The sequence below is a fragment of the Coregonus clupeaformis genome, chromosome 13 (genome assembly GCF_020615455.1).
Source record: "Coregonus clupeaformis isolate EN_2021a chromosome 13, ASM2061545v1, whole genome shotgun sequence".
NCBI classification, from domain to species: domain Eukaryota; kingdom Metazoa; phylum Chordata; class Actinopteri; order Salmoniformes; family Salmonidae; genus Coregonus; species Coregonus clupeaformis.
Window position 1 is genome coordinate 20,369,241 of NC_059204.1, and position 472,631 is coordinate 20,841,871.

Consider the following 472,631-nt stretch of genomic DNA (forward strand, 5'->3'; position numbering starts at 1 on the left):
GGAGGAACGTCCCCATCCTAACCCTAATAAGTCTTTTTCCTCTAAAATTGGTGCTGGAGCCATTGGCTCCCTTATAATCAAATGCGATATATTTATGGCTTTAATAACTATCAATGTTGAAAGAGTTAAATTGCTTCTCACTGTTGTTTTAATAGACTGACGTGTTAATGTCCTTATTGTTACTTAATCCATTTTCCCCAAAGCTTTGAAGTCTTTGCTTGTACTTCCATCTATCACCACTAGTGTCACTTTTTCCCAACTCTCAGTCCTAACTTTCAAACTTTTGATTATAAAAAATACACCTACAATTACCTTGATCTTCCTACTCTAAAGTGTCCTTCACCATTGTTCTCTCTCTTACTACTAACTTTGAAACTTAGCTTACTGTCTTAGAGTTCCTTCAACCTAGTTCTCCTAACTTTTTAATCTAATCTTTTCTCCTAACCTTTAAAAACCTTTTCCACTGATTTATTCACAAAATCCCTTTACCACCAATTTTTAGAATATGTGATTGGGAAAGTCCCCACCTGCTTCTGACTTCTTTACACACAGACTTGGCAAACGACTAAACACCTTTTAGCCTAGCCTGAAATCCCTTGGTGTAAGAATGTAACCCAGAATAACAGTCACCCCTTTTAACTTTATTTTCCAGACAGATTGTCTAATAGGCAGTCTAATAGATTATCATCCTTCCTATGATATTATCGTTTTAAGCAAATATGATTCCCAAAAACCCCACTTTTTAAAATCTTCTACCAGACAGCCATTTAGTGTACATCTTATTGTACAATTCAATTTAAACAATGCATCTCTTCCCAACACTGCAATAGGTATATGCTCTAATATTAGTACCTTAAGAGTAATTAACTGTTTTACTACCTCAAATCCCTATCCTAATTAGTTAATTTTACATAGTGAGATGTTTAACCTCTTTAGGCTGAACACAGATAAAAGCTTTTACACTATACACTATCACTTCTCATAGTCCTCTGGTTTTACTTCAATTGTTAGATATTTTCTCTTCTCTAATCGGTGCTATCAGCTGACACCCCCCTTCGTATCTTCTAGGCACTCCTAGAATCCTTAGGGTTCACCTGGAGAACAGGTGATCTTGACTGACCCCTGTATCTTCCTTAAAAATGTTCTCTGTTGTTTCCTCCTGACTTGTTGGAGTCACAGGTAAAGTGACCAACCTGTCCATAATTATAACAGTCTTCTGAAAGTTGCTGGAAGTGTAGCTGAAATCTTCCTCCTCCTTCTAAGCCTTCTCGTCCTCTTCCTCTCCAATTCTGTGTCTGTCCAGAAACTGTCTGTGGATATGGAACACCTGGTACCCCCCTTGGCTGGTACAATTGTATTTGATATTGTTCAGTTGAAGCTGTAACAGTGATTGTTGATTTGGTTCACTCTGATTCTTCATAACCAAAGCTTCTCTTCTCCACTAGTTGTATGATTGAGTTTTCTGAGAGTTTCTTCGTCCTGTTCTTTGTTGTTGACATATCAGGATTCTTCAACAGCTTATATTCTAAGTTCTGTCCTCAAAATATCATCTTCCATCATCTTCTTACTTTTCTTCTGTGCCAGTCCTTGTAGGATAAACTCCTTTTGAATACACAGCACCTTCAGTCTCCTCTTTATCGCTGTCTTCATCTGAACTCGAATCTCTTGTATCCTTCTTCCTTCAACTTCCATCAGAGATCCAATCTCTAGTATCCTTCTTCTTTCCTCTCTTGCCAACTTCCTTCTGATCACAGAGTCATATCCACCCATGACCTCTTCTCAATCACTCTCATCTTCATCATCCTCGTCCTCTTTAACCTCACTCTTCTCTTCCAGACATCTCATTTTCTTCCTTCTGGAGTTTTGGATTCATCTTTATCGTCGTTTCTGCTTGTCCTCTATCTATTATTCATCTTCATCTCTGATGCAACAATCACCCTCCTGGATGATCCCTGGAAGCTGAGGATAAACATCCCTAAGCTCTACTTCCTTCTCGTAAGGTGGGTGTCTTTTTGCTGAATCCGTATGTGAGAAAGGTGTACTAACTTCTGCCATTAGTTTCTCCTGTCACCTTCTCTATACCTCTGTTTATCTTATCGCTGGAATCTTTTATCAGTTTTTGTTTGAGAATGAAGGGCAACTTTTGTTTCATTTGCCGGATAACCTAGCAATACTTTAGTTAAAGGATTACCATTTTGCACTATATAAATCGGTGTAATGACTTTTATAGCCTTGCTGTCCTTTTCTCCCCATTGTAACTACTCTTTTATATTCCTTTATTATGAACTATCTTATTTTAGACTATATAGCCTATGGCTTCCCCCCTCTAATTATTAATATAAACCCAAACAACCCCAAAAAAAAAAAAAAAAAATCCCCCAAAATCAAATCAATTAAAATATGAATATTTAAAAAATCAATTAAATGTTTTATTCAAAAACCATTTCTAATTAAAATAAACAATCAATTAAAAAATCAATTAAAAATTATGAATAATTTAAAACCAATTTTTATTCCTATATCCTATGTCACCAATTTATCAATTAGTGGTGGCTATCTTACCACAACCCATCAAATGCAAATGTAAGTTAGTCAACTTCAAAGCAATACCCATAAACAAAGCCTGTAACCCCTTGCTCTATAAGCACCTAATTATCTTAAATCCAGAATACTGTCAGTACCTGATTTCCAACTGAACTGTAATCCACCCCAGTGATGCACATAGCCTCCAAAATGCAATTTTTAATGAAATAGTATTTGCCAAGCCTATGTGAAATTGTCAAAACATCAAAGAAGATTTTGTAACCAGACCAGTCTCAAACCCTTTTTTGACTTGATCCTCTGTCGCGTCACGTGACGTGTGCGTCAGTCACACGTTAGCCCCTCCTCTCTCTCTCCTTTGTTCCTCTCATATGACAAAAGAACAGAGACACAGAAAAAGATTTTAGTAGTTACTGCAATCACTGAGTTATCTCAACCATATTCAACATTCCTTCGTTCACCCATTATTCACTCTAAGACTAAACTCAGAACTAAATAGATCGCTCAAAAACATTTTTATTTTATTTTAATCCGTCATTTAATTCAATTCATTATACTCCGTCAACATATATTTAATGTATAAATTCACTACATCTCAACAAATAGTTTCATGTTCAAACAGCAGCCGCTTTAAACTATAAGATTCGTGTTAAAATCTCTCCTCTTTGTTCCCACGTCTGTGTCTCCCTGTCTCCCCCTGCAGTGTAACAGATGTGTTGTTTAGTAAAATCCCACGCATGCGCGATACATTCAAAAATACTTTTTCACCGTGGAAGGGAGATTCTTAGATCTCTCCCCAACCCAAATAGACGGTTAACAGTCCTGCTGTAACTCCCGTTTCCCCCTCATAGTCAAACAACATTTAACAGCGCTCACAAAACATAGAACCTGAATTCCACATACAAACATAATTTAAGAGGCTTTAATCCATCGCAGTGGACCTCTACGGTCACATGTTAGCATGCAGCATATTAGCATTTAGCCTTAGCATTTAGCCTTAGCCTGTATGCACCATGTAGCATAAAAACAATGTACCCGACATTGCGTCTTTAATTACTGTTTCCTTTGTCCTAAATTTAGGCTGCCGTGAGTATGGCTATTTATATGAGCGGTCCCCCCCACGCAAATATCCCGTCGGACAGAAGATGGGCAAGCAACCCCCAATACATCTACAACCAAACCCCAGTCTAAGACTGACCTGAAACCCATAACGCGTTACCAGGATTTATGGCCCACCATGCGGTCGCCCCGTTTGTTACGAGGGCTTATCAAATCCTGCAATGTCCTAACTTGTATACATATCTTGGCCCCGATTGTTCTTGACTTACTATTCAAGCAACACATCTCTATAAACAATTTATAGGCTCTCTCCCGTTTTGCGCTGTTTTTAAATTTTTTATAATGATTAGCCAGACCCCCAGTCATCAGCAACAACGCCACGAGGCACGGTCGTAATGGTACATTCCTCCAGTGTACAATCACATAGCATCCAAAACTAACAATCTCCAAAGCTGTGAGGAAAACTCACCCTTTTCTGGCACTTCAGACCGAGTTAGCTTGGCGGCTACGAATGAGCAAAGGAGAGATGCAGACCAGCCCCACGTTGGGCGCCATTTGTCGTATCGGGTGAATGGTGGCAATTATTGCTGATGAACAAAGGAGTCCGCTCATACTGAACTTTGATCATAAGGTTTATTCAGATCACAAGCTTTAGCATAAGTGACAGATGTCATGACATCCGGAGAGCGACGCCTCAGAATGGCCGCTCTGCCCTTTCATCGTTTAACCCCTACTTATAAACAATGCAAAAAGATGGGCTCCCTCTTCTGGCCAATCACCAGTCTCCCCTGTCTACAACACACTTCCTGTCTGTTGTATGTGGCGTTACACTAAAACATTCCCTCTTGATACTAAAATTAATGTCCTCTCTGGTTCCACTTAAAACATTAACAACGTCATAATCTCAATACACGACAGTTTTCTGAGGTTTTCATGTGTATTCAATTGCATCGTAGCTTAAAATGCATTGATAAAGATTTATAAATTGATCTGGAGTACTTAGGTGGTCGCCTGGGGCAGAGGGGCCGTGAGAGAATTTTCCTGTCTTGATTGATTGATGGATATTTGGAATGAAAGCTGCCAGACAGGTTTTTCGTCTCTTACCCTCCATAATAATTTATTTACACTCCATAACAATTTATTTACACTCCATACAAAAATGTGTCTATATAAACATGTGTTTACTCTCCATAAATTTTGGTTTATTGCTGAAGTTACTCAAGAACAAAAAATTGTATTTGTCATAATCCTATTCTTTTTGTTTTTGAGACTTAATTAGTCTCGAAGGGGGGAAATATGTAGTGTCTGAAGATCTATGATTTTGCTGACATTTGCAAATGGTGTAATAGATTAAGTTTACTCTGCTTTGCTGAAACATCTGGAAAGCATTACTACATAGGCTTCTTGGAATAGAGGACATTTGGAGATATGTGGAAGCCGGGGATTGGTCTGTCAAAAACCACCCATCTTATGTTACATAGGATAAATACCATGTTTTGAACAAAGGACGGGGAGAAATAACATATTATGGATTGGGTCCGGTTATTCTCCAGATATCTGCAGATGTCTGTAAATTGATACTGTGATCTTTGATACAATAAACCTTTATAATCAAAGTACAGCGTCAGCGGAATTCTTATCATCACAGCATAATCAGCATCATTGTCTCGGACACCACACCACACAGGACCACTACAATACATAAGTACAATACTGTTAAAAAAAACGATGCATAATAACAATACAGGTGGAAGGTGTATGATTGCCATCCCCATGACGTGTCACACTCCTCCAGGCCATGGATGAGGCATGCAATTAAATGTGAGGCTTGGATTCGCCATGCCAAAAGGTTTTTCCCCAGGTGCATGAACAATGAGGACATTTACTGCAATGTTGATGAGAACCTATGGCCAAATGTTCAAGACAGGCTTGATGCAAACTAGTGTCTGCTAAACATTATGTTTCTTTTAATAATTTCATATGTTTCATTTGACTACAGTACACCTATGTTGTAATTATATCTTAACAATACATTTTTTCATCAATGATTGTGAAAGATGTCTTCAATTATCACATATTTGATCACACATAGGATAGAAATTATGGAAATTTGATTGAACATTTTTGATGGGTAAAGTTTGATGGGTAGTGCAAGTGTATTACCATAATGTGAAAACAGTTTAATGTACTGTATTTTACAGTACTGTAGCATATTACATTAAAGGTCAATTTTGAAACATATATCTAGAATTTTTTGCTATTGGATTAACTGGTTGTTAACTCAACTAAATTGAGAAGAAATCATCATGTTGTATTATTTGTAAATCATTGTTGTCATTATATTTCACAGTAAACATATATTTTGGATCAATGGTTGTGTGGTGAAAGATGTCTTCAAACAAAATGAATCCAAATAAAATGTTTTGAATATGACTTGCTTCCTTAAATGTGTTACCAGTTTGGAGTTTTGTACTGTGAGTTTTGAAAATTCACCACATAGTTGTGAAAATAGCACCAAAGAAATTGAAGAAAAAACACTAATAGCCATACTCCTCTCCTCTCTGCTCTCACCTGTCACTACAGTGGAGCACAGAATTGAGGAGAGCAGCTGAAACAGTCAGTTAAGAGTCAAAAGCCATAGGAACATCATTTTGATGATTCATTAGCCGATCTCTTTCACCTAAGATTCCAAGATGTTGAATACACCATTAAAATAAGTTTATAAATTTAAAATCAAAACCAATCAGACAAACTGGGCATATAGATAGTAACTTCACAACCAATAAGTTCTGTAACGGCAGAATATTTACTATCAACTTAAATTTGCTGACAAAAACTTTAATATTGAAACTACTGACTACTGGTCCTCTCACACCAGCACAGTCGTGAAGAAGGCACGACAGCGCCACTTCTCCCTTAGGAGACTGAAGAGATATGGCATGGCCTCTCCGATCCACAGGAACATTTACAGGTGAACCATCGAATGCATCCTGACTGGTTGTATCACCGCCTGGTATGACAACTGCTCCACCTGCGACCGCAAGGCCCTACAGAGGATGGTGCGGACGGCCCAGAACGTTACTGGGGGCGAGCTCCCAGCCTTCCAAGACAGTCATACCAGGCGGTGTCTGAGAAAGGCTGGAAAACTGCCAAGGACTCCATCCACCCGAAACGGATTGTTTCTCTGCTCCCGTCCAACAGGCGGTACTGGAGCATCTGGTTGCGGAGCAACAGGCTCCGAAAAAGCTTATTTCCCCAGGCCATAAGACTGTTGAATAGCATAAAACACACTCATGCACCCATGCTCACACAGTCACTACTGACACCTCACATATACACTCACACTCACTCATTACCATGCATGCACCACATATGTTGCTGCCATAACTGATAGATTATGGTGATTCATATTACCATTTGTTGCTGCTATATTGTTTATTACGATTATTACCATTAGTATTTATCCTGCTACCAGCCACTTTTACCGCTGTTTACATGTACATTCCTTCCTCAATCACTCCAGTACCCCTGCACATTGGAATAACTGCCATTGACCTGACCTGTATATAACTGCATTCTCCTGTTAATTTTATTTTTTTCTTCTCTCGCATTTCACATATTTTATTTCTTATCTGCACTGAGTGTACAAACCATTATGAACACCTGCTCTTTCGCTGACATAGACTGACCAGGTGAATCCAGGTGAAAGCTATGATCCCTTATTGACGTCACCTGTTAAATCCACTTCAATCAGTGTAGGTGAAGGGGAGGAGACAGGTTAAAGAAGGATGTTTAAGCCTTTAGACAATTGAGACATGGATTGTGTATGTGTGCCATTCAGAGAGTGAATTGGCAAGACAAAAGATTTATGTGCCTTTGAACGGGGTATGATTGTAGGTGCCAGGCGCACTGGTTTGTGTCAACAACTGCAACGCTGCTGGGTTTTTCACGCTCAACAGTTTCCTGTGTGTATAAAGAAGGGTTCACCACCCAAAGGACATCTAGCCAACTTGACACAACTGTGGGAAGCATTGGAGTCAACATGGGCCAGCATCCCTGTGGAACACTTTCGACACCTTGTAAAGTCCATGCCTCGACGAATTGAAGCTGTTCTGAGGGCAAAAGGGGGGGCTACACTACCTCTGATGTGCATTATTGTGAAAGAGCTCGCAAGTTAAGCATTTCACTGTGCTGTTTTACACATGCTGTATCCTGTGCATGTGACAATAAAACTTGAAACTTTAAAGTAGTGGGAAAATTTCACATTCATGTATTCATTGTTTTCACACTCCTGTGCCTGATACTTTATAATTGGTAAATGTGGTTCAATCTACAGTATGTCTCAAGTGCTGCTCTATCATGGCAAATGCTCTATTATGCTCTGTTATGTCAAAATGCACAGAAACCCACATTGCTGTGGGTGAGACTCAGACTTTGAACTATTTGCATGGATGTGTGCAGACACACGCACACACACACACACACACACACACACACACACACACACACACACACACACACACGAGAGAGAGAGACACAAACACAGCACCCCAGAGCTTGCTTGGCACTGGGAGATATCGGTAGAGTTGGAGGTGGGCCTGCATCACTTGGCTTTGATGAATAATATATTGAAGCTCGATTTAAAACACCTTCTATTTGACTTGAAATATGTGTACCTTTTTCTGTGGAAAAGACAGGAAGGTAGGAGGAGAATATGGGCAAGGAGGCACTACTGGAGTGTCATTTATCTTCTCTTCTCTCTCTTTCTCCCTCGTTCCCTTGCTCTCTCTCTCCCTCTCTCTGGGTTCTCTCTCAGTGCCAGGCATAATTAAATGCCTGCAGACTGATGTTTACAGAGGATGATGGCCGGAACAGAAGGAAGAGTCTCGGGGGGAAACCCAAACTCTCAGCCTCAGCAGAAAAAAAGAAAGTGAAAGAGTAGAACTGGCGGTGAGTCCCGAAGGATGAAATTTATTCTTACATTTTTGTAATTTCACGCCATTCAGAAATGTCAGGAAATATTTTGATGGCAGCCTGACTCAGTGAGTTACTCAGTACCTAATCCACTACTGCAAAACAAACTGACTCAGAAATCATCTTGCAGTAGTAGCTAAGCTTATTATAATATTTGAACAGGGGCAAACCAACTCTTATGCAATAATTAGGTAGCATGAAGGTGAGTGGACTGTTAATATCAATAAAGAAATATGAACTGTAAAGGTGTGGATAAATATTACCCTGATTCTCACAGCAGGAAAATAATCCTACAGCAACAGAAAATGTGAATTATTATGTGGATTATAATTAATGGACATTTTTGTAAGGGATGATACATTTTTTGTTATGGAAAATCAAGTCTGAAATGTTAAAGTGAAATTACAATTGTTTGTACATCACTGGGGCCAAGCTTCCTGCCATCCAGGACCTCTATACCAGGCGGTGTCAGAGGAAGGCCCTAAAAATTGTCAAAGACTCCAGCCACACTAGTCATTGACTGTTCTCTCTGCTACCACACGGCAAGCGGTACCGGAGCACCAAGTCTAGGTCCAAAATGCTTCTTAACATCTTCTAGCCCCAAGCCATAAGACTCCTGATCAGCTAATCAAATGGCTACCCAGACTATTTGCATTGATTTGATTTGATAGAAGCCTTTTTAAACCTTGAATACACTACAATTTGCATTTCCTGCTGCGCAGGAAATTTCTCTGCGACAACAGACTGATCAAATTAAGGTAGCAAACCTGTATAGTCATATCAAGGCACACTTCTCACAAATGTGTATCATCCCTTCACTATTTCCTATGATGAATGTCCAATGGAGAGTGTTTTCTGGGGAACATCAATCTAACATTAGCATTCAAGTTGACGTATGATTGTTTCCTGGACTCAACAAGTCCTAAAATGAATATTGAACACAGTATTAAAGATGATGTCTGGCCCTAGACTGAGAAAGACTGCCAAAGAATCATGTCTCATCCCAATAGTAACCCCATCAATGGTTATAGACACTTATGTTTTATGGTTTCCGTTTCAAATGCAACTATTCCACTGCATAATTAACAATGGGAATAACTACAAAATGTATATATAAAGTGTTTATATGTTTGTGCTCCTCTCTCCCATCTTTGGTTTCGAATGTGACGGTTTGATGAGAGGGAATTATTAATCAGACAATGTCAGTCCCTTTTACTTTTTCCGCCTGATATTTGTTTTTGCATCAGAAGCTGTTTATGTTGACTCTGAGTAGAGAGCATAATTTCCCCTGCGTCATGCTCTTTCAGAGAGCTCATAGGAGGAGAAAAATAGGCAAATATTTTAAATAAAAATGTATCTTTATTCTCCATATTGGTTAACCCTTTACACACGTGGGAATTGGCCCATATAGATAGGGCTAAATGTAAATGTTTCTTTCCGAAGAAATATGAGAAGCATATGCATAACGATGGTAGCAATTGAAAGGGAACAGTTTGGAGATTATGGGAAATTATTAGACCAAAGGTGAGGACACAACAGTTCACCTGACACAAGACTGAATCCAAACATTGCACTGTTGATTTTATGTGCATTTTACATTTACTGTACTTTTCGTAGCATTTGTTGATAACGGAATCTGAAAATACTCTGGATACATTCAGTAACATAATAAAAATATTCATGGAAAATGTGGGGTAGGTGCAACATAAGACAAAACAATGGCAAGAGTTTGAGTGAGAGGACTTACTGGTGTCTCCAAGTGGCCACACACCTCTCCAAAGTGTGCACTTTCCTCTCAAGGAAAGAGCCTTCAACTATTAGGTGTTTTTTTGCTCTCCAAGCTGTGCCGTTGAGAAACTAAAGCAAGAACACTTGTAGTTTTTTTGTTTGGAACAAGCCCTGCATCGTCACCATCCAAAAACGGTCCATTATAAATCGCAATCTGGATCAGGTGGGCATCATTTGAAAGCTTGTTCTATTGCCAACATGACAAGCTAAGTAAAAAAATGACAATCATACAGTGTTAGTCTTTCACAAGGCACGTCAGATATAGTAATTTTGGTGCGCATAGAATGGAGTCATGAGTACATTCAGGTGTGTGTTCTGTGGCAAATTTTCTACACAGTATGACAAACATAAGCTCATTCTTTTCAGAACAACACAGGGTATGGCGGCATGTCATCCTTGTAACTGTACATCAAACATAGCGATCATAAACATTGATACTGTAAATTACATGAGTTTTATAATATGGAAATGAGGTGCACAGTTGTATGGTTGTGTGACATCAAAGCGGTATTTATTATAATCCTCAACATTTTATCTTTCCTAACACATCGAATCCTCATGATTTTCAGCATCTCCCTCACTCAGAAAACAAAAAACTTGCAAAAGTAGCCCAATTAGTGGGAGAGATAGGGGCATCTTCTTGTGGAGTTTCTCAAGTTTAAAACAGCTGTCAGTTGAATCCCATACAGAGCTGTGAAGCGAAGAGCCTGTGCTCTTACATCATGTATAGCGTGTTACTGTACAGCCACTGCGTTCCAATGTAGGTGCTCATCAGCATAGCCGCAGGAAGTAGGGGTTAAAAATGTAAAAATAATATTAATAAAAATATATATAATTTTTTGAAGAAAAAATTAAATCATAAAAGTAGTGCACTGGGCCTTTACTACTATTAGCGGACCGATGTAGACGTCTGTAGGGTGGGCTATTTTTTTTTCTCCAGCATTTCTGCTTTGGCAAAAAAGGTAGTTGTATAATTAAGAACAGATACTTGCAGGATTCAATAGTTGGAATTGTAAGAGTTGTTGCCCTGTCCCTTTCTCTGCAATTGTCATTCTAATGGAATCCAGAAAGAATAAAACCATGTCCTCAAATATTTACATCAAAAGGTGCAAAGTTATCGGCAAAGAAACAAAACATCCACATCAAATTAAATATTTTTCTTGATCAAATAACATGGAAAACAACCACTTTTTGTGCAGTATTAATTTACCATCCCTACAAAGCACTTAATGTAAATGTACAGTGCATTATTGTATTGTACATAGTCTAGGTTTGTAGCTACCTGTAGACTTTCCATCACCATGAAGAAAAACAATGCACAATACAGTAATTGAGTACATTGAGACATCAATTGGTTTGTGATGATGTGATGTGATTATGTGGCTCAGTTGGTAGAGCATGGCACTTGCAATGCTAGGGTTGTGGGTTCAGGGGACCAGTATGAAAATGTACGCACTCACTACTGGATAAGAGTGTCTACTAATGTCACACCCTGGCTCTGGGACTCTATATGTTGAGCCAGGGTGTGTTCATTCTATGTGTTCTGTTTCTTTGTTTGGGTGTTCTAGGGTGGTTATTTCTATGTTTGCCTGTGTGACTCCCAATCAGAGGCAACGAGTGTCAGCTGTCGGCTGGTTGTCTCTGATTGGGAGCCATATTTAACTGTCTGTGTTTCACTTTGGGTTTGTGGGTTTTTGTTCCGTGTCGGTATTTGTTTACCGTGGACTTCACGAGTCGTGTTTTGTTTTGTATACTTTAACTAATTAAAGTCATGTTTGTTTCACACGCTGCGCCTTGGTCTACTCACTCCTACGACGATCGTGACAGAAAAACCCACCATAAAAGGACCAAGCAGCGTGTCCAGGAGCAGGCAGACTGGACATGGGAGGAAGCGCCAGGAAAGGAGATGGAGAGGCTGGCGATGGCCCAGGTGGGCAAATCGTGGTCCTGGGAGGACATGCTCGGGGGCAAGGGACCTTGGGGTAGGATTAAGGCCCTGGCGAGAGAGGAGCAGCGGCGTCAGCAGTGCCATCGTCGGACGGTTGAGAGGCACCCCCAATAATTTTTTAGGGGGGGGCACACGGCATGGGCGACTGGGCAGCAGGAGGCTGCCACAGGGCGAAATAGGAGACGAGGAGAGAAGGCCACCGGGTTACGGGAGCCATTGGCGAGAGGAGGGAAGGAAGTTGTAGAGGCACGGCGAGAGGTACTGAGGTGTATTGCCAGTCCGGTCCGGCCCGTTCCTGATCCCCGTTTAAGGCCAGTGGTGTGTGTTCCCAGTACGGTCCGGCCTGTTCTTGCACCACGCACCAAACCTACGGTGTGCGTCGCCAGCCCAGCCCGGCCTGTCCCTGCTCCACGCACCAAGCCTACGGTGTGCGTCGCCAGCCCTGTCCGGCCTGTCCCTGCTCCACGCACCAAGCCTACGGTGTGCGTCGACAGCCCACCCCGGCCTGTCCCTGCTCCACGCACCAAGCCTACGGTGTGCGTCGCCAGCCCTGTCCGGCCTGTCCCTGCTCCACGCACCAAACCTACGGTGTGCGTCGTCAGCCCAGCCCGGCCTGTCCCTGCTCCACGCACCAAACCTACGGTGTGCGTCGTCAGCCCAGCCCGGCCTGTCCCTGCTCCACGCACCAAGCCTACGGTGTGCGTCGCCAGTCCTGCCCGGCCTGTTCCTGCTCCACGCACCAAGCCTACGGTGTGCGTCGCCAGCCCAGCCCGGCCTGTCCCTGCTCCACGCACCAAGCCTACGGTGTGCGTCGCCAGCCCTGTCCGGCCTGTCCCTGCTCCACGCACCAAGCCTACGGTGTGCGTCGACAGCCCACCCCGGCCTGTCCCTGCTCCACGCACCAAGCCTACGGTGTGCGTCGCCAGCCCTGTCCGGCCTGTCCCTGCACCAAACCTACGGTGTGCGTCGTCAGCCCAGCCCGGCCTGTCCCTGCTCCACGCACCAAACCTACGGTGTGCGTCGTCAGCCCAGCCCGGCCTGTCCCTGCTCCACGCACCAAGCCTACGGTGTGCGTCGCCAGTCCTGCCCGGCCTGTTCCTGCTCCACGCACCAAGCCTACGGTGTGCGTCGCCAGCCCAGCCCGGCCTGTTCCTGCTCCACGCACCAAGCCTACGGTGTGCGTCGCCAGCCCTGCCCGGCCTGTTCCTGCTCCACGCACCAAGCCTACGGTGTGCGTCGACAGCCCAGCCCGGCCTGTTCCTGCTCCACGCACCAAGCCTACGGTGTGCGTCGCCAGCCCTGCCCGGCCTGTCCCTGCTCCACGCACCAAGCCTACGGTGTGCGTCGACAGCCCAGCCCGGCCTGTCCCTGCTCCACGCACCAAGCCTACGGTGTGCGTCGTCAGCCTGGTCCAGCCCGTTCCTGCCACTCGCACTAAGCCAGGGGTGCGAGTCGTCAGCCTGGTCCAGCCCGTTCCTGCCACTCGCACCAAGCCAGGGGTGCGAGTCGTCAGCCTGGTTCAGCCCGTTCCTGCTACTCGCACCAAGCCCGGGTACGAGTCGTCAGCCTGGTAAGGCCCGTCGCTGCTCCACGCACCAAGCCTAGGGTGCGAAGTCGTCAGTCCGGCACAACCCGTGCCTGGGTCATCGGTGCCAATTCAGGTACCGCTCAACTGCTCCACTAAGGAGCTGAAGCCTACCGCCCCTGCTACGTCCAGTCCGGCTCCAGCCAGCGGGGCCAGACCGGACCAGGGGCGCTATGGGGGGTTTGTTGGAGGGTGGTGGGCAAGGCCGGAGCCAGAACCGCCGCCGAGGAGGTATGCCCACCCAGCCCTCCCCTGTTTTGCTCGTATTTAGGCGCGGTCGCAGTCCGCGCCTTTAGGGGGGGGTACTGTCACACCCTGGCTCTGGGACTCTATATGTTGAGCCAGGGTGTGTTCATTCTATGTGTTCTGTTTCTTTGTTTGGGTGTTCTAGGGTGGTTATTTCTATGTTTGCCTGTGTGACTCCCAATCAGAGGCAACGAGTGTCAGCTGTCGGCTGGTTGTCTCTGATTGGGAGCCATATTTAACTGTCTGTGTTTCACTTTGGGTTTGTGGGTTTTTGTTCCGTGTCGGTATTTGTTTACCGTGGACTTCACGAGTCGTGTTTTGTTTTGTATACTTTAACTAATTAAAGTCATGTTTGTTTCACACGCTGCGCCTTGGTCTACTCACTCCTACGACGATCGTGACAACTAAAATGGAAAAGGAATGAATAGACCATTTCAGTTTTCACATAGAAATAAGCTGCATTTGCAAAGTATTTAAAGAAACTGGAAAACATATCAAGCAAGTCTTTTTATATTCTTCAAGTATTATCAGATTAACTGTTTTGTACAGATAATTATCCTATCAGACTAAAGTTACAAATGCTGGTAAACACTCAAATACATTTAGTTTACATTTTTTCACAAAAGTATTGCACTGGGCTTTTAATAGTCCTCTATTAGCGGACCAATATAGATGTCTTCAGTGCTGGCAAAATAATCGCAGCACCCCTACCCCCAAACTACTTCCCGCGGCATCAGTGTCTAAATCTGCCACTTTCAATCCGGGCTGGAGTGTAAAATACTAAATATAGTATGATATAATATAGTACTGTGACATTACACTCCTCTAGCCCACAACCACTTCATCTACCGCCTGGCCAATATACTGGTATAAAACGACATTCTGAGAGCCCACACATGGGGCAGTAAATAGCAGGTAAACAATAGTCCTATCCCTCTCAATTCATCCTGAAGTGAGCTGTTGTCCAAATTCAAGATCCTCCTCCAGCCATCCAAGCAGGCATCAGCTGTGCCATCTGCCGGGTCCATTAGTTGGTATTTGTTTAGAGGCTGATGAAGGCTGTGGGGGCGCCCTGCCGGTAATACGTTTGGAATGAGGGTACTGAATGGGCTGGCTGGCTGTGATCAGAATTCAGCGGTGTTGATGATCAGGGAACCCATCGCAGTGCCAGAGAAGGGCGTGCACTCTCTAGGCTTACTCCCTCATGGCTGGTGCCTTAGGCCTACTGCAGCTTCTGAGTGAGTTATATTTTTCAAGCTACAGCTACCGAGGTCAACTCAGGAAATCAAGTTAACCCGTAGCCTAGAATTTCCGCGCCCCGCGGAAATCTAATTAACATAATTCTAAAAATCCCCATCAAAATTTGTCTGTTTAAGATAGAGATCTTTTTTTGCATGGGCTGCGTCTCAATCCATCGCATCTGCCGATATCGCCCTTCCGCATCTGTGGTGAAAGGTGGCAGAGATAGAGCTGTGTTTTTCAGACCATGAGACATCCCGAAAATCGGTCTTCTCGCAAAAAACACTTTAGCTTCCGAACGGGCTACATACTTATATGACCCTGCTGTGGACAGCTGAGACTCACACGAACACGATGGTGTTCTCCATTTTACTCTAGGACGCCTACAAGCCTCACAAGACTGTCTGAATGTCTTGATACCAGAAAAAAAATGAATGGAAGTACAATGCATTTGGAAAGTATTTAGACTCCTTGACTTTTTTCACATTTTGTTACATTATAGCCTTATTCTAAAATGGATTAAATTAAAACATTTCCTCATCAATCTACACACAATACACTATAATGACAAAGTGAAAACAGGACAAACTGAGCAATCGGGGGTGAATGGCCTTGGTCAGGGAGGTGACTCTGACAGAGCTCCAGAGTTCCTCTGTGGAGATGGGAGAACCTTCCAGAAGGACAACCATCTCTGTAGCACTCCACCAATCAGGCCTTTATGGTAGTGGCCAGACGGAAGCCACTCCTCAGTAAAAGGCACATGACAGCCCGCTTGGAGTTTGCCAAAAGGCATCTAAAGGACTCTCAGACCATGAGAAACAAGATTCTCTGGTCTGATGAAACCAAGATTGAACTCTTTGGCCTGAATGCCAAGCGTCACGTCTGGAGGAAACTTGGCACGATCCCTACTGTGAAGCATGGTGGTGGCAGCATCATGCTGTGGGGGGTTTTTCAGCAGCAGGGACTGGGAGACTAGTCAGGATCAAGGGAAAGATGAACAAAGTACAGAGAGATCCTTGATGAAAACCTGCTCCAGAGCGCTCAGGACCTCAGACTGGGGCGAAGGTTCACCTTCCAACAGGACAACGACCCTAAGTACACAGCCAAGACAACGCAGGAGTGGCTTCAGGACAAGTCTCTGAATGTCCTTGAGTGGCCCAGTCACTAACGATTTCAGGAAGCCAAGACATTTACAGCGATGGGGGCAGACATTTTGATCAAGAGAGACCTTTAGAAAATATGCACATTTTATCTAACACTAAACATACAAATATGTATTACAGTTATAAGGAAGGTGAAATCTTATAGTCATTTTATAGTTTGATAATACTATATTTAGAAAGCATATAAGTCATTTCAAGCTTTATTCATACAGTTTTATTGAGTAGGAAATTCATCATATAAAATATCTCATATTTTCATATTTGTATCATATTTGTACTGTGTACTTTAGCTTGTGTCCTCAAAAGGGACTACACCTCAGCAATTTACAACTATTTCTACCAGAAAGGTGAGATTTTATATGCAGCATTACTAGTTATTGTTTATTCCCCTCTCATGATAAATAATTACTTTGCGGGATTACGTAGATTGCATTTTCGATTACATTTAGTTACGTTTAACTGGTTTAATAGTGTCACGATCGTTTACTGATGAGACGGACCAAGGTGCAGCGTGATAAGCGTACATTTTATTACGTACTTAACTCACGACAAAACAACAAACAAACGAAACGTGAAGTCCTAGGTTACACACAACAAACCTTAACGGAACAAGATCCCACCCCGACTAGTGCCAAACAGGCTGCCTAAGTATGGTCCCCAATCAGAGACAACGAGATACAGCTGCCTCTGATTGGGAACCACCCTGGCCAACATAGATCCACACGATCTAGAAACTAACAATGAAATATAACATAGAAACTCCACACCCTGGCTCAACATTTAAGAGTCCCCAGAGCCAGGGCGTGACAGTACCCCCCCCAAAGGCGCGGACTGCGACCGCGCCACACAAACACAACAGGGTAGGGGCCGGGTGGGCATTCCGCCTCGGAGGCGGATCCGGCTCCGGGCGTGACCACCACTTTCTCTCCACCTCCCCGTTGCGCCCCTGGTCTGGTCTGGCACCCCTGACTGGAGCTGGACCCGACGACGGTGGATCAAACCGTACAGGCTCCGGACTGGAGCCGCTGGCCGGAGCTGGACTGGACACCGGTGGAGCGGATTGCTCTGGCTCGGAGTGGATCCGCTGACTGGAGTTGGGACCGGACCCCGGTGGAGCGGATTGCTCTGGCTCCGGAGTGGAGCAGCTGACCGGTGCCGGACCAGGCACCGGTGGAACAGGCACAGGCCGTGCCGGACTGGACACACGCACCACTGGCTTGGTGCGGGGAGCAGGAGCGGGCCGGACCGGGCTGACGACGCGCACCACTGGCTTGGTGCGGGGAGCAGGAGCGGGCCGGACCGGGCTGACGACGCGCACCACTGGATTGGTGCGGGGAGCAGGAGCGGGCCGGACCGGGCTGACGACGCGCACCACTGGCTTGGTGCGGGGAGCAGGAGCAGGCCGGACCGGGCTGACGACGCGCACCACTGGCTTGGTGCGGGGAGCAGGAACGGGCCGCACCGGGCTGACGACGCGCACCACTGGCTTGGTGCGGGGAGCAGGAACAGGCCGGGCTGGACTGGGAACACGCACCACTGGCTTGGGCCGGACTGTGGAGGCGGACTGGAGGTCTGGAGCGGAGAGCTGACACAACCCGTCCTGGCTGAATGCCTACTTCCACACAATACGTGTGAGGCATCAGCACAGGACGTACGGGGCTGTGCACTCGTACTGGCGCTACAGCACGTGGTACTGGCGCAGGATATACGGGACCGAGGAGGCGTACTGGAGACCACGAGCGTTGAGCCGGCACACCCCGTCCTGGCTGAATGCCCATCTTTGCACGACACGTGCGTGGTGCTAGCACAGGACGTACAGGACTGTGCCGGAACACTCGCGGCACAGTACGTGGCTCCGCATAACACGGAGCCTGCCCAGTCACACGCTTCCTAGCCTGAGTACGGGGAGTTGGCTCTGCTCTAACCCTAGGCTCCGCCAACCACCCTTTTAGCCCCCCCCAAAAAAATTATTGGGGCTGTCTCTCGGGCTTCCTCCTCGGCCGGTACCCTCTGCGCTGCCGCTGCTCCTCTCTTTAGCGCGCCTCCACAGTCTCCTCCCAAGGACGGCGATCCATTCCGGTCTGAATCTCCTCCCAAGTCCAGGATCCCTTCCCGTCCAGGATCTCCTCCCAGGTCCAGGCTGTCTGTTCCTGGACACGCTGCTTGGTCCTCTTATGGTGGGATCTTCTGTCACGATCGTTTACTGATGAGACGGACCAAGGCACAGCGTGATAAGCGTACATTTTATTACGTACTTAACTCACGACAAAACAACAAACAAACGAAACGTGAAGGCCTAGGTTACACACAACAAACCTTAACGGAACAAGATCCCACCCCGACTAGTGCCAAACAGGCTGCCTAAGTATGGTCCCCAATCAGAGACAACGAGATACAGCTGCCTCTGATTGGGAACCACCCTGGCCAACATATATCCACACGATCTAGAAACTAACAATGAAAATATAACATAGAAACTCCACACACTGGCTCAACATTTAAGAGTCCCCAGAGCCAGGGCGTGACAAATAGGCTATTTACTGTATTGCAAAAGTGATATTGATTTGTGTTTGGTTGTCAACGCAACCAAATATCAACATTTGAAGGAGATGTATATTTTGTGCCACTGACTTGAACCCGATCGAACATCTCTGGAGAGACCTGAAAATAGCTGTGCAGCGACACTCCCCATCCAACCTGACAGCTTGAGAGGATCTGCAGAGAAGAATGGGAGAAACTCCCCAAATACAGGTGTGCCAAGCTTGTAGCGTCGTACCCAAGAAGACTCAAGGCTGTAATCGCTGCCAAAGGTGCTTCAACAAAGTACTGAGTAAAGGGTCTGAATATTTATGTAAATGTTATATTTCCGGGTTGTTTTTTTTATACATTTGCAAACATTTCTAAAAACCTGTTTTTGCTTTGTCATTATGGGGTATTGTGTGTAGATTGATGAGGGGGGAAAAAACTATTTAATCAATTTTAGAATAAGGCTGTAATGTAACAAAATGTGTAAAAAGTCAAAGGGTCTGAATACTTTCCGAATGCACTGTATGGAGATACTGTAGTTTAGTGCCTAAATAAGGGAATAAATACATGTAAAAAATAGTTTCCTGATCTTTCTTATATCTCAGATATAGGACAGACGCTTCAGAACAAACTTCCTTTAGATTTCTTTGGGACTATCTGTTGTTCCATGTAGTGAATCTGTTATTCAATGCGTTTCTCTGGGCTATAGTAGTAAAGGCCAAATTCAATATTTTATAAAATAATTGTTTCATATATTTTTTGTATACCTAAAGGTGTTCTAAAATTCTAAATCAAATAGCTAAATGATCCATTGTATGACCATCTTAAAACAATTCCATATGTCAGCTTAGAACCCCAGTGTCCAGTTTTCTGGGTGTTAGGAGAATATTCCATCAACGTCACACCAAACATACACAGAACATGGTTGCCATGTTCTCCGAATATAAGATATTCATGTTCTAGACACGTTCCATGGAATGTTGCAAGAACATTCATGTTTCCAGTTTTCTGAGGGTTATGAGAATATTCCATCAACGTCACACCAAACATACACAGAACACGGTTGCCAAGTTCTCAGAATATACGATTTTAAAGGTTCTAGACACATTGCATGGGAACATTGCAAGAACATTCCTGTGTCCAATGACGTTTAAAACGTAGGATGTTCTGTGATGGTCCCCTTTAGGTCTGTCTAGTTCCCAGTAGGGGTGTAACGATTCGTTTTAACAACGATTCGATTTGTATCACGATTCGTGGTTGTCGATACGATTCAAGGACGATATTGGTTCATTTAGAACGATACGATCCGAAACGATTCAGTGACTTGAAATCGATTCAGTAACCTTTTAGCCAAAAATTCAACCAGTGTGACTGAAATAAATACCTGGATACTGGACAGTGCAGGTGAAGTTTCCTAGATTCCTGTTTCTTGTAAGGACCGCAATGGTGGCTTGATAATTTCTCGCTCGTCGGCTTCTCCTCTGTCGTCCGCCATGCTATGTTTTGTTGACGTCACGGATAGGCAGACTGAATCGAGTAATGTTAAAAGCCTTTATCATTAAAAGTGCTAAGAAAAAACATCCATATAAAGTCTGACGTGCTTAAATCCAATGGGTTATTTCCTAGTATCGATACAATCGATTTATTACATTTTAAAACGATGTTAGATTGATATATGTTGTCCAAAAGGCCAACTCGCCGAGCACAGATCGATGTAGTTGGATCATAGGAATATAAATCGATACATCGATGTAGTAGATGGATCATTACACCCCTAGTTCCCAGCATTTTACAGGGATGTGTCGTAGTAAATATATAATGTTATAGCTTGGTCTGTCTAAAATCTTGTGCACGACCCATCTTGTGTTGGGCCTTTGTATTTAATACAATGCACAAAGACTTCTATCTTGTCGGCCTTATCAGCAGGTGGCTATGGACAACACCCACGCCATAGGTCTCTCAGTTCTCCCAACTCACGAGTTATTGCTCTGAGGGCATACACACACATACACACACGACACACACACACACACACACATCATCATTGTTAAGCACACACACACACAAAAACCCCTTCTCTTAGGCTGAACATCTGAAGACAGAGAACCCGACTCAGAGCCAATGCAATGGAGGTGACCTCGACCAACTCATCAGGACCAATCAGAAGATCAGAACTACTAGAATCAACCTACTTTATTTTATTGTATAAAATGTCAGCACACAATGTTTAGGGGCTCGCTCTCAGATATCTCCCTACGAGGTTGACGAACGGGTCCGTGCACGCTATTTACAGATATCTTTACCTCTGAATAAACTGCCTCATATTATACAATTATCCACCTTGTCCGAAAGTCTCTACTTGGTCTCCGTTCTCCAGTAAACTTGTGATCATCAACAAATTTGGTAGCAGAGGGTGGTTTTCTAACTCTGAATTCGGTCCATAAAAGTTGATAGAGACAGGAGACAAGTAAGAGACGGATCTGAAAGGACGGGTGACCTGTCCGCAGGAGCAGCCGGGAATCCAGCTCGCCTCAGGAAACTGATCTAAACCGACGTCAATACAAAGGTAAGCAGAACCTGTTAAAACAAAATCTGCATATTGTATTGTAGGATAAACCAAATTATGATCAGTAGTACTGGGCGTGAGTATGGATTACCGTTAAATTTATAACATATCTATTATGACTCAAAAGGCATTAATGTAAAGATATCTGAATTCTTTAGGTTTTTACTGTTGAAATGTGACTCTCTAGGGGAGGAGTCTAGTTACAGAGGTTGTGGTTCACGAGAGACGGACCCTTTTATTTTTTGCTGTTGATATCTGAAATCTTAGGTTTTTACTGTTGAAATGTGACTCTAAGAGAAGAAGTCTATTTACAGTGGTTTTATTTACTGTTGAATTGCGGCTTTCTAGTGAGGAGCCTATTACAGAGGTTTTGGTTCACAAGCGATGGACCCTTTTATTTGATCCACAAGAGAAGGATCTGGTGACTTGATAAAAAGATTCAGATAGTCGGGTTGAGTTAATTCCGTGAGAATCCAAGTCCAGAAAAGGTTCTCCCGACTAGACGCCAGTTGAATGGTTTAAACGACTGGGAGTCTCCTTGAGGAGAATCAAAAAAATAAAAATAAAAATACAAGTTCAGATAGTCGGGCAATTGGTTGACGTGGCACTCAACTATATGTACTGTGAGGAACTTAAACTGAATTCGTGTGTTGATGCTGATATGTAATGAAAATGTAATTGTTGAAATGATAACCTGAATGTTGTGTAAGATTGGCCGTTTCATGAGACTAACTAGTTGATAACTTTTAAGAGGACCACCGAGTCCTATTTTGCCTGTTATGTAGCCGCTGCGCTAAAAGCTGACTTGAGCTTTTTCCCTCTTGTGGTGTTGGTATTTTCATAATTCCTAAAATTAAATTGATAATTATTTTAGGAGCGCTCGAGTTTGCTAATATATTCTTCCAAAAGGGCGATTCTGATACCTTTTGGGAAAATATATAATAACTCGAATACCTGAAAAACAATAATAACTTTTGCTAAATAAATTCCTAGAATTAGATTGATAATTGTTTTGGGAGCGCTCGGGTTTGTTAATGTATTGTTCCAAAAGGGCGGTTCTGATACCTTTTGGGAAAATATATAATAATTCGAATAATTGAAAAACAATAATACCTTTTGCAAAATAATTCCTAATAATAAAGTATTGAACATTTTTTGTGTACGAGGGTGGGACATCAGAGATAAATCTCAGTCAGCGCCAAGAATACATTGCTGGATTCGGCCAGTGACGGGCTAAGAGCACCAAGATAGTCTAATAAACTGTATAACCATGGCAACCACTACCGTCCCAAAACTCAAATTTAATGAATATCTAGATCAAAAATACAGGATAGAGCGGGAGGGAAAGAACAGTATAAGACAGTGAAGAAAGTGTGGGAGGGAGTGAAACTCAAATGGACACAGGCAGGTTACTTTAGCGGGGTGCCCCGTCTAAAGGGCAACTCACCTCTATGGAGAAAGAGCTAGGGGAGGCAGTGAGGGAAGGAACAGAAAGTGAAGTGGAAAGGAATAAGTCTCACTTATTCAAGAAGGAAGGACTAAACACAGAGAGAGAGCAGAGGCTGAGCTAAGGATAGGTACGTGGGCAATTGAGGAAACACGACGAGCACACCCATACAAGAAACCAGACATGATGGGTGTGGTGATTGAACCCACAACTGAGACAACACCAATAGTGGGGACACAGTCCATGAGTGACATACCAGCGCCCTCAGCACCACTGTATCCGACCCTGCCACAGGAAGCGAAGAGCACACCACCCGCATACACACCCACTCCTCCAACTAACCCTTATAACCCATTCCTAAGTCCTGCAGTGGTACAAGCGCCTGTGTTCGTGGTGCAAGGAGGACACCTAGAGGGGAACATGGCACTAAGCGTAGGGCAAGGAGTACTTCACTGTGTGGAAGTCCGAGCCAACAGCGAGCCACAAGGACGAGAGGAGCCACACCCGGCCGGGCGGAACCCAACCCAGACCCAGTCCCACAAGTGGGGGTTCCAACCCAGAGTCCCTGGTAATGATGACTCAAAACCAACCGTCAGATCTATACAGGAAAGGGGGAGCATCTGGCCTAAGACAAGCAGCTGCACCCAATCAGCCTAAACCCAGACTCTCAGAATGGTTTGTCGAAAGAGAAAGGGGAAGTACCCAATCCATGACAGAAGGGGGTGCAGGGGACAATGAGCTTTGGGGGTCGATAGGGTCTGGCTCATTAAGAAGCTCACGGGGGGTCTCAATCGGGGACCCACCAAGTGAGGATGATGAAGGAGAACAAAGGAAGGAAGAAAAAACCTATGAGGCTGAGTGGGATGCGTGTCAGGGACAGGCGTCACATAACACCACCATAATAGAAGAAGCAGAGAAGGGGAAGACCTGGGCCTTGAAAGGGGTGATGGTGGGGGGAAGTTGTTGACTTGCATGAACCCATCAGAAAATCTGCCAGACTTAGGGAAAGGGGATTGAACTCCCAAATGCCACTTAGACCAACAGCAGACCGACAACATGAAGAATACCAACCCTGGAAGATGACTGACCTGACCGCCCTGATGGATCAGATGCCCAGCCTCCATGGTGGAGCGTCTGCTTGGCTGTTGCAACTTCAAACCCTTACATCTGGATTTAGGCTTGCTCTGGCAGACATGAAGGCACTCTTGGCCAGGGCCACAGATCACACCACCATGATGGTACTGACAAGAGAGGCAGGTCTGGAAAAGAGCGGAGGTGTGACGCCACCGGAAGTCTATAGAACTGTGTTGTGGGAAGTTCTGAGGAGGGCATATCCTACCGAACGAAACCATGCAACACTGACCTCTTTTACCATCGGTCCTGGGGAACAGCCAGCTGCCTACCTGGACAGGGCCAAAACCACCTGGAGAACGGTCCATGACGAACCATATGATCACTCCGACACCACGTGCAGCATGTGGAAAGAGATGGTGGTGAGCGGGACCCCAAGTGACGTCCGAACCAAACTAAGGGGAACTGTGGGATTAATGGCACTCCCTAGGGCGCAGTTTAGCTCCCATGTTCATCATCACATCACCCAATACAACAAAGACAAGGGAGGGGCGGAAACACATGTCCAATCCCTGCAGGTGCAGCTGCTCAAACTACAACTGAAAGAGGCACAGAAGGGAGATAAGCCAAAGAAACAGATGGTGGCTGAAGACCAACCTGACATTTCTCAAATAATTGAAAAAACTGTCTCACAAATGATACAAACACAACAGCCGCCTCCAACAACACTCCCAACGATCGCAATGGTGCCTCAGCCATACTATCAAGCACCAACTCCACCGTATCAGCCACCGGTGGCACCATACCAGACTCAATGGGGACAGCCAAGGACACAAGGTAATGGGGGGGCCTGTTACAATTGTCATCAATATGGCCACTCTGTCAGATGGTGTCCATTACCACCCAGTCCGCAACAACTACACTGGCTGGCAAACAGGGGTAGAGGTTATGCCTTCAGATCAAGAGGAGGCCCAAGACCGATGTACCAGCCACATGCTGCCCTACCAGCATATAACCACCCACAACAAGACCCAAACCAACAGCCTAACCAGCAGCCAGCTCCTACCTTCCAGGGCATGTCAGACGAATATCCTCCCTGGCCCTGAAGCTGCCCACCACCACAGAACGGGAATGGGGGTCAGCATTTTCCACTCCACACTGAACCAACTGTCATGTGTGAAGTGGAGGGAGTTACCCACCAATTTTTGGTAGATACAGGATGTACGTGCTCTGCCATAAGATCTCGTCAACCACTCTCTTCGGAATCAATACAGGTGGTGGGGGTATCAGGAACACCCGAAGCACAAAACAAGACCATACCATTGCTCTTCCAATGGGGCCCTTCCAATTTGAAGTATCAATTCCTATATTGTCCCAACTGTCCAATCAACCTATTAGGAAGGGACCTATTGTGCAAACTGAAATGTTCAATCTACCTTACCGAAAAGGGTGTGGAGGTTTCCATTGATCCCATTACCTCCACACCAGTTCATCCAGTTAGGGTGCTGATGCTACCCATCATCCCAACTCCAGTGCTCTCCCTGACCCAAGAAATATACTGGTTGAAGTGCATCGAATCCGGCCAAGGAACCCCTGAGGTTCAATTCAAGTTCAACCAGCTGAGACAACTCATTTACACATTTCACCCATACAAGACTCCTCAAGCTGAAATACACTGTACACTTAATGTGACTGACAATGATGTCGACCCATATACCGATGACTGGGATGAAAACATGATGCACCTGACACCAACAATCAGATGTTGTACCATAGTGTGTGGACAAGAAGGAGTGGCTGCTCGGTTATCCTACCTTCCCATTTGAAATCCTGGTACCTACTGGGCGAAGAATCTGCTCCCCATGTTACACTGGCAGTTGGAAACGGTTTTGAGGCAAGGGAGCCTTGGGCCTATGATCAGAAGAGCATCCAAACTCCAGTGGGAACCCACCCAGACTCCAGGAATAACCAAAGCCACCACTGAGAACATGTGGAGGTTTATGACAGTTGACACAGAGGAACATTGCCTTCCTGAACGTTTGACTCTCCCAAGACACCATGGTAAACCTTACACAGACCACCCCTCATCACAAGCACTGCTTTCCACCATTGATGAAGGCATATGGACACACACCCCATTTGATGTTGGACAACTACAGGTGGCACCAGTCACCATCACCTTACTCAACCCTGAACAAATTCCTATCTACCGAACACAGTACCGTCTGAAACCTGAACAGACCATGGGGATCAAACCAACCATAGATGGGTTGTTGGGAGCTCGTGTCATATATCGCACTGTGTCTCCATGGAACACACCAATCTTACCAGTCTTGAAAACAGGAGGCGAAACATACCGGATGGTACAAGACTTCCGAGCAGTGAACGACGTCACTGCACCCATTGACCTACCTGTCCCTGACCCTCACATTACACTGAGTAATCTCTCACCAAAACACCAATACTTCACCGTTGTGGATCTGGCTAATGCCTTCTTCAGCATTCCACTGGATGAGGCTTCACAGCCTCTCTTTGCCTTCACATATGAACATCAACAGTATACGTATTCGGTTCTTCCACAGGGTTACAGGTGTTCTCCCGGAATCTTCAATCATATCCTAAAGACACACCTGGCTGAATTGAAAATCCCTGAAGGAGTGATACTCATCCAATATGTAGATGACCTTTTGCTGGGGGGCTCCCACATCTGATCTCTGTCTACAAATGACAAAAACCCTACTTGACTTCTTGGCTGTCAAAGGCTACAAGGTCAAAATGAGCAAAGTCCAGTCCTGTCGCAGAACTGTCCTTTTCCTTGGCAGAGAAATCTCAGGAGAAGGTGCTGGTCTCTCGAAATCCCACCGAGATTCCATACTCCATCATCCACGTCCCATCACAGTGTCAGGCATGTTGTCCTTCCTGGGGTTGACAGGGTACAGCCGTACCCACATCCCTGACTACACATCCAGGACTGAACCACTGAGAGAAATAGTGAGAGAAGCAGGACCAAGAAACTTACACTCCTCACTTACCTGGACACCTGAAGCATCAACAGCATTTGCTCTCCTAAAAACCGATCTCTCGGTGGCAGCAGCTCTGACAGCACCCGACTACAAAAACAAATTTCATCTTGATGTTTCTGAAAAGGAGGGGTTCACTTCTTCCATCCTTTTTCAGAAACAAGAGGGGGAGAGAAGAGTACTGATGTATCATTCCTCTAAGTTGGACCATATTGAAGCAGGTCAGACAACATGTTCCAGGTACGTGGCTGCAGTGGCAAAAGCTATTGAAAAAACCGCCCACCTGGTAATGTGCCACAAATTGGAAATCCATACGCACCATGGGGTTGCAGCATATCTGATGAGCAAGGAATTCACGTTCAGCGCTGAAAGAAAGAACAAAATCCAGAATAAATGCACCCAATCACACATTACTTTTGTCAACACCGACAAAAAACATGGCAGACGCACTCAATGCAGAAGAAGGGTTGGCACACTCCTGCGAAGAGAGGGCGGCACAGGAACTGAAACTGCGACCAGACTTGGGAAACGAACCCCTTACCAATCCTGATCTATGGTTGTACACCGATGGATGCTGCTATAGAGGAGAAGAAGGGAACATAGCAGCATATGCAGTGGTACAGCAGCTTCCAGGCCGGGTCACACGTGACCCTGGAATCAGACATCATCCCACAACCTGCCTCAGCCCAACTAGCCGAGATCATTGGTTTGACTCAAGCCCTGGAAAAGGCTGAAGGAAAGACTGTGAACATCTACACTGACTCAGCATATGCTCATGGAGCAGTCCATACAGATGGACCACAATGGGTCAGACGTAACTTCACCACAACAGGAAACCTTCCGATCAAACACAAGGCACAAATGGAGAGACTGATAAAAGCAGTCCCACTACCTGAGCAGGTGGCCATCATGAAGTGCAAAGGACATCAGCAACTCAAGAACAAAGTCAGCGAGGGAAATGACGCAGCTGACAAAGCAGCCAAGAAAGCTGGGGGCTACACTCCAAGACAGATGGTGCTGCAGACTCAACCAGCTAGAACAGAACTCACAGACCAACACATAAAGGAACTACAATTCACAGCGGGCCCGTATGAGCACTCGGTATGGGGACAGATGGGAGCCACCAAAGGACCTGATGAACTTTGGAGATGCCATGACGGCAGGTTGGTGGCCCCAGCTAATCTCTGTCCCGAGCTGATACGTGAGGCTCATGGGCCCACCCATGAAGGGAAACTCAAAACTTTACAGAAGGTTTCCCATATTTGGTGGCACCCACACATTAAGGACATGACAGACTTGTTTTGTGATGAGTGCAGCATTTGTGGCAGCCACAACCCAAAGAAACCTTTCCAAACACCCATGGGTTCATACCCAGTACCTAATGCATGTTTTCAGGACATTAGCATAGATTACACTGACATGGGGGCTGATAATGTAACTAATGGGAAAAGGTACTTATTGGTAATGGTAGATCGATTCTCCAAATGGGTTGAGGCAATACCAACAGCACGTGAGGATGCTAGGTCAGTTATTAAGTGGCTGCAGACTGAACTCATACCAAGGTATGGGGTTCCAAGACAAATTCGATCCGACAACGGGTCCCATTTCAGTAACCAACACCTGAGACAGGTGGAGGAGAGGTTCGGCATTGTGCACAAGTTTGGGTCTGTGTACCGGCCGCAATCTCAGGGCCTCGTGGAACGTGCCAATCAAACTTTGAAGGCTAAGATAGCCAAGGTATGTGCAGGTTCAAAGTTGACGTGGGTTGAAGCTCTGCCCCTGGCGTTGATGGCCATGAGAGCCTCTCCAGGAGCAGGCACCCATCTCTCTCCACATGAGATTATGACTGGTAGGGTCATGCCTGGTCCACCAAGGGAGGGAGGTCATATGCCCGCCCTTGATGTACAACAAATTGTAATGTCTGAATATGTGAGAAAACTAACGGAACTCTCTGCAGCTCTCTCCAAACAGATTCACAAGGTCCAAGAGGGGGAGCTGACGGGAGATCCGGCGCCGCTGAAGGTAAAAGTTGGTGACTGGGTGAGGGTTAAGGTCCACAAGAGAAAGTGGCAAGAACCCAGGTGGACTGGACCGTACTGAAGTAAAGGAGGTTACTTCACACTCAGTCCAGGTCAAAGGTAAATTGGGCGCACCTTGGCACCACCTTACACATTGCACACCAGCACCAACTCCTTCCAGAACTTTGACTGAGGTCAGGGCTGACTTGAGCGCCCTAAATTCGGCACCAAATACAGAGGCTCCTAGTCTGTGAGAATGTGGAGGAGACTCTCATTAACAGAGACTGGAGGGCTTCGCCCTGGGAGGAGACATAGACCTCCCTGGGAGAGACTGGGTATCTCTGGTCCCTTGTTTGTTATTTTCATTATAGTCACTGGAGTTTCCATGGGAACTTTCACATGGCTAATACAGCAACTAGCACATCCACATACTAATATCACTAGTCCTAATAATATCACATCTCACGCCACCGTCAGAACAAACACCCATACCTTACGAAAACGACATGTTTTTAATAGCGACCGAAACTGTACTACCAACCAAATTAGAAGTACCACCCTATGTATCCCTATAAATACTACCACCACTGTCACCATCCCTTGGGGAATGTTGGAAAGTACTGGGCAGAATGAAAACAGGAAGTTATGGCAAGTCCAATATCATTGGTACATGACATTGGGGGGTTTGGATAAATGGTCCTGGAAAAACCTAGTCGCCGAGACAGGTCCTGATTGGTCAAGTTATTCAACAGGACGGAACGTCTTATTATGGCGAAGGGGACTTACATTGGCCAAAGAACAAAATGGCCTGAAGTTAATTATCCCACCAGGCCAGAGGGAGGGCTGCCAATATTTCATATTGGCTCCATATATGGACACTGGTCCATATAGTCGAAATAGGCCTCCATTTTATATATACTATTTTAAATGGAACTTGATTGTTTGTTTTGTATCAACACCCGACCCTTCCACTTCTACAATTAAGGACGATAGAAAAAACATTGTGAAACCCACAGGTAGAGGTAGATGGGGACCAATTACCATGGTTACCACTCCACCTACTTTGGATGATGCAATCTTGACCGCTACAGGTGTCTCCGGCCTTTCTAACAACTGGCTCTTGTTGACTGAGGAAGCGGCAAGGGTGACTCATCAGAGTTGTGTGGTTTGTATGGGGGCACGGCCATTGCTTCGCATTATCCCTGCCGCCATTACGCCAGAATGCTTCCTGTCTGTCATGAAACATGACAACCCTTCCGCCAATTGTACACTATGGGACGTAATTCATCCCTTGGTTACTAAAGCAACTAAGAAACCAATTTTTTCCTATCAGGTGGCTAGAGCTAACTTTACCTGTGTTAATCTCACGAAAGGTCTACCATTGTTGGGTATGGTACCTGTTGGATGGTGTCGGTTTATCTATACGCCTAATGCTGAGTTTAAACCTGTTTCCAGGGCTGATGTCTGGTGGTGGTGTGGAGGCGTTCATCTGTTCGATGGACTGCCTGGAAATGCCACAGGCACCTGTGCACTAGTCTCTCTTTTGCTACCAATTTCTGTGTATCCAACAGGTGTTCAGGAGCTGGTGACCCATGTGTCTGACTTAATTCCTACCAGGACCAGGCGCGCTGTGGGCCCTGCTCATGGGGACCCAACCTACATTGATGCAATTGGGGTCCCTAGGGGGGTACCAGATGAGTATAAATTGATTGACCAAGTAGCCGCAGGTTTTGAATCTTCATTTTGCTGGTGGTGCACGATTAATAAAAATGTTGACAGAATCAATTATGTCCATTTTAATGTTCAAAAATTAGGCAATTGGACACAACAAGGTTTTGAGGCGGTACATGGCCAGTTGGCTGCGACCTCTCTCATGGCTTTCCAAAATCGTATTGCTGTCGACATGCTCCTGGCTGAAAAAGGAGGAGTATGTGCTATGTTTGGTGAACAATGTTGTACCTTTATTCCCAACAATACAGCCACAGATGGCAGCTTGACTGTCGCCCTGGAAGGGTTACGAACTCTTAATGGCAAAATGAAGAGCCACTCAGGGGTGGATACTTCAATGTGGGACTCTTGGATGGATGCGTTTGGTAAATATAAAACGCTAGTTTCTTCTATACTTGTATCCATCTCTGTTTTTGCTGCAATTCTAGTGCTTTGTGGATGCTGTTGCATTCCATGCATACGGACGCTGACAACCAGGATTATAACCACCGCTATTGATCCACATCCTGCAGATAACGGTCAGATGTTTCCTTTGCTTGCTATTGACGATGCTGACCAAGGATATCTGGATGATGAATAGCATTTAAGCTTTTGTCACGTCTCTTGTGAGACGTGAAGAGGGGGAATGTAAAACTTTATCTTCTGATAAAGTTTTCCCTATTTTGCCAATTGCAGCTTTAAGCTTTTTGTCACGTCTCTTGTGAGACGTGAAGAGGGGGAATGTAAAACTTTATCTTCTGATAAAGTTTTCCCTATTTTGCCAAATTGCACTATTAAGCTTGTGTCACGTCTCTTGTGAGACGTGAAGAGGGGGAATTAAAACTTTATCTTCGGATAAAGTTTTCCCTATTTTGCCAAATTGCAGCATTTAAGCTTTATGTCACGTCTCTTGTGAGACGTGAAGAGGGGGAATGTAAAACTTTATCTTCTGATAAAGTTTTCCCTATTTTGCCAATTACACTGTTAGCTTGTGTCACGTCTTAAGTTTTCCTTCTTTACTGTTACTTGGTCACGTCTCTGGGGAGACGTGAAGAGAGGGATTTGTCGTAGTAAATATATAATGTTATAGCTTGGTCTGTCTAAAATCTTGTGCACGACCCATCTTGTGTTGGGCCTTTGTATTTAATACAATGCACAAAGACTTCTATCTTGTCGGCCTTATCAGCAGGTGGCTATGGACAACACCCACGCCATAGGTCTCTCAGTTCTCCCAACTCACGAGTTATTGCTCTGAGGGCATACACACACATACACACACGCACACACACACACACATCATCATTGTTAAGCACACACACACACACAAAAACCCCCTTCTCTTAGGCTGAACATCTGAAGACAGAGAACCCGACTCAGAGCCAATGCAATGGAGGTGACCTCGACCAACTCATCAGGACCAATCAGAAGATCAGAACTACTAGAATCAACCTACTTTATTTTATTGTATAAAATGTCAGCACACAATGTTTAGGGGCTCGCTCTCAGATATCTCCCTACGAGGTTGACGAACGGGTCCGTGCACGCTATTTACAGATATCTTTACCTCTGAATAAACTGCCTCATATTATACAATTATCCACCTTGTCCGAAAGTCTCTACTTGGTCTCCGTTCTCCAGTAAACTTGTGATCATCAACAGATGTCCCTAAAGACGTTTTTAGGATAACACCTGATGGATTTGATTTCTTTACACACCACCCGTTGTTACTGTTGTCGAGCCAATCAAGGCCCTGATTGGTGTACCACTTCTATGCTTTCAACCATCTAAAAGCACAGCCAAATTCCAATGGAAAAACAATGTCTGCTTTTTGGTTTAGTTGTGTTATCACTGCGCTTTCAACCATTTAACCTTTTACTGCAGTGGGCTAAATCTGGGTCACTCAAAGTGTTTCTTGGTAGTCTTAAACAACTGTACTTTGAAACGAAAGTATACACCTCACACACGGTTATGGGCTTACAAACAATAAGACACATGTACCATGTCAGATATAGAGTTGAAATGTATTCAATTTTGAGTTTGCATTCCAAAATTACACTTTATATATATATCACAGAAGACTGAAATACACTGCTCAAAAAAATAAAGGGAACACTAAAATAACACATCCTAGATCTGAATGAATGAAATAATCTTATTAAATACTTTTTTCTTTACATAGTTGAATGTGCTGACAACAAAATCACACAAAAATTATCAATGGAAATCAAATTTATCAACCCATGGAGGTCTGGATTTGGAGTCACCCTCAAAATTAAAGTGGAAACCCACACTACAGGCTGATCCAACTTTGATGTAATGTCCTTAAAACAAGTCAAAATGAGGCTCAGTAGTGTGTGTGGCCTCCACGTGCCTGTATGACCCCTACAACGCCTGGGCATGCTCCTGATGAGGTGGCAGATGGTCTCCTGAGGGATCTCCTCCCAGACCTGGACTAAAGCATCCGCCAACTCCTGGACAGTCTGTGGTGCAATGTGGCGTTGGTGGATGGAGCGAGACATGATGTCCCAGATGTGCTCAATTGGATTCAGGTCTGGGGAACGGGCGGGCCAGTCCATAGCATCAATGCCTTCCTCTTGCAGGAACTGCTGACACATTCCAGCCACATGAGGTCTAGCATTGTCTTGCATTAGGAGGAACCCAGGGCCAACTGCACCAGCATATGGTCTCACAAGGGGTCTGAGGATCTCATCTCGGTACCTAATGGCAGTCAGGCTACCTCTGGCAAGCACATGGAGGGCTGTGCGGCCCCCCCAAAGGAATGCCACCCCACACCATGACTGACCCACCGCCAAACCGGTCATGCTGGAGGATGTTGCAGGCAGCAGAACGTTCTCCACGACGTCTCCAGACTCTGTCACGTGCTCAGTGTGAACCTGCTTTCATCTGTGAAGAGCACAGGGCGCCAGTGGCGAATTTGCCAATCTTGGTGTTCTCTGGCAAATGCCAAACGTCCTGCACGGTGTTGGGCTGTAAGCACAACCTCCACCTGTGGACATCGGGCCCTCATACCACCCTCATGGAGTCTGATTCTGACCGTTTGAGCAGACACATGCACATTTGTGACCTGCTGGAGGTCATTTTGCAGGGCTCTGGCAGTGCTCCTCCTGCTCCTCCTTGCACAAAGGCGGAGGTAGCAGTCCTGCTGCTGGGTTGTTGCCCTCCTACGGCCTCCTCCACGTCTCCTGATGTACTGGCCTGTCTCCTGGTAGCGCCTCCATGCTCTGGACACTACGCTGACAGACACAGCAAACCTTCTTGCCACAGCTCGCATTGATGTGCTATCCTGGATGAGCTGCACTACCTGAGCCACTTGTGTGGGTTGTAGGCTCTGTCTCATGCTACCACTAGAGTGAAAGCACCGCCAGCATTCAAAAGGGACCAAAACATCAGCCAGGAAGCATAGGAACTGAGAAGTGGTCTGTGGTCACCACCTGCAAAACCAGTCCTTTATTGGGGGTGTCTTGCTAATTGCCTATAATTTCCACCTGTTGTCTATTCCATTTGCACAACAGCATGTGAAATGTATTGTCAATCAGTGTTGCTTCCTAAGTGGACAGTTTGATTTCACAGAAGTGTGATTGACTTGGAGTTACATTGTGTTGTTTAAGTGTTCCCTTTATTTTTTTGAGCAGTGTATAACAAAACCTTTTGACATAGAAACACTGGATTTTCGACATTTAAAAAATAATGTTTATTATTATGAAAAATATTAATAACATTCCACCCATGAGTCCACTAGGTATTTTGACTGCAGGAAATGGCAACAATTTAATGTGTTATCACTGTGCTTCATCTAAAAGCACAACCAAATGACATGGATTGCAGTTGAGATGAGGCTACATTAAAAGTACATTTAAATGATAATGCCAGAGAAGCCGGTATTTGGAGGATATTCATCTCGGGCTGGTAAACCGTGCCAACATATCCTCCAAACACCGGCTTCGAGGGCATTATCACTTTTATACAACGGGTTACCATCATATTCAAATAATGATTGACATATTTTCATTAAAAACGTTATTTGGATGAATGTATTCATACTATTTCATCCTTCCACGAGATATAGTCCCGACACAAATCTAAGGTTGCTACCTAAGCCGGCTGGTCGTTCGTTCTATCGGTTCGGTTGCCAGAGACGCGACCCAGTCGTTTTGTTCTGTATCTATGAACGCGACCCTGTCGTTCGTTCTAAATGTTCCATTGCCATGCTGGCTGGCAACATTCTTATCCCTTGCTTGCTAGCTAGCCAACTACAGCTAATTTACAGTCACATCATCAGTGCAGCCAGAATAACAGCAAAGTAGCTGCATTTGCATTTGTTTAAGCTGTTTTCTAACGGCATTTATTTGGATACCTCCATAACAATGAGCTAATGATGCGCGATTTCACCTGGCATAAAAAATGTGCTCTCTCGCCAGGACACTGTTGTTAAGAGGAGCTAGCCAACAGCACAGCTAACACAATCATTTCAAACTGAAGATGGAAAGACAGAAAACTAGCTGCATTTCATTTCGTTTTACATGTTTTCTATTGACATTTCTTTACATATCCATAAAAATTATGCTAGCTGATTCATGATTTCGACTGGCTGAGAAAAGCTGCCTGCTTGTCTGTCTCCTCCCGACTCCCGACACGTTCATTACTATGGGACAGCTGGAGATTGAATTTCAATATTGAAACAATGTTGCAAATGTCAAAGAGACAGACAGCAAGGTTTATACAAATCTCTGCTGTTGAAAACCAAATGCTAGTCTAAAAGAAATGGGAGATCATGTCTAGATGCTTTTTATAGTGGAGATCAAGTTTATAAAGTGTCTGGCTGGGCTGTTGAGACAGTGGATTGTGCAGTGAGATTGAACAGAGTAAATAAGCATTTTAATGTCATAGCTTTAGCAGGTGGCAACTTGTGGAATAGACACAGAATGGAATGCAGTTTTAACCAATCAGCATACAGAATCAGAACCACCCGTTGTATAAGTAAGGGATAAACGCCTCCATTCTGTACATTACCTTTAAAATTATGGACAACTCAGCGTGACGAGGCGGAGCTGTTTCCCTTTGCGGACTTCATTTTTCCAAGATAATGTACAGAATGGAGGCGTTATCCCGCTTATACCCCAGTTGCCAAAGAAAACAATACTAAAGCACATATTTACCGGTATAAATACAATTTTTCCAGGGCCTCCCAAGTGGGGCAGCGGTCTGAGGCGTCACTACAGGCCCAGGTTCGATCCCAGGCTGTGTCACAACCGACTGTGACCGGGACTCCCATGAGACGGCGCACAATTGGCCCAGCGTCATCTGAGTTAGGGGAGAGTTTAGCCGGGGGGCTTTACTTGGCTCATTGCGCTCTAGCGACTCCTTGTGGTGGGCCGGGGGTCTTCAGGCTGACTTTGGTCGTCAGTTGAACTGTGTTTCCTCCGACACATTGGTGCGGGTGTTAAGAAGTGCGGTTTGGTGGATCATGTTTCAGAGGACGCATGCCTCTCCCGAGCCCGTTGGGGAGTTGCAGTGATGAGATTAGATTGCAATTGGGGACAAAAAGGGGGAAAATACATAAAAATACATTTATATTATTTTCATTTTTATAAGCAAATTCCTACTTTCTCATCTTTTGGTTGCTAGAGATACAACCCAGTCGTTCATTCGATTAGTTAGATTTTTATGGACCCAGTCGTTTGTTCTTTATGTTCCATTGCCATACTCAGTGGCAATGTTCTTGTCCCTTGCTTGCTAGCTAGCCAACTAGCTAACGTTACGGCTACACAGTCACGACCTCTACAGCCAGAACAAATAAATAAATTGGTCATTTAGCAGACGCTCTTATCCAGAGCAACTTACAGGAGCAATTAGGGTTAAGTGCCTTGCTCAAGGGCACATCGACAGGTTTTTCACCTAGTCGGCTCGGGGATTAGAACCAGCAACCTTTCGGTTACTGGCACAACGCTCTTAACCACTAAGCTACCTGCCGCCCCAACAACAGCTAAGTTTATTGCTTTTGCGTTTTGTTTAAGCTGTTTATCCCGCTTATACCACAGTTGCTAAAGAAAACAATACTAAGCATACATTTACCGGTAGAAAAAAAAGAAATCATTGATACTTTCATTTGTATAAGTGAATTCATACTTTCTCATATTTTGGTTGCTAGAGACATGACCCAGTCATTCGTTCTTTATGCTCCATTGCCATGCTGCTGGCAATGTTCTTATCCCTTGTGTGCTAGCTAGCCAGCTAGCTATGGCTAACACAGTCACAACCTCTGCAGACAGAATAACAGCAAAGTAGCTGTTTTCTATTGACATTCATTTGGATACATCCATAACAATGAGGTGATAATGACAGATTTTGCCTGGCATAGTTAGAAAAGTTTGCCTTCTCATTAGGACACTCAACACTGTTCATTACGAGGAGATCACATTGCATATAAAACACTAGGCTAGAAGCTAGCTAAATCATTTGTTGCTAGCAAACCTGCCAATATGACAACCAAATTAAATAATACCAGTTGCTGAAAACAGCTGGTCAAACTAGAAACATGTGGGAGGATTTGACACCATAGCGCCACCTGCGTCAGGCAGAGCATATGAGCGGAGTGGAGCGGTGAGAATCTCAGCTCCTCGCTCACGGAGCCGTTCACCCCTCCGCTCCCCCCGCTCAAAGCCCCATCAGGCCAGTCCGCTCATTATCGCTCAGCGTTCAACGCAGTTTGCATCGCGCTCCACTCAAATCGCCCCCCGCTCACTCCAAAAAAGGAACAAAATCTGCATGTATTTCACTTTTAGCTTAAACCACAGCCTTACTTTATCTCCCCGAATTTGTTGCATACAGACTCATCTCGGATTATCCATTCTGTCTTGAAACGGGGATCTAACACTGACGCTAAAATGAGATGTTAATCAGTATAGTATATTCCATAGCGAATTGACACGTTGTTTGCCAATGTTTCTGCAAAAAGCAGCGATGCCCATTGGAAGTGCAGCGTGAGTGTAATCGGTGAGCAGGGATTTGATTTCTGTGACAGCAGGGAGGATCATCCCCAGGTTCCCCAGCTCCTTCTGCATTTTGTCTGTGAGATCTGCTAGTGGTGTCAGCACACTGACAAGGTGCGTCAGCTGCCGTACTTGATTCAGGGTGATGTTAGCAACATTAGACTTGAGTTTGTTTTGCCATAACGGGTATTTTTGGAACAACCGGATGAACGACTGAATCATCCGCAGCTGGCTGCTCCATCGAATGGCGCAGCATTTGTGGGGCGGACACCTAATTGGTCGGTTTCCTCTGTGCTCTTGCGTACACTTTTCACCAGGTGCCCGACTTTCACTAACAGCCTATTAATGTTGTCGTGCTCGTTAAAGGCGTTTTTGATCGCCAGCTGAAGCATGTGAATGGGGCATCTCAGATGTAAATTTGACAAAGTAAAGTACTGATTTATCATAGTTTCTTGGGGGGGTGTAGCCCGGTTGAGCTGCGCTGGCGAAGTGTTGCATCCCTTCGCGTTCTCCTTTACTCAGCGGTTCATAGTCCATGAAAATCATTTCAAAAAATGCTACATCCAGCTCTCTTTTTCTCTCCCTTGTTATGGTTGGGCCTTTGCGTGCAGTGAATAAACTTTTGAATTCCTCAACCCTTTTCTCTTGTTGCTGCTGCTGCTCCTCTCGCTCTATAAAATACAAATTCATGGACGACACATTAAATTAAACAGATGGATTCTGGGTCAGGCTTGAGCATGCTTCAGACTCGTGGTGTGAGCGAGCGAAATTGGAGCGGGACATAGGGCGACGCTCCGTCCTTTTAAAAATGCCGCTCTGCGCTCTGTTCAAAATCCGTCCGCTCACGCTCCACGCTCGCTCCCGCTCCACTCCGCTCATATGCTCTGGCGTCAGGACTGCAACAGTAGGGACCAGAGAAATTAATGTTCATCACTCACCACATTAGGTCATCAGATGCTCTGCTATGTCTCTGCAAAAACAAATAAATGGTAGCTAGCTACGTTTTTCCTTGTTGGACCTGCGTTTACAATTTCGGTTTGTGTGGTTGTTGGAAAAGATATTGGGACACCTTGCAATCATGACACAATAAGCGCGTACACATGCAGACCATACTTGCTACAAAGTTACAGAAAGCTAAACCAACTGTCCCGATATCTTTCCAACTGTCCCGTTATCTGGTGTTAATGTCCATTCTAGAATGCCCTTCTAGCCAATCAGAAACAAGTATTCACCAAAGCAAGTGCAAGTGATAAATGCTGTTCAAGATTCTGCACAGATTATTATAGCAATTGTGAAGATCTCCACAGACCTGCGACCTTTGCATGCTATCTCGAACATGCACTCTTTCTATTAATTACATAAGACATTTATTGTTAGGCTACAGTAGGCTAACCTTAAAATGTGGCCATGGATGTGTTACTCATTTCAAGGTTGAATCAACACTGTTAGGCTTATATTAGTTTGTTAGCCTTAACTATGCTATACTGAATTGTGTTTGGTTGACAAAGCTAACCAAGGATCACAATTTAAAGGATATCGAATGCGTGGATAGTTTTATCTGAGCCACTGGCTTTTTTCACTTTTATTTTTGGTTAAGTTGGAAAAGTGAATTCAACATATCATTTGTTAACTTTTCAACAAGCTCTTAAATGTAAAGTCCCTTGTTTTGGGGACCTGTGTGGTTCAGGTACCGGTTCTGACCGACATTTTCACTTATACATCAATCTGTGGACACCATAGATAGAAATGGCTTGCATTGAGTGGAAGCCTTGGTTCTTACTGACACATGAGCATGTCTGTTTTGCCTGTGTGAAGAAGGATGTGAAATCTGACACCACTTGAAGCTGGAATGTCCCTCCTAACATTTAATTCGCTCTTCCGAATGAAATGGAACCCTTTGTCACAGCCACTAACAATGCATATGCATGGAATCCTTACATCGTAGCACAGCAGGAGAGAGTGGTTTCGTCACTGTAGTGATCAATTTATAGCCAGTAATCTAAAATAATTCATAGATTTTTAAACAAAAAAACACTCTCTCTTTGTCATAGACGGACAAGATTAATATAAGATGAAAGGCGAGTTCCTAACGAGTTCAGGAAGCCAAGACATTCACAGCGATGGGGGCAGACGTTTTGATCAAGAGAGACTTGAACATTTAGAAAATATGCACATTTTATCTAACACTAAACATACAAATATGTTTTGCAGTTAAAAGGAAGGTGAAATCTTATAGTCATTTTAGAATTTGATAATAATATATTTAGAAAGCATATAAGTCAATTCAAGCTTTATTCATACAGTTTTGTTTAGTAGGAAATACATCATATAACATATTTCATATTTTCATATTGTATCATATTTGTACTGTGTACTTTAACTTGTGTCCTCAAAATGGACTACACCTCAGCAATTTACAACTATTTTTACCAGAAAGGTGAGCTTTTAACCTTTATTGGAATATGCAGCATTACTAGTTATTGTTTATTCCCCTCTCATGATAAAATATTACTTTTCAGGATTAATTAGATTACATTTTCGATTACATTTAGTTAAGTTTAACTGGTTTAATAGGCTATTTACTGTATTGCAAAAGTGATATTGATTTGTGTTTGGTTGTCAACGCAACCAAATATCAACATTTGAAGGAGATGTATATTTTGTGAAACTGACTTAGTCTGGCTTTAATTCCACAAATAAAAAATTGATATGTTGAATTAATGTCGCCAACTCAACCAAGAATCAAAGTTAAATAATAGTACTAAATCAAATTAAACTTTATTTAAAGTGAATTTAAAGTTTGATTTAACCTCTTAAGGATCGGACCCTTTTTTTCAATTTTCGCCGAAAATGACATACCCAAATCTAACTGCCTGTAGCTCAGGACCTGAAGCAAGGATATGCATATTCTTGATACCATTTGAAAGGAAACACTTTGAAGTTTGTGAAAATGTGAAATTAATGTAGGAGAATATAACACATTAGATCTAGTAAAATATAATACAAACAAAAAAACATGTGTTATCTATAAAAAATGTTGTTCCATCCTCTTTGAAATGCAAGAGAAAGGCCACAATATAATATTGCAGTTCAGGCGCAGTTTTGATTTTGACCACTAAACGGCAGCAGTGTGTGTGCAAAGATTCAGATTGATCCAGAGAAGCATTGCAATACTGGACTGTTGTTCACTAGTTTACTCCAATTGGGGAAGGGGTGGTGGGGTTGGAAAGTAATGAAGGGAAATATAATTTAAAAACGGATATGTGTGTGTGTATGGATGTATGTATATATGTATGTATGTATATATGTGTGTGTGCATGTGTGTGTATGTATATATATATATATATATATATATATATATATATATATTTCGAGAGAAAAAAACATATGGGGGATTGGAAGTGATGTAGACAATTACATTGATGGAAGTTACAATCTATCTGAAATATTAAAGTTGATCTACCCCCTTAAAAAACACAAAAAAAACTATACTGGACTATTTTGTATCAAGTCTGCCCAAATGTGCTGAATTGGTCAATTGATACATTTGAAAGTACATAACTATAGAGAACATACAAAAATGATATGGTAATATAAAATGTAAGTTTTCACAAAATGTAAGTTTACACACTCCCAGGAATGTCATACATGACATACACTAACTTTCACACATCTAGATGGCCAGGCAGGGTGGGTATGGAGCCAGAGACAGCATGGGTTCTGTAGAACCCAGTTCCTACATTTGAATATAAAAATAGATTTTATCAAATAAAATGATGCTACATTTTCTCTCTGGGACCCTTAGGATGACACATCAGAGCAAGATTACTGAATGTAGGTACATGATTTACCTTCAGAAGTGAATGTATCAAACCAGTTGCCGTGATAAGTTTTTTGTTGTTGTGCACTCTCCTCAAACAATAGCATGGCATTTTCCCACTGTAATAGCTACTGTAAATTTAAGCTTTCTGCCCATATAAGACATGTCTATGTCCTGGAAAGTTTGCTAATCACATTAGCGCACGTTAGCTCAACCGTCCCGGACATCGATCCCGTAGAGGTTAATGTGATTTAGTCCTATTCTTTAACTTAGATTTTTGGTTGAGATGGCGACATGAATCCAACATATTCATTATTAATATGTGGTCAAACTGGAATTAAAGCCAGACTAAGTCCGTGGCACAGATGGAACTATCAAAGCAGAATATATATTTCCTTCAAATGGTTGCATTGACAACCAAACACAATTCAAATTATAAATAAAAAATGTATATGTTGGATCAGCCCATTATCAGCCTGAAAACGTCATCCTGGCATGTTTTTGCAAAAAGGTAAAATGTCACAGCAGCTGACGTTTTTCTTAATACATTGCAGTCAATGGGAAAAGATGAGTGGCACAGGGTTGACTTTTTTTCTCAGGACATTGCAGTCAATGGGAAAAGATGAGTATCACAGGGTTGACATTTATGCCAATACATTGCAGTAAATGGGAAAAGATAACCTTCAACCAATTTAATCTTATGTCAATAAATTGCAGTCAATGGGGAAAAGATGAGTGTCACATGGTTGATGTCTAAGTGAATACACCGCATTCAATGGGGGAAGATTAGCATCACAATATGGACACAGAGAAAAGCATCACAGACATGGCACCCTCCTCTCTCTTCTATCTCTTTCTCCCTCCTCGCTCTATCTTTCTCTTAACTCTTCACAATGAAAACTTGGTCCTACAGAGAAAAGCATTATCTACAGCCCTCACATAACCATGACGCCCCCGTTGACTGCAATTGAGCTAGGTAACACTCCTTGCACACAACCAAATCGTGACCTTAAAGGGATGCCCTGTGTTGATGTTCAGCTTCCTGTGGAAACAGGAAGTGTCTTAATTAATCCTCAACATGGTCCTTCATTCTCTCCTTGCAGTTACACTCCCTGCAGTTACACTCTGTAGAACGGTCAATTCTTAACTTAAAGACTTGAAACTCAGGGCATCGTGAAAGAGTGTCCCCCGGAGGCCGTACTTTGACTTTCAGCTTCCTGAAACTACAGGAAGTGACTTAATTGGGGTTCATAGGGGAGGTTTGAAAGGGTTAAAAATGTTTAATCTTCCAAATTTTACCTTTTTACGACCGGGGGACCGCCATGACCCGGCATATGAAATTCAAAGTCATTTGACTGAAAAGCATTTTATACATCCATTGGACACATGAATTGTTATGAATTCTTGAATTAATTCTGAAGAGGATATTGGTCTTTTTTTTTTTTGATTGACTTGAAACTTGAAACAAAGGTGCGATAGATGAGGTAGAGAGAGGGAGAGGGAGAGGGAGATATAGAGAGATGAGATGAGGGGGAGGGAGAGAAAGGAGGAAGAGAAAATGGAGGTGGAGCAGTGAGAGAGAGAAGGGGGAGAGTGAGGGAGGGAGAGAGAGGGGAGAGAGAGAGTGAGAGGGGGAAGGAGGGAGGGGGAGAGAAAGGAGGGAGGGGAGAGAGAGAGTTAACAGAGACAGAGGTGGTAGAGAGGAGGGAAAGAGAGGAGGGAGAGAGAGAGAGCGAGAGATGAGAGGAAGGGGAGGCAGGGAAAGAAGGAGGGAGAGAGAATGGAGTGGGGAAGAAGGAGAGATAGGTGAAGTTTATATTTTTGCAAAAACGTGCCAGGATGACGTTTTCCTATGATATCATGTTGGTTGGATTCACCTCTCCATCTCAACCAAAAATCTAAAGTTAAATAATAGGACTAAATCTAATCTAATCAAACTTTAAAGTTTGGTTGAGATGGAGACATGAATCCAACATATTAATTATCACATTTGAAATCAACCAAAGTTTGAAACCCTAAATGTATTGTCTATTTTTGTTTTTCTGGGTTGAGTGGATGACTCCGGCCAACTGTGCGCCACACAATCACAGCCAGTTTGTAATACAGCCTAGAATCGAACCAGGGTCTGTAGTGACACTTCTAGCACTGAGATTCAGTGCCCTAGACCACTGCGCCACTCAGGAGCCCTTATAAAGTATGGTTACCTTTCATTTGCTCTGTTAACCCTACCGTTTAGAACAACTGTGATATATGTAGTTATTAAGAGATTTCTCAAAAATCATTCTCACGATAGCACATTGGTAGTAGTCAGTGACAAACATCAAAGCTAAGCAGGGCTAGTCTCAGTTAATACCCATGATTGGAGACCAAATTAATAGTTGTAGATAGATCAACTCTCCAGTAGGAGGTGCTCCCAAGCCTGTTTTTTGGGGTATTTTTCTGATGGTAGATGTAACGCTAAGTATTTGATATTGTTTCAAAGCTACAAATTCAACATATTTTATACAAGATTTGTCTATGTTGAAAATTGGTTACAATGATGACAATCCTGTGGTTGAAATTCCACCCTCAAAATAATAGTTTTAAATACTTTTTTCAAATCCAATATATTTTCCATGTAGATTCCACATCACAATAAATTGACAACTGATGTTAACACAACTTTAATTCAACCAGTTTGTGCCCAGTGGGATATGTCTGGCACTGCTTCCAGTTTGGCCAATATGAACGTGGGATAACTTAGACGCAGGCCTTCCAGTGAAAGAGGATTTATTCCGTCCATTCACTCTCCTCCGGGTAGTCTGACTTTAATGAGAGCTTTGTCTCAATGGGCTTAACCAGCCTTTGTTTTCATGCTCTTAGACCCAGACACACACACACTCTGACACCATGCATTATTGTCCTTTCTCAGCCCTGTAAATGACCAGTGTGCAATGATTAATATTGCTGTCATTTTGCTTTAGAGCTGATGCCCGGGCAGAAGAGAATCAATGCTAAATCATTTGAGAAATATTATTTTTTTCATTCATTGCGGAATAGCCACATTAAGCAATGCCAAGAGGGAACTGGTTGAAATTCAAAACCTATGATACGGGCAAATAATTTTGTTTCTTTGGCAAAAGTGCTGGAATTGTTTACAATCAAAATCAGCATGTATTTTGTTTGACCCAATTAATCATTGTCGCAGTAATATAGGCTACTTATTTAAACATTACATTTGTTGTAATCAACGTTTCTGAAATCCTTCACTGACCAAAGTTCTGCTAACAAGACCCTGGAGGAGACTCAGCAGAGCAGTCTAAGGTTTCTGGCCAGTCAAAAACGTTGAAACCAAAACAACAACTTAGTTTAAATCCATCTCTATTGTTTGGTTTGCTGTAGTTGTTGATTGCCTTTTAGGATCTCATGCACAGATTGTTTGACTCACTCTTGTGTAACAGCCTTAAGTGCCCAAAGGTCAGTTGGCATCTTGCGTATAATACAGTGGATTACTTATGTTCACCTTCTCTAGGGCTCCTAAATGTTCCCAATTACAACAATACCCAGCTCACGAGTCTTGTTGCCTGTGGCCTTATATTCAGCTGGCAACACTATATGGATTCCCTTTTGCCATACTTCTTGTGCCCTTGTCACACTGCCACCGATAGCCTACACAAACTGGCAGACAAAACTTAGTCATATTGATATGCACTCCTTTACCTGGTTTAATTACATTCTGAGAGAGAGAGAGGGGGGGAGTTCAAGGGAGGGAGGGCAAGACGATTGGATTGCAATTCCCCTCTAAAATGATGCTGAGCTCGATAAAGAATCTGAATGGCCATCTTCAATGGAACATGCTGGGAATTGAATAGGCTGCTCTTTCTCTGAGGTACGGCTAAAGAGTCAAAGAGAATATTGATTGTGTGCGAATTAATTGCACATAAAACAGGACAGAAAATATAATTTTGCTACAGGAGAAATCAATGTCTTGGCCTGCAACCAGCTGAAAGGAAAAATAAGTTTGAAGATGAAAGGGAATGCAAATAAAAATCAAACTTGTTGGTCCTTTGAATACTAAAACATTAATGGCGTTTGACTTCTGCATTTCTGGGTTTGAATCTACTGGGAAATATGTCAAAGATCGAATAACGTTTCCTATAATGTACCCCTCAATGTTTTACCATACTTTTCCCTATGTGTTGGTGTGACATGTCGAACAGTGAGAATGACATTTCATGAGCATTCTGGAAATGGGCTGAGTTGAAATGCAATATCATTTCGGCTATGAATAAAGAACTGATTGCTAAAAGCCAGCTGAGTCTGCAAGGTGCCCAGGGAAACGCCTTTGGATTCATGTTTTGGGACAGTGTATTTTAAGACTATCAGTCAGGGAGACGATTAAAGTAATAAAAAAAACACAAGGAGTGACAAGGGAAGGAAATTAGAAAGCTCAGGGCGGCGGACATTCTGACAAGAGCTTATTTATAAGAGGCACTCATTGCAGTAATGAATAGTTCATCCTTCTGACTGCTACTGATGAAAGACAAAGAGAGAGAGAGAGCTACACAGAGAGAAAGAGAGATTGATCATGACAAAAAAAAACGTTCAATTTGAATCTGGACCCTCACGCTGGAATGCAATCAGCTTAGTTTGTTGACAAATCTGTCAGTGTTGTCAAACCAACTATTATTTCACTGGACAATATCACTTTCAACTTCTCATAGGTTTCATCATGGCTCATGTGTTTCTGGCATCTCAGGACACGACCCCTTCCAAAGTCATTAGCATCTCTTACAGCATATTTAAACTGTATGTTTGGCTCCACAATAGCTGGGTGTGCAGTCAATGCAAAGGATTTATTTAGATATGCTTCAAATATAAAACCGAGACGAATGATGAAATACATTGAGCATATTTTCCACATGGAACTCTTATCCTTTAGAAATGCCCTTTTCACTGCATGCTCTATCTCCTGATGTCTTTAGATTGCTCTCGGATGTGTGAGCATTAAATGCACATCACGCCCTGGCAAGACGCAGGGTTTCAAATTGGAGACAGATTGTTATTGACAACCAATTATCCACCCTGTCACACAATAGAACGGAATATTTCCACCATAGTCATGTTTCTGACACCCAGCGAAATGTGCAGGGACAAATCAACATCCTGTGTGCAGCAAGGCTCATTCCAGTGTGATCTGATAGGCTGGCTGTGGCTTGCCATGCTGATTCACAACAGGGTGAGACATGGGCAGCATATAGGCAGCAATCACAACACCTCAGCTGTGGGAAGTAGAGAGGAAAAACAGGGAATTAACACTTGAGGACACACACTGCTCGCTAGCTGCTGACGGTGCTGTCAACGTCACATATTTCCCATTCATTTACACTTTATTTCCTGACATGCACAGGATGTGTCACCCCTTGCTCCCATTTATAGGGGTGTTAATTGAATATAGCCACGTGTGTGTGTGTGCGTGCGCGTGTGTGTGTGTGTTTATCTGAGCCGCAGCCACAAGTCTGAACACTCAGTAATTCTCAATCGGCCCGTATTGGGGATGTTTGCCAAATATTTTATAAGGCTCTAATACTTGTGGTACAGTATATTGACGTGGAAAATCTCCTTATCATTAACTGTCACAAAAGAAAGAGACAGAGAACAATGAAAGATGGAACTTGATGGGCTCTTCTTACGCTCTTTTCATATTTTAATGAAAAGCAATATTACACTGGTACTGAGATGTTGAGGGAACATGCTTCTCAAATGGTCTCTTTGTTCAGCTGAGGGAAAATTATTCTGAATGGATCAATGTAAATAGTTCGGGTGGCCATTTGATTAATTGTTCAGCAGTCTTATGGCTTGGGGGTAGAAGCCTTTTGGTCCTTGACCTCCCCCCTACAGTGACTTGCGAAAGTATTCACCCCCCTTGGCATTTTTCCTATTTTGTTGCCTTACAACCTGGAATTAAAATGGATTTTTGAGGGGTTTGTATCATTTGATTTACACAACATGCCTACCACTTTGAAGATGCAAAATATTTTTTATTGTGAAACAAACAAGAAATAAGACAAAAAAACAGAAAACTTGAGCGTGCAGTTGCTTTAGCAGTATGGTTAGGGTCATTGTCCTATTGGAACGTGAACCTCTGTCCCAGTCTCAAATCTCTGGAAGACTGAAACAGGTTTCCCTCAAGAATTTCCCTGTATTTAGCGCCATCCATCATTCCTTCAATTCTGACCAGTTTCCCAGTCCCTGCCGATTAAAAACATTTTACATTTAAGTAATTTAGCAGATGCTCTTATCCAGAGCGACTTACAAATTGGTGCATTCAATTTAGGATAGCCAGTGGGACAACCACCCTTTTTTTTAATGGGGGTGTGGGGGAGAGGTAGACGGATTACTGTTATACTATTCCAGGTATTCCTTAAAGAGGTAGGGTTTCAAGTGTCTCCAGAAGGTGGTCAGTGACTCCGCTGTCCTGGCGTCGTGGGGGAGCTTGTTCCACCATTGGGGTGCCAGAGCAGCGAATAGCTTTGACTGAGCTGAGCGGGAACTGTGCTTCCGTAGAAGTAGGGGGGCTAGCAGGCCAGAGGTGGATGAACGTAGTGCTGCCACCACCATGCTTCATTGTGGGGATGGTGTTCTCGGGTTGATGAGAGGTGTTGGGTTTGCGCCAGACATAGCGTTTTCCTTGATGGCCAAAAATATCTATTTCAGTCTCATCTGACCAGAGTACCTTTTTCCATATGTTTGGGGAGTCTCCCACATGCCTTTTGGCGAACACCAAACGTGTTTGCTTATTTTCTTCTTTAAGCAATGGCTTTTTTCTGGCCACTCTTCCGTAAAGCCCAGCTCTGTGGAGTGTACGGCTTAAAGTGGTCCTATGGACAGATACTCCAATCTCCGCTGTGGAGCTTTGCAGCTCCTTCAGGGTAATCTTTGGTCTCTTTGTTGCCTCTCTGATTAATGCCCTCCTTGCCTGGTCCGTGAGTTTTGGTGGGCGGCCCTCTCTTGGCAGGTTTGTTGTGGTGCCATATTCTTTCAATAAAAAAAATATTGATTTAATGGTGCTCCGTGGGATGTTCAAAGTTTCGGATATCTTTTTATAACCCAACCCTGATCTGTACTTCTCCACAACTTTGTCCCTGACCTGTTTGGAGAGCTCCTTGGTCTTCATGGTGCCGCTTGCTTGGTGGTGCCCCTTGCTTAGTGGTGTTGCAGACTCTGGGGCCTTTCAGAACAGGTGTATATATACTGAGATCATGTGACAGATCATGTGACACTTAGATTGCACACAGGTGGACTTTATTTAACTAATTATGTGACTTCTGAAGGTAATTGGTTGCACCAGATCTTATTTAGGGGCTTCATAGCACATAGGTGTTCCTTTTGTCCAGGTAGGAAAGGGCAGTGTGGAGTGTGATTGAGATTGCGTCATCTGTGGATCTGTTGGGGCGGTATGCGAATTGGAGTGGAACTAGGGTTTCCAGCATGATGATGTTGATGTGAGCCATGACCAGCCTTTCAAAGCACTTCATGGCTACCGACGTGAGGGCTACGGGGCGGTAATCATTTAGGCAGGTTACCTTCGCTTTCTTGGGCACAGGGACTATGGTGGTCTGTTTGAAACATGTAGATATTACAGACTCGGTCAGGGAGAGGTTGAAAATGTCAGCCAAGACACTTGCCAGTTGGTCCACGCATGCTTTGAGTACACGTCCTGGTAATCTGTCTGGTCCCGCGGCTTTGTGAATATTGACCTGTTTAAAGGTCTTGCTCACATCGGCTACGGAGAGCATGATCACACAGTCGTCCAGAACAGCTGGTGCTCTCATGCATGCTTCAGTGTTGCTTGCCTCGAAGCGATCATAAAAGGCATTTAGCTTGTCTGGTAGGCTCGCGTCACTGGGCAGCTCGCGGCTGGGTTTCCCTTTGTAGTCCGTAATATTTTTCAAGCCCTACCACATCAGAGCCGGTGTAGTAGGATTCAATCTTAGTCCTGTATTGACGCTTTGCCTGTTTGATGGTTCATCTGAGGGCATAGCGGGATTTCTTATAAGTGTCCGGATTAGTGTCCCGCTCCTTGAAAGCGGCAGCTTTAACCTTTAGCTCGGTGTGGATGTTGCCTGTAATCCATGGCTTCTGTTTGGGAAATGTGCGTACGGTCACTGTGGGGACAACTTAATGTTTGAGTCACTCAAATATCACATGAACACACATAAGACATGGCAAATGTAGGGGGCACGGGATGTTCCCCAAAGCTAGATGGGGGGCCTGAGTGAAATAGTTTGGGAATCCCTGCTATAGACCGAAGTGTACTGATGCTAGGTGGTCTGGAGGTAGGCGGACCATAATGGATGGTGAAACACAGTAACATAGGACAAACAAGATGAGAGCAAAGTAACATTTGTGAAAAATACCAATTGTAACTCCCTGCGGGTCCTATTTCATTACCTCAAGCCAACAATAATTACATTCAATCTGTTCACTAAGATAAGAAGCAGCAATAAGTCTTATCCAAGTATTTATCCAAATAAATAATTGATATGTTGGGATTCATGTCTCCATCTCAACCAAAAATCTAAGTTAAAGAATAGGACTAAATGAAACCAAACTTGATTTAACGTTAATTTAAAGTTTGATTTTATTTATATTTTTATTTTTGGTTGAGATGGAGACGTGAATCCAACATATCAATTACAAATTTGTAGACAAACTGGAATTAAAGCCACAGTCAGTGGCACAAATGGAACTATCCAAGCAGAAGAAACATCTCCTTCAAATGTTGATATTTGGTTAGGTTGACAACCAAACACAATTCAATATTACTTTTGTAATACAGTAAATAGCCTAAGCTTAAGGCTATCTTACAAACTAATGTAACATTCAACATTAAAATGAGTAACACATCCATGGCCACATTGAGGTTACTGTAACTATACATTTCTTCTTATGTAATCATATAAAGCGTGCATGTTCAAGATAGCGTGCATAGGACGTTTTTTTCATTGGAATTTAGTTGTGCTTTTAGATGGTTGAAAGCATAGTGATAACACATTGGAAATTCAACTAACTTTTGGCTGTCTTTCTGAGTGGGTGAATATAGCTTGTAATCTCATTGATCAATGTCTCAACCAAATATTACCCAATTACCCACATTAAAATGATGTGGTGTGCCCAGTGGGAAGTCACTCCTAAGTTATGCATAAGAACACCAGGAGAATACATAACAAAACGTTATTAGCTTCTTTTTTTTCACACTACATGTACGTGGGAGATAACTCCATTTGTCAAAATCTCACAAGAGCCTTTTAGAGTCTTTCCTGCACCGCTGGTGGGAGAATAATAACCAAGTAGTAGTGCCTAAAAACAAAGCTTTCTCACACGAAAGCATACAAAATACATCAGCCTGCATGGCCAAGTTCATCACTTCCATTTGATCAGCCATTTCATTGTTGATCACAACTCCATTACAGCCTGAGGCCTTGTATGGAGTTGTAGGAATGTATCGAGGCACAGATCTGGGGAAGGGTACCAAAAAATATCTGCAGCATTGAAGGTCCCCAAGAACACAGTGACCTTCATCATTCTTCAATGGAAGAAGTTTGGAACCACCAAGACTCTTTCTAGAGCTGGCCGCCCTGCCAAACTGAGCAATCGGGGGAGAAGGGCATTGGTCAGGGAGGTGACCAAGAACCCGATGGTCACTCTGACAAAGCTGCAGAGTTCATCTGTGGAGATGAGAGAACCTTCCAGAAGGACAACCATCTCTGCAGCACTCCACCAATCAGGCCTTTATGGTAGAGTGGCCAGACGGAAGCCACTCCTCAGTAAAAGGCACATGACAGCCTGCTTGGAGTTGCCAAAAGGCACCTAAAGGACTCTCAGACCATGAGAAACAAGATCCTCTGGTCTGATGAGACCAAGAATGAACTCTTTGGCCTGAATACCAAGTATCACGTCTGGAGGAAACCTGGCACCATCTCTATGGTGAAGCATGGTGGTGGCAGCATCATGCTTTGGGGATGTTTTTCAGTGGCAGGGACTTAGAGACTAGTCAGGATCGAGGGAAAGATGAACGGCACAAAGTACAGAGAGATCCTTGATGAAAACCTGCTCCAGAGCGCTCAGGACCTCAGACTGAGGCGAAGGTTCACTTTACAATAGGACAACGACCCTAAGCACACATCCAAGACAACGCAGGAGTGGCCTCGGGACAAGTCTCTGAATGTCCTTGAGTGGCCCAGCCAGGGTCTGGACTTGAACCCGATCTAACATCTCTGGAGAGACCTTAAAATAGCTGTGCAGTGACGCTTCCCATCCAACCTGACAGAGCTTGAGAGGATCTGCAGAGAAGAATGGGAGAAACTCCCCAAATACAGGTGTGCTTGTAGAGTCATACCCAAGAAGACTCGAGGCTGTAATCGCTGCCAAAGGTGCTTCAACAAAGTACTTAGTAGTCTAATGCTAGTGCTAATCCATCTACCAACAACAAGGCATTGCAGTGAGGCAACAGGATGCAATTATGGCCCCTCCCCTCCTGGGATGCATCAGTCAAGTGGAATATGGCATCATATTGATTTTCACATAAAAACAAAACAATGAGCATCAATATTCGTTGACAATAAGAGGGAGAGTGGGGTAAATTTAGCCATTTCTTACATTCAGGGAAATATGTACTGAACAAAAATATAAACGCAACATGTAAAGTGTTGGTCCCATGTTTCATGAGCTGAAATAAAGTATCCCAGAAATGTTCCATACACACAAAAAGCTTATTTCTCAAATATTTTGTGAAAATAATTGTTTACTTCCCTGTTAGTGAGCATTTCTCCTTTGCCAAGATAATCCAACCACCTGACAGGTGTGGCATATCAAGAAGCTGATTAAACAACATGATCATTAAACAGGTGCACCTTGTGCTGGGGACAATAAAAGGCCACTCTAAAATGTGCCGTTTTGTCACACAACACAATGACACAGATATCTCCGATTTTTAGGGAGTGTGCAATTGGCATGCTGACTGCAGGAATGTCTACCAGAGCTGTTGCCAGAGGATTGAATGTTAATTTCTCTACCGTAAGCCGCCTCCACCGTCGTTTTAGAGAATTTGGCAGAATGTCCAACCGGCCTCACAACCGCAGACCATGTGTATGGCCTCGTGTGGACAAGCGGTTTGCTGATGTCAACGTTGTGAACAGAGTGCCCCATGGTGGCGGTGGGGTTATGGTATAGGCAGGCATAAACTACGGACAACAAACACAATTGCATTTTATCTATGCCAATTTGAATGCACAGAGATACGAGATCCTGAAGCCCATTGTTGTGCCATTCATCCGCCGCAATCACCTCATGTTTCAGCACGATAACGCACGGCCCCATGTCGCAAGGATCTGTACACAATTCCTGGAAACTGAAAATGTCCCAGTTCTTCCATGGCCTGCATACTCACCAGACATGTCACCCATTGACGGTCTGGATCGACGTGTACAACAGCATGTTCCAGTTCGCGCCAATATCCAGCAACTTCGCACAGCCATTGAAGAGGAGTGGGACAACATTCCACAGGCCACAATCAATAGCCTGATCAACTCTATGAGAAGGAGATGTGTCACGCTGCATGAGGCAAATGGTGGTCACACCAGATACTGACTGGTTTTCTGATCCACACCCCTAACAAATTTGCTCAATTTGCCATTGGCTCAACCTACCCCATGGCCATTGGCTCAACTTACCCCAAGGCAAGCATTTTGACTACATTAGCCCACACAGCTACAAGGATGCACTTTCATGCTAGGATTAGGACCTTACATTGATATTTATTGAGACCCCAACTGGATGTAGAGAACAATCTTAAAATGAACTACTTTGGTTTAGATAGAAGCATCATGAAACCTCTAACACAATACATTCATTTGACTTTGTGAAAATCCTCCTTCACTGACTCCATGAAATGATGACCTCCTGCTAAATATTTGTTCAAATTATAAATGTTGTATATGGTTTCCTGTTTATTGAAAACATAAATAAATGTGCACAATGAGCACTTGTCTCTCAAATACATCGTACACAATTTTTTGCCATATTAGCATAGACATTACATAATTTAAAACACCTCAAAACAAGACATGGTATCAATAACGATTCCCCAAATAGCAGCTTCTTGTCAATGGTGGAGTTTGTTTTGCATGGCCCGGTGCCCCAGGTGACCGGAGTTTGGTCATTTTAGATAATTCCATTGGTCCTTAAGTGAAATCTTCACCCACCCAGGGCACCGGGCCACGCAAAACAAACTCCACCATTGTTGCTAGCTATCTGATTGTTCAGAATCACAATAACACATGGCCTTCTGCTCCATTCAAGTGTGCACATCGTTTTCAGGACGTTATCAGCTAACCCATCTATGCTGTCTCAATCATGTAATGTAGGAAATACACATTGAATAAATCCTAAATCAATTCAAAACCAGCCAAGTGTGACCCTCTCTACGCACACATACATAGCACTTGCACTTGACTGGCAGACATGTTTTGGGGGTGAGCACAGGTTAAACAAAGATTATTCATTCACTCTGTTCATGCATGTGGACTCTAAGCCATAGCATGTTTAATGTTTTCCCCCCTTTTCTATTTCTGTCAGGGCATACATTCCACTCACATCCACTGCCACACCAGTCAGAGTTGTGACAACTCAATCTGTGTTATGTCTTATTACATGAATTATAGATGAACTCTTGAACTACAGAATATGGCGGATTTACATGGATACAGCAGCCCTCCCCCCTTCCGCCCATGTCACAAGCTCACAGTGGATTTCAGCAAGGCTCTGGGAATCAAGGTAATTTGCTGAACATCAAAGCAGGGGAAATGTTAGCATCATTATCCACAAGTGGCAGGTCATTTACATCTGATTGACTCGCGTATGCTAAAACCCATTACCAGTGTTCATTCTGTGAGGGCTAGGCATTGAGCCCCCTCTGATAACCAATTAGTCAGAACTATTCCTGTCTCAATGGATAGTCCTGTGAGAGTGACCAGGGGTCATGTAAACAAACCGATGCTTTGTTGGAGACATACTCATTTGATTAAGGCCCAAACACAGTCAAGGTAAATTGAACCAGCTATGAGGCTCGGAATTGAGCTCAGGTGCATCTGGTTTCCATTGATCATCCTTGAGATGTTTCTACAACTTGAGTGGAGTCTACCTGTGGTAAATGCAAATGATTGGACATGATTAGGAAAGGCACACACCTGTCTATATAAGGTCCCACAGTTGACAGTGCATGTCAGAGCAAAACCAAGCCATGAGGTCGAAGGAATTGTCCATAGAGCGATTTAATCAATTTTAGAGTAAGGCTTTAACCTAACAAAATGTGGAAAAAGTCAAGGGGTCTGAATACTTTCCGAAGGCAAAGTATATGAAAGGGATGAGAGGATAATTTTAGGATTCTCATTACAACATTTCCAGGTGTTTAAAGGCCCAATACAGACGTTATCTCAATATGAAATCATTTCTGGGTAACAATTAAGTACCTTACTGTGATTGTTTTCAATCAAAATTGTCACAAATATACAAAAATTGCTTTTTAGCAAGATCCATTTCTCAAGCAAGAATCTTGCTGTGACTGTCTGGGAGTGTGATCTGAGTGGAGAGAAGAAAACCAACTATTATTGGCAGGGGTTTGGAATTCTCTTTCTTGGTATCACCTCAGTGTTGCTGACTTCCCGATCACATTAGTAATGGACATAGCTAGCACGCATGTACAATATCTGCAATTGTGTGACGTACCTGACTAGCTAGCTTAACATTTTGTTAGCTCGACCATGTGAGGCTTTTTGCCAACAGTTCTTCCATTGTCAATTTGCTACCTAGCAAGTTTCTACATTACTTTTTCATGTGTTATTGCGTGGCTCACTGCTTGTCACCTCCTTTGCAATGACAGCCACCAGGCATGCCAAAACTCCATCCCACCAAAACAGGCTGAAATTTCAGGCAGTCTTTTAACACTAAAAGGGCATTATCAATTTCGCTGTATCACATTAATGGATAGGCCTACTCACACTGCTCTCAGGGCAGGTCTGTCGGTTTTGACTAGAAGTCACTTTTTGTAGCAGGTTAGGAGAATTAACGTGGCAGGTTAGGAGAATTCGGTTAAGGTTAGGAAAAAGGTTAGGTAAAATTATCAAATTGTCCCCAACGCAACTCAAACATATCTAGCTACAACCAGGCCTGCCCTAAGAACAGTCTTGGTTTCCACTAATGCGATGCTGCATCAATTTCACAATATTATTCCAACCTCCTAATGTGGAAATATATATAATCACATGAAACACACGTTTTTGACTGCACTGGGCCTTTAACACACTTTGGTTTTAATAAATTTGCCTGGGAAAAAACACAACCACAAGATTCAATACATAATTTACAATTACCAATAGAAATGCTTGAATTACAATGTAACATTTAATTTCGGAGAGTATATTTCACGTTATCATTAGCCTTCTAATTTTGCCATTAATAAATTGCATTGAAGTGGCTACATAAATGTAAATTTTTCGGTCAACCTGAGTGACTTCCACTTTATTGTCACCAAGGGGCCATGAGAGTAACTTTCAACTTTTCTACAGGTATGTAGGTGATCTAATATAACATTGTGTTGTTGCAATATAATTAAGTAAACTGGTTGGAATTCAAATATTTATTATCATTATTCACTACAAAGAATGCAAAAGTTTGTCCTTGTGCTCCCAACTACGATATTGGTTCACTCCCCCTAGCGGAAGTGCCCGAAGCTTCAACATTATATCGTTGGTTTGTTCAGATTGAAAGTTGTCCACCTGGAAGCAGTTGGGATTACATTGTAGACAGCTTTTCTCACATTTCTTCTGGAGAGATGAGGCGAAAAGAAAAGCGACTACTGCAGTTCGCAGGGTTGCTTTTAGCGGCTCTTCTTTTCCTGCCGAACGTTGGTCTGTGGTCATTATATCGAGACCGAGTCTTTGAGAACTCGCCAGAAATAGTGGAGGGACCGGGTGGCATCCCTCAAATACAGGTAAGGTTGGCTCGTGCATCGTTTGCCTGGCTTGCGCTGCAAATGAACAACAACTCTTGGTATCACCTCGGTGTCGCTGACTTCCCGATCACGTTGGTAATGGACATAGCTAGCGCACATGTAAAATATCGGTAATTGTGCGACGTACCTGACTAGCTAGCTTAACATTTTGTTAGCTCGACCATGTGAGGCTTTTTGGCAGCAGTTCTTCCATTGTCAATTTGCTACCTAGCAAGTTTCTACATCACTTTTTCATGTGTTATTGCGTGGCTCGCTGCTTGTCATATCCGCTGCAATGACATTAGTTTGTTAGCTAGTTACGCTACATTACTTTTTTTTAAAGGAAATGGGGCATGTTGTCTCCAATGTCGAACTTTCAGAAGAATGTGGGGGGATAATGCCAGCTAGCTTCTGTACGCTGGTGGATGTTGAAAAAGCCACGTAGCAAAGTCTGGAACTATGCGTTGTAACTTGTAACACAGCTAGACTTCAGGAATTTGTAATGTGAAGGACTAGGTTGTTGAGACCCAGCACAAATATGCTGCTGTCTTAAATGTGATTCTGCGTGGGTCGGGTGTTAGAACGCGCGCTTGCCTGTTTGCTATTCTTGCCCTGTTGCAGGGTTATTCGGGGTTTTGTGGTGTCAAACAACAGTTTTTTGTTTTCACCATCCAACTTGCACTTTTGTTAACCGGTGCCGATAGTTATAGTCAGAGCAAAATGAATTCTATGCTACACTGTCAAACTTCCCTGTAAATCTACAGCTTTAGGCCTATACTTGCTCCAGAGTTGCCAGCTTAATACTGTAATTTTGCTTTACAGCAGAGTAATATATTTATCAGTACTATGTTCCTTATTGTAAAACATATTACAGCTTCCCTGCTATATAATATAATAATAATATGCCATTTAGCAGACGCTTTTATCCAAAGCGACTGTGTATGGGTGGTCCCGGGGACAGTTTTTAAAGCAGAACTGATAGTGTTTTAACTACTTTGCAAATATGAAAGAAACAATCATATCATTCAAAAATATCAAATTCCCAACTTATGCTTCAAAACCAATTGTATAAGAAGTTTTAAAAATAGGTTATATTTGACTCAATGTCATGACAGAGTAAGTAATTGTTGGCAGAATAGATGGATGCAGTTCAATGCATGATTAATATAAATCACCAATACATTTCTTGGTAGTCCAAGGGTGCTTGCTAAGCCTACTCCTGTACTCCTGTACTTCCTTCCATGACTATGTGGCCAAGCACGCCTCCAACTCAATCATCAAGTTTGCAGATGACACAACAGTAGTAGGCTTGATTACCAACAATGACGAGACAGCCTACAGGAAAATAACCTCTCAGTGCAGGAGGTGGAAAGCTTCAAGTTCCTTGGCATACACATCACTGACAAACTGAAATGGTCCACCCACACAGACAGTGTGGTGAAGGTGCAACAGAGCCTCTTCAACCTCAGGAGGCTGAAGAAATTTGGCTTGGCACCTAAAACCCTCACAAGCTTTTACAGATGCACAATTGAGAGCATCCTGTCGGGCTGTAACACTGCCTGGTACGGCAACTGCACCACCTGCAACCACAGGGCTCTCCAGAGGGTGGTGCGGTCTGCCCAACGCATTACCGGGGGCAAACTACCCGCCCTCCAGGACACCTTCAGCACCCGATGTCTCAGGAAGGCCAAAAAGATCATCAAGGACATCAACCACCCGAGCCACTGCCTGTTCACCCCGCTATCATCCAGAAGGCGAGGTCAGTACAGGTGCATCAAAGCTGGGACCAAGAGATTGAAAAACAGCTTCTATCTCAAGGCCATCAGTCTGTTAAATAGCCATCACTAGCACATTAGAGGCTGCTGCCTATAGACAAAAAATCACTGACCACTTTAAGAAATGTAACACTAGTCACTTTAATGTTTACATATCTTGCGTTACTCATCTCATATGTATATACTGTATTCTATACTATTCTACTGTATCTTAGTCCATGCCACTGTCATTGCTCGTCCATATATGCATTTTTAATTCCATTCCTCACTTAGATTTGTGTATATTGGGTATATGTTGTGAAATTGTTAGATATTACTGCACTGTCGGAGCTAGAAGCACAAGCATTTCGCTACACCCGTAATGACATCTGCTAAACACGTGTATGTGACCAATAAAATTTGATTTGATTTGAATATTGCTATGAGGTTGTAAATCACAGCTGGCCTGGTACATTGTTTGCTGCCTCAAGCCATTCGGGATGCACTGTTTCAGTTTCAATGACTCAATATTTTGGACAAAAACAGACAAATGTGACTAAGGCTGGGAAGGCAATACAATCAAAATAGCAAGGGCAATGGTCACAAGTCAGTCATAATGTGGCTAATAGGCTAGCTTATCTATTTATGTAGCTATTTATTTAGCAAGATAAATACATGGAGCCTAACATTAGCTAGCTAGCTGCTGGGAGGATGTCATGTCATTGGGTGAGTGGGTGACTTTTTACCCCCATATTGTTTTTCAGTGGCTACAGCTAGATGCATGTGTCATTTGGTTAGCTAGCAAGAAATGTGAATCACTTTGCTAGCTATGCTGAACTTTAACGACTGTTCTCCACAGTTAGCATATCTCTTAGTTGTCAATCAAATGTATTTGGTATCGATCAATGGGTGTTCAGGCAAGTTCCCATTCAGTTGTAAAAACGTGGGTTGGGACACGCATGCATTGGCAGGCAAGCTGCAGAAGGGCGAGCAGGCTTTTCTCCATCGCTTATCAGTGACATTTAGACAGCCAACTACAAGCTGAAAAAGTTTGAAGGGTTATCTACTGTTAGATTTTTTTCTCATCTTGCTCTGGCTAACATTAGTTGGTGATTTGGTTGTTGATGTGCATAGCCAACTGAGGGAGAGAGAGCCTAAATGTTCATGGTTTTGATCAATAGGACTGTAATATTTGCAGAAATCCATTCAGGTGTATTTTGTGGCTTTAGGCGAATGCTTTGTAATGATCTAAGTTGAGCTGTTGCTACTGCCTGTAAACACACAGTCCAGTTCAAAGTGAATGATGCCATGCCCATGTGGCAAATGGCTTATTTGCATATGGGCCTACTGTAGCTCTGATTGGCTATGGTGCACTGGTCTGTGTAAAGTCCAGTCCTGGACAAGACTGACACATTTTATTTACTGCAGTGTCTATACATTTTAATTGTCCAAACACACGGCCGCTTTCCCACTTATATTTCTATAGAATTTTCACAAATGCCTTACTCTGCGTCATTCCCAAACATTCAATGAAAACTGTATTATGATTCATTATTCTATGCACAGACACTGGCACAGTAAGTACGACCCCCTACAACCTTAAGTTGATTTCAGCCGAGATAAAATGTTAACACAGTAACATCAACTCAGGCAGTATGTTTAGAGAATCGGAAATGAGATTCTGTTTTGAATGTGTTAAGCCTTTGGAAGATTAGAAGATTGATGCAGGGAGAGCGGAGTCACTCGTTAAAGGCTCATACATTCCCCATTCTGGCAGGGAGGAAAATACCTTGGGAGTAAAAGCAGAGATGGGATAAAAGAGGTGTTTGTTTAGAGGCAGACTGTTGGAAAGCATTTCCTCCCCTCTTTCTCCAGACAAGGCGAGCGTTGAGCGCTGCTAGCTGTTGCGGTGGCTGAGCGCGTGCCGCTGCCTTCTCTGTATGCCTCTCAGGGCAGTGGCCAAATGAGAGGCAGGTGCAAATGGCCCCTGGATGCCGTGTAAAGACGGTTAATGTGCAGCCATGGCTTATGATGATGAAGAATGTGTTCTCAGTCAACTTGCCTGGTAAAATGAAGGTAGTGAATGTTGTGGTAAGGTTGGTTCTGTATTATTGCAGAGCTACTTTTTATGCAGTGTCTGGTGTTGCTCTATCACATTTGTTTCCTTTATAGGGCAATTCCAGAGTGACACTGAGACTCAGATTTCTCATTTTAAAATGTATGTAAAAACACAAAGGGATTGCAAAGTTAAATAAACCATACAGCTATATGCGTAAGGACTAGGCTACTTTGAACAATTTCCACAGAACATTTGACAAAAACACATTTACTTGAACAGTGCAGATGGTAACACTAGAAGCGCAGAGGCAGTCATTTTGATTGCATATGAATTGAAATATTACAAGCAGCAGCAATCTCTCATTACATATTTTGCTACTGCAAAGCTCCGCTGTGACTCCACTATAGCCGAGCAGGTAGCGTAGCTCATTACGGTTTCAATGAATGATTCTCAAATGGCACATTTATTTATTTATTTATTTATTTATATATATACACACACACACACACACTACCAGTCAAAAGTTTGGACAAAACTACTCATTCAAGGGTTTTTCTTTATTTTTACTATTTCTTACATTGTAGAATAATAGTGAAGACATCAAAACTATGAAATAACACATATGGAATCATGTATTAACCAAAAAAGTGTTCAACAAATCAAAATATATTTTATATTCTTCAAATAGCCACCCTTTGCCTTGATGACAGCTTTGCACACTCTTGGCATTCTCTCAACCAGCTTCATGAGGTAGTCACCTGGAATTCATTTCAATTAACAGTTGTGCCTTCTTAAAAGTTAATTTGTGGAATTTCTTTCCTCCTTAATGTGGTTGAGCCAATCAGTTGTGTTGTGACAAGGTGGGGGGGGGGGGTATACAGAAGATAGCCCTATTTGGTAAAAGACCAAGTCCATATGATGGCAAGAACAGCTCAAATAAGCAAAGAGAAACGACAGTCCATCATTACTTTAAGACATGAAGGTCAGTCAATACAGAACATTTCAAGAACTTTGAACGTTTCTTCAAGTGCAGTCGCAAAAACCATCAAGCGCTATGATGAAACTGGCTCTCATGAGGACCGCCACAGGAATGGAAGACCCAGAGTTACCTCTGCTGCAGAGGATAAGTTCATTTATAGTTACCAGCCTCAAACTACAGCCCAAATAAATGCTTCACAGAGTTAAAGTCACAGACACATCTCACCATCAACTGTTCAGAGGGGACTGTGTGAATCAGGCCTTCATGGTCGATTTGCTGCAAAGAAACCACTACTAAAGGACACCAATAATAAGAAGTGACCTGCTTGGGCCAAGAAACACGAGCAATGGACATTAGACCGGTGGAAATCTGTCCTTTGGTCTGATGAGTCCAAATTTGAGATTTTTGGTTCCAACCGCCGTGTCTTTGTAAGATGCAGGTGAACGGAGGATCTCTGCATGTGTGGTTCCTACCATGAAGCATGGAGGAGAAGGTGTGATTGTGTGGGGGTACTTTGCTGGTGACACTGTCTGTGATTTATTTAGAATTCAAGGCACACTTAACCAGCATGGCTACCACAGCATTCTGCAGCGATACGCCATCCCAGCTGGTTTGCTCTTAGTGGGAATATCATTTGTTTTTCAACAGGACAATGACCCAACACACCTCCAGGCTGTGTAAGGGCTATTTTACCACCAAGAAGGAGAGTGATGGAGTGCTGCATCAGATGACCTGGCCTCCACAATCACCCGACCTCAACCCAATTGAGATGGTTTGGGATGAATTGGACCGCAGAGTGAAGGAAAAGCAGCCAACAAGTGCTCTGCATATGTGGGAACTCCTTCAAGACTGTTGGAAAAGCATTCCTCATGAAGCTGGTTGAGAGAATGCCAAGAGTGTGCAAAGCCATCATAAAATCAAGGCAAAGGGTGGCTATATGAAGAATCTCAAATATAAAATATATTTTGATTTGTTTAACACTTTTTTGGTTACTACATGATTCCATATGTGTTTATAGTTTTGACGTCTTCACTATTATTCTACAATGTAGAAAATAGTAAAAATAAAGAAAAACCCTTGAATGAGTAGGTGTGTCCAAACGGTTTTTGCTTTGTCATTATGGGGTATTGTGTGTAGAATGACGGGGGACAAACCTATTTAATACATTTTAGAATAAAGCTGTAACGTAAAAATGTGGGAAAAGTAAAGGGATCTGAATACTTTCCGAATACTGTCCTATTATTGTCAGGCAAGGAACCGCCAGCATCCCTATTCATAACCTTGATGTGTATCTGTATGATGCATTAAAGGAATTTCTCAGCCGATGCTGTTGATGCGATATATTTTCCCAACCTACTCTGTCACTCTTCACCAGTGAGACTTGAGCTGCATTTTTAATACTGCAGAAATGCTTGAGTCTGACCTGATCCGCATGGTTGTCTCTGATTTGCTTTTCTACAGACCAAGAGGACTGCATGGCTACAGAGAAGTACAGATAGGCCATAACATATTGTGCTCGAGTTACTTTCATTGGCAGTTCTCCTAAAGATAGCCTAATCCTTTAGGAATCATGGGAGGGAAAGACCTCTTCAAAATACACAGAAAATGGGGGAAGAGGGATTGATTTAGTCTTTCTGACGTTTCTCACATACTCAGAGATCATAGAGGTAAAAGATGTCGTCTTCTAGCACTTCAGAGAAAGGATTTGAACAGAAGCATTCCTATTCTCAAGCACTTCCACAGACACTGAACCCGCAGTTCAGCACAGCTGTTTGAAGATTGAGATGCTGTCTTTGTCAGAACTGCTGCATTTCTTGTTCCACTAGACCACGGCTTCTCTACAAACTACCGGCGGGCGGCAAAGCTGGGTTCTGATTTTTATTTCATACACTTCTGTTTTTCCCGTTATAGATCACACAGTCACTGGAGGCCAATTTTAGAAATCTGCTAAGTCATTCAACATTTGACCTTTTTTATTACCACGAACACACAGCGAGGAGAGGAGTATGATGTCACTGGTAGTCTCTTTCACAGTTTTCTCTCGTTCGCAATTAGAGAAAGTTATTTGGAGTTACTCAGCGCATGGTTGTGCTATATTGTTATGGATGTCAGTAATGTTAATGAGGAAAATACAGTCGACGTATGAACTTGTTTGCTTGTGCAGTTGCTGGATGAATTAAAAGGTGGCAATGTTTGAAAGCACTGCTTTTGTAGTCAAATAAATCAGGGCTTGAACATAAAAATAATTCAAACTCATTCATGCATTATTATGATTTACCTCGGTGGTCATTTCTATTCCACTTTGCCGTTTCAGAGACAAAGACAGGTAAGTGCTTTCCTGAAGAGTCATAGAAACTCTCCTGCCAAGCGATCCGCTCATTGATTTCCTCTTAAACAAACTGCTCATTGATTGCTGCAGTGTGATCTGCTGTAGGCTGGCCTGCCCTGCAAGGCAGTGGCGGGCCTGTGATGGTCCATCAAGGGGGGACGTCACTGACATGAAGATTAAGCCCCAGTGAGACACTGATTTCTTGGGTGTTATGTAAGCCACATCTGTCCCTCCCCACTACAGCACCGCCGCTGTGGAGCCCATCATGTGAATAAAGGGGAAGAGACGGGTTACTCGAGCGCACGCTGAATTCGGCTTACTGTCCCTGCCATTCAGCATGCTTGCGCCTCAATGGAGGGGACTGGAGGAGAGTGGACTGAAATGGCTTTTTAGACAGAGCCTGGTGCTGATGTGCAGGAAGGAAGCCATGAAATGACAGGGTCACAGTAGGTTCTGTGTAGGACCATACAGACTGCACTTAGAGCTGGTATTACCTTTCCTCAGCAGTTAATGTTTGACCATATTTCTCTGATTTTATTACCCTGCTGCCTCTCCTCCAGACATGATAATAAGGACGAAAGTTATTTGAACAGCACTTCTCTCCGATGGGATTGGGGTAGTGCCAGAGAATACTCTGATCATGGCGGCATCCAGCAGAGCTGTAAGTTATGACTGTGCCCTAGACACTGACTGCACCGTGTCTCTCACATTGAAATGTAATTGGTCCTGACCTGACAGCATGGTGGTCTGGACCAGTCATCAGGTTGAGTAGGCCTTCCAGTTGTCATTGGCCTAATGATCATATGGTGATGGGAAAACATGGGCCTAGTTGTGCAGCATGAGACATTGTGAAGAGACTTTTCGGGACAGCACAGGATCGAAGTTCAGAGGTTCTATATCGTGGAGCTCCGCCCCATAGGGGAGCTCTGCTCCTAGTGGTTTACCCTCTGCCCTAAGGCAGAAACAGCCTGAAGCAAAATTATGCACACACCTACAGCCAATAGGAGTACAGGTGTCCCTATATAAGGAACCCCGTTCCCTCAATCTGCCTCCCATTATCTTCAGCGACTGGACTAGTGAAGAAGCCACAACGAAGACTCAAAGAAGAATTTCGCCGTTGACTGCCAGCCGTCAACGTCTTCTACCATGAGCACACCAGGGAATTTCCCACCCCCAAAGGCCCTTTTAAGGGCCCTGTGTCGGTGTACCACCATGGCTACCTCGGACCCCCACGACCTTTGTTTCGTGTGTTTGGGGCCGCAGCACGCCGAGGACGGTCTCGACAACCCTCCTAATTGCGCCTCCTGCGCCCTCCTTCCTATGAAGGAGAGGAAGCAGCGTCGGGCGTTTTTTAAGGAGGAAGTCCCTCTGGATGACGTAATGTCCACACTCGCCTCTGCTTCAGAGGCATCAGAGGACAGTGCAGAATCGGAGGATGACAAGGAGGGCGCCGAGACGGATATCCCAGTAGGACAATCCAGACCTCTGGCGCCTACCTTCAAGACCCCCTTTCATTCTGAGAGCGCGAGGTCAGAAGGATCCTTGTGCGATGACGACATGGGCTCTGCTAGGTCAGAAGCCCTGTCCTTCGCGGCAGCCTCTCTGCGCTCAGACTTTCCCGAGCTCATTGAGAAGGCAGCCACCCGACTTGAGATTGCGCTGCCCCCAGTTCCCCTTCCTATGGAGGTGGACCTGATGGAGGGCGGCCCTTACTCCAAGCCGAGGAGAGCAGCTGAGCCAATGGCTCCAGCCTTGCCCTCTCTCGGCAAGTATGTCGAGGGCTCGTGGGGAACACCTCTGGCGGCGCGTTCGCCGGCCAGAGCGTATACTCCTTTCACCAGAGTGAGCGGATATGAGTGGGCAGCTAGGGGAATCCCCAGGCTCGAAGGCGCCATGACGGCGTTCCTAGTGCCGGGTTCGAGTCCCTGGGCAGCCTCCAAGAAGGCCACTCTGCCAGCCCAAAAGGACAGGTTCACAGCCCAATTGGCTGAGAAATCCTTTACGCTGGGAGCCCAGAGCGTAGCGGCGGCGAATAACATCGCCCTCCTCGCGGCCTCCCTGTCCCGTCTCACAACGGGCAGGTCTGAGATGACCAGAGAGGAAGTGGAGGAGGCCTCCAAGATTTCTGGAGCCATCCTCCACCTGACGCAGGCGGTTGCCATATGTGCGGGCAGAACCATGGCCACCTCGGTGGTCACGGAACGGCACCTCTGGCTCTCCATGACAGCCATGAAGGAGACCGACAGGGCATCTTTGCTCAACGCCCCGTCTCCAGCGAGGGGCCTATTTGGCCTCGCCGTGAAAGACGCGACCGAACGCATTGCCAAACTGGACGAGGAGAGGAGGCACCTGGCGAAACATTTGCCGTTGGCAATGAAGGCCAGCAAAGCCCCAGCCAACCCGTCCACCTCCAACGCCCCCAGCAAAGCTACAGGGAGGCGACGGGCCAGGCGACAGGCGCACACCACAGGCAGCAGGAGAGCGGGCTCGGCCCCTCCAGCAGCGACGGTGGCAGCGACGGTCCCGCCGGCGAGGGAGGTCGTCACGAAGCCAGCCTGGCAGCACCAGAAGGTCTCCCAGAAGCGCAGGCATCTCTGACGAGGCGAGGGGGAGAGAACGGAGGATGGCCCGGCGCGTGACGCAGAGGGGCCTACTGTTCCCCCCCACCCCACTGTTCAGGGCGTGGAGGGTAGTGTTTTTCATTGTGTGAATAAAGAGCTGGTTCTCTCTGACATTGTCAAAGAAGGACATTTATTCCATAAGGTACAGAACACTTCACGTTCTATGTCTCTCCCTCACCATCTTGAGTGTAGCTCAACCCACTTAGAGTGTGTAGCTGAGCGCGCTCAAGAGAGGAAAAGGGTAAAGGTAGCAAGGCGCAGCCTTAGCTCACCTAATAAAGATCTCTTACTACAGACTCCTAGGAGCTCTGTAGTAAAGGTCTCACATAGCAGGCAGTTGCCTCCGTCCCAATGTGACATGAAGGCGCAGCCGCTAGCCGGGAATGACGCCTTACTGCAGGCTAATGCCTCAGTCAGCGCAGATCAGACCCGTGCGACGTTCACGGAGAGCGGGAATACCGGGGTTACAGGTATAACCAAGGTATGGACGCCTCCGGTCTATTCTGAACGTATCAATGCCCATGGCTCTGAGCGCAGCTCACCACACATTGAGTGTGTCGTTGAACAGCCGCATAAGACCAGTGAGGAGGCATTGTGGCACCACCATGTGGTACCAGTCAGTGATCACATCTTTCAGACTCTGTTGAGTACTGCAATGGATGGGTCTCATGGCAAGCAGCAGTCTCAGTCAGACAATGACGTGATGACGCAATTGCTTTCCGGGGAGAGCGCTCTGTCTCAGGCCAATGCCTCAGTCAGTGCAGTTCAGAACCGTGCTGCGTTCACGGAGGGCCGGATTACTGGAGTTACGGTCGTAACTAACGTATCAAGGCCCCCGATTCACCCAGAACGAGCTGATGTTTCCTCTCCCTTTCGAGGGGGGCTCGCCTTGGGCTATTCCACCAACTCAGTGCTGGGGAATAGCGGCGGCGAGGGCCATAGAGGAATACAGGTCCTTCCTACTGGATGCACCACAGCTTTGTGCGCGCCCGCTTTCTCTGCATCGCTGGCAGTGGCAACAAAGCTGTACCCTCTCACGCTGGCTAGATCAGACGTTGCAGAAGGGTTATGCCCTCCAATTCCATCGGACCCCACCCCCGTTCAGGGAGTGGTGGAAACGGTGATGAAAACGCCAGACAAAGTAGCCGCTCTGATGTCAGAGATTACGGAACTTTTGGCGAAGGAGGCGGTCACAGTAGTTCCCCGAGAGCAAAGGAACAAAGGGCTGTATTCGCCCTATTTCCTAGTGCCCAAAAAGACAGGGGGAGTGAGGCCGATTTTGGATTTACGCATTCTCAACGAGAGCATAACCAAACGGCCCTTCCGAATGCTGACGACAAAACGTCTACTGGAATGTGTCCAGAAGGGAGACTTTTGTACAAGCATAGACCTAAAGGACGCGTGACTTTCATGTGCCGATACAATCACGCCACAGAAAGTTTCTGCGGTTCGCATTTCAAGGGGTGGCGTACGAGTTCACGAGGATGCCGTTTGGGTACGCCCTGGCACCTCGAACTTTTTCCAAATGTGTGGAGGCGGCATTGGGACCACTGCGTCGTCAGGGGATAAGGATATTAGCCTACCTAGACGACCTGCTGGTTCTCGCCCCGTCAGCAGAGCTGGCGTTCACTCACACGACACAGACGGTGATTCATCTCACGCGTCTGGGGTTCGCTGTGAATTGGAAAAAGAGCGCACCCTGGCCCAGTCATCAGATTGTCTACCTGGGACTACAGCTAGACACTGTAATGATGAGGGCTCGAATTTCGGACCCTCGAAGGGCAGCATTGTTACTAGCCCTGAGGAGGTGTCGTCCGAATCACACAGTAACGGCGCTATCGATCATGTCACTTTTGGGTCTCATGTCGGCAGCCCACTCTGTGGTCCCGCTGGGGCTTCTGCACATGCGCAGAACGCAGCGGTGGTTCGCCCTAACTAAGACTAGACCCAGTGCGTCAACGTCATCGGTTGGTGGTGGTTCCTCTCTCGCTAAGAGCAGACCTGGACTATTGGAGGAACCCGTGCGTTCTCACGCACGGAGTCCCGATGGGCAAGGTGTCATTCCACATTCCAGTGTTTACAGATGCCTCTCTGACTGGATGGGGAGGGACATGTCAGTCTCAAGCGATAGGAGGTGCATGGCCTCAATCAGGTCGTCACATCAACCTCCTAGAGTTGGAAACGGTTCGACTGGTTTTGACCCACTTCGCGTCTACCCTTCGGGGTCGCGATGTGTTGGTCTGGTCAGACAACCGGACCACAGTGGCTCACATAAACCGCCAGGGAGGAGTCAGGTCTCCTGCTCTCCATTGGGCGGCAATGGAATTGTGGCTGTGGGCTCACAAGCACCTTCGCTCGTTGAGAGCAGCGCACATTCCGGGCTACTTGAACGTAGGGGCAGACCTCATGTCAAGAGGGGGTCCTCGAGACGACGAGTGGTGTCTGCACCCGGACATTGTTCTACGAATTTGGGAACAATTCGGAGAGCCGAGGTGGACCTGTTCGCGTCACGTGTGAACGCGCAGTGTCCCCTATGGTTCTCTCTGAGAAACCAGGACGAACCGCCATTGGGAAGAGACGCATTTGCGCACTACCCGTGGCCGAAAGTTCTCCTGTATGCATTCCCTCCGCTGTCTTGCATTCTCCCACTGCTAGCCAGGGTGAGGTCAGAGGAGCTGTCAGTGATACTGATAGCGCCCGATCGCCCGGGGGCTCCGTGGTTTGCGGAGATGAGTCAGATGTTGATTGCGCCACCTTGGCCAATTCCACATCGACGAGACGCGTTGACCCAGGCGGGAGGCTCGATAGGGCAGTGGCCCATAATCGGCCAACCACTGAGGGCTTGGTTCCTGAATGGGACAGGTTGAGGCGCCGTGGGTTATCTGATGCAGTGATCAGAACCATACAGGGCGCAAGAGCCAGTTCCACTTCTAAGGTGTATACCAGCAGATGGAATGTTTTCTCACAATGGTGTGACACACAGGACGTGGACCCCATGAGCTGTCAGGTAGAGAGTGTGCTCTCATTCCTGCAGTTTATGTTTGATAAGCAGAAATCGCCCTCCACCATTCGAGTGTTTGCAGCGGCAATTTCAGCTGGTCATGAAGGGTTTAACGGGAAAAACGTGTTCAGTCACCCATTAGTGAAACGTTTCTTATTGGGAACGCGACGGCTTAGGCCGAGGCCTAGAGCTACGCTGCCCAAGTGGGATTTGGACTTGGTTCTCGAAGCGCTATGTAAGTCGCCGTTCGAGCCATTGAATCAAATACCCCTCAAGATGCTGTCTATCAAGACGGCGCTGTTGCTCGCCTTGACTACCGCTAAGCGGGTCAGTGATTTGTGTGCACTGTCGACGAGACCCGACTGCCTTGCCATCAATGGCGATCTGAGCAGAGCGGTGTTACGTCCTAACCCGGCATTTGTGCCGAAGGTTATTAACAGTGCATATAGATCACAGATCGTGGAATTGTGGGCTTTTCATCCCCCTCCCCATGGGGAGAGGAGTGAGGAAAAGCTTCATTGTCTGTGCCCAGTACGCGCTTTGGCGTGCTACATTGAGCGCACAGCAGCGGTTAGGTCATCGCCTCAGCTGTTTGTGTGTCACGGTGCGGCTGCATTAGGTAGACCACTTTCAAAACAGCGATTGTCTCATTGGCTTTGTGAAGGAATTGAGACGGCGTACGAGGCGGCGGGGCAACAACCGCCTCAGGGTATTAGAGCGCACTCCACTCGTGGAGTAGCAGCTTCTACTGCTCTTTTCAGAGGAACAGAGGTAGAGGATATTTGTAGAGCAGCGTCATGGTCGACACCGTCTCCTTTTATCCGTTTTTATCTGTTGGATATGTCTTCTAACTCTTTGGCTCGGTCTGTACTCAGCGTGGCTGAAGGGAGACCTTGAGCAAGACAGAGAAGGAAAGCAGGATTGTGACCATGTTCATAAATCCGCTTTTATTAGAAGTAACATATTCTGGATGGACATGTTTTCTAACTTTTTAGCTCGGTCGGTATTCAGCAGAGCTGAAGGGCGACTTTGAGCTAGAGAACAAAGCAGGACATTGGACAGGTTCCAATCAGGTCCGCTTTGGTGAGGAAAACTTGTTATGGCAAAAAATAAGCTTTTTAACTCTCAAGCTCGATTGCACTCAGCGCAGCTGAAGGAGAATCTTGAGATGAAGGAGAGAGAAGCAGGACGATAGACAGGTCTCTATCAGGTCCGCTCTGGATGAAAAGCATATTTTGTGACATGTCTCCTGACTGACTGTATCAGTATGGTAGAGACATGTATTGAGTGGACAGAATATGAGGTCATCTATCTGAGGTTCAGTTTAGTATGACTGGTATTTTTTGTCCCTGCCTACTAATCTCTGGATTCCATTGAGTGAGTAAGGCGGTCTATTGGACACATAATGTAGAATGACATTTTATGTCATTTCATTAGTGGACGATAGCGTTGTCACAGAATATTGAAGCACGGCTATCTGCTAGTACAGATTAGCACGGCGTCTATTCTGATGATCTGCCCAATAGCCATTGCCATTGTCATTGAGCTAGATGGGGCGGGTCTATAACCGATGACGCGGTATATTGTGACGCCCTGATGGGTTTCTCAGTCGCAGTACTGCGGGAATTGGTTGCAGCCATTGCTGGGCTTGACCTTTTTTCATTTTTTAATGGGAAGTGTTAGGCTCGGCAGGGAGTACATTTTGGAGCGTTTCGCTCCGCCTTAAACCACTAGGAGCAGAGCTCCCCTATGGGGCGGAGCTCCACGATATAGAACGACTAGTTACCGGAGTGTAACTCCAGTTCTATGAGTGGAGCGGAGCCCCATAGGACTTAAGGCCCTGCCGACCCTCTCTAGTCTCGCTGAAGATAATATCTCGGGAGGCAGATTGAGGGAACGGGGTTCCTTATATAGGGACACCTGTACTCCTATTGGCTGTAGGCGTGTGCATAATTTTGCTTCAGGCTGTTTCTGCCTTAGGGCAGAGGGTAAACCACTAGGAGCAGAGCTCCCCTATGGGGCTCCGCTCCACTCATAGAACTGGAGTTACACTCCGGTAACTAGTCGTTATATCTGGTAAATTTCTCATTTGATTGACAATCCTGTAAGACCATTCTCTCCACATACTCTGCTCTTGTCCCAGTCCAAAGTGCCCTCCTTGGTATAATCGAGATGGTAGAGAGGCAGGTTGCCAGATATTGTCATTTCAGGATATCTTGTGGACTAGATGATAAGAGGGACAGCTGTCTGGTAGGGTTGGCTGTGTGTATGTTGGTTGCAGTGTCTGCCAACCTGACCCTGTGGTTAAATTTACCTTAGAATATTACAGTACAGCAGCCTGGTTGCAGTAGACTTGCTGCTTTAAAACCCACCCCTTTATTAGGGTGGCCCCAGCCTCAACCTTACAGCAAGCACCCCCGTAGCTAGCTACCCATTTCATATGTGTACATGCTTTTGTGTGTACTTACAATGGGTATTTTGGCGTGGTGTGCTGTTCACTTGTCTGTTATTGATCTGCATGCGTGTACAGAAACAAAGCTGGCGGTCAAACGAGCGTAATGGGAAACCATTTGCACAGAGCCTGAGTCCCGCTGTGCTGTCTGTGATTGAGTTAGCTGGGCAGTGGAGTGGAGGAGATGGGAGAGAGTGATGAGAAGAGAGACATTCTGATCAGGACCATGATGTGGCTGACTGACTGCAGACATTGCTGTCAGTGTGAAGCAGGGTAAATACTGTAGGGAGTCAAAAACATGTAGTTAAACCTGTATGTGAGGTACTAGGAGTTGGAACCTGCATAAGTAAAGTGGAAATATCGTGTTTTTCAAATGACTAGGGCCTTCCAAACCCTTACGGCAGTTCAGCTCAACAATCCCGTTTTTGATTATCATTCTTGGGATATTCCTTGGCTGCACTGAGCAGATTTTTTTGGACTAAATTGTTAATGAGGGACTCATTGCCTCAAGACTCAAAATCACACCCATCTTATTATTTTAGTATGCTGTATGTTGCATGAGGGTCTTTTGATTTTAAAAACCGTTGAAGGAATGTTCTATAAAGATATGAATGTACACTGAAAGAATATCCATTAGTTGCCACTTGCCAGTATGATGCTTTGGTAGAAATGGTGGGAGTTTGTGCCCCTATGATTCCATCGCTCTTGGCCCATCTGAAACCATTAGTGGTGTTAACAAGATAATCTTGTTCCTCTATTGTGGTGGCGCTCTTTGCAAGGTGTGTTGTGCTAGGTATGATCCACTGACCTATGTCTGGTTCTGCTGTACTTCCTCTGTGTGTCAGTGTACAGCCTGGCAGGCAGAACCACACCAGCTCTTTCCCTCTCACTCAAGTATTTCATGAGCTGAGTGGAGCTGTGTGTCCACGCATTTGAGTGTGACTTGCCTTCAGGAGTAAGAAGGCAACAACCCCTCCAACCCCTATTCTCATTTCCACTTCCAACAGACTAGAACAGAGAGATGGAGAGGGAGACTTGCAGAGAAGGAGAGGGAGAGAGGGAGACCAAGATACTGAGCGTGCCTGTGGAAGGCCTGGCTGTGGCAACCGCCCCACTGTATCTCTGTAGACACAGCCCAGCGGGGCCTGCATGATGTCTCCTGCTGGGAGCTGGGGCTGTGTGGCGGCCTTGCTAGGATGAAAAGAGCTAAAGGGGAGTCTGAGTGCCTCACTGTCGGCCCCTGCCTATGGAATATAGGCTAGTAAGCTTGGAACAACCTCAGTCTCACTCAGGTCACTTTCCTCTTGGCTGAGCTGGGTTGACCTCACTTTGAGCCAAAAGTTCACTGTGCCACACACTTTGAGAGAGGACTATAGCTTAAGGCCATGGTAACAGTTTACAGAGGGCATACTTTGTTGGCAGGGGTTTTGGATCTCGTTGATGATCAGGGAAGTGGTATACATAGTGCAGACTTCCCTGGTTGGTTTATTTGTCTGTGAAACTGTTGAGGGGATGCAGCCAAATGTATCTCGGGGGGCATGGCTGTGCTGCGTCTGATCTGTCTTCATGTGGGAAAGCAGAGCTCAGCCCTCACCCAGCAGGTGCTATGGAAACAAAGGCAAGTATTGACCGGCAGTCCTCTTATTCCCAACCTCATAGAGAATGCATGGGCAGCCCTTCTCTTATCAGGCCCCTGGTAATAAGAGCTCTCTTCCAAATAAAGACAATCCAATAACACTCTTTCTCTCAGGCCTGGGGATCTGGCTGAGGAATTCAATCTGTTTACTAATCCATACCTCCCATTGACGATTTTAATTATTGGGATGCTATCCTGGTTCTTACCCTACACGATAGATTTGATTCCAACTCAAGGATAGGCAAGCGTTCTATACCAGATACCTGCCCATCGTCCTCGCAAGCAGGACCCCGAACTCAACAAACGTCATTATTGCCTTGAAAACCTCTGCATAATGTTAATGATTGCATTTCCATTCAATATTCCATTGTCTAAGCTCATGCTTAATGTCAGGGCATGTACAGTGGGGAAAAACAGTATTTAGTCAGCCACCAATTGTGCAAGTTCTCCCACTTAAAAAGATGAGAGAGGCCTGTAATGTGCATCATAGGTACACGTCAACTATGACAGACAAAATGAGAAAAAAAAATCCAGAAAATCACATTGTAGGATTTTTAATGAATTTATTTGCAAATTATGGTGGAAAATAAGTATTTGGTCAATAACAAAAGTTTCTCAATACTTTGTTATATACCCTTTGTTGGCAATGACACAGGTCAAACATTTTCTGTAAGTCTTCACAAGGTTTTCACACACTGTTGCTGGTATTTTGGCCCATTCCTCCATGCAGATCTCCTCTAGAGCAGGGATGTTTTGGGGCTGTCGCTGGGCAACACGGACTTTCAACTCCCTCCAAAGATTTTCTATGGGGTTGAGATCTGGAGACTGGCTAGGCCACTCCAGGACCTTGAAATGCTTCTTACGAAGCCACTCCTTCGTTGCCCGGACGGTGTGTTTGGGATCATTGTCATGCTGAAAGACCCAGCCACGTTTCATCTTCAATGCCCTTGCTGATGGAAGGAGGTTTTCACTCAAAATCTCACGATACATGGCCCCATTCATTCTTTCCTTTACACGGATCAGTCGTCCTGGTCCCTTTGCAGAAAAACAGCCCCAAAGCATGATGTTTCCACCCCCCATGCTTCACAGTAGGTATGGTGTTCTTTGGATGCAACTCAGCATTCTTTGTCCTCCAAACACGACGAGTTGAGTTTTTACCAAAAAGTTATATTTTGGTTTCATCTGACCATATGACATTCTCCCAATCCTCTTCTGGATCATCCAAATGCACTCTAGCAAACTTCAGACGGGCCTGGACATGTACTGGCTTAAGCAGGGGGACACGTCTTGCACTGCAGGATTTGAGTCCCTGGTGGCGTAGTGTGTTACTGATGGTAGGCTTTGTTACTTTGGTCCCAGCTCTCTGCAGGTCATTCACTAGGTCCCCCCGTGTGGTTCTGGGATTTTTGCTCACCGTTCTTGTGATCATTTTGACCCCACGGGATAAGATCTTGCGTGGAGCCCCAGATCGAGGGAGATTATCAGTGGTCTTGTATGTCTTCCATTTCCTAATAATTGCTCCCACAGTTGATTTCTTCAAACCAAGCTGCTTACCTATTGCAGATTCAGTCTTCCCAGCCTGGTGCAGGTCTACAATTTTGTTTCTGGTGTCCTTTGACAGCTCTTTGGTCTTGGCCATAGTGGAGTTTGGAGTGTGACTGTTTGAGGTTGTGGACAGGTGTCTTTTATACTGATAACAAGTTCAAACAGGTGCCATTAATACAGGTAACGAGTGGAGGACATAGGAGCCTCTTAAAGAAGAAGTTACAGGTCTGTGAGAGCCAGAAATCTTGCTTGTTTGTAGGTGACCAAATACTTATTTTCCACCATAATTTGCAAATAAATTCATTAAAAATCCTACAATGTGATTTTTCTGGATTTTTTTTTCTAAATGTGTCTGTCATTGTTGACGTGTACCTATGATGAAAATTACAGGCCTCTCATCTTTTTAAGTGGGAGAACTTGCACAATTGGTGGCTGACTAAATACTTTTTTCCCCCACTGTATACACATCTGCGAGCATGGCGCTTGCAACGCCATGGTTGTGGGTTCGATTCCATGGGGGACCAGTATGAATAAATGAAAAAAATGTATGCACTCACTAACTGTAAGCCCTGGATACATATTTCTTGTACTTGTTTTTGAATAGTGATTGGCACATTTGTGGTGTTCTTCAGCATCCTGTTCTTCAGTACTCAGGATGAAAACCAATTCCAGACTTCTTACGCTGCACTTTTTTTGGTACGAATGGACAGAATATACAAATCAAACAGGAGTTTGGCGCTAGCTTTGTTTGGCAGACATTTGATGAAGAGAAATATTCAGTTGTGTCCACGTCTGTTGTAGTCCAACTGGTGTGTTCTGCAGTTTTGCACATTTTATTGAGGACTACAGTGGTCCATCTTTCAGCGCTCTATCTAAACACAGTTCTGTACTCTCCATAGATGTCTACCCCCTCAGCTTAGCTCAAGGCTTAGTCCGCATCCTTCTGGGTTGTGCGTTTGTTTAGACATCTGGAGATCGCTAGGAGAGCCAGTAATGCCAGTCCCACGCCAAGCATCACATTATCTGATGAAGTACCACAAGAAGCAGGACAATCAGAGAACTCAGAGCTAAAGTTTGTGCGTCTGCATGTGTGCATGTGTTTGTGCGTGTATGAGACTGTCTCGCATCCATAATCTGGAACTCTGAACGATTTGAGTTCTGTTGTGTGATGAGAGCCCAAACAGAGGACGCAATATCAATCCCAGCCGCCCTCAGTGACACACATAATCTGGTGTTCGTGAGATTAACGATGGACCAGAGCTGGATGGAAATGAGGTTTGATCGTGATTCAGAGAGGGCGGCCCATAATCTTCAAATCCCTCCATTTACAGACCTGGCTGAGGTCACTGGGACCAGCTCTCTGACGCTCATCCAGAGAGCAGCCTCTGGCAGCCAGCCGCACCACGCCATGCCACGAAGCCGTTCTGGATGTCTGACCAGCCTTTTTGTTTTGCTAGTTATATCAGCCCTGAAGTGTTATTTGCTTGTTGCAAATTATAGGCCATCGCTGCTGCTGCCTTACCATTCTCTGATGACGCACACACACTTTCCTATATAAATAATATTTCCTCCCCACACACAGAAACGATTTGCTAGGAACAGCCATCAGATGAGTAGACCATTAAAAGAGTACATTGAAGTTAATTAATGATCACTCAGCCAGGTAAAATGGGCCAATGTTTTTTTTTACCTCTCTCTGCTTTTAGCCAAATTTGTGCTTGATTGCAAATGCATCATGGGCCGTTACTTATACAGACTGTGAGTGGTGCGGAGTAGGAGACAAAACGGAAGATGCGTCTGAGCGTTGCCCTATTACTGTGTTTGTGGTGTGCCCTGAATACTGATGGAATTGAAAAGAACTTGTGTTGAAATGAGTTTCTGCCAGCGTGGAGTCTTCTGATGGTGTTGAAGGTAGTGGGTCTCACTCTGATGTTCAGCAGTGGAAATGATGCTTGTTATGCCTTTGTACAGTAAGTCTGGGCCAGGGCACGGATGGTAGGATGAGTAATGCTAATTTGCTCTAATGTGAGCACATTTCTCTTCTGTCACTACACACACACGCACACACACAGTGAAAAGTTTTCCGAAGGTCTTGTTAGAGCAGCAAAGCCTCAGTGGAATATCATAGCTCCTTGTGTTGAAATTTTTATCAAAAGGAAATGGCGCGGCACAATCTTGCTTCCTCTTAACAGGATCTGTACAGATGGACTCGTCGGTCCTCGTCAGCGCAGAGGGGAAAGCCTCTCGTCGTGACATTTTGAGAGCAGCTCTCTTGAACTGAGGCTTGATCTCTGTGCCTGGCTCAGGACAGAAGTGTGACAGTGAGTCTAAGCAGGTGATTAATAAGGTTACCTGTCTGTCAGGGATGATTGGCTCTGCTTGCTGTGGGGGTGTGTGTGTTTGTGAGGATGAAGTAAATCTCAACATACAGCGGCAGTAGGGCCGTCGGATGCATACACAGTGAGACATGCAGAGCTTTTGAAGAGAAAGAGGATTTGTAGTGAAATACTGCCTAACATTTCTGAGTGTTTTAATTGGTGTTTGTGCCAGTGAACAAGTGTCTGTTCTGCATGTAGCCTAGGCCTACTGTTATCAACCTGCTTACAAAGCTGATCTGTGGCCAAACTTTTTAAACATCAAATACACTACAAGGTTTACATTTTCTGCATTGCAGGAAAGTTCTGTTGCAACAGGGTGATCAAATTAAGATCCAACATCTTTAGTTTTCAAAAAGTGCGTTACATTGTTGTCTGGGCCTAACTCACTACATTGCCACCAATGTAGAGCATCCACCTTTTAATAATCTTGTTCTAGATTGTTAAATCGAAGCTTACTTTTCTCAGTGTGTAGCTCTGGTTGAGTGTTTACTGGCCATTCAATGAGTTTGAGTGTAGGCATTGCAGCCAGGGCCTGCCTCTCCCTCTGGCCAGGTAACATGTAGAAAATGACTTTGTGGGGAAAGTGGAACTTGTGGTGAAAGTGGAGGTGAGGTGACCTCTGGGCTAGTGTGCATTATCAGTCCCCCAGGTGTATTGATGTCAGCTGTTTGACAAATAGATAAGTACATTATAAACACAGCCCTGACATGTGACCTGACCAGGAGAGCTACTACTCAGTACTATAGCCTAACTATAGCCCCCACACTGTCCAACTGTTTAAACTTTTACCTAGGCCTTTGATGTATTATCAGTTTGACAAATAGGCCTAGACTAGATAGTAGTAGCCTACATACATTGCAAATACTGTGTACCCTGCTCCCAACCCCGAATACCAAGAAGTTGTATTTGTATGTTTAGTTGTTTGTTTCTCATCACAGTGATATTACTTAGCAGGCTGATTTTAGTAATTAATTGAATTCCATGCAATTAGGCTTGCCATTTGCATGAACAACGTTTCACTAATCACATCCTCCCATTGAGCTAATTATTTCACCGTTGTGATCCAAATTTGTGACGTCGGCCGCCTAAAAAGGGATAATTTTTAGAGCATGGACGATGACTTGGATTAATGGCTAAATCACTGCGTGTGTTTTTCAGTGGAGTAGAAAAGTGTGCGTGCGCACTACCTACAGATGAAGTCGGAAGTTTACATACACTTAGGTTGGAGTCATTAAAACTCGTTTTTCAACCACTCCACAAATGTCTTGTTAACAAACTATAGTTTTGGCAAGTCGGTTAGGACATCTACTTTGTGCATGACACAACAATTGTTTACAGACAGATTATTTAACTTATAATTCACTGTGTCACAATTCCAGTGGGTCAGAAGTTTACATACACTAAGTTGACTGTGCCTTTAAACAGCTTGGAAAATTCCAGGAAATGATGTCATGGCTTTAGAAGCTTCTGATAGGCTAATTTACATCATTTGAGTCAATTGGAGGAGTACCTGTGGATGTATTTCAAGGCCTACCTTCAAACTCGGTGCCTCTTTGCTTGACATCATGGGAAAATCAAAAGAAATCAGCCAAAAATAATTGTAGACCTCCACAACTCTGGTTCATCCTTGGGAGCAATTTCCAAACGCCTGAAGGTACCACGTTCATCTGTACAAACAATAGTACGCAAGTATAAACACCATGGGACCACGCAGCCGTCATACCGCTCAGGAAGGAGACGCGCTCTCTCTCCTAGAGATGAACGTACTTTGGTGCGAAAAGTGCAACTCAATCCCAGAACAACAGCAAAGGACATTGTGAAGATGCTGGAGGAAACAGGTACAAAAGTATCTATACACACAGTAAAACGAGTCCTGTATCGACATAACCTGAAAGGCCGCTCAGCAATGAAGAAGCCACTGCTCCAAAACCACCATAAAAAAGCCAGACTACGGTTTGCAACTGCACATGGGGACAAAGATCGTACTTTTTGGAGAAATGTCCTCTGGTCTGATGAAACAAAAATAGAACTGTTTGGCCATAATGACCATCGTTATGTTTGGAGGAAAAGGGGGGTGGCTTGCAAGCCGAAGAACACCATCCCAACCGTGAAGCACAGGGGTGGCAGCATCATGCTGTGGGGGTGCTTTGCTGCAGGAGGGACTGGTGCCCTTCAGAAAATAGATGGCATCATGAGGAAGGAAAATTAGGTGGATATATTGAAGCAACATCTCAACACATCAGTCAGGAAGTTAAAGCTTGGTCGCAAATGGGTCTTCCAAATGGACAAGACCCCAAGCATACTTCCAAAGTTGTGGCAAAATGGCATAAGGACAACAAAGTCAAGGTATTGGAGTGGCCATCACAAAGCCCTGACCTCAATCCTATAGACAGTTTGTGGGCAGAACTGAAAAAGTGTGTGCGAGCAAGGAGGCCTACAAACTGACTCAGTTACACCAGCTCTGTCAAGAGAAATGGGCCAAAATTCACCCAACTTATTGTGGGAAGCTTGTGGAAGGCTACCCGAAAAGTTTGACCCAAGTTAAATAATTTAAAGGCAATGCTACCGAATACTAATTGAGTGTATGTAAACTTCTGACCCACTGGGAATGTGATGAAAGGAATAAAAGCTGAAATAAATAATTCTCTACTATTATTCTGACATTTCACATTCTTAAAATAAAGTGGTGATCCTAACTGACCTAAAACAGGGAATTGTTACTAGGATTAAATGTCAGTAATTGTGAAAAACTGAGTTTAAATGTATTTGGCTAAGGTGTATGTAAACTTCAGACTTCAACTGTACGTGCAAACAAGCAAATGCGTTGGGATGATATTCTCACAGGGGTACAAGCGTGAAATTAAATGTTATACAATTCCATTGTGTAAACTTCGCAGCTCTCAGCAGCACTGAGTTTTGTTATTTTACTGCCATGTCTCCACAGCTAAACCCAAATGATGGATTGAATTGTACCTAGGTCATCTTTTCTCTGCCAGGAGTTTTATGTGAGAGAAGGACCGTGTGTGTCTATTTCAGAGAGGTCCATTGACTTCTAGTCTGACTCAGTGCTAACCTCACTGTTCTCTCACCTTGTGGCCAATGGACATCCTACCTGACACCCACTGTGTTCCCCTCCTCCCCTACTGAGATGGAGTTGAGACATTATGAAGCAAAGTTTCCCCTATATGCATTTAGCAGCAATTTAATCTTATGTGTGAAATTAGTTTCGGTGTAGTTTTGATGGGCTGGCTGCGCAGGCTGACTGGCATAGTTTGTTTCCCCTCACTCATGAACTTGGATAGAGTCAAGGATATGTTTTGCATTATTCTAAAGGACTACTGCAACTACTGCATGTTTTTGTTTCCCTTAAAATAAATGTGATTTAATAATAGTTATTGTAAATAAAACTGTCCCGTAAGAGAATAGTATCAACCTGTCAAGTTATTAACATGAGCACCAATGCTGATAAATAGGCTTAACACAAACTCATCACACTTGTTGTTCTAAATTACATTAAACTCTTCACCCTCCTTATCATTCAGTTAGGCCTAATTTAACATTTGATTAAAGTAATGTGCACAGTTATCGCTCCCATTCATCCATTTGTCCTTCATTCTGTGGGCTGGCATCATTTGCTTCTCCCTCGCTTATCAACTCAAGGATATGTTTTGCATTATTCTAAAGGCCTACTGCAACACGTAGCATGTTGTCGCTTCCCTTACAATAAAGGGTTAGTAATAGAGTTATAGTAAATTAAACCGTCCCGTAACAGCTTCTTTTTACGAATTAAAACGTAAAAGACAATGATATCAAGGTGCGCAGTCAAATTATTTGCTATAAACATGAGCGCCAACACTGATAAATAGGCATAATGCAAACTCATCACACTATTGTCTTTCTAAATTAAATCAACCTCTTCACGCTCCTTATCATTCAGTTAGGCCTAATTTAAATTCAGTTGTGAAGTAACGTTCACAATTATTGCCCATTCATCCATTTGTCATTCAGTAAGGAGAGAGAGAGACGCATTAGCGCCTGGCTGGGTACCAACTTCCTACAGCGCATTGTCTTGGCAGGTTAAGTTGGGAATAGGTGTGGGAAAAAAACAGGTAATTGTGACAAATGAGCAATGTAAAATACAAACATTTAGGAAAAGTCAAGGAAGGAGCAGGATGTTGTTTTTTCTTTTTTGTGGAGGGGGGGGGGTTATTATTTACAAAATAAAATGTCAGTGGCCGTTGGCCTATGGCAGTTCTAGTGTTAAAGTCAAATGAGTTTCTCCATACTTGTGTTCCTTCCTTTCCATTTTCTTCTTCTGCTCTGCTCTCATAAGAACAGTTCTCAAGCCTCTGAAAAACGCTGACCAGCATAGCAGCACATAAGGAGCAGCCCTTGAAGGAGTTTACATTACATTTAATTGTGACTGATGGCAGTTTTGCTGAAGTCAAGCGTGATAAGGAAATTGATTAAAGCTTGAGGCTAAAAAAAAAGTCCCATAATGACTATTGGTAATGGTTGTGTTTTTGCAAGGTTCTCTGCTGTTGGGTAATGGACAACTGTTTATTTGCTTGTATGGTTATGTTTATGAATATGCTCTCAGAATGTGATGTAGACCTACTTGTATAGCTACTTGAGCATCAAGCCTCACAGGCTCTGGCAGAATGGTTGCTGGTTAGTAAGGTGTCCTGATATGCGACCCTCTGTTCCTGTGTGTGTGTGCGGCATGCGTGGATGCGTTTTACCCTCTACTGTATGTGTGTGATACCCTCTGTGTGTGGGTGTATGTCCTGATGTTTGACCCTCTGTTCCTGTGTGTTTTGGCAGGGAGTAAACGTCAGGCCCCGGAAGAATGCCCAGATGGGGCGGGACGGCGTGCGGAGGAAGGACTGGCACGACTACGAGGCAATCAGGAGAGACGCTGCTCGCTCTGGTAGGACAGAACTTCAGGAAGTCCCTCACACACACTGCCCTTTAGTTTGAGGTTTGAAGCCCACAACTACAGTGAGGGGAAAAAAGTATTTGATCCCCTGCTGATTTTGTACATTTGCCCACTGACAAAGACATGATCAGTCTATAATTTTAATGGTAGGTTTATTTGAACAGTGAGAGACAGAATAACCTGGCTCCCAGGTGTCTTTTATACAGGTAACGAGCTGAGATTAGAAGCACACTCTTAAAGGGAGTGCTCCTAATCTCAGCTTGTTACCTGTATAAAAGACACCTGTCCACAGAAGCAATCAATCAATCAGATTCCAAACTCTCCACCATGGCCAAGACCAAAGAGCTCTTTAAGGATGTCAGGGACAAGATTGTAGACCTACACAAGGCTGTAATGGGCTACAAGACCATCGCCAAGCAGCTTGGTGAGAAGGTGACAACAGTTGCTGCGATTATTCGCAAATGGAAGAAACACAAAATAACTGTCAATCTCCCTCGGCCTGGGGCTCCATGCAAGATCTCATCTCGTGGAGTTGCAATGATCATGAGAACGGTGAGGAATCAGCCCAGAACTACACGGGAGGATCTTGTCAATGATCTCAAGGCAGCTGGGACCATAGTCACCAAGAAAACAATTGGTAACACACTACGCCGTGAAGGACTGAAATCCTGCAGCGCCCGCAAGGTCCCCCTGCTCAAGAAAGCACATATACAGGGCCGTCTGAAGTTTGCCAGTGAACATCTGAATGATTCAGAGGAGAACTGGGTGAAAGTGTTGTGGTCAGATGAGACCAAAATCGAGCTCTTTGCCATCAACTCAACTCGCCGTGTTTGGAGGAGGAGGAATGCTGCCTATGACCCCAAGAACACCATCCCCACCGTCAAACATGGAGGTGGAAACATTATGCTTTGGGGGTGTTTTTCTGCTAAGGGGACAGGACAACTTCACCGCATTAAAGGGACGATGGACGGGGCCATGTACCGTCAAATCTTGGGTGAGAACCTCCTTCCCTCAGCCAGGGCATTGAAAATGGGTCGTGGATGGGTATTCCAGCATGACAATGACCCAAAACACACGGCCAAGGCAACAAAGGAGTGTTTCAAGAAGAAGCACATTAAGGTCCTGGAGTGGCCTAGCCAGTCTCCAGACCATAATCCCATAGAAAATCTGTGGAGGGAGCTGAAGGTTTGAGTTGCCAAACGTCAGCCTCGAAACCATAATGACTTGGAGAAGATCTGCAAAGAGGAGTGGGACAAAATCCCTCCTGAGATGTGTGCAAACCTGGTGGCCAACTACAAGAAACGTCTGACCTCTGTGATTGCCAACAAGGGTTTTGCCACCAAGAACAAAGTCATGTTTTGCAGAGGGGTCAAATACTTATTTCCCTCATTAAAATGCAAATCAATTTATAACATTTTTGACATGCGTTTTTCTGGATTTTGTTGTTATTCTGTCTCTCACTGTTCAAATACACCTTCCGTTAAAATTATAGACTGATCATGTCTTTATCAGTGGGAAAACGTACAAAATCAGCAGGGGATCAAATACTTTTTTTCCCTCACTGTATACTGCGATAACAAATGATTCCACACAAGGCATTATATGTTTGTAGGAACATGAGCTTTTCAAAGGTGTGATTCTAGCACAACGACTCTTCAGACAGTAGGCCATTAAAACTGAAGTGGTCGACAGACTGCAAGACATTTCCAAGGACCTTATGGTTCATTCAGCAGGTACTGTACCTCAGACAAAAGGGATTTTAGCTGACATTAAGTCCAGGTATTTTCAGTCTGTCAGAGAAAAGCAGATCATTACAGGCTAGAACATGACAACAGATGGATGGAGCAAGGCATTTCAACCTAAGTTGACAGTATCGTTGTGCTCATGTCTGTTCTGTTCTCTCTCTGTGTGTGTGTGTGTGTGTTTGTGTAGGTAACGGGGAGCAGGGGAAGCCCTTTCCTCTGACCGACACTGACCGGGTGGACCAGGCCTACAGGGAGAATGGGTTCAACATCTATGTCAGCGATAGGATCTCCCTCAACCGCTCTGTCGCAGACATCCGGCACCTAAAGTGAGTGTGTCAACTCACACATTCCTCCGAAAGGATAAGTATAGTTTAGTCAGTTATTTCTAGGGCCCGACTGATAAATTGTATACCGATATTAACGGCCGACATTTAGCCTTTCACATAAATATTTGTATCGGTCTTTATTCCAGATAAAGCGTTGATATTATATGCATAGAATAAACAAATACAGTGGGGGAAAAAAGTATTTAGTTAGCCACCAATTGTGCAAGTTCTCCCACTTAAAAAGATTAGAGAGGCCTGTAATTTTCATCATAGGTACACGTCAACTATGACAGACAAATTGAGAAAAAAAACTCCAGAAAATCACATTGTAGGATTTTTAATGAATTTATTTGCAAATTATGGTGGAAAATAAGTATTTGGTCACCTACAAACAAGCAAGATTTCTGGCTCTCACAGACCTGTAACTTCTTCTTTAAGAGGCTCCTCTGTCCTCCACTCGTTACCTGTATTAATGGCACCTGTTTGAACTTGTTATCAGTATAAAAGACACCTGTCCACAACCTCAAACAGTCACACTCCAAACTCCACTATGGCCAAGACCAAAGAGCTGTCAAAGGACACCAGAAACAAAATTGTAGACCTGCACCAGGCTGGGAAGACTGAATCTGCAATAGGTAAGCAGCTTGGTTTGAAGAAATCAACTGTGGGAGCAATTATTAGGAAATGGAAGACATACAAGACCACTGATAATCTCCCTCGATCTGGGGCTCCACACAAGATCTCACACCGTGGGGGTCAAAATGATCACAAGAACGGTGAGCAAAAATCCCAGAACCACACGGGGGACCTAGTGAATGACCTGCAGAGAGCTGGAACCAAAGTAACAAAGCCTACCATCAGTAACACACTACGCCGCCAGGGACTCAAATCCTGCAGTGCCAGACGTGTCCCCCTGCTTAAGCCAGTACATGTCCAGGCCCGTCTGAAGTTTGCTATAGTGCATTTGGATGATCCAGAAGAGGATTGGGAGAATGTCATATGGTCAGATGAAACCAAAATAGAACTTTTTGGTAAAAACTCAACTCGTCGTGTTTGGAGGACAAAGAATGCTGAGTTGCATCCAAAGAACACCATACCTACTGTGAAGCATGGGGGTGGAAACATCATGCTTTGGGGCTGTTTTTCTGCAAAGGGACCAGGACGACTGATCCGTGTAAAGGAAAGAATGAATGGGGCCATGTATCGTGAGATTTTGAGTGAAAACCTTCCATCAGCAAGGGCATTGAAGATGAAACGTGGCTGGGTCTTTCAGCATGACAATGATCCCAAACACACCGCCCGGGCAACGAAGGAGTGGCTTCGTAAGAAGCATTTCAAGGTCCTGGAGTGGCCTAGCCAGTCTCCAGATCTCAACCCCATAGAAAATCTTTGGAGGGAGTTGAAAGTCTGTGTTGCCCAGCGACAGCCCCAAAACATCACTGCTCTAGAGGAGATCTGCATGGAGGAATGGGCCAAAATACCAGCAACAGTGTGTGAAAACCTTGTGAAGACTTACAGAAAACGTTTGACCTGTGTCATTGCCAACAAAGGGTATATAACAAAGTATTGAGAAACTTGTTATTGACCAAATACTTATTTTCCACCATAATTTGCAAATAAATTCATTAAAAATCCTACAATGTGATTTTCTGGATTTTCTTTTCTCATTTTGTCTGTCATAGTTGACGTGTACCTATGATGAAAATTACAGGCCTCTCTCATCTTTTTAAGTGGGAGAACTTGCACAATTGGTGGCTGACTAAATACTTTTTTTCCCCACTGTATGTCTGCTCATTTGCGGTCATTTTTTAAAATATTCAATGGTTGCCTGAAGAGGGTGCCCTGAGCTGCTCATTGAACATAATTCAGCCCCAAGTCACAACGTGAGAGAGTAGGCATGGTGGTTTGACGGTGAGTAGCTTGCCACAGTCAGCGTATTTGAATAAGTAAATAATCAAAAGTACACTTCACCAAGAAGCCAGCCATGTCTTCATCACATTCTCACTTAGTTAATGTTAGCTTAGCTATCTAGCCAGCCAGGTAGTTAGCTTAGCTAGCTAGCTAGCAATCTGTTCTACTTATGTGCTAACACTGGACTGGCGCAAAAGTGAACACTCGTCCGTGATACAAAAAGAACAATGTTACTGTCTGGGCCTATTATGTTAGCATGTGGCTTATTTAGTTAGTTTTCTGAAATATGCAATCTGCAAAAAAGGCAACAGTTGGCGTAGATCTATCTTTCAGGCCATAGCTTGCATTCATGATGAGTTAAGAAGCTAACATTTGTTGGCTAGCTAAATTAGAACGTGTGACCAAAACAGCACGGCAAGCATTTGCCTGCGGAAACATTTTCAGTTGAAATTTATAGCCAATACATTTTGTATTGAATAACAGTGTAATGTACATTTTCTGTAAGTAAACATTGTTGTAATGAACAGCTAGCTTATGTCATAACATACTCTCATTGCGAGGTTGCCATAAAGTGTTTGTTTACATGACCTTTGAATGTAAACACTGTAGTAAATCTACTAGAAACAAATGCTGACACCTAGTGGTGACATTATGAACGGCATGTTACTGCTTTTCAATGCTTGTGAACTGTGCAGTTTCAGATTTACTTTGATACTAAGTTTAAATCATTCAACCAGAGACCCTTTGTGATGGTATAGCACAAACACTTTTGCATACTTCTTATCCAGTAATAGACACATCTTTCTGTTGTACTTAATTAAGAAGTTATACCAAACAAGTTTACTGTCGTATTTATAGAGGATATAGTTTATTTTTGGTGGATATCCTGTAAACCACAAATCAAATGTTCTTAAATACTATAAATTGTTATATTTTGTTGAAAGCATCATTTAGAGTATCTGTTTAATTCTTTGGAGCAAAATTTGTATAAACAAAGGTCTCCTGTAGCTCAGTTGGTAGAGCATGGTGCTTGCAACGCCAGGGTTGTGGGTTCGATTCCCACGGGGGGCCACTATGAAAAATGTATGCACTCACTAACTGTAAGTCGCTCTGGATAAGAGCGTCTGCTAAAATGATTAAAATGTAAAAAATGTATTTTTCATTCCACCTCTAGAAAACAAAATATATCGGTAATCGGTGACTTTTGCCTCCCTAAAATCGGTATCAGACCCAAAAATCCCATATTGGTCGGGCTCTAGTTGTTTCACATGCTCCTGATGATGAAAATGCAAAATACATGTGAGCATTAAGTGGAAGGTGTATTTCATTCATATTTGAAGATGTAGCTACTTTCCTCATAAGCCATTGAGGATGTTTACATGCACACTAATAATTTGATATTAAACTGATTATGGCAGAAGGCCGAGTATGGCATTAGTCATGTAAACACCTTTACTCTGCTTATCTTAATCGGCGTAAGGTCAAAATCGAAGTAAGCATACGCCAATTAAAACACCTGGTTTTCTGAGCAATCTTTCAAATTATTAGTACATGTAAACATCTTAATCAGCATTCCAGTGGTGTATTTGATCTGCGCATGGGCCAGTACAGGTAGCGCAAGCCTCCCTCTTATGCGTGAGTGAGTTTGGGAGTTTGGGAAGAGTTTGGAAGTATGCATATATACTGAACAAAAATATGAACACAACATGCAACAATTTCAAGGATTTTTACTGAGTTACAGTTCATATAAGGAACTTAGTCAATTGAAATAAATTCATTAGGCCCTAATCTATGGATTTCACATTACTGGGCAGGGGCGCAGCCATGGGTGGGCCTGGGAGGGCATAGGCCCACCCACTTTGGAGCCATGCCCAGCCAATCAGAATGAGTTGTTCCCCACAAAAGGGCTTTTTTACATCAGCTGTCCGGGTGGCTGGTCTCAGACAATCCCGCAGGTGAAGAAGCCAAATGTAGCGGTCCTGGGCTAGCGCAGTTACACGTGGTCTGTGGTTGTGAGGCCGTTTGGATGTACTGCCAAATTCTCTAAAACAACGGAGGTGGCTTATGGTAGAGAAATTAACATTCAATTATCTGGCAACAGCTCTGGTGGACATTCCTGCAGTCAGCATGCCAATTGCACACTCTCTCAACTTGAGACATCTGTGGTGTTGTGTGACAACTGCACATTTTTAGTGGCCTTTTATTGTCCCCAGCACAAGGTGCACCTGTGTAATGCTGTTTAATCAGCTTCTTAATATGCCACACCTGTCAGGTGGATGGATTATCTTGGCACATTTGTGCACATAATTGGAGAGAAATAATATATTTGCATATGGAACATTTCTGGAATACTTTACATGTTGCGTTTTATATTTTTGTTCAGTATAAATAGTTTTCACATACAAACTTTATATGTCCAAACTCGGAACCAAATGGTCTTCGCAAAAATAACATGGTCACTGTGGTAGAATGTTTATTTTGTTAGCAGATCTTTCTGCATTTATCAAAAGTCCAATCAGGTAGCTTGATTTCAGATGTGTCAAATCGTTCTTGCAAAGCATGTAAACGTTTTAAACAAACTATAATCTGACTATTAGGGTTGGGCGATATCCAGATTATTATACCGTCGTCCTCTCATACTGGGATATACAGTATTACCGGTTTAGTACACAAGGGGGCGCTAAAAACGAGACAAAAAGCCCATTGGGCGTCTATTACCAGAAAACTAACAAAATGAGCACAAGTAATAGCGAATGACAATGGCTAAATTTGCTAACGAGTGCAAATGAAAATAAACTAATTGCAAAGACGGGCAATCCAGCTCATAAAGAGATATATATATATATATATATATATATGCATATATGCATATATGCATATATATATGCATATATGCATATATGCATGCATGCATATATATATGCATATATGCATATATATATGCATATATGCATATATGCATGCATGCATATATATATATGCATGCATGCATGCATACATACGGTGTGGCGTACCGCAGGTTAGCCACCAGGGGGAGACTCGTCTAGGCCTGGTGACAGAGGGAGTCTACATCACGCGGCGATGGCTCCCTCTGCTGGACGTGCCAGGTCTCGATGCGCTCTCCGGCCATTACTAATTGGGGCTGATTTGTGGTTGGTGAGAAATCAAGGAGCTGATTGTTTACCAGCTGGACGAGTCCCATAAAGCTGCCAGAAGGACAGCACACAGGAGTGGGTACTGGGGAAGAGAGGGTACTCCCGTATAGTCGTGCTCAGTACCAGCGATAACGGAGGGAGCTCGGTTTTGTTCCCCACAGGATACAGAAAGACCCCGGAGCACAGAAGACGGTATCCCGAAGGAGGTCTCCTGGAGGATACCTATTCTTTTCTCTTTGTTTATTATTTAAATTAACACCCTTGAAATAGAGCTAATACAATTCTGTCCGTGTCTGATCTGTGTAAAGGTCTTGACCAAACCCCCTGGTCTGCCACAAGTGGTGGAGAATGTAGGCATTCTGATAACGTGGTCAGAACAGGGTTGACATTTATGCAGCATCAGCATGGACGAGTTGATAGCTCAGTTCGACCTGTCCCAACAAGCACAACAGGCGGTTCAGGAACGAACGCTGGAGGAACAGCGGCTATAAAATGGCCGCCTCGTTGAGGAAATCAGGAAGCTACAAGGAGGAGCGCCTACTGAATCCCATCCAAACCAGTTTTTAATCAAGCTAACGGAGGATGACGACATTGAAACATACCTCTGCACGTTTGAATGGACAGCGCTATGGGAAGGATGGCCAAGACCGAAGTGGGCAAGTCTGCTGGCCCGTTCCTGTCCGGGAATGCCCAAAAGGCGTATTGGGACCTTAACGACGAACAGGCGGCTAACTACGACAGTCTCAAGTGAGAGAAACTCAGCCACTACGGGTACAGCCTGGCCCGTCGGGCCCAACTGGTCCACGACTGGAGGATCGTGGCCGACGCCTCCCCCTAAGCCCAGATGAGCGACCTACTGCGCATCACAAGGGCATGGCTCCTAACCGACGTATCCACCCTCTCCACCCTCTCCATCATAGACAAAGTGGTCATGGATCACTTCTTACGGGCTCTGCCCCAAGACATTAAGAGGGCAGCGAGTCTACGTGCGCCCAAGACCTTGGAGGACCTCCTGGGAGCAGTGGAGACTGATCAGAACACAGAGGCCCTGCTGAAGGGGGGCCGAGTCGGGGACCCGTCCAAGTGGACAGAAGGACACCCCCACCGCCGTATACCCAGAACCGACAGTCAGCGGGGCCAAAGGGCCGCAGACCCGCGGAGAGATGGCCGGGGGAGAGCCGACCCACCGCCGACAACCCCAGATAGATGGAGACCAAAGGAGGTGTTTTGAGTGTGGCGACCGTGGGCACCTTGCATGGAATTTCCCGGCTCGAGAGGAGTCGATGCCATCAGCAAGCCCTGGAGGCGAGGTAGGCCACGCAGTGAACTACGTCACCTCCTGTTGGCGCACCACAAACCACCGGCACCCATGGTCCCAGTAAAAGTCGACGGACACGACACTGAAGCTCTATTGGACTCCGGGAGTGTGGTTACGCTCGTAGCCACGAGCCTGCTGGCCCAGGGGACCGAACGTGGTGGGGAGATGTCCGTTCCCTTTGTCCACGTTGACACCAAGCGTTATCCGACCGTACAGGCCAACATCGTGACACCACAAGGGAGCTTCCAGATTGTGGGTGCCGTACTGGAGTTGCCAGTACCCCTCCTCGTGGGAGGAGATTGTCCACTGTTCGTGGCACTGTTGAGGCACGAGCTGAGGAAAAAGGTACGAGCGGGTGGGAGACGAGCGAGGATGACCCGCCGCCTGCGCATTCCGGAAGCAAGCGGTTGACAAACCCGCATCTATGGGGAACCCAGCCCTGAGAATTCCAGGTGGGAGACAAGGTGCTGGTCTTAGTCCCCACAGCAGAAAGTAAGATCCTGGCAACATGGCACGGGCCATACGAGGTGATAGAGAAGCTGGGACCCGTCAATAACCGCGTATGGCAGCCGGGGAGACGGAAACCTCAACAGATTTACCATGTGAACCTATTGAAGAGGTGGCACGAGAGGACAGCCTTGGCCATGTTATGGTCGGACCCAGGACTCCAACGGTACCAGTGGTGGTCCCAAGCAATGAGGACCTCGACCCGGCACAGATGCAAACGCTCTGGGAGCTCGTCGATCGGAACGCAGCGGTGTTCTCCGAGAAGCCTGGCCGCACGACCCTCATTGAACACCACGTCCGCACCTGGCCCGGGGCAACGGTACGAAAGAGGCCATACTGGATCCCCGAGGCACGAAGGAAGGCCGTGAAGCAGGAAGTGGAGGCTATGCTGAGGATGGGGGTCATCGAAGAGTCCCACAGCGCATGGTGCAGCCCCATCTTGTTGGTGCCCAAACCGGACGGTAGCCTGTGCTTCTGTAATGACCTCCGGGGTGTGAACGACATCCAGCTTGTTCGATGCCTACCCCATGCCGAGGATACAAGAGCTCATCGACCGATTGGGAAAGGCCCGGTACATCAGCACCCTCAACCTGACCAAAGGATATTGGCAGGTACTGTTGGCAGCCGCCTCCGTGGAGAAGACTGCGTTTTCGACACCGGACGGCTTATATCAGTTGCAGTGCCTGATGGACAGAGTCCTCCAACCCCACCAACAGTACACAGTGGCCTATTTGGATGATATCATCATCCACAGCCAAGGTTGGGAAGAGCACCTGACACGCCTCCAGGCGGTGCAGGACGCGCTCAGGCAAGCCGGGTTGACAGCGAACCCCAAGAAATGCAAGCTAGTGTTCGAGGAGGTGGAGTACCTGGGGTATTTGATCGGACGGGGGAACGCCAAGCCCCAGGAGAGGAAGGTCCACACGGTACGTGACTGGCCCGTTCCACGCACCAAGACTCAGGTCAAGTCCTTCCTGGGACTGGCATGATACTACAGCTGGTTTACCCCCAACTTTGTGGCTATAGCCTCCCCCCTTGCCGCTCTAACCAGGGCCCACCTCCCGAAAACAGTGAAATGGACAAGTGAGACCGAAGCGGCGTTCAGGCGCCTGAAGGAAGCGCTGAGCTCCCATCCGATTCTCGTAACGCCCGATTTCCAGGACGGATGCATGCGACACGGGACTAGGGGCCGTCCTGTCCCAGGTACACGATGGAGAGGGGCACCCCATCATGTACATAAGCCGAAAGCTGATACCCAGAGAAAAAAAGACTTGATTGTCGAGAAAGAGTGTCTAGCGGTGAAGTGGGCGCTAGACACACAAGTATTACCTGTTGGGCACCCACTTCACCCTGGTCACAGACCATGCTTCCCTGGTCTGGATGGCCAGGGAAAGTGACACAAACGATCGGGTCACCAGGTGGTTCTTGTCCCTTCAACGCTTCTCTTTTTCTGTTGTGCAGGGGGAGACTCGTCGAGGCCTGGTGACAGAGGGAGTCTACATCACGCGTGATGGCTCCCTTTGCTGGACGTGCCATGTCTCGACGGGCTCTCCGGCCAGGACTAATTGGGGCTGATTTGTGGTTGGTGAGAAATCAAGGAGCTGATTGCTCACCAGCTGGACGAGACCCATAAAGCTGCCAGAAAGACAGCACACAGGAGTGGGTACTGGGGAAGAGAGGGTACTCCCGTATAGTCGTGCTCAGTACCAGCGATAACGGAGGGAGCTCGGTTTTGTTCCCCACAGGATACTGCAAGACCCCGGAGCACAGAAGACGGTATCCCGAAGGAGGTCTCCTGGAGGATACCTATTATTTTCTCTTTGTTTATTATTTAAATAAACACCCTTGAAATGGAGTGTTACGAGAATTTTGTTATCTCAATGGTTGAAGTCAACTACTTCTTAAATCTCTGAATAATTCCCAAAAGGTTGTAAATCTCTTAGTTTAAATAAATTAAACAAAGACTCAATCCTGCAATGGTCAGCATATTTATTCATGAGAGCGCTCTGAAACAAAATGGTCGTACAATATTTTTATACGCACACGTCAGAGGAAAAATCCCACCCCTCTTTAGGCGGGCTGTAGTTTTCCACTGGAAAACTGCTCTCCTGACCATCAGGTCACACACACACACACACACACACACACACACACACACACACACACACACACATACATACATACATGTTCTTATCATAGGCTGCATTCCTTAGTTATCGCCTCCTTACAATATCCTGCAAGCCTTTCACTCCCCTTTCCCTGTGTGTTTTGGGAATCAGTCTATACTCTTGCTGGGATATAAACACATTTGATTAATTCTCTAAGCTCTAGTCTACTAATTAGTCATAAACTAATAATGTAACTGAGGGTGTGACATTTTAGTCATATCTCACTCACACATTTCTTTATCATGGAGCTAATACAATTCTGTCCGTGTCTGATCTGTGTAAAGGTCTTGACCCTGGTCTGCCACAACAGGTAGGAGCTACCAAATGTCATTTTTGGTGAGTTTGGACATTTTACAAGTGAATGTGAACAAGAGACATTGTGCAAATTAATAACAAAGTTTTGACGCATGCTTTTTCTCTGATACTTTTCTCGGTGACGCCAGCCTATTTATCACTGGTGAAATGCAAGATTAAGCAAAACATTAGGAAATATAGCTGGCTACATTCTTTCTATGATAGGCCTAACCATTAGAAATATGATGGCCATGCATCGTTTTTGCAAAAAATACCTTGCTTTTTTATTGTCAACTAATTTACTTGTGTGGCTGCCAGTCAAGTAGCGTTGCACTTCTGTTGTTATCTGATGAAAATGAAGCAATTTTTTGCCAAATGTATTGCGCTAATGTATTTTCTGGGAAGGAAAACTATAGTTGCACATCCCTGATCACTCTATTGAAGAAAAAAAACACAGACTTTCAATGTAAAACACGACCTTCACAGCTGGACTCATCTGCTCCCGCTTTCTCCCGTTGTGCTATTTACTAACAAACACGTGACTGGCTCAACTGTTCTGGGGAACTACAGTAAGCTTCATAATATGACTGGTGAAATGAAGAACGCGATCTGCTTTATCTCCTAATGCATTGCACAAGTTGACTGCAGTTATTTACTTAAAAAACAGCTACAAATATTAAAATGTATTGAAAAACTTCAAATAAATAGTTTCAAAGGTATTGAAAAACCATCCCATGGCCATTTCCAAATACCCCAGTATACCGGCCGAGCCTATTAGGGAGTAATTAGCTATCTCACACTCTCGTTCTCTCCCTCTTTCTCTTTGTTCCTCTTTCTCTCTCTCTCTCTCTCTCTCTCTCTCTCCCACTTTCTTTCTGTCTGTGTCTCTCAGCACTGTCTGTGGGACTATCCTCTTTAGTGAAAAAGTGAGGGATGATGAGTAATGAATAGGATGCTGTGGCAGGAGCTTGGCCTTCTGACGGCTGAAGTGACACTGTGACAATTGTTGTGGAAATTCATCACTATACTTTATTAACAATCAAAGTTCTTACAGAGTTTTTGTTGAATCAAGATTTACTTTATTGAATTTCAATAAAAGGAAGCTGGTCTGCAGAGTAGCCTCTCCCGCCCTCTCTCCATCTTATATAGTGCCCTCCACACACCCTAGCTTTTAAAATCCCTCCCGCTTCAGTTTCCCGCTCTTTTATTGCTCCGCCCACTCCCTTTGTCTATGGTGGCGGCTAAATTCAACTTTCATTCAGTTCAGAATCAATAGTAATACACTCAATCAATCCCTTATCTTGCAAAAACACTCATGTTTAGTTTAAACTCTGTTCAACCCCGGCTCTCCTGGGCTTGACCTGAAGAACGATTGTTGGACATGACAGGTCCCTAAATCCTTGAAACATACACAAACCCCCACACACACAATGAAATGATCCAATTAAGTTCCTGGCCCAATAACAAAGAACTCTAACTCTATGTTCGTGATTAACCCAGTTTTATCAATAAAACATTTCCATCACAATCGGCTGTCAGGCCCCGTCATTCTGTGTCAGTTAGACCAATCAGGCTGCCACACCTGCTCTCCAATACCTAATCGATGGCCCTGTCTGCCCTGGAGGCCCGCTCCTATGTGGTGATTGTCATGTCACCGTCATGTCTGATCTTGACACATTCGATTTCTATGTTGTGACAGAATTCCAATGAAGGAAGCCACATAATTCCATATTGTGTAATACAATGCAAGGAAATGTGGGTGGGCTCGAAATTTGTCTGAGTTGTCTCAATGTTTTGCAACAATTTAGATTCGGGCTAGTGCTCTGCTCAAGCTCTCATTTCACTCATGAACCAGAAACTGGTGCTTTCATTATCTGCTATGATTACTTCAATATAGTTTTCATATTATATAGCCTAATATTGCAATATCATATCATTACTGTGTATTATTGCGTCCGATTACAATTGTGGGTCATGAATACTAGGCCTACATGATAATACTAAAGTATTGTTGGTCTCTCCAGAAGATAACTTTTGTGCAACACCAGGTCCTGTAGTCATAAATAGTCTCACACTGAGTGATCTACGATGTTATTCACTATGATCTTAAAAGCCAAAACTGATCCTAGATCAGCACTCACACTTTATGAACACACTTTACTGCCCCTCAGTAGTCTCTCTATTTGCTTTTTGGCTATTGCTGTTTGTTGCTTTGTTTATTTTATTTGCCTGTTTGTGTGTGTTTAGCTGTAAACAGAAGCTGTATGGGGTGAAGTTGCCCAACACCAGCATCATCATCCCATTCCACAACGAGGGTTGGTCATCCCTGCTCAGGACAGTACACAGCGTGCTCAACCGCTCGCCCCCTGAGCTCATCGCTGAGGTCATACTGGTGGACGACTTCAGCGACAAAGGTACACTGAGATACGCATGGAGGCACAAATATATACACACACCGGCACAAACACACAAGCACACACTGTGCTGACTTACTCACAGGCACCGGCATGCAAGGACTGAGACCTCAACACACACACACATTCACACACACACAAACGAAACATGCACAAACTAACACACACACAAACTAACGCACACAAATGCTCCCTCAGTGTACAAGTGACTCATTTGTTTACTAGTGTGTCGGCTGTTTGCAAGGGCTGTCCCGTGGTCATTTATTAATGAGGCTCAGACTGCAGCTCTGGAGTCTCCATCAGCAGCTGAGCTCTTCTCTTCCAAGCCCCTGTCAGCCTCCACCCAGACTTCATCACACAATGTTTAATTCATCTTTAATTAGCTTCCCCTGCCACCGCCACCCTAGCCTCATTGACAGATGTGTTGACCATCTCTGCTTTTAGGAATTCATTGTTCAGCGTCTTTAAGGTAGGAGCAAAGAGATGGAATGAGGTGAGGGTCCTCACTTGTCCGCTTAATGTTTTTATAAGTTTAATTCTTCAAATATTACATTAATTGACATTACTTGTAATCTTTTTATTAATTGTGTGCCAGTGTCAGTGGCTCTAACCGCTGGACCACACAGGCCACAAATTACTCAATCTTACACAGACCCTGGCTTTGTCATTGAGGGGTACAATCACTGAGTGTCACAGGTTTGAATCAGCCCCTGGTTAGTTGGGATAAATTAAAACCATCAGTGCTGCTAACTGTGGACATTGAAGACTAGATTTGAGTAGGCCTGGTTAAGAGGAATCCTACCAGTGTCTGTGGGTTTGTATTCTCCCACACAGTTTAATCAGTTTGAATTATGGAGTCAATGGAAGAATCTGAACTCCTACTTAATGAATCAGAGGAGAAGTGCAATATTTATGGGAGGGGGGAGATTAATCATATGGGTTAAAATCCCTGTGTGGCATAATTTCCTGCCCAAACTTTCTCCTGGAATATTTAATAATGCACTTTCTGACTAGATAGAATACTGAGCATGACTTTGTTAAAGGGGAGCAGGAATAGGTCAGGCTATAATGTGATCTGCACACTGCAGTGCACAGTGTCTTTGGTAAAGTACAAAGACTGTAAAGGCTATAGGTCACATACTATAGACTTTTTTAAATGTGGGGTTGCACAAAGCATATAATGCTGCTTGACCACACACTGTACTGTATGGCTCCTTCTGGCATAGTGCTGTGGAGGAGTCATATTTGCTCAGGGAAAATTAACAAATGATTATGCTAATGCCGTCCAGGGTCTGATTCATATTCAGTCCTATAATCAAGCCAGCTCCTGTGCCAGCCCTGGGTGATTCATTTGCAGCAGTGAGGCCACGGCCTTCTCTCTAGACCTCCTACCACCACCAAGTGAAACTCAAGGTTACTTTGGTAACCCTGGTTCTTTTGATAATATGAGTGAGATGTATCACTACGGGTATTTGCTCCAGGTGGATCACTACATGAAGGACCAATCATACGTCTGTCAGAGACAGATGGGTCGAGTGGCCAATGAGGTAAGCCCCTCCCTCCTTATAAGGCGCTATTCGCCTGTCTTCTGGTTCATCTGAGGCATGCCTCTCTTTTTGCTCTCTTCGATGCGGTGATACATCTCACTCATATTATCAGAGAACCGGGGTTACAAAAGTATACTTGAGTTATCTTTTTAAATACTTGTTTCGATGTATCACTATGGGTAAATGGCCAACTCTCATATCGCAGACATGCTCTCCGAAGCCAGGGTAGTCCCAACAGCATAACTGCAGTCTTGTACCCCTTTGTAACTCTGGACAAGACACAGGGTCGGGCTGCACATGAATGCCAGTTCCCTGCTCTTGCGGCGAGGACTTTGCTGGACAAAGGTTTGTCCCAGTTGCGTTTGGCTTCCGCCATGAAAGCTCGGACCGCTTGGAGGAGTGGCAAGAAGGGAGTCTCCTCCCATCGAACCAGTCCTTTTCGGCGCTACCAGCCCTTACGGGTGCGGGCTACTCGATACCGAGCCTGACCCCGCCGCCCATTTGCAGACAATAAGTCCACATTTCTCATTGGGCAATGATGCTCCACTGGACAGAAGAGGGCTTCGAGCCGTGGGCTTGAGCATTGTCTTCCTACTCCTCTTCTTGAAACAGCGGGTGGAAGTCCTCCAGGTACCCATCCATCACCTCGGCCCAGGTGGGTTGGTTTTAGGGTAGCCTCCTCGCCCGCAGACTGTGAGGAAGACAAGTCTCACAGAGGGGCTGCTCTGCGCAGTCTCAGTCTGTGCGGTCGAGGGGAAAGTCCCTACAGTGCACGCAAGACTCAGTGTTAGCGAGTTCTGCCTTAGCGTGCTCAGGCCCCAAGCAGGCAATACACCAAGAGTGTGTATCCTTTCCTGCTATCGTAGCCCCGCATGTACACAGGTGTGCCAGTGCTGGGGCAGGAGCCCTGCCCGGTTCTCCCTGTTGTCATGACTGTCCTGTGAGGATCCAAATAGGTCAGATCAAGTTTGCAATGAATAACTTCAACCAGACCCCCTCTGACTCGAAGAGGGGGGAGTAGGAAACTGGTGGGCGGTTGACACCTCACGCCCTGTTGTAAATCAAGGAGAGAAGATTCAGGTCTCCCTCGCCAATGTTCACCAGAGGAATGTGCCTTTGTTTCCACAGACTTTTCCTGCCGAAACTCTAACACATTCTAAAACGAATACTGTAACAATATTTCTAACGTAGAACGTGGGAAATGGTCAGAGGCGATCTATAGAACACTAATGTCAATTGGGTTGTTATTTTGTGATGTCAAATGTTATAAAGGAAGTTTCCATCCTACCTTGTGCATGTAACATGAAACATGATGAAAGTATTTTTGTTAAGATAGGGATGTGATTTGAGAACGCTATAAGAGCTTTGCACAGTAAGTAGTCATGCCCCCGAGTGAGGTCAGAGAGCGTGTCAGCCTGACGGAACTGGCCCTTTCGAGCAGAGCGTATAAAAGGATGGGTTATGAATTAACATATCATACTAGAAAACGTGAAAGCGGCAGCTACATGTTTAAAATTGTTGGAACTTTGAAATCTCAACACGAGTTGGAGATAATAAACTCACCTTTCCGGACAATCATTGGTACGGCTGATTAGCTGTCCTAAGTAAAGTATCTTCGAAAGCGAATTTAAGTAGCACCATCCTCTGTTACTCTGCTCAAGCCATCGTGTTACGCTACTCTCATCACCCCACTGGGGACCATCGATACGGCTGGCTAGCCTATCTTCAAAGAAGCAACTTCAAGAGCGAATGGAAGGAAAATCCATTCTGTAGTTCTGTTCAGGACTACATGACAAGTCACCGTATACCAGAGAACAACAGTAGAATACTTTTTGGACGATCAGAGCCTTACAAGCGGGCCACGAGAAGGCCCAACTCCCTATCCAGGGCGGTCCACCGAGAGATACACGGCGAACCAGACATTTCAAGTAAATACATTCATGATTTCTTACTCAGAGGACGGCGGTTCGTGTGCAAAGTATATGGGTACTCTAGGTGAGCGCAGTTTCTGAATGTATCGAAGTATTATCTCTGTCCCTCTCTCTCTCTCTCTCTCTCCCCACCTCTTCTTGTTGACAAGCAGCCATGTTGTCATTCCGCTAGGGATCTGTTTTCTCCAATCAATAACCGGTGCAGTGTGTGTATGTTTATCCTGTGTTCCCTTTTAATTAGCTAGTAAATAACAGGTAACAATTAAACATAGTTAGTTAATTAGAGAACAGTCTTCAGATTAATGTTAGTCATGTCACGACACTGCAGGGGCAGCAGGCTCCATGGCTACGAGAATAGTATTCCTTGGGCAAAAAGTGCAGGAAGGAATGCTAGTGTGGTTAGCTTGCTTTCCAGAGAGCTAGCCAAGTTTAGCTTAAAACTTGCAGCGTGGGCTAAGAAAGTCTTGAGCATTCGCTTTGTTGGCTAATAGCTTAGCTAGCTAGCACAAAGGTAGCCGGAGAAAGTGTGTGCTTTCTTGGTCTTTCGACGAGAGAGCTAGCAATTACCTTTCCAGGTAGAAAATGTATTTAGTACACTGCTAGCCTATGGGAACCGTGTGGTGGCATGGTTCGAGTTCAGGGTGGTATTCTCCCACCACCATGGAGCTGTGAGGCTAATCCGGTCTGTTTAATTAAAGGGACAATCAGCAGTTGCTGCATCCATTTTTGGACTCATAAATTCATGATATAGCCAAGTTAACAAACAGATCACCGACCATTTCGAATCCCACCGTACCTTCTCCGCTATGCAATCCGGTTTCCGAGCTGGTCATGGGTGCACCTCAGCCACGCTCAAGGTCCTAAACAATATTATAACCGCAATCGATAAAAGACAGTACTGCGCAGCCGTCTTCATCGACCTGGCCAAGGCTTTCGACTGTCAACCACCGCATTCTTATTGGCAGACTAAATAGCCTTGGTTTCTCTAATGACTGCTTCGCCTGGTTCACCAACTACTTCTCAGATAGAGTTCAATGTGTCAAATCGGAGGGCCTGTTGTCTGGACCTCTGGCCGTCTATATGGGGGTGCCACGGGGTTCAATTCTCGGGCCGACTCTATTCTCTGTCTATATCAATGATGTCGCTCTTGCTGCTGGTGACGCTCAGATCCACCTCTATGCCGGACGACACCATTTTTTATACATCTGGCCCTTCATTGGACACTGTGTTAACAAACCTCCAAACGAGCTTCAACGCCATACAACACTCCTTCCGTAGCCTCCAACTGCTCTTAAACACTAGTAAAACTAAATGCATGCTCTTCAACCGAACGCTGCTTGCACCAGCAGACTAGAATCACTACTCTTGGAGAGGTCTGACCTAGAGTATGTGGACAACTACAAATACCTAGGTGTCTGGTTAGACTGTAAACTCAACTTCCAGACTCACATTTTCTATTTTTATTTTTATTTAACCTTTATTTAACCAGGTTAACTTTGGTTCGCCTGAGAACAGTTAAGTAAGAAGACAGGATTCTAGTCGTGCTGAGAGCTTTAGGAGCCGTAGTGATCTTCTGCAAGGAAGAGAGGTGAGAATGACCAGAGGACGGGCGAGTGGCGCCTTATAAAGAGGGAGAGGCTCACTTCATTCGTCAGTGAACCGGTTTGTCTCCGACAGACGTTGTGTTCTTCGTATAGTGATGCGCCTGGAGCGAATCCCCATAGCAATTCAAAACAAGTATTTGAAAGAGAACCACTTGATTTTTAGTTAGTTGGTGGTGATTAGCCTTTCCCTTCTTTCATATCTTGTGTGGTAGCTAGGTAGCCTGTGGTAATTCAGATTTGTTATTTGGATGAATGCACATTTTTTAGGTCTGGTTTGGTTACAATGGGCTTTGCTGGTTATAGGAAATAAGGAAAACAATGTAGTACTTTTGATGAAACACATGGTAGGTATGTGTTTGTTTAATCATCAACATACTTGTAGCTATGGTAATTACACCCTGGTGTACATACAGTGCCTTAGGCTTGGCACACCTGCAATTGGGGAGTTTCTCCCATTCCTCTCTGCAGATCCTCTCAAGCTCTGTCAGGTTGGATGGGGAGCGTTGCTGCACAACGATTTTCAGATCTCTCCAGAGATGTTCAAGTCCTGGCTCTGGCTGGGCCACTCAAGGACATTCAGAGACTTGTCCCAAAGCCACTGCTGCGTTGTCTTGGCTGTGTGCTTAGGGTCGTTGTTCTGTTGGAAGGTGAACCTTCGCCCCAGTCTGAAGACCTGAGTGCTCTGGAGCAGATTTTCATCAATGATCTCTCTGTACTTTGCTCTGTTCATCTTTGCCTCGATCCTGACTAGTCTCCCAGTCACTGCCGCTGAAAAACATCCCCACAGCATGATGCTGCCACCACCGTGCTTCACCGTTGGGATGGTGCCAGGTAATCTTGTTTCTCATGGTCTGAGAGTCTTTAGGTGCCTTTTGGCAAACTCCAAGCATGCTGTCGTGCCTTTTACTGAGGAGTGCCTTCTGTCTGGCCACTCTACCATAAAGGCCTGATTTGGTGGAGTGCTGCAGAGATGGTTGTCCTTCTGGGAGGTTCTCCCATCTCCACAGGGGAACTCTAGAGCTCTGTCAGAGTGACCATCAAGTTCTTGGTCACCTCCCTGACCAAGATCCTTCTCCCCCGATTGCTCAGTTTGCCGGGTAACCAGCTCTAGAAAGATTCTTGGTGGTTCCAAACTTCTTCCATTTAAGAATGATGGAGGCCACTGTGTTCTTGGACCTTCAATGATGCAGACATTTTTTGGTACCCTTCCCCAGATCTGTGCCTCGACACAATCCTGTCTTGGAGCTCTACGGACAATTCCTTCGACCTCATGACTTTGTTTTTGCTCTGACATGCACTGTCAACTGTGGGACCTTATATAGACAGGTGTGTGCCTTTCCAAATCATGTTCAAACAATTGAATTTACCACAGGTGTACTCCAATCAAGTTGTAGAAACATCTCAAGGATGATCAATGGAAACAGGATGCATCTGAAATCAATTTCGAGTCTCATAGGAAAGGGTCTGAATACTTACGTAAATAAGGTATTTCTGTTTTTTATTTTTAATACATTTGATAAAATTGATAACCTGTTTTCGCTTTGTCATTATGGGATATTGTGTGTAGATTGCTGAAAAAAAGTAATATTTAATCAATTTTAGAATAAGGCTGTAATGTAACAAAATGTGGAAAAGGTCAAGGGGTCTGAATACTTTCCGAAGGCACTGTATCATGTAATTATAGCAGTACACAACAAACTGCTGCGTCATCTAGACTATATGTTTTCAGCTTTTTGTGTCACAAGCAATGTTTTGATCATTTCTATTTGTTTTCTGTCAACTTCATTTCGCATTATTCAACCAAAACCTTTTTCTTCCACTTCAGTAAGTCACTGCAAAGTCATTCTTTTGTTGTTGGACTTTTCAGGATAACTTCCATTCAGCGTATGTTCTCTGTATCAAACCGTTCCCTCGCCCCATCACGACGTCTTCATTTTGAGTATAGGTGTGCAGAGAGCATAAACTCATGAATAGGGGATACACAGACAGTCCCCTCTTTGCCCACTTCTCCCACCCTCTGTAACATTTGTCTCCCTTCTCTCTCTCCGTCTCTCTTTCTCGCTCTCTCTGTGACTGTTAAACCTTGCTGTCTCGCCCTCTCTTCCTCTCTTTTCCGCCCACGTTCACCTTGTTGCCAGGTCTGTCTTGTGGGCAACTCTGATTTCATGGAGCAGCTCAGGCGTGAGGTCTGAGTCACAGATAGCGTGCGAGCGACACCTGCTCTCTTGTTTTCCATCTGTTTCCTCTCCCCACCTTTAGGGAGGGGCTCTGTTTTCACTCTTCATCCCCTTCCCCTCTCCCTCCTGGACACCCAGTTTGGTGGACACCTGAGGAGGTGGAAGGGGACTGGTACTGCGGTGGAATTGCTGTGCTAATGTCAGTCACCTCAGGAATGCATAAAAAAAAAATTGCCAGGTCCTTTGGTCTCTGACAACCTGCAGGGTGGCATTAGAGCCCTGTGTGCTTGAGCTCCGTGCCTACCGTTTTCATGCAGCGTTGGTCACTGAGCAGAAGTGATTTCACGGTGCAGCAGACAGACAGAACAGGGCTCCGCATAGGAAGTTGTTCTGCCTGTCAGCCTATGCAGGAAGTTGTCTAGTGGGTTGTCAGGGCCATACAGGGAGGATGCCAGACAGCGCTGAGGGCTTTGTACACAGTCATCGGTCTGTGTGGGGTAGATCAGCTCATCTCTTCCCCTGTCCCATATTGCATCATCATGTTCTGCTTTTGTTGGGATCAGATCAGCAAAGCCCTTCAGATTGTGCTCAGGGTTTCCATTTTCTCCCACAATTTCACGTTTTAAACTCATCCCTCGCAGCTCCTGTCAGAAAGGTGGGCCTCGCTTTTCTACAGGTTGACATGCCCACCAGGCTGCCACACTATAGTCTCATATGGGGGATGCTGTCAGGCAGCTGTTTGACTGATGGCCCGCACTGGCCTTCTCCCACAAGCCATTTTCATGGAGATTTCACCCTAATTGATTTAATCCATCCAGATTGTTCCATCTCCTCCCTGTTTACACCACATCGGATCCATTTCCAGTCTGACATGGGGCTTCAGTGCCACAGCATGAGCTCATACCGGGACTCACTATACCACTAAAATGGCCCTCTTTGTCTAAATAGGGCTTTATTTTATTGGGGATTGCTTGAAAACGCGGCGCCAGGTGTTTCCATCATCATTGATGGAGCCCCATCCATCTCGGCAGGACTGCAGCGAGACCGCGGCCCTCGCCGTGAGGCGCTCTGTGATCGAGGCCTGTCATTGGCAGATTGATCGTTCAATTACTTGCTCCTCGGGCCCCTGATGGGAACAATTGAGTGAACGGCTGCAATGCATCAGACCCCCCATCCCCCTACCCGTGAGCACCCTGACACATGCATCTCTCTCTTCCTGTCGTCATCCTTTATTTTTACTCTTTCTCGCCCGTTCTCCACACCACTGACACTCAATCACTTGTCATTGCTTTCTGTCAATCGAGCCAGAGCACCTGATACCATAGTTGTAGCTTTCTGTCTTAGAACAGCAGGATGATATCAACAGGTTTTCCCTGCACTATTGCATTTAGAGTATTAGCTTTTTTTAAACCCAGAATGTTATTTCCTAAATATTGACTTGCTGAGGTATTGACTTGCTGAAGGTAGAAGTAAGTATGGAGCCTAGCTAGAAACAATCTTCAGTGTAAGATGTAATTCAGGACATTTATCTAGCAGTAAAATCAGGGTTGTTGTGGCTGAGACAGTACAGGACATTCCCTTCTGCGTTGTGATAATAGTACATTACATCTAAACTCCCTATCTAATCAACAGCAGTGTACACAGTCTAGCAGCATCCACCTCCCATCTCCCTGCTCCACAGACGGTGTGTTTAGGAAGTCGGTAGGAACACTGTCTAACCTGCACTAACACATGTCTGGGAAGATGACACTGAGATGGCCTCCATATTGCTCTGTGGCATTCCTGTTCTGTCAACATCCTATCATCTTATCTGTGTCACCATCAGTCATAACCAACCCTAAAAAAGGCTCAGGGGCGTCGTTGTGAACTTGTTTCTCTCCCCCGACGCAACACGACTGCTGCTGTGTCATCTGATGACTTAAACCCTGGCGTGCCCGGCTCCCACTTCTAATCATCATTTAAGGGGAGGTTTTATAATGTTTGTGTGCCCTCTGCCAGAGACAGTGGGATAACCACTTTACAATAGTTGTTTTTTTAGTTTTTTAATTTTTAATATATTTTTTTCTTTTTCTTTTTTAATTATCTTTTTAATTATTTTTTTTGGGGGGGGTAGAAGGATTACTTAATCCTATCCCAGGTATTCCTTAAAGAGGTGGGGTTTCAAATGTCTCCGGAAGGTGGTGAGTGACTCCGCTGTCCTGGCGTCGTGAGGGAGCTTGTTCCACCATTGGGGTGCCAGAGCAGCGAACAGTTTTGACTGGGCTGAGCGGGAGCTATGCTTTCGCAGAGGAAGGGGAGCCAGCAGGCCAGAGGTGGATGAACGCAATGCCCTCGTTTGGGTGTAGGGACTGATCAGAGCCTGAAGGTACGGAGGTGCCGTTCCCCTCACAGCTCCATAGGCAAGCACCATGGTCTTAACAGATGCGAGCTTCAACTGGAAGCCAGTGGAGTGTGCGGAGGAGCGGGGTGACGTGAGAGAACTTGGGAAGGTTGAACACCAGACGGGCTGCGGCATTCTGGATGAGTTGTAGGGGTTTAATGGCACAGGCAGGGAGCCCAGCCAACAGCGAGTTGCAGTAATCCAGACGGGAGATGACAAGTGCCTGGATTAGGACCTGTGCCGCTTCCTGTGTAAGGCAGGGTCGTACTCTCCGAATGTTGTAGAGCATGAACCTACAGGATCGGGTCACCGCCTTGATGTTAGCGGAGAACGACAGGGTGTTGTCCAGGGTCACGCCAAGGCTCTTCGCACTCTGGGAGGAGGACACAACGGAGTTGTCAACCGTGATGGCGAGATCATGGAACGGGCAGTCCTTCCCCTTGGAGGAAGAGCAGCTCCGTCTTGCCAAGGTTCAGCTTGAGGTGGTGATCCGTCATCCATACTGATATGTCTGCCAGACATGCAGAGATGCGATTAGCCACCTGGTTATCAGAAGGGGGAAAGGAGAAGATTAGTTGTGTATCGTCAGCGTAGCAATGATAGGAGAGGCCATGTGAGGATATGACAGAGCCAAGTGACTTGGTGTATAGCGAGAATAGGAGAGGGCCTAGAACTGAGCCCTGGGGGACACCAGTGGTGAGAGCACGTGGTGCGGAGACAGCTTCTCGCCACGCCACTTGGTAGGAGCGACCGGTCAGGTAGGACGCAATCCAAGAGTGAGCCGCGCCGGAGATGCCCAGCTCGGAGAGGGTGGAGAGGAGAATCTGATGGTTCACAGTATTAAAGGCAGCAGACAGGTCTAGAAGGACAAGAGCAGAGGAGAGAGAGTTAGCTTTAGCAGTGCGGAGAGCCTCCGTGACACAGAGAAGAGCAGTCTCAGTTGAATGACCAGTCCTGTAACCTGACTGGTTTGGATCAAGAAGGTCATTCTGAGAGAGATAGCAAGAGAGTTGGCTAAAGACGGCACGCTCAATAGTTTTGGAAAGAAAAGAAAGAAGGGATACTGGTCTGTAGTTGTTGACATCAGAGGGATCGAGTGTTGGTTTTTTGAGAAGGGGTGCAACTCTCGCTCTCTTGAAGACGGAAGGGACATAGCCAGCGGTCAAGGATGAGTTGATCAGCGAGGTGAGGTAGGGGGAGAAGGTCACCGGAGATGGTCTGGAGAAGAGAGGAGGGGATAGGGTCAAGCGGGCAGGTTGTTGGGCGGCCTGCAGTCACAAGTCGCAAGATTTTATCTGGAGAGAGAGGGGAGAAAGAAGTCAAAGCATAGGGTAGGGCAGTGTGAGCAGGACCAGCAGTGTCATTTGACTTAACAAACGAGGATCGGATGTCGTCAACCTTCTTTTCAAAATGGTTGACGAAGTCATCCACAGAGAGGGAGGAGGGGGGGGGGGGGGATTCAGCAGGGAGGAGAATGTGGCAAAGAGCTTCCTAGGGTTAGAGGCGGATGCTTGGAATTTAGAGTGGTAGAAAGTGGCCTTAGCAGCAGAAACAGATGAAGAAAATGTAGAGAGGAGGGATTGAAAAGATGCCAGGTCTGCAGGGAGTCTAGTTTTCTTCCATTTCCGCTCAGCTGCCCGGAGCTCTGTTCTGTGAGCTCGCAATGAGTCATCAAGCCACGGAGCTGGAGGGGAGGACCGAGCCGGCCGGGAGGATAGGGGACATAGAGAGTCAAAGGATGCAGAAAGGGAGGAGAGGAGGGTTGAGGAGGCAGAATCAGGAGATTGGAGGGAGAAGGATTGAGCAGAGGGAAGAGATGATAGGATGGAAGAGGGGAGAGTAGCGGGAGAGAGAGAGCGAAGGTTGCGACGGCGCATTACCATCTGTGTAGGGGCAGAGTGAGTAGTGTTGGAGGAGAGGGAGAGAGAAAAGGATACAAAGTAGTGGTCGGAGACTTGGAGGGGAGTTGCAGTGAGATTAGTAGAAGAACAGCATCTAGTAAAGATGAGGTCAAGCGTATTGCCTGCCTTGTGAGTAGGGGGGGGACGGTGAGAGGGTGAGGTCAAAAGAGGAGAGGAGTGGAAAGAAGGAGGCAGAGAGAAATGAGTCAAATGTAGACGTAGGGAGGTTGAAATCCCCCAGAACTGTGAGGGGTGAGCCATCCTCAGGAAAGGAACTTATCAAGGCGTCAAGCTCATTGATGAACTCTCCAAGGGAACCTGGAGGGCGATAGATGACAAGGATATTAAGCTTAAATGGGCTAGTGACTGTGACAGCATGGAATTCAAATGAGGAGATAGACAGATGGGTCAGGGGAAAAATTGAGAATGTCCACTTGGGAGAGATGAGGATTCCTGTGCCACCACCCCGCTGACCAGATGCTCTCGGGGTATGCGAGAACACATGGTCAGACGAGGAGAGAGCAGCAGGAGTAGCAGTGTTTTCAGTGGTAATCCATGTTTCCGTCAGCGCCAAGAAGTTGAGGGACTGGAGGGTAGCATAGGCTGGGATGAAGTCTGCCTTGTTGGCAGCAGAACGGCAGTTCCAGAGGCTGCCTGAGACCTGGAACTCCACGTGGGTCGTGCGTGCAGGGACCACCAGGTTAGAGAGGCAGCAGCCACGCAGTGTGAGGCGTTTGTGTAGCCTGTGCGGAGAGGAGAGAACAGGGATAGGCAGAGGCATAGTTGACAGGCTGCAGCAGATGGCTACAATAATGCAGAGGAGATCGGAATAAAATGAACTAAACATCTGGGAAAGGAGAGAGCGGGGCCTCCCTCACCACAACTCCCAAATATAACTCTCCCAACTTCCACCTCAGAAACTATAATTGTTGTAAACTACAGCGGTTCAATGTTTTCTAGGAATAGACTAACCTAGTTTATTCAGCTAGCTAACTAGGTGCAGTATTATTCCGTGAAAAACGTCCGGGCACCTCGTCATAAGACGCCACAGCCAGCTAGCATGCCGGTCTCCAGCAGCAGGGTTTAGCGCCAATACTCAGCCACAACAACCACCAGTGTATCAACACACAAGCAGATCGTTCGTGTCTGTGTCTAACGTTGTGGGTTAGTCCCGACAGCTTGAGCGAGTCCGTCGTCAACTTATTCAGCCAGTTAGTTAGCTAGAATAGTTAGCAAACTAGCTAGCCATTGCTTTCAGACAAAGAAGAACCCCTCCTTTCACGGCACGAACACACAGAGAGAGCCAAACTAACGTTAACTAGTCACCCATGTCCCGAATTCCTTGAGCGACTCGGGCTATCAATATGTAAAAAACAAAACACAAGTGTAGGTTATGACTTACCCCTAGCAGCTACTGTTAGCTAGCAAAGTGCAAAGCTAGCCACTGAATTGACTCAGCCAGTTCGCGTCTGTTCGCTCGGGTCGTTCCAGCTATTGTTTACAAGTAGCTATCCAGGTTGCAACAAGCTTGCTAATTTTCAAGCACAGTAGCCACTTGCTACCTAACGTTAACGGTTCAGACAATGAGGTTAGAAAACAGCTGAATGGTAGGCAGTTATTGTATGTAATTATTGTAGGCAGCCAGCTGGCGTAATTACAGGCACTCTCAGGCGTGAAACAACTATACCGTTGCTAATAGCTACTCGCCAGCTAGTCCAGGTGGTGAGTTAGCTAGCTAGCTAGCTTCGTGCTACACCCGGCACCGCCGAATACAATACTAACCTACAATAATTACATACAACAACTACCCACAACAACCCACGATACCTACCTACAATACCTAACTACAATCTAAATACATAGTTTAAGCCTTACTCGACAAAGCCCAAGCTATGTATAAAGCCAAACTTACCCGACGCCAAGCTTACTTACTAGATACGAAGGGTCATTCTCATCACTGTACAGTACTTTGCTCCGTTTTACATTCTTTTGAACAATACTCAAATTCTCCTTGATTCTACCATCATTGGATTCAGAATCTACTTCATCGTCCGCTTCTGCCGTATGTCTCTCTCTCCCCCCAGAGAGATGGAGGATTGCATCAGAGTTGAAAAAAGACTGACTGCAAGGGGAGGTGATGGACCTTAAAGATAGAACGACAATAGTAAGAGTCTATAGATAAGGATACTATAGATAGAGAGGCCAGAGAGGTGATGGAGAGAACAGAGAGCTAATTGGCAGTGCACAGCCATGCTTTGTGATGAGTGATAATCAGGCCAGGCTGCATGTGCAATAATCACACTGTGAGTGTGGCCGGCACCGCCGCCACGGTGAGGTAGAGATGCCCTGAAGATGGCCAGCCTTGCATTATTAAAACCCCTTTGCCTGTCTGTGTTAGATTAATTTGTATTTTAAGAATAATGACTAAAGGATTTCACCCCAAATACAGTATAAATGTGTGAACGGTGTTAGAGTTATAATGTAGTGGCAACCCACTAACAGAGGGGGGCGGGACTAAACATTCCAGGGTGAAGGGGACTGAGAAAACGGGTTAAAAAAAGCCTCCTAAAGGTGGGTGGAGCAAAGTGCCTTTGTGTGTCAAGGGGTATAAAACAGGAGTGTATGGGTTTTTGCGCCAGAGCTCTCCATGAATAAAAATACAGATAATTCTTGCTGGTTGTGGACCTTGAATCATTTATGATTAAAACCAGAGCCTTACAACCCCTGGTAATGATTCAAGCTTAGGTTGAATTAGAGATAGAAATTCTCATGACAAGTGGTCCTTCGAGCCGGATCTTAAAATACGTCTTTGTCGTTCTAAGGACACCGAAACCTTGCACGGGCGGGTGATTGCATCCGTGAAGAATAGTCCTGGCCTTCGACGTTAAGGTTATAAACAGGCCGGTGATTAATCTTATGGACCAGCAGTGTCATAAAGATGTTAACGAGTTTGAAAAAGCATTTAAATCCAAACTGCAAGGAAAGGGTCAGTAATTTTTATTCATGGATTTTGGTGTAATTATTTGAACTTGTATAAGAATAGTAATTATTGTGAAGGGCAGAGAATAGTTACCAAAATCTCAAAGGAAATAATAATTATTATAATGGAAGGAAGGGGGGTCTGGAATTGACCCTATGTAAATAGCTATTACCAAAATAATCTAGTTAATATTGAGATTGTACGAGATACAGTCTTTACAATATAAACAGGAAGGGAGATAATTATCATCGTGTAAGATAGATAAGTCAAAAGTCGCATAGACAACTGGGGATTTGCTCTAACTCTGTCTATTTCATGAAACTGGAGCAGTTACGACCTCTAGGTTACGGATAGTGTTAGAAATAAATCGTAAAATGTTGTGTACGTGTGAGACTTAATGATTCATCGAAATACGTGATAATTGTTTCAAGGAGGGACGAAATAGATCGCGTGAGAAAAAATGGTTATCTGACCCCTTTCATGAAACCGGAGTAAAAAAAAAAAACTCTGGGTTAGATAATTTAAATGGTTAATTACAAAAGCAGATCATAACATTGGCTCAAGAGACGCATCTAATAATAACTCCTAGGAAAATAATTCTGGATTGAATTATTACTAAACGGGGGGGATTTCTTATTTTTCCACCTTGGGAAAAAAATATTCTAAAGAGGTCCGAGAATTAACGGGGGATGAAAGATATATGTTAGGAAGAGATCGAAGAAATATGTTTTATGGATCCATTTGGGAGAAGAGGTATGGATTTATTGGGCATCTCGATGTGGAAAAGTTAGAAGTTATGATTAAGCAGATGCATGTAAACTGTGGAACGGATTTGAAGAAACAGCGAGGGGAGGGGCTAGAGACAGCGAGGGTATTTTGGAAGCGCGAAGGAGAGAGGAAGTGCTTTAACTGTAACAAAGAGGAATATTTGGCAAGGGAGTGTAAGGCCCCGTGTAAATACTGTAACAGAACAGGTCATAACCATCGTGACTGCAGGGGTAAAGGAAAGGGCAGTGTCGGAGATAGGACAGTCTATTTTTTGGTTCAACGGGTAAAATGTTTGAAGAAATGATTCGTGTCGATTAAGAATTGGCTAAAAACACCACGAAGCGATTATTTGAGAGGTACCTATACATTTCCAACGATATATACGTATGAACTTTCTCACCCAAACGTAGATGTACGTCATGAGTGAGAAAGTAGAGAATATTTACATTTGCATTTTTGGTCATTTGGCAGACGCTCTGGTCCGGAGCGACTTGCAGGAGCAGTGGGGGTTGGGTGCCTTGCTCGGGGGCACATCGGCAGGATTAAGCAGAGTTCAGGCTAAAACCTGTCTCTCCTTTGCTATCTTCTTGATTGATTACAGCAGGAGGGGGGGTTGTGTTAGGTTTGGATTATTTAAATATGGACTTGTCATGTCCAACAATCAGTCTTCAGGTCAAGCCCGGGAGAGCCGGGGTAAAACAGAGTTTGAACTAAACATAAGTGTTTTTACAAGATAAGAGATTGATTGATTGGATTACTAATTGATTCTGAACTGAATGAAAGTCGAATTTAGCCGCCATAAAAGACAAAGGAAGTGTGAGGAGCAATAAAGAAGCAAAAGACAGTCTCAAAAATGAAAGGCATGGCAATTGGTTGATAAATTACCTAAGTGATTGTTTAGGTAGGTGGTAATATTGACACATGAGCAGAACTATGTGTCAAGAGGGGGGAAGAGGCTAATGGTAGGATTAAATAATATACGAAGGAGAGGAAAGAAAGAACATTTTTTTTAGATACAGTCTAGAAAGAGAATGCAGTCAGAAATTGTTAGATTAATCTGAACATGTGTGAAGATAGTTTATTAACCACACCCGTATGTCAGAGGTTTTGTGCCCCACAGGTGAACTAAAGGAGAAGGTGACCCACTCTATCTAACCAGGTGACTGGTGAGCATCCAGTCCCTAAAGAAGAAAAACTGGAAGCAGGCCTGTTGGGAAGGGCCCTATCAGGTTATATTGGTCACTGCCTTTGCCATTAGAATAGCAGAGAGAGTAACCTGGGTCCATGTTACCCACTGCAAGAGGGTAAGACCACATACAAGCACCACTGAACAGACACAGAGTTGGAGAGAAGAACTGAACCAATAAGGTCCGGGGATCACCTCTGTTAACGAAGATCTCCTACCCCGACCTATCATCACTGTAGTGTGTTCTAAGGGTGTGAGTATGGGGTGGTACCAAGCAGAAGGACTAAAGGCAGGAGAGGGTTGGCGGTTTTTGGGAATATGGGTGACCCTGAGCTGCATCATAGTCTCGGCAATAGTCTTGGTATGTCAAGATCCACCACCACCTCGCACCAATTACGCTATGGCCTTACCATTATTAAGAAATAAAAGGGAAGCGACCCGACATACTGACCGTCAAGGGCGAGTGATCTACAAAATAGGAGTCAAGAGAAGGGTGGGGAGTAAGATTCAAAATTAGGATTAGGGATCTTATCAGGGAAAATAAGCAAGCAACGTGGGATTATAAGATCCCATTGTATTTATGTTCAGCTCCCTCTGCGGATTGTTCCTGGGCTCAGGTATTTAGACATACTGGGGGACGGAGATATGAGACAGGGGGGGGGGTGCTGGACGTCCAGATGGAGGATAAGAAGGTATAACGACATCCCCTCGGAGATGGTAGTAACAATAGTAAAGGTCACTAAAGAGGACATGAAAAGAACTTACTGGACTTGCGCGGACGAATACGGATGGGATACTTGTCTAAGATTACATTTGAGGGAGTCAAAAGATATGGAGGGCACAGGTACTGTCATTAATCCATTAATAGCAATAGACCGAGTAGATCAGTCAAGGGATGACGGAGTCAATTCGACTAACCCGTCCACTGTGAAAGATTTTCTCCTCCAAGAATGGAACAAAGGGGAAGTGGAGGGGGTCCCTGATGAGAATCTCTGGTTAAAGTGGATGAAGTACACCGCTAGGGCCTTGGGGGAGACCAATTGTTATGTATGCTCCATTGGGCGACCGACAATGTTGACCGCCCCAATGCCAAAGGCAATGTTTCCCTGTGTATTAGACCTAGGGTCCAATCAAAAAGAGCCCAATTTCACAGGGATTGGGCTGGCAAAGTTGACTTACTCGGCCAGCCCACCTAGATTCACTTTAACTCCTGGCGAATACCAGTGTTACAGACATAGAAATGGCACCCGTAACTTGGGTGATTTTGATGGCTGTAAGGAGATAATTAATGTGACTGATTTAGATAAGGAAGGGAGGGGAAAAATTATTAACCTTACCATCCCTCTGACTGATGTGTGGTGGGCATGCACTAACAAAGGGAGCATTCGACAGACATTACCAGAAGGATGGGTGGGTATTGTTGGTCCAAACCTGTAAGAATTAGTCATCAAAGACCAGTGACAGGAAGAATAATCAGGAGGAGGAGAAATATAGGTCAGGAAGGAAATAGCCCAATTTGGATAGATGGTATAGGCATCCCCAGGGGTGTTCCAGACGAATACAGAGCTATGAATCAAATATGGGAGGGTTTTACCACAACATTTTTCTGGTGGGTGACAATAAACAAGAATGTGGATTGGATAAATTATATCTATTACAACCAACAACGATTTATTAACCAGACTAGAGATGCAGTAAAGGGGATCTCCGAGCAATTATCCGCCATCCCGCTCATAACTTAGTAGAGGTTGGTTCTAGATCAGGCAGAAAGGGCCGGTGTCTATAGAATGATAAGCCATTGTTGCACATTTATCCCTAACAACACTACACTGGATGGGACAGTCACCAGAGCTCTTACAGAATTAACTGCACTAAGTGAAGAATGAACTGAGAACTCAGAAGTTAGTACATCGTGGATAGGGTGGTTTGATGAAATGTTTGGTAAATGGAAAACCATAGCAGCCACCATCTTAGGAGCGGTCAGTGTTTGTATGGGTATTCTTGTATTATGTGGTTGTGGTTTTGTTTCCTGTGTCCGAGGATTGGTGAGTCAGGCGTTGGTGAAATGCAGTATCTAAACAATGATGAGAGATGGACTGACTCCGGACTCTGAACAGGGGAATGTGAAAAACGATCCTCCAGGCTTGGTGGATGACGAGGATTTGGACCCTGAAAGACCGCAATTGGATGAAATGTTTATTAGTTCTGACGTAATCTCTGAGATTAATCATGCTTGTAAAATACATTTATTCTGAATGTGAAAACATTTAGTCAAAGGGGTGGATTGTTAGATTAATTTGTATTTTAAGAATAATGACTAAAGGATTTCACCCCAAATACAGTATAAATGTGTGAACGGTGTTAGTTATAATGTAGTGGCAACCCACTAACAGAGGTGGGCGGGACTAAACATTCCAGGGTGAAGGGGACTGAGAAAACGGGTTAAAAAAGCCTCCTAAAGGTGGGCGGAGCAAAGTGCCTTTGTGTGTCAAGGGGTATAAAACAGGAGTGTATGGGTTTTGGCGCCAGAGCTCTCCATGAATAAAAATACAGATCATTCTTGCTGGTTGTGGACCTTGCATCATTTATGATTAAAACCAGAGCCTTACAACCCCTGGTAATGATTCAAGCTTAGGTTGAATTAGAGATAGAAATTCTCATGACAGTCTGTCTGATGCCTACCTTATGCCTCTGCGCTTTGGCTAATTAATGGGCTTAGCTGCTCGCTCTTCATTAGGCTCTAATTGAATTTTCCCTAATACACCTTATAGAAGGTCACTGTGTTTGTCTGGCCCAAGGGCTGCAAGGGAGGTGGTGGTGCCCTTTCATAGACACCTGCTTGCTAGATAGTGAAGCCGTATTCATTGCTGCCTTTTAACAGAAAGTTATGTCTATTAAGCAGTTAACCACTTATCTCATTAAGTTGTGTGAAGGAAGGCTTTTTAGCAGCACCTGGGGGTGGCATAACTGTTCCTTTTTGTCTGAGACTCAGTTGTCCTAACTTCTATCCTTTTGTATTTTTTCAGGAGCCTGAGCTGCTGTGTTTATGCACGCGCTCATGCAGGCCATCTGTAGTCGACGATGTGAGCATGTTTTCATTAAGCGGTCATTTTTTCATATTTTAATTTGAGTTTATTTTGGGGCGTGCTAGTGCCGCTTCCCGCAGAGCCCCGGCTCATTAGCATCAATGGTAGCAATAATATAAATGATAATATATGCCATTTAGTATATGCTTAGTCATGCGTGCGTGCATACATTTTACATATGGGTGATCCCGGGAATCGAACCCACTATCCTGGCATTACAAGTGCCATGCTCTACCAACTGAGCTACAGAGGACTACCATCTCAAAATAACTGTTGAGAAGTTGGATTGGCTTAATGGGGGCATTGTTATCATCCTAACTAACCAGAAAAAATACGTGATTTATATTTTAATAGCCCTACCCTGGAGAGCAGAAGGCCCATTTCCTGCTGTTCTGCTGATGGGAGCAGCTCTGGGGAGAGGGAGGCTTCAATCAGAGGACCAGCCGAGTGGTTAAAGCAGCCCGCTGGTGACCCGAAGGATGTTGGCTTCACTGTTCACTCTTTAATGGGGAGCAGCTGTCCTACCCCTACAGCTAATTACAAATGGCCTCAATTGCCCCAGTTAAAAAACAATCTCTTCGTAATGAGTTTGTGGATGGAAACTATATATTTTTTTTTTTATGTTGTGCTAAGGATGATAAGTTTGCTAAACAAATTAATTATATAATGCACTAGAACGTAGATATCTTCCCCTCTCCTCTGCTCAGAGTTTGGGCTCATGAATATTTCATAGATGTTTTTTTCTCTTAGCTGGAAATAATATTTACAAAATGAACAAACAGGGATTTGAGTATTTCAGCTGGTTTGAACTCGGAGCGGAGCTCCACAACTTTGTTACTTTGCGGCTTCAGAGGTTCAGAGTTGTGGATCTCAACATACGTCCTCAGACTTGTTAGTCGTGGGTGAGAGTTTGGGAATGTGTGAATAAGAGAACAGTTGTTAGCGACGTTGCAAAGGTGGCTGACTGAAGGGTAACTGGGCCAGGACGTCTTCAGGTTCTTATACAGTGAGGGAAAAAAGTATTTGATCCCCTGCTGATTTTGTACGTTTTCCCACTGACAAAGACATGATCAGTCTATAATTTTAATGGTAGGTTTATTTGAACAGTGAGAGACAGAATAACAACAAAAAAATCCAGAAAAACGCATGTAAAAAATGTTATCAATTGATTTGCATTTAAATGAGGGAAATAAGTATTTGACCCCTCTGCAAAACATGACTTAGTACTTGGTGGCAAAACCCTAGTTGGCAATCACAGAGGTCAGACATTTATTGTAGTTGGCCACCAGGTTTGCACACATCTCAGGAGGGATTTTGTCCCATTCCTCTTTGCAGATCTTCTCCAAGTCATTAAGGTTTTGAGGCTGACGTTTGGCAACTCGAACCTTCAGCTCCCTCCACAGATTTTCTATGGGATTAAGGTCTGGAGACTGGCTAGGCCACTCCAGGACCTTAATGTGCTTCTTCTTGAGCCACTCCTTTGTTGCCTTGGCTGTGTGTTTTGGGTCATTGTCATGCTGGAATACCCATCCACGACCCATTTTCAATGCCCTGGCTGAGGGAAGGAGGTTCTCACCCAAGATTTGATGGTACATGGCCCCGTCCATCGTCCCTTTGTTGCGGTGAAGTTGTCCTGTCCCCTTAGCAGAAAAACACCCCCAAAGCATAATGTTTCCACCTCCATGTTTGACGGTGGGGATGGTGTTCTTGGGGTCATAGGAAGCATTCCTCCTCCAAACACGGCGAGTTGAGTTGATGCCAAAGAGCTCCATTTTGGTCTCATCTGACCACAACACTTTCACCCAGTTCTCCTCTGAATCATTCAGATGTTCATTGGCAAACTTCAGACGGGCCTGTAAATGTGCTTTCTTGAGCAGGGGGACCATGCGGGCGCTGCAGGATTTCAGTCCTTCATGGCGTAGTGTGTTACCAATTGTTTTGTTGGTGACTATGGTCCCAGCTGCCTTGAGATCATTGACAAGATCCTCCCGTGTACTTCTGGGCTGATTCCTCACCGTTCTCATGATCATTGCAACTCCACGAGGTGAGATCTTGCATGGAGCCCCAGGCCGAGGGAGACAGTTATTTTGTGTTTCTTCCATTTGCGAATAATCGCACCACCTGTTGTCACCTTCTCACCAAGCTGCTTGGCGATGGTCTTGTAGCCCATTCCAGCCTTGTGTAGGTCTACAATCTTGTCCCTGACATCCTTGGAGAGCTCTTTGGTCTTGGCCATGGTGGAGAGTTTGGAATCTGATTGATTGATTGCTTCTGTGGACAGGTGTCTTTTATACAGGTAACAAGCTGAGATTAGGAGCACTCCCTTTAAGAGTGTGCTCCTAATCTCAGCTCGTTACCTGTATAAAAGTCACCTGGGAGCCAGAAATCTTTCTAATTGAGAGGGGGTCAAATACTTATTTCCCTCATTTAAAATGCAAATCAATTTATAACATTTTTGACATGCGTTTTTCTGGATTTTTTTGTTGTTATTCTGTCTCTCACTGTTCAAATAAACCTACTATTAAAATAATAGACTGATCATTTCTTTGTCAGTGGGCAAACGTACAAAATCAGCAGGGGATCAAATACTTTTTTCCCTCACTGTAGCTAACTAGCTCTGTGAGGTATTTTTACCTTTCAACACACACTGTTCCTATACAACTGTTTGTCACTCCATTCCTGTTAGAAACGCTGCTTATCACTTATCAGGCTGGTTTCTATCATTTATTGTACGGCTGTGTGCAGTCAGTGCTCATCAGTAAAATGTCTTATCTTATCCCCACTACCTGTTTACTCCCTGTGTATTTCCCTCAGTACAGGGGTCATCCAAATCCCAGAATAGGAGCCTTTCATACTCTCCCAAGCCCATCATCCTTACAGACATAACAAAAAATCCTTAGCAACTCATAGCAGCATGCCCAGGGAGAGGGGAGTGTGATGAAGTTCACAAGGGCACTTGATTATTTTGCTGGAGGAATACATTTCTGGGCCCCACTGCAGTCTTTGGTGTGCTGCCAAGCGTCTGGGAATTAATCCACCACCTCAGACAGATCCTCCCTGGGCCATATTGCCTCCACTGTAATTGGAAGCTAATTGAATTCAAAAGTGCATTAGGACAACATGGCTGTGGGAGCAGAGGTTGTGTCTGCTACTGATCATGTGTCCCTGAATGTACTATACTGTCCTTGTCTCTCCCATTCCCAGATGTCTCCAGACCACAGCAGTTCGAATCAAAACTCTCAGTTACTTCACACTGTAACTCACTGGATGGAACTACTACATTTGTTTTTGTTAGTTTATGCTTCATGGTCATGAAGTTGGTCACTTCTTTTAAGTTACTGGGTAAGAGTGTTTACAGATTTTGGCACTTGACCTTCTTGCTATTTGTTACGTCATCACCACACAATGCACATTGCTTCTGTGTACACTATGTATTGAAAAGTTTTGAAAAGGGTAGGTTGGTTTAAATTCACAACATGAGTGCATTTAGCATATCAAGGTTGTGTTGTGTGACTCTGTTGTAGCTAAAGCTGCACTTGACTCGAGGGGTCCTTTTATAGACTTTACATTACCAACCTTTTGATATGCTGAAAGAAACTAATAAAACCAGATAGGCTTCATTAGCAATATTAATCAACGTGAATGTTTTGCTGTTTGGAGCCCCACATAATTGATGCTGCTTACATGACTCGCTTCTCTCATGTTGCGTTTATTCAATTAGCTGTTTGTGGAAATGTGACATGTTCCCCCAAGCAGAAATATATGAGGCGCTTGGTAGTAAACGCCTCATCTGTACCGTAAAATTATTCCTGTCGATGATGTCACAGCCCCAATCATATTCCCTGTCCCACATTAAATAAAGACTAATGTTTTTGCCGAGCAGGGTGCTGCTCATTCCACGGATTAATCACGTTCCCACTCATTCCACAGATACATTTCCTTCCCAATTTGAGTAAACCGGATGAGTCTTCGGGATAATTTATGCACCATTCATAATTTGACCCTGTAACCTTTTCCCTTACAGTCACTCCACAATGCAAATGTTCGTTGTTTAATCACAGGATTTCTAGGGGAGCATGATGTGAAGTTTGTGTCAGTGTGCTTCAGTCGGAATTAGCCAAAATCAATCTCATAATGGTCGATTCATTACCTGTGATTTATTGCCGGTGCATATGGAGGGACCTGCCCTCGCCTTACAAAGTGACGCAACCCTCATAGTCCTTGTTCCAATGTCAAACCAGAGCTCAATCGATAATATTTTAACAGCCTAGTACGTAGCTAAACCAAATGCAAATGTAGTGGAGAATTGAGTATTGACTTCGAACGTTGTTGCTGTGCCCACCATATGGCGTTTTCTTTCTCCCGGACCTTTATCTGTTGTTGTTGCAGTGTTCTATCACAGCCCAGGCGTTTCACTGGCTGATCGTGGGGGTTGTGTAACAGATGGGAACTTGAGGATATTTGTGATTCTGATTTTTGATCATGCGATCCAGGGAGATGGTTTTTAATTTGGTCAGTGCAGGTTCCCTATAGAGCTGACAGCAGACAGTCTCATCATTACCCACAACACATCAAGCCAAAAAGAGCGTGGGCGAGGTGGGATAAAGATGGAACACTGGAGAAAGTGAGAGTGAAAGATTGAGAGATGGAGTGAGAGGTAAAGAGAGAGGCGGAGAAAGATAGACTAAGGGAGGGAAAGAGAGAAAAATGAGAGAGAGACAGATTGAGAGTCCTGGCCTCAGGTTGGTAGCTGTTGGACCATCCAGGAGATTTTCTCAAGGGGCCAAGCTGTCACTTTGAATCAGGTCTACCCTTCCAGAGCATTGGGCAGCCAAAAAGACCAGCCCCGGCCAGTGAGAAATCAGACCGAGAGAGTTAAGCACATTTTGTGAGCCACTTTTAGTAGCCCAGCAACCGTTTTAGAAAAAGTTTTGAAAGGGTCATTGCTTTTCCCCCGATCTTCGGAATCCAATTTGTGGCTGCCAGGAAGGGGAGGCCAGTGACAGACTCCCATTTGTAATGCGTGGCCCTTGTTGCCTAGTGTTTGGGGGGAGCAGCCCAGGTGATTTTTTTTTTATACCCCAGCATTTTGTGGGAGAGGCTCCTTTTGATCCACAGGGTCCCAATATGAAATTATTCTGTTTGGCTGGTCCATTTATCAGGCAGCGTTGGAAACGGTCCCCCCGGCATTGCCTTCCCATCCTCTGCAATTCATTACATTGTATTACTTTTCTAGTAGATGTGATTCGGGGGCCCTTCTTCCAATTCCAGCCCTAACGGCCGACACAAATGCCTAATGTGATACATGATAATTTTTCCCTACCGCCGCCGCTTCCACCGCGTTTGAATGGATCTTGCTTTTGTGCTGACAGTTAAAATGCCGTTCACCTGATTGCGGAGAGTTTGGTGGTGGGCGGTGGATGTCTCTCATTCCCTCCTTTGTTAAGCTCAGCCATTGTGTCCTGCCATAAAAGGTTGTCTGTTAAAGGGGCCTCGTGCTTTGTGCTTATATTGTACAGGGCCCCAGGGTAAGGCCATTTAATGAAAGGAGGAGTGTTCTGTGTGCACAGTGAGTGGTTACAGTTATATTCACACTCAACAGGACCTGGGCAAACTCTTTATATCAGCAGCCTCTGTGAACTTAAAAATCTATAAACTACCATTATATGGACACTTTAACAAATTAAAGTAAAACACACAACTTCAGCTTTCACCCTGTAACTTTCACTGTGGTGTCAGAAGGAATAACTCCGTAATGTGTCTGGGCACTGCTGAGAGAAGGATAGTGAAAGAGAGGGGGAATGAGGGAGAGGGAACACTGGAGAGTGGGAGAATCTGACTGATTTAATTACTGGCCTGCTGGAGTATAATGAAGAGACAGGTTATGGGGCTCTCCTCTGAGGCTGGGAGAGGGGTGTGATGGTTAGTATGGGGTGGGGGGGGGTTTCAGAAGAGGTTTGATAGAAATGTGCCTGCAATCGCCTTAATCCATTATTTTAGGGCCTTAATGTGAACTTGATGTCATCCGTGTCGAGTTCATTCGGTTGCACATATAAATGGTGATTATGCCTGGTTCCTCTCTGGGTTTATTCCTAGGTTCCTGCCTTTTCTACTGAGTTTTTCCTAGCCACCGTGCTTCTACATCTGCATTGCTTGCTCTTTGGGGTTTTAGGCTGGGTTTCTGTATAGCACTTTGTGACATCTGCTGTATAAATACATTTGATTTGTCTTTCTGTTACACACTGACCTTGAACAACAAGTCAATAAAGTAATGTTATATTATCTAGTCAGAATGGCCAGGTTTTTATTGTAATAGAGAATGTTCTCTCAACTGAATGTAGGTCTACATTTAACTTTCCGGATATATTTTTAAAAAATTAAAATGCATATGGGATGGGAATTGGGAAATGTAGTCTTTTTTTCATAGCATTTTCTTCGGGAAGCAGGGTTACAATGGAGAAATGGCAGAGGAAGTGGATAAAGGCTGTGTCCCTGAATGTAATGTTTATTTTATTTTATTGACTTGTCACAACTAACTTGATGTCAAGCCTGAAGATTTATAAACTCCAATTAGAGTGGATTGATTTCTTTTTGAGGCGGTGTAGCTACTGCTCTGAAGATAGATTTGAGACTGGGAGAAAAATACAGCTACCAATAACTCATGTTTTTCTTCCTTCTATGCGAGAGTTCTTCTTGAGGCTATTTTCTCCTCTGTGAATTACATCTATAAAGGAATGGTTAAATACCTTTTGTCACAATTAAATATGTCCTCTTGTGCTTATAACATTGCCAATATGTCAGTAATTGCCTTACTAAAGATACTCACTGAAGGGTGAATGCAACAAAAGAAGCTACGTGAGTCCTGTGCTGTAAAACTCTTAAGCATTGACTAAAAGAATAAGGTCTCGAAGTGTGTGGCCATGACATGTTTGTTGAAGCAGCTGTCCATGTCTGTTATGCCTGTGGACTTTTTCTTATATTCAAGTATAGAAGCATGCTTTTGTAAGCGCTCTCACTGCAGTGCTTCAAGGTCTTCTGTGGTCATGTTTTATGGGTACCGTTTCTCATAAACTACACTCCATGCCCTGGCTATGAAGGAACTCGAGGTCTATCTGAGGTAGTCTCAGAAATCCCAGACCTAGGGTAACAGCACTAGGTCTGGGGTTCATTTTGGATTATCTTGGACACTTAAAGTGGAGGGGGAAAATGGGAGGGTGCTCTTCAGACAGACAACTCTCCCAACAAATCAGGAGTTTGTGTAGGCAGGGCTTAAAATGCGGGCAGGAATCGGAAACATGACCGAGGCTGACACAATGCAGACACCGATAGCTAGGTTAATTATAGCCACAGCCAATCAGTGGTTGTAAGCTTGTAACGCTAACGTCAAGGCGCATGCAAACTACTCACTTGCAAAATACACTTATTGAAAAATATCTTCAGCGGACTCCATCTAGCTAGCTACCAATTTTGTGTCCGGTGGGGATGTTTACGCCAGCGGTTTGCAACATCATGATGATGTGGTCGGTGACAGTTTGCTTCTTGAAAGTGAATGCTAATTGGTTAAAACTGCATTCCAGCCGGTATCTATTCCACAAGTTACCACCGGCTAAGTCTATGACGTTAAAATGCCTATTTACTCTTTTCCATCGGACTGCGCAATCCACTGTCTCATCAGCCCAGCCAGGCACTTTATAAACTTGATCTCCACTATAAAAAGCATCTAGACATTATCTCACATTTTAGTTTTCATCAGCAGAGATTTGTATAAACCTTGCTGTCTGTCTCTGAAATTTGCAACAGTGTTTGAATATTCAAATTCGATCTCCAGATGTCCCATAGTAATGAACGTGTCGGGATAAGGCAAGCAGCTTTTCTCTGCCAGTCGCAATCATGAATCAGCATCATTTTTATGGATATATACATAGAACTAGCGTAGAATCCCATATTATCGGCATTTTCAACAGCGTTTAAGAAATATATTACATTTACATTTTACGTCATTTAGCAGACGCTCTTATCCAGAGCGACTTACATTATTTTTATTTTATTTTTCATACCCCCGTGGGAATCGAACCCACAACCCTGGCGTTGCAAACGCCATGCTCTACCAACTGAGCTACATCCCTGCCGGCCATTCCCTCCCCTACCCTAGACGACGCTGGGCCAATTGTGCGCCGCCCCATTGGTCTCCCGGTCACGGCCAGCTACGACAGAGCCTGGATTCGAACCAGGATCTCTAGTGGCACAGCTAGCACTGCGATGCAGTGCCTTAGACCACTGCGCCACTCGGGAGCCCCTATTAACTTCAACAGTGTTATCTTGTGATCAAGCCTTCAATGTTTTGTGATTATTGGTGTCGTAAAAATGTTAGCTAACGGGTTAGCAATTAGCAAGTTTGACATTTCATTGGAAATACTACTGTTATCAGCTTTTGATAAGCGGTTTAGCAAAAAAATACGTCCCGTATTATCGGCATACGGCCCCCAGTTATTGGCCACCTTACTATTTTGTTCAATTACAAGATATATCAGTTTAATTTTGTTGAAAAAAGAGACACCAACCACGTACCCGAAGTGTTTACTAGATAGTTGACTAGTTGGCTAGTCTTCCGGTAAAAAATAATGAATTGCCTGTCAACTTTTCATTGTAACCAAATAAAATATGAGTATTAATAATTTACATCAAATACACTTTAATTTCAGTTATGTGCATTAACATAAACAATGAAAACACTGTTGGAGTTTGTGTTGCAGAGGTGCACATGGAAAGTAAAGGAAGAAATACACAAGATTGGTTCAATAAATATATATATTATATTTTAGACATTTATTTTTTTGAACAAATAAATAATTTCATATGAACACAAACAAAACAAACAATTAAATCTCGACCTCCATCCCTATATTGTCACAAAAATCACAATAAAAATCCAGCTCCACCGCTACCTCTTGATCCCACTGCACACACCTGCAGTGGAACCAGTGCTGGCAGAAGTCACAGCACACCCATGGCACCTCGGATCTACACTCCTGAGAGGAGCTTGCAGGCGGATCACGCTCCCCGCAGCGAGCACAGCAGGTGGTGTCTTCTTTTATAAAAAATAAAATAATAATACAAATTGATTTAATATGGTTTTGCAAAATGTAGAAGTTCTTCAACAACAATAGTAATTGATACAACTGAGAGAGCGAGAAAAACAGATTATGAAGTACCTGAGAGTGGTGCCATGGGTGGTGTGACAGATGTGACCGGTGTAGCTTTTCTCTTCCTTTTCTGTGCTGCAGTTTGAGAAAAAGTAGTATTAGACAGAGCATGTTGCATGAAAACCCTTTTCAACTTTTTTACATCAATACCTCTGGAGGAAGCTGCAGAGGTTTTGGAGGAGGTGGAGATGACTTGAGGGCTGGTGCTATGTACTGTAGATATGTACACATATATATATATATATATATATTTGTTTTACATTGCTGTTTTATAAAACAGATAACAAACAGTAATTTTTTCGTATTTTAACATGTGTTTACCTGTGGAGGTGGTGGTATTCAAATTGCAGGGGGCAGGGACACCAGACGAGGCTGCTATGGTGGTGTGACCAGGGGAGACAGGCGGCAGTTGGTCCAGAGGAGGCTGTGTTGGTGGTGACAGACAGGGGAGGTGGTGTGCGTTGGGGTGGTGGTGGACAAAACCGCCGACGATGGCTTGGAGGAGCTGGTGTTTGTAATGGTGGGGTTGAGGGGCCGACGATGGTGTGGCCGGGAGAGTAGGCATGTGGCCGCCTTCTTCAGCTGGGGACTCCGGCGGCTCCTACAGGTGTTGCACACTGGGAGGCACTGGCAGTGGTGATGCAGCTGTCAGGAGTGGTTCCAGCAGGGAGTCCAGCAGAGGCGATGGCGTCAATGGTCTCATCCATGTCAGCCCTCTCCTGTGCCCTCTGTGTTCTGAGGGCTGCCCAACGCTCTTTCTCCTCTGCCTCGGCCCTCTCCTTCTCACCCCTCTCCTGCCACTGGCGCGTGTATTCCTCCCCGGTGAGGCATGTGGCGACCACAGGGAGTCTTCTGTATCGGTCCAGCCAATACTTCAGGACAGTAAGGATGTGCCCCAGGTCCTTCGCTATCAGCCCCCCCTCTATTAGGGGGTGCTCTTCTAGAGCTAGGGATGGGACTGGAGCAGCGGCTGGGACTGGAGCAGGGGCTGAGGGTCCTCCAGTGGTCGCTGGGGAGGAGGTGCTGATGGAGGGCACAGTGCTGCTGGTTCCAGTAGAGGCGGTGTTGGGACCCGGTAGGGTCCGAGACGGCATTAAACGGGACCCTTCAATGGCTGAAGGGTCAAAAGGGAAGAGGCCACACTTCTTAAACCCTTCCACCACATAGCGCATGTCCTTGCATCGCTGATACGGGTAGCAGAATACTCTGGCAAATTCTGATTTGTTTACCATGTAGGAGTGGTCAAAATGGCTAAGGTCTCCAGCTACCTTGGAGAACTCAGCCTTTAAAGGGCCAAAGTATGCCACGTCCAGCTGCTGCAGGACATGGGTGCAGTGTGGTGGAAGACAAAGAAGTATAACCCCTTCCCTTAGTGCCGCCGCGAGCACTTCCGGATCCATGTGGCTCTTGTGCCCATCGAAGAGGAGAAAGAGAGGGCGCTCTTTCACTGCATGCTTAATGAAGTGCTGAAACCACTTCCTGAACAGGTCCCCGTCAATGTAGCCACTGCTTGACCATCCATACAAGGCTTGGGGGGCCTCCCCAGTGTGTAGTGGCCACCGGGAAACACTTGGGGTAGATGATAAACGGGGGACGTCCTCCCCAGTTGCGTTGAAGCAGGCCAGCACTGTGATGTGCTCCTTGGTCCCCGGAGCCTGCTGGTACACGTGTTTTGCGCCCGGGGAGCCAGCACTTTGTGCCTGCTCTGGTCGCTACGAAACCCAGACTCATCGCAGTTATAGATTTGTCTGGGTTTCTCCCCTCAACCCACTCTCCTCCAAGTGCTTCTCATAAGAAGTGAAGAAGGTGTCCATCGTCGGACGTGTGGCACACTCAGCTCTCCCCCTATCCAGGGTGTCCGGCCTCCTCATGCTTAGGTTCTTGTGCCTCCTCCTGAACATTTCCCACCACCTCTTCCCCAGTGGTGGGATTGTTTCCCCTGGGTGCCGAAACCTACAATAGAATAGAATATATAATTGTCCATCCAGGATGAAAATTTTTGTTTTGGCATCACCATACACATCCACATTTACATCACACACATTGAGAACAGTCAGTCCACCAATCTACATACATAAACACATAACACAAAATACCTGCGTATTTTGTCGGCGTATTTCATCAGCCTCTGTCTGGTGAAGGGGAACCCATGGCTGGCGCAGTAGATACAGTACTGCACCAGAGTCCTCTGGTGCAAGCAATGTGGGTGGTCCACTGCGACAACCATGGGTCACCCGGCCGCTCAGCCTGTCCGCCAGGGTCTGCCGAGGTACACCATGCACCTTGGTAGATAAGAAAAGAAAACTGTTACTAGCAGATAAAATTCACATACACATGGTAATCTCCTAAAAACAAAAGATGCCTAACCTTGGCAGCCTGGCGGATAGCCATCCCTGCCCCGCAGTCCTCCATGGCATGGAACATGTCCACCTCACTCCACTGCTTCCTCTTGACTTTCTCCATGCTGCAGTGGTAAATACATGTACCTAAATAACTTGGCATACTATACACATTTTAGAAAGATAACTCAATCTGAATATGTATAAACATTTACATTTCAAAGCTAAGGCATTGAAAGGTGATGAAAGTTTTCACAATAACTGAAAGTGTACCCACGTTTTTGTTTGATGTTATCTGTAATGAAAATTAGTGTCCCAATTAGTGTAATATTGATGCATACATTGTACCATTTGACTAAATACTGCCTCTATGTAGCTGTTGTAAGATGAAACATAGCCAACAGTGATAGGTGTCAAAAAGTTCATGGTTCAAAGTTCCAAATACATTTTTGCAGATTGTGCAAAACGCCTCCGTCAGAGGACTCCAATTTTGATACGGTAAAGCTTGACAACATGCAGCTGTTTTCGTGATATGTATTATCTAACACTTACAATTTCTTTCCTTTTTGCTTACTTAGCAGTTCTATCAACATTTAGCAACTAAGATAGCAACATTAGAAAATCCGTTAGCTATATTTCAGAGGTAAAAAGTTGGATATTAAATTAGGTGTGGTCTGTCGCGCAGTCAAATGTTAAAATATGCAGCGTGTTCCACAAAATGTGTACATATAACTTTTTTGAAAACTCTCAAAACCTAACTTAACTTACATAAATTGCACTGAAAATCGGTGGTTAGTCACAAAACGTACCGTTATTTTTCAGTCCATTTAAATGTTGAGCTCGAGGTGATTCAGTCCTCCAACCGCTAGAGAGTGTCCGAGGTTAGGGGGTGTCCGATGTTTGGGGAAAATTAGCTATCAATAGAAAACAGGTCAAACGAAACTAAGTGCAGCTAGTTTGCTGTCTTTCCAGCTTCAGTTTGAAGTGATTGTGTTAGCTGTGTTGTTGCCTAGCTCCTCTGAAGTGTCCTGACGAGTGAGTACATTTTCTATGCCAGGCGAAATCGCGCCTCATTAGCTCATTGTTATGGATGTATCCAAATAAATGTCACTAGAAAACAGCTTAAACAAATGAAGCTACTTTGCTGTTATTCTGGCTGCACTTTTTGACGTGACTGTAAGTTAGCCGTAGATGGCTAGCTAGCAAGCAAGGGATAAGAACGTTGCCAGCCAGTATGGCAATGGAACATTTAGAACGAACGACTGGGTCGCGTCCATAGATACAGAACAAAAAGACTGAACGACCGGGTCGAGTCTCTGGCAACCGGACCAATAGAATGAACGACCAGCCCTAGATTTGTGTCGGGACTATATATTGTGGAAGGATGAAATAGTATGAATAAATTAATCAAAATAACATTTAATGAACATAGGTCAATCATTATTTGAATATGTTGGTAACCCGTTGTATAAAAGTGATAATGCCCTCGAAGCCTGTATTTGGAGGATATATTGGCAGGGTTTGCCCGCCGTCGACTTCGTCTGGGGCCTAACAACACCCGTGCCAATATATCCTCCAAACACCAGCTTCTTGGGCATTATCACTTAATTGTGCCAGCCCTACTGTGTGTCCATCTGACTTTGTGTGTTTGAGTGCACGTGTGTTCATGTCTGTTCTTTTGTGCGGATGGGTCTGTCCTTCTGTGCTCCTGGAGGCCTTACTAGAGGGATGCAGTGTGTGCATGTGTGTCTGCATGCATGTTCATCTGACTGTGTTATAACCCCCCTCTCTCCTGTCTCTCTCCCTGTAGAGCACCTAAAGGGGTCTCTGGAGGAGTACATGGTGCGGATGCCCAAGGTAAGGATTCTGCGCACCAAGAAGAGGGAGGGGCTCATCAGGACCCGTCTGCTGGGGGCAGCGGCTGCCAAGGGAGAGGTCATCACCTTCCTGGACTCCCACTGTGAAGCCAACATCAACTGGTTGCCCCCGCTGCTGGGTGAGTGATCCTATTAGAGCACACTGAACATTGCTTTGCTATATAGTTGCTTTCTGGTCATTCTGTGGTAGATGACTATACTAGAATATTAATTTCTGATCTGTACAATGTGCCTATTACCTTGTCCAAAGGGGGCAACACATTAACACTAATGTTTGACTTGGGCCGTATACCGCTTTCTGTCTGGCTCTCTCTTTCTCCCCACTCACGCTCTCTCTCTTAGACCGTATCGCCACGAACAGGAAGTCCATCGTGTGTCCTATGATCGATGTGATTGACCACGACAACTTTGGCTACGAAACGCAGGCGGGCGACGCCATGCGAGGGGCGTTTGACTGGGAGATGTACTACAAACGCATCCCCATCCCCTCGGAGCTGGCAAAAGAAGACTCTAGTGAACCCTTCGAGTGAGTTAATGGACCAGACAACACATCAGGGCCCAATAAATCAGCACATTTAGAATGATCCCATTTCTAGTCACCAGATGCCACACAGTTTGAGTCAACTCATTTTCTGTGTGATTGACAGTGCAGTAGCATGAAATGAGATGTGGGTTAGATGAACTGACAGAGAACGTATTAGGGTGCAAAAGTCCATGCGGGCCCCTGGGTGTGAAAGCCTCTAAATCCCTCCATGCCTCCTGGCCAGATAGGCAATATGCTCCCCTCCCCTTTCATTGCAAGATGACACAAGGATTCTCTCGGCACCACACTTTTGTGAGTGCTCCCTCAGAGGTCAATAGACTGAAATTGGGAATATCAACTTTGCAATTCTAATTCAAACTAAATTGTGACTGAATATTCATGGTTGATTTAAATGGATAGTGTGATGAAAATCTCAGGGCGGGATGGAGGGAAGGGTGGAAAAGAAATGACGTGGTGCCAGTGAGGGAGTAACCTCAGCTGAGCAGTCCTCTTCTGATAAATGCTTTACATAAGACATCCCTTTGTCTCCACGGCTACCTTCCTTCCTTATCTGTGCAGCGCAGCCTCGGGGTTCACGGCTGTTGAATGCCAAAGACTGCCATTTGAAAGCCCCAAAACAGATGCAATTCAGCATGCCAGACATTAGGGCTGGGAATTCTCAGGGACCTCACGATACGATATCACAATACTTAGGTTCCGATACGATATGTACTGCGACTCTCGCGATTTTATATGTATTGCAATTCGATAATGCGATTTCATTGCAATTTGATGTTCCAAACTTATTGCTCACTATACTGTGGGGGGAAAAGTATTTAGTCAGCCACCAATTGTGCAAGTTCTCCCACTTAAAAAGATGAGAGAGGCCTGTAATTTTCATCATATGTACACGTCATCTATGACAGACAAATTGAGGAAAAAAATTCCAGAAAATCACATTGTAGGATTTTTTATGAATTTATTTGCAAATTATGGTGGAAAATAAGTATTTGGTCACCTACAAACAAGCAAGATTTCTGGCTCTCACAGACCTGTAACTTCTTCTTTAAGAGGCTCCTCTGTCCTCCACTCGTTACCTGTATTAATGGCACCTGTTTGAACTTGTTATCAGTATAAAAGACACCTGTCCACAACCTCAAACAGTCACACTCCAAACTCCACTATGGCCAAGACCAAAGAGCTGTCAAAGGACACCAGAAACAAAATTGTAGACATGTACCAGGCTGGGAAGACTGAATCTGCAATAGGTAAGCAGCTTGGTTTGAAGAAATCAACTGTGGGAGCAATTATTAGGAAATGGAAGACATACAAGACCACTGATAATCTCCCTCGATCTGGGGCTCCACGCAAGATCTCACCCCGTGGAGTCAAAATGATCACAAGAACGGTGAGCAAAAATCCCAGAACCACACGGGGGACCTAGTGAATGACCTGCAGAGAGCTGGGACCAAAGTAACAAAGCCTACCATCAGTAACACACTACGCCGCCAGGGACTCAAATCCTGCAGTGCCAGACGTGTCCCCCCTGCTTAAGCCAGTACATGTCCAGGCCCTTCTGAAGTTTGCTAGAGTGCATTTGGATGATCCAGAAGAGGATTGGGAGAATGTCATATGGTCAGATGAAACCAAAATAGAACTTTTTGGTAAAAACTCAACTCGTCGTGTTTGGAGGACAAAGAATGCTGAGTTGCATCCAAAGAACACCATACCTACTGTGAAGCATGGGGGTGGAAACATCATGCTTTGGGGCTGTTTTTCTGCAAAGGGACCAGGACGACTGATCCGTGTAAAGGAAAGAATGAATGGGGCCATGTATCGTGAGATTTTGAGTGAAAACCTCCTTCCATCAGCAAGGGCATTGAAGATGAAACGTGGCTGGGTCTTTCAACATGACAATGATCCCAAACACACCGCCCGGGCAACGAAGGAGTGGCTTCGTAAGAAGCATTTCAAGGTCCTGGAGTGGCCTAGCCAGTCTCCAGATCTCAACCCCATAGAAAATCTTTGGAGGGAGTTGAAAGTCCGTGTTGCCCAGCGACAGCCCCAAAACATCACTGCTCTAGAGGAGATCTGCATGGAGGAATGGGCCAAAATACCAGCAACAGTGTGTGAAAACCTTGTGAAGACCTGTGTCATTGCCAACAAAGGGTATATAACAAAGTATTGAGAAACTTTTGTTATTGACCAAATACTTATTTTCCATCATAATTTGCAAATAAATTCATTAAAAATCCTACAATGTGATTTTCTGGAAAAAATATTCTCATTTTGTCTGTCATAGTTGACGTGTACCTATGATGAAAATTACAGGCCTCTCTCATCTTTTTAAGTGGGAGAACTTGCACAATTGGTGGCTGACTAAATACTTTTTTTCCCCACTGTATGTCTGCTGCAGAGTGACAAGAGAGAGCATGAGAAATGTTGTTTTGATCAGTCATGAAAATAAGTGTTGAAAACATGTTGGCTCACTATTTTAAAAGAAGATGGAGAACAAGCTATAGTATGAACATTACTGGAGTTTTGGCGCCGGTACAGCCAACTAACTCTAGCTAATGCTACCTAGCAGTTTTTTTCAATCGATACTCGGAGTCAACGTTTCAATATAATATCTTCCAAAATAATATTGCGATTTGTAACTATCGCTCCCCCCGACTCAAACTACTTGCCCTTGGAAGAAAGAAAAAGAAAAGAAAAATTGGCTTTTACCGTCCTACCTACTTCAGGATTTGTCATAAGGCTTGGGAAGCCCCAGTGTGCTCTGAGCTCCCAACCTTCCACTGTCTGCCCTGTTTCCTTAATTGTTCATTCTAACGGAGAAGCTTAGGACCCAGATGTCTGCCTACCCGGCTCTCTTACAAGTCAGTCGAACATCTAACTTCTCTCTCCCCTCCAATATCTATCCAGAGAGGGTTCATCTCTGCCTCCAATTTAGAGTTGAATGGGGCAGCTAGTTGCCATGACAGCCCGTGGTGTGTATGTGGAGACGGTAGCCTGCCTGTTTAATAGTCTCATTGTCTCCCTCTGACAGCCCTTCCAGTCAGGGACACGTCTCCAGTAATAAGGATGGCATTCAGGTTCCCCCCAAAATCTGTCAAAATCCTGTCTGCCTGGGTCGTCAATTAACACACTACATTCATCATTAACTGTCTGCAACTGATTTATTAGAACCCGTCAGATAAGTTTGAATGTCATGAGTGACAGCACAATAAATCACGGAGGGGCAAATAACTACTACCATTTTGGCCCCAATTTAATACACACAGAACAAAGACTTACCAAACGATCCATCTCTGACACACCCCTGACCTCTGACACACACAAGTTTCGACATGAGTATGTTTTTCCTTGGGATTCACAACAAGACTTAAGCATAGGTCTTGATTTTCATTCAGTGCAACTTGAGGGAAATGATCCTACTGTACAGTGGAGCTGGAGTTTTTTATGATGTGTTTGCCATTATGCGTTGAGTATGGCGCTTATTATGCCAGTCAGGTTCCGCCGTGGCGTTTATGGTTTAATTGTTTCTGTGTTGTTCAGAGAACCCCCGTGTAACACTGAGCCGCCTGCAGTTAACTCCCAAATTGATGAGTCTGGTTGAGTAATAAAGCCTTCGTCTCGTACAAACAGTCTATAAAGACAGTTGTAAACCGCGGGCCTGCCATAGCCGTCATCTTTCCTCACTGATTTACACGCTTTTGATTTATCCTTCATGAGTATGAATATCTTCCTGTCCTTTTGGCTGGTCTGAAGCCAGTGATTGATTGAGGGACAGTGTCATCATGTTGGGGTATTGGTGTTGTCTACCGCCCCACACCTTTTGTCCATCAGGTCTCCTGTGATGGCTGGCGGACTCTTTGCCGTGGACAGGAAGTGGTTCTGGGAGCTGGGAGGATATGACACAGGACTGGAGATCTGGGGAGGAGAGCAGTATGAAATCTCTTTCAAGGTAAAACGCCACAATGACACTGGACACTAAGATGGCTAAGTTGTTTTTGGGAAGATGGAGATACACAGGGTGTTCAGGCTTTTGTTCCAGCCCAGTACTACTATAACACTTCATAATAAAGGGCCTGATAATAATTTATCCGATAGGTGCAGTGAAATGTGTTGTTTTACTGGGTCAGCCATAGTAGTATGGCACCCCTGGAGCGTATTAGGGCTAAGTGCCTTGCTCAAGGGCACAGCAACATATTTTTCACCTTGTCGGCTCGGGTATACCAATCAGTGACCTTTCGGTTACTTGCCCAATGCTCTAACCACTGAGTCAGGTGTCAGTGCTGGGCTGGAACAAAGGCTTGCACACCCCATAGTTCTCCAGGACCAGGATTGAAGAACACTGTCTCACCACCAACAAGCTGAAGCCACTGCTGCCAAGCTTTTATCAGAAGCCCATTAACTAACTAGCTTTAAGGCAATGGTGGAAGTTGGTATTCAGATTTCACCTCATGTTTCAATCATTCTGGTCCAAATCCGCTCTGCTGCTCCGAGAACTCCTACATCCATCATACTCAGAAACCATATTAGATTATGCTTTAGAGTTCTGCCTCACTGTGAATTATTCCATAGGATAGCCATTTATTATGCGGACTCTCACTGCATGTAAAGTACTATTCTCTCCACTGTCTCCCAACTCCGGCCCTCCCTTTCCCCATTGGAGCTAAAGTTTTTTGGAAAGCTCATCAAAATAATTAAATTGTGGTTTTTAAACCACAGGGCTCTTACAGCCTCACTTATATTCAGCTCACTGATACTGCCAGTGTTCGTAAAAGTCCACAGAAAGTTGAAGTGGCACTCTCCTGCTTGGCTAAATACTGCATTACAACATGAAAACCTGGGTAAAGTTTGGGGAGGGTGCAGCTCAACCAATCCTCTCATCCTTCCTCTCATCAAATTAAAGAGGTTGATTTGCCCTCTGGACTCTTGACAGGTCTCAGGCATGGTCCTTAAAGCGGCCCTTCATTTAGATAATTCTGTAGCCTTTTACCAATGTAATGCTGTCTCAACTTTTAGAGAGAAACTTCTATAAAAGGATAATAAAACCATGGCATAGACACGAGAATATTCTCTTCATTGCTGTCAGATGTTACTTTGGTAACACAGCCAGATCGTTTGTTTTGGTACTGTCCATTTGTAGCTTGTTTTTGGTCACAGGTCCAGGAATGGCTGAAGGATTGCTATATTTACCTGGAGCTAACCCTGCAGATAGCACTACTGGGTGATCTGAAAAGTCATAGTCAATCGATCAATAATATAATAATACATTTAGCAAAAATGTTTATTTTCAATTTACAATCTGTAGGAACAATGAAAATAGAAGGTTTCAGAACTTTTGTGAAACATCACAGTACAGTTGAAAATATATGGCAAATAGAAATCCAATATGGATGGTGTTAAGAGATAGATGGGAGGTGTTGAATGGCGCTGAAGGATGGGACTAATAACAAATAACAACAACTAATAACAACAAGATAACTAATGTAAAGCATACTATGTCCATAATACGTATATATATAGGTTATAGGTTGAGATCTATTGTGAAAGAGCACAGTTAGAAAGATATGGCATATAGAAGCAAACCGGATGGACATCATGAAAATGATCAGAGAGGTTGAGGGTATAGGAAGTTCAGGAGTAAAAACAAACAAAATATAATTATTGTCAAATTGACTGTGTCCATAAAAGGCCAAAGCATTGTTGTTCACTAGTTTACTCCAATTAGGGAAGGGGTGGTGGTGTTGGAATGTCATAAATGGAAATATATTTTTAAAAAGGCTTTGTGTATATATGTGTGTGTGTGTGTGTGTATGTGTGTATGTATGTATATATGTACAGTGAGGGAAAAAAGTATTTTATCCCCTGCTGATTTTGTACGTTTGCCCACTGACAAAGAAATGATCAGTCTATCATTTTAATGGTAGGTTTATTTGAACAGTGAGAGACAGAATAACAACAAAAAAATCCAGAAAAACGCATGTCAAAAATGTTATAAATTGATTTGCATTTTAATGAGGGAAATAAGTTTTTGACCCCCTCTCAATCAGAAAGATTTCTGGCTCCCAGGTGTCTTTTATACAGGTAACGAGCTGAGATTAGGAGCACACTCTTAAAGGGAGTGCTCCTAATCTCAGCTTGTTACCTGTATAAAACACACCTGTCCACAGAAGCAATCAATCAATCAGATTCCAAACTCTCCACCATGGCCAAGACCAAAGAGCTCTCCAAGGATGTCAGGGTCAAGATTGTAGACCTACACAATTCTGAAATGGGCTACAAGACCATCGCCAAGCAGCTTGGTGAGAAGGTGACAACAGTTGGTGCGATTATTCGCAAATGGAAGAAACACAAAAGAACTGTCAATCTCCCTCGGCCTGGGGCTCCATGCAAGATCTCACCTCGTGGAGCAGCAATGATCATGAGAACGGTGAGGAATCAGCCCAGAACTACACGGGAGGATCTTGTCAATGATCTCAAGGCAGCTGGGACAATAGTCACCAACAAAACAATTGGTAACACACTACGCCGTGAAGGACTGAAATCCTGCAGCGCCCGCAAGGTCCCCCTGCTCAAGAAAGCACATATACAGGGCCGTCTGAAGTTTGCCAATGAACATCTGAATGATTCAGAGGAGAACTGGGTGAAAGTGTTGTGGTCAGATGAGACCAAAATGGAGCTCTTTGGCATCAACTCAACTCGCCGTGTTTGGAGGAGGAGGAATTCTTCCTATGACCCCAAGAACTCCATCCCCACCGTCAAACATGGAGGTGGAAACATTATGCTTTGGGGGTGTTTTTCTGCTAAGCCGATGGACGGGGCCATGTACCATCAAATCTTGGGTGAGAATCTCCTTCCCTCAGCCAGGGCATTGAAAATCTGTCGTGGATTGGTATTCCAGCATGACAATGACCCAAAACACACGGCCAAGCCAACAAAGGAGTGGCTCAAGAGGAAGCACATTAAGGTCCTGGAGTGGCCTAGCCAGTCTCCAGACCTTAATCCCATAGAAAATCTGTGGAGGGAGCTGAAGGTTCGAGTTGCCAAACGTCAGCCTCAAAACCTTAATGACTTGGAGAGGATCTGCAAAGAGGAGTGGAACAAAATCCCTCCTGAGATGTGTGCAAACCTGGTGGCCAACTACAAGAAACGTCTGACCTCTGTGATTGCCAACAAGGGTTTTGCCACCAAGTACTAAGTCATGTTTTGCAGAGGGGTCAAATACTTATTTCCCTCATTAAAATGCAAATCAATTGATAACATTTTTGACATGCGTTATTCTGGATTTTGTTGTTGTTATTCTGTCTCTCTCACTGTTCAAATAAACCTACCATTAAGATTATAGACTGATCATGTCTTTGTCAGTGGGCAAACGTACAAAATCAGCAGGGGATCAAATACTTTTTTCCCTCACTGTGTGTGTGTGTGTGTGTGTGTGTGTATATATATATATATATATATATATATATACACACACACATATATACAGTGGGGAGAACAAGTATTTGATACACTGCCGATTTTGCAGGTTTTCCTACTTACAAAGCATGTAGAGGTCTGTAATTTTTATCATAGGTACACTTCAACTGTGAGAGACGAAAAACTAAAATCCAGAAAATCACATTGTATGATTTTTAAGTAATTAATTTGCATTTTATTGCATGACATAAGTATTTGATACATCAGAAAAGCAGAACTTAATATTTGGTACAGAAACCTTTGTTTGCAATTACAGAGGTCATACGTTTCCTGTAGGTCTTGACCAGGTTTGCACACACTGCAGCAGGGATTTTGGCCCACTCCTCCATACAATCCTTCTCCAGATCCTTCAGGTTTCGGGGCTGTCGCTGGGCAATACAGACCTTCAGCTCCCTCCAAAGATTTTCTATTGGGTTCAGGTCTGGAGACTGGCTAGGCCACTCCAGGACCTTGAGATGCTTCTTACGGAGCCACTCCTTAGTTGCCCTGGCTGTGTGTTTCGGGTCGTTGTCATGCTGGAAGACCCAGCCATGACCCATCTTCAATGCTCTTACTGAGGGAAGGAGGTTGTTGGCCAAGATCTCGCGATACATGGCCCCATCCATCCTCCCCTCAATACGGTACAGTCATCCTGTCCCCTTTGCAGAAAAGCATCCCCAAAGAATGATGTTTCCACCTCCATGCTTCACGGTTGGGATGGTGTTCTTGGGGTTGTACTCATTCTTCTTCTTCCTCCAAACACGGCGAGTGGAGTTTAGACCAAAAAGCTCTATGTTTGTCTCATCAGACCACATGACCTTCTCCCATTCCTTCTCTGGATCATCCAGATGGTCATTGGCAAACTTCAGACGGGACATGCGCTGGCTTGAGCAGGGGGACCTTGCGTGCGCTGCAGGATTTTAATCCATGACGGCGTAGTGTGTTACTAATGGTTTTCTTTTTTATTTCTTTTTTATTTCACCTTTATTTAACCAGGTAAGCCAGTTCAGAACAAGTTCTCATTTACAACTGCGACCTGGCCAAGATAAAGCAAAGCAGTGCGATAAAAACAACACAGAGTTACATATGGGGTAAAAAACATAAAGTCAAAAATACAACAGAAAATATATATACAGTGTGTGCAAATGTAGCAAGTTATGGAGGTAAGGCAATAAATAGGCTATAGTGCAAAATAATTACAATAGTATTAACACTGGAATGCTAGATGTGCAAGAGATTATGTGCAAATAGAGATACTGGGGTGCAAAAGAGCAAAATAAATAACAATATAGGGATGAGGTAGTTGGGTGGGCTAATTTCAGATGGGCTGTGTACAGGTGCAGTGATCGGTAAGGTGCTCTGACAACTGATGCTTAAAGTTAGTGAGGGAGATAAGAGTCTCCAGCTTCAGAGATTTTTGCAATTCGTTCCAGTCATTGGCAGCAGAGAACTGGAAGGAATGGCGGCCAAAGGAGGTGTTGGCTTTGGGAATGACCAGTGGGATATACCTGCTGGAGCGCAGACTACGGGTGGGTGCTGCTATGGTGACCAATGAGCTAAGATAAGGCGGGGATTTGCCTAGCAGTGATTTATAGATGGCCTGGAGCCAGTGGGTTTGACGACGAACATGTAGTGAGGACCAGCCAACAAGAGCGTACAGGTCACAGTGGTGGGTAGCGTATGGGGCTTTGGAGACAAAACAGATGGCACTGTGATAGACTACATCCAATTTGCTGAGTAGAGTGTTGGAGGCTATTTTGTAAATGACATCGCCGAAGTCAAGGATCGGTAGGATAGTCAGTTTTACGAGGGCATGTTTGGCAGCATGAGTGAAGGAGGCTTTGTTGCGAAATAGGGAAGCCGATTCTAGATTTAACTTTGGATTGGAGATTCTTTATGCGAGTCTGGAAGGAGAGTTTACAGTCTAACCAGACACCTAGGTATTTGTAGTTGTCCACATACTCTAGGTCAGACCCGTCAAGAGTGGTGATTCTAGTCAGGTGGGCGGGTGCCAGCAGCGTTCGATTGAAAAGCATGCATTTAGTTTTACTAGTGTTTAAGAGCAGTTGGAGGCTACTGAAGGAGTGTTGTATGGCATTGAAGCTCGTTTGGAGGTTTGTTAACACAGTGTCCAATGAATTATTATTATTATTATTATTATTTTATTTTTTTTCACCTTTATTTAACCAGGTAAGCCAGTTGAGAACAGGTTCTCATTTACAACTGCGACCTGGCCAAGATAAAGCAAAGTAGTGCAATAAAAACAACACAGAGTTACATATGGGGTAAAAAAACATAAAGTCAGAAATACAACAGAAAATATATATACAGTGTGTGCAAATGTAGCAAGTTATGGAGGTAAGGCAATAAATAGGCTATAGTGCAGAATAATTACAATAGTATTAACACTGGAATGCTAGATGTGCAAGAGATGATGTGCAAATAGAGATACTGGGGTGCAAAAGAGCAAAATAAATAACAATATAGGGATGAGGTAGTTGGGTGGGCTAATTTCAGATGGGCTGTGTACAGGTGCAGTGATCGGTAAGGTGCTCTGACAACTGATGCTTAAAGTTATTGAGGGAGATAAGAGTCTCCAGCTTCAGAGATTTTTGCAATTCGTTCCAGTCATTGGCAGCAGAGAACTGGAAGGAATGGCGGCCAAAGGAGGTGTTGGCTTTGGGAATGACCAGTGAGATATACCTGCTGGAGCGCAGACTACGGGTGGGTGCTGCTATGGTGACCAATGAGCTAAGATAAGGCGGGGATTTGCCTAGCAGTGATTTATAGATGGCCTGGAGCCAGTGGGTTTGACGACGAACATGTAGTGAGGACCAGCCAACAAGAGCGTACAGGTCACAGTGGTGGGTAGTGTATGGGGCTTTGGAGACAAAACGGATGGCACTGTGATAGACTACATCCAATTTGCTGAGTAGAGTGTTGGAGGCTATTTTGTAAATGACATCGCCGAAGTCAAGGATCGGTAGGATAGTCAGTTTTACGAGGGCATGTTTGGCAGCATGAGTGAAGGAGGCTTTGTTGCGAAATAGGAAGCCGATTCTAGATTTAACTTTGGATTGGAGATTCTTTATGTGAGTCTGGAAGTTGAGTTTACAGTCTAACCAGACACCTAGATATTTGTAGTTGTCCACATACTCTAGGTCAGACCCGCGAGAGTGGTGATTCTAGTCGGGTGGGCGGGTGCTAGCAGCGTTCGATTGAAAAGCATGCATTTAGTTTTACTAGTGTTTAAGAGCAGTTGAAGGCTACTGAAGGATTGTTGTATGGCATTGAAGCTCGTTTGGAGGTTTGTTAACACAGTGTCCAATGAAGGGCCAGATGTATACAAAATGGTGTCGTCTGCGTAGAGGTGGATCTGAGAGTCACCAGCAGCAAGAGCGACATCATTGATATACACGGAGAAAAGTGTCGGCCCAAGAATTGAACCCTGTGGCACCCCCATAGAGACTGCCATAGGTCCAGACAACAGGCCCTCCGATTTGACACACTGAACTCTATCTGAGAAGTAGTTGGTGAACCAAGCGAGGCAGTCATTTGAGAAACCAAGGCTATTTAGTCTGCCAATAAGAATGCGGTGGTTGACAGTCGAAAGCCTTGGCCAGGTCGATGAAGACGGCTGCACAGTACTGTCTATTATCAATCGTGGTTATAATATCGTTTAGGACCTTGAGCGTGGCTGAAGTGCACCCGTGACCAGCTCGGAAACCGGATTGCATAGCGGAGAAGGTACGGTGGTATTCGAAATGGTCGATGATCTGTTTGTTAACTTGGCTTTCGAATACTTTCGAAAGGCAGGGCAGGATGGATATAGGTCTGTAGCAGTTTGGATCTAGAGTGTCACCCCCTTTGAAGAGGGGGATGACCGCGGCAGCTTTCCAATCTCTGGGGATCTCAGACGTTATGAAAGAGAGGTTGAACAGACTAGTAATAGGGGTTGCGACAATTTCGGCGGCTAGTTTTAGAAAGAAAGGGTCCAGATTGTCTAGCCCAGCTGATTTGTAGGGGTCCAGATTTTGCAGCGCTTTCAAAACATCAGCTGTCTGAATTTGTGTGAAGGAGAAGCGGGGGGGGCATGGGCAAGTTGCAGCAGAGGGTGCAGAGTTGGTGGCCGGGTTAGTGGTAGCCAGATGGAAAGCATGGCCAGCTGTAGCAAAATGCTTGTTGAAATTCTCGATTATTGTAGATTTATCGGTGGTGATAGTGTTTCCTAGCCTCAGTGCAGTGGGCAACTGGGAGGAAGTGCTCTTATTCTCCATGGACTTTACAGTGTCCCAAAACTTTTTGGAGCTAGTGCTACAGGATGCAAATTTCTGTTTGAAAAAGTTTGCCTTTGCTTTCCTGACTGCTTGTGTATATTGGTTCCTAACTTCCCTGAAAAGTTGCATATCGCGGGGGCTATTTGATGCTAATGCAGTATGCCACAGGATGTTTTTGTGCTGGTCAAGGGCAGTCAAGTCTGAGGAGAACCAGGGGCTATATCGGTTCTTAGTTCTGTATTTTTTGAATGGGGCATGTTTATTTAAGATTGAGAGGAAATTACTTTTAAGGAACAACCAGGCATCCTCTACTGACGGAATGAGATCTATATCCATCCAGGATACCTGGGCCAGGTCAATTAGGAAGGCCTGCTCGCTAAAGTGTTTTAGGGAGCGTTTGACAGTGATGAGGGGTGGTCGTTTGACCGCGGACCCGTTACGGACGCAGGCAATAAGGCAGTGATCGCTGAGATCATGGTTGAAGACAGCTAAGGTGTATTTAGAGGGTATGTTAGTCAGGATGATATCTATGAGGGTACCCATGTTTACGGATTTAGGGTTGTACCTGGTAGGTTCGTTGATAATTTGCGTGAGGTTGAGGGCATCTAGTTTGGATTGTAGGATGGCCGGGGTATTAAGCATATCCCAATTTAGGTCACCAAGCAGGACGAACTCTGAGGATAAATGGGGGGCAATCAATTCACATATGGTGTCCAGGGCACATCTGGGGGCTGAGGGGGGTCTGTAGCAAGCGGCAACAGTGAGAGACTTATTTCTGGAAAGGTGGATTTTTAGAAGTAGAAGCTCAAACTGTTTGGGCACAGACCTGGATAGTATGATAGAGCTCTGCAGGCTATCTCTACAGTAGATTGCAACTCCACCCCCTTTGGCAGTTCTATCTAGACGGAAAATGTTATAGTTGGGGATGGAAATTTCAGAATTTTTGGTGGCCTTCCTGAGCCAGGATTCAGACACTGCTAGAACATCAGGGTTGGCGGAGTGTGCTAACGCAGTGAATAACTCAAACTTAGGAAGTAGACTTCTGATGTTTACGTGCAAGAAACCAAGACTTTTGCGATTACAGAAGTCAGCAAATGATAGCGCCTGGGGAGAAGGAGTGATACTGAGGGCTGCAGGGCCTGGGTTAGCCTCTACATCACCAGAGGAACAGAGGAGGACTAGAATAAGGATACGGCTAAAGGCTTTAAGAACTGGTCTTCTAGTGCGTTGGGTACATAGAATAAAGGGGGGGCAGATTTCCGGGTGTTGTAGAAAAGATTCAGGGCATTATGTACAGACAAGGATATGGAAGGATATGAGTAAAGTGGGGGTAAACCTAAGCGTTGGGTAACAATGAAAGAGATAGTATCACTAGAGGCATCAATTGAGTCGGTCTCTGCGTGTATGGGGGGTGGGACAAAGGAGCTATCTAAGGCAGGTTTAGCTGGGCTGGGGGATCTACAGTGAAATAGTACAATTAGAAATAACCGAAACAACAATAAGCTAACCATGTTTGGGCTGAGGCTAAACATAAACAGGATGTAGTACCGTAAAAAGGAACAGTCCAGCAGACATCAGCTGTATAGCTGAGTTATCATAAGGTCCGGTGAACAGCAATAGGATAGTTCGGAGGCTGCTAAAGCACTAGCAGGTAAGAGGCCACGGCTAGCGTGTGCTAGCGGGCCGGGGCTAGCAGATGGAATCTTCGTGGTCGACGTCGTCGTAACCACATCAGACGATTTCGTCGGCAGACCAGTCGTGTAGGATCGGCGGGGCTCCGTGTCAACACTAGGTGGTCCCGTCCGGTTGACAGAGAGGTCCCAGCTCTCTTCAGGTCATTGACCAGGTCTTGCCGTGTAGTTCTGGGCTGATCCCTCACCTTCCTCATGATCATTGATGCCCCACGGGGTGAGATCTTGCATGGAGCCCCAGACCGAGGGTGATTGACCGTCATCTTGAACTTCTTCCATTTTCTAATAATTGCGCCAACAGTTGTTGCCTTCTCACCAAGCTGCTTGCCTATTGTCCTGTAGCCTATCCCAGCCTTGTGCTGGTCTACAATTTTATCCCTGATGTCCTTACACAGCTCTCTGGTCTTGGCCATTGTGGAGAGGTTGGAGTCTGTTTGATTGAGTGTGTGGACAGGTGTCTTTTATACAGGTAACGAGTTAAAACAGGGGCAGTTAATACAGGTAATGAGTGGAGAACAGGAGGGCTTCTTAAAGAAAAACTAACAGGTCTGTGAGAGCTGGAATTCTTACTGGTTGGTAGGTGATCAAATACTTATGTTGTGCAATAAAATGCAAATTAATTACTTAAAAATCATACAATGTCATTTTCTGGATTTTTGTTTTAGATTCCGTCTCTCACAGTTGAAGTGTACCTATGATTAAAAATGACAGACCTCTACAGGAAAACCTGCAAAATCGGCAGTGTATCAAATACTTGTTCTCCCCACTGTACATATACACACTCAGAATAATAGTAGAGAGAATGATTTATTTCAGCTTTTATTTCATCACATTCCCCAGTGGGTCAGAAGTTGACATACACTCAATTAGTATTTGGTAGCATTGCCTTTAAATTGTTTACCTTGGGTCAAACGTTTCGGGTAGCCTTCCACAAGCTTCCCACAATAAGTTGGGTGAATTTTGGCCCATTCCTCCTGACAGAGCTGGTGTAACTGAGTCAGGTCTGTAGGCCTCCTTGCTCACACTCACTTTTTCAGTTCTGCCCATCACATTTTCTATAGGATTGAGGTCAGGGCTTTGTGATGGCCACTCCAATTCCTTGACTTTGTTGTCCTTAAGCCATTTTGCCACAACTTTGGAAGTATGCTTGGGGTCATTGTCCATTTGGAAGACCCATTTGCGACCAAGCTTTAACTTCCTGACTGATGTCTTGAGATGTTGCTTCCATATATCCACATAATTTTCCTTTCTCATGATGCCATCTATTTTGTGAAGTGCACCAGTCCCTCCTGCAGCAAAGCACCCCCACAGCATGATGCTGCCACCCCTGTGCTTCACGGTTGGGATGGTGTTCTTTGGCTTGCTAGCATCCCCCTTTTTCCTCCAAACATAACGATGGTCATTATGGCCAAACAGTTCTATTTTTGTTTCATCAGACCAGAGGACCAAAAGTACGATCTTTGTCCCCATGTGCAGTTGCAAACCGTAGTCTGGCTTTTTATGGCGGTTTTGAAGCAGTGGCTTCATCCTTGCTGAGCGGCCTTTTCAGGTTATGTCGATATAGGAATTGTTTTACTGTGGATATAGATACTTTTGTGCCTGTTTCCTCCAGCATCTTCACAAGGTCCTTTGCTGTTGTTCTGGGATTGATTTGCACTTTTCGCACCAAAGTACGTTCATCTCTAGAAGACAGAACACGTCTCCTTCCTGAGCGGTATGATGGCTGCGTGGTCCCATGGTGTTTATACTTGTGTACTATTGTTTGTACAGATGAACGTGGTACCTTCAGGCATTTGGAAATTGCTCCCAAGGATGAACCAGACTTGTGGAGGTCTACCATTTTTTTCTGAGGTCTTGGCTGATTTATTTTGATTTTCCCATGATGTCAAGAAAAGAGCCACTGAGTTTGAAGGTAGGCCTTGAAATACATCCACAGGTACACCTCCAATTGACTCAAATGATGTCAATTAGCCTATCAGAAGCTTCTAAAGCCATTACATCATTTTCTGGAATTTTCCAAGCTTTTTTAAGGCACTGTCAACTTAGTGTATGTAATCTTCTGACCCACTGGAATTGTGATACAGTGAATTATAAGTTAAATAATCTGTCTGTAAACAATTGTTGAAAAAATTACTTGCCATGCACAAAGTAGATGTCCTAACCGACTTGCCAAAACTATAGTTTGTTAACAAGAAATTTGTGGAGTGGTTGAAAAACGAGTTTTAATTACTCCAACCTAAGTGTATGTAAACTTCTGACTTCAAGTGTGTATATATATATATTTGCGGGGGGAAAAAACATGGGGGATTGGAAGTGATGCAGACAATTACATTGATGGAAGTTACAATCTATCTGCAATAGTAAAGCTGATCTATCCCCAAACAAATTTGAAGAAAAAAAAAGAAAACACAACCAGTGAATTTCTTATTCAGTTCTATTTTGAAACTTTCTAAGTTACATCAGGGTTTTTGTTTTGTGAAACTGTAAGTATGGTTGTTTTATCTAAAACCAAAGACGACGAGGGTGAGGTAACCACAAAATTCTAATAACTCTCAAAATAGCATTTTACATTTGCCAAAACCCACCCCTCAGTTGACAAACACATATGTTAGGCCCCACTATGGGCAGAGAGAGCGAGATTGAGGTGTGCCGCATGAACTATCATTGACTGTAGTGTGTGATAGGTTCTGTATTATAGGCTGCCCACCCTGCTCTGTATCACAGTGGTTTTAGAGGTAATCAGTAGAGGTGGAGGGATCAGCAGTGCTGCACACTAATCCACTGGCAGCACTCTGCTAGAACAATTGATCCCACTTTCTCGTTAAATATAAATGTTTTTAGAGGGGACATATCATGCCAAGGGGAGCGGGGTGGTCAGGGAGGGCACAGGGTTCATAGGTCACTCGGAGTGACCCTGCTGTGGATGCTGATGCGATAGGAGTAGAATGTAGTTACCCCTAACTTATGTTATAGGGTCAGATATGTTATATTCCCCTAATGTTTAAGTTTGTAATTGGGGGTACGCTAATCTGATCCTCGATCTGTGGCTGAAGAAAACGTATATGGGATAATGCCAACACCAGTGAGGGAGGGAAAAAAGTATTTGATCCCCTGCTGATTTTGTACGTTTGCCCACTGACAAAGACATGATCAGTCTATAATTTTAATGGTAGGTTTATTTGAACAGTGAGAGACAGAATAACAAAACAAAAATCCAGAAAAACGCATGTCAAAAATGTTATAAATTGATTTGCATTTTAATTAGGGAAATAAGTATTTGACCCCTCTGCAAAACATGACTTAGTACTTGGTGGCAAAACCCTTGTTGGCAATCACAGAGGTCAGACGTTTCTTGTAGTTGGCCACCAGGTTTGCACACATCTCAGGAGGGATTTAGTCCCACTCCTCTTTGCAGATCTTCTCTAAGTCATTAAGATTTCGAGCCTGACGTTTGGCAACTCGAACCTTCAGCTCCCTCCACAGATTTTCTATGGGATTAAGGTCTGGAGACTGGCTAGGCCACTCCAGGACCTTAATGTGCTACTTCTTGAGCCACTCCTTTGTTGCCTTGGCTGTGTGTTTTGGGTCATTGTCATGCTGGAATACCCATCCACGACCACTTTTCAATGCCCTGGCTGAGGGAAGGAGGTTCTCACCCAAGATTTGACGGTACATGGCCCCGTCCATCGTCCCTTTGATGCGGTGAAGTTGTCCTGTCCCCTTAGCAGAAAAACACCCCCAAAGCATAATGTTTCCACCTCCATGTTTGACGGTGGGGATGGTGTTCTTGGAGTCATAGGCAGCATTCCTCCTCCTCCAAACACAGCGAGTTGAGTTGATGCCAAAGAGCTCGATTTTGGTCTCATCTGACCACAACACTTTCACCCAGTTCTCCTCTGAATCATTCAGATGTTCATTGGCAAACTTCAGACGGGCATGTATATGTGCTTTCTTGAGCAGGGGGACCTTGCGGGCGCTGCAGGATTTCAGTCCTTCACGGCGTAGTGTGTTACCAATTGTTTTCTTGGTGACTATGGTCCCAGCTGCCTTGAGATCATTGACAAGATTCTCCCGTGTAGTTCTGGGCTGATTCCTCACCGTTCTCATGATCATTGCAACTCTACGAGATGAGATCTTGCATGGAGCCCCAGGCCGAGGGAGATTGACAGTACATTTGTGTTTCTTCCATTTGCGAATAATCGCACCACCTGTTGTCACCTTCTCACCAAGCTGCTTGGCGATGGTCTTGTAGCCCATTCCAGCCTTGTGTAGGTCTACAATCTTGTCCCTGACATCCTTGGAGAGCTCTTTGGTCTTGGCCATGGTGGAGAGTTTGGAATCTGATTGATTGATTGCTTCTGTGGACAGGTGTCTTTTATACAGGTAACAAACTGAGATTAGGAGCACTCCCTTTAAGAGTGTGCTCCTAATCTCAGCTCGTTACCTGTATAAAAGACACCTGGGAGCCAGAAATCTTTCTGATTGAGAGGGGGTCAAATACTTATTTCCCTAATTAAAATGCAAATCAATTTATAACATTTTTGACATGCGTTTTTCTGGATTTTTTTGTTGTTATTCTGTCTCTCACTGTTCAAATAAACCTACCATTAAAATGATAGACTGATCATTTCTTTGCCTCACTGTATGGCTCTGGATACTGCCACCTCTTGCCGTCTCTAATTAGCCTACCACCTGACAGAGACATGCAAAAGGTGTAATTGATTACTCACACAACCTTAATTTCAAACCCTTTTTTTTTTTTTTTTTTATGTCCTTGAGCGATGCAGAGTATCAGAGTAAATGAGGCAGATGCTGAGTATTTTGGCATCATCGCTAACTCCTCATTGTCACACTGCCAAAATGTTCCGTTGTGGGTTAACCACAGCTCCACAGTCGTGCCAGTGACCTCATTCCAGGGTCAGTCAGTAGGTCTATCCCCTCAGCCTGGCCTCCAGAGCCTCTACTGATCTACTGTTTCTGACGTCTGTGGGATGTGTGTGCACGTGTACACTTGCATGCGTATGTGCCTCCTTCCATGCTTATGTGCCTCCTTCCATGCCTCTACAAGTTGTGATGTATATTTCATGCTCTGTTGCCCTTTTCTGTGAACGTCAAGACTCGCCTGCCCAGCCCAGCCCCAGATGCCATTAAACAGTCATACGGCAGAAGCCCATCTAACAAGGAACCTTAGTCGGCCAAAACTACACAGAGAAAGTATTTCCTCCCTTTCTTGCTCTTCCCATCACTTTTACTCTCCGTTATTCCCTCTTCCTTTCTGTTTCTCTTTCTCTGCCCTTGTCTTCTTTTGTCCTCCATTTTCTTTCTTTCTCAGTTTAGTCAGCATACTTTTGAGGCACACACAAATGTAGGATTACAAATCAGTATGAGGAGCTGCCACATGATGGTGCCTCCGACAGCCTCTCGTCCCTTTCAGGCCTGCAGCACAAAGTTCACAGTAGACTTGTTTTGGCCCATGGCTCAAAGCTTTCACCTAACCCAGAAGAGTCAACCTGAAGTATGTCACATTCACACAGTGACATTTCAGTCCTGCCTTTAGCATCATGCTGTCTTCTACTGTACATGTTTCTATACACATTTTCTGTCAGGTTTTCCTTCTGTCTTAGCCATGCCCAGGAGGCATTTATAATAGTCTTGTTCTCTGTGTAGTGATGTCACTGTATAGCTATTGTGCCTCCCTGCTACCTTTATCCATTATACCTCCTAGAGAACAACCGATAATCGCACAAGCCGATATATCAGGCCGATATTGGCCTTTTCTAATCTGTTGTCTGTCGGCCCTTCTCTATCGGCTTAGCCGATAGTCCCTCTACATAGCAAAGCTGCTACTATGCCAGCCGCCACTCACCGCCTAAATAAATGTTGGCAATAGAGCTCGCCAGCTTGTAGTGCTAAAAAACTGGAAATTAGTTAGTTACCTGTGGTTCATTCAGCCATTCCTATTGGGAAAGAATAGGGTTTTGGGATAAATGTTGAAAATTGGGTCTGAGGTTAACACAGGCTTAGGAGATCTTGTACATTTTGTTCTGTGAGATAATATTAGTCAGTTAACAAGACCTTCTAAAGCCTTTGTTCTTTTTCGGTTTACATAAATGCTTTAAAATTCACAAAGTGATGTTGGAGGATGAAGATTATCTCATAGAACAAAACGTATGAGACCTCCTAAGCCTGTGTTTACCACAGACCTTACTTTAGGCAAGAAAGCCAAGAGGACCAAGAAAGCTGTAGATAAGCGCGCACGTGTGTGCGCGTTTTCACTTCTCAATCTATAGGCAGATTTGAGTCATTCAGACAGAACTTGCATTGTCATTTCGTATTTTTTCCTACCTTCCCTCTGCTTGTTAGATAATGTGCACATTTATGACTTGGTAGCAAATGTCATCGCCATTGAGCTAGTTCTCATAGTAACAGGAAACAGCACCAAGTGATATGAGCGATGAAGAGACATTTACATTTACATTTTAGTCATTTAGCAGACGCTCTTATCCAGAGCGACTTACAGGAGCAATTAAGGTTAAGTGCCTTGCTCAAGGGCACATTAACGTCATTTAGCAGACGCTCTTAGCCAGAGCGACTCACAAATTGGTGCGTTCACCCTATAGCCAGTGGGATAACCACTTTACAATTTGGGGGGGTTAGAAGGAATACTTTATCCTATCCCAGGTATTCCTTAAAGAGGTGGGGTTTCAAATGTCTCCGGAAGGTGGTGAGTGACTCCGCTGTCCTGGCGTCGTGAGGGAGCTTGTTCCACCATTGGGGTTCCAGAGCAGCGAACAGTTTTGACTGGGCTGAGCGGGAGCTATGCTTCCGCAGAGGAAGGGAGCCAGCAGGCCAGAGGTGGATGAACGCAATGCCCTCGTTTGGGTGTAGGGACTGATCAGAGCCTGAAGGTACAGAGGTGCCGTTCCCCTCACTGCTCCATAGGCAAGCACCATGGTCTTGTAGCGGATGCGAGCTTCAACTGGAAGCCAGTGGAGTGTGCGGAGGAGGGGGTGACGTGAGAGAACTTGGGAAGGTTGAACACCAGACGGGCTGCGGCATTCTGGATGAGTTGTAGGGGTTTAATGGCACAGGCAGGGAGGCCAGCCAACAGCGAGTTGCAGTAGTCCAGACGGGAGATGACAAGTGCCTGGACCAGGACCTGCGCCGCTTCCTGTGTAAGGCAGGGTCGCACTCTCCGAATGTTGTAGAGCATGAACCTGCAGGAGCGGGTCACCGCCTTGATGTTGGCGGAGAACGACAGGGTGTTGTCCAGGGTCACGCCTAGGCTCTTCGCACTCTGGGAGGAGGACACAGCGGAGTTGTCAACCGTGATGGCGAGATCATGGAACGGGCAGTCCTTCCCCGGGAGGAAGAGCAGCTCCGTCTTGCCAGAGGTTCAGCTTGAGGTGGTGATCCGTCATCCATACTGATATGTCTGCCAGACATGCAGAGATGCGATTCGCCACCTGGTTATCAGAAGGGGGAAAGGAGAAGATTAGTTGTGTATCGTCAGCGTAGCAATGATAGGAAAGGCCATGTGAGGATATGACAGAGCCAAGTGACTTGGTGTATAGGGAGAAAAGGAGAGGGCCTAGAACCGAGCCCTGGGGGACACCAGTGGTGAGAGCACGTGGTGCGGAGACAGCTTCCCGCCACTCCACTTGGTAGGAGCGACCGGTCAGGTAGGACGCAATCCAGGAGTGAGCCGCGCCGGAGATGCCCAGCTCGGAGAGGGTGGAGAGGAGGATCTGATGGTTCACAGTATCAAAGGCAGCAGACAGGTCTAGAAGGACAAGAGCAGAGGAGAGAGAGTTAGCTTTAGCAGTGCGGAGAGTCTCCGTGACACAGAGAAGAGCAGTCTCAGTTGAATGACCAGTCCTGAAACCTGATTGGTTTGGATCAAGAAGGTCATTCTGGGAGAGATAGCAAGAGAGTTGGCTAAAGACGGCACGCTCAATAGTTTTGGAAAGAAAAGAAAGAAGGGATACTGGTCTGTAGCTGTTGACATCAGTGGGGTCGAGTGTTGGTTTTTTGAGAAGGGGAGCAACTCTCGCTCTCTTGAAGACGGAAGGGACATGGCCAGCGGTCAAGGATGAGTTGATCAGCGAGGTGAGGTAGGGGAGAAGGTCACCGGAGATGGTCTGGAGAAGGGAGGAGGGGATGGGGTCAAGCGGGCAGGTTGTTGGGCGGCCTGCAGTCACAAGTCGCAGGATTTTATCTGGAGAGAGAGGGGAGAAAGAAGTCAAAGCATAGGGTAGGGCAGTGTGAGCAGGACCAGCAGTGTCATTAGACTTAACAAACGAGGATCGGATGTCGTCAACCTTCTTTTCAAAGTGGTTGACGAAGTCATCCACAGAGAGAGAGGAGGGAGGGGGGGGAGGATTCAGGAGGGAGGAAAATGTGGCAAAGAGCTTCCTAGGGTTAGAGGCAGATGCTTGGAATTTAGAGTGGTAGAAGGTGGCCTTAGCAGCAGAAACAGATGAAGAAAATGTAGAGAGGAGGGAGTGAAAAGATGCCAGGTCGGCAGGGAGTTTAGTTTTCTTCCATTTCCGCTCCGCTGCCCGGAGCTCTGTTCTGTGAGCTCGCAATGAGTCATCAAGCCACGGAGCTGGAGGGGAGGACCGAGCCGGCCGGGAGGATAGGGGACACAGAGAGTCAAAGGATGCAGAAAGGGAGGAGAGGAGGGTTGAGGAGGCAGAATCAGGAGATTGGAGGGGAGAAGGATTGAGCAGAGGGAAGAGATGATAGGATGGAAGAGGAGAGAGTAGTGGGAGAGAGAGAGCGAAGGTTGCGGCGGCGCATTACCATCTGTGTAGGGGCAGAGTGAGTAGTGTGGGAGGAGAGTGAGAGAGAAAAGGAAACAAAGTAGTGGTCGGAGACATGGAGGGGAGTTGCAATGAGATTAGTAGAGGAGCAGCATCTAGTGAAGATGAGGTCAAGCGTATTGCCTGCCTTGTGAGTAGGGGGGGACGGTGAGAGGGTGAGGTCAAAAGAGGAGAGAAGTGGAAAGAAGGAGGCAGAGAGAAATGAGTCAAATGTGGACATAGGGAGGTTGAAATCCCCCAAAACTGTTAGGGGTGAGCCATCTTCAGGGAAGGAACTTATCAAGGCGTCAAGCTCATTGATGAACTCTCCAAGGGAACCTGGAGGGCGATAGATGACAAGGATATTAAGCTTAAATGGGCTAGTGACTGTGACAGCATGGAATTCAAATGAGGAGATAGACAGATGGGTTAGGGGAAAAATTGAGAATGTCCACTTGGGAGAGATGAGGATTCCTGTACCACCACCCCTCTGACCAGATGCTCTCGGGGTATGCGAGAACACATGGTCAGACGAGGAGAGAGCAGTAGGAGTAGCAGTGTTTTCAGTGGTGATCCATGTTTCCGTCAGCGCCAGGAAGTCGAGGGACTGGAGGTTGGCATAGGCTGGGATGAAGTCAGCTTTGTTGGCAGCAGAACGGCAGTTCCAGAGGCTGCCTGCGACCTGGAACTCCACGTGGGTGGTGCGTGCAGGGACCACCAGGTTAGAGAGGCAGCAGCCACGCGGTGTGGTGCGTTTGTGTAGCCTGTGCAGAGAGGAGAGAACAGGGATAGGCAGAGGCATAGTTGACAGGCTGTAGCAAATGGCTACAAAAATGCAGAGGAGATCGGAATGAAATGGGCTAAGCATCTGGGAGCGGAGAGAGCAGGGCCTCCCTCACCAAAAACTTCTACCTCAGAAACTAAAATTGTTTCACTGAACCACCCGAACAAAAACTCTCCCAACTTCCGCCTTTAGAAATCAGAATTGTTGTGAACCACAGCGGTTCAATGTTTAAGGAATAGACTCAACCCACTTTATTCAGCTAGCCAACTATGACACCATAGCCAACTAGCAAGCTAGCATCCAATAACAATAACACACCGTTTAGCACCAACACTTGGTCACAACAAACCACCAATAATGTGATAACACACTAAACAGATCATTCGTGTCTGTGTCAAGTTCCTTTCATGACGCAGCAATGATTAGACGTTGGCTAGCTAGGACAAGTATATTGTAGTTAGCTACTACAGTACAGCTAGCTGGTCGTGTTGGGGAGCTAGCAATGGCCACTGTGTTGACTTTGTTTGAAGAACGGCTAGCTAGCTAGCTCGTGCTACAGCCGGCACGGCCGAGGACACTGCCAAGACACAGTAACTACCCACAACAACCCACGAAGCCTAGCTATGACGCCGTAGCTAACTTGCAAGCTAGCATCCATTAACACACAATTTAGCATCAATACTTGGTTACAACAAACTGCCAAGAGTGTGTTAGCACACTAAACAGATAATTCAAGTCCGTGTCTAGTTCCTTTCATAACGCATAACGCAGCAAAAAATTAAACGTTGGCTAGGACTACATTAACATTGGAAACAGCTCTCCAGCGTTGCTAATCGTTACCAGTAGCTACCCGCTAGCTAGCTAGCCTCGTGCTTCGATACTAACCTACAATTACCTACGGAAACCTACAATAACAACAATACTAACCTATAATAAATACAATACCTAACTACAGCTAACTACCTACCTACGATCTAATACATGGTTAAGCAAAAAATTTAACGTTGGCTAGGACTACATTAACATTGGAAACAGCTCTCCAGCGTTGCTAATCGTTACCAGTAGCTACCCGCTAGCTAGCTAGCCTTGTGCTTCGATACTAACCTACAATTACCTACGGAAACCTACAATAACAACAATACTAACCTATAATAAATACAATACCTAACTACAGCTAACTACCTACCTACGATCTAATACATGGTTAAGCTTTACTCAACACCATATGAGAAGCTTACCTCCTGCTTACCTCCAGCTAGAGAAAAACACGACCTAGCTTGCTAAATAGCGATTTTGGTAAATTAAGTTTATGACAAGAAAATATGCATAATCGTTTGTCTCTACATTAACTAATATATTTCTCTAAACTGTACATTTATTACATGACTCGTTAAGACGTTATAATTACTTACATTTGCTTCCATCCTAGTATTTTTGTCAGCCATCTTTAGATGAGAGAGATGTGAGGAGAGATGTGAGGAGATGTGTAAAAGGGAGCGGAGTTACATTCTCGCTATATCAGATAGAGTTTAATGTGTCAAATCGGAGGGCCTGTTGTCTGGACCTCTGGCAGTCTCTATGGGGGTGCCACATGGTTCAATTCTCGGGCCGACTCTATTCTCTGTGTATATCAATGATGTCGCTCTTGCTGCTGGTGACTCTCAGTTCCACCTCTACGCAGACGACACCATTTTGTATACATCTGGCCCTTCACTGGACACTGTGTTAACAAACCTCCAAACGAGCTTCAATGCCATACAACACTCCTTCCGTGGCCTCCAACTGCCCTTAAACGCTAGTAAAACTAAATGCATGCTCTTCAATTGAACGCTGCTTGCACCCGCCCACCCGACTAGAATCACTACTCTCGGCGGGTCTGACTTAGAATATGTGGACAACTACAAATACCTATGTGTCTGGTTAGACCGTAAACTCTCCTTCCAGACTCACATTAAGCATCTCCAATCCAAAGTTAAATCTAGAATCGGCTTCCTATTTCGCAACAAAGCCTCCTTCACTCATGCTGCTAAACATGCCCTCGTAAAACGGACTATCCTACCGATCCTTGACTTCGGAGATGTCATTTACAAAATAGCTTCCAACACTCTACTCAGCAAATTGGATGTAGTCTATCACAGTGCCATCCGTTTTGTCACCAAAGCCCCATATACTACCCACCATTGTGACCTGTATGCTCTCATTGGCTGGCCCTCACTACATATTCGTCGCCAAACCCACTGGCTCCAGGTCATCTATAAATCACTTCTAGGCAAATCCCCGCCTTATCTTAGATCACTGGTCATCCCCAAAGCCAACACCTCTTTTGGCCGCCATTCCTTCCAGTTCTCTGCTGCAAATGACTGGAACGAACTGCCAAAATCTCTGAAGCTGGAGACACTTATCTCCCTCACTAACTTTAAGCATCAGTTGTCAGAGCAGCTTACCGATCACTGCACCTGTACACAGCCCAACTGTAATTAGCCCACCCAACTACCTCATCCCCATATTGTTATTTACATTGTGATTTATTTTGCTCATTTGCACCTCAGTATCTCTATTTTCACATCATCTTCTGCACATCTATCACTCCAGTGTTAATACTAAATTGTAATTATTTTGCACTATGGCCTATTTATTGCCTTACCTCTATAACTTACTAAATTTGCACACACTGTATATATAGATTTTCTATTGTGTTATTGACTCTACATTTTGTTTATTCCATATGTAACTCTGTGTTGTTGTTGTTTTTATCGCACTGCTTTGCTTTATCTTGGCCAGGTCGCAGTTGTAAATGAGAACTTGTTCTCAACTGGCTTACCTGGTTAAATAAAGGTGACATTTAAAAATTTTAAAAATCCAATCGTAGCAGTAGGATCAAGTTACAACCCGCCCATTTCTTGACAAATAGCCAAACTAGCCAATTGAGTTGTTTCGAATTTTCGTCCTGGCAGCTGAGTTCTTTAGGGATGCGTCCTGACAGCTGAAAAATACTTTTTCCCGATCATGGAAAATTACTTAGAATACTAGTTTCATAAGCATCCGTGATCACAAATCATGATGTTACGTTGGACCAATTTGCATTGAATAGATGTTATTTTATATTCTCAAACTAACAGCAGTTTGGCCCTCTGTAGCTCAGCTGGTAGAGCACGGCGCTTGTAACGCCAAGGTAGTGGGTTCGATCCCCGGGACCACCCATACACAAAAATGTATGCACGGACGACTGTAAGTCGCTTTGGATAATAGCGTCTGCTAAATGGCATATTATTATTATATTATTATAATGTCCTTCCATACAGGCGTGACATGCTGGAATGATGCTTCTATGCAAATGTTGTTGATCAGTAAGCTAATATAAGTCCCAAATGGAAGGCAAACAGATTGTTTGTCATCTGTAGCACCATAGACTCCACTGATCAGCCAGAACAAGCTCAATAACTCGATGCATGCACACACTCCTATTGAATATTCATTCACCTGTATTGGGAGTGGGCCTATGCCATCTTAATATACCCAGTTTATCAAGAGATTTACAATTCAAATAAAAGTATTAACATGATGTTATGTAGTTAGATTGGTATAAAACAGTCACATTTATTGTTTGATTTTAAAATTAATGCCTACATGGCAGTCTGGGAAATGTTATGATATTGAATATCGCCCTAAAATATTGGCCATCGGCCTCCTTGACCCCCAAATATCTGTATCGGCCTTAAAATATTCATATTGGTCGTTCTCTAATCCCTCCATCCCTCCCTCTGGAACCACTCTCTCTTTTCTCCTTCCCAGCTTTCCTAGTACCTGTCAGCCTCTCATGTTCTCACACTGTTCACAGCTGCACACCACGGGCACACACCGACATAGGAGACACACACACTAACACTGCAGTGATGCCCTGACCCCCACACAGTTGGCTGTGTTAAACCGCTCTCTCTTTCTACCTCCCCCGCCCTCGCTCCCTCTCTCTCCACAGGTGTGGATGTGTGGCGGGCGTATGGAGGACATCCCGTGCTCCAGGGTGGGTCACATCTACAGGAAATACGTCCCCTACAAGGTCCCCGGCGGGGTCAGCCTGGCTAGGGTGAGTATTGGTTTGGTTCCTTGACCCACCTTTTCCTATTTTCTCTTCTAGAAGGGATTTACAAAGAAAAACATGCTACAGTATATCATGCAGACCTGCCAACCTGTACGCATGTTGTGTACCATGCACGCAATTTGAGGTTGAAGTACGCTGGTACGATATCAATCTTGATACTTTGCTAAGTTGAGGCAAGTATTTCTATTTATTTTTTAAATAAGCCTAATGCCCTGCTTTTATGTGCACTTGTGCTAATATGTGAAGGGTTCTGCTGGTTCTTGCATTTCTTTTCACTCATTAAATAGCTCACAAACGTCTCTGCTCCTGAACGTGTGTATGTGTGTAGCCTATTTAGCGGGTGGCACATGCTTTGACTCTGCAACGATAGTAGGGGCGAGCACATTGACTAGCAAGGAAACGTGCACTGTGCGGGGATGGAAGTGAGAGCTTTTCCGCTAATACGGTCCTTCACAGAAAGTTATAGTGAGGGAAAAAAGTATTTGATCCCCTGCTGATTTTGTACGTTTGCCCACTGACAAAGACATGATCAGTCTATAATTTTAATGGTAGGTTTATTTGAACAGTGAGAGACAGAATAACAACAAATAAATCCAGAAAAACGCATGTCAAAAATGTTATAAATTGATTTGCATTTTAATGAGGGAAATAAGTATTTGACCCCTCTGCAAAACAACATGATTTAGTACTTGGTGGCAAAACCCTTGTTGGCAATCACAGAGGTCAGACATTTATTGTAGTTGGCCACCAGGTTTGCACACATCTCAGGAGGGATTTTGTCCCACTCCTCTTTGCAGATCTTCTCCAAGTCATTAAGGTTTCGAGCCTGACGTTTGGCAACTCGAACCTTCAGCTCCCTCCACAGATTTTCTATGGGATTAAGGTCTGGAGACTGGCTAGGCCACTCCAGGACCTTAATGTGCTTCCTCTTGAGCCACTCCTTTGTTGGCTTGGCCGTGTGTTTTGGGTCATTGTCATGCTGGAATACCCATCCACGACCCATTTTCAATGCCCTGGCTGAGGGAAGGAGGTTCTCACCCAAGATTTGACGGTACATGGCCCCGTCCATCGCCTTAGCAGAAAAACACCCCCAAAGCATAATGTTTCCACCTCCATGTTTGACGGTGGGGATGGTGTTCTTGGGGTCATAGGAAGCATTCCTCCTCCTCCAAACACCCTCCTCCTCCAAACACGTTGAGTTGATGCCAAAGAGCTCCATTTTGGTCTCATCTGACCACAACACTTTCACCCAGTTCTCCTCTGAATCATTCAGATGTTCATTGGCAAACTTCAGACGGGCCTGTATATGTGCTTTCTTGAGGAGGGGGACCTTGCGGGCGCTGAAGGATTTCAGTCCTTCACGGCGTAGTGTGTTACCAATTGTTTTCTTGGTGACTATGGTCCCAGCTGCCTTGAGATCATTGACAAGATCCTCCAGTGTAGTTCTGGGCTGATTCCTCACCGTTCTCATGATCATTGCAACTCCACGAGGTGAGATCTTGCATGGAGCCCCAGGCCGAGGGAGATTGACAGTACTTTTGTGTTTCTTCCATTTGCGAATAATCGCACCACCTGTTGTCACCTTCTCACCAAGCTGCTTGGCGATGGTCTTGTAGCCCATTCCAGCCTTGTGTAGGTCTACAATCTTGTCCCTGACATCCTTGGAGAGCTCTTTGGTCTTGGCCATGGTGGAGAGTTTGGAATCTGATTGATTGATTGCTTCTGTGGACAGGTGTCTTTTATACAGGTAACAAACTGAGATTAGGAGCACTCCCTTTAAGAGTGTGCTCTTAATCTCAGCTCGTTACCTGTATAAAAGACACCTGGGAGCCAGAAATCTTTCTGATTGAGAGGGGGTCAAATACTTATTTCCCTCATTAAAATGCAAATCAATTTATAACATTTTTGACATGCGTTTTTCTGGATTTTTTTGTTGTTATTCTGTCTCTCACTGTTCAAATAAACCTACCATTAAAATTATAGACTGATCATTTCTTTGTCAGTGAGCAAACGTACAAAATCAGCAGGGGCTGCTAATGATGTGATAATAGCCTAGTCAGTTCACCAATGACAACAAGGCATATTGAATGAATGGTAGACCTAACTGAGAAGGAAGATTTGATGGACTAGATCAGGTATGGAGATCTGAAACAAGCTCATATATTTAGGCCTAAATCAGTTGTTTCATATTCCAAATACAGTAGACTACTACATTGCATTCAGTAATTTAATGATTCAAACAAAATTGAGAAGAAGCCAGTTCACATTTTCACTAGGCTATCCACATAGGCACCTATTATAATAATCATTACCCCTATTTTAACCTAGAACAATGTGAATGTGTCATTGAGACCGCCTCAAAATTAATTCAGGATCCAACACTAGACTACTGTGTTGGCTACATTTTTTGATATAATTTAAGACTTGTAAATGGTATAATCGGTAGGACTGGTGGAGTTATGTCGCACATGCAGCTAACAAAAACATATGGAAATGTCAGCCTTACCGCAAAAATGGAAGAGGAAAGTTGAAGGAGGAGAACGTAAGGAACTTGTCTGTCGGCCTTGCATTAAAGAACATAATTGGTTAAGGAAAACTGTGATAAATAAAAAAGTATATCAGTTTCATTTAAGGACCAAAGGATTGACAGCCGTCCCATATAGATTGCAAAATAGTTGGGAAGAGATTTTTGACGTACCGATCCCATGGCATAGTGTTTATGAACTGATACGCAAAACGACACCGGATTCAAAGCTTAGAATCTTTCAATTTAAATGATTATATAAAATTCTTGCTACCAATAGAATGTTATTTATACGGGGGATACAATCTTCCCAGCTCTGCAGATTTTGCTGCGAAGAGACAGAATCATTAGATCATTTGTTTTGGTACTGTCCATTTGTAGCTTGTTTTTGGACACAGGTCCAGGAATGGCTAATGGATTGCAATATTTACCTGGAGCTAACCCTGCAGATAGCACTACTGGGTGATCTGAAAAGTCATAGTCAATCGATCAATAACATAATAATACTATTAGCAAAAAAAAATTTTTTTTTTTTTTTTATTCACAATCTGTAGAAACAATGAGAATAGAAAGGTTCAGAACTTTTGTAAGACATCACAGTACAGTTGAAATATATATGGCAAATATAAATCCTATATGGATGGTGTTAAAAGATAGATGGGAGGTGTTGAATGGAATTGAAGGATGGGACTAATAACAACTAATAACAAACAATTACAAGATAACTAATAATGTAGGCACGCTGTGTCCATAATAAGTGTATGGGTTGTAGGTTGGGAGCTTTTGTGAAGGAGCACAGTTAGAAAGATATGGCATATAGAAGCAAACTGGATGGACATCATGAAAATGATCGGAGAGGTTGAGAGTAGAAGTAGTTCAGGAGAAAGAACAAACAAAATGTAATTATTGTGAAATTGACTGCGTCCATAAAATGTAGATAGTGGGTATGGGCTGGAAGTAGAGGCCTAGGCGTTGTTGTTCACTAGTTTACTCCAAGTGGGGAAAGGGTGGCGGGGTTGGAATGTAATAAAGGGGGATATATATAAAAAAATAAAAAAATTTATTTTTATTAAAGGGTATGTATGTATATGTGTGTATATATATGTATGTATGTATTTCACAATTCACCGTGGGGGAATAGTCTGCATCGCAGTGCTAACTGTGCCACTAGAGATCCTGGTTCGAATCCAGGCTCTGTCGCAGCCGGCCGCGACCGGGAGACTCATGGGCGGCGCACAATTGGCCCAGCGTCGTCCAGGGTAGGGGAGGGAATGGCCGGCAGGGATGTAGCTCAGTTGATAGAGCATGGCGTTTGCAACGCCAGGGTTGTGGGTTCGTTTCCCACTGGGGGCCAGTATAAAAAAATATGTATTCACTAACTGTAAGTCGCTCTGGATAAGAGCGTCTGCTAAATGACTAAAATGTAAATATTAAGCTGATCTACCCCCCAAAAAAAAGAAGAAAAAAAAAAAGACTTGAGGTGTCAGGAAATGGCAGTTACAGGTTTTTCAAACATGCAAAATGCTTTGACTACCTCCCCCCTACCCGACCTTAGGCCTACATCAGCACCACCTTGTCAGAAAATCATAAGGAGAACCCTGATTTTAAATTAAAACGTATTTCTAGTTAGTTACTGAAAAGCAGCCAATTGCCAAGTACCCATAACAGTCTATAGCAGGGATCATCAACTAGATTCAGCCGGGGGGCCGGAACATAATTACAGAGAATTTGTAGACTGCAAATTGACCGCAAGAATCCCAAACAGATATAATATTTGACTAAAACATATTTTTTTTAAACCTTGCTTACATTTGTATACGATCACGTGTCTCTCTATTGTGCGTGGGAATACTGAACAGATTTCCTACATTTAAATCACTTGGAGCATTTTCTTATTTATTTTTATGGAATTTATCAAATTTAATATTTTTTTGCTCCGCGAACTTGGGGGGCCAAATGAAACCACCTGCGGGCCGCCAGTTGGGGAATCCTGGTCTATAGCCTATCGTTCCTACTGAGGCAGTCTTCTGCCAACATCATTATTAGGCCAAAAAAGGAGCATTTGCCTATGATTTGAGATGTGTGGGTGTCACACGTGCCGTCGTGTGGTCCGGGAGCGCCGCCACCGCGGGTTCTTCAAGATTGGCAGGTCTATATATGGAACATTTATTGCAGAATTTGTTCTCCTAAGGGTCTAGTAAAGAGAGCATTCATCTCCTCTGTTGAGTTTCTCTGCAATAGTTGGATCCTCAGTGATACACACACACACCTTTATATTGCAGTCCCACACCCACCCACCCACTCTCATCACACCCATCAGGAATGCTGTGACTGAATCGATAGGTGTCCCGCTGTGGGGAAGGTGAGGAGGGTTTGAAGTGAATGTTGAGTGTGTTCCACAGTCAGCAGTGCAGTGGGAATAAGAAACTCCTCTTCTTTCTTTCTGGTGGTGAACTGATTTAACCTCCTCACGCTCATGCCTTGCCTGGCGCTGTGTTTTAACAGCTTGATCATTCGGGAAAAAAACGAGCCTCAGAATAATAAACGCTCCGCTTTTCTGTTTTTCCTTGCTTTTCTCCACCAAGGTGTCTGTCCTTTGTTCTTGTGATATGGCCCCCTGTCGTTTTTTGTCCCCAAAATACACAAGGCTAGATAAGTGACTTTGATTAGGAATGCGCTGTAAAGAAGCTTAAGAGGTCTGCAAGTATGGAATCTTTAGATTGATCATTTTTTTGTGATTTGTTAAATATCCTTTGATGCTTCTGCACTGAATGAGAACTATACTGAACAAAAATATGAACGCAACATGCAACAATTTCAAAGATTTTACAGAGTTACAGTTCATATAAGGAGATTGGTCAATTGAAATAAATTCATTAGGCCCTAATCTATGGATTTCAAATGACTGGGCGGGGGTGCAGCAATGGGTGGACCTTGGAGGGCATAGGCCCACCCACTGGGGAGCCAGGCCCAGACAATCAGAATGAGTTTTTCCCCACAAAAGGGCTTTATTACAGACAGAAATAGTCTTCAGCAAGTAAAGAAGCCAGATGTGGAGGTCCTGGGCTGGCGTGTTACACGTGGTCTTTTGTTTGAAGCCGGTTGGACATACTGCCAAATTGTCTAAAACGACATTGGAGGCAGCTTATGGTCAAGAAATGAACATTACATTCTCTGGCAACAGCTCGGTGGACATTCCTGCAGTCAGCATGCCAATTGCATGCTCCCTCAAAACTTGAGACATCTGTGGCATTGTAAAGTGGCCTTTTATTGTCACCTGCGTAATAATCATAATGTTTAATCAGCTTCTTGATATGCCACACCTGTCAGGTGGATGGATTATCTTGGCAAAGGAGAAATGCTCACTAACCAGGGATGTAAAGAAATGTGTGCACAAAATTTGAGCGAAATAAGCTTTTTGTGCGTATGGAAAAGTTCTGTGATAAAAAATGTTTGCTCATGAAACATGGGACCAACACTCTACATGTTGCATTTATATTTTTGTTCAGTGTATTTTCACATTCTTCTGAATCGTTTTGGAAGGCAGCTGAAACCATCCATTATGTATGCTGATCCCTGCCCAAACCCTGTTTTTGGCTTGGTCGGCTGTGAAACCTATTGGCCTGTTTGTTGGCTTACTTTTTGGCTTGTGTTCATCCACCGTGGGGGAATAGTCTCTCAAATGAAGAATGCCTGTTCTGTCTATGAGGGAGGAATGTTAATGACTGTGGATTTGGGTCAGTTGTTAATAATGTATTTCTTCAGAAAGGAGATGCACCAACAAAGACACAAGAACCTTTGCTTAGAAAAGGCCTCCAGTTCAGTCTGCAATAGTTCAAATCAGGGGTTCCGTTAGCCGGTAATAGTCAGCTTTTTGTCAAAAATTATAATAATGAAAAGCCAATAAATAAAACTGCCACCGGCTAATTGTCCAGATTTGACAAAATCTGTGTTATATTCTCCTACATTAATTACACATTTCCACAAACTTCAAAGTGTTTCCTTTCAAATGGTATCAATAATATGCATATCCTTGCTTCAGGTCCTGAGCTACAGGCAGTTAGATTTGGGTATGTCATTTTTGGCAAAATTGAAAAAAAGGGTCCGATCCTTAAGAGGTTAAATTAAAAGGCTGCCGGTCAAATGTCTGGCGCCACATTTTCCTAACGGAAACCCTGGTTCAAATGCATACATAATACCTACATTCATATTGATTGATTTTCTATAACATGGTGCCGAAAGAATGGAAATGGTGAATGATTGTGAGGTGAATATTGTACCTAAAATGGAAAGTGCCTATTACCGACCCGTGGCACTGACGTCTGTAGCCATGAAGTGCTTTGAAAGACTGGTCATGGCTCACATCAACAGCATAATCCCAGAAACCCTAGACCCACTCCAATTTGCATACCGCCCCAACAGATCCACAGATGATGCAATCTCTATCGCACTCCACACTGCCCTTTCCCACCTGGACAAGAGGAACACCTACAACACGGGGGCCCCTCAGGGGTGCGTGCTCAGTCCCCTCCTGTACTCTCTGTTCACCCATGACTGCATGGCCAGGCACGACTCCAACACCATCATTAAGTTTGCCGACGACACAACAGTGGTAGGCCTGATCACCGACAACGATGAGACAGCCTATAGGGAGGAGGTCAGAGATCTGGCCGTGTGGTGCCAGGACAACAACCTCTCCCTCAACGTGACCAAGACAAAGGAGATGATTGTGGACTACAGGAAAAAAAAGAGGACTGAGCACGCCCCCATTCTCATCGACGGGGCTGTAGTGGAACAGGTTGAGAGCTTCAAGTTCCTTGGTGTCCACATCACCAACGAACTATCATGGTCCAAGCACACCAAGACAGTCGTGAAGAGGGCACGACAAAGCCTATTCCCCCTCAGGAGACTAAAAAGATTTGGCATGGGTCCTCAGATCCTCAAAAAAATTCTACAGCTGCACCATCGAGAGCATCCTGACTGGTTGCATCACCGCCTGGTATGGCAACTGCTTGGCCTCTGACCGCAAGGCACTACAGAGGGTAGTGCGTACGGCCCAGTACATCACTGGGGCAAAGCTCCCTGCCATCCAAGACCTCTATACCAGGCGGTGTCAGAGGAAGGCCCTCAAAATTGTCAAAGACTCCAGCCACCCTAGTCATAGACTGTTCTCTCTGCTACCGCACGGCAAGCGGTACCGGAGTGCCAAGTCTAGGTCCAAAAGACTTCTCAACAGCTTCTACCCACAAGCCATAAGACTCCTGAACAGCTAATCATGGCTACCCGGACTATTTGCACTGCCCCCCACCCCATCCTTTTTACGCTGCTGCTACTCTGTTAAGTATTTATGCATAGTCACTTTAACTCTACCCACATGTACATATTACCTCAACTACCTCAACTAGCCGGTGCCCCCGCACATTGACTCTGCACCGTTACCCCCCTGTATATATAGCCTCCCTACTGTCACTTTATTTTACTTCTGCTCTTTGTTTTTCTCAACACTTTTTTTTTTTTTTTTTTGTTGTTTTATTCTTACTTTTTTTGTTTAAAATAAACGCACTGTTGGTTAAGGGCTGTAAGTAAGCATTTCACTGTAATGTCTGCACTTGTTGTATTCGGCGCATGTGACCAATAAAATTTGATTTGATTTGATTTGAAGCACAGCTCTGTGTGTTTAGCATCATCCTGTTTTCGCGGTGTTCCTTTTTGAAGTGGAGCTCAGAGAATAAGGGTGGAATTCAAAGTCACAGAGGAGGCATGAATTATTGCTGGCCTGCGGCACAGCTTCTTTTTTGTGCACACGTCGCCTTTTTGCTCTCTCGCATCCCCCCAAACTTCCCTGCAGCTGCCTCTTCCAGACCCCTCCTATCAGCACCACCCCACAGGCACAGCCCCCACACCCCCTCCCACGCAGCTCATCGCTACTGGCATTCTTCCGGGTGTGCTGATTAACCAGCTCGCCCATCCCTCCCAAACCCAGCCGCCATGCAAGCAGATGGTGCCAGTGAACTTCTCACCTGGAGAGGAGTGAGCCAACAGAGTTTGGCTTGGAGCTGAGCTATCTGTGCTGCTCCGTACAGGTATTCCCTATAGCAGGAGGATGTGCTCACTAACTGTAACTCCCATACAAACCTTAGTCTGGCTCTGTCTGATTACCTGGATTCCTAATAGCAGTTATCATTGGCTTTACTCTCTGCTGGTCGTAAGTTTGTTTTATCCACTTCTGATAGAAGGGTAATGGTTATGTAAAACGAAACCCCTAGAGGCCATCTAGCAGTCAACGAGGCCCCAAAGGACTGGCACCCTGCATCACAATCAAATGCCGACCGTATTATCTCCCAAGATAATTTTCTTAGGTTAAAGTCACAGCCGCTTATATCCACCCTCAAGCCGATACCACGACGACCCTCAAAGAACTTTACTGGACTTTATGCAAACTGGAAACCACATATCCTGAGGCTGCATTTATTGTAGCCGGGGATTTTAACAAAGCAAATTTGAGGACTAGGCTGCCAAAGTTCTATCAACATATCGACTGTTGTACTCGGACTGCTAAAATTCTCGACCATTGCTATTCGAACTTCCGGGATGGTTATAAGGCCCTCCCCTGCCCTCCTTTCGGCAAATCTGACCACAACTCCATTTTGCTCCTCCCTTCCTATAGGCAGAAACTCAAACAGGAAGTACCCGTGCTAAGGACTATTCAACGCTGGTCTGACCAATCGGAATCCACGCTTCAAGATTGTTTTGATCACGCGGACTGGGATATGTTCCGGGTAGCTTGCGAAAATAATTTAGATGAATACACTGAAACGGTGACTGAGTTTATCAGGAAGTGTATAGGAGATGTTGTGCCCACTGTGATGATTAAAGCCTACCCTAACCAGAAACCGTGGATAGATGGCAGCATTCGTGCAAAACTGAAAGCGCGAACAACCGTGGACTTCAGGAAACAGCAGAGGGTGCACCCCCCTATCCACATCTAAGGGACCGCAGTGGAGAAGGTGGAAAGCTTCAAGTTCCTTGGCGTACACATCACTGACAAACTGAAATGGTCCACCCACACAGACAGTGTGGTGAAGAAGGCGCAACAGAGCCTCTTCAACCGCAGGAGGCTGAAGAAATTTGGCTTGGCACCTAAAACCCTCACAAACTTTTACAGATGCACAATTGAGAGCATCCTGTAGGGCTGTATCACCGCCTGGTACGGCAACTGCACCGCCCGCTGGGCTCTCCAGAGGGTGGTGTGGTCTGCCGAACGCATTACCGGGGGCAAACTACCCGCCCTCCAGGACACTTACAGCACCCGACGTCACAGGAAGGCCAAAAAGATCATCAAGGACATCAACCACCCGAGCCACTGCCTGTTCACCCCGCTATTATCCAGTACAGGTGCATCAAAGCTGGGAGCGAGATAATGAAAAACTGCTTCTATCTCAAGGCCATCAGACTGTTAAATAGCCATCACTAGCACATTAGAGGCTGCTGCTGCCTATTGAAATCACTTGCCACTTTAAGAAATGGAACACTAGTCACTTTAAAAATGTTTACATATATTGCATTACTCATCTCATATGTATATACTATATTCTAATAGCCATCACTAGCACATTAGAGGCTGCTGCTGCCTATTGAAATCACTTGCCACTTTAAGAAATGGAACACTAGTCACTTTAAAAATGTTTACATATATTGCATTACTCATCTCATATGTATATACTATATTCTATACTATTCCACTGTATCTTAGTCCATGCCGCTCTGTCATTGCTTGTCCATATACAGTGGGGAGAACAAGTATTTGATACACTGCCGATTTTGCAGGTTTTCCTACTTACAAAGCATGTAGAGGTCTGTAATTTTGATCATAGGTACACTTCAACTGTGAGAGACGGAATCTAAAACAGAAATCCAGAAAATCACATTGTATGATTTTTATGTAATTAATTTGCATTTTATTGCATGACATGAAGAGAGCTGGGACCACAGTCTCAAAGAAAACCATTAGTAACACACTACGCCGTCATGGATAAAAATCCTGCAGCGCATGCAAGGTCCCCCTGCTCAAGCCAGCGCATGTCCAGGCCCGTCTGAAGTTTGCCAATGACCATCTGGATGATCCAGAGGAGGAATGGGGGAAGGTCATGTGGTCTGATGAGACAAGAATAGAGCTTTTTGGTCTAAACTCCACTCGCCGTGTTTGGAGGAAGAAGAAGGATGAGTACAACCCCAAGAACACCATCCCAACCGTGAAGCATGGAGGTGGAAACATTATTTGGGGATGCTTTTCTGCAAAGGGGACAGGACGACTGCACCGTATTGAGGAGAGGATGGATGGGGCCATGTATCGCGAGATCTTGGCCAACAACCTCCTTCCCTCAGTAAGAGCATTGAAGGTGGTCGTGGCTGGGTCTTCCAGCATGACAACGATCCGAAACACACAGCCAGGGCAAATAAGGAGTGGCTCCGTAAGAAGCATCTCAAGGTCCTGGTGTGGCCTAGCCAGTCTCCAGACCTGAACCCAATAAAAAATATTTGGAGGGAGCTGAAGGTCTGTATTGCCCAGCGACAGCCCCGAAACCTGAAGGATCTGGAGAAGGTCTGTATGGAGGAGTGGGCCAAAATCCCTGCTGCAGTGTGTGCAATCCTGGTCAAGACCTACAGGAAACGTATGATCTCTGTAATTGCAAAGAAAGGTTTCTGTACCAAATATTAACTTCTGCTTTTCTGATGTATCAAATACTTATGTCATGCAATAAAATGCAAATTAATTACTTAAAAATCACAGTTGAAGTGTACCTATGATAAAGATTACAGACCTCTACATGCTTTGTAAGTAGGAAAACCTGCAAAATCGGCAGTGTATCAAATATTTGTTCTCCCCACTGTATGTATTCTTAATTCCATTCCTTGCTTACATTTGCGTGTGTTGGGTATATGTTGTGAAATTGTTTGATATTACTGCACTGTCCGAGCTAGAAGCACAAGCATTTCGCTACTCCCGCAATAACATCTGCTAAACACATGTATGTGGCAAATACAATTGTATTTGATTTATAGTCATTGTGGAGCAACAGTGCTTTAACTCCTTCTGTTCTCCCTTGGTCTCTGTACAGAACCTGAAGCGAGTGGCCGAGGTATGGATGGATGAATATGCAGAGTACATCTACCAGCGGAGGCCAGAGTACAGGCACCTGTCAGCAGGAGACATGACGGTGCAGAAGGACCTGAGGAACAGCCTCAACTGTAAGAGCTTCAAGTGGTTCATGACAGAGGTGGCCTGGGACCTACCCAAGCACTACCCACCTGTGGAGCCCTCTGCTGCCGCCTGGGGAGAGGTACAATTCTCATCTATTAGTGTCTTTAGAGAGAGACAACAACAGCTAGAAGAAGAGAAAGTTAAGAGATAGAGATAAGAGTGAGAGAGATGACAGATGGAGAGAAAGTTAGAAGAGAAAGAGAGCAAGAAAGACAGAGACAGTGTCTGGCCTATGACAGCTGTGTGTCACTGTCACTTCAGCCATCAGAGGGCCAAGCTCCTGCCACAGCATCCTCTTCGTCATTACTCATCACTCACTTTTTCACTAAAGAAGAGAGCTGACAAGAGTTCTGAGAGATCCAGACAGCCCTAGTCAGTGGTTAATACAGTGACTAGTATTGAATGATGACTGCATTTTTGTCTTTCTCTGTTTGTCTGCCCCTGTGTGTGTTCTAGCTGCGCAATGCAGGCAGTGACATGTGCATGGAGAGCAAACACTTTTCGTCTGGGTCGCCCGTCCGCCTGGAGACATGTCTGAAGGGGCGGGGTGAGGCCGGGTGGAGCCATGGACAGGTGAGGAGCTTAGTACACACCACTGAATACAGACATCTGTCTGCCGTGAAAAGCGCTAGTTTTCCTGTAGTTTTGCATACAGATAACTTCATTTTGTACTGTACAGACAGCGCTCTGCCTTCATAAGCACTACACGCACACGCACACACATACACACACTGGTGCACACACAACTTCATAATCTCTACTGTTCTAATGGAGCCCCATTTATTCCCCTTGTTATCCAAAATATGTTTTAGCAGAGCTCATAACCAAACGTTGATGGATGGCCATGTTTTCTTATTATTTTCTAAGTTGCCTGCTCTGACACTGCTTTGACAGTTTAATTATAGTAATTTAAAGAGCTGTTGTATTTTAATCTCTGTCATGGTTGCAATTTGTATTCAATGCTGGGATGACAAACAGCATCCGTGCAAATCAAAGAACTCTGTCTGGCTGCAGTCCAACTCAGGGCCTTTTGAATGTGACAGCAGAGGAGCCCCTTTACAAATAACTATTCTATCCCCCATGAGTGAAAATGCCTGGGGGAGACCGATGTGTGATCTCCCTTGGACGGTTCTCTTCAACCCTGGTTCTGAAGACTCACAGGGTGTGCAGGCTTTTGTTCCAGCTTATTACTAACAAAGTCTTAATGATGAATTAAATCAGGTGTTAGTACTGAGCTAGAACAAAAGCTTGCTCTGTGGTTCTTCAGGACCAGGAGTGACACTGGCTCCAAGAGGAGAGCTGGAGGTGGAGGCCCATCTCTGGAGGTGATCTGATCCAGGTTGTCTCTGCCCCCTCCAGGTGTTCACGTTTGGCTGGCGGGAGGACATCCGGTTGGGGGGCCCCATGCACACCAAAAAGGTCTGCTTCGATGCAATCTCCCACAACAGCCCCGTCACCCTGTACGACTGCCACGGCATGAAGGGCAACCAGCTGTGGCGCTACAGGAAGGTAAGGTCTCTCTTTCTCACACACACGTCATTTTTTCATGTATGAAAAATACAAGTTTGTGAGTTGGTTGTGATGCACTTCTTTGCTCCAGCCAAGCAGCAGTCTTTGAGATGTATTTTTGATCCTTTGTATTTCCTTTTCCTTCTGATAAAATGTCACAGGCTGCTTGCTAAGGCAGTTTTTTCTTAGATAAAAAACATGACATTCAGCTGTTAAAGGGATACTTCGGGATTTTGGCAATGAAGCCCTTTATCTACTTCCCCAGAATCAGATGAACTCATGGATACCATTTTTATGTCTCTGCGTGTAGTTTGAAGGAAGTTGCCAACTAGCGTTTGCGCAATTGCTAACTAGAGTTGGCGCAATGACTGGAAGTCTATGGTAACAGCTAGCATGCTAGTTGTTACCATAGTCTTTCATTCATTGAGCTAACGCTAGTTAGCATTGGCTCACAAAACTACCTCTAACTTCCTTCATACAGGAAGCAGAGACATACAAATTGTATCCATTAGTTCATCTGACTCTGGGGAAGTAGATAAAGGGCTTCATTGCCAAAATCACAAAGTATCCCTTAAAGCTGTGTACCCAGTTAGAAGAAGAAAAAAAATCCTTGTTTTCCATGCAGCAAAATAAATATTTTGATATTAAATGACCTTTTTAGAAAATATTTTTATTTAAATGTACTATAACTAAATATATCATTATCATCTCTCTCCTCTTTTCTCTCCCTCATCTCTGTAGGATAAAAGTTTATACCACCCCATCAGTAACAGCTGTATCGACAGCAACCCCACAGAGAGGAAGGTGTTCATGAACACGTGTGACCCCAGCATCCCCAGCCAGCAGTGGGTGTTTGAGAAGACCAACACCACCGTCCTGGAGACGTTCAACCGCAATAGCAACTGACACCAGTAGTGGTCAGCACTGAGACTGAACCTGAATTCCACTCACTCTGGAACTGTGTTTTTTCACTAAGACAGAAGTGGGCTGTTGTCTAGGGGGAAAGGAAGTGAAGGGGGGACGGGGGGGTAGCATTAGCATGGGCAAGCCAGTCTAGATGCATTAGTTATTGGGAGATGGAGAAGGGTTGGCGCCTGAGAGGCTCTTTCTCTGTGGTTGACAGACTGGTCTCTCGATACGGAGCGGTGACGGTGTCTTCCTGCGTTAGGGGGATTAGGTCTGTCACAGCACGGTCATTCTGGCGGTGGTCCATCTCACTTCTGCTTCTCCGTGCCTCTCTCAGACGACACTGCCCATACGTCCGTCTCCATCACCCTGCATGAGTGCGCCTCTTGCTCAGTCACTTTCCCTCCATTCCCCTCATGTGCCGCCCCTGCGCTGACAGCCCCCCCTGAGACTCCAGCTGAGCCAAACCCAAACTGACACTCTGTGAAGCCATCCAGAACCAACCACTCTGAAAAGCACCTTGTGTTGATTCTTGTTTTTGTTTTCTTGTTATGCACTTGGCTAGCATTTTCTCTTTCTTGGTTTCCTCTCTATAGCGTTGATCAAAAGTCCAAATGAGAGGGGTAAGAAAAGGCCCTCATCTTTTAGGACGTGTATTTTTTTAGATCTGAATGAATAATACTTTAGTAGCAGCACTTTGTCTCAGCACTTATCTAATCGAAGGACTGTGATTTGAATCCAGTGATGGATACAAAGATCTTCTGCCAGATGATTTGTCCATAGAGGGAACTGTAAGGACTCTAACTACTGTCCCATCACCTGAACAGAGGCTCCCGCTGCCTTCTGGGATGAACCCCAGCAGCCTCTGGAATGACCTCATCATGAAACACACTGAGGTCAGCAGCACTGAAACAGTAGACAGACCATGCTGGCTTCTCAAACACATCAGGAGTGACTATAGACTGGTTTGCCCAGGAGGAGGGTTGGTGAAGGGTATTATAGGTGGTTTAAGTGCATGAAGCACTTGCAATGATAAACTTGAATGAAAATCTTAGTGCCTTGCTGGAAGAGAGCAGGAGTAAATACGGCCTGGTCTGACTCGGCCTGGCCTGGTGCCCTATTCCAGTCATCCTCCTCCTACACTGCCTCAGACTGACTGAGATGGTGGAGAGAGAGAGGGATCTGAGGTGACACTGGCTCTTAACAATGGACAGGGTTCTACAACAGAAATGTATTTGTAATGTCAGTGTATAGCTGAAGAGACTAGCAAACAACTATCTGTTCTCCTGCCTTTAAAAGTTAACAGCTTCCCTGAAAAGACCCTCTTTATGTTTGTGGCATGTCACCAACATGCCAATTTGTTGTTATGATCAACAGACCCAATAGTTTTTCAAGGTCTACAATGAACATTCAAGCATTGATTTAATATTGGTTTCCTGTTCTTGTTTTGGGTTTAGGTTTTTTAGCGTTATTATGAGTACTTAGCATTTCTTGTTTTCTTTCAGTTTTTTGTCTTTGCTTAGCCAATGAATATTGTTTGTATATCAAATGCAATTAAGTTTTGACCTGGATGTTCAGAAAGACTGCTTACATTGCCTGCTGTATAGTTATGTTCCAGTCTGTTCCAGTCTCTCTCTTTTCCTGCGAAATAATTCCAAGGCAGAGTGCGTGTTTAGCCTTAGGTGTTTGTCTGCAGCAGAAAAAGTTATTAGGGCGAAACATCGTCACCTTAAGGCAAAGCCGGATGTGATATGCATGATGCAATGATCACACCCTTCATCAGTCCAACTCTCATCCTATCCCTTTCAGAAATCGATATAAATCAAATTAACATAAAGGGAATTCCATAAGGAAAGATCCATGTGGCACATTAGTATGAGATGCTGCACAATGAGGCTTTGATTGGGCAGCATCTTTGTTGCACAGTCATGGAACACTATGTTCTTTCTCCTTATAAAACTGAAATGTAGCTAGGACTGGCTGGGGAATCCCAAGTTGGTTACTTCCATTGGTTTCCCTTTCCAAAAATGTTTAGTTTTATCCCGGCAAGTAAGCAGCATGTATGGAAGACCAAAGCTTTTAAATATTATGATAAAAATGGACTTGTTCAATTTTATTAGTTTTTGGTCATTTATCCTTGTCTTTGTGTTTTACACTTACGCTGCAACTTTTTCCAAGACAAAATATTCATTTTCCAATTATTCCAGCTAAATACATTTCACAATTATGCTTACAGAATTATTGTAAGCATAATTGTTGTAATTTAAGCAGATTGTCTCATCTTTTACACTAAGTTGTAATTTAAGCAGATTGTCTCATCTTTTACACTAATATTGTAGGTGTAAATGGTAAAATCCTTAACACAGTTTAAATTACCATCATAGAACTAAGACTGGAATTCAATCAAACCAGCACTGCGGAAAACTCTATGGTCAAAAATGTGACCATTTCCATTGGATTTTGATTTAGTCCTTTTTCTCTTGTTTGATATTCTCTTTCAAATGCTCCACGGCTAGGTCCATGACTCCCAATGTGCTCACAGCTCTCACAATGCTAGAATGATGGGTCGAAAACATGTTTATGTTCAAGCATTGAAGTTTGTAGTAAAGTTATGTTTGTTTCTGAGGGAATATAAACAGGGTTGTTTTACCTGTGGACATAATAATCATCTTTCAAAGGTGGTAAGATCCCCCAAATCCATAGCATTTTATTGTTCTGTTTGGAACAAGGATATTTGCAGTACATTGACCCTGTCCATTGCACATGTAAAAGGCATTTGATTGTCATATGATTTATAACTTGGGTTGGAGGTGGTGAAACCTTTTTTTAAATTGTGGTTTTAAACATTTTATACAGTGCAAATTTGTTTCATGATCTTGTGTTTTGAATTAAATATTCAGCTAAAAATGTGAAGACAATACTTATTTTTTAAATTAAACTTGATGTCTATAGGCCCAGTGCAGATAAATGTGATTTTCCTGTGTTTTATATATATTTCCAGAGGTTGGAATAATACTGTGAAAATGATAATTCCCATTTAGTGTAAGAGCTATTTGAAAAGACTGCCTGAAATTTCAGCCTGTTTTGGAGGGATGGAGTTTTGCCCTGCCTGGCGACATCATCAGGCGGTACAAGTTAATAGATCAATAACAGAGTTTCAAACCGCTCTGCCAATAACCTAGTTTTCAGGTTTCATTAGGCCAATTGTCCAATTGGGCCTCTCACTCAGACCACTCCCAGACAGTCTTAGCAAAATTCTTGCCTGAAAAATTGCTCTTTGCCAAGAAGCTATTTTTATTTTTCACCATTTGAATTCAAAACAATCACAGTAAGCTACTCAATTGTTAGCCAGAAATGATTCGATATTGAGATAAAACAGCTGCATTGGACCTTTTTTAAAGTGGCAATATGTAACTTTTTGGGCGACCAGACCAAATTCACATAGATCTATAACTCATTCTACTTGAAAGCAAGTCTAAGAAGCGGTAGATCTGATGTGCGCTATTTCTATGCTTCCTGTTAAGTTTAGTTTTTGCGTCTTTTACGTTCGGTTTTGTACACCATCTTCAAACAGCTGAATCAACTATGTTTGGTTATGGGACAATGATTCTACACTATACTAACTTATTTTGTCACACAAACTGAAATTAGGCAAACTATTAGAGTTTTAGCAACCATGAAATGGTGGAGCAATTTCTGCATAGTGCAACTTTTAAGACCATTGTTGGTAATTTGCAAAATGCTGTGTACATGTTTGTGCAATTTTGATGTGTACATTTTGTATCTCATAAATATCCAATATTTGTTTTCTACTGTCAATGACTGTAAAAGTGTATTTAGGTATTTAACACACGGTGTACAACTAAACTGGAATTGTATGATATCTTTTGCTGAAAATAAAAATGTTTTTATATTTGAATTATGGGTTGTATAGTTTTTTGGGGGGCTTAAACTGAGCGATTACTTTTCTTAAATAACTTGGTAAGTCATTTTTATATGTAGCAATAATCAAATCCCATCTAAAATTATAAGAAACAAGGACATGAAGATAATGAAAATATGTTTTCTTTCCAATTTCAATAAGTAAAATAATACTGCAATAAATTCACCATATGTGGCCCATGGTTGGTTGTATTTGGAACAACACAAACAATAAATGCAACCATAAACAAAACAAATGCACAAGTTAAGTTGAGATTGGTTGACTATATTTGAGACCAGTCACTGTCCTCACTGGACCCTGTGTCTCTTCAGACTGAGTTTCCCAGGCCGCTGGCTGATTCCCATCCCAGGTCCTCTTCCGGGAGACTGAAGGCTGTGAGCTGTTGCGTGTAGAATAGCCACATCTAAGGAAATTGTTGGACCTTATTGTTTGATATTTTCAGTGGTATTGTTAACAAACACACCCCCATAAAGTTTTAATTAAAAACAGGTTCAGTCCCTGGTTCGACCATGATCTGGCAGAGTTACTCCACCTCAAGAATTCCATTTGGCGAAAGGCTCGGCACACGCATACTCAGGGCTGACTGGCTCTCATTCAGGCAAATGAAAAATAAGTGCACTCAGGCTATCCGGAAGGCCAAAGTTAGTTACTTTAAGGAGCAGTTCTCTCTCTGTGGGTCTAACCCCAAGAAGTTCTGGAAAACGGTTAAAGACCTGGAGAATAAACCCTCCTCCTCACAGCTGCCCATGTCCCTTAATGTTGATGATGTGGTTGTTACTGACAAGAAGCACATGGCTGAGCTCTTTAATCACCACTTCATTAAGTCAGGATTCCTAGTTGACTCAGCCATGCCTCCTTGCCCATCCAACATTTCCTCATCTCCCAGCCCTTCTAATGCGACTAGCCCCGATGCTCCTCCCTCTTTTACCCCTGCCCCGCTACAAAGTTTCTCCCTGCAGGCGGTCACAGTCTGATGTGCAAATAGAGGTCCTTAAACTTAGCCCCAAAAAAACATCTGGGTCAGATGGTTTAGATCCTTTCTTCTTTAAGGTTACAACCCCTATCATCGCCGAGCCTATCGCTGACCTTTTTAAACTGTCTCTCCTCTCTAGGGAGGTTCCCACTGCTTGTGGTGCGCCCTTTATTTAAAGGGGGGGATCAAGCTGATCCTAACTTTAATAGGCCAATTTCTATTTTCCCCTGTTTATCAAAAGTGTTGGAAAAACGTGTCAATAATCAACTGACTGGCTTTCTTGATGTCTATAGTATTCTCTCTTGTATGCAATCTTGTTTCCGCTAAGGTTATGGATGTGTCACTACAAACTTAAAAGGTCCTAAATTATGTCACCATTGCCCTTGATTCTAAGCAATGTTGTGCTGCTATTTTTATTGACTTGGCCAAAGCTTTTGATACGGTAGACCCTTCTATTCTTGTGTGCCGGCTAAGGAGTATTGGTATCTCTGAGGGGTATTTGGCCTGGTTTGCTAACTACCTCTCTAAGAGTGCAGTGTATAAAGTCAGAACATCTGCTGTCTCAGCCACTGCCTGTCACCAAGGGAGTACCCCACGCTCTTCTCAATTTACATCAACAACATAGCTCAGGCAGTAGGAAGCTCTTTCATCCGTTTATATGCAGATGATACAGTATTGTACTCAACTGGCCTCTCCCCGGATTTTGTGTTAAAAGCTCTACAACAAAGCTTTCTTAGTGTCCAACAAGCTTTCTCTGCCCTTAACCTTGTTCTGAACTCCTCCAAAACAAAGGTCATGTGGTTCAGTAAGAAGAATGCCCCTCTCCCCACCGGTGTGATTACTACCTCTGATGGTTTAAATCAAATCAAATCACATTTTATTGGTCACATGCGCCGAATACAACAGGTGCAGACATTACAGTGAAATGCTTACTTACAGCCCTTAACCAACAGTGCATTTATTTTTAACAAAAAAAGTAAAAATAAAACAACAACAAAAAAAGTGTTGAGAAAAAAAGAGCAGAAGTAAAATAAAGTAACAGTAGGGAGGCTATATATACGGGGGGTACCGTTGCAGAGTCAATGTGCGGGGGCACCGGCTAGTTGAGGTAGTTGAGGTAATATGTACATGTGGGTAGAGTTAAAGTGACTATGCATAAATAATTAACAGAGTAGCAGCAGCGTAAAAAGGATGGGGTGGGGGGGGCAGTGCAAATAGTCCGGGTAGCCATGATTAGCTGTTCAGGAGTCTTATGGCTTGGGGGTAGAAGCTGTTGAGAAGTCTTTTGGACCTAGACTTGGCACTCCGGTACCGCTTGCCGTGCGGTAGCAGAGAGAACAGTCTATGACTAGGGTGGCTGGAGTCTTTGACAATTTTGAGGGCCTTCCTCTGACACCGCCTGGTATAGAGGTCCTGGATGGCAGGAAGCTTGGCCACAGTGATGTACTGGGCCGTACGCACTACCCTCTGTAGTGCCTTGCGGTCGGAGGCCAAGCAGTTGCCTTACCAGGCAGTGATGCAACCAGTCAGGATGCTCTCGATGGTGCAGCTGTATAATTTTTTGAGGATCTGAGGACCCATGCCAAATCTTTTCAGTCTCCTGAGGGGGAATAGGCTTTGTCGTGCCCTCTTCACGACTGTCTTGGTGTGTTTGGACCATGATAGTTCGTTGGTGATGTGGACACCAAGGAACTTGAAGCTCTCAACCTGTTCCACTACAGCCCCGTCGATGAGAATGGGGGCGTGCTCAGTCCTCTTTTTTTTCCTGTAGTCCACAATCATCTCCTTTGTTTAGGGCTTGAGGTTGTCACCTCATACAAGTACTTGGGAGTATGGCTAGATGGTACACTGTCCTTCTCTCCACACATATCCAAGCTGCAGGCTAAGGTTAAATCTAGACTTGGTTTCCTCTATCGTAATCACTCCTCTTTTACCCCAGCTGCCAAATGGACCCTGATTCAGATGACATCCTACCCATGCTAGATTACAGAGACATAATTGTTGTGTTGCTACCATGTTGTTGTCATGTGTTGCTGCCATGCTGTGTTGTCTTAGGTCTCTCTTTATGTAGTGTTGTGGTGTCTCTCTTGTCATGATGTGTGTTTTGTCCTATATTTTTATTTTTAATCCCAGCCCCCGTCCCCGCAGGAGGCCTTTTGCCTTTTTGTAGGCCGTCATTGTAAATATGAATTAGTTCTCAACTGACTTGCCTAGTTTAAAAAAATAAAGGTACACTTGGGAATAGCACACTGGGAATGCCACTGTTCTCCTCCTCATACTGTACTTCCTATTTTTCTGGCAGCAGCCTGGGCTTCTTGAAGGACTGGACTCCCTGCTCCTTTTACAGGTGACCTTAGAGGTGAGGAAACTGTCAGAGTCCTCTGATGCTCTTTTCCTCTTAAATGGTGTGTCCTCTGGCTGAAAGCCTCCTGGGCAGCTAGTGGTGGTTGATTCTGTGGCTGTCCTATGGCAGACCTTTTGCACTACAGAGAAAGAATAGAATAGTACTTTGTCTATCATGCGATTGACATTTAAATAAAAGTTAAATACCTCTGATCTCTCTCTTAGAGGATGACCTGTGGTGGCAACACCACACGGGAGTTCTGGAGGATGCCATTGTGTCATGATACATTTTACTATTTTTAGAAAGTTGTAATACCTGAATTTGAAGATCGAAAATACAGTGGGGAAAAAAAGTATTTAGTCAGCCACCAATTGTGCAAGTTCTCCCACTTAAACATTTTCTGCTTATAATTTCCGACATTTGTTAGGCAATATTATAATTTCCTACATTTGGTAGGCCATTTGTTTGTCAACTATAGTTTGATAGACGCAGCTTCTCCTCTGTCATATTTTGTTGCCCCAGAAGACTAAATAAAGTAGTGCTCACCAGAATGTCTTAAATCGATAGAATGAATGCATTAGTAATCTATACTAAACAAAAATATAAATGCAACATGCAACCATTTAAAAGATTTTACTGAGTTACACAGTTCATATACAGTGGGGGGGGAAAGTATTTAGTCAGCCACCAATTGTGCATGTTCTCCCACTTAAAAAGATGAGAGAGGCCTGTAATTTTCATCATAGGTACACGTCAACTATGACAGACAAAATGAGAAAAAAAAATCCAGAAAATCACATTGTAGGATTTTTAATGAATTTATTTGCAAATTATGGTGGAAAATAACTATTTGGTCAATAACAAAAGTTTCTCAATACTTTGTTATATACCCTTTGTTGGCAATGACACAGGTCAAACGTTTTCTGTAAGTCTTCACAAGGTTTTCACACACTGTTGCTGGTATTTTGGCCCATTCCTCCATGCAGATCTCCTCTAGAGCAGTGATGTTTTGGGGCTGTCGCTGGGCAACACGGACTTTCAACTCCCTCCAAAGATTTTCTATGGGGTTGAGATCTGGAGACTGGCTAGGCCACTCCAGGACCTTGAAATGCTTCTTACGAAGCCACTCCTTCGTTGCCCGGGCGGTGTGTTTGCAATCATTGTCATGCTGAAAGACCCAGCCACGTTTCATCTTCAATGCCCTTGCTGATGGAAGGAGGTTTTCACTCAAAATCTCACGATACATGGCCCCATTCATTCTTTCCTTTACACGGATCAGTCGTCCTGGTCCCTTTGCAGAAAAACAGCCCCAAAGCATGATGTTTCCACCCCCATGCTTCACAGTAGGTATGGTGTTCTTTGGATGCAACTCAGCATTCTTTGTCCTCCAAACACGACTGAGTTGAGTTTTTACCAAAAAGTTATATTTTGGTTTCATCTGACCATATGACATTCTCCCAATCCTCTTCTGGATCATCCAAATGCACTCTAGCAAACTTCAGACGGGCCTGGACATGTACTGGCTTAAGCAGGGGGACACGTCTAGCACTGCAGGATTTGAGTCCCTGGCGGCGTAGTGTGTTACTGATGGTAGGCTTTGTTACTTTGGTCCCAGCTCTCTGCAGGTCATTCACTAGGTCCCCCCGTGTGGTTCTGGGATTTTTGCTCACCGTTCTTGTGATCATTTTGACCCCACGGGGTGAGATCTTGCGTGGAGCCCCAGATCGAGGGAGATTATCAGTGGTCTTGTATGTCTTCCATTTCCTAATAATTGCTCCCACAGTTGATTTCTTCAAACCAAGCTGCTTACCTATTGCAGATTCAGTCTTCCCAGCCTGGTGCAGGTCTACAATTTTGTTTCTGGTGTCCTTTGACAGCTCTTTGGTCTTGGCCATAGTGGAGTTTGGAGTGTGACTGTTTGAGGTTGTGGACAGGTGTCTTTTATACTGATAACAAGTTCAAACAGGTGCCATTAATACAGGTAACGAGTGGAAGACAGGGGAGCCTCTTAAAGAAGAAGTTACAGGTCTGTGAGAGCCAGAAATCTTGCTTGTTTGTAGGTGACCAAATACTTATTTTCCACCATAATTTGCAAATAAATTCATTAAAAATCCTACAATGTGATTTTCTGGAATTTTTTTTCTCAATTTGTCTGTCATAGTTGATGTGTACCTATGAAGAAAATTACAGGCCTCTCTCATCTTTTTAAGTGGGAGAACTTGCACAATTGGTGGCTGACTAAATACTTTTTTTCCCCACTGTAAATCTTTGCTCAGTGTCACTGTGGTCTCAAGTTGTTTGTGTGGGGCTTTGTGCATATGTGTGTCTGTCTGTTTTAGGAGAGCTAAATAAGGGTGGTGTGTTGGTGTTGTACACTTTTTCAGTATTTTGAACATGCTGCGCTCATGAACGTAACGAGATTAGTTTAGGAGAGGGAGGGAAGGAGAACTCCGCTATCCCTTGTTCTGGTCAGTGGGAGAATTAAGGCAGAGGGGTAACAGCTAGTTGACCATAAGGGGTAGCAGCTAGTTGACCATAAGGGGTAGCAGCTACACAGTAAAAAATGGGGTGTTAATATTTCAGAGTAAAGTTATTTTAACCCAGATAGAGTATTTTCAACATTTTTGAGAGTAAAGTTGCTCTATCAGTGGAGTTAAAAGTGAGTGTAAAAATCTGCAGATACGCAGTGACAATTTCAACTCTACAGCAGTGATGAATACCCGCCACTCTGCTTTGCTGAAGTTTGGCACGTACGTTGGTGGAGGAAGATTGCGAAGGAGTAGCTAGGCCACAGATATTGCTAGGTAAGTTACATCCCCGTTTTTTCAACACCAAACCGGTATTTTTAACTTTACATAATTTTAGAGTTGTGCTGATGTCAAGGTCATATTTTAAGTTACGAGTTCCATGCGGCGGTCCCCCTTGCAGTGACCTCGTCATCAGCCAGCTAAATTAGCTTGTAAGTTCAGATGGTTGACAGTAATAACTGTTATATGATATACCCATGGAATATGTTTGATATTTTTGTGAATGGCTTGCTGTTTCATATGGCTAAAAATAGGTAACGTTAACTTAGCTAATCAGTTCGTTTGAAGGACACCACCGTTTGGCATGAGCGCAGATTGTGCTTGTCATGCGGTTAGCTAGCTTGCAATCAGTATCGGTAACTGTCTTTCTTTGTGTTGCAATATTTTCACGAATGAAGTTTGTCAGAATGGTAAATACGTAAAATAACGTTCGCTAACAACAAAACATTTATACAGATAGTATTGTTAGCTAACGTTATTGTATAGCTTCCCAGGCTTCCTTACACTAACGTTAACTGTTTTTTATAAAGCTATATATAACGGTAATGTTAGCATGCTTCTGATAGTTAGCCAGCTAATGTTGGTGTTATAAAACGATAACTTAGATCACTGATTTGCATGACGGGTTTGTTTAACATTGCTTAACCATTTTAATGGTTAGCTACTGTTCGAACTAAAATGGCTAATGAGCTAGCTAACTTTGACACATAGCTAGTTATTTGGTAGCTAATGGGACAATGTGCCTCTAAACTTGAACTAGCCTACACCCATTTGCTGCAGAAAATGGCAGCTTAACGTTATATTCAACCAGCACAACTTTGTCTACTTCAGCCTTTGTAATTGCAGTGTAACGTCTAAGTAATGCATAGTGCATTGCGTAGCTAGTACTACTGAGATAAATGGATAGTTAGCTAACGCTTAGTTGAACCAGCACTAAATGATGATTTTGAATATATATTTTCTTTGTTAACAGAGGCAAAATGCTGTTGCGTGTTCAGCTCGGGGAAGAGCAGAAATACGTCAAGCTGTCTGAGCTGACATTCAATGCTTTCTTGAAAGAAGGTAGGTATAATAGGTTAAAGCAATACATATCACCCTAATGACAAAATAATACAGCATTAAGCTATTATCTTATGATATCTATTTAGGTCTATAGTCATTTCTGCTGTGCTTTATATTTTCAGTAACATAAAATCAGGTGCAGATCCTTGTCTTTCATCATTTTGTGAACACATGAGGCAACCTTAAGTATGAACTTGGATTCTTGTGAGAAGGGAATGCATGTTTTTCTTTTTCTTCTTCTTTTTTTAACAGTGTGTCTAAAATTCAACATACCAGAAAGCAGAAAGCCAGACATTAAGGTGTATGACCAGTCTGACACAGAAGTTGACTCAGATGTTTTTGAAGAATTAGTAAAGGAGTCACCTGGAACTTTCAGAATCATGCTGGGCAATGGACTTGGTATTCATTCATTCAATTAGTTTTTTAGTTTAAAGGCCAGAATGAGAACCTTTATTGTCTTAAAAATAACAGTTTATTGTAATATGTTTCTATGTTTTGCACAAATTTCATAATGAACAGATACCTCTCATTCATCATCATGCTCGGGTACATCTGATGACACCATCATTCTGAATTTCACTGTGTGTGACGATGTTGAAGAAGTAGCGGCTGGCGAAGGAAGCCAGCCTAAAAGGCCATGCCACATAAACTATGAGGCAAAAGCAGTAAGTGGTGAACATTGCTGTTAAGTCCAATCTGAATGTTGTTTCATCATGTGACAGCATTACATATTGTTTTACAATTACGGAAAGCACATTTCTTTCCACCTATAGCTGATTGAAAAAATCCTAACATCAAAGCCTGGTGGTGAACGCATTATGCAAGAGTATGGAAAAACCAAATCTCTGACAGATGCCACCAGAAGACAGATGCTCAACATACTTGCTGCTGAGATGACAGAAACACATGGGTAAGCATTAAGCATATAGATGGGCTGTAAAGAAACATTGTTATTATTTTCCGGTTATTAATTATGTAAAATGTGTTGTGCAATATCAATTCAGTGTGATGTTAACTTTGAATTCATATGCTAGGACATCCCCCCCCAAAAGTGTCAGAGTGATGTATGCACAGGGGATAGTAGCTTTGTTTCCCTATCTAGAAGACCCATACTCACAACATGGATATGTAAGTAAATGGGTTATTGCAACATTATGCACATATTCACTCTATGAAATGGGAATAGTACTCCTTTATAATTTATTTATAATAATATAGGATCATTACTACGATCCGGAGAGTGGTTCCGGATACCTTGCATGGCGATTGAAGACCATACAAAGAAAAACAGCAGAGGAAAGAGGTGCCTCAGTCAGCAAATCTCCTAAAGGTATGTTTTCTGATCAGTGACATGTAATTATAATGGTGACCTGTGAATTGTACAGAAAGGATTTCTTAACACTGTATTTTGTCTTAAGTTGGTGGGCCAGGCCGTGATCGTCAGCCCTTCACCTATGACAGAGAGCCATCTGATGAGGATGTGGAAGCAGCTATTGCTGTTTTGAGACACTCTGCTGATGAAAACACTGTCCGTGAGAAGATGAAAATGACCTTCATATATCGGCAAGCAATGGTCAACGATGAAGCCAAATCATCAGATGTCTTCTCGGTCTTCCCAAGATTTCTGGACACACCAGGACTGGTATGACAACTTAATTCACTGCATCACCAAAAATATCCAATGAAGAATAAGGTAACACTCATTATTTCTGTCTTTGTGTGTTACATTGCAGATAGAACAAGATTTCAGACTTCTGTTTGGTGAGGCCACAGCCAACAAATTCTTGGAGAAGTGGCCAACCACTTTCAAAGCAAAAGTAATAAAGGAAAGCCATGGACTTGTATCCACCACAGAACTCTTGGATTTGATGCGCAATGCTGAGTCAGCTGCTGAAGTTGAGAATGGTATGAATGAACTGTTTTACTTTTTATGTGGATAATGTAGGTGTGCATTATATGTCCATAATGGTGCAAGTTGTGAATAAGAATGTTATGCTACGGCACAATGTTAACCAGGTTTTTATTTACTTATTTGTAGGCTGGGACAGTGACATGTCTGCCATCTTGCTGCTGCTACATTTGCTACCACCATCTGCACAAGGTAGAAAGAGGCCGGGAAAGATGTCTGCATATCAAGCTGTAGATCAGCTCATCAGATTTCAAAAGGTATGCTTAACAGTTGTTTAAAATATATATTCCATCATCTCAATCTTGTGCACAGTTTGAGGTGATCTTATCTATTGTCAGAGGTTAGTCACCAAAACAATTCTGTTGAATGTGTTTTTTTTGTAGGTTGGAACCAGTGTGCAGCAGCATCTTGACAACATCACCCAAAGCAGTCAGCCCTACCTTCTCGCCCAGGGATCCACACAGAGCAGCATTCACTCCTACTTCATTGTGGTTGACAAGCATGCTCTTCCATGCAAGGCAACAGGTTCAGTAGGAGCTTTTGACGAAGTCTTTAAAGCCCATTACGTATTTGGTACGTCATACAGTTCTTCCTTGAGCAGCTTTTTCACTTTTGTGCAAACAACCATCTATAACATCGACATGGGGGAAACAAAGGAGACTCCTAGAGTTGCTGAGTTGCGAGCAAGAATGGTGCGTTAGTTGAGATAAAACTATGAAGTGTTTTCTTTGCAAAAGTGACCATGGAAGTCCAAACAACCTTGTTAAGCACCTTAAGATAATTCATGGGCTATGTACAGGCAGGACTCTTTTTCTGAAATGTGGTCAAGAAGGATGCTCACGTTCTTTTGGTAGCTTTTCTGGTTTTAGAAAACATCTTAACAAGTGCCACGGAGAAAGTTTAGTAGATTCTATAGAAGATGATCTTTCAGACCCTCAAAGTACCGTCAACACCAGTAATATTTCTCATGTTGAAGTGTCGACTGAATGTTTAGAGGCTGAGTCAGAGTTATCTTCGCCATACATTGTAAATAGTTGTGCAGCTGTTATTTCTGATCTAAAGGCAGCAGGTGTTGGTCAAAGTACAGTAAATACTGTAGTGATTTCCATGGAAGAGATTGTTCAAGATATTCATCAGCATGCTAAAGAAACAGTGATAAAGCATGTATTTAGTAATGAAAGAGAAACAGAAATGTGCAAGAAAGTTGAGGTGTGTTTTGAGGGGTTAGAGAATCCTTTCACAGTTCTAAATTCGGAATACAAGCGATCAAAATTTATGACTGCCAAGTGGGAAATAGTAGAACCAGTTGAATGTGTGATTGGTTCAAGATTTGACACAAGACTAAATAAAAAGACTGGAACATATGATCAGGTAGTAGTTCAAGATAAATTCATGTATATTCCAATTTTATCTACACTGCAGTCAATATTTAAAAGTCAGTATTTTGCAGAAATGTTGCAAAGCTCAGCTACCAGCAACTCTAGACTGAGAGATATTTGTGATGGATCTTTTTTTAAAAGTCACCCCCTGTTCTCAACTGAGAAGCAGACAATACAGGTCCAGATGTTCTATGATGATTTTGAGGTCGCCAACCCATTGGGTTCCAAGCGAGGTATTCATAAATTGGGTGGAGTATATTTTACTTTAAGAAACTTCTCTCCAAAATGGAATTCTTTTTTGGCTAACATACACCTGTGCGCCTTATTTCATACTCAAGATGTTAAACGATATGGTTTTAGTGAAATTTTTGCTCCCATTGTTCGAGACATTAAAGTGTTAGAGAGCGATGGTATTGAGATTCCATTATACAGTGGTTATGTACGTGGCACTGTAGTACAGGTAACAGGTGATAATTTGGGTTTGCATAGTTTGTTTGGTCTGGTGGAGTCTTTCAGTGCAAGGTACTGTTGCAGGTTCTGTTTAGCAGAAAAGGAGGACTTTCAAACAGAATTCTCTGAAGATTCTTCCAAAATAGTTTTACGCACCAAAGATATGCATACTGCTCACTGTCAAGAAATGGCTTGTAATCCATCCCTTCCGTATGTTTTTGGTGTGAAAAGGTCATGCATATTAAATTCATTGAGGTATTTTCACACAACTGAGAACTTCTCAGTTGATGTGATGCATGATGTGTTAGAAGGGGTTGGCCAGTACGAATTGAAGTTATTATTTCTGTATTTGAATGAAAAACATGTTACATCAGGAGAAATACATTCAAGAATACAAAGTTTTGATTATGGTTTCACAGAGAGAAATAACAGGCCTGTGACTGTTAATTTAAGTGAAGGATCTAATGATCTGGGACTGAATGCAATTCAGTCCTGGTGCTTACTTAGGAATGTTCCTCTTATCTTTGGAGATTTGGTAACTTCTACTGACCAACACTGGGGCCTGCTTCTTTTATTATTGCAAATAATTAACATTATATTCTCGCCCATGTTATCTCAAGGTCTATGTGTATATTTAAAACATTTGATTGTTGATCACCATACACTGTTTAAGAAGTTGTATCCTCAGAAAAAACTTTTACCAAAGCACCATTTTCTTATCCACTATCCCCGCTGCATCCAGAAAATAGGGCCTGTACTTCATAGTTGGTGTATGAGGTATGAAGGCAAACATAATTTTTTCAAAAAACAGCTTAAATCGTTTAAAAATATTACCAAAACGCTGGCAAAAAAGCATCAGAATCATATGGCATATAGTTGGCGAAGATCAACAACTTTTAGTCGGTTAGATATTGGTCCAGGAAAAATGGTGGCTTTAAATATGGTAAAAGGAGGTTCTGAAATTGCTTTGGCAATGCAAGTGCCCAGTAGCATTCAGGTTATGAAGGTTAATTGGGCTAAACATAATGGGTATGTTTATCGCCCACACTTGGTTATCTGTGGCGAAGTTGACTCTGAAGTGCCCTTGTTTTATCAGATTGAGTCAGTTCTGATAATGTGTGAAAAACTGTTACTACTCACAGTGCCTTTAGTTACAGTAACTTTTCAAGAACATTTCCATGCATATGAGGTGATCAGATCAAAGCATGATTTAGTTATTTTTCATGTCGACAACCTGCACTACCCTAGACCTTTTGACATACAAAGGTCATATGGAGGAAATGACACAGCTCTCCTTGTTGTGCCATATTGCTTTCTCTGGTGAACATTTTTATGATGTTATACTTCTGTCATAGACAAGGCAATGGGTGTACAATGTAAATTCACGGACATTGAAATTATACTTTTTTTTTTCAATAAATGTGGGTGCTCTCACCTTGTATTATTGTGCTTTGTTTTATTTGATAGTATTGATATTTCTATAATTCAGTAACACTACATCATATGATTTAAATAAAAATAAAAAAAACACTGTAGAGAAATGAAAAGTAAATATCATTACACTTTAAAGTGTCATTTTTTAAAGTAAAATTGTAGTTGACTTAACTCTATACAGTGTAATCATATTACTCTCAACAGTGTGATTAAACTACAGTGTTAAATATTTTGACACATTTCATTGTTATTTTTTACACAATATGGAGTAGAATTAACTCTAAAAGTTTTACACTGACCAAAGAGTACATTTTACACTGATTTTGAGTGGGACCAAATGTTATCTGAAACAGAGTTAAATTCAACTCGATAGGAGTTAAATTAACACTTCTGTTTTTACTGTGTAGTTGACCATAATTGTCAATGTGGCAGAGATTGGTGTGGTGTGCCATTCGAAGAATTTCAGACAATGGGGGAAAAAAAGTATTTGGTGGCTTACTCCATTATAATACACACCTCCTGTACAGAAGCACAGCCATTCATGAAACTTTGGCTCCTCTTGGTGGCAAAAAAATGCAACATGTGAGTTTGACTACAGTTTACACTGTTTTCCTATACATACTTTGTGAGGATGTCATTGCCTCTTAAAAACATTTCCCAATTTTAAGCATTGAATTTACCTTTGGACTGTTTTAAGGGCTCTTGTTTTCCCATTCATGTCATGCCGGGTGTTGAGATCTCTAACCAACATTTTACATGCAGCAGTATTGTAATTGTGTGTTTGTAGCTATGTTTCCATCTAATTGGCGACAGATTTTCATGTGGAAACTCTAGAATCCACATAAAGACAATATGTGTGTTATTCCATCAGTGACCACGTTTACATGCACACCAATATCCCGTTATTATTAGGGATAATCATGTATTCTGTATTTGAATTGATAAACATCATATCCCGTTTAGAATAACCCGAAAAGGCTTGTATACCGGATATGAGAAACCCGGATAAAATGCCTGGAATATGCTAATCTAAGACGGGATACTGTTGCATGTAAACATCTTATCCCGTTTACTGTTGTTTTTGCGGTCTGCGCAGGCTCAGTTTCGCAGATATTTTTATCTGATTGTCAAACAAATCACTTCAAAAAGTAGGCTACCTGCGCACTTCGATCCACCATAATAATTCCATAATTTAGCCTAATTTAATTAATTTACGATAATTTTCTGCTTATAATTTCCGACATTTGTTAGGCAATATTATAATTTCCTACATTTGGTAGGCCATTTGTTTGTCAACTATAGTTTGATAGATGCAGCTTCTCCTCTGTCATATTTTGTTGCCCCAGAAGACTAAATAAAGTAGTGCTCACCAGAATGTCTTAAATCGATATAATGAATGCATTAGTAATCTATACTAAACAAAAATATAAATGCAACATGCAACCATTTAAAAGATTTTACTGAGTTACACAGTTCATATACAGTGGGGGGGAAAAGTATTTAGTCAGCCACCAATTGTGCATGTTCTCCCACTTAAAAAGATGAGAGAGGTCTGTAATTTTCATCATAGGTACACGTCAACTATGACAGACAAAATGAGAAAAAAAAATCCAGAAAATCACATTGTAGGATTTGTAATGAATTTATTTGCAAATTATGGTGGAAAATAAGTATTTGGTCAATAACAAAAGTTTCTCAATACTTTGCTATATACCCTTTGTTGGCAATGACACAGGTCAAACGTTTTCTGTAAGTCTTCACAAGGTTTACACACACTGTTGCTGGTATTTTGGCCCATTTCTCCATGCAGATCTCCTCTAGAGCAGTGATATTTTGGGGCTGTTGCTGGGCAACACGGACTTTCAACTCCCTCCAAAGATTTTCTATGGGGTTGAGATCTGGAGACTGGCTAGGCCACTCCAGGACCTTGAAATGCTTCTTACGAAGCCACTCCTTCGTTGCCCGGGCGGTGTGTTTGGGATCATTGTCATGCTGAAAGACCCAGCCATGTTTCATCATCAATGCCCTTGCTGATGGAAGGAGGTTTTCACTCAAAATCTCACGATACATGGCCCCATTCATTATTTCCTTTAAACGGATCAGTCGTCCTGGTCCCTTTGCAGAAAAACAGCCCCAAAACATGATGTTTCCACCCCCATGCTTCACAGTAGGTATGGTGTTCTTTGGATGCAACTCAGCATTCTTTGTCCTCCAAACACGACGAGTTGAGTTTTTACCAAAAAGTTCTATTTTGGTTTCATCTGACCATATGACATTCTCCCAATCCTCTTCTGGATCATCCAAATGCACTCTAGCAAACTTCAGACGGGCCTGGACATGTACTGGCTTAAGCAGGGGGACACGTCTGGCACTGCAGGATTTGAGTCCCTGGCGGCGTAGTGTGTTACTGATGGTAGGCTTTGTTACTTTGGTCCCAATTCTCTGCAGGTCATTCACTAGGTCCCCCTGTGTGGTTCTGGGATTTTTGCTCACCGTTCTTGTGATCATTTTGACCCCACGGGGTGAGATCTTGCGTGGAGCCCCAGATCGAGGGAGATTATCAGTGGTCTTGTATGTCTTCCATTTCCTAATAATTGCTTCCTAATAATTGCTCCCACAGTTGATTTCTTCAAACCAAGCTGCTTACCTATTGCAGATTCAGTCTTCCCAGCCTGGTGCAGGTCTACAATTTTGTTTCTGGTGTCCTTTGACAGCTCTTTGGTCTTGGCCATAGTGGAGTTTGGAGTGTGACTGTTTGAGGTTGTGGACAGGTGTCTTTTATACTGATAACAAGTTCAAACAGGTGCCATTAATACAGGTAACGAGTGGAGGACAGAGGAGCCCCTTAAAGAAGAAGTTACAGGTCTGTGAGAGCCAGAAATCTTGCTTGTTTGTAGGTGACCAAATACTTATTTTCCACCATAATTTGCAAATAAATTCATTAAAAATCCTACAATGTGATTTTCCGGATTTTCTTTTCTCATTTTGTCTGTCATAGTTGACGTGTACCTATGATGAAAATTACAGGCCTCTCTCATCTTTTTAAGTGGGAGAACTTGCACAATTGGTGGCTGACTAAATACTTTTTTCCCCACTGTAAGGAAATCAGTCAGTTGAAATGCATTCATTAGGCCCTAATCTATTGATTTCACATGACTGGGAATACAGATATGCATCTCTTGGTCATGCATCTCTTGGTCTTTTTAAAAAAAGTAGAGCCGTGGATTAGAAAACCAGTCAGTATCTGGTGTGACCACCATTTGCCTCATGCAGCGCGACACATCTCCTTCAAAATAGAGTTGATCAGGCTGTTGATTGTGGCCTGTGGAATATTGTCCCACTCCTCTTCAATGGCTGTGCGAAGTTGCTGGATATTGGCGGGAACTGGAACACGCTGTCGTACACGTCGATCCAGAGCATCCCAAACAGGCTCAATGGGTTACATGTCTGGTGAGAATGCAGGCCATGAAAGAACAGAGACATTTTCAGCTTCTAGGAATTGTGTACAAGTCCTCGCGACATGGGGCTGTGCATTATCATGCTGAATCTCGTAACGGTATCTCTGTGCATTCAAATTGCCATCGATAAAATGCAATTGTGCTCATTGTCCATAGTTTATGCCTGCCCATACCATAACCCCACCGCTACCATATCACTCTGTTCACAACGTTGACATCAGCAAACCGCTCGCCCTCACGGTGCCATACACGTGGTCTGCGGATGTGAGGCCGGTTGGACGTACTGCCAAATTCTCTAAAATGACGTTCGAGGCGGCTCTTGTGGACATTCCTGTAGTCAGCATGCCAATTACACACTCCCTTAAAACTTGAGACATCTGTGGCATTGAGGCACAAAAATGCACATTTTAGAGTGGCCTTTTATTGTCCCCAGCACAAGGGGCACATGTGTAATGATCATGCTGTTTAATCAGCTTCTTGATATGCCACATCTGTCAGGTGGATGGATTATCTTGGCAAAGGAGAAATGCTCACTAATGGGGATGTAAACAAAGTTGTGCAAAATATTTTAGCGAAATAAGCCTTTTGTGCGTATGGGACATTTCTGGGATCTTTTATTTCAGCTCATGAAACATGGGACCAACACATTACATGTTGTGTTTATATTTTTGTTCAGTGTAGTTAACACCGGTAAAATTGTGTTTCGTTTAGGGACTGAGGAGAAAACGCAATAACTCAAACAGTGGAAAGATTGGTCCTGTGCAAAATGTCCAAATGTCATCAGTTTGACCGGTTTTACAGACATTAAAAGCTGAGAAAACGACGAAACACATTTCTGATAAGACTTCAGTTCGTCTTGGGTGCATATTTTATGTGGTGGAAATACTGTCTGCTTGCATAACAGTGTCAAAGATAACACATTACAAGTGCATTCACATTTTCTCTAAAGATGCTGAAAGAAAGAAATCATATTTCGCCACTCCTGTTCCCGAGACAAAATTAACATTTGTTTTATAATTTCACTGCCAGAAATGCATAATTCTGCAGGAGTTCAGTGCGTGATGACGTAGTGCACACAAAATATACTTTTCCGCTTAAGTTTTCATGTACGAAATACAAATCTAAAGTTCAATATGTTTCCATCGCATTTCCAACGCTACCAATAGTTTTGTCACAAACTGTTGCGTTAAAAAGTAAATGTGCCTACTCTGGTCTTCGCACATGTGCTCTAGCCAATAACGGATACAGTTCGGGTACGTTGTGCGGATATAGTCTACATCAAACTTATTCCACGGAGGGCTGAGTGTCTGCGGATTTTCGCTCCTCCCTTGCTCTTGGTTGATGAATTAAGGTCACTAATTAGTAAACAACTCCCCTCACCTGGTTGTCTAGGTCTTAATTGAAAGGAAAAAACTAAAACCCACAGACACTAGGCCCTCCATGGAATGAGTTTGACTGACACCCCTAGTCTACATGATGAGATTATTACGGATAAGATCAACAATATTTTTATTTGTCAAACGGCTGTCAAGCATCGATCATCATGTCACCAGAATAAGACCCTTGATATTAATTGGAAATGGGCATCAAGATCACAATGCACTTTCACCACTCTGTGAAGTTCATAATAATGTATTTCATCTGTAGCATAGTAAACTGCATGGTTTCCCGAGTCATAGTGGGAGGAGGATCACACACCATATCATCGCGTTACTCCAAGTTTACGTCGATATGATGGTTATTATAACAATATTTGCGCATTAAGGCGTTTCCACCGCCATTTCTGGCATAATTAATTTTACTGACAAAAAAAGATCCCACCATGTAGAATGAACAAATTGTCTGTCAGCATTTATAAAGTTGTACCGAAACTTACTGTTTCCATCACAGCTGTCTTGATTTTTTTTTAAATAGGGTATGACTTTACTCTCATAACTGGATGGAAACGTGGTTTGTGTCTGTAATCCTTAATTTTTTTACAAGTTTATCCATTTGCCTCTGTTGTCACATTCACTTGGATGTTGCATTCTTTTGCAACCAAGGGGAGACAAAGTTTAATCAGTGAATGACATTGACAGCTAGCCATGGCTAATATTTCATCCAGGAAAGAAGGAATATGGAGGGGAAATTAGTTAGTAAAACAAAGACAGACAAGTTCAAGTTTTTTACAATATCTACATAACAGTCATAGACACGGAAACACATGGATATTGCATTGATAATAGACAATAAAACATTCATGTTAAAATACAAGAGAAAAACATGACAACATTTACATTTGACCTTTGAAGATACTTAAGTTGTGTTGATATGTTGGCAAAAGTAAGGTATGGGGTGACTGTGTCTTTCACAGACAGACAAACACAAACTTGCATAAAGCCAAACACATACAGCATTGGAGGCTGCTGATGGGAGGACGGCTCATAATAATGTCTGGAATGGAGTAAATGGAATGGCATCAAACACATGGAAACCTTGTGTTTGATGTATTTGATACCATTCCACCTATTCCGCTCCAGCCATTACCACGAGCCCGTCCTCCCCGATTAAGGTGACAGCAATGTCCTGTGATACACTGAGTGTACAAAACATTAGGAACACCTGCTCTTTCCATGACATAGGCTGACCAGGTGAATCCAGGTGAAAGCTATGATCCCTTATTGATGTCACCTGTTAAATCCACCAATCAGTGTAGATGAAGGGGAGGAGACAGGTTAAAGAATTATTTTGAAGCCTTGAGACAATTGAGACATGGATTGTGTATTTGTGCATTTTTGTTACACTGTTTAAATACACTACCTGTATTTATATACTGGATTCTTGACATAGCTCACTGTAATATACAGTATCTACTGCTGTACATATCATTCTTAGTATATATGTTTGGTGTATATATGCATAGATTATATTTGGATTACTGATACAGTGTTATTTGGGTTGTTAACTGGATTCGTCTTGACATTCGTGGTTTCTTGTTTTTTTTATTTTGATTATTATTTGTGTACTGCATTGTTAGGAGCTAGTAACACAAGCATTTCACTGCACCCACTATAACATCTGCTAAACTGTGTACGCGACCAGTAAACTTTGATTTGATTTGAAAACCACTTACTTTTATTTGACCCTGCTGATCATCTATAAACATTTGAACATCTTGAAGAACAATCTGGCCTTAACAGCCATGTACTCAAATAATCTCCTCCTGGCACAGCCAGAAGAGGAATGGCCACCCCTCGGAGCCTGGTTCATCTCTAGGTTTTTTCCTAGGTTCCTACATTTCTAAGGAGTTTATCCTAGCCACTGTGCTTCTACATCTGCATTGCTTGCTCTTTGGGGTTTTAGGCTGGGTATCTGTATAAGCAATTTGTGAGAACTGCTGATGTAAAAAGAGGTTTATAAAATACATGTGATTGATGAAACAAGCAGTGGTCCAGGCTAGGCACGCACGTTATGGCTCCTGTAGGCCAGGAGATCATGATGGGCGAGCACCATGGTCCCCTGTCCCCTCCCTGCTGGTCCTTCTGGACAAAATCAAGGAGCTAAGGTGTCCAGGAATGATTCCCTTGCCCAGAGGGCTAAGCTTCGCAGTGGACCAGCGAGGTCATGGTGGGCGAGCACCATGTTATCCTCCAGAGCTCCAGCCCTGAGAACACCAGTGGGCCTGACTGTGTCCAGCTCTCCCCACTGGTGGTGCTACCAAAGGTCATCTTTGAGAGGAGCATGGAGTCATGGCTATGAGACTCGAAATTGAGCTCAGGTGATCATCCTTGAGATGTTTCTACAACTTGATTGGAGTCCACCTGTGGTACATTCAATTAATTGGACATGATTTGGAAAGGCACACACCTATCTAAGGTCCCACAGTTGACACTGCATGTCAGAGCAAAAACCAAGCCATGAGGTCGAAGGAATTGTCTGTAGAGCTCCGAGATAGGATTGTGTCGAGGCACAGATCTGGGGAAGGGTACCAGAAAATGTCTGCTGCATTGAAGGTCCCCGAGAACACAGTGGCCTTTATCATTCTTAAATGGAAGTTTGGAACCACCAAGACTCTTCCTAGAGCTGGCCGCCCGGCCAAACTGAGCAATCGGGGGAGAAGGGCCTTGGTCAGGGAAGTGACAAAGAACCCGATGGTCACTCTGACAGAGCTCCAGAGTTCCTCTGTAGAGATGGGAGAACCTTCCAGAAGGACAACCATCTCTGCAGCACTCCACCAATCAGGCCTTTAGTAAAAGGCACATGACCGCCCGCTTGGAGTTTGCCAAAAGGCACCTAAAGGACTCTCAGACCATGAGAAACAAGATTCTCTGGTCTGATGAAACCAAGATTTAACTCTTTGGCCTGAATGCCAAGCGTCACGTCTGGAGGAAACCTGGCACCCTCCCTACGGTGAAGCATGGTGGTGGCAGCATCATGCTGCGGGGATGTTCTTTAGCGGCAGGGACTGGGAGACTAGTCAGGATCGAGGGAAATATGAACGGAGCAAAGTACAGAGAGATCCTTGATGAAAACCTGCTCGAGAGCGCTCAGGACCTCGGACTGGGGCGAAGGTTCACCTTCCAACAGGACAACGACCCTAAGCACACAGCCAAGACAACGCAGGAGTGGCTTCGGGACAAGTCTCTGAATGTCCTTGAGTGGCCTAGCCAGAGCCCGGACTCAAACATCTCTGGAGAGACCTGGAAATAGCTGAGCAGTGACGCTCCCCATCCAACCTGACAGAGCTTGAGAGGATCTGCAGAGAAGAATGGGAGAAACTCCCCAAATACAGGTGTGCCAAGCTTGTAGCATCATACCCAAGAAGACTTGAGGCTGTAATCACTGCCAAAGGTGCTTCAACAAAGTACTGAGTACAGGGTCTGAATACTTATGTAAATGTGATATTTCCTTGCTTGTTTTTTATACATTTGCAAAAATGTATAAAAACCTGTTTTTGCTTTGTCATTATGGGGTATTGTGTGTAGACTGATGAGGGGAAAAAGCTATTTATTCAATTTAATCAAAATGTGGATAAAGTCAAGGGGTCTGAATACTTTCCGAATGCACTGTATGTCTCTGTAGTACCAAAGGGCTTCCATAGGACAGCCACAGAATCAACCACTACTAGCTGCCCAGGAGGCTTTCAGCCAGAGGACACACCATTTAAGAGGAAAAGAGCATCAGAGGACTCTGACAGTTTCCTCACCTCTAAGGTCACCTGTAAAAGGAGCAGGGAGTCCAGTCCTTCAAGAAGCTCAGGCTGCTGACAGCTAGAGGGCAACCCTCTGAATAAAAAGAGGAAGTATGAGGAGGACAGTGGCATTCTCAGTGTGATAGTCCCAAGTGTACCTTCAGTCTCCCGGAAGAGGACCTGGGAATCAGCCACTGTCCCGGGAAACTCCGAATCCATAGAGAGTCTGAAGAGACAGAGGATCCAGTGAGGACAGTGACTCCTCTCAATTTAAATTGACCAATCTGAACTAAACTTGTGCACATTGTTGCATTTGTTTTGTTGTATTTGATGTTGCAATAATTTTAGTGGTTCTAACTAACCAACCATGGCCCATATATGGTGCATTTATTACAGTATTATTCAATTATACTAATTTAAATAGATTTTTTTAAATATTTTAATAATAATACATTATTTCCTAAATCTACATTGTCCTTGTGTTTGTTATTATCATTGAGATACGATTTGATTATTGCTTACAAATGGTTTACCGGACCGGTACATACATTTTGACTGGGTAGATACGTTTTGCATTTAGCCTAAATCAATTATTGACCAAAGTCAATACATTTTGAAGGAAATGTATGACATAGCATCCTAGAGAACATCTAATAACCAATAAACTCAGTGAACATAAATGTATTTCTTTATTGCTCATAGATTCTGCAATGAGGGCCCAGCAATGCAGCGGAGAGTTTCAGGTCTGCAAACGTAAGAGCACTAAAATAAACTAGTGGGAGGGGATGTCAACCAAACACATCGCGCAATGTTTGTCATTTAATATTTAATCCCGAGCGCAGGGATTGGGGTGCCTTTTCCTGGATGCTGCGAAAATAGGATTAGGGAGGGTTGAACGGTGTAACAGACCGCCCCCTATAAACAAGTAACTGTTATGTCTATTGTGACTATTGAACAGACATAGGTCAACGAAATCTATCGTCCTACTACGACAGTTGTAAAACTAGCTAGCTAGTCTTTGTAATAGCCAAATAATCAATTGAAATGGAGCGGTGGAAAGGCAGAGTAGCTCTCGTGACTGGAGCCTCGGTCGGGATTGGAGCGGCTGTTGCACGGGCACTTGTCCAACACGGCATGAAGGTTGTCGGATGTGCCAGGAATGTTGACAAAATCGAGGTGAGTAAACATTAGACAATGTACAAGTGAGAAAACTGTCGCAATCACTCATAGTAGCGATCTGACAGTTCCTCGGATGGCTGAGGTGCGCCAAAAGACCAGTTTGCAGTCATTGTTTCTCACTGTATTAGCTATAGAGATACACAGTAGCTAGCTTTAGCCAGCCAATTCTAGCCTGCAGTAGGTTTGGCAGCTATAGAATTCAGAATACAATTATACATTTGTGATTTACTTTGGCCTAACCAATTTTAATAAATGTCACCTTTTAAACATAATTCACGCAAGTTTTATTGATTTAATGCAATTTTCTATCATATTTGTTGGTTTGCTATCTTTTTTTGTCTATAATAACATGGAGTGAAATTGCTCAATGCAAAATGCACTTATTACAAAGTAGCACAAAGGCTGTTATCACAGAATAATGCCAGTCCTGATACTTTTTAAGAAATCTTCATGTACCATTTTAAGAAAGTGTTAAATTAATTTCCCAGTTATTAGCTAGCTAGCTACAAATCGAATCACTATTATTCAGTTATACACATTCTCATTCTCTCTTTCCTAAGATTGAGAAATAGATGTGGCATGTCTTGTCAACATTGCATCACTGACAAAAGTTGTCTTCTAGAATTCCTTAACATTATAATTTTTTATTGTCACATACACCAGATAGGTGCAGTTTTACAGGGTCAGCTACAGTAGTACAGCGCCTCTGGAGCAAATTAGAGTTACGTGCCTTGCTTGAGGACACAGATTTTTCACCTTGACTGCTCAGGTATTTGAAGCAGCAACCTTTTGGTTACTGGCCCAACGCTCTAACCGCTAGTGTAGTATGGACGACAAACTGACAGACACACAACACAACACACAACACAACACAACACAACCAGATTGTGCAAGTTGCTTCTTTAGCCCTCCACTCATTTGCTGATCACCTGGCCTCCTGTCAAATCATTAACTGCTCCAGCTTTGGCCAGAATACAGTACCACAGTATGAATCATAATAACCTAGCAGTCAAATAGGGAAATGGTTCCAATTGTTTTGATAACCATGTAAATCTCTCTAGAACAAGGTGACTTTTATCAATATATTCGCCTTCTTTTACCCGCATACCATTTTTATGCTAATTAGCCGCTAATGTGGCTATCATAAAGAACTACAAATACCATGGTGATCTGGACGAGACTGCCGAATCGAGGCAAAGGTAAGAATCTCTGGATTAACTATCTGGATTAACTATCTATCTAATGACATTAATGTAATGTAAATGTAGCTAAATGTAGTAATTAATAAATTGTCAAAAGGTCTTTAAATTGACAGTTCTGTGAACTGTCTTGTGCAAGTTTTAAATTGCAGGAGCTTGCAGGGATCTGTAGTCTTGCAAGATGTCTACTTTGATGCTAATTAGCATTTTCAAATATGAGAGTAAATAGAGCCAAATATATTGATAAAAGTCACCTTGTCCAGGGCCTCCCGAGTGGCGCAGCGGCGTCACTACAGACCCGGGTTCGATCCCAGGCTGTTTCACAGCTGGCCGTGACCGGGAGACCCATGAGGCGGCACATAATTGGCCCAGCGTCGTCTGAGTTAGGGGACGGTTTGGCCAGCTGGGATTTCCTTGTCCCATCGCGCTCTAGCGACTCCTTGTGGCGGGCCAGGCGCCTGCAAGCTGACTGGAGTCGCCAGCTGGACACATTGGTGCGGCTGGCTTCTGGGTTAAGCGAGCAGTGTGTCAAGAAGCAGTGAGGCATGGCTCTCGACCTACGCCTCTCCTGAGTCCGTAGGGGAGTTGCAGCGATGGGACAAGACTGTGTCATGAAAGTAATTTTTTTTACATATATATTTTTTTTAAACAAGTCACCTTGTCTGAGAGAGATTTACATGCTTATCAAAACATCACGCCAGGGTAAGCCTACATGAAACACAGACCTTATTTTAATTTAGTGTTTCTAAAATCCCTTATGGGAAAAATGAATGGTGTAAAAACGATTGGAACCATTTCCCTGTTTGACCGCTAGGTTTTATGGGTATTATGACACCTTCACTGTAGGGCTCTATCGGCTCCTGTCCTTGACTTCTGCAAAACTCCACAGCCACTTAGTTTCTCTAGATCAATCTGAGATCAGTCAGACCTACCGTCCTCCATTGATAAGGAAGACTTCATCCACTATGAAAATAACTTAGGCTACAACAAGTTACTGTAATGTTAAGACATCTTATTATTCTACAGGGTCACCACAGTTTTGAAGGTTGGCAAACTCTGACCCCTTTCTTGACCACAGAGCAAATTGATTTACTATTCATTTTCTACTGCAACTAGGGCTAAGTGCGTTGCTCAAGGGCACATCACCAGATTTTTCACCTACTCGACTCAGGGATTTGAACTAGCGACCTTTCAGTTACTGGCCCAATGCTCTTAACCCATTCAGCAACCTTTTGAATTTCAGGTTTCTGAAATTGGAAATCATGGGTGATAAAAATACATTAAGCAATAGGCTATTTGTTCTTTATTAGAATATGCTTGGCTTTACACAAGATTCCACTGAAACTTTTGCAACCACAGGCCAGCTCCAGTTGGCCAAATATTTGGCCAAGAACTGAGGGAAAGATGTCAGATTGTGTGGAGGCTGGAAGGTAAAGAAGGAGTGACAAGCTTTCAACGCCCCCTCTCTGGGACAGACTGCATCACTTGTATGAGGCCTCTGAGTGTTGTCTGTGTTTGAGCTGAAGGGGAAGGGGGGGGGGGCACAAAGCTGGCATTGTACCCTCTCTGCCATGCCCACACTGGGGACTGGCTGTAACAGTGCCAAGCAGGGTATGCGCTCACTGAAACGGGGGGTTGTAACTAAGTTTCCATCGCCATTTGGTGCTCTTTTTCTACATGGGGAAAATGAGGTGATGAGTACAATGTAGGCTACATATCCCAAGAGAGCTATGTTCTTTGATAGCAGACAAGACACAGGTAGTTATAGACAGGTTTCCTAACAACGTCAATAAAATGATGTGTGCGCATTACATGGGTAGAAGGCTGTGTATTATGATTCTGAACGGTCAGATAGCTAGCAACAATGACAAGAAGCTGCCATGTGGGGAATCGTAGGTGGCTTGTTTTAGCTAGTTGAATTAGTTATTGATACCATGTCTTGTTTTGAGGTGTTTTGACTTATACCACGTCTAATGTTAATATGGCAAAAATTCGCAACGATGTATTTGAGAGATAACAAGTGCTTATAAAATGTATTTATTTGAAGACTAAATATAGTTTACATAATCAATAATCCTATAATTCTAAACCATCCCGTCTATAAACCTAGATGAAACCCTATCTAATCCCATGGCTAATGTTCCTATATTATCTGGCTGGCCAGTTCCTGTGTAACAAAAGCCTGAATGAGTGGAGTTGAAACTTAGGGGGAATGTGATGGGCAGAGACAGCAGTAGAGGACAGTGTCTCTGAGAGGGTAGAAAAAGGGTAGAAAACAGAAAAGGAGACTTAAATGAGATGGAGGGAGATGTGTGGTCGACAAGGGCTGCCTGCAGGAATGGGGAGATGGATAGGAGCAACTTGGCTTCAAGAAGCAGGTGCCAGGCCATTACTGACATTAAACAAACCATTCTGTCATTGAACCTGATATGCAGCCTATCTAGCTACAGTAGGACTGTGGTGACCTCTTACCTTGCATAATGCTATAGTAATTACCAAGGTGTTTCAATAAACATTTTAGTCATTTAGCAGATGCTCTTATCCAGAGCGACTTACAGTTAGTGAGTGCATAAATGTTTTCATACTGGCCCCCCGTTGGAATCAAACCCACAACCCTGGCGTTGCAAACGCCATGCTCTACCAACTGAGCTACACGGGACCATAGGCCATATAGCCTCATAATGAATCCTATGATAGTAGGTTGAGACCTTATGTTTCGGTGACTTCATTAAGAAGATCCGCTATGGATTCATGGTCATCAATTGTATGCATGTGCCAGCCCTGCTATGTGGTCGTTTACATTCAGGAGCTCTTTGACTGTCACATAAAAGCAAAGTGCCTTGGGCTACATTTAGACTAGTGCAATAGGCTAGTCGTGTCACAGGTGGGTTGATGGGTTTGTTTTGTTGTTCTCCAGACCCCTTTGGGCGTTTTACATAGAACTTCAATTATTTACTACTTAGACTGTCAGTAAGTTTTGATTGGTTGAATGTTAAGAATGATAATAGATTTAAACAAAGATTGATGCCTTAATTTGTCCTGCTTTGCCCTGCCATGTTACAGAAGTTGGCCGAGTTTGTGGTTGCACCCACAGATGTCGTACAGTGCACTCTAACTAATATAATAGCTACAGTAGGCCTATAATTCACTTAGCAGATACATTAATCCAAAGCAACTAAAGCAACATTTGTATACATCAGTGTTGGAGCGACGCTTTGTACATTTCCTATCACGGGCCAACAAGCAGGTAAAAAGGCGTCCCACTTGCGGGGGGAGATGAGGGTGTCTGTCATTTAATCTATGCATGTCTGCACTTTGAGCTCAGTCGATTCTTAGAAAATGTGTGAGTGGGGGTGTGTGGCATGATGCAGTTCCAGCAGGAGGATCATGGTGTCATCTTTGGATCTAGTGTGAAATAATTCAGCTAGAATATTCCACTGACCTTGGCTTGAAGGGGGAGACGAGGGGCTAACAAAGAGGGCGGGGCCCCAGACCCCTGTCTGAGTTGGTGTCCTTTTGATTGGTCAGGAGTGTAACACCCTGGCTCTGGGACTCTATATGTTGAGCCAGGGTGTGTTCTTTCTATGTGGTGTATTTCTATGTTGGGAGTTCTAGTTTGTTTATTTCTATGTTGGCCTGAGTGACTCCCAATCAGAGGCAACGAGTGTCAGCTGTTGGCTGGTTGTCTCTGATTGGGAGCCATATTTAAACTGTCTGTTTTTCCCTTTGTGTTTGTGGGTTCTTGTTCCGTGTTGGTCTATGTTACCTAGGACGTTACGAGTCGTTTGTTGTTTTTGTTTACTGTCCGTGTTTATCGCTAATGATAAATAAACATGTTCGTTCATCACGCTGCGCCTTGGTCCTCCTCTCTTAACGACGATCGTGACAGAAGAACCCACCATACAAGGACCAAGCAGCGTGTCCAGGAGCAGGCAGACTGGACATGGGAGGAAGCGCCGGGAAAGGAGATGGAGAGGTTGGCGATGGCCCAGGTGGGCAAATCGTGGTCCTGGGAGGACATGCTCGGGGGCAAAGGGCCATGGGCTAGGATTAAGGCCCTGGCGAGAGAGGAGCAGTGGCGTCAGCAGTGTCATCGTCGGACGGACGAGAGGCAACCCCAAAAAAATTTTTGGGGGGGGCACACGGCATGGGCGGCTGGGCAGCAGGAGGCTGCCACAGGGCGATTTGGAGAGGAGGCCACCGGGTTTGGGGGGCCAGAAGGCAGGTTGGCGGAGCCTGGATGGAGAGCAGAGCCAACTCCCGTACTCAGGCATGGCAGCATGAGACTGGTCAGGTTCCGGGGTATGCGGAGCTGCGTACTGTGCCACGAGTGGTCCGGCATAGTCCGGTACGTCCTGTGCGAGCACCCCGCACGTGTTGTGCGAAGGTGGGCATGCAGCCAGGACGGAGTGTGCCGGCTCAGCGCTCGTGGCCTCCAGTGCCTCTCCTCGGTCCCGGATATCCTGCGCCAGTGTCACGTGCTGTTATGCCAGTACGGGTACACAGCCCTGTACGTCCTGTGCTGATGCCTCACACAGAGTGTGTGAAGGTAGGCATTCAGCCAGGACGGGTTGTGGCAGCTCTTCACTCCAGGTCTCCTATCCGTCTCCACGGTCCGGCCCGGCCTGTCCCTGCTCCTCGCACCAAGCCTACGGTGGGCGTCGCCAGCCCGGCCCGGCCTGTCCCTGCTCCTCGCACCAAGCCTACGGTGTGCGTCGCCAGCCCGGTCCGGCCTGTCCCTGCTCCACGCACCAAGCCTACGGTGTGCGTCGCCAGCCCGGTCCGGCCTGTCCCTGCTCCTCGCACCAAGCCTACGGTGTGCGTCGCCAGCCCGGTCCGGCCTGTCCCTGCTCCTCGCACCAAGCCTACGGTGTGCGTCGCCAGCCCGGTCCGGCCTGTCCCTGCTCCACGCACCAAGCCTACGGTGTGCGTCGCCAGCCCGGTCCGGCCTGTCCCTGCTCCTCGCACCAAGCCTACGGTGTGCGTCGCCAGCCCGGTCCGGCCTGTCCCTGCTCCACGCACCAAGCCTACGGTGTGCGTCGCCAGCCCGGTCCGGCCTGTCCCTGCTCCTCGCACCAAGCCTACGGTGTGCGTCGCCAGCCCGGTCCGCCCTGTCCCTGCTCCTCGCACCAAGCCTACGGTGTGCGTCGCCAGCCCGGTCCGGCCTGTCCCTGCTCCACGCACCAAGCCTACGGTGTGCGTCGCCAGCCCGGTCCGGCCTGTCCCTGCTCCTCGCACCAAGCCTACGGTGTGCGTCGCCAGCCCGGTCCGGCCTGTTCCTACTCCACGCACCAAGCCAGGGGTGCGCATCGTCAACCCGGTCCGGCCCGTTCCTACTCCACGCACCAAGCCAGGGGTGCGAGTCGTCAGCCCGGTCCGGCCCGTTCCGGCTCCACGCACCAAGCCAGGGGTGCGCATCGTCAGCCCGGTCCGGCCCGTTCCTACCCACGCACCAAGCCAGGGGTGCGCATCGTCAGCCCGGTTCGGCCCGTTTCCTACTCACGCACCAAGCCAGGGTGCGAGTCGTCAGCCCGGTCCGGCCCGTTCCGGCTCCACGCACCAAGCTAGGGTTGCGCATCGTCAGCCCGGTTCGGCCCGTTCCTACTCCACGCACCAAGCCAGGGGTGCGAGTCGTCAGCCCGGTCCGGCCCGTTCCGGCTCCACGCACCAAGCCAGGGGTGCGCGTCGTCAGTCCAGCACAACCCGTGCCTGGGTCACCGGTGCCTGGTAAGGTACCGGTCAACTGCTCCACTACGGAGCTGAAGCTAACCGCTCCTGCTACGTCCAGTTCAGCTCCAGCCAGCGGGGCCAGACCGACCAGGGGCGCTATGGGGGGTTTATTGGAGGGTGGTGGGCAAGGCCGGAGCCAGAACCGCTGCCGAGGAGGAATGCCCACCCAGCCCTCCCTGTTTTGCTCTAGTTGAGGCGCGGTCGCAGTCCGCGCCTTTAGGGGTACTGTAACACCCTGGCTCTGGGACTCTATATGTTGAGCCAGGGTGTGTTCTTTCTATGTGGTGTATTTCTATGTTGGGAGTTCTAGTTTGTTTATTTCTATGTTGGCCTGAGTGACTCCCAATCAGAGGCAACGAGTGTCAGCTGTTGGCTGGTTGTCTCTGATTGGGAGCCATATTTAAACTGTCTGTTTTTCCCTTTGTGTTTGTGGGTTCTTGTTCCGTGTTGGTCTATGTTACCTAGGACGTTACGAGTCGTTTGTTGTTTTTGTTTACTGTCCGTGTTTATCGCTAATGATAAATAAACATGTTCGTTCATCACGCTGCGCCTTGGTCCTCCTCTCTTAACGACGATCGTGACAAGGAGTTCTAAGGTCAACCTTTTTTTGATATCCAACCATCTTCATTATTAGCATATCTCAACATTTCTGTGTCATTATTTGAACAGTCATTCATTTAAAAGAGACCTTCAGTGATGCTTACTGCTGCAGAATTTTGGGTAATAATGGGTCACCCTAGCCTACTTTCAAGTACCTTGGTCCAATGTGCCCTGAGCTGCAATAGACAATCTTCTATAAACATAATGATGTCATATGTTTGATAAATTACAGAGTAAACGTACATTCTAACTGTTATTGCCAACGGTGAGCAGGTTAGTTATAAAGCCAGTGTCAATAATGGACTCATTATCAGATTTTTCTACACAGCCCCCCAGTCTAGTCCAGCCCAGCCTGTCATGTTTGACGAAGATGGGCCAGTGTACAGTATGTAAAGGTAGATTTGGCGTTGCTCTGCTTGTGAAGGATATGATCCGAAAGGGAGCTGAGGAAGATCGGTCTGGCCTGGCCTGCTGTGATAGGAGTAGTGTTCTGTGCTGCTGTGCCTGGCCTGCATCTTAAATCTGAAGTTCTCTGTGAGGTGTTAATGGGTAGAAATCTAGTGGGGTTGCCCAACTTGCCTTGAAGGAACATACTGTAGGTCTATAAATCACACAGGCAGAATGCATTTGACGTGACAGCCAACTTTATTTAGCCTTTTACCGCACCATAAGGCTCCAGGAATATGTGGTTGAATCATTTGATTAGCTGTGTGTTAATGTCAGCATGTCAGCAGAGCTTTAGTGGTACAATGGCCCTGGTCAGTCCGGACCACTGGTTTCACTGTAGCAGGCAGTGGCGGTCAGTGCCGTTTAAGTTGAGGGAGGACGATAATTTTTTTCATGAGCATGGCCTTATTTCTATTACAGCATATTGAATGACTGTTATTCAAATTCCATTCACCCTGTTTAATGTAACAGCGATAGGTTTAGGCTACACATAACATTTTCCCTATACCCATCATGATATATATCATCATACTACAACCTAGCCTATGAATGAAAGTTTACAACGTAGGTGCACATAGGTCGAGAGAAAAATTTGAGGTGACAGACACTGACACATGGACAGACAGTGACACATTCAATACCGCCTTACACACTCTTGCCTGCATCTAGCTGATATATGTAGTCGTTAGTCTAACTGTTGCGAACAAGAGTTTCTATTGGACAAATTCAGGTATGTTTATCCCCGTTTTGTTCCCTTTAAGACATTTTTTCCAACAGAATCGGCGGAATGAATACACCCCTGATCACGCGTAAACACAGTTCACTTTCATAACAGCCACGTTGTATTCCTTCTCGCATCTATGCGCTCTCCTCCTCTCACCTTTTCCCTTTGTCGCTTGTGGACGTCAATGCACAACACATCAGCTGTATGTGACCAGGCGAAAACACCTTTCTAAGCCAAACCATATCATAACTGCTACACACAGCCTACATCACTGTCACCATATTAGCTAAAGTAACGTCATAGTCAACATAGCTAATAGAACTAACGCGTTAGTAAACCTGCTACAAACATGCAGTAACATTACAGTGTACAGTCAGTAAGCAGTTTAGCACTTTAAGTCGGCGGGCCCCGGTGGCAATAAATGACTAAAACCAAAAGCTTACCTTGACTTCGAAGAGTTCCAGAGTTGTGTTGGATAGTCATAGCCAGCTAGCTAACATAGCATACCTCTGTTTGAGCAAGGTGTTTGAGTAGGCTAAACTAGCTAGCTGCATTTGCAAGCTAAGTAAGTGAAACTGAAAGTGAAAAAAATGAGGTCGTCCTCCGGAAGTTCTCATAATTACTATGTAAGTCTATGGAAGGGGGTGAGAACCATGAGTCTCCTAGGTTTTGTATTGAAGTCAATGTACCCAGAGGAGGACGGAAGCTAGCTGTCCTTCGGCTACACTACAGAGTACTGTTGATTATATTTAGTATAGTTTTATCTATACTTTTTAAATGTTTTACCATTTTTATTTGTCTGAAAAATCACTGTGGAAGATTGTCCTCCCCTTCCTTCTCTGAGGAGCCTCCACTGGTAGCAGGGTTAAACTGTCCATGTCCAACAACACTGTTGACTTCAGTTCTAGATTGTTCCTTTGGGAAGGGATTGGCTCATGTTCTCTTGTTAAGTTATTTCTCCCTCCCCCTCTCTCTCTCTGTTTGACTCTTCAAAGAAAGCAATCAAAGAGGAGCTATGTACCTCAATAAATATATTTGCTTACTCAGAATGGCCTCAGAAGACTCCAGAAGTGATAAAGTGCATTCCGAAAGTATTCAGACCCCTTGATTTTTTCCACATTTTGTTACGTTACAGCCTTATTTTAAAATGGATTTTAAAAAATGTTCTCTTATCAATCTACACACAATACCCCATAATGACAAAGCAAAAACAGGTTTAGCAATTTTTGCAAATGAATAATAATACCATTTTTTAAAAACTTCGCCCCAGTCTAAGGTCCAGAGCACTCTGAAGCACGTTTTCATCAAGGATCTCTCTGTACTTTGCTCCGTTCATCTTTCCCTCGATCCTGACTAGTCTCCCAGTCCCTGCCGCTGAAAAACATTCCCACAGCATGATGCTGCCACCACCATGCTTCACCGTATGGATGGTGCCAGGTTTCCTCCAGACGTGACGCTTGGCATTCAGGCCAAAGAGTTAAATCTTGGTTTCATCAGACCAGAGAATCTTGTTTCTCATGGTCAGAGTCCTGTAGGTGCCTTTTGGCAAACTCCAAGCGGGCTGTCATGTGCCTTTTACTGAAGAGTGGCTTCCGTCTGGCCACTCTACCATAAAGGCCTGATTGGTGGAATGCTGCAGAGATGGTTGTCCTTCTGGAAGGTTCTCCCATTTCCACAGAGAAACTCTGGAGCTCTGTCAGAGTGACCATCGGGTTCTTGGTCACCTCCCTGACCAAGGCCCTTCTCCCCCGATTGCTCAGTTTAGCTTTGCGACCAGCTCTAGGAAGAGTCTTGGTGGTTCCAAACTTCTTCCATTTAAGAATGATGGAGGCCACTGTGTTCTTGGGGACCTTCAATGCTGCAGAAATGTTTTGGTACCCTTCCCCAGATCTGTGCCTCGACACAATCCTGTCTCGAAGCTCTACGGACAATTCCTTTGACGTCATGGCTTAGTTTTTTCTCTGACATGCACTGTCAACTGTGGGACCTTATATAGATAGGTGTGTGCCTTTCCAAATCATGTCCAATCAATTGAATTTACCACAGGTGGACTCCAATCAAGTTGTAGAAACATCTCAAGGATGATCAATGGAAACAGGATGCACCTGATCTCAATTTCGAGTCTCATAGCAAAGGGTTTGAATACTTATGTAAATAAGGTATTTCTGATTTTTATTTTTAAAAACCTGTTTTCGCTTTGTCATTATGGGGTATTGTGTGTAGATTGATGAGGAAAACATTTTATTTAATCCATTTTAGAATAAGGCTGTAACGTAACAAAATGTGGAAAAGGTTAAGGGGTCTGAATACTTTCTGAATGCACTGTAGCTCTTAGAGCCATCAGAAAAGTGATGTCACCCTTCCATAAATAAATTTCACCCGAATCATTGTCTTGACAAACAAATCAGTGTCTTTTCAGCTGTCTGTCATGTCAGTGTGTCAATGCTCAGGAATAGACCCAGCAGCAATGTGGATGGATTGTGAATGGCCTTTTCTCTTTCTCTCTCTTTCCATCAATTTACCACTCAAGCTTCTTAACATCAAGTTTGCTTTGATTTTGAAAAGCCTATTCGGTTTTGATTTCAATAAAAAGCTAGGGTTTTAGTTGAGAAGTAAAAGTCCAACAAATTCAATATACTGTAGGTGTAGTAGTTCTGACCCTTTTGTCATACCTTTTACTGTATGCCAAAACTGGATAAGACATTATCTTATTATTGACACAACATCTCTCAGTGTGACCAGGGGGGGTTCGGGATGCTCAATCATGTTTCAAAGGACTGGAGCTGACACTGTAGACTTTGTGAGTATTTTCCCTGCTCTGGCTCCACATTCCTGTGGTGTTAGATGAGGCTCAGTAGCCTGGTCCCAGATCTTTTTGTGCTGTCTTGCCAACTCCTATGGTCATTGTCATGCCAAAAGACCAATCGACCATAGTAGTTGGCAAGACAACACAAACCAATCTGGGACCAGGCTAAGGGCTCAGTCAGTGAATTGTGATTAGTTTTGTCTCTCTGCCTGGCCCCAGCCCGCCACCCATTGTATCTATGAGACAGTCACCATGGTGCCACTGGAGTGACATGCCCCCCCCCCCACCCCTCTTGTAACTTTGGGTTCCAGGCGGCTAGTCAGTCTGAAGTTCAGTTTGCTCATGGTGAGTAGTTTTCACACAGCAAAGCAAGGCTTTGAAGTGGGTCAGGCCATTGAGGGGTGACTTCACGCTCTTTTACTCACTCTCTTTCTTTCTCTCCCACTTTCTCTTTCTCTTTCTTTCCATCATCCAGCTTCTTAACATCCAGTTTGTTTTGATTTTGAAAAGCCTATTTGGTTTTGATTTCAATAAAAAGCTAGGGTTTTAGTTGAGAAGCAAAGGTCCAACAAATGCAATATACACTGTAGGTGTAGTAGTTTTGACACTTTTGTCATAACTTTTACTATATGGCAAAACTGCATAAGACATTATCTTATTCTTGACACAACATCTCTCAATGTGACCAAGGTATCTCTTCATTTTATCATACCACAGGTGATGATAAATGTTAGTTTTAGCTGTTTGGGAAAAGGTGTATTCTCATGACCTGAACAAAATGCGTATTCAGTCACTGAAAATCCCTGTGTCTGCAGGTTGAAGTACCTGCAGTGCAGGTAGGGTATTTGATGAGTCAGTTCACCCTGCAGCTCATCTGCTTATCACTAATTCATTGGCAGCAGTTTGTCTGACCCACAGGACTTTTCAGCTGACTTTTGATTTTCCACTGGGATCTGAGCGGACAAAACACTGCATCTAGCCTATCTGATGTGGCGATTTCCCCATGTTGGGATCTGCAACTGAGACACGTTCACAGCACACAGCAACACCCTCATACACCTTATTCTGACATTTGAAACTCTTCCCCCAAACCCCATGCTAAGCAAATCCTCCATACACATCACCTGTGCTGTCGGGGTCTTCTTGATGTAGGCCAGGGATCATCAACTAGATTCAGCCACGTAACCATTTTTTCTTGAGCGGATGGTCAGGGGGCCGGAATATAATTACAAATCATTTGTAGACTGCAAATTGACCGCAAGAAGCCCAAACAGATATAACATTTGACTAAAACGTAATAATTTCACGATCACATATCAATCAATCAATGAAATGTTATTTATAAAGCCTTTTTACATCAGCAGATGTCACAATGTGCTATACAGAAACCCAGCCTAAAACCCCAAACAGCAAGCAATGCTGATGTAGAAGCACGGTGGCTAGGAAAAACTCCCTAGAAAGGCAGGAACCTAGGAAGAAACCTAGAGCGGAACCAGGCTCTGAGGGGTGGCCAGTCCCCTTCTGGCTGTGCCGGGTGGAGATTATAACAGTACATGTCCATTAAGGTCAGATTTTTCTCCAATATGTTCAAACGTTCATAGATGACCAGCAGGGTCAAATAATAATCACAGTGGTTGTAGAGGTTGCAACAGGTCAGTACATCAGGAGCATGCATGAGAGCACCAGCTGTTCCGGATGACTATGTGATCACGCTCTCCGTAGCCAATGTGAGTAAGACTTTTAAGCAGGTCAACATTCACAAGGCCGCAGGGCCAGACGGATTACCAGGACGTGTACTCCGAGCATGTGCTGACCAACTGGCAAGTGTCTTCACTGACATTTTCAACATGTCCCTGACTGAGTCTGTAATACCAACATGTTTCAAGCAGACCACCATAGTCCCCGTGCCCAAGGACACTAAGATATCCTGCCTAAATGACTACTGACCCGTAGCACTGACGTCTGTAGCCATGAAGTGCTTTGAAAGGCTGGTCATGGCTCACATCAACACCATTATCCCAGAAACCCTAGACCCACTCCAATTTGCATACCGCCCCAACAGATCCACAGATGATGCAATCTCTATTGCACTCCACACTGCCCTTTCCCACCTGGATAAGAGGAACACCTACGTGAGAATGCTATTCATTGACTACAGCTCAGCATTCAACACCATAGTGCCCTCAAAGCTCATCACTAAGCTATGGATCCTGGAACTAAACACCTCCCTCTGCAACTGGATCCTGGACTTCCTGACGGGCCGCCCCCTGGTGGTAAAGGTAGGTTACAACACATCTGCCACACTGATCCTCAACACGGGGGCCCCTCAGGGGTGCGTGCTCAGTCCCCTCCTGTACTCCCTGTTCACCCATGACTGCATGGCCAGGCATGACTCCAACACCATCATTAAGTTTGCCGACGACACAACAGTGGTAGGCCTGATCACCGACAACGTGACCAAGACAAAGGAGATGATTGTGGACTACAGGAAAAAAAAGAGGACTGAGCACGCCCCCATTCTCATCGACGGGGCTGTAGTGGAACAGGTTGAGAGCTTCAAGTTCCTTGGTGTCCACATCACCAACGAACTATAATGGTCCAAACACACCAAGACAGTCGTGAAGAGGGCACAACAAAGCCTATTACTGAAAAGATTTAGCATGGGTCCTCAGATCCTCAAAAAATTATACAGCTGCACCATCGAGAGCATCCTGACTGGTTGCATCACCGCCTGGTATGGCAACTGCTCAGCCTCCGACCGCAAGGCACTACAGAGGGTAGTGCGTACGGCCCAGTACATCACTGGGGCCAAGCTTCCTGCCATCCAGGACCTCTATACCAGGCGGTGTCAGAGGAAGGCCCTCAAAATTGTCAAAGACTCCAGCCACCCTAGTCATAGACTGTTCTCTCTGCTACCGCACGGCAAGCGGTACCAGAGTGCCAAGTCTAGGTCCAAAAGACTTCTCAACAGCTCCTACCCACAAGCCATAAGACTCCTGAACAGCTAATCATGGCTACCCTGACTATTTGCACTGCCATCTTTTTACGCTGCTGCTACTCTGTTAATTATTTATGCATAGTCACTTTAACTCTACCCACATGTACATATTACCTCAACTACCTCAACTAGCCGGTGCCCCCGCACATTGACTCTGCACCGGTACCCCCCTGTACATATAGCCTTCCTACTGTTATTTTATTTTACTTCTGCTCTTTTTTTCTCTCAACACTTTTTTTGTTGTTGTTTTATTTTACTTTTTAATTTAAAAAAATTAATGCATTGTTGGTTAAGGGCTGTAAGTAAGCATTTCACTGTAATGTCTACACCTGTTGTATTCGGCGCATGTGGCCAATAACATTTGATTTGATTTGATTTGAAATGTCACTTGGCTTTTCATAGCCGGGCATTTAGAGGTTGAAATAGCAGATGCAATAGAGAGAGAGAGTTAAAAACAGCAGGTCTGGGACAAGGTAGCAAGTCCGGTGAACAGGTCAGGGTTCCATAGCCGCAGACAGAAGAGTGGGAACTGGAGCAGCAGCACGACCAGGTGGACTGGGGACAGCAAGGAGTCATCAGGCCAGGTAGTCCTGAGGCATGGTCCTAGGCCTATATCTCTCTATTATGCATAGGAATACTTTGAAACAGATTTCCAAAATTAAAATCACTTGGAGCTGATTTGCTGGTGTTTTTACATTCTTTTATGTCCCTTTTTTTGTTATAAGCTACTATTTTATTTTTAGGCTCAGAATTTTTTTTTTTGGGGGGGGGGGGCAAATAAAATAAACCGCGGGCCAAATTTAGCTACCTTTTTCATTAACCAATATCATTTTTATTTTATCTGCCCACAGATACATAATTCAGGCTCTACAAAGGTATTATTTTGCCTACAACCTTTTCCTCATGATCTGCAGAACTATAGTCAAAAGCAGAAACACTTACAGCTCTGTTACACACACACACACACACACACGTTGGACGTTGAGCTGACCAGCCATAATTACAGTGATGGCAGGACGTGATGTGGATGCAGTTGACCAGAAGGCTTACCCACTGTCAGTCATACCGGAGGTCACAGGGGTCTGACACTGAAACACCATGATTGGCTCAGACAGCTCACTGACCACTGTGTGTGCCCTCTGATTGGTCCAGACAGATCAATGACCCCTGCCTGCTGTCCTTCTTTTCCCTCACTGTGCCGCAACCTTCCTGTGGTAGTGGCACTAGTCATCTTTTGGGGAGCACATTTTACCGACATTGACATGTCCTGCTAAAGAGCTGGGTCATGTTCATTAGGCACCAAATGGAAGATGTTATGCAACAGAAAATGAAAACAAATGTTTTTTATTCAGCTACCTCCCCGTTTCAGACCGTTTTCTTCATGTTTGGTGTCTTATGAACATGACCCTGTTCTCTGTGTTCACCCTGTGGAGCTCTCTCTCTCTCTTTAGTACCTAGCCTTGCCCTGTGTGTCTGTTGGCCCTCAGTCAGGCACATCCTTTCACGCTGCTGTGGCTTCAGCAGACGGGATTACTATGTCTGCAACTCTGCATGGGCTCTCTCTCTCGCTGAAGTCGCTCATACCTGGGTTCAAATAGTATATGTTTTCTTCCAAATGCTTTAGCTGTGCTTGATTGAGCCTGCCTGGTGCAATGGAACCAATGAAATAGTCCCAAAACCACTCAAGCAAACGCTGAACTTATTTGACACTATTTGAACCCATGTCTGCTCTGAAGTGCTCTCTGTGGGGAAGGTTGAGGGGGAAAGTGGGGAGAAAAACAGTAGAAGCACCTAAGTGACACTGAGGTGTTAGAGAGAGAGAGAGAGAGAGAGAGAGAGAGAGAGAGAGAGAGAGAGAGAGAATTATGCAATGCACAGACCGAACTAGGCTGCATCACAAAAACACTGAGACAAGAGCTAGGTTCATTGAGTTCATATTTTCCAGTGGAGGCGGAAATGAAGACTGCTGAGAAAAAGGAATATAGCTACAGTACCAATCCAGAGGGAATACAGCAGTGATGGGACTGTCATGCACTAGGGCTGGGATTTGCTAGGGACTTCACGATACGATATTATCACCAATGCGATATGTATTGCGATTCTCACGATTCTATATGTCTGCTGCAGAGAGACGAGAGAGCATGAGATAATGAGTTTTGATCATTCAGGGAAATAAAAGTGCTGAAAACATGTTGGCTCCCCTCCAGGGTAGGGGAGGGAATGGCCGGCAGGGATGTAGCTCAGTTGGTAGAGCCTGGCATTTGCAACGCCAGGGTTGAGGGTTCGATTCCCACGGGGGGCTAGTATGAAAAAATTAAAATAATGTATGCACTCACTAACTGTAAGTCGCTCTGGATAAGAGCATCTGCTAAATGACGTAAATGTAAGATGGAGAACAAGCTATAGGATGAAAATATCGATATAATATCGTCCCAAAATAATATTAATAATTTATATAATAATACAGTGAGGAGAAAAGTATTTGATCCCCTGCTGATTTTGTACGTTTGCCCACTGACAAAGAAATTATCAGTCTATAATTTTAATGGTAGGTTTATTTGAACAGTGAGAGACATACATTTACATTTACATTTTAGTCATTTAGCAGACGCTCTTATCCAGAGCGACTTACAGGAGCAATTAGGGTTAAGTGCCTTGCTTAAGGGCACATCGACAGATTTTTCACCTAGTCGGCTCGGGGATTAGAACCAGCGACCTTTCGGTTACTGGCACAACGCTCTTACCCACTAAGCTACCTGCCGAGACAGAATAATAATAATAATAACAACAAAAAAATCCAGAAAAACACAATGTTATCAATTGATTTGCATTTTAATGAGGGAAATAAGTATTTGACCCCTCTGAAAAACATGACTTAGTACTTGGTGGCAAAACCCTTGTTGGCAATCACAGAGGTCAGACGTTTCTTGTAGTTGGCCACCAGGTTTGCACACATCTCAGGAGGGATTTTGTCCCACTCCTCTTTGCAGATCTTCTCCAAGTCATTAAGGTTTCAAGGCTGACGTTTGGCAACTTGAACCTTCAGCTCCCTCCACAGATTTTCTATGGAATTAAGGTCTGGAGACTGGCTAGGCCACTCCAGGACCTTAATGTGCTTTTTCTTGAGCCACTCCTTTGTTGCCTTGGCCGTGTGTTTTGGGTCATTGTCATGCTGGAATACCCATCCACAACCAATTTCAATGCCCTTGCTGAGGGAAGGAGGTTCTCACCCAAGATTTGATGGTACATGGCCCCGTCCATCGTCCCTTTGATGCGGTGAAGTTGTCATGTCCCCTTAGCAGAAAAACACCCCCAAAGGATAATGTTTCCACCTCCATGTTTGTCGGTGGAGATGGTGTTCTTGGGGTCATAGGCAGCATTCCTCCTCCTCCAAACACGGCGAGTTGAGTTGATGCCAAAGAGCTCGATTTTGGTCTTATCTGACCACAACACTTTCACCCAGTTCTCCTCTGAATCATTCAGATGTTCATTGGCAAACTTCAGATGGGCCTGTATATGTGCTTTCTTGAGCAGGGGGACCTTGCGGGTGCTGCAGGATTTCAGTCCTTCACGGCGTAGTGTGTTACCAATTGTTTTCTTGGTGACTATGGTCCCAGCTGCCTTGAGATCATTGACAAGATCCTCCCGTGTAGTTCTGGGCTGATTCCTCACCGTTCTCATGATCATTGCAACTCCACGAGGTGAGAATTTGCATGGAGCCCCAGGCCGAGGGAGACAGTTATTTTGTGTTTCTTCCATTTGCGAATAATCGCACCAACTGTTGTCACCTTCTCACCAAGCTGCTTGGCGATGGTCTTGTAGCCCATTCCAGCCTTGTGTAGGTCTACAATCTTGTCCCTGACATCCTTGGAGAGCTCTTTGGTCTTGGCCATGGTGGAGAGTTTGGAATCTGATTGATTGATTGCTTCTGTGGACAGGTGTCTTTTATACAGGTAACAAACTGAGATTAGGAGCACTCCCTTTAAGAGTGTGCTCCTAATCTCAGCTCGTTACCTGTATAAAATACACCTGGGAGCCAGAAATCTTTCTGATTGAGAGGGGGTCAAATACTTATTTCCCTCATTAAAATGCAAATCAATTTATAACATTTTTGACATGCGTTTTTCTGGATTTTTTTGTTGTAATTCTGTCTCTCACTGTTCAAATAAACCTGCCATTAAAATTATAGACTGATCATGTCTTTGTCAGTGGGCAAACATACAAAATCAGGAGGGGAGCAAATACTTTTTTCCCTCACTGTATATATGTATATATTTTTTCCCCCATCACTAGTGTGCACTGTAATCTGACGACACCTGAAGTGTGGTAGTGGCTATACCATGCAGAGGATGTTTATGATGGAGTAGCCTTTGGTTGCATCCCAAATGGTACTCTATTCCATGGTCAAAAGTAGTGCACTGTATGGGGAATATGGTGCCATTTGGGATGTTGATTTTGTTTTAGTAGTACTGAGCGATTACCCCCCACAAAAAAAGAAACGGTTATGACGGTTATTTTATTTTCATGACAGTGTTCATCCATAACAGTTGGTTACACGGTAATTGTGCAAGCCCTAATTGAGTTTGCCTGTTGCAATGGAACCAATAGAAAATTCTTTGAAAGTATAAACCCCGCCCACCTGGTCCCTGAGGCAGGCTAAAGCAAATGCTCAACGTTTTTGAAAGATTTCAACTAGTATTTGAACCCAGATCTGCTGTTCCTCAGGCCAGTGCCAGCCTTTTTCTGGATCAAAATGGGGCTTAGGTGGTGGGCGTGGTGGGGCGTGGCCATGGGCGTGACCACTGGCGCGGTCGCTGACCGAACTGTTTAGAAGCCCTCTTGTTGGCCGCAGTGACACAATGTATCTGTTTTAAAACAAGTTTCCTGCAATTCTACACATGCTATCTGAGTGACTCAAACATTATAACAAAATCAATGGGGGCCCCATGCCAGGACAAAAATACTCTTGAATGCATCATTTTTAGAATTTTAGATTCTCCCTGACTGTGTAGCGTTTAATTTGGTGATTGTTAGTTCTCAAAAATGTTCTTATAAAAAATATATATAGGTCCATTATCTTTTCTACATACTTTATATCTGGTATTACTGATTTTAAGTTTACAGTTTTCTTTTTACTGTTTGGACATAGGTGGCCCGAAAAAAAAACACTTAAAAAAAAGAATAGCATACAATAGGTTTTACTATGACTTCGGCAGTGCATGGCAGGACGAACCAAGTCTCGGACCCTGGGAAGGAACACTTTAAAGGCCCACCTCTTGGCATCCAAGAGAACATTTAGCAGTTTTCAAGCTAATTTCCTGCAGTTCTGCACATTTTGTCATGAGGCAGAGAGATTTTTGTTGTTGCAGCTTTTAAGCAAATATCTTGCAATTCTAAAGCTTAAAGCTAGAGTCCTTAATTGAAACAATAACAAAGAGTACACCCTGCCTCTGTTTTGGTATAAAGCTGAGGGATGGGCCTGGAGAAAATTTAACCGCTCTCCAATTCATAGACAGAGCTATGAATGCAAAGACTGCCCATCCATGATATCAAAAGTAAAGTTTTACCAATGTTTTGAGGCTATACAGATTCTACCTTTAATTACAGTGCATTTATGTAATAAAAAAATAAATACATTGCGAATTACAAGAACATAATACAAGAAGTATTAAGTTGAAAAATTGGTGAAGCACTGTGGATACCAATGTTGCCCAGGGTTTACAACATAAATTGTAGATTCATAATATTAGATTGTATTACACCCTCTAAACTTATTCCATTGATCCCTTTGCCAACATTATTTTTAAACTGCTGATATACACTATCAGTCAAAAGTTTGGACACACCTACTCATTCAAGTTTTTTTTTTACATTGTAGAATAATAGTGAACACATCAAAACTATGAAATAACACATATGGAATCAAGTAGTAACCAAAAAAGTGTTAAACAAATCAAAATATATTTGAGATTTGAGATTCTTCAAATAGCCACCCTTTGCCTTGACGACAGCTTTGCACACTCTTGGCATCCTCTCAACCAGCTTCATGAGGTAGTCACCTGGAATGCATTTCAATTAACATGTGTGCCTTCTTAAAAGTGAATTTGTGGAATTTCTTTCCTTCTTAAAGCGTTTGAGCCAATCAGTTGTGTTGTGACAAGGTAGGGGGGGTATACAGAAGATATTATTATGGCAAGAACAGATCAAATAAGCAAAGAGAAATGACAGTCCAACAATTGTTTACAGACAGATTATTTCACTTATAATTCACTGTATCACAATTGCAGTGGGTCAGAAGTTTGCATACACTAAGTTGACTGTGCCTTTAAACAACTTGGAAAATTCCAGAAAGGGATGTCATGGCTTTAGAATTACTTGAAGACATGAAGGTCAGTCAATACGGAAACTTTGAACGTTTCTTCAAGTGCTGTCGCAAAAACCATCAAGCACTATGATGAAGCTGGCTCTCATGAGGACCGCCACAGGAATGGAAGACCCAGAGTTACCTCTGCTGCAGAGGATAAGTTCATTAAAGTTACCAGCCTCAGAAATTGAAGCCCAAATAAATGCTTCACAGAGTTCAAGTCACAGACACATCTCAACATCAACTGTTCAGAGGGGACTGTGTGAATCAGGCCTTCATGGTCGAATTGCTGCAAAGAAACCACTACTAATGACTGTAAGTCGCTTTGGATAAAAGCGTCTGCTAAATGGCATATTATTATTATTATTAAAGGACAACAATAATAAGAAGAGACCTGCTTGGGCCAAGGAACACGAGCAGTAGACCGGTGGAAATTAGTCCTTTGGTCTGGAGTCCAAATTTGAGATTTTTGGTTCCAACCGCTGTGTCTTTGTGAGACGCGGTGTGGGTGAACGGATTATCTCCGCATGTGTAGTTCCCACCGTAAAGCATGGAGGAGGAGGTGTTATGGTGTGGGGGTGCTTTTCTGGTGACACTGTCTGTGATTTATTTAGAATTCAAGGCACACTTAACCAGCATGGCTACCACAGCATTCTGCAGCGATATGCCATCCCATCTGGTTTGGGCTTAGTGGGACTATCATTTGTTTTTCCACAGGACAATGACCCAACACAACTCAAGGCTGTGTAAGGGCTATTTTACCAAGAAGGAGAGTGATGGAGTGCTGCATCAGATGACCTGGCCTCCACAATCCCCTGACCTCAACCCAATTGAGATGGTTTGGGAGTAGTCGGACGGCAGAGTGAAGGAAAAGCAGCCAACAAGTGCTAAGCATATGTGAGAACTCCTTCAAGACTGCTGGAAAAGCATTCCAGGTGAAGCTGGTTGAGAGAATGCCAAGAGTGTGCAAAGCTGTCATCAAGGCAAAGGGTAGCTATTTGAAGAATCTCAAATATAAAATATATTTTGATTTGTTTAACACTTTTTTGGTTACTACTTGAATGAGTAGGTGTTCTAAAACTTTTGACTGGTAGTGTATATATGCACGACTCCCAACACCATCATTAAGTTTGCTGACGACATACAGTGGTAGGCCTGATCACTGACAACGATGAGACAGCCTATAGGGAGGAGGTCAGAGACCTGGCAGTGTGGTGCCAGGACAACAACCTCTCCCTCAATGTGAGCAAGACAAAGGAGCTGATCGTGGACTACAGGAAAAGGAGGGCCGAAAAGGCCCCCATTAACATCGACGGGGCTGTAGTGGAGCGGGTCGAGCGTTTCAAGTTCCTTGGTGTCCACATCACCAACGAACTATCATGGTCCAAACACACCAAGACAGTCGTGAAGAGGGCACGACAACACCTTTTTCCCCTCAGGAGACTGAAAAGATTTGAAATGGGTCCCCAGATCCTCAAAAAGTTATACAGCTGCACCATCAAGAGCATCCTGACTGGTTGCATCACCGCCTGGTATGGCAACTGCTCGGCATCTGACCGTACGGCGCTACAGAGGGTAGTGCGTACGGCCCAGTACATCACTGGGGCCAAGCTTCCTGCCATCCAGGACCTACAGTTGAAGTCGGAAGTTTACATACACTTAGGTTGGAGTCATTAAAACTCGTTTTTCTACCACTCCACAAATTTCTTGCTAACAAACTATAGTTTTGGCAAGTCGGTTAGGACATCTACTTTGTGCATGACACAAGTAATCTTTCCAACAATTGTTTACAGACAGATTATTTCACTTATAATTCACTGTATCACAATTGCAGTGGATCAGAAGTTTACATACACTAAGTTGACTGTGCCTTTAAACAGCTTGGAAAATTCCAGAAAGGGATGTCATGGCTTTAGAAGCTTCTGATAGGCTAATTGACATAATTGGAGTCAATTGGAGGTGTACCTGTGGATGTATTTCAAGGCCTACCTTCAAACTCAGTGCCTCTTTGCTTGACATCATGGAAAAATCAAAAGAAATCAGCCAAGACCTCAGAAATTTTTTTGTAGACCTCCACAAATCTGGTTCATCCTTGGGAGCAATTTCCAAATGCCTGAAGGTACCACGTTCATCTGTACAAACAATAGTACGCAAGTATAAACACCATGGGACCACGCAGCCATCATACCGCTCAGGAAGGAGACGCGTTCTGTCTCCTAGAGATAACGTACTTTGGTGCGAAAAGTGAAAATCAATCCCAGAACAACAGCAAAGGACCTTGTGAAGATGCTGGAGGAAACAGTTACAAAAGTATCTATATCCACAGTAAAACATGTCCTATATCGACATAACCTGAAAGGCCGCTTAGCAAGGAAGAAGCCACTGCTCCAAAACCGCCATAAAAAAGCCAGACTACGGTTTGCAACTGCACATGGGGACAAAGATCGTACTTTTTGGAGAAATGTCCTCTGGTCTGATGAAACAAAAATAGAACTGTTTGGCCATAATGACCATCGTTATGTTTGGAGGAAAAAGGGGGTACCTTGCAAGCCGAAGAACACCATCCCAACCGTGAAGCACAGGGGTGGCAGCATCATGTTGTGGGGGTGCTTTGCTGCAGGAGGGACTGGGGCACTTCACAATATAGATGGCATCATGAGGAAGGAAAATTATGTGGATATATTGAAGCAACATCTCAAGACATCAGTCAGGAAGTTAAAGCTTGGTCGCAAATGGTCTTCCAAATGGACAATGACCCCAAGCATACTTCCAAAGTTTTGGCAAAATGGCTTAAGGACAACAAAGTCAAGGAATTGGAGTGGCCATCACAAAGCCCTGACCTCAATCCTATAGAACATTTGTGGGCAGAACTGAAAAAGTGGGTGCGAGCAAGGAGGCCTACAAACCTGACTCAGTTACACTAGCTCTGTCAGGAGGAATGGGCCAAAATTCACCCAACTTATTGTGGGAAGCTTGTGGAAGGCTACCCGAAACCTTTGACCCAAGTTAAACAATTTAAAGGCAATGCTACCAAATACTAATTGAGTGTATGTAAACTTCTGACCCACTGGGAATGTGATGAAATAAATAAAAGCTGAAATAAATAATTCTCTCTACTAATATTCTGACATTTCACATTCATAAAATAAAGTGGTGACCCGAACTGACCTAAAACAGGGAATTTTAACTAGGATTAAATGTCAGGAATTGTGAAAAACTGAATTTAAATGTATTTGGCTAAGGTGTATGTAAACTTCAGATTTCAACTGTATATACTAGGCGGTGTCAGAGGAAGGCCCAAAAACTTGTCAAAGACTCCAATCACCCAAGTCATAGACTGTTCTGTCTGCTACCGCAAAGCAAGCGGTACCGGAGCGCCAAGTCTAGGACCAAAAGGCTCCTTAACAGCTTCTACCCCCAAGCCATAAGACTGCTGAACAGTTAATGAAATGGCCATCCGGACTATTTACATTGACCCCCCCCCCTTTGTTTTTACACTGCTGCTACTCGCTGTTTATTATCTGTGCATAGTCACTTTACCCCTACCTACATGTACAAATGACCTCGATTAACCTTTACCCACGCACATTGACTCGGTACCGGTACCCGCTGTATATAGCCTCGTTATTGTTATTTTATTGTGTTACTTTTTATTTAATTTTTTACTTTAGTTTATTTAGTAAATATTTTCTTAACTCTATTTCTTGAACTGCATTGTTGGTTAAGGGCTTGTAAGTAAGCATTTCACGGTAAGGTCTACACCTGTTGTATTCAGCGCATGTGACAAATACGTTTTGATTGTATATGATTTGACTGATGTAGCCTAAGCTTATTGACTGCAGTGAACATACAACATACCAGCCAGACTGGCTCAGTTGAGTTGCTTCCCAGGCCCACCCTTATTTATAGTAAACCTCTGCTCCTATCTGTAGCTTCCTGTGCTCTGTGTCAGTCAGTCAGCAGTTAAGATGAAATCGCGGCATACTGGCTAGCCTGACCCAGTGAGCGAGTTACACAACACCTGGCAGTGGGCCGTTATGCCTCTGTCATTAGCCTACTCCACCCCCACCATGTTATCAGTGTGTCACAGCCATTCACATCACTGGGCTCTTACTTTCCAATCAAGAGACTACTTTTTATACTTATTATTTACCATACTTTGTTTAATTTACCTTACCACTGCATGTAGGCCTAACCTTGTATAGGTAGCCTAATTTTAAGGGTATTCATTTGTTGCAAAGCTTCTATAGCAATGCTTTGACATTGACAGTGTAATAGGTGTGTTTAGTGGGCTTAATCTGATTGAGCATATAGTGACTAACTATCTTGATTATCCTCAGGGAGAGGGGTAATAAAAAGCCTTTTCCCTCTCCAACCTTTGGACCTTTCTGCGGCTCCTCTTTCATTCTGTTCAATGGAGGTGATCATGCAGCACCCACCCTCTCAGTGGCGTCTCCACCTCCTCCTCCTCCTCCTCCTCCTCCTCCACCATAATCCTTTTATACCCCGTCATCTTTGACCCCTACACCTCCCCAACTCATGAAGGACCTGCTTGTAGTCAATGTCTACTGCTCTAAAGGCAATGATCTCAGGAAAGCAACGTTTTTGGTCAGTTTGTCAGGTCTCAGGTGACAGGATGAAAAAGATAGCCTATTTTTTATTTTGGAAGATGGACACCCCTTACTCACTGTTAAGGAGTTTTTCTGTTAGAAGGTCTGAACCAAGAATTAGACCATTTCTTACATTAATATGTCACTTTGATTTGTCCTGCTATCCACTTGGTCATTTTGTACATATATATTAGATTTTTTGTAACTACTACATGAGCCCATCTCATTGATATTAAATTATTAGAGGTACACAAGTTGTTTTTTAAATAGGTCACTGTAATTATATCTATGGCCACCGCACATCCTGTGTATAATGGTCATATGGGCAGCTATTCCAACAGTTTCCAACATAATCTCTTGTTTGTTTGTTTTTTGTTTGTTTTACTGTTGCCTAGGTTTTAACTTGGACCCATTTGTATGTATATAATCCTTTATGTGATTAATTATGATTGACTTTGCACAAAAGTTAATTGAATTGTTTCCACACCCACCATGTGTCATGTGCGTAATGGTCATGTGAGGTGAAATGTGTATATTTTGGGATGTGAGCACTCAGTCTGTTTGACCTGACAAAGATCAGTTTCAGATCGAAGCGTAGTCAATAAAGCGGTGACTTGGGACCATAAACAGTGTGCGGGCCTTACTGTTCTTTATAAGGTCTAGGCTGATCATGCATTGTTATGTGATTGTCATAGCTGCAGATTTGTCTTGGTAGGGTAGCTGGCTGCTATGGTGAGGAACTGCATTTAATAACTGTAATTAGAGACTTAAAGCTCTGACTCGATATCGCAAGACAACTACTGTGGTCTCCAGTTTCCTTTCTCTCCTCTTTGTCCCCCCTTTCCCTCCTCCTCTCTCTCTCTCTCATTTTCTCTCATCCACACGCATAGGCCTACATTCATTAAAACGTTTTTTATTTTTTATTTTTATGTTCTGTGTAATCTTGTGATTTGCTCATTTTGTAGTACGCTTTCAATCCACCCCATTCTTTACCCTCACCCACCCAACCACCCTCTCCTTCTCTCTCTGTTTTTCTCACTCACTTTTTGTGAGGGCGGCACAGCAGTTTTGATAATGAGGACAAAAATGCAATGTGACAGGCCCAGTTGCATTTTGTGTTACAGGTGCTTAAAAGAGACAGGAAGAGAAAGAGAAGGGAAGGAGGGGGGGTGAACTAAACTGTCTGAACTAAACTGTCCGTCTTGGCGATGATGCCCACTTTCCGATCAAAAGGAGAATAGACACATTAGCCTATAATACAATCCTTCTGTTGTCTCACTCAGTGCCATGTAGAGTGAGTTAACCTGAGACAAATCTAATTTCAGAGCACTTCCTGGCTGATCATGGCTGCACTGTAGCTTACTAGCTTAATCGATTACTACTGTCTCCCATCCCATCTGAAAGCACTGTAGCCGATATTAAAAATATTATTTATTTCATTTTGAATAGAAATACATCTAAATCATATTAGAAGTGTGAACAATTGTGGATAAGCAGGGCTAAACGTGTAGCCAGTCTTGTATAATATGAATGGGTGAATGATTGGAGCTATCTGATGCTGGATGGGTGTGTGGGACTAGGACACTGCCTGAGACAGTCAGTCAATGATGTCTCTCTGCATTCCTGACCGTACATAACGAACAGACCCTGCAGGGCTAGACTACGCACCATGAATGTGCCTGCCTGCACGCCTCTGCCTCTGTGTGTGTGTGTGCCTCTGCTTCAGGTTGTGTGTGTGTTTGTGTAGGCTGTGTGTGCGTGTTTGCATGCTTTAAGAAACTGAAAAATATAAGCGCAACATGCAACAATTTAAAAGATTTTACTGAGTTACAGTTCATATAAGGAAATTGAGATGAACTATTTTGGGTACTTCAGATTATCACAGGTGTGGCAACGTCTGGGTGAAGTGGTGAAACGGAATCAGGCGCAGGACACAGAACTGAGAAAATTAATGGATTTACTAAACAAAAGTAAACCATAACAAACCCTCCACGCAGGGAAGAGCAGCACAACAGCTCACCAAACGACGTAAAACAACGGACAATCACGCACAAACTCAGGAGGGAAAACAGAGGTAATTATAGGGACACAAATAAGCATAATGGGTAACAGGTGTGATAAATAAAGACAAGACTAGTGTAGCACAGAAACATCGATCGGTGGCAGCTAGTACTCCAGTGACGACGAACGCCGAAGCCTGCCCGAGCAAGGAGGAGGGGCAGCCTCGGCTGTATTCGTGACAAGGTGTCTGTAATCATCTCTTGCCCTCTGTACGGACTTATAACATATATAAAATAATTAAATAAGATGATTTACATTTTTTTTTGTACTTCCACACAGAGGGCCAGAGATGATTACAGACACCTGTGATAATCTGAAGTGCCCAAAAGAGCCACTAGATGTCTTGTGATAGATGACGTAAAATCCTTGAAAGATACCAAAATTCTGGTAGTTTACTGGTAAACTTCAAACGTTTCCAGGAATACACCCTACCTTTGCAACCCTATCCCTGATCCCGTCCCGTCTACCCCTGCTCTTCTCACTCACATCACCCCCTCTCTTCTCCTGGCCAAAGCTGCACTTCAGTTCACTGCTCCGTTTGGCGATCATTCCTCATCCTCTTCCTCACACACACTACCCTCACCCGCCTCCCTCTCCCTCCCTGAGAGTCACTGTCTGTTCCAGCCTACACAGACAGACACACACACACACACACTCAGGCATGGGGGGGCAGGGCAGGGTAAAGAGGGGAGCCCCTGTTTGGATGCTGAGGCTGTGATTACCAATTTAAATCCTCTTGCTTGTATTTGTGCTATTGAATTGGAATTCTGTTCACCCTCATATGACCCTATTTATTAACTCTGTTGAGATATGTGTTTGTAAAACTAGAGAGAAATGATGATTCAATGTTCTATTCAAAGCTTACAAAAAGCTTTTAAATCCTGGGTTCTGTGTTCGGGTAATGCCTTCTCTGTAGATAATCCCAGTTAAATCACTCCTTCCCAGTCTCTGGAGGCTCTCTAGGCTACAGTGGCTTGTGAAAGTATTCACCCCCCTTGGCATTTTTCCTATTTTGTTGCCTTACAACCTGGAATTAAAATGGATTTTTGGGGGGTTTGTATCATTTCATTTACACAACATGCCTACCACTTTGAAGATGCTAAATATTTTTTATTGTGAAACAAACAAGAAATAAGACTACAACAAAAAAGAACTTGAGCGTGCATAACTATTCACCCCCCCAAAGTCAATACTGTGTAGAGCCACCTTTTGCAGCAATTACAGCTGCAAGTCTCTTGGGGTATATCTCTATAAACTTGGCACATCTAGCCACTGGGATTTTTGCCCATTCTTCAAGGCAAAACTGTTCCAGCTCCTTCAAATTGGATGGGTTCTGCTGGTGTACAGCAATCTTTAAGTCATACCACAGATTCTCAATTGGATTGAGGTCTGGGCTTTGACTAGGCCATTCCAAGACATTTAAACCACTCAAGTGTCGCTTTAGGAGTATGCTTAGGGTCATTGTCCTGCTGGAAGGTGAACCTCCGTCCCAGTCTCAAATCTCTGGAAGACTGAAACAGGTTTCCCTCAAGAATTTCCCTGTATTTAGCGCCATCCATCATTCCTTCAATTCTGACCCGTTTCCCAGTCCCTGCCGATGAAAAACATCCCCACAGCATGATGCTGCCACCACCATGCTTCACTGTGGGGATGGTGTTCTCGGGGTGATGAGAGGTGTTGGGTTTGCGCCAGACATAGCGTTTTCCTTGATGGCCAAAAAGCTCAATTTTTGTCTCATCTGACCAGTGTACCTTCTTCCATATGTTTGGGGAGTCTCCCACATGTGTTTTCGCGAACACCAAATGTGTTTGCATATTTTCTTCTTTAAGCAATGGCTTTTCTTCTGGCCACTCTTCCGTAAAGCCCAGCTCTGTGGAGTGTACGGCTTAAAGTGGTCCTATGGACAGATACTCCATTCTCCGCTGTGGAGCTTTGCAGCTCCTTCAGGGTTATCTTTGGTCTCTTTGTTACCTCTCTGATTAATGCCCTCCTTGCCTGGTCCATGAGTTTTGGTGGGCGGCCCTCTCTTGGCAGGTTTGTTGTGGTGCCATGTTCTTTCCATTTTTTAATAATGGATTTAATGGTGCACCGTGGGATGTTCAAAGTTTCTGATATTTTTTTATAACCCAACACTGATCTGTACTTCTCCACAACTTTGTCCCTGACCTGTTTGGAGAGCTCCTTGGTCTTCATGGTGCCGCTTGCTTGGTGGTGCCCCTTGCTTAGTGGTGTTGCAGACTCTGGGGCCTTTCAGAACAGGTTTATATATACTGAGATCATGTGACAGATCATGTGACACTTAGATTGCACACAGGTGGACTTTATTTAACTAATTATGTGACTTCTGAAGGTAATTGGTTGCACCATATCTTATTTAGGGGCTTCATAGCAAAGGGGGTGAATACATATGCACGCACCACTTTTCTGTTATTTATTTTTTTGAATTTTTTGAAACAAGTAATTATTTTAATTCCACTTCACCAATTTGGAGTATTTTGTGTATGTCCATTACATGAAATGCAAATAAAAATCCATTTAAATTACAGGTTGTAATGCAACAAAATAGGAAAAACGCCAAGGGGGATGAATACTTTTGCAAGGCACTGTATATAGAATATTAGGTAGCCCTTTCCACTCACAGCCCCTGTCATCCCGTATACGGGTTGAAAATGGCAGATTTTGTCATTCATAAGTGCATAAATTGGAATGCAGTGGCTGTATAGTAAAACAGCGCTGGATGGGTTTTGACTGACAGGCGTTATAAACATGAGCACCGCGCGTGACAAGAAGTTGCCCCATCCCTCACGCTAATTGGGCTACTTTTGCACATTTGTTATTGTCTGAGTGAAGGAAGTGCTGTAAATCGAGAGGAGTGGATGTGTTCTAAAAGATGTGAGGTTGAGGATTATAATAAATACCGCTTTGATGTCATACAAGCAAACCACACACCCAAGAGTCCAAATGTGCACTTCACATTTCCATATTTGAAAACTCATGTAATTTACAATATCACCATTTATGATTGCTATATTTGATCCACAGTTACAAGGATGACATGCGTTATATCCTGGGTTTTCCTGAAGAGAATGAGCCAATGTTTGTCATATTGTGAAGAAAATGTTGCAGCGGAACACACACTTGAATGCACTCCATTCTATGTGCATCAAAATTACAATCTGTTTGAAGTGACTTTTGAAAGCCTAACACTGAAAGATTGTATTTTATAACTTAGTTAGCAATGTTGGGAATAGAATAAGCTTTCAAATTATGCTCACCTGACCCAGATCGTGATTTATAATGGAATGTTTTTGGATTGCGTAAACAACAACAGTAATTGTGTGATGGTGGAGACGCAGGGCTGTGCTTGCTTCAGTTCCTCAATGGCAAAGCTAGGAGAGCTCAAAAAAGCACCTTATAGTTGAAGGCTCTTTTCTTGAGTCATAAAGTGTATTGAAATTACTGAAGAACTGTGCACAGTTTGGAGAGCTGTGTGGCCACTTGGAGACACCAGTTAGACCTCTCACACAAACCCTTGTAATCGGTTTCTTATCTTGCACCTACACCAAAATGTCAATGAATATTCTTATTATGTTACTGAATGTATCCAGAGTATTTTGCTGAGAAAAGTACAGTAAAAGTCAAATGCACATAAAATCAACAGTGTAATGTTTGGATTCAGTCTTGTGTCAGGTGAACTGTTGTGTCCTCACCTTTGGTCTAATAATTTCCCCATAATCTCCAAACTGTTCTCTATCAATTGCTACCATGGTCATGTATATGCTTTATATAGTTCTTCTGTTAGAAACATTTAAATTTGGCCCTATCCATATAGGCCAAATTCCACGAGTGTAAGGGGCTAATGTATGGTGTATGTGTGTGTGTGTGCATGCGTGTCCCCATGTCGCGCCATCCCTGCCCTGTCCTCATGAAACTGAGTGCTCTCGTCCCAAAATTTCACAGCACTTTGGCTTGAAAAGAGAGAGGGAGAGGCTCAGAGTGCCATGCAGTCCTTGGCATAATCTCTGCCTGCCAGTGCTGCTGCTGTGACCAACCCCCCACTTCTCCCTCCACACACACACTCCACCCCAATCCCTCCCCTCTCTGTCTGTACTGAGAGCAGTCCAGACAGGGACATCATGTGATGGGTGCAGTTGTGCCCGGTAAAGGGATCTGTGTCCAGTCGCATTAGACAGACAGATCCACCGTCCTGGAGGCCTGCAGGGAGGGACGCTGACCTGTTTGTGCTGGTTGGGCCTGGAGCAGGTCAGGGAGACAGGGACTGTGGCTACATCTTTAGTGGAGGAGTAAGGTCCATAAGGGTCATGGTTAATAAGGGTCATAAACGTATTTCTTATTTCCTTAAACCAGACACTGTGTCTAGACAGACATATGGCCCAAAAGGAAACTTGTATAATACCTGAATTTTGTCAACAACACTTTTGAGATTGCAGATGTTTGGCATTATGGTGTTCCTACACTCTGTTTTCTTGACTAATCAATTTCAGACAAGACTAGATTAAATGTTTGTAATGGTGTGCTGCAGCTGACTAGCCTGGGTTTGCCCTGGTCATCTTTCTTTTATGCAATACAGGGATTGGTTTTATGGTTATGGCTCCTTTCTGATACTGTATGGGTGAATGGCTAGGGTGATTTTTCTTTACAGCTGAAATCAATGTGACTGACTAAATTCATTAGGCCTATTTCATTACTAATAATTTTGAATGCTGAAAGGACAACACGCAATGTTTTAATCAGGAGTTTCTTAGATTCTCCTGTCACGGGCCTCCCGAGTGGCGCAGCGGTCTAAGAGGCATCACTACAGACCCGGGTTCGATCCCAGGCTGTGTCACAACAGGCCGTGTGTTAAAAAGCGGGTGTTAAAAAGCGAGGTTTGGCGGGTCATGTTTCGGAGGACGCATGGCTCGACCTTCGCCTCTCCCGAGCCCGTTGGGGAGTTGCAGCGATGAGACAAGATCGTATTTGGATCGTAATTGGATATCACGAAAATGTGGGTAAAAATTTTTTCTTATGTCACGTGTTTACCTGATTTGTGACCGATGTCTTCTCCCTATCTGTGTTGTGTTTGTAGAAGCTGGCAGCAGAGTGCCAGAGCGCGGGCTATAGCGGCACGCTGATCCCCTATAAGTGTGACCTGTCCTGTGAGGAGGACATCCTGTCCATGTTCTCTGCCATCAAGACGCTGCACCTGGGGGTGGACGTGTGTATCAACAATGCAGGCTTGGCCCACAATGAACCCCTGCTCAGTGGCAAGACAGACGGCTGGAAGAACATGATCGACGTGAGTGGACAACACACACACTGTACACATACAGTTGAAGTCGGAAGTTTACATACACCTTAGCCAAATTACATTTAAATTACGTTTTTCACAATTCCTGACATTTAATCCTAGTAAAAATTCCCTGTCTTAGGTCAGTTAGGATCACCACTTTATTTTAAGAATGTGAAATGTCAGAATAATAGTAGAGAGAATGATTTATTTCAGCTTTTAGTTCTTTCATCACATTCCCAGTGGGTCAGAAGTTTACATACACTCAATTAGTATTTGGTAGCATTGCCTTTAAATTGTTTAACTTGGGTCAAACGTTTCGGGTAGCCTTCCACAAACGTCCCACAATAAGTTGGGTGAATTTTGGCCCATTCCTCCTGACAGAGCTGGTGTAACTGAGTCAGGTTTGTAGGCCTCCTTGCTCGCACACACTTTTTCAGTTCTGCCCACAGATTTTCTATAGGATTGAGGTCAGGGCTTTGTGATGGCCACTCCAATACCTTGACTTTGTTGTCCTTAAGCCATTTTGCCACAACTTTGGAAGTATGCTTGGGGTCATTGTCCATTTGGAAGACCCATTTGCGACCAAGCTTTAACTTCCTGACTGATGTCTTGAGATGTTGCTTCAATATATCCACCTAATTTTCCTTCCTCATGATGCCATCTATTTTGTGAAGTGCACCAGTCCCTCCTGGTGCAAAGCACCCCCACAGCATGATGCTGCCACCCCCGTGCTTCACGGTTGGGATGGTGTTCTTCGGCTTGCAAGGAACCCCTTTTTCCTCCAAACATAACGATGGTCATTATGGCCAAACAGTTCCATTTTGTTTCATCAGACCAGAGGACATTTCTCCAAAAAGTACGATCTTTGTCCCCATGTGCAGTTGCAAACCGTAGTCTGGCTTTTTTATGGTGGTTTTGGAGCAGTGGCTTCTTCCTTGCTGAGCGGCCTTTCAGATTATGTCGATATAGGAATTGTTTTACTGTGGATATAGATACTTTTGTAACTGTTTCCTACTGCATCTTCAAAAGGTCCTTTGCTGTTGTTCTGGGATTGATTTTCACTTTTCGCACCAAAGTACTTTATCTCTAGGAGACAAAACGCGTCTCCTTCCTGAGCGATAGGACGGCTCTGTGGTCCCATGGTGTTTATACTTGCGTACTATTGTTTGTACAGATGAATGCGGTACCAAGGATGAACCAGACTTGTGGAGGTCTACAATTTTTTTTCTGAGGTCTTGGCTGATTTCATTTGATTTTCCCATGATGTCAAGCAAAGAGGCACTGAGTTTGAATGTAGCCCTTGAAATACATCCACAGGTACACCTCCAATTGACTCAAATGATGTCAATTAGCCTATCAGAAGCTTCTAAAGCCATGACATCATTTTCTGGAATTTTCCAAGCTGTTTAAAGGCACAGTCAACTTAGTGTATATAAACTTCTGACCCACTGCAATTGTGATACAGTGAATTATAAGTGAAATAATCTGTCTGTAAACTATAGTTTGTTAACAAGAAATTTGTGGAGTGGTTGAAAAACAATTTTTAATGATTCCAACCTAAGTGTATGTAAACTTCCGACTTCAACTGTAGGTTTACACACATACACGCTTTAACGAGCAGAAATACAAATGAAGAGGATAACTAGCTAAGCAAGTGAAATACTTGCAGTTGTAGAGTAGGTGGTGTGAAGCATAGTTCAGGGGGTTCAGTGAACCCACATAACCACACACACACACACACTCCCCCTCACAAGAAGTCGTTTCATTGGTTATGAGAGGAGACCTGGCAGTGGTACTACAAAGAGATCCACTTGTGGAAGAAGCCAGGCATTATTTCCCTCCATCTATTATGCTGGGCCTTTTCTTTACACTGTGATTCATGGAGCTCTTGACCATTCCATTCAAGACCCCCAGGCTGAGCCTCCCTACTAAAAAAGTAGTCCCATCCCTCCAGAGGAGCTGAGCATTTCTAACGCCTGTCCATCTGTTGCCATGGCAGCCAAGATCAGTGTGTATGGCGTGTATATTTTTAGATGGTGTAATCTGTATGCAGACCTTGTTCTGCAACGGCAACCCCCCAATGCTACCTTAGCAACGCCACTGTGGCTTTAACCTGCCCTGCCTGGCGTCACTCTCAAAGTCACTGTGACATGGTCACATGATGGAGGAGACAGGTCAGGTTCAGATGACACAATCTGACACAGTGACACACAGTGACACTCTCTCTACCTGTGTGACCAGCCAGTATCTGAGGTCATTTGTGGTCTGTTGTCATTTTTTGGGATGTAATTTCAGAAGGGGCCTTAGCTTTGACACTGTTGAGAACTATAACTGTATTCTCATTCACCTAGACGGTCTTTTTGTGTGTGAAGGCAGATGCAGGTGCTTGTTTTTGACAGAAGCTCTCCCCTATAGGTGAATGTCCTGGCCTTGTCCATTTGTACCCGTGAGGCCTACCAGTCAATGAAAGAGCGGAATGTGGACGATGGCCACATCATCAATATTAACAGGTAGACTACAGCTTCTTTACAACCCATTAAATGCCTGTCACAACTGACATTTAAATGATTAAATACTCTCTCAGGAGATACAGTGAGGAAGGCCTACAATTTTACTCTTGGTTTTAGACAGAAGATTCAGAGGGATACAGGATGGGGGTGTAGCACAATCATATACATGCCATTATCTCACTTTATCTCTTTTTCTCCCTCCCGCCCTCCCTGCTATAGTATGGGGGGACATAGAATGGTACCTAGTGCAGATGAACATTTCTACTGTGCCACAAAATATGCTGTGACTGCTCTAACCGAGGGGCTGCGGCAAGAGCTACGGGAAGCAAAGACCCACATCAGAGCCACGGTGAGCAGAGCAACATTACCTTGTCACAGTTTTTCATATGAATCTGACAAATGTCTTATACAATTATTAGATAGAAAGATGATTGTTGAGTATGTGTGTGTGTTCGTCCGTGCATGTGTATGCATGTCTGTCTGTGTGTGTGTCATGATCGTCGGTAAGAGATGAGGACCAAGGCGCAGCGTTGCAGACGAACATACTCTTTATTTATGATACACGATCAAAACAACAAAACGATAACGTGACAGTTCACGGTCTAACACAAACCAACTAGAAACAAGAACCCACAAACACAAAGGGAAAAACAGACAGTTTAAATATGGCTCCCAATCAGAGACAACCAGCCACAGCTGACACTCGTTGCCTCTGATTGGGAGTCACTCAGGCCAACATAGAAATAAACAAACTAGAACTCCCAACATAGAAATAGAATACATAGATCTACACACCCTGGCTCAACATAACAGTGTCCCCAGAGCCAGGGCGTGACAGTACCCCCCCCCCCTTGGCGGCGGATCCGGCTCCGGGCCTGATCCCCACTCCCTCTCCAACCCCCCAAAGTACCCCTGGTCCGGTCTGGCCCCGCTGGCCGGAGCTGGACTGCACACTGATGGAGCGGATTGCTCTAGCTCCGGCGTAACGCATCTGACCGGTGCCGGACCAGGCACCAGTGGAACAGGCACGGGCCGTGCTGGACTGACGACGCACACCACTGGCTTGGTGTGAGGAGCAAGAGCGGGCCGAACCGGGCTGGCGACGCGCACCATTGGCTTGGTGCGGGAAGCAGGAGCGGACCGGACCGGGCTGACGATGCGCACCCCTGGCTTGGTGCGTGGAGCAGCAACGGGCCGGACCGGGCTGACGATACGCACCCCTGGCTTGGTGCGTGGAGCAGGAACGGGCTGGACCGGCCTGACGACTCGCACCCCTGACTTGGTGCGAGTGGCAGGAACAGGCCGGACCGGGCTGGCGACGCGCACCATAGGCTTGGTGCGGGGAGCAGGAACAGGCCGGGCCGGGCTGGCGAATCGCACCATAGGCTTGGTGCGAGGAGCAGGAACAGGCCGGGCCGAGCTGGCGACGCGCACCGTAGGCTTGGTGCGAGGGGCAGGAGCAGGCCGGGCCGGGCTGGGGACACACACCACTGGCCCTACACCGGGATCTGGAACGGGCCGGACCGGACTGGTAACACACCCCAGTACCTCTCGCCGTGCCTCTACACCTTCCATCCCCTCTTCGACCAGTGGCCCCCGTAACCTGGCGGCCTCCTCTGCCAACCCGCTGGACCGCTCTATCGCGGCCTCCTGCTGCCCCGACGTCGTGAGCCCCCCCCTAAAAATGTTCTGGGGGTCTCTCTTCCCCGTGGGCCAGGCCTCTATAGTTCTCGCCCAACTCTCGCTCTTCTGCTTCCAACTCCCGCCATTCAGCTCCTCATTTGGCTTGACCCAGTTGAAGCTCTTCCTCCACTGTTCCCAAGTCCACCCTCTCTGCTCCTCACTAGGCTTGACCCAGTCGAGGTTGCCACGGAGATCTGCTAGCGATTCCCCTGGCGATGGCTCCTGGACACGCTGCTTGGTCCAGTTTTGGTGGGTTCTTCTGTCACGATCGTCGGTAAGAGATGAGGACCAAGGCGCAGCGTTGCAGACGAACATACTCTTTATTTATGATACACGATCAAAACAACAAAACGATAACGTGACAGTTCACGGTCTAACACAAACCAACTAGAAACAAGAACCCACAAACACAAAGGGAAAAACAGACAGTTTAAATATGGCTCCCAATCAGAGACAACCAGCCACAGCTGACACTCGTTGCCTCTGATTGGGAGTCACTCAGGCCAACATAGAAATAAACAAACTAGAACTCCCAACATAGAAATAGAATACATAGATCTACACACCCTGGCTCAACATAACAGTGTCCCCAGAGCAAGGGCGTGACAGTGTGTGTCTATAAACATCAATAACGAGCATGGTTTGTGCCTTTCTCTTCCATAGTGTATATCCCCTGGAATAGTGGAGACTGAGTTTGCCTTCCGGCACCACAACAGTGATCCAGAGAAAGCAGCTGCTGTGTATGAGAGTATAAAAGTAAGGCAGCTAGACTGTGTGTGAGTCTGTGTGTGTGTGTGTGAGTCTGTGTGTGTAAGTCTGTGTGTGGGGGGGTGGGTTGGTGGATGGTACAGGAGGTTGGTGGCACCTTAATTGGGGAGGACGTGCTCATGGTAATGGCTGAAGCGGAATCAGGTGAATGGTATCAAATACATCAAACACATGGTTTCCATGTGTTTGATGCCATTGCATTTGCTCCGTTCCAGACATTATTATGAGCCATCCTCCCCTCAGCAGCCTCCTGTGGTCTTCTCTCAATACAAATACTTTAACAAACTGTATTACTAATTGGCCTTTTTTTCGTCTGCAGTGTTTGAAAGCACAAGACATAGCCAGTGCAGTCACATACGTTCTGGGCGCCCCTCCTCATGTCCAGGTAAAGTAGTGCTCTGTCTGTCTGTTGCTTCTGTCAACACTTGGCTTACTTATATCCTGCCTCTCTCTCAAGTCAAGACTAACTCTTAGATAGACTAATGGTACTATATGTTGTCAATGGCCCTAACCTGCATAGTCTGAAACAGTGCGCTTTTATAGAGGACATTCATGCAGTTTGTTGGGTGCCTCTATTATTTGTGTTTGTTTGTTTGTTTGTGTATGTAACCCTGCTTGTCGGCCTCTAGATCGGAGATGTGCAGATGAGGCCGGTGGAACAGAAGTCATAGCAACAGAGCAGGAAGTTAAGCAGCTGGAGGAGCCAATAGAGCCAAGCAGCAAGCACCATTGTGACGACTCCTTAGCAACCCCTGCTGGGCAACGACAAAAACAAACAAACTAGTGTTCAACTGGATTTGGACTGAAGGGATCAGTTTGAGGAGGGGTGGAGGAAGCTGTGTGTGGTGGGGGGATCTCTGGTCTGGAGATGAGAGGAGGAGGAGTGAAGGAGAGGAGAGGGTGGGCAGGTACTCTTAACCACTACTGAATTACTGTGAGTGCTGCTAAAACATGGGCTTTGATGTATTGCTCTGACAGCCTTGTTTTAAAATGAAGCCACTTCAAACTTAGGAGGAGAAGAAGGTTGTTGCTCCTGTTCTTATGTGGTCATCTATTCAACATGACCATCCTGACAGACAGACAGACAGACAGACAGACAGAGGGAAGAGTATGCCATCAATTGCACATTAACGTTTATTTTTTGTAGGTCATATTACATATATGTTTAAAATTATGGAAGAAAACACTGCTGTTATTTGTATAATTTTTTATATAAGTATTTTAACTTTGATTATTGGTAGATTTGGCTAATATACTGTACCCTCTAACCATAGACGCTCAATCCATTTTTACTATTTTGACTTAATAACAAGCAGATTTGGTTAGCCTGGTATGTATCAAGTAAGTCCCTCTTGTATGTTTTTCAAAACTTATGTCAACCATCACATTTTACATTTACATTTTTAGTCATTTAGCAGACGCTCTTATCCAGAGCGACTTACAGTTAGTGAGTGCATACATTTTTCATACTGGCCCCCCGTGGGAATCGATCACCAATCAGCAAATGTGTATAAGGGACAGTCAAGCATGATTACGCAACCCCATCACTCCATAAATCAACCATGTGAGATAGGCCTAGATTCAATCAGATCAATCGTTAAGCGGCAATAGCCGACACCTGCATAGCTGATGTTTTGGCGGTGTCGGAGGTGTAACAGCGTTGGAGCTGTCAAATCGATGAGCAGCTGCTCTTCGTCATTGTCACGAAGCCACACCTGCCGGGAGATGCTTGTGGATTTGACAGCTCTAACACAGGTCCACCTCCGACACTGTCAAAACATCCGTTTTGCAGATGTTGGCTAAAGCGGATCTGATTGAATCAGGCCCTTAAATTGTTTTGCACCATAGAGATAGATAGAATACTCATCTTTGTATCTGTATCATTATGGCATCTGTGACAGTATGGGCAGCAACACTGAGGCTATCTTCATTTTGAAGTAGTACATTTTCTTCTTCACGATTGGCTGATCCCTCCTGATGACCCGGTTGGACATGACTCCAACAGGGTCACCAGGAGGAATCAGCCAATGAAGTTGGAAGTCCCACCCAGCTGACTACATTAAAATGGTGGATGTCCTTGATGGCGCTGCCCATGCTAATACAGCCTTTTGGCCACTAGAAGCCTTTATCATTCTCTATGTTTTGCACTTTGGATCTATTTGGAGGAGTATAAAGAAAACACTTGCATCTTGTCTAGAGGAAGTGACTAATTAAAAAGAGTACACATGTATACTCTCCCCAAGTGTGTACTTGTATGATACAGTAGATATTTCTCAATAAAATTAAATAAGAATTGTCAAAGGTGGCTCCTGTTTTGTTTTCGCCATGTGTTTTCTTCTTCTTGATAACACTTTACTGTCAATCCAAATAGACCTACACTCGTAGAGCTATTCTGTTCATTGAACAAATATCAACTAGATGGTATAATCTCGGACAGGTTTATAAACGAAACCCCTCTGAATATGTTTTTCTAAGGAACCTCTTTCTGTAGTGGTGTTTGTGACGCCACCTACTGGTGATTGTAAAAACCTTGCACACCCTTTGGACTTAGTCGGTTGGCTTTTTAATTTTGCCTTACACAACATGACATGACAGTATTTCTCCTACTCCAATGACAATATCCTGATTATTTGGAGCTTTTATAATACTTTACATAATTTAATAAGGCATAATTTCCTTTCAAACATTTTATTTTAGTATTTTTTAAATACAGTATATCAAATAAAGAACAAGAACATGACATCATTTACAATAATTTTACAACAGTAACTTATCATTTATGAGTCACGGAAAGTTACCCTTTGTCAGATTGCAATGAATATATTACATAATATATAGCCTAACTACCAGTTCTAAGATAATTGACTTAGGTTATCCATGGCCACATGTGGCATTTATTTATAATTTTTACGTGACATAATACCAAAGCTCAGACAGTGCAACATATGGACAGGTTAGTTAAGGTCTATCCGTAATGTCTACCACTACTCACTCCTCATCATATTCCATTCTGACGACTCAAAACAGAGGTAGGTAAGCTTCTTGGATGTAAAATATCCATTTTGTGTATTTGTTTTTGACTAATAGTGTTTAAAAAAGGTCTGACATTCACTTGGAGAACAATCCACTTCCCCATTGATGAATCTGTAATACTTTATAAGTCTCAAGTGACACCAATAGTGGTCAGTTCTTGAGGCCACAGACAGTCCACAGTTTGGTTTCCAGTCCCAATGTGAAACAGGCTTGACATACAGAGTGAACCCTCACCTGGCTCTCCAAGCCTATCATAGTCCCAGCCTCACAGGTACAGAGGCCATCAGTAGGGAGAGTCCGTATCAGAGGTTTCTCTGAATGTGAGGCTTCTCTGGTAGAGGAACAAAGGAGCTGATGACTGCTATGTTTGGGTATGTCTGTCCTCCCGTCTCCAGGTAGTATGGTACTTTTGACTTCTCATTCTCCGGTGAATAGGGGGTGATTAACTTTACTAATCTCTCAGGGGAGGAAGACAAAACTCTATTAAAACATTTAGACTTTATGAAACATGACAAAAATGACACAAAAAATCCATGGGATCCAGATGTTGGACGCCATGGTGATGACCCAGCCAATCCCCTGAGCCCACAGGGGATACACGTAGTCCTCATAGCTGGCTGGTTTAAACTGGATGATCGTGAACACCAGGATCACCTGTTGCACAAGAGGAGAGAGAGGGATGATGAAATACATTTATCAATTGCATTCAAAGTATTCCTACTCTCAAACCTGGATGTGCCCTTGTCATGGGGCTGTATTTGTAGACACTATAATTCTGTTGACGTGAATGAAGATGACTCACAGTGATCAGAAGAGTAGACACAAACATCCAGCACATTCTAAAGAAGATATTAGTCCTACTTCCTGTCATCTCCAGTAAGTTTGCTGAAAGCCACTTCACACCTGTCAGAGAGAATATAATAGAGGGAAGAAATAGAACTTAGTATTTTCATTCCTGTAACGACACACACAAATACACACACACCATCACGTACTCACTGGTCTCACCATAAAGCCCACAGATGGCCAGCACCTCAAAGAAGATCATGAATCGTAAAAAAACAAAAAAGGATGCCTATAAATATAGTAAAAGCACATTCACTCAAACGTCCTATTTTTTGTGCGGCTAAAACCATGAATTGGTCAAACAGTAAAGTGCATTATCTTCATGATTCCTCTAATGAAAGTGTCTACCCTACCCGTATTGTCAGGTGGTCAGTGTGATGCGGTAGGACGAAGTCAGGCGCAGGACACAGAGATAATCGAAAACGTACTTTACTCGTAGGTAACGTAAATAACATAACCTCCACGCAGGGAGGAACAAACCCGCTCACCAGACGACAACCAAACACGCACAAAACACAGTGGGAGCCAGAGGGTTAAATAGGGAAGAAATCAATACATAATGGGAACCAGGTGTGAACAATAAAGACAAAACAAGTAGAACACAGAAACATAGATCGGTAGCAGCTAGTACTTCGGCGACGACGAACGCCGAAGCCTGCCCGAGCAAGGAGGAGGAGCAGCCTCGGCTGAATCCGAGACAGTACCCCACCCCTTGACACGCGGCTCCAGCCGTGCGCCGACACCGGACTCGGGAACGGCCAGGAGGACGCGGCGCAGGGCGAGTCGGATGATGATGGTGGAAATCCCTCAACATGGAGGGATCGAGGATGTCCCTCCTAGGGACCCAGCACCGTTCCTCTGGAACGTACCCCTCCCACTCCACGAGATACTGCAGGCCCCCCACCCGACGCCTCGAATCCAGGATGGAACGGACCGAGTACGCCGGTGCCCCCTCGATGTCCAGTGGGGGCGGAGGAACCTCCCGTACCTCAGACTCCTGGAGTGGACCAGCTACCACCGGCCTGAGGAGAGACACATGGAACGAGGGGTTAATACGATACTCAGGAGGAAGCTGTAACCTATAACAAACCTCATTCAATCTCCTCAGGACTTTAAATGGCCCCACAAACCGCCGACCCAGCTTCCGGCAGGGCAGGCGAAGGGGCAGGTTTCGGGTCGAGAGCCAGACCCGGTCCTCCTGTGCATACACCGGAGCCTCACTGCGGTGGCGGTCGGCGCTCGCCTTCTGTCACCTGATGGCCCGTTGCAGGCATACATGGGCAGCGTTCCAGGTCTCTTCCGAGCGCCGAAACCACTCCTCCACCACAGGTGCCTCGATCTGGCTCTGATGCCAAGGTGCCAGGACCGGCTGATAACCTAACACACACTGAAATGGAGAAAGGTTAGTGGAGGAGTGGCGGAGGGAGTTTTGGGCCATCTCTGCCCAGGGGATAAAACCCGACCACTCCCCCGGCCGGTCCTAGCAATAGGACCGCAGAAACCTACCAACATCCTGGTTCACTCTCTCCACCTGCCCATTACTCTCAGGGTGAAAACCTAAGGTCAGGCTGACCGAGATCCCCAGACGTTCCATGAACGCCCTCCAGACCCGAGGTGAACTGGGGACCCCGATCAGATACAATATCCTCAGGTACCCCGTAGTGTCGGAAGACATGTGTAAATAGGGCCTCCGCAGTCTGTAGGGCCGTAGGGAGACCGGGCATAGGAATAAGATGGCAGGACTTAGAAAACCGATCCACAACGACCAGGATCGTGGTGTTCCCTTGTGACGGGGGAAGGTCCGTAACAAAATCCACCGATAGGTGGGACCACGGCCGTTGTGGAACGGGTAGGGGTTGTAATTTCCCTCTGGGCAGGTGTCTAGGTGCCTTACACTGAGCTCACACCGAGCAGGAGGACACATAAACCCTCACGTCCTTGGCTAAAGTGGGCCACCAGTATTGCCCACTAAGACAGTGCACTGTCCGACCGATGCCAGGATGACCAGAGGAGGGTGACGTGTGAGCCCAATAGATCAATCGATCGCGGACCTCTAATGGCACGTACATACAACCCTCTGGACACTGGGGGGGAGTGGGCTCTGTACGTAACGCCCGCTCGATGTCCGCGTCAACCTCCCACACCACCGGTGCCACCAGACACGACGCTGGAAGTATGGGAGCGGGCTCAATGGACCTCTCCTCTGTGCCACACAGTCGGGACAGGGCGTCTGCCTTAGCGTTCTGGGAACCTGGTCTGTAAGAAAGGGTGAACACAAAACAAGTGAAAAACATGGCCCACCTTGCCTGGCGAGGGTTCAATCTCCTCGCCGCCCAGATGTACTCCAGATTGCGGTGGTCAGTCAAAATGAGAAAAGGGTGTTTAGCGCCCCCTCAAGCCAATGCCTCCACACTTTCAGAGCTTTAACCACAGCTAACAGCTCCCGGTCCCCCACATCATAGTTGCGCTCCGCTGGGCTGAGCTTCTTCGAAAAGAAAGCACAGGGGCGGAGTTTTGGTGGTGTACCCGAGCGCTGAGACAGTACAGCTCCTATCCCAGCCTCGGATGCGTCCACCTCTACTGTGAATGCTAAGGAGGGATCCGGATGAGCCAGCACCGGAGCCGAGGTAAACAGGTACTTCAGGTGACCAAAACGCCCTGTCCGCCTCGGCTGACCACTGCAGTCGCACCGGTCCCCCCCTCAGCAAGGAGGTAATGGGAGCCGCTACCTGACCAAAGCCCCGGATAAACCTCCGGTAGTAGTTGGCAAACCCTAAGAATCGCTGCACCTCCTTAACCGTGGTTGGAGTCGGCCAATTACAAACGGACGAAATGCGGTCAATCTCCATCTCCATCCCTGACGCGGACAGGCGGTGCCCTAAGAAGGAGACAGACTTTTGAAAGAACAGACATTTCTCTGCCTTGACGTACAGGTCACCAGGGACACATGCTCGGCTCGTGTAGCGGAGTATATGAGAATATCATCTATATACACCACTACACCCTGTCCATTCAGGTCCCTGAAAATCTCATCTACAAAGGATTGGAAGACTGATGGAGCGTTCATCAACCCGTACGGCATGACGAGGTACTCATAGTGCCCAGATGTGGTACTAAATGCCATCTTCCACTCATCTCCCTCCCGGATACGCACCAGGTTGTACGCTCACCTGAGATCCAATTTTGTGAAGAAGCGCGCCCCGTGCAATGACTCTGTCATACTAGCAATGAGCGGTAGTGGATAACTGTCCTTGACAGTGATCTGATTGAGACCCCGGTAGTCAATCCACAGGCATAAACCTCCATCCTTCTTCTTCACAAAAAAGAAACTCGAGGAGACAGGTGAAGTGGATGGCCGAATGTATCCCTGCCCCAGAGATTCGGAGACATATGTTTCCATAGCCGCCGTCTCTTCCTGTGACAGGGGATACACGTGACTCCGGGGAAGTGCAGCGCCTACCTGGAGATTTATCGCACAATCCCCCTTTCGATGGGGTGGTAATTGAGTCGCCTTCTTTTTACAGAAGGCGAGAGCCAAATCGGCATATTCGGGGGGAATGTGCATGGTGGAGACCTGGTTTGGACGTTCCACCATAGTTGCCCCTATGGAAACACCTACACACCTCCCCGAGCACTGACTTGACCATCCCTTGGGAGCCCTCTGATGCCATGAAATCGTGGGATTAGGAGAAGTTAACCAGGGAAGCCCCAACACCCCTGGAAACACAAGAGAATCAATCAGATAGAGACTAATTTTCTCCTCATGACCCTCCTGCATCTTCATCCAGAGTGGAGCTGTGACCTCCCTAATCAGGCCTGACCCTAAAGGGTGACTATCTAAGGCATGTACAGGGAAGGGCACATCAACAGGAACAATAGGAATCCCTAAACTACGGGAAAACTGACGATCAATAAAGTTCCCAGCTGCGCCTGAATCTACGAGCGCCTTATGCTGGGAATGAGGGGAAAACTCTGGAAATACGATATCAATACACATATGCGCAACAGGGAGCTCTGGGTGAGTCGGGTGCCTACTCACCTGAGACGGTCCACCAGTGCTCTGCCTACTGCCTCGACTCCCTAAAGACCCTCCCCAGCATCGACCAGCAGTGTGTCCTCTGCGGCCACAGTTGGTGCAGGAGACGGCCCTTCTTCCGGTTTCCCTAAGCGCAGCACCTCCGAGCTCCATAGGGGTAGGGTCGGAGGTGCTGGGGGATGGAATGGACGGACCCTGTTCCGGACGTCCGCGGGTTGCCAACAGGTTATCCAGCCTTATCGACATATCCACCAGTTGGTCCAGGTTAAGGGTGGTGTCCCTGCAGGCCAGTTCCCGACGAACATCCTCCCGTAGGCTGCATCGTAGTGGTCGATCAGGGCCCTCTCATTCCATCCTGCGCTGGCAGCCAGAGTCCTGAAGTCCAGTGCAAAGTCCTGTGTGCTCCTCTTCCCCTGTCAGAGGTGGAATATACGTTCCCCCGCCGCTCTCCCCTCCGGTGGATGATCGAATACCGCCCGAAAGCGGCAGGTGAAATCCTCATAGCGTACTGACGCTGCGTCTATTCCTCCCGACTCGGCGTTGGCCCACTCGAGCGCTCTCCCCGACAGACAGGAGATGAGGGCGGACACGCTCTCGTATCCCGAGGGAGCCGGGTGGATGGTAGCCAGGTAGAGCTCTACCTGGAGAAGAAAACCCTGGCACCCGGCAGCTGTACCATCGTATGCCCTCGGGAGCGAGAGCCGAATCCCACTGGACCCAGGTGACGAAGGGGTGGACAGTGGTGTGGGTGGTTGTGTAGTTGGAGGAGGATAACCACCTCTCTCCCATCGCTCCTTGGTGTTCAACACGCGCTCCATTGCGGTGCCGAGAGTCTGGATCATGGTCGCCTGCTGTTGGACACGTTCCTCCATTGATCCGGACGAAATGAATGTACCTGCTGACTCCATTTAAGGTGCGTGTTTCTGTCAGGTGGTCAGTGTGATGCGGTAGGACGAAGTCAGGCGCAGGACACAGAGCTAATCGAAAACGTACTTTACTCGTAGGTAACGTAAATAACATAACCTCCACGCAGGGAGGAACAAACCCGCTCACCAGACGACAACCAAACATGAACAAACACGCACAAAACACAGTGGGAGCCAGAGGGTTAAATAGGGAAGAAATCAATACATAATGGGAACCAGGTGTGAACAATAAAGATAAAACAAGTAGAACACAGAAACATCGATCGGTAGCAGCTAGTACTCCGGCGACGATGAACGCCGAAGCCTGCCCGAGCAAGGAGGAGGAGCAGCCTCGGCTGAATCCGTGACACCTATGCCTGTTTGGCTGTGATGAGCGAGCCACTCCTCTCCCCCCATGTGCTCGAGAGAAAATGTGTTCTGCTCACCTTCTGAACATTTCAAAATGCAATTGCAGGAAAAACACAGCCTTGGAAGCTTTGTCCCCTTGTCCCTGTCGAAGAGAGTAGGGTATCAGCATTCTGTAGGCATAATTCTTTGTTTATAATTATTAAATATTCAGCTTAATAGCAACTATTTTACAACCAAGATATGATATGGCTTTGCAAGGGCATAGGCCTATAGGTATCATGGGTAGCAGCAGTTTTTTTTAGGACATTACATTTACTGTTGGATGAATGCATTGCTACTAGCAGTGGGTAGCCTATTATATTTAGAGTTAGCAATCTAGTTAGTTAATGTGTTTTGAGTTTCCACTTCCTCATGTGTGGAACACCAAATTAATAATCCTATGAAATTAGTTAGTGCACATAAAGATGTACAGTGCCCCCAGAAAGTATTCACTCCCAATGTTCCCTCTAATTTTTTGCGGCACGGAGCAAACTTCAGGTCTGCTGAGTGTAAACTTCAACATTGTGAAAATTATATGGAACTTTAAGCTGTACCCGCTTAAAGTTACAGTTTCAGACAGTGGTCAAGTAGGCTACTGTGGCTATTTGATCATAATGTAGGCCTACCAGAGTTGCCTACCATTAAAAACTATGGAAACAATGCATCCCATAACATTTTAACATGGAAATAGCTGTTCTATCATTCAGCTTACAGTAGCAGCCAATATGTGGTGTTCAATGTAGGCCTACATTTCATGAGACTTTTGAAAAAAACATACAGGGCTTGTCATTAACCTGTTTATCCACTTGTCCTTCAGACACGGAGGTGACTGAAAATGTTGTGTTGTTTGATGCAAGAAACCACTTTACAAAATAAAATGCATTATTATTCCCATACCATTATTAAAGAGAATCAGACAAATTATGCTACCCTCTTCCTATTGGCTACTTAGTTTATTCAAGACCATCTCGAAATACAACACTGCCCCTTTAAGACAAAAAAAAGATCATTACCGGACTTGCATTTCAAAGATTTCTAGAAATGTACACGTTTTGTGCTCTTGTAGGAAACAATAACTCCACCATTCCTGACTACAGGTGCATGTCAGAGAAAAAACCAAGCCTTGAGGTCGAAGGAATTGTCCATAGAGCTTCGAGACAGGATTGTGTCGAGGCACAGATCTGGGGAAGGGTACCAAAAAATGTTGGCAGCATTGAAGGTCTCCAAGAACACAGTGGCCTTCATCATTCTTAAATGGAAAAAGTTTGGAACCACCAAGACTCTTTCTAGAGCTGGCCTGTCACGGATTCAGCCGAGGCTGCTCCTCCTCCTTGCTCGGGCAGGCTTCGGCGTTCGTCGTCCCCGGAGTACTAGCTGCTGCTGATCGATGTTTCGGTGTTTGTCATGTTTGGTCTTTATTGTTTACACCTGTTTCCCATTATGTTTTATTGTGTTCCCTTTATAACCCTCTGTTTCTCATTGTGTATTGTGCGCAATTGTTTTGGTCTTTGCGGCAGTTGCCCATGTGTGCGGTTCATATTAATTCCTCTCTGATTGAGATTGCCTTTGTACTTTGTATTTGCACTGCATCCAGTAAAGTTTCTGCCAGTAGCTTGGTGTCCTGCTCTTGACTTCGCCTACTGCATACACGTCGCTGTGACAGAATTACGCACCTTTAGACATGGAGTCAGCAGGAGCGCCGGTGCCAGCTGGATCAATATAAGAGCGCGTAGAACAACAAGCGGCTATGATCCAGGCTCTCGGCACCGCCATGGAACAGGTGGTGAAAACCGAGAAGCGATGGGAAAGAAGAAGTTGGTCTACACTTCTTCCGACGATACCACCACCATCAGCTATGCCCATCGCTTCATCTCCGGGGTCCAGTGGGATTCGGCTCTCGCTCCCGAGGGCTTATGATGGCACAGCTGCCGGGTGTCAGGGTTTCCTGCTCCAGGTGGAACTCTACCTGGCAACCATCCACCCGGCGCCCTCAGGATACGAGAGCGTGTCCACCCTCATCGCCTGTCTGTCCGGCAAGGCGATGGAGTGGGCCAACGCCGAGTGGGGGGGAATAGATGCCGCTACAGTCAACTATGCGGAGTTCACCCGCCGCTTCAGGGCAGTATTCGATCATCCACCAGAGGGTAAGGCGGCGGGTGAACGTCTATTCCACCTTCGACAGGGGAGGAGGAGCGCGCAGGAGTTCGCACTGGACTTCCGGACACTGGCTGCCAACGCGGGATGGAATGAGAGGGCCCTCATCGACCACTACAGATGTAGCCTGAGGGAGGACGTGCGTCGGGAATTGGCCTGCAGGGACACCAACCTAAACTTCGATCAACTGGTGGACATGTCGATTCGCCTGGACACCCTGTTGGCTACCCGCGGACGTCCGGACTCGGGGCCGTCCATTCCATCCCCCAGCACTTCCGAGCCGACCCCTATGGAGCTCGGAGGTGCTGGTACTAGGAGAGAGACCAGGAGAGAGGCCGTCCCCTGCACCAACTGTGGCCGCAGAGGACACACTGCTGGTCGGTGCTGGGGAGGGTCTCCTCGGAATCGAGGCAGTAGGTCGCGCACTGATGAGTCATTCCAGGTGAGTAGGCGTCCAACTCACCCAGAGCTCCCTGTTGCGCATATGTGTATTAAAGTTGTGTTTCCCAAGGTTTCTCCTCATTCCCAGCATAAGGTGCTAGTCGATTCAGGCGCAGCTGGGAATTTTATTGATTGCCATTTCACCCATAAGTTAGGGATTCCTATAGTTCCAGTGGATGTGCCCTTCCCTATCCATGCCCTAGATAGTCGCCCTTTGGGGTCTGGGTTGATTAGGGAGGTCACGGCGCCGCTCAGGATGAAAACGCAGGAGGGCCATGAGGAGATAATTCGGTTGTATTTGATTGACTCTCCTGCGTTTCCCGTGGTGTTGGGGCTTCCCTGGTTGACGTCTCATGACCCCAACATTTCATGGCAGCAGAGGGCTCTCAAGGGATGGTCTGATCAGTGTGTCGGGAGGTGTGTGGGTGTTTCCGTAGGGGCCACGACGGTGGAAAGTCCGAACCAAGTTCCCACAATGCACATTCCACCTGAATATGCCGATTTGGCTCTCGCCTTCTGTAAAAAGAAGGCGACTCAATTACCACCCCATCGACAGGGGGATTGTGCGATAAACCTCCAAGTAGGCGCTGCGCTTCCCCGTAGCCATGTGTATCCTCTGTCTCAGGCGGAGACGGCAGCTATGGATACATATGTCGCCGAATCGCTGAGACAGGGATACATATGGCCGTCCACTTCCCCTGCGTCCTCAAGTTTCTTTTTTGTGAAGAAGAAAGATGGGGGTTTACGCCCGTATATTGACTACTGTGGTCTCAATCAGATCACCATCAAATACAGCTATCCTCTCCCTCTGATTGCTAGTATGACGGAGTCATTACACGGGGTGCGATTCTTCACAAAATTGGATCTCAGGAGCGCGTACAACCTGGTGCGCATTAGGCAGGGAGATGAGTGGAAGACAGCATTCAGTACCACCTCGGGTCACTATGAGTACCTCGTCATGCTATACGGGTTAATGAATGCTCCTTCAGTCTTCCAATCATTTGTGGATGAGATTTTCCGGGACTTACATGGACAGGGTGTAGTGGTGTATATTGATGACATTCTAATATACTCCGCTACCCGCGCAGAGCATGTGTCCCTGGTTCGTCGGGTGCTTGGTAGACTGTTGGAGCATGACCTGTATGCAAAGGCGGAGAAATGTCTGTTCTTCCAGGGGTCCATCCCCTTCCTGGGACACCGGTTGTCCGCGTCAGGGATGGAGATGGAGATTGACCGTGTTTCAGCTGTGCGCAATTGGCCGACTCCCTCCACGGTGAAGGAGGTGCAGCGGTTCTTGGGTTTTGCCAATTACTACCAGAGGTTTATCCGGGGCTTTGAGCAGGTAGCAGCTCCCATTACCTCCCTGCTAAAGGGGGGTCCGGTGCGTCTGCAGTGGTCGGCTGAGGCGGACAGGGCTTTTAGGCATCTGAAGGACCTGTTTACCTCGGCTCCGGTGCTGGCACATCCGGATCCCTCTTTGGCGTTCCAAGTTGAGGTGGATGCGTCCGAGGCTGGGATCGGTGCTGTACTGTCTCAGCGCTCGGGTACGCCACCAAAACTCCGCCCCTGTGCTTTCTTTTCTAAGAAGCTCAGTCCGGCGGAGCGCAATTATGATGTGGGGGACAGGGAGCTGTTAGCTGTGGTTCAAGCCCTGAAGGTGTGGAGGCATTGGCTTGAGGGGGCTAAACACCCTTTTCTCATTTTGACTGACCATCGTAACCTGGAGTACATCCGGGCGGCGAGGAGGCTGAACCCTCGCCAGGCTAGGTGGGCTATGTTTTTCACCCGATTTGTATTTACGCTCACCTATGGATCAGGGTCACAGAACGCTAAGGCAGACGCCCTGTCCCGACTATATGACACAGAGGAGAGGTCCATTGAGCCTTGTCTGGTGGCACCGGTGGTATGGGAGGTTGATGCGGACATCGAGCGGGCGTTACGTACCGATCCTACTCCCCCACAGTGTCCAGAGGGTCGGAAGTACGTGCCGCTCGAGGTTTGTGATCGATTAATATATTGGGCTCACATGTCACCTTCTTCTGGCCATCCTGGTATTGGACGGACAGTGCACTGCCTTAGTGGAAAGTACTGGTGGCCCACTTTGGCTAAGGACGTGAGGGTTTATGTTTCCTCCTGCTCGGTGTGCGCTCAGTGCAAGGCGCCTAGATACCTACCCAGAGGGAAAGTACAACCCCTACCCGTTCCACAACGACCGTGGTCTCACCTCTCGGTGGATTTCGTCACGGACCTTCCCCCCTCCCAGGGGAATACGACGATCTTGGTCGTTGTGGATCGGTTTTCAAAGGCCTGCCGTCTCATTCCTATGCCAGGTCTCCCTACAGCCCTACAGACTGCTGACGCCCTGTTTACACACGTCTTCCGGCACTACGGGGTACCTGAGGATATAGTGTCTGATCGGGGTCCCCAGTTCACCTCTTGAGTCTGGAGGGCGTTTATGGAACGTCTGGGGGTCTCGATTAGCCTTACCTCAGGGTTTCACCCCGAGAGTAATGGGCAGGTGGAGAGAGTGAACCAGGATGTGGGTAGGTTTCTGAGGTCCTATTGCCAGGACCGGCAGGGGGAGTGGTCGGAATATATCCCCTGGGCAGAAATAGCCCAAAACTCACTTCGCCACTCCTCAACTAACCTTACGCCTTTTCAGTGTGTGCTAGGTTATCAGCCGGTCCTGGCACCTTGGCATCAGAGCCAGATCGAAGCCCCTGCGGTGGACGAGTGGTTTCGGCGCTCGGAGGAAACCTGGAACGCTGCGCATGTCCATCTACAGCGAGCGATCAGGCGGCAAAAGGCGAGCGCCGATCGCCACCGCAGTGAGGCTCCGGTGTATGCACCGGGAGATCGGGTCTGGCTCTCGACCCGAAACCTGCCCCTTCACCTGCCCTGCCGGAAGCTGGGTCGGCGGTTTGTGGGGCCAATTAAAGTCCTGAGGAGATTGAACGAGGTATGTTATAGGTTACAACTGCCCATTAATTACCGCATTAACCCCTCGTTCCATGTGTCTCTCCTCAGGCCGGTAGTAGCTGGTCCACTCCAGGAGAGTGAGGTACGAGAGGCTCCTCCGCCCCCGCTGGACATCAAGGGGGCTCCGGCGTACTCAGTCCGTTCCATCTTGGATTCAAGGCGTCGGATGGGGGGCCTGCAGTATCTCGTGGAGTGGGAGGGGTACGGTCCGGAGGAACGGTGCTGGGTCCCTAGGAGGGACATCCTAGATCCCTCCATATTGAGGGATTTCCACCGGAGTCATCCGACTCGCCCTGCTCCGCGTCCTCCTGGCCGTCCCGAGGCCGGGGTCGGCGCACGGCTGGAGCAAAAATAAAATGCATTATGATTCCCATACCATTATTAAAGAGAATCAGACAAATTATGCTACCCTCTTCCTATTGGCTACTTAGTTTATTCAAGACCATCTCGAAATACAACACTGCCCCTTTAAGACAAAAAAAAGATCAATACCGGACTTGCATTTCAAAGATTTCTAGAAATGTACACGTTTTGTGCTCTTGTAGGAAACAATCATTCCCCCATTCCTGACTACAGGTGCATGTCAGAGAAAAAACCAAGCCTTGAGGTCGAAGGAATTGTCCATAGAGCTTCGAGACAGGATTGTGTCGAGGCACAGATCTGGGGAAGGGTACCAAAACATTTTGGCAGCATTGAAGGTCTCCAAGAACACAGTGGCCTCCATCATTCTTAAATGGAAAAAGTTTGGAACCACCAAGACTCTTTCTGCTGGCCTGTCACGGATTCAGCCGAGGCTGCTCCTCCTCCTTGCTCGGGCAGGCTTCGGCGTTCGTCGTCCCCGGAGTACTAGCTGCTGCCGATCGATGTTTCGGTGTTTGTCTTGTTTGGTCTTTATTGTTTCCACCTGTTTCCCATTATGTTTTATTGTGTTCCCTTTATAACCCTCTGTTTCTCATTGTGTATTGTGCGTAATTGTTTTGGTCTTTGCGGCAGTTGCCCATGTGTGCGGGTCATATTGTTTCCTCTCTGATTGAGGTTGCCTTTGTACTTTGTATTTGCACTGCATCCAGTAAAGTTTCTGCCAGTAGCTCAGTGTCCTGCTCTTGACTTCGCCTACCGCATACACGTCGCTGTGACATGGCCGCCCGGCCAAACTGAGCAATCGGGGGAGATGGGCTTTGGTCAGGGAGGTGACCAAGAACCCGATGGTCACTCTGACAGAGCTCCAGAGTTCCTCTGTGGAGATGAGAGAACCTTCCAGAACGACAACCATTTCTGCAGCACTCCACCAATCAGGCATTTATGGTAGAGTGGCCAGACAGAAGCAACTCCTCAGTAAAAGGCACATGATAGCCCGCTTGGAGTTTGCCAAAAGGCACCTAAAGGACTCTCAGACCATGAGAAACAAGATTCTCTGGTCTGATGAAACCAAGATTGAACTCTTTGGCCTGAATGTGAAGCGTCACATCTGGAGGAAACCTGGCACCATCCCTATGGTGAAGCATGGCAGTGGCAGCATCATGCTGTGGGGATGTTTTTCAGCGGCAGGGACTGGGAGACTAGTCAGGATCGAGGGAAAGATGAACGGAGCAAAGTACAGAGAGATCCTTGATGAAAACCTGCCCGAGAGCGCTCAGGACCTCAGACTGGGGCGAAGGTTCACCTTCCAACAGGACAACGACCCTAAGCACACAGCCAAGACAACACAGGAGTGGCTTCGTGACAAGTCTCTGAATGTCCTTGAGTGGCCCAGCCAGAGCCCGGACTTGAACCCAATCTAACATCTCTGGAGAGACCTGAAAATCGCTGTGTAGCGACGCTCCCCATCCAGCCTGACAGAGCTTGAGAGGATCTGCGGAGAAGAATGGGAGAAACTCCCCAAAACAGGTGTGCCAAGCTTGTAGCGTCAAACCCAAGAAGACTCAAGGCTGTAATCGCTGCCAAAGGTCCTTCAACAAAGTACTGAGTAAAGGGTCTGAATACTTACGTAAATGTGATATTTCTGTTTTTTATTTTTTATAAATTTGCAAACTTTTCTAAAAATCTGTTTTTGCTTTGTCATTATGGGGTATTGTGTGTAGATCGATGAGGGGGAAAAAACAATTTAATCAATTTTAGAATAAGGCTGTAACATAACAAAATGTGGAAAAAGTCAAGCGGTCTGAATACTTTCCGAATGCACTGTATAAGCGATTGGAGAAAGAGTCTCATTTCATACAAACACATTTTCGTCCACTTTTCCTCTCCTCACCTCCTCTCTTCCATAACCTTTCAAAAGGAGGCCAGAGAGTACGGAGGAGAGAGGACGCAGGAGTTGAGGAAATCTAATTGAGAAAAGGCCATGGACTGTTCTCCATGCTCCCGTCCGGAAGGCGGTACCAGTGCATCAAGGCTCAGACCAACAGACTCCTAAACAGCTTCTATCCCCTGGTCATAATACTGGTAGATTGCTAACAACTACTGCTCTCCCTCTCCCACAGACTATCCACACTGACTCTTTGCCCATCCACAGGTCTCTCTACCCATTCAGACACACACACCTTCACTGTCACTCTTACTCACACGTACACACACATATTCACATACACACACTCACATACATCCTCACTCACACATTCATTACTGACGCCACACACTTGCACCCACACATCCCCTCATACCTACGCTGCTGCTAAAATGATTATTGATTAGATTTATTACTACCATTACACTGCTGTTCATTGATTATTGATTGCCATTACCATTAGTATTTATCTATTTAATCTGCTACTGTTCACTATAACTACTGTTTACATGTATATGTTACCACTAGTATTTTACCATAAGTATTTATATATTCCTGCTACCAGTCACTTTTATGATTAAACCCACCTCAACCACTCCAGTACCCCTGCACATGGAATAAGGTACTGCCACTGACCTGTATATACTTGCATTCTTGTATTTCTTCAACTTATATCATACTTGTTGTATTTTTTATTCTTTTTTCTTTTATCTATATTATTATTATCACTGCATTGTTGGTAAAGAGCTCTCAAAGTAAGAATTTCACTGTACTGTTTTATACCTGTTGTATCCTGTGCATGTGGTGAATAAACTTTGAAACTTGAAACAAATGGGAGGACAGTGTGGTGCCAGGACAACAACCTCTCCCCCAACGTCAGCAAGACAAAGGAGCTGATCGTGGACTACAGGAAACGGAGGGCCGAGCACGCTCCCATTCACATCGACGGGGCTGTAGTGGAGAGGGTCGAGATCTTCATGTTCCTCGGTGTCCACATCACTAAGGATCTGTCATGGTCCAAACACACCAACACAGTCATGAAGAGGGCACGACAACGCATCTTGCCCCTCAGGAGGCTGAAAAGATTTGGCATGGGCCCTCAGATCCTCAAAAAGTTTTACAACTGCACCATTGAGAGCATCTTGACTGGCTGCATCCGACCGCAAGGTGCTACAGAGGGTAGTGTGTACGGCCCAGTACATCACTGGAGCCGAGCTCCCTGCCATCCAGGACCTCTATACCAGGCGTTGTCAGAGGAAGGCCTCAAAGACTCCAGCCACCCAAGTGATAGACTGTTCTCTCTGCTACCGCACGGCAAGCGATACCAGAGCGCCAAGTCTGGGAGAAAAAAGCTCCTGAACAGCTTCTACCCCCAAGCCAGAAGACTGCTGAACAGGCTACCTGGACTATTTGCATTGACCCCCTTTTTTTGGCACCTACTCTCTTGCACTGGCTCTATGCACACTCACACATACCATACTGACACTCCAAAACACACATACACACACACACACACACACACACTCACATACACTCACACAAAACACACACACACATGCACATTGACGCCACACACACACACACACACACACACACACACACACACACACACACACACACACACATATACACACTTTCACACTATTCACAAACGCTGCCTCATACCCCTGCACATTGGCTGGTACTCCTTGGGCCCTGTGTAGCTCAGTTGGTAGAGCATGGCACTTGCAACGCCAGGGTTGTGGGTTTGATTCCCACGGGGGGCCAGTATACGAATAACATGTATACATTCACTAACTGTAAGTCGCTCTGGATAAGAGCGTCTGCTAAATGACTAAACATTTTGTATATAGCCTCATTACTGTTATTTTATTGTGTTACCATTTCCTTTTTTTCATTTAGCTAATTTTTCTTACTTTTTTTCTTACATTGTTGGAAAAGTGCTCATAAGTAAGCATTTCAAGGTAAAGTCTACACTTGTTGTATTTGGTGCATGTGACAAATACAATTTGATTTGATTACATTGAAGTGGAAATACCCTAAAAGTGTAAGGATGTTGATGTTCGCATAAAAAGGGCAGGAGATAGAGATATGACCATGCCCATCTACTGCTAAAGCACTAAAAATTGAAAGAGGGAGGTCGGCAAGAGGGGTCCAGCTGCAACATCATCTCGCAGAGCAGTCATCCCACAGGATCGCTATGCTGCCACCTACTGATATGTCATCTCTCAGAGCAGTCATCCCACAGGGTCTCTATGCTGCCACTTACTGATATGTCATCTCTCAGAGCAGTCATCCCACAGGGTCTCTATGCTGCCACCTACTGATATGTCATCTCTCAGAGCAGTCATCCCACAGGGTCTCTATGCTGCCACCTGCTGATATGTCATCTCTCAGAGCAGTCATCCCACAGGGTCTCTATGCTGCCACCTACTGATATGTCATCTCTCAGAGCAGTCATCCCACAGGGTCTCTATGCTGCCACCTGCTGATATGTCATCTCTCAGAGCAGTCATCCCACAGGGTCTCTATGCTGCCACCTACTGATATGTCATCTCTCAGTGCAGTGCATCTCTCAGGAAAAGTGGGGGTTTCAAAAGGAGTGGACATTTAGAAATAAACCATATATAAGGACTAGTGGGGGTTTTGAAAGGTGCCACTCAGGAAGTCTTTTGGGTTATTGGGCGTTACTCATGGTCTGCAGAGATGACAGTAAGGAATTTCAGTTATGCAAAAAAAAAAGAGTATATTCACTCACTTGAGCTGTGTCTTTGAACATTACCTACCGGTAGCCATGTATGTAACATTAAGCTTTTTGTAAATGGAAATGCTAGCTAACGTTATTGAGGTCGTCAGAGGTGTCGTTTAAAACTGAAATCTCAATTTTATGAAATCCCCGGGGACCTCTTCACTCGTAATGATAGGGGCGGGGCAGGTAAGCGCTTCGAAGACGAGAGAAAACGGTCGGTTACTTTGGGTTTTTATTGTCGATCGTGCTGCAACAGATTTGTAGGCCACATACGCAATTGGTTTGGGATACGTATTTTGAAATAGCATGGGTAATTGCCACACAGTTGGACCAAATGAGGCCCTCGTGGTTTCAGGTACGTAACGTTAAGTTACATTCATCTTCAACTTTGGGAATGCTAATTTAACGGTAGCTAACGCTAGATAACTACTTTCACGTCTTATTTACACAGTGACGCGCACATTGCCGCTTTATTCGCAATGGATAACCTCATTTTGTCATTAGCTACGAATTCAGACGCTGCTCTGGCTTTCGATCGTTGGCTATATTTTATTTTGGCTTTCAGCTAACGTTTTTTGTGTTCCTCAGGAGCTGGGTGCGTAGAATGTTTGTTGAGTTCAAGATGCCACACTTCTCCTAACCACCATATGATTGTAAACAACACATATGTCGCATTTATGTTGTTATTGAAAAGGGATGGTGTTCAATAATAATATAATAAGCCATTTAGCAGACGCTTTTTATCCAAAGCGACCTACAGTCATGCGTGCATACATTATTTTTTTTTTGGTCCCGGGGATCGAACCCACCACCTTGGCGTTACAAGCGCCGTGCTCTACCAGCTGAGCTACAGAGGAGCACAATCAATCAAGTCATTGATGCGGATTTCTAGTTTGGGGAAATATGAACGTTGTGATTATGAATGACAGGCTCCGAGTCTTGAGGTGAGGGAATATGATAGTGGGGGTATGTCAGACCCATAAAATCATACCACAAATCACAGACCAGATTGCATAATACAGATGAAATTGTATGAAATTTGGCCTGGTATGTAAAAGCCTCAGTGATTACAACTAATGGAATATTACCAATGAAATACATATCAGTACAACTCTAAACGTATTATAACTAATGTAGGATAACAAAAACAAGGACATATGAATCAGTTATTAATAGGTTGTAATAACTCTGTTAGAGAGATATAGCTAGTCTATCATATACTGACTGTAGCCTTCTATTTTCTGTGTGGCAATATGGGAGAGAGCTTGTTGTGACATGTGAAAACTGAGCAAGCCAATGGAATTTGTGGAAGTACACTACCAGTCAAAAGTTTGGACACACCTACTTATTCCAGGGTTTTTCTTTATTTTTACTATTTTCTACATTGTAGAATAATAGTGAAGACATCAAAACTATGAAATAACACATATGGAATCATGTAGTAACCAAAAAAGTGTTAAACAAATCAAAATATATTTTATATTTGAGATTCTTCAAATAGCCACCCTTTGCCTTGATGACAGCTTTGCACACTCTTGGCATTCTCTCAACCAGCTTCACCTGGAATGCTTTTCAAACAGTCTTGAAGGAGTTCCCACAAATGCTGAGCACTTGTTGGCTGCTTTTCCTTCCGACTCATCCCAAACAATCTCAATTGGGTTGAGGTCGGGGGATTCTGGTCATCTGATGCAGCACTCCATCAATCTCCTTGGTAAAATAGCCCTTACACAGCCTGGAGGTGTGTTGGGTCATTGTCCTGTTGAAAAACAAATGACAGTCCCACTAAGCCCAAACCAGATGTGATGGCGTATCGCTGCGGTAGCCATGCTGGTTACATTACATTTACATTTTAGTCATTTAGCAGACGCTCTTATCCAGAGCGACTTACAGTTAGTGAATATTATTTTTATTTTTTTTATACTGGCCCCCCATGGGAATCGAACCCACAACCCTGGCGTTGCAAACGCCATGCTCTATCAACTGAGCTACATCCCTGCCGGCCATTCCCTCCCCTACCTGGACAACGCTGGGCCAATTGTGCGTCGCCCATGAGTCTCCCGGTCGCGGCCGGCTGCAACAGAGCCTGGATTCGAACCAGGATCTCTAGTGGCACAGTTAGCACTGCGATGCAGTGCCTTAGACCACTGCGCCACTCAGGAGCAAGTTAAGGTTAAGTGTGCCTTGAACTCTAAATAAATCACAGACAGTGTCACTGTTGGAAACGGACCCAGTCTTTACAGACCCTGATCTGTAGCAGCATGACTGGATAACGGCAATTAAATGGAAGCCATGTTGCTACATTGTGTTGTGTGTATGCCTAGAAAGATTACAATGCCATTTCAATTAGGCTATTTGAAGGATAGACCTCGATCCGCTATACAAGAGTAACTAGGCTATGTTATCTTGGTCTTTAGTAGAAAGAGTCACACAATCAATTAAATTAGTCATGATATCATTATCAACCCTTTTGATGTTATTTTATTATTGATTGAAGTAAAAAAAAAAAAAAAAAAAGATCTTCACACAAAATACATTAAGTGCAACACTTTCCACACCGGAGGAAAGTACTGGAGAAAAGTAGCCTACACATCAGTCAGAGCGCTGTCTGGTGATCCAATGACGAGAGCTAATATATTTAATCTGAGTGGAGAAATGCAACTGAAGCATGAAATTAGGCCTTTTACAATATGTTGATAAAGATTGAGTCTGATGATGACAACACTTAAGGCGTCAGTATGCTTAGAACAAAAATATCACAAAATGTCGTCATAATATATGCACAAACTCTGCCGAACTGTTTCGGCTGGGAAGCATGGGACGCCTTCATAAAGACCCTCTGTTTGAGTGCGATGCCCTTGAAACCTTGCAGCTAAAGGCATCAGCATGCTTCCGTTCGGCTGGTGTGCCGCATACTCCCTTAAAAGACCTTCGCTTGAAAACTGGTACGGCATAGTACGGTTTGTCAAATTTTGAGACGCCATAGCCAGTATACACTTCCTCAAAATAGTCAGAATTTATCTAAGATAACTCAAGACATCTGTCGTTAATTTTGACGTTTTTGCAGAGGAGATCTTAGTTGTGCAATTTTACATCTAACTAAGACGTTTGGTGCAGTATTTCTCAATGAAAAAATGTGCATGAAGACGAGTCGTATTTCGTTGAATGACAATAAAGACTGTATTGAAGAATGCCTACTGCTGACAAATCACAGATGAAGGGGCTTAGACTTCGGCTCCGAACTTTGGCCTGCCTCCAGAAAAAAATGTGTGCCCGAATTCCAAAACGAACAAAAACGTCACAAAATGTCATCATAATATATACACAAACTCTTCCGAACTGTTTCGGCTGGAAGGCATGCAGACGCCTTTAGATGTCATGCTATTCTCTCTCTCTCTAGTGCTCTCTCTGTGTGTGTGTCTTTGAGGACTAGAGGGTGTTGTGACAGCTGGGAATGTCATGTCAGCCGACAGATAAATGCTTGACACTCTTTTTTAATTTTTTTTGTCACATACTGTATAGTATTTAGTCAGCCACCAATTGTGCAAGTTCTCCCACTTAAAAAGATGAGAGAGGCCTGTAATTTTCATCATAGGTACACGTCAACTATGACAGACAAATTGAGAAAAAAATATCCAGAAAATCACATTGTAGGATTTTTTATGAATTTATTTGCAAATTATGGTGGAAAATAAGTATTTGGTCACCTACAAACAAGCAAGATTTATGGCTCTCACAGACCTGTAACTTCTTCTTTAAGAGGCTCCTCTGTCCTCCACTCGTTACCTGTATTAATGGCACCTGTTTGAACTTGTTATCAGTATAAAAGACACCTGTCCACAACCTCAAACAGTCATACTTCAAACTCCACTACGGCCAAGACCAAAGAGCTGTCAAAGGACACCAGAAACAAAATTGTAGACCTGCACCAGGCTGGGAAGACTGAATCTGCAATAGGTAAGCAGCTTGGTTTGAAGAAATCAACTGTGGGAGCAATTATTAGGAAATGGAAGACATACAAGACCACTGATAATCTCCCTCGATCTGGGACTCCACGCAAGATCTCACCCCGTGGGGTCAAAATGATCACAAGAACGGTGAGCAAAAATCCCAGAACCACACGGGGGACCTAGTGAATGACCTGCAGAGAGCTGGGACCAAAGTAACAAAGCCTACCATCAGTAACACACTACGCCGCCAGGGACTCAAATCCTGCAGTGCCAGACGTGTCCCCCTGCTTAAGCCAGTACATGTCCAGGCCAGTCTGAAGTTTGCTAGAGTGCATTTGGATGATCCAGAAGAGGATTGGGAGAATGTCATATGGTCAGATGAAACCAAAATAGAACTTTTTGGTAAAAACTCAACTCGTCGTGTTTGGAGGACAAAGAATGCTGAGTTGCATCCAAAGAACACCATACCTACTGTGAAGCATGGGGGTGGAAACATCATGCTTTGGGGCTGTTTTTCTGCAAAGGGACCAGGACGACTGATCCGTGTAAAGGAAAGAATGAATGGGGCCATGTATCGTGAGATTTTGAGTGAAAACCTCCTTCCATCAGCAAGGGCATTGAAGATGAAACGTGGCTGGGTCTTTCAGCATGACAATGATCCCAAACACACCGCCCGGGCAACGAAGGAGTGGCTTCGTAAGAAGCATTTCAAGGTCCTGGAGTGGCCTAGCCAGTCTCCAGATCTCAACCCCATAGAAAATCTTTGGAGGGAGTTGAAAGTCCGTGTTGCCCAGCGACAGCCCCAAAACATCACAGCTCTAGAGGCGATCTGCATGGAGGAATGGGCCAAAATACCAGCAACAGTGTGTGAAAACCTTGTGAAGACTTACAGAAAACGTTTGACCTGTGTCATTGCCAACAAAGGGTATATAACAAAGTATTGAGAAACTTTTGTTATTGACCAAATACTTATTTTCCACCATAATTTGCAAATAAATTCATAAAAAATCCTACAATGTGATTTTCTGGAAAAAAATCTCATTTTGTCTGTCATAGTTGACGTGTACCTATGATGAAAATTACAGGCCTCTCTCATCTTTTTAAGTGGGAGAACTTGCACAATTGGTGGCTGACTAAATACTTTTTTTCCCCACTGTATGTGGCAGGGACGCCAGACAATCACGGATTACAATGAGAAAACCAGCTACGTCGCGGACACCGACGTCTTGCTCCCAGACAAGCTAAACACCTTTGCCCGCTTTGATGATAACACAGTGCCACCGATGTGGCCCGCTCCCAAGGACTGTGGGCTCTCATTCTCTGTGGCCGATTTGCATACCGCCCCAATACATCCACAGATGATGCAATTGCAATCGCACTGCACACTGCCTTATCCCATCTGGACAAGAGGAATACCTATGTAAGAATGCTGTTCATTGACTACAGCTCAGCCTTCAACACCATAGTACCCTCCAAGCTCATCATTAAGCTCAGGCCTTGGGTCTGAACCCCGCCCTGTGCAACTGGGTCCTGGACTTCCTGACGGGCCGCCCCTAGGTGGTGAAGGTATGAAACAACACCTCCACTACGCTGATCCTAAACACAGGGGCCCCACAAGGGAGCGTGCTCAGCACCCTCCTTTACTCCCTGTTCACCCATGACTGTGTGGCCACGCACGCCTCCAACTCAATCATCAAGTTTGCAGACGACACAACAGTAGTAGGCCTGATTACCAACCATTACGAGACTGCCTACAGGGAGGAGGTGAGGGCCCTGGCGGAGTTGTGCCAGGAAAATAACCTCTCCCTCAACGTCAACAAAACGAAGGAGCTGGTGGTCCTCTGTAGCTCAGCTGGTAGAGCACGGCACTTGTGACGCCATGGTAGTGGGTTCGATCCCCGGGACCACCAATACACAAAAATGTATGCACTCATGACTGTAAGTCGCTTTGGATAAAAGCGTCTGCTAAGTGGCTTATTATTATTATTATTATTATCATGGACTTCAGGAGACAGCAGAGGGAGCACGCCCCCATCCACATCGACGGGACCACAGTGGAGAAGGTGAAAAGCTACAAGTTCCTCTGCGTACACATCACTGACAATCTAAAATGGTCCACCCACACAGACAGAAAATTGGCTTGGCCCCTAAGACCCTCACAAACTTTTACAGATGCACCATTGAGAGCATCCTGTCGTGCTGTATCCCCGCCTGGTACAGCAACTGCAGCGCCCGCAACTGCAGGGCTCTCCAGAGGGTGGTGCGGTCTGCCCAACGCATCACCGGGGCCCCTTGCCTGCCCTCCAGGACACCTACAGCACCCGATGTCACAGGAAGGCCAAAAAAAAATCAAGGACATCAACCACCCGAGCCACGCCCTCTTCACCCCACTGTCATCCAGAAGGCGAGGTCAGTAAAGCTGGGACCGAGAGACTGAAAAACAGCTTCTATCTCAAGGCCATCAGACTGATAAAATAGCCATCACTAGCCGGCTTAGTCACTGTCACTAGCCGGCTACCACCCGATTACTCAACCCTGCATCTTAGAGACTGCTGCCCTATGTACATTGACATGGAATCACTGGTCACTTTAATAATGGAACACTGGTCATTTTAATAATGTTTGCATACTGTTTTACTCATTTCATATGTATATACTCCGACATTGCTCGTCCTAATATTTATATATTTCCTAATTCAATTCTTTCACTTTTATATTTGTGTGTATTGTTGTGAATTGTTAGATACTACTGCACTGTTGGACCTAAGAACACAAGCATTTCGCTACACATAATAACATATGCAAAATATGTGTATGTGACCAATATAATTTGATTTGATTTGAAACTCGTGTTGATTCAAGAAAATGTTAGGCTATTTAATATGGTGGTGGTTCATGAAAGGAATGATTCTTTAATTTCCTCTCTGGCCTAAAGTACCTTAGGCAAACTGCATTTCCTTAGATTTGGGAGGGATATTACACAAGCACATCCCAGCTGGCACATTTGGTTCCTTGGAAGTTGTGGGAACGTATGTTTTTGGATTTCCATTTGTTTTGGGAACGAAGCCATACGTTTCCTGAAAACGGAAGTGAACATTTCGCCTGTTCTGGGAACGTTAATCTTTAGGTTGCAGGGAGGTTCTGAGAACATTTTACTGTGGTTCCCTGAAAGTTTTCCTGGGAGGTTTTATTAACGTTCTGAGAACATAAATGATAGGTTATTTAGATTTCACTGAATGTTTCAATAAGACTTTTAATAACACTGCTAGCTTAGTTTGGGTTAAAGCTGCAATATGTACCTTTTTGGGCGACCCAACCAAATTCACATAGAAATGTGAATTATAGATCTGTCATTCTCATTGAAAGCAAGTCTAAGAATTGGTAGATTCTGTTCTCTGTGCACTATTTCTATGCTTTCCTTAAGTTTAGTTTTTCCATATTTTACTTTCGGTTTTGTACACCAGCTTCAAACAGCTGAAAATACAATATTTTTGGTTATGGAAAATATATTCCAGTGGCGGTCGGTGCCATTTTAAGATGAGGGAGGACGACTATATAAACTTTTTTGATGAGCATGGCCTTATTTCTATTATAGCATACTGTCATTCATATTCCATTCACCCAGCTCAATGTAACATCAATAGGTTTAGGCTACTACATGATGCTCGGTAGGTGCACAGGTCGAGAGAAATTTGAGTAATCAAGGTGAGTCACAGTGACACATTAAATTCCGCCTTGCACACACTTGCCTGCATCTAGCTGATCTAGGGTGTAATCATTACATTTACATTACATTTACGTCATTTAGCAGACGCTCTTATCCAGAGCGACTTACAAATTGGTGCATTCACCTTATAGCCAGTGGGATAACCACTTTACAATATGTATTTTTTTTTGGGTGGGGTAAGGGGGGGTAGAAGGATTACTTTATCCTATTCCAGGTATTCCTTAAAGAGGTGGGGTTTCAAGTGTCTCCGGAAGGTGATGAGTCCAACATTAGTTCAACAGTTGCAAACAAGAGTTTCTATTGGACAAATTCATGTACGTTTTTCCCAGTTTTGTTCCTTTTGCTTCTGTTTAAGAAAGTTTTCAACAGAATCTGCGGAATGAATACACCCCTGATCACATGCAAATACAGTTCAATTTCATAGCAGCCACATACAAACAGTATGATCACTTTGATCGTTGTAGCTATAGTTCCTTCTCACATCTACGAGCTCTTCTCCTCTCACCTTTACCCTTCGCTTGTGGACTTCAGTGCACAACACATCAGCTGTCTGTGAGCAGGCAAAACATTTTTTCCAGACAAACCATCATATCATAACCGCTACACACAGCCTACATCGTTGTCACCATTATTAGCTAACGTCATATTCAACATAGCTACTAGAACTAACACATTAGTAAACCTGCTACAATCATGCAGTACAGTGTAGTCAGCAAGCAGTTTAGCAGTTACACCAAATTGCAATAAACATACCTGAATTTGTCCAATAGAAACTCTCGTTTGCAACTGTTGGACTAATGATTACACCCTCTATCAGCTAGATGCAGGCAAGAGTGTGCAAGGCGGTATTGAATGTGTTACTGTGACTCACCTTGATTACTCAAGTGGCAATAAATTAATAAAACCAAAAGCTTACCTTGACTTAGAAAAGTTCCAATGTTGGATAGCCATAGCCAGCTAGCTAACATAGCATCCCTCTCTGTTTGAGCCGGGTGTTTGAGTAGGCTAAACTAGCTAGCTACATTCACTAGCTAAGTAAGTGAAAGTGAAAGTAAAAAAATAAAATAACGAAATATATAGCGCTCTCTCTCTCTTGCATCTCCTTTTTTGAAGAGATTAAGTTGTTCAAAACTGTTCAACTATTGTCTTTCTCTCTCTTTGAGTCAATTACTCACCACATTTGATGCACTGCAGTGCTAGCTAGCTGTAGCTTATGCTTTCAGTACTAGATTCATTCTCTGATCCTTTGATTGGGTGGACAACATGTCAGTTCATGCTGCAAGAGCTCTGATAGGTTGGAAGACGTCCTCCGGAAGTTGTCATAATTACTGTGTATGGAAGGGGGTGAGAACCATGAGCCTCCTAGGTTTTTTATTGAAGTCAATGTACCCAGAGGAGGACGGAAACTAGTTTTCCTCCGGCTACACCATGGTGATACCCTACAGAGTGCTGTGGAGGCTACTGTAGACCTTCATTGCAAAACCGTGTGTTTTAATCAATTGTTTGGTGATGTGAATATAGTTTTATCTAAAAAGGATAACCTTTTTAATGTTTCACTATTTTATTTTTATAAAATTCACTGAGGAGGATGGTCCTTCCCTTCCTCCTCTGAGGAGCCTCCACTGTTCTCTACACTAAACTTGCTTGTTTTGTCACATAAACTGAAATTAGGTGAATTACTACAATTTTAGCAACCAAGAAATGGCGAAGTGATTTCTGCATAGTGCATCTTTAACTGTTTTTGAACTACAAGCACAGATAGGAGACATAGAAATTCATTTGCTTAGGCATTAATCATGCAAACCATTTTGTTTTTGTGGCACGGCGTCAATATTATTTTCTCTATCCATGGAATTAGTCCACTGTACCACCAGGATGGAGCTAACATGCAATGTTTTTTTTTATTCATACAAAGCTGTTCATTTGAGTGTATTCAAAAAGACACCATTTCAAAGGAAACAAGCTCTCATTAAGAGCAGATGTGACCAACTAGTGGGCGCGGCCAACACACCTGAACACACTTAACAAGATAGAGGATAGAACGTTTTGTTGACTCTGAGAACGGAATGTAAATGTTTTTCAATAACATTCTTAGAATGTTCTTTGAATGTTACTAATGTTTTCTTGTTTTTTATGGACATTTTTCTTAATGTTCTGAGAACATTACTTTAAATAGAACCATGAGGAAACCTGTAGGAAACGTTATGCTGAAGTACTGAAATTTCCACAGAAGAACGTTGTTTCTAAACGTTCTCTGAACATGATTTTAAATAGAACCATGAGAAAACCTGTAGGAAATGTTATGCTGAAGTATTGAAATTCCCACAGAAGAACGTTGTTTCATAACATTCTTGGAACAATTTGAAAACATTACTTTAAATAGAACCAAGAGGAAACCTGGGGGAAACGTTATGCTGAAGTATTGAAATTCCCACAGGAGAACATTGTTTCTTAACATTCTCTGAACTATTTGAGGACATTCCTAATGTCAAATTCACTCTTGGATAGACCTCATATCATAGCCTCGGAAGCCAACAACCAGGGTTGGAAATTAACACCCGCCAAATGCGGGTAGATTTTGTCATTGGCGGAAAATAATGTATATTTCACACAGAGCATTTGGGAACAGTTTTTAAAAATCCAAAGCCCACATGTAGAAGTTGGTCGAATTGTCAAGAAAGGCTACTAAGTTTGACTTTCTCCTCGTGTTTCTTGGCCATTTATATCGCTTTGTTCACATGCTAGGTTTTTCAATGTTAGTTTGAGTTTGAGTTAATGGCCCGTCCCTTAAAGGGCCAGCTGAACATTGTTGTTTCACCTAATGATTGTGCTTGATTGAGCATGGATCACTCCCAAAAACGTTTATTAATGAACTTTTAGGCATTGTTCTCCTAGATTTATTTGTGCTTCATCATTTCTACTTAGGAAGACATTTTTTACAAGGAGGACATAATGTCAGCGTAGAGCCCTGATCTATAATAATAAATAAGCCGTATCACTCAGCATTTTGTGGCAGGGCAGGAACTTTGTTGATTCTTGATGTTCAGTTCTAGAACTGTTGTATCTGTTTTTATTATTGGATCAAAATTATTTATTTTAACATACATTGGTTAAAAAACGCAGGTCACAAAAATGAAATTACGCAATATACCCCATTACTTCTTACTAGTAATACATTTTTATTTTTAAACAGAAGGCATGCTCATCTGTTTTGTTGTTGTGATTTTTTGTGTACTTATGGAGATTTTGGGGGGGCTTGTAAAAAATCTGAGTCGCTGTACCTGCCACAGTGGCTGGTGGACCAAAAAATTAATTTCCCACCCTGCCGACAACTAGTACCAGTAAGCCCCTTTGATAACTGCCATTTGTTACCACAATTGTGTTTTCCAGAACTTGATTTCTCATTTGAGTGTGAGCTAACTTTCCTGTACTAGAAATGTCACCACCACCATCAATTGTGGTTTGTTGGTGGTGTAGCCTACTGAATGTGGAGCAAGTGTTGAAGGGAAAGTGCCAGGGGAAGTTTTTAGAGACAGGATTTGTAAACCTATGCAACATTAACCAATTAAAAACAGTTCTGTAGCGATGAGGTTTAGGCTATAGGCCCAATACATTATCACTGCATATTGACTATGCTTGAAATGCCCTGCCAATGTTGTTCTTCTCAGACCATTTTGAAATTATATTTTAACATTTTAGGTATATGATCACACTGGTAATAGATCATTTGTTGTATTACTTGTGAGGCACAGCTGAGTGAGCGTAATAATTTTCTCATTGGCGGGTAAGAATGTCTAATTCACCAGCCACGTTGGCGGGTGGTCACACTTAGGGCTCTACAGTGCAAGAATTTCATAAATAGTCAAGTAAAGTATGGGCACAAGTGGAAGTTGTGATTTATAGCAAAATGTATGCTGCAGTAGCTGTTTTCAAAGTATTTCTGCCGCTTTGTTTCATCCTCCTTTTTATTTTTGTATCACAAAATGTAATGTGATCAACCATACGCTCCTGCACAGTAGGTTGTCGGCATCCACAAACAAAATGTGCGAATGTCATGATACCGAAGAAGGAGGAAGTAAAAGCAGGAAGTGTACACATGAATATGTGGTGTGATTTGTTGATTCAACTCAATTGCCATTACAAAAAATACATTCCATTGCATGAGCCACATCAGTGAACATCATTTGAATGAACATTCTACATTAACATGGAAATTATTGCATCACGATATCAGGCAGCCATTGCGAGTGTACCCATGAGTTTACCAGTCAAATTGCCAGGGTTAGAGGTTCTAAGCCTGAGGCGAGTTCAGCAAGGCTTCTGTTTGCAGTGAACATGTTGCCTGAGTAACAATTTCAGTTGAATAATTTGAATGAACATTCCAAAATGTTACAGTGAAATATCAAACAGCTACTTTTTGTAAGGATTACTGTGGCTTTTTAGTGACAATATTCAAACTGAAAATGACTTAGCTATTCCTACAAAATATAGTAAAAAGTCTACATGATTATTTTTAGCAGCAGTTTAGACCCGAAACAAACACTTACGTTCGCCGCACACTATCTTCTCAGACGTTTAGCTAACGTTAGCGAACGGTTGTTGAACACACCTCTGTTTTATTCATTCTATTTATTTTTGTGCTGCTGCTGCAGAGAGGGGGGCATTGCCAAGGCAACCGAAGACTTGTTTGCTACAAACACCTTGCTTGTTTCAGCAAGGAGCAAAAAGGTTTCATCATGTTGTTAAGAGTCCATGTTACAGATACACTGAACTAACAGAGGAATAACACTACATATAGTATGACACCATAATATAGATGTATTTTATATAGCGCTTTTCATTACGTGAAGAATCTCAAAGACGCTTTAAAAACAAAACAAAAAACAACAATTCAGTTATTGATGATAGTTCATGTGGGCCTGGACAATGATCTTCCACGGGCAAGTTCAGGTGACATCCAACTCAAGCGACTCAGACTCCTGTCTGCAATCCACCATCCTTGGTAGCCCCTTCCTGCAGTCAATGACCAAAGGCTCCCTATTTGGCCTCATTGGTGGAATGTTATTAATATTTTTCATAATTAAAGTTTTTTTTTTTTAAACAGACAAATCCATTGTTTCTATGTCAAACTGTTTTGTTATATTTCAGTCTTCTATGATCTATATAAAGTGTGTCATATTGGGATGCAAACTCAAAATTGAATACATTTCAACTCTATATGTGACATGGTACAGGTGTCTTATTTGTTTTAAGCCCATAACCATGTGTGTGAGGTGTATATGTTTGTTTCAAAGTAGATTTGTTTAAGACTACTAAGAATCACTCTGTGGCCCTGATTTAGCCCACTGCAGTAACAGGTTCATAGGCTAACACTAAATTGTGTTTGTTTGTGGGCATGTGGAGGGGTGGTACAGCTTTAGTTGACTTGATACCCTATGACTTTATGGTTCATTAATGCAGTACTGATAGCAGAGCACCTCTATCCCAACGTACAGTGCATTCTGAAATTATTCAGACCCTTTCCCTATTTTCACATTTTGCTACGTTCCAGCCTTATTCTAAAATTGATTAAATAAAAAATGTTCCTCATCAATCTACACACAATACCCCATAATGACAAAGCGAAAACAGGTTTTTAGAAATGTTTACAAATGTATTACAAATAAAAAACAAATACCTTATTTACATAAGTATTCAGACCCTTTGCTATGAGACTCGAAATTGAGCTCAGGTGCGTCCTGTTTCCGTAGATCTTCCTTGAGATGTTTCTACAACTTAATTGGAGTCCACCTGTGGTAAATTCAATTGATTGGACATGATTTGGAAAGGCACACACCGTTCTATATAAGGTTCCACAGTTGACAGTGCATGTCAGAGCAAAAACCAAGCCAGGAGGAATTGTCCGTAGAGCTCCGAGTCAGGATTGTGTCGAGGCACAGATCTGGGGAAGGGTACCAAAACATTTCTGCAGCATTGAAGGTCCCCAAGTGGCCTCCATCATTCTGAAATGGGAGAAGTTTGGAACCACCAAGACTCTTCCTAGAGCTGGTTGCCCAGCCAAACTGAGCAATCGGGGGAGAAGGGCCTTGGTCAGGGAGGTGACCAAGAACTCGATGGTCACTCTGACAGAACTCCAGAGTTCCTCTGTTGAGATGGGAGAACCTTCCAGAAGGACAACCATCTCTGCAGCACTCCACCAATCAGGCCTTTATGGTAGAGTGGCCAGACGGAAGCCACCCCTCAGTAAAAGGCACATGACAGCCCGCTTGGAGTTTGCCAAAAGGCAGCTAAAGGACTCTCAGACCATGAAAAACAAGATTCTCTGGTCTGATGAAACCAAGATTGAACTCTTTGGCCTAAATGCCAAGCGTAATGTCTGGAGGAAACCTGGCACCATCCCTACGATGAAGCATGGTGGTGGCAGGATCATGCTGTGGGGATGTTTTTCAGGGACTGGGAGACTAGTCAGGATCAAGGTAAAGATAAACGGAGCAAAGTACAAAGAGATCCTTGATTAAAACCTGCTCCAGAGCGCTCAGGACCTCAGACTGGGGCGAAGGTTCACTTTCCAACAGGGAATCAACCCTAAGCACACAGCCAAGACAACGCAGGAGTGGATTCGGGACAAGTCACTGAATGTCCTTGAGTGGCCCAGCCAGAGCCCGGACTTGAACCCGATCTAACATCTCTGGAGAGACCTGAAAATCGCTGTGCAGCAACACTCCCCATCCAACCTGACAGAGCTTGAGAGGATCTGCAGAGAAGAATGGTAGAAACTCCCCAAATACAGGTGTGCCAAGCTTGTAGCATCATACCTAAGAAGACTCGAGGCTGTAGTCGCTTCAACAAAGTACTTTTTACCCCAATTTCCTGATATCCAATTGGTAGTTACAGTTTTGTCCCATTGCTACAACTCCCGTACGGACTCGGGATAGGTGAAGGTCGAGAGCCATGCGTCCTCCGAAACACAACCCTGCCAAGCCACACTGCTTCTTGACACACTGCTCACTTAACCCGGAAGCCAGCCGCACCAATTAGTTGGAGGAAGCACCATACAACTGGCGACCGTGTCAGCGTGCATGCGCCCGGCCCACCACAGGAGTCTGTAGAGCGCGATGGGACAAGGACATCCCAGGCCTGTAACGATCCCGGCAGTCTGAGTCGGGTCCTGTCTGGTGACTAGTTTTTCCTGTTCGTGATCTCCAGTTTCCCGAGGGTTCGGGAACGCTCCGGGGAGCTCTCTTGTTTTCCGCACCTGCATCCCATCAGCAATCTGCACACCTGGTCCTGATCATCACCCTTCTTAGGCTCTGGCCAAACATCCAGTTCCTGCCGGATCGTTAGCCATGAACAGTATGTTTGTCAGCGTATCAGCCTTGAGTTCTAGCGTTAGTTTTTGTTGTTTTGCACCTTGTTGAATTGCTGTGTACTCACCTCCGTTTTGTTCTGTCTGCAGTCTCTCACCCGGAACCTTCACCCAACCTCTGCCTGATGGTCGGCGGCTGCCGAGCCATGTCTGGACCTACCACTGCACCCTCAACAACCCATCCACGCCACCCGCTCTGTCCCTGGATTATTCAGCCTCACTCGGGAGTCAATTAATAAACACTCACCTTTTCCTCTAAGTACCTTGTCCTGGTCTGCTTCTGGGTTCTGGCGTAGTATACCGTGACAGAACGATCCGGCCAGTAATGAACCCAGCGGACCTGGACTCTGTTCGCCATGCCATTACCCATCAGGAGAAGATGTTGGGCCATCATAGCACGGTACTACAGGAGATCGCGTTGTCAGTTCGGAACCTTTCTACCGGTCTGACGGAGGTCCAGAACCAACGCAAGTTTCCGGTGGAGGATCCACTACCGGTTTCCCCCATCTCGCCTGCCGCTTCGGGAGCTGTGTCCTTCCGTGAGCCCGAGGTTCCGACGCCGGATAGATATGAGGGGGAGCTGGGAAGATGCCGTTCCTTCCTTATGCAGTGTGGATTAGTGTTCGATCTACAGCCCTACTCTTATGCCACAGACAAGGCTAGGATAGCCTTTGTGATTGCGTTGCTGCGTGGTCGAGCGCTGGAGTGGGCTTCAGCCGTTTGGGAACGACAAGACCCCTGCATGGCTTCATACCAGGGGTTCACGGCCGAGATGAGGAAGCTCTTCGACCATTCCGTCCGAGGGAGGGACGCAGCTAGGCGCCTGTTTTCGCTTCACCAAGGAACTCGCAGCGTGGCCGACTTCGTGATCGAGTTCAAGACGTTGGCTGTGGAGAGTGGGTGGAACGAGGAGTCTCTGCAAGCGGCCTTTTACCAGGGTCTGTCGGAGCAGCTCAAGGATGAGTTGATCTCCTATCCGGAGCCTAGTGACCTGGACAGCTTGGTAGCCTTGTCTATTCGGGTGGATAATCGAGTCCGAGAGCGAAAGAGGGAGAAGCAATGGGGTCCGTCCAATCGATCAGCTTCTCAGTTCTCAGTCGGGTCGGGTGGTGGACCAGAACACGTCGATCATTCTCCTCCACAATGGATTAGTGGAGAGGTCCTCTCTCCCGATTCTGAACCCATGCAAGTGGGGCGGCACGGGTTAACCAAGGAGGAGCGTCAACATAGACGTCAGACCAACTGCTGCCTCTACTGTGGTAGCTCGGGACATTACATCTCCACCTGTTCCCGGCGGTCGTCAAACTGCCCGGCTCGCTAAAGTTGGGAGGACTTTTAGCGAGCCAGTTTCAACCTCTCAGTACCTCTGTCAGACCCCGTTTCCCGGCTACCCTTGTGAACAGGAATCAGAGCTTAGCGCTTAACGCTTTTATCGATTCAGGTGCCGATGGAAGCTTTCTTGATGCCGAGTTGGTGGAACAGCTGGGGCTTTCCAAGGAGCAATTGCCGGAAGCCATTGAAGCGACCACTCTGAACGGCAGTAGTCTGGCACGTATCACGATGAGGACTGAACCGGTTAAGATGCGGTTGTCGGGGAATCATTCTGAGATGATTTCATTCTTCATTCTGCCGTCTTCCCATGTTCCTCTGGTCCTTGGATACCCCTGGCTGAAGGAACACAATCCCACGTTCGATTGGGTGACGGGCAAGGTAACGAGTTGGAGCCTTGATTGTCATGCTAACTGTCTCAAGACTGCCTGCCCCCATTCGGTTCCCAGTCAGGTGATTGAGGCTAAACCCCCAGATTTGTCCCTGGTTCCCGAGACATATCACGATTTGGGGGAAGTTTTCAGTAAGCAGAAGGCTCTGTCACTCCCTCCCCACCGACCATATGATTGTGCCATCAACCTGGTCCCTGGAGCTGTCTACCCCAAGGGAAGGTTATACAGTATCTCCCGACCTGAACGTGAGGCGTTGGAGACCTACATCAAGGAGTCCCTAGCTGCTGGTCTCGTTCGCCCCTCGTCATCGCCCCTGGGGGCAGGATTCTTCTTTGTGGGTAAGAAGGATGGCTCTCTTCGACCGTGTATTGATTATCGGGGGTTGAATGACATCACGATCAAGAACAAGTATCCCCTGCCCTTGATGAGTTCTGCCTTCGACTCCTTACAGGGTGCTACGGTGTTCACCAAGCTAGACCTACGCAATGCGTATCACCTGGTCCGGATCAGAGAGGGGGGACGAGTGGTTGACGGGTTTCAATACACCGATGGGTCACTTCGAGTATCAGGTGATGCCGTTTGGACTGACCAATGCTCCAGCGGTATTCCAGAGTATGGTGAACGACGTCCTGAGAGATATGATCGGTCTCTTTGTGTTTGTTTACCTGGATGACATTCTGATCTTCTCGAAGGAACCTTCCGACCACGTCCAGCATGTCCGGCAGGTGCTGCAGCGATTGTTGGAGAATCGCCTGTTCGTGAAGGCCGAGAAGTGCGAGTTTCACGCCCACACGACATCCTTTCTCGGGTACATCATCTCCAGGGGAGAGATTAGGATGGACCAGGAGAAGGTTAGAGCGGTTCTGGAATGGGTCCAGCCCGGTACGAGATTGCAGCTCCAGAGATTTTTGGGGTTTGCGAATTTCTACCGCAGATTCATCCGGGATTACAGCCGTGTGGCCGCTCCGTTAACTGCCTTGACTTCCAGTATCAGGACCTTCAAGTGGAATCCGGAGGCGGATCGAGCGTTTCTGGATTTGAAGAGGCGATTCACCAACGCACCGATTCTCTCTCAACCGGACACGGCCCGTCAGTTCGTCGTTGAAGTGGACGCGTCTGATGTGGGGAGTTGGCGCCATCCTGTCGCAGCGATGCTCCACGGACAGTAAACTCCATCCCTGCGCCTACTACTCGTCGCCTTTCGCCTGCGGAGAGGAATTACGATGTGGGTAACCGGGAGCTTCTCGCGGTGAAACTTGCCTTGGAGGAGTGGCGCCACTGGTTGGAGGGGGCGGAGCAACCGTTTATTGTCTGGACTGACCACAAGAATCTTGCTTACGTGCAATCGGGCTAAACGTCTCAACTCCCCGTCAGGCCAGGTGGGCGTTGTTTTTCGGACGATTCAAGTTTGCCCTGACGTTCCGACCTGGATCTAAGAACGGCAAGGCGGACGCCTTGTCCCGGATGTTCTCCAAGACGGAGGAGAGTGGGTCCAAGACCGAGACAATCCTCCCCCGGAACTGCGTCGTGGGAGCAGTTATGTGGAAGATTGAGGAGGAGGTGCTGGCGGCCCTTCGGACTCAGCCCGGTCCCGGTAACGGTCCACCCGGTCGGTTGTTTGTGCCTGAGTCGGTTCGTCCTGCTGTCCTCAAATGGTCCCACGCCAGCAAGATGGCTTGTCACCCTGGCGTGGCTCGGACAATGGCGTTTCTTCGCAGACGCTTTTTGGTGGCCTGCCATGGCCGAGGATACTCGGGGTTTTGTTGCTGCCTGTCCAGTGTGTGCGCAGAATAAGAGTACCAATCGGCCCAGCTCTGGACTACTTCACCCCCTTCCTATTCCCCGGCGACCATGGTCGCATCTGGCCCTGGACTTCGTCACTGGGTTGCCCGCTTCTGAGGGGAACACGGTCGTTCTGACGATCGTGGACAGATTCAGCAAGTTCGCCCACTTTGTGCCTATTGCCAAGCTTCCCTCTGCCTCGGAGACGTCCGAGATCCTGGTTAGGGAGGTTTTCAGGGTCCACGGGTTGCCCAGTGATATCGTTTCCGACCGTGGCCCTCAGTTTACCTCTGCTGTCTGGAAGTCCTTCTGTTTGGCCATTGGAGCTACAGTCAGTCTCACATCTGGTTTTCACCCCCAATCCAATGGTCAGGCGGAGAGAGCCAACCAGAAGATGGAATCCACGCTACGCTGTCTGGTCTCTTCCAACCCCACCTCCTGGGTCTCTCAGTTGCCTTGGGTTGAGTATGCCCACAATACTCTCCCTACATCTGCCACTGGGATGTCTCCCTTCCAGTGCCTGTATGGCTACCAACCTCCCTTGTTCCCTTCTCAGGAGAAGGAGCTCTCAGTGCCTTCTGTTCAGGCCCATATTCGTCGTTGCCACCGGACCTGGCATCGGGCCAGAAAGGCACTCCTTAGAGTTTCGGACCGGTATCAGCTCCAGGCGAATCGTCGCCGGATCCCCGCTCCCACCTACACCATCGGAGATAGGGTCTGGTTGGCCACACGGGATCTTCCTTTACGGACTGAGTCTAGGAAGTTGTTACCGAAGTTCATTGGTCCGTTTGTGGTGGAGAAGGTGATCAATCCAGTGGCAGTTCGACTCAAACTACCGAGGACGCTCAGAGTCCATCCCACCTTTCATGTCTCCTGCCTCAAGCCTGTCTTCCTCAGTCCTCTGTTGCCTCCTCCGCCTCCTCCTCCTCCTCCTCGGATGATCGGAGGTGGTCCTGCCTACACGGTGCGTCGCATCATGGATTCCAGACGGCGGGGCCGGGGTTTCCAGTATCTCGTGGACTGGGAGGGGTATGGTCCTGAAGAGAGGAGTTGGATTCCGCGGCGACAGGTCCTAGATGCTGACCTCATCAGTGATTTCTACCGCCTCCATCCTGGCGCTCCGGGAGGTCCGCCCGGTGGCGTTCGGCCGGAGGGGGTACTGTAACGATCCCGGCAGTCTGAGTCGGGTCCTGTCTGGTGACTAGTTTTTCCTGTTCGTGATCTCCAGTTTCCCGAGGGTTCGGGAACGCTCCGGGGAGCTCTCTTGTTTTCCGCACCTGCATCCCATCAGCAATCTGCACACCTGGTCCTGATCATCACCCTTCTTAGGCTCTGGCCAAACATCCAGTTCCTGCCGGATCGTTAGCCATGAACAGTATGTTTGTCAGCGTATCAGCCTTGAGTTCTAGCGTTAGTTTTTGTTGTTTTGCACCTTGTTGAATTGCTGTGTACTCACCTCCGTTTTGTTCTGTCTGCAGTCTCTCACCCGGAACCTTCACCCAACCTCTGCCTGATGGTCGGCGGCTGCCGAGCCATGTCTGGACCTACCACTGCACCCTCAACAACCCATCCACGCCACCCGCTCTGTCCCTGGATTATTCAGCCTCACTCGGGAGTCAATTAATAAACACTCACCTTTTCCTCTAAGTACCTTGTCCTGGTCTGCTTCTGGGTTCTGGCGTAGTATACCGTGACAAGGCCAGCCAAACCCTCCCCTAACCCGGACGACACTGGGCCAATTGTGTGCTGCCTCATGGGTCTCCCGGTCGCGGTCGGCTGCGACACAGCCCGGGATCGAACCCAGATCTGTAGTGACACCTCAAGCACTGCGTTGCAGTGCCTTAGACCGCTGCGCCACTCAGGAGGCGGACCTCAGCTCTTCAAACTGTAGTCTGATACCATGATACTGGTCTGGTTTACTGTGGTCTAATAGTGTAATACTCTGATGTTGATGATACTGTCAGTGGTGCAATGACACTGATTGTCATTCCATAGAAATAGAATACAGTACTATTTCTATGTTGTTATCAGTGATACAGTGGTTACAATGTGATGCTCATTTTGCCTGTGCTGGCTCGCAGGTGGTTGCTGTGGCTCTGATGAGAAGACCTACGTGGTGGGAGGCTGGTCCTGGGCCTGGTGGCTCATCTCAGACATCCAGAGGTAAGAAAGGTGTTTAACCCATTCAGAGGGTTTAAGTACAGTTTGGGGAATTATACAATCACTGCCCTAACATCCAGCCATACATCCAGAATTTACCTCCAAAACAAACCATTTAGGCCTACTGTTGGATAGCAGACAGATTAGTCCGTTTTCATTCCTATTTTGATTTTTAAACATCAGAATCAGTATTAACACCATATTTAAAACTGTGCCCACTCATCCACACATTTAAACATATTTACAAGCTACATTAAATATTGTAGCTAGTCTCTTCACCAACATGAAGGAAAATAAGCAGTTTGTTATTGTAATGAGGTTTGCAGTGAGAGTGGAGGCCCATCCTCATTAGCAGCTAGTGTCCACTGTGTGTGTAAACACAACATGTCACAGCTAAGCAAGTCAGCTGCTCTCAAACACAACCTTGCAGTCAGCAACCCCTGTAAACACTACAGCACATAATTGTAGTGGAAAGACAAACACACAGAGAGGTTAGGGTCAGGTGAAGTTCAATCTCACTGAATTATATTCTCCTGCTAGAGATAATATACAGTTGGCCCATATTTAAAATAAAACAAATCAACATTTTAGCTTCCACGGCACATATGATAGTTGTGAAATCAAGTTTAAAACATTTGTGGTAATAGTTTTTAGATCTCTGAACACAACACATCCCATTACAATTTATTTCATGCATTTTCCCTTAACTATTAAGTATTGTGTTTGTTTGTTACTTATAATTTGTCTCTTTGTTTCTGCCATGCTAATCTGCCTTGCCTGGTGTTCAACTCACCATGTCTCTCTCAGCCCTGCTGTGTCTTGGGGATGATGTCCTAACCATAGCGATCCTATTGTCACGTTCGTTCATAGACGGGACGGACCAAGGCGCAGCGTGATATGCATACATGTTTATTTAAACTTAGTAAACACTCAACAAAACAATAAACGAAACTAAACGTGAAGTCCAAGGTAGACACAAACAACATACCTATACGGAACAAGATCCCACAACTCAATAGTGCCAATAGGCTGCCTAAGTACGGACCCCAATCAGAGACAACGAGCGACAGCTGCCTCTGATTGGGAACCACACCGGCCAGCATAGAAATACCCATACTAGAATATACACACCCTGACTCAACATATAAGCGTCCCCTGAGTCAGGGCGTGACAGTACCCCCCCCAAAGGTGCGGACTCCGACCGCACAACATAAACATAACAGGGTAGGGGCTGGGTGGGCATTCCGCCTCGGAGGCGGATCCGGCTCAGGGCGTGACGACCTCTCACTCTTCGCCTCCCTGTTGCGCCCCTGGTCTGGTCTAGACCTCGGCGCGTTGCTTCCCCTCTCCTTCCTCCCACGATACGCCAGGCCCAGTCTGGACCCTGGTGTGGGAGACCCCGAACCTGGAGAGGGGCTGACGTCATGGTCTGGACTGGAGCCGCTGACCGGAGCTGGACTAAGCACCGGTGGAGCGGACTGCTCTGGCTCCGGAGTGGAGCCGCTGACCGGAGCTGGATCAGGCACCGGTGGAGCGGACTGCTCTGGCTCCGAAGTGGAGCCGTTGACCGGAGCTGGACTGGACCCCGGTGGAGCGGACTGCTCTGGCTCCGGAGTGGCGCAGCTTACCGGAGCTGGATCAGGCACCGGTGGAGCGGACTGCTCTGGCTCCGGAGTGGAGCAGTTGACCGGAGCTGGATCAGGCACTGGCGGAGTGGACTGCTCTGGCTCCGGAGTGGAACGGGCACGTGCCGGACTGGACAAACGCACCACTGGTCTGGTGCGAGGAGCAGGCACGGACCGGACTGGCGACGCGCACCACTGGCTTGGTGCGAGGAGCAGGAACAGGCCGGGCCAGGCTGGCGACGCGCACCACTGGCTTGGTGCGAGGAGCAGGAACGGGCTGGACCGGGCTGGCGACGCGTACCACTGGCTTGGTGCGTGGAGCAGGAACAGGCCGGGCCGGGCTGGCGACGCACACCACTGGCTTGGTGCGAGGAGCAGGAACAGGTCGGGCCGTACTGGGAACACGCACCACTGGCTTAGTGCGGGGAGCAGGAACGGGCCGGACCGGACTGGCGACACGCACCATTTCCTTGGTGCGAGGAGCGGGACTGGGTTCCTTTATTCATCCCCGCTCCTTCTGCTGCCTAACCAGCTCCTCTCGCCGTGCCTCTACACCTTCCTTCTCCCTTCTAGCCTCCTGTAGCGCCTCCCTCTGACCGAATACCTCCTGCTCCCTCTGAACCAATAGCCCCCGTAATCTGGTGGCCTCCTCTCCTAACCAGCAGATCCGCCCTATCGCGGCCTCCTGCTGCCTTGTCGTCCACACCGTGTGCCCCCCCCCAAAATGTTCTTGGGGTTGCCTCTCCACCCTGATCAGGGCCTCCATCTTTCTTGCCAGATCCTCTCTTATCTCCTGCCAAGTCCATCCTCTCTGCTCCTCCTCGGCACACTGCTTGGTCCAGGTCTGGTGGGATCTTCTGTCACGTTCGTTCATAGACGGGACGGACCAAGGCGCAGCGTGATATGCATACATGTTTTTTTAAACGTAATAAACACTCGACAAAACAATAAACGAAACTAAACGTGAAGTCCAAGGTAGACACAAACAACATACCTATACGGAACAAGATCCCACAACTCAATAGTGCCAATAGGCTGCCTAAGTATGGTCCCCAATCAGAGACAACGAGCGACAGCTGCCTCTGATTGGGAACCACACCGGCCAGCATAGAAATACCCATACTAGAATATACACACCCTGACTCAACATATAAGCGTCCCCTGAGTCAGGGCGTGACACCTATTCAATTACTAGAGGGGCTATGTCATAAACCTTCAGTTTCAGAATGGGGTGAAAGTGGCAGCCATATCAGGGAGAAATCCAAAACCAGTCTAATTGGAATGAATGGCAGTAGAGGCATAATCCTTATTTTACTTATGCAGGAAAATAAAAGTAAAGCATGTGATGTATCATAAATTGTGTAATGGAATTATAGTCAACCTAAAATATTGTCATATAATTATAAATACAGTTTATACATATTTTAGCCTCTAAAAGATATTTAAACAGACCATAAATGTCTCAGATGTTGTGTACTTGGAAAGCTGTGAGTACTATGATATGATACAGTATCAGTATCGTTGCATTTACAACTTGTCTAAGTCCTATCATCGACTGATTTGAGCCAGTGTATGGCTGTGGATTGAGGGCATTGTTTGAATGGAATGTTGGCATATTGGCAGTTAATTTGACAAATTTATGGAATCATTCCTCTAACACTGTCTGGCTAGCTAGCTAACACATATACAGTGCAGATAAATCCTTCACATTCATTGTTTTACACAATATCTTATGACAGCACTGGAAAACCAGGGTTGACCAACTCCCTGACCAACATGGCTGACCTTTGGACCGTCATAAGAAGGTTCATGTCCAGGTTCATGTCCATTCTAGTAATCTAATTCCTCATTCAATGGTCCTAAGGAGCTATATAGCTCATGCCAGAGCCATATATATATATATACAGTGAGGGAAAAAAGTAGTTGATCCCCTGCTGATTTTGTACGTTTGCCCACTGACAAAGACATGATCAGTCTATAATTTTAATGGTAGGTTTATTTGAACAGTGAGAGACAGAATAACAACAAAAAAATCCAGAAAAACGCATGTCAAAAATGATATAAATTGATTTGCATTTTAATGAGGGAAATAATTATTTGACCCCCTCTCAATCAGAAAGATTTCTGGCTCCTAGGTGTCTTTTATACAGGTAACGAGCTGAGATTAGGAGCACACTCTTAAAGGGAGTGCTCCTAATCTCAGTTTTTTACCTGTATAAAAGACACCTGTCCACAGAAGCAATCAATCAGATTCCAAACTCTCCACCATGGCCAAGACCAAAGAGCTCTCCAAGGATGTCAGGGACAAGATTGTAGACCTACACAAGGCTGGAATTGGCTACAAGACCATCGCCAAGCAGCTTGGTGAGAAGGTGACAACAGTTGGTGCGATTATTCGCAAATGGAAGAAACACAAAATAACTTTCAATCTCCCTCGGCCTGGTTAAAGAAGGATTTTTAAGCCTTGAGACTATTGAAACATGGATTGTGTATGTGTGCCATTCAGAGGGTGAATTGGCAAGACAAACGATTTAAGTGCCTTTGAACGGGGTATGGTAGTAGGTGCCAGGCACACTGGTTTGAGTGTCAAGAATGGCAAAGCTGCTGTTTTGTACACTGTGTATATGGCTCTGGCTCATACTATAAATACAAGTTATTTTGTCTAGTAGTTGCTAGGATACCTGCCATTAAGGCTCTAAATATAGTTAAGTAGAGGCATGGGATGGCTCAAGTGTTTGTTGCCCGTGGTGCTCTTTTAAGAAAGAAGATATACTAGTCTAGCCTGGTCCCAGATCTGTTTGTGCTGTTTGGCATAACAACAACAACCATAGGAGTTGGCTTTACAGCACAAACAGATTTGGGATCAGGCTAATATTAGTCATCTCCAGCCTCTAGTTGGACCTCTCATATTTCCAATAAACCTCATGAGATCAAAATATTTCAGTAACACTTTCCTATGATTTTGGATGATTAAATAAATATGAGAAATTGCGTATCTGCGTATAGTTTTTCTCTGGTACAGCGTTTGTTTGAACCAGCCCCGCCTGCATTAGCTGGTAGCCATTAGCTGGTAGCTATTACAGACTGGAGAATAGGGTGGGCCCTGAAGGGGTTAACTAAAGCTCCCAGCCTCCCAGCCACTTCCCGTTAGTGATGCAGTAATCTTGTTAGTGTCTCTGGCCCAATGAGTCATTGATCCACTTCTCCCATAACACAGAAAGAGAAGGAGCCTGAGAGGCCTGGGGGAGTGATGCTACAGCCAGCCCATCCCCTGACTCTTTCTCTGTCTCAGACTTGGAACATTGAAGCTGAAAGCCATGTCCTTGTTGATGGCCAGCTTCTAAATGCACTTTAGCTCTGTCAGTCAGTGTGTCTAACATTGATTTGATGTACTTGTTAACCGAGCCTCAACAAAGCAGTAGAGATTGTCATTAGGGTCTTGCAGTGTGTAGAGGCATTCTTGAGTAATCTCTAGTGGCTTTAGTGGCTTAATCTCAGATGTGGATTAAGAATGCTGCTGTGTGACTGCTGTGCTGACCAATCCAATCCTTTCCCGTGACTCCTGCCCTAGTTGTTGCTGTCCGTTGTGTTGTGAAGAGAACTGACTGGCTGTGCTGTGTTTGTGCTTGTAATGTAAACACCAGCATATTAGGTAATTGATAGACTGGAGATATTTCGGTTCCATCTGAAGCTCTCTGCCTCAGCCTCTGGTGGTTAGGCTACACAATGGTTCCTTTTTGCTGTAGAGCAGGATTCCCCAACTGGCGGCCCATGGGCCGATTTTTTCCCGCGGGTGATTTTATTTGGCCTGCCCCAAAACAAGATGCTTTTATTTTAAATATTTAATGTACTTTTTTTGGGGGGGTGGGGGACATAAAAGACTAAAAACAACAGGAAATCATCTCCAAGTTATTTTAATTTTGGAAATCTGTTCCAAAGTATTCCCACGCATAATAGACAGATATATGTGATCGTATACAAATACAGTATAAGCAAGGTTTGAAATTATTATGTTTTTGTCAAATGTTATATCTGTTTGGGCTTCTTGCGGTCAATTTGCAGTCTACAAATTATTTGTAATTATGTTCCAGGCCCCCTGATCATCCGCGTAAGAAGAAATTGGCCAGCGGCTGAATCTAGTTGAGGATCCCTGCTGTAGAGTCTAGTCTATGGTAGTCTATGGCGTAGGCCTCCTAAAGTGTCTTCTAGTTATAATCCCTCCCCTCTCACCCCTGACTCTCCGTTACTGACATCCCTAACAGCTGTTATAAGTGTACTATATTCACTGTCCTGCCTCTCCTATTCCTACCACCTGCCTGCCCGCCTAGGATGTCTCTGGAGATAATGACCATCCTCTGTCGCTGTGAGAATATCGAAACCTCGGAGGGTGTTCCCCTGGATGTGACAGGGGTGGCTCAGGTAATGCTTCAGACAGCCGCGAAAAGAACACAAAGACACGAAAGACAACAGACAGTCAGGCAGGGACTGGTGCACTGGTCTAGAACAAAACAAAACGTCAGAGGCAAACAAACAGGTGGACTAACTGTCAAACTACTGTGTGTGTCTCTGTTTTTCCATCTTCATGTCACGTTGTTCTCTCCCTCTGCAGTGGAAGGGAGAGAGAGTCAGCTGTCTGTCATTAAACTGTTCTATGGGCTTTGCTACACAGCTAACGTCTGTATTTGTTAACTCACTCCTATGGGCTTTGGCAACAGGGTCCCCATAATGAATGCTCTGAGAAAGGGATGCAAAGAAGAAGTGTCCCACCATTGCTAGCTATTACACTGTTGATAAACACAAGTTGACATGACTTGATATTTATTTCAATGTGGTGATTCGATGCACATCACATCTACATTGGGAACCTAATGATATTCTGCACTCCAGAAAAAAAGCATTCCATTACATCCTGTTGTCACTGCCTTGGAGGAGGACATCCTGTTGTCACTGCCTTGGAGGAGGACATCCTGTTGTCACTGCCCTGGAGGAGGAGGCCTTGTGTTTTTACTCCCCCTCTCTTCATTTGCTCTCCCTTCCCTTCAGAACATGCCAATTTTTTTCTTTTTCTTTTTTTTTCTCCACGTTCTCCACAGGATAACCCTTGAGATTATGACCCTGCAGCCCAAGTGTGAGGATGTAGAGACAGCGGAGGGTGTAGCTATTACTGTCACTGGGGTGGCACAGGTAAAGCACCTACCTACTGTACCACATCTACCTTTTGGGAATGGATTGGAATGCCTCTTTAAGGTCAAGTTGGGATGGGGTTCAGCCTCCATCCCCTCCCTCCCATCCTCTGCCTCCCCTCTCCCCTACCCCACTGCACCGTGCCATAGCCGTGACTGAGGGTCAATCATTCACCTGCTAGAAGTTACGACAGAATAATTGCCTCCATCAATTATTACATTTAGTTATTTTAAAGATTATAATATTATTAACTATAATCCAGAGTCTTATGTATACAACTAGAAATATGCCAAGTCACCACAATTTTCCAAAATTGAGATATATGGTTCTTCGTTGCAAGGGTTGTGACTAGAGGGAGTTCAGCTACGACCGGAAGTGACTTTTCGTAGCAGGTTAGGAGAGCATTTTAGCTAACCTTAACCCTTTTCCTAACCTAATCCTAAATCTCCTAACCTGCCACGTTAATTATCCTAACCTGCTGTGTAAATTCTCCTAACCTGCTACGAAAAAGTCATTTCCGGTCGTAGCTGTACTCCCTTTAGTCAGAACTGGTTGCAAGGGTTTAGTTATTTCAGACCCTTTTTACTTAACACTGAACAAGAAAGCCTATGTAAAGTGAAATGTAAGAAATGTTTGTGTCCATGGTCAAGTTTAAATATCGAGTGAACACCATAGAACGTGTAGTCTCACATCCCTGATCGGATACGGAATTTTACAAACAGGGTTTGTTACAGATTCAACTATTTTTCTATCTCCTTGGTACAAATGATTTGGACCATGTCTATTACTAAATAAACCCTATATTGCTCAAGCAGGAATTATAGTGCTGAATCTAATGTCCATGAATATCAGGTTGAGCTAGCTGATGGTGGAGAATGACTGACCCTCGTATCAAGGCAGAAACAGTCCAGACAGACATTTCTGACTTGAATGGGGTACAAGGAAGATGAATAAACCTGACATGTTTATTTTGCATCCAAACATTTACATTACTTATTTTTACAGTAATTTACTTTTTGTAACCTTTTCTCTGTGTCAAAATCCTGATTTCATTTTGCTAACCCCCCTAGTGCCAATCTGCAGTGAAAGTTTTATTAAAATTGGTTTCATTGAAAATATGAGCTAATCAAATTGAGTTATGTATGTAGCTAGCAACTGTTAATTCAATGTGAGTATACAAGTTCAAGTGTTCCTGCAATTTACTTTAGTACTTTAGATTTTATTTATTAGTTCTCACTGGACATTTCTGTCTTATTTATGACTAATCTGGTCTATAATTTGTAATTCATTACAACCAATTCCATTACTTCTAACCCAGTGCAAGTTGTGTGATGTTCCCTTTTCTTAGTTTCCTAGTCTGTCCAGTGGGCTTGACTACAATGAGTCCACTGTCACTGACGCAGAGGGAGCTTTAACGATGAACTTCTCTAACAAGGTCCATCATCAGGTCTCTATCTGATTGGACGAGCCTATACAAGCCTCCTGTCCTGGTTTCTATGGTAACAGGAGTTATGTGGCAACTGAAGTTTACAGTCCTTGTCATTGTATTTGAATGAGACTGTCCCAATTCAAAGTAATGGGACCGGCTCAATGCAGATTTGGATAATGGAAAGTGGATATACCCATCTTCCTTTGACCTTAAACACACCCATATGGTGTCTCATATTTCTCATATTATATGACCTTTTACTACAATATTAAGAGATCTAAATGAGTGTCCACATGTTTGTGAAACTGGAAGAGTCAGTTTGTCTCTTGGCAACCCCCTAAGAGGGCGGCCATAAAGTAAACAATGCTTCCATTTCAACCAGATGTCAGGGAGAGAAATAAAACATGTACTTTTTTTTTTACAAAAGTAGTTCACCACAAAAGTCATTATCACCTTAGTGTGAAAAAGTAGGAAATTGTTGTTTAAATAAGCAGGAAATAGATTTGTATTATTACTGATCATTGGTCTCATACTTCCAGTTTCATGGTTTTTCTTTGTGTTTTTCTTTTGTAATGTACCCTGCCTACCACAGGAGGAATGGTATCAAATACATCAAAAACATGGTTTCCATGTGTTTGATGCCATTCCTTTTGCTCCGTTCCAGCCATTATTATGAGCCATCCTCCCCTCAGCAGCCTTCACTGCTGCCCACCCATTCAGAGCATGCTGAAGGAGCCTTGGTGTTTTCAGGGGGGGTGGAGCCAGGGCACATTTGCAAGGGTCCTCGTCTGTGCTGGCCTTCCCTTGGCACATCTCCCCCTGCTGTCTATGTCAGGTGGCATGCTGATTGGTTGGATGGATGGATGTCTGTCTGTCTGTTTGTGGTAATTTGTAATCAGTGTTTCCATGGAATGATTGCAATCTCCCCTCCCATTACACTGTGATTCTTCTCAGCCCATTTCTGAATGCATGCCTCATTGGAGTCAATGTCCAGTCACATTTCTCGCCTCAGGACCAGCTCACTGTCTTTCCTTTCAGCTGCAGCAGACAACAAAACCGCCATTGACTTGTTTACCTGTACAATTATTGATTCAATGATTTGATTGAATAGTGCCAATCTGAGGATATCTTATCTCCTCTGACTCGGTTTATCCTCAACTTTAGTACTTCTGTTGTTTTATTGGTAACCTGAAAAGCCTCTTGACTATATCGCTCACATGGATGATATTCACCAGGCCAGAGTTTACACATTTTCTTATGGCTCAGTTATATTGAGGATTTCTACTGCTTGTTTATAACACAGAAACCCAGGCCATAAAATAAGTGACTGATGTCCCCACAGTCTCTTCATTACAGGACTGTCTCACTCAGTCCTCACTAAGACCAGGGTGGAATCTCAAGTATTTTCCTTCAATTCCTCTCTCCTTGCCTCCTTTTCAAAACATCAGAGGGAAACAAAGAGTATTAGAGGATTTTCTCCTCCAATGTTCTCGTGTCCTCTGATGTTTTGAGAAGGAGGCAAGCAGAGAGGAATCAAGGAAAATTATTTTGAGATTCACCCTAGATCAGTGTTTTGTGTAGCACAACATTCCCACAACATGAGCAATGACTGCAGTCCTCAGTATGAACATATGTTTCTGAGTGGAGTTTGGCCTTGAGGAGAGTGAGCAGTGGTGGAAAAAATACCCAATTGTTATACTTGAGTAAAAGTAATAGAAAATGACTCAAGCAAAAGTGAGTCACCCAGTAAAATACTACATGAGTAAAAGTCTAAATGTATTTGGTTTTAAATATACTTAAGTATCAAAAGTAAATGTAATTGCTAAAATATACTTCAGTATCAAAAGTAAAAGTATAAATAATTTCACATTACTTATATTAAGCAAACCAGACGGCACGATTTTCTTGTTTGTTTTTAAATTTAGGGATAGCCAGGGGCACACTCCAACACTCAGACATGATTTACAAACAAATCGTTTGTGTTTCGTGAGTCCGCCAGATCAGAGGCAATCGGGATGACCAGAGATGTTCTCTTGATAAGTGTGTGAATTGGACCATTTTCCTGTCCTGCTAAGCATTCGAAATGTAACGAGTACTTTTGGGTGTCAGGGAAAATATATGGAGTAAAAAGTACATTATTTTATTTAGGAATGTATTGGAGTTAAAGTAAAAGTTGTTAAAAATATAAATAGTAAAGTACAGATACCCCCAAACTTACTTTACACCACTGAGACAACATAAGAGTTACTCTTAATCCACCCTTAGAGTAAACAATCTAGGTCAGTCTCTCTGGTAATCATAATTGCCCTACTTCTAATCAGCGACGTGTATCATGGCTGTCTGGTCTTACTTAGCCCAGTCAGTTGGCTGTGGTTCTGTATGGTAATACTATCTAAAACATGTTATATGACCCTGGACAACATTATGCATTGGTAGGTGCTAGGTAGGGAGGTAGGTAGGTAGCCAAGTGTATCTCAACTCCACGATACCACATGGAGTTTTTGGAGTAAATCTCTGAATCCTTCGAGTCGCTGTGAAGTCGATACTTCAAAATGTTTAATTCTTAAACCTTACCTTGTACCTATGTTTGTCCTCTGTTGTTACGTGCTTTTCTTTGTTTGCTGAAATCCATATTTTTTTATAAAACATTAACCAAATATAACCACGACTGTTTCCTCATTGAGATTCAATCGCGCTGAGTTGCCATCTTAGAGCAACAGCAATGAGGACACAGTCGGTGGTTGTATTTGATTAACGTTTTATTAAAAAGTATGGATTTCAACAAACAAAAAAAGGCACGCAACAACAGAGGACAAACATAGGTACATGGTAAGGATTTAAGAATTACAATTTTTGAAGCATCGACTTCACAGCGACTCGAAGGAGTCGGAGGTTCACTACAAAAACTCTAGTCTGCACTCATCTCCGCGGATGCGGTATCGTGGAGTTGAAATATACTTGGCTAGGAGGTAGATAAGGGGATCACATGGAAGGGTTGTGCAGGCCACTGTAGGGAGAGTTTATAAATGAGTGGTGATAATATTATGCTGTTTAGAAATATAACTACAGAGTATGTACACATTTTAGGGAATAAAATAACTAAGTTAATGTGCATACATGGCATTTTAAGAAATAACCTATAATCACCTAGATTAAGTAGTTATGTGTCTGAAGTGCTAATCAGATTATGTTTATGTTACTCAGATGATGTCAGTGTATTAATTATCTAGCTAACAGCTGACAATGTTGTCTATTACCCTGGCTCCAGGTGAAGGTGATGGTAGACAATGAGCTGCTGGGCTATGCCTGTGAACAGTTCCTGGGGAAATCTGTGATGGAGATAAAGAGTGTCATTCTGCAGACCCTGGAGGGTCATTTACGCTCTATTCTCGGTAGGGACCTTCTGACAGAGACACGGGCTGCTGCTCAGTACTATTGGGTCTCAGATGAGATGTATTACTATTAGGTCATGCCATAGAACTTAAAACCATATAATGTATGCATGTACTACTCAGACCCTTAGGCTCTGGTTTAACTCTGATATAGGATACTAACAATTTTACAATGTACAACTAATTTAAATAAATCACCACTTCAGATAGATGAATCCATATCTGTCTGTGGTTAGTGACCCACCCAGACACTGACCCTAGACCTGTGTTCCAGGCACTCTGACGGTGGAGCAGATCTACCAGGACAGAGACAGATTTGCTGCTCTGGTGAGGGAGGTGGCAGCGCCTGACGTGGGCCGCATGGGCATCGAGATCCTCAGCTTCACCATCAAGGTGAGAGACGGGCACAGTCATCCTATTACAGCTTTATACACTTATAGTGACACCACTTGCCACACAATGACTGAGTGCCTCTGTGTTTTGTCCCTGTCAGGATGTTTATGATAAAGTGGAGTACCTTAGTTCCCTGGGGAAGAGTCAGACAGCTGCAGTACAGAGAGACGCAGACATCGGAGTGGCCGAGGCAGAGAGAGACGCGGGAATCAGGGTAAGAAATATACTGCGAACAAGTAGATTCCCTGAATGGGTTGCAGTACATCGCACTCAGTATTCATGTTAGTCTTTACTACACTGAATCTTCCCTTCTCTTCTCACCTTGTGGTCTCTGCCCCCTACAGGAAGCAGAATGTAAGAAAGAGATGATGGACATCAAGTTCCAAGCAGACACCAAGATGGCCGACTCTAAGCGAGGGTTGGAGATGCAGAAGGCTGCTTTCAATCAAGAAGTCAACACGAAGGTATCAGACATGGGCATCATTGCTCTAGATTAGATTCACCTAGCAGTCAATCGATGACATCAAATCTAGGCCTAATGTGAAAGCCTTTTAATCCTTTATAAGAGATTCACCCTGGTCATATTCATTAGTGCACACCAAAGCAAAACGTTTTGCAACAGGAAAGAAACTACCTGGACAAGTTCAGGTAGTCCCTTTTCGTTTCAGCACGTTGGATTCCATTTAATTCCTGGTGAATATCACCGCTGCCTTTTCTCCCCCCCAGAAAGCAGAGGCCCAGCTGGCCTACGAGCTGCAGGCTGCCAAGGAGCAGCAGAAGATCCGTCTGGAGGAGATAGAGATCGAGGTGGTTCAGAGGAAGAAGCAAATCACCATCGAGGAGAAGGAGATTGATCGCACTGAGAAGGAGCTGATCGCCACGGTCAAGAGGCCTGCCGAGTCTGAGGCCTACAAGATGCAGCAGCTGGCCGAGGGACAGAAGTGAGTGACCAATCACTGATCCGCTCCCAGAATGCATGTAAAATAAGCACAATGTGTATGCTCGTTCAGATTCTGGATGCAAAGCAGGGTGTCATACAAATAGGAAGTGAGTAAACCACCACGGGAGCCTAGAGTGTCTACCTTTCAACCATCTATGCAACAAGTAAGTTCCACTCAGACATAGGTCTAGGATAAGCTTAGCCTTTTCAAAATCTTTACCAAAATACAAAACTGATCAGTGTGTAGGGGCAACTTCGTCTCACACTTGCAGTAGTAGCTAATCAAATCAAATTGTATTCGTCACATGCTTCGTAAACAACAGGTACCGAGTCGATGTGCAGGGGTACGAGGTAATTGAGGTAGATATGTACACATTTTTGGGAATAAAATAACTACGTATAATTTGCATAAATGGCATTTTAAGAAATAACCAATAATCACTTAGAGTAACCACTGTAGTTATGTGTCTGAAGTGCTAACCAGATGATGTTGATGTTGCTCAGATTATGTGTTAGTGTATTAATTATCTAGCTGACAATGTTTTCATTCTGCAGACCCTGGAGGGTTCCTGGGGAAATCTATAACTAGAAATAAAGTGACAGATAATAAACAGTAGCAGCAGCATATGTGATGAGTCAAAAAAGTTAGTGCAAAAAGGGTCAATGCAGATAGTCCGGTTAAGTATTTAACTATTTGGCAGTCTTATAGCTTGGGGGTAGAAGCTGTTCAGGGTCCTGTTGGTTCCAGACTTGGTGCATCGGTAACGCTTGCTGTGCGGTAGCAGAGAAAAAAGTACATGACTTGGGTGGCTGGAGTCTTTGACCATTTTTAGGGCCTTCCTCTGACACCGCCTGGTATAGAGGTCCTGGATGGCAGGAAGCTTGGCCCTAGTGATGTACTGGGCCGTACGCTCTACCCTCTGTAGCGCCTTGCGGTCAGATGCCAAGCAGTTGCTATACCATACGGCGATGCAGCCAGTCAAGATGCTCTCAATGGTGCAGCTGTATAACCTTTTGAGGATCTGAGGGCCCATGCCAAATCTTTTCAACCTCCTGAGGGGGACGAGGCATTGTCGTGCCCTCTTTACGACTGTGTTGGTGTATGTGGACCATGATAGATCCTTAGTGATGTGGTTTAAACCAAATTATAGCTATGATCTAGGTGTGTAGCATATGTTCATACTGTAGTTCAATGCAATCTAGTCTGCAATCCAATTATATTGTTGGAGTTGAACCCTTTACATGCCCTCCTGCCAACCCCTGAACAGGATGAAGAAGGTGCTGACGGCCCAAGCGGAGGCAGAGAAGATCCGTCGTATCGGAGAGGCAGAGGCCGGCTCCATAGAGGCTATAGGGAAGGCTGAGGCTGAGAAGATGAGGCTGAAGGCTGAGGCCTACCAGCATTATGGAGAGGCTGCCAAGACTGCTCTGGTCCTAGAGGCCCTGCCTAAGGTCAGTGTGTCAGGACTGAGGGGCATTTAACACTTTATACGTAGTGTTGTGGTTAGAAGGAGTTGTCATAGAGCTGCACATTGGTATAATGTGTGTGTCGGTTTTTGGACATGAAAAAATTGAAGATTTGATAAATATATTTATGTTTTCAGTGTTACCATTTGATTTGGTTTAAACTTGACAACTAGAGGCTGAGTTGTCTCAGATGAACACCCAGGTGAAGAAGGTTTGTGTCATTGTGTTGGTACAGATCGCTGGCAAGGTGGCGGCACCCCTGGCCCAGACCAATGAGATCGTCATCCTGAGCGGGGACGGTGGTCGTGTGACCGGCGAGGTTAACCGCCTATTGGCTGAGCTCCCCGTGTCCGTCAATGCCCTCACAGGGGTGGACCTGATGAAGGTGAGGGATGAGGGGGGATGGGAGGGGAGGAGGGAAGGGAAGGGAAGGGGTCGGTCACATTCCAAGGGGGTCAGTAGAATGTAGAGAGTGATACCCCGCCCATACTCATAGGCACTGCAGGCGTGAACACATTCCATCTATCCAACCTCAGCTAGCTATGTTTATAACGCTGAAACTACAGTAGGCCTATGCAGAAACATTTGCACACAATAGAAGTACAATTTTGGTGTGAAGTCCATGTTGAATTGCAGTCATTCCAGAGCATACTCCCTACAGATCCCCACCATGTTTCTTCTCGGACTACACTCAGTTTCATCACTCTGTGGCTGCGTCCCAAATAGCACTCTATTCGCTATGTAAATTTTTGGGATAAAGCCTGAGTAATGTGCAGATAGCCAGGTGATGGCAATGGGCCAACCTGTTGATTCTCACTACATCACAGGGTTCTCCATTGCTCCAGTGAAGGCTGCAGCTAACCCAGTCTCTCTCTTATCATCCCACAGATCCCTTTGCTTCAGAAGGTGACCAACCCTCAAGCATGAAAACAATCCCGTGCACCCTGACTCCAATTCATCTCTCTTATGCACTCTTTAAATCAACAAGAAACACTTGAATCCAAGAGTTGTTTTTTTACTACAAAAGAGTCAAGTCGTTTTCATTTCCTAGACCCCTGGTGCCTTAGCTTATAGGACCAGATCATCTGCATGGACAACTGAATGTTATTTTTTAAAGAACAAAAAAAAGCAAACCTTTTTATGTTTTGTTTTTAAGTAGTTACCCCCATTGTGTTCTACTTACACTCGTCTACATTGTAGAAAAGGGGCATTCATCCTGATTGTTCTGTGCAGGCCTTATTCTGGTCTGAAAGATCTTGCCAGGTCTTCACCTTGTGTCTATGTAGTTTTTTTCATTGTGTTACACTTAGTACCTTGGATGTGCCCATGTTTTTTTTACAGTTACTTGTGCAAGTATTTCGTCACCCATTTTTATTTTTTCATTCTTACGTGCAGTCAGTGCCTGTTTACCAACCAAGTGGCCAAACCTCAGTAAAAGTAATGGTTGGCAATTCAAAAAGTTTAGTGATACGACAGTGAAACTCAATGAGAGATATAGAAATGTTGTCCTCCCCCATCCTCATATCATCTGCTTTTTTCTTTACTAGAATCTTCACTTCATTCTTCATCTTTGGTATGGGAGAGATGTGCCTTCTTAGGACAAGACATGTAAGACACAGAAAGCATACACATGAACACGTGTGCATGGATCTACATGTCTGTATGAAGCCATATACTGTCAAGATTAGCCTTAATATAGAGACCCAGGAGTCTTGCTAGCTTTCCTGATCATCTGGATTACCTCAATCAATCTAAGCTTTAATAATTGTTCTAGTTCTTTCCGACTATTGAGGCATCATATGACATAATATGCATTTCAGTCTCTTAGGGTAGCCGATGTTGTGTTATATTATATTATGGTTCCATTCTTAAATTACATATTCATTTATAAAGGATTTATCTCTACAGTTTACCAGACTCCTTAATTTCAGGATTTTACAAGGTGCTGCTTGATATCTTTCACTAGGAATGCAATGCTGCCACGACCTGTTGACCATCCAATCATTTATCAGTCTCCACATTCCTTACCCAATGTGCTTTAAACACAAGAAGACATTTCAGTTTGTTTAGACACGTTTGAGTTGGACTGGAGTTCATTTTATGTCGTTTTTATTTTATGACAATACATTTTAGCATTTAGGGGAAATCTAGCCACTTGCTGAACCAGTGTTGCTCTGGCCAAGCGCTATGCCACGTCCATGGATGTTCTCCGCAATGAGTCTGGATCTGAGTACCTCCAGAGATAGAGATTATCATAGTATGAGTCATAATACCCTTAAAAACTAGCGGTCAAACAAGGAAATGGTTTCAATAGTTTTTCCACCATTCATTTTAGAAACACTTAAAATAAGGGCTGTGTTTCGTGTAGGGTTAACCTGGGGTGACGTTTTGATAACCGTGTAAATCTCTCTAGGACAAAAAAGCTGACAGAGCTTGAGAGGATATGCAGAGAACAATGGGAGAAACTCCTCAAATACAGGTGTGCCAAGCTTGTAGCGTCATACCCAAGAAGACTTGAGGCTGTAATCGCTGCCAAAGGTGCTTCAACAAAGTACTGAGTAAAGGGTCTGAATACTTATGTAAATGTGATATTTCCTTTTTTTGATTTGATACATTTGCAAACATTTATTAAAACCTGTTTTTGCTTTGTCATTATGGGGCATTGTGTGTAGATTGATGAGGGAAAAAAACAATTTAATCCTTTTTAGAATAAGGCTGTAACGTAACAAAATGTGGAAGAAGTTAAGGGGATGCACTTTTCGAATGCACTGTATATATATATATATATATACAGTGCATTATTGAAATATACAATATCTATTCAGACTCAATAAATGTGGTTGTGTGAATTTGTCTATTTTGGATTTATATAGATTGTTACATTACATAATACTGGAAAACTGGTCCCGAATGGATATTTCAGCATGTGAAACATCCTCCAGTCTCACTGTTGCGAAGTGTTATTATGCGCTTCCCTGTAATAAATGTTCTGCCACCTCAGTATTCTTTCAGAGAATGAGTTACCAGTGGCCTGTTCCATCATCCTCTTCCCATAACTCCCAAGCTTTATGTGCTGTAGCCAACTTTTCTAGCATGACAATGATACATACAGCATGGATAGGGCTAATGTTATCAGTCTTAACATCAAAACATCAGGAGTCTACATTTCATTTTGTATGTTTGATAAGCCACTGCTCTTCTGCATACACATCTCACATATAATCTCACTCATTATTTACTGTTAATTACAATGTCCCAAGAAAGCGGGGAAACATGTTGACGGTTAAGACATGATGCAAATCTATTGCATAGTTATTAGTTCCCCTTACAAATTATAAAAATCTAATGTCAGGGCAAAAGAGTCCCCAGTTCCTTATCCTAGCAAACCACTTCCCTATTCTACAACTGAAAAATAAAGTCTAACATAGCAAAGAGAAATTAACTATAAAGTTGGCTTGGAATGACTCAATATTGCATATTCATTTGCCTCAACTCTACCCAGAGATGTTGCTAGATGTCCACAAGTGGTGGGGGGAAATGTTCATGTCTACCTGACCTGTTGTGTTTACTGAACAAGAGATCACTTATAAGTTGAGCATAGGTGCCTTGTAGGGGGGGATTCTAGAGAGGAGGAGGAGGGAACTCTAGGGTCCACATGGCTGTCTCTTAGTGGCCCCGCAGAGCCCATCAAGCTGTTCTGGTGGTAGAGCATCATGCTGTGGAGAGGCAGGTACTCTGGCTCATGATCAGGTAGTGGTGGATTGGGCTGTGGTGGCCGGAGCTCCCTGTCCACCCCCAGCTCCAGGCCTGGCCTCTCATACTGGGCCTGGGCCTGGAGCAGCTTCCCCTGGGGGATTCCTGAGTTGATTCCAGACCCTGCCCTGCTGTGGATCCTGTTGAGCATGTCGGTGAGGGACCGAGGGCTGCCGGACACCGAGGGGGAGGGGCTCATCTCCAGGCTACGCAGGGCACTCTCAGGTAGGTGCATCCTGTTGACCTTGGGGGGCAGGGGGAGAGGGTAGTCGAACTCAGCCTGATGGGGCTGTGGCTGCTGCTGCTGGGCCTGGTGGTCTGATGTGTGGCTGTGGCTATGGGAGAGTTCTGGTGCTGGACCACTTGGACCTCCTCGGTGGTGAGGAGGGTGAGGCCCCACTGGTTTTCTGCTCTGTGCCTGGGGCCTCCTAAAGCCAACAGACCCTGGGTGGTGAGTCTGGCCCAGTGGAGGGTGTGGGAGGAAGAGAGGAGAAGCCATGTTTGATAAACCAGTATGCCTGGCTTCGTTATGCTGCCCAGGGCTGAAATAGAACAACAGAGTACAGTTTCAGATTATTATTTTTATTTTTATCAAATCATCATCCTATAGAAATACTGGACTGATAAGAAGAATTATGATTCTCGTTCATAATTAATTGCTGATTATTTGATTTAATACACTTTTAAGATAGAAAAAAATTGATGTTTCTGCCACTAATGGTCTTGATCATCCTACCTGCCATAGTCCCTGGTAGTAGGTGTGTTGTGTGTGTGGGTGTTGTGGGTCATTGGGTCCTGGACCCCCCAACCCTCCTGGCCACAGTTCATGAAGGCAGAGATGAATGGGTTAGGGGCAGCAGAGACAGACGTGATGTCATCAGTCCTGTATCCTGCTGCACCATGGGAATTCACTGAGCTAGAGCTGGAGACGATGACGTCAGCCTCATCATCTGACTCCACTGGTCTGGATCCTACCAAGACAATAAGGACAGGACAGAACAGAACAGGGCCCGTATTCATTTAGTGTCTCAGAAAAGGAGAGCTGATCTAGGATCCATGTAATCGTATTCATCGTTATCTAAATGGCAAACTGATCCTAGATCAGCACTCCAACTCTGAGACACTATGAATACAGGCTCAGATGCTAGAACAGTAAGGAGAGACGATGCATGGAGATTCCTTCACCTTCCACTTTGACGAACTCTTTAAAATTCTCTCAAATGAACTTTAGAGGACGGGTATAGAATGACTACGTAGATAGCCTACTACAGTCTTTGGATTGTCTCAAAAGGAAATAATGACACCTGCTGGCTATTTTCTTAAGCAGTTTCCTTTTCCCATGTTAGGCAAGATCAATAGACAGCTGGCTTGACTATCATAGCTAGATTTTTCATTGTATAAAATAGAAATTAGTTCTTTAGAAATTAGGTGTAATGTTTACAATTTCCTTTACAGATATTTGCATAAACTCTGTTATAAACTCTGTATGTGACTATACCATTTGAAGATTTCAATTCCATCTGGAGTTCATTTAGTTTGTCGGAGCTCTGACCTTCCATTTCTCTGAACCTACAGAGAGAAAGTATTGTCATTATTCACAGTCTCTTAGTAACATGATAGTGACATGTACCAGTAAAGTGTAAAAGAACATGTCACTTAATTGATCAGTGAGTCGACTAAGTACCATTCCAATTCTGCACAATCATCATATCTACCACTGAGCAAACAATTAAAAGGTTTACCAAGAGGAACCTATTGAAGACTATATGACTGACCAACAAATTTGATAGTTATTCTGAGTCATACTGGGAGGAGTATTGCATCACTTTCAAGTGAGAGTTGCAGTTCATGTTTCAAGCTACTAGAAGGCTGTCTGAAGGTCTCTTACCTTTTTCTGTTCAGCCCATTGTCACGAAAGCCTTTTGCAAAGGGGTTGTTGTCTATCTTGAGTTTTGTTATCTGTTGGGTAAATTAGCATGCCTCATTTATTATAGTACTGTACACCACAGGAGGTTGGTGGCACCTTAATTGGGGAGAATGGGCTCGTTCTAATGCCTGGAGCGGAATAGTGGAATGGTATCAAATGCATCAAACAAATCAAATCAAATCAAATTGTATTTGTCACATGCGCCAAATACAACAGGTGTAGACCTTACCGGGAAATGCTTACTTACAAGCCCTTAACCAACAATACAGTTCAAGAAATAGAGTTAAGAAAATATTTACTAAATAAACAAAAGTTTTAAAAAATGTTTTAACACAATAAAATAACTATAACGAGGCTATATACAGGGGGTACCGGTACCAAGTCAATGTGTGGGGGTACAGGTTAGTCGAGGTAATTTGTACATGCATAGATAATAAACAGCGAGTAGCAGCAGTGTAAAAACAAAGGGGGGGGTTGGGGGGGGTCAATGTAAATAGTCCGGGTGGCCATTTGATTAATTGTTCAGCAGTCTTATGGCTTGTAGGTAGAAGCTGTTAAGGAGCCATTTGGACACAGTACTCTTGGCACTCCGGTACCGCTTGCCGTGCGGTAGCAGAGAGAACAGTCTATGACTTGGGTGACTGGAGTCTTTGACAATTTTTTGGGCCTTCCAGGTGTTTGATGCCATTCCATGTGCTCCATTCTGGCCATTATTATGAGCCGTTCTCCCCTCAACAACCGCTGTGCTCTTATTATGCTCTCTGTAGCAGCATTTGACATTCCAGACTTTACAAGCACTGTCCATATTCAACTTCCAGAGGACACTCTAATCAACACAATTGGATTAGAGTTGTTCCAGTATCTCCTTCTGGGAGAATCCCAAGGGTGTCCTGGCCTTACCTCGGAGTTCTGGTAGGCAGTGACAGCTATGAAGGCTGCCTCTGGGAAGGTGAAGCGCAGGTAGCCCCCTGACAGAGGATTGTAGGGGTCTGGAGACTGGACGATGTGCAGGCGGGGCTGGTACTTATGCATGGAGTGAAGAACCACCTGCAGAACATATGATGATACCTGTTACTACTGTGCCTGTCAACACATACTCTCCATCTCATCCAACATCAGGGTTCTCCAACTGGCGGCCCGCGGGCCAAATGGTTTTATTTGGCCCCCCAAGTTTTCAGATAAAAAATTAACATATATCTTTTTTGTTTACTTGTTGGACATAATAGACTGTAAAACACCAGCTCCAAGTGATTTTAATTTAAGAAATATGTTCCCAAGTATTCCCACACATAATAGAGAGACACGTGATCGCATACAAGGTTTGAATGATTATGTTTTAGTCAAACATTATATCTTCTTGCAGTCAATTTGCAGTCTACAAATGATTTGTAATTATGTTTACATTTTAGTCATTTACTAGATGCTCTTATCCAGAGCGACTTACATGAGCAATTAGGGTTAAGTGCCTTGCTCAAGGGCACATCTACAGATTTTTCTGTCGGCTCAGGGTTTGCTAAAATTCTAATAGTTTGCCTAATTTCAATTTATGTGACAAAACAAGCAAGTATAGTGTAGAGAATCATTGTACCATCTAAACTGCTGTGAAATGTATTTTACATAACCAAAAATATAGTACCTTCAGCTGTTTGAAGCTGATGTACAAAACTGAAAGTAAAAGAGGCTAAAACTAAACTTAAGCACGAGAAAGCATAGAAACAGCGCACATAGAACAGATCTACCGCTTATTAGACTTGTTTTCAACGTGGATGACAGATCTATAACTCACATTTCTATGTGAATTTGGTTGTGTTGCCCAAAACATTACATATTGCAGCTTTAAGTTACATTCAGTGGCTATCAGCTCTTTTTTAAATGTTATAAATAGTGCCAGGGTCCTTCCATGCCAAGCCTTACCAGGCCATTGGAGTTTAGGGTGTTGTTGGTGAGTTTGAGCTTATGGAAGGAAACAGGGTACTGCATCCACCTCTCCCCCAGGGAGGGAGAGTCTGGGTGGATGAAGTAGCGGTTGGGAAGGTGGGGCTCGGTCATACCACTCACCTCCCAGCGATCCCTGCTCCACTGCACAGGACAGAGATACAGTTTAGTGTCTATACACATTGATAACAAGCACCTTCTGCAGTTTTGAATCTAACATATTTTTCTGAAGCTTATCAATCTAAACACAAACACTAATCTACAATTTTAGTGTGCGTTTGTGTGTGTGTGTTGTGGTAGCAACATTTAAATAAACAGTAGACTAATGCTGGGAGGGGTAGGGTGAGGTACCTTGTATTTGTCGTCATCAAACGGGACCATGTCCATCATCAACACATACTTTGCTCGAGGATTCAACCCTGTCACAGTGACTCTGCAGCTCGGAAACATTCGCCTATGAAATACAATCAGGCGGGAAGTTTGAACAATATTGAACTAACTGGTTAGGAGAGACCGGGGCACAAAGTAACACAGGGCACAAAGTAACAACTAAACTCAAATTAGAAACCACGTAGAAAGGTCAAAGATGTTATTCAATGTGCTAATGCTTGATTAGTGTATCTACATGCCTAGGAACTTTTGCTTAAATCCATCAATTTTTCAGGAAGAATTCTCAATATTCTTGCCGACCCTCTTTTTTTTAATATATAATTTTTATCAGTAAGAAGAGGTATTTTGATTGGTATAGCTAATGACAATAATTATTGTTGAATTTTCTCACAAAACTCAGATTAAACTCAGATTTGTAGTGGGGGCAATTTTGAACATTTGTTACAATTAACCTCTTATCTAAAATTCTATGGTATTTTAAATGGTATTTAGAAACATTCACATAATTATATAAAATGTCACTTCTTTACATCAAGTTTGCAATTACAACTAAGATAATACCTTAGAAAAAGGAAAAAATAAAATTAATACTTTTGAATGTTAAAAGTATCCTATATATAATACACTGCTCAAAAAAATTAAGGGAACACTTAAACAACACAATGTAACTCCAAGTCAATCACACTTCTGTGAAATCAAACTGTCCACTTAGGAAGCAACACTGATTGACAATACATTTCACATGCTGTTGTGCAAATGGAATAGACAACAGGTGGAAATTATAGGCAATTAGCAAGACACCCCCAATAAAGAAGTGGTTCTGCAGGTGGTGACCACAGACCACTTTTCAGTTCCTATGCTTCCTGGCTGATGTTTTGGTCACTTTTGAATGATGGCGGTGCTTTCACTCAAGTGGTAGCATGAGACGGAGTCTACAACCCACACAAGTGGCTCAGGTAGTGCAGCATATCCAGGATGGCACATCAATGCGAGCTGTGGCAAGAAGGTTTGCTGTGTCTGTCAGCGTAGTGTCCAGAGCATGGAGGCGCTACCAGGAGACAGGCCAGTACATCAGGAGACGTGGAGGAGGCCGTAGGAGGGCAACAACCCAGCAGCAGGACCGCTACCTCCGCCTTTGTGGAAGGAGGAGCAGGCAGGAGGAGCACTGCCAGAGCCCTGCAAAATAACCTCCAGCAGGCCACAAATGTGCATGTGTCTGCTCAAACGGTCAGAAACAGACTCCATGAGGGAGGTATGAGGGCCCGACGTCCACAGGTGGGGGTTGTGCTTACAGTCCAACACCGTGCAGGACGTTTGGCATTTGCCAGAGAACACCAAGATTGGCAAATTCGCCACTGGTGCCCTGTGCTCTTCACAGATGCAGGTTCACACTGAGCACATGTGACAGACGTGACAGAGTCTGGAGACGCCGTGGAGAACGTTCTGCTGCCTGCAACATCCTCCAGCATGACTGGTTTGGCGGTGGGTCAGTCATGGTGTGGGGTGGCATTTCTTTGGGGGGCCGCACAGCCCTCCATGTGCTCGCCAGAGGTAGCCTGACTGCCATTAGGTACCGAGATGAGATCCTCAGACCCCTTGTGAGACCATATGCTGGTGCGGTTGGCCCTGGGTTCCTCCTAATGCAAGACAATGCTAGACCTCATGTGGCTGGAGTGTGTCAGCAGTTCCTGCAAGAGGAAGGCATTGATGCTATGGACCGCCCGTTCCCCAGACCTGAATCCAATTGAGCACATCTGGGACATCATGTCTCGCTCCATCCACCAATGCCACGTTGCACCACAGACTGTCCAGGAGTTGGCGGATGCTTTAGTCCAGGTCTGGGAGGAGATCCCTCAGGAGACCATCCGCCACCTCATCAGGAGCATGCCCAGGCGTTGTATGGAGGTCATACAGGCACGTGGAGGCCACACACACTACTGAGCCTCATTTTGACTTGTTTTAAGGACATTACATCAAAGTTGGATCAGCCTGTAGTGTGGTTTTCCACTTTAATTTTGAGGGTGACTCCAAATCCAGACCTCCATGGGTTGATACATTTGATTTCCATTGATAATTTTTGTGTGATTTTGTTGTCAGCACATTCAACTATGTAAAGAAAAAAGTATTTCATAAGATTATTTCATTCATTCAGATCTAGGATGTGTTCCCTTTTTTTTTTGAGCAGTGTATATACATTTTGGCTACTCCGTTTTTGGTCAATATGACATGCCTAAAACATATATTTTAGTCAATGTAGTGTCAATGTAGTCTCATGCACCCCAAAAATCTGAGGGCACACAAAGTACGTGAGGATGGCTGGAGGGTGGTCCGTAGGGAGGCTATGCCCCCCGTCCGTAAATTGGAGAATGTAGCATTATTCAAATACCCCAAACAGCTTTTTCCTGCAATCTAGAGACATCATTATGCTTAATTCTATGTATAAATATATATATAATTTTTCTTCATATCTAAGTATACCTCTCGAGCTGTCTGTATCCTCCTGACTGGTGTTTTTTGTATTTTTTGCAACTAAATATGCTTCTCTGCATCTCTGTAAAACTACTAGCCACTAGCTACCAAGAAGTCATTTCAGGCTATCGATCAAGTTAGAGTAGCTAGCTTGTCTAACTATCTTAGCTGGCATACCTGCTGGCAATGTTGGTAGACTTTGTTGGTAGACTATATATATATATACACAGTGGGGAGAACAAGTATTTGATACACTACCGATTTTGCAGGTTTTCCTACTTACAAAGCATGTAGAGGTCTGTAATTTTTATCATAGGTACACTTCAACTGTGAGAGACGGAATCTAAAACAAAAATCCAGAAAATCACATTGTATGATTTTTAAGTAATTAATTTGCATTTTATTGCATGATATAAGTATTTGATCACCTACCAACCAGTAAGAATTCCGGCTCTCACAGACCTGTTAGTTTTTCTTTAAGAAGCCCTCCTGTTCTCCACTCATTACCTGTATTAACTGCACCTGTTTGAACTTGTTACCTGTATAAAAGACACCTGTCCACACACTCAATCAAACAGACTCCAACCCCAAGAACACCATCCCAATCGTGAAGCATGGAGGTGGAAACATCATTCTTTGGGGATGCTTTTCTGCAAAGGGGACAGGATGACTGCACCGTATTGAGGGGAGGATGGATGGGGCCATGTATCGCGAGATCTTGGCCAACAACCTCCTTTCCTCAGTAAGAGCATTGAAGGTGGGTCGTAGCTGGGTCTTCCAGCATGACAACGACCCGAAACACACAGCCAGGGCAACTAAGGAGTGGCTCCGTAAGAAGCATCTCAATGTCCTGGAGTGGCCTAGCCAGTCTCCAGACCTGAACCCAATAGAAAATCTTTGGAGGGAGCTGAAAGTCCGTATTGCCCAGCGACAGCCCCGAAACCTGAAGGATCTGGAGAAGGTCTGTATGGAGGAGTGGGCCAAAATCCCTGCTGCAGTGTGTGCAAACCTGGTCAAGACCTACAGGAAACGTATGATCTCTGTAATTGCAAACAAAGGTTTCTGTACCAAATATTAAGTTCTGCTTTTCTGATGTATCAAATACTTATGTCATGCAATAAAATGCAAATTAATTACTTAAAAATCATACAATGTGATTTTCTGGATTTTTGTTTTAGATTCCGTCTCTCACAGTTGAAGTGTACCTATGATAAAAATTACAGACCTCTACATGCTTTGTAAGTAGGAAAACCTGCAAAATTGGCAGTGTATCAAATTCTTGTTCTCCCCACTGTATATATATATATATATGTGTGTGTGTATTTATTTTTTCTATTTTTATTTTCTTTACGGAACAAATCTGAGGGCACATGCTCCTGTGCCCCCTATGGGCATGACGCCTCTGACCCTAGCCTTGGTACCTGTCTTTAGCTAATCCACTCCCTGTAGTCCATGTCATGTGCCAAAAAGACTGGCCTTTCTGCCATCTTTAAATATGAACATTCTAGAATTAATGAACTGGAGGAGAACAGAGGATTTGATCCTGATTCGATCACCGCTATCCTCCAATCACAACGATTATGCAAATATTGGAACTCATAACTTTTTTATCCACAGACCACGTTGGAATCCAGTTGCTAAGCAACCGTTTTTTATTTGTCCAGATTAAAAACCAGTCTATCAAAAGCACTGAGGTACTAATGGTAAAAAAAAATGCTAGCTGGCCTCTAAATTCTCAAAGTAAATGCCAACCACAAAATGTCTTAGTTTTAATCGTTAAAATACAACAACTTGCCTAGCTACCAGCTAAATGTTTGTTTTAGAATTTGTTATAAATTCTAATTCTATTTTCGAGGCTCGTGTTGTGTGACAAAACTATACATTTTAGAGTGGCCTTTTATTACAAGGTGTACCTGTGTAATAATCATACTGTTTAATCAGTTTATTGATATGTCACACCTGTCAGGTGGATGGATTATCTAGGCAAAGGAGAAATGCTCACTAACAGGGATGTAAACAAATTTGTGCACAACATTTCAGAGAAATAAGCTTTTTGTGTGTAAGGAAAATTTCTGGGATCTTTTATTTCAGCTCATGAAACATGGGACCAACACTTTACATGTTGCGTTTATATTTTTGTCCAGTGTGGTAACCGCAGTCTGCAGATAGACATTGGAAAGGCCAGTCTCTTTGGCAATGACAAGGAGTGGAACGTTAGCTAAAGAGACTGGTACTCAGACTACTCTTACGCCGCCTACGGGGTTAATTGTACTTTTTGACTTCTGCCACTTTCTGTTGACTTGTAAAGGACTGGTATGTTCTAGAAATGTAGTTACAGTGTGTAATGGTAGCTGAGATATGTATGTTGCTTGTATAAAACATTATTAATAAATCAAATACAATTTTCATAAATAAGCAAAAGACAACGTGTTACTTTGTGCCCCATATTACTATCGGTTATTCAATTTCATAAAAAAATAGTGGTTCTTCGCATAATCAACCTTGAAAAAAAATGTCTCAACAGAATGACTCTGAGACTAGGCCTATGTCCCAAAACAGTCACCAAATGGAAATTACATTATTTTAGGCTATCATATTTCATTAATTTATAATATTTCTATCACTCATTTTTCATATTTCTGACAAGGGGTTATTATGAAGGCCTATGGCTACCGCTATTTATCATCCACACATCCTACCTTCCTGTTTTGGTGATGAGCATCTCAGTTCCTATATCTCCGAATTGTTCCCATAGCTCGCGACCCTGGAGCGACACCCGGACTTGAAGAGCTGAAAGCTCGGGTTCACACCCGACTTTACCGCCGCTGTCCCAAGACTGGCCCCGCAGAACCGCATCTTTCCAATCTAGTGGAAGGTATTTATTTACGTCATTCATAGCAAATATTAGGGTTATGTTTTTTAGTCCACAAAACTATGACAATAGACTACATAAATAGATAACCACTGGGCAGACACTGGTTGACACAACGTTGTTTCCACGTAATTTCAAAGTGGAATAGATGTGGAGTTGACGTCTGTGCCCAGTGGGATAGGCTACCCCTCTCAATAGGAAAGAGCAATATCTGTATTGTTAGGCTCAATTAGGACTTTTAAACACTATAATGCAACATGTCCAAAACATTTGGTCATGTTGTCTATCCATTAAACACAAACCTACCTGGTGGACAATAGCCATAGTTCTTGGGCTGAGAGTTGAGTGGGTATGGGTAGTCACCACACAGCGGCCTCTCCTCATGCAGATACATGGCCTTGGAGCTCCAGTCAGTGCTCTTGTTGTTAATCCCTCTCTGATTTACTCCAAACTCGAATTCAGTGATATGCACTTGAGGTCTGATTAGGGCGGGCAGGGTGGCTATCCTCTATACCTTTTCCTCCCATATGGAGGAAGACAGAGGTGTGTATGTGTATGTATGTATGTGTGTGTGTGTTTGTGTGTGTGTGTTGGGACATCAATCAGAACCCCACTTTGATCTTTACACAGTTTAGAGTAACCTACATGTTGTTGTGTGAAAAGAGGGGAGCAGGGAGGGGGAGGGTGGTGTTCAGTATAGGCAGCTAGGCATTGGGGTTCCCCAACTTCAAAACCCCCAACTCCCAGGCCAGGCGCTAATCACCTGGGCAGTTTGGCCTGCCATTACTACAGGAAGCTGGTTCCAGCTCCTTTATTATACTGGCTGACCAGACAGACACAGAACAGAAGGCAGGGAGTGTCAATGCAGAGATGTGTGTAGAGTGACACCTTGATCCCTCAGTAACTACCTCCAGTCCACACCACACTGTCACTGGTCTGGTCTGGGGACTGGACTTGGGCTCTACAGGGATGGCCTGGCTCGTTGAGATGTGGCTTGTTTATGACAAATATCGTCATGATACCTAAATACCTAAACACTTCTGAGCTTCTCTAATGTAGTAAATGCTGACACAAAAAATATATTTGTCTTTGGTCTTCAAGGCAAGAGGGTGGAATTATTAATGTGGTTGTATGATTAAACAATATATTAAATTAAAATATTAGGAATGGATAAATCATTCTACATTTGAATTGCATATTTGAGAGAACATACAAATCTCTTATCCCAGCATATGAAGAGGGCCTACAAAGAACCTGTATGGACTGGAGACTCATGTTCTGCTCTTATGTTATGTAGAGGTAAAACAGAACATTACAGGACAGTTATATGAATGTCTATAAATAGTAACTTACTTTCCTTCATCGTACTACATTAGAAAATTAACTGCATCAGATTCATTACCCAAGATTATCAGTTTTTAGGGATATTTATTTATTCCATCTGATAGATAATTCATCAAATTAAGAGCAAATGTAGGTTGATTTAGATGTGAAATGTGAAACTGAATTCTTACAGAGTAAAGCAAATGTGTATTATTATTATTTATCATTCCACACTTAAATAAATTACGTTTTTGTCCTCCTACTCTTTAATGTCTGGCTGGCCGCAGAAATACATTTTTATTTGAATGCGCTGTAAAATTCACAGAAATCTCAATTTATTCTCTGGTGCCTGGTGTCCCTCCAACTCTTTGCTGATAAAGTGTTGGAGTGTCACCAGGCACCTCAATGGTGCCGCCCAGATAGGCCTGCTAACGTCTTTATCTGTAGGCTAGACCCAACCACTCACACCCCCCTGGTCCCCCGCCCAAACTGGGGAGCCTGTCTCCACAGTAACTGGGCTAAGTTGTCGCCCCCACCTCTGTCCTCACCCCCAAACCGTGTCACCCAACACCTCCCACGTGCATCATCCATATTTATTTTATTTCAATTTTGTTGAAATATGATACAAATATTGTGGCAGAAAATATAATGCCAACCACAATAAATGCTCCTGAAAGATGGTTGCAGTTATATTTGATATGTAGATGATTCAAACCACTAACATTTATATCAAGAAGAGTCATTGCATAATATTCAGTTGAAATCAGCTGCTGATAGTTGGAAAACCTTCCCGATGTAGTCAAGATCTAAGACACAATCAATTGCATTTGCCATGACGTGAACTATAAAGTATTTGTGGTGGGGAAGAACTGTCAAATATTATATGTCACATTTTTGAAAGTTTTAAGACAGAAATTATTTCAGTTGGCTGTTTCTTAGGATGTTCTCTTAAAGTCATACTGTTGAATCATTCAGTGACTTCAATAACCAGTTCAGTGGAGGTCATGTTTGAACAATAGGTCATGTTTGCTTGGGTGAGTTTGAATGTTGACAAAAGAGACTTAGACAATATGTTAAACAAAACACCTTTTAAAATGCAAGCTGGAACGATAGGTCAAATAAACCAGCCAAAATAAGGCCAAAAAACTTGCTTTGGGATGGGTGTGTACGGGGGCATGGAGGGGCGTCAAACGAGATGTCAAACACCTGATGTTGCAAAACTGTTTGGGCTCTGATTAGAAGGGGTGGGGGCACATCATTAGGTCAGAGGCAAACGGGACCAGACCCAGAGCGTGATAGATAAGGCGGCCACAGCTCTGATGTCATCACCATATGCAAATGAGCTGGTGGCCTTAAAGGAGACCTTTGCGAGCTGTCAGGAGTCTGTGAACAATGTGGTGGTGTTGGAGACGTGCTGGCTGTCGTAAACCAGAGCAGCGTGGTGATAGAAAACCTCCAACGCCCTTAATTAACACTTTTTTCTTCAAGAGGAGAGAGTGAGGACAACGCAGACAGACCAGACGTGGAGGTGAGGTGAACACTTGAAGGCCCACTCTGTGATATTTACAGCCATTTTGATCACTTAACCCAGTCACGCTAAACCTCTGAAGCTGTCAATTGGGCTTAATTTGAAGGCGATAATTAGGGGAGAGAGCTGATGTTTAGTGGTTTAGAGAAGGTCCTCTATTAAGATACTCTGCAAGTGGTTTCTTTAAGTTAACCACAAGCAATTGCATCAAGGGAACTCATGTACATGGTATCGGTATATAATGCAATGTGGGACCTGCACTTGGTTAGTCTTGCAATAGGACTTCAATAGATTTGATTAAGAAATTGATTAACATTTCTGTGGATCATGCATGAATTTGTTGTCTGGGAAAATATAATTCTGTAATATAGCATGCATATTGTATTCGTACCCCGGGTGGTTGACTTCTCAGAATATGTTATAACACATTGATAACATATTGACTCAACCCTGTTTCTGTACATATTTGTTTGTGTATTAATTTAATATGTAATATCCATATTTTTTTCTTCCAACAGGTTTATTCATTTAGGCAAAGTCATCATGGGACATTGTTTGTTGGTCTTGTACCCTGGACAGGATATCATCATATACTGTAAGTTCGTTATGGTGACACTACAGTATAGATGATGTACTATCCAGGGTCTCATTCCCCCTCCAGCTACTATCAGCACACACACACGCACTGTTGACGGTTGGAAGCTAGAGGGTGGCAATCTAACCGTTACCATTACTTCGTTTTAGCAATGGTAAGGGTTCTATTGACGCCTCTCAATGTCATAGCTACAGTAGTACACACATGGACAGATGCTGCTGGCGGTTGGAAGCTAGAGGGTGGCGCTCAAACCGTTACCATTACTGAGTTTTAGTAATGGTAAGGGTTCTAATGCTGCTTCTCAATGTCACCTGGAGTTGCGTTAAAGGAAACTAAAAACTGGTGGACTGGTCTCTTGTCTTCCTTGTAAGAAGTCGCATTTGATTACAACACCTTAGTGATACCAAGAACCAAAGTTGTGTTTAAGAGCTGATTTTGATATTTTAATTGTAAGATGTTTGTTGACTTGTGAAATAAAGTTTCAAATGAAAAACCAAAGAATGACTATCAATGTCTTGGTGTACATCTCACTCGGAAGGTGAAATACTGTACCAAGGTTACCACCTCAATGGATTGACAGGTTACACATATAAAATTGTCTGAAAGCATACATATTATTATTTGTTTTTTATGTATTTATAATTTCATATACTCCTTGCAGTGTACAGCTTTTTAAAAGCAGTTGGTTTGTCTAATCGAAGATTACCTCTAGCATTCTGCACTAAACATACGGTTGTTAGGAGTGTAACTGCGAGTGTAATCAATGGAGAGCAGCTGTTTCTGTACACAGTGAACAGAGACATCCCAGCCCTCTCTCTCCCCCCTTCTTTCTTCTCACTGTCTCTCTCTCTTCATTGAGACACCCCAGCCCTCACTCTCTTTATCTCTCTCTCCCTCTCTGTGGCCTTGCTTTAGGCCACAGGGCATACACTTGTTATTCATCAAGATAGCCTGGATAGTGACAGCGCATAGAGTAAACTTACAGGGAGGGGGAGAATTGAACCTAATCACCATTATCTGAACCATTTTACCAGCAGGTTATCACTCCATTTTACCAGCAGGTTAGCGCTCCATTTTACCAGCAGGTTAGCGCTCCATTTTACCAGCAGGTTAGTGCTCAATTTTACCAGTAGGTTAGTGCTCAATTTTGCCTTCCATTAAAGAGAAACAATTCAGTCCTCAGGGGTTTTGCTTTGAGAGAGAGAATAAGAAAGAGAGAGAGAGAGAGAGAGAAAGAGAGAGAGAGAGAGGGCTATAAATCAAGGCTTGAGGGGACAGTGATGCTATTGTCAGCTGACAAAGAGAGAGAGACGGGGTGGATAGCACATTTTACATTTTAGTCATTTAGCAGACGCTCTTATCCAGAGCGACTTACAGATTTTTCACCTAGTCGGCTCAGGGATTAGAACCAGCGACCTTTCGGTTACTGGCACAACACTCTTACCCACTAAGCTACCTGCCGCCCCAACAGGGACATTCGACATACAGAACGTGACTGTGCTACTCCCAGTTCAATTATCAGCAGGCCAGGTGAGGCAGAAGTCTACTGCCAAGGGGAAGGTTCTGGGAGCCTAAAATAAACCATTAACCTTTTCACAGCTTGCCTCACCACACACACACCAAAATATAGCCATTTAAAGAGAGAGGTAAAAATTATAATTCCTAGAAAATATGTTACAGAAGCTCTGAAAGAAAAATATATGCAAGTCATCCTTTACTCAAGAGCAATGCTTATGCAAGAATACAGTATGATGACCCTTGAGAGAAGTGACTGTAGAAAAGGCTGGGGGGAAAAAAAAGGGGGAGAGAGCTGTCGCTCTGTGTTTCTGTTAACTCTCACTAGCTGACTCATGATGAGCACTCACATGCTCTCAGCAGCACAGTTTGTCCACAGTCAAGCAATATAAACCAGTCAGATCTCTCATTGAATATAGTGTAGGGATGTAGCTCAGTTGGTAGAGCATGGTGTTTGCAACGCCAGGGTTGTGGGTTCAATTCCCACGGGGGGCCAGTATGAAAAAAAAAAAAAACGAACTGTAAGTCGCTCTGGATAAGAGCGTCTGCTAAATGACTTAAAATGTAAAAATGTAAAAAAAATAGTGTCCAAAGAATCCGTAAACTCCAACAGTGTTAATTTCCAACACACTAGGCCACCATAATACTGTGTTTGCCCCAGATTATCATAATCCTCTTCAGTTCTTCACCTTCACTGAGAGCCTCAGCTTGACCTCCCTGAGGAACACAATGCTCAGGTCCTCTCTGGCTATCCTGGCAACTATCTGACCAGCCTGGCCAATCACCATTTAAAGAACAGAGGAAAGGAAATACATTATATTAATATGAGCATGCATTTCAATATGATGCCAATGTTTTAAATCCACAAGAGGACCCCAGTTACCACAGCAGATAAGAATAATGTATACTGTAATATTCACTCAGTCCTAACAACCAAATATACAGTAAATCAATTACTTTCAACTTTGTCATGATTCACTTAACTGAATGAAAACTAGAGAGTAGTCTGGTGCAGGGATCAAGGGTCAAGTTTAAATCACTGAGCACTGCTGCACCACTGCAGATGTAGGCTCACATTCATCCAGTCTGTCTGACATGAAAAAAGTATGGTTTAAAAAGGAGTCTGCTCAAATATTTACAAGTTATTACAGGCTAAAGAACTCCAGGTATAGAGTGACTTGAAGCTCAAAAGTCTGAAAAAACGGTTAATCTACACATGTATTCATCAGTCAGAGAACACATGGCTGAGCAGCTTAATCTCTTAAACATTATGGGGAAATGGTTGTGACAGGATACAGATCAGAGTTGGGGTCAATTCCATTTCAATTCAGTCAATTGAGGAAGGACATTGAAAGTCCTATTCCAATTTCCCTCGTTGCTCGGAACATAAATTGAAATGTTCAGTTTACTTCCTAACTGAATAAACTGATTTGAAATGGAATTGACCCCAACCCTGATAGAGATGTAAAAGCAAGCTGTAGAATCACTATGGGAATGTGATGTAAGGGGGGAGGGGAAGAAGTCCAAAACAGCCGATTCAGATGAACTATCTATTGACACATTGACAGGCCTGTGTGAAGGGCCACACACATAGAGCATGGAACCTCGATCTGTCTGTGAGAAAGTTCCTGTTGCTTCTCTCCTTCTTGTTTTTATCTTCTTCCACTGATGGCTTCTCACGTGTTCGTTAGTATCTGGGTAGTTCGGTTGGTGGGGGTGCTCATTGACATGTTTCACAACAGGGGACATATACAGTGCCCTCCGTAATTATTGGGACAGTGAAGTATTTTTTCTTCTTTTAGCTCTATACTCCAAACAATATCTAAATTACAGCACTTTTTGTACATAGTCCCCCCATTTTAGGGGAGCAAAAGTATTGGAACAAATTCACTTATTTGTGTATTAAAGTAGTCAATAGTTTGGTATTTGTTCCCATATTCCTAGCACGCAATGACTACATCAAGCTTGTGGCTCTACAAATTTGTTGGATGCATTTGCTCTTTGTTTTGGTTGTGTTTCAGATTATTTTGTGCCCAATAGAAATTAATGGTAAGTAATGTATTGCGTCATTTTGGAGTCACTTTTATTGTAAATAAATGTGGATGCTACCATGATTACAGATAATCCTGAATGAATCGTGAATAATGATGAGTGAGAAAGTTAAAGACACACAAATATCATACCCCCAAGACATGCTAACCTCTCACCATTACAATAACAGGGGAGGTTAGCATTTTTGGGGGTGGGTATGATACTTGTGCGTCTCATCATTATTCACCTAACTTTTGACTACTTTAATACACATATAAGTGAATTTGTCCCAATACTTTTGCTCCCCTAAAATGGGGGGACTATGTACAAAAAGTGCTGTAATTTCTAAACGGTTCAACCGATATGGATGAAAACACCTTCAAATTAAAGCTGCACTTTAACCTCATAGTCATTGTTTGATTTCAAATCCAAAATGTTGAAGTATACAGCCAAAAGAAAAGAAAAATGCTTCACTGTCCCAATAATTACAGAGGGCACTGTATCTAAATCAATATTGAAAATAGTACTGAGAAATGCAGCACACTTACCATGTGACTTTCTTTCTTCACATAGTTTTATTGCTATATCCAGCTCTCCATTCTCCCTGTCGTGTCACAAGTCAATCAACTGCAATTGCGAGAAAATAATAGTTAATATAATTTCAAAGGTAGTACTACCGTGAGTATTTCTCTATTCGCGCTACAATGTTTATGTCTGGCACATAATCATCATATATTAGGGACTAAAGAGTAAATCATTGTGATTTGACACTGTACCTACAATATATCTCAAGCTGGGATAAGAGATAGCTCTTGACAGTTAGAACATCACTGTGGTATTGCCAAGAACCAGGCTTTGACCCCACTACTAGGTACCTCTGTAGGACAGACAGACAAGACATGATGTCAATAGCAATCTTAGTTGTCACACATCAACATAGAGGCAATTGCTTTCCATGGCTCTTAAATTACTTTAATTATTCCACAATGAGTGTACTTGTCTACTTGGTATCAGATTTGCTTCTAGTCCCTATATGACCATAAGCTACCATCACCTTCAGTGTCTCCACATCCTCTCTATCCACAGCAGAGAGCATGAAGACATCCTTGAAGTGGGCCCAGCCCTGTTGGGTCTTCAGAGCCCTAAGCTGCTCCTTACTCAGCCCTGACTGGGCCTCACTGCACTCACCAGGAGCCACATCACCACCTGGCTCACACTCATCTCCAGACCCTGGTGTCCTGGTGTCCCTGTCCGTCCTCCTCTCAGCCCAGGGGGGCTTGATCATACTGCGGACCTGCAGCTTCCGCACATTCACCACTCCACATGTCAGATCTGCTGTGATCTCCAACAACCTGCTCTTGCTCTTCAGCAAGTCAACCTGTGCCATACACACAGTAGAGGGTTCATGTGACAATTCATATGGAGTAGACAGTTCCTAGTATATTACATCATAATAATACATTATATCATATGACAACCACGATCTCACTTCAGTGCATATGATCAGTGTTATTATTGACTTTGAGACAAGGCCACGGAGAGAGGATGAGGTTTGCATACGTGTGCTATATAAATAGAGAAGTACTTTATTGAGAACTAGGACTACTAGGACATCTGGGTACTGGGTCAGGCATTTAAGGACTTCAAAGTCTAGCTTGTTGCAGGCCTACTTGTCCGACACATCCACCATTACCACCACTGAAGAGATAACAACAACAAGAGGACATAAACACAATGGCATAGACCATAGACACTCACTCCTAATTCTATATACATGCCTGATCCACTTGTGTCAATGCAGTGCATTGTCATTTGTCAACTAAATTATTTATTTCAAAGGAATTGCAAAATGTGTGGGACCACATACTGTTTAAAAAGTATAGACTAGACTGTCTGAAAAGCAATAGCCGCGTAATGGCCGAGTTAGACCAGTCATCTGTGTGCCCGAAAAGTTGCAAAAAGTGAAGAGTCGTGCAGTACCAAGGTCAGCTTCCTTGACTGTATTCCAAGGATCCTCGAGGAGAAACTTCTCCAGCTGGTGCCTGTGGAGAAGATAAATAGCCCCTTTGAAGATTCACCTATTTCATTTTAGCACAGCAATACCACTGTAATGAAACCGGTGTAACAAATCACCTCTTGACTTTTGAAGGTGTAGTGAGTCCAGGAGTGTCCAGTAAAATCTAGAGAGAATGTATAAGTATGCATGTATAAGTGTGGTTATCTAATAAATATAAAGTTTGTATATTGGACACTGTGCTTCTACATCTGCATTGCTTGCTGTTTGGGGTTTTAGGCTGTGTTTCTGTATAACACTTTGTGACATCTGCTACGTAAAAATGGCTTTCTAAATACATTTGATTGATTGATTAATACTGTACATAATGTAACACGGCCCTGATAAAATAATGAACAATTGCCAAATTGCTCAATGCATGGTCTGAGAGGTGATTCTCACTTACAATCTGTGCGTCATCTACTGTGAGAACACCAAGGGCACGGGACCGTGTGGTATGCACTTTCTTGGAAACAACAAACCCCTACGAGAGATCATGTTCAAAGAAACTGGTGTTAATGGAAAATACACTCCAGGCTGACTCAGAGTGACTCATGATGTTTACAGCTTAAACTGAAGAAACTGGCCAGTACAATAAAGTGAACTACCTTTCTGCCAAGCAGTTGGTTGGACAGTGTGGACTTCCCAGCATTTGGGGCACCAATAATGGCCACACTTAAAACCTTTGAGTTCTCTGGTTGATCTGGATCCTTCACCAGCAATGATATTTGCTTAGCTGAAACAAGAGTTTAGGGGTTGACATCACAAATATGAGTAAAATATGAGGTACATAATACAGATCTACAGAATACAGGGGCATATGTAATATTCATACTATAGTCTAGACATTCAGTACGCAGCATCTGGATAAGGAGAACGTGTACTATTATGCCCGGAGGTAACCCCCTTTTGTTTTCAGAGGCAGCAGAAGCAGCAGCAGCAGTTGTGATTACCGCTGTCGGCCAGAACTGAGGCTGGATAGTGATAAAGACCGTCATCTGTCTCTGCCGCTTTGCCTTTCGTCAGTCTGCTCAAAAACGCATCCGATGTAATAAAACAGGCGGGGGTGAAGCGAAAACCCTGTCCATTAATGGTCCCTGGACGACGGGCAGCCCATCCTAAACCAAAGCAACAGAAAGAGACATCGAGAATATCATCATCACTGCGTATCCCTGCCAGGTAACTGATGCAACGGCTGTGCCTAGTTCACAATGTCGCAGGAATCAGATTTTTTTTAAACAACTAATTATAGCTAAATTACATGCATGTAACCTGACATCAATGGAGCTATTTCCTCAAAATGAAATAACTAGCTAGCTGGATAAGGCATGGCTGTCAAAAAATCATATTATTGCAGACCCATTCCAGTTTATGTATTGTTTCAGACAAAATATAGTATATTTCTGGGTGGGAGAAAGGCTATTACATTCATATGATCGCTTATTAATTTGAGAGAAAGCTAAGCAGATAAGGTAGAAGATGACTGACCAGTTCTGAGAAACGGTGACACATTTAACAGTGGCGCAGAGATGTTGATAACGACTCTCGGAAAATATACAGATTTTCGGAAAATCGAGATGCTCACACGGAAAGCCATTTATGATATAAACCTATCTCGCCGAGTTATCGATGAAATTCCAACATATTTCGGTGACTCTATCCGAAACGCAAGGTTACTTCATAGCGTGATTGTTTACTTTCACATTGCACTAGGGGCGCAGCCATGATGGATAAACCAAAGAGTGGTTTTGTCTGTGGAAGAGGTTCTGCTATGTTATTGTGGCGAGCCATTGGCTTTACCGCCCCCTAGCGAACAAGAGGAGGAAACGCCATTGATCTTGCTTGACTTCTGATGCCATCTCCTGTCAAATACTCTCAGTCTCAACCTCAATGGAAACTGTGAATTTTGGATCACATTATAGAAAACCACATAATGTAGAAGTATGCATTCAATAGCTGACACATCACAAACAATTTAAAGCTGTCTTCAGTTTGAGAGGGATGTTAAAACTGTAAAGTGCTGCACCTGAGAAAGAGCACCTACCAGCTCTCTGCATTACATCCATGATAAATAATGTGTCTTCTGAGCCATTGCTATTGGCCATAATAGCAATCTCTCTGCTGCTTATCTTTGGCAAATAATAGTCAACTGAAAGTAAATTAACTTGAGCTTTTAGTGATGATATAGGCCTATGGATCATCAAACTGAGAAAAATGGCTTGATAATATACATGAAAAATACAGCAACAGACAAGTCTGCCATTACAGATTGTCAGTCCCCGAAGGCTATTTACCTACCCCTTGGAGCTGACTTGTTTATCCACATGCACCCCAGTTTTGGAAAACACTGCAGTCGAAACACCCAGGGCTTTAGCAACATGTTATCCTGAGGAATATGCAGCAACGATGCCTAAATGTCCTTACTTACTAATTCACAAAGAGAAGTTGACAAAAATTGGATTTGATTATACAAAAGTCTGCTCTAAGGTTAATTTAAGGATAAGGGAGTGCATTTGTAGTTGATCGATTGATTTGTTCTATTTTATGATGTTGTTTTCAGTCTCCTTCCTCGCAAGTAAAGCAAGAGAGAGCAGATGTTTCCTCATAGTCCATCAAACATGCCGGCTGCTTGTTAGTCTTCCAGGACTCCCTCAGGGCGTAACAAACACCTCCAGTGGGGAGGATGATATAGGATATCAGGTAGCTCACAATCTGTCATCATCCAACTCTAAAAGTTGTGCAGAAAAAGATGGAGCAACAAAATCAGAGCCTTTAGCAGACACTCACTGTAGGATATTTACATTTTAGTCATTTAGCAGACGCTCTTATCCAGAGCGACTTACAGTTAGTGAGTGCATACATTATATTTTTAATATTGGCCCCCCGTGGGAATCGAACCCACAACCCTGGCGTTGCAAACACCATGCTCTGTCAACTGAGCTACATCCCTGCCGGCCATTCCCTCCCCTACCCTGGGCCAATTGTGCGCCGCCCCATGGGTCTCCCAGTCACGGCCGGCTACGACAGAGCCTGGATTCGAACCAGGATCTCTAGTGGCACAGCTAGCACTGCGATGCAGTGCCTTAGACCACTGCGCCACTCGGGAGACTAGGATAGACTTTCAATGGAACTAGAAACTGAAGGATATTTGAGGATCAGTATGTTTGAACTGAGCTCTCTCTCGCGCGCTTTCAAACACGCACAGACTTACACACGCATGCACACACACACACGCACACACACACTCACACACACACATGCACACATTCATTCAAGGCCTTTGCTCCCTCAGGGCTTTCCTCACATGGCCATTTCACGTGGGAGTGCATCAGAGTTCTTTCTATGACTGCATTAACTTTGGCCTTCAAAAAGGGAAAGGGCTCTCTCCAAAAAGAACAAAATGGCTGTGCCTGCAAACTATTTAATCATAAATTATTGTAGAGCCCATGTTGCCATTTAAAGTGCACTTGGCAAGTGGAATTGGAATACTGTCATAGAAGATCTCTTCTCTGCTCTGGTTCATTTTCCAATTCATTCTATTCTCAATCTTGCATCTGTGATGTTTGATAGCAGTAATGTTTCTTAATTGTCATCAACAATGAAGCCAGGAACCTCCCCCATAACATACAATGAATTCCATTCCTCTTGCTCAACTATGTGGACTCCAGGCAGAAAGTAACTCCTGTCACGTCAAATTTACCCAGCGTCTCCTATAGCAGTCAGACTAACTAGATGTGCCGTAACAGGCAGCTGCTAGAGTGATGCTGTCAACCTTGCTGCTGGCGAGGAATAACAAAGTTTATGAAATAATAAGCATGAGACATGAGCATGTCAAGAGGTAGCTGTGGGAGAAGGCAGGCAGGGGCTGCCAATGCAACCGAGCATTCACCAATCCATTACAGATGATTGCAGTCAGTAACACAATACAGCAGCTGCACAGCTGCCACATCCTCTATAAGGCCTTCATCAAAATGCTTTTTAAGAAACACCCACCAGGTCACATTGATTCTCTGTTGATTGTAAAGTCCCTCTGTCATTGGAGAGAGAGAAAGAAGTTATAGTCAATCTAGACTTGCAATCAATATGACTTGTCTGTAAAGTGGATCGATTATGCCTCCCTTTGAAATCATCAATCATGTCGGCGGTGAATTTAAAAAGTGTAATTAGGTACAACTTTCCTAAACATCCTATATTGACATTATTCTGGGGCAGGAGAAAAGACACCATTCTGCATCATTAACTTTGTATTATGGCCTGATGGTGCCCACTGCTGTGCTGCTACTTCCCCATCCCCAGCTGAAGTCACTGTGATTGGGCTTTCAGACAGAGCTCTCCCCCTGGCCCCCTCCTCTCACTTGATGTTGGGATTTGGGTGTAGTAACGCTTGCAGGCCAGGCAGGATTTGGCTTGGGTCATTGTAATGGTCTGGTCGGGATGATAACCAAGTCATTTCCATGTCTCATAAGATGACATATGATGTCTCAATCAGTTATATCGTATACTTGCTACTTATTATCATTCATGGTACAGTAGTATTGCTGATTCAAATCACAATTTAAGATGTTTTAAACTTTGCCTACCGGTATGTAACTTGTTTTGTATTTTTCCCAGCAGAGAAATATTCATTCCTATTTCACAGATATATAATTACCTGCTCCTCAACACCTGGCATGCAAACATGATGGTATATACTATAATATAAGGGAACAATACATTATCTCAATGTATGACTGTCATTTTCCTCAAGCCTGAAAAAGGGGAGCAGCGGGGTAGGTGGGTGGATGTAAAGGGGTCATTTATTTCGGTTTTTGCATATATTTACATATATATATATATATATATATATATATATATATGTATATATACAGCTGTGGAAAAAATTAAGAGACCACTGCAATACTTTCTTAAATCAGTATCTCTACATGTATGACAGCCATTCCATTCCAGTGTCTGTTGAATTCCAACACAGGCACACCTCATTCTACTGAATTAGGTACTGATTAGGTGATCACCTGAACCAAATCTTATTTAACGAGGAAAAGTATAAAAACCACTGCTGTGGTCATCACTATTCTCTTGCAATAGGACCAGCTGGATGGCAAAAAAACAGTGCTAATAGTATCTCAAAAGTAATATTAATCAAAAAATAACTATTGACCATGCCAAAAGAGTTGAAAAGGAAAGTTTTGAGTGAGGAAAATAAGGGTTCAATTCTGGCTTTACTGGCAGAGGGATACAGTGAGCGTCAGGTTGCTTCCATCCTTAAAATTTCAAAGACGGCAGTTCATAAGAACAAGGTCAAGCAGCAGACATTGGGGACAACAAAGCTACAGACCGGCAGAGGGCGAAAATGACTCTCTACTGACCGGGATGACCGCCAACTCATTCGAATGTCACTCAACAACCGTAGGATGACATCAAGTGACCTACAAAAATAATGGCAAACGGCAGATGGGGTGAAGTGCACGGCGAGGACGGTTCGAAACAGGCTCCTAGGGGCAGGGCTGAAGTTGTGCAAAGCTAGAAAAAAGCCCTTCATCAATGAGAAGCAAAGAAGAGCCAGGCTGGGGTTTGCAAAAGACCATAAGGATTGGACTGTAGAGGACTAGAGTAAGGTCATCTTCTCTGATGAGTCCAATTTTCAGCTTTGCCCAACACCTGGTCATCTAATGGTTAGACGGAGACCTGGAGAGGCCTACAAGCCACAGTGTCTCATTTTACATTTTAGCAGACACTCTTATCCAGAGCGACTTACAGTTTTAGTGAGTGCATACATTTTTTCATACTGGCCCCCCATGGGAATTGAACCCACAACCCTGGCGTTGCAAGCGCCATGCTCTACCAACTGAGCTACACGGGGGGCTACAGTGTCTCGCACCCACTGTGAAATTTGGTGGAGGATCGGTGATGATCTGGGGGTGCTTCAGCAAGGCTGGAATCGGGCAGATTTGTCTTTGTGAAGGACGCATGAATCAAGCCACGTACAAGGTTGTTCTGGAAGAAAACTTGCTTCCTTTTGTTCTGACATTGTTCCCCAACTCTGAGGATTGGTTTTTCCAGCAGGACAATGCGCCATGCCACACAGCCAGGTCAATCAATGTGTGGATGGAGGACCACCAGATCAAGACCCTGTCATGGCCAGCCCAATCTCCAGACCTGAACCCCATTGAAAACTTCTGGAATGTGATCAAGAGGAAGATGGATGGTCACAAGCCATCAAACAAAGCCGAGCAGCTTGAATTTTTGCGCCAGGAGTGGCATAAAGTCACCCAACATCAACGTGAAAGACTGGTGGAAGCATGCCAAGACACATGAAAGCTGTGATTGAAAATCAGGGTTATTCCACCAAATATTGATTTCTGAACTCTTCCTAAGTTAAAACATTAGTATTGTGTTGTTTAAAAATGAACATGAACTTATTTTCTTTGCATTATTCGAGGTCTGACCACTGCATCTTTTTTGTTATTTTGACCAGTTTATATTTGGAATTTGGGAGAAATGTTGTCAGTAGTTTATAGAATAAAACAAAAATGTTATTTTTACCCAAACACATACCTATAAATAGTAAAACCAGAGAAACTGATAATTTTGCAGTGGTCTCTTACTTTTTTCCAGAGCTGTATATATATATATATACACTGCTCAAAAAAATTAAGGGAACACTTAAACAACACAATGGAACTCCAAGTCAATCACACTTCTGTGAAATCAAACTGTCCACTTAGGAAGCAACACTGATTGACAATACATTTCACATGTTGTTGTGCAAATGGAATAGACAACAGGTGGAAATTATAGGCAATTAGCAAGACACCCCCAATAAAGAAGTGGTTCTGCAGGTGGTGACAACTTCTCAGTTCCTATGCTTCCTGGCTGATGTTTTGGTCACTTTTGAATGCTGGCGGTGCTTTCACTCTAGTGGTAGCATGAGACGGAGTCTACAACCCACACAAGTGGCTCAGGTAGTGCAGCTCATCCAGGATGGCACATCAATGTGAGCTGTGGCAAGAAGGTTTGCTGTGTCTGTCAGCGTAGTGTCCAGAGCATGGAGGCGCTACCAGGAGACAGGCCAGTACATCAGGAGACGTGGAGGAGGCCGTAGGAGGGCAACAACCCAGCAGCAGGACCGCTACCTCCGCCTTTGTGCAAGGAGGAGCAGGAGGAGCACTGCCAGAGCCCTGCAAAATGACCTCCAGCAGGCCACAAATGTGCATGTGTCTGCTCAAATGGTCAGAAACAGACTCCATGAGGGTGGTATGAGGGTCCGACGTCCACAGGTGGGGGTTGTGCTTACAGCCCAACACCGTGCAGGATGTTTGGCATTTGCCAGAGAACACCAAGATTGGCAAATTCGCCACTGGCGCCCTGTGCTCTTCACAGATGAAAGCAGGTTCACACTGAGTACATGTGACAGACGTGACAGAGTCTGGAGACGCCGTGGAGAACGTTCTGCTGCCTGCAACATCCTCCAGCATGACCGGTTTGGCGGTGGGTCAGTCATGGTGTGGGGTGGCATTTCTTTGGGGAGCCGCACAGCCCTCCATGTGCTCGCCAGAGGTAGCCTGACTGCCATTAGGTACCGAGGTGAGATCCTCAGACCCCTTGTGAGACCATATGCTGGTGCGGTTGGCCCTGGGTTCCTCCTAATGCAAGACAATGCTAGACCTCATGTGGCTGGAGTGTGTCAGCAGTTCCTGCAAGAGGAAGGCATTGATGCTATGGACTGGCCCGCCCGTTCCCCAGACCTGAATCCAATTGAGCACATCTGGGACATCATGTCTCGCTCCATCCACCAACGCCACGTTGCACCACAGACTGTCCAGGAGTTGGCGGATGCTTTAGTCCAGGTCTGGGAGGAGATCCCTCAGGAGACCATTCGCCACCTCATCAGGAGCATGCCCAGGCGTTGTAGGGAGGTCATACAGGCACGTGGAGGCCACACACACTACTGAGCCTCATTTTGACTTGTTTTAAGGACATTACATCAAAGTTGGATCAGCCTGTAGTGTGGTTTTCCACTTTAATTTTGAGGGTGACTCCAAATCCAGACCTCCATGGGTTGATAAATTTGATTTCCATTGATAATTTTTGTGTGATTTTGTTGTCAGCACATTCAACTATGTAAAGAAAAAAGTATTTAATAAGATTATTTCATTCATTCAGATCTAGGATGTGTTGTTTAAGTGTTCCCTATATTTTTTTGAGCAGTGTGTATATATATATATATATATATATATATATCTCACAAACCATATGACACTATTGACCGTGGAGTCCTTTGGATGGATTTCATGTTTATATATTTTAGGTGGGTGAATGACTTGGACACTGGATTCTGTGTACATATACATGCTTGGAATTACTGTGATAAGCAATGAACTGTATTCTAGTCTTGCAACTGTGGAAATATAAAATACATTGTAATATTAAACTTTTGCCCAGTCATATATTGTGTATCAAGATGTTATGCATTCAATATCGCCATCAATATGATCATGATCGCCACCTTTGTTATTGTCGTCGACCTAATACCATTTTCTGGAAATGTTAAGTAGAGCAATGCATTTCATAATTACAAGTATGAGTTTATTAATCGATTACATTTCCCCCATTCTTTTCTTGGGACTTTGCCCAGGTAAAAGTTGTCACTGACCACAGTTTTAGGACCAGCTATGCCTAACCTTATCAAAACCTTAATAATTATTTAGGAAAATAAATCAAACTGGTCTTAGGGGAAAACTATTGGAAAACTTCAGTCAAGAAGACCCGACTTGGCTCGATGGTGAGAAAGTCTGCGCATGCGTCGGAAGTTTCTGCCGCAGACAGCAGCAGCAGTGATTCGGCAACGCAGAGCAACAACAAATAGCAAAACAAATCTGTCTTTGAATTTTAAACCATGACGATGTTTTAAGCAATGCCTTTCGAGGAGGTACATGGAGAGTAAGTATTTCTACCTAATATGTGATTCAGTTCATCACGTTGGAAGATAATTACTTGTCATAAATGTGTGCAAAGCAGAGACTGCAACAAAGGAGTCAAACTAACGTTAGCTAGCTAGCTAACAAGCGGCTAGCTTTGTGTTTCATTAGTTAGCTTGCTAGTTAGCCTGCTATCCAGGTAGCTAGCTAGCTACGAGTTCGCATGCTAACAAGCTAGACCTGGATCATGACTCTCGGTTCCATTACACATGCGAGTCATTGGACCTTAAGTTGTAACTATACAGTAGGCTCCTTAAGAGTACACATTGGGCTAGCGAACAAGCTGGCTATCGATATTGCACTAACTAGAAAATGGATTAAACGTTACTCCTTTGTTCAAATAACTCTTAATTCAAGGTTAGAGATAGCTGTATTTTGGCATAACGTTAGAGACTACTGAATGTGTCAACTAGCCAGCATCTTATGTCGGCTAATGTTGATGCTAAATCAATCATAATTGAACGGATTATAGTGCCTATGAAATTACACTGTAGCCTTTACATTATCCTCATTAAATGAATTAGCTATACATTATCTTACCTAACATTTTGTCGGAACATTTAGCTAGCTACTGTAGTTACCGACAGTAATCAATTTGTTAGAATTTGACGAATGTCTTTCCTTTGCTTTTCTTTATTGTGGCACTAGCTAGCTAATTGTTTTGAATTACACCCAGGTTGATTTTCATTTCACAGAATAACGAGTCAACTATGTAGTTTACAAGCCTGCCACCTCCTTAAAATATTGTCGTCTCAGCCAGGGGCGAATAGCGGGTGTGTTCTTCTCTGGGGAGATGTATAATTAATTGATTGCCAACATTCTACATTTGGACAGCCTGCCGCTGGTGGGTGGGCCAGGTCGAATTTGTTGTGCTTACACTTACAGTAAAGTTACGCAGTGTGTTGCCCAATTGCTGTGCTGCTTTGATAAGTAGCCATGCAAGATAGAAGGGTTAATCATTTCTATGTTCGGTCTGTCTCTGTAGGGTGGATGCTGAGAGCGAGAGACTGGAGAAGCACCTGATTTAGCGAACAGTGGCCTTTGAAACAAGACAGGGGCAGGTGTGTCAATGCCACCGTATTCTGATTGATCTGACAGTCAAGGAGTGGTTTGGATGTGATGTCAGAAAGTGTTATCATTTTGCAGGGCTTTTTTCTGAGAGGGCTACTGTGCCTCATTTTCATAGACAGACACTCAGTATTGTTACTGTCTCACCGTTTAGCCTGAATATAATCTCTCTTGACAATCCAGCATTTAGTTGTCCCTCTTTACACATCAGCATATTATTAGTGTATAACTTGGACTCCACTTGCACAAACCAGTGAGAGGTTTGGCATCCAGCTTTTTACTTTGGAGAAAGCTATTTGATTGGTCAAACAGACTGGCTGAGGCTTCCTATTCGAACGAGATCCAGTCGGCATGAACCGAAATGTGACTTTCGAGTTGATGAGTAAAACAATTGTACATATCCATGTATATGGAGCAGGGGGTAGTTGCAGCCCAATATGGCGACCAGAGTATAGATGGGTTAGCTGACAACATTACGAAAACGATGTGCGTGCTTCCATGGGGCAGAAGTCAGCCAGTCATTGTGAATCTGGATGGACAGATTGCTAGCAAGAATGACAAGAAACTGCTATGTGTGGAATCGTAAGTGTCTTGTTTCAGCTCGTTTACTCTTGTTATTGATATCATTTCTTTGTTTTGAGGTGTTTTGACTGATTTCATGTCAATGCAAAACATTCGCAAGCTGACCAACAACTGTAACAATGCATTTGAGACAAGTGCTCATTGTGAAAATGTATTTACGTATTCAATAAACATTGGTGACGAAATATAGCATACCTGCTGTCAACAGTCTAAGCCAACCCCCATGTTTTGCCTCATAGTTGCGCATGCCTCGGTTTTGGGGCGGCAGGTAGCTTAGTGGGTAAGAGCGTTGTGCCAGTAACCGAAAGGTCGCTGGTTCTAATCCCCGAGCCGACTAGGTGAAAAATCTGTCGATGTGCCCTTAAGCAAGGCACTTAACCCTAATTGCTCCTGTAAGTCGCTCTGGATAAGAGCGTCTGCTAAATGACGTAAATGTAAATGTAAATGTTGTTGCTAAACAACCAACCCGTCTATGGGGGAGTGGGTGTGTCGAAAGGAAAGGAGTGGGTATGTCGAAACCGCTCTGCTATCCACCTAATTTTGGAATGCTTTTAAAACACGGAAGCCAAACGTGGAAACTATGGATACAACTTCCTCAGCGCTTGAGCATTATCATAATTAATATGCGCGCCACTAAAAATCCCTGCATGTTTCTGTTATCTGATACATCATGAAAAAATACAACATTACTTTCCAGCTAATGTGCTTGGACTTTGTAGACTAAACTGCAGAGAAAACCCCCATACACTCTAAAAAGTAAAGGTTCCTGGAGGATCCTTTAAGGGTTCTTCAAATTGAAACTGTGGGGGAACCCCTATAAGTTCTTTTTAAAAGGGTTCTTCAAAGAACCCCTTTTAATGGATCCTCAAAGAACCTTTTGAATAACCTTTTGGGGTAAATGTTTTAACTACTCCCCCCACCCCTATTATTATTATTATTATTATTATTATTATTATTATTATTATTATTATTATTAGTAGTAGTAATACGCTTAACAATAACAACAACACAATATTTTAGCAATAAAATGCAAATGATTACTTAAAAATCATACAATGTGATTTTCTGGATTTTTGTTTTAGATTCCGTCTCTCACAGTTGAAGTGTACCTATGATAAAAATTACAGACCTCTACATGCTTTGTAAGTAGGAAAACCTGCAAAATCGGCAGTGTATCAAATACTTGTTCTCCCCACTGTACCTTGTCCATAATGTACAGTGGCTTGTGAAAGTATTCACCCCTCTTGGCATTTTTCCTATTTTGTTGCCTTACAACCTGGAATTAAAATGGAATTCTTGGAGGTTTGTGTCATTTGATTTACACAACATGCCTACCACTTTGAAGATGCAAAATATTTTTTGTTGTGAAACAAACAAGAAATAAGACAAAAAAACAGAACTTGAGTGTGCATAACTATTCACCACCCCAAAGTCAATACTTTGTAGAGCCACCTTTTGCAGCAATTACAGCTGTAAGTCTCTTGGGGTATGGCTCTATAAGCTTGGCACATCTAGCCACTGGGATTTTTCCCAATTGGATTGAGGTCTGGGCTTTGACTAGGTCATTCCAAGACATTTAAATGTTTCCCCTTAAACCACTCGAGTGTTGCTTTAGCAGTATGCTTAGGGTCATTGTCCTGCTGGAAGGTGAACCTCCGTCCCAGTCTCAAATCTCTGGAAGACTGAAACAGGTTTCCCTCAAGAATTTCCCTGTATTTAGCGGCATCCATCATTCCTTCAATTCTGACCCGTTTCCCAGTCCCTGCTGATGAAAAACACCACCATGCTTCACTGTGGGGATGGTGTTCTCGGGGTGATGAGAGGTGTTGGGTTTGCACCAGACATAGCGTTTTCCTTGATGGCCAAAAAGCTCAGTTTTAGTCTCATCTGACCAGAGTACCTTCTTCCATATGTTTGGGGAGTCTCCCACATGCCTTTTGGCGAACACCAAACGTGTTTGCTTATTTTTTTCTTTAAGCAATGGCTTTTTTTGTCCACTCTTCCATAAAGCCCAGCTCTGTGGAGTGTTCGGCTTAAAGTGGTCCTATGGACAGATACTCCAATCTCCGCTGTGGAGCTTTGCAGCTCCTTCAGGGTTATCTTTGGTCTCTTTGTTGCCTCTCTGATTAATGCCCTCCTTGCCTGGTCTGTGAGTTTTGGTGGGCGGCCCTCTCTTGGCAGATTTGTCGTGGTGCCATATTCGTTCCGTTTTTTAATAATTGATTTAATGGTGCTCCGTGGGATGTTCAAAGTTTCTGATATTTTTTTATAACCCAACCCTGATCTGTACTTCTCCACAACTTTGTCCCTGACCTATTTGGAGAGCTCATTGGTCTTCATGGTGCCGCTTGCTTGGTGGTGCCCCTTGCTTAGTGGTGTTGCAGACTCTGGGGCCTTTCAGAACAGGTGTATATATATACTGAGATCTTGTGACAGATCATGTGACACTTAGATTGCACACAGGTGGACTTTATTTAACTAATTATGTGACTTCTGAAGGTAATTGGTTGCACCAGATCTTATTTAGGGGCTTCATAGCAAAGGGGTGAATACATACGCACCAATTATAATTTTATGAAACAAGTTAGTTTTTTCATTTCACTTCACCAATTTGTACTATTTTGTGTATGTCCATTACATGAAATCCAAATAAAAATCCATTTAAATTACAGGTTGTAATGCAACAAAATAGGAAAAACGGGAAGGGCGATGAATACTTTTGCAAGGCACTGTAGAGGCCTATGGGATTTTCATTGAAGAGGTAAGGAAGGTGGATGGTACATGTGATCTGCATAACATACCAATACCAATTGACATACCTTTTTATGCCTCCTCGTCTGTAAATATGCAGACAGACACAAAAGTGAGCAGTTCAGTCATCTGCACCCAATACAGCTAGCCTTCAACATATTCTTATAGCATACATATTCTTACCTCTTTGTTGATTGATATCCATTGAATTGTATCCATTTTCTGTTTTGCACAAATATGAAAAGATAGATGGGATCATCATAAAACAATATCAAATTACATCATAAAAGGGACAAATCTTACCTTAAATTGAGGAGATCTTTACATTTTTCAGTTAAGTGCCTGCACCTGCTGTCCTTTCAAATCCAAATGTTTCAGTTGGGCAGTTAGGTTCCTGCAAAAACCCCCACCAACTAATGAGGTTCCTCGATGAAGCCCACCTCCTATGGGGTTAACCTTTTGGGTGCAATTTTCAGTGGCAAGAACCCTAAGGTTCTCCAAAGAACTTTGAGGATTTTAGAAGAACCCTTGTTGAACCCCTAATTTTTAGAGTGTAACTGATCCAACTGGTTGCCCAATCCGGCAGGCTGGATGCAGTTATTTCGAAAATAATATGCATTCAAAACACCAGGCTTTTGAGTGGTTATTCAAATGACATAGGCTATTCACTGCAGTTTACAGCCTAGACTAGAGTTTTGTACTCATTTGAAAACAATAATAACGTTGTTGTAGCCTAGGTAGGATACATTTCTTGTCCCTAAAACTAAAACAATAGGGTAGCTTTTCAAGCTGCGTACCTGGGGACTGGGAGGGAGCACACTCAGCGCATCCTCGTGAGCGCACATAGTGTGTAGCTACCTATATTTCGTTATCTGATTTTTTAAAAATGTATTTCGCTGTGTAAATTGACTGGATATATTCACTGCAGTATTAAACATTGAGCTTATGAATTATGGGCTAATATGCATACGCTTCTAATTTATAGGCTACATCCTATTCCTTTTAAATCCCAGGAAAAGCCAGAATACAAAAGCTTGTTGGACACTTATTTAGACTTATTTTCTTTAGCCATTTTCTTGTCTAAAAACGTAGGCCTAATCAATAGTGGAGCTTTGCGTGCCCAAAGACCACAGAGGAACGCACTACAGATCTGCCATTTCATAATCTTTTAACATGTTTTTAGCCTATAGCCCTAATATTTAGCTAATGAATGGCCTAATTGCAATAGGCAATTCCTCTTCTCTTGAAGAAATCTCAGGAAAAGCTGTAGGCTACAAAAGCTATAGAACATTTGGATAAGAAGATGAAGACCCAAAGGAATTGACAACCATTAGAAAAATGGAAATCACTTGCAAACCACTTGAGCGACGAGGCAATGACATACTGTATAAGATGTGCAGGCTAAATGGCATTTGTTATTGAATGGCTAAATTTAAATGAGTTACTATATTTTTCATTAGGCCTACATGTACATTGAAGTATTATTTGCGGTTTTCACTATGACAATGAACACACCCTAAAAGCACTGAATGGTCTGAACCAGTATCTGTGCATTAGTGACCTCATGAATGGTCTAGTGTTACCACCTTGTTAATAGGCAGTGTGCAGTAGGATGCGTTGATCAGTTAAATGACAGGTGTAGGACTGTAGAATGATTAGCTTTCCTCTAGTGTGGATGCTCACCAACGATTTATAGTTATCTAGCCTATAGTTTATCATTATAGTTATTGACTTGATGGATGGCCCAGGCCTTAACTCAGACACAACGCAACTAACGTTATTATCACAACAGAACTAGCCTACTAGTAAGTCTAGCTAACGTTAGCAAACTTGAATGAAATTAATATAAAATTACACTTATACTAATTTACTCTTTCAAATAATTTACTCTGGCAAGTTTGCCACCAGTGCTCTGCAGTAGGGAAGTAAAGCCGAAGTTGAATCAATCACTTCTGTTGTTTGGCTGTGCCCGTAGCAACGTTCGAAAATGTGGTGGATAGGTAAGATGGTTTTGATAGAGCAGTGTTTTTTTCTTGTTTTTTTCTTACCACGCAACTACCGTACCTCGAGAGTTTGGACTTCTGTTTTGAAGCCAGAGGATGAGTCTGAGTTGTATTTTACACAAATAATTGTATTTTTTAAATTAGAAGTACTGTGGGTGTGCTGTTGCTTGTATGTGTGTTGTTGCTGTTCATGCCCTCCCCATTGAATATACTTTATGTACAGTGGGGCAAAAAAGTATTTAGTCAGCCACCAATTGTGCAAGTTCTCCCCCTTAAAAAGATGAGAGAGGCCTGTAATTTTCATCATAGGTACACGTCAACTATGACAGACAAATTGAGAAAAAAAAATCCAGAAAATCCCATTGTAGGATTTTTAATGAATTTATTTGCAAATTATGGTGGAAAATAAGTATTTGGTCACCTACAAACAAGCAAGATTTCTGGCTCTCACAGACCTGTAACTTCTTCTTTAAGAGGCTCCTCTGTCCTCCACTCATTACCTGTATTAATGGCACCTGTTTGAACTTGTTATCAGTATAAAAGACACCTGTCCACAACCTCAAACAGTCACACTCCAAACTTCACAATGGCCAAGACCAAAGAGCTGTCAAAGGACACCAAAAACAAAATTGTAGACCTGCACCAGGCTGGGAAGACTGAATCTGCAATAGGTAAGCAGCTTGGTTTGAAGAAATCAACTGTGGGAGCAATTATTAGGAAATGGAAGACATACAAGACCACTGATAATCTCCCTCGATCTGGGGCTCCACGCAAGATCTCACCCGTGGGATCAAAATGATCACAAGAACGGTGAGCAAAAATCCCAGAACCACACGGGGGGACCTAGTGAATGACCTGCTGAGAGCTGGGACCAAAGTAACAAAGCCAACCATCAGTAACACACTACGCCGCCAGGGACTCAAATCCTGCAGTGCGAGACGTGTCCCCCCTGCTTAAGCCAGTACATGTCCAGGCCCGTCTGAAGTGCATTTGGATGATCCAGAAGAGGATTGGGAGAATGTCATATGGTCAGATGAAACCAAAATATAACTTTCTGGTAAAAACTCAACTCGTCATGTTTGGAGGACAAAGAATGCTGAGTTGCATCCAAAGAACACCATACCTACTGTGAAGCATGGGGTTGGAAACATCATGCTTTGGGGCTGTTTTTCTGCAAAGGGACCAGGACGACTGATCCGTGTAAAGGAAAGAATGAATGGGGCCATGTATCGTGAGATTTTGAGTGAAACCCTCCTTCCATCAGCAAGGGCATTGAAGATGAAACGTGGCTGGGTCTTTCAGCATGACAATGATCCCAAACACACCGCCCGGGCAACGAAGGAGTGGTTTCGTAAGAAGCATTTCAAGGTCCTGGAGTGGCCTAGCCAGTCTCCAGATCTCAACCCCATAGAAAATCTTTAGAGGGAGTTGAAAGTCTGTGTTGCCCAGCGACAGCCCCAAAACATCACTGCTCTAGAGGAGATCTGCATGGAGGAATGGGCCAAAATACCAGCAACAGTGTGTGAAAACCTTGTGAAGACTTACAGAAAATGTTTGACCTGTGTCATTGCCAACAAAGGGTATATAACAAAGTATTGAGAAACTTTTGTTATTGACCAAATACTTATTTTCCACCATCATATGCCAATAAATTCATTAAAAATCCTACAATGTGATTTTCTGGATTTTTTTTTCTCATTTTGTCTGTCATAGTTGACGTGTACCTATGATGAAAATTACAGGCCTCTCTCATCTTTTTAAGTGGGAGAACTTGCACAATTGGTGGCTGACTAAATACTTTTTTTCCCCACTGTATATATGTATTTTATTTATGTATCTATCAAGGGACATCTAGTTGGTTATCAATATTAGTTATTTTTTGTATAGGCTGCTATCCTACATGAAATATAATCATGGGAGGGGAAAAAATTGCCACGTTAGCTACCTACGGCGACACCGTGATACAGCTGCCCAGTGGGAAGCACCTCAGGTCGGCAGGCACCTCGATACCACACCGGTGCACTAGTCATTCACACCGGCTTATCGACGTTGTGTAGCCCAATCAGCCACGCAAAACGGTCTTGAGTGGCAACAAATCTGCCCAATTAGCTCATTCGCTTTCCATACACCCACTCTTTTCGACACACCCACTCCTTTCCACACGCCCATACTCTGGTCACCATATTGGGCTGCAGCTATATGGGCAATGTTTGGGGTTGAGAGAGGGAGGGGGATGTTTCAGCCTGTGTGCCTCGACAGATCTGGTTTAGGTGGTTCCTCATTACAAAGAGTTGATTTTTTTCCTGCTGCAATTCTGGAAATCTATTACCATGCATTTTTAGCAGATGGGATCTTTTCTGTATTTGTGCGGATTCACCAAATGCTACCCATGATCAAGTGGAGCCAGGGGTAACGCTACGTTATTTTCAAATGGTCAGTTTCATTCTATTACTGCTCAGCTACTTGTGCTGTCATAATACCAGCTCAGTTTTTCCTGTGTCTTGTGCAATGGGATGTTGGCCTAATACTGTTTTCATTATTCTGATTAGTGGTTGTCTTTTATGCAATGTTGAAGAGCCACTCTAGTTTATAAGAGTGTAATACTGTATCTGCGATTTGATATCAGTGGTGATTAGTGTTGTAAAATTCCAGTAATTTTCCCCAAATTCACTGGTTTCCTGGATTTTGTCCTTATTCCCTCGTAATTTCAGGATTCTTCCAACCAGGAATTCTGGAAAACAAGGGAATTTTGGGAAAGTTACCAGAAGTTTGCAACCCTAGTGATGATATGCTGACCATATGAAGTGTGATTTCACCCACTAATTTACAGTTGCTGGTCACAAATTAACATTTCAGTGTCCTCCAATATGTTGTAGGATGTAGCAACGTTATGTCCTGTCCTTACTCGTGGAGTCTGACAGTTCTTAAAAGTGCAATTTCCTTTGCCAACTGGGAGAGCGGTTATTTAATTTACGACGGAAGAGATCTAATCATTCTGCTCTTTGATATATTCTGCTTACTCTGTCAAAAATGAGAGCTTGACATTAGTTCGCCCGAGAGGGCCGTTTTACATCGTTGTGCAGTTGCCCTACATTTTCCAAAGGGTGGATAATTCAATTTCAAACACGTGTTTCCCGAGAAACGCAGACTCCTTGACTCAGTGCAATTATCGAGTATTGTAAGGGATGATTTTGTCGTCTGGGTGCTACGTTTCCCATCACAATGAAAAGCCATTAAGTGATTTAATGTTCTTCAATGGATCCCAGACAGTTTTCTCTTGATGCTCAAGACTTACATTAGTGATGCAGTATTACACTATTGGTTCTCATTTCAAGTTTATTGTTTGGTAAGGAATGATGAAGGCTCAATAGTTGAAATAGGACATGCATAGAATGGAAATGGGCTACTGTCTAAATTAAGATTTGCTGTAAGGTATTAAAACATCTTGATGAGAAGATTATTATGCCTACTCATATTTAATGTATCATATTATTTAGCCTTTTTTTACAGGCTCTGTCTGCTCCATTAAATAGCCTTTCTTTGTAACAATGCATTCATTATAGAGAGAGGGTGGCTCGATAAATTGGCTCTCATTTAGAGAATGCACTGTTGTTCTCAAGTGCAAAGCACCACAATGCATGGCATCCTAAATGCATGTGCTAATTAGCCACCATACAGGCTTTAGAAGTATGTTTTCTAATGTTCATGTTTAATTGACCTGCCAGTGCAACATATGACTCTAGCTGAGGGCAAATAAAGAGGAAAGCATATTTGTCATTAATGTTTTTTCAGTAAACCACTTCAGGCTGGCGGAGCAATATAGCAGATATTGATTAGGCTAAATAGTGTGCTTTTGTGGCTAGTGATTTTAATCAATCAGAAATGCTTGGCTAAAATAAATCTCAAACCATGTCATATTTTCTTTATCAATATTACTGACATATTTCCATATAAAGGCTAGGCTACATGGTTTTAGTGTCAAATAAGTTTTAGGCAAATTGGCGAGATATTTGGTTAGCCTATGAAAAATAGAAAATGAGACTTGACAAATCATCCAATGGGATTCATTCATCATGATACTAGCTCTATATTACCATGATCTGACCTAATATTCAGCTGCTGCTGATGTCTTTTAATAATAGGTCATTGTAAGTGAAGATGATTGTCCCCACAGAGAGAGTGAATCAGATACACCACATCAGTTGACATTTTATTCTTCAAAAGATTCTGTACTGAGGTCAAAATGTAGGCTAGTTCTATAGAATCTCCATACATACTCATTTTAAACAGCGGCAATAGAACGCCTTGGCAGCAGCTAATGGGGATACATAATAAATACAAATACTGGATTACCTCAAGTCATGCTTGATTTCTCGGAACCTCTGAGTTCTAGGCTATGAATAACAGATCACAAGGTACAGAGAACTTGAGTAGCTTTTCTGATGTTTCAACTGTTGTTGGGAATTGATTCCCTGGAAAGCTCATTAAGGTACATTGATTCGTGACAATTATGATTCAGCACCCGCCTGTTTACTGTGAAATACTCTGGAAAAACAGCATATTTTTATGATGCGATTTAATTGTCTGCTGGAATGAGTCAATTGGCTGATTTCTCATTTTGTTTTATTCAAAGCCAGTCATTTGATTGTGCAGTTTAGAGGCATCGCTCGAATTGGACATAGATTTTTAAGAAGGTACTCAACCCCAACACAATCCCATTTTATCCTTTCAACATTCTAAGAAAGGTTGTGATTGTTAAATCGCTTGCAGGTGTCTGTTTGGGATTTGTATGCATAAAAGATGTTCAGTTTCCTTAGCAGATCATCTTAGCCGGCTTTGCTTGTCTTACATGACTAGCATTTTTGGAATATCATCCATTTGTACCGCGAGGCTACAGGTGACCCTCTTTTCCTGGACATGAGGGTACTAAGAATCTCATCTCTCAGAGGTAGCTAGCTAGTGTCATTGTCCCACCTCTTCAGAGCTCAGGTCACCAGTGCAGCTGTCAAACCACTCTACCCCATGTTCACCATACTTGAGTCCCCACTAGGGATGTAATGATTCACCAATATGCATCTGTCCCCGGTTCAAATACTAGTGCATCGGTCAGAGAACCGATTCAAGTGTAATGAATCGCAGGTTCACTAATGTTTTTTACTCATATTGTTTTATACGTCATATCTGTTGTGACTGAATTGATGCGTCCTTTCCTTCAGTTCAGTAGCCTATCGAACCTTTATGCATGTAACTGCGTATGACTGTCAGATAACAACTGTGTGCACCGTGTGGGAGACACATCTGCTCGTGCCAACGAGAGGTAGGCCTAACCCTGTTCTAATTGGCTATTCGTACATTTTTATTTTATTTATTTTTTTCACCTTTATTTAACCAGGTAAGCCAGTTGAGAACAAGTTCTCATTTACAACTGCGACCTGGCCAAGATAAAGCAAAGCAGTGCGATAAAAACAACAACCACACAGAGTTACATATGGGGTAAAACAAAACATAAAGTCAAAAATACAACAGAAAATATATATACAGTGTGTGCAAATGTAGCAAGTTATGGAGGTAAGGCAATAAATAGGCTATAGTGCAAAGTAATTACAATTAGTATTAACACTGGAATGATAGATGTGCAAGAGATGATGTGCAAAATAGAGATACTGGGGTGCATATGAGCAAAATAAATAACAATATGGGGATGAGGTAGTTGGGTGGGCTAATTTCAGATGGGCTGTGTACAGGTGCAGTGATCGGTAAGGTGCTCTGACAACTGATGCTTAAAGTTAGTGAGGGAGATAAGAGTCTCCAGCTTCAGAGAGTTTTTGCAATTCGTTCCAGTCATTGGCAGCAGAGAACTGGAAGGAATGGCGGCCAAAAGTGGTGTTTGCTTTGGGGATGACCAGTGAGATATACCTGCTGGAGCGCAGACTATGGGTGGGTGTTGCTATGGTGACCAATTAGCTAAGATAAGGCGGGGATTTGCCTAGCAGTGATTTATAGATGGCCTGGAGCCAGTGGGTTTGGCGACGAATATGTAGTGAGGATCAGCCAACAAGAGCGTACAGGTCACAGTGGTGGGTAGTATATGGGGCTTTGGTGACAAAACGGATGGCACTGTGATAGACTACATCCAATTTGCTGAGTAGAGTGTTGGAGGCTATTTTGTAAATGACATCGCCGAAGTCAAGGATCGGTAGGATAGTCAGTTTTACGAGGGCATGTTTGGCAGCATGAGTGAAGGAGGCTTTGTTGCGAAATAGGAAGCCGATTCTAGATTTAACTTTGGATTGGAGATTCTTAATGTGAGTCTGGAAGGAGAGTTTACAGTCTAACCAGACACCTAGGTATTTGTAGTTGTCCACATACTCTAGGTCAGACCCATCGAGAGTAGTGATTCTAGTCGGGCAGGCGGGTGCCAGCAGCGTTCGATTGAAGAGCATGCATTTAGTTTTACTAGTGTTTAAGAGCAGTTGGAGGCTACTGAAGGAGTGTTGTATGGCATTGAAGCTCGTTTGGAGGTTTGTTAACACAGTGTCCAATGAAGGGCCAGATGTATACAAAATGGTGTCGTCTGCATAGAGGTGGATCTGAGAGTCACCAGCAGCAAGAGCGACATCATTGATATACACGGAGAAGAGAGATGGCCCAAGAATTGAACCCTGTGGCACCCCCATAGAGACTGCCATAGGTCCAGACAACAGGCCCTCCGATTTGACACATTGAACTCTATCTGAGAAGTAGTTGGTGAACCAGGTGAGGCAGTCATTTGAGAAACCAAGGCTATTTAGTCTGCCAATAATCTGTGCGGCACCTTCAGCATTCAGATGCTTGTTAAAATGGCTTTCGCAAATCATAGGCTTTATTAGTTGAGTGACAACCAATTTAATTTGCTGGGTCATTGTTATCAAATGCGCTGTAGAGAATGGTGTTTTACCAGAGTTGTGTAGCCTACCAGAGTGGATGCAACTCACATCCAACTGCTGATTGGGGTTTTCAATCATTCAGTATTTATTTAGTTTTGCTTTAAACAGTCAGTCTATTTGGTCGTTTTTACACAAACAGGGTAATTTCATCAATGACAGCAATCTATTTTTTTATGTTGATTATTTATTTTAAATTTTTTGCTGCGCAGGCATGGTCACATTGGTCAGAGTGGGAGAAGCTGTCTGTAAAATTCCAAACGGTCTAAATCATCTGGTTTTGAGAGGGGGTAAAATCCAGAACTGCATTTTATGAATTGTCTAAATGCCATACTAATTTCTAAAGAAACATAGTACTAGCTCAAAAAATACATACTGAACAAAAATATAAACGCAACAAAAAATGTGGCCCTAATCTATGGATTTCCCACTGGGGAGCCAGGCCCAGCCAATCAGAATGAGTTTTTCCCCACCAAAGGACTTTATTACAGACAAAAATACTCCTCAGCACACCTGAACACACCATTGACACACACACACACACACACACACACACACACACACACACACACACACACACACACACTGAGGGCCACTCAGCTTAGAGAAGTCATCTCAGACAGATCCAGCTCCAAGAGGCCCAGCTCATGAGCTCCATCAGCAGCAGATATTAAAAATGGAAAAGGAATGTGTTCATGCAAAAACATTTTTGCCGTCGAACTAAATCGCATCCATTCGTTCCCCTAATCAAACTGAATCGCACCGAATCGTTTCAAACTAAAACGTATCTTTCCTGTATCGGAGACCATGTATCTAGATGTGTATTGAACTGTTCATGAAAGGAGAGATGTACATCCCTAGTCCCTGCGCTTTTGGAGTGAGACTAGCTGTCAAACCACACTGTCTCCTCATCTGTATCAGCCTGGGTTCTGAAAAGGGGGCAGGTGTTTGGTTTTGTCTGTTACTGGGCAGTGTCAAGTGTCACATTGAAGGTCTTAGGAACAAGAACAGCGGTCTGGTACTGGAGTAAAATAAGAAAGTGGTTGGTTTTATAAGTGAAACATCCCAATCAGCTCCTTTAAATCCCAGGCAGAGTGCTGGTGCCGGTGGTAACATGCCATGGCTGCCTGGATGGCTTTCAGAACAGCCGATTAGCTTGCAGGGTTGAGGTTGTGATTTGTCTTACAGGGCTGAGGTTGTCCCTTCTACTGTTACAGTATTTAGTTTGGTGATTCTAATGAATGGTGTCATGTTGTCCCATTAGGACAGCAGAGGGAATGAGCCTGATTTGAACTTCCAGTCTTCCAGTTCCACTATCTTAGCCTAGTCCCAGGTCTGACCATAGCAGGGTCATTCTCACAACTGTCATTTGACCCAAAATTCCTCTTGGATCACTTAGATTATGATCTGTATTTATCTATATCATAATTATTATTATGTTTGTTGATCAGATATTATGCATTTTACCATCACAAATCAAATGTATTTATAATGCCCTTATTACATCAGCAGATGTCACAAAGTGCTATACAGAAACCGAGCCTAAAACCTCAAACAGCAAGCAATCCAGATGTAGAAGCACGATGGCTAGGAAAAACTCCCTAGAAAGGCAGGAACCTAGGAAGAAACCTAGAGCGGAACCAGGCTCTGAGGGGTGGCCAGTCCTCTTGTGGCTGTGCTGGGTGGAGATTATAAGAGTACATGGCCATTTAAGGCCAGCTTGTTCTTCAAGATGTTCAAACGTTCATAGATGACCAGCAGTGTCAAATAATAATCACAGTGGTTGTAGAGGGTGCAACAGGTCAGTACCTCAGGAATAAATGTCAGTTGGCTTTTCATAGCCGAGCATTCAGAGGTCGAGACAGCAAGTGCGGTAGAGAGGGAGAGCGAGAGAGAGGGAGAGTCGAAAACAGCAGGTCCGGAACAAGGTAGCACGTCCGGTGAACAGATCAGGGGGTTTGGGCTGGGCGAGTTTGGGAAACCCTGCTCTAGATGATAAACATTTAAAAACTGACATGCGTTTTGACAGGAACTTGACAAAGTGTCCCAACACTGTTTTTATGTAATAAATATTATAGTTTAATGTTAACTTCAACTAGTGTAGCATTGTTATGAATTATGGACATACTACAGCAACAGTCTTTGTGTTTTATTCTAATAAGTTAGGTTTTTCTAAAGTAAAATGTAATAAAAATGACCTGAGAATTTAATCCGGACACATTTTGGTAATGAGAATTAGGAGTGACAATGTACAATGTACTGGGCCATAAACTACAGTGAGGGAAAAAAGTATTTGATCCCCTGCTGATTTTGTACGTTTGCCCACTGACAAAGAAATGATCAGTCTATTATTTTAATGGTAGGTTTATTTGAACAGTGAGAGACAGAATAACAACAAAGAAATCCAGAAAAACGCATGTCAAAAATGTTATCAATTGATTTGCATTTTAATGAGGGAAATAAGTATTTGACCCCTCTGCAAAACCTGACTTAGTACTTGGTGGCAAAACCCTTGTTGGCAATCACAGAGGTCAGACGTTTCTTGTAGTTGGCCACCAGGTTTGCACACATCTCAGGAGGGATTTTGTCCCACTCCTCTTTGCAGATCTTCTCCAAGTCATTAATGTTTCGAGGCTGACGTTTGGCAACTCGAACCTTCAGCTCCCTCCACAGATTTTCTATGGGATTAAGGTCTGGAGACTGGCTAGAGCCACTCCAGGACCTTAATGTGCTTCTTCTTGAGCCACTCCTTTGTTGCCTTGGCCGTGTGTTTTGGGTCATTGTCATGCTGGAATACCCATCCACGACCCATTTTCAATGCCCTGGCTGAGGGAAGGAGGTTCTCACCCAATTGACGGTACATGGCCCCGTCCATCGTCCCTTTGATGCGGTGAAGTTGTCCTGTCCCCTTAGCAGTAAAACACCCCCAAAGCATAATGTTTCCACCTCCATGTTTGACGGTGGGGATGGTGTTCTTGGGGTCATAGGCAGCATTCCTCCTCCTCCAAACACGGCGAGTTGAGTTGATGTCAAAGAGCTCCATTTTGGTCTCATCTGACCACAACACTTTCACCCAGTTCTCCTCTGAATCATTCAGATGTTCATTGGCAAACTTCAGACGGCCCTGTATATGTGCTTTCTTGAGCAGGGGGACCTTGCGGGCGCTGCAGGATTTCAGTCCTTCACGGCGTAGTGTGTTACCAATTGTTTTCTTGGTGACTATGGTCCCAGCTGCCTTGAGATCATTGACAAGATCCTCCTGTGTAGTTCTGGGCTGATTCCTCACCGTTCTCATGATCATTGCAACTCCACAAGGTGAGATCTTGCATGGAGCCCCAGGCCGAGGGAGATTGACAGTTCTTTGTGTTTATTCCATTTGCGAATAATCGCACCAACTGTTGTCACCTTCTCACCAAGCTGCTTGGCGATGGTCTTGTAGCCATTCCAGCCTTGTATAGGTCTACAATCTTGTCCCTGACATCCTTGGAGAGCTCTTTGGTCTTGGCCATGGTGGAGAGTTTGGAATCTGATTGATTGATTGCTTCTGTGGACAGGTGTCTTTTATACAGGTAACAAGCTGAGATTAGGAGCACTCCCTTTAAGAGTGTGCTCCTAATCTCAGCTCGTTACCTGTATAAAAGACACCTGGGAGCCAGAAATCTTTCTGATTGAGAGGGGGTCAAATACTTATTTCCTTCATTAAAATGCAAATCAATTTATAACATTTTTGACATGCGTTTTTCTGGATTTATTTGTTATTCTGTCTCTCACTGTTCAAATAAACCTACCATTAAAATGATAGACTGATCATTTCTTTGTCAGTGGGCAAACGTACAAAATCAGCAGGGGATCAAATACTTTCTTCCGTCACTGTATGCGTCTTACTTTTCAGAATGATAGAAAATCTTTGCGGATGCATTATGGTTTTGTAACTATAGCCTACTTTCTACGGACATGGTTAAAACTGGTTTCATGAGAATGTTGGCCAGACGGCACAAACAGCTATGGGACCAAGCTATATCTTAGTACTGTGTTCTGTTTTTCTGTAAGATTTTTGCATGGGGAATTGGGGATTTGCATGTTAGCCTGCAGGTCAAATTAGGGCAAAAAGCCCTCCTGGTTTAGCTGGTAAAGCCTGCATAATCAGCTCCACCCCACACCAGGCCCAAAGGCCTCCAGCTGGGCATTGTTCAAACGGTGTGTAACACCAGCACCACCAAAGGGTTGTACAATGAAGTCTTTGGCAATCGCGTAGGAATCTAGACCCACACAGCCACACCACTTCATTGCCTTCTACCTATTTGTTCAACAACAACAGGCGGAAGCAGTCCTTACTAAGGACTGACTGGCACAGGGTAGGGCGATATGATCAGAATGACTGATCTGGGTAGGTTGGGTAGGGTTCCAAATAGAGGCACTGGGGACGTGGGGGTTGTTTGTGCCCCTCCCTCCCCTCCCTCTGGCTGACAGGAACAGTTAGAGGACTAGGGCAGTCAGATACTGTTATCTGTTTATGGCACAAGATAAGGCTGCCACGAATCGGATCACTGACCCACCTCTTACCCCCTCCTCCTCACCCACAACAGGTCCTCTTAACGAGAGGTTGCCAGGCGAGTCCCATATCATTCTGAGTAATCCTAAAATATACCATTAGCAGGTCTGCACTTCTGCAACACAGGTTTTCCAGCATCTGTGCGAAGTAAGAACAGATCTGGCAACGTAACCCCTGGTCCCCACAATGTTTTTTGTTGTTGTGTGATCTGGTTTGTGGGTCATAAAGGATCATGCCAGCTAGTACAGTAAAGCTGAGATGGAGATCAAGTAATGACTGGGAGGGAAGGGGAGTGAGCTGGAAGAAAGTGTGATACTTGGCATGAACATCAAGAGGGCTGGGTTGGACATTAGGGATATATATATTATCATATTGATTAGGGCTGGGCGATATGGCCAAAATGTAATCACAATATTTTCTTATTTTATGTTTCTGAATGATAAAAGTTCAAAATATGTTTTATGAGTAGTGCATGACCCTAGGATGGCAACAAATACATTTTTATCAATTTTAGAATAAGGCTGTAAGGTGACAATGTGGAAAAAGTGAAGGGGTCTGAATACTTTCCGAATGCACTGTATAACTAGAAATAAAGTGACAGATAATAAACAGTAGCAGCAGCATATGTGAGGAGTCAAAGTTAGTGCAAAAGGGTCAATGCAGATAGTCCTGGTAGCTATTTGGTTAACTATTAGCAGTCTTATGGCTTGGGGGTAGAAGCTGTTCAGGGTCCCTTTGGTTCCAGACTTGGTGCATCGGTACCGCTTGCCATGCGGTAGCAAAGAACAGTCTATGACTTGTGTGGCTTCCTCTGACACAGTGCAGTCGGATGCCAAGCAGTTACTATACCAAGCGGTGATGCAGCCAGTCAAGATGCTCTCAATGGTGCAGCTGTAGAACTTTTTGAGGATCTGAGGAACCATGCCAAATATTTTCAGCCTCCTGAGGGGAAAGACGCATTGTCGTGCCCTCTTCATGACTGTGTTGGTGTATTTGGACCATGATAGATCCTAAGTGATGTGGACACAGAGAAACTTGAAGCTCCCGGCCTGCTCCATTACAGCCCCATCGATGTGAATTGGTGCATGCTGGGCCCTCCGTTTCCTGTAGTCCACGAGCAGCTCCTTTGTCTTGCTGACGTTGAGAGGTTGTTGTCCTGGCACCACACTTCCAGGTCTCTGACCTCCTCCCTATTGGCGGTCTCATCGTCGTCGGTGATCAGGCCTACCACCGTTGTGTCATCGGCAAACTTAATGATGGTGTTGGAGTCGTGCGTGGCCACGCAGTCGTGGGTAAACGGGGAGTACAGAAGGGGACTAAGCACACACCCCTGAGGAGCACCCATGTTGAGGGTCAGCGTGGCGGATGTGCTGTTGCCTACCCTCACCACCTGGGGGCATCTCGTCAGGAAGTTGTGTCTGGGATGATGGTGTTGATGTGACTTTAAAAAGCATTTAATGGCTTCAGATGTGAATGCTACGGGGCGATAGTCATTTAGACAGGTTACCTTGGTGTTCTTGGGCACGGACTATGGTGGTCTGCTTGAAACATGTAGGTATTACAGACTGATTTAGGGTGAGGTAAAAAATGTCAGTGAAGACACTTGCCAGCTGGTCAGCGCATGGTCGGAGTACACGTCCTGGTAATCCGTCTGGCTCTGCGGCCTTGTGAATGTTTACCATCTTAAAGGTTTTACTCACATCGTCTAAGGAAAGGGTGATCATACAGTCGTCCAGAACAGCTGGTACTGTCACGCAGGGTTCAGTGTTGCTTACCTCGAAGCGAGCATAGAAGACAGTTAGCTCGTCTGGTAGGCTCGTGCCACTGGGCAACTCGCGGCTGGGTTTCCCTTTGTAATCGGTCTCCCGAGTGGCGCAGTGGTCTAAGGCACTGCATCGCAGTGCTAGCTGTGCCACTAGAGATCCTGGTTCGAATCCAGGCTCTGTCGTAGCCGGCCGCGACCGGGAGACCCATGGGGCGGCGCACAATTTGCCCAGCGTCGTCCAGGGTAGGGGAGGGAATGGCCGGCAGGGATGTAGCTCAGTTGGTAGAGCATGGCGTTTGCAACGCCAGGGTTGTGGGTTCGATTCCCATGGGGGGCCAGTATGAAAAATAAAAAAATAATGTATGCACTCACTAACTGTAAGTCGCTCTGGATAAGAGCGTCTGCTAAATGACTAAAATGTAAATGTAATCCGTGATAGTTTGCAAGCCCTGCCACATCCGATGAGTGTCAGAGCTGTAGAAGGATTAGATCTTAGTCCTGGATTGACACTTTGCTTGTTTGATGGTTCGTCGGATGGTATAGGGGGATTTCTTATAAGTGTCCGGGTTAGTGTCCCGCTCCTTGAAAGCGGTAGCTCTGGCCTTTTAGCTCTGTATCAAAATACATTTTATAGACAGTATTGTAAAAATCCTTACCAGTATGTGGATCCATACCGGAATACCTTAAGAAGATATATCAGCCTTTCGAGTGGCACAGCCGTCTAAGGCACTGCATCGCAGTGTTGCGGGTTCACTACAGCCTGGGTTTAGATCACAGGCTGTGTCACAAACAGCCGTGACGGTGAGTCCCATAGGGCGGCGCACAATTGGCCCAGCGTCGTCTGGGTTAGGGGAGGGTTTGGCCAGGGGGGCTTTACTTGGCTCAATGCGCTCTAGCGACTCCTTGTGGCGCGCCGGGCGCCTGCAAGCTGACTTTGGTCGTTAGTTGAACAGTGTTTCCTCCGACACATTGGTGCAGCTGGCTTCTGGGTTTAGCGAGCAGGTGTTAAGAAGCGCAGCTTTTCGGAGGACGCATGACTCGACCTTCGCGGAGTTGCAGTGATAAGACGATCGTAATTGGATCGCAATTTGATAACACAAAATTGGGGAGAAAAAGGGGGTAAATTCAAAACATATATAGAAATAGACGATATATCGCCAAGCCCTGATATTGATGATCAATTTAGTATTTTTATTGTTTTAATTAATCACTAAAGATTGAGTTGACCTGGCTGGCTGTGATCCTGGTCTTGAGTTCAGTGTCTGTGAGTTATATTTCTGACAACCATGACATTCTGAGAAAAACAGCAGGTGATTTGGTGTAGGCCTGCTTAGTTACTAAAATGTGACGCTGGCCTGGATGTGTTCGGGTCAAAGGGTGGCTTTGGTACATTTCATCAGCCTTGTGCTTTCCTAGTCCCTAATCCCCATCCTCGACAGTGTGGTATGCTAATTTTAGTGTGCCATATATCAAATACCCATTTCCGTTGGTCATCACTCCATGGTTGAGAGACTGAGGTACTGTACTACTATTGAGCTAAGCCTATATCCTATCCACTATCATTTCTAAACAAGAAAATAAACTGAACAAAACAAAGTCCTTCTGGCTTTTCAAGGTCAATGTTTTTGTTTCTCCTGTTATTTTTGTTTGAAGATAAAACGCTGACTGTGGAAAGTTTTGCATGAGAAAAAAGAAGCGTGCCATTTTTTGTTGTCCTTTGTAATCTTAGGCCTGGACATAGTCAAAAGTATGAAAGAGCTTAGTGTATCATGGCTGTCGTGTTCGCTCAAGTGATAAAGCGGTTATCTGAGCCGACAGGGAGCTAGTGTTTCTGTGGGCCTGATTGAGCAGTCAGGGGCTCAGCCTTAACCTCAGAGCAGAGGCATGTAGGTCCACAGTGCTGAGTGCTGGGCTGGGTGAGGGTGCAGCAGAGACAGCCAGGGCAGAGCGAGAGAGAGAGCTGGTGAGGTGAGTGGTGGTCAGTGCTATCACACTTCTCCGTGACCTGCTTAGTTTATCATCAGAAGCACCTCTCAAGCTTGTTGTGAGTGTTGTGTGTATCTTCATGTGTGTGTGTTGGAGAGAGCCACTCGGAATAGAGGCCTTTATACAGCCTAACGCTCTGATCCTGTTAGAGCCCATTGTTGCCAATTAGTGAATGGTATCTCCATGCCTTGAGAAATGGCCAGATGACATTCTTCCTGTCTTAAAAAGGGCTTGGGTTTTGTTGTGAAAGGGTAAACTGACCTTCAGTCTAATCTTGTGCATGTCATTCAATGGCTGTTTGTGTCCAACTAGGGCTGGGCAATGTATCGGATTAATTCGCATTTATGTTTTAGCGTGATATTCCAAATGCCTGTATCGCAAGAATCAAGGTTTTGTTATTTATCCTTTTTTATGAGCGTTTGTCTGCTTGTTCTCGTGTTGTATTTTTGGTCTCGTCTCTTTCGCTCCTCTATGCTGTTTGCACCTTCCCATTTACACCAGAGATCTGAATATAATGATGAGATGCACATCTCCGCCCTAACAATGGGAGTCGTTGTCCCAAAGGTGGGAAGGCAGGCGACAAGCTTAGGTCCAAAATAAGCCCATAGAAACGCATTGGCCTTATTTTGGACAGATTTTAGCGAGAGTGAAACCTCTTGCTTCCGCTCTTTCTCTATGATTTACACACACACCAAGCCCCTCCCTCTGTCTCGCACGCCAACAAAGTTGAGAGTATCAATGAACATTGATTCTGGAAAATGAATACTCAGTTTGTCATGCGCGGCATTGGGGTACCACGTACCGCTAGCAGCATTTTAGCCGAAGACTATTAGACTAGTGGTCTAGTTTGTGTTTTAGAAATGTGCAATAAGCATAAAACACAATTATATAAGGAATTGGCAGCTTGTTCTCATTCTGAGAAATAAGGTAGGCCACTTGATTTCAACATCTGAACAAAGTGGACAGGCTAACATGCTTTTCAAACAGTGGAGACAGACAGAAGGGTGTCTTCATAACAATTCAACTGTTCAACCTTGTTAGCTAGCAAATAGATCCAAGTTGGCTAAACTTGAAATATAATCTCTAGCACGTTGGTTTGAGAGATTGTTGATGAGACCTGTGTTTTCTATAGCCTATTGCCTGCTGTAAGAAGTTAGTCATTATTAGCGAATGTGCATTATGCATGGTTCTAGTTAAATTTGTAACAAAAAAGGGCATTTTCATAGACTTGAAAGCCAGATCAGTGATTATTGCAAAAAAAGCAGGTTAAACTATTTTTATTAAATAATTGAATTATTAGGTGGTCTTATGGTTGTGGAAGGCTTATATTTAGCCTAGGTTTAACTTCACAAGCCCCGAATTCATTTGATTATTGCGGACTGTTTTAAATGCAGTGTATCTGACCTTTAATTGTACAACGCTTATTTAGAGAAAGAAAGAAATCGAGATATACACTACACTACCGGTCAAAAGTTTTAGAACAACTACTCATTCAAGGGTTTTTCTTTATTTGTACTATTTTCTACATTGTTGAATAATAGTGAAGACATAAAAACTATGAAATAACACATATGGAATCATGTAGTAACCAAAAAAGTGTTAAACAAATATATTTTATATTTGAGATTCTTCAAATAGCCACCCTTTGCCTTGATGACAGCTTTGCGCACTCTTGGCATTCTCTCAACCAGCTTCACCTGGAATGCTTTTCCAACAGTCTTGAAGGAGTTCCCACATATGCTGAGCACTTGTCGGCTGCTTTTCCTTCACTATGCCGTCCGACTCATCCCAAACCATCTCAATTGGGTTGAGGTCGGGGGATTGTGGAGGCCAGGTCATCTGATGCAGCACTCCATCATGTTCTAAAACTTTTGACAGGTAGTGTATATATACACAAACAAATGTGGACACCCCTTCGAATTAGTGGATTCGGCTATTTCAGCCACACGCGTTGCTGACAGGTGTATAAAATCGAGCACATAGCCCTGCTAGAGCTGCCCCGGTCAACTGTAAGTGCTGTTATTGTGAAGTGGAAACGTCTAGGAGCAACAACGGCTCAGCCGTGAAGTGGTAGGCAAATCAAGCTCACAGAACAGGACCGCTGAAGTGCGTAGCGCATAAAAATCGTCTGTGCTTGGTTGTAGCACTCACTACCGAGTTCCAAACTGCCTCTGGAAGCAACATCATCACAACAACTGTTAGTCGGGAGCTTCATGAAATGGGTTTCCATGGCCAAGCGGCCGCACACAAGCCTAAGATCACCGTGCGCAATGCCAAGCGTCGGCTGGAGTGATGTAAAGCTCGCTGCCATTGGACTCTGGAGCAGTGGAAACGCGTTCTCTGGGCTGATGAATCACGCTTCATCATCTGGCAGTCTGATGGACAAATCTGGATTTGGCGGATGCCAGGAGAACGCTACCTGGCCTGCACAGAGCCCTGACCTCAACCCCATCGAACACCTTTGGGATGAATTGGAACGTCGACTGCGAGCCAGGCCTAATTGCCCAACATCAGTGCCTGACCTCACTAATGCTCTTGTGGCTGAATGGAAGCAAGTCCCCGCAGCAATGTTCCAACATCTAGTTGAAAGCCTTCCCAGAAGAGTGGAGGCTGTTACAGCAGCAAAAGGGGGACCAACTCCATATTAATGCCGATGATTTTGGTGTCCACTTACTTTTGGTCATGTAGTGTATATCGTGAATCGCCCATAAGTTTGAAAAAATATTGATATGATTTTAAGGCAATATCGGCCAGCCCTATGTCCAACTTAGAAAAAAGTGTCAGATTCTCTCTCTTTTTTGCTTATATGAGGAAAGCAGCCAGGCTTGAGGAAATACAATCATATATAAAAGTTGCAGTATTAGCAACGGTCGTCGGTCAGACTGAGCTGTAAAAACCAACTGTCTCTTCTCGTCCAACCTCCACTTTAAACAAGTCCCTCTGTAGATGCACTGAGCTGAATTGCTATTCCAGACAGGAGTTGTGTTCTGGCTGACATCTGCCGTGTCCAAACACCAGTACCCAGTCAGCGACTGAACCCTCTGTACATAGACTGTTGGCTTTAGCAGCTAGTGCCTCTGTCTGCTCGGCACTGCGTGCTGAAATGGGCTACTGCCTGAAATGAGCACTGGGGTGAAATGCACTGCACTAGTAGTAGGCCCTATAGAGGTAGTAAACAAGGGTGCTGCTCAAACCTGCTTCGCTTATGTTGTTTATATCTCCTCTAGTCCCAGGTATTTGTCCTTTTCAGCTGGCTGCATTTCCTTGAATGATGATGATTGAGTTTCTGTGGGAGGGAATTTGACTTACTGTTATTACAGTTCGTAGGTGGTCAGTGTTGATGTAGTCTGCTAGGCTAAGCAGCAGCAATATGACATGACTACCAGGAAACTACGACTGTGTTCAATTTATTTGGAATTAAATCAAGGCAAGCAATCCAATGTATTCAAGTGGTGTCGTTTACATATTAGAATTTGTTTTAGGTCATCTGCTTTATTGCTTACCATGAGCAGATTAACTGGGCATAACAAATCATTATGTGATGTGTATCTCAATCTGCCACGTTTCGCTATTTTAGTTTGGAGTTGTATTGCCTTTGAGAAGGTTAGGCTAGGCTACATTTTCCTGACTAACCACCATGCCTATGAGCCACCATTTGTATAGCTTAAATGGTCTTTACAGATAGGACTAGGCTATAGAGAGTAACATTTTAGCCTTGTAGCTAGGCCCTAGTTCCTTTTGGAAAAGGCTTTTGCTTCCTGTTTTAGCAGGATAATGCCATCTGTAAAAGGGTTAAGATGGGTTCAGACCTCCTGTGAGAGTCTCTTGTCAGTGACCCCATTTATTGTGAGGAGTTGGTTGCGCTGGAGTTGTGGAGTGACACAGAACATGCCACGGGGAAGAAAAACAGTAGCCTTGTTTTGTTTGGACTCCTTTTGTCTGACATCTTTCAGCAATCAATGATTGGCATATCTCTTGCAATTTCCCTTCTTTGTGTGCGGCTGTTGAGTTCTGGAGTGAGTTATGAAATTGTCTATTACCTCTGCCGTGTGTATGTGACCTATTTACTCCCAAAGGGGGTTGTTTACAAAGGAAGCATTGAATTAGAGCAGAGAAATGTTAACTTTTATCATGTAGCTGCATAGCGGCCGCTAAACAACATTTTTGTATTACTCACATTTAGAAAATGGCCCTAGAAAAGAAGTACTTTAACATCATTCAGCAGCGTAATGCGGTGGATTGAGATGGAGTCTCACTGGGGTTGGAATTTGAAAGGCCGGGGCCACGTTTTAAAGTGCTTGTGCAAGCCAGAATGAGTGTATGGTGTGCTCCGTTGTGCGTGCGTGTGTGCTCAGTCACAGGGAATCATCCGTCTTCCTGTATTTGACGTCCCAGGGTCTCGTTGCTCGGGTTGGCCGGCGTGTCAGCTTTCTGTAATTAATAGTAAATAGCCCCCTGCTCTCCCCCATCAGGAACCAGGTGCTGCTGAGATCTAGCTACACCAACCCCACCAGCCGACCGGGGATGGAGGGGTAGAGGAGAGCAGAAAGGCAGTGTCTCACTCCACAGGGATGTGTTTCACAGCTATACCGAAGAAAATTCAAAATGTCAATTGCTGTCTCCTCTCCCTCACCACCAGTCCATCACCATCTCTCATATATCTCCATTATTGTGTAGGCTATACGCACACACATTCACACACACACACACACACAGGTTAGACATGATGCAGGCCCAGTCCTAAGGCAGACAAGAATATGTGAAGAGATGAGTTTGTCTTCTGTCTTTTTGACAGTAGGCCTAACTCTTGCACCAGTTTCTTTTCACGATGTGAAGTTGATACATAGCTTTTTCTCCTTAACGTTTTGTTGTCTTTAGTTAGGCCTGCTTTGTGTCAAGCATTGATAGTCCCACTCCACTGTGTCTCTGTTTTTCCTTTTATATAGAGTGAAAAATTGGGCCTGACAGGCTCCTGTCCTATAGGGAGATTTTGATTTAGCCAACACACACACCTCTGACACAATCATTAGGGCTTTGATCAACGGCATTGTGATTCTCTTCTTCTCTGAAGGAATGAGCTTTGATTGCTATTTGCTAGCGACAGCTGGTTTAGAAAGAACTCTCGCATGTGCATTTTGGCAAATTGCAGCTTCTTCTCCACATTTCTCCCGAATGGACTGTTTTACAGCCCGCTTCTCTCTGTCACTCTCTCTCTCTCTCTCTCTCGCATGCACGCACACACACACACACACACACACACTGTATCACCACTCACATACTGCAGCTAGATGAACTAATAAATTAAATGCACAATTTGATGTTTGGGGTTAATCAAACAGTTAAAAATTGTGTGGATTTAAAAGGATTAGTCTTGGCTGTGTGAAGCGTTGGGCTGAACCCATTCAACTCAGCCTGGGCCAGGCTTTTAGGGCAAAGGGCCATGGCCTCACTGCTTCCTAAGAGAATCAAACACACACATACACAAAACACTCCATCGCTTTTGAATACCAGCAGCAGCAACACTCTCTCTTCTTGTTAGATGAGGCATGCACATTAAAGCTGCAATATGTAACTTTTTGGGCGACCCGACCAAATTCATATAGAAATTGGTCATTCTCATTGAAAGCAAGTATAAGAAGCGCTATTTCTATGTTTCCCGTTCTTAAGTTTAGTTTTTGCATCTTGTTCTTTTTAATGCTTTGGATTTTTATTGATTTTCCACTAATGTACAAAAATTCACCATAGAAACATGAATACCAAAAAATAAATGCAAAAGGCCCGGGGTTCAGGGCTATTTGCGTCTTTTACTTTCTGTTTTGTACACCAGCTGAAAATTCTATATTCTTGGTTATAAAAAATATATTTTAGATACAATGATTCTCTACACTCTGAGTACTTGCTTTTGTCACATAAACTAAAATTAGGCAAACTATTAGATTGCTATTAATTGCAGACCCCTCTCTAAATAACTAATTTGTCATTTATTTGTCACTCCGTTTCATTCACTGCATCTATAATTTGTATGTTCTGAGTTTTAAAGTCGCTGCATGTTTCTTCAACTTCTAACATTTTACTGTGAGAAATAGAATCTTATACCCTGACCTACAACGTGTAACGTTGTTTCGTTATGTGGATTCTATTTGACCATTGCCTGTGCTCTTTCCCTGGCACCAATAATGTTTTTTCCTTCCTTCCCAGGATTTTTTCTGGATCAAAATGTGGCTTAGGTGGTGGGCGTGGCCAATGGAGTGGTCTCCGACCTAACCTTTTAGAGGCCCTCCTGTTGGCCGCAGTGTAGCTGTTTTATTTTATTTTTTGTTGTTGTAATTTTTACCCCCTTTTTCTCCCCAATTTCGTGATTACAATCTTGTCTCATCGCTGCAACTCCCCAACGGGCTCGGGCGAGGCAAAGGTCGAGTCATGCGTCCTCCGAAACATGACCTGCCAAACCGAGCTTCTTAACACCCACTCGCTTAACCTGTAAGCCAGCCGCACCAATTTGTCGGAGGAAACACAGTTGAACTGACGACCGAACTCAGCCTGCAGGCGCCAGGCCCGCCACATGTGCCCGGCCCGCCACGGCACAAGGAGTCGCTAGAGCGCAATGAGCCAAGTAAAGCCCCCCGGCCAAACCCTCACTAAACCCGGACGACGCTGGGCCAATTGTGCGCCGCCCTATGGGACTCCCGGTCACGGCCGGTAATGACTTGAACCCCAGGCTGTAGTGACGCCGCAACACTGCGATGCAGTGCCTTAGACCTCTGGGCCACTCGGGAGGCCCAGTGTAGCTGTTTTAAAGCAATTTTCTACAATTCTATACATTTTGCCATGTGGCTTAGAGAAAAATTTGCAGTTTTAAAGCAAATTTCCTTCAATTCTACACATTTTGCCATGACTTACGCTATCTGAGTGACTCAAACATTATAACAAAATCAATGGGGGCCCCATGCCATGACAAAAATACTCCTGAATGCATCATTTATGGAATTTTAGTTGTTAGTTCTGGAAAGATGATCTTATTTAAAAATATATATAGGTCCATTATCTTTTCTACATACTTTATATCATTTAAGTTTACACTGAAAATGATTTAAACACTTAATAATGTTTTTTTTTTTTTTTTACTGTTTGGACATTATTCAGTGCTCCAGCTGAACAGATACTAGGTCCATATGGATGTCTAGTCTGTTGCTAAGGCCAGCAGGCTGTGTAAGCCACCTTGCACCCTGCTAAATCACTCCTCACTAAATCACCTGTATCACTGCCTGCTGCCTGCCTCTCCCATGTGACAGAGAGGGAGCAGAACCGAGTATAACCGCTCAGCCATCCACACCCTGCCCTGAGGATTACTTTACATTTACCCACGGTAGCACCCGTCCCCATCTGTCTAGCGCTCTCTCTCTCACACCGCTTCTCTCTCCCCCCATCTATCTCCTTCCCCCTGTGTCTCTCTCTCACTCCCCCCTCTCTCTTCTGCCTGTCTCACCCTTTGTCTCTCTCTTTCTCTACCCCCTCTACCTCAGTGTAGTGTGTGGGGGGCCGATGGGTCTGCTCTTTAGAAATCCAATTAGCCCTGAGACATAAACTGAACAAGTTCCACAGACATGTGACTAACAGAAATTGAATAATGTGTCCCTGAACAAAGGGGGGGGGGGTCAAAATCAAAAGTAACAGTCAGTATCTGGTGTGGCCACCAGCTGCATTTAGTACTGCAGTGCATCTCCTCCTCATGGACTGCACCAGATTTGCAAGTTCTTGCTGTGAGATGTTACCCCACTCTTCCACCAAGGCACCTGCAAGTTCCCAGACATTTCTGGGGGGAATGGCCCTAGCCCTCACCCTCCGATCCAACAGGTCCCAGACGTGCTCAATGGGATTGAGATCTTGGCTCTGCACTGGCCATGGCAGAACACTGACATTCCTGTCTTGCAGGAAATCACGCACAGAACGAGCAGTATGGCTGGTGGCATTGTCATGCTGGAGGATCATGTCAGGATGAGCCTGCAGGAAGGGTACCACATGAGGGAGGAGGATGTCTTCCCTGTAACGCACAGCGTTGAAATTGCCTGCAATGACAACAAACTCATTCCGATGATGCTGTGACACACCGCCCTAGACCATGACGGACCCTCCACCTCCAAATCGATCCCGCTCCAGAGTACAAGCCTCGGCGTAACGCTCATTCCTTCGACGATAAACGCGAATCCGACCATCACCCCTGGTGAGACAAAACCGCGACTCGACAGTGAAGAGCACTTTTTGCCAGTCCTGTCTGGTCCAGCGACGGTGGGTTTGTGCCCATCGACAACGTTGCTGGTGATGTCTGGTGAGGACCTGCCTTACAACAGGCCTACAAGCCCTCAGTCCAGCCTCTCTCAGCCTATTGCGGACAGTCTGAGCACTGATGGAGGGATTGCGCGTTCCTGGTGTAACTCTGGCAGTTGTTGTTGCCATCCTGTACCTGTCCCGCAGGTGTGATGTTTGGATGTACCGATCCTGTGCAGGTGTTGTTACACATGGTCTGCCACTGAGAGGACGATCAGCTGTCCGTCCAGTCTCCCTGTAGCGCTGTCTTAGGCGTCTCACAGTACGGACATTGCAATTTATTGCCCTGGCCACATCTGCAGTCCTCATGCCTCCTTGTAGCATGCCTAAGGCACGTTCACGCAGATGAGCAGGGACCCTGGACATCTTTCTTTTGGTGTTTTTCAGAGTCAGTAGAAAGGCCTCTTTAGTGTCCTACGTTTCATAACTGTGACCTTAATTGCATACCGTCTGTAAGCTGTTAGTGTCTTAATGACCGTTCCACAGGTGCATGTTCATTAATTGTTTATAGTTCATTGAACAAGCATGGAAGCCCTTTACAATGAAGATCTGTGAAGTTATTTAGATTTTTACAAATGATCTTTTGAAAGACAGGGTCCTGAAAAGGGGACGTTTCTTTTTTTGCTGAGTTTAGTTGTGCACATCATCAGCAGATTGACTTTGCATAGGCTTACACATTCCTGTATAGGCTGTTGTGTGTTAGTGTCAGGTGGTGTTCACGACGACTCAGGCAGATTGTCTTTACAGAAGCCTAGTACACACTTTCCTGTAGGCCAGGGGTATTCATCTGGGGGTCCACGGCCCCATGTATTGCAGTGTAACGCAAAAATATATTTAACAAAAATTCCAAAGTTTTTATGAATATTGCTAGCAACAACAGAATAAACACATTTTGAATTGCATACCTACAGTAGAAAAGCGGAGAATATCTTATTTCTAATTATGTAAAATTAATTTTTCAACTCCTAATATTTACCAAATTACACTCATTGGAGCCAATTACGCTCACTGGAATATCTGACATATGCTTTGAAAAAGCACCCGCGAATAAGCTACCAGTGAGGCAAGTGCTGCTGGCTGCTGGTAAGCTTTCTTGACTTAGACATACATTTTTGCCAACACATGGCTGACCTTTGTTTAACCAGCTAAACAGCTGCTCTTAGCGAAAATGTGTTTGGACTTACCTTTCTAGCTAATAGGCTATGTTAGTTTACACTTCCTCTTCCAGTTATAATGTAGGGAGGTCAAAATAATTAAAAACGACCAAATCTATTCATTTTAAAATGTTGATTACTTCTCCTTGCCATTATCATTCACCTGACGATAAGACAAATGTACTAATATATGATGGGGGTCGCCGGTTTGCCTAGGAGTGGGTCCTAGGGACAAGAAAAGGTTGAAGACCTTGGCTGTAGGCCTATATAAAGCAAATGAAAATGATGTAGTTTGTGTGGTGTTGACGTGATAGTGAGGTGGTGGTGTTGTTTAGTTCATGTCGATTTTGTTAAAGGTCATTTGTCCTCTGAGCCGCCCTGGTCTGGGCTGTTCTAGCCAAGCCATATCTCAGAGATCCATTCATCATTAATCTGCTCCATCCAAAGTCCCCTCCTTCTTCAGCCCATGTCTGCTATCTCATTCTGATTGATGCCTCCAGCCTTATTGCAGAGGAAAGAGGGTCGATGGCGAAAAATTTGCTGCTGGTGCATTAATGTTGCGTTCAATCGCATAGACCTTTGAGCGGGCCTCATCAGTCTTTAACCATCGGACAGCTAGGGGAAAGATGGCTGTGTGAGTTAGGTACAGTTGAAGTCGGAAGTTTACATACACCTTAGCCAAATACATTTAAACTCAGTTGTTCACAATTCCTGACATTTAATCCTAGTAAAAATTCCCTGTCTTAGGTCAGTTAGGATCACCACTTTATTTTAAGAATGTGAAATGTCAGAATAATAGTAGAGAGAATGATTTATTTCAGCTTTAATTTCTTTGTCATTGTACATTTGGAAGACCCATTTGCGACCAAGCTTTAACTTCCTGACTGATGTCTTGAGATGTTGCTTCAATATATCCATCTAATTTTCCTTCCTCATGATGCCATCTATTTTGTGAAGTGCACCAGTCCCTCCTGCAGCAAAGCACCCCCACAGCATGATGCTGCCACCCCCGTGCTTCACGGTTGGTGTTCTTCGGCTTGCAAGCACCCTCTTTTTCCTCCAAACAAAACGATGGTCATTATGGCCAAACAGTTCTATTTTTGTTTCATCAGCCCAGAGGACATTTCTCCAAAAAGTACGATATTTTTCCCCATGTGCAGTTGCAAACCGTAGTCTCTTTTTTATGGCAGTTTTGGAGCAGTGGCTTCTTCCTTGCTGAGCGGCCTTTCAGGTTATGTCAATATAGGACTCGTTTTACTGTGGATATAGATACTTTTGTACCTGTTTCCTCCAGCATCTTCACATGGTCCTTTGCTGTTGTTCTGGGATTGATTTTCACTTTTCGCACAAAAGTACGTTCATCTCTAGGAGACAAAACGTGTCTCCTTCCTGAGCGGTATGACGGCTGCGTGGTCCCATGGTGTTTATACTTGCGTACTATTGTTTGTACAGATGAACGTGCTATCTTCAGGCATTTGGAAATTGCTTCCAAGGATGAACCAGACTTGTGGAGGTCTACAATTGTTTTTCTGAGGTCTTGGCTGATTTCTTTTGATTTTCCCATGATGTCAAGCAAAGAAGCACTGAGTTTGAAGGTAGGCCTTGAAATACATCCACAGGTACACCTCCAATTGACTCAAATGATGTCAATTAGCCTATCAGAAGCTTCTAAAGCCATGACATCATTTTCTGGAATTTTCCAAGCTGTTTAAAGGCACAGTCAACTTAGTGTATGTAAACTTCTGACCCACTGGAATTGTGATACAGTGAATTATAAGTGAAATAATCTGTCTGTAAAACAATTGTTGGAAAGATTACTTGGATGTCCTAACTGACTTGCCAAAACTAAAGTTTGTTAACAAGAAATTTGTGGAGTGGTTGAAAAACAAGTTTCAATGACTCCAACCTAAGTGTATGTAAACTTCCGACTTCAACTGTAGTTCGAGAGGGCATGATGCAAGAGTGTATGTGTGACTATCTGTGTGTGTGTGTTGTTGCTCTTTCTAACCATAACTGGCGTAGGCCTAGTTCTTTTGGAGTAATACTCTAAACACACAAAAAAAAAAAAATTACAATCAGGTATTTGCCATGCAGACCATGCTTCCTCCCCTCCATCCCCTCCCTCCTCTCCCAGTGAGTGGCAAGGGCAGAGAGGCGCTGACTGTATGTGGGAGACAGACAGACTCTGTGGTATGCTTTAGACAGATAGATGGACAGTGCGGTGTGCTTTGGCCGGGGCTGCCGCTCTGTGAGCCTGGGAGGGCCAGATGTTCCCATGCAAACACAGGGTTGAGATGTTTGCCATGCCGGCCCAGTGTTTGCCTGGCTACCCTCTGAGAGAGCGGCTGACTGGACAAGGGCTGGGGCTGGCGCCTGCCTGCCTGGATGGGACGCATGCAGTCGCACACACATACAGGAGATGAAGGGAGCCCAAATATCCGCTGCTCTCTCTGCTCATGGCGACACACCTTTAGACACTCTGGCCCAGGGAGAATGATCTCTTTTATCCCAGACAGGCCCTGTGTGAGGGGCTCTGGCTCTCTGGTGGGCCCAGACTGAATGTCAGCGCTGCCATTGAGCTGACCTTACCTGCTGCTGTACATGGAGAGAAAATATAATTGTTTCACCTTTTGGGTTGGATCGACCAGGAAATCCAATACATGCAGGGAAAAAGGGTCAGGCATACAGGGAGGGCATGGCAGTCCTCTCACTACATTTTGGTGTGCGTATCTCACTGTGTCTGTGTATTTAGGCTATGTGAGGCCGGGATAGTTTAATGGCACTGTGAATAAATGTCCTAGCCAGGTTGAGGGCGGCGTTGCTCTGCTCTGCTCAGTGCTTTGGCTGGCTATGTAACACTGCCTGCCTGCCTGCCTCGTGGTTTGTGTGTTAAGCCCTTTTAGGATGATTTAATGGCCTTAGCTGGCCTTAGCTCTCCCACATCTCAGACTACTGGAGCTGCTTTGACCCTACTCCTAAATCAAGCTGCCTGACACCCTGGTGCTGTGGCTGCCTACGCCCGAGTCCTCCTGTCCCCTCTTCTCCTCTTCTCCTCCCCTCCTCTCCTACCTCTCCACAAATAGAAATGTCATGAATAGAGCTGAAATGATTCCTTATTCTCAGAGAGGCATGTTTGTTCTACATAACATATTTCCATCTGAACGTTACGCTACATTGTGCCCTGCTGAACGCACCCTGGACTCTCACACTCAGAGAGGGAATGGGAAATCACGCTGGTCATGCAGGGAGTCATTATGCTGCTCAAGGCCCATCTTACAGCTGATTAGGGATTGTGTGTGTGTGTGTGTCCGTCCGAGGAACTGCTGCATTGATTTGGATCTGTTTGCTGAGCACTCGGAGCAGAAATGTGGCGTAGGAACACCTGGAGAGAGGGGGGTGTCAGGAGGCACTGTTCCACATGTGCGCGCACACACCACCCCACCTCTGATTCCTACGTGAGGACAGCCTGGGATCCCAATCAGCAGCACTTTAAAAGCTTTCCTCTTTCTCCCTTTAATCGCAGGCTCAATTTGTCACCGGAGTGTCCAATTTCTGATAAGCGCTTGACTGAGAGAGGCAGACGAGGTGGGGGGAAGAGCAGCACAAAATGGATGCACCTGCTCACAAATGAAATCAAGCCACTCCATCTTCATTTCTCTATGCTGCTGCGCTAGCCCGCCTGGAACAATGCTGTTGTGCATTAGCTCTGCTCTTTCCACACACACACTCAGGCTAGGTCTGAAAGGGCACCCTATTCCCTATATAGTACACTAGCTTTGACCAGGGTCCATTGGGTCAAAGTGTGCACTATATAGGGAATAGGGTGCCCTTTTGGACAGACTGAGTCAAGCCCATTTGAGACTAAACCATAATGGAGAGGCTGGGCTGCACAGTTGTGTTTGGGCTGGGCCAATCTGTGGGGCCATGGGAGAAGGTGCTGGCTGGTATTAAACAGTTTTTCACTAGGTCTGACAGGTCAGAAAACACATAACGCTGGCATCTGGCCCCCTCTCCTTTCTCCGCCTGCTTGTGCAGTATGCACTCAATCACACACACATTTTAGACATACTCACACACATTTTGAATCAGGCTGCACAGTACGCACACATTTTATGTCACATTCATTCGCATATCAGGCGGCAGGTAGCCTAGCGGTTAAGAGTGTTGGGCCAGTAACCGAAAGGTTGCTGGTTCGACTCCCCGAGCCTACTATGTAGGTGAAAAATCTGTCGGTGCCCTTGAGTAAGGCACTTAACCCAAATTGCTCCTGTAAGTCGCTCTAGATAAGAGCATCTGCTAAATGACTAAAATGTAAATATCACACGCACACATTTCAAAGCGCTCACACACACATATTCAAGATGTGTTAGATTGTATTGCTGGGAATGTTACCGTGGGCATAGCTGTAATTCCTTGCCTAACTGGCTGTGTGGTAGGTTTCTCTGAGGCAGGCCCACACCACGACTGTAAAATATTAGTGCTTCTGAAACTCTAGTGTCCCTTCAGGGGACAACCCACAGACACCAGGCAGGATTCTCACATTAACCCCACCTCACTCACTCCCTCCCGCCTTTCTGTGGTATGGCTTGTAAATGTATAGGGTTGCAAAATGTTCAGTAACTTTCCCAGGTTTTCCAGAAATCCCAGTTTGAAGATTAAAACCAGGAGGGATTAAGCAGGACATCTGGGAAACCTTCAACTAGGATTTCTGGAAAACCTGTGAATTTGACCTGAATTTTTCAATGTGCTATCTGCAGTAGTGCTGTTACAAACAGTACATAGCTTGGTATAGGTGTCAGTCATCTCAACATGTGACTGCCTGGCTGCATTGTTGTCTCCTTTTGATAAAGAGCTAAACTCTGTGGGATTTAGAAAGATAGAAAAGGAACAATGTTGCTCTTATATGAGGACGACTAGGCCTATCTCAGGGCTGTAGTGTGGTTAGCCTACACCTGAGAGGGTATACTGTAGAGTATGGGCTCTCCTCTCCCGTGGCATGTAAGTCCCTCTCCCACGCCGGCATCTGTCATCCGCCAATCTGTGTTTGAACAGTTGCAGACCAGGGCTGCTCCAAACCAGAGGAGCGGAACGTGCGTAATGTGGCTGGAGCGTGGAGCAGATTAAAAAAATGTTTGCAGTTGGCCTTCTCTCCCGTTCCAATGGGGTGTCACAAATGGGTGTCACAGCCTGTGTAATTGGTAGCAAGACAACGAATGAGCCCATGCAGCAGCACCATAGTCTTAAGTTTGTAACGGTGCTAAAGTTGTCTATCAACCGTAAAATGTGAGCACAACAGCGTCACTTACAACTGAAGTATCTGATCATCAATAGATTAGAGAAAAGGCAATTTTGTTTTTTTAACACAGCGGCCGCATATCATCAGGTAGGTCCTTGTTTAATAGCCTACGACAAGTTGTTGAACTGTTACGATAACCTAGTTCAAAACCAAATAGTACATAGTCACAAAAGTACGTGGGGTGTTTGTTAAATGTTCCTTTTAAACAAAAAATGTATGGATTGAATTTGGAGCGGGGAAAGGACGTTGAGTGCCAGAGCGGTGCGCAAAGAAGTGATGAGTGGAATTTCCAACCGCTCAACTCCGCTCACATACTCTGCTCCAAACCCAACTGCCAAGTGGTACTCTGTTAATTGCAGAGCAGAAAGAGTAATGGCCGCCACAGCCACAGATCCTTGCCACGGCTGTTTTTATAAAACTCCCTGGGCTGATTTAATTTGAAAGGCAAGCAACTTAATCAGATTTAGCGTTAGGTGTATTTAGAGTGTGTCTAAATCAAATGTAGGACTTTTAGTTGGTGTGTTTAAAAACCTACAGCTCTAGAGCGCTGCACATAGATCTCGCTGTGGTTTTTAATGCATGTCAGCCATTGGGATTTCTCTCTCCTCTTTCTCTCTCTCTCACATTTTTAGGTTTTTAGACTGTCACATCTCTGGAAGCAGTTGGTTTTTCCTCTCCAGCCCTCTGACTGTCTGTACTGTGGATGGATGTAGATTAGATAGATGGGTAAATAAATAAGAAGCCAGGCATCCAGGCATCCTTCAGTTTGGATCTGCTCTGTATTGGCGGGGCCGTCCACACATTTTACATTCGGTGTAAACACGTCCGTCAAATGACACTAGTAGAAGGGACCAGGGAAATTGGTATTCCGGTCAGCATGCGATGCATGCACCTCTGTCGGCTTCTCAAGACTAGTGCCTTAACTTTGAGCATGGACACACACACACATACTCCAGTCTCGCACCTCCCACATCAAGGAGCCATGAGTGGTCATTACAGTGAGTGCCCGACTAGAGTTGTGGTGGCTGGACAAGACTCTCCATGGCTTACTGGCCCACAGTCAGTCCTTTCAGCCCTTGAGTAGGTGTGTGTTGTAATGACTATAGCCTCGGGATGCGATCAGGTCAGGACACCACCAGGTCATATCTCCTGACTCATACATTCACTCACTCTACTAGTCCTAGGAGCCATGTGTCTGAAATGGCAGCCTATTCCCAATATAGTACACTCGTTTTGACCCAGGGCCAATAGGAGATAGGGTGCCATTTCAGAAGCACCCTCTGTTTCCTTCCCCAGCTAGGCAACAATATATCATAGTTTCCCTTCGAAATTCAACGTATTATGGATGAATGTCTATTTTTGATGCATTAATTCCATGTGATTACAGGGTTAATTCCTCATGGTTACAGGGTTAAAACAGAAACAACTCAAAAGGTTAACAGTATAGCCATTCATTCTGAGTGGTTAGGGCTATGGTTTGGGGAAGGCTTAAAACAAAATAATAGAAAATGACGCGCTAGGTATCGTCAGTGTTCATAATATTCTCACAGCTTGCTAAAGCATTGTGATCTGCCGTAGCGCAGTGGTCTAAGCAGCAAGCTCCTGTTCGTTTTTTTGTAAGCGCCGCGGAAGTCATATATCGACGTTCTCAGGACCTTTTCAAATGTCCAAAATCACCGGCTGTTTCTAGTGACCAGCATGGATGAGGAGCCAGTCAGTACTCTGTTGGCTGACTGGCTAGGGGCAGGGCCAGAGGCTCTCATTCAGGCTAAAGATGAGAGCCACTGATGTTAAAGACCGACACTACGCAATGGATGAGGAATGAGGCCAATGGGGTGATAGGAGGGCTCATACATTTTGTGTTTTTTTCCTCCCCCCTCCCTTTCGTGTCATGACATCACGTCCTGTTAAGTGCTTCTGCTCTAATTGTAAAACAGACTTCTCCTCCTCTGTGACACTGACAGTCCGAGATCATCCAAGTGCGGACTGATCACTATTTTAGGTGGAGGCTGTTTCTGGCTCACTGGCTGGCAGCTCCTCTTCTCCTCCATCCCCCCTTCACATTTAATTAGAGAAGTGTCAGTTAATCTGTTACCCCCCAAACTAAGTGCCTAAACTCAGAGTAGCTCTCTCTCCCTCAACCACCAATGCGATTTCCTTGTTTGATTTTTGACACCTTTGGTGTTGCCTGTTTGGAAACAGTGCCATACTGACTCTCTCTCCCCTCCCTCACTCACTCATTTAAATACACAGTACACATACATTCTCTTTAGTTGCAAATAACATTCCAGATTGATGAGGGCTGGCGTCTCTATGGTTGAAAAAAAATAAGTCAGCCAGCCCAGGACTAAACACCTCAGGATCTGCTACAGTCATCAGGAACTCTTTTGTGTGAGAATGTGGTACACACACAGTGGAACAGAACATCAGTGCCTGTGGGCCCTGGGCTAGCAGCAACACTGTTTCATTCAATCCTGTTCCGCTCTTACTGTTTGTACAACCCAGATGGGCTAATGAAGGCCACACTGATGTGGACAGTCAGTTCTGAGTAACACACACAAGAGCAAGCGAGGGCTTTTTTCATTTAGAATGCTCTGGTTCGGAATTCAAGGGTAAAAAGCTTTTCTTTTCTTTCTGTTTCTCTTTCTTTCCCCCAGGCATTCAGCTCTCCTCGCTTGCAAAAGAAAAGTCATTTAATTCTCCCTGGTAGAATCCGCACACACACAACACACTAAGGATACAATGAATTTCTCCCAACAAGATTTTTCCTTGGCTCTATTATGGACACTATAACCTCAGGGTAAACACAATTAAATAACAGCAGCACACAGCCTGCTCTGCTTTCTCCTCTCCTCCCTCAGCCATTATCACAAACAATGGAACAACACAAAGGCTTAGCTCTCTTAATTGCTTTCGCCTTTAATTGGGAAAGACTGCTAAGGACTAGCTGTTAATGCAACCAACCAACCAAACAGGGTTTTCTTCTCACCTTGTTTTTATAACACGGAAGCATTTTTGGAATCATCTTTTCTAATGAGCTGCTTATTTTGATGCTGAACTCTTAGTTTTCACTCACACACACACACCACACACACACACACACACACACACACACCACACACCACACACACACACACACCACACACACACACTGGCATGCACTAGTTTTCCCCTTACATAGGCTACACTACAGCTAAACCCCTCTTCCAGCCCCTACAGCATTGGGTTGTTTTTCTCTGCAATTAGCCCTATAGTACATTTCCTACAGTTCCTCCTGGATGTGTAACCAATGCAGATTGCCCTGACGTGGGGGGATATTGACCAAAGCAATCAGAGGCATGATTATAGCTGGCTGGTGGCATTTTCTAAATGGTCCTCTCACACAGTTTTTTCTCCACAGATGGGAGAGTTGTTCTGCCCCTGAGAAATGGAGGAAAGATGAGACAAGCCTTGAAGTTGTGGATGTGCATGCATCAGTCTTCAAATACGGCATTATCTCATCACTTCACTCTTATAAAAATAGGCTCACCCAATGATTTAAGATACTATTATAGATGTATGTGAGTTGTGGTGGAGACTGGAGAGCCACTTGCTGCGTCATCATGTCATGGGGTCCCTAATGCCATGATGAAAGCACCAGGGGTGTCTGGGTCACTCAGTGTTAGACGCCTGGCTTAATTCCAGTGGCTGAGCCATGACTCCACAAACACACTTCACGCAAGACGAGTAAGGATTGCAATTGGCTGGATATACAGGTGCCTGCCTGGGTCACTGCAGAGTAAAGTCCACACCATACCAATCTAACCCACCTGGGTTTTACCCTGTGGGCAATTAGGAATCCGTTGGAGTAGCAGAAGCCACAAACACACACATACAGCCCTGCTGCAGCATCTGATATTTCATAGCTGTGCTAGAGATAGTCTTACTGCACTATCTGAGTGTTTGTATTGTTGAAAGAGCCTGTGTTTTATTTTCTGTCTGATGTGTATTTGAAGTGGATGTGTCATAGTGACTGGGTGGATGTCAGGCCAGGGCCCTGTCTGTCTGTCTGGTTTCATCATCTCTTGCTGTAGTCTCTCTACAACTCTAAAGCAGAGTGTCAGCTGGAGCATTACCGTAGGCTGACCTTTGCTGCTGCGCTCCCCAGTTTTCTGACATTCAGGGGCGCTGTGGGGGAGGAGGATTGTGTGTATGTTAGATGCCTCTGGGTGTGTATAAAACAAACCAATCGAAAGTTGGGATCTTGCTTTGACTGGTAACCCTCCCTTCCTCGTCTATCTAAATTCTACACGTCTGCATTTAATGTGAGGTTGACTACCTCCACCCCAATGCCTTTGTGTTCTTGAAAACATTCTTGTAATCCTTATCGAGAAACGTTGGCACTAAGATGAATGGAGAGAGAAAAAGCGGAAAATCTCCCTTGCGGTTTTAAGACCGGCACTGAAATTCGCCACATCACCCTGGCCGCACAGAATGGAACAGCAGCAAATCCTTAGATCTGTCTGCTGGTAAGAGAGAGGGCACTCCTTCTACCACCCTCTCCCCCCGTCATGCCACCCTTCCACCCCCTCCACAGCCCCCAACTGTCCTCCCCAAGCTGCCCCCCTCCCCGACCCCATACCCCCCCCACCCAGACCCCAAGGTGCAGCACAGACAGCTCCATCTCGGGTATCTCTCTCTGTGTAACTGCCAGCTTCATTAAGGCTTGTTTTCTTTCCCCTCGCTGGGAGGTTTTAAAAGAGCTGTCATCCTGACCTTTTTCAGCGCCTGTGTTTTAAAAGAGTTCATCTCACCCCCCTCCTCTCCCTTCCCCTTTCTCTCCCCCCTCTACGGGGGACAGGCGCTTTTAAGCCGCCACCCTGCGGCAGACGGCCATGCCAAGGTTGTTGGTGGGTAATTGCCTCCCTCATAACAACGCGGTGTGTGTGTGGTTTTTGTCTGTGCTCCAGTGTTTGTTCAGATGCCACATGGCAGCAAAGGAGAAGGGCACAGGGCAACGCACTCTGTCGACTTAATTTGCTCCCTGACTGTCCTTCCGTGCTGATTAAGCAAGCATCTGTGGTGTTTTGAATACTGTAAGTGAAGCAGACTTCAATTAAAGCTGTTCTCTCTCTGCTGCTGCTGTTACCTCCGATTATGGTACTCGGTGGCAACCTCTCACACACACACAGCCTCACTATTCAAAGTACCTTGTTATTAATTTTTTTCATACGGTTGGGTCTCTATTACTGTACTTTGTTTGATGTCCCCTAAATGTACCGCTACACATGTTGTAGTGCTATCCTCTTGAGGCCTGGTTGGGGACCGTAGTATTGATCTGGTACTTACTGCCATGTTTCTACTACTGCTCTCTGGAGTCGGTTCTTTGAGTGGAGTGCACCACACACACACATTCATATAAGGGTAACCTATTCCTCCTGCCAAGGTCTTGTAGAGGCAATGCACAGGTAGCTGCAGGGTCGTACCACCTAACTAACACACGGTGTGTGACTGTGAGAGAGTAATTTTAAAGCTGCCAATGCCTGTTGGCAGAATCAGCCCCACGTTTTACCACTAGCTGTTTGATGTTTTAATTGGAGTTGTTATTCACATCAAATGTCACCTTTACCTGATGCTCCAGGTGTGAAACACTTTCTAATTGAATGGTAACTATGTGTCCTCCCTGAACCTTCCCCCCCCAGGGGACCGAGGGTTCTATTAGCCATCCCTGTGCTGCTCTATACTATTACTGTAGTATCGCCATGTAGCATATGTGGCCCTGCAGCTATGTCTGACCTCTTCCCCCCCCCCCTCTCTCTCTCCCTCTGCAGTGTGAGGAGGACCCAGTGTCCCATGTTGCATTAGTGTCTGTGTGAAATGCTGGCCTGTCTGCCAGGGCCAGGTGACCTCTCCCTCCAGCTTCTCTCCCACACGCAGATGAACACTGGACTTCAGAAATGTAAGTGTCTCTACTCTACTCTCCTACACACACAGAACACACACACCAGGTTGCTAAAATCCTGCTGCCCACCCCACATCAGATGAACAGAGCTGCTGAGTGCTGGCCTGGTTCTCTCTAACAGCCTTGTGTCAAAACCAAAAGAGACGACTGAGAAAGAAAAAGTGTTGTGCTCCAATACAATAGATCACAATTCAAGGAGAAGTCAGGGGATGAGTCTGCACTAATAACTTGCTTGGGAAAGTTCTGCGCTCGCCTCCCTCCCTCTCTCACCCATCCTCCCTGTCCTCCCCCCTAAAGACCTGTCTCCCACTGGGATGCGTTCCGGTGATAATGAGGAAGCCAATCTCGTTAGGATGAGAAACGAGGCGGACCAGGCAGCCAGTCAACAGCCAGCCACCAGCACACTGAGCAGGATGTTTGTGTTTGTGTGTGAACAACACGCCCTTCTCTCAAGCAGTCTCACCTGTCTCCATGTGACACCACAAAACCCCCACCCCTCCCTCTCTCCCCTGGGGTGAGGTACTGAACAGGTGACATACCTCTCATATACACATACACCTTATGGATTATTATGTGTCAGTCAATAGTCGTAAATCGTTTCGGTGTTTGCCGTTACTGAATTCATTTCTGAGATTACTATGGTTTACTATCACATAATGGTTACAGTGCCCAACATGTACAACCTAATGGGAGTAACAGGACATACATGTTGTGTTGAACAATGGACACCCATGCATGTCTTTCCCAGTCTTTTTGGTCCCTCAGAACTGGTGCAAAGTCCTGTAGAAAGCTTCTCAAATCTCCTATCCAGGACCTTGTAAATGACATTATCATAAAGGAAAGGAAAGGGGATACCTAGTCAGTTGTACAACTGAATGCATTCAACTGATATGTGTCTTCCGCATTTAAACCAACCCCTCTGAATCAGTCATGTACATTATTGATCAGACCCACCCAGCCCAGGGCATAGCCACCCCAACAGACAGCTTAATTTAGATTCCCACATCTCCCCCTCTCCCTGAGGCTCAGAGATTTCTAGAGAATGTCCCCTCATACTTGGAGGAATCTCTTTCGCTCCCAGCCCCAGTCTGACCTAGTTCCGCAGCAGTTTTGTGTGTTATAAAACGCTCTCTGTCTCACTCCGTCTCTATGGCTCATCAAGACTGTAATTTCAGAATCACTGTAATCAGCCTACCCCCAGGAGCACAGCAGTGTCGAGCGAGGGGGAGTCTCGCTAAGTGCCAACGTCCGCCATGTTGTTTTGTTCCATCTCCTCTCCTCTTGCAAGAAGGCATGTGACAGAGTACAGTGGAACAAGCTTGGTTCTGAAAAGGTCCACTCCGTAATTCGAAAAACAGCAAAATAATGTAAATCTCAGTGGGCCTTTTTATGTCTGTCACCTGCTGCACTGCTGCTGTGTTCTGTGATGCACATCAAAGTAGTAGGGCTGAAAGTAAAAGTTTGATTTGTTGTTCTCCCTGATAGTCTGGTGTGATCCATTTTGTTGATTGGGCATATATCACTCGAACAGGGGCTATTCTGAAGGAAATGTAGATGTGGAATTGTTCTCTTTCTCGCTAAACTAGTTCTTGTTCATTATTTTCTCACACAAGAATCCCCTTCCTTTTCATCTGCTAGGCTTGAAAGCAATGATAAGGAAGGCGTTGTAACATCAAAATCCAACTGAGATATTTCATTAGGGGTTTATTCTGTCTTCAGACCACCCCTTTCAAACAACAACAGAAAAATATGTTTTCTCCCCTTGTCCTTCTGCCTCTTTCCCTGCTCAGAGCTCCCTATGGAGCTGCTCCCATGACGATATCTGGAATCGAGAGCTGTTTGTGTGTTTAAAGGCATCCACATGTTTCCCTTCCGAAACAGTTTGTGCATATATTAGATGACGTTGTTGTTCGTTTTGGACATGGGTAAGGTTTTTTTCAGCTGTTTGGACACACAAAACGTTTTCTCGAGACATGCCGAAGTCGGTAGACGAAGTCTATGCCCCTTCGTCGTGATCGGTCAACAGTAGGGATTCTTCAAGAAAGTCCGTCATCAACGAGAGACAACTCGTTTTCATGCACAGTTGTTCATTGAGAAATACTGCACCAAACATCTTTTACATCTAAGATCTCCACTGCAAAAACGTCAAAATTAATGACATATTTCTTGAGTTATCTTAGATTAATTCTGACTATTTTTCGGAAGTGTATACTGGCTACGGCATCTCAAAATGGACAAACAGTACTATTGTTGCTTTGTTCTAGTTTTTCAAGCGAAGGTCTTTTAAGGGAGTATGCGAGCACACTCGTTTAGTTCTCGGCTAGGCGCCAGCCCAACTGAAGCATGCTGACGCCTTAAGGCATCTGTCCCATAGAATAGGGACTGTCACACAGAGCCACAATGTCCTGTCTACAGGGCCCTGGTTGGTCACACAGAGCCACAGGATCCTGGCTACAGGGCCCTGGTTGGTCACACAGAGCCACAGGGTCCTGGCTACAGGGCCCTGGTTGGTCACACAGAGCCACAGGGTCCTGGCTACAGGGCCCTGGTTGGTCACACAGAGCCACAGGATCCTGGCTACAGGGCCCTGGTTGGTCACACAGAGCCACAGGGTCCTGGCTACAGGGCCCTGGTTGGTCACACAGAGCCACAGGATCCTGTCTTCAGGGCCCTAATTGGTCTAACAAGGGTTCTTTAGTGATGTAGCAGGCCATCTATCTCCAGGCTGTCGATACATGCCACAGAACACATTGTCTCTCTGACATCATTTTTGACAGTAAAGACTGGACTTGGGACTGTAATTTTTTTCCCCCAAGGTGAGGAGTGTCATCAGTGGTAAGGGGAATACGTATTAAATATCTTAAGAAATTCTCATGGAAAGGAGCTAGGTGTAGAGTAGAGCAGGGCGGTATGAACAAAAAGTTATAAATTAACCCATTTTGCTCTAAAGAGAAATAAAAAGAATTATGCGCAGTTACTTTCAATTAGTGGCAGGGCTCTAGACTGACTTTTCCAGTGCCAAGTAAGACATTCAATAAGTTTGCTATTTCATCTGACATGTTCAGGGACTGCATGATGGATATTTTGATGTGCAGCATGTCAAAATAGGATTCAGAATGGGCAGATTTATTTTAGGCTCTTTAGAGATTAATTTGCCTGCATCTTTTTTGTGCATATTGGCTTAGGCTATATGCTACATAATTCACCACATGAGGAAGTGGGAACTCAAAACACATTAGCTAGATTGCTAACCCTAAATGATATTGTTGCTAGATAGTAGTGCTGAGCGATTAGTGCTTCTTGAGGTCGGTTTCGGTTCCAGTATTTATTTTTCACAGATTTTGGTTTCAATCTTTTTTTAAACATTAAATGCACTATGCATTATGTGGGCAGAATGCTGTAACCGCACAATAAAACAATTAACAAAAGTCCCATGATGGTAGTGACTGCCCATTGCAGCTTATCACTTAACCATCATGTATTCACATTACTTTACTTTAATAAAATATTACATTTGTTTTATTTGATGACTTTATTTCATTTCAAGTCATCTCATCGCTAGAGCTGCTGCCTATTCTGTCTGACAAATTCACTATTTAGTAGTTCTTCAAAGTAAATAAGGCATACTTTTATGACTGCTGAATACCAACTATCAATCACTTAGATCATGTATTTTCAGGTAGAGATACCTCACGAAGCAACTGCTCTCTTATCCCGCTTGATCGCGCATTCTTCTGTCTCCCTCCATGTCTGCCCCACACCAACCTAACATAGCAAGCGTAAAAGAAAGACACAAACTGGACAAGTAGGCGCGCAATGGATTATGGTCATTGTAAGCAAAATGTTGGTTTAAAAATAAAGCAAAATGTTCTGTTTATCATCCCAGCTCTAGTGTACAGTGCATTCGGAAAGTATTCACACCCCTTGACATTTTGTTAAGTTACAGCCTTATTCTAAAATGGATTAAAGTGTTTTTTCCCCCTCATTAATCTACACACAATACCCCATAGTGACAAAGCAAAAACAGGTTTTTAGAAAGTTTCGCAAATTTATTAAAAACGGAAATATCATATTTGCATAAGTATTCAGACCCTTCACTCAGTACTTTGTTGAAGCACCTTTGGCAGCGATTACAGCCTCGAGTCTTCTTCGGTATGATGCTACAAGCTTGGCACCCCTGTATTAGGGGAGTTTCTCCCATTCTTCTCTGCAGATCCTCTCAAGCTCTGTCAGGTTGGATGGGGAGCGTCGCTGCACAGCTATTTTCAGGTCTCTCCAAAGATGTTAGATCAGGTTCAAGTCCAGGTCTGGCTGGGTACACTCAAGGACATTCAGAGACTTGTCCTGAAGCCACTCCTGCGTTGTCTTGGCTGTGTGCCTAGGGTCGTTGTCCTGTTGGAAGGTGAACCTTTGCCCCAGTCTGAGGTCCTGAGCACTCTGGAGCAGGCTTTCATCAAGGATCTCTCTGTACTTGGCTCCGTTCATCTTTCCCTCGATCCTGACTAGTCTCCCAGTCCCTGCCGCTGAAAAACATCCCCACAGCATGATGCTGCCACCACCGTGCTTCACTGTAGGGATGGTGCCAGGTTTCCTCCAGACGTGACGAGTTCAATCTTGGTTTCATCAGACCAGATAATCTTGTTTCTCATGGTCTGAGAGTCTTTAGGTGCCTTTTGGCAAAGTCCAAGCGGGCTGTCATGTGCCTTTTTACTGAGGAGTGGCTTCCGTCTGGCCACTCTACCATAAAGGCCTGATTGGTGGAGTGCTGCAGAGATGGTTGGTCTTCTGGAAGGTTCTCCCATCTCCACAGAGGAACTCTGGAGCTCTGTCAGAGAGACCATCGGGTTCTTGGTCACCTCCCTGACCAAGGCCCTTCTCCCCCAATTGGTCAGTTTGGCCGGGTGGCCAGCTCTAGGAAGAGTCTTGGTGGTTCCAAACTTTTTCAGTTTAAGAATGATGGAGGCCACTGTGTTCTTTGACCTTCAATGCAGCATAATCTTTTTGGCACCCTTCCCCAGATCTGTGCTTCGACACAATCCTGTCTCAGAGCTCTACGGACAATTCCTTCGATCTCATGGCTTGGTTTTTGCTCTGATAAGCACTGTCAACTGTGGGACCTTATACAGTTGAAGTCGGAAGTTTACATACACTCGTTTTTCAACCACTCCACAAATGTCTTGTTAACAAACTATAGTTTTGGCAAGTCGGTTAGGACATCTACTTTGTGCATGACACTAGTAATTTTTCCAACAATTGTTTACAGACCGATATTTCACTTATAATTCACTGTATCACAATTCCAGTGGGTCAGAAGTTTACATACACTAAGTTGACTGTGCCTTTAAACAGCTTGGAAAATTCCAGAAAGGGATGTCATGGCTTTAGAAGCTTCTGATAGGCTAATTGACATACTTTGAGTCAATTGGAGGTGTACCTGTGGATGTATTTCAAGGCCTACCTTCAAACTCAGTGCCTCTTTGCTTGACATCATGGGAAAATCAAAAGAAATCAGCCAAGACCTCAGCAAAAAAATTGTATACCTCCACAGGTCTGGTTCATCCGCCTGAAGGTACAACGTTCATCTGTACAAACAATAGTACGCAAGTATAAACACCATGGGACCACGCAGCCGTCATACCGCTCAGGAAGGAGACACGTTCTGTCTCCTAGAGATTAACGTACTTTGGTGCGAAAAGTGCAAATCAATCCCAGAACAACTGCAAAGGACCTTGTGAAGATGCTGGAGGAAACGGGTACAAATTCACCCAACTTATTGTGGGAAGCTTGTGGAAGGCTACCCGAAACATTTGACCCAAGTTAAACAATTTAAAGGCAAAGCTCCCAAATACTAATTGAGTGTATGTAAACTTCTGACCCACTGGGAATGTGATGAAAGAAATAAAAGCTGAAATATATCATTGTCTCTACTATTATTCTGACATTTCACATTCTTAAAATAAAGTGGTGATCCTAACTGACCTAAGACAAGGAATTTCTTACTAGGATTAAATGTCAGGAATTGTGAAAAACTGAGTTTAAATGTATTTGGCTAAGGTGTATGTAAACTTCCAACTTCAACTGTATATACAGGTGTGTGCCTTTCCAAATCATGTCCAATCAATTGAATTTACCACATGTGGACTCCAAGTTGTAGAAACATCTCAAGGATGATCAATGGAAACAGGATGCACCTGAGCTCAATTTCGAGTCTCATAGCAAAGGGTCTGAATACTTACAGTACCAGTCAAAAGTTTGGACACACCTACTCATTCCAGGGTTTTTCTTTATTTTTACTATTTTCTACATTGTAGAATAATAGTGAAGACATAAAAACTATGAAATAACACATATGGAATCATGTAGTAACCAAACAAGTGTTAAACAAATCAAAATATATTTTATATTTGAGGTTCTTCAAATAGCCACCCTTTGCCTTGATGACAGCTTTGCACACTCTTGGCATTCTCTCAACCAGCTTCACCTGGAATGCTTTTTCAACATTCTTGAAGGAGTTCCCACATATTCTGAGCATTTGTTGGCTGCTTTTCCTTCACTCTGTGGTCCAACTCATCCCAAACCATCTCAATTGGGTTGAGGTCGTGGGATTGTGGAGGTCATGTCATCTGATGCAGCACTCCATCACTCTCCTTCTTGGTAAAAATAGCCCTTACACAGCCTGGAGGTGTGTTGGGTCATTGTCCTGTTGAAAACAAATGATAGGCCCACTAAGCCCAAACTAGATGGGATGGCGTATCGCTGCAGAATGCTGTGGTAGCCAAGCTGGTTTATTGTGCCTTTGAATTCTAAATAAATCACAGACCGTGTCACCAGCAAAGCACCCCAACCATAACACCTCCTCCTCCATGCTTTACGGTGGGAAATACACATGCTGAGATCATCCGTTCACCCACACCGTGTCTCACAAAGCCACGGCGGTTGGAACCAAATATCTCACATTTGGACTCATCAGACCAAAGGACAAATTTCCACCGGTCTAATTTCCATTGCTCATGTTTCTTGGCCCAAGCAAGTATCTTCTTCTTATTGGTGTCCTTTAGTAGTGGTTTCTTCCCCTCCCATCCTTTTCCTCTGTGCGTGTGTGTACAAGGGAGAGTCATGTAAAGTTACGAGCTAGCAGGTTGCTGTTAGAGTCCAGGCCAGGCAGCATCTTTATTTATCATTGGGGAGAGAGACTGAGGAGAGATGTTAAATAGATGAACACACACACACAATAGCTGTGAAATGTTAAGGGCTGTCTGAGCAGAGGAGAGGAGTGGGTCAAGTACACACTGGAACACACAGAAACAGCTTGTCGTCAGACTGAGTCAGAGCCTGTTGAGAGACAGTCAACCTCAGCAGCTCAAGTGCCTGGAAAGTGGAAATGGCCCCCTGGTTCCTCCACAGAACAGAGAAGAGAAGGAAGCATGTAGAGATAAGAGCGAAGTACAACAAATGGAGCAGGCAGAACAATTTTACTCTCTCAGTAGCTACTTTACCGAAGGGGCTGCATGGGAAGATACTGAGATCTGAAGTAGATGACGACTACATTCTCTCTGTCAGCATTACGAGTCTCTTGCTGTTTAAATTAAGTCTCTCTTGTCTTGTCATTATGAAACGCTCAGAGAGGGAGAGCAGTGTGAAATTGAAAAAGGGACGAGGAGGCCTTAATTGTCATTGCTGTATGGCACTGATGTCTCAGATTCAATATCCTGCTAGTGTGCGAAACATTTTTCATTTAAAACAGCGTGAGCCTTTGGCTTCCTTACTGTTTAAATCTTGTTTGGTGAAAACAGTAGTTTGAATAAAAACCTGTGTCTTACTGAGTGTGCAGTAGTTTTGCTATCCGTCTCTCCTCTCTCTGAGGATCTCTTCAGCTGGAGATCACACAGATGTGCCCGTAGCCACATGCACAATGCACGCTCATGCACAGTATTGTACAGTTTAGATAAATTGGACATCTTGATTAGATTAGATTAGATCTTCCTGTCATTGAAGGGAGAGATGGCTCTTGGAGGTCATTAGTCATCTCTGCAACAAAAGTTGCAAAGGTGGGACTGGCTGGCTGGGCAGGCGCTGCGGTTGTGTCTGTGCTCTGTTTGCTTACCCAGGCATTAAGTCAGAAGCAGGAATTAAGCAGCCAATGATTGAGAGTGTTGAGCTCAAATGCCTGGCCCAGACCCCTGTATTAATGAGCCTGCCATCAGCAGGCAGAGCAGTTTGCAAGACTGAAACACGTAATCACATTAGCACATGCTAAACACACACACGACACACACACACACACACTACAGCATCGGCACACACACTGGGGCATTGTTAAATATAGCCAGTGAGGTGCTTAGCAGCTTAAACAAATGTCTCAGTCAGAGGGCTCAGTGGTGTTCCTGAGATCAGAGACGCTGTGTGATTACTGTCTGCTGTCATGGAGCTGCTCCACACTCTCTCTGCCTGTCTTTGCCACTCTGCCTCCTTCATTTTCAAGGTGTTGACTGTACTTCCTTTTTCAGCACACGAACACAATAAATATAATTATATATTTAAAAGGAAGAAAAAAATTGATCCGGTGGGGGACTCGAACCTACGCCGCAAGTTGCAGCAATTGTCAAGAACTCGGCACTCTACACTCTGAGCTATTTGTGCAGTCATGTTACAACTTGTGATAGTTAGTTTGATTATCAGAACGTGCCGGTGGACTTCTGGTAAGGACGCTTTTTTGAAAAAGTGTTAGATCAAGTCCAACTACGTTTAACGATTTTAATTGGCTGATATGGAATCTGTTACCAGATGTAATTATGTGCTCAGCTGGTCGTCCTCAGCATAGTGGCTAATTGTGCCAGGTTGGCCTATGAGAAAAGCTAGCAGCTGGCCATTTTAGACCACTGGTATCAACCTCGGGTCTAAGCAAAAGTTTGAGTATGGCCCCATCGTGGCCAGAAGCTACTGACCTCTCTGCTACTGTCTGAATGACTGACAGCCCTTACCCCTACTATGGCACTTCAGAATAGGAATAGGAATGGAATGTGTTGCTTGCTTGCAGGGGAATCCAGGCAAGAACTCCCTGTATGTATCCAAAATGGCACCTTATTCCCTATATACTGCACTGCTTTTGACCAAAAGTAGTGCACTATAATGGGAATAGGGTGCCATTTGGGACTCTGCTTCTGTTGTGTCCCCATGAGATGAGAGCACTGTGCTGTTAGGGGAAGCGCAGAGATTTGGAATGTGATAATGTTGTTGAAGTCAGTCAGGTTCTGTTCTTCTCAGAAGAGAACCTTAGAACCTCAGTTCAGATTACCACACATCTGCTCTTCTGATGGGAAACCTGTCATTTTACTTTTTACCTGCGTTAACGCGTTTCTCTCTCGCTTCCCCTATTTCTCTTTGTCCTTCCCCCCTCTCACCTTCTCCCCTCCACCCCTCTGTCTCTGTCTCTGTCTATCACCCCAGGGGACACTACACAGAGGATGAGATCTGCTCAATATCCAACACCTGCAGAATTGGATGCTTATGCTAAGAAGGTTGCCAACAACCCCCTGACCATTAAGATCTTCCCCAACAGCGTCAAGGTCCCCCAGAGGAACCACGTGCGCCGCACAGTCAACGGGCTGGATACTTCAGGCCAGCGCTATAGCCCCTACCCCCCCTCTCAGGCTAGCGCCAAGGCCGGCCTCCTTGCCATCATCAAGATGCCCGTCATCAAGGGCATCCTCAAAGACTTTGATGGCAGCCGGGTACGCCTGCACCCCTCCGAGGTCATCATGAACCCCCCTGGCCCCGGAGGACCATACGCAGCAGCGGCCTCTGCCAGCACTTTAAACCTCCACCACCCCCCTTCCCAAGGCCAGGGCCAGGGCATGCCCCGGCAGAGCCATCACCCTCACCCTGGGAGCCAGACTCACCCTCAGACTCTACAACAGACTCACCCCCAGCAGCAGGGTCAGTGCCAGGTCCTCAGACACCCACACCCCATGCCCCAGCAGCACCCAGAGCAGAGTCTGCCCAGGCCCCAGACTCTGTCCCACCCCCCAGCCCTGGGCCACCCCCAGCCTCCCTCTGGCTCCACCCTCCTGCTCCAACAGCAGCAGCAACAGAACGTTCAGCAGCAGGGGCAGCCTCCTCCCAGCCTGCAGGGGGGCCGGAAGCTGCCAGACGCTGATGCGCCGCCTAACGTGACCGTCTCTACCTCAACAATTCCTCTGTCCATGGCCGCCGGCCTGAACCAGGGCCGCCAGCCAGACCTGAGCAGCATCATGCACCAGATCAACCAGTTCTGCCAATCCCGGGCCCAGGGGGCTGGAGCCACCTCCATGTGCGAGGGCCAGATCGCCAACCCCAGCCCCATCAGCCGCAACCTCCTCATCAACGCCAGCTCCAGGTTGTCCTTGCACAGCCACCCCCACCCACACCCCAATGTCTGTCCCCCCGGGCTGCCCCCTCACCCCAACTGCATCATGTGCCCCGCGAACAAGGCTGCTGCCCCCTCTCACCCCCAAAACAACATGGCTGCCATTAACAGGATGCCTGTTTACCACAATGATATCAAACAGCAGCAGCAGCACCAACAGCATTTACAACAGCAGCATCAAGAACAACAGCATCAACAACAGCATCAACAACAGCATCAACAACAACAACAACAACAACAACAACAACAACAACACCACCATAATCACCAACAGCAGATGCGCTGGAACCAGCAGCAGTTGGCTCATCTACAGCACATGCAGCAGGATGGCGGGGGCCACCCCTGCAAGCACCCCTCCCACATGGGCTACCCCCCGGAGCTGTGTGTGGGCCAGCCATACAGCCTGAAGCCTCCTATAGAGAAGCCCACCCCCTCTCCCCCCGTCAACAACAACAACAACAATGGCATGCCTGGGGGTCCACTGGCCCACTACACCAGCGGTGGCCACTATTTCCAGCCACACGCTGTGTGGAACAGCAGTATCCTGCCAACGCCCAACAGCGACAGCTCCGGGTCTCAGGACCTGTCCATGCCATTCCATGGTGGGCCCCCAGGGGGCGCCACCACCCTAGACTGTGGTGGGCCCCCTGGGGGAGGCCATTACAGGCCCGGCGCGGGCTCCTCCTCCTCCGGCCAGACTAGTCTGGTGCATACGGCAGATTACTTGGGTGGGGACTTCCAGACGCCCTGCTTCCGAGATCACAATCTGGGGCTGATGGGTAAGATGCACAGGCCTCCCATGAACAGGGTGGGGCCCGAGGTTGGCCCCGGGGACGGCAGAACCGATCACATCCAGCACCCAGGGTACAGATAAGATAAGCTACGGTCGGTCTTGTCTACACAGCAGTTATCAAAAACAAAATCCTTTTAGTCTTAAGAAAGGAAAAATATGAAAACAATTAAATTAATAAATTAAGTAAAAATTACCGCTAACATTAAAAAGAGGACAAATTAATATATAATAAAGAGCAGTGTTTCTTTTTCTTTCTTTCTTTTTCTTGGAGTCAATCTTGCAAGTGATCAATTGATTTTGTAAATGAGTGCTTTGACTAGGCACCCTCTAGGGAACGTTTCTAATGTATGTGATTGTCATCATTCCCTACCTTTTCCCCATCCTACCTGTCTATCAGTGTGCCTGGATCTAAGGATACAGAGTTATTTTTACTTCAGATCTGTCCTTCCTTAGTTTCTGCAGAGGATGGATGAAAACTGATGCTTGATGGAGGAAAGAAAAAACATTAATTAGTTTGTTTTTACAGGGTCGTGTGGGGATTTCTCCACTGCGATTAGTTTTATTGGACAAGTTGCTAATTTTCCCTTTTTGCGTTTACTTGTGAAACTCGTGGTGACGTCAAGATTAAAAATACAAGCATATATTTTCCTCTTGAAATCACCTTGCAGACGAGATCATTAATGAATGGTTCAGTGAGAAACTGAAACTATCAGTCACTGGACACTACAAAGGACAGACTGAGACACTTGCCGTATGCACATGTACAAAGAGGCTTTTTTTTCTCTTTCTTTTGAAATGTATTTTTTTGTGAAATAGGACTGTTTTCTGAATCAGGTCACTGTTCAAGGTTGATTCCTCGCTATCATCGAAGTATCTAATCTAATCAGGTTGATGTTTGTACAGAGTATAGATATATACTGTATAGACAGTATAGACATCTTGATCAAGCAGGGAGCAACATACGTGGGGACTGACTGGGGGAGCTGACCAACGCTCTCTTGCTCAAAATGCTGCAATGAATTCAGGTGTCTGTTACAAACCATTTGTCACCAATGCCAATTGAGATTGGCAACATGATTGTGGATTAATATATTTTTATTTCAATGGAGTGAAAAAATAAATGAAATGAAATCTGTTCATTCTGTCTGAAGCCTTAAATGGCCAAAGTCACATAATTGACAAGGAAAACTGCTTTTAAAATGTAATTTTATGTTGGTAAAATGTTTTTCCTATCATTTTTCGTAAACCTGAAAACAACTACTTGAATTGTTGAGATGCGATGTTCTGTTTGGCAGTTGTTTAGTGAAGGGAGTTGGCTAGTTAGCAGGACTAAACCTTTCTACTGGAGTGAAATATAATTGTTACTAATATTATTTTAGAAACTAACTATGAACCAAATCAGAGTTTTGATCCTGAGTGTATTTTATTTTGTTTTTAATCACTAAGGGTAACTTAAGTTAGGTGTAGTTGCTACTGATTCTGGTATGAAGTCTGCTGAAAAGACCAAATTGATCACTTGCAAGATCACTTAGAGGTTAAAGGAAAATGACTTAAGTTAAAGCGAAACAGCAAATGCATTGTTTATTTTATTGTACACTGGCTTATCTACTATACTACTGTAACTTTAAAGTGTAATGATTGTGTGTGAATGATGCCTGCTGATGCGGGTTGAGTATAGACGTGCGTGCATGTGCGTTTTGTATGTATGCAGATGTGCGTCTGTCTGTACGTGAGAGTGGTGGACACACTGACCTCCACTTTCTGTTCGCCTCCCTCCAAGCCCTTAAAAAGCCTTAAGTATTTGGTCCTTGGACTTTCCTTTGAAAACAAGCATGGTTATAACGAAAACCCAAAATGATGATTATGAGAATGATGATTGCAAGGATACATACAGAGGAACCGCAATTTCTGTTTGTTAATTTGCCTTTTATTTTAATTACGTTTTTGTTGAATATAAAAGGCAATTCCTTAGAGATTCTTCTTTATTACGAAAACAAGAAATGTTGTAATTATATTTCAATCTTACAGTGCCTTGCAAAAGTATTCATACCCCTTGGATTTCTTAAAATGTTGTGTTACAAAGTGGGATTAAAATGGATTCAATTGTACATTTTTGTCAACAATCTACACAAAATACTCTAATGTCAAAGTGGAAGAACAATTTTAACATTTTTTAAAGATTAATAGAAATTAAATGACTAAAATATAGTCATTGCATAAGCATTCAGCTCCCTGAATCAATACATGTTAGAAACACATTTGGAAGAGATTACAGCTGTGATCCTTCTTGGGTAGGTCTCTCTGGATAAGAGTGTCTGCTAAATGATGTAAATGTCTCTGAGCTTTACACACCTGAATTGTGCAATATTATAAACTGGTGGTTCGAGCCCTGAATGCTGATTGTCTGAAGCCGCGGTATATCAGACAGTATACCACAGGTATGACAAAACATTTATTTTTACTGCTCTAATTATGTTGGTAACCAATTTATAAATGTCAAGTCTTGCCATAGATTTTCAAGCAGATTTAAGTCAAAACTGTAACTTGCCCACTCAGGAACATTTTCTGTCTTCTTGGTAAGCAACTCAAGTGTAGATTTAGCCTTTTGTTGTATGTTATTGTCCTGCTTAAAGGTGAATTCCTCTGCCAGTGTCTGGTGTAAAGCAGACTGAAGCAGGTTATCCTCTAGGATTTTGCCTGTGCTTAGCTCCATCCCAATTATTTTTATCCTGAAAAACTCCCCAGTATTTGCCGATGTCAAGCATATCCATACCATGATGCAGCCACCACCATGCTTAAAATGAGGCAGTTACTCAGTGATGTGTTGTTGGATTTACCACAAACATATGGCTTTGCATTTAGGCCAAAGTGTATTATTTTGCTGTTTTGTTTTTACAGTATTACTTTAGTGTCTTGTTGCACACAAGATGCATGTTTTGCAAAAATGGTATTCTGTATATTTGTATTCTTTTCACTCTGTCATTTAAGTCATTGTGGAGTCACTACGATGTTGTTGATCCATCCTTAGTTTTCTCCTATCACAGCCATCTAACTGTTTTAAAATCACTAATGGCCTCATGGTAACATCCCTGAGCAGTTTCATTCCTGTCCTGCAGCTCAGTTCAGAAGGTTGACTGTATCTTTGATGTGTCTGGGTGGTTTAATATATAATCCATAATTATTAACTTCACCATGCTTAAAGAGATATTCAATGTCTGATTTGTTATTGTTACCCATCTATCAATCACTGGCCGTCTTTGTGAGGCTATCGAAAAGCTTCCTGGTCTTTGTAGTTGAATCTTTGCTTGAAATTCAATACTTGACTGAGGGACCTTACAGGTAGATAGATGTATGTGTGGGGGAAAGTGGAAGGGTTAGTCATTAAAAAAATCATGTCAACCCCTAGTATTTCACACAGTGAGTCCATGTAATTATGTGATTTGTTAAGCCAAATTTTACTCCTGAACTAATTTAGGCTTGCCTGAACAAAGGGGCTGAATACTTATGCAACGACTTTTACTTATCATATTTTTATTAATCTTGAAAGAAATGTTCAAATTTTTCTTCCACTTTGGCACTACAGAGTATTTTGAGTAGATTGTTGAAAAAAAAAAGGACAAATCATTTTAATCCCACTTTGTAACATAATAAAATGTGAAGAAATCCAAGGGGTCTGAATACTTTTGCAAGGCACTGTATGTGTAGTTACTGGGCTGTAACAAACCATTTATTTCCCAGTTTCAAAGCTACAGTTGTGACTTGTTTATAATACTTGATTTTCTTGTTATTTAAATAATTTTCCCTCTTTGTTTCCTTTACTATTGCTGTGAAATAGAGGAAGGCCCAATAAGTATTTCTTTTACATGTCACTCTGTGGCTGTACGACAGATAAAAAGGCGAGAGAGTGAGAGTTGTGCTACTCTTTTTGTAATATTGTAATAATAAAATAAAGTTCTAATTTAAGCTTTGAAATGAGTGTTCTATGGATGTCATGTTCTTTTGATGCCCAAATGCCGTTTCTCCTAAAGAACTTGCAAATATGAGTATTTGAAATACAAATGCTCACAACCTTTCATTCAGTGAGAACAGATGGAGGAAATTGGATGTTCTTCCACCTTATGTTTGTCTCCAAACCATATACCTGTCTGCTCACTGCCCTACAAATCTGCATGGGTTACCCCCTGAGTACTCAAATGATTTCTTTAGATCAGACAGTATTCCATGTTTTTTTTTTCTCCCATTTGAGTCCCTCACATTTTATTTCAATAGTACTGTGTGAAATAAAGTTTTACCTATATCACACAGTCATTGATGTTTAGGTAGCACCTCATCTCCACATCAATCAGGTACAGAAACCTCATTGGAACAGTTGCTGCTATTGGACCTAGTTAGGAAGTCAACAATCAATGAATGATTCAAGAGGCTATACTATACAGTACATAGGCCTACACCCCTTGTGCCTCACATTGCCGTTTAACTGTGACAGCTGGTGTACAAAGCAGTGATTGCACATATTTCATTCAGTGCTTTTACTGCTTTCCTAGTGTATCAAAGCGATCCGGTGTGAAATAGCGACAGGAAGTCACGTAGCCAGAGCAAGCTGTGAAATCGAGAAATCTGCAGGACACGCTGGCTTTGATCCATCTGGCAGGAGTTATATAAAGAGCGCACAGTGGGGGGGGGGGGGGACTGACTGACCGACCGGCCGCTTTCTGGGTTCAGTTCAGACACTATTGCTCTTGAGAGATTTGAGCAAGGCAGGGGTTGAATCAGCAACTGGCATATTCTGTGACCTATCACTGAACTTTGTAAATGCGTATTTATGTAGCATTTTATTTGAGACAGTCCACCAAACCGGCCAGAATGAGTCATTGATATATCAATAATCATAAAGTATGCTTTAGAATGTGGACAAGATCAGGACAAAGAACGCATGTTAGAACCAGCTATAAACCGGGCTCATATAATCAAGAAAGATTACATGGGCCAGTCTGAGGCTTTTATAGTAAAGACATGTAATTTAACTGTAAAACTGTATTACCTTTTGAATGTGCCATGAACACAACCAGTCATGTTTTCATCTGGTTGTCAAATCACTTTAAAAAGTAGATTACCTTTGACGGATCATCCAAAATAATTCCAGCATCTGAACAGTGCACTGTGCACCTGCCAACTTTCCTTCAATTCGCAAGATCCCCGACAGATCCACGGACAACGCAATCGCCATTGCACTGCACACTGACCTCATCCACCTGGACAAGAGGAATGCATACGTGAGAATGCTGTTCAGCGACTACAGCTTGGCCTTCAATACCATAGTGCCCTCAATACCATTGTGCTAACCACAACGCCCTGGGACTGAACTCCTCCCTATGCAACTGGGTCCTGGACTTCCTGACGGGCTGTCCCCAGGTGGTGAAGGTAGGTAACATTACCTCCTCCAAACTGATCTTCAACACGGGGCCCCACAAGGGTGGGTCCTCAGTCCCCTTCTGTACACCTGTATACCCACAACTGTGTGGCCTCACACACTTCCAACTTCATCAAGTTCGCTGATAACAGGACAGTAGTAGGCCTGATTACCAACAATGATAAGACGACCTACAGGGAGGAGGTAGGCACTGAATGTGTGGTGCCAGGTAAACAATCTCTCCCTCAAATTCAGCTAAACAAAGGAGTCAATTGTGGATTTTAGGAGGAATTACCCTGCCCACACCCCAATGGACATTTATATTCAGGGGTGAAAGTAAGGTGGTACGGTGTCCCAGCAAAATAAATAGTGGGGGTAGGCCATACCGGTAAAACATGAGCCTATCACAATAATTAAAACAAAATGTCAAGAAATTTGTAGGCTATTACACCAAAATGTGATGTGGTTGGACCAAAACAACAACATTTTGCCAAGGCAGAAATGAATGGCCAACATCCAGATGGACACGGATAACAGTGGATGCATAACCGACAAATGTCATTACACCTTTTGGTGTTTTGTGTAACAGATGGCTCTTTCAATTCACCACTGTTTGCAGGCTGGAAATACAGTGGGGGAAAAAAGTATTTAGTCAGCCACCAATTGTGCAAGTTCTCCCACTTAAAAAGATGAGAGAGGCCTGTAATTTTCATCATAGGTACACGTCAACTATGACAGACAAATTGAGAAAAAAAAATCCAGAAAATCACATTGTAGGATTTTTAATGAATTTAATGCAAATTATGGTGGAAAATAAGTATTTGGTCACCTACAAACGAGCAAGATTTCTGGCTCTCACAGACCTGTAACTTCTTCTTTAAGAGGCTCCTCTGTCCTCCACTCGTTACCTGTATTAATGGCACCTGTTTGAACTTGTTATCAGTATAAAATACACCTGTCCACAACCTCAAACAGTCACACTCCAAACTCCACTATGGCCAAGACCAAAGAGCTGTCAAAGGACACCAGAAACAAAATTGTAGACCTGCACCAGGCTGGGAAGACTGAATCTGCAATAGGTAAGCAGCTTGGTTTGAAGAAATCAACTGTGGGAGCAATTATTAGGAAATGGAAGACATACAAGACCACTGATAATCTCCCTCGATCTGGGGCTCCACGCAAGATCTCACCCCGTGGGGTCAAAATGATCACAAGAACGGTGAGCAAAAATCCCAGAACCACACGGGGGGACCTAGTGAATGACCTGCAGAGAGCTGGGACCAAAGTAACAAAGCCTACCATCAGTAACACACTACGCCGCCAGGGACTCAAATCCTGCAGTGCCAGACATGTCCCCCTGCTTAAGCCAGTACATGTCCAGGCCCATCTGAAGTTTGCTAGAGTGCATTTGGATGATCCAGAAGAGGATTGGGAGAATGTCATATGGTCAGATCAAACCAAAATATAACTTTTTGGTAAAAACTCAACTCGTCGTGTTTGGAGGACAAAGAATGCTGAGTTGCATCCAAAGAACACCATACCTACTGTGAAGCATGGGGGTGGAAACATCATGCTTTGGGGCTGTGTTTTTCTGCAAAGGGACCAGGACGACTGATCCGTGTAAAGGAAAGAATGAATGGGGCCATGTATCGTGAGATTTTGAGTGAAAACCTCCTTCCATCAGCAAGGGCATTGAAGATGAAACGTGGCTGGGTCTTTCAGCATGACAATGATCCCAAACACACCGCCCGGGCAACGAAGGAGTGGCTTCGTAAGAAGCATTTCAAGGTCCTGGAGTGGCCTAGCCAGTCTCCAGATCTCAACCCCATAGAAAATCTTTGGAGGGAGTTGAAAGTCTGTGTTGCCCAGCGACAGCCCCAAAACATCATTGCTCTAGAGGAGATCTGCATGGAGGAATGGGCCAAAATACCAGCAACAGTGTGTGAAAACCTTGTGAAGACTTACAGAAAACGTTTGACCTGTGTCATTGCCAACAAAGGGTATATAACAAAGTATTGAGAAACTTTTGTTATTGACCAAATACTTTTTTTCCACCATAATTTGCAAATAAATTCATAAAAAATCCTACAATGTGATTTTCTGGAATTTTTTTCCTCATTTTGTCTGTCATAGTTGACGTGTACCTATGATGAAAATTACAGGCCTCTCTCATCTTTTTCAGTGGGAGAACTTGCACAATTGGTGGCTGACTAAATACTTTTTTCCCCACTGTATATATATATTTTTTAATAAATTCCACAAAGTTAATGGACTAGGCCTTTATTACTCCTGTACTAGAGGAGAAAAATACTCCTCAGCACCAACTTTTTGCCGACTTTTCTTTATATATGAAAGGTATTGCCGGCGACAAAGCCTATACTTTAATTTCTGCCAACCGACCTACTCATGATTGTGGTAAAGTTCTGCCTATGGTTTAATATGAATAATACAACGGGTGGGTCTAATCCTTAATGCTGATTGGTTAAAACCGCATTCCAGCCGGTGTCTATTCCACAAGTTACCACCGGCTAAATCTATGATGTTAAAATGCCTAAGGTCCCATGGTTGACAGTGCATGTCAGAGCAAAAACCAAGCCATGAGGTCGAAGGAATTGTCCGTAGAGCTCAGAGACAGGATTGTGTCGAGGCACAGATCTGGGGAAGGGTACCAAAAAATTTCTGCAGCATTGAAGGTCCCCAAGAACACAGTGGCCTCCATCATTCTTCAATGGAAGAAGTTTGGAACCACCAAGACTCTTCCTAGAGCTGGCCGCCCGGCCAAACTGAGCAATTGGGGGAGAAGGGCCTTGTTCAGGGAGGTGACCAAGAACCCGATGATCACTCTGACAGAGCTCCAGAGAACCTTCCAGAAGGACAACCATCTCTGCAGCACTCCACCAATCAGGCCTTTATGGTAGAGTGGCCAGACGAAAGCCACTCCTCAGTAAAAGGCACATGACAGACCACTTGGAGTTTGCCAAAAGGCACTTAAAGGACTCTCAGACCATGATAAACAAGATTCTCTGGTCTGACGAAACCAAGATTGAAGTCTTTGGCCTGAATGCCAAGCATTAGGTCTGGAGGAAACCTGGCACCATCCCTACGGTGAAGCATGGTGGTGGCAGCATCATGCTGTGTGGATGTTTTTCAGCGGCAGGGACTGGGAGACTAGTCAGGATCGAGGGAAAGATGAACGGAGCAAAGTATAGAGAGATCCTTGATGAAAACCTGCACCAGAGTGCTCAGGACCTCAGATTGGGGCGAAGGTTCACCTTCCAACAGGACAATGACCCTAAGCACACAGCCAAGACAATGCAGGAGTGGCTTCGGGACAAGTCTCTGAATGTCCATCCTATCATCTTTTCCCTCTGCTAAATCCTTCTCCCTGCGATCTCCTGATTCTGCCTCCTCAACCCTCCTCTCCTCCCTTTCTGCATCTTTTGACTTTCTATGTCCCCTATCCTCACCTGCTCCGTGGCTTGACGACTCATTGCGAGCTCACAGAACAGGGCTCCGGGCAGCCGAGCGGAAATGGAGGAAAACTAGACTCCCTGCGGACCTGTCATCTTTTCACTCCCTCCTCTCTACATTTTCTTCCTCTGTTTCTGCTGCTAAAGCCACTTTCTACCACTCTAAATTTCAAGCCTCTGCCTCTAACCCTAGGAAGCTCTTTGCCACCTTCTCCTCCCTGCTGAATCCTCCTCCTCTCCCTCCTTCCTCTCTGTGGATGACTTTGTCAACCATTTTGAAAAGAAGATTGACGACATCCGATCCTCATTTATTAAGTCAAATGACACCGCTGGTCCTGCTCACACTGCCCTACCCAATGCTTTGACTTCCTTCTCCCCTCTCTCTCCAGATGAAATCTTGAGACTTGTGACGGCCGGCCGCCCAACAACCTGCCCACTTGACCCTATCCCCTCCTCTCTTCTCCAGACCATTTCCAGAGACCTTCTCCCTTACCTCACCTCGCTCATCAACTCATCCTTGACCACTGGCTATGTCCCTTCCGTCTTCAAGAGAGCGAGAGTTGCACCCCTCCTCAAAAAACCTACACTCGATCCCTCCGATGTCAACAACTACAGATCAGTATCCCTTCTTTCTTTTCTCTCCAGAACTCTTGAGAGTGACATCACTAGACAACTTTCCTGCTATCTCTCTCAGAATGACCTTCTTGATCCAAACCAGTCAAGTTTCAAGACTGGTCATTCAACTGAGACTGCTCTTCTCTGTGTCACGGAGGCTCTCCGCACTGCTAAAGCTAACTCTCTCTCCGCTGCTCTTATCCTTCTAGACCTATCTGCTGCCTTTGATACTGTGAACCATCAGATCCTCCTCTCCACCCTCTCCGAGTTGGGCATCTCCGGCGCTGCTCACTCTTGGATTGCGTCCTACCTGACAGGTCGCTCCTACCAGGTGGCGTGGCGAGAATCTGTCTCCGCACCACGTGCTCTCACCACTGGTGTCCCCCAGGGCTCAGTTCTAGGCCCTCTCCTATTCTATCTATACACCAAGTCACTTGGCTCTGTCATATCCTCACATGGTCTCTCCTATCATTGCTATGCAGACGACACACAATTAATTTTCTCCTTTCCCCCTTCTGATAACCAGATGGCGAATCGCATCTCTGCATGTCTGGCGGACATATCAGTGTGGATGTCGGATCACCACCTCAAGCTGAACCTCGGCAAGACGGAGCTGCTCTTCCTCCCGGGGAAGGACTGCCCGCTCCATGATCTCGGCATCACGGTTGACAACTCCATTGTTTCCTCCTCCCAGAGTACAAGGAACCTTGGCGTGACCCTGGACAACACCCTGTCGTTCTCCGCTAACATCAAAGCGGTGACCCGATCCTGCAGGTTCATGCTCTATAACATTTGCAGAGTACAACCCTACCTTACACAGAAAGCGGCACAGGTCCTAATCCAGGCACTTGTCATCTCCCGTCTGGATTACTGCAACTCGCTGTTGGCTGGGCTCCCTGCCTGTGCCATTAAACCCCTACAACTTATCCAGAACGCTGCAGCCCGTCTGGTGTTCAACCTTCCCAAGTTCTCTCATGTCACCCCGCTCCTCCGCACACTCCACTGGCTTCCAGTCAAAGCTCGCATCTACTACAAAACCATGGTGCTTGCCTACGGAGCTGTGAGGGCAACGGCACCTCCTTACCTGCAGGCTTTGATCAGACCCTACACCCAAACGAGGGCACTACGTTCATCCACCTCTGGCCTGCTAGCCCCCCTACCTCTACGGAAGCACAGTTCCCGCTCAGCCCAGTCAAAGCTATTCGCTGCTCTGGCACCCCAATGGTGGAACAAGCTCCCCCACGACGCGAGGACAGCGGAGTCACTGACCACCTTCCGGAGACACTTGAAACCCTACCTCTTTAAGGAATACCTGGAATAGTATAACAGTAATCCTTCTACAACAAAAGACCAGACGGCTTGGGTAGCAACCCTAGATTTGTGTAGGGACTATATCTTGTGGAAGTATGAAATAGTATGAATAAATTCATCAAAATAACGTTTTTAATGAAAATATGTAAATCATTATTTGAATATGTTGGTAACCCGTTGCATAAAAGTGATAATGCCCTCGAAGTCGGTGTTTGGAGGATATATTGGCAGGGTAACAGCACCCTTGCCAATATATCGTCCAGACACAGGCTTCTCGGGCATTATCACTTAAATGTAGCCTTAATGCCTACACTCTTAAACTCTTGATGGTTGCTAGACAGCGCCCTTTACTACTATCATCCTGGTAGTTCTAAACTTTGCCAGGAATGTCACTTCACCCATCTCTTCGCATAACCCACCACTATTTTCTTAATCACAAGTGGATGGATCCATAAAGAATTACTGTGGGAATAAATATCACTGAATGACAAAAATATTGTAATAAAGTAGGCTAATGCAATTGAAGGCATCCAATTGTTGTTTACTGAAACCCCAATGTCATCCAATTGTTATAATACATTTGATTGAAGCAATAGCCTACCCACATGTGGTCAACTATTTCAGCACCGTTTTGCTCTGCTTTGAGACAAGCTTGGGGTCTTGATAAATCAATGTCAGATTTTTTTTATCTCACTGAATCTCCTTTTGGTTATTAGGCTGGGGAAATGTTAGCTAAATTGAGCTGAGTGGTGCTAATGATCATCTTGTCTAGTTGGCTCATTTATTAGCACTGATCAGAACATTTTGCCAGCATGTTATGTAGATTAACAAGTGGATTATTTTGCTCTTCACTCGAAGTCGTTTAGTAGCCTAGCCTAGACCAAAAGCCTGTGACTTGTCTTAATCAATCAATGTGATTATATTTCACTGAATCTCCATCTGTATATTTGGTTAATTGTCTGGCTGGACAAATAAGTGGAGGTGGTATAGCTCATATATTCGTTGTCTCATCTATCACTGATCAGAAACATTTAGCACGCAATAATGTAGCCTAAATCCCGTGTAGGCCTATTATTTTGCTCGATCGCGTATAAGCAACCCCAAAAGCCCACGGAGGGTGTTCAAATGCTTTTGCAAATGATGAAGATACTCTGAATGTAAGACCCTACGCCTGCTCCCTAACAAAGCAGAGTAAGGGTAGGAAAGAGATGAAACTTGGATTAAAAAAGCATGGGCTTGCCTTGGGCTCTGTTTCAAAATATCACCTTTTTTTTTTATATGACAGGGGTTCCACATGTTGTTGCCATAATGCAAGTGTGGTTGTGTGGGAAAAATATTATTTGTATTTTATTCTGTTATATTTAATTATATTCTTAGCCTACTATATAATGTGTGTTGACTGTGTGTCTAGTCTGTTTAATGAACAAAATAACTATTGATTTAATGTGCATGCCGCAGCCATATACACTGCATAGATTAGTAACATAATTAAACTCAAAATATGCCATTCTATTCTTTTGAAAATACATTTTAGTCTTATGTTTCTTAGGACCTGCCTAAACGAATTAATAATGGATTTATTGAAATAGATGCCCTCCCACATCTGCACACCACTACTACCACTCGTTCCTGGCATGCCAGCATGTGCACAGGAGGTATAAAAGGTGTATGCAGGCGAGAATGTGGTAAAAATGGGCTTGTTTGTAAAAGGATCATATAAACATTGCCCAATTGTTTTTACAGGCCAAATACCTTAAATCTTATGTGAAAGCAGTATATGATTAATTTGCTCCCATTGGAAACGACAGGCTGTGGTCTATCTTAGGTCAGTTATAAAACATCTTTGGCATTACCTTTTTGGTTATTACTGTATTTATGGCCCAACCCATTGGTATCTGGGACCAATCAGACGGTTCGAATGTATTCGCGTTCTATAAATCCCTAGGAGTAAAATCCAGACTCATTGCAGAGAAGAAACAAACCTTCGTGTGTGTGGCTTTTGGCCGGAGAAATGAGTCTGGGTAGCCAGGTAAGTATTTCAATACATTAGTTCATTAATATAACCAAACATGTATACAGTTTTCCAGTTATGTTATTGCTTAAGTAAATGTATGAGGATTAAGGACCACTATTGTAATGATTTCCTTTATTAAGATCTCGTTATATAGGCCTGCTATTTGCTCAACACAGATTGCAGCAGCAAATATACCATTCTAATACAGGCATAGTTGGCAAGGATATTTTGCAGTCATTTTAGGGCACATAAATAAATCAATATTGTAAATCACAATAACAGTGGAGTGAATGTGTTTCTTTGGCTGTTTAATCCTGCCCTCTAGAGGCTGGAACCTTCCACTACCCTCCTATTGGGCCTATAAACCACACGATAGGCCTAAACCAGAGTACATATACAGTTACATTTTAGTCATTTAGCAGATGCAATCAGTGCATAGGCAAAACAACCACATATCACAATCATTGCAAGGAAGACAGAACCATCTAGGTCAGGAGGATGAGAGAGCAGACTATCTTCAGATATGGCTGAGAGGGGACATCTCTGTGCTCTCTACTTGTGTTTGTTGCCGAGGCTGTGTACGTTGTCTTCGACTGACATTTCCCAGGAACCCCTGCCAGCTCCTCTCTGTAGAGAAAAAGGAGATTCAAATGTTTAACTGTATGCATGCCAAAATGACTGATACAGTATATTAATGTCGATATACACTCAGTGGCCAGTTTATTAGGTAAACCACCCCATTCATGACAATGGTTTGCTTCTACAGACAGTGAGTCACGTGGCCGTGGCTTGCTATATGAAGCAGGCATTGAGGCATTCCGTTAATGTTCGATTGAACATTAGAATGGGCAAAACGAGTGACCTAATCGACTTTGAGCGTGGTATGATCGTCGGTGCCTGGCGCACCGGTTCCAGTATCTCAGAAACGGACGCCCTCTTGGACTATTTACACACGACAGTGTCTAGGGTTTACTGAGAATGGTGCGACAAACAAAAAACATCCAGTCAGCGCCAGTCCTGTGTGCGAAAACAGCTCGTTGATGAGAGGTCGAAGGAGAATGGCAAGAATCATGCAAGCTAACAGGCAGGCCACAAACAGGCAAATAACGGCGCAGTACAACAGTGGTGTACAGAACGGCATCTCGGAACGCACAACTCGTCGGTCCTTGTCACGGATGGCCTATTGCAGCAGACGACCACACCGGGTTCCACTTCTATCAGCTAAAAACAAGTTGGACCACCAACACTGGACAATTGAGGAGTGGAAAAACATTGCCTGTTCTGACGAATCACGGTTCCTGTTGTGTCATGCTGATGGCAGAGTCAGGATTTGGCGTAAGCAGCATAAGTCCATGGCCCCATCCTGCCTGGTGTCAACAGTACACCTGGTGTCTGGTGGCGGTGGTGTACGTTTTCCTGGCACACGTTAAGTCCCTTGATACCAATTGAGCAACGTTTGAATGCCACACCTTGTAGAATCCATGCCCTGAAGAATTCAGGGGGGTCCGACCCGGTACTAGATGGGTGTACCTACATTTGAATAGTACTGATTTGGACAGAAGAATATTATGTGATTCAGAAGCTGTAAAAATGCCTCCAAACCATAAACTCAAATAGTTTCTCTCTCCCCACACACACACACTCACACACACACACACACACACACACACACACACTAGGCCTATACCTCTGCCTAGCGTTCGGCTACTGTGTGTAGGGGACAGCCTGGCCGTATCTCCGCACCCTGGATCCTCATTGATTATGCCCAGGTTGGTGTTCCATTTATTCCAGTTGACTTCCTCCACTCTGAGACCAGACAGACAGACAAACAGACAGACAGACACATGCTCCAATTACTGTCCCTGAGTGTATGACACATCCATCAGCTGTCACAGAAAGCAGATCAATGATGCAGCACACCGTGTACCAGGCTGTGGTGCTGCTGTGCACAACGGCAGTGCATTCAGTCATTTAATTCTAGACACACAATCACACAGCTGTGGTTGTATGAGGGGCTTGAAATGATATTTTCCTGATATGATGGGTTCATGTCGAAATGGGTTAGTGTTGGGAATGATTGTCATGTTATTGATGTTGGAAGCAATCAAATCTATAGAATTCATCCTTTATTTTGTATGTTATCCAATAGGAATGTACAGGTATGTTCACATGTACTTTTGTCTGATACAACCAGGTTGTGATGTCTGAAATAATGAATCTATTCTCTCATCATTGATTCAACATCTACAGTATGTAAATAAATTGGCCACCTGAAGCACCATCGGCGGTCTTTCTCTCCAGCCCTGGTCCCCAGGTCCTTGTCCACCCCAGAACGAAGCCTCCTTCTCAAGCAGCGGGGCAGGCTCCTCTCCAGGTCCAGGATGGTGATGGCCCGCTGTAGACACACAGATGTTCATTACAATGAATGAGTTAAGACCAAACTATCCACAAAAACAAACAACACATTAGTGCCATTTCCCTGCGTCAGTCAGTTCGTCTATCTGTCCGTCAGTCAATCCGTGGTGGATCACCTGTAGTTTCCAGATGCTGGTGCTCTCCAGGGACATCTTCTCCACAGTGCGGCTCATGAGGGCGATGAGCATGTTGAGCAGCAGGATGTAGGTGAGCACGATGTAGGAGATTAGCAGCATGTAAAACACTTCCTTGTACTGGTATCTAGAAAAAAACACATTCCTTATTGCCTAAATAACTCCCACTTCTCCACCATGATAGCTAGTACAGTATATGGCATTGTTTAGCTGATGTGTGGTGAGCTTTCTGGCGCAAAAATGGCTGCCTTGGCATCACTGAGGTGGGTGCTAGAGATTAGTGGATAAGGTTGAGGAGAGTGCCCCTCCCTTCTATCTAAAGAGCCTTTTAGCATCTGGAAAATCAATTATTACCCCTCTGTGAACTCCAGGTCTCCCATGCCAATGGTGAACTTGAACAGCTCCATGATGGTGTGAGAGATGTTCCTGAAGGTGGGTTTCGTACACGAATCCTCCCCAGTGGGAGGGAAAAGGGTACGACCTTTTTCACCTGTGCTGTTTATTGGCTTTGCTGTATTATTGGCTGGCAATTCAGGTTCCATTAGCAAAGTGACCACCGCTGTGGAGGGACAGAGAATGCTTTATTACAGTCCATTGACAGAGTTTTTCTATATATATATATATATATATATATATATATATACACAGTGGGGAGAACAAGTATTTGATACACTGCCGATTTTGCAGGTTTTCCTACTTACAAAGCATGTAGAGGTCTGTAATTTTTATCATAGGTACACTTCAACTGTGAGAGACGGAATCAAAAATCCAGAAAATCACATTGTATGATTTTTAAGTAATTAATTTGCATTTTATTGCATGACATAAGTATTTGATACATCAGAAAAGCAGAACTTAATATTTGACACAGAAACCTTTGTTTGCAATTACAGAGATCATACGTTTCCTGTAGGTCTTGACCAGGTTTGCACACACTGCAGCAGGGATTTTGGCCCACTCCTCCATACAGACCTTCTCCAGATCCTTCAGGTTTCGGGGCTGTCGCTGGGCAATACAGACTTTCAGCTCCCTCCAAAGATTTTCTATTGGGTTCAGGTCTGGGGACTGGCTAGGCCACTCCAGGACCATGAGATGCTTCTTACGGAGCCACTCCTTAGTTGCCCTGGCTGTGTGTTTCGGATCGTTGTCATGCTGGAAGACCCAGCCACGACCCATCTTCAATGCTCTTACTGAGGGAAGGAGGTTGTTGGCCAAGATCTCGTGATACATGGCCCCATCCATCCTCTCCTCAATACGGTGCAGTCGTCCTGTCCCCTTTGCAGAAAAGCATCCCCAAAGAATGATGTTTCCACCTCCATGCTTCACAGTTGGGATGGTGTTCTTGGGGTTGTACTCATCCTTCTTCTTCCTCCAAACACGGCGAGTGGAGTTTAGACCAAAAAGCTCTATTTTTGTCTCATCAGACCACATGACCTTCTCCCATTCCTCCTCTGGATCATCCAGATGGTCATTGGCAAACTTCAGACGGGCCTGGACATGCGCTGGCTTGAGCAGGGGGACCTTGCGTGCGCTGCAGGATTTTAATCCATGACGGCATAGTGTGTTACTAATGGCTTTCTTTGAGACTGTGGTCCCAGCTCTCTTCAGGTCATTGACCAGGTCCTGACGTGTAGTTCTGGGCTGATCCCTCACCTTCCTCATGATCATTGATGCCCCACAAGGTGAGATCTTGCATGGAGCCCCAGACCGAGGGTGATTGACCGTCATCTTGAACTTCTTCAATTTTCTAATAATTGCGCCAACAGTTGTTGCCTTCTCACCAAGCTGCATGCCTATTGTCCTGTAGCCCATCCCAGCCTTGTGCAGGTCTACAATTTTATCCCTGATGTCCTTACACAGCTCTCTGGTCTTGGCCAATGTGGAGAGGTTGGAGTCTCTTTGATTGAGTGTGTGGACATGTGTCTTTTATACAGGTAACGAGTTCAAACAGGTGCAGTTAATACAGGTAATGAGTGGAGAACAGGAGGGCTTCTTAAAGAAAAACTAACCGGTCTGTGAGAGCCGGAATTCTTACTGGTTGGTAGGTGATCAAATACTTATGTCATGCAATAAAATGCAAATTAATTACTTAAAAATCATACAATGTGATTTTCTGGATTTTTGTTTTAGATTCCATCTCTCACAGTTGAAGTGTACCTATGATAAAACAATTACAGACCTCTACATGCTTTGTAAGTAGGAAAACCTGCAAAATCGGCAGTGTATCAAATATTTTTGATACAATATGAGTTTATACTCATATTGTTTGTTTATACTCTCAATTGTTTTCAGTGGTTTAGAAGTGTCACTGTACGAGGGAACTGTCATCTGCAATTTTGATAGGTCTTTTGATGATGTTAGAAGAATAAACAAATTCATGAGCCACTGACAGGCTGTGTTTGTGTCCCTGCGTGCAAAATTGACAGAAGAAAGATGAAATACCTGCTGAAAACCCAATGAGGAAGGTAACGTAGACAAAGAGAAAGCGCAAGATATCACTTAGGATCATCTACAAAGGGAAAAAAAGACAGAGTAAGAAAGAGAGTATCAAAGGAACTGTGGATTATAACTACAGCTCGGTCATAACACCAATGTTGTGCCAATGGTAGATACCCTGTGGCAATGAATCCTATAGCTTCTCTGTAAGAGTGTCACAGGGCCTGTATTCTAGAGTCTTAGTGTAGGAGAGCTGATCTAGGATCTGGTCCCTCCTGTACATAGAATTGTATTCAATATGATCTAAAAGGCAAGTGATCGTATATCAGCACTCGTACTCAGAGACTCTTTGTGAAAACAAGCCCTGGTATCCAGTATACCTTCTGTATCATGACACTGTAGATGCCCATGTGTCTGTATCCCCTGGAGAAGTAGAGCAGGTTGACCCAGCTGAGAGCCAGACACAGCACAAAAAAACCCAGGTACTCCTCCCTACCACAGCAGTACAGCACTGAGGAGGCCAGGAAGAAGATCGCCTGCAGAAAACTACACACAAAGGCAACTTGAAGTCAAGTGTTTCATCAACTCACTGCGGAAGAGAGTTGGAATCACAGAGAGATAACCTCTGACACTAGTGAAACACTAACTTCCTACACACACACATGCATAGAGCTGCCAAGAAACATTATCAACATGATTTAGAAAAACGTATCCTAAAATGTCAGGATAAAAGATAGCCTAGCACTGTGTTGGACTGCTCTGACTTCAGCATGTTATTATACAGTGTGTACCAGTAGGAGTGTGTGTGTCTAGCCCACAAGCTTGCAAGGCATTCTGAAAGATGTGGTGTTGTCCTTATTAGAACTTCTTCTAATCCCTTAGTTATTGTTAAAGTATCTAATGTTATTACGTTCAATGCAGGGGCAGCTGATACATAATCTATCAAATAATTAGTGTGTGTGGAGAGATTTTGTATGATTTACAAAAGGATTTCACTGTATCCGTCAATCAGCAAAGTGTCCAGGCTTGGACGTTTTCTCTTCAAGTCTAATATCTTGGGATAGAAAAAGAAAACATTTGATAAACCGCACTTTTGAATACAGTTTTATTAAATGATATTTCAAACATTTAGGCCGGGATTCAATCCAATCGCGCTTGTAGACAACACAGCTTTTACAGGCAATCGTACCGCGTTAATGGAGATCGCATTCAAGGAATGTCGGCTCAATTAGAAAATACCTTTAAATGTCAAGCGCGCTATAACACGTATGTAGCGCGGATCGGAATTAATCCCGGCCTTAATTCAAATTTAATCAAAGCACATCACACATGCACACATACCCCTCCTACGAAGAAATAGAAGGCTCCCGCTGCTGTAAAAAGCTGCCCGGCGAGTCGCAGGTACTCCTGTCTGGTATGCTCCAGAGTAAAAGGTGGCTGGATATCAGTGGGTGAGAGAAGAAATTGAGCTGAAGTTAAAATAACTCTCATTGGACAGCACTTTGGCAACACTTTGGGCGGCAGGTAGCCTAGTGGTTAGAGCGTTGGCCCAGTAACCGAAAGGTTGCTGGTTTCGAATACCTGAGCCATCAAGGTGACACATCTGTCGATGTGTCCTTGAGCAAGGCATTTAACCCTAATTTGCTCCAGGGGCGCCGTACTACAATGGCTGACCCTGTAAAACAACACATTTCACTGCACCTATATGTGACAATAAAAAAACTAATAATAAATAATAATTTGATCTCCTCTATAGCTGAATGATGTTAGCATGGATCCAAACTTAATTGCTTCGGATCCATCCAGGCTAGAATAATGTAGCTTATTGTGATAATGCAAAGACCTCACCGTTCCTTTCTTCCTGTTGTAGGCGATAGCAGTGAAGACCGAGAGGTAAACCAGGTAAACCAGGAAGTTGAAGAAAAACATCCGAGCTGCGAACTTGTCCCACTTCTCCTCCAGTAGCCTGTTCAGAGGCTCAATCTGCAGCATCTCATGGCGATTCTGAAATTATATTTGATAATATTTATATAATATAGCCACACTTTTATGCTAGTAGATCTATCTTTTAGTCTTTCTCTCTTTAGAGACACACACAGAGAGGTTGGAGCACAGCTGCACAGGGTCAATCACAGTGCAGCACTCATGGAGCAGTTTAGGGGTTAAGTGCCTTGCTCAAGGGCACAACAGCAGGAAATGGCATCTAGAGCCCCATTTATACCTGGTGCAAACATGAGTCCTTCCTAATGTTGTCCATATTCTGATTAGTCAGTGCTATCCGGGCTCCTTGGGACGTCCATACTCTAAACCCTTACCCTAACCTTAACCCCTACCCTTACCCTAACCATAACCCTTACCTAACCCTAACCTTAACCCTTAGCTTAACCATTTAAAATGTCAACTGCAATGGGGTAGAGATGTCCCAAGCATCCCGGATAGCACGGACCCATTCTGATTGTGCCCATATTCTTTAGACAGGTGTAGATGGTTAAGATGCTCATCCCCAGAATCTTTTTACGTGTCTATTTTCAAAGGATAAAGCTAAGAACATTAATAACTTCATAGTTAAGAACACTAAAGCAATATGGAAGAAAATGAAACGTATTCTACAAGAACCAATATCACTCCCTAAAAACACAACCCTATGGAACAATCCTTGGATAGCTTTCCAGAATTCACCGATAAATTGGACCACATGGAAAACTAAAGGCATAGAAACTGTAAATTACTTGGTAATAGGAAATACATGTATTTACATTACAGCTTTAAAAAGCAATATTTTCAAAGACATGCAATTTAAAAGTGTTATATCACAGAATCTTTTGGACATCAGAGCAATCTTGCGGGAATCCTATTTGAGTCAGAAAAGGATATTCACATGATAGGTAAACTATACAAAACCTTGCAGAGAGCCTATCCAACTGACAACCTCTTAGAAAAATATATAAACTATTGGAACCAAGACATAAAAATAACTGATATTGTTGGAACATAACTAACAAGATTACAGTTAACAAAAAGTTATGCTTAATCCAGTATAAATTAATTTATAGAATGTATTTATATTGAGACAAAATTCACAAATTCTACAGCACAAAGGCAGAGTCATGTCTGAAATGTAAAACTAATAATGACTCAATAATCCATGCCTTCTGGGAATGTTAGAAAGTCCAAAAGTTATGGGCGGAGTTAGAAAGTTGGCTTTCAGAAGTATTACAATGTAAATGTACTTTTAATCCATCAGTCTGTATATTTCAAGACATGGCATATGAGGGGGTGCAGTGAGATACCCAATGCGTTGGACGATACTTCACTCGTCAATCATCTTTAAAAAACATATACTTAAAAAGTGGAAATCAACCAATCCTCCGTCGTTACGCAATGGAAAGGTCAAATGCTTTATCTAAAAATTGAAAGTGCGTGGGCTATGGAGAGAAACAAAATGGTGCAGTTTGAGGTCATGTGGCATAGAGTGATGTGGGCCCTGGAGATGGGGGTGTGTGCTAGTGGGTCAGGGCAGGTGTGATGTAGTTGATGTTTGTACGATGTTGTCGTTTGTATGTGTATGTTTTGTATTGTTTATAAAATATAAAATAAAATATAAAAATATTTTTAAAAAGATGCATTTTGATCTGATTGTGATCTGATCTTCCTGACCACCTTCAGAGGTAGTCAGGCACATGTTATGTCTGGAAGTGTAGACGAATCTGGACAGTGAAACCATTTAAATGATCATTATCCAGCCCTCTAAAATCATTGACAGGTGGCACCATTGACTCAGGCCATCAATATTATGTGTCTTAAAATAAATAAATAAACAAATATTATTTTGAAAGAATACCTCTCAAATAATTTGCATAGAGGGAGGGATCAGCAAATTTGGTCACAATGCAGACACAGTGGACAGATGTGTAGACGCATGTCTGAAAATCTGGCCACAATCAGAATGTGGACAAGACCAGGACAAAGGTGGCATGTTAGCACTAGGTATAAACAGGGCTTATGATTTGCTCATTATTATATGAATGTGACTCACAGGCATGTCACTGCTGTAGACTATGATCTCCAGGACAGAGTTCTTCTCGTAGGAGTCCAGTGAGGCCAGGTCATACAGGGAGGAGTGGACGGGTCCGTAAACCCACTCAGTGAATTTACGGGACAGGTGTCTGGTCTCCCTCTTCTGGAATTCACGATGCATCATGTGCTTAAATAGCTAGAGGAGGAATACAACAATTGATTTACACGTAATGGAAGGATGTAGCAGATTATGATAAACACATATGGAGGAACAATGCATTTTCTTCGGACGTCTAACAGGAACAAAATATTACAATGAAGATGAGATTATATAATTTGGAAACAACAAACTGTTGATCTGTTCTCCAGAAGGTCTTTAGTGGGCCGATCACCATTACAACATCACTCCATATTGGACTCCTCCTTTACCCCGATTTTGCCAGTCTTGGCAGCCAGTTTTATAGTCGTCAGGCCCTGGTTGTTCTCTATGTCCTCCAGCCTCCATTTGGGGTGCAGGCGGGCAGCCGTGGTGAGTATGTAGTCGTACATAGAGGTGATGAAGTCAGTGTTCTCTGGTGTGTTATCAGCCACCACCACCAGGGCATGCAGCACCATGTTACCCAGGGAATCCTTCTCCCTCACGTCCACACGCTGGTAGGCGTTCTCCAGCAGGAAGTCCACCACCTCAGGCTGGTTGGTGCACGCAGCCAGGGACAGAGGCAGCTCACCTATAAATACATTTGCCCTCAATTCAATGTCCTTTCTATTACCCTACCCACCACAACAGTGACAACTGTGTTCCCTTAGTTATAAAGAAGGGAATGGTTATTCTCAGAGGGATGACTAGACGCCTGACAAGCAGAAGAGTGTTGTCAAACCTACCAGAGAAGGATACTGTTCAAGGCTCAGTGATACTGACACACTCACCAAAGTAGAAGCTGGGTCCATCATGGAGCTGGAAGAATTTCCCACAGGCTTTGGCATGGACGTTTGCTCCTTTCTTGATCAATAGCTCAACAAAATAGGTGCTCCTTCTCTCAATGGCAATATGAAGGGCTGTTTGGCCTATTTGATCCGTAGATACAAAGGATAGACTATCAGAAAATGCATGGCCTTACATACAGTGCCTCCGGAAAGTATTCAGATCCCTTGACCTTTTCCACATTTGGTATTTTCTATGTTTTTATTTCAAGTCAGGTAAGAACAAATTCTTAGTTACAATGATGGCCTGTTAGGTTACGGCCTTATTCTAAAATTGGTTAAATTGTTTTTTTCCCTCATCAATCTACACACATTACCCCATAATGACAAAGCAAAAACAGGTGTTTATATAATTTTGCTAATTTATATTTAAAAATATATATATATCACATTTATACAAGTATTTAGACCCTTTACTCATTACTTTGTTGAAGCACCTTTGGCAGCGATTACAGCCTCAAGTCTTCTTGGGTATGACGCTACACGCTTGGCACACTTGTATTTGGGGAGTTTCTCCAATTCTTCTGTGCAGATCCTCTCAAGCTCTGTCAGGTTGGATGGGGAGCGTTGCTGCACAGCTATTTTCAGGTCTCTCCAGAGATGTTCGATCGGGTTCAAGTCCTGGCTGGGCCACTCAAGGACATTCAGAGAGGGATGGATGCCAGGTTTCCTCCAGACGTGACGTTTGGCATTCAGGCCAAAGAGTTCAATCTTGGTTTCATCAGACCAGATAATCTTGTTTCTCGTGGTCTGAGAGTCCTTAGGTGCCTTTTGGCAAACTCCAAGCGGGCTGTCATGTGCCTTTTACTGAGGAGTGGCTTCCGTCTGGCCACTCTACCATAAAGGCCTGATTGGTGGAGTGCTGCAGAGATGGTTGTCCTTCTGGAAGGTTCTCCCATCTCCACAGAGGAACTCTAGAGCTCTGTCAGAGTGACCATCAGGTTCTTGGTCACCTCCCTGACCAATGCCCTTCTCCCCCGATTGCTCAGTTTGGCCAGGCGGCCAGCTCTAGGAAGAGTCTTGGTGGTTCCAAACTTCTTCCATTTAAGAATGATGGAGGCCACTGTGTTCTTGGGGATCTTCAAAGCTGCATAATTTTTTTGGTAACCTTCCCCAGATCTGTGCCTCGACACAATCCTGTCTCTGAGCTCTACGGACAATTCCTTCGACCTCATGGCTTGGTTTTTGCTCTGACATGCACTGTCAACTGTGGGACCTTATATAGCCTTTCCAAATTTCCATTTCCATTTTAGTCATTTAGCAGACGCTCTTATCCAGAGCAATTAGGGTTAAGTGCCTTGCTCAAGGGCACATCGACAGATTTTTCACCTAGTCTCTGGGATGAGAACCAGCGACCTTTCAGGTACTGGCACAACGCTCTTAACCACTAAGCTACCTGCCGCGCAAATCATGTCCAATCAATTGAATTTACCACAGGTGGACTGCAATCAAGTTGTAGAAACATCTCAAGGATGATCAATGGAAACAGAATGCACCTGAGCTCATTTTCGAGTCTCATATCAAAGGGTCTGAATACTTATGTAAATAAGGTATTTCTGTTTGTTTTTTTTTATACATTTGCAAAACTTTCTAAAAACCTGTTTTCGCTTTGTCATTATGGGATATTGTGTGTAAATTGCTGAGGATTATTATTTTTTAAATCCATTTTAGAATAAGGCGTAACAAAATGTGGGAAAAGTCAAGGGGTCTGAATACTTTCCGAAGGCACTGTATACACTTACATGACCGTATTTGTATGTTACATTGGTTGAGGGCTGTGTACATAAAACAGAGTTTTAGAGGCATGTGTGGAATAAATGAACAACATCAAGTAATGATAATTCTGGTTATATGAAAGTTCACCTTTGTAATAGCTGTCTGTGTATGCAGCATTTACAAATTCCTTGATGTCCCCCATCTTCTCTGAGATGTCAAGGAGATATTCAATTGTGTTATTTCTGCCGTTTCTCAGATTCAGTAGAGCCTTCAGCAAGACATTTTTACCATACGATTGATCTAGGAGAGCAAGAGGTGAAAGAATGGGGTATAAAGTAATACACTTGAGGGTCAGTGTTAGTGTTACAGCTATAGGTACAATGTATTACCACTCTAGGGTTAGGGGTAGGGTTGAGGTTAGGGTTAGAGTTGAACTGGGACATGGACATGAAGTTAAAGTTAGGATGGATGCTAGTGTTAGGGTTTAACTGGAATGTGGACATGAAGCTAGGGTTAAGGTTGGATTGGGGTGCGGGCATGAACCTAGGGATAGGGTTAGGGTAATGGCTAGAGTTAGAGTTGAGCCAGGGTGTGGACTTTAAGCTAGCGTTAGGTTTAGGGTAATGGCTAGAGTTAGGGTTGAGCTGGGGTGTGAACATTAAGCTAGGGTTAGATTTAGGGTTTGGGTTAAGCCGGGGTATGGACATGAAGCTAGGGTTAAGGTTGAGCCAGTGTGTGGACATGAAGGTAGGGTTAGGTTAATGGCTAGTGTCATGACTCTCCCTGGGTGAGGATCAAAGGCCTCACATCAGCTTGGCAAATGGCCGACAACAACCACACCCTCTTACCCACAGGGGGCTGTTCTGGTCTTGACACGTTAATACTGCCATCAATTAGAGAGGAGAATCTATATCTGGCACTCCAGAATGGTGAAAGTGATGCCTTTGTTTCAGATACTTTTTGCTGCCCAAAAACTTCAACATCCAACAATGAACATTGGGACAATATATTTCAACATCCAAACGTTGGGAATGATGAGAAATGGAATATGGAAAATTAATGTATATTTTGTGATGTCATTAAAAATGGTATGAAGGCGTTATAATGAAAACATTGTGACTTGAAGAGCTTTTACATTGTGTATATCAGGTTTACATCCAATATGTTGTGTAGAAAATATCAAGGAGGAAGACAATGTTTTCGTGAAGATAGGAATGTGATTTTAGCTTTCTAACAAAATCATAGTGATGATAATACTTTTGCCTCGTAACTAGCCACGCCCGAGGGAGCTCAGAGAGCATGTCAGTACGACGGAAACGGCCCTCTTTACCAGAGTGTATAAAAGATTGAGATAAGAAATATCAGATCAGACTAGACGGACCTCAAGCTGCAGCTTTCGTCCATATTGGTCCCGACCCTGAAAATCAACACGAGGTGAAGACGACAAAGTTGCCTCCACTAACAATCAATGTTACGGCTGAGTAGCTGTTCTAAGTACTGTATCTAAGAAGGTGAATTTAAGTGGGACCATCATGTTACTCTCTTCAAGCCATCATCTGCTACACTGCTCTCATCACCCCACAGGGAATCATCGACACGGCTGATTAGCCATCCTCAGAAGACCACTTCCAGAACAAGTGAAAGTAAACAGACAACTAAGAAGAAGGACATTGTGACCTCTTGTGGACAATATGAGCCTTACATCTAAAAGGCCATCCAAAAGAGAAGGCCCAATCAACCCTTTCCCACGAAGGCCTGGGTCCAACAGAGATACACAACGAAGACCTCCAACACGTAAATACATGCATTGCTTTTCTTCCCAAACGGGCGGCAGTTCGGGGCAAAGTATTAGGATTACTGTGAGCATAGGTCCATGTGTATCCAAGTGTTTTCTCTCTCTCTCTCTCTCTCTTTAACTCGCCATCTTTTGTAACAAGTGTCATATTGTGTTAGTCCGCTAAGGACCGGTTTTCATTGTATTACGTTTCTAATCCCTACCTATACCGTGTACGTGTTTGTATCTTGTGTTATCCAATTTGTAAGTCGCTTTGGATAAGCGCGTCTGCTAAATGACGTAAATGTAATGTAAATGTTATCATTTTTAATTAGTTAGTAAATAAATAATGAAATCAATTTGTGTGGTACGGAATGATCAGTAAGACCCGGGTTCGTGCAGACTTAAAGAGCCTACGACTTTCAGAGCCTACGACTTTCAGAATGAGACTGATATTAGGTAAATGATTAATAAATGACTGTTAAATGATAAGAGATATCTAGATATCTTTAGAGTTAATTCGGAAACGGTAACTCGTTAAACAACTTTTCCCGTGGTGCCCCAAACTCCTAATGAGTTAATTGTTACATGATTAATTTAATCTAGTAACAATTAAACATAGTAGGTCATTATTCGATAAATAATAGTCATCACAATAATGAAAGTCACGTCACGACACTAGGTTTTGGGTTGAGCCAGGGTGTGGACATCAAGCTAGGGTTAGGGTAATGGGTAGGGTTAGGATTGATTCGAGGTGTGGACATGAAGCTAAGGTTAGGGTTAGTTTACAATACTCATTACACTATAATAACACAAGTAGTTACACAGCAATAATAGCACTGTAATGTAAAGTGTTACCCTAAAATGCTACAATTATACAATACTATATACTGTAACGCATAGTCCCCCTCACACTCAGTGTTGGAGAGCTTCTTCTTGGACTGATGCAAGTACTGATGCAGCCCCTCCAGCTTCATGACATCACCAGTGGACACGGCCTCAAACAGCCTCTTGATGTCAAACCTCTTGCTGTCCCTCTCCTCTTTGTTCTCCTCCAAACCTCGTACTTTCCTACAAAGAAAAATATGTTCGACTTTAGTATTGGGAAAGCATTTCTTCTTCAATTGGAAACAAAAAACTAATGGTCTTTCCCAAAAGGGCTTCAAAACAAAGACCTTATTCGCATGTTATATTGTAAATGAACTTCTGATTAACAAAACCGCCTCCCTGAGGGAAGACAGCTGTGTCTTCTCAAACAGTATTAACAATGTTATTAGTGTGACTTAGCCCTACAATCAGGCTTTAAACACCATTTGTCTCCATACAGTACAATATGTGATATTATATTCAGTGAATGTGCTGTCTCACTTGTCAAAATTGAGATTGAATCTGATCTTGGGAGCAGCCTCCTCCAGCTCCTCCTGGTAGTCTGAGTCCATGGGGGCTTTGGGCCCCCCCGAACTGCCCATGCCTAGAGCAGACACCAGCCGGTCAGGCTTCTTCACCTGTCTGCTCTGTGCCCTCTCATCATCCGTCCTGTCATCCGTCTCCAGAGAGAAGGAAGGGTACTCTGGGCCCTTAGACTTGCTCATAATGACTCCTCAGACTGGACGTCTAGAGGAGGAGTTACAGTGATATCACATCATAGTCATGTAAATACAGTATGTTCAGTATATCATAAATCCCCTGAGAGGATTGACAAATTCTAATTGAATTGAATTTTTCTGCAGTGAGGGACTGCATTCATGGTTCTCTTCCTGAGTTTTGGCATGATCAAATATTGCTTGGTCTTACACATTTTAATAACTTGACATTGACTTTACAATTTCCTCCATTTATCTAGATCCTCTGAAACATAATAAGAGAGTTGACCTCTGAATACACCAGCTTTTAGACATGTGATGTTTCACCCCCAGGGGGCTAACAAAGCTGGTTATTTATTAGCACTTCCCCATGACAACTGTAACTAATACAAAACTCTATCCAGGCCTGGAACCCTTTCTTTACTTAAATAACTGAAAAAACATTCCCAGACAGTTCAGCTGAAAATTAGGACAGCCATTACTGAGACACAATGTAAATAATCTAAATTCTCTTCAAGAGAAGCTGATCCGAATGAATCATTATTATGGGGATTTAAATGATTTCTCCTAAAAAGGAGGGCATGAGAATTGACTTGTTTTGCTATTTCCCTGTAGATGCCCTAGAAAAGAGGAAGGGGGTTGACAGTGACTCAGAGTGAAACTCTGAAGTCTTCTCTGCCTACCATGAGGGGAACAACACGTAAGGAACATCTAGATCTATCTCATTCTCATCAAATATTTTCGTTTATGATACCCTTGAGACAAATGAATGAAATAATACAGAACTGTGTTACTAGGGGCTACAGCATTCTGAAAACAAATAATCTAATGCTCAACATTAGTCACGTTTTTTTTTTTTGCATATTGTTATTCTGCTGATCCATTACTGTAAAACAAATGAGTGTAACCTCAGGTCCATTTGCATGGCACCACACACGCTCAGTGTAAAACAGTGTGCAGCACGTGAACAATGTCTCATATCCACTCTATGAGATCATGTCTGTATGCATAATTGATGTCGGCATTTTGCTGTCACTTGACGTACATTATAGATCCTCATCTACTCATCTAATGCTGCTGGAACCATTGGGGCTCAAGATGGCTTCTTCCTCTCAGACAAGAAAGGCTATTTTCTGATGCGGTGTCATATGATTAAAAACCCCTCCCTACTTACAAAAAAACTAAACCACAGTGTCTACCAACTGTAGCACATAAACGATGAGATCTCTCCCACCACAACATATTGTCTGTTCCTCATTTGAACACATTATTGTTTTTCTTATGCTAATGGAGCATTTTCACATTAACTGCAGTATAGCTGAAACTCAGGCTGAATAATCTATTGTTGGGCTTGTTTTATTCTGCTCTGATAGTCTTTATGTAACGGTGTACATTTGAATTGTCCTCATGTGCAGACCTTGTTTAAAAACGACTAGACTGGTAGACAATGACATCATGGATCATCATGGAAACAAAGCAATTTTAGAATCACAGTTTCAGACACATCTAACTAATAACTAGCATGCAAACATGCAAAACCAAACAGTGAGCAATTGTAATTTGGTTATATTCAGGTGTCTGCTAGTAGCCTGCCCTACAGTACAGTTTCTCACAGTGATCTCATGCACAACATGTCGACAGGAGTGAATGTTTACAGTTTGGAGAGAATTCAGTTATAGCAATAGAAGAACTGAACCCTGCCACATAAACAAAGCAAATGCAAAGCCATCATCAACACCTGCTTATAATTCAACAATTCAAATATGGACATGAAACCATTTGGGACCTGAAGGTCTAACATACAGATAACTGTACTTACACAGAGATGAATTAATTCCTTCCACGCAAGTACAAAGATAATTTCACAGAGTGCTCTGTTGGATCACATTTTCTCTTATGTCTCTGTCTATCATATCATCCTTATATTAAATAAACATCTTAAATACACAACCGCAAGACAATTCAACCTCTATGGACAGAGGGTGTGTGTGTATGTTTGAATCTTACTCACTACTACTGTGAGTAGTAGGGAGGGATGCTATGGATAAAGTGATGGGGATGAGCTTGGAGAGCAGAGCGAGAGTCAGATGCAGAAAGATAGTTAGAGCCCATCCCCAGGGAGTATCAGAGCACATTACCACCAGAGAGAGCTCTGCTCTGAGAGCTTAAAAGGCTACATGTGTTAGGCCTACTGCTGATAGGTAGCTCTCTCTGCTCTCTCCCTCCCCTCTGTCTGTCCTTGATTGCAGGAGTGAAGTCTGGTGTGCGGGAGTCAGGGTTCCAGCTGCAGCTCATTCACCATATCACCTCAGCCTTTAAGACCCGGTCAAACTTACCACTCATCGTCAGATCATAGTCAAGACGACCATGTTAGTCTCGCTGCCGACTCAACCTGGTTATTTTTGCTCTTTGTGTTTTTGGTCTGTTCTATTTACTTTTTCTCCTGTGCCACAGATATTTGGAACCTGACTCCTGCCTCCGCTTCACTCCTGCCACCACCATCCTGCTCTCCATTACCGGACCTCTCTTTTGGACTCACCACGGACACTAGGACATTACGGTACCACACCTGCCCTGATCTGGATCTGTTACCCTCCCTGTACCTGGACTTGCTCTTCCCATATATTTGGAAACCTGGACTTTGAACATTGTAAATAAACCTGTTAAAACTTCCCTGGCTTGGTGTACTTGTCTGCATTTGGGTTCTTATCCAGTTAAATCATAACAGTATGATCTGACCAACATGAACCCAGCAGACAGTAGCTCGGATACCACCCCAGAGTGCACTCAAATTTGGACTGCCATAGCCAATCAGGGCATTTTACTTGGCCAACATGATACCCTGTTTAAAACGATTGCTGAGGACAGTCAGGTGCTGCTTAATCAGGTTCAATTACTCTCCAATCAAGTATCTGTCCTTACTACCCCTTCAGCCCAGATCAGAGAGCCTTTTGTTCCTGCTCCAGAGCGCTATGACGGGAACATGGGAACCTGTGGCGATTTTTTGACTCAATGCTCGTTAGTGTTTGAACAACAGCCCCTCACCTACGCCTCAGAAAGAGCCCGTATTGCCTACCTTATCAACTCTACTAGCGGTTCCGCTCGTGCCTGGGGATCCGCGGTCTGGGAGAGTCAGTCGGACATTTGCAACGCTTACGTTGCCTTCACCACGGAGATGAGGAAGGTTTTTGACCACCCCGTACGAGGCAAGGAGGCTGCGAAACGGCTGTTTTCTCTTCGGCAGGGGGCTCGTAGTGTGGCGGAGATGGCAGTGGAGTTTCGGACTTTAGCAGCAGTGAGTGGTTGGAATGACGAGGCATTACAAGGAGTGTTCATCAATGCTTTGTCTGAGACCTTAAAAGATGAATTGGTGTCATATGATGAATCGCCTACGCTGGATAATCTTATTTCACTCACTATCAGGTTGGATAATCGGATTCGGGAGCGCCGCCGGGAGAGGAGTGTTAGTTCCAAGCAACCTGTCTGTCATCAACAAACTCCTCCCTGCATCGTCCCTACGGAGAGAGCCGTGTCTTCCCGAGTCGATACGAGGAGGACTGAACCCGAAGCCATGGAGGTGGGTCGTGCACGGTTGTCCTCAGAGGAGCGTGCACGTCGTATTCAGGCTCGGGTCTGCCTGTATTGTGGAGAAGCTGGTCATTTCGTTCCTTCCTGCCCAGTTCGTCCGGGAAAAGGGCCGGCTCATCATTTATGGGAGAAGTTTTGGTGAGCCGAGCAGCGGATTCTTCCTCTTCTCCCCGCATTCTGCTCCAGGCATCCCTCCAGTGGCAGTCCCAGAATTTCTCTGTTAGTGCGCTGATTGACTCTGGTGCCGACGAAAGCTTTTTGGATAGAGAGTGGGCTCAACAAATGGATTTGGAGACTGTTCCTATGGACTGTCCGCTGCAGGCTAAGGGTCTAAATGGACAATTGTTGACCCGCATTACCCATCAGACTGTTCCTGTTTGTCTTAGAGTGTCGGGAAATCATCAGGAGAACATTCAATTCCATATTATCGACTGCCCACAGACTCCCCTGGTCCTTGGTATCCCCTGGCTCATAAAACACAATCCACACATTGATTGGGTGACAGGTAGCATTGTTTCATGGAGCACATTTTGTCATGTGAATTGTTTGTGTTCTGCTCAGACTCCTGCCAGTACTGTGCCTCAACCTCCACTGGAGTCCATGGATCTTTCCGCTGTTCCTGACGTGTATCATGACCTGGCATCCGTTTTCTGCAAACACAGAGCTACTTCTCTTCCTCCTCACCGGCCTTACGACTGCGCCATTGACCTCCAGCCAGGAGCCCCGCTCCCCAGCAGTCGCCTGTACAATCTCTCCCGGCCGGAGACGGAGGCTATGGAGAACTACATTCGGGACTCCTTGGCGGCAGGTATTATGCGTCCTTCCTCGTCACCTGTAGGAGCGGGATTCTTTTTTTGTTGCTAAGAAGGATAAGACCCTCAGACCCTGTATTGATTACCGTGGACTTAACAACATCACCATTAAGAACAAGTATTCTCTGCCTTTGATTAATTCGGCTTTTCCCCTCCTTCATGGTGCTACCATCTTTACGAAACTGGATCTACGAAATGCGTATCACCTGGTGCGCATTCGTAAGGGTGATGAATGGAAGACTGCCTTCAACACACCCTTGGGACATTTTGAGTATCGGGTTATGCCTTTTGGGTTGTCTAATGCCCCTGCTGTTTTTCAGGCACTAGTCAATGATGTCCTTCGGGACATGTTGAATCGGTTTGTTTTTGTCTATCTGGATGATATCTTGATTTTCTCAGAGTCCTCCCAGGAACATGAACTGCATGTGCGCCAGGTGTTGCAAAGGTTGTTGGAGAACAAACTGTTTGTGAAGATGGAGAAATGTGAATTTCATGTGTCTGAGACCTCTTTCTTGGGTTACATCATAGCTCAGGGGGAGCTGCGGATGGACCCAGCTAAGATCTCTGCTGTCACGGACTGGCCAGCTCCCTCTACCCGCAAACAACTTCAACGATTCCTGGGGTTTGCAAACTTCTATAGGAGGTTCATCAAGGACTACAGCCGCATTGCGGCGCCACTCACCGCTCTCACCTCCATCTCACGACCGTTCGCTTGGAATGAAGGGGGCCGAATCAGCGTTCGAAGAACTGAAACATCGCTTCGCCTCGGCTCCCATTCTGATGCAGCCGGACCCCGACCGCCAGTTTGTCGTGGAGGTGGATGCATCCGACACTGGGGTAGGTGCAGTGTTGTCACAACGTTCTCCTGAAGATAACAAACTGCATCCCTGTGCTTTTCTCTCAAGGAAACTTTCTCAGGCAGAGAGGAATTATGATGTTGGAAATCGTGAACTGCTCGCCGTTAAGCTGGCTCTCGAGGAGTGGCGACATTGGTTGGAGGGGCGGAACAACCCTTCATCGTTTGGACGGATCATAAGAATCTGGCTTACCTCCAGTCAGCGAAGCAGCTCAACCCCGTCAAGCCAGGTGGGCACTATTTTTTGGGAGATTCAATTTTTTCTCTGTCTTACCGTCCTGGGTCACGCAACGTCAAGCCTGACGCCCTGTCTCGTGTTCATTCGGCTGTTGATACTGGTAGTAACCCTGAACCCATTTTGCCTCCTACCTGCAGTATTGCAGTCATCACATGTGACATCGAGGGGATTGTTAGACAGGCTCAACATCATCAAGCTGACCCTGGGAGGGGTCCTCCTAACCGGATGTTTGTCCCTGAGTCTGCTCGCTCCCAGGTACTTCAGTGGGCTCACTCGTCTCCCCTTACCTGTCACCCTGGAGTTTCGCGGACCCTTGACTTTGTGCGACGGAAGTTCTGGTGGGCCACGATGGAGACGGACACTCGAGCCTTCATTGCTGCTTGTACGGTATGTGCACGAAGTAAAACTCCACCCAGGCCAGCGCTGGTCATCTACGACCTCTACCTATACCCAGCCGGCCCTGGTCGCATATCGCTATGGATTTTGTCACTGGACTTCCCCCTCATCTGGTAAGACTGTCATTCTTACGGTGATTGATCGTTTTTCTAAGTTCGCTCATTTTTTGGCCCTACCTAAACTGCCCACTGCCAGAGAGACGGCTGAGATTTTGGTTGAACATGTGTTCCGCTCTCATGGTCTACCCACGGATATTGTCTCTGACAGGGGTCCCCAGTTTGTCTCCCAGGTGTGGAAAGCTTTCTGTAAAGCTTTGGGCATTACATCCAGCCTGTCCTCTGGATATCACCCCCAGACCAACGGGCAAGCCGAGAGAGCGAACCAGGAGATGGAGACCGCTCTTCGCTGTGTCACTGGGTCTAACCCTGGGTCATGGAGCTCCATGCTCCCCTGGGTGGAATATGCTCATAACACCTTGACTAACGCTTCCTCTGGTTTGTCTCCTTTTCTGTGTGCTCTGGGTTATCAACCTCCCCTGTTCCCTTCCCAAGAGAGGGAACTTGCGGTACCCTCGGTGCAGTCCCACATGCGCCGCTGCTTCAAGGTCTGGAGGAAGGCCAGGGTAGCTCTGTCCCGAGCTTCGGCGTACATGCAGAGGCAAGCCAACCGTCACCGGTCCCAGGCTCCCGGTTACTCTCTGGTCAAGAGGTATGGCTGAAGTCACGGGACCTTCCATTGAAGGTGGAGTCTAAGAAGATGGCGCCTCGTTTATAGGACCGTTCAAGATACTGTCTATTGTTAACCCCTGCGCGGTTAAGCTACAGCTTCCTGCCTCCCCTACGGGTTCATTCCACCTTTCATGTTTCCCAGATTAAGCCTGTGTCGGTTAGCCCTTTGTGCCCGCCCTCTCGTCCCCCTCCTCCGCCCAAGATCGTGGGTGGGGGTCCGGTCTACACTGTCCGGCGACTTCTGGATGTTCGCCGCCGAGGTCGTGGTTTCCAGTACCTGGTGGATTGGGAGGGTTATGGTCCCGAGGAACGTTCCTGGGTGCCCAGGAGCTTCATTGTGGATCCTGATCTGGTCCGAGAGTTTCATAGGTTACATCCCGATAAACCCCGTCGGCCGCCAGGTGGCGTCCGTAGAGGGGGGTACTGTTAGGCCTACTGCTGATAGGTAGCTCTCTCTGCTCTCTCCTCCCCTCTGTCTGTCCTTGATTGCAGGAGTGAAGTCTGGTGTGCGGGAGTCAGGGTTCCAGCTGCAGCTCATTCACCATATCACCTCAGCCTTTAAGACCCGGTCAAACTTACCACTCATCGTCAGATCATAGTCAAGACGACCATGTTAGTCTCGCTGCCGACTCAACCTGGTTATTTTTGCTCTTTGTGTTTTTGGTCTGTTCTATTTACTTTTTCTCCTGTGCCACAGATATTTGGAACCTGACTCCTGCCTCCGCTTCACTCCTGCCACCACCATCCTGCTCTCCATTACCGGACCTCTCTTTTGGACTCACCACGGACACTAGGACATTACGGTACCACACCTGCCCTGATCTGGATCTGTTACCCTCCCTGTACCTGGACTTGCTCTTCCCATATATTTGGAAACCTGGACTTTGAACATTGTAAATAAACCTGTTAAAACTTCCCTGGCTTGGTGTACTTGTCTGCATTTGGGTTCTTATCCAGTTAAATCATAACAACATGGCTGACCATAGGTGTTATTGACCCGGCCTCTGTAGCACTGCTGAGAGAGCAATGATAAAGTGACCAGGAGATGCACAAAGGATCTAAGCTAATTCTTATGAATGTTGACAAATAACTGATTTAATGTAAAGGTGTTTTGTTAACATTATATTCAAAAGTAAATGCACATCAGTTTAGCCATTGGCTCTTATTTACTGTATGCATAAGAACCATATGTATACTATATCCCTATTGATAGAAACATAGAATACCACATACATACATTGATAAGGTGTTGAACCAACATTCTTAGTAAATCCTCAACGTTTGCATACACACATATTCAGTGCACACAATGGCATGGTAAAATTCTCCATTTCACAATCTCTGCTTCAAAAGTAAGTTCCAGTATCCTGACTTGCCCCTTGTTGTACAACATTATGTTGCAAATTCTTAAAGCCAAAATATCATCCCCTTCTCATTACTTCACACATTGAGTAGCCTACAACATTTTCCACAGCTGATCAGAGGTTTTCTAATATCCTCATAAGACCTAATGGTACTGTGTAGTTAGTTAGAGGCACAGGCATCTATCTTCTTGAATACGGTATATGTCATAACAATGTAATAACACAAACATTGATTTTTAATCTAATCGTACATAATTACATATCAGATGATACATTACTTACTTATTGTTTTGAATGTGTCTCTTGTCACAAGGGGCTTCCTTCTCCTTTTATATAACATTCAATTCAGTAAGCGTTTCTTCTTCTTTCTTTCAGAACAACTTTGCAGAGCTTCCTGAGTGCCTGCCTTCTCTCAGATCTGCTGTTGGTGAGTCTGTTCCTGTGACTAACATTGTGGTCGGAAAAAAACTTGTCTTGTGAGATTAGACTTATATACTGTAGTTAGAGCGATCAACAAACGTTATGACTTCTTTTACATGCTATGATTTTACATTTACATTTACATTTACGTCATTTAGCAGACGCTCTTATCCAGAGCGACTTACAAATTGGTGCATTCACCCTATAGCCAGTGGGATAACCACTTTACAATTTATTTTTATTTTTATTTATTTTATTTTTTTTTGGGGGGGGGGGGGTAGAAGGATTACTTTATCCTATCCCAGGTATTCCTTAAAGAGGTGGGGTTTCAAATGTCTCCGGAAGGTGGTGAGTGACTCCGCTGTCCTGGCGTCGTGAGGGAGCTTGTTCCACCATTGGGGTGCCAGAGCAGCGAACAGTTTTGACTGGGCTGAGCGGGAACTATGCTTCCGCAGAGGAAGGGGAGCCAGCAGGCCAGAGGTGGATGAACGCAATGAACTCGTTTGGGTGTAGGGACTGATGAGAGCCTGAAGGTACGGAGGTGCCGTTCCCCTCACTGCTCCATAGGCAAGCACCATGGTCTTGTAACGGATGCGAGCTTCAACTGGAAGCCAGTGGAGTGTGCGGAGGAGGGGGGTGACGGAGAGAACTTGGGAAGGTTGAACACCAGACGGGCTGCGGCATTCTGGATGAGTTGTAGGGGTTTAATGGCACAGGCAGGGAGCCCAGCCAACAGCGAGTTGCAGTAATCCAGACGGGAGATGACAAGTGCCTGGATTAGGACCTGTGCCGCTTCCTGTGTAAGGCAGGGTCGTACTCTCCGAATGTTGTAGAGCATGAACCTGCAGGATCGGGTCACCGCCTTGATGTTAGCGGAGAACGACAGGGTGTTGTCCAGGGTCACGCCAAGGCTCTTCGCACTCTGGGAGGAGGACACAACGGAGTTGTCAACCGTGATGGCGAGATCATGGAACGGGCAGTCCTTCCCCGGGAGGAAGAGCAGCTCCGTCTTGCCAGGGGTTCAGCTTGAGGTGGTGATCCGTCATCCATACTGATATGTCTGCCAGACATGCAGAGATGCGATTCGCCACCTGGTTATCAGAAGGGGGGAAAGGAGAAGATTAGTTGTGTATCGTCAGCGTAGCAATGATAGGAGAGGCCATGTGAGGATATGACAGAGCCAAGTGACTTGGTGTATAGGGAGAAAAGGAGAGGGCCTAGAACTGAGCCCTGGGGGACACCAGTGGTGAGAGCACGTGGTGCGGAGACAGCTTCTCGCCACGCCACTTGGTAGGAGCGACCGGTCAGGTAGGACGCAATCCAGGAGTGAGCCGCGCCGGAGATGCCCAGCTCGGAGAGGGTGGAGAGGAGGATCTGATGGTTCACAGTATCAAAGGCAGCAGACAGGTCTAGAAGGACAAGAGCAGAGGAGAGAGAGTTAGCTTTAGCAGTGCGGAGAGCCTCCGTGACACAGAGAAGAGCAGTCTCAGTTGAATGACCAGTCCTGAAACCTGACTGGTTTGGATCAAGAAGGTCATTCTGAGAGAGATAGCAAGAGAGTTGGCTAAAGACGGCACGCTCAATAGTTTTGGAAAGAAAAGAAAGAAGGGATACTGGTCTGTAGTTGTTGACATCAGTGGGATCGAGTGTTGGATTTTTGAGAAGGGGTGCAACTCTCGCTCTCTTGAAGACGGAAGGGACATAGCCAGCGGTCAAGGATGAGTTGATCAGCGAGGTGAGGTAGGGGAGAAGGTCACCGGAGATGGTCTGGAGAAGAGAGGAGGGGATGGGGTCAAGCGGGCAGGTTGTTGGGCGGCCTGCAGTCACTAGTCGCAAGATTTTATCTGGGGAGAGAGGGGAGAAAGAAGTCAAAGCATAGGGTAGGGCAGTGTGAGCAGGACCAGCAGTGTCATTAGACTTAACAAACGAGGATCGGATGTCGTCAACCTTCTTTTCAAAGTGGTTGACGAAGTCATCCACAGAGAGGGAGGAGGGGGGGATTCAGCAGTGAGGAGAATGTGGCAAAGAGCTTCCTAGGGTTAGAGGCAGATGCTTGGAATTATGATAACATAACAATTTAATCATTTAGTAAAAACAGCATTAAATAGTTGTAATCATTATAAATGATAGTTGTAATAATCAACAATACTAAAATCTTACAGATTGAATGATTGTTAATAACAAGCTAGCAGTAGCAGAACAATGTTTTAGTTAAAATGTCAAGTTCACTAATGCAAACATGTCAAATACAGTACATTATTTTACTGTAGTTAACTATGTCCTACATTAGCACTTACTTTAACTTTTAGTTCGTACTATAAATGTGAGACATCATTTTAATTGGAGATTGCACAATGAATTTCTAATAGTATTCGTTCATAAACATTTCTGAGGATATCACTGGATAGTAAAAGAAGCATGATCCAGAAAAAATACAGTTCAAGTATTCAAATATTCAAGTAAACAAATAGGCATGTCCCTTTTATAACTCACAGTCCCGTCATGAAAGACCATAGCCACACCCACAGCTGAGTCCACATCCTGCCCGTATTCCACAGGTAGAGGAAACACCCTCTTTGCTTCCTGTCTGAGCACCGCGTTATGGGAAAAGGCACTCCCGCTGCCCATTATCCTTTGCACTCCGGCCTCCAGCAGGAAGACAGGGTGCATCATGGAGGTGATATTGTCTAGAACGCCCCAGCACACCGCTCTGGTCATGTGGCCTAGGGAGAGGTTAGAGGGGTGTATTTTTTACACCTGGCCCAGGCTGAGCGGGTCGTGTATTTCCCCCAGGATGGTAGGACTCCAAGGGCACATCTGATCAGCTTCTCATACATGTTGGAGTCTCTCACCTCCACCTCTATAGGTAAAAACATGAAATAGGTGTAATGACTCAGTAGCTCGATCTCTCATGGACTTAACAGGATTTAACATGCCTTCTGTAAGTGACACAAACTTACAGGGTTTGTGACTAAGTCAGTGACAGTATGTGAATGTTTATGAATCAATTGACCTAGCTCATTCATCCAGCCACTCAGCATGCCTACAAGAGTAGCGACCACATTTCCTCCATTGAGCGATGCTGCCACCACCAAGTAGGAGCCATCAAAGTAGAGGAGGTAGGAGATGGAGGAGGTGGGATCAGGGATATTTGGCGGAGTGAAGTCAAGTGGCATGGCATAGGTCAGCTGGGCTGAAGTGCTTATATTGAGAACTGCAAATAGGGATAGAAATAGTTAGCTCAGTATAATCAATGATCAAGTTGTGAATTCTAACCAACCCCTAGCCCCTACCATTAGCATTTAGGCACTCCTGTAGATCTGAAAGATGGATAGGTGTAAGCACAGAATGCTTAGTTTTCCACCTAGCCTATTAGAAAGTGTAAGGTGGAGCTATTACTATATAACTTAAACCTATCCAATCCTCATTCAGCAATACTATTGACATTCAAAGGTCAGACCACCCCTCTTCCCCAGGATTCACCTGCATCTGTCCAGTCAGTCATGCAGGAGTAGACAGAACACTGGAAGTCCCCCAGGGCTGCCCCTACAGGTGTGTTGGCGTGGACGCCATGCCACTCACAGCACGTCTGACCAGCCATGCAGCCAGATGGCACACACTCAGGGAGCAGGTGCACGGGAAAGCCAGCATCCTTCAGACTAGAGCATGCACACACACACAGATGCATGTTAGCTAACACACAACATAACACAACACATCCATTCATATTATGTTCAGTATGTAGTATGTCAGTAATAACAACCTTCTGTACTAAAATATAATTAGTGCTAGAAGAAGAAGATGAAGAAGAAGAAGAAGTAGAAGTAGAAGAAGAAGAAGAAGAAGAAGAAGAAGAAGAAGAAGAAGAAGAAGAAGACCAGGATATTGTGCTCACATATCTATGTTCCACTGGTTGGTGGCAATGTTGAAGTAGCCCCAGCTGGCTGCATTCTGGCCAGTCATCATGGCACAGCTCTCCGAACCACTAAGCATGGACACCACATATTCATGGTTGGTTCCTGCCACAGTGAAGTCAGACAGGAACCCCGGCCTGCATTCAAATGCAGTGAAAAGCAGAATGTCAAGCTTTCTGAATCTATCAGTATATATATCAATCAATCAATAAACTGTATTTATAAAGACCTTTTTACAAGCCCCGTGTAGCTCAGTTGGTAGAGCATGGTGCTTGCAACGCCCGGGTTGTGGTTTCGATTCCCACGGGGGGCCAGTATGAAAAATAATAATAAACGCTCTGGATAAGCGTCTGCTAAATGACTAAAATGTACATCAGCAGATGTCACAAAGTGCTATACAGAAACCCAGCCTATAGTAAACTCCTGCACATAGGATACAGTGCCTTGCAAAAGTATCCCACTCCCTTGGCGTTTTTCCTATTTTGTTGCATTACAACCTGTAATTTAAATGGATGTTTATTTGGATTTCATGTAATGGACATACACAAAATAGTCCAAATTGGTGAAGTGAAATGAAAAAAATAACTTGTTTCAAAAAATTATACAAAATAAATAACGGAAAAGTGGTGCGTGCATATGTATTCACCCCCTTTGCTATGAAGCCCGTAAATAAGATCTGGTGCAACCAATTACCTTCAGAAGTCAAATAATTAGTTAAATAAAGTCCACCTGTGTGCAATCTAAGTGTCACATGATCTGTCACATGATCTCAGTATGTTACGAACCCCGTGGCTTTAAACGTCTAGGGTGGATGGACATGAGACCCGTAACATAATTCATGCAAATTATAAGCGTGACATGGAACAGTGAGAACAAAAACTACACGACAACCATAAACTACCGTCAAACATAAAATATTTATTTTTGAACACACGGTAAAGGTTTGGGAAAAAGGGATGAGCAGGACCCAAGAAATGAAACAATAGTGTAAAACACCCCTAAACTGATCTTGCCTGCCTCAACAACCGCTAAGCTACTGCTAATCATACAAAAATACAGTGGGTGGTCCGCTCAGGTCTAACTAGTGTTTTTAGACAGTTTCCTTCTAAAGGGAAGTACACCAAGGGAACTTGTTCTTCTTTATAACCATAACAGAGTAACCAGCAAATGAGTGAGTACACAAAACACAGGACACCACAGTGTCCATACTTACATACGGAAAATAGTCTAACAAAGTTACCAAACAGAGTAACCAGCAACTTAGTGAGTACACAAAACACAGGACACCACAGTATCCATACTCGCATACGGAAATAGTCTCTCACAAAGTTACCAAACAGAGTAACCAGCAACTTAGTGAGTACACAAAACACAGGACACCACAGTATCCATACTCACATACGGAAATAGTCTCTCATAAAGTTACCAAACAGAGTAACCAGCAACTTAGTGAGTAAATAAAACACAGGACACCTGTGATTAGGGCAGAAGGAGAGGAAAAACACAAAAAGACACAGGATACCTGTATCCGTAACACAGTACATATACACCTTTTCTGAAAGGCCCCAGCTTCTGCAACACCACTAAGCAAGGGGCACCACCAAGCAAGCGGCACCATGAAGACCAAGGAGTTCTCCAAACAGGTCAGGGACGAAGTTGTGGAGAAGTACCGATCAGGGTTGGGTTATAAAAAATATCAGAAACTTTGAACATCCCACGGAGCACCATTAAATCCATTATTAAAAAATGGAAAGAATATGGCACCACAACAAACCAGCCAAGAGAGGGCCGCCCACCAAAACTCACGGACCAGGCAAGGAGGGCATTAATCAGAGAGGCAACAAAGAGACCAAAGATAACCCTGAAGGAGCTGCAAAGATACACAGCGGAGATTGGAGTATCTGTCCATTGGACTACTTTAAGCCATACACTCCACAGAGCTGGGTTTTACGGAAGAGTGGCCAGAAAAAAGCCATTGCTTAATGGCCCAAAAGCCATGTGGGAGACTCCCCAAACATATGGAAGAAGGTACTCTGGTCAGATGAGACTAAAATTGAGCTTTTGGGCCATTAAGGAAAATGGTATCTACAGTTGAAGTCGGAAGTTTACATACACTTAGGTTGGAGTCATTAAAACTTGTTTTTCAACCACTCCACAAATTTCTTGTTAACAAACTAGTTTTGGCAAGTCGGTTAGGACATCCACTTTGTGCATGACACAAGTAATTTTTCCAACAATTGTTTACAGACAGATTATTTCACTTATAATTAACTGTATCACAATTCCAGTGGGTCAGAAGTTTACATACACTAAGTTGACTGTGCCTTTAAACAGCTTGGAAAATTCCAGAAAATTATGTCATGGCTTTAGAAGTTTCTGATAGGCTAATTGACATCATTTGAGTCAATTGGAGGTGTACCTGTGGATGTATTTCAAGGCCTACCTTCAAACTCAGTGCCTCTTTAATTGACATCATGGGGAAATCAAAAGAAATCAGCCAAGACCTCCACAAGTCTGGTTCATCCTTGGGAACAATTTCCAAATGCCTGAAGGTACCACGTTCATCTGTACAAACAATAGTACGCAAGTATAAACACCATGGGACCACGCAGCCGTCATACCGCTCAGGAAGGAGACACGTTCTGTCTCCTAGAGATGAACGTACTTTGGTGCGAGAAGTGCAAATCAATCCCAGAACAACAGCAAAGGACCTTGTGAAGATGCTGGAGGATATAGGTACAAAAGTATCTATATCCACAGTAAAACCAGTCCTAAATCGACATAACCTGAAAGGCCGCTCAGCAAGGAAGAAGCCACTGCTCCAAAACTGCCATAAAAAGCCAGAATACAGTTTGCAACTGCACATGGGGACAAAGATCATACCTTTTTGGAGAAATATCCTCTGTTCTGATTAAACAAAAATAGAACTGTTTGGCCATAATGACTGTTATGTTTGGAAGAAAAAGGGGGTGCTTGCATGCCGTAGAACACCATCCGAACCGTGAAGCACGGGGGTGGCAGCATCATGCTGTGGGGGTGCTTTGCTGCAGGAGGGACTGGTGCACTTCACAAAATAGATGGCATCATGAGGAAGGAAATTGATGTGGATATCTTATCACATCAGTCAGGAAGTTAAAGCTTGGTCGCAAATGGGTCTTCCAAATGGACAATGACCCCAAGCATACTTCCAAAGTTGTGGCAAAATGGCTTAAGGACAACAAAGTCAAGGTATTGGAGTGACCATCACAAAGCCCTGACCTCAAACCTATAGAACATTTGTGGGCAGAACTGAAAAAGCATGTGCGAGCAAGGAGGCCTACAAACCTGACTCAGTTACACCAGCTCTGTCAGGAGGAATGGGCCAAAATTCGTTAAGCACGCTCAAGTTCAGTTTTTTGTTTGTTTCACAATAAAAAATATTTTGCATCTTCAAAGTGGTAGGCATGTTGTGTAAAAAAATAAAAACAATTTCAATTCCAGGTTGTAAGGCAACAAAATATGAAAAATGCCAAGGGGGGTGAATACTTTTGCAAGCCACTGTAAGTGTGAACTGGGTGGAATAGACATGCACTTATCCTACAGGTGCAATTATCAGGAGTCGACTGGCTGTATATGAAGTACACTTATTCCTCAAAATCAGCCCAGTCATGTAGGCATGATACTATCGGCCTATGTACATGTGTCTCATGTACCAGGAGATAGTGACACAACCAAAGCCCGTGGCTATGCTGAGATGTAAGTCTGGGTTTGGAAGAGTAGACAGAAAATGACTGTTGCAGCGCACATCCTGCCGGGTGATCAGCTGACTGGTGTCTCTAGGTCTGAAGAGCTGACCGCTGTCTCCACCTGACCAATCACAGCCTGAGGATATACAGTGATTATAAAGGACTTGTTTGGAAAAAGAGACCTGTGATTTTCTATATAAAAAATCTATATCACATAGGCCTAATAGTGGGTGACACACTATTTATGACCAAAAAAAGGTTTTACCTGTTTGGGCTTTCCAGAATACAACCCCATGCATTTGTCCAGACACCCCAATTCTACTGACATTTTGGAGCTTGTCTCTAGGCAGAGATATGATGCACTCATTCAGATTTGTTATGATTTGTGCAGTGAGCTGCTCTTTGGCCTGCAAAGGAAAACCCAATCATATATTTTTTGAAGAAATCTATAAACAGGATTATGCACAATTTAAGATCAAATACACAGCAGTTTAAACTGCTAAAAAGGCTGAAACATTTAAATCTAGAATATTTTGTTGTTGTAAAATCCTTTGAGTGGCAGGTCGCCTAGCAGTTAAGAGTGTTGAGCCAGTAAACGAAAGGTTGCTGGTTCAAACCCCCGAGCTGACTATCTATCAATGTGCCCTTGAGCAAGGCACTTAACCCTAATTGCTCCTGTAAGTCGCTCTATATAAGAGCGTAAATGTACATCCATACAGTATGGACTTTTAAATTAATTATATATGCCCATTGATTCTTGAAGAATATAACTTATAAACGCCTCGTGAGCTTAGTTCAACTGTCGAACCCCATCAGAACCCCAAATATAAGCTTGTTTTATTCCTATATTTGTAAACAAACACTGTATGGCTTATAATTTTGATATCATGGATGTTCAGTCCTTGCATCCATAGTTCCATCTACGAATTTGACAGTAGTTACATTTCTCCAGGCCGATCTCTCAGTTTAAAAGAAACCCAAAACAGAGTGGGGTTCACCGCATTGTTATTGTTTCAAGGATTCTAGTTCTAAAAGAATAGCTCATTATGCACGGCGATCAGAGAGAGGCGCTGTCACATTCATACATGCGTTTCGTCGCTGATGATATCTGCCTTGGTTGGCAAAGATAAGCTATCCGTTACTGTTTTTGATCTAATATCAAGTAACACGACTTTGATTGAAGTAGTTCCTATATCTTTGCCCAGTACATAGTTCGCCATGGTTGGCTGCTTCTGCGATAGCATTAGGCTCCTTAGCCTATTAATTATTGTACGTTTTTTCCAGAGCCCATTGTTTGTAAACAGAGGGCGCTACTATTTTGATCTAAGGCAGACACCATAGACCAAAGTTCGTTTTGGTCAAAGGTCACAACACATAAATCTTAAAGATGTCACAAAATGTTAAAGTAATTGAATTAAAGAAAATGTGTAATTAAATGTAATAGATAAGCACATTCATCCATTCACTTCATCAAAAACGAGCAGTTGATACAAAAATAAAAGTCCCAGAATGCATTTCGCAAGAAAAAGGCCGATTCAGAATGACGGGTCGCATGGCTTTTGCCTCTGTGCTAGTTAGCTAGAATGTGCTTTATTTCTGTAATTACATTCCTGTAGTGAAGGTGTTAGTAAATCAATTGACACGGAATATTAAGTGTCACAAACTAGCTATGTGCTTTTGATGTGTTTGTGAAGTAAACGAAGCACTCTATAATTTTTCATTTGGTGAGTAAACCGCTTGCTATCTAACTTAGCAAGCTGCTAACGTTAGCTCCCAGTTTAGCTCCAGCTACAGTCAATATGTCAGCTGGCTATCCGGTTCGCTAGTGACAAACAGGCTTGCTTTATACAAGATTATGCAGAATTTGTACGATACCGTAAATTACGTATATGCAACAATGTAATCATTCAATATTATGTAATGTTTTTCTAATGCCCTCTTGTTTGCAGCAGCAGCTGTCATCGTTGGGAAACAAACAAGGAGGTGCCGAAATGGCCTCAGTCGTAGCAAAACGAGAAGGACCACAGTTCATCAGCGAGGTTGCTGTGAGGGGCAACGCCGCAGTACTGGACTACTGCCGGACGTCGGTGTCAGCTCTGTCGGGAGCGACAGCCGGCATCCTTGGGCTCACAGGACTGTACGGATTCATCTTCTATTTCCTCGCCTCGTTCCTCCTCTCCCTTCTTCTCATCATCAAGGCCAGTCGCAGGTGGAACAAGTGTTTCAAGTCTCGGAGGATGCTCTTTACCGGAGGGCTCGTTGGAGGTCTTTTTACCTATGTCCTGTTCTGGACTTTCCTCTACGGAATGGTGCATGTGTACTAATAAAATTGACCAGAATGATAAGCAAGTTTTAAACCTAACGTCATGCAAATCCAATTATATTGTCTAACTGCCCGCAAAATTATTTGTAGATATAGGCGATGTATTAAATACTTAGTTAGATTAACTGTTTATTATACAGCTATGTGAAGTATGTCTGTCAGCAACTCTATTGATACACTAATCAACTAAAACATGTCCTTCTTTCTCTCATTTACTGAACTGTTAACTGCTGCAGTATGTTATTGTTAATCTCTGCTCTATTGCATCTCTAGGATAACTGAATTGACCAAGTTTTCTCATCTAGCAGTTGATAAATATTATAATAAGCAAAGACGGGTAGTAGGCTATAGGGTGATGTGCCTGATGCAAAATAATTTTTCAAGTAGTGTAAATAGGATATAACAGCTCTGGTTGGATCCTTCAAAATAAATAACATCTCCATACAACCTGTTTGTACAATTTATTGATCATAAGATTTGTCAGACAAGTGATATGATTGTTCTAACAATGGCCATTAGCCCTAAAAATTCATTATCATACAATGTTTTGAATATAAAGTAAATACATTAAACAACTTGCCTCATACTCCTTTAGTTATGACTTTGTATAGACATTAAATGATAAGTATTTATGATAGACAACTCTCACGATATGTGGTGTTCCATAATATGACTCACAAGGATTTAATTGTACTACAAGCAGTCTAGGTGTGAAGAAACACCCCTGCCAGCATAATAACCTAGTTGAGCCCTCTGCCATGGTTTGATTGCATAGCCTAATTGACCCCTCAACAGATGCATTATGCTTAGATCTTGAACAAATAAATAAGACGTCAGAAATAGAATAGTGCTTTTTCCCTTTGATAAATATCTCGCTTCATAGAGCATCTGCATTGTCATTGCAGCAGTTAAGTGTAAGGAGAGCATTGCCATTTCTCTTTTCCAGCCCATAAGTCACCATGTCCAATCAGGACATGCATCACTCCTGAGAGATATTGGAAAACCAGAGCCATGTGTCAGCATCAGCAACCTCTGCTGGAAGAGGAGGAGGGTGGGCATCAGGATCAGCACCTCACCCACCCTCGTTTCACTTTCAACCTGCTACAGGACCCAGTCTAGCCGTCTTGACATTATCAGCACTTCTTTCTTTGTTTCAGGTCTCTCTTGAAAAACAGGTCTTCTGACCTCAATGGGACAACCTGTGTTAATAAAGGGTAAATAAAAATGTGTCTTGCCTTTTGGGAGCCCTAAGCGACAATGTATTATTATTTTTTAAATCCTGCAATTCTACACATTTTGCCTTGACTTATGCCATACCATTTATGTTCATACGATATCCGGGTGACTAAACAAAATCAATGGGGGCCTCCTGGAGGTAAGAGTCCCTGGAGATCAGGGCCCCTGGGCACGTTCCCTTCGAGCCCAGCAGGTAATTCAGCCTTGAAGGTTTAGATAGCTGGCTAGACTAACTTACCTAGCAATCTTATAAAATGTTAGCTGACATGGGCTGATATAGTTACTGTCAGTGCCTGACATAACGAGAAGAACTGCTGATGCACTACCAAATTTTGAAATTGCACGTTGTCAAATTCAAATAAAAGTTTATTGGTTGTGTACACAAAGTTGTGTATTCTACTATGCTGTCTAAACAGTAAGTTGTCCTACACACAGCTTGTAGTCTGGTGTCTCACTCTGAATTAATCGTTAATCGGTTAGTGTCGTGGTCGTGGAGGGTGAGTATTATACCGTTGCCCCACAGTTCGCGGAGAGAGAATGTGAACCTCGTTTTTCTCCCCGGTTTTAAGGTCCTGTTTCTCCGCGTCCTGAGTGGTGGGCTCTGATTTCTCGTTTTTCGTAGAGAGCGTGGTGAGCTCGTGTTGTTCCCCAGCATGTTTCCTGTGTTTTCTTGTGTCTCGGTTGACCAATGTCTTCGCAATCTCTTTGTGCTTCTTGATCCGTTCTTTCCTGTTAAAGGGATGTTTTATTTGTTTTACTGACAGACAGAGAGAAGTAGCAAGGCAAACAATCCAAGACTGCAATTACTTACTTTAACTAAATAAACTACAAAGTGTAAATTCTGTAGTTAGTAGTAAAACCATGTCATAGTGTCTTACTTGAGAATCTCAAATTTCCTGTCTCGGTAGAAGGAACTCGTACTCAACATGTAGACAAATATCATATCACACGCAAATTTCCCCTGAAATAAACACAAAGCCCAAGTTTAAGTCAAGACATACAATAGAGTCACAGTAATCCTGATATAAATAAGGCCAATACCCTCAATAAAGCTTGAGGCAACTTAACAGGCCATAGCGAAAACAAAAAACAAAAAACACTAACTGTCCTGCAAGGGGATATGGATCGATTTGGAATTAAGAAGATTAGTACATTGTATGAAAAAGTATAGGGGATCGCCCTCTTGTGGTGATACAATGCATTCGGAAAGTATTCAGACCCTTTGACATTTTCCACATTTTGTTACGTTAAAGCCTTATTCTAAAATGGATTAAATAAAATAAAAATAATCATCAATATACACACAATACCCCATAATGACAAAGCGAAAACAGGTTTTTAGAAATGTTTGCAAATATGTTAAAAATAAAAAACAGAAATACCTTATTTACATAACTATTCAGACCCTTTGCTATGAGACTCGAAATTGAGCTCAGGTGCATCCTGTTTCCATTGATCATCCTTGAGATGTTTCTACAACATGACTGGAGTCCACCTGTGGTAAATTCAATTGATTGGACTTCATTTGGAAAGGCACACACCTGTCTATATAAGGTCCCACAGTTGACAGTGCATGTCAAAGCAAAAACCAAGCCATGAGGTCGAAGGAATTGTCCGTAGAGCTCCGAGACAGGATTGTGTCGAGGCTCAGATCTGGGGAAGGGTACCAAAACATTTCTGCAGCATTGAAGGTCGCCAAGAACACAGTGGCCTCCATCATTCCTAAATGGAAGAAGTTTGGAACCACCAAGACTCTTCCTAGAGCTGTCCGCCAAACTGAGTAATCGGGGGAGAAGGGCCTTGGTCAGGGAGGTGACCTCTGTGGAGATGGGAGAACCTTCCAGAAGGACAACCATCTCTGCAGCACTCCACCAATCAGGCCTTTATGGTAGAGTGGCCAGACGGAAGCCACTCCTCAGTAAAAGGCACATGACAGCCCGCTTGGAGTTTGCCAAAAGGCATCTAAAGGACTCTCAGACCATGAGAAACAAGATTATCTGGTCTGATGAAACCAAGATTGAACTCTTTGGCCTGAATGCCAAGCGTCACGTCTGGAGGGAACCTGGCACCATCTCTACGGTGAAGCATGGTGGTGGCAGCATCATGCTGTGGGGATGTTTTTCAGCGGCAAGGACTGGGAGACTAGTCAGCATCAAGGGAAAGATGAACGGAGCAAAGTACAGAGAGACCCTTGATGAAAACCTGCTCCAGAGCGCTCAGGACATCAGACTGGGGCGAAGGTTCACCTTCCAACAGGACAACGACTCTAAGCACACAGCCAAGACAACACAGGAGTGGCTTCGGGACAAGTCTCTGAATGTCCTTGAGTGGCCCAGCCAGAGCCCGGACTTGCACCCGATCGAACATCTCTGGAGAGACCTGAAAATAGCTGTGCAGCGACACTCCCCATCCAACCTGACAGAGCTTGAGAGGATCTGCAGAGAAGAATGGGATAAACTCCCCAAATACAGGTGTGCCAAGTTTGTAGCATCATACCCAAGAAGACTCGAGGCTGTAATCAATGCCAAAGGTGCGTCAACAAAGTACTGAGTAAAGAGTCTGAATACTTATGTAAATGTGATATATACAGTACCAGTCAAAAGTCTGGACACACCTACTCATTCAAGGATTTTTCTTTATTTTTACTATTTTCTACATTGTAGAATAATAGTGAACACATCAAAACTATGAAATAACACATATATGAAATCATGTAGTAACCAAAAAAGTGTTAAACAAATCAAAATATATGTTATATTTGAGATTCTTCAAATAGCCACCCTTTGCCTTGATGACAGCTTTGCACACTCTTGGCATTCTCTCAACCAACTTCACCTGGAATGCTTTTCCAACAGACTTGAAGGAGTTCCCACATATGCTGAGCACTTGTTGGCTGCTTTTCCTTCACTCTGCGGTCCGACTCATCCCAAACCATCTCAATTGGGTTGAGGTCGGGGGATTGTGGAAGTCAGGTCATGTGATGCAGCACTCCATCACTCTCCTTCTTGGTAAAATAGCCCTTACACAGCCTGGAGGTGTGTTGGGTCATTGTCCTGTTGAAAAACAAATGATAGTCCCACTAAGCCCAAACCAGATGGGATGGCGTATCGCTGCAGAATGCTGTGGTAGCCATGCTGGTTAAGTGTGCCTTGAATTATAAATCAATCACAGACAGTGTCACCAGTAAAGCACCCCCACACCATAATACCTCCTCCTCCATGCTTTACGTGGGAATTACACATGCAGAGATCATCCGTTCACCCACATCGCGTCTCACAAAGACACAGCGGTTGGAACCAAAAATCTCACATTTGGACTCCAGAATAAAGGAGACATTTCCACCAGTCTAATGTCCATTGCTCGTGTTTCTTGGCCCAAGCATGTCTCTTCTTCTTATTGGTGTCCTTTAGTAGTGGTTTCTTTGCAGCAATTCGACCATGAATGCCTGATTCACACAGTCCCCTCTGAACAGTTGATATTGAGATGTGTCTGTGACTTGAACTCTGTGAAGCATTTATTTGGGCTGCAATTTCTGAGGCTGGTAACTCTAATCAACTTATCCTCTGCAGCAGAGGTAATTCTGGGTATTCCTTTCCTGTGGCGGTCCTCATGAGAGCCAGTATCATCATAGTGCTTGATGGTTTTTGCAACTGCACTTGAAGAAACTTTCAAAGTTCTTGAAATGTTCCATATTGATTGACCTTCATGTCTTAAAGTAATGATGGACTGTCATTTCTATTTGCTTATTTGCGCTGTTCTTGCCATAATATGGACTTGGTCTTTTACCAAATAGGGCTATCTTCTGTATATCCCCCTACCTTGTAACAACACAACTGATTGGCTCAAACGCATTAAGAAGGAAATAAATTCCACAAATTAACTTTTAAGAAGGCACACATGTTCATTGAAATCCATTCCAGGTGACTACCTCATGAAGCTGGTTGAGAAAATGCCAAGAGTGTGCAAAGCTGTCATCAAGGCAAAGGGTGGCTATTTGAAGAATCTCAAATATAAAATATATTTTGATTTGTTTAACACTTTTTTGGTTACTACATGATTGCATATGTGTTATTTCATAGTTTTGATGTCTTCACTATTATTCTACAATGTAGAAAATAGTAAAAAAATAAAGAAAAACCCTTGAATGAGTAGGTGTGTCCAAACTTTTGACTGGTAGTGTATATACTTCTTTTTATATACATTTGCAAAAAAAACTCTAAAAACCTGTTTTTTCTTCGTCATTATGGAGTATTGTGTGTAGATTGATGAGGGGAAAAATACAATTTAATCCATTTTAGAATAAGGCTGTAACATAACAAAATGTGGACGAAGTCAAGAGGCCTGAATACTTTCAGAATGCACTGTATATCAAAAGCATTTGATAGTATCCAACCTGGGCATGCTGCATGAAACAGAATATATTTTTTTGGGGAGAAAATAGATAAGTATGTCTATTGGAAACAAATTAATACACAAATCTATTAAATTACTTACCATGCCCATAATAGCGAGCCCAGACCCAATAGCTATTACTGTGGGAATGATGTTGAATTTTCCAGCCTGAAGAACACAATAAAGAACATTTGATCTGACACAGACTGTAATATTACTACTACCAACACATTAAATTAGATAAGTAAGTGTAACTAGAGTCACTGTCATACCCGTCCATTCACCATGATATCAAAGCGAATCCCATAGACTTTATACAAAGTCCGATAGCTCTCTCCAGCTTCATCTTTGTAATACCGTGCATATCTGGAAAACAAACAAATCAGCTGTCTGGAACAGAAATGTCAACAACTGCTTGGTAGAGCTGGATCTGAGATTAAATACAGTACTTGGAGAGAGCTCAAGCTTTATTAGCTCAAGATAATATATTTTCAGAATGAGTGCATGGATTATCATATCTACATGAAGTACAATGAGCTTAAAGATACAGTACGGGATCTTAAGCACAACACATTTGTTACATGTTATACCAATTGGATTAATAAAATATCATACGAATTGCAACAACAACAAAATATAGGGACCCGTTTTGGCTCGTGAGCACCACTTTCAAAACTTCTGGCTGAAATTATACAAAAGTTTGGGAGCATCACTTGAATGCATGTCAAGATGTACCTGAAGTTGTAGCCTGATGTGACAGAGCTGTTTAAGTTCCTATCCAAACGAGTAAAGCTGTACTCTGGGTTACACTGTGAGTAGTCCTTATCCAAATCACAGTTCCACTCAATCAGAATTCCAACTGACCCACCCTGAGAGATAGAGAGAGAGAGATTACACTGTTTATGAACAAACACCTGTGCTTGACGTTGCTCTAAATATGGAGGATTACTCTATTGCCCTGCTATTCAAGATTTACTTTCTTAACCTTGACTATGAACTGTGGTCACATTTACATAAACTCCTCGTTAAACATTAACAAGTAGGAACATAAATATAATGTACTTTACAACTTTAAAATTGGCAACTCTAATGATAACACAGTAGCTACTACACTGCTGATCATCTTTGCCATATATGGTAAGAATGGCTCTGGTTAACCCATTGTCTTGTTCTATGCTGGGTGTCCGGCTATATTAACAACAAGAGGTAGTGTTTACTTGTAAATGTCTACCCTGAGCTTGCTGGGGAGTTGAGGTGAGGCCACTTTATGCAGGGCTCTTTGACAAGCCACTTAATACAGATCTAGCAACTTCTATGTTTCATATTGTTGTTGTAATTATGCAACCATCGTTGTTATTCATTTAAATGTCATGCCTAATGACTGCAGCCTATATGACAAATGTCAAATTAAATGTACTGTATTTTCTGCACTATAAGGCGCACCGGAGTATAAGCCGCAGCAGCTAAATTGAATGATATTGAATGATGTGTACATATATAAGCCGCACTGGACTATAAGCCGCAGGTGTTTTAATGTTTAATTACCATATGTAAGGGTTCGTGCACAGAGGGGATTGTCGGGAAAGAGACAAACTGTCTCGCTCTCGTAATGTCTGTCTGTCTTGCTCTCGTTCTGTCTCTCGTTCTGTCTCTCGTACCACTCTCGGTTCCACTTTTACTTTTGCGCGCTACCTGTCTCACTCTTTTCCGGCCTCCAGCTTTTCCTGCTGGAGCCCGCTGCTTAAAGGTGGGGGGCGCGGACCGGTCATAGAGCCCATAGAGTTAAAGTTGGTGGACTGTAACCTGTAAAATCCATAGATTTAGGAGGTCTTCTAGTGGCCGTTAGCTGTAAAAATCCATAGATTAGCCGCACCGTTATATAAGCCGCAGGGTCTAAAAATGGGAAAAAAGGCGCGGCTTATAGTCCGAAAATTACGGTAATCAAAATTATGGTACTTACCTAACTGCCTGAAAGCAGGCATCATTATCAAATGGACTGGAGGAAAAGAGAACTACATCACTCCCACACTGCTTGGATAAAATGATGAAAGCCTGAAAAGCCTAATCTGGATTCACTGGACTCAGTGTTTAACCAGAAACCCAACCCTCTCTGCCAGGTCTCTCTCTGCCAGGGAAACAGGTCTCCTGACCTCAATGGGACAACCTGGTTAAATAAAGGATAAATTGGAAGATAAAAAAATAAAGAATATGTACCACTACAGCCATGTCCTGAAAATCATGTCCAGTCCTGCTGACTAGGTCTCCCAGACGGAAGATGGGGCAGTAGGGATGGAGGTCGTTGTCATAGGAACATCTCTTTAGATAGGAGTCATTACCGGTGTCCAGGACATTTGACCTGAGGGGAAAGAAATTTTTTTGCTACATGATTAGTAGTCCAGTATCATACTTTTCCTTGGCTAAATCCAAAAAAGGTCATAGGCCTAAACCAGTAAGAATGAACTGAACAATTAAGTTATCTTATCAGCTTCAAATTACAAGCTTTTCTCTTTGACCCTTAGATAAGGAATAGCACAGAGCTACATATCTTATCTATAATTTCTTAAATAGCTCATATGGCACTGCAAATATAGCATGCTATTTCAAGCTGCACATCTACAAAACTGTTCTTCATTTTATTCATGTTGCTCATACAAGTAGCTAACTTCATAGTTCAAGAACTTCATAGTTTAGACACTTTCCATTCCATACACACAATATAGGGGAGAGTGGGGTATGTTGAGACATCTTTTACATTCAGTATCACTACGTCAAGGGAAATATAGTATTCTTTCTAACAAATATATCTACATATATTTCAGGATATTGTGTATCCCTGGAAATAATCTGAATTCATGTAAACATAAAAGATTTGAAAACATAGCTTGTCCAAAACAAGTGGTCTCTTGGCACAACTTACCCTGGGTATGTTGTGCAATAATGCCTACCATTCAGCTGTTTTTCTAACCTCATTGTCTGAACCGTTAACGTTAGGTAGTAAGGAGCTACTGTGCTCGAAATGTAGCTAGCTTGTTGCTACCTGGATAGCTAACTAAACAATAGTTGGAACGACCTAGCAAACAGACGCGAACTGGCTGAGTCGATTCAGTGGCTAGCATTGCACTTGGCTAGCTAACAGTAGCTGCTAGGGGTAAGTTATAACCTACATTTGTGTTTTGTTTTTACATACTGGCAGCCAGAGTTGTTCAAGGGAATTCGGGACATGGGTGACTAGTTAACGTTAGCTTGGCTCTCTCTGTGTGTTCGTGCCATGGGTGGAGGGGTTTTTTCATTGGCAGAAAGCAATGGCTAGCTAGTATGCTAACTATTCTAGCTAACTAACTGGCTGAATAAGTTGACGACGGACTCGCTCAAGCTGTCGGGACTAACCCACAATGTTAGACACGGACACGAATGATCTGCTTGGCGTGTTGACACACTGGTGGTTTGTTGTGACCGAGTATTGGTGCTAAACCGTGTTGTTGGAGGCTGGCATGCTAGTTGGCTGTGGCGTCATAGGACTAGGTGCCCTGGACGGTTTTCACTGAATAATACTGTACCAAGTTAGCTAGCTGAATAAACTAAGTTAGTCTATTCCTAGAAAACATTGAACCGCTGTAGTTTACAACAATTATAGTTTCTGAGGTGGAAGTTGGGAGAGTTATATTTGGGTGTTTCAGTGAAACGTAAGTGAGGGAGGCCCCGCTCTCTCGCTTTCCCAGATGTTTAGTTCATTTCATTCCGATCTCCTTTGCATTATTGTAGCCATTTTCAGTAGCCTGTCAACTATGCCTCTGTCTATCCCTGTTCTCTCCTCTCCGCACAGGCTATACAAACGCCTCACACCGCGTGGCTGCTGCCTCTCTAACCTGGTGGTCCCTGCACGCACAACCCACGTGGAGTTCCAGGTCTCCGGCAGCCTCTGGAACTGCCGTTCTGCGGCCAACAAGGCAGAGTTCATCTCAGCCTATGCTACCCTCCAGTCCCTCGACTTCTTGGCGCTGACGGAAACATGGATTACCACTGAAAACACTGCTACTCCTACTGCTCTCTCCTCGTCTGACCATGTGTTCTCGCATACCCCGAGAGCATCTGGTCAGCGGGGTGGTGGCACAGGAATCCTCATCTCTCCCAAGTGGACATTCTCTCTTTTTCCCCTGACCCATCTGTCTATCTCCTCATTTGAATTCCATGCTGTCACAGTCACTAGCCCATTCAAGCTTAACATCCTTGTCATTTATCGCCCTCCAGGTTCCCTTGGAGAGTTCATCAATGAGCTTGATGCCTTGATAAGTTCCTTTCCTGAGGATGACTCACCCCTCACAGTTCTGGGTGACTTTAACCTCCCTACGTCTACCTTTGACTCATTTCTCTCTGCCTCCTTCTTTCCACTCCTCTCCTCTTTTGACCTCACAGTCCCCCCCTACTCACAAGGCAGGCAATACGCTTGACCTCATCTTTATTAGATGCTGTTCTTCTACTAATCTCACTGCAACTCCCCTCCATGTCTCCGACCACTACTTTGTATCCTTTTCTCTCTCGCTCTCCTCCAACACTACTCACTCTGCCCCTACTCAGATGGTAATGCGCCGTCGCAACCTTCGCTCTCTCTCTCCCGCTACACTCTCCTCTTCCATCCTATCATCTCTTCCCTCTGCTCAATCCTTCTCCCTCCAATCTCCTGATTCTGCCCCCTCAACCCTCCTCTCTTCCCTTTCTGCATCCTTTGACTCTCTATGTCCCCTATCCTCCCGGCCGGCTCGGTCCTCCCCTCCTGCTCCGTGGCTTGACGACTCATTGCGAGCTCACAGAACAGGGCTCCGGGCAGCCGAGCGGAAATGGAGGAAAACTAGACTCCCTATGGACCTGGCATCTTTTCACTCCCTCCTCTCTACATTTTCTTCGTCTGTTTCTGCTGCTAAAGCCACTTTCTACCACTCTAAATTCCAAGCATCTGCCCTAGTTAGACCCACTTTGCCACCTTCTCCTCCCTGCTGAATCCCCCCCCCCTCTCTGCGGATGACTTCGTCAACCATTTTGAAAAGAAGGTTGACGACATCCGATCCTCGTTTGTTAACTCAAATGACACTGCTGGTCATGCTCACACTGCCCTACCCTATGCTTTGACTTCTTTCTCCCCTCTCTCTCCAGATTAAATCTTGCGACTTGTGACGGCCGGCCGCCCAACAACCTGCCCGCTTGACCCTATCCCCTCCTCTCTTCTCCAGACCATCTCCGGTGACCTTCTCCCTTACCTCACCTCGCTCATCAACTCATCCTTGACTGCTGGCTATGTCCATTCCGTCTTCAAGAGAGCGAGAGTTGCACCCCTTCTCAAAAAACCTACACTCGATCCCTCCGATGTCAACAACTACAGACCAGTATCCCTTCTTTCTTTTCTCTCCAAAACTCTTGAGCGTGCCGTCTTTAGCCAACTCTCTTGCTATCTCTCTCAGAATTACCTTCTTGATGCAAACCAGTCAGGTTTCAAGACTGGTCATTCAACTGAGACTGCTCTTCTCTGTGTCACGGAGGCTCTCCGCACTGCTAAAGCTAACTCTCTCTCCTCTGCTCTTGTCCTTCTAGACCTGTCTGCTGCCTTTGATACTGTGAACCATCAGATCCTCCTCTCCACCCTCTCCGAGTTGGGCATCTCCAGCGCGGCTCACTCTTGGATTGCGTCCTACCTGACCGGTCGCTCCTACCAAGTGGCGTGGCGAGAATCTGTCTCCGCACCACGTGCTCTCACCACTGGTGTCCCCCAGGGTTCAGTTCTAGGCCCTCTCCTATTCTCGCTATACACCAAGTCACTTGGCTCTGTCATATCCTCACATGGCCTCTCCTATCATTGCTACGCAGACGACACACAACTAATCTTCTCCTTTCCCCCTTCTGATAACCAGGTGGTGAATCGCATCTCTGCATGTCTGGCAGACATATCAGTGTGGATGACGGATCATCACCTCAAGCTGAACCTCGGCAAGACGGAGCTGCTCTTCCTCCCAGGGAAGGACTGCCCGTTCCATGATCTCGCCATCACGGTTGACAACTCCGTTGTGTCCTCCTCCCAGGTGACCCGATCCTGTAGGTTCATGCTCTACAACATTCGGAGAGTACGACCCTGCCTTACACAGGAAGCGGCACAGGTCCTAATCCAGGCACTTGTCATCTCCCGTCTGGATTACTGCAACTCGCTGTTGGCTGGGCTCCCTGCCTGTGCCATTAAACCCCTACAACTCATCCAGAATGCCACAGCCCGTCTGGTGTTCAACCTTCCCAAGTTCTCTCACGTCACCCCGCTCCTCCGCACACTCCACTGGCTTCCAGTTGAAGCTCGCATCTGCTACAAGACCATGGTGCTTTCCTACGGAGCTGTGAGGGGAACGGCACCTCCGTACCTTCAGGCTCTCATCAGTCCCTACACCCAAACGAGGGCATTGCGTTCATCCACCTCTGGCCTGCTGGCCCCCCTACCTCTGCGGAAGCACAGTTCCCGCTCAGCCCAGTCAAAACTGTTCGCTGCTCTGGCACCCCAATGGTGGAACAAGCTCCCTCACGACGCCAGGACAGTGGAGTCACTCACCACCTTCCGGAGACACTTGAAACCCCACCTCTTTAAGGAATACCTGGGATAGGATAAAGTAATCCTTCTACCCCCCCTTACCCCACCCCAAAGAAAGAAAGAAGAAAAAAAACATGTTGTAAAGTGGTTATCCCACTGGCTATAAGGTGAATGCACCAATTTGTAAGTCGCTCTGGATAAGAGCGTCTGCTAAATGACGTAAATGTAAATGTAAATGTATGGGGTATATTGAGCATAGGGACAGGGTAAGTTGAGCCGCCTTGGGGTAAGTGGGTGATGGTGTCCTGTGACAGTGGCGGGTGATGGTAGGTCAAAGTTGAATTCATGTATGCCTACATTCAGACTCAATGAAATGATGACCTCTTCTTAAATATTTGGTCACATTATTCATTTTGTGTATGGTTTCCTAGAAACAAATGGTGGCTCAATTAACCCTTTGGCTCAATTTACCCCACTCTCCCCTAATCAAAAGATCTACAACTGAAATGATGAATCATGAATTGGCAGAGGACTGATGTCTCTGTGCTTTCCTGTTAGGCTTGGAAAGACAACACCGATGTTCTGGCTGATTAACCCTTCTACAACAACAGCCTTACTGGCATGAGAGCACAGTGAGCCAATCAGATCTGTCCTGACACCTGTCCTGGACTGGGCCTGCTCTGCTGTCAAGGACATCTCAGATGACCGCTCCACTGTCTCACTGAACACACACATACACGCACCCCCACCCAGTACGAATGGCTATGGGTGTATATAAATAGAAGGGACTGTGCACCCTCATAGCTATTCAAAGCAGTTCTAGGACATGTATCCCCCCCTCTGCCCAACTCACACATACTTAATGATCTATGTCACCGACACTGACTGTTTCCCTAGAGAAAGATTGCCTCTACTACCCTGAGGTCTGCATGAATAAGCCCCACTTAACACCACTCATAACCACTTACTTGGAGAATTCAAACTTCGGAAACCTGACAGAGTTCTTGATGTAAATTGTGAAGTTTTCTGCCTTGCTTAATAAAGCATCCCTGGAAATTAAGGGGAAAAGTGTTAAACCAGAGTGACTGCTACATAATGGTAGATGATCAGGACAAGGTACTTCATACTGAAGTACACAACGTAGTGTATGTAGTGGGTGCATTTATACTGAGAGTCAATGCAAAAGAGGATGAATTCTCACGAGGGTTTACGCCCCGTCTCGACGGGACACCAGCCATGTATCTCACAGGTCCCTGTAGAGTTTAAACACAGTCCGGTCTTTACCCCTGCAGGGAAAGGCAAAGATCACTGTCAACATCCTGGAAAGACATAATAATCTGGGGGGAAATTAGGGGGAAGTGTAACGCGTAGGAGTTAATTTTGGCATGCAAAAATGCATTTTCTAAGGTAAATTCCAAGGAATTTCCTAGAGAGACGTTTGTCTAATTTCAACGCTGGTGATTCTCATAAGCTTTCTACACATTAGTGGTGTACATAGCCAGTGTTAATCTGTAAATAAATGTTAATTTTGGAAATGTAAATAGAAATGAGATAAAGACTGCCCCAGTTGACCATATTAGTCCTTACCATTGCCAGCTACCACCGCCTCACCCTCAGCACAATCCTCATTGTTTACACATTGGCCATCTGGCACCTTAGGGCTCTGGAGAAAATAGGACACGTTGCTGTAGTTAAAAATGCAAACCTGTATTCAAAGCAGTGTATTGAAGAGCCTAGAGACGACGACAACATACAATAGCATTGTGACCACAATGGGGAGTACCATTTGAATGCTAAAGCAATATAGGAATACACAATGTTATTGGACCAGTGAACAGTGACACACTGACCCCATCATACTATGAAGTTCATTAAATATAATTAATCATTCATTCATAACTTATCATAGCGGCACCGAAAGCGTACTCTAACATCAAATAAGCTATTCTTGGAAGACAATGGCAAGGTCAAGCCATCTATCTTTGAGGAAAGAACTGTTGGGCCTGAGGCATCATAAATAAAGCTCTAGGCAGTTTGGATTCTGACATCCGCCTCAAATTACTAGTCGATTTTCTGCTTGCTTTGCCATATATGGTAAGAATCATTGCATCATCAATGCTGACTTAGTGGAGTTTAATTTCCTTGTTTGATTGGATCATTATACAGTGGGGGAAAAAAGTATTTAGTCAGCCACCAATTGTGCAAGTTCTCCCACTTAAAAAGATGAGAGAGGCCTGTAATTTTCATCATAGGTACACGTCAACTATGACAGACAAATTGAGAAAAAAATATCCAGAAAATCACATTGTAGGATTTGTAATGAATTTATTAGCAAATTATGGTGGAAAATAAGTATTTGGTCACCTACAAACAAGCAAGATTTCTGGCTCTCACAGACCTGTAACTTCTTCTTTAAGAGGCTCCTCTGTCCTCCATTCGTTACCTGTATTAATGGCACCTGTTTGAACTTGTTATCAGTATAAAAGACACCTGTCCACAACCTCAAACAGTCACACTCCAAACTCCACTATGGCCAAGACCAAAGAGCTGTCAAAGGAACAAAATTGTAGACCTGCACCAGGCTGGGAAGCCTGAATCTGCAATAGGTAAGCAGCTTGGTTTGAAGAAATCAACTGTGGGAGCAATTATTAGGAAATGGAAGACATTCAAGACCACTGATAATCTCCCTCGATCTGGGGCTCCACGCAAGATCTCACCCCGAGGGGTCAAAATGATCACAAGAACGGTGAGCAAAAATCCCAGAACCACACGGGGGGACCTAGTGAATGACCTGCAGAGAGCTGGGACCAAAGTAACAAATCCTACCATCAGTAACACACTACGCCACCAGGGACTCAAATCCTGCAGTGCCAGACGTGTCCCCCTGCTTAAGCCAGTACATGTCCAGGCCCGTCTGAAGTTTGCTAGAGTGCATTTGGATGATCCAGAAGACGATTGGGAGAATGACATATGGTCAGATGAAACCAAAATAGAACTTTTTGGTAAAAACTCAACTCGTCGTGTTTGGAGGACAAATAATTCTGAGTTGCATCCAAAGAACACCATACCTACTGTGAAGCATGGGGGTGGAAACATCATGCTTTGGGGCTGTTTTTCTGCTAAGGGACCAGGACGACTGATCCGTGTAAAGGAAAGAATGAATGGGGCCATGTATCGTGAGATTTTGAGTGAAAACCTCCTTCCATCAGCAAGGGCATTGAAGATGAAACGTGGCTGGGTCTTTCAGCATGACAATGATCCCAAACACACCACCCGGGCAACAAAGGAGTGGCTTCGTACGAAGCATTTCAAGGTCCTGGAGTGGCCTAGCCAGTCTCCAGATCTCAACCCCATAGAAAATCTTTGGAGGGAGTTGAAAGTCTGTGTTGCCCAGCGACAGCCCCAAAACATCACTGCTCTAGAGGAGATATGCATGGTGGAATGGGCCAAAATACCAGCAACAGTGTGTGAAAACCTTGTGAAGACTTACAGAAAACGTTTGACCTGTGTCATTGCCAACAAAGGGTATATAACAAAGTATTGAGAAACTTTTGTTATTGACCAAATACTTATTTTCCACCATAATTTGCAAATAAATTCATTACAAATCCTACAATGTGATTTTCTGGAATATTTTTTCTCATTTTGTCTGTCATAGTTGACGTGTACCTATGATGAAAATTACAGGCCTCTCTCATCTTTTTAAGTGGGAGAACTTGCACAATTGGTGGCTGACTAAATACTTTTTTTCCCCACTGTAAAGTATTGCCATCTCAGCTGCACAGTCATCCAATCTCTATCTCAGGGGGATCTTTGAAAATAAATTCAATAAACAAGATTTTTGTCTAGAATATGGTAGTACAATATTGCTTTTCACTCACCTCAGCACAGAACCCAAGGCTCTGATTTGGGGTCTCGATGTAATTTGTAACAATGAAGAAGACCTGTTCACCCTGAAAAACAACAACAAGCTAAAACTATACTTTCCTCAATCAGGTTAGTCAGGGGACTGATGGACTGTGTGTTGACTGTACAAAATTAAATCCCTAAATACATATTCATTTGTCAAAGCTTTTAATACTGTAAGCTTAAATATAAATAGAACAGTTTCTCACCACATATTAATATAGCCTTACAAAATACAAAATTAAGGACATCCAGTGGTGGCTGACTGGGCTCACCATGTGGACAAGAGCAGGCTTTTCTATTGAATCTGTTTATCATTGAGTCGCTAAAGGTTAAGTGAATTATAGTGATTAGAGTTGAGAAACAACTGCCTATCTTTTATTTAACAAGACAGATGAAATGAAGTGTCTCTTGAGGAAAAAAGACTCAGTATGTTCATAGCTAAAATGTATATAACGAAAAGTATGACTGTCCTGTTGCTCTACAGGCTGTGCAGTATAATGTCCAATGACCCTAATCATTGCCATTTCCACGACCGTATAAGATAAACATTATTTAAAGAAGAATTGAAGAGCACTCTAAATACATGTCAACTTCTCATATTCTAAAACAGTACCAAATGGATGTTCAAAATAGCTGACAAACATGCTTATGCCAATGTTTCATAAAGTGCACTACTCTATCCTGGATGGATATAGATCTCATTCCGTCAGTAGAGGATGCCTGGTTGTTCCTTAAAAGTAATTTCCTCTCAATCTTAAATAAACATGCCCCATTCAAAAAATACAGAACTAAGAACCGATATAGCCCCTGGTTCTCCTCAGACTTGACTGCCCTTGACCAGCACAAAAACATCCTGTGGCGTACAGCATTAGCATCAAATAGCCCCCGCGATATGCAATTTTTCAGGGAAGTTAGGAACCAATATACACAAGCAGTCAGGAAAGCAAAGGCTAACTTTTTCAAACAGAAATTTGCATCCTGTAGCACTAACTCCAAAAAGTTTTGGGACACTGTAAAGTCCATGGAGAATAAGAGCACTTCCTCCCAGCTGCCCACTGCACTGAGGCTAGGAAACACTATCACCACCGATAAATCTACAATAATCGAGAATTTCAACAAGCATTTTGCTACAGCTGGCCATGCTTTCCATCTGGCTACCACTAACCCGGCCACCAACTCTGCACCCTCTGCTGCAACTTGCCCATGCCCCCCGCTTCTCCTTCACACAAATTCAGACAGTTGATGTTTTGAAAGCGCTGCAAAATCTGGACCCCTACAAATCAGCTGGGCTAGACAATCTGGACCCTTTCTTTCTAAAACTAGCCGCCGAAATTGTCGCTACCCCTATTACTAGTCTGTTCAACCTCTCTTTCATAACGTCTGAGATCCCCTGAGATTGGAAAGCTGCCGCGGTCATCCCCCTCTTCAAAGGGGGTGACACTCTAGATCCAAACTGCTACAGACCTATATCCATCCTGCCCTGCCTTTCGAAAGTATTTGAAAGCCAAGTTAACAAACAGATCACCGACCATTTCGAATACCACCGTACCTTCTCCGCTATGCAATCCGGTTTCGAGCTGGTCACGGGTGCACTTCAGCCACGCTCAAGGTCATAAACGATATTATAACCGCGATTGATAATAGACAGTACTGTGCAGCCGTCTTCATCGACCTGGCCAAGGCTTTCGACTCTGTCAAACACCGCATTCTTATTGGCAGACTAAATAGCCTTGGTTTCTCAAATGACTGCCTCGCCTGGTTCACCAACTACTTCTCAGATAGAGTTCAGTGTGTCAAATCGGAGGGCCTGTTGTCTGGACCTATGGCAGTCTCTATGGGGGTGCCACAGGGTTCAATTCTTGGGCCGACACTTTTCTCCGTGTATATCAATGATGTCGCTCTTGCTGCTGGTGACTCTCAGATCCACCTCTACGCAGACGACACCATTTTGTATACATCTGGCCCTTCATTGGACACTGTGTTAACAAACCTCCAAACGAGCTTCAATGCCATACAACAATCCTTCAGTAGCCTCCAACTGCTCTTAAACACTAGTAAAACTAAATGCATGCTTTTCAATCGAACGCTGCTGGCACCCGCCCACCCGACTAGAATCACCACTCTCGACGGGTCTGACCTAGAGTATGTGGACAACTACAAATACCTAGGTGTCTGGTTAGACTGTAAACTCAACTTCCAGACTCACATAAAGAATCTCCAATCCAAAGTTAAATCTAGAATCGGCTTCCTATTTCGCAACAAAGCCTCCTTCACTCATGCTGCCAAACATGCCCTCGTAAAACTGACTATCCTACCGATCCTTGACTTCGGCAATGTCATTTACAAAATAGCCTCCAACACTCTACTCAGCAAATTGGATGTAGTCTATCACAGTGCCATCCGTTTTGTCTCCAAAGCCCCATACACTACCCACCACTGTGACCTGTACGCTCTTGTTGGCTGGTCCTCACTACATGTTCGTCGTCAAACCCACTGGCTCCAGGCCATCTATAAATCACTGCTAGGCAAATCCCCGCCTTATCTTAGCTCATTGGTCACCATAGCAGCACCCACCCGTAGTCTGCGCTCCAGCAGGTATATCTCGCTGGTAATTCCCAAAGCCAACACCTCCTTTGGCCGCCATTCCTTCCAGTTCTCTGCTGCCAATGACTGGAACGAATTGCAAAAATCTCTGAAGCTGGAGACTCTTATCTCCCTCAATAACTTTAAGCATCAGTTGTCAGAGCACCTTACCGATCACTGCACCTGTACACAGCCCATCTGAAATTAGCCCACCCAACTACCTCATCCCTATATTGTTATTTATTTTGCTCTTTTGCACCCCAGTATCTCTATTTGCACATAATCTCTTGCACATCTAGCATTCCAGTGTTAATACTATTGTAATTATTCTGCACTATAGCCTATTTATTGCCTTACCTCCATAACTTGCTACATTTGCACACACTGTATATATATTTTCTGTTGTATTTTTGACTTTATGTTTTTTTACCCCATATGTAACTCTGTGTTGTTTTTATTGCACTGCTTTGCTTTATCTTGGCCAGGTCGCAGTTGTAAATGAGAACCTGTTCTCAACTGGTTTACCTGGTTAAATAAAGGTGAAATAAAAAAATAAAATAAAAAACTCTCATGCCATGGCCAGATATACTGTCTCTATGGATGTGATATAAAGCTGCATGTGGTGGCCTGTTACTTAAAAAATTAGTTGGGTGTGATTGAAAACTGATGAAAGTGAGTTAATGGAGAGACCCCATAAAAATGTTACTCATTGTACTTGAAAACATACAATATCAATGACTTGCTGTATCACTGACTGAGCTTCGGCTTCAACTCAATTAGACTTGAATTAATCATCTAGCAGTAGGCTCTGTACTGTATGTCAGCTCTACCTGTGTACATAAAATCTCCCAAAAAGTCCCAGAATCTCACCGTTGGAGGTATGACATAATCCTCAGGCCCCCACAGGTTAAATCCAGCTTCTGTGTTGTTGGTCATGACCACTCCTTTCAGCTTGGTGATGACAGAGCTCTGGACGGTCTCTTCCCTTGATTGGTACCCCTTCTTATACACTAAAACCCACCTGAGAATTTAAACACACTGATTATTGATTGATTGATTTTTTTTCTGTAATTTCATTCATTTTAACTCTCGGTCACATATGAAAATGTAGAGAAGTTGTCAGTCACGTATAAAATTGACATTGATGGTTATTTGAACAAACGTATTACAGTATGGGTCTAGTGCCCTGGATAAATTAAAGTTTTAATTCATGTGCTGAGTGTTCATAAGACACAAAAATGTCAAATGCAGTCTATAAAACGGTTATAGAATGCTGTAAAACATGTTAATGAGATGAGGGAAAGGAGGCAGTCATGAAAGGATACTTTCATTTTGTGGAGGAACAATTTGCCTCTGTGAAATGGGTGGATTATTTATGGTCAAGAGTAATGTAACAAAAAAAAATGCTTTATTTACATTTACCTAAACTGCAATTATTAATTAGATTTGGATTACATAGTACTGTATCTCAGACCAGAGGGCAGGCTCTGGAAGAAGCCACACAGATTGTGAATTGAGTCCCCTGCTCTTTGTGTTGCATTCTTCCTTTGCCTGTGTGCCATACAGCCTCTTTGCTTTATCTTGGCCAGGTCGCAGTTGTAAATGAGAACTTGTTCTCAACTGGCTTACCTGGTTAAATAAAGGTGAAATAAAATAAAAATAAAATATAAAAAAAAGGCCTGAGCACTGCTGCCCTCAGACAGCAGAGCCCATACTGACTACCTTCCTCAGCTTGATGAAACAGGTGGCAGGTGTATGTGGCAGTTTGGAGTGTGACTGTTTGAGGTTGTGGACAGGTGTCTTTTATACTGATAACAAGTTCAAACAGGTGCCATTAATACAGATAACGAGTGGAGGACAGAGGAGCCTCTTAAAGAAGAAGTTACAGGTCTGTGAGAGCCAGAAATCTTGCTTGTTTGTAGGTGACCAAATACTTATTTTCCACCATAATTTGCAAATCAATTCATTAAAAATCCTACAATGTGATTTTCTGGATTATTTTTTCTCAATTTGTCTGTCATAGTTGACATGTACCTATGATGAAAATTACAGGCCTCTCTCATCTTTTTAAGTGGGACTAAATACTTTTTTCCCCCCACTGTATAACTCTTTAATAGAAGCCATTGCTTTAATAGAAGCCATGTCTAGCACATGTTTATTACCAATTTGTTATGCATCTTTATTTCTTACTTTATTCCATGTTTCCAGACACTACTGATGATCACCCATTATTACCATGTCTACCTCCAGTTTCTAAATATAGCTTTAATCTCTAGCTATAGCTAAAAGACTCCTGATATCTCCAGGAGTGATAAGTATAATTTTTGGTATTCATCTGTTATCTAGTACTGCCTTTTTGCTAGCTAGGGCCATCTACTTAAAGTGCTGCCTGTCTTCCCAGTAGCCTACTTGGTGTGTGAACTGCTGACTGCTCATAACTAGCAGCTGATTGTTGACACATCAACCAGGATTAAGGGGCAAAACTAAGACCGTCACTGAAACAAAGACTGTTCTGCAGAGTTGTTCTGCTGAGTTTTTCGAGAAAGGAAAGTGAGGAAGGCTCCACACCATTCTCTCACTTGATCTTACCTAGTTATTTTCAGATTATCTCATTTTGCTCTTTTGTAGCTTTATCAACTATGTGTGTGTTTTCTATACCTGTTCGCTCCTCTCACTGTAGGCTTTACAGACACTCCCCACCACTTGGCTGCAACCCTTCTATCAGAACAGGGCTGCGGGCAGCTGAGCGAAAATGGAGGAAAAATAAACTTCCTAGGAGGACCTATCATCCTTTCACTCCCTCCTCTCTATCTTCTCTTCCTCTGTATCCGCTGCTAAAAGCACTTTCTATCACTCTAAATTTCAAGCTTCTCCCTTTAATCATAGGAAACACTTTTCCACCTTCTCCTCCCTCCAGCCACTCAAGCCATAGACTGACAACAACAGGCTCCTGAACAGCTTCCATCCCCAAGCCATAAGACTGCTAAATACCTAACAGAATGGTTACACAGACTGAGTTGACCGTTGTATTTTATTTTTTATCTTTGCACTGTCTCTATGCACACTCACAGGACTCTACATACTCACGCACACTGACACTCCAACACACACATAACATGTACACACATTTATACTGACTCTACACACACACTCACATACAATCATAATTTACACTGCTGCTACTCTGTTTATCATATATCCTGATGCCTAGTCACCACTGCTAGTCACCTTACCTCTATACATACTGTATCTACCACTATCACTCCAGTATCCCTGCACATTGTAAATATGGTATTGGAACTGACCCTATATCTAACTTCTTACTTTCTCGTGTTCTTCTTATTTCTTATTTTTATTTATTGTGTTTTTTTGTTCTACCTTATGTTATTTTTAGTGCTACATTGATATCGATTACTGCATTGTTGGGTTTGGAGCTAGCAAGAAAGGCATTTCACTGTACTTGTGCACGTACAACTTGAAACTTGAAACTAATCCTCCACCCCCTCCCTTTCTGAGGACAACTTTGTCTCATTCACTCAGCCTATTGAGTCCACTGGTCCCGCTCACACAGAACTATCATACGTTTTGACCTCTTTCTCCCCTCTCTCTTCAGATGAAATCCTGCAACTTGTGAGGTCCAGCCACCGACAACCTGCCCTCTCAACCTCATCAACTGATCCCTGATCACTGTCTGCGTCACCTCTGACTTCAAAATGTCGAGAGATGCTCCACTTCTCAAGAAACCAACACTCGACCCCTCTGACGTCAAAAACTACAGACCGAGGGCCTCCCGAGTGGAGCAGCGGTCTAAGGCACTGCATTGCAGTGCTTGAGGCATCACTACAGACCTGTGTTCGATCCCAGGCTGTGTCACAGCCGGCCATGACCGGGAGACCCATGAGGTGGCGCACAATTGGCCCAGCATCGTCCAGGTTAGGGGAGGGTTTGGCTGGCCGGGATGTCCTTGTCCCATCGCGCTTCCGGGTTAAGCGAGCAGTATGTCAAGAAGCAGCATGGCTCTCGACCTTCGCCTCTCCCGAGTCCGTACGGGAGTTGCAGTGATAGGACAAGACTGTAACTACCAATTGGATATCACGAAATTCCGGAGAAAAAGGGGCAAAGGTAACTCTGACCAACTCTCTCGCGATCTTCTTGACCCTAAACAGTCAGGCTTCAAGACGGATCACTCAACTAAGACTGTTCTCCTCTGTGTCACGGAGGCTCCCTGCACTACCAAAGCTTACTCTCTCTCCTCTGTTCTCATCCTCCTAGATCTATCCGCTGCCTTCGACATTGTGAACCATCAGATCCTCCTCTCCACCCTCTCAGGGCTGGGAGTCTCAGGCTCGGGACACTCTTGGATTGCAGGGCGCTTCTACCAGGTGACGTGGAGAGGATCTGTGTCTGCACCACGTACTCTCAGTACTGGTGTCCCCCAGGGCTCGGTTCTAGGCCCTCTCCTCTTCTCTCTATTCACCAAGTCACTCAGCTCTGTCATATCCTCACATGGTTTCTCCTATCATTACTATGCAGATAACACTGAAATACTTTTCTCCTTCCATCCTTCTGACACCCAGGCGGCGACTTGCATCTCTGCGTGCCTGGCAGATATCTCAGCTTGGATGTCGGCCCACCACCTCAAGCTCAACCTCGACAAGACGGAGCTGCTCTTCCTCCCGGGTAAGGCCTGCCAGCTCCAAGACCTCTCCATCCCGGTTGACAAATCCACGGTGTCCCCCTCCCCTTGGCGTGAACCTGGACAACACCCTGTCGTTCTCTGCAAACATCAAAGCAGTGACTTGTTCCTGCAAGTTCATGCTCTACAACATCTGTAGAGTACGACCCTACCTCACACAGGATGCGGCGCAGGTCCTTGACTTACGACCATGAGACAAGGTTGAGTATAGCCCAGGAAGATCTCCCTCACTCCACTAGCCCTAGGGGGTGCAAAACCAGATAGGAAGATTACGTCAGTGACTCAACCCACCCAAGGGAGTAGAGTATAGTGAACGAAGCCTGGCATGACCTGATGCACCCTCATAGGAATGACATGGGAGAGCGCGAGCAGGCCAGTGACTCGGCCTCCGTAATAGGGTCAGAGGAAGAGAATCCCAGGAGAGAGTGGGGAGCCGGCCAGACAGACACAGAAAGGGTGGTTCCTATTGCCAGTGCCTTGCCGTTCACCCCAATCATAGGACCTACTGAAGAGATGAGTCTTCAGTAAAGACTTAAAGGTAGAGACCGAGTCTGCTTCTCTCACATGGATCGGCACACCATTCCATAATAGAGGAGCTCTATAGGAGAAAGCCCTGCCTCTAGCTGTTTCCTTTGAAATTATAGGGACAATAAGGAGGCCTGCGTATTGTGACCGTAGCGTACGTGTAGGTACATTATGTAAGGAAGAACCAAAACAGAGAGATAAGTAGGAGTAAGTCCATGCAATGCTTTGTAGGTTAACAGTTAAATCTTGAAATCAGCCCTAGCCTTAACAGGAATCCAGTGTAGAGAGGCTAGCACTGGAGTAATATGATACAATTGTGGGGTTCTAGTCAAAACATCTAACAAGAAATGTTATTAAATACCCATAAAACCTAGCGGTCAAACAGGGAAATGGTTCCAATCATTTTTCCACCATTCATTTTTCCCATAGGGAATTTTAGAAATACTTAAAATAAGGGCAGTGTTTTGTGTATGCTTACCCTGGTGTGACGCTTTGATAACCATGTAAATCTCTCTCGGACAAGGTGACATTTATTAATATATTCGGCTCTATTTACTCTCAGATTCAAAAATGCTAATTAGCATCAAAGTAGACATCATGCAAGACTACAAATTCCTGCAAGCTCCTGCACGTCATCTATAGCTGACACCTTTGCTAACAGGTATTGTGTCAATTTAAAACTTGCACAAGACAGTTCACAGAATTGTTAATTTAAAGAAATTTAGCCAATTTATTCATTACTAAATGTAGCTAGCATTAGATCATTAATCCAGAGATTCTTACCTTTGCCTCGATTCAGCAGTCTCCTACAGATCATCATGGCATTTGTAGTTCTTTATTATAGCCACATTAGCAGCTAATTAGCATTTCATTTCGGGGCTGCGGGGGGTAAATACAGGCGAATATATTGATAAAAGTCACCTTGTCCTAGGGAGATTTACTCGGTTATCAAAATGTTACACCAGAGTAAGCCTACACGAAACACATCCCTTATTTTAAGTGTTTCTAAAATCCCCTATGGGAAAAATGAATGGTGGAAAAACGATTGGAACCATTTCCTTATTTGACTGCTATATTTTATGGGTATTATGCCTCATACTGTGGTACTCCAGGCTACCTACACCATTACTGTGTGATTATGAAATTCGAGTCTGAATCGGAAAATAAGACCTGTGCAAGAGCCTAACCTGAGGTATGTTGCTCAATTTGTTCGTTAGCTATTGAAGTTTGAAAGTCCGAATGTATGACGAATTTCGAATCTCAAACTAACTTTACCACGGTCCTGAACCGTGAATATTATAGTCATGAGGGAAACCCGAACTCCGTAGCCACGTTTCATGATGACAGCTTGAACGACCTCAAAGACACCCACGATTGACAATGAAATCTAATTGCGACTTTATATGGAAATAGTTATTGCCATTTTAATACATTATTGTCGCTGTATTATTGATTATTTCTACGTTGTTAGCATGCAATAAAATAGACATACACCTCACCCGATCACGTATGCCAGCACACAGATTTGAAAAACTCTAAATGAGATTCCCAATTTTCTGTTTTCGGCGATGACATATTTTTCTGTCTTGAAATTAAGGAAACCAAGGAAAAATGTTCCCCAAGTCAATTCGCCCATATTCCTGTCCCCAGACTTCGACAGCTGGTGATCGCGCGTGTGAGACTGGCAGCACTGAAGTGTGTCTTGGCAATTGCATGGGCTTTCATTAGTCAAGTAAGTTGCTGCAATTCCAATGACTTGTGACTAGGCTAACCTAACATGAACGCGGTTTCAGTTTCTGCTTTAAATTGATAATGAAACACAATAATAATGTGTATAAATTAACATTCTTAAATCTGATCTCATATCAGCTAATCATTAACTTCGTATTATTGCAATTAATCTATTTATTCCCATGACTGCCAATCTTAAACATTACCTTCACACTTTCCAATGGGTCGGCAACAGGCGGCCCAAGTGATTTTTTAAGGGGTCAAAAAAAGACTGTAAAATCATCAGGAATTCAGCAAAAGCAAATGTTTAATTTATAAAATATTCCTACAAATAAAAAAAGAGACGTGATTGTGTCTCAATGTAATCAAGGTATGAAATGATTGTTATTTTCAAATGCAACCTCTTTGGATTTAGTTGAGGTGAATTAGCAGTTTAGAAATTATTAGAATTATGTTCTGCCCCTCGACCATTCTCTCTGACACAACTCGGCCGCTTCTGAATCTAGTTCCCTACCCCTGCCCTATGCTATCTCTAGACCACATCACCAACAGTGCTGTTTTAAGCACTTTATTTCTGTCAATAAACCTGTAGCAAATATTTAGGCATAGACTAAAACAGTGTTTCCCAACTCGAGTACCCCAACAGCACACATTTTTGTTGTAGCCCTGGATAAACTGATTTAACTAATTGAGGACATGGTGACAAGTTGAATCAGGTGTGCTTGTCTGGGGCTACAACAGAAATGTGTACTGTTTGGGGTACTCAAGGACTGGAGTTGGGAACCACTGGACTAAAACAACAACAGGATAATTTGTATGAGCTATCATATATGGCAAGAGCAGCCTACATGGCACCCTGCTGGGCTGGGCTGCAAAAATAAAATTGTTCAGTTGAGTAGCTAACTAGAGCAAAAGTAAAAAATAGACCCTGGGTAGGTTACCGGCCACTGGTTAGAGTGGAGTGGAGTGGGGTTGTTAGGAATTCTTACATCACACATGAATGACACCTTGAATGGGAAATGTGGCCAGGACTGTCTGGGTAATAGCCTAAATCTTATGGCCATTCTAATATGGTGTTAGGTCTAATCAATACCAAAACACATTGGGTGTGTGTGTGTGTGTGTGTGTGTGTGTGTGTGTGTGTGTGTGTGTGTGTAATATGACATTGCAGACTGCTGAACTGTGTCACCTGAATTGCAGTACCATCCCATTTCATTCAATCAAACTGTATTTATAGGCTATAACACTTTTCACAACAATATTCTCACACAAAGTCCTTATCTAAATACTGTTGGAGGGGGTCAGGGGTCACAGGGTGTTCAACTCTTCAACAGTACTTGGTTCAGGTTCAGCTCATGAGTGTACTGTATACATTTAGGGAGTTACATTCTCATTCTATAGTATGGATGTACTATGTGGGCTCCTCTTCAGGTTGCAAACACTTTGATTACTGAAGCTGGAAAGGTCACTGCATATGAGAAACTTTTAGTCAGGCTGCTTGAGCCAGCTAATTTTTGTGTGGTAGTAATCTTGTTTTATGGGGGAATGTAAATAGAGTTTACTTGATCCAATCCTATTTCAGATTCAGATGGAAAGATAATACAGTCCTATGATCTTTTTCGGTGATCGTATTTCAAATAACACCACATAGTCGGGTGTAAAGTAGCGAAATAAAAATACTTTGAAGTACTGCTTAAGTAGTTTTTTGGGGGGTATCTGTACTTTAATTGAGTATTTATAGTTTTGACAACTTTTACTTTTACTCCACTACATTCCTGAACAAAATATGTACTTTTTACTCCCATACATTTTCCCTGACACCCAAAAGTACTCATTACATTTGAAATGCTCAGGCAGGACAACAATATGGTCCAATTCACACACCTATCAATATAACAAGTTGTCATCCCTACTGCCTCTGATCTGGCGGACTCACTAAACACAAATACTGCGTTTGTAAATTGTTTCTGAATGTTGCGATTGTGCTCCTGGCTGTCAGTAAATAAAAATAAAAAAGACAATCGTACCGTCTGGTTTGCATAATATAAGGCATTTGAAGTATAATTTACTTTTACTTTTTACCTTTACTCAAATATGACAATTGAGTACTTTTCCCCCCACTGTACTAGAGTACATTTAAAACCAGATACTTTTAGTTTTTACGCAAGTAGTATGTTACTGGGTGACTTTCACTTCTACTTGAGTAATTTTTTATTTAGGTATCTTTACTTTTACTCAAGTATGACAATAGAGTAATTTCCCCACCACTGTTATCAGTGAGCAGATACAGTTGGGGAAAAAAGTATTTAGTCAGCTACCAATTGTGCAAGTTCTCCCACTTAAAAAGATGAGAGAGGCCTGTAATTTTCATCATAGGTACACGTCAACTATGACAGACAAATTGAGAAAAAATAATCCAGAAAATCACATTGTAGGATTTTTAATGAATTGATTTGCAAATTATGGTGGAAAATAAGTATTTGGTCACCTACAAACAAGCAAGATTTCTGGCTCTCACAGACCTGTAAGTTCTTCTTTAAGAGGCTCCTCTGTCCTCCACTCGTTACCTGTATTAATGGCACCTGTTTGAACTTGTTATCAGTATAAAAGACACCTGTCCACAACCTCAAACAGTCACACTCCAAACTGCCACATACACCTGCCACCTGTTTCATCAAGCTGAGGAAGGTAGTCAGTATGGGCTCTGCTGTCTGAGGGCAGCAGTGCTCAGGCCTTTTTTTTATATTTTATTTTTATTTTATTTCACCTTTATTTAACCAGGTAAGCCAGTTGAGAACAAGTTCTCATTTACAACTGCGACCTGGCCAAGATAAAGCAAAGAGGCTGTATGGCACACAGGCAAAGGAAGAATGCAACACAAAGAGCAGGGGACTCAATTCACAATCTGTGTGGCTTCTTCCAGAGCCTGCCCTCTGGTCTGATACAGTACTATGTAATCCAAATCTAATTAATAATTGCAGTTTAGGTAAATGTAAATAAAGCATTTTTTTTTGTTACATTACTCTTGACCATAAATAATCCACCCATTTCACAGAGGCAAATTGTTCCTCCACAAAATGAAAGTATCCTTTCATGACTGCCTCCTTTCCCTCATCTCATTAACATGTTTTACAGCATTCTATAACCGTTTTATAGACTGCATTTGACATTTTGTGTCTTATGAACACTCAGCACATGAATTAAAACTTTAATTTATCCAGGGCACTAGACCCATACTGTAATACGTTTGTTCAAATAACCATCAATGTCAATTTTATACGTGACTGACAACTTCTCTACATTTTCATATGTGACCGAGAGTTAAAATGAATGAAATTACAGAAAAAAATCAATCAATCAATAATCAGTGTGTTTAAATTCTCAGGTGGGTTTTAGTGTATAAGAAGGGGTACCAATCAAGGGAAGAGACCGTCCAGAGCTCTGTCATCACCAAGCTGAAAGGAGTGGTCATGACCAACAACACAGAAGCTGGATTTAACCTGTGGGGGCCTGAGGATTATATGTTACTGGGTGACTTTCACTTCTACTTGAGTAATTTTTTATTTAGGTATCTTTACTTTTACTCAAGTATGACAATAGAGTAATTTCCCCACCACTGTTATCAGTGAGCAGATACAGTGGGGGAAAAAAGTATTTAGTCAGCTACCAATTGTGCAAGTTCTCCCACTTAAAAAGATGAGAGAGGCCTGTAATTTTCATCATAGGTACACGTCAACTATGACAGACAAATTGAGAAAAAAATATCCAGAAAATCACATTGTAGGATTTTTAATGAATTGATTTGCAAATTATGGTGGAAAATAAGTATTTGGTCACCTACAAACAAGCAAGATTTCTGTCTCTCACAGACCTGTAAGTTCTTCTTTAAGAGGCTCCTCTGTCCTACACTCGTTACCTGTATTAATGGCACCTGTTTGAACTTGTTTTCAGTATAAAAGACACCTGTCCACAACCTCAAACAGTCACACTCCAAACTCCACTATGGCCAAGACCAAAGAGCTGTCAAAGGACACCAGAAACAGAATTGTAGACCTGCACCAGGCTGGGAAGACTGAATCTGCAATAGGTAAGCAGCTTGGTTTGAAGAAATCAACTGTAGGAGCAATTATTAGGAAATGGAAGACATACAAGACCACTGATAATCTCCCTCGATCTGGGGCTCCACGCAAGATCTCACCCGTGGGGTCAAAATGATCACAAGAACGGTGAGCAAAAATCCCAGAACCACACGGGGGGACCTAGTGAATGACCTGCAGAGAGCTGGGACCTAAGTAACAAAGCCTACCATCAGTAACACACTACGCCGCCAGGGACTCAAATCCTGCAGTGCAAGACGTGTCCCCCTGCTTAAGCCAGTACATGTCCAGGCCCGTCTGAAGTTTGCTAGAGTGCATTTGGATGATCCAGAAGAGGATTGGGAGAATGTCATATGGTCAGATGAAACCAAAATAGAACATTTGGTAAAAACTAAACTCGTCGTGTTTGGAGGACAAAGAATGCTGAGTTGCATCCAAAGAACACCATACCTACTGTGAAGCATGGGGGTGGAAACAACATGCTTTGGGGCTGTTTTTCTGCAAAGGGACCAGGACGACTGATCCGTGTAAAGGAAAGAATGAATGGGGCCATGTATCGTGAGATTTTGAGTGAAAACCTCCTTCCATCAGCAAGGGCATTGAAGATTAAACGTGGCTGGGTCTTTCAGCATGACAATGATCCCAAACACACTGCCCGGGCAACGAAGGAGTGAAGACTTACAGAAAACGTTTGACCTGTGTCATTGCCAACAAAGGGTATATAACAAAGTATTGAGAAACTTTTGTTATTGACCAAATACTTATTTTCCATCATAATTTGCAAATAAATTCATTACAAATCCTACAATGTGATTTTCTCGAGAAAAAAATTCTCAATTTGTCTGTCATAGTTGACGTGTACCTATGATGAAAATTACAGGCCTCTCTCATCTTTTTAAGTGGGAGAACTTGTACAATTGGTGGCTGACTAAATACTTTTTTCCCCCACTGTAATTTGATAATAGCGTTTTTTTCAATTGCTTTGGTGCAATTTTCACAAGTATGTTGTACATTTTCACAACGCTTAGTACAAAACTCAAAACAGATCAACAAAAAGGCAGTCCAAGCACATTTTCAATTGACTAAGTACAACACACAAAATCTTAGAGTAACTTTTGCAGCAAACTTAATCAGTGTTTCATCTATAAATACATGTTTCACATTGCAACATTTTCATATAAAGTAATTTATTTTCACATTGCAATGCTAACATTACTTTTGATATGATTGTCTTCTCATTTGTTAAAATACATTTTACTATTACTTAATTGATAATCACTTAAACGTTTGGTAAACCTATAGATTTTAAACAGGTTTGTCTACTACAGATTTGAGAACTACAGTGCCTTGCAAAAGTATTCATCCCCCTTGGTGTTTTTTCCTATTTTGTTGCATTACAACCTGTAATTTAAATGGATTTTTATTTGGATTTCATGTAATGGACATACACAAAATAGTCAAAATTGGTGAAGTGAAATGAAAAAACTAACTTGTTTCAAAAAATTCTAATTGGTGCGTATGTATTCACCCCTTTGCTATGAAGCCCCTAAATAAGATCTGGTGCAACCAATTACCTTCAGAAGTCACATAATTTGTTAAATAAAGTCCACCTGTGTGCAATCTAAGTGTCACATGATCTGTCACATTATCTCAGTACATATACACCTGTTCTGAAAGGCCCCAGAGTCTGCAACACCACTAAGCAAGGGGCACCACCAAGCAAACGGCACCATGAAGACCAAGGAGCTCTCCAAACAGGTCAGGGACAAAGTTGTGGAGAAGTACAGATCAGGGTTGGATTATAAAGAAATATCAGAAACTTTGAACATCCCACAAAGCACCATTAAATCCATTATTAAAAAATGGAAAGAATATGGCACCACAACAAACCTGCCAAGAGAAGGCCGCCCACCAAAACTCACGGAGGTTGGAGTATCTGTCCATAGGACCACTTTAAGCCGTACACTCCACAGAGCTGGGCTTTACGGAAGAGTGGCCAGAAAAAAGCCATTGCTTAAAGAAAGAAATAAGCAAACATGTTTGGTGTTCGCCAAAAGGCATGTGGGAGACTCCCCAAACATATAGATGAAGGTACTCTGGTCAGATGAGACTAAAATTGAGCTTTTTGGCAATCAAGGAAAACGCTGCATCATGGCAGCATCATGCTGTGGGGATGTGTTTCATCGGCAGGGACTGGGAAACTGGTCAGAATTGAAGGAATGATGGATGTCGCTAAATATAGGGAAATTCTTGAAGGAAACCTGTTTCAGTCTTCCAAAGATTTGAGACTGGGACGGAGGTTCACCTTCCAGCAGGACAATGACCCTAAGCATACTGCTAAAGCAACACTTGAGTGGTTTAAAGGGAAACATTTAAATGTCTTGGAATGGCCTAGTCAAAGCCCAGACCTCAATCCAATTGAGAATCTGTGGTATGACTTAAAGATTGCTGTACACCAGCGGAACCCATCCAACTTAAAGGAGCTGGAGCAGTTTTGCCTTGAAGAATGGGCAAAACTCCCAGTGGCTAGATGTGCCAAGCTTATAGAGACATACCCCAAGAGACTTGCAGCTGTAATTGCTGCAAAAGGTGGCTCTACAAAGTATTGACTTTGGGGGGGGTGAATAGTTATGCACGCTCAAGTTTTCAGCTTTTTTTTGTCTTATTTCTTGTTTGTTTCACAATAAAAAACATTTTGCATCTTCAAAGTGGTAGGTATGTTGTGTAAATCAAATGATACAACCCCCCCTAAAATATTTTTTAATTCCAGGTTGTAAGGCAACAAAATAGGAAAAATGCCAAGGGGGGTGAATACTTTCGCAAGCCACTGTACATAATGAAAATGTATGTTTGTAAAGCATAAACATATAAAGAATCATAAACAGTTGAAGTCTGAAGTTTTCATACACCTTAGCCAAATACATTTAAACTCAGTTTTTCACAATTCCTGACATTTAATCCTAGTAAAAATTCCCTGTCTTAGGTCAGTTAGGATCACCACTTTATTTTAAGAATGTGAAATGTCAGAATAATAGTAGAGAGAATGATTTATTTCTGCTTTTATTTCTTTCATCACATTTCCAGTGGGTCAGAGGTTTACATAAACTCAATTAGTATTTGGTAGCATTGCCTTTAAATTGTTTAACTTGGGTCAAACATTTCGGGTAGCCTTCCACAAGCTTCCCACAATAAGTTGGGTGAATTTTGGCCCATTTCTCCTGACCGAGCTGGTGTAACTGAGTCAGGTTTGTAGGCCTCCTTGCTCGCACACGCTTTTTCAGTTCTGCCCACAACTTTTCTATAGGATTGAGGTCAGGGCTTTGTGATGGCCACTCCAATACCTTGACTTTGTTGTCCTTAAGCCATTTTGCCACAACTTTGGAAGTATGCTTGGGGTCATTGTCCATTTGGAAGACCCATTTGCGACCAAGCTTTAACTTCCTGACTGATGTCTTGAGATGTTGCTTCAATATATCCAAGTAATTTTCCTTCCTCATGATGCCATCTATTTTGTGAAGTGCACCAGTCCCTCCTGCAGCAAAGCACCCCCACAGCATGATGCTGCCACCCCCTTGCTTCACGGTTGGGATGGTGTTCTTCGGCTTACAAGCAACCCCCTTTTTCCTCCAAACATAACGATGGTCATTATGGCCAAACAATTATATTTTTGTTTCATCAGACCAGAGGACGTTTCTCCAAAAAGTACGATCTTTGTCCCCATGTGCAGTTGCAAACCATAGTCTGGCTTTGCTATACAGGTTTTGGAGCAGTGGCTTCTTCCTTGCTGAGCGGCCTTTCAGGTTATGTCGATATAGGACTCGTTTTACTGTGGATATTGATACTTTTGTACCTGTTTCCTCCAGCATCTTCACAAGGTCCTTTGCTGTTGTTCTGGGATTGATTCGCACCAAAGTACGTTCATCTCTAGGAGACAGAACGCGTCTTCTTCCTGAGCGGTGTGACGGCTGCGTGGTCCCATGGTGTTTATACTTGCATACTATTGTTTGTACAGATGAACGTGGTACCTTCAGGCGTTTGGAAATTGCTCCAAATTATGAACCAGACTTGTGGAGGTCTACCATTTTTTTTGGCTGATTTATTTTCATTTTCCCATGATGTCAAGCAAAGAGGCACTGAGTTTGAAGGTAGGCCTTGAAATACATCCACAGGTACACCTCCAATTGACTCAAATGATGTCAATTAGCCTATCAGAAGCTTCTAAAGCCATGACATCATTTTATGGAATTTTCCAAGCTGTTTAAAAGCACAGTCAACTTAGTGTATGTAAACTTCTGACCCACTGGAATTGTGATACAGTGAATAATAAGTGAAATAAACAATTGTTGGAAAAAGTACTTGTGTCATGCACAAAGTAGATGTCCTAACCGACTTGACAAAACTATAGTTTGTTAACAAGAAATTTGTGGAGTGTTTGAAAAACAGGTTTTTATGACTCCAAGCTAAGTGTATGTAAACTTCCGACTTCAACTGTATACTGTAATGTACTATTACAGTTTTTTTCAATCACTTTGGTGCAATTTTCCCAAATATGTGGTACATTTTCACAACTTAAAGCACAAAAATCTAAACAGATCATTAAAATAGCTCATGTTTCAAAACTCTAAGCACATTTTCAATTGACTGAGTACAAAAAACAAATTCACAAAGTCACTTGTTCACTGCACCAAATCACTCTTTCAATTTGGATACACATTCAATCTTAGTATCTGCTTTTAAAAATGGAATATTCACTTTACATTTTATATTATTTTAATTTGTTAACAATACAATTAACTATCACTTAATAAAACTGCTCAAAATTGAAAACTACTGAACCAAAATGATTTAATGCCTAGTTAACCTATATAGTTTGATAACTGCTGAGCACTGTAAAATTCGATATTTTTACCTCATAAATGTATCAATTTGATGTCAATTTATGTTGGAAGGAAACCAAATCATATATAGATGTGGCTGTAAATACTACATAATCATTCTCCATCAGCCAGTGTGCTTCAATCGGACAAAGTGGAGTCACTTTATTGTATGTGCTACCATTTGAAATCATTATGTACTGCTGAAATACCTGGGTTGTATATAACAATATATTCCACTCATTATCTGAATTTCATTGATACACTGTAAACTGATTAATTTCAAGCAGAGAGACAGATGATACTGTATCAGTTGACAAGTCACGAAGAAAAGGTGATCTTATACAATGCTGCATGGGGCAGAAATGGCATACAACACGGTGCTATGTTTTTACAGTAGCCAACTACTTTACAATACTATTTTTTCCACAGCTTCTGATGATTTGTCCTACATTTGTACTGTATAATGATAATGAAACTGTAAGACTGACATATTTCTCAACATGCTCACAACTTGCCATTGGACAAAATATATATATATATATATTTTATTGCATGTCAAGATATAGTCAAATACTGTTTGGAAAATTCTATTTACCATCTACTATTCTTTCTATTCAGCACTTCAAAAAGAACACTTTTGAAATGTGTATTTTTTTTGCTATTGGATTAAATGGTAGTTAAAATGACTAAATGGTGAGCCTATCATTATCTGATGCATTGCTGTCTAAACAAAATGTTCTCATGGTATTAACGGAAAACGTTGATTTTGCATTAATGACTCAGGGGTGAAAGATGTGTGAAAACCCAATGAATGCACAACCAAAGGTTCTGAACATAAAAAAGGGGGCATTACAAGTGTTATCAGTTTAGAGTTTTGTACTTAGAGTTTTGAAAATATACCACTTACATCTGAAAAATGTGCCAAAGTGATTGAAAAAAGACGGTCTTGTCATGAGCCCTCTCACTCCACCGGGTTACCACCTTAATTGGTTTCCACTATCTTCCACTCTGCTCACCTCCCTCTCTCTACTCAGCCTAACTAGCTCCACCTGTCCCTGCTCTGCTCGGCTCTAATTACTCTGCCAGCTGCGCTGCATTACCCACTAACCTCTCCCAGTATTTAAGGCCCTGTCTTTCAGCTCTCCGGTGTCAGATCGTCTGCAAGGCTCACACCCGGAACCTGTTTGCTCGCGCTTCTGGCTCACCCTGGTTTTGTGACCCCGGACCTGCCTGTTTATTGGATACTCTTCTGCCTTAGGAGATCCAGACCTGCTTCTGCCATTACGACTCCTGACTACTCTTCTATCCCGGTAACTCTGACCAGCCTTCTGCCTTGCTACTACGTATTTTGGATTCCCTTGAACTGTACTTCTGCCTGTTTTCATCCGCCCCGTTGTGTCTGTGTTTCCTCCCCCCCCAGGACTTCTGGACCACCAACCACCGGCGTCATCGGACGCATCGCTGCCACTGGGGGGAGGCACAGACCCAGCACATCGGACGGGATAACCCCTGGAGCCCTCACTCACTCCCTACATCCCTTTCCCCTTAAGTTTTAATAAACTTTCTGGTGTGACGCAATTGTGGTCCTCTTGTCGTCTGTCTGAACCGTGACAGTACGATCTGACCATTATGGACTCAGCGCACACTTTCCCCGACATGGAAACCGATGAGCATGAGCAGCAGTTCCAGCAGCAGCAACAACAACTCGCCATGCTCATTCAACTCCTCACCAACCTTACCCCAGCCAGTCTGCCCACCAGCCCAGCCCCCGAGTTACCTGCCCCGGTCATTGCAGCCGCTGCTCCGGAACCCAAGATTGGAAACCCCGAGCGGTTCAACGGCGATTCAACCCAGGTCCGGCCATTCCTGACTAGCTGCCGACTTCAGTTCTCCTTGCAGCCAAGGACCTTCGCCACGGAGGGGGCTAAAGTTGGGTATGCCATCACTCACCTGACGGGCCGAGCTCGACTCTGGGGAACAGCAGAGTTCGAACGTCAAACCCCCCGCATGTGCAACCTTCGACCTGTTTGCTGAGGAGATGCTGAAGGTGTTTGACCTGGATTCACCCACCGCAGAGGCGTCTCGTGAACTGTTCAGTATTCGACAAGGCAGACGTACAGTCGCAGACCATTCCATCGACTTCCGAACCCTGGCTAGGCGAAGTTCTTGGAACACACCACCGTTGGTGGACGCGTTCTTCCATAGTTTGGCTGACTATATCAAGGACGAGTTGGTCTCCCATGAACTGCCTTCCACTCTTGATGAAGCCATCGCACTGACTGTCAGGATCGACAGAAGGATACAGACCCGTCGTCGTGAGAGGGGGCGCCAAGGTCCACCTACTACCGGCATTCGGAGAGATCCGACTGGGCTCCTGTCATCTACTGCCACTCACCCAGGTCAGCTTGATCAGTCTGAGCCTATGGAGATTGGGCGAGCCTCCCTCACTCCTGCAGAGCGCCAGCGCCGCTTCACCTCAAACCTCTGCCTCTATTGTGGAGGTGATGGACATCGTGTGGTAACCTGCCCTTTAAAGGGCCGAAGCTCACCGGGCGTAGGGGGAGTCCGGTCGAGTTCAATGACCATCCAGTCCTCCGACCGCAAACCCCTGCTGCAAGTTCACCTCCGCCTCTCTGACTCAACTCACACCCTGGCTGCTCTGGTGGATTCTGGCGCCGAAGCCAACATAATGGACGTCAAGCTGGCACGCCAACTGGGACTGGAGAACCTCCGTTTGACACCTCCTATTCCTGCCCGGGCACTGGACGGACACTTACTCGGATCGGTCACTCATGTCACGGCCCCGGTCTCGATGGGTCTGTCCGGAAACCATCAAGAAACTATCCAGTTTCACCTGCTCCCCTCTCCAGGCCAACCCCTCATCCTGGGTTACCCATGGCTCCGCCGGCACAACCCTCAGCTCGACTGGGTGACCGGGGTGATCAGGGAGTGGGGAGAGGACTGCCACCGAACCTGCCTGCTTGCTGCCGCACTACCCCTCGGCCAGTACCTACTAACTCCGCTCCGGACCTCTCCAATGTCCCAGAATGCTACCATGGTCTCAGAGAGGTGTTTAACAAAGCAAGAGCCACATCTCTGCCCCCTCACCGACCGTACGACTGTGCCATCGACCTCCTCCCTGGAACAGCTCCTCCAAGGGGTCGTCTTTATTCGTTGTCTGCTCCTGAAAGAAAGTCCATGGAGGACTACATCAATGGCTCTCTGTCCGCAGGATTAATCCGTTCATCTTCATCTCCTGCTGGTGCTGGCTTCTTCTTTGTGGGGAAGAAGGACGGATCTCTTCGCCCCTGCATCGACTACAGGGGACTCAACGACATCACAGTGAAAAACCGTTACCCTCTGCCTCTGCTCACCTCTGCTTTTGAGTTGCTCCAGGGAGCCACTGTTTTTACCAAGTTGGATCTCAGAAACGCTTACCACCTAGTGCGGATCCGGGAGGGAGATGAATGGAAAACCGCATTCAATACACCAACAGGCCACTACGAGTATCTGGTTATGCCTTTTGGCCTTCCTGGGGTACATAGTGGCAGAAGGAAGTATCCAAATGGATCCTGCCAAAGTATCAGCAGTCACTTCGTGGCCAGTTCCGGAGAACAGAAAGAAGCTGCAACAGTTTCTGGGGTTTGCTAACTTCTATAGGAAGTTTATCCGGAACTACAGTACCGTTGCTGCCCCTCTCACTGCTCTAACCAGCACCAAGCAACCCTTCACCTGGACCCCAGCAGCCGACAAAGCCTTCAGTACCCTCAAGGTGAGGTTCACCTCCGCTCCCATCCTCCAGATGCCTGATGTGGACCGGCAATTCATTGTGGAGGTGGACGCCTCGGATGTGGGAGTTGGTGCTGTGATTTCTCAGTGGGCTGCGGAGGATAGGAAGCTCCATCCCTGTGCCTTTTTCTCACGTCGGTTGTCCCCCTCTGAGTGCAATTACGACATAGGGAACCGTGAGCTGCTGGCTGTGAAGCTTGCCTTGGAGGAGTGGCGTCACTGGCTGGAGGGGTCCACCATTCCATTTCTCGTTTGGACCGATCATAAGAACTTGGAGTACATCCGCACGGCCAAACGGTTGAACTCCAGGCAGTCCCGCTGGGCCCTGTTCTTCACCAGGTTTAATTTCACTCTGTCATACCGGCCTGGATCACGCAACACCAAGCCAGACGCCCTCTCCCGTCAATTCCAGAAGGATGACACCCCCTCCAAGGACCCTGTGTCGATTCTGCCAAGTCCCTGCATCGTTGCAGCTCTGACCTGGGCTGTTGAGGAACAGGTGCTGGAGGCTCTCCGTAACCAGCCAGGTCCCAGCACTTGCCCAGCTGACCGCCTTTTTGTCCCCGAAGACCTGAGGTCCCAGGTCATTCAGTGGGGACATGACTCCCCGCCTAGCTTGTCACCCTGGCTCCACCCGCACTTACAACCTGCTCGCCCAGAGGTTCTGGTGGCCCTCTCTGAGGAAGGATGTACGGGAATTCGTCCAAGCCTGCCCCATCTGCAACCAACACAAGTCGTCCTGCCAGCCCCCAGCCGGGTTGCTGCAGCCCCTGCCTGTGCCCAGACGTCCCTGGTCTCACATCGCCCTTGACTTTGTCACGGGGCTGCCCCCTTCAAGTGGCATGACCGTCATTCTCACCATCGTTGACCGTTTCAGCAAGATGGCACACTTCATTCCCCTCCCCAAGCTCCCAACCGCCAAGGAGACCGCCCAGGTGGTCCTGGAACACGTCTTCCGGATCCACGGACTGCCAAGGGATGTTGTTTCTGACCGTGGTCCACAATTCTCCTCCGCTTTTTGGAAGGAGTTCTGTCACCTGCTGGGAGCCACAGTCAGTCTGACTTCCGGATTCCATCCCCAATCCAATGGGCAGTCAGAGCGGGCTAATCAGGAGCTCGAGAAGGCACTGCGATGCATGACTTCACGCAACCCCCACTCCTGGTCGCAGCAATTGACATGGGTGGAGTACGCACACAATTCTCTGACCTGCTCTGCCATCGGTATGTCCCCTTTTCAATGTGTTTATGGATACCAGCCTCCTCTATTTGCCAGCCAGGAGGAGGAGGTTACTTGCCCATCTGCACTTGCTTTTGCCCGTCGATGTCGCCGCACCTGGTCACAAGCCCGAGCCACACTCCTCAGGTCCGTTGCCAGCTACACTACCGGGGCCAACCGTCGGAGAATTCCTGCTCCCACCTACCATGTTGGTCAAAGGGTGTGGTTGTCATCGAAGAACCTGCCACTCAGGGTGGAGTCGCAGAAGCTGGCACCTCGGTTCATTGGCCCATTCCCTATCATAAGAGTGATTAGCCCAACTGCTGTCCGGCTCCAACTGCCTAATTCCCTGAGGGTGCACCCCACTTTCCATGTGTCTAAGATTAAGCCCATCCATGAGAGTCCGCTGGTCCCTGCTGCGCCTGGTCCTCCTCCTCCACGGCTCGTCGATGGTGGTCTGGTTTACACCGTCCGCCGCCTGCTTCGGTCCAGACGGAGGGGTAGGGGTCTCCAGTACCTCATTGACTGGGAGGGCTATGGACCTGAGGAAAGGACCTGGGTGCCAGCTAGTCGGATTGTGGATAGGACTCTCATCACCGCTTTCCACCAACGGCATCCTGATCAACCTGCAATCCGTAGGGGCCGCCCCAGAGGGGTCCCTAACCGTCCGGCCCGCTCGGCTTCCTGTCCTGTGCCTGATCCTGTCTCGGGACCTGTCCCATCTCCCGCCCACGGCCCTCCGGCTTCCTCCGAGGATGAGGACGTTCACTCGGACCGTTCGGAGGAGTTCTAGCCCTCCTCCGGCTCCCCTCCTCCCGCCCGGCGTGGTGTTGCTCTTGGGACTTCTGGGGCCGTCCCTTGGGGGGGGGGTTCTGTCATGAGCCCTCTCACTCCACCGGGTTACCACCTTAATTGGTTTCCACTATCTTCCACTCTGCTCACCTCCCTCTCTCTACTCAGCCTAACTAGCTCCACCTGTCCCTGCTCTGCTCGGCTCTAATTACTCTGCCAGCTGCGCTGCATTACCCACTAACCTCTCCCAGTATTTAAGGCCCTGTCTTTCAGCTCTCCGGTGTCAGATCGTCTGCAAGGCTCACACCCGAACCTGTTTGCTCGCGCTTCTGGCTCACCCTGGTTTTGTGACCCCGGACCTGCCTGTTTATTGGATACTCTTCTGCCTTAGGAGATCCAGACCTGCTTCTGCCATTACGACTCCTGACTACTCTTCTATCCCGGTAACTCTGACCAGCCTTCTGCCTTGCTACTACGTATTTTGGATTCCCTTGAACTGTACTTCTGCCTGTTTTCATCCGCCCCGTTGTGTCTGTGTTTCCTCCCCCCCCCAGGACTTCTGGACCACCAACCACCGGCGTCATCGGACGCATCGCTGCCACTGGGGGGAGGCACAGACCCAGCACATCGGACGGGATAACCCCTGGAGCCCTCACTCACTCCCTACATCCCTTTCCCCTTAAGTTTTAATAAACTTTCTGGTGTGACGCAATTGTGGTCCTCTTGTCGTCTGTCTGAACCGTGACAGGTCTGATATTGACAAGATCAGAGATGTATTGTATTTAACAAATGCATCCCCTATACAGTAAACATGTATTCAAAATGAAGTTGCTGGTGTCTTTTTGATGGGGGGGTTTCACACTGAGATACTAATATTGCATTGGCCATTAAAGTGTTGTAATACCATTATATATTCCATTTACATAGCAGGCACTTTTATCCAAAGTGACAAACCACATTTTCCTATGTGACTCTAGTGGGAATCAAACCCACAACTCTGGTGTTGCTAGTGCCATGCTCTTACTAACTGAGCCACACAGGTCCACTACAATACATACTGTAAGTACAATACAATACTGTAAAATACAATACATGATTACAATACAGGTGGAATGTGTATGTTTGCCATCCCCATGAGCGTGCCACCCTCCTTCAGGCCATGGATGAGGCATGCAATTACGTCAATCCAGATCTACAGTACCAGTCAAAAGTTTGGACACACCTACGCATTCCAGGGTTTTTCTTTATTTTTACTATTTTCTACATTGTAGAATAATAGTGAAGACATCAAAACTATGAAATAACCCATATGGAATCATGTAGTAACCAAAAAAGTGTTAAACAAATCAAATATATTTTATATTTGAGATTCTTCAAATAGCCACCCTTTGCCTTGATGACAGCTTTGCACACTCTTGGCATTCTCTCAACCAGCTTCATGAGGTAGTCACCTGTAATGCATTTCAATTAACAGGTGTGCCTTCTTAAAAGTTAATTTGTGGAATTTCTTTCCTTAATGCGTTTGAGCCATACAGAAGATAGCCCTATTTGGTAAAATACCAATTCCATATTATGGCAAGAACAGCACAAATAAGCAAAGAGAAACGACAGTCCATCATTACTTTAAGACATGAAGGTCAGTCAATACGGAACATTTCAAGAACTTTTAACGTTTCTTCAAGTGCAGTCGCAAAAACCATCAAGTGCTATGATGAAACTTGCTCTCATGAGGACCGCCACAGGAATGGAAGACCCAGAGTTACCTCTGATGCAGAGGATAAGTTAATTCGAGTTACCAGCCTCAGAAATTGCAGCCAAATAAATGCTTCACAGAGTTCAAGTCACAGACGCATCTCAACATCAACTGTTCAGAGGGGACTGTGTGAATCAGGCCTTCATGGTCTAATTGCTGCAAAGAAACCACTACTAAAGGACACCAATAAGAAGAAGAGACCTGCTTGGGCCAAGAAACACGAGCAATGGACATTAGACTGGTGGAAATGTGTCCTTTGGACTGGAGTCCAAATTTGAGATTTTTGGTTCCAACCGCTGTGTCTTTGTGAGACGCGGTGTGGGTGAACGGATGATCTCTGCATGTGTAGTTCTCACTGTAAAGCATGGAGGAGGAGGTGTTATGGTGTGGGGGTGCTTTGCTGGTGACACTGTCTGTGATTTATTTAGAATTCAAGGCACGCTTAACTAGCATGGCTACCACAGCATTCTGCAGCGATACGCCATCCCGTCTGATTTGGGCTTAGTGGGACTATCATTTTTTCCCCCAACAGGACAATGACCCAACACACCTACAGGCTGTGTAAGGGCTATTTTACCAAGAAGGAGAGTGATGGAGTACTGCATCAGATGACCTGGCTTCCACAATCCCCCGACCTCAACCCAATTGAGATTGTTTGGGATGAGTCGGAAGGCAGAGTGAAGGAAAAGCAGCCAACAAGTGCTCAGCATTTTTTGGAACTCCTTCAAGACTGTTGGAAAAGCATTCCAGGTGAAGCTGGTTGAGAGAATGCCAAGAGTGTGCAAAGTTGTCATCAAGGCAAAGGGTGGCTATTTGAAGAATCTCAAATATAACATATATTTTGATTTGTTTAACACTTTTTTGGTTACTACATGATTCCATATGTGTTATTTCATAGTTTTGATGTCTTCACTATTATTCTACAATGTAGAAAATAGTAACAATTAAGAAAAACCGTTGAATGAGTAGGTGTGTCCAAACTTTTGACTGGTACTGTATGTCAGGCTTGGATTCACCATGCCAAAAGGTTTTTCCACAGGTACATGAACAATGAGGCCATTTACTGCGATGTTGATGAGAACCTATGGCCAAATGTGAAAACAGTGTAATGTACTGTTATTTACAGTAGTGTAGCATATTACATTCAAAGGGCAATTTTGAAACATATATTTTTCTATTGGATTAATTGGTTTTTAAAACAAATAAATTGAGAAGATATCATATTGTTGTGTTTTGGGGTTTAAATCAATGTTCTCATGGTATTCCACAGTAAACTTATATTTTGGATAAATTGTTGTGTGGTGAAAAATGTCTCCAAACAAAACGAATGCACAATCAAAACTTTTGAATACAAAACTTGCTGCGTTACAAGTGTTACCAGTTTGGAGTTTTGTATAAAACGTTTTTAAATTCACCACATGCACCAAAGCGATTGAAAATAAAACGTTATTGCTCCATTCTATAAACTGTAGCGTTGGTTTGTTGTTTGAATATTTAGTCAACAGGGGGCGGCAAAGGCTCATTAATTGGAATTCAGGTTTTTGGCAAAGGCTCATTAATGGGAATTCAGGTACAAAAACAGTACGTAACTGCCTGTGACCTTTCTTTTAACATTTGGTGTTGGGGAGTATTGAACTACATGTAGTTCAACTAGTAATTTAACGACATTTTGCAGTAGCTTGGTGGTCATTGAACTAAATGCAAATCTAGGTAGTGTTTTCAGTAGTGAATTACTTTATTGCTATGTAGCGGTGTAGCTAACTACTGGCTACACACTACTTATTTTTACAAAATTAAAATATGGTTGAAGAAAGCAATAGATTTTTATATCTAACCCAAGATAGACCACAGCCTGTCGTAACCAATGGGAGCAAATTAATCCTAGTGGGCAGAGCCTATTGGCGCGTTCTAGCATGTATTTGCATTAGGGGAACGCCTATTCTGTGAAGTGTGCAACTAAATTCACCCCTGCACTCCTAAACGCAATTTTTGGAAACTTTGGCAAAGGGTAAAGTCTATAAAACTTAGTCCACTCTGTACGTAAGACTGTCGTTTTGTTAACAAAACTATATTGAGATGAAATGTTTCAATGAGAAAAGTAGCAGAAACTCCAAAATCCAACTCGCACTGCCGGCCACTGGGCTTCCTCACCACATTTGGTAGGGAGTGGAAATGCAAACTGGATGTTTCACATTTATAAATCCCCGAAATATCGCTCATTGTTGTGGCAATAATTCCCAATTTTGGATCAAATACATCCCCAGCCATTTCTTGTAGGTCAGATGGGCCGATTCACTCCAGCTTTAAAACCAGTGAAGTATCACTGTGGCAGATTTAAATATTTTACAAAAATCACTCATCCATCTTATGATACGCCTCCTATATAGGGCATTGGCAAGTACTAAGCGTGATGGCCACTCAACATAGGCAGCTGTTTTCTGTACATATTATAGCACACTTTCACAACAAGTGTGAATTAATGTACCATGTTCCTTATACTTCATAAGTGACACCTCATGTAACCAATTTAAGATAATATATTAAGTTAAATTGTTTGCTATCACAACACTTCTCAGAAAGCAATGAAAGTAAACACTGAAGAACAAATAAATTAAATGCCTTTATTTACTTCAATAATAAAAATCGAACATGTGGAAAAAACTTAACTGAAAACATTTTTGGTCAGAACAGAAGCAAGGGAAACTATTACTGTCCTCCCCAAAGGGAAACTGTTACTGTCCTCCCCTGAGTCGCAGCACAAGATGGAGGGTGGACTCTTTCTGGATGTTGTAGTCGGAGAGGGTGCGGCCATCTTCCAGCTGCTTGCCTGCGAAGATCAGACGCTGCTGGTCTGGGGGGATGCCCTCCTTGTCCTGGATCTTGGCTTTCACATTCTCAATAGTGTCACTTGGCTCCACTTCTAGTGTGATGGTTTTGCCCGTGAGGGTCTTGACGAAGATCTGCATGCCTCCCCTGAGACGCAGCACAAGATGGAGGGTGGACTCTTTCTGGATGTTGTAGTCGGAGAGGGTGCGGCCATCTTCCAGCTGCTTGCCTGCGAAGATCAGACGCTGCTGGTCTGGGGGGATGCCCTCCTTGTCCTGGATCTTGGCTTTCACATTCTCAATAGTGTCACTTGGCTCCACTTCTAGTGTGATGGTTTTGCCCGTGAGGGTCTTGACGAAGATCTGCATGCCTCCCCTGAGTCGCAGCACAAGATGGAGGGTGGACTCTTTCTGGATGTTGTAGTCGGAGAGGGTGCGGCCATCTTCCAGCTGCTTGCCTGCGAAGATCAGACGCTGCTGGTCTGGGGGGGATGCCCTCCTTGTCCTGGATCTTGGCTTTCACATTCTCAATAGTGTCACTTGGCTCCACTTCTAGTGTGATGGTTTTGCCCGTGAGGGTCTTGACGAAGATCTGCATGCCTCCCCCTGAGACGCAGCACAAGATGGAGGGTGGACTCTTTCTGGATGTTGTAGTCGGAGAGGGTGCGGCCATCTTCCAGCTGCTTGCCTGCGAAGATCAGACGCTGCTGGTCTGGGGGATGCCCTCCTTGTCCTGGATCTTGGCTTTCACATTCTCAATAGTGTCACTTGGCTCCACTTCTAGTGTGATGGTTTTGCCCGTGAGGGTCTTGACGAAGATCTGCATGCCTCCCCTGAGACGCAGCACAAGATGGAGGGTGGACTCTTTCTGGATGTTGTAGTCGGAGAGGGTGCGGCCATCTTCCAGCTGCTTGCCTGCGAAGATCAGACGCTGCTGGTCTGGGGGGATGCCCTCCTTGTCCTGGATCTTGGCTTTCACATTCTCAATGGTGTCACTGGGCTCGACCTCAAGGGTGATGGTCTTGCCGGTGAGGGTCTTCACGAAGATCTGCATTTCTATACCTGAAAAGACAGTGAAACTTTTAATTACCAAACCAAATTAATTATTAAAGCTACCACTGACGTCCATTCCCGCAAGATGAAAATATTTTTACTTTGCTAGTTACTGCGGTTACTAGCACTCACTAACTCGCTCTGGATAAGAGCGTCTGCTAAATGACTAAAATGTAAAGTTAAACCTCAAACTTTTATTCAGATACCATTAACTTAAGAACATTTGTATTTAACGTATTAGCTTTTATGAAAGCGCAAGTCGGTCCAAAAACTGACTTAAACAATTGTAGAACTGCGTAGCTATCGTTTGGATTACGAATTCGATCGGGCGCCATTTCGCCAGTGTCATTCGTTCAGCCGGCTAAAGTACGATAGCTAAAGCAGCATGATGGGGGGGAGAAGAAAAAAAAACGGACAATCGTCGCCATGGCTAGCAAACTTGTAGATAGTAAGCCATACGAGGAGAAGTCACAATTTCTTGTAACAAGGCTTATTTAAATTAAGGCACAAAATCTAAATATTTTGTGAGGGAAGGGCGAAAAACGACGGTTGGTCAACAACACCATTCGAGAAGACTAACGTTAGGTCAGGCCGAATTGTACAAAGTAACGTTGCAACTCCAGCACAGTAGTTCACACATGAATATCAGTAAAATACAAAAATTAAACTGACAGAAATATAAAATGTAGCTACTTACGATTAACCTCGACGTCAATTTCACAAAACCTTCTTCTTGCTTCTGTGTTCAATATGATTCACGAAGGGCGCGGACACTGTATTTATACTAAGAAAACATTTCGACGTGGAAAAGCGTCATGTGACAATATCCATCCGCGTTTGAAAATATAGTCCGTGCTTTAACTTTAAAACGTACAATTTACATTTAATTAATTCATTTAGATTCGAATAAATACACATATTATAACACATACACTAATTATTGATTAAGACAAGATGATTTTAAAACATATTACTCTCGGCGGAGTTACATTTATTTAATGTGTGCTGAGACGTCTGTAGAAATTGCTAGAACGACCCACATCAAGAACCCCCCTCAAGTCTGTGATTGGACGCTTATATTGTTTGTCTGATCAACGATTGGTGGATACTGTGTTGGTAATGTGACTTTTTTTAAACCTGTCTGACTGTACCATGAACTTTGTCAACAACACTGATCTGCTGGAAAAGCCAGTTACATAATAAACATACGTGGTTTGTGTAATTTGAAATACTGTAAAAACTGTTTTAGGCTCAAATGATTATTTCCCTTGTTTCCACGTCACAATGTTTTCTTAGTGTAAATACAGTATCAGTGTTGAGGGATAATTAATGAAACAATGGAAACTTTTGAGACTTGTGTGTTATGCATTTTAACAATATGTACTGTCTGTCTCATATCCTATTGATATAGGCCTACTCATATCAACACCAAGACAAACCCTTCATTCATGCTATATGGCACAACCTGTCCAATACAATTATTTGTCAGTTGTCACATTTGTTTCATGTAAACATAATACATAGAGAGCAAATGTCATGGCATTTCCCAATCCTAAAAAAATCCCAACATACTTCTTAATGTAGAGCAGAAACTTGCAGCATGAGGTCCAGCCTCCAGCAGATGAGAACATGTTTCCCAACATATGCTACCAGCTGCTTTATCTGCACATGTAAAATAGGTCAGGCTGAAGAGAAAGCTGACACTCTACTACCAGTACAGCTCTCTACCTTTCCTGCTCTACAGAGCGCCTCCATGAGAAATGATTGAGAAATTCAGAGACATAAAGCAGAATGAGTAAAAAAAATATATATATATATATATATATATATATATATATATATATACAGGCATAAAGGGCCTTACTATTTTCAGACAGAACAACTTGAGGATTGTAATGTATAGGCTATTCATAATGGTAAATACAGTTGCTTGGTAACACAACATAGTACCTAAATACTGGTTTGCCACACAAGTGCATATATTTTTTGAAGGCCAGATATAAAAAAAATAATAATAATAATAATTACATTGTTTCGACTTTGAACAACTCCTTTGACTCCTGATTCAGGATGAGATACAGATCAACCCAGTTCTAACCTTTACCATCCTGACCCAATAACAAATCTGGTTTGGATTGAATTTACACTCTTGATTCAGTTGGTGAACTATTGCACCGTTGGAGGTCAGGTCCAAAGTTGACAGTTGTTTATTCAGAATGAACCAGGCCGAAATTGTAAAACGGTGCTCTTTTGCTCTGCTTATCTAGATCCACTGCACTGTGAAAATGTTAACATTGTTAGGTTAGGGGCAGGGCTATGAGATGAATTCCACAGGCAGGGCCAACAGCTGCCTGACACCAGATTGTTGAGCCAGTTGGGTCCTGGAACAGCAGCAACTACTAAAATACAAGCCTGACATTTTCCATACCTTCACAGTCTTTTATTTTCATACATTATTTAACACACTTTTCCTGTTGCTATAGTCCTTCTGTTTTATTTCAAGAGGAGGCATAGACTGGTGGTCATAATGACCAAGCAGTTATCATCAGTTATTTTTAGGTGCACTGATTTGGCAGTGTGAAGGTAAAATGTATATCTGTCACATGTCCATACTGAGCACCATCTAGACTAGAGACTTGACCTGAGCTGGAATATACTTAAAGGCCCACTGTAGTCCATTAAAGGCCCACTGTAGTCCAAAATGTGATTTTCCTGTGTTTTATATATATTTCCACACTATGAGGTTGGAATAATACTGTGAAATTGTGAAATTATGTTAATGCCCTTTTAGTGTAAGAGCTGTTTGAAACGACCGCCTGAAATTTCAGCCTGTTTTGGTGGGATGGACTTCTGTCCTGCCTGGTGACATCACCAGGCGGTGAATTAGTTAATAAACCAATAAGAAAGAGTTCCAAACCTCTCTGCCAATAACAGATAGTTTTCCCTTCCCAGCTCAGACCACTCTCAGACAGTCCTAACACAATTCTTGCTTGAGAAATTGGTCTTTGCTAAGAAGCTATTTTAGTGTCTTTTTGACCATTTTAATTTAAAACAATCACAGCAAAGTACTTAATTGTTACCCAGAAATGTTTTGATATTGAGATAAAAAAATGGCTGCATTGGACATTAATAATAACATAATATTTGTGACATTATTAGATTCAAGCATTTTCATTTAAGTTTGATGAACAGTGTACTGACAGCCATTGAGATGCTGAGGGTCTAGTTTGATATTTTACTTCCTTCTAGGAAATCCGTAACTGGCCAACTGTACAGTATATTGAGAGCAAAGAGTGGTCTGGTCTGGTTTAGGTCAGTCACAGTATTCCAATGCGGATACACAGCAGCACTGTGGACTGTTGGTTCTTCTTGTGACTCAATCCCAATGCGTGATCTCCACGTCACTCTTTCCTCAAGACTGGTTGAGCTTCACTGGAATGTATTTGTGAAAGCCTCCAGTACTTTGCAACCCAGTCTGACTGTTTATAATTATGGGAGGGAGGAAAAGTTTTCATGCAAAACATGATCCATAAGTCTCTGTTGAGTACTGTATATAAAGAGCTGCTTCAGCAGTGTTGATGTGATTTGAGAAAGTGTAAATTATTGTTTTTGAAAATATATTTCACAACAGACAGACATATGTCAATATATGTTTCTTGTGTGCTACAATAACCACAGCCCTTTTTGCATAAGGTTATTTTATAATAACCCCCTACTCGATGTGATCATCTTTATAAAAGGGATAGTTCACCCAAATGACATATTGGTTTCCTTACTCTGAAAGCAGTCTATAGATAAGGTATGACAGCAATACATGATTTGGTTTTATTTCCCTGGCATGGTTTCCAAATGATGTAAAATAAAATGTTATTTGTCACATGCTTCGTAAACAACAGGTGTAGACTAACAGTGAAATGCTTACTTACGGGTCCTTTTCCAAAAAAATATACAATAAAAATACAAATAGTGACACGAGGAATAAATACACAGTGAATAACAATAACATGTAAAAATATATACAGAGTACCAGTATCGAGTCGATGTGCAGGGAGCGGAACAAGGTAATTGAGGTAACTACAGTGGGGAAAAAAAGTATTTAGTCAGCCACCAATTGTGCAAGTTCTCCCACTTAAAAAGATGAGAGAGGCCTGTAATTTTCATCATTCCTCCATGCAGATCTCCTCTAGAGCAGTGATGTTTTGGGGCTGTCGCTGGGCAACACAGACTTTCAACTCCCTCCAAAGATTTTCTATGGGGTTGAGATCTGGAGACTGGCTAGGCCACTCCAGGACCTTGAAATGCTTCTTACGGAGCCACTCCTTCATTGCCCGGGCGGTGTGTTTGGGATCATTGTCATGCTGAAAGACCCAGCCACGTTTCATCTTCAATGCCCTTGCTGATGGAAGGAGGTTTTCACTCAAAATCTCACGATACATGGCCCCATTCATTCTTTCCTTTACACGGATCAGTCGTCCTGGTCCCTTTGCAGAAAAACAGCCCCAAAGCATGATGTTTCCACCCCCATGCTTCACAGTAGGTATGGTGTTCTTTGGATGCAACTCAGCATTCTTTGTCCTCCAAACACGACGAGTTGAGTTTTTACCAAAAAGTTATATTTTGGTTTCAGCTGACCATATGACATTCTCCCAATCCTCTTCTGGATCATCCAAATGCACTCTAGCAAACTTCAGACGGGCCTGGACATGTACTGGCTTAAGCAGGGGGACACGTCTGGCACTGCAGGATTTGAGTCCCTGGCGGCGTAGTGTGTTACTGATGGTAGGCTTTGTTACTTTGGTCCCAGCTCTCTGCAGGTCATTCACTAGGTCCCCCCGTGTTGTTCTGGGATTTTTGCTCACCGTTCTTGTGATCATTTTGATCCCACGGGGTGGGATCTTGCGTGGAGCCCCAGATCGAGGGAGATTATCAGTGGTCTTGTATGTCTTCTATTTCCTAATAATTGCTCCCACAGTTGATTTCTTCAAACCAAGCTGCTTACCTATTGCAGATTCAGTCTTCCCAGCCTGGTGCAGGTCTACAATTTTGTTTCTGGTGTCCTTTGACAGCTCTTTGGTCTTGGCCATAGTGGAGTTTGGAGTGTGACTGTTTGAGGTTGTGGACAGGTGTCTTTTATACTGATAACAAGTTCAAACAGGTGCCATTAATACAGGTAACGAGTGGAGGACAGAGGAGCCTCTTAAAGAAGAAGTTACAGGTCTGTGAGAGCCAGAAATCTTGCTTGTTTGTAGGTGACCAAATACTTATTTTCCACCATAATTTGCAAATCAATTCATTAAAAATCCTACAATGTGATTTTCTGGATATATTTTTTCTCAATTTGTCTGTCATAGTTGACGTGTACCTATGATGAAAATTACAGGCCTCTCTCATCTTTTTAAGTGGGAGAACTTGCACAATTGGTGGCTGACTAAATACTTTTGTATGTACATATACAGTG

The 472,631-nt window shown here is 44.2% G+C and overlaps 10 protein-coding genes, 1 long non-coding RNA gene and 2 pseudogenes across 26 annotated transcripts; 7 read left to right on the forward strand and 6 right to left on the reverse strand.

Annotated features, from left to right (window-relative positions):
- Nucleotides 1-56,512: 56,512 nt before the first annotated feature.
- On the forward strand, nucleotides 56,513-174,565 carry LOC121579424 (polypeptide N-acetylgalactosaminyltransferase 10). Its single transcript, XM_041894009.1, has 12 exons — nucleotides 56,513-56,759; nucleotides 82,338-82,443; nucleotides 84,385-84,523; nucleotides 96,124-96,290; nucleotides 129,203-129,388; nucleotides 129,612-129,795; nucleotides 133,642-133,759; nucleotides 156,795-156,902; nucleotides 168,561-168,782; nucleotides 169,160-169,276; nucleotides 170,063-170,212; nucleotides 170,954-174,565. The coding sequence occupies exons 1-12, from the start codon at nucleotides 56,601-56,603 to the stop codon at nucleotides 171,116-171,118; spliced, it is 1,821 nt and encodes a 606-aa protein (XP_041749943.1). The 5' UTR covers nucleotides 56,513-56,600; the 3' UTR covers nucleotides 171,119-174,565.
- Nucleotides 174,566-180,940: 6,375 nt separating this feature from the next.
- LOC121579425 lies at nucleotides 180,941-187,419 on the forward strand. 5 transcript variants are annotated; one of them, XM_045224282.1, is made up of 11 exons: nucleotides 180,941-181,182; nucleotides 182,159-182,247; nucleotides 182,500-182,646; nucleotides 182,767-182,912; nucleotides 183,021-183,157; nucleotides 183,282-183,375; nucleotides 183,466-183,577; nucleotides 183,666-183,889; nucleotides 183,981-184,152; nucleotides 184,286-184,413; nucleotides 184,540-187,419. In XM_045224282.1, exon 11 carries the CDS (start codon nucleotides 184,871-184,873, stop codon nucleotides 187,307-187,309), a length of 2,439 nt encoding a protein of 812 aa, XP_045080217.1. In that variant the 5' UTR covers nucleotides 180,941-181,182; nucleotides 182,159-182,247; nucleotides 182,500-182,646; nucleotides 182,767-182,912; nucleotides 183,021-183,157; nucleotides 183,282-183,375; nucleotides 183,466-183,577; nucleotides 183,666-183,889; nucleotides 183,981-184,152; nucleotides 184,286-184,413; nucleotides 184,540-184,870; the 3' UTR covers nucleotides 187,310-187,419. The 5 variants fall into 5 exon arrangements, with proteins under 5 accessions (XP_045080217.1, XP_041749944.2, XP_045080218.1 ...); XM_041894010.2 differs by having other exon boundaries at nucleotides 184,540-186,869; XM_045224284.1 differs by lacking the exon at nucleotides 180,941-181,182 and adding an exon at nucleotides 181,247-181,337 and having other exon boundaries at nucleotides 184,540-186,869.
- A 9,441-nt stretch (nucleotides 187,420-196,860) lies between these two features.
- LOC121580208 (dehydrogenase/reductase SDR family member 11) lies at nucleotides 196,861-237,028 on the forward strand. Its single transcript, XM_041895266.1, has 7 exons — nucleotides 196,861-197,223; nucleotides 229,855-230,064; nucleotides 232,474-232,568; nucleotides 232,788-232,917; nucleotides 234,915-235,007; nucleotides 235,339-235,404; nucleotides 235,649-237,028. Exons 1-7 carry the CDS (start codon nucleotides 197,092-197,094, stop codon nucleotides 235,688-235,690), a joined length of 768 nt encoding a protein of 255 aa, XP_041751200.1. The 5' UTR covers nucleotides 196,861-197,091; the 3' UTR covers nucleotides 235,691-237,028.
- A 17,682-nt stretch (nucleotides 237,029-254,710) lies between these two features.
- Nucleotides 254,711-291,897, forward strand: LOC121579426 (flotillin-2a). 7 transcript variants are annotated; one of them, XM_041894013.2, is made up of 12 exons: nucleotides 254,711-254,817; nucleotides 275,479-275,560; nucleotides 282,276-282,366; nucleotides 283,715-283,813; nucleotides 287,064-287,187; nucleotides 287,462-287,580; nucleotides 287,681-287,794; nucleotides 287,925-288,044; nucleotides 288,307-288,521; nucleotides 289,789-289,972; nucleotides 290,223-290,372; nucleotides 290,876-291,897. In XM_041894013.2, the coding sequence occupies exons 1-12, from the start codon at nucleotides 254,799-254,801 to the stop codon at nucleotides 290,912-290,914; spliced, it is 1,356 nt and encodes a 451-aa protein (XP_041749947.1). In that variant the 5' UTR covers nucleotides 254,711-254,798; the 3' UTR covers nucleotides 290,915-291,897. The 7 variants fall into 7 exon arrangements, with proteins under 7 accessions (XP_041749947.1, XP_041749949.1, XP_041749945.1 ...); XM_041894011.2 differs by lacking the exon at nucleotides 254,711-254,817 and adding an exon at nucleotides 254,891-255,209; XM_041894012.2 differs by lacking the exon at nucleotides 254,711-254,817 and adding an exon at nucleotides 254,891-255,209 and having other exon boundaries at nucleotides 283,715-283,801.
- A 1,132-nt stretch (nucleotides 291,898-293,029) lies between these two features.
- Nucleotides 293,030-303,841, reverse strand: tbx16l (T-box transcription factor 16, like). Its single transcript, XM_045224286.1, has 9 exons — nucleotides 303,640-303,841; nucleotides 303,161-303,326; nucleotides 297,954-298,056; nucleotides 297,582-297,746; nucleotides 296,568-296,714; nucleotides 295,629-295,699; nucleotides 295,239-295,309; nucleotides 294,477-294,711; nucleotides 293,030-294,282 (listed from the first exon to the last, which is right to left on the reverse strand). The coding sequence occupies exons 1-9, from the start codon at nucleotides 303,725-303,727 to the stop codon at nucleotides 293,568-293,570; spliced, it is 1,761 nt and encodes a 586-aa protein (XP_045080221.1). The 5' UTR covers nucleotides 303,728-303,841; the 3' UTR covers nucleotides 293,030-293,567.
- A 1,339-nt stretch (nucleotides 303,842-305,180) lies between these two features.
- On the forward strand, nucleotides 305,181-307,747 carry LOC121579429. Its single transcript, XR_006002912.1, has 2 exons — nucleotides 305,181-306,184; nucleotides 306,703-307,747. It is a non-coding gene; the product is annotated as an uncharacterized LOC121579429 (long non-coding RNA).
- A 1,060-nt stretch (nucleotides 307,748-308,807) lies between these two features.
- On the reverse strand, nucleotides 308,808-314,136 carry LOC121579430 (annotated as a pseudogene).
- Nucleotides 314,137-321,190: 7,054 nt separating this feature from the next.
- On the forward strand, nucleotides 321,191-376,992 carry LOC121579431 (protein FAM222B). Its single transcript, XM_041894019.2, has 3 exons — nucleotides 321,191-321,318; nucleotides 363,572-363,699; nucleotides 373,150-376,992. The coding sequence occupies exons 2-3, from the start codon at nucleotides 363,618-363,620 to the stop codon at nucleotides 374,979-374,981; spliced, it is 1,914 nt and encodes a 637-aa protein (XP_041749953.2). The 5' UTR covers nucleotides 321,191-321,318; nucleotides 363,572-363,617; the 3' UTR covers nucleotides 374,982-376,992.
- Nucleotides 376,993-387,837: 10,845 nt separating this feature from the next.
- Nucleotides 387,838-411,374, reverse strand: LOC121579432 (transient receptor potential cation channel subfamily V member 1-like). Of its 3 annotated transcripts, none has more exons than XM_041894020.1 (17): nucleotides 411,041-411,374; nucleotides 402,562-402,807; nucleotides 402,107-402,264; nucleotides 399,567-399,719; nucleotides 397,650-397,787; nucleotides 397,152-397,450; nucleotides 396,742-396,918; nucleotides 394,554-394,709; nucleotides 394,047-394,142; nucleotides 393,689-393,759; nucleotides 393,086-393,251; nucleotides 392,712-392,778; nucleotides 390,624-390,828; nucleotides 390,252-390,396; nucleotides 389,991-390,115; nucleotides 389,408-389,526; nucleotides 387,838-388,347 (listed from the first exon to the last, which is right to left on the reverse strand). In XM_041894020.1, exons 2-17 carry the CDS (start codon nucleotides 402,783-402,785, stop codon nucleotides 388,238-388,240), a joined length of 2,409 nt encoding a protein of 802 aa, XP_041749954.1. In that variant the 5' UTR covers nucleotides 402,786-402,807; nucleotides 411,041-411,374; the 3' UTR covers nucleotides 387,838-388,237. The 3 variants fall into 3 exon arrangements, with proteins under 3 accessions (XP_041749954.1, XP_045080222.1, XP_045080223.1); XM_045224287.1 differs by lacking the exon at nucleotides 411,041-411,374 and adding an exon at nucleotides 404,596-404,901; XM_045224288.1 differs by lacking the exon at nucleotides 389,408-389,526.
- A 2,001-nt stretch (nucleotides 411,375-413,375) lies between these two features.
- Nucleotides 413,376-419,596, reverse strand: LOC121579436 (sedoheptulokinase-like). Its single transcript, XM_041894025.1, has 6 exons — nucleotides 419,083-419,596; nucleotides 418,785-418,953; nucleotides 415,074-415,229; nucleotides 414,662-414,837; nucleotides 414,192-414,392; nucleotides 413,376-414,038 (listed from the first exon to the last, which is right to left on the reverse strand). The coding sequence occupies exons 1-6, from the start codon at nucleotides 419,114-419,116 to the stop codon at nucleotides 413,902-413,904; spliced, it is 873 nt and encodes a 290-aa protein (XP_041749959.1). The 5' UTR covers nucleotides 419,117-419,596; the 3' UTR covers nucleotides 413,376-413,901.
- Nucleotides 419,597-420,319: 723 nt separating this feature from the next.
- Nucleotides 420,320-421,587, forward strand: LOC121579438 (ER membrane protein complex subunit 6). Of its 2 annotated transcripts, none has more exons than XM_041894026.1 (2): nucleotides 420,320-420,541; nucleotides 420,767-421,587. In XM_041894026.1, the coding sequence occupies exon 2, from the start codon at nucleotides 420,809-420,811 to the stop codon at nucleotides 421,139-421,141; it is 333 nt and encodes a 110-aa protein (XP_041749960.1). In that variant the 5' UTR covers nucleotides 420,320-420,541; nucleotides 420,767-420,808; the 3' UTR covers nucleotides 421,142-421,587. The 2 variants fall into 2 exon arrangements, with proteins under 2 accessions (XP_041749960.1, XP_041749961.1); XM_041894027.1 differs by having other exon boundaries at nucleotides 420,770-421,587.
- On the reverse strand, nucleotides 421,583-447,000 carry LOC121579433 (P2X purinoceptor 5). 3 transcript variants are annotated; one of them, XM_041894022.2, is made up of 13 exons: nucleotides 446,540-446,753; nucleotides 440,690-440,840; nucleotides 437,209-437,280; nucleotides 434,915-434,990; nucleotides 434,529-434,613; nucleotides 434,296-434,376; nucleotides 428,983-429,124; nucleotides 427,504-427,637; nucleotides 427,041-427,134; nucleotides 426,871-426,936; nucleotides 423,255-423,337; nucleotides 422,887-423,105; nucleotides 421,583-422,339 (listed from the first exon to the last, which is right to left on the reverse strand). In XM_041894022.2, the coding sequence occupies exons 1-13, from the start codon at nucleotides 446,674-446,676 to the stop codon at nucleotides 422,327-422,329; spliced, it is 1,353 nt and encodes a 450-aa protein (XP_041749956.2). In that variant the 5' UTR covers nucleotides 446,677-446,753; the 3' UTR covers nucleotides 421,583-422,326. The 3 variants fall into 3 exon arrangements, with proteins under 3 accessions (XP_041749956.2, XP_041749957.2, XP_041749955.2); XM_041894023.2 differs by lacking the exon at nucleotides 446,540-446,753 and adding an exon at nucleotides 446,978-447,000 and having other exon boundaries at nucleotides 421,583-423,105; XM_041894021.2 differs by having other exon boundaries at nucleotides 421,583-423,105.
- An 18,902-nt stretch (nucleotides 447,001-465,902) lies between these two features.
- LOC121579435 lies at nucleotides 465,903-467,975 on the reverse strand (annotated as a pseudogene).
- Between the last annotated feature and the right edge of the window lie 4,656 nt (nucleotides 467,976-472,631).

What these genes read in the sequence shown, in the direction of transcription:
- LOC121580208 (XM_041895266.1), top strand. Translation starts at nt 197,092, where the DNA reads ATGGAGCGGTGGAAAGGCAGAGTAGCTCTCGTGACTGGAGCCTCGGTC. An exon ending in GGAATGTTGACAAAATCGAG is followed by an intron (nt 197,224 to 229,854) that starts GTGAGTAAACAT and finishes TTGTGTTTGTAG; the next exon opens with AAGCTGGCAGCAGAGTGCCA. An exon ending in GCGCCCCTCCTCATGTCCAG is followed by an intron (nt 235,405 to 235,648) that starts GTAAAGTAGTGC and finishes GTCGGCCTCTAG; the next exon opens with ATCGGAGATGTGCAGATGAG.
- LOC121579432 (XM_041894020.1), bottom strand. Translation starts at nt 402,785, where the DNA reads ATGAGCAAGTCTAAGGGCCCAGAGTACCCTTCCTTCTCTCTGGAGACG. An exon ending in GAAGCTCTCCAACACTGAGT is followed by an intron (nt 399,720 to 402,106) that starts GTGAGGGGGACT and finishes TTGCTCTCCTAG; the next exon opens with ATCAATCGTATGGTAAAAAT. An exon ending in GACCTGGAGTTCACAGAGGG is followed by an intron (nt 390,397 to 390,623) that starts GTAATAATTGAT and finishes GTTTTTTTCTAG; the next exon opens with ATACCAGTACAAGGAAGTGT.
- LOC121579431 (XM_041894019.2), top strand. Translation starts at nt 363,618, where the DNA reads ATGCTGGCCTGTCTGCCAGGGCCAGGTGACCTCTCCCTCCAGCTTCTC. An exon ending in GAACACTGGACTTCAGAAAT is followed by an intron (nt 363,700 to 373,149) that starts GTAAGTGTCTCT and finishes CTATCACCCCAG; the next exon opens with GGGACACTACACAGAGGATG.
- LOC121579426 (XM_041894011.2), top strand. Translation starts at nt 255,161, where the DNA reads ATGGGTAATTGCCACACAGTTGGACCAAATGAGGCCCTCGTGGTTTCA. An exon ending in CTAACAAGGTCCATCATCAG is followed by an intron (nt 283,814 to 287,063) that starts GTCTCTATCTGA and finishes CCCTGGCTCCAG; the next exon opens with GTGAAGGTGATGGTAGACAA. An exon ending in AGAGAGACGCGGGAATCAGG is followed by an intron (nt 287,795 to 287,924) that starts GTAAGAAATATA and finishes TGCCCCCTACAG; the next exon opens with GAAGCAGAATGTAAGAAAGA.
- LOC121579424 (XM_041894009.1), top strand. Translation starts at nt 56,601, where the DNA reads ATGAGGCGAAAAGAAAAGCGACTACTGCAGTTCGCAGGGTTGCTTTTA. An exon ending in GTGGCATCCCTCAAATACAG is followed by an intron (nt 56,760 to 82,337) that starts GTAAGGTTGGCT and finishes GTGTTTTGGCAG; the next exon opens with GGAGTAAACGTCAGGCCCCG. An exon ending in GAGAGACGCTGCTCGCTCTG is followed by an intron (nt 82,444 to 84,384) that starts GTAGGACAGAAC and finishes GTGTTTGTGTAG; the next exon opens with GTAACGGGGAGCAGGGGAAG.
- LOC121579433 (XM_041894021.2), bottom strand. Translation starts at nt 446,676, where the DNA reads ATGGGCGAATTGACTTGGGGAACATTTTTCCTTGGTTTCCTTAATTTC. An exon ending in ATTATGTCATACCTCCAACG is followed by an intron (nt 437,281 to 440,689) that starts GTGAGATTCTGG and finishes GTTGTTTTTCAG; the next exon opens with GGTGAACAGGTCTTCTTCAT. An exon ending in GGCGGTGGTAGCTGGCAATG is followed by an intron (nt 434,614 to 434,914) that starts GTAAGGACTAAT and finishes CTTTCCCTGCAG; the next exon opens with GGGTAAAGACCGGACTGTGT.
- LOC121579436 (XM_041894025.1), bottom strand. Translation starts at nt 419,116, where the DNA reads ATGCATGGGGTTGTATTCTGGAAAGCCCAAACAG. An exon ending in AACCAGTGGAACATAGATAT is followed by an intron (nt 414,838 to 415,073) that starts GTGAGCACAATA and finishes TGCATGCTCTAG; the next exon opens with TCTGAAGGATGCTGGCTTTC. An exon ending in TGGCTGGATGAATGAGCTAG is followed by an intron (nt 414,039 to 414,191) that starts GTCAATTGATTC and finishes TTTTACCTATAG; the next exon opens with AGGTGGAGGTGAGAGACTCC.
- LOC121579425 (XM_045224282.1), top strand. Translation starts at nt 184,871, where the DNA reads ATGAAGTGTTTTCTTTGCAAAAGTGACCATGGAAGTCCAAACAACCTT.
- tbx16l (XM_045224286.1), bottom strand. Translation starts at nt 303,727, where the DNA reads ATGTATCTGCATGAGGAGAGGCCGCTGTGTGGTGACTACCCATACCCA. An exon ending in CTATGGCTATTGTCCACCAG is followed by an intron (nt 303,327 to 303,639) that starts GTAGGTTTGTGT and finishes ACCTTCCACTAG; the next exon opens with ATTGGAAAGATGCGGTTCTG. An exon ending in AATGGGCTGAACAGAAAAAG is followed by an intron (nt 295,310 to 295,628) that starts GTAAGAGACCTT and finishes TTCTCTCTGTAG; the next exon opens with GTTCAGAGAAATGGAAGGTC.
- LOC121579438 (XM_041894026.1), top strand. Translation starts at nt 420,809, where the DNA reads ATGGCCTCAGTCGTAGCAAAACGAGAAGGACCACAGTTCATCAGCGAG.